This window comes from Carassius carassius, chromosome 14, assembly GCF_963082965.1.
Source record: "Carassius carassius chromosome 14, fCarCar2.1, whole genome shotgun sequence".
NCBI lineage: Eukaryota > Metazoa > Chordata > Actinopteri > Cypriniformes > Cyprinidae > Carassius > Carassius carassius.
Window position 1 is genome coordinate 15673709 of NC_081768.1, and position 487301 is coordinate 16161009.

Here is a 487301-nt window from a genome sequence, read left to right on the forward strand (position 1 = left end):
GAACACTGACAGACTCTATATTAATATTGAGCAAAAACACCTAAAATAACACTTCATTTTAACATTTCTCCTAAAGCAGGGGTGGCAAACTCTGATCCTGGAGAGCCGCAGCCCTGCAGAGTTCAGCTCCAACCCTAATTAAAACTCACCTGCCTGTAGCATTTTAGTAACCCTTCAGACCTTGATTAGCTTGTTCAGGTGTGTTTGATTAGGGTTGAAGCAAGAATCTGCAGGGCTGCGGCTCTCTAGGGCCGGCTTTCACCACCCCTGTCCTAGAGTATGAAGCAAAGCATGCTGGGAACTAAAGTAGCTTGAGAAAATTGTACTCATAGAAATCAATTGTTACTCTGGACCACAAAATCAGTCATAAGGGTAAATTTTTCGAAATTTAGATTTACAATAATCTAATAAATAAAATATCTTTAAAATAACTTTCCAGGTCTGTTAATTTAAGTGGGTGGGGCCTATGCCCCTAAACTACAGTAGTAGGCCAATCTTTAAGAGTTTAATGAAGCAAACTGAAATAATAGAAAACATCCCAGATGCCAGACAGTAAACTACTGTCAGAATATGGTTAATTAATTAGCGGATGGATAAAGGCATGTTATTGTGTTATGCTTTTATGTGGAGCTATAGTGAGTTTTGGTTTACGTGGTGTTGCTGCATATGAGAATAAGAATACTTACTGGCGAACAGCTGGTGACAATCTCACTGAATCTCATTACAAGGTTCTTCTCACTTCAGACGTGCTGCAGAGCAATATACCTCAGGAAAAAGCTAAGATCTCACATGCAGCTTTCCTAAACGTGTTTTAAAATATTCCATTCCAGGAGACTTTACTGGGGGTTTGGAAGATACGCTGTGCCTTAACATTTTGTCAGTGTGTTGGAACACATACCATGTTCTTTTAAAATTTTATCTTCTTCTCACAGAAAAGACCATCACTGGCAAGAAGGTGTGAGCCAAAAATTCTCGGAAATTTATCAAATTACCACTGTCAGTGACATGTTTGAAGTTCTGCTTTTATGTAAATCAGTGGAGTGTCCTTGACTACAGTGAGATTTTAACAGGCTATTTTTAGCAGCTGTCACCACAAAGCAGAGGAGAGGGTTTACCTTCATGTGCTAACTGCTCAGAAGTGCTCTCCATATGAACAATTTGCAAGCAACATATAGTGCTGCAAAGCCATATTGCGGGCAACTGTAAAAACAAATCATATTTCATGTCTGCCATTTGTGGGTTGTATTATCATGTGGAAAAAAAAGGCAAGACTAATACAGCAATAATGGATTATGTGAAATATGTTTTATCTGCTTTTATTAGCATACCAAGGCCCAGGGATTTATAAAGGTTGTTGCATTAAACCCTTGCATCTTCAAAGGCGATTTAATACAGCTCTGACAATAAAGTGCAACATGCGCATTTTTAAAACAAATCTCTATCCTGGGTTTGAAACCTACTAAATAATTCATTTATTTGATTAACTCAAAAGGAAAAGGCTGAGTAGATCATTATTAGACAAGATAAATGCATGAAAAGATTTCTATAAACAAATTTTGAGGTGGGAATGCTAAAAATGTTTAATAATTAAACACATAGGCCTGTAGCAAAATTATTTCAGTGACTAAGCATTCACGTTGGAAATTAGAATACATTACATATTTGGAAAGAAAAGCATTTATCTAGTATTTAGAATGACATAAATGAGTAGCAGACATGTTTTGACTGCAGGTTTCAGTTTGCACATACTGTAATTAGGCCTATGAGGTTTAGTGTATCTTAGGTTTATTCCTGATTTGCAGTATACATTTTGAACTCTTCAGTAAAAAAAAAAAAAAATCTTTGAAATGTTATACCAGACTTTCAGGAATGTGCTTTGCTCAAGCTCAGGCACTTTCTTCATTAATTATAACGTAGTTATTTACACAGTGACAAGAAAATTAACAGGATGTCTAAGATGATGGAAAAAAGATCCATAGTTGCTCAGTGAAGCACCGAGAGGAGTCTACTTGAATTTCTTTTTATAGTTTTCATATTATTATAACCAATTCTGTCATTTTATAAACAGAATGGGATTTTTTAAATGAGACAAACGAACTATCAAAACATCACAGAACTCCACATAAAATCAACTCCTAATATTTACTGACACTTGTACTGTTGTTGTGCCACCAAAATCACTTTGTGGGGGATGATTAATTATTTTTATTTTTTTACACAATATTACACACGACTAATGAAAAGTTAAACTGATTATCAATTAAGGCCACAAAAAACAAAAATGACTACCAAAGAAAACAAACAAACAAAACAAGGTTTAATTGCCCTTTTTAATTGATTTTGTGAATTGTAGTGAAAGTAAACTTTCATAATATGATTTCTGTCTTTAAAGATTGTTTAAAGATATTAATATTTCAACCAACATATTAAGATTTGATGAAGACATGTAAAAAATGTCTTGACAGAATTGTAGAAATTAATTTTTTTGCCTTCACTAGTTGATTAGGAATGGTCCTGTTTTATGAGAAATGCTGCTTACAGGATGCTGCAGTCTGGAACATTCCAGTTTACACTCTGAGCTCAACAGTTATAAATCGCTGACATTTGTGCTTGTAGCAAACAGTATAAATCCTGGAAAGACAGATTTGAATTCGATACTGTCAGAGCAGCAAAGAACCTATTTTAGCTGTCAGCCTATCCTCACATTAGGCCTGGCTTCCTGCCAGACAAAGGCTCTGATGAATTCTGATGAACTGATTCATCATTGCAATTCTGATTTTAAACTGTTTTGAGATAAGACTACAGCTCATCAAATAACACTGACTGTTAACACTGTCTCCATCCATGAGGAAGTGCGCTGCTTGATCTAGTGCACTGTTGTTTTATCTCATTGAAAGCTTCCACACACACTCTCTCTTTTGGTGTACACTCTAAAACGTTCAATTTTCAGATCAATATTTTGAGAGCTGATTAAATTTATCCCGTTATTTTCCCTCTTTAACCAAAACAAAATTGTATGGCAAAACAAAATAAATATATTGACTGTGTATTTTTGCAAGGCAGTCGTAGTGGGTTCAGGGTGACCCATCATGTACTGTAACTATCAATGAAGCAGTTCACTCAAGAGTATGACAGCAAAAAGGAATTAGTCCATGTCTCTTTGGGCATTTAAATGGACTATACACTTATGGAACATATATATATATATGTGTGTGTGTGTGTGTGTACAGTCGTGGCCAAAAGTTTTGAGAATTAAATAAATATTGGAAATTGGAAAAGTTGCTGCTTAAGTTTTTATAATAGCAATTTGCATATACTCCAGAATGTTATGAAAAATGATCAGATGAATTGCATAGTCCTTCTTTGCCATGAAAATTAACTTAATCCCAAAAAAACCTTTCCACTGTATTTCATTGTTGTCAAGGACCTGCTGAGATCATTTCAGCAATCGTCTTGTTAACTCAGGTGAGAATGTTGATGAGCACAAGGCTGGAGATCATTATGTCAGGCTGATTGGGTTAGAATGGCAGACTTGACATGTTAAAAGGAGGGTGATGCTTGAAATCATTGTTCTTCCATTGTTAACCATGGTGACCTGCAAAGAAACGTGTGCAGCCATCATTGGGTTGCATAAAAATGGCTTCACGGGCAAGGATATTGTGGCTACTAAGATTGCACCTAAATCAACAATTTATAGGATCATCAAGAACTTCAAGGAAAGAGGTTCAATTCTTGTAAAGAAGGCTTCAGGGCGTCCAAGAAAGTCCAGCAAGCGCCAGGATCGTCTCCTAAAGAGGATTCAGCTGCGGGATCGGAGTGCCACCAGTGCAGAGCTTGCTCAGGAATGGCAGCAGGCAGGTGTGAGCGCATCTGCACGCACAGTGAGGCCAAGACTTTTGGAAGATGGCCTGGTGTAAAAAAGGGCAGCAAAGAAGCCACTTCTCTCCAAAAAAAACCATCAGGGACAGATTGATCTTCTGCAGAAAGTATAGTGAATGGACTGCTGAGGACTGGGGCAAAGTCATATTCTCCGATGAAGCCCCTTTCCGATTGTTTGGGGCATCTGGAAAAAGGCTTGTATGGAGAAGAAAAGGTGAGCGCTACCATCAGTCCTGTGTCATGCCAACAGTAAATCATCCTGACACCATTCATGTGTGGGGGTTGCTTCTCATTCAAGGGAGTGGGCTCACTCACAATTCTGCCCAAAAACACAGCCATGAATAAAGAATGGTACCAAAACACCCTCCAACAGCAACTTCTTCCAACAATCCAACAACAGTTTGGTGAAGAACAATGCATTTTCCAGCACGATGGAGCACCATGACATAAGGCAAAAGTGATAACTAAGTGGCTTGGGGACCAGAATGTTGAAATTTTGGGTCCATGGCCTGGAAACTCCCCAGATCTTAATCCTATTGAGAACTTGTGGTCAATCCTCAAGAGGCGGGTGGACAAACAAAAACCCACTAATTCTGACAAACTCCAAGAAGTGATTATGAAAGAATGGGTTGCTATCAGTCAGGATTTGGCCCAGAAGTTGATTGAGAGCATGCCCAGTCGAATTGCAGAGGTCCTGAAAAAGAAGGGTCAACACTGCAAATACTGACTCTTTGCATAAGTGTCATGTAATTGTCGATAAAAGCCTTTGAAACGTATGAAGTGCTTGTAATTATATTTCAGTACATCACAGAAACAACTGAAACAAAGATCTAAAAGCAGTTTAGCAGCAAACTTTTTGAAAACTAATATTTATGTAATTCTCAAAACTTTTGGACACGACTGTACAGTATATATGTGACCCTGGAGCACAAAACTTAAGTCACTTGGGTGTATCTGTAGCAATAGCCAAAAATACATTGTAAGAGTCAAAATTATAGAATTTTATTTTATGCCAAAAATCATTAGGATTTAGGAAAAATCAAAGCGCATTTATTCAGCTTTCAGATGATGTATAAATCTCAATTTTGAAAAATTACACTTAAGACTGGTATATATAAATTTGTATGTACTGTATGTATACAGAATTATACTATACTCAAGGCACAACTGAGAATATACAGCATATATTTCTCAGTATATACAGTATATAATTCTCAGATTTAAATGCTCATTTTTATTTATTTAAATTATGGCTATCCACATACCTTTGTAATATATAAATGGGGATGATCATATGTCTTAATGGTCTAATGTCTTAATTGTCCCTCCATCTAGTTTCTGTGTCAAAGGCATAATGATTTCTTAAAACTCCCTTTTTGTGTTTAGTTTCATAATTGTCTAGATTAGGTAGGGAGCTTTGCATTGTGATGTTCCCTTACATTTTTTTTTTCTCGAGACATTATCCACACAAAAGAGAAGTGAAATAATATTGATAGGGCTGATATTATAAACTTAAAAACTGATGAACGGTGGCCGCAGTGTAAACAGTGTAAATGCACTTAAACAGTGTAAATGCACTACAATATAACTAGACACTCAGACAGATTTCCCTTCTCGCGGTAATAATACAGACATGATGAAAATCCCTGAACATTGCAGTTGACAGAGCACCTCTCAAAGCTCCACTGCAGCCTTTTCCATGTGTTAGCTCCAACTTGCCAGATGCCAGATGCCAGGCATCAGACACGCTTATTCACTGTCACAGAGACGGCCCTCAGATGCGGTGTAAGACAGGGGCTTTGTATTTTGTCCTCATCTCTGCTGCTGGGGACAGATTTGTGCAGGAAAGAGCCCCTGTGACATCTGGCCCTTATGTCAGCGGTGGCCCTAGCTGCCTAATGAAGGGACATGCTTGTGCTTGGCACTGCACTGCACACCATTTATTAACGTCAGAGAAAGTCACACCAGGGTCTGCTGCACACTTTAATGATGGTACACTCAAGCTCACAGTGTTTGCAGGCATTTGTGTGAGAAAGCTAGTCCTGTCAGACAGGCTTACACTTAACGCTCTCTTGCCGTGGCGTTCCTGTAAAATATGTTTCAATAACTAATAGAAGATGCATTATAGGAAATGATGCAATGCTTCAAATATCCAGCATCAGAATTCTAGGTTTAATCACACAAGTATTCAGTATTTTCACAGAATAAAAAAGTCTAGTATTGTATTTTAGTCCAGTAGTCTCTTTCCCTGTTTTTCTATAATAAATTATTGTCTGCTATAGCATTCTTACGTATCTCTGCATGACAACATCAGTATTCTGAAGTGCACTCCACTTGTAAGTATTGAAAACACTCTGTATAAATATAACAATATATGACAGCCGTCACATGAAGAACACATACAGGACAAACCAGCATACGTTTTACAATATTAAACTTTGGATGAGGAATATATATTAAACTACTGTCATTGTCTTTAACTTCTGGATCAGACTTGTATCCAAAGATGAAGTACTAAAAATAATAAAGCAGGGCCTTGTCTATTGTACCAGCGCACCTGCCAGTGATTTTCATGTAAAACCTGTAGACCCTGATGGGGTTCAGGTGTGTTTGATCAGAGCTGAAACAGAACACTGCATGATGGGAACTGTTACTCAAGTCTGAAGATCGCAGCACACGTCTAGAACTGAAATAAACACTACATAAGACTTCATGCAGAGGTGTGATTCAAAGCTTTATTATGTACTGTGAAGTATAAAACCGTGTTGCTGGTCATGATTTTATCACTGGTACTTCTATGTATTACAATACATGAGAGAATTCACTTTTTTATGGGACGTGTCATTTTACTGGAGCATTACGATGAAGAGTACTTTAATTTGATTGTGGCTGAGTTCACATTTCTCACTACTGAGTCTCAGAACCTGGTAAGAAAAATAAAAAAAATAAAAGCATTTCCTTTATTCCCTGTACCACATAGATAATAACAGAGAGAACTGCTAGATTCGCTGACAACTGCTGAGTGAAATTGGCAGTAAACTGGATTCATACTGGGGTCAGATATAAAAGACTTATGACTAGAAAAAAATGTGCTTAAATGTTCTTTACTGTTTTAGTCGAGATGAGTGCAAACTCCAATTTGACAAACCATTTTGTACAAACTATTGATTGCTTTGAGGTATATGCGTTTAGTCTTTCAAGCTTTTCACATTCTCCAGAAAGATGCTGTTTCATTTGTACAGTCATAAGGAAATTGAATTTTAAAATTCGGTCTGAGCTGTGTTGATAACCTCAAGGGCACTTAGACGGTGTTAAAATGCCACTTAAAAAAAACCATGATTGGATGTTTAGAAATTCCCACTGCAAGGAGAAAAAGCTCAAAACACATTCAGCTGAGGATAACTCAAAGCATTAATGAGAATATGTGTAGATTTAAGCACTGGATTTTGATTACATACAACGTTTCAATGAAGATAAACCTTTGTGTGAAATTCACTTACTGTATGTATTGTCTACATGGTAAATAATTTTTGACGCCTCAGGCTTTGACAGCACAGGTTCAAACAGCAAACTGAGTCATAAGCTCACAGGTGACACTGTGGCAGAAAGCACAAAAACAAGCTGCTTCTATAAACCCAAAAATACAAGAAAACTGTTTGTGTTGCATGAAGATATAAGTATTTAGCTATACGTGGTTGTATATCAAGATTTAATGCACCAAGTTAAACCTTCTCATTTAGCTTTCATTGAGGTGACAGCGTAGATGACGTACTTAGACAAAATATACTTCATCTTCAACAACCATTTAATCCAATTATGTCCTTTTTTTGTCCTGTGGGATAAAAAAGATTAAGTGAAAAGAGGATATATGACCAAAAAAATGCAAGACCTTACAGCATAGCACTGTGCATGAGAAAGGATTTAAACCTAAAAACAATGTAAGGATCAGCATAGCCTCAAATTATACCACAATTTGTGGCATGCCTTATGTTGCTATATTGATCTTAACACCATAATGCCATATTGAATTTATGGATCTTTAAAGTATTCTAACTGGACGTGGTACAACTTGAAGGTATCTTCTTGGACCTTCTACGTGGTCTGAGTGAGCCAATCCAGAGTGAAGTCCATTTCATAAGACAGTGTTCAGATTTCATTAAGCTGAAAAGACAATAAAAACATGCATCTTAACATGCACTCCAAAGACAAATTCTCAAAAATGTATATTTTCGACTAAGAAAAATAGGATTATATTACAGGACTCTATATTCTACATCAATACATACCAGCCGGTAAGCACCAGTTATTCATTTTTTATTTCTGATGTGATCAACCTGTGTTTTTTATTTCATTATACTGCAGTATCTAAAAGCTCTCTCATGCAGTCCTTTCCCATCTGTCACAAACCAAGTGTGACTTTACAGTGACTTACACAAGATTGATACGCAGTGGTCATCTGTGCCCTGCAGTGATGTTCAGTCAAGATCAGCTCTATTCAGATCCATGGAAATGAACAGTTCAACACTGGTGGGGAAAGAAAAAAAAAACTGAGAATTTTTTGTGTGTGTGTGGATTCTTCACGCCATTAATTCTGGTGCAATTTTATGCTTTTCCACCAACATCTGCCAATACAAGAACATTATCATACACAAGTAAGACAGCTCATAAACTGTAGGCTGAAACGCATCTCAAACAACGTTGGCAGTGACCTCAAGACGCAGTTACATTGACAAGCATCTGTCAGTTGGATGCTGTTGTCTGCAGCCCTCCAATTATCTTTGGTTTCCAGAACAAATCCCTCAGTCGACTTGCCAAGTGTGTAGTGTTACCATAATGGCAGAGAATAAGAGAGCGCAAGTGCACTCCTGCAAGCAGATGGTGTCATTGTATCACTGTCAAACCTCTGAATTTTTCAGTCTGACTGCATTAATTGACTCTTCAATCATAACATAATCTTCACCGCTTTTGGTGCATAGCAAAAAAAAAAGCTAGCATGAGTATAAATCAAATTTGTTAGAGTGAATCATACTGTATATGCAATTATAAATACAAACTATTACTACAATTAGTACTATGCATTATGAGCAGTGGAGCATTTTATCAAGGTTTGTCAAGGTTTGGTTGGTTATCATGTAAGGAGGGTATTATGAGGAAAATTAAAAATTCTTTCTCCATTGAAAGCCAATTTAAAATTAGTTTTATATTCTGACATAAAGTTGGAAGCAACATACAGTAGACAGTTTATCCCATGTACTTCGCAGAGCACATGAATGGCAATGCCAATGGAAAGATTTCTCCATGACCTCCTTGTTTAGGAGTCATTTTCCACAAAGATTTCACTCAAAGTTTAAAATGAATCACTTATTGTCTTGTTTTCAAATGTCCTTGAATCACAGCAGAACAATTAACTTCCTAAAACAGCTGTAATTTGCGAAGAATTAAACAGATGAAGAGATGGGTGAGTGGTAAACTGATTACATGAAAACAGGTGAAAACAGCAAGGCTCGCTGCACTCTGCATTCACAAACAGACGCTAGGCACTCTGGGAATGTGTGCCCTGGCTCACACAGTTATAAGCTCAGCATGAGAATGGCTTATTGCAATGTGTCTGCCAAAACAGCACCAATAATTGTGGAATCCATTATAACCCCATAATACTAATCAGTCGAACACCAAAAATAAACAGATGATATGCAAACATGGCTGCATTTTCCAGGTGATGTGTTCAGGTGGGACCACAGGAGTGTGATTTTCACTAGAAGAGACAGGATAAGTCACAAATGCATGTCTTCTTAAAGTGTATGGAGTGCTTATTAAATGAAGAGAAAAGTTCTTTATAATGAGAAGAGTGGGACTACTGCTAATTGAGATTCATTAAAAACTAAAGTATAATTATATTGTGTCTCGCATGCTGAATTGAATATTTGATTATCGCACGATCAAAAGTGCCGTGGTTTTGAAGCACAGCTGCGATATGGCTGTGGGTTGTGCTGATATTCAGACCAAAAGAATGAATGCAAGTGTAATATTTTTCAACAGTTCAATATATAAGATGTTAATATTGAGTAACTCACATTTGCACACAATATTGTCAGTTACTTTGTGACTGATAATATAACTAAAATAGTTACAATTGAAACAGTTTCATTTCTGTGGTTTTGAACAAATCAGTTAAGTGAATGACTTGATGCACTCATGAATGAATCAGTGATTTTAAACAAATCATTTGAAGGAATTATTCACCCTTACTGGTGTATCTATGAAAACTGTTGAAAACATTGTTGCACAATCTGTAATATTACTGCACAGAACAGCAATCTGTCCATCTGAAACACACAACATGGACAAAAGCAGAGTGCTACTAAGGGTAAAAGTCCTAGAAATTTAAGCCTGTTTATTGACTCTTATGGAATACTGCTCAGCCAATCAAATTTGAGGAAAAGAACTAAAGGTTCGTTCATACCAAGGACAATAACTTTAGGGATAACTATAGCATTTAATTATCTATGAGACCTAGTCTAGAATGATAACAACATGGAGGAATTATGTAATTTGTAATCTTTTTTTTTTAATCTTCAGCTGATGAACAATAAAACCATTGACAGCCAATCAGAATCCACGCAATATTAAAAAGATGGAGCATTTAAAGGGGCAGACACTATGGCACGCATACAGAACAACAGAAGTTACTGTGGATACTATAGTTATCTATATAGTTATTGTTCTTAGTGTGAACACCAAGAACCATAACTGTAATGATAAGAATATTAGCATCCACATCAATGCACAATAATAATTTTAAGTGCGCTGCTGTTATGTTGTCTGCCTCTTTAAATGCTTGAGCTCTTTAAGGTCAGGTGGATTCTGATTGGCTGTCAACGTTTTTCATTATTCATCAGATGCAAAAAGAATAGTTGTGAAAGATATTTCACCAATATTGTTCCTCTGTGTCATTATTGTTATAGCTGTGATCACAAAATTACAACAATTATTAAAACTTTATTCTTATAGTCATCACAATAGTTATTATCCAGTAATATACGGTATGTATAATAATATATTTTCACTACGCTTTCTGTACACTTGTAAGAGCCAGGTATACACGGTACTCTATATGTAACAAGAAATTGCAACTATCCTCTCAAGGAAGTGTGGCTTCTGTAATTGGATGTTGAAGTGCTGCGGTTACGCTTTCAATGTTTTCAAACACACTACTCACCTGGCATACAGCGTCTGTGCACAGACTGTTTATAAGCACAGACTCTTCCTCAGCCAAATGAGACGGAGCCCCCTCACTTCTCACTGATTGGTTTTTATCAGTATGCTCCACATATCGACAGCAGAAGGCCTGCAACGGTAGGGAAGAGATGTTACTCAGGTTAAACAAACGGAATATTTAAGGAGAGGCTGGGAAGGGATATCCTACTCTTGGCAGCATAAAAGGCAAAGATAGAGCTGGATATGTGGGAGGACTTAGTGTCAGAGAATGATATAGTGCTGATGATATAGTCATACCCTCCTCAGTGATAATATGTGTGTCTAAAATCTTGCCTGAAGATAGATGAAATAACATGAATATGACCACAGTCGGACATGCTGTTATTAGTTGAAGAATTAATAGCCTGACACGTCTCTTTGCCTCAAACCACATCATGCATTTGTTTTGGCTGTTTTGTTTGTTAAAGATTTTTATGCACCGCTTATGATTCATGATCTACTGAAGAAAAATCTGTATCTTCTTTCACTCTCCTTCACGCTGACTGTCCGATGGCTTAACGTGGTAATGATTACATCTCACATTACATTCTCAGGCTTAAATAAAAGCTAAAAGCATTTAAAAGAATTTAGTGGATTTATTTTCAAACCTCTATGTCGTCTGCACTGATTATTGATTATGGAAAAGTAATGGAGGCTGGATTAACTGGGCTCTTTCCATTATCCATGTTCATATCCTGAAAGATCCTCTGAAGAGGCTATAGGGTGGAGGCTCACACACTCTTTTAAATCCGAATTATAAAAGTCTGTTAATTCCCATACAATGGCTTTAACTGAGGCACTACATTGTTGTATATCAATATCACAGGAGTATAAAATAAAATAAGACCACAGTTTAAAAGATGAAAAGACCAACCGACTCATCAACCCACATTTTGAAAGTCTGAATGCGGCTAAGAAATTGGAGCTTGTAGATTTCTCTTTTTGTACAGTTAAGAGCTTTATGTCCTTAACATTTGTTTGTCAGCTCTCCTGCTGTTAAACCCAAAGGAAATGAATTACAGGACCAGCATATAATGTGTTCAAGCACCATGCTGTCTAACAAAATCATTTTAACATTCATTCTTGTTTAGAGCTGGTTAAATTTAATATCTAATTTAAAATTTAGATAGTTAATGCTTATATTCCTTTTATTTAGTTCTGATGTGCTGATATTACTCTGTAGATATTAATAAAATGCAACTAATCTTAATATATATAAAAGCAAAATTGTCAGTAGCTGAGGAATGTATTTTATCTTCCAAAAATTTTTTTTTGTTATTGTGCCTTTGTTTTGTTGTGAAAGTATCCTACATTTTTTATATCATAAAAATTTCAATTTGGGCCAATTTTATATATATGTATTTATGTCTCTTGCTCTCTATGTGATGACCAACTCTGTCATAGAAAACAACAGTGATTTTCAACCGTGATGGAAACTCCATAAGTATTTGACAGCAAATTGAATGTCTTGTGTGTGAATTACAGATACCCAACAGAAAGCATCATGCATTAAGCTGTTACTGTCATAAATGTATTCTTCCTCACCGCAGAAAAAATTAACAAAAAGAAAATTCATTGTGAATCACACAAGACCAGATTTAACAGCCTAAAAAGTCCAGTTGCTTGTTACTAATGAGTCTCATTAATTCACAGCACATGTGAGATCAGTCATAAAATTATATTTTTTTCATATTAACCACCTTCACGTTTGCATTCAAAATATCAGACCTCATGCACTCTCTTTCACCATGGAAGACTGTATAAAGACAAATGAGATATACATTCAAGCTTCAGAATCCTCTGCTGACATGTTCATGCCGAAGGCACTACTGTGAAATACCAAAATCCCCACCTGTGTGCCACTGATTAGAAGACAATGCCCATTTTAATTAGCAAGCCTAAAGCCATTCATCATCACACAAATCACAATACCATAAAAATGATTTAAATCATGAATAATACCTTTTTCATTACATTTAATTGCATACTATTTTACACAAATGTAATATAACAGTTGAAGATTTATTTCATGCAGACCATTAACGATCAAAAATCACAGCAGTGTTAATGCGACTAAAACATCTCCGCCATTGTTTCCGTTCCTATTACCGTTCCATTCTCAAATAAGCCATCCGATAAGCATCAGTGATTTAATCATCCATTGTTGGCTTACAAATGGTTTTCTGTGTGAAGAAATGCATCTGTTTGAGCATGCCCCTGTCTTGTCCTTAATTAGACTATAAAACATGGCTGACCTCTACAAAAGACTTCCATCCATCAAGAGAACCAAAATAAAGTGACGATGATCAAAATTAATAGAATGACTAATATATGTTTTTTGGAAGACCCGAGCATTAAAAATGCTTAAATCGATATTGAAAGGTTTGCGTTAATTGATTTAACAAATGTTTTCCTTGTTTCTGATGCGCATAATTGCCTTAACAAAGGAAAAGATATACCTAACAGAGAATATTGTGTTTTTGTCTCTTGTTGCTGTTCACATGCGGCGATCTCCTGCAGCATTTTTAATACAAAAAAAAATGTTAATTACCCAAATGTTCAAAGCTTTGTTCCTGAAGGCCACATTTCACTCGAGGCCATACAATAACTCCTTAATATTTTAGTGGTGCAATTAATCTGTGCGTAATGTCATAAGTCTATATCATACTGAAGGGGTTTCTGTCTTCAAGCTATGCTTGTTAAATGGTTTATTAATTGTACTGTCACAAGAAAACATTAGAAAATGCTCCTCAATTGTTTGCTTTATTGTGCTGCCTCGCTATAAGACACCTCTGTGGTACATATAGATATATACTGGGTTTTTCTGATTTAGCATGACATATTTATGCTGAATGAGAGTGTTCCCAATCTACATGGGTGAAAATTAATGGATGATGTATGGAAGACATAATAAACCCTGGTAAATATACACCTAAACTACACTGGAATGCATTTGTTATCATATTCAGAGACACTTTTGCAACTTACCCAGTCTGACTCAATCCACTGCATCTCAGCTCACAGAGAGACTGGTACCTGTTGGAGGGATAAATCAAATTTAGGATATAGATTTCGAGATGAGAATACACAAAATGAAGTAAGAAGAGACAATGAGTGAGACTACAAGTCAAAACAAACCTACACTCGCATGCACAAATAACAGATGGATTGAAAACAGTTTGACAAAGCATATGTTACTATCAAAAAAGTAAACCAATTTGTGGGGCTGGACAAAAGCTGTCAGAGCAGAATGTGATTTGAGAGCAACCATCTTTTCAGCGTGTCTGGTTAAAAAGCTTAGTTTAGCTGGTCAGGTATTAAAGATCAGTTTAAGCTTCTTTTAAAAGATGGATTGTTGATTGTTTTTTTTTTCTTATGTGTTAGTAAGTCTTTTTCGATGACACTAGTTAACTTTATTAGCGGATTTAGAGGGCCGAGGCATTTATTTGGGGTTAGTGAGGGCAGGTTTACTTTTTGAAGTATAAATAACTTAATTTATGACTGGCATTCGCAACATTAGAGTTATTATTAGGGTTACCTGATTAACGTTTAGTCATCCTTTCGAAGTCTTAATACGCGTCAGCATTCAGTTCTAATAGTCACAAAAAAGAGTTCAGGTCTCTATGGGGCCTTCAATAGTGCTGATATTTAAAAGCATTGGTATTACAACACAGATTCAGCCTTCTGATGTTCATTAACATAAATAGCAAAAGAGGAAAATGTACTGTAGGTAGCACAGATAAAGCATTTTAACTGGATCCCATTCACTTCTGCGAGTGATGAAACTTTGGCTACAGTGGTTAACACCAAAGGCTGAAGGCACTTAGAACATCTTATTGGAATATGGGGACGTTCTTACCTCCTGAATCTCCATATCATTCTCAGAGTCACGTTAGCGCAGACAAGTCAGTCCGACTTATTGTTTAATAAGCTGAAGCTTAAAGAGTGTGTTAAAAAAGATTCAATTTATTGGTCTAAACAGTTGATTTCCATTAACATGTTAAACATTTAAATGACTAATCATGAGTCAATGAACAATTTAGAGCTAATGTTAAAAATTATTTAACAAAGTTTAATTCTATTAGTGAAGCTTATCTATTATTACACAAAATGACTTGACAACGTCTTTACGGTTCCTTTTTGTGGCTTTTCTTTGTTAAATAGATATCTATAAAAAAAAAAACATTATCCATTTCCTCAGGTCATACAGGCATTTAGTACTAAAGACAAGTACGTACCTATGTATCTATTTTTACAAAAAGGATCTCATCTTTATTAACAGATTATAGCAACACAACTTTAACAATTATGATCACCTATTTAGAGAAGCTTGCACAAGGCGCTTTACATCCTTTTTATTACATTTTTATGTACAAATACAAGCTACACACAAAGCAAAGCACTTGGATGTGGCTACATACATAGCCAATTGCTTTCAAACCCAATACTGATATCAAAATTAAATGTACAAACTCAGTATTTACCATCATCAAATCAAGAAGTATTATGAAAGATGCTGTGTACAAAATGAGTCTCTCCTCATACATTTTTGCCTTAATGCAAAGGTTCCCGAAGTCAGGGAAGCATAATGTGTGGCTAATTCCATGCTTTACATTTGGGGGACAAACAATGGAAAACTAAAGAAAGGAGCATTCAATGACAAAAGTACACTGCCAAATCCTGGCCAGAATTAATGCTCATAAGGTATCATACAAAGAAGTCAACAGTTACAGATAAGAAAAGGGTACCATTTTACCGCCCCCCCCCCTACACACACCTCCCCCCAAGGTTAGTGTGAATTTAAAAACATGACTGACCTATCACTTAAAAATCCCATTTTTTATTATTTAGTAAATAAGGTTGACGTTGTATGGAGGTCACATGATCTGGAGCACCTTTAATATCTACCATAGGGGTGATCTCTATAGCCCCCTCGAGTAAGTCTTGATGCTGGAGCTTTGAGGTTGGGCCGCGATGATATCCAGTCCTCTTCTGCTAAAAGTGGAACGATTAAAAAGGGGAAAAAATGCAGAACTGCTTAAAACAGTTGCAACAGACTTCATTTATCTCAAAGAAAAATGGAATTTAACAATAGTGAATGTAGATGTTACAAAGGAGAGGAGCCTCTTTAAATGGGTGAAATACAATGCTATGATGATTTTTAATGCTTTTTTGTTCTAAACATTACAAAATTATACACTGAGCACCAGCTGATCATCTTACACATGCATTTCAATAAATCCATTTAGAGCTCCATTCCCGCATCCCATCTAGGGCATGTTCGGCTCAGTACATTATCGTAGATTTGAGAAATATACAATGTCACATTGCCCTAATTATCAGTTACCAAAGGCAGAGCAGATGAGGCATGAACTCATGGCTGAGCTCACAGTATGACCCTGCTGTCATTTAAATACAGTATGTGTTGGGAGCCGATGCTCCATTAGGTTCTCTGAGTGTGATCGTTGGGCCATTGAGGAAACAATCAGCGCGCCTTCAGGGCAAAGAACCTTAACCTTCATTGTTGCTAACTACCATTTCACAGAGAAAGGAGGAAAAACCATTATACATCGTGACAAAATCCCTTTTATTCTGGTATTCTGTGTAATGATCACTACCGCACAAACAGTACACACTCACATTATTTTTAAGAGTTTTTTCCCTAAGTTCCTCCTCAATGTGAAAATCTCTGCTCATTGCAATCTTATAGAAGTCTGTTTCCACCTCTGAGTAAAAATACAACAGGTATGTGAGATAAAAATAAGAAAAGAAAAAAAACGTGGTATACAGTCACAATTACTAGAAATAAATTCACAATTGTGACATCAAATTGTCAAATAGTAAAAAAATAAAGATTGATTTGCAATCGCAAGATATAGTCAAATACTGTATTAAGTCATAAAATTGTGAGATACAGTGACATAATATGTTACAACAAATTAAGTCACAATTGTGTTGTCACATTGCGACAAAATTTCACTATTGTGAGAAATAAAGTCGAAATTGTGAGACAGTCACAATTACGAAAAATAGTCAATTGTATGAAGTCACACTGCAAAATAGTCACAACTGTAAGATATAAACTCACATTGCAAGAAATAAAGTCAAAACTGTCATACAGTTACATTGCAAGATTGTTGCAGATTGTTGTTGTTTCACACAATTGTGAGGCATAAAGTCAAATTTTGAAAAATAAAGTCACACTGTTAGAAATTGTGTCACAATGTGAGATAAATACTGTACATTACAATAAAAACATTGCAAAGAAAGTTGCAATTACGAAACATTTATTATTTATTTTCTTGCTGCTTTGAAACAGTTGCATAAAGCACTATATAAATAAATGTGAATTGACTTTATCATGTTGATCAATTATGAACCTAATAATGACATTATTCAGCTCTATTTACAATGCTCCATTAGGTTCTCTACAAGTTTAAAATTGTTTCAATTCAGTTTAATAAAAGGGTCAGTGTGGCAAAGTTTTGTTGCAAAAAGTGTCATTATCCAGCTCACTTCAGTTTGAATTTTGTTCTTATCTGAAAGTGTAGTGAAGTAACAAGTGTAGTTAAATTAATAATCATCTTTTAACCAAAGAGCTGTGAGAAACAAAGCTGCAACTGTGAAATTTAAAGGTGCAATAGGAGATCTTGGAAAATGCTAACATTAGCCTGATAGCACTGAAAGCGAACATCCCACCCTCCCTGCAATCGCCATCCAAAGCCACGCCCCCTGAATGCATTTATGTTCACAGACCAGAATACCAGACACAACATACAACAATAGGCTACTTCAGCCAATAGGTTCCCAATTCAAGTCCATGTTCCGAAGTGAAGTAAACCCCTGCTCAGGGAGTAGGGAGCAATGAACATGTTGTAGGGATCATATCGATTGGAACACAGTTCATTCACGTAGCTCGGGAATTAATGCTCATGTGTCCCAGCGAGAAAACTTTTAAAGTACTACAATACCAGGAAGGAAGTCCGGGTTGTTGATGTTTGTCTGCCATTCTCGCTCTGTCTGCACAAGCGTGCGTGAATGCGCTAATGATGTATTCTGTCTGCGCGAGCAGGGTGTGCAGAGGTATGCAGATACATACAGTACATTGACAGGCAGGTAGGAAAGCTATTTAAAACGCTCGGACTGTGCGGATTGGACGTACATTTCTTGGTCCTACGCCTTCCACAGAATATTTAAATACAGATAAATAAATGTAAACTTAATGATTGCTATCGGGATGTGAATAGACTTTTAACCAGTATAACAAAAACAATGTTATAACAAAAAATGTTTCTGAAAACAATCACCTATTGCACCTTTAAAGACACTGTATGCAACAGGAAGTTAGAAAATCGCTATTATGAGATACAGAGTCTCAATTACTGTTTTGTTTTTACTCTGAGGTGGAGTGGGTAAAACCTTTCCTGACACTATAATTTCGGTTATAAGCCAAGAAGTGGCAAAACGTCAAATCATTCATGTCAACACTTTGACACTCCACTGCACAATTTGCAGCAATGCAAAATGAATGAGCAGGCACGTATACAATGGGAAACTGGCATCAGAGGAAAACAACAATCCACACCAAGAACAGAGGGAATACTGCATCAAATGTAATCCACAGAGGACACATATTCAAAAGCCAGTGTAATGGCTGAAAGGCCATTCTAACTCTGTTGGTGGGCCTCAGCAATGCCTCCAGCTCTCTACTGGCTCAAGTCCACGATTTCAAGTGCATCTTAAAACCCAGCCCTGAAGCAGACTAGTAAGGTAAGATGGCAGCTGCTGTGCCCTGGGCCTCTGTGATTTAACAACTGGCAAATGCCGCTAGGTGTTTTTCCTTACCTTTAGCTCTGAAACATTTAACAGCAATATGGAAAATGAATGAGGCAAAAAGGTTTCTCACTGGTGTGGGCAATGTGCCATGACTGAGTTTCAGCCCGCCTGCTATGCAAACTACTGCTATGCAAGAGGATGTTTCTCTTTGTGGTGCACCATTCAAAACAGACAACCTAAAATCCTAATAGTTTCCTAGTAAGCTAAAAGAAAAGTTATGAAAAGTTATGTTGTTTAAGAAGAACTGTAGATCAGATGCTTACCATAATTGTTGTAAGCTTCATCATTATTACCGTGTCCATATTCATAATATTCTGAGACACTGTAGGAGGGAAAATAATTATTATGAGACATTTTGACAGATCCTTAGAGTCAAAGTTAAGCATTAATTAGCTCATGTTGTGACAAAATGTCTTTTAAAAAATAAATGTGCACCTTTTCGACTGGTTGCTGTAGTTGTCATCATAGCCCTCATAACTCTGGTCATCATATTCCCCATCGTACCCATCATCATATCCCTGAAATCACAGACACACAAAAGAATAATCACAGAGGGCGATGCTAGAGGACTGAATCTGTCTCAAAGCAGCAGTTTAATTGTTTAGGGTTGAAAAATCAATGTTTAATTACACCGCAATAGGATTTCTCTAGTAAATATACTCCCAGAGTGGAGGACTGGCACAGCTGAATCATGTCCAACAGAAAATATTGATCAATGAGCAACAATTGTCTCATTTGCCATGTTTGAAGACAAGTGGTCGATCAAGTATTACAGACAATAGAAACAATAAACAGATTAAAACGTCATGATTAGATGTTCAGGAGATCCTACATGACTTATGTCATCCATACACCTTTTCTTACTCTTTTTTTTTAAGCTTTCATTGATATTGAAAGAAATTATTCTTTTAACAATGCACATACTGAATATGAAGCAAATATTTTACTATGCAGTTGTGATATTTAATGTCTGGATTTATATATTGGCCTAATGGAAATCCAGCAGCACATGTGAATCTTTTGGGAAAAAAGTATCTGAATGTGACACTCTGTTTTGCATAAACAAAATGGAGCACATTTGTATGACTATTAAAATTTGTTTGTGTCTGTAAGATACACCCCAACAATCAGATTTTTTGGTCTGTAAAAAAAAGACAAACATCATAAGATGAAAATTAATCTTCGTCCTAAATACACAATTTTGGATTGATTAAAACAACTCACTATTAGATAAACTCCAAATAATTCACAAAAGCAAACTTATAACATCAAGTATGGTGTTTCTATTTGTTGTTCAGACAGACTAACTGAAAGCACTTTCCTTTTTTATTAGGCCTAATCTGTCAGAAAAACCTGGGTAAGCTATTTTGACCCAGTCTATTCCCTTTACATTAAAATTCTGCACAACAGTCAGGTTTTATGAGTATGATGAAGGATTAGACTAAATTAAAGTTACGGATTATGGGGATTAAGTTGTTCAGGAGATCTAACACACAAGTTTCCTTCTATTAGTCTTTCCTCATGCTAACAGGGTCAGGGTTCTGTCCTCTCCCACTAATTGACTGGTTTGTTAACATGTCCTCTTGATAGAGTTATATGCATATCTTAAGCAGCAGCGTATAGAAGAAGCAGCATGTTTTACTATTAATGGCATGTTTCAGAACATGTCAATCACTCTAATACCAACTGCACTCTAAGGAAATACGTTTTGGTCGAACAGTGAGAGGTAGTGACTGACCTACCCATTTAATAGGGTAATTTCATCAAGAACGGAAGGAGTAGCTTTCATTTTAACATTTGCGAATATGAAGATGTGTCCTTTTTGTCTGCTATGACATTTAAGGAACGAACAAAATAGTTGAGCTAAAAATGTATCAATAAAACATTTGTTATATAAAAAAACAATCGCCTGCACTTTTAGAACCAATAGCTAGAACATGCCACAGATGTAATAAAAATGTATAGGGAAAAAGCTATTCTCAACAGATCATCTAATATAAATTATACAACAAGTACGACTAAATTTTACACAATAAATAAGCTTACAATAAAACGTGATAAATTCTAGTAAAGGTGGTCATTAGTAGTTTTAATGAAAATATTTCAATATATAATAATGCTAATAATGCTATAATAAATAACTCTTTTCATTAGTCTTTTTAGTTTATTTGGCTTACTGTTCGACTTTCTCCGTAGCATTTTAAAGTGGCTGTTTCTCTAAATAATTCAATTAGATCACATATTTGACCATCAGGCACAGTACAAATCACTGAATGCACTGTACAGTCTTGTTTTCCTGTAAGAAATTAAATGTGGCTCTACTCTAACTAACGTCTATTCCTATACGTCACAGAGTTAGAAGCAAGACATTCTACAATAGGAACACATGAAAACACATTCAAACATCTATATGAAACTATTTAGTACAGAGGTCTTGGGCAACTATGCAAACACTATGTGGCCAGGATATTACTTAGTATAATAACAAACTGTTATATTTAAGAGGTCCTTGTGTCTGAGCTTTTTGACTTTAACATGCACTTACAAGCCACTGCGCATAATTCGAGCAAGCTCTAGTTAATGGTGCTTGATCATTGCATTTCAACACTCATTTGAAAGAGCAATTAACTCTGGTCCTATTGAGCAAGCTAACAGGAAATAAATCAAGTGGTAGAGAGCACTGCAAGAGTAATTAATACAGCAGAAAGCCAAAGGACTTCAGTACTCAGCTTCATTATCAATTGACATCCACCAACACCTCCTGACAGTGACTGATCTCTGTGTGGGACAGCAACTGAATATGATTCCTCACTGGAGAGCAGCAAAGGGAAATTAATTGTTGAAAATGCTTTTTGTCTGTGATTCCCTGCTTACTGAAGCGTCTTTGTCTACTACTTATTTCTAAACCAATTTTTCAGGGCTAATATTTTCAGTTTGAAGTATGAGCAAACATGGACCTAAGGCCAGACAGGATGGAGCAGTCGGAAATATACTGACATCCAACAGGCCATATATCTATTTAGTTGTCCGTTGTGATTGTTGCAAATGTTGAAAGGACACATAATTATTTTAAACATAATCAAAATGGGATTTCATTGCACATCAGTTTTATATTTAAGGGAAAGTGCATTTTATATCATGGCAAATAGTGACTAATAGGTTTAATTAAATTAATGTTATGTTCAGTAAACCACAGTTTATTGAAAAAAGGATAATAAAGACAGAAAGACCAGTGTTCTGACTCAAAGCTAGAGTTTTGATTTGTTTAGTTTTTTTTGTTTTTTGGTATTGTCATTGGCATCTCTGTTTGTATTTGCATCATTAATTCACTATTTAAAACCAATTGACTGATGTTTAGTTAATACATAACAATATCTATGTAGCACTGTATATTAAATATATCATAATCATGAGTGTAAGTGGAATTTAGTCATCCTGGTATCGGAAATTCTTTGTAAAAAAACTATTATGTTGATATACAGGCAGTGTTGTGCCTGAACGCGTTCATATTTTGGGCGAACGTAAACTGAACGTGCTGTATTAATGCCTGATGAACGTTACTGTGAGCTCGTTCATTCTGGTGTCTGTGAACGGCACGCTCTCTCAGGTTAACTTCGTTCAATAGGGTGCCAGATTTCTATAGAGCCTTCCAGGCGAAAATCCGGCTAAAACACACCGTAAACGGGTCTTAATATGTAGCGGAAAAACACCCAATCTGGCAACACCAGCCACCAGTGTCTTTTTTTTATTTATTTTTTTAATTAAATACCAGCCACCAGTGTCGCACCGCCGTCCGCCGTATGTGTGACGCGTCATCAAAAAAAAAAAAAAACAGCAAACGACAGCAGCATGTAGCAAGAAGGCGTATATGATCATTTAAAATAATTTTATGATGTTTATGGCAAGGTCGGTGAGAATGGGAGACAAAGCATTAAAGCAACAATGGGGAAATGCTGTCCCCTCAATGCTAATGTAAACCCTGGTTGGATAAGGATTCAAAATTGGATATGAAGATGAAATCTGACGCATAGCTTCATTGTTAAAACTGATAAAAAAATTGCTGTCTGTGATTCTATATGGGCTGTGGCAATAATTTTGAAAAATAATAGCTCGCAGCAACGTATGGAAAAAAAGAACTATGAACTAGTTCATTTTTGGAACTGTGAACTTTAGTTCAAAATTTTGTAGTTTGAACTATGAACTGAACTAGTTCATTTTAAAATTTGTGAATTGAACTTTGAACTAGTTCATGTAGAAAGTGAACTTTCCCAACACTGTATACAGGTGCATCTAAATAAATTAGAATATCGTGGAAAAATTTTACTCAAATTGTGAAACTCGCAGTGGTGGACGAAGTACACAAATCAAGTACTCCATATTATATATCCAAATATTACTCCAGTAAGAGTAAAAGTACTCCTTTTTCAATTTTACTCAAGTGAAAGTACAAAAGTACTTGATTTTTTATGTACTTAAGTAAAAAAGTACTGAAATTTTATATAGGTTACTTAATTAAATTTTATATTCGCACATATTTTTAATAATCCTACTGCTCAAAATACCTGGGATTTTTTCCAATATAACCACCATATGGAGTCAAGATATATTTTTGTTGTTGATATGGACTACGCTGATGAGAGTGATGTTAACTGTGAAAGCTTACACTGTGATGTACCTGAGAGAAAACAGAGATGACCATCTGATTTTCACCAGGAAGAACAAAGTATTTTAAAGTTTGTTGTTTTACAAAACATCACAGTTAGGACTATATATGACATGATAATAAGGCCTGAAGTTAGGAAGAACATTTTAAAGGAAAACATAATTATATTTTCATAATGATGAAAATATAATTACTTTTTATATAATTACCACTTTTTATATCACGGAAATTCATCCCCCACACTTTTTCGGTCAAGTGTGTTCGCACAGAGGTTTTCAAGAGCTGGTGTGAATAAATATAGATTTAAGCTCAAAGAGACGGGATAGTCTGCACATGATTTGATATTTTATTCGGACCCAGAATACAGCGAGATGAACATCACAGAGTGCTAAACTCTCCTGCAGTGTTTGTTTCATTCATACTCGAAGCCAGAGGGCGCTCTCGCGCTGAAAGTCATATCAGGAAATTCCTAATATGGGCAAAAGCGTCCAGCTATGGCTGTATGAAAACAGTTTTTACACAGAAAAAAAAAGGCCAGAAACTTTTGGAAACACGAAGACATTAAACATACGATTGCAACAATATATGGTTTTTCAAGTCATCTTCAGCAGGTGATAAATAAAGTATGAACAATGCAGTGCTAATTGACAAACCATTTTGTAGTATATAAACAAAAAAAAATTATTATTTGTTATTGTCCTGCAGTTATAGATTTCTAAGCCAATTAAAAGTTAGAAATTTAAGAAAAATTTAAGTTGCCTATTGTATCCACTACCAGTCAACCGTTTTTGAACAGTAAGCTTGTTAATATTTTTTAAAGAAGTCTCTTCTCTTCACCAAGTCTGCATTTATTTGATCCAAAGTACAGCAAAACAGAAAAATTGTGAAATATTTTTACTAACCTATTTATATTAACTGATTTTTATTTGGATATATTTCAAAATGTAATTTGCTGAAATTTCAAAGTTGAATTTTAAGCATCAATACTCCAGTCAGACAATCCTTCAGAAATAATAAAAAAATAAGGTTTCTTTGATGAATAGAAAGTTCAGAAGAACAGCATTTATTTTGAAATAGAAATCTGGAATAATCTGAAATAGAAAATTATGTCTTTATCATCACTTTTGATCAATTTAAAGTGAAGTGACGTGACATACAGCCAAGTATGGTGACCCATACTCAGAATTCGTGCACTGTATTTAACCCATCCAAAGTGCACACACACAGCAGTGAACACACACACACCGAGAACACACACCCGGAGCAGTGGGCATCATTTATGCATCGGCGCCCGGGGAGCAGTTGGGGGTTCGGTGTCTTGCTCAAGAGAACCTTAGTCATGGTGTTGCCGGCCTGAGACTAGAACCCACAAAAGAGTCCTTGCTAAGTAGAAGTGTTCATTTCTATAATTTATTTTCCAAAAAACAAAAATTATATTGACTGTAAGCTTTTGAATGATAAAGTGTACAATGTTGCAAAAGCTTTTTATTTCACATAAATGCTAGTTTTTGGATCCTTATATTCATCAAAGAATACTGAAAAAAAATACTCATGTTTTAAATATTGATAATCAGCAAATCAGCATATTAGAATGATTTCTGAAGGATGTGACACTAATGATGCTGAGAATACAGCTTTGATCACAGGAATAAATTACATTTAAAAAATACATTCAAATAGGGAAAAAAGTTATTTTAAATATAAAAATATTTCACAATATTACTGTTTTTGCTGTACTTTGGATCAAATAAATGCAGGCTTGGTGAGCAGAAGATACTTCTTTAAAAACATAAAAAATATTACTGTTCAAAAACTGTTGATTGGTAAGCTATATAGATTAAAGAAATGTTATATAGCCTACATATATAGCCTATATATATATATATATAATTTCTGTCCCCCTCACTTCTGAATTGGATTTTTCCAATCACATCCTTTCTTTTCTCCCCAGATGTAACGTTAATCTATATATATATATATATATAGGTGGTTGAATAAAAATATTTGGACATTATTTATAAAAATTACCTCAACTTAGCACCAGCAAGCTTGTTAGCTAAACAGTTAGCATCAGCTAACAATATTTACTTATTTTCAGTACGGTTATGAATAAACATTCATGTCTGTCTACTCGTCTAGTTAATCCAAACGTTACTGTTGATAAACAATATAAAAACAGACGTCACATAGGACATGGATGGTAGCATTTTAATAAAACTGTTAACATTACGGCAGCGGGGAATTTGAACGTGCATGAGTTATTGTATTTAATCTGTGTAATTTTAATGTTTGTTTTTTTTTTTAACCTAAAATTGATGTGTCTGCATCGTCTGCACTCGAGCATTTCAGTGGACTTAAATAGATCACTCTTTACAACGGATTTAGTTCCCAAACAACTGACAATTTTGACCTAAATATGATTTTCAGTTACAATAGTTAATCCAAAATTTTGACATTAGTAACTTACTTTTAGCAACATCAGACGCACGCGCGCTCACAAGATCTCCCGGTTCTTACTTCTGTAGACTCGCACTAAATGGTTCATTTGAATCAGTGAGTGGTCGACTCCAGAACAGCTGCAATCCATAGACAGTATGCTGCAATCGGATCATTCTAATTCGTAAACGAATCGTTTGGTGCGATTTAACGATCCGATTTAAGTTTACTTTGAAAAGACTCGAAGTTCGTTCATGATGAATCAGACACCGCTTCTGCGTGTCGGAGCACGTGATATATTATAGGGAGTAACGATATGTTTTATGGAATGTAGTGAAGTAAAAAGTACAATTTTATGCTTTGGAATGTAGTGAAGTAAAAGTAAAAGTTAAAAAATAAATTAATTGCACACAGACTGAAGTAGTTTAAGTCTTTGGTTCTTTTAATTGTGATGATTTCCGCTCACACAAAAACCCACCAAATCACTATCTCAACAAATTAGAATACGGTGACATGCCATCAGCTAATCAACTCAAAACACCTGCAAATGTTTCCTGAGCCTTCAAAATGGTCTCTCAGTTTGGTTCACTAGGCTACACAATCATGGGGAAGACTGCTGATCTGAAAGTTGTCCAGATGACAATCATTGACACCCTTCACAAGGAGGGTAAGCCACAAACATTCATTCCAGAAGAAGCTGGCTGTTCACAGAGTGCTGTATCCAAGCATGTTAACAGAAAGTTGAGCGGAAGGAAAAAGTGTGCAAGAAAAAGATAAAGCACAACCAACCGAGAGAACCGCAGCCTTATGAGGACTGTCAAGCAAAATCAATTCAAGAATATGAGTGAACTTCACAAGGAATGGACTGATGCTGGGGTCTAGGCACACAGACGTGTCAAGGAATTTGGCTACAGTTGTCGTATTCCTCTTGTTAAGCCACTCCTGAACCACAGACAATGTCAGAGGTGTCTTACCTGGGCTAAGGAGAAGAAGAACTGGACTGTTGCCCAATGTTCCAAAGTCCTCTCTTCAGATGAGAGCAAGTTTTTTATTTCATTGGAAACCAAGGTCCTAGAGTCTGAACGAAGGGTGGAGAAGCTCATAGCCCAAGTTGCTTGAAGTTAAGTTTCCACAGTCTGTGATGATTTGGAGGGCAATGTCATCTGCTGATATTGGTCCCTTGTGTTTTTTGAAAAAAGTCACTTTACCTGCTTACCAAGAAATTTTAGAGCACTTCATGCTTCCTTCTGCTGACCAGCTTTTTGAATATGCTGATTTCATTTTCCAGCAGGATTTGGCACCTGCCCACACTGCCAAAAGTACCAAAAGTTGGTTAAATGACCATGGTGTTGGCGTGCTTGACTGGCCAGCAAACTCACCAGAGCTGAACCCCATGGAGAATCTATGGGGTATTGTCAAGGGGAAAATGAGAAACAAGAGACCAAAAAAGGCAGATGAGCTAAAGGCCACTGTCAAAGAAACCTGGGCTTCCATAACACCTCAGCAGTGCCACAAACTGATCACCTCCATGCCACGCCGAATTAAAGCAGTAATTAAAGTAAAAGGAGCCCCTACCAAGTATTGAGTACATGTACAGTTAATGAACATACTTTCCAGAAGGCCAACAATTCACTAAAAATGGTCTTATTGTCTTATTGGTCTTATGAAGTATTCTAATTTGTTAGGATTTTTTGTTAAGGGGTTTTGTCAAATATGAGCCAAAATCATCACAGTTAAAAGAACCAAAGACTACTTCAGTCTATTTGCATTGAAATTATATAATAAACAAGTTTCACAATTTGAGTTGAATTACTGAAATAAATTAACTTTTCCATGACATTCTAATTTATTGAGATGCACCTGTATGTTAAATTTAACTGCATTGATTTTTTTTGTGATTTGATGAGTATCTGATTAAATAAATTAATTTTCTAAAACATCTGCTATCTGAGTTTTTCCATAGTACATTTCCATGCAAATATGTCAATTACCATGTGTTGCTCCATATGTAGAGAAATCATCACACACTCTTCAGGACAGATTTACACAGTCTTTGCTTTAGGCAAACAATATATCAAATAAATTAACCAAGCAATTTATTGTCTATGGCCAGGAGTCAGGTTTTAATTTGTTATATGACTTTCCCCAACAGAATTAAAAGATTCTCAGAGAATTCTGAATTCCCAACATGATTAAAAGATCTTACCACTTACAAACTGGAAATAGAAATAATTGATATGTCTATTCATGCATGATAACAGCTCAATGGAAATCATTGAGGCACCTTCCACAAACCTAAGAACAACCACATTAATATTTATAGAGCTATAATAACAGTTTAGAAAGCACTGGCTTTGCCTGAAAGCACAGTCGTTTGCCAGTATTAAGAAAGTGGCAGCAGAAATGTGATAAACTAGGACTGTTTATTGCCAAATATCTCACTGTAGAAATATAAGATCACATATTACTTGTTACATAAACTTTTACAATCACCCAAATAAAAGAACTAATTCACTAAGCTGATGACAGACAAGTAGGCTATTACTTCTAACCTTCAGAAACAGCAATTCCTATAACGGAGCAATCTACTGTGCATTTACAAATCATGTTGCAATGAATTTTAATAGCCGTTATTTCATGCACGACAAGGAGTTGTGATAGCCGTAACCAGTGTTCCCTGATTCAGTAATCACAGACCAGTAAATATACCGTAGATCATAGAAAGCATAAGGGCTGATATTTGCGTGTACTGAACACAATTTAACCGGTAATAACATGCAGCTCATCCCTCCTTGACATTTTCACAGCAAAAGCACAAGTGCTACTTTTCCCAGTTTTTTGCCTGCCTTCTCATGTGCAGAGCTGAAATAATATTCTGAGCCTCTAGGCGCTCCACATGCATCTCTTCAGCAGGAAATTATTAAACTTCTTTCTGAGATGTATGTCGTACATCTGTTTTATTCAACGAGGGAGTTCTGCATGAAAAATTCCATTTCAATAATTAGTTCACCTCAGAAATGTCAAGTCAGCGATGTAAGCGAGCCCATTGTTAAAAAACAATTACAGCCGTGGTGAGAACCTTGCTTTGAAATACTGCGAGTGAAGCCTTTTTCGCAACATTCTATTCTGCACCTTGAATTGGCTTTTGCCATGTGAAGTGGTGTGTGATTGTGTGTGTAAGAGGTTTACTGCAATACTATCCGAGACACTCAAGGGCTTCTTTCACAGCAATTGACCCTTTTCATTTATTTATCCACAGTGAGCTGGTTGTGACCTTGGAAGGCATTCTGTATGCTTTTTAATTGGGTTTTCAAACAGTTAGCACATTAAAACAGTATATTATGCAGGAAAAAAGAAAACGGTGAGGCGGTTAAAGGGTTAGTTTACCCCAAAATTAAAAATCTGTCATCAGTTTTTTTCCCTCATGTCATTCAAAGCCTGCAAAACTTTAGTTCATCTTCATAATACAAATAAAAATCTTTTGAATTTACATATAAACGTTGCACTGTATATATGTCATCATTTGTTTTTTGTAAATAAATTTACTGGCACTTTACTTTGTGTAGAGTGCTGGAACTGAGAACAGTTCAAACTTTTACCTTAAAATGTTACTTCCCTTTCACACCAAGAAACCTAATTGGGAACGTAACATTTGGGGGCTCGTCCGGGATCCAAATAATAATTGTTCTCAAACACATTTCCCCTGTTTGCCATTGATCAAGACAAACAGATAGCCCCGCCCCAAACTAACACCATTGGCTGAGACTCTGTTTCTATGCTGGGCTGGTCAGGATAATCAAACAAAACAATGTTTGAATAACACCACAGAGCCTCAGTGTTTACACTTTTTAGCATACTCAGGCTAAAATTTGCGTACAAGCACTCCGCATATTAATGCTGGGATAAGAAAAGTACTTTAACATCAAACAACATAGAAACAATAGCCAATGGATAAGAAAAGCTAGAAAATTACAAATCATCAAGGAGCTTTGAACATATTATTTTGCAATGTTACAGCCATCTAGTTTTCTACTTAGCCACATTCAGAGATCTGTTTATTTTGTGGGAGGAAGAGGGGCGTCAGCTCATAGAGGAGTGTCTGACTGGTTTGTAGAAGAGTGAAGAGCCCTCTGAGAAAGCACTTGTGATCTCTGAGTAAAGCTGTTGTGCTGAGAGGGAGAGGAGGAGGCAGTCTGGCACGGCTCGGCTGATATACATAAAAGCTGTGATTAACTGGATTCAAATCCTTACCAACAAAAAGAGCAGAACGCTGCCACACAACAGTGGATATTCATGTGTCTTTCATTTTATACATCTTAAACCTGGATGACAGTTTAAATCTGTATAAAAGCAGACAGCAAATTAATATAAAAAAACAGACTATTTCTACTAAACACATATAGCCTATACACATATCTCTGTGGCTTAGTAGAAATCTAGACTGCTGTAACATTTCAAAATAATATGTTCAAAGCTGCTTGTTGATTACAAACTATACAGTATCTGTCATTTTTTAATGAAAAGTGGAAGGACATATTATTTTTAAGGGTTTGGATAAAATATCCATGGCAAAAAAAAAAAAAATCAAATTATATCTTGTTAATAATAATACATATTATATTTACATATTTAATATCTACATGTATCAAAAACTACCCATAAACCATTTCCACCCAATATTATAAATGGATTTTTTTTTATAACTGCACTTAATATTCAAAACAGGTTTTGTGTAGCTATAAGTATACATTATGGCACTTCAGTAAAAGTTTGAATTTGACTATAGTATTTCATTATTTATAAACTTCCACATGATTGTTTGATATTACTGTAATATAACTCTTCTGCTGTTATGTTAATCACACAAATGTAATATGATTAAAAAAAATGTTGAATCTTAGAAATTATTCTTACCAAAGAAATGTGAATAAGTAATACAAGATCAAATTTTTCTGATTCAGATCACTCTCTCTACTGTATGTGTAATATATAAAATATAGAAACAAGATACAACTGTACATACACTTTTATATGCACTTATATATATTTCCACAAATATACATGCACATTCTGGAATTCTCAAAGTCTAGGTAAAAATCCAGATGTTGAGAATTGGCAAGGTTAGATTTTGAAAGGTATACAATATGTTCCTAGTGAACTTCTCATTTCTTAGTCCTCTTTCCTCCACCTGCCTACCCCAGACCCAATTACTCAGAAATATGTCCACGTTTTCCATGTCCCCCGTAATACAGAGGCTCTCCAGCAGAACTCAATTCACGTTGGTAATGAGTCTGTACTCAAACATTTCCCCATGCAGACAGACCAATCTGCCACAGCGCTGCACATATAGGGCTTTTGCATTAGGCAAAAGCTCTGAGGGAATCGAATCCATGAGATATTGCTTTTTTCATTAGGTTGGAGTTTGACGTTCACTTGGTTGAAAATTTGCAAAAATAACCTTGTGCACACCTGGGTACAAAAAGTTTGCAATGTGTAGGTGCTGTCCTACAAATCAGCAAAAGCTTCCATTATTGTTTACTAATAATTATCATCACGACCATCATCAATAATTATAATACTGGTAATGGTAGTCAGATACTGATAGTGATAATCAAGCTCATCGTCTCACAGACAACAGCTAATCAAGTGAGCAGATGCTTTTCTTTTTGCACCACATGGCTTGTATTTACAGTATGTCAGCATGTAGACTAACATTTTATGGCATTTAATCTGTCAGAATGTATTCTGTCTTCACTGATTCACTCAACCTTTGGTAAATATAAAGGCCATTCCTTGTACATTTCCCTCAGTGAATTTGATTTAAGGATTCATAAACCTTTTTTTCTGTCATAAAACTTTTTTTTCTTTCCGTCTTTCGACTTTTTTTGGACACAAACTCAACTCAAAATGTTTCTATCTCAGTAGTTCTTTAAACAAAACTAAAACATTTGCAGTTTACACTCTGTAAAATCCATTGTCATTAAAAACACTTAATCTTGACTTACGTAGTCATCATATGATTTGTGCGTGGCCTGCAGTAGCGGGGCTCTGTATCCAGGGGTCCCTGCAGTTCCTCTGGACCGGGGTGCAGACACTCCCCTGGCTAGTGTGGGGGTTTGGACAGAGGTGCGTGTTCCCACAGTTCCTCTGGGTGCTGCTGCTCCTCGTCCAGGTGGAGGGGGTGCAGCTGCCCCCCCTCGACCTCTAAAGACATAAAGACAAAATATATGCTTTAATATATAATAGAAATATATACTTTTTTTCTTATTTTATTTAGTTTTTATGAAAATATACATATTATATTATATTATATTATATTATATTATATTATATTATATTATATTATATTATATTATATTATATTATATTATATTATATTATATTATATTATATTATATTATATTATATTATATTATATATTTTTTAAGTTTTTTATCACAGTATAATTGTTGCTTTTCTGTTTTTAATTGCTTATTTTAGTATATTTTTATGCATTTAATATTAAAATAAAATACCAAAAATATTGATAAACCAACTTTCCAATAATGACAATAATTAAACTTAATTTAAACTGTTTGTGTATGTATACATTAAGCTTAATGTATAAGAATTTTGATTCATATGAATAATGTAAGTCATTTACATTGTACAGAATTGATTTTCTTAGGCGCTTCAAATAAAGTGTCAATTTGATAGTATATCAGCACCAAACCTTTCCAGAATTGTTTGATATTGCTGTGATATAACTCTTCTGCAGAACCACACACTTCTGTATAGACACATACCAAAGGCGTGATGCAGTGGCAGCTCTATGCAAAATTAGTGCAGCACAACGCCAGTGTTTACAGATTAGCATTTTGTGTGAAGTCATCTGCTGCAGTGCTATAATAGTGGGTTGCTGTTAGCTGGTGTTTTCATCACCGACAGCGTATTAAAGCCATGTGAACCATAATGCCAGTGATTCATAAGGTGGGACAGCAGTGTTTTCAAAGATATTGCAATATTCACTGCCTCAGCTATTTTCTTTCATTGCACTGCTCTGGTTCCACACTGTAAGAGTGGCAGTGAAGCATGGCATCAAGAATCAGTCTGTAGAACACGTTGTTTCATTCAGTGCCATGAGAGACTGCTTTATTTTGCTCCCTTGTGCTGCTATTGTGGAATCAAGGGGTGAAGTTGTCCAATTCTGGAGTAATTTTCAACCTGATTACTGTTGCAGCATGGCAGATGGAGCTGGCAGCACTGGTCAGTGGCAGATGTTTCAGTCTGTCCACTTCTACATTTTGTCCATCTAAATCCAAAGATCCTACAGAGACTAATGGCCTCATCAGTGTTGTTGTTTTTGCCATGCTGATTTGTGGTAATGACTTCTCAGGGCACATCAAGGGGAAGAGGCGCTTTATAGGTTTATCCGCCAGGAACAGTAAACAGCAAGATCATATTTTTAATCTATTATTACAACCTGAGGTAATGCAAGCTGTCGTTGTTTTTGGAGAATCCGAGAGGGATCTTCAGAAGCTCAAGCGAGCCAGAACAAGTGCAGTGTGAAATGTATGAAATAAACATTAAAGGTGTAAATAATGGATGACGGTATATATAAGTTATGCTTTTGATGAGAACAATTAAAGCTTCACCTGCTAACCTGATTAATAACACTGAGCCTCAGGGCACTTTCACGATCCAACAGTGCACAGATGTTTGGCAGTGAAAATTGGGCCACAATTAGAGTGAACTTGGATGACTTCGTTTTCATTTTTTATTTTTACATTTTTGTCCTTTCTTACCTAGTATCAGCTTCATTAGCTTAAAATGTCTACCCTATTAAGGTATAGCTTGTTACCTGAGCCTGGGCTTTTCTGATAGACAGACCTTTTATCCTACTGATTAGACTAAAAATAATTTTCTCAAAGGGAGATTATACAAGAAATATTCAAAAACCTCTTGCTTTGTGTTCCACGGAAGAAAAAAAGTCATATGGATTTGGAATGACATGAAGGTGAATAAATGATGGCATACTTGGCTGAGCTATTCCTTTAAGGTTGCTGTGATTGTTCAGAGGGTGGTGTGGTGAAGCTACTGTACCGGGTGGAGGCTGTGGAGGTCAGACGTAAGCTTCGTCCTCGTGCGGTTCTTCCTCGGCTTGGGTCATCTGAGCCATTTAAGTAGGAGAGCTCACGAAGTTGCTCCTGCCTGATCTCATCATTGTAATCCTGTGGACAGAAAAAAAACGGCAAACCTGACATAAACATACATTTCTATACAAATGTGAATGTGTTGTATTTGCATCTCATCTGACATGCTTTTACAAAAAGAACTGCTCCAGTTGGATGTACATCTTCATCTGATCCAGCGTCAAAGCAGCTGAGTTTTAAATACATTGCCAGACCAACAGAATGTTGGCAGGGAGTCTTAAATATACTGCCAGAAAGTTTTGCTGACTTCAAAAAAAAAATAAAAAAATAAAAGATAAAAAGAAATGTGTTTTAGGTTTTTTTTTAGATGTGGAGGACAAGAAACATTTTTGCATACATACTGACAAAAAGGCACCATATGTCACGGACTCGTAACTTCATGGAACGTGATCCACACGTATCTTTCATTTAGAGTAAAAGAAATGATAGAGGCAGGAGAAAAATAGAGTGCTGGCTTATTAACTTTGTTTGACATCATCTATTAGTGCATTGTTGTGAAGAACAATTCCACTTTCTGCATTTATAAAATCCCTCTTTCATTTGATCGAACATGACAGGGCCCTGGATCACAAAGACTATTACAGAGCGGATAGTACTTATTTTATTATCATGTCACTGCCACAGGCAGATAAACAGAGCCTTATTTCCACCAGCCATTATTTCCCTTCCTGTTTGGCACAATAGTTGGGTACAGGCAAATATCAGACATGGCAGCTAGAAGTGAGTGGCCTTTCCACAGAGATATGCTCATTGCTCACCAAACATTAATGACTGCATTGCTGAGATTTTGAGAATTTTTTTGGAATACAGTCTCTTAATCTTGTCAATGTTGCTTCAGTTTTATCAAAGAATGCTGTAATGAGCATGTAAAATACTATTACAATTTAAAATAAAACTTAATATATTTTGAAATGTAATTTATTCCTGTGATCGCAAAGCTGAATTTTTAGCAGGCATTATTGCAGTCTTAAGTATCACATGATCCTTCAGAAATTTGGAGCTTATTATTATTAATATTAAAAACAGGTCTGCTACTTAATATTTTTCCAGTATTCCATAATGAATAGAAAGTTCAAAACAATAGCATTTATCTGAAAGAGAAATCTTCAATAACATTATAAATCTCTTTGCTGTTACCTTTTGATCAACTAAATTCATCCTCGATGAATAAAAGTATAAACTTTCTTCAAAAAAGATCCCAAACATAGTGCATTTATTAAAACACTACATGAATATCCATCCACTAAAGTGCTAATTGGTGAAACTTTTCCAAATAAGACAAATGAGTGGTTATTATTTCACATACTTCGTAATGGCAGAGACATTTACCAAAGAAATCTAAAACCTAGAAGTAGGAATTTTGATCATTTCTATAACATGTTGAAAGGTGGGAGGTGTGTTAGGTTCTTGGGTCAGCACTGTTGCCTGGACAGCCCATGTTGTGGTTTAAACTATCTGACTGATACATTGGCTTGAGAAATGAGGGTAACACATGGACAGACAGAAATGTATTTTATACTGATCAGATTTAATGAGCATTCTGATGGACTCATTATTTAGATGGTCTTGAGGTAAAGCTAATTATGTTCTGAATCAGATTTAATAACAGTATTTAATAACAAATAATGCATTGATTCAGGATATAAACAGGGATACTTAGAAACACCAGGCCAAATTGTGTCCAGCAAGCCAGTCGGGCTAAAAAAGAAAAAAAGAAAAATAAAAAATTCTTGCTTTTGCTTTAGAATCCCCATATGAGTCTGTACATCCACTCTGTATTAATGGTATATATTAGACCTCCTCCGGCAAAATCTAGCCAGTTTCCTTCTTAATGAGACTACAGTCAATACATGTACTGCACATTACTGCTGCTGAGGAGAGCCCACTCACTCCTACTTAAGATGCTGCGCTTTGCATGAATCACTCCTTTCCTTTGGCAGTGTGTGAGATTGTGTAATCGTATTCACATAATGGGCTTTCTGTAGGCTTTATCAACAAAGGTTTAGGCCTATCAGTAGTCCAGGTTGCAAAGGCGTTTTGTTTGTTTTTAGTTTTTTTGAAAGACATATTCATTGTATGTTAACCAACCTAATCTGAAATTACAAGATTCATTCAATGGAACTTTACAATTCATAGTGCAATTTAATCCAGAGCTAGAGATAATCTGCATGCAGCTTTATTTTATTAACAATGACAGATACATAAATCATTGTCTCTATGCTCTCTTGTTTTAAAAAGACAATACTTTTATTCAGGAAGTATGCATTAAACTAAATAAATATGATACTAAAGACATTTTATAATGTTACAAAATATTTCTATTTCAGATAAATGCTTTTAAACGTCACATCAAAGAATCCTGTAAAACAGTATCATAGCTTCCACAAAAATATTAAGCAAGACAACTGTTTCAAACCAATACGTTTTTTTTTTCTTGAGCAGCAAAACAGCATTCTGAACTGATTTCTGAGGGATCATGTGACAATGAAGACTGGAGTAATGATGCTGAAAATTCAGCTTTGCCACCCTAGTAAAAAAGTAATATATTTAAATATAAGTATAGTTAAAATATATTCACATATTTACTGACAGATAACTCGAGACTTACTAATAGAAAAATTATAATTAAACTTTATTTGGCTAACTACTTGTGCACAATCTAAAATGTGTTTTAATGTCACTTTTGATGAGGATTGTATGATCTTTGAACAATATTGGTCTTTAAATGCTAAATATTTAAGGTGCACCTTAAGTGTACTTACAATAGTTCCACTTTAGCACAATAAAATATACTAAGTGTATCTTTAATTGTACTTCAGACCTACTTTAGCATAATTCAAGTGCATTAAGTACAAAATTAATTGTTCCAATTTAGCAGACTTTGAGTTTAGTGTACTAAAAGTATAAATGCAGGTTATTTTATTAAGTAAATAAATATTAAAGTGTATTTGTAGTATACTACATTTAAGTATATTTATTTTCTTGCAATTCAGAAATAAATTATATCTTAAAATATATTCAAACAGAAAACAGTTGTTCTGAATTGTAAAAAATATTTTATAAAATTACATTTTAACTGTACTTTTAATTCAATAAATACAGCCATGGTAACTATGAAAGATTTCTTTAAAAACATTACAAATATCTTACTAATGGTAGTGTATGGGTTTGTTGGGAATTATTTGGAGGCTGAGTCTCTCTCCCTTTGCTAACAGCTTCCACTCTTCTGGGAAAGTTTTGCAGTAGCCATTTTCTCTTATCCGGACACAAGAGCATCAGTAAGCACAGGTAATGTTGATGATTCAGAGGGTCTGGCTCTTAGTCTGTGTTCCAATTCATCTCAAAGGTGTTCAATAGGAGTGGAGCTTGGTGCAGGTCAGTCAAGTTCTTCCAAACTTGAATCAGTAAAACATTTCTTAATAGACATTTCCTTGTACACTGTGGCATAGTGATGTGTGATGCTGGAACAGAAAATGGCCTCCCAAAACTATTGCAAGAAAGAAGCACACAATACACTAGAATGTAATGTGTGCAGTAGCATTAAGGTTTGTTTTTACTGGAATTAAGGGGCCAAGCAAAATCCTTTCATTAGAAAGGGGCCATAATGTCATGTCTCTACTAAACAAATGCTATGACATATTCACATGGCTGCCTAGATACTATTAACATTTCAAAGTGCACCATCTTGAGATGCCAGCACACTCCATTAATCCTGACGGGAATCAAGCTTTCTGACAAAGATAAATGAGTAGACCACTATAAACAAATTCAAAGATGGAAAGACGTCAAGACATTAGCTGCAAATCCTAATGAGCTGCCTTGCCGCCTACTGCCTGCACAGGAAGCTGCTTTTAAGGCAGAATCCTAACTGAAATGCATACACACATTGCTGTCTTAGAATTTGGATAAAAAAGAAGGCATCATAATTATGTCAAGAGCATGTCTATGACATTTTAAAACACTTAAAGATATAGATTAGACACAGAGCTATTGAGATTGAAAACTCATCTGCTTGGTATTCTGCAGTGGACATAAAGATAAAAAAGCAGTACATATGGAGGATATGACAAGTGATGCAAAGATGTGGCCCAAGAGGTTAAGAGCCTGCCTAAAGCCCAGGGCAGGAGAGGCTTCCTCTCCGAGGCCAACAACTCATACTGCTAAATTAATATTTACAGTCTGGACTATATACAGAGAGATTCATTTGACAAATTATATTTATGCATTTAGCAGACACTTTTATCCAAAGCAACTTAAAGTTCATTCAGGCTATACATTTTTTTTATCAGTATGTGTGTTCCCTGGGAATTGAACCCACAACCTTTTACACTGCTAACACAATGCTCTACCACTGAGCCACAGGAACATTAACTACCTTTGAGAGCTCCATGCAGGAGCCTTTTTTCTAACGTTACAAGTAAGATAGTGTGTGTGCATTACTGTTCAAAGGTTTATGGATGATCAAATATTTTAAAAATGTTTTTGAAAGTCTTACCAACAGTAATATGATGAAATATTATTGCAATTTGAAATATTTGATTTATGTTTTAATATGTTTTGGATCATTTATTGCTGAAGATTTTCAACATCCATTACTCATCAATGTTGCATGAGCCTTCAGAAATCATTCTGATATGCTGATTTGGTGCTCAAAATTAAATACATGAATGAATGAATCTCACTATTTCTACTACTTTTAAATGTTGTTCTGCGTATTTATTTATTTAATTATTTATTTGTATAGATTGAACACATTCATTTGAAATCTCTTTAAAAGTTATATTATTTTAAGTCTTCTGAACTGCACTATATATACATACTGTATAGTCAAAAAAGCAGAAGAACTTTTCATGTTAAGCCATTTGCTTTTTTTGTTTTAATCCTTGGGTGTAATTAACGTGGATTTGCAAAATATATTATCAGAAACGAGCAGGTCTCTCCATTTCTAGCCAATTCCAGTATATTAAACATCCAATTTTGTAAGGCAGATCTCCAATGTATATATTTAATCACATGCATAACTCTAATCTCTTTTTTTCCCCTACGCAATAAACATGAACAAATTTATGTATGCAGGAGAGCACTAGAGTTCAGTATTGGTTGGTGCACTCATCTCATCTTGGCTTCCAGCTCACCATCCCTCTGAAGGAATCCAACTGTATGAACTTACTGGAACAAGGAATTTCTTAATCTCCTCCAGGGCATGGCTCATGCGGGAATAGGCTTCTCCAGGTGGTGCAAAAACTTCAATTAAAACATGAAGATCGTTGCTCAAATGGGCATATTTCGCCTCTCCACTTTTCCTCAGCTCTTCCTCCTAGAGATGGAAATATATATAGTCAGGACTTCTGTGTGAAGAATTAATCATATCATTAATTAATTAAATAAATAGTACCCCCCCCCCCCCATCCACATTATGCAGATTTTGAACTGAGAGTGAACTGGAAAGGCATTAAAGAGATAGTTCACCCCAAAATAAATTCTGTCATCATTTACTCACCCTCATGTGGGACATTTTTTTTTTCCAAATTATCTTTTTGTCCCACATAGAAAGGAAAGTCATACTGGTGTGACATGAAGGTGACAGAATAATCATTTTTAGGTGAACTATCCCTTTAAGAAAGAAGCTCTTTTTGAGGTGATGATGTTCTTTGAATGTATTTTGACAAAATGTCACAAAAAATACTTTTTTAGCTCACATTTAATAATAATTCTCATAACGGCATAGGAAAATTGTGAACAATGGTACCATACAACACCCTTACACTGTAACACAGATAATGGGTACATAGATACTGCGAATCATCATACTTAAATCTGCCCGAGGGCTTTTTATCATAAATAAATTGACACTGTCACCTTTCTGGTTTAATTCTGCCATCAAAAGAGCAGAAAAGGCTGATATTTCACAGAAGTATTCAGATTCTCAATTCTCTCTGATTGCTGAAGGTGTTCTGGGGCTCTTCAAGAACCTTAAAACTTCACAAAGCTTGTAATTACAGTAGCCGGCATTTCTGTCTAATGTTGATTGCAATTCGGCTGTGGCTTCTTCTTAAAGTCAGGAGGGCTTTGATGTAGGGCCCATTCACAGATGTCTGATCACTGATGTGGGCCCTTGTAGCCCCTTCAGCTTTAATAAACACTTATCGATGCCATCTCTCTAACAAGTCAAAGTGACCCAAGCACTTTTTCCATCATGCTTTGCATGGACGAAAGGTCAGGAGACACTTAAGCTTTCACAACATTTTTGAGAGGCGTAATCATATTTTGTGGGCTTTGTATACAGGCGCTGACGAATTGTGAAGATGTGATAATTTTGCGCACAGAAACAAATATATTCATGTAGGATGGACGCTGTGGGTGTTTCCGGATTGACTTAAAAACGGACAGACAAAAGGGGAAGCAGGAGACGGTGAAAAGTCTGCTGCCTCATTTACAGTCCTCTGGAAAACCGTTTGTCAGATGACATTTGTTCTGTTTCAAGCCTGAAAGCTTTAACTTGTCTTTCATGTCAATCCATGAAGAAACTGTTCTGTTGTTTCAAAAGGTAGGTCTGTCTCCCAGGATGCATTTCAAAAGGCACTCAAGTAAGCATGTCTAAGTACAGCAGACTCCTCTTCAAATGTGACAAAATGAAGGGTTCCTCAAATTTATTCCCGGTAAAGTACAAATAGTGAATCTGACACTTATAAGCCTGACAGTTATCCAGCACCCCTATGGAGTTAAAGAGCTCAGATTTGAAACATTCGAATAAAAGCTTATAAAGCTAAATAAAATCTATTCCTGAAACTCATGGATTGAGATTGAGCTGCATTTCTTTTCCTTCCATAAAAAATTAAGGATACGAGTTAAATATTTCTTCTGTGTTTCCCCAGATTGAGATTTGCACTACATAAATTGTTGTTTTGCTTTGTAGTGAATGTGATGCCATTTTTTGATTCACTCAATTTGCTGCCCTTAGACACAAGCTGTTCATTTACTTGCCTAGGGTATCATTCAAAATGCAATATTCTTTGCTTTGCTGATCCTTGGATGTAGAGAGTCTGTTATATGAAGACCTCAGCAGGATTTTCAGATACTGCACAGACAAGTCTATAAAAGACACACGGCAGATTCTTAATTTCATATGTATAACAAACCTGTACCAGCTCAAGGTGACTCTTTATAATGGAATATGTTTGCATTAATGATCGCCTTTGGGATTTAAAATAATCCAACAGGCTCTTGTTTGAGTTCTGCCATAAATTTAAATAGATTTCAGACCATGGTTCATCCACATTGTTTAAAACAGTGTGATCAATTCTGGTGAACTGTGTGTTTGTAAAACTTAAAAAGGAACCTTCTGCTTGTAGAAACTCCCCACATGGCAATTTGGAATCAGACAATGCATAATTCTGTCTGATTTGTACAACTTTTTAGCATGTACTGTAACAATGTAAGACAATAAATAAGAAATCGTTCTTGTTTGGTTCTGTGAAATGATTACAACAAAGACTGATTTTAATCAAAACAATATGCATTATATGTTTAAATTAAAGTCTGAGGGGGAATACATTAAGAAAGGATTATAGCCCTTAAAGCATATTTTATTTGCATGCTATCTGCATTGCTTGAACACGCAATTTACTTAAGAAATTATGTAAATCAGGTAATGGTAAAATTGGGGTTGAGTGCATGATGTGATCTAGTGCAGTTTGCACAATGCTGATATATAAATAGAGGCAAGGCCACATACAGTACACAATATACAAGGAGATGTGAAAATAAATCTAGTAAAAATAATTTCAATTGCATACAACCAGGTCATATTGCAACAAATTGTTCCGACATCAGCTTTTGTGTAAATAATTCATGCTACTCAGGTAAATGCATTGCTTATTGCACAAACAACGTTTCTGTTGACTTTGTGGAAATCTTATGATAACAAAGTTTAATTTTCATCATGGTGTTGTTGAAAAAGGAATTGTTTCATGTTATTGGTTAAACAACAATCAAGACGCACATCAACTGAATGCTATTAATATGCCAAGTCTCCATGCTTCACTTGTGCCTAACAACACCCTTTAACAAAATCGCTTTGGTAAAAACACAGCTTCGCATTGCTTATTGCTTCATTCCATTTCATACACTACATGAAAAAAACTAATATTTGCTTGATATGAATGTTTTTCATTCAGTGGAGTTGCATTCAATAATATTACATTAAAATGAACATTTTACTGAGCTGGGGACATTGGGATGGCATATAATGAGATGACAAGAGCAGCAAACCGAGAAATATATATTTGGAACGATTCTCTGGCTTGGTAAATGACCAGCACGTCTCTTAGGGAAGCTGTTTGGCTGAATCACAAAATGCCATTTCTAAACATTACACTCACCACAACTCAATCCAAAGCACTTGTTTAAATCAGATCCACTGAGAAAGATCCATACTGCGAATAGTTTTAACAGCTCCTTTACAACCTAGAGATGTTGTTGAATCTCAAACACTGACAATTTTTAAAGAACACATAGGTCTGTGAGGCTGCCAGGCTTTACTTTCAGCCAAATTACAGTATGTGAGTCAGTGCTATGTATCTGTGATATTTACAGGATTTAAGGGATAAAGCACTCTGCTCTGGAATAAATGTGTGCATAACATGTACAAGCTTATGGAATCCCATTTCCTCCCCAAAAAATAATGGTTTAGCAAATAATATAGAAATGGAAAATTATGAGATAAGTCATAATTTAAGATAAAAAAGTTGAAATTATGACATACTAAATCATAATTATGAGATAAAAAGTTATAATAATTAAAATGTTTAAATTGGCATAAAAGGTCATAATTGACTAAAAAATTATATCATTAAATTTTTTTTGACGCCAATAAAAAAAAAAAAAGTTAAAGACAAAAAGTTAAAATAATAAGATAAAAGTTCTCAATTGTGAAAAAAAAAGTCAACATTTTATGTCATAATTATTACTTTTGAACTTATAATTATCGTTTAGTATGTCATAATGACCTTTAACTTATGTATTACTTTCTGACTTTATATGTCATATCAAAACACATTTTTTATTTTGTGGCAGAAACAGACTTCCATACAATTACTATACTATTATACTTTCTCATTGACAAAAATCAATATATGGTTTAATACAGGTCTAATCAAATGCAGGTAGTTTGTTTTTGTCATGAGCAGTCAGTTTAAATATTAATATCCGAAAATATGCTGGAACAGTACACAAGAGGACAAAGAAAGAAGTTGTTGCCAGTCATCCTACCTTGCCTTTATCCCTCATTGAACCCTTGCCGAGGATGGACATCTTTGCTCCTGTTTCCTCTTGTAATCTTTTCATGGAATTGCCCCTGGGCCCCAGCAGTTTCCCAACAAAATTAAACTGTAATAGAGGAGAGAAAAGGCAATATGGTTGGTCTCTCACACTGCCTGCTTCCTAGACAGTTGCCTCAGTTACCTCACAGTCAATAAAACACATTCAAAAGTAAGTTGGTTTTTCTCATCATGCACAAAAACTACAGTGAGAGAATGAAAAATTCTTTTTGGGTTCAAAATTAAATCTGTGGCAGTCGTCGATCATTTTTAGGTTCAGGTCTTTCAGAAGCGATCAAAAAAGATGTGAGAGCCTATACCTGTTTCTGCAGGCTACTGCAGCCACTCATGTGTCTAATCGATGTTTGGGGTCAGTGGTTGGGCTCTGCTGCTTTCAGAGATATTATAACATGTACCAAATGCCAAAAGGGATCTTCAAAATGAATTCCATGCTTGAATGAGGCATAACATAATGAGTTAATTTCCAATGGGGATTCAAGTAATACTACCCAGATGATGAGCTATCCAACAACTCCCTTGGGGCAGCAAATAACATTTCTGTCACACGGCAGATCTCCGGTCACTGAGAACACTTGACCTTATTTAATGCACCTTCAGGAAAGTACAACAACACATGTGTGTGTTGGTGCACACATCTTTCTTAGGTCATCGTCAGTATATTCTGATTCAAATAACTAAGGCTGTGAAAAAAATCCCTCTCTGTCGAAATCTTCAGGCATGTTTACGATGAAACGCATACATTGTGTGCATACATACTCTCTTGAATGCATCTTAAAAACTGACATAGAAGAGAAGAAGTGGTTAAATAAAATTATTTTTTGTTTTCTTTGAACACAAAAAGTATTCTCATAGCATTATACAGTTAATGTTGAACTACTTATATTTTAATGATGTCCTAACTATTTGTCTGGGCCTTAAACATGTCAGTTGTGTTGCTGTCTATGGCTACGTTCACACTGCAGGCTGAAACGACCTAATTCCGATTTTTTTTGCCCCTATGCGACCTGTATCTGATCTTTTCATGACAGTCTGAACGACACAGAGCCGATCTTTTCAAATGTGACCCAGGCCACTTGGGTATGTGGTCCTGAATCCGATACGTATCCGATCTTTTGAAATGAGACCTCCGTCTGAACAGCCAGACCACATGTATCCGACCCGTACGTCATTGATACGCTACAAACGTCATACGTCTGCGTTGAAGTAGGCGGGAACGAGAAGATAAACTGATGAATTCTGTATTAGTGAAGCCACTCACATCAGTATCCCACCACTCCTGGCTGTGACTCCGCACCCACACGTTTCTCTGTACCGACGTTGCTAACACTGCTCCACAAAACACCATGGCCAAAAACCTTGCTCTCCTCCTTCTTTTTAATTTTTCTTCTTAAAACGAGAAGATTGTAATTGTGCTGGCTCCGTTGGGAAAATAACTTTAATATTGCTAAAAGAGCTCCGCTGTTGACTACACTGTTGTTGACATCCATGTTTAACGTTAGCTACTTCCGCAAACAACGAGTGACGTTGTTGAGCGTTGAGTACTCTTCTGCGCATGCGGGTCACTTCTGGGTCATTTCACGTTCACACAGGAGATCACAAAAGGTCGCAATTAATTGGAAATGTGAACGGCCTTGCAAAAAAATCGAAAAATTTTTCAAAAAATCGGAATTGAGCATTAAGCCTTGCAGTGTGAACGTAGCCTATGTTGGACCAGAAAGCTCTAGAATTTCATCAAAAATATTTTAATTTGTGTTCTGAAGATGAACGAAGGTCATATTAGTTTGTAATGACATGAGGGTGAGTAATAAATGACAATTAAATTTTTTGGGTGCGCTATCCCTTTAAGATTAAGAGGCCCAAATAAATAAATAAATATTGATTGTGTATAACTAGTCCACTAATGTGACGATTTAACTATAACACAAATAAAGCATTCTGTATGGAACCCATTTGTAAAATCTGACATTGCATAATTTTAGCGATAAGCGATATGGCTGTTTACTACAGTATTTGTATATTTCCAGCCCCAATGAGCCAGACATTACTCAGGGAAGTAATTCGTCCTTCAAATGTTTGCAAAGGTTAGCTGATATGTGGCGGCCAGAATGAAACAGTTGGCAATAACACATGTTGACATACCCTGCCTAGCACATGGCTGGAAACTCCTCAACACATGCTCTTCCCAGTCAGGCTGTAGATGCAGCTGTAGGGAACTTTAGCTGATGAAATGCAGAAGAACCGTCACCGAATTTGGCCAGAGTCACAAAGCAAATGCAAACAGTTTCAGGTGAAAGGGTGAGGTGTGGGTAGGGCAGTATATTTAGCAACACTGCAGCACTGCGCCAAGGCGGCATGACCAACTCTCTCGGAGCGGCTGAGCTGGAGGTGTGCCGTTTGCATCCCCTCTGATGCGGTGTGTATGACAGGAATACTCTGCAGCTGGCTGGGTGCCTCTGAGCAGATGGTTGCCTCAGCTACAGTGTGAAGATGCTCACTGGGCGGCTGCAGTGGAGTGGCCTGTTTTCATTAAGCTAATGAATGTCTGGAGCCACTCTCCTGCTCCATGGTGGGCAATTTAGGCTTTATTAGGGGGCACAGTTCAGTGCAAGATGAGGTTTGAAGTGATGCAAGCTGTCCCTCGCAGTCCCCGTCAGAGGCAGGCCACAGAATGATGGGCATTATGCAGCACTGACAGGCTGAGGATGATAAACCTGACAACCGGAGGCATAAGTGTCAAACCGCATCGGCTTATTATGAGCAAATGGGACTTCTAAGAAAGAGTGCATAGTGTGCTGTTGTGATGTAGACTAAATCACTAGCTCTTCACTAACACTTCTGGAATCTGGATCAGTGTGTACGTCAGAAAACACTTCCAAAATCCAGGAAAAGCATTCGCTGTTGTGTTTATTGATAACTAAAAAATCTTGGATGGCTATTCAGTGTGCTGTCATGCAGAATCGCTTATTTTGGTGTGTGTGTGGCTGGCTGAACAAATGACTTTTCACACATGAGTCCCTTTGACAGAGACCTTCACCTGCGCTCAGAGCTCTCTCGTGTGCATTACATTGATTTCTCTGTCAAAATCTTTACAGAAGTCATTCAAGCCAATCAGACCACTAAGCTCTTGATCAGTTTCATATTCGAACACTCACCAGACACATTTTACTATCATCACATACTGACAGTCATCCTATTGGAGACATTTTTGTTGATTCGTCCAATATGCTATAACTAAACAATTTGGAGACAAAAAGCATCTTTATCCATTGAAGGCCATGCAAAAATGTATTGATTTATTCAGAATCTGAAGATGCTGCACAGCAAAACTGCATAAATTAAAGCATTGATGAAAAATATCTTAGTCGTTTGACATACCCTGATGTGGACTCTAAAGCAGAAACTGTAGCTGCCGTGAGCACCCTGCTATCAGCTGTGCCACTGACCGAGTTTGCTGTTGAGTGCTTGTCCCGCCCTGAGAACGGTTGGCCGGCAACAGCTAAAACTCTGCCTGATGACGTGATTCCTTACTTTCCGGTAAGAGATGAATTGTATATTCATGACTCATATGTTTTGAGATGAGCACATAGGTTGATTGTACCATTTAGTTTACGTTCAAGGTTGGTCACTCTAGCTCAAGAGTGCCATCAAGGAATTGTGAGGACCAAGCAAAGGTCTTCACAATAAGACAGCTAGAACCACATATGCACTGCTAACTCCGGTTCAGTATCCAGCGGGCATTAGGCAGAAACTAAGCATGGATGTGGTGAGTCCTTTTGAGATAGGTCCTGCTAGCTGCAGATACAGTATGTTATTACATTACTTGACTATTACTCGAAATGACCAGAAGTGGCATTCAGATTGAATGTGACAGCAGCGACTGTTTTGAGTTTTCTGACATCAGTCTTCAGCCAAAAAGGGAATCCACTGGAGAAAGTTACTGACAATGGACGGACGGACATGGGACATGTCTCATTTGGCACAACTGCATACAGATCTCAGCTCGATGGAACAACCAAGTTCTGCCTCAACAACAGAAAATGTTGATAGACCAACAGAAGGACAGCATGTCAGAAGGAAACCTATGTGGCTAAATGACTATGTACTGTAAACCTTGATAGTAAGATTGAAACCAAGATATGTTTTAGGTTAAGTCAAACTGTTAAAATGTTTACATAAATGTTAATGTTGTACATGCTTCGTTAAAGGGGTCACATGATGCGATTTCAATTATTCCTTTCTCTTTGGATAGTTACAAGCTCTTGATGCATGAAGAAGATCTGTAAAGTTTGCAAAGAATACCTCTTTGGGTTTAAGACTTTATTATGAAAGTTAAGTCTCATATACGCCCTCCTAAAATGGCTTGTTTAAACATGCCCCACATGTCTACATCACGATGTGGGAAGATTTGCATAACACCACCCAAATTTTTAAGCAAAGGAAGAAGGAGTAATTTTTATTCTCACTGTTGCCACCGGCACCATGTTGTGGAGTTGCTGTGCGTTTCATTGTGAAGGTGAAACTACTTTGTTTGGCCTTCCAAAAGAGGACACAATTACAAATCAGTAGTTAAGTTGTGTTTACAGCACTGTTCCAGAACAGTTAAACCCAGACATTCAGATCTGTGCAAGTGCATTTTACAGAGGACCAGGACTGTTTCCTGGAAGAGTAACCTACAATGTTTCTATAAAGTGGCGAGTTTTAATAGAGTAGAGCATGTTGTTTGTCGTTTCTCTGATCACAAATGCAGACATCGTTTTATATTTACGTGGCATGATATTCAACGCAACACTTAAAAATACAGCATACGTCATTATAATCAGTAATTATGTCCCTACTGGATGCATCAAATACCTCGTTTGTAATGGGTTTTATTGGTTTTGTCTCGTCCAATGGCATAACATGGCATAACAGTATGTGAGGGGCATAACAGTTCCACTATATACTTGAGGCATTCAGCCAAACACAACGTACTGGATAGCTGGCCAATCAGAGCACACCTCGATTTTCAGACCGATGAGCTTTGTAAAAATCTATGTATTTCATAAAGAGGAGAAACAATAATGTACAGTATGTGGAAAATAATGTTTTTGATTTTTTTACCTTAAACCACATAAACACATCATTACACCAAATTTATGCTCAAGAACAAAATAATGTTCTTTTTAGCAACATCAAATGACCCCTTTATTACAAGATATTGTTCAGTAAATGGGTAAAATATAAAAGAGAAAAACCTAATAAAGATTTAGCAAATTCTTGAACTACTAGGTCTTTTGTTGATGTTTGTATTACTGTACAATTGCCATGAAAGTACAGGTGTTATTGGTAAGTTGGGGGAGATGTTGTGGTCAATGATAAAGCTTGTTGGTGTAGAAGTACCTCTAGGGGGAGTTGTTGTAAGGAATTGTCATGCACGTAAGCATGTAAGCGAAAGATAAATGTTTTTTTGGGGGGAGGGGGTGCTTCAGTAAACTGATGAACATATTAAGATAAGTGTGTTATTTTCTGATATATGCCGATGACACAGAAAACTTCTCTCTTCTGCTGTCCCAGTCTCAACACACTTTATGCAAATTGCTCCTCTACACTTATCTAAGTCTTTGAATATTTTGTTTTCATTCTGCAAGATGAAAGGTGCATATTCTTATCTGCCATGAAAGAACAATATACTAATTTATTTTTGGTGCATCTTTTCACAGCATCAAAAAATTGGAAAAGTATATCTTGAGGGACAGACACACAATTTCAATCTGCTGCCTATTTACAATGACTGAATATGATATACACATTAAACTAAAGAGATATTAAGCACAAGACACATGCTAACTTGTGTTATTTATGGATATGGGCTTCAGACTGTGCCAATTAAACCTGGAATTATATACTCTCCAGAAATAGCTACAACAGCTACATTCTGCATCTTATGCTGTATAAATGACTATGATGTCTAGGGCCAATAAACTTCTAAATATCCTCAAGGCTGTTTCAGCAAAAATGGCACAAAACACCTCAAGCTTCACAACAGAATGTGCTGCCAGCCAAAGTTGGCAAAGGAAACACTTAACATAACCATTAGTGCAGTTAGGCTGTTTGCCTCTGTTTGAGTTGGAGGTGGAAACATAGCACCCTTGCCATAAGCTGTGAAACCAGATAAGATCCGCAGATGGGGTTAGATTTCTACTTCCATTGTAGCCAGCTGTGCAGCTAGCGAGGCCTAGCACTGGCTGATAGCAGGATTATTGCTGGGGACTAGGATGAGATGTAATAATGGCCAGGAGAAATGACTTGGCCGCAGTCAATGGACATGGGCATTAGCAGAGAATGGCTGAAACAGTGGCAGCGCACTATGGTGTTAAATAGAGGTGGGAGTCAAAGGACCAGTGCTAGCTGTTAGTGGAGGCTAATGAGCTGAGAAAGAGGGAGAGCTTTGATACTGGCCAGTATTCACCTTATTTTATTAGCTTTAACATCAAAATAAGTCAGGATGATGACTAATAAAACGTATATTTGAATATTTATAATAAATACCGGTACACTTATTATACTGTTCAAATGTATGGAGTTGTTACAATTTTGTGATGTGATTTTAAATACTTTTTTACGTTTCTATTCATTTATTTATACATTTTAAAGAACTCTTATGCTTACCATGGTTGCATTTATTTAAATGATTAAATATTATTACACTTTAAAATAACTGTTTTCTGTTTTATATATTTTAAAATGTGATTTATGTTGATAACACTTGTGCTTCTTAATATTTTTGTAGAAAATGTAATAAATTTTTTCAGGATTGTTTTGTGGAGAAAAAAAACAGCATTACTTTGAAATATAATTTTTTTGTAACACTGTAAAAGTCCTTACTGTTACATTTGATAAAATGAATGGGTACTTGCTTAAAAAAATATTTTTTGACTTTATATATGCCTGACTTTTTTTTTTTACAGTATTATAAATATGAGCAATATGGAAAGAGTTTAAAGTAAAATTGTAATGTTTAAGCCTTGAAACCTTTATCATATCATTATCACATTAACATTAACAGACCTTTCTTAACATTAATAGATCTAATAATAATGATACTAAAATAATGATTAATATAACTTATATAAGCAATAGAATAATAATATTGTTGTTGATGTTATAATAATATTTAAGCATATTTATTTAAAAAATGCGTGAAAATAAGATGCACATAACAATCACGCATGATATCAGACTAAAAACGCATGTTCCAACATTCTGAACATTGTGTTCAGTGCAGCTCTAGAAAAGGTAACAGCCTGAGGAAAAGTTGATGATGGATCCCCTGCATTACAGAACCCATATTGAGCTCTGACACTCTGGGGCTGACAGCACAGATGCAGGGTAAACAAACAGCGCATTAAGACCATCTCAGAGTCAGGAGGCTGACAGGTTAAAAGACTGCTACCCATACAGATGAGAGGCATCCACTCTCTTCCCCAGACTACATTTCCCATGTCACTTTGGTGTCTGCTCTTAAAACGAAATGCTGTCCTGGAAAGGTCAAAAAGCTAGAAAGGCACACATTTACAAGTTTTCCAAGTGCAAATATATTTGTTTGCTAAAGATTATGGCAGCAGCATCACAATGAATGCCTTTCTGCTGGCTGCTTAGTGAGTGTGTTCTCCCATGGGGCGCTGGTCATTTGAAACATACTGGGATAAGCCTTATAAACCGATTAGGAAAGAAGCCATATTCCCATAGGCTCAGTGTTTCTTTCCATGACTTTCCGTCTCTCCAAATCTTGAACCAACAACAGTACACCACAAGAAAACATCATTATCGGAGCTCATGTTTGCAATCATATAAATAACCTTCCTCAAAACAAATAAAAGGCGCCTCAGCAGGCTTTTAGTTCATTAAGAAGATACAACTTCCTCACTATTGTTGATTTTTTTTTTCTACTGTGTGCTGTTCGATTCTGAATCTGTTCAGCAGCTTATCTATGTTAAACACCTTTGACAAGGTTGGTCGGCCTTTGGGACTAGGGAATTCTTTGACAAGACAACAATTGGATTATCTTTCTGTGCAGAGCTTGCCTACACCTCCATGTAAAGGTCATATAACTGGAGACAAATAAGCCACAATCTATGGGGACAACAACACCGGCATTACTATTCAACGGATTAGTTGTGTTTTCAAAACTATAAAGGCAAACCTTGTGGTAGATCTGTTTATGTCTTTTCTTGTTGCTGGTTTTTAATGAAAGGTTTAGGTAAAGCTGGGTGTTAACTACTGCAATAAAACAGCATTGTGAATTCTCGACGCTACACTACAATGGTTTTATGAATATCTTCAAGATCTTTTGGGTCAATACAACTACAGTTCTTGCTGTCAAATGCTTAAAAAATACATCCCCATGCTTTCATTTCTTGCATGCCTGACTTTCTTTACAACACTTTAACTGGGAAGCAATTTAGCAATGATAATAATGTCAAATTCTAATGTTAAAGCCTTGAATCCTTTAAAAAAACACTAAGTCAGATCGAATTTAGCATACACATAATAATAACAATATTAATAATTAGTTATTTAATAATTATTATAATTATATAAGCTAAATTTTGTTTCAATCTATCAATATTACGAGTTATGATAATAAATAATTATACATTCTTCATTATATGCTAAATATGCAATATGCTTGTATATACTATTTATACACAGTATATACATACAGTGTGTGTGTGTGTGTGTGTGTGTGTGTGTGTGTGTGTGTGTGTGTGTGTATAAAAAGTTTTTCCCATTCATTACATAGAATACCTATGTATTATATTAATACTTCTCATTATGACATTTATATGAATGTATTTCTGAAGGGAACTACTGACTTCAGAAAAGTTTTGATGTCATTTTTCCTTTATAACCTTCATATAATGTATTTAAAATCAAGTAAACACTAAATTATGCCGTTCCATAAGGGCCACCTGCTGTCAGAGAGAGTGAATTTATTTTCTCATTCAGCCTGTCTGTCATTTTTTACAAACACTCGCACCTTTGATAACTGTGCATGTTGTTTTGTCTGACTGTACATCCCACATGAAAAAATACTATAGTCATTTATGTGGTAATTCTATGGTTGCTGTGGTAATATAACAACCATACTTATATAAACAAATTACTTTACCCAATACTGTACTAAGTTTTCTACAAATATAGGGTATAATATAATAAATACACCACAGTTTACTGTAGTAAAAACTAAAGTATATATCACAGTATTTATTACAGTTTATCAGTTCACTATAGTTAATGCTACAGTATGCTGTAGCATTCATTATCAAAGTTTTGTAAATATTATAATATATTCAGTATAATACACTTTACTATAGTATGGTTCAAAAACACTATAGTATTTACTATAAATTACTATAGTATTTTTTCATGTGGGATGTACCAGCAGCGCGCAGCACTTGGCACCACTAAATTACATTTTATTTTTCCCATATTGCCATTAATATACATCTCCTGACTGCACTGTTATTTGTAAAATAGGGGCTTTATGGAGTGTATACATGGCTATAAGTATAACAGTTTATATTTCATTAATTTAGGGAAATAAACAAGTGTCTTAGCCCTCAAGGCCCTCAATGGGCCAACCAATTGCTGCTTGAAAAGCAAAATGTTATTGATAGTGTAAAAAAAATATCACCTTTGAAGCATATGCTGATTGATGGACTAGCATTACTCAACATTACTTACTACCTTCCAGCAACACTACATTCAGTGAAGGTAAAATAGTAAAAAATAATAATAGTTCATATAAATGGAACCAGAATCTGAAAATGTCTAACTATACACAACCCTACATATGAAGATCCTTATACTGTAATAAATGTTACATTTTGACATTGCCAAACTTAAAAATAAGTTGACAGTAAGTAATACAGTATTGAGCATTGAGTAGTTGAGTATTGTGCATTTTTCCTTACCACAATTTTTTTTTAATAGTTGTTTAATGATTTTAATTGAACCGGAACCTGAACATTTCTAATGATTCCCAACCCTATTTAGTTGTTTTAGTAGCAATTGCTACATTTTTGCAAAAATCATTTCATGGCCAGGAAAAAAAGAAAACATAGCTGGCAAATTTTCTCAAGTCACCAGCCACTGGCAGATGTGGCAAAAAGTTATTTTTAGGCCCAGCTTGCAAGTGTAGAAATTAGGACAAAAGTATTGTAATTATTTCCCTACTGTAGTATAAGGTAAAATAATATACCTGTGAAATACTCATTTTCAAATATTTAACAGTGCAATTGTTTTACAATATATGGTTATTACTGTCAATGGAATAATAATATAAAATTATTAATATTCTAATTTGTTTGACTTCCAAATTCATCAGTGTGAATATAAGTTAGACTGAGCCACTATATCACAACTAAAAAGTATATTTTAAAATTCATTTTTTTCTTTGTTTAGTTTTTTTCTCTCAACCGGTGTTGGGTGGGGGGGGGGGGGGGGTTACGATAGATAGATAGATAGATAGATATTATATCATGATTTGACATGGGATTGAAATAGTGCAGCATAGCAGTCAGAAAATTGGCTGAAAAAAAAAGGCGATGCAGCTACCGCCTCGATCCAGGTGCTGATCATGCAAGTTTTTTTGCAGCACGAACATGTGCTACTGAACATGTGTTTGTCAATTTAATGTTCAACCCAATGGAATCAGGTGAATGATAGCATATACTCCGCACCATTTTGATTCATCAGCGTACACTGCACCAAAACAAGCTTAGCGTCTACTATGCCTCTAATGAGTCTCTGCACAAACAGATGTACCCATAGGACATTTGCTAAGTCTTAATTAGAATCCTCTGACAAATCAGACACCAGGGCGGTCTGGCTACTTTGTAAACCCGTGCAAACACAATGAATTACACTACAGTGTAAACCAAGACATCCCAAATGTTTACGCACGTTACCCCTTTTGCTGATCAGATAACACTAGCCCCTTATGGGAAAAAATTGCAGCCATGCTCAGATGTGCAGAAACGCCCTTTGATAGAATGCCCAAATCCATCTCTTAAAACTAAATACAGTGGTTTCCATGGCGACCGTGTCTTTGACTATACTAGATGGTGATGCAGTACCCCATTCATCTCTTGGCCTTCTTTTTGGTCTATATGGGTGTGACACTCTCTTGATTTCTCTCAGTTCTCAGGTATCTGAGGTCTGTGTCAGCAGGGCTATATTTCATTGCAAACCACTGACTGAGCTTCTCTGCAAGTTATGGTAAATCAAACACTTTATTTGCATACAGATAAAAGACACTGATGAAAAAGTGAAAACAGTGTGCAGTTTTTTCTGATGTCGCAATGAAATACATACAGATCTGTGCATAGAACAGTAACAGAGGTAATACGAGTCAGGAGAAAAAATATCCGGTGATTCAACATTTGGTGGACACCGTCCAAAACACATCAACTAAGTACATTTGTTGAGTTTTTTAATGCAGTAGCAGAAACTGGATTCCCAACAAGATATAGGGGGGACCTGGAGCAATTTAACAAATTAAATGTTCTCAATGATGTGAGATGACACTTACTCACAATATGTTCAGTAAAGTTCTCACTCTAACTGAGAAAAAACATGTTTTACATGCATTGTAAAACTGAACAATGAAATGCGTTAATTTCACTTAAACATTACCGAAAGCTAACTGTACTTAAAAGAAAAAGTTACATAAACTAAAGAAGTTTTTATGTTAAGCTGAATTTAAACTAAATGTGTTGCAGCAAATTTCTAATTCCCAGAATGCTTTGATATATATATATATATATATATATATATATATATATATATATATATTATATATTAGGGATGCACGATAAATATCGCCCAATATTTAATGCACATTTTGTCAGTAATGCCGGTTCTATTTTTTTTTTATATTTATCGTGCATCCCTAATATATATACATATATATATACATATATATATATATATATATATATATATATATATATATATATATATATATATATATATATATATATATATATATATATATATACACAAAAACTCTCCATAAGCCTAATGGTTTTTATACAAACTGTATTTTCTATCTCTCTAAATCAATCCTACACCTAAATCTACCCCTTACAGAAAACTTTGTGCAATTTTTAGATTTTCAAAAAAAAAAAACATTTTGTATGCTGTTTAAGCCTTTTGAATTATGGGGGACACCAAAAGTGTCCTCATAAATCACATTCAAATTGTAATGTCATACCCATGTCATTATATCAAACTGTGTCCTCCTCATAAACCAGATAAATGTGCACACACTCTCATATTAGTTTACATTTTTTGTGGACATGTGGTCGTCATAATGTAGGGAATAACAGGTACACACACACTTCTTGTATTAAATTCAATTGCTATTGAAGATTATCAGAAGTCTGGTGATGGCACTGTTTTGTTATTGTCTTATATTTAGCCAACATTCTTTATCCAAGAAGAGACATTAGTGGTCTGTGAATTATAAAACGAAAATGTTACAATTGTCCCTGTTTTACCATACTTTTCCCCAGTGTTTTCTGTAACCTTGCCAACTCAGCACAGAGGCGTCATTGAACTTAATATTCAATGAATAAGATAATTTAAACAATACCAGCTGTCAGTGCCACTGTAAATGCATTGAATTTTTCATTTCACATTTCATTTTAAATAAAGAAAGTGCTCTGCATTAATTTGGAGAAAACAATCAACGTACCATGAATGTATATTGAACTCATGCATTATAACACAGCAGTGATGTGCAATTAATATCTTGTCAGGAAGAACAAAGATATTGTAAGCAATGGGGTAATGCGTTAAAAGTCTCAGTTTGAAACAATGCAGACCAATATAGATTTAGAACAAGTAATTCATGTCAAGGTCAATATAAACATTAGAACAAATAGTCAAAAGATACATAACAAACTGCCTTTCAAGGTCCACAAAGGCCTATTCTTTATTATGCAAATACATAAACTAAACTAAAGTTAGCCTAATTTAATGAGAGGATCAAAGAAACCAAGACCGACTCCAGCTCAGTTATTCTGAGCTGCAGCCCAGATGCTCTTCCTTGGAGACAGTCTCATCAAGCATGATTAGACAAAACTCGGAGACAGCGCTGTCGTCACACACGGATTAATAAACCACACATAGATAAATCCTGAGGATTTGTAACAGAGAACATAACACAAAGTCTAGACTCTATAAGCTATTATCTGTTATAGTCCACAAGTTCATTGATCAACTGATGTTGAGGTGTAGTGCTTTCTAACCGTCAGAGAGAGATGGCTCGTAAATGCAGCAAAAGATTTAAGCTCTATATCAAGTGCCATGGCAAGTAAAAGAATATAGCATGAATACCTGTATACCTTTTCTTAGCAGGACTTTCACTAATGCACTGACACAATTTTTGTCTAAATAAGTATTTTAAATTATTAATGATTGACTTTAAGTGAGTTATAAAAAGAAATGACTGCAATGACTGCAAAGGTAATCTAAAATTTTAATCATGAGAATTGAGTATAAAAAGTCAAATACAGACCTTTCAAACAATACCGATGATCATAACCAATATGGTAGCAATATGTTGTGCATCATAAGGTTTTTTTATCCTCTCTCACCCAGACTCTTCCTCCCAAAACCTGCTTCAGTCTGCAGTTACTGAAAGAAAAGTCAGGATTCCCATAGCTCTCCATAAGGCTCTAAAAATCATTCATCATGTCTCAAATCAATAATAACTGCTAAAATAACTTGCACACATTGACTCTATTTTGTGCAGTCGTGTTTTGCAACGAAACTACTTCTTTCACCTGAAAAATATAACTCTTCACAAAAACATATCTTTTTTATGGTTATATTTGGGGGGAAAATAAACCCTTTTACCCTATTACCAAAAACGATATGTAAATAAAATCTCGGAAACGTACATAATCTACACATAACATTAATCAATCCAATTACATTGGACAGATATTTCTCACGTTCCAGGAATATCAAAAGAGAACTTTGCCATAAAATTTACGTAACTACAAAGCAGCCAAGATCCTGAGGAAAGGGGATTTGGGAAAACAAAAATCCATTGTTACAACTCGAACAAGACATGTAAAATCTAAACCTAAGACGTGTTCTTTGTACTCTCTTTTTCGACAGCACAAATCTACTAAACCCATCAAACAGTCTGCACATTTTAGTACTCCAGGGATTCATTTCCTAAGGCAGAAACAGTAAAAAAACGAGGGAGCATATGAGAAGCTCAGAAGCTTTATGGATCCGTCTGTGTAATGCTCATGGGCTTTTTTCCACTCATTTTCAAAGCATCATTTTAAAGCAGCACAATGCTAAATAAAATAAAATGCTAAATAAAATGCACCAAACGTGATAAAAACAGAGTATTCTGAAATAAATAACCAGTTACCTGAAACTCTGTTTTTAGCTTACATCATAACATTCGTCGAATATACATCACTGAAACGTTATGTGGGATATTGTTTAACAATATATTGATGAATCAAACCAGTCAGTTCTGGCTCTCTAAACACTGAATTTCGATAATCAAACTTTCAGCAGCAATTAAACATAAGCACTCAGCGCCAAATACGCTACATGTCTAGTTTTTATGGCACATTTAAAGACTTCAGCTGTTAGCTGTGAATAAAAGCGATCAACATAACAGATACAAGAGCTACAAAGTCGAAGCCCCACAGGAAGATCAATCAACCAACAGACAATAACATGACACAAAACTGACCATGTTGCTAAATAAAATGGTTTTATGTCTCTCTCTTTTGGTGCTCGGATACTAAAAGTTCCTAACAGATGCGCGAGAGGCCAGCTGGTAAAAACAAGAATAATTTCCTGATTACGAAATGAGGCAGAATAATGTTTGAACAGGTAGAAACAGATGTGCATGCCTGTTACTCTTAAAGAGCCAGGAGTCTTTTCAGCTAGGACAGAAATATAGGATGTAAATAACAGCAGAACTGCAGTGCAGCACAAATCAGAGTCTGACACCATCTAGTTTGCTCCTGCCAGATACAGAACATATTAAGTCATTACCACGAGCACAGCAATCCCATAAAACTGATGAATTGCGTTTTGATCTTCTCTGATCTCCACATGACTAACATTTATTTGACCGGGACGTCATTGCTCTTTAAGTATGTTGCATGCAGCAATGAGGTCTTACCTTAGGATACTGCTGCACCGGGATCAGCACGCGCTCCGACAGCTTGATGTTTTTGTTGCTGATGATATCCAAGTATTTCTTCACCTCGCCATCTTTTCTCAACTCGTCTCCTTCAAACTTTTCAATCTCTGAATGAAAGAAGATAAAATTGCTCGGGTCAAATAATGTCATGATTTCCAGCCCAGAATACGAGTCAAAACTATTTTCAGCTTCCTGTGTCACGTTTATTAACAACAATTAAATAAATACTCTGTGTAGAACGTAACTTGTCGGCATAAGCCTGCTAAGCCCTTATTCGCATGACAAACACAAATTGAAAAGCTGCTGCGCAAAACTGTAATATTTTGTGCTTGAGGAATTTTATGGTGCTTTTGAGAATTGAGCCGGAGACTTAGCAGCCACACAACATTAAAGAGGCTTGAAATGAAGCTGTCACCTGGGTTCCTCCAGGGATCCCCTTCTGTCGCTGCTAAATTAATGCTCAGCAGAATTGAGAATTATGAACCTGTGCAATTCGTGTAAAACACGGAGTGGGGAAAGATGGTAAGGGAAGTCAGCAGGTGAAGGGAGACCATTATTTTTCACCTCAACTCTGGTGAGTCTCTCAGCTGCTTAGACCTGCAGAAAACCACATTGTCTCACTTTCACTTCTACACGGAATGTAGTGAGGAGGAGCAGCTTGGACTTTATCCCAATGTTAATAACATTTTGCAATAAACAGATAGAAAGCAATTATTTGCTTGTTATAAAATACTTTGCTGGAATTAAGAATAACAACAGAGGATAAAATCACTGAGAGAAAAAAATCATAAAAATGAGAGTTATTTTTGCAGTTATTTTGAACCAGCTGGTCTCAAGTTGATATTTGAGAATATATGAAGGATATATGAAGTCAGTCGCCCTCGGGTGTCCTATCAAAGAAACCACAGGAGTAGTTCAGCACATTTATGATGAACACGTCTCACCAATTTCTGAAAACCAGAAGGCAGGCCAACTTGGTACCTTTCAAAAAAAGTAACAGTATCATCGATATACAATTGTAAAAACAATATACAGAAAATATGCTCAGTTTACATCTTGATTTTATGTTTATTTTTAGCATTTTTCTTTTTTTTTTTTTTATATTAATTTAAATACTTAAGGTCCCCTTGGAAGCTTGCTGATGCCCCCTAGTGGGCCCTGACCCCCAGAACCACTGCTTTAAACCTAACAAACTTTTTTTTTTCTTGTAAAGCTTTTTAGCACTAACAGCCCTATGGTTGTGTGTTCAGATGCCAGCTGAGGCGATGCATGAACTGGAGAGTTACAGAGGTCTTGCTTCTTTGTGTGCTCTTCAGCACTACACTTACTCTCAGGTGGCTGCAAGATACTTATAGGAAAGCATCTGCAAAATGACAAAAGCATGAAAAGTTGAAATTTCTATAAAAAAAAATTAAACAATGACATGCTCAATCACCTGATCATGATGATCGATTTTTTATTTTATTTTGACCTTTTTTGCACTGGGGATGCTGTTCTTCCTGTCGCCTTACCCCTTCCTCTGAAAGGTATGAAAGAAATCAAACCAGGCTGTAAATGAGAGGGAGACCTAACAATACATTTTACGAAGAGTGGCCACAAACAGCCTGATTTAATTTTTATTTTTGCATGAAAATATAACTTGGAATTAGGAATTAGGAAAGTATAATCACTTTGTCCTTTTGCTTATGAACGTATGTAAGTTCATTTGAAATATAAAAGTACTTCTGCAGACTCAGTAGCTGTAAATTCTCATTGTAATCCACTGGGAACAGACTTGTGCTCCATGCATTTCTAATATTTTATTTGCACAGAAAAGATCTGATCAGACAAAATTCTAAGCTGCCATTATTCCTTTGACTTTTTGCAACATACAAACTGTCTGTGAACAAAAACCAATTTAACATATATAAAAAAAAATAAAGATAAAAAAACAAGAGCCCTGTTAAACCTCTGTGTCTTCGAATTTCATTGATTTTGGATGCAACACAATGAAAGCCATCTCTTGAGTATGCCATGCATGCCTGACAACGCTAAATAACAAAAGTCTCAGGGTGCTATTTAGGAGCTGCTGATCTGATCTGATCTTATTGAATGAGTAAAAGACCAAAATGTCCATAAATGGATACATATAACAATTTCAAGGGTGAGTGGCTCTGTGGAATGAGTATCGCAGCATAATAGGGAAGATCCAGGCTTAAATTCTGGCTTAGCTTCTTTTTCCGAAATCTAGTGCTATGCCTTTGCATAAAACACTTCAGCCCAGCTTGTTTAAGGAGTGCCCTATATACGGTTACCAATGCATAAACTACTGATTGGTCATTCAAAGGTATATATATATATATATATATCTGACCTCTTGAACTCAGAAAACCACTCACATTAGGATAATATGGCTTTGAAAAAGAAAGGTAAATCACCATTTTGTTCCGGTTATATATTGTAAATAAAAAAGTTGTAAATTACATTTTCAACCCAAAATCATTTGGAGGTTATCTGTTAACCGTTGTTTTTTTTTTTGTGGTTTTTTTCTCATCCTAAATTTGTGTTCACTATTTCTTTGTAATCTGTAACATAATCAGTGCAAAAATTAGTTTGAACTCTCCTGAAACACTCATACACACATATATAAGGTTACAAAGGTCAAGGTTTAAAACTGATTAAATATAGATACAGGTGATGACTCAGTCACAGAATATGGAGGAGGCAACTGGCACAAGTGAGAGATGAAAATTAGTTTGAGCTAATTGTGCATTGCTCAAAGCAGCCTTGTGTTTCTGTCTCAGCAATATTACAAACCAGTGCCCTTCCTATTCAGAAAAGTCAACTCTGTAGGACTAGTAGCTTTGTAATCCACCAGGACACAAATTAACAGAGAGCTGAGGCAATCTCAGCTGCCAGAGCCCTATGTGATTGTACTTTCCTATTTTATAACATAAATCCCACTTTGAAGGATAAGCTTGATCTATAATAAAACCCAATTTGGACACTTTCAATTCAAAGACCACAGGCAAAGGATTGAATACAAACTTTTTTTGGCAGCACTTATGTTACATCAGCTTGTGAATTGTTGCCCTGCGATACCTGAGGGAAATGTTTTTCAATCTGCTTTACAACTTTTTTGTCTACTACTCATACTACTTCAGCAAGCAATGACCACCTTTATCAATTTTAGATGAAGGTTTATATTCCGGTTCAATTTTTATTTCAATTCTTGATTGGATTTCTAGAAATCACTCAGACATTCTGTTTAATTTTGTTAAGAAATCAAGTTTGCATGGCACTTAAAGGGGTTATTCAATACAGGAAAGATATGTATATTTAATAAAACTTGGCTGTCTATGTAGTAGAAAGGCATTTTTTTATACAGTCATGGCCAAAAGTTTTGGCAGTGACATGAATTTTATGTTTTGCAAAGTCTGCTGCTTCAGTATTTGTAGATTATTTTTCCACATATTTCTATGGTAAAAAGGCTTTTTAAAAAAAAAGCTTTTATTGGCAAAAAATATGAGTCAATATTTACAGTGTTGACCCTTGTTCTTCATAACCTCTGCAATTCACTCTGGCACGCTGGATATTAGCTTCTGATGGCGATCCATTCTTGCCTTATTAGATCTCAATGTTGATCACAATTTGTTGCTTCTGCTTGTGAACCACAGGTTCTCTATGGGATAGAGATCCGGGAATATGCCTGACCACGGACCCAAAATTTCAATGTAATGATCTTCGAGACACTTTTTATCACTCTTGCTTTGTGACATGGTGCTCCATAATGCTGGAAAATGCATGGATCATCACCAAATTACTTATGGATCGTTCAATCGATTTTCCAGATGTCCTAAACAGTCGGAAGCGAGCTTCATCAGAGAAAATATCTTTTCACCAGTCTTCTGCTGTCCAATCCCTGTATGTCCTTCAGAATTTCAGTCTGTCCTTGACATTTTTCTTGAAGAGAATTGGCTTCTTTGCTGTCCCTCTTGACACCAGGCCATTGTCCAAAAGTCTTGGCCTCACTGTGCGTGCAGATGCTCTCTCACCAACCTGCTGTCATTCCTGAGCAAGCTCTGCACTGAAGACTTCTTCACTGCAGTCGAACCTCTCTCCTTGAAGTTCTTGATGATCCGGTAAATGGTTCTTTCAGGTGCAATATTCTTTGTAGCATTTTCCCTGCATGTGAGGCCATTTTAATGCAAATTGATGATGGCTGCACTAGTTTCTTTAGAGGAAACCTTTGCTAAAATGAACGCAATGATTGGAAGCACTTTTCCCCTCCTTTTATAGCAATCAGTCTATTCTTACAGTCTATTTAGTATGATAGTGATTTCACCTGACTAGTACTCATTCACACTTTCACGTGTGCTGCTGATATGATTAGTCAAGTAATCAGGGCCATCACAAGAGGGGTGCGAAGCCCTGTGCGAAGTTGACGTGCGAGGCCCTCTACAATTTAGTTTGTGTGTGTGTGGTGGGATGGGGTGTGCTATAGTAATGAACACAACATTAACATACATCTGATCAATTGTGATGCCATGCTCACTGACATGCTTGCTCACAAATTACGGTTACGCACACACTCAAAAGTATCTACTGCATAATAATAATAATAATAAAGCAATTAAATAATTAAATAAGAATTATGAACTATGACGTGAAAATTGTCCCGAAGCCCAGTCCAAGGGGTGTAAAAAAGCCTTGGTGAAATGCAGGGCTCCAGACCAGCCTAAAAGGTAAACTTTTAAAACTTTTTTTGTCATCGTAACAACAAACAACTTTAGTCATTCTTATACACAGAGTCTTATGCTGTCTATCAGCTATGACTATTTTAGTCGTTCAAAGGACAAAATGGGTGGAAAAACAGTAATAAATATTAGACATAGGCCTAAACGACATAAAATGCAGGCCAGGAGCGAGGCCCTCTAGAGGCATGAGGCCCTGTGCAGTCGCACAATTGGCACAGCCCTTGCGAACGGTACTGCAAGTAATGTTAGCTGGTGATTTTGTGGCAGGATCAAAAAACTGTTAAAAATTGTTTTTTTTGTGAAAAGTTACTTTTTTGGCCAATGAAGCTTTTAGCAATTATTTCAAATGCATCTGATCACTCAACACAATAATCTAGAAACAATGTGAAGCAACGAAATTTGCAAAACATGGGTTACAGTGTTCCCTTTTGCCAAAGTTTGCATCATCTGACAAATAAACTGGGAGATCTGGGTGCAGCTACACATAGAGTATTGTTCATTTACATATAAATGGTCAATATGATCCAATTCTGATTAATAATATCAACATTACTGTAAATGCGGTAAATGAGAAATTGAGTGCAAAACATACACACACACACACACACACACACACTATTCACTAACCACATCATATTCAAAGAGTGATATTGCTATTTTTGAATGAAACAAATGCACCCTTGTCTGTAATATTTTAAAATTTAAATTTGTTTAAAAGTGTCACTTTACAACACCATGATTTTACAATAGGCTTCATAATATTTGTTTCAGATGAGTTTGAGAAACTCATTTCAGTTTCTGAATATTAATATATTTCCATCTTCTGCCTATCTCAAAAAATATTACTCAAGCCATTACTATTAGAAACCTCTTCTCTTTTCATTTCCTTCCCAATCATACATCACCTTTCATCGTGCATCACCTCAATTTACATTACTTAATTAACCTTAGTGCCCCTGTGGGAATGTAGATATTTTTTATAGTTTAGTCAGAGGTGATATTTGCACATTGTGCATCTTAAGACACTGAACCATTAATACGGTTATCTTCTACATTAAAATTGTATGACCTTCAAAAAATGCTTTAAAGTCAAATACACTGACATTACCACTGACATAAAGCATTCATTATGGATATGCCTCAATAATTCTTATCCCTGCAACAAATGTGTTGTAATGGTTGAACAACAATTCAGGGTGAATGAAAAGATTTTTCCTTGATATTTCTTAGCGGGGAAGAAAAGACTCTCAACGCTAATGTTTAACCTCCACAGTAAAGAACATCTTGTCTTGCTTCCTAATTACAATGAAAGTGAGCCTGGCGTGTGCTGCATCACTCCTCTCTGAGCTTCTAATAAGTGGGAAAGAAGACTCTCAGGTCTAACGTAGTTGGTCGACAGATGTCAGCACAGTTGGAACTTGCACCTTTCAGAGGGTGCCATTACAAAATTAGAGTGACGCTAAACATATCAGGACAGTAAATATATTACAAAGGTTTTTTTTTATTTAATTATAATTTAATTATGTTTTAAAAATATCAGAGATAGTAAACAGACCTGTTTACATAAGATAAAAAATTTCACCCAGCAGATAGCAGATCTATTTCCTTATATATATAGATAGACAGATATATATATATAATATCTTAATATATATATATAATATGTCTTATCTATGATTTTGCAATATTATAATAAAAAAATGAATGGCTACATATATATATATATATATATATATGTTTTGAAGTAACTCCAATATGCTCACCAAGGCATTTATTTGATAAAAAAGAACTTCCATTTTAATATATTTTAAAATGCAATTTATTTCTGTGGTGGCATTACTTCAGCTTAATATACTTACTTGGTGCTCAAGACACATATATTTCTATTATAAATGTTGAAAACTGTTGTGTAACTGCTGTGCAATAGATTTCGAAAACCATGATTAATTTTATACATTATACATGTATACATTATAACATTATACATTTCATTGTTCACCTTCAAAAATAAAAATCCTCAAACTTGTACATTAAACATACATGTGTGCACATATTACAGGCTGCCCTCAACAGACATTCAGCTATTGGCAGCTGACTAACAGTAACACAGACACAAAAATGCCTTAAATCATTCTGACATGCTTTTTAGAAAATCTCTTTTCTCCATTACATTTTAAATAGCTCTCCCAATCATAAGAAGATTCCTTAATTGAACTTTTGCCGGGGGGCTCGTATTACGCATGAATAAGGAACTGAGACTGTGGCTTTCATGCATTAAAAGGACGATATGATTTCTGCTCCAGCTTTGCTCCGTCTCCTTTCACACTATGCTACAGATGAGCATAGAGAAGAGCAAAGGGACAGAGAGATACCTAGCTTTTAGATCCCACACATTTCCTTCACCAGTCTGACACAAATTTCAAAATGAAATCACACACTTAATTCAGGATCCATTTAGTTTTTTTAGCCAAAATGCACATTAACATCTGCCACGTGTATAATGTTGATGCAAATTATTCTAGGAGCACAAGGACAAGCCCATTCGATTTTGCTGTCAGCCACCCCCAGTTCTCCCCGAAGAGTGGTAGTACATCAAGTCGCCAAACATGCTTGCAAGGGAGTGCTACTCAGTGCCTCTCACAGCGTATGGGCATCTCATTTTTAGAAGGTGTTGCTGTAATAGCAAGAAGAAAAAGAACCTGCCATCCAGCCAGAGAAACAAAGACACTTGGGATTTCTTTGTTCCAGCTGAAGTTCCAGGAACAATCTATGCAGTGCAGTTCACTGTGTATCTCATAGCAAACAGAAATGGCCTGTGCCAGTTATGCTGCTGAGGAAACCAAACAACGTGCATGGTGAGGATAAAAAATAAACATATCCTGGTGGAATATATAAATGCTCATTTAATTAGCTTTGTAGATAATAATGAAAAAAGAAATTAATAAAATAGCAAAGAAATTTGGAAAAAGACATTTTCAGACACTCATTTCTTTCTTTCAACCAATCGTGAATCAGGATTGTGGGATATTATCTTCATCTGCACCATGCTTCAAAAACCAACTTGGATAAAGGCACAGTTATGCGAATGCTACTGTAGATTCAGATGTTCCTTGATGCCTTTCTACTTAAATATACTGCCTACAAAGGTTTCATTTTTCACAGCTATTAACTCAAGGAAGGCAACATGATAAAGATTCATGAAGCCGGGGGAAAATATACAGTTGGCTGGTGGCTTGGAATCATTTGTTCCATCAGTAAACCTACAGTATACTGTATATAGAAGGAAAAAACGAATAGTCACACATCTAGTAGCTCACAGCTAAACAAGGTCTTCCTGTGGCCCCCAAAACATTAAAGAGACCTGGCACGTCCTATATCATTAGAACAGAGTATCAAGCCATCTATCAATTTCAGTTGTGGAATGACATCAACATATTTATCAAAATATTAAGGTAGCTGGCATTAACCTATTAGCCTGCACATGATTACTCTGTGATAGAGAGCTGTGGCTTGATAAGTTTTGAAATGGGAAGCTGTTAGGAACAGCTGATCCTATCAACATACCCATTTTAAATAGCTCACACTCTACATACTAATGTCCGGAGGATTGCGGTAGTTGGTCTATCAAAGTCTGTGACTATGCAATCTGCAGGTCAAATTTATACAGCAGGAGAACTAAATCAAGTTAAAAGGCTGCTTATGAATATGGAGACATATCATGAAACATTCATCCCATCTTGAGACAGGTTCTGTAGCCTAATGGTTTCATTTTGTCAGGACAAGGTTACTGCTAGATCACACATTTGATCAACTGCACTCATTAGCACTAATTTAAGACATCTGGAAGCATATGACCTGTGTAGAATCTGAAAGATGTGTGCAGTAAATAGGGGTGCACGATATATTTTGGCCGATGATTAATACGCATCTCGTCAGTAAAGCCGGTTCTCTAATCAGCGGTAAATACCATCAGGTGCGTGATTTCACATAGAGCTTCTGTTACTACACAGAGCCGTTGTTAACTGACAAGCTGCGCAAATCCAAGCTGATAATGAATGTGGATTTGCGCATTTTGTCAGTTAACAACGGCTAGTATTAAACATTAAAGAAAATCCTTGTTAACTTGGACTGCAAACATTTTACATGCACTGTGTAATTTAAAGCAATAGGCTTTTGAGTCTCTCAGAAACTTAGAATGGTTTACAAATTGATAGTTAGCCAGGTCCCATTAGCCCTTGCTGGGAAATGTTGTAACTACACTACACAACTATCTGTTAATAAAAAAGCATTTTTCTCAATTGACGGACACTGAAAAATGAAAGTGTATTCTCCGAAAATGAGACAATTTACAAAACCCCAAATGTTTCATTTATAGTAGTCTTATTAGCAGATACTTTTTTGAGGGCTTTCAAAAGCATGCAGTGTGTATCCTTGTTGATCAAAAACCTCATTTTTAAATCTAGTACTACTGCTAGGTGTTGCGTCAGGCAAGCAACTGCCATTGAGATGAACAGGAATACTGACATAAAGCTTTCTCCAGATATCACATCCTTGGTTATTATAGTGAAGGGTGATTGATTACTGAAATATGACACTCATCCTGTTCTATATAATTAAGGATGTACTGGTAGAATTTTCCCATAAGGCACAGCAATCCTTGAGAGTTCATGTACTACTGTTGTTTAAACCAAACATAAATCACTACAGTTAAGTGTAATAGCTAAATTAAATATAACTACATTTTCTGATTAAAAAATGTTTTGTCTACTGCTTTTCATTCAAGACACCGTTTTCCCCAAACATCTGTCGAGAAATCAATGACCAGCTGTTTTAATCATATAAGAGCACTTTGATTTAAATGCTTTGTTTTCATCTCAGTTCATCATTTCAACAAAAGCCTCCCTCATCTTTAACACCAACTTGTAATATCCATTCCAAAACTTTTGTTGCTAAGCAGATTTTTTTGTTGCTTTACTTTTCGTCCCTATGAGGCAAAGAAGGCTCTTTTTAGAAAAATAGACTCTAAAGTGGATGCAGTTGCAGTCTGTCCTTTTCTAAAGTAAGTGGTTTGCATCAAGTCACCTCTATAAAAGCAATTCAGCAATGTGCTTTACAAGATCAAAATGACAGACTGGAATGTGAAGCATCCTCTTTGTTCCCCCATGAGGAACAGCTCATTCCAGGTAGGTGGTTCTCTGAAGTGGACTGTCTCACCTGAAATTCAAAGCATCTGGACGGAGAAAAAGAATAAACTTTAAAGAGTCTCTTTCAGCTAAACTTCCCCTATCTTTCCTGAGACAAACCTGTCAACAAATTTTGCTTACATCCAATATCAAAATGTAATATATGAAATATTTTCTTATATCATGAATGATCACACATGCTACCTATAAGGTGATGTATAATTTTCACATGCATTCTCTGGGTAGATGAAGATATACATGTATAACATATATAAATATGCACATATGTTAATTATATATATATATATATATATATATGTGTGTGTGTGTGTGTGTGTGTGTGTGTGTGTGTGTGTGTGTGTGTGTTGTGTGTGTGTGTGTGTGTGTGTGTGTGTGTGTGTGTGTGTGTGTGTGTGTGTGTGTGTGTGTGTGTCTGTTTGTAATTTTTTTTAAATACATCTTTGTTTTATATTTACTTTTATATTATATAAGACTACTTTAATATTATTTATTTTATATTATACTACTTTTATATTATTATTTATCTGATATCAAACATATATTAATATTATATTATACTACTTTTATATTGTTATTTATATGATATCAACATATATTAATGGGTTTTATTTTAACATATACTTAAACATGTTTGTATGTGCTAGACATAAATGTTAATATAAAAATTGTTCCAATTTCTAATAGGTTTCATAATTTTTTTTTACTTTTATATGACAATATATGTCGTATCCTGTATGGAATCCTAATATATTTATTTATATTAGATTTGTGTATAAGTTCAAATGTACTCTATGGCATGATATTTCATGAACTTAAAAAAATTATATATGAATTCTAATGATCTCTTGGAAAACAGCCAAACGTTGAGCAGATTATCAAAAATCATCTCATTTTGCATGGCTCTGAGAAAGAAAAGAAAAAAGAACAAAAGAAAAACAAGATAAATGATCCTCTGGCCATTGCTTTGCTGCACTAAAATATGTCATGATAAATATCACTTTTTTTCCACATTTAAAAAAAATCCTAAAATTAGCAATTCTAATAATTTGTGCAAGTTATTTTACAGTGCACTGGAACTGTGAAGCTTCAGAGAGGTCTAGACATTAGAGTTACACAGCAGGCACGGGCCATTAGCTGAAGTGCTTAGTTGTCAGTTGTTTCCAGGCCGCCTGGTGTTTAGGATAAGTTACGCTTGTATTGATCGCCGTTTTAAAATTAATCACTTCCCTCTTAAAGGGAGTGACAAAATTTGTACCAAAATATCTAAGCTGTGGGAGACTCCTTGCCTGAACTCTCCTTAAACCCAGAAACTTTGAGAGAAAGCATTTGATTTAAATTCCCTTAATATCCCAAAATGCACAGCAAATTTGACAGTGTACAGTTTTAAATATTTAACAAGAAAGCATATATCTAAGTGTTCCCTGAACATGGGTCAGAGTCATTTCCTATCCAGGTTTAAATCGGCTGTACTGTTCACTGGCCCGTCATGCAGTACCAAGAGGCCTTACTATCATGTGACATTCTGAAATAAATCAAGTATGTGCTTGGGTAAATAAACACTGGCAGGGTACCTCAGCATGAAATTTAATGATTTTTTTTTATATATATATTTGCCACTATTGATACAATCTTCATAATGTGCTACCAAGGTGAGAGATGATAAAGTTTAACATTTTTATTTCTTTCATTATTTATGAATAAATTACATATTTTATAATAATAATTATATAACGCTTAAATGTGAATATGAAACGCAAACTTTTTTCTACATGTCTTGGGAGAAGAACTAAAAATTAAGTCTTTTAAGACAGTAGGTGTTTACTTAGGTTAAAAATGACCCACAGGAGAGTAAGTAACCTGCCACTAATTGCCATTAATTACATTTCTTTTTTTCTTTTTTTTGCAGAGGTAAAATATTCAGACTTGAATAATGGTAACATAAGCTATATGCAGACTTGCATAACCATGGCCAATTTAGTTTATTTGAAAGATAGCATATAAATTACTTATTATACCTTTTGTGGAGAGCTGTGTTATCTTGATTTGGTTTAAAGATTATGACTAATTATTTTCGAGCACATAAAGAGGTTTTTACTAGACACATTTGTTACCTACAGAAAACCCTGGTAACACTTTCCCCGTTGAAAAAGCATAGCCTGTTTTAGGACCCAATTCTACAGAACCTGAATCATCAGCTCATATATTTGCCATGAGCTTGCGGAACATTTTTTGTTTGTTTGCTTCTATCATGTGAAAATGAATCTAACATTCATGAATAAATACAACACATGAGATGACATGAGCTGTATGCAACCAGATCACCATTATTGCAAGCAGCATTGATGGTGACTTATGTTTTAATGTAAATTTATGTTGCACATTATTTACAATTAAAAATATGTTTACTGTTTACAATTTCCTGATAATGTGGACCAGTTACAACTGTTGTCGTTTAATTATATGCTTGCTTATTCATCAGCACACACCCCACTGTGCTCCCCTGCACTTGAGATAATCTGAGCCAGTGTAAGTACTTTGTAATAGCCATAATTGCCTCTTAATTACTCTGCTTACTATCTGATGAGTTGTCAAGGACTGCTTTTATCTTATCCCAACTATAATAACTTCAGATCATATGTAATGCTACCATGTTAGGTTGTCCTCACGACCTCAAACAAATGAACACTGGGGTAAGCAATGAAATATTTAGGCTCTCTGTGCTGAACAATAAATCAATAGAGATATAGGCTAGGTGCATAGCCTATATATAGTCTACAGCTGGTAAGTTATTCTTTTTCATACAAGTTCATATGGCAAAACGTGGTTTTTAGTGATCAAAGTCTGATTAAAATTAGTCATAGCTAGCCAAATACGAAAAAAATAATAATAAAATTGCGTAGAAAAAAAGTAGGTAACCATAACAACAGAAAGCTGCTGGCCAGTTTTCCATTGCGATCAGATTTGGGCTGTGGGTATAAGGCAAGCCCAAGGGCTTGTAGAACCTATATCTCAAAAACGAGTGTTTTGTTTAAATAGTATTTCAGATGAGTGATGTCTAGCTGACCTTGTGGTAGCTACTAAATCAATGAGTTCGCGAGACGAACATAGATAGTCATTAAGCAATGAAATTACTTTTATTATCTAATTATTTTACATTTTATGTCTTTAGAAAAAGCAGATTTGAAATACCTGACGTCGCTTTAAGTTATGATATAATTATCATACTGGTTATTAAATGAAACAGAATGAGAGATAGCCTAAATGTATAATTTGAATTCATTAGATCAGTTGCATAAAGAATTATTATTATGAGTGGCTACATAGGTTTTCAGTATATGAATGCTTTTGCCGTAGCTACTGTATAATGCCCGATCCAGTAGCCTAACTCGAACCAATTCCTGTGATTATAGTAAACGACGTCGATGAAGCACGCGAACTTTTCCAGTAGAACTGATGAACAGCTGCCAAATATTTTATTGTCGCTTCTAATTCTTTTTTTAATTCTGTTCACTGGTAACATATTGAAAGCTCACTTGAGCGCTGTAAGAAAACGAAGTTGTGCACAGTCCCAATAACTGGAAAAGACAACCTTACATAGATACAAAAAATATTTATCAAGACCAAGCCAGCTTGTGAACAGTTCCCTCATTTTACTAAATAAATGATCACCTCAAATAATAATAGCCTAAATGATAACACCTGACACGCATGATTCATTCTTACATGCTTCAAGAACAAATATCCATTTATCTGAATTAAACATGAATAATGAATATTGGTTTCGCGATAACGGCACAAACACTGTAGCCTACAGCAGCGACGCCACACCAAACAGATACGAGCCTAAAAATGATATCATAAGAAATCATAGTTTACCTTCAGCAAGAAGGCGCATCGCGTGGACGAACGACGGGTCCAAGCTGTCCTTCTCGGCAATGAGCTCTGGCAGGTACTTGTCCTGATCCATCACTGGGTTCCTCTCCTGAACACTGCGAGTACAGGTGAGACGACCAAAGTGGTGAGTGATGGAATGGGTGTGTGGATGTTGCGTTTAAATAGACTGCGTAATATCGGGGAGGGATCGTGTGGTTTTCGCGCACAACGTGGAAGATATCAATGCAGTGTACCCATCTCCTCGAGTCTCTCATGTAAAACCTCCCACCTCAGACTCCGAATCTGTACTCTCACTCCGCCCATCTATATTTGGTTTGGTAATCATGCCAGAGAGCAAACTGAATGCTAATGTCAGATATTGTCTTTAGGACTGAACAGGGGACATTCTGAGATCCCACTGCTGATCTGTGACCCCTGTCCATGGTTCTGAACACCTAATCTTCTATGCAAATCTATGGTTTTGCACTCTCTGACAAGTAACCTTGGACTGCCTTTGCACATTTGCTGTGGAAAGAAATCAGACAACAAATGCATTGTTTTAACAGTATTATAAAGCATGTATAATTGGACACCGAATCCAACATGAAATAATGGTATGTATGAGTCCATCTTCATATGCTTTAAAAGGAATAGTTAACCCAAATAGGAGAAGTTTCAGATTTTTTTTTAACCCCCCTCAGATCATCGAAGATGTAGATGAGTTTGTTTCATTGGAACAGATTTGGAGTAATTTAGCATTACATCACTTGCTCAGTGGTGGATCATTTGCGTGCAGTGCATGGGTGCAGTCAGATGTACAAACAGTTTGATAAAAACATCTCCATAATCCACAAGTAACTCACACATCTCCAGTCAATTCAGTTAATGTCTTGTAAAGTTAAAAACTGTTTGTTTTGTAAAAAAAAAAAAAAAAAAAAAAACACGATCATGAAGGCATTTTTACTTTAAACCATTGCTACCTACAAGTCCACAATCCACAATACCACTTCCTCCACTGAAAAAGTCCATCCCTTGTTGTCCTCTCACATCAAAATCCACTGACATCTTTGTTTGGAAATATTTTCAATAGTTTTTGCTTGTTCTGCGCATATTTCTCTCCTGATTCAAACAATATGATTTTTTTGGTGATATTATGGATAGAGGTATTAATAGCTGGAAACAACAGTGAAAATATAGCAGTTAAATGATTTAGTTAATCGTAACGGTGCAATAACAGATATTCATGACAAACATAAGTTTTCCACTGCAGACCAACTCCGCTGTTGGTAGGGACATTTGGTAACGGCCATGAATACTAATCAGTGGATTTCCCATTTGCCTCAGTTTGCCAAGATGGATTAAGCTGTTGTGACAGACAGTCACAGATAGTGCAAACACTCGCAAACACACACACTAACACTTAGCCAAGCAGCTAAGCACATATGAGGGGGAAGGAAAGATAGCCACAGAGGAGAAGGGGAGAGAAGACAGTGAGAGTGAGAGAGAGAGAGAGAGAGAGAGAGGCAGTGAAAGGAGGAAAAGGGACAAGACCAGCTTGCCTAATTAATAACTGAATGGATTACAGTGCTGTTGGCAAACATCTGCACCCCAAGTGTCATATTTACTGTCTGCCTGTGAACTATGAACATAATTACAGAATACTGGTCCACACAGACAGAGAGTTGCATGGTAATGCTACAAATGAAAAACCATTTGGCACAAGTAATCAAAAAGTAAAACATCAAAAAGTCTCATGTGAATACTGTTTTATCCAGAATATTCCATAATATAAAAAGCGGATTATGAAAACAAGAGCATACAAAAATAGTAAGCATGCTACTGCATTTGATAAAATATATATACAGTATGCAAATATTTTATAAAGTGTAATATGTCACAAAACAAGCCATGCAAGCTATCTACAGTATCTAAAGCTGGTTTGCATTAAATGTTTAATAAAATTATTAAAATATTGATTCACATTTTATTTCTGACAAGTACTACTAACTTCAGTACATGTCTAACCATCACTTTAATTTAAAATGACAAAAATACTTGCAGATGCTTTGGGTACTAGAACATTTTAATTTATTTTCTGAGTGACTTCTGATTCAGGTTTAGCTGAGAGGTCCAACACTCAGGTTGGAATCAGTTTGGCAATAGGATAATCAAATGGATTTGGAGATTCTATATTGATTTCTGAGGGTGGTGAATGGGAAGGGATTAAGGAAAAAGAAAGAAGGGTTTGTGGAGGATCAACACCTTCTATACATCACTCACCACTCAACATAATGAAATCCTTCTGAAAGGCAAAAGCTATCAGTTGCTATGATATACAATCCTTTTGTCTCATCTCTACAAGATGAAAAACATTGCATTTTATCAAAAGTCTCTCACTTAGCCTAATTTGTGGCTTTTATGTTCTCATTTTTACAAAATATCTGCCTGTTTGATATATACATTTTTATTTTCATATTGGTGAGAGAAGAAATCAGTTGATGGACTATTTTTGGTGGTATTATGGTATTTGTATCATAGTTATCCAACATCTCACTGTCAGTCAGTTCCTTTGCCATATTTGTATTCATACCACTCACTTTAGAAATAAATAAATTGCAGCTATATTGAACTTCTGGGGCATCTGGTCTAGAAAAAACAACTAGAGCAGCCTAGCTCAGTAGTTACACTTAACAGCTTGGCATAATTTATTCCGTTGCATCATGTATTAAACTAGTAAGAATGGCTTTCTGCAGCACTCTAGTGGCCAAAAATAACACAACAGGATCAGGTAGATTAGGCCAGGGCTTCTCAGTTGGGTTTGCTTCAGGTCCCAGATTTTACATTAAATGATCAGGGTCTCACTACACATACAGTATGCAAATTTCTCAAATCTGAATAGAAGACTGATAATTTTGGTTTTTAATTGACACTTAAAATTCAATAGTTTCATGCTGTGGGCAGCCAATAATTTAAAGCACAAAACAAATTCTGGCCAGCACAGAATTTGATGTTTGTAATTTGTTTTTGTTTCTTGCTGTCACATTAACAGTAAATTGGACAGTGTTTAATTAGAAAAGTGATGCATTTTACAAATATTAACTTTCATAAACATTTGTTTTAAAAGAACATAAAAAACATCTGTCAAGAAAAAGTCTTTAATATAAAAAATATATAACTTTCAAATATGAATACTTTTTTCTTAAAAAAGAAAACATTCAGAAGATTATTAATTCGGGGTTGATGGCACATCAAGCACTGAAGGATAATTAGTCTTTTTAAAAAATGCAGGGAAAATCATGATGAATTGCAATGCTGTAACAGCACCATGTGTTAGGAATAATCAATCTTTATTACATCGTCAAAATAATAAGTAGAGCTAAAGTACATTGACTTTACACCACAGAGCAAGTTCCCTAACAACTATTAAAAACAAATAACGTTTAGTAGTATGCAACATTTTCAAAGTCCTGAGCTGCACTTTAATAAAGCCCTTTTTTTGCAGTGTATCAAAAACTTTGAGCAAATGTAATCAGCTCAGGGACGATGGCTTTGGTATTTTAGCAGAGTCTCCAATTGTGGAAATGCAATAGCCCACCGTGTGAATTATTAACCAGCACTATTGGGAGAAATCAGGAGAGGGGAGGAAATGGGGTAATGGGATATTAAGCTTTGCTCAATTTGAGGACTAAGGGTTCACATGGCATCTCAGGCCCTTGTGTCCCATCATCCTCCTGCTTCTTCACTTGAGATTTATGTATTTATTTATTTTTACAAGCTCTCTGTTTCACACAAAGCAATTCATTCTACCCTGACAGGTGGAGAGAGCTATTGAGATGATGCTATAAACAGCATAGGGTGATACCGACCGTCTTAGTTTGTAGTACATTCTGTTGTACAAAATTGTGTTGCCAATGAAAATCATATACTGAGGTCAGGAGATGTTAAATAACCTTAAAATGATAAAGTGTGTTCTCAAGCAGGCGCATGAGGTGTCTTCTTCTTCTTGCTTTACTGCGGATCGCAGACTTATAAGTGCATTACAGCCACTTATCCCTCAAATGGACCATTGACACTCTAGCTACAATCTCAATTAGGAGTGTCAATGGTGAGAGAAAGGGAGCGGTAATGCACTTACTGTATAAGTCTGCGATCTGCAATAAAGCAAGAAGAAGAAGAAGAGGCCTTAGGCACCTGCTGCTGAGAACGCGCACAACAGGACGCACTTAGGAGAGTTCTAAAAGTTCGGACATTAAGTAAATCAGAGGTAAAAAACAATATAAATACTGTTCAGTTTCTTGCACAGACCGATCGTTTTGTGTCTTTACACATCAATGTATCGTCACAAGCCGCAGAGACCAATAAGCTAAATATATTATTTAGTAAGAATTTAGTTACAAACAAGTTAAATACATTTTCAGTCACAATTTAGAAGATTGTTCTTACATCATCTATAAATAATCGAATAACACAGGATCAAATCGGCAACACAATATTAACATTTAATAACTACACATAACTAATAATAATTGACAAAGAATAACAAATTATGGACACCTTAACATTTTAACATACTTATATAATCAAAAAGTAACATGATTTGGGTAAGCAAATAGTCTATGTACTATTTATTAATTATGATTAATTTTAAATAAATCGATTTTTAAATTTAGTCTTCAGGTTTCTCTGGCCAGAAGCGATGGTTAAAACTCATAATTATACTAATAATGGGTTTATTACAAACACAGCTTTTGTCTTCATATATTTTCATTGACATGCAGTCTGGAATCATGTGGATTACTTGTGGATTATTGTGATGTTTTTATCAGCACTTCTGACTCTTATTCTGATGCCACCCATTCACTGCAGAGGAAGTGATGCTAAATTTTTCCAAATCTGTTCTGATGAAGATACAAACGACTACAAGTATTTTCAGCAAATTTTGAAAAAAAAAACAGTTCTTTTAATTTAACACATTTAAGCACTGTTTATCTACCAATACCAATTCTGTTTTCGGGCTTTTCAGGTCAGATCCTATATCAGTCAGAGGCACAGAGGCACTGGTCCCACTGGTTTACATATAATTACAGTAGAATGTATAAAGTTGGCCTATATTGAGCAGTAGAATGTGCGAGTGGTGGGCACACAGCTGTTCGTTACTGTTCATTAAAATATTATGATTCATAAAGGTCAGCATTAAGGCAAAATGTGTTAAGGCAATGTTAGGACAGTGTATCTAAATTAGGCTTATGATGGTGAAGACTAGAGCAGATAATGGCTGCAACTGCCCCTGGCCATAAGAGTCCACGCAGCCAGCAGGTTAAATAGTGAGTCTGCAGTACCCTGACAAGCCCAAACCCTTTGTCATCAACAGTAATTTCCACTGTGAGCTCCCTTGTAAAAGAAAGTTTAATAAGAGCCTCTGGGCAAAGAAAAAGTGCATATAAAAGACCTTACATTACTAATTGAAATAGCTTTTTTGACCCACAGGGCAGCCTAATATCAGCAATTATTACAGTTTGCCTATTCTACTGAGGGAGCTCTCCGTGATCAGTTAAGATTAACTCATTTTATTGCTCCTCAGGCTACTTGTAAACAGTGCTGGACATGTCTTGTCTTTTGAGGATATCTAGTGAGAAAAAGAAAAATAGTACTCAAACAACTGAGGGTTTGCTGTGTATAAAACAATTTGTGTCTTCAAAGAGACCTAATCGTCTGTCATGGAAAATTTATTTGTTCAAAAATACAGTAGAACTGTTATACTGTAAAATATTATCATTTAATTAACCAATAACTGTTTTCTATTATGATATATTTTTAAAATGTAATTTATTCCTGTAATGGTATTATTCCATCTATCCAGTCTTCAGTGTCACATGATCATTCAGAAATCATTCAGTGCTGATTTGCTGCTCAAGAAACATTATCAATGTTGAAAACAGTTGTGCTGCTTAACATTTTTGTGAAAACATGATATTTTCAGAATTTCAGGATTTAAAAGAAGAAAAGCATTTATTTTAAATAGTCACAGGTGTATAATGTTACAAACAGAATCAGAATGGTAGTTTATAAACATTGTAAATGTACAATGTAGATGTAAAAAAAATGATCTAGTTTCATTAGTATATTTTGGAAATGGAATGAAAAGCATTTAACAATAATAATATTAGATGTTGCAATAACAATATGTTATGAAAAACTGATAAGCAAATGTGTTTAGTTTAAATAACTGGTGAGATGAATACATAATAATAAATAATAATAGTAATAACTTGTAATAGAAATCATTATAAAAAGAATGAATTCCAGGCAAACTACATTAGATCCACTATCTTCCTCTTGAGGCTTGAGGTTTCAGCATCACACCAGTCATAAGTACCGTTTGTGACATACTGGAATACTGGCCAAGGAAAATGACGAATGAACTATAATGTTAAATTAAAGTGAAATTTACTGCACGGAGAGGTCGAAAAAATGATGAATGGTCATAATCAATGCAGTGACATTACAAGAATCACAGCAGCTTAAACCAATGGAGTCAATGTACCCCTTCAGTGGTACAGCCAGCCATTTTTCTCATTCACTTGTGCTGGGGAAATCTAATACATTTAATTGCCACAAATGCACAGCATACAGAATGTTAGCAAAAATATGTGGCATTGATTTTAAGAAACAAATGGTTCTTAGGTGCAAATGAATGTGTAAGTGGAGAGCAATGCATCACACAGTATATGCATCCCAATACATCATAGTGCAAGTCATTGGGAGTGTATGGCATTAGTTTTGCAGTGTGGCAGGAAAGGAAATGAGCTTGCTAGCATTCTCAGGGACAAACAACAGCTAGTATTTCCTTACTCATTAGTCACAAACCACATCTAAATACAGAATCCATAGCTTAAGTGTTTGATCTCCCAGTTGTCTTCTTAAATGCATGAACGATGCTCAGATCAATATGCAAGGCCCACTAGGAGAAATATGATGCGTTAATTCATCATTAACCGAATGAGATTGGGTTAATACATACCCTTTGGCTCTAAAACACATTTTCTTTCATTTTTTCATACACTAAGGAAATCTGTCAAACTCACTCTGAAAGACGTGAATTGCTAGATGATTCACTTCCAGACGTGAAACAATAATCAGAATAATCTTTTAGTTTTCCTCATGCCACTGCTTATAATGAACACATCTGTTTAACTCAGTCACCTACATTTGTTATCATACACACATGAACTTTGATTCTTGAACAACAGATCACTGAATTATGGTATATTTTGTGTTGGTTGAAAGAATAATGGCATATTTACTTAAATACTAAAATCAATTCACTGTATTCAATAAAAATGACTAAACATGAACGTAGATATTTTATCAAATCTAAATAATGCATAGAAGGTAAAATGGATAATCAGTAGATGCTCTGAAGAAGTCTGGACACTTGATGTCTACACATAGGCATAGATTTAGCGAGGCACGGTAGGATGATGTCCAACTACCTACATACATTGTGACATTATTATATACCTTTCCAGCTAATGCCGGTGTGATGTATCCCGATCAATATCACACTGTGCTCATTCATTTAGGTGAGAGGAGAACTGGTCCCCTGACTTTGGCTGTTTTTTCCAATGTTTTATTTTGCCCTACATTTCTGCCAGCGTCATCTTTGACTTGCTTAGTTGGAATCTAAAAGACACTTAATATTCAGTAATATCGTCAATTTGACGGCACTGACTCTATTGGATGTGAACAAAACGTGAACTTAATTGAGTGAAATAATGACTCTATTGTCTTCTGTAGAGCTGCTTTATAGCTTAAATGAATTAATTTATAATTATTGTATTTTGCAACATCGACTCTGAACTGAACGGAACTGAACTCAACATCGTTACTGAACTGAAATTAATCAACACTGAACTGACTCAAGCTGAATAATGACACTACTGTCTTCAGTAGAGCTGATTATCACTGAACTGAACTTGTTTCATAATGAATGAACTTTACACAGTTATTAAACTGAACTGAACCAACACTGAACTGACTGGAGCTGAATAATATTGTCTTGCTAAAGCTGATTTAAAGTTTGCATCATTGATTTTGTTACTTTCCTGTTTGATTCTCTGAAGCTGATTTGAAACATCTCTACTGTATAAAGCACATATAAAAAACTTGACTTCACTTGAATAACACATCAAAATTGAATATTTCCTGATGGACTATATCTAATGACAGAAAATATACACAGTAATAATAATGTTACTTTTCCCTACCAGACTTTGTTCAACTCCACTGCATTTTCTTAACACCAACAGTTTGAATATTACCAAGGTCCTGTAACTCATTATTTTAATCACTGGTTATTTCTAATATGCGTAAAATGTGGGTTTCCTGCCAACTTGCAACATGTAAACAACTTTGAAATGTTCCTTCCAACTTTTTAAACTTCTGCCCTGCTTGAGATTACAACAATGTGCAAAAGAAATTTGTGATTTAGCATTATATAGTAGGTCAATAATTTACATCAGTCGTTCATTAGAAGTCTCAGACCAGACTTGGCTTTTGTCCATAACATTATGCAACACAACAACACAATCAAAGACAGGCACATAAAGTTCTAGATTAAAAATCTGCTTGGTCATCCTAAGAAAAGATACTGCAAAGGACTTACAGCCAGTGAAGATTTTGCTAAATCCAGAAAACAGTGAGTACATATTTAATTTAATATTTAAGTGTTCGTAGTAATTAGAGGGAAAAAAGAGACTGGTCATGCATAAGAATTGAAACTGTTCCGGTCTATTGTTATGTAACGGTTTACTGGTTTAACTCTTAGTTGTAAATTTATATAATGGTTTAAAGACAATAACTGTTGAACTTTAAAGTAATGGCATGGAGATTATTAACACTGACGTTTGTTCTATTTAGTTTGGTCAAGTTAAAGTGTTAGATTTGACTGAATCGCGGTCGCATAAATCAATGAATTGAATGGACCCTATGTGTAAAGTTAAACTCCTTGAACTTAAACTAAGTAGGCTACGATATAACTAGTGCGTTTAGCTATAGGGCTATTGCAATACACAGGCGAACCACAGCAACTGCGTATACAGTTAAACTGAAAAAAGTGACTCTGATCGGTTTTTAATTATTTTTTCATTCAAGTTGAGAAAGAACCCGTCTGTCACAGGAAATATAATAGTGTGAGAGACCTAATTTAACTTGTTTTATCAACCCAGCGCTTTGCCTCTGCAAGACATTGTACGGTAAGCACGTGCCGTTTTTAGACCATTGATAGCTATACGCTGACTGTACAGACTGGAGCACAGTTACAAATGTCCTTATCGCTTACCAAAGTCCACAAATCTTTTCTCAATGTCATGTCCTTATTTTCTTTTTAATTTGTTGATCAATACAGCGCCACTTTCGGTTTCGTTTTACAGCTCGTCCAGCCAATTTTGGCATTTGGCAAATATATAGTGGTATATCAGGCAAATGTGTATATGTTGTTTAAGTACAAAAGTAAAACTTACTGGCTCGAGTCAAGAGATGTTCATTAGCGCACATAAACTCATGACTATTACACGCATAACAAAAATCACATCAATATCTTGCAAGTGACATACCAGCATTTTTGGCTAAAATGGCAAATAACACTGTGAAATATTGTCATTTCTAGCCTATTAGCTAGAAAGCATAACTTTAAAAGATAAAAAAGAATGATGGAGAATCAATGAATTTAATAATTTTCCACAATTATGTGAATGTTAAGTAATCATGTAATCATTAAAAAATAACTCTATTCTTATTTAAAAAGAAACTACAGTCTGTTGATGCTATAAATGTGAAGTGAAAATTGAATTTCCTTCAAACTGTAGAAGCTAAGGCATTCAGAATCTTTATGCATTTTTACTTCCTTTTTAATTACATTAATGGTTGCGACAGCTTTATTGTAGGAACTATCAGAACAACAGCATATTGGTCAAGACCCTGGTTACCATGGTACATTTTTGTAGCAGTCTTTATTTAGTCATGGCATGCTTCTGGTTAGCAAAACATATGAAAATTGATTCAGATGAACCAAATGGAATTGCTCCTTTCATCTCTCAAGCCCTCACTTTAATAGAGCTTGAGTAAACATGACAGGAGTCTGAAAACCTGCTTCCTGTAAACAAACCCAGACACCCATCTCATTGAGATGAGCTGTGAAAGTTGCATTTACCCACTCTTTCAGTGTTCATCTGAATAAATTACACAGCTCAGTACAGTCCAAGGGCAATATATTAAAATGTGCTAGCTCTCAGTAATATATCCTCCCTCCTGACAGCAAACGCACATTTGTTTCCTCAGGGCTAGAGGAAGACCGAGGATGAAGACTGTGATTGTGGTGCATGGTGGCGCGTGGGCCATCCCGGACTTGTTAGCCGAAGCATCCATGGCAGGAGTCAAAAATGCTGCGTGGGCAGGCGATGCTGTTCTTAAGAATGGTGGGAGTGCATTGGATGCTGTAGAAAAAGCTGTGAGGTCTTTGGAAGATGACCAAACTTTTGATGCAGGTATACATACACAGTGTATACTAATATTATTTATATTTAATATTTTAGTACATGTTTTGGCTCTTTGACCCTGACTTTTACTATTAAAGATTTAAAGCAGAGGAAGTGCAGATTCAGTAGTTCATCTAGGCTCTGAGTGGGACAGTATTACACCCATGGCACTTTGTTAATGACCATCTTGAGAGTAAGGTGAGAGGTTCTCAAATAATTATCAGATTACAAGGAGGAAAGCAGGGTAAAACAAGACACTTCATTAACACACCCGGCCTGTCGGTGCCAATCTCATTTGTGATGGTTAACTGCCACCATAAGTGAAATGGCTAATCCTCCTCATATCAGAGCTGCACATTCAGTGCCTCATCAGGATCATTTTATACACTGGGGTAGCCAGAGGCACAGAATGATCAATAGATGACTAATGCAATCCTGTTTGGAGTTCTAAGAGGTAGACATCAGAGTGGATAACAGTCTGGAGTACGTCAGGGGGTCATGAAAGAGATAAGAATGAGATCATGTTTTATTACTTCAGAACCTATATGTCTGTCTGTCTGTCCGTCCTTCTGTCCTTCTATACACACACTGAAATAAAATTATGCTTTGGAACAACTTTAAATTTTAAAACAACTTTAAACTTTAAATCAAATTTGTTACAGCCATTTAGTTTAATTAGTTTTTCTAAAATTATATCTAGGTATTGGTTCAACCCTGACATTGAAGGTCTGTATGTTTGTCTATCAGCTTTTACATGAAGTTTCATATGAAATGTGATATCTTTGTACACATGTGGACTTTCAGAATTGCAATCTTTCTTGTGTAGGTCATGGTGCAGTGCTGAATATTGATGGAGAGGTGGAGCTGGACAGTATCATCATGGATGGGGAAACACTTGCCACTGGAGCTGTGGCCTCTGTGAGAAACATCGCTAACCCTGTTAGTCTTGCTCGTGCTGTAATGGAAAAGGTATACTTTTCTTCTCAAATAACTTCAGAATTATGTTTTTGGGGAGTAGAGCTTTCTCCGGTGAACATGTATCCAATTTAATTCAAGCCATTTCTCGTTAAGCAAATATAGAACTGAAGGGGATTTTCTTTTCAATATAGGGGATGTAATACAGAAATTTTATTTCCAATATAATTTGGTATATTTTAGATATGACACTGCAAAACATAAATCCAAATTAAACATCCTTTCTTCAATCATAAAGGCTTATTTCTTTTAATTTTCCGATAAAGACCTGTGTGACTCAATAATTTCCCATTGTAAGAGTCGGTTTCTATAAAATATTATGTCCAGTGTAGATTTAAATCTAAAACTGGATAAGGAAAATGAGGAAAGACCTAGTTCTTGATGCCTGTGCTTATCAAGGAGGTCTATGTGGATCACTTTAAAGATTTATTGTAAAACCCAGAATTGGGTGGATATATCAATTTTTTTTATTCTTATAATAGATTAAATTACCAAAAAAGCCATGATATTGACTTCAAAGGTGAAATTATATGACACCTCAGATTCAGGAATTTCCCTTGGCTGCAAAAGGTTTAGCATGTATTTTTTTTTTCAGCTGTTTTGTAATGCCAGGCTCAAAGGGAAATAAATGCTGGCTGATTTTCAGATTGATTTCAATCAGTGCTCTTTGTAATGACATAGGCTGCATTTACACTTGGCATTAACATGCGATCAAGCAGGCCGAATCATCAGTCAATCAGGACACGGCGCATTTACACTTGGCAACATCAGCTGACTTCTCTGTCCGGATAACTGATCCGATCTGTATTTCCCACGAAATATATTCAAATAAGTCTGCGGTGCAAAGTCGACCTGAAGTAGTGGGTTTTTCTTGTAAAAAATATTTTCAGTCTCACTAGTGCTCTGTGAATGCAGAAACAATGGCTGGGTTACGTTTACATTACACTGAGATCCGATCATAATGCATCCTCGACTACCTCTGGACCAGGACATGAATATCAGATAACATTCCGATCAGAAGCACGTTTACACTTGTAAAATGAAAAGCCTTCATAAAAGAGATCTGTTTAAGATACCTTTGTCTGCTATTTTAAAGGGCAGTTCAAGATACCTTTTGTCACATTTAGTTGTAATAAGGCCCATTGACACCAAGACCTATAACTATAAAGATAACTTTATAATGATTATTAGCATCCACAACATCAGCCTATAACGTTGTTTATAAATATTTTAATCTGAAAGTTAAAAAGTGAGAAGTCATTCTTCTCATTATCATTATAGCTGTGGTTTGGACTTTGTTTTTCTCACAGAATAATGATTATTAAAACTTAATGTTATAATATATAATTCTGGGTTTGAATAAGCCTTAAGCAACGCACCTTCTTCTACAACAACGCCTGTATACAGTAACCTCTATGATATATGGCTGGAGGTAGAATTATTTTCTGTATACCATTACACCATTAACTAACAGCATCAGGCTTACAAAATATCCACACACGGAAAAATAACTATTAATATTTACATAGCCTTGTCATAAACTCTCAGCAGCTGTTATATTCAGTAGTAGATATATAAAATGTCAAAGACATTAACATTTTCCCTTTCACCAAAGTTCACCTTGCGAGGCGTTAAACATGAAGGAAACAAAACCCAAAGAATACAAGATAATTGATTAGTTGCAGCACCTGTCTTGACTGCCCCAAAAGACCTTGGCCTTACAGTGGATTGGCAGATCTCTTTAATAGCCAGTATTAAAAATTCATCAAGTCTTGATCAATGCGGCGATCAAGCTTCACTGACCTCATGCTCTTGCTTTGCGATCTAAAATGCACAGTATTTGACAAAGAAATATGACATTAATAACCACGTTAATATTTAAAAGTTTTCTAAGCCAGAGTTATGGTTTAATCCACTGAGATGTTGTACAGAAGAAATAAAATTGTAGACAGCAGAGTATTGTCTCAATAAATAATAGCAGTTCCACATGGATATGTGGACAGTAAATATGAAAATAAAGTGAAAGGATATACATAAGATGTGGTGTAGCGGTCTTTTTGTGTTTATGTGGAAGATATAACACATCCAAGGGAATCAGAATGCAACAGATAAACAGATAAAAAGATTTAGTCAGAACCAAGAACTAACCATGTAAGACATTTAACAATTTAAGTCTGCATTAAGGCACTGCAGTACATTTGCTATAAAGATTTTGCAGACCAACCCTGAGGGTAATTCGCCTTGGGTTCCCTCTGGAATATTAAATGGATTTTTACACTCAATTATATTGTAGTCAACTTAATTTTTTTGATTTATGAGTAAGGGCTGTGGTTGACATTACATGACAAGACTTTCAGGTTCTGTTCAGCAATAAAAATGACACACAGTCATACTTAAAACATGAAATTTTAAAGGGAAACCATAGTTTGAAACATGCTAGTATGTAATCTGCTTGCTAAGCCGTGACATATCAAATACTTGTTTCAAACACTGTTTCAAGTGAGAATACTCTCTCAACAGCAGTTTATGAGAAAAAACTTTTAGAAACTCAGGATGTACACTACAGGCTCACGACATCCAAGACACCAATATTTTAACAACAGATAAACAATAAATCACTTTATAATCTTTTTGACTGAGATTTCAACATGAAGGTTAAGATCATGATTTTTCTGTAGTGGTAGAGCACACCATTAGTGTATACTTGCACCATTTGTTGTTTGCTTTTGCGATCTTAGGGAGCGTTTGGAACCGGAAATGGTGACACGTGACATCATGTTGGATTGAGTAAACATTAAAGGCAGTGTAGGTAATAAATGTATAAACAACTTTCTTCCAAATTTGTTTAAACTTTCTATATATATCAATGCATAATTAAAATGTAAGTACTCTGATAAAAAGAGTATAAAAATCGAGTGACTCTAGACCGTTTAATCTGTATTAAACACAGCTCATTATTTCCATTTCGGGACGAAACATAGGATTGGCTTAGGCGACTGTCACTCTCTCGCAACCATGGCAACCACCCTTTTGCCACACATGACCTGCCCACTTGCGCGTGCATGTTTGATTTGAGGAATTTTAACAGGCACGGATCCTAGGAATACCAAAACAATGGCAGAGAAACAGCAAGCAAATTTCACAGTACCAGCCTATGCAGTTAGTGAAGGCAAACCAGGCAAAAAAAGGAAGACAGTAACAGTACAAGAAAAGGCAATGAACAAAAAGTCTTTGGATAAACAAAGAAATAAAACGCGAGTTAATATCGGCGTGGCTTTCCAGCAATGGCAAGAACTGAGGGAACTCAAGGGGCTGAAAAGTGACTCCTTGATGGCTTTATTTCTGCTGGACAGGTAAATCTTTCTTTTTGTATTTTGATCATACATATTTTTTTCATGAAGCATGTGTCATTAGCACACGTAGCTGCGTAATATAGCTAACATAACATTACTTAGCGAGCCGTAGTAGAGGCTTTGGAAGGAGCCCAGAAGGGAGGGGGTGGAGTGAATGGAAATAATGAGCTGTCTTTAAAACAGTCGTGAGAGGTATACAGTCACTCGATTTTTATACTTTCTTTTTCAGAGTACTTACATTTTAATTATGTATTGATATATAAATAAAGTTTAAACAAATTTGGAAAAAAAGTTTTTTATACATTTTTTTACCTACCCTGCCTTTAAGACTACTAATCATATCTCAACTCTTTTTTTGTGTTTTTTGCTCAGACAGATCATGTCATATTGACAGATAGAGGAGCGAGCATGTTTGCGGAGCGCATTGGTATTCCAGTAGCTGATGATCTGGTGACTGATCTGGAACGAAAAGACTGGGAACAAAGCAGTAGCTATCCAGTCGGAGTTGAAAAATTATTCAACACACAATGGTGGGTAGTTTTGTCACTTTTGTGCTTTGAGATGTTTTTAATAGTTCTTGTTTTCTTGGCATATTTCATTTCAGACGCTGATTGTGAGGACTGTATAGCTGAAGTAAATTGTCAACAGCATCTTTGGAAAGCTATGTTTTGTGTGCTTGCAGAGAAAGCATTTGGTGTTTTGCTTAAATAATTTCTCTTTCAACTATCATGAAAAAAAAATTAAAGGATAAAAATCTAGAGTTTTAAAAGTGGCTCTTCTTAGCATTGAGGCAATGGGCTAAGAATGGTAGCATATTGACGTGCTGGCCTGCACAGAACTCAGGTCATTCCCTGAGGCCTTAGGCAGTGCAGTTAGAGCTGTGTGGGCTCCAGCAAAGAGTGTTGAGTAGTAGTGGAGTCACGGCCATGGCAGGGTGTAACCTCAGCCCCGGAGGGAGTCTGTAAAAATAGTGCTGTGGAGGTGCTAAGTGACAGTTGGCTGAGCTACTGCCTTTCATCCTGCCCTGCTGTGGCTTCATTATTGATAGTCTCCCTCTGCTTGCCCTGTACTACCATCACTGGGCTTTTTAACACACAGGCCCTAGAACTCAATTACCCTCCACCTTTATTTAGGTGATTACATGGCCTACCTCTGCCCTCCTGGTCTGACCACGCTTTTATAATACAACAGTCACCGATGTGCCAGTACTTCCTATTCAAAGCATTTTGATCAAAACAGATTTAAGTATTGGATAAATGTGTCATATAATAAATATGGATACCACTATTCAGGATCAAAATACAGTTTGATGTATGTATGTATGAAAAAAAGTATGTATGAAAAAAAAATAGAATAAAGAGCAATGGTAGAGTTAGAAAAATGAAAATTCCATTCACTTTTTCCATTTCGATGAAAACTTGCCTGTCCTAGACTTAATGTGTGCTAACAAGGTTGTTTATCAATTATATATATCAAGCATAGCGTTAGTTCTGGCGTCAGCTGACTATAACTAATCCATGTCTACCTATAGGAATTTGATTCCTATCATTACTTCTTTATATAAGGTTCATTCAGTATTATTCAGCAGCTTATTCTCCCTCTCCATCCCCAGCTCCTCCTTTCATCTACAGTCAGCACTTGACATGCAATATTCCTAGTTGATATTACTATTCCTTTTATCCCGATTATGTTGTTACATGAAATTGTCATTAAGAACATTAATGATAATAGGGGTTATTGCTGCTCTCCCAGCTCTTATCAGTGCTAGACTGCGAGGTTTTGCCCAGAACAGAACCATACCGCCAGTCTACACTGTATGTTAACTGTCATTCATATTTGAAGATAGTGGTCCTGACACAAATGTTTTTATTGATGTTTTATTGTGTCCAATGATGGAATTCCTGGAATAAAAACCGCATTAACCATGATTCTGCAAAGAAATGTACACCACCAATAAGATAATTAAAACAAGTAAAATGCCCTAAAAGAATTCTTTAATACCTGCCCACTTCCATAACAGAGTCTGACTCCCTACACTTTTAAATAGTTTTTGTATTTAATTAATAATTTAATTAGTATGTATAAGCATGTTTTGTAATAAATGGAATAAATTGCTTCTATATACACAATCCACATTTAAATCAAGAGTTATCTTTATCCATCATTTTTATATTGTCATTTGCAATGCTTCATGGTATTTTAGTTTTTTTCTTCATCAAAGCTATAGTATGCAGTCCTGTACCTTTTACATCAAAGTTCATAATATTTTGATTCACCTCATAGCTAGTTCATGGTTTCCAACCTGAAAAAAAGAATCAGCCTACATGAATATTAAAGGTGCTGTATACAAGTTTTTGACTCTACTAAAAATACCATAATACGTTTGCAGATATTTCAGAAACATGCTAAGTTAACATACTTGTTTATCTGAAAAGCAATGCTACAGTCAGTAATTCTCCTTTGAAAATGTGCGTTCTGGTCCTGAATGTTGATCTCTGTTGGTTTGTGAAACATTTAAAACTTCATCTCACAATTACCATTTGTATTTTTTACTTTCAGGTAGAAACAAGCTTCTATATACATTTTCTTTAAATGCATACTGACATTTAGTTTTTGCGAATACTGTAGTATGTAGAAAATACATTTTCAACAAAAAGTTAAGACAACCACCTGTTCTTCTTAATAAGACCTCTAAACTTCTATTCAAATATCTGAACACTTCATTAGGCTGTTTATGGATGTGTGAAGATTTACTGCAAAACTCTGTGTTCACTTTGAAGTGTGAAATACAGTCCACCGTCAAGCTGCTTTTAAAAGCTGTTTTCACCTAAACCGATGAGCAAGATCCAGGCATCGCCGGTGATTTAAAAGAGCAATCAAGCGCCTGCCAAATATGATTGATGCCTCAAATCTGGAACCTGACAAGTGATTCTTTGCCAGCTGCTTCAGACAAATACTCTCCACGAGGTCCATGTTTGCTCTCCCATTTCTGGGAGAATGACATGGAGGCTGTTTTCTTTCATTTCACCTTGAACCATTGTCCTCCGTGCTGCTTCAGACTCATAACACACGCTTGTTTTCCACAGCACTGCTGCCTTAATCAGAGTTTCATGGGATATGAAGTCTGTGAAATACTAGGGTCTCTGTTCATCCCACATTCTGCTCTCCATTCTATTTCGTTTCAAGAGAACTGGCAGGGAAGACTGATGTGAGCATCATAAGAATTGTGATTTGTTTTTTTGAAGAACAGTCCATACTTTTTCATGTTTATCTACAGAAATATCACAACTGATACAACACTTTCCCTGCAATCTTTCTGAGTGTATTTTCCCAGACTAGCGGCTATGATTCAGAGTGGCGAAGGGCACTTATTCTCGCTCTCTTCCTTTGTTGAAAGGTAGATGATGATGATGAGTCAATTTCGGGTGTGCTGGCACTCTTAAAAGCATCTGTGAAGTTGTCATTAGCACCATCACCAGAACAGTGCAACATGCAATTTTTTTAGTCTGAGAGTCACATAGGAAACAAAAGTAATTGCACAGAAGCTATATTTGGAAGGGAGTTTGAGGCTTTAATCCAGTAGATTATGACTGCAGCGTATTAAGTTGAATTCTGGGACAAAAGTCTGTCTGATGAAGAGGAACTTAGCTTGAGGCACATCTCTGAGTGTGATGAATAATAATGCTGTCTCTTCAAAGCACCTTTTGAAAATACCATGTCTGAGACCATAAAATTACAGATATGAGGATATAATCTTTATTATTCAAGGTTATAGAATTTTTTTTTTCTTTTCATAATTACAGGGGCCATGATACAGTCGGAGCAGTGGCTCTGGACTCTTTGGGTAATGTGGCATGCGCTACATCCACCGGAGGAATCAGAAACAAAATGGTGGGAAGAGTCGGAGATTCTCCAATTATAGGTGAGTCGGATCAGAGATAGAGGACAGAGATAATCTCAGTGTCACACCAACATTAATTTAGAAACAGTGCCTCGGTTGAATGAGCCATTTTGGTTTGAAGGTGTCAGCTCTGATCAATACTCAATTGTCAGAGTGTTTTCTCCCGAGGTAACACACATTAACGTCCCACTCTGTCTGTGCTGCTGTCTTTTCCTGTGCGATAAGGATCTGGTGGATATGCAGACAATAGAAGTGGCGCGGTCTCCTGTACTGGTCACGGAGAGTCTATTCTCAAAGTCACCTTAGCCAGATTAATCCTCTTTCATATGGAGCAAGGTATGAGACTTTTACACTAATCCTAATGAGTGTGTTAGTGTGCATGCACCCTCATTTACATTTAAGGAGAACAAAATTGTCCATATTTGCTTAATTAATTTTTTTTTTTTATGGATTTAGGTCTTCTTTTTTTTCTTTTTTTGAAAGGCACATTTCAAAACTACCTTTCAAAAGTTTATAACATTTTTTTAAACAAAATGAGTACTTTCTTACAGCAAGGATGCATGACATTAAATAAAAGTGATGGTAAAAACATAGTGTTACAAAAAAATTATTTCTATTATTATTATTACTATTACTAAATATTAAGTAGCACAACTGTTTTTAACATTTGTAATAATAAGAAATGTTTCTTGAGCGGCAGATTAGCATATTAAAATTATTTCTAAAGGATCATGTGACACTGAAGACTAGAGCAATGACTGCTGAAAATTCAGTTTTGCCACCACATAAATGACATTTTACAATATTTTAGAATAGAAAATAGTTATTTTAAATCATAATCATATTTCACAAAAATATTTACATTCTTGTTAATTAAATAATTGCAACCTTGGTGAACAAAAAATTATAAATAAAAAAAATGTAAAAAACAAAAAAAAACAAAGTAATTCCAAATGTATTTGTTCTTTTAGTTAGATGATGCTTAAAATGGCTGATTTCTATATATTTTTAGATGAATTTTTATATTAATGTAAAAGAGAACATGTATATTTTAGGTCCTTATCTTCACTATTTCACTATTTAATCATATTTTAATTAGTCCTGAAGTGTGACAAATTAAAGTATAAATATCTCCATATTAAGACAGCTCATGAAAGCTGCATGCATTATACTTATATAAGAATGATACAAATTAAAATTAAAACACGTCATGCTGATGCTAATTATAAGGCTTACAATAAATACAATACTTATTTTTCAGATTGTCAGATTCACCAATATCACAGAATTTAAAATTACATAAAAAGACAATTAATCAATAATAGCTAAATAAGAAAATAAAATAAATAAAAATTTTCATCACCCATTTGTTTTTTCCCTTGCTATGTCTTCACTTTTGTTTGTGTTTTTACTCTTATGCAATTTGTGTTCATACTGTTTTGACTTGCAAGGTCTCGATCATCCCTTCCCCTTTACCCTCACCCACATGTTGCTATTATTATCAGATTTTTTATAACCAAGCAGAATGAGTGTCAGACCGAACAAAAATCGGATGCTGCTGTTGCCAGTCATTTTAATTGGTGTGTGTGTGTGTGTGTGTGTGTGTGTGTGTGTGTGAGAGAGAGAGAGAGAGAGAGAGAGAGAGAGAGAGGCAAGAAGGATCGGATGTGCTGCCACAGTAGGCTGATGATAACGAGGTGTGTTTTTGTCTGAGGAAAGAGTGTGAAGGGTCAGCAGCAGGCTGTTTGCTTTGTTATGCTGTGCTAGTGATGCTGCAAGCACAACCATTCTGTTTTTATATACCAGTTCTTATTTGATCAATTAGTGGGCTTGCCATTAGGGTCTCAACCATCAGTTCATTTGGGTCTTATATTTTTATTAACACTGCAAGTTATTGGTATAATTGGCACTACTTATAATAATAATAAATATGATGAGCATAAAAAGCTTTAATAGTTGGCTAGAGGCTCATGTGTCCCCAGTTAAAGCAAGAAAATGAATTCACTGCTCGGAAGAACAAGAAACAGGACACAAAGAGATGGATGAAAGAGAATTAAAAATAGACATTACATCTAAACACAGTATGTCCATATACAAAAAAAGCAAACTCACAATGCAAATCTAATGCTATTAAAAATTGGAAAAATGTAATATTGTTGCAGTGTTTGTCTGGTTGTTTTCTATGTTGGGCTAATAAGACTGCAATACCAAGACTGATGGAATGAGAAAACTATGAGAGCAACATATATTGTTCACTGTGTGACCTGGAAAGGGTCACTAAGGACACATGCACTGTCGGTGCAGCATTTCATCATACGGCACACAGAGATCAAATGCTTTTGAATTTTTTTTTTTTCTGTTCTGTTGGAAAATACTAGAAAAATACAAGCTCAATAGAAAAAGTTGTGAAGCTGAATGAACCTATGTACACTACTTTTTAAAAGTTTGGTGCTGGTTGTTTTGTTTTTGATGCTCACTAATCAAAAATAGATTAAAACAGTGATGTTGTGAAAATAGGCCTACCTGTTTTCTATGTTGAAATGATTTAAAAGATGATTTGTGAGAGCAAAGCTGAATTTTGAGCATCTTTACGAAACATTTCTTATTACCAGTGTTGTGCTGTTTAATATTTTTGTGGAAACATTTGTGATGACTAGAAATTTGAGAAGAAAAGCATTTATTTGAACTGGATTATTGGTAACAAATGAAAATAATTCTGTCACTTTTGAGCAATTTAATGCATCCTTGCTAAATAAACATATTAAGGGGTGACAATGTGTTGCCTTGTCATATGAATAGATGTTTACAGCCTTATTTAACCTTAAAGATTTTAGAATCCCTATCATTTTATTTATGCAGTTCACATTGCGCAACACTGAACGGAAATGCTTCTGAGGAAGCACAGTAAAAATACATGGCACCCAGATAAACTTACTGCTAACTTTGCTGACAGTATCACATACTTGAGTGAATCCTTTGTGAAATGCAGGGAAATCAGCCACAGCCTCCGCTGAAGCCTCACTTCAGTACATGGGAGAGAGAGTGAAGGGATGCGGAGGAGCTATTGTTGTGTCCTCTACAGGGGACTGGGCCGCCAGCTTCACCACACCACGCATGGCTTGGGCCTCCATTAAAGAGGACGTCCTGCACTGCGGGTTAAATCCCAAAGAAGATTTCACTCAGACGCTGAAATGATAACATTATACTTTAATTCTATTTTCATTCATTATTCAGAATTTCTTAAAATTTTCAGCTAATTTATTTTGCTAAATTCTATCAGTTTCCTATGTGATTAACTGTATCCTTTATACATATCTAAAAGTTATTGTGCATCAATGGTAATAAGCTGTTTCTCGTATAAAGAAAGAAAAAAAATACTCCTCTCTGCAGGTTCTGACAAGTTTAACCAACAGTTAATGAATGATGATTAATTGATTAAAAAAAAATGTTAAGTGAGAACATTGTCCATTTTAGTAACTTTAGTAGCTACAGTAGATTACTGTACATACAATATATAATAACATTTATGCAGGTTGTCCCAACTGTTTCCTCAGTGAACAAATAATAGAAACACAATATGGTGTTAAGTGACTAAATTAAGAATTCTCAAAGAGTTAATGAATAATGATAGTTATTATTAGTTAATGGCATCGTTGTCTGAAATGTATTCACAAATGAGATATGAATACATCATAAACTGTATACTGTAAGATAGGAAGACAGATGGAAAATATAACAGAAATATACTGTATAATGGCAAATCAGCATATTAATTTAACCAAATACTGTACCTTTTTTTTTGTTACATTTGTGGAGTTCAATATTATTAAAGATGAATCTTACCACTTCATATCTTCAGTCGCTTCATTTCGAGGTTTTTATGTGAAGGCGAATTGGTGGATCTGGAGGAAAAAATTATTATGTTTCTTAAAAAAAAAAGAAAAGAAAAAGATCACAATGTTCCTGCTGATTTGTGAAAAATATCCTTGATTTTTTGTTTGCTTCTTTTAGTTTGTGAATAGAGCAGTGATGATATTATAAAATGGAAATGAGGGAAGACTGTTAAAATATTCCAGCAGTGGGAATTTATGGATGAATAATTATGTCCTGAAAGTTTAATTCTTTATAAGGAAAAGAAAAGTTTTCACAACTGCTCCTAGTTAGTGTCTCCTTAGTTGCCCTCCTCTCATTTATTTATTTAATTTCGCTTCAAATTAAGGACAAGGTGTGTACTGTATATAAAGACAAATATGCTATACAGAGTATAAGTTCTCACACTTTTAACAATTAAACATTGTAAAAAGCTTTTAAGAATTGTGTGCCCTTATACTACTGTATTTCTTCTGTTATATGAAACAGTAAAACCCATTGTAGTTGAAACCAGTTGGAGTTGGAATCTGAGTTTTCTGCCTCTCCAAAAAGGCAAATATTGTCTCTCTTTTTATTGCAGAAGGAGCTGATTATTCCACAGTGATTCCTGAACCCCTGCTGAGCACAGCACCTCTACAGCAGTTTACATTTTGACATGTTTGATCAATCACTCAGACTACAAATAAAAAATAATAATAATTAAGTGACGATTATTAGCCTGGACGCATTCAGTGTATTTGATCAGTGCAGTGCTGTTAGATCAAAGCATGAGGAGCCACAGCACAACATCTCCCCAGCATCATAAAACAACAGTGTGATTCCTCAACTGAAAAAGATCAACATTATGAGAAGAGCAACCCCTCTGAGCTTTAAATTACCAATTCTGACTTCAGCAGAGCTCAAGTAGGTCAGTATTTGGGATTCCTTGTCAAAACTTTAGTCAACATTTTGCTGAGATGTTCCAAGCTGCTCTGTTAACTTGAGACTTGATTAAGCTTTATGTAAAAATAAGATTCCATATATATATATATATATAATTCATTATTTTTAATAAAATGTTGATTATGTACTATATAGGGCATAGAACACCACTTAAATATAATTGTGTCTATTCTAAAAACTAATACAAATTAGAAAAAAGACAGAGAGAAGTCACTTTCTAACTAATACAAATTAGCAAAAGAGAGAGAGAGAGAGAGAGAGAGAGAGAGTCAGTTTCTACATAACACTTGTAACGTTAACGTTACTGTTTTAACAGAATCCTCGGTGAACAAATCGAAACACAATTGGTGTTAAATGACTAACGTTAGATTGCACAAACAGAATTTACCACCTGTGGTTGGGGAAGATTAGATGCTATTTTTTCCGTGTAACATAATCAGCGTCCTACTGAGTGTTTGACCCCTCATTATGATTTACCTTTTCAAGTGTACAGTATACGTTACGTTAATTGTAAACATCTGGGACTGACAGTATCACACTTACCTTGTGTTTATGCTTTACTGGGATCGTGTTGCAGCCCATTTTGTTAATGTGTTCCTTTTTGAAAGTGTTATTACTGTGAGATTCTAATTTGTGTTTCATTACAAAGTTTTCAGGTCATGACAGGGGCAGTCAGGTGAGGTTGTTGTTGTTTTTTTATTCAGAACGAGGATGTTCCTTTGTAAGTGCTGCCCCTTAGTGGTAGTGCGTAGTATTGCAATGTATGCATTAAAGCAACACTTTTTCTGTTCAAAAATTTGCTTAATGTATATAATGAGCGAGTACATCATAAATTAATCTACCTTTACCATTCACCTTTTCTGTCTTACCCCAAATCACTACTGTACATTATTTTTGGACTATTGTAGCCTGCTCGGGTCGTCACCGCAGCGGAGTAACACATACCTGCATGAATCTCCATAGACATAAACTTGGAGAAGTAGCTCCGGTTAGAATGTTCTTCCGCGGGATGCGTACAGTTCTGCTTATTAACCGCTAGAGCGTCAAAATGTACATAGTGTTGCTTTAAATTAGTGGGAGTGTGGAGCAAGGCAAATTGTTGGCTTTGCGTTTTTATACAGTGGGTTCAAAATTCCACATAAACATCTGGGATCCAAAATCACCAACCACCATTTGTTTCTGTTTTTTTGGGAAAAATTTCACATACATTACAAAAGAAGTTGTGACATTCACTTGGTTAAAGCAAATGCATGTTTTTTGTTTTGTTTTTTAACCTTGCATTCATGGTACACTGACATATAATGCAGCAAATGTTTTTTTTAATGCACCTCATAGACGTCTGTTTTGGGAGTGTAAGAGACCCACGTGCATACTAGTCACAATTATTTTTAACTATCACTTAATCACACTGAGTATATAGCATTTGCACAGGTCGTGCACATCACAACAACAAACATAGTCAGACAACAGCTGTAATATTGTTTATTAAATATTGCATAATGAGGCAATCACAGCAGTAAATAGTGTTTTAAATGCATTGTAATTAACAGCACTGCAAATAAACAAAAACAAACAAAAAAATGCTAAATTCGCCTCTGCATACAGACCACAAAGTAATACTTATACATTAAACATCTCAGGTGTCATCTCACACTCTTGAATAACTCATGTGATTGCGGTAACGAACTCAGTAATTGTCTCCTGTGACACACTAAAACATAGTTTTAAAAGTCCTTAAAAAGTAACGTGCTTACCTCAAGGCAAAAAAATAAAATAAAATAAAATGAGGCACAGTTCAATGAAGCCATGAGACAGAAAGGCATTTCAATCCCAACACAGTGTCAGAATCACTCCTTCAAGCATATGAGACGGCCTGTGTTAAGCAAATATCTGTGCTTTCCTAATATTCTTCATTTAATATAAACTGTAATATTCATAGAGGTTGCTGTAACTTCGATCACTTTAATTAATTTTACTTTACATATTTACAACTCTGACAGAATAAGGAAAACTGAATTTCAACTGTGTTCACATCCAAGTTAAAAGTTTCTCAGAGTACTACATTCAGATATTCTACGCTATCTTAAAACGGTTTGAAAGGCCAAAACATCATATTTTATAGAGATCACATATATATGTTTCTGAATTCCTTGTTAATCTTCTATGTGATTACTTCTTGAGAGAGGTTTTAGCAACAACCACTGGTTTAAAAAATGAAAAATATATCATCTAGATACTTTAAATGACTCATTTCTGTCCAAATGATCTTTCGCAAATTCTTGTTTTGAATTGGTAAGGCTGGTAAGCGTAAGAGTCTCAGACGACCCTCATGCTCTCTAGCAGCACGTTCTCTGGCATTATATGGAATGGACCTTATAAAACTAAAGGGGAGATTTTAAAAGACACAATTTCATCTGAAGGAGAAATCCAAACCTGTATCTTCAAATTTGCAATTCTACTTCTTAAAAGGAAGCAAAAGCAAATCTACAATTTGGAGTAGATGTGAACTAGATTCAGTTAAGGAAGACCACAAGTTAATCAATGGAGACTACCTAACTAAATGAACACAACGGTTCACATGTAGCATCCTCTACTGTGAATGGCACTTTGAAAATGAGGTACAGCAATCTTATCTGGATCATCATTTCCCAACATGCAACCATATTACCAGTCATAACACTATGTAAATGTCACTGTCAAATGGTACCTGGGTTAAGATGTTATCAAGGCTTGTTTTCAGAGGAAAATACTGTGCCTCAGACTCATGATACACTCTTCAGAACAACCAATTCTAAAATGGATGACTGAAAAAGCAAAATATGCACTAATAAATAGCATGTTTTGAGGCAAAGCATCTGTTTAGTGGGGTTTAGTCGTAGCCCTTCACCTCACTATATTACATAACGCTTAAAGCTTGATTGTTTTTTTTTTACCAATTAAAAAGCTTGTTAGATCTGAAGTCGGTCACTCCATCGTAATCTTATGAACAAAAATGTGGTAACATCTTACAATAAGGTTTTATTTGTTAACAATAGTTGCTCATAGTAAGTTCATGTTAATGCATTCAAATAAATCATAATAATAATAATGTGTCACATTTATAAAGCGCTTTTCTCTACACTCAGAGCACCAAGTTACTCTTTTCGAGGGACATCCTAGGATTTATACACCCACACAAAGTCAGGAACTCAGTTTAATGTCTCATCAAAATAAATAAATGTTAACAAATCAGACCTTACTGTAAAGTGTTACCATCATTTAGTATGTCAGTATAATCTGAGAGTACAGTAAGTGCTGTGACATTATCCTCTTTAACATGACCAACACTGATTTACATCATTTTGATGTCTACAAATAGCTTTGCTTGGATTCGCAAATACTAATGTTGTTGTCTCATCCTTTGAGCCCCCATCAGAATAGAAATTTACATCATACTCTTTATGAAAGTATGATTTTAAAAAAAGCTCCATAAATATGCACTTTTTACACAATGGGAGTGTAAATTGTAATTTAAACACTTTTCAAAATGGCTAAACCTAACTTCTGATGGTTTCACAGCTTCTCTGACCTGTAACCCTTAATACGGACACCTTCAGGTGCTTTCAATCCACTGTCGTCTCTAACAGTCACACTCAAAGTCCATCAAACTTTTATAGCAAAAATAAATAGTAGAATTTCATGTTTTTCAGTAATGTCAGGTATGTGATGAAGTTGTACAATTCGCAGCTGTAAACTTAAACACCTTCTCCAAGACTCATATATAATTCATATTAATGGCTTTTAGCGGAGTCTGTACATTTTCAAAAAGCAAAAATAATGTATTCTTCTAAATCCTTCAACATATGCAGCCAATGTAGCACAGTTGAACTGCATGTTCTTTGCTGACGTGCCGCACACCTTACTGATCACATACCTGGACATTCATCTGGGAAAGACCAAATTTTGGAGGGGAGAAATAGTCTTCATTTGACGTCAACAGGTAGAGTGTCCCAAACGGATCAGGCTGCTTAAGCATAGTGTTAGAATCTCTTCATTCAAACCATTATTTCTTCAAAAGTATCATGTTACAAATTAACAGCTTTCACATAATTTCCTGGGAAAGTGCCGAACTGTTTTGTCCTCTTGGATGTACCTGCACAGAGAACCCAATGCATACAGTGCATACAGTACATAAGAGTCTGGGCACAAATAAAAGAAAAACATACAACTCAACAGAACTCTATAATCCTGGTTTAAAAATAGATTTAGTAGCACTGTAGTTTCATATCTATATATATATATATGTATATGTATGTATGTATGTACGTATGGATATAGTATGGGAAACATGACAAAGCAGAATCAATACACTGATCAATGACACATACCCACAAACCAGCCATCATCACATCTCTCCATGACACTGACCAGGTCTCCTTCCTGCAGCTCCAACTCATCATCATTCTGAGGCATGTAATTGTACAAAGCCTGAAATCTACAGCAGAACACAACATGTCATTACACATGGAAAGGTGGGGGGGCAGGAAACTACTGCACAAATCACACTATTGACCAAATGTAAAGCCTTGTTCAGGCTTTCAGTTTAGTTGAAATAGAAATAAAGCTACATTTAAAAACTTTAATTAAAAAAAAACACTGCACACAGTTTTGTCTGTCTGACACAGTGGGTTTTATAATGTCACAACGCACACTTGGCAGAACACCATGGTAAGCAGAGTTCACTGTGCCTGCAGTCAGACAGCTCATAAAATGCAGACATTTCCACAGTCACAATGAAATACAGTTATGTGTACTACATGAATGCTTAACAGATATCTACCTTAAACAAGGCTAAATAAATTGTTGTTATACCTAAGTTGCTACTTACACTTTTTTTCACTTCCTAATCTAAAAAACATTTCACGGTTTAAAAGTATGACTTAAAATTGACCCTTTTAGCATAATTCAAAACTCTGACTTTTTAAAATGTGTAAATAAGGTTTTAACAGTGCTCTTGTGGATTCCTGAGGGATGTCCTACATTTTTAAAGTGCAGGTCAGTGAAAACTACAGGTGTGTGGACACAGAAACACACAGAGGTAGATCATACTTACATCCCACAGCTCACGCGTCCAGGCTCAGGACTGCTGCTCTGGGACAGGGGTTGCTGGGAAATGATGAGAGAGTGTTTACTAGGAGGAGGCAGGAGTCGGTGGGCGGAGTCTATAGGGCGTGACAAAGTGCTGCAGTACCTCACTGAGGTCTCTGCAATATTCATGATCTCATTACACACTGCCTCCTATTGGTGGAAGAGGGTCGGCCCAAGAGGTGGCCACAAACCAGGAAGTGGGGTCAGTCATTCAGATGAAAAATTGTGTTTGAGGAAGGGGCAGTGTGGTTAGAGAAGATAGTAACAGGGAAGAATGAAGGGAATGTCCATTAATACCAGGAAAGCCGGAAAGGATGGTAGTGTCCAGAGGATAAGCATGGAAGAGTAAGACAAACAGAGTGAGTGCAAGTGGAAGGAGCGGAACATACGCCAAAATCATATAGGACAGGCTTACTTGCAGGGTACAGAGATTTATCATGCATTACATGGGTAAGTTTAAGGATTAGATATCACATAAAATTAAACATTGAGATGAGCCTTGTGATTTGACTGATGAGTATCATAAGGACCAATCTATACAGATGAAATAGCTCATATTCATCATTCAACACAGAAGACATCAAGAAATAAGTGTGTATTTAAGAGTAATTATGACTTCATGAAAATTAATTTACCGTGAATGAATTGGCATTCATGTTGTTGTCTTGAATGTCGAACATCATGACAGGACTTCTTGAAGATCGGCCGTAATATTCTACATCATTTCTAAATGGCTGTATAAAAAAAAAAAAAAAAAAAAGATGTTTGGAGGTTCGGAGCAGACACAAACAGCAGTAGGGTTGCCCCTCAATCAGTCCATTATTATTTGCAGAGGACTGCAGTGCAACCTTACAGTACATCAAACAGATAAAGGACTGGAAAACCACTGTGAGTTAGTATCTGTCACCACATTTCCTTTGAAACTTCAGTCAAACATTAAAGGTGCTCTAAGTGATGTCACACATTTTTTAGGCCAAAACATTTTTTGTCACATCCAGCAAACATCTCCTCACTATCCGCTAGCTGCTTGTCCCCTGAACACACTGTAAAAAAACGGGGTCTCTCTAGACACCACAGGCTCCACAAACAACAAGAAAAACTAACTGGGCTCACCCACACCACAAAACATAACAAACTGTTCCAGCCAATAACTGACAAGAAAGATTTGGGGGTGGGGTTTGGGGGGTTAGTGCACGGATGAGGAGGGGGGAGGGTCTAGCTAGCCTCCATTTTGTTTGACAACAATTTGAACGTCAACAAGAAGTTAAGATCGCTTAGAGCACCTTTAAAACAGCGTGACATCATGCTGGGATGCTCCCTCTAGTGGAAATAATCTTTAGGATAGCTTATATTTCTAGTGTTTGTAGCTTTTCTTTTTCTTTCCTTTAAAAATCATACTGACCACAAACTGTATAGCACTTTTTATAACCTAATACATATTTGTCATTTGAACGCAGATACAAAATACAAGAGTTCTTCAAACAATTACCCAGAATTAACCAACTACTATTAATATATATCAGGGTGGTCGATCAATATTTTTTTCTGATAAATTCAAATTTTTCTGATTAATCAAATCAAATCACAAATAATCACATATATCAACATTTGCTAATAATAAACAGCCTCAAAATACATATTAAATAGACAATAACAATACTTTTTCCAGTTAGATTTAGGGGTGCTTGTTTTCAGTGTGCACACTCTATAGATTTGTATCAGACATGCATGATATAAAAATATCAACATCCAAGCTTCATGGTAATCATGTTAGAGATACATGCAGCAGTTCCTTTTCATCTGTGTTTCTCTAAATAGCCTCAAATGTGTGATTGAAACTCACTAGCACAATAAGAAGGGTCAAATATAATTTCCTAATTTCAGCATGTTAGATCTGCAACTCGTGCCGATGTAAACAGTGACCTTCCTTGAGCTTAGGCACCATATGATGGTCACCTTTAACAAACACACCACACCATGCAGAAGATACCTCTGCCGGACTATTGTTCCTGCTGTAAGGAGCCTTGCGCAGGCTGCCAGCCCTGTCTATTTCAGCCCCATCCCTTTCCTGAAACTCCTGATCCAGCCTGTTGCCCCGAGTAAGCCAACCCTCAAGCCCAGCACCCCTACAGGGACTCAGGCTGCGGGACAGGCGGGGAGAGGGTGGAGAAAGAAGGAAGTCCTCGCCTTGAGGTGGAGTGAAGGTGAGGAACGGGGTGGCCGAGCAGGGGCGGGGCGGATAGGGCGGGGGTAAAGGAGATGTGGAAGGAGAAGCCATTGGGGAGATGCAGTAGGGGCTGCTGCTGACAGGAGGCACAGGACTGGCTGACATGGAAGGGGGCAGATATTCGCCCAAGCGGTATGAAGCGTTTGGCAGAGGGGGGAGGGGTGGGGTGGGTGCAGCAGGTGGGCTGCTGCTGACTCCACCCACAGTGAGCGAAATCCACTCGTTGGAGACTGCGTGGACTTCGGGCGAGATTGAGCGGCGGGGAGACCGCGGCAGAGGGAGAGGGGAGGTGGTAAGCCGATTACAACTAGGCTTTTGGAGGGCAAGGCCGGGTGTCAGAAGAAATGAGAGGAAACAATAAAGAGGAAGGAGGAAATGAAGAGGTGAAACAGTGAGAACCACTATACAAGACAATGAATAAACAAAAACAAATGGGAAAATAAAAACAGTGAGTTGAAACAAAATTATCCAAGGCCACGACTATTGTCAGGTTTTTTACCTGTGGAGAGGCATTAGTGCTCCGGTGAGGTGACTGGCTGATGGGGGGATCAGGGTAGTCCACTCCATTTTTCACTCGGGGTCTCTTGTGCACCTCTATGTAGGTGACGGGGAAGATGCCCTGCCGGTTAGTGCCAGAAATTTTGCCTTCATACCAGTTCTCATCTACTCTGCGAATCAGTGTAATACGCTCCCCCTACAGGCAGACAAAAGATTTTCTTGAAGACATGACACAAACAACACACACTCATTTATGTATTTTTCTTTTATATATATTTATTTATATATGTGACCCTGGACCACAAAACAAGTCGCACAAGTATATTTGTAGCAATAGCCAGAGTCAAAAATATTTATTTTTCTTTTATGCCAAAAATAATTTGGATATTAAGTAAAGATAATGTTCCATTAAGATATTTTGTAAATTTACAACCATAAATATAACAAAACTTAACTTTTGATTAGTAATATGCATTGCTTAGATGTCATTTGGACAACATTAGAGGTGATTTTGTCAATATTTAGATTTTTTTTTGCATCCTCAGATTACAGATTTTCAAGCCAAGCCACTTCAAAGCAAATTATTGTCCTATCCTAACAAACCATACATCAATGAAAAGCTTATTTATTAAGCTTCCAGATGATGTATATATCTCAATTTTGAAAAATTGACCCTTATGACTGAAATATATATTGTTCAAAAGTTTGGGGTTAGTAAGAAAGTAATACTTTTATTCAGTAAGGATGCATTAAATTGGTACGAATTATAGTAACGACATTTATGTTTTAAATAAAGTGAAAGTTTTTTTTAATAATCAAAATAAATAAAATAATCACTGTTTCCTCACAAAAATATTATAGCATAACTGTTTGATAATATTAAAAAACATTGATAATAATAAAAAATATTTTGTGAGCACTTCTTTCAAAAACATTTAAAATTCTGACCCCAAAAGTTTGAATGGTAGTGTATATGTATATAAACCATCATCAGTTACACACACACACACACACAAACACACACACACACATTTGAAATGGTCTGAGTGCAGTGTTCTTTGGTATTTCAGAAGAACACATTTTCTGACTAATTTGGTCATAAAGTCTACATGATAAAGTCTGCTTAGATATGAGTATGTCCAGATATGACTCAACATTCATATATAATCATCTTCTTTCTAAATTGCTTATAGTCACTGCTGTCTCTGTATAGCACATTTTGTTCAGCTGGCTGGTGATAAATCTGTCCTGAATGGTTGGATTAATTTGCACTGTTTTTGGGAAAAAATAAAAATTATATTCATTTATTTTATTTTTCCTCTTCAATAACATGTTTCTGAAAGCTTTCTGCTCAGCTTGTTTCATCACACTTTAAGTGTGTTTTATAATAACAGAATGCATGACATTGAAGGATTATTCAATGGGTAGTTTTCTAAACTAAGCATACACATATATAATAATCTCTCTAGTTCTTGTTGCTGTCATATCAGTAGTTGTACACTACGTGTGGTTAAGGTTGTCAACTCCTAGACTAAAGCTTTAAGCTGTATTTAAGCTGTATAAAATTGCTGAAACAATACCTTTCTGAAAGACATTTCAACAGCAGTGTCACCAGTGAAATTGAATCGAGCAATAGCCTCTCCATACTCCAGCACCTGGACCGGAGCACTCTTTTTGGGCTGAGCCTTTTCTGTAGGGGGCAAGATCTGGAGAAACAGCATTATAGATGAGAAGTTACTGCACACTCTGAAACTCTATGAATAAAAAACATAATACTAAAGGATAAAGAAAATATACCTCAACGTAGCTACGCGGAAAAATCCCAACTCTCCCATGATGCTCACCCTCAAACCAGTTCTGATCAACCTGCCGGTAGATGTATACAATGTCTCCTTTTTGAAATGGTAGTTCCCTGATAAAGGGGAAGTAAAATGTGGTTAGATGTGTGATGTAGTATTCTAAACTTAACATGCTGTTATTAACAAACAATTTTTATGATCTTATTAACATCCTTAGATCTGAATTGTGAAACACTTACTTTAAACTTTCTGCTCTGAAGTCGAATTGAGCCAGAGCAGGAGTCCTCTGCAAACAACAACAGACCATTAGCATTATTTAACAATACTGCATCCAGTACAGCACAAAAAAGGCAGGAAGCATCAAACAATATCCTTTTTAAAGCATAAAACAAGATATGTCACCTCTATGGTTTTTCTCTTCTCTTTCTCATTAATAACCAGCAGGTCACCGAAGCGGTCATTAGTTATGAACTGTTGATGAGTCACAACCAGCCCAGCATGTCTCCGAGCGGCTGTATCTGCCTCTTCCTGCTCTCGCTTTAAACGTCTCTGCTCTTCCAGAATTTTCTTTAAAAAGAAACAGGCATTTCATTCATAAAGAGAGGGGTTTATGCCTATTATAGATTTACCAAATTATAAGTCTCCATAAAACATGCTTTAAAATCCACGTCCATCATAATCAATATATATATATATATATATATATATATATATATATATATTTATATATATACACACACAGTATATACACACAGTCATAAACTACTTAAAACACTAAATGTAAAATTAACACAATTTATATAAAAGATTAATAAAAAATAAAATCATTTATTTGTTAAATATTTTCCAGGTGAAAATGTCACACTTACCACATCCTTAAAACAAGATACATTTATAAAATTGGGTAAAATAAGATGTTTTATTTTTATTTTTTATTTTATTTTATTTTTTTACAGTTTTATGGTACCTCAATTATTTTGTCATTTGGGGAGGCAATTCTACTTAATGTCAAGATATACTCTTTGAAAACAAGTCATATTATCAGTGTTCTTTCACAAACAAAATTATCTTGTTTTAAGGATGTTTACATGTTGTTCATGGGAAGAAAAAAAAACATACTGATTAAGAAAATGATTTGTTTGTGGTGGGAAGATAATGTCAAAACAAATGGCACCTCTTTATCTCCGTAGCGTTTTCGGACTGCCTCGTCTGAGTTTTCTCCATGATCTCCTTGGTTTAATGGATGTGAGGAATCAGATTCTGTTTGAAGAAACACAGGATTCACTTTCTGTTGCCACGATAAGTATAATTACTCAAAGAGTAAGTGCCATGATTCAAATCACAACACTTCATATTTCTGAAATGCCCATTTATACAGAGTTTAAAGTCAATGGGGATGATATACAGTAGACACTCTGGAGAGAACAAATACAACAAAAGAATGTAAATAAAATACAAATCTAAATGTATGAACATACAATGGCTTACACATCTTACAGTTTAAAATTACAATAGTCTATTATCTACCTATTTTGAGATCTGCAGGATAAGCATAAGCCATGGTCTGTCAAAATAAAAAGATGCATGCATCGGAAAAAAGTATGGTTGAAATACACAACATTCAGACATTGTTTTAAAAAATGTATAGTGTAATATGTATAATGCAGTTTTGAAAATCAAAACTTAAGACACAAACATGTAATTGTAAACAAGTAAAAAAATAAACTGGTCCTGACACTTAAACAAAGTGAAAACAGACTCATGCTAGGGTTACACTATTTTAAATCTATGAAGTTGTAATTTACAAGGCTTTGCAGTAAGATAAAATTTATATTCATAAGAAACACTGTTAAATGCCTTTTTAATGTACATACTGCATTTGTTCAGGAATAACATGGGAGGCCTGAGTATTTTCTCAAGCTGATAAGAAGCTAAATGACAATGGGTGAATCCGTGCCAAAATTCCCCTCAGTTTTCCACTCTAATAATTTTTCTATGGAAGGATAAAAACAGAATTTCTGGTATGCAGTAATACATGATAATGGATCGTAGTAAGGCACATAATAAGTATTCTGTAACTTCTAAAAATGATGGGGATATAGAGACCGATGCAGTTTCTATCCTTGTAATCTGACATCAGTCATTTTTCACAAGTAAATATTTGGTAACACTTTACAATAAGGTTCCATTAGTTAACATTAGTTAATGCATTAACTAACATGAACTAACAATGAACAATACAATAATAGTTCATGTTAATTCACAGCACATTAACTAATTTTAACAAACACAAATTTTCATTTTAATAATGCATTAGTAAATGTTGAAGTTAACATTACTGAAGATTAATAAATACTGTAGAAGTTCATTCTTAGATCATGTCAACTAAAGTAGTTAACTAATGTAACTAATGAACCTTATTGTAGTGTTATAATTTATGACTATATGTCAAAGTTTTATATTATACTACTGTTTATGATTTGATTACATAATTCTCAATGTTTCGTGGGATGCATAGATCATTCCCTCACAAAACATCTTAGGTACAGTCTTGTCAGTTTGTTTGTATTTTAAATACATTTTTGCTTAAAAAAAATAGATTAAACTTTATTGAAGAATGTTTTGAAATCCCTTTAGAAAATCAATTCTGGAAACAAAGCAGCTGAAAAAAGGGTTGTACTCTCTAGGGTTGTACTTTTGGAGGCTACACTATGATAGACTCTTTTTTTTAAGTCTGGTCTTGGTTTGATGCTAATTCTGGATAATATGTTAAAATGGTAATGAAAAAAGTGGAACTCTGAGAAAAAAAAAAGGTGACATGACACTTTTTTTCACTACACAACAGAAATGGATAATATGCCAATCTGGTTACAAACCACACAAAGTCGGCACACGGCAGAAATGGAAAAAGTAAAGTCATTCGGTGATAGCAGACAGGAGAAAGAAAGGCTGAAGGAAGATGAGTGATCACAGACATTGTCATGCCCGAACATGAGTGTGGACAATCTGACACTCATGACACTCTCAATATAGCCACCTTCAGAGTGATCTTTACTGGCTTCTGAGCCCTCCGCATCCATGAGGTCATCCGAGTTGCACCCCTCACAGGGAGAGCTGTCTCCATTACTGAGCCTCTCCAGCACCTCCAAAGAGGACAGGCGCTGGGGAATCAAAGGCTTCAGTTTGGCCGAGATGACATCTCCAGTCATGGGCTTCATGGCAGAGAATGCACAAGTCTTTTTGGCCTGTTGACTGTGTATGGACCTCCGTAAAGAGAAAGGTGCTGGTCCCATCAGAAGCAAGTTCCTAGGGGGAATGCACTTCTTCTCCTGCTGGGTGTTGGCCTGTTGACGCTCATGCCTAAGGATTGTGGTGAAACGTGTGTAGGAAGCTGGGCAGGTGCCTTTACACTTGCTTTGTTTGGTGTGGAAGGGGAAGTGATTGTAGTGGTGGTGACCTGTGGGTTCTGAGGTACCGCCAGATGGAGTCTCTTTGGCAGGATCATGAATGCAACTGTTTTTCTCCTCCAATTTGCCCTCATTTAGATCCAGTGGGAAGTCAGTTCTTGTGGTGTTTGGGCACTTGTCCGATACAGAAGCTTCCTCTTTGGGCGTCTGGGCCTCTGTATTCAAAGCTGGACAGTCCTCAGCCCCTGACAGGACTAGAGTCTCAGCTGACAGAGCAGACTGGAGAAAGCAGGCCGGTGCAGGGCTGTGGGGCGGACTTGGGTTACTGGGGAGTATGGGCATCGAGGTGGAACGAGTGGGCGCAGAGTTCGAACGCTGAATGATACTCTCAATCTCCATCACTCGAAATGAGACGGCATCCCGGGGGACAATCTCAGTCCTCTCCAGGGTAATGTCATCCCCTGGCTTCTCAAAAAAGGAAGCCAGGCAACGGACACTACCATGGGGGCTGGAGCCCAGGGAGCTCGGCCTCTGAATGTTGTGCATGTTCCGATAGAGGGTGGAGAACTCGGCTGTGCTCCTCACAGATCCCACAACAGGTCCATTTTTATGCAGGTTCCTGCTCTCAGGTGAACCTTTGCACTTGCAAGCTGAGTTTAACCTGTGATCGGTGTCTGTCGTATCTCCATTGCCTGAGCCACAAGCCTTGTGATGCAGATCCTCGCAGCTGTGCGCTTTAGGCCGCTGCTGTGTTGGCTCAGTCCGTCTTTCAAGGCTCTCATCAGTAGAGGGCGATAGCTTGGGTTTAAACTTGGAGGGAAGGATTTGAGGGATGCAGGCTTTGGCAGCAGACAAGGACTTTTTAGTCTTATATTGAGAAGCTAGTGCATTAGTGGCAAGAACTGAGTGAGTATTTACAGAAGAGCAGGATGAAATCATACAGCCATTCCCACCTTTATAATCCACTGGCAGGCATGCAGGGTAACAGACCAAACAGTGAATTAGATTACACTCATAACAAGCAAAGACACAATAGTACCACACAACTGGCAAATAATGAAAGAAATGTCACATCAATTTCTAAATAAATATTCAAAACAAAGAATATTTTGTCAGTACAGTATCAAGAGCATTCAAAGAGGTTCTATTCTGAATTTAATTATGTAAAGCTTGAATGTAATACAAACTTTACTTACACTAAAACAAACAGCGTGTAAAAGTAGGTTTTGTTCAGACTATTTTATAGTGCTGATTCATATTCATATCATAAATCTAGGGGATTGTTAAAGGCATTAATAAATCGTATAACAACAAGAAACTTCTTGCAAACTGCAAAACAAAAACAAAATATTCAATGAGAAAGGCTTCAGTGTATCAGAGTTTACATTACATAATTAAGTGCTAGTATGGTAAAATAAAGTAATTTTTTCTGTTATCTTAAAATTGCCAATTAATTTAATTACCCAAATCTGCCAACTGGAACATCTTTTGCAGCATGCATGTGACTCCCTTTGGAAATACATGCATGTGACCGGCTCATTAACTGTTTTAGAGACATATACACAAAGACAAGGTGTCTAAAATTTAGCATTTACTCTACTTCTACTCTAAAACCTCAGTCCAACCAAATGCATCATTAGTTTCCTCTTGTCAAGGTTTGTCCAAATGTGTCAATATGATTTTCCCTTTGACCTCTCACAGGCTCCCCAAACCGCACCAAGACAGGCACTTACTCCCAATGTGGTCGTAAACTCATGTAAGCGCTTCTTGAGTGCTCCACAAATCTTGGGATTTCTCACCAAAGAAACCTCAAGTATGCTGTGAAGTTACCAACTGCTCTCCACAGGAATTAAAGCCAGAATGTTAACAGATGTTTACAGTATATTGATAAAAATACAGCAGGAATTGATAGGAGGGGGAAAAAGGGAAACGTTGCAAGCCAGATTCAAACACCCCAGCTCACTGTGTACTGTAATTCATTTTTGTCTTGATTTCTTTATACTCAATTTTAAATTAAAAAAAAATATCTTTATGAAGTGTCAGACATGACTCAACGACAAAATATGTCTGCATTGTATGTTCTGTATTCAAAACGTTGTCTTGGAAATTCAAAGCAAACAGAAACGAGTTAATTAAAAGATCTTCACCTAGTGATCAACAAAGCTCCTGTCCAAACATGTGGTTCATGTTAACTATTAATGGATACAGTCATCATCTGCAACCCTTTTTGACTCGAGCGGTCCATTCTCTGGGTCAAATGTGCTGGCATTCCATTCATGACCTCACTCTGACAGCTGACCCCTCATACCTGACCACCCCTGAACATGCTGCATGTTTATCTCGTCTGCAGGGTGATTGTCTACCATCAAATCCATTTATTAATCTCTACTTCCATCCCCTTTCCTCCCTGTCCACACCATGGCCCACTTCTAAAGCAGTTGGACACCCAACTGAGCCGAACCTCATGAGCTCATTCTGTCTAATAGAGCCGGTGTGGAGAGAATGACTAAAGGTCAAACTAGACATCTGTTATGTTTCAACTGTGAAAAATGGCAAGCTTTAACAAAACACAGAAAGACAAATGAGCTGTGTTATTTGCGTGGTATCGAGAAGGAAGGAAGGAATGTGGAAAATGCTGATGAAAAGGGGCTCAACAGGCATCAAATGGATTGGCTTTACAATAGTGCAATGTAATTTCAATTATAAATCCTTAAAAGGATCTATACTCCACCCCAAACTGAAAATGTTGTCATTAATCACTTACCCCCATGTCGTTCCAAACCAATAAAAGGTCTGCTTGTCTTCAGAACACAATTTAAGATATTTTGGATGAAACCCGAGAGGCTTTGACTGTCCCATAGACTGCCAAGTAAGTTACACTGTAAAGTCCAGAAAAGTATGAAAGACATCGTCAGAATACACCATCTGCCATCAGTGGTTCAACCGTAACGTTATGAAGCACATCACTCAAACTGCCTACACTCTTTTGTCAGCTGCGCCACAAGGATGTGCTGGTTCTACGTGTATTTATGCTTTGATTTGAAAGAAAACAGCGCATCCTTGTGGTGTTGCTGACACAGAAAGGTAGGAAGTTTGAGTGATGTGGAGAGACACAGAGGAGACTGCTGACAAAGGAATTCTTGAATAAAGTTGAATAAAGTAAAGTTCTTCACTTACAAACAGTATTTTCGTCACTTCATAACATTATGGTTGAACCACTGATGGCAGATGGTGTATTCTGACAAATTCTTTCATACTTTTCTGGACTTTACAGTGTAACTTACTTGGCAGTCTATGGGACATTCACAAGCCTCCCGGTTTTCATCCAAATTATCTTAAATTGTGTTCTGAAGGATGGACAACACTTTTACAGTTTTGGAACGACATGGGGGTAAGTGATTAATGGCAACATTTTCATTTCGGGGTGAGGTATCCCTTTAAATTAAAATCATTTAAAACCTGAATAACATTTGAATCTCAATAAATGTAAGTTAAAAGCCTAGAAGCCTACCTTTAGAAGAAGTGCTGGGGTGGCGCTTGTTTAGCGCTCTCAGGCCCTGCAGTGGGATGTCGCCGCCCTCCAGGACACTCTTGTAAATGTGCCGATCACATTCCGGAGCTGCCTGCCCACTGGCAGACAAGCTGTCCTTCTCCACTTCACCGTTGCCTGCTTTACAGGCTGAGCTGGGCACAAATAGAGATACGAGACTGTGACTCACATAAATCATCATCTTCACACGACATGTCAGACATGAACAGAATGCTAGTGCCATGTTTATATGAAAAGAAAATGTGTATTATTAAAAGCAGATATAAAACAAGACAAATAGAAAAAATAGAAATGTGAAATAGAAAATCTATAGAAATACTATACAACAGAAAGTATATCATTAAAAAATAAATAGCATTTTGTCATGGATTATATTTGAACACTGCTTGCATTAAAAAAAAAAATTTAATGTCAAATAGTATATGTTTTATGTATGGTTTGTGTGTGTTTTAATTTGATAAATACATTATATACCAAATTTTAAAAAATGATTTCACAATTTAATTTTTTACAACTAAAACAAGAAACATTATTATTATTAGTAGTAGTAGTAGTAGTATTTGCTTCAAATGAATATTCACGTTATTATACAAATAATAAATAAATAGAATGAATTCCTGACTGAAAAATATATGATAATTTATTTTACTAATGTAATGTAAGCCAAACAATTCAAGTTTTTAGCCAGCTTGTGTTTGCTCTTTGATATAGATGAGACAGCACCAGCTGCTCTGGCCCTTATCACAACATTCCTCAGAGGCCTGTGTGGCATCCTTTAAAAAACATACTTGAAGCTTTCTATAAGTAGAAGTTAGTCAATTACGCCTACAGTATGTGCTTACAGGAAACTGTACAGAAGTTTTTAGGAATGCACAACTTTAATAAGGTGTCAGCTCTTCCCATATAATGAGCTGTAGTCAGGCTGTTTAATTTTTACATGTTGGTTTAAGAAAAACTGAAGTATATCATGCATACTTATCGAATAAGTCACTATTCTGTATGCAGTAAAGTCATAAAATGGCCTGTCTAGAGTTCAGTAAGGCCTTGTTATGTTTCACCAGGCTATTCTCTGCTGAAAAATAAAAAAAATGTATGATGGTCGTAGCTGGTTTAAATTGGTCTATTTAGTCTCACAGTCTGATCAGCTTACAAGTGATCAAAAATCTAAACCAGAACAGCCTGACAGTCTAAAAAAACCTTCAATTGTTTTTTTAAGCAGGGTTAGCACAGCAGACTCACATGGGCTACATGCTAAGTGAGTTGGGAGGGAATCTTAACCATGACAAGGATTTTAAATGCACAGACAATGGTCCTACACATCGGCAGCTCTGTTTCGAGAGAATCATATTAACAGTTACTACTCAACATGCCAATGAAATCCTAAGGGCCCTAGCATACTTTCCTACTTTTTCATAGGTAGAAACAATAAAATATTCAACAAAAATGATGTGTGAGAACAAGACACTGTCCTTGTGACTCCAGCTTTCTGAATTATTCCATCATACTGTACACATAATAAAGTCTCCATGAATGACATCACTCCAGGGATGCATCGGATGCTTTCCGCTGGAGAAGTGTGAGATCAACCCTCGTCATTCCAGACGCCACTGGCTCCAAACTCAGGAACCTGAGCAGATGCCTGACAACTGCTGGAGCGGAGATGGTCTTACCAGATTTTTCTGACCATTAGTAAAGCTGAGTAAAGTATTTTCATGCTGTCAGGCTCCTTTTCAAGGATCTGTTAGCCATAAAGCAGAACTATGTTTCTCTCAGGGTTACACTTACACAGGGTAACATCTGTCACACATTCCTCAAGTCATGAGAGCATATTTTCGTTTAGTGTTTTGGCTGAACACTAGTTGGCCTCCTGGTTTATAAATGAACCATGAGGCTTTTGATAAAACAATAAACTCCACATCCAAACATCAAAAAGACCCACACACCAAAGAGAAGACTGTTTGGCTAAAACCTTGCGCCAGAGATTCTTAAGAGAAATGTAAGCACCACAAGAGATTCATTCATTCGTATGTTTTACCGTTACAGTTTTGATGAAGGTAGCAAAGAAAAATGTTAAACTGTTTAAACTAATGAATATGTTTACTGTTCAAATCCTCAGTTATTTTTTAAAGAATGCTTTTAAAGAAAGCTTATATGACATTACTTCAGATGTTTTTCCTGCAAATATTCACATTAAGAATAAAATGTTCTACCAAGAGCACATAACTTCAAGCTTCAAAATCATTCAAAAAGAAAAAAAATGAATAAGGAAATACGAAATAAATAAGCTAAATAAATAAATGTAAAACAATAATAATAAAAAAATATATTATTCTATGTTTACATAATTTTTTATTTCCCTTCATGATCTAGCTTATACTATTCTGTTTTTTTTTTTTGTTTTTTTTTTGTAAACAATGCTTTGGATAACAGTGTATGCTAAATTAATACATGTAAATTAATGATTAAAGTTGTTTTTAAAAATTAAAACCTGTTCAAATGTAAAATAAAATAAAAACACCTTAAAAGAATAATTTAAATACATAATATAAATATTAAAGACACAATATTACTGTTGTGAAGGTTATTATGTAAATTCAGGGAAAGATGTCAATAAAAAATGACATGTCACTTTCACTAACAGCACATTAAGATTTGGGGGATTTCTCTTAACAGAATGGGTGGAGGTACAAGTTCCCTTATCTCTCTTAAAAAGACATCCAGTCTTTATTTTCAGACACTAGTTTCAGCACGAAACAAATCTTCACGCTATCCAATGCCTCTCCTCCAACGAACGCACACACACACACACACACACGCACGCACGCACGCACGCACGCACGCAAAAATACATCACACGAACACAAACAGCCTGTATTGCAAATGGTCGTTCAGGAAACAGAAGAAAGGAAATGAGGGAAATCTCCAGAGCCCCGTGACAGCTCTGCCTGAGAATAGATGGCTGGAGAGCGAGACAGACACACAAACACACCCACATACAACAAGGGCGTCAGAAAATGGTGGAGAGGAACATTTGTGAGGGAAAAAAGGAACATGGACTTACTATTGCTGTAGGTCGGAAGATGTTTCCAAGGGGCTGAAAGAGGGGGCACTCTGCAACAAACCAAACAAAGAAGTCATTGATAGCTCCAAAGGCTTGACTCTCTGGCAGCTGGAAAGGGAGAAGGCGCATTAGTCAGTCAGGCAAGTGAACGTCTGCTGTGTCAAAAGCTCTGAAACTCTTAGGTCCTCCAGATGAAGCAGAGCGTGGAGAAGTAAGCAAGTATTCTGGCCTGCATGCAAGTTAGGGGGGAAAACAAGCGACTGGGAGCGAGGGGTGGGATTAGCAGGGGCTGTGAGGGGCGCCCATTTTGGGAGGGGGCTGTCAGTGCTTCCACCAATCAGCTGCTGTCTCTCACCGAGGCTCTCTTTTGTCTTCTATTGAGTCACTCTCATTACTGGCCGGCCAGACAGGGAGACAATTAACCAGCTGGTGCGGGAAGCAGGCCAAATTACATGCGCAGACACACACGCAAATAGATTTACACACATATATTAAGAATATCACGAGTGTTGGATCGAACATGCTGTACAAAAATCACAGGCCGATATTAATAGTACACCAAAGGAAGTACACATAACGGGCATCCAGTGCTGGGTAGCAACTGATTACATGTAATCTAATTACGCAATCAGATTCCAAACATTAAGTACTTGTAATTAGATTATATTACATTTTAAAACGCTCATATTTAGATTACATATATTAACATTTTTTGTATGTAATTATTAAATATTGATATATTCTTTTAAACTAAAATATTCCCTGCGAGATTTCAGTTTTAAATATTATAATTTAACATCAGTTCTCCGATGTCGGTTAATGGCAACACTGACATGCAGGTAAACAAATGAAATATTTATATTTTTAGTGTTCAGGTAAGCTAGTATTTATTTTTCTTTGATAAATTCACAAAACCTCTGCACTTCGAAAAACTCTGACATAGAATGCACTTCACAGTGTTGATAATATAAAAAAAAATAATAATGTGGTACAAAATTATCCAATTCAAATCTATGTGATCAACAAGTTAGGTCAAAAGTAATCTAAAAGTAATTAAAATTAGTCTGATTATATTACCTAAAGTGTGCAATGTAATGGATTATATTACTGACTACAATTTCCATCATGTAATTTGAAATCAGTAACAGACAACAATTTTTAAGTAATCTACAAGGCACTGTATGCGTCAAGCCAATAAGGAGAGTGGCTGTTATTGCTGGGCAGCAACTCCCGACGTCAGATCAGAGAGAGCCATTCGCTGGGACGGCCTGTAGCCCCCCTTTCATTTTGAATGGTTTGCAGGCGTTTAATTTTAGGCTGCTGTTTCTGTTGCTTTTCCCTAAGTGCACGTCACAGATGGTAAAAATAGCGTGACACCACACCTCTGAAGGAAAAAGCACAAGTGGTGTTTGCAAATACGATTGCACAATCCCAGCCTGCCGCTGTCCCTTCAGAGGCATGCCACATGCGTGCCAGCACCCCACCACCCCCTCTTGTGACAGACAGAAGAAAAGTTAAACTCCTGACCGCAACATGTTCATCCCATTGGTTGCTGGGGTAAAGAGGATCACAAATAACCTTCACGAATGAATACAGGCTTTGTGAGAGAATATCGCTCTATTTATACAGTGTCATGTTCTAGAAGTTTTGTTTCCTGAGGAACACCCAGTGACATAACAAGCTGCTATTACGTGTGCAAAGCGACCTCCAGTGTTTTTGTCCATTTCTTTCTTGCTACCCATTTTCCTTCTCTAAAAAAAGCTAGTACAGCATCCCAAGAGGCTTTCGCACAAGACTTGGCACAGATGCGAAGAATAAGCAAACAGGAAGCATGCATGAAAGCCTTATCTGAAGTGGCACGCATCTTAATCTAAATACTTGTGACAGCCAGTACAATATCTTAGTGTGATGCAGCTGTTGAGATGAGATGATAAGAAAGTAAAATTATGCAATTAAGTATAATATAAACACTGTTACTGGCATTAGAAAGTACAGAAAGCCCTGTATACTGTATCTAAAAGCACGTTTTTTTTTAAATAGTATGGTAAAATATACATATAAACAGACTATATATAAAATACCATGTAAACAGACTATAAAGATGATTCTGTTTTAACTTAACTGCAAGGACGACTAAATGAAACAGACTGACAAACAAACACTGTAGTGATGTGTCGTTCGTGAACGAATCGTTCTTTTTGAACGAATCTTTTAGGTGAACGAATCATTCTCGTTCACGTAATCCGCTGACTCATATTTCTCGTTCAGTGAAGTTCCTCCCTCCACAGCAGCGCGGCGCTATAAGCAGCGCAGCTCAGTGAACCGGGTAACCATTTCATCCTGTCAAAGAATTACTCAACCTCGAGCCAATAGCCTTCGAGTATGAGATGTGACAGAGTATGTGATTTGTTGAATGTAGTGAACGAATACGCCCTTAATGAACGAGTTTCATATGAGTCTGAACTAGATCTAGAGATCTTATCGTTCGTGAACGAAATGACTGAACTGGTACCCATGTGTGTTGTTCGTGAATGAGTTGAATGAGCTGATACATGTCGTTCGTGAATGAAATGACTGAACTGATACACATGTCGTTCGTGAATGAGTTGAATGAGCTGATACATGTCGTTCGTGAATGAAATGACTGAACTTGCACACATGTCGTTCTTGCACGAGTTGAATGATACATCTCGTTCGTGAATGAAATGACTGAACTGATACACATGTCGTTCGTGAATGAAATGAACTGGTACATAGCTTATCTCGTTCGTGAACTAAATGAATGTAAACCGGGTTAGTCTGCCATTTAGCATGTCAATCTCGCAAAAATGCAAAGCGCAGTTAAGTACAGTACTGTGCACATACGCTTGTTTTGATATTTAGCAACTCCACGTTTAATCCCCAATTTGTGAATGTGAATATATAATATACAAACTGTCTGACCAAACAATTAAAATGCTAATTAGGCAAGAAAACCTGTGCTTTGTTCATCTGAACAACTTAATTAGACTTTATATATTGAATGCGATTATACACACATTTTAATAAAGCCAGATCAGTTTTTGTAATAAGTGAATACGTTCGTTGACTTAAGACATAACACATAACACATAATACACTCTTTTTTTGCCATCTGCTGGCTTATTTTGTGTAATACGAAGAAATGGTCACTGAACGAATCAGTGAACGATTCTGAACGAATCATTTTGGTGAACGAACTGAAAATGAACGAATCTCTAGAAAGAATCATAATTTCCACCACTAAAACACTGTTATAAGTGAGATTTAAGCTTAACATTCTTGACATGACCCACGGAGACGGTGGGTGAAAGTGATGTGCACAGTATGTCACTGAGGATATGGTTTCAAAGCCTTAGGTTATTTGAAATGCCAACCGAAATAGCATTTCTCTTATTAGGTATGTAACTTTAACGGAAATTACATCTCAGGAAGTAATAATGCTGAAATATTATTCCTTGAGAATTTCCCATCATCTTATCTGGTATGTCCAGTTGTCACATTGGGGTATGCAGGGTCTAATTTCAGTATGTAAGCCTTAATGTACAATGAATCTAGGCTTAAAAGGCATAGTTCACCCAAAAATGAAAATTCTGTCATTATTTACTCACTATTGTGTTGTTACAAACCTATGTGACTTTGTTTTAACTGCGGAACCTAAAAGACAGTATTCAGAAAAATGTTGGGGGTGGGGTGAGATAAAAATGTAAATAAAATAAAATAATCGTATTAAAATAAATTCATAGTCTACTGGTTGGAAAAGATAAGGGTGAGTAAATGATGAATTTTCATATTTGTTGGGATCTGCCACAATGGGGGGTTGGGGGGTGTCTATATACAATAGCTATTTTTAAATTAAACCATATATTTCTAGCTTATGTACCTTATAGGTCTAGCTGCTATTTCAAAAAAAGGTCATGATAAAGATCAAGAGATGTTTACCACAGTATTTCCTAGGATGTAAATTCCTTTCCCCTGATTGTTAAGGCTAGTCAGTGGAACAGTGTGTTAATAATGTTTGTTCATTTTCATGTGCTAGTTTCCAAGCAGGTGCAGGAGATGACTCAAGAAAATTTACAACTTTTCTGTTATATAAATAGCATACAATGTGAGTAAGGTACTGTGAAACTTAACCACATGAACAAATGGGGCTTATGTGTCCATTTATGAAAGCTGATTTATGAAAACTTGCATTCCCTGGTAAACTGCTATTATTAAGCACACCTTCTACAAAAGAATGTTGTTGTCTCTAATTGTGTCATTCCATATTGTGGTAAACCCAGGATCTGTAGGAGACGGGCTGACTGTCCTCATCACTGTCATAGAGATCGGCGTGAGGAAGCCAGGTCACATGCAGTCTCCAATAACCTTCAACCCACAAGACAGACACACATGAAGCTTCATACTTAAAGTTGCCCCCAGTTAGGGGACAACAAGCTCAACAAGTCTATTTGCTGGTACTTTCTGTGACCTCAGTCTAAGAGCTTTAGGACTTAAGCCTGTATGACGGAAACTGTTGTTAATATTTCTAATAAGTGCTTACAAAGCTTTAGAAATGTGCTTACTTCGATTTTTGCAACTGAATTTTTATGGGAATCCTACTAAGCCAATCAGAATTTCACACTGGCTTGTGAACCTAAGACTATTTCAGTATTTCAGCATTGCATCAACAGTGAGACTGGGCCACATCAGCAGACTCTGAGACACGTCTCAAGGGAAGTGACTCCTCACTTTCGTCTCTAAACAAGGAAATCTGGAGAGAGACAGGAACCTTTTCTAAACTTGTGCCATGACGCTGATGGTCAGATTCATGAGTCTATCCATCAGGAATGCAGCCTGTGACTCAAGCATTTGGTTTCACTGTCAGAAGAACCGATTCTAAAGAAATCGGATGCATGGACAGTAATATTGTGGAACATTAATACATTAATATAAAATAGCTGTTTTCTATTTTAATATATACATTTTAATTGTAATTTATACCTGTGAAAACAAAGCTGAATTTTCAACAGCCATAATGCTAGACTTCAGTGTCAAATAATCCATTTATTATTTTCTAAACCTTTTTTATTATTGTCTATGCTGCTTTTTTCAGTATAGAAAGTTCAAAAGAAATACATGTTTAACACTGTATAAGTCTTTACTGTCACCTTTGATCTATTTAATGTGTCCATGCTGAATAAAAGCTTTAATTTAGCTTAAATAATTATATATATATATATATATATATATATATATATATATCTTCTTTTTTTTGTAAAGAAATATCAATATTTCAAATTATTAATGTTTTAGTTCCTCTTCAGGAACTCGTCAAGCGCTCTTCAGGAATGCGTCAAGCGCTTTGGGGAAACGCCTTTGGCCAGATCAACTCTGAATATCGTGTGCAATCTGTCCAATGGAAGAGCGTGACGTCACAGGCGGGGTGACGTATCGATCAGGAAGCTATAAAGGCATGTGCCACGCAGCTGGCTTCAGCTTCGCGTCTTTCAGCAAGCGCTCTGTGTGTGCATGTCAAAAAGTCTGTCTTGTGAGTCTTATTTATTGTTGTCTGTCCCAATAAAGCAACATAATGCCTAAGAGCAAAGCTAAGACCAGACATATGAAGGGCAAATCCAGATCACGCTATAGATTGTGTGTTTCTCCCTGCCCACGCTACATCACAGGTGGGGATACACACGATTTATGTGTGGTTTGCCTTGGATTGAAGCACGCTGAGTCGGCTCTCGAGGGAGCCAACTGTCCGCATTGTGAACGATTGCCGATGCGGACGCTTCGATCCCGGAGGGCTCTCTTCGAGGAGGGAGCCTTCGCCAGCGTTTCCCCGTGGTGCTGGCCCCACTTCTGCCGAGGCAGAGCGGCTGCTGCACTCGTGGGGTTTGCAGGTGGATCTGGCGGCGGGTATGGAGACGGGCCAGTCCTTATCTCCTTCCACATCTGCCAGATCCGGCGCCCAAACCCTGGGTTCGGAAGCACGCTCGTCGGTTTCTTCCCCCCAGGGCGAGGGGTCGACACTCCACCTCTCTTCGTCTGATGAGGTGGATGTAGAGACTATTAGTAGGGATTCGCCACCCCTATCGCCCCAGTATGAGGAGCTTATGGAGGTGGTTACTTGTGCAGTTGATAAATTAAAAATCGAGTGGCCTGCAGAGAAAAAATCAAAACCGCAGAATAGTAAATTAGATGAGCGGTTTCTGCGGCCGAGGCAGCCACCTCCATCCCGGAGCCTTCCCTTTTTTTCCCGATCTCCACAAAGAAATAGCGAGATCGTGGAACCACCCTTATTCGACCCGTCTCTTCGCCCCCGACTCTCAATATTACGGCAATGTCGCGGGGCTCGATGAGCGAGGGTACAGAGCGATGCCCCAGGTTGAACAGACGCTTGCGAGCTATCTGTCACCCGGTTCGGCGTCGTCTCTGAAGGCTCCGGCCTTGCCCACAAAACCGTTAAAAATGACATCTACGTTAATGGGCAAGGGCTATGTGGCAGCAGGTAAGGCAGGGGCGTACCTTCACACTATGGCCATCCTCCAGGCATATCAAGCTGACCTGCTGAGAGATTTAGACGAGGGAGAGGGGATCAAGTCCGACGATATTGCAGAGCTTAGAAGGACCGCTGATCTTTCCCTCCACACCACCAAAGAGACCGCTCACGCGATTGGGCGGTCTATGGCAGCCTTGGTGGCCGCGGAGAGGCATCTATGGCTGACCCTGTCACAGATAAGAGAGCGTGACAGGGTCTGCCTCCTGGACGCCCTGCTTCACTGAGGGTTTCAGCGACGCTCTGAGTCGGGGACTTCCAAAGCGAAATCAGATCTTCGTACAATTATCGAAGCTAGGAAGTCCTCGACAAAGAGGTCCTGACGCCAGAGGCGCAGTGACCCTGAGGGTAGCCCTTACTGGAGTAGAGCGGTGTCCACCTCATTATACGGTGCCTGTCTCACCCTAGTGCCCTCTGGAGGCCGGTCTGCCAACCCTGCCAGTGTTTCAGGGCTCAGCGGTCTCCCGCGATTGTCACTCCCAGTTATGTCCGCCCGCGAGCGTAGCGGAGCTGGGAAGCTCGCCACCCCTTCGGGGGCCTCTTACACCAGAGGTCAGTCTCGAGAGACTGATTCCCTTAGTACATTATTTAGAAGCGTGGAAACTACTACCAAATGTATCTCAATGGGTCCTACACACAGTAGAAAGAGGCTATTGTATTCAGTTCGGCCGTCCACCGCCGAGGTTCAATGGGGTTACACCAACAGTCGTCGGCCCCCAGCAGGCTCTGGTGATGGAAAAAGAAGTGAATACCCTATTAAGGAAGGCGGCCATCGAGGTGGTCCCTCCTCTAGACAGGGAGTCCGGGTTTCACAGCCGGTATTTCATAGTTCCAAAGAAGGATGGGGGGTTGCGTCCGATCTTAGACTAGACTTAGACAAAATGCTCACTGTCAAACAGGTTGTAGCTCAAATCAGATCCGAGGACTGGTTTGTCACAATAGATCTCAAAGATGCATACTTCCACATATCCATCCTTCCACAACACAGGAAGTTTCTGAGGTTCGCTTTCGGGGGCAAAGCCTACCAATATCGAGTACTTCCCTTCGGCCTTGCACTCTCACTCCGCACATTCACGAAATGTGTAGATGCGGCTCTGGTACCCCTCCGTATGCAGGGCATCCGCATTCTGAATTATATCGACGATTGGTTGCTTTTAGCTCAATCAGAGCAGATGGCGGTTCGACATTGAGATGTCGTTCTCGCCCATATGGGGGAGCTGGGTTTGAGACTGAACGCCAAGAAGAGTGTACTTTCTCCAGTTCAGAGAACCACCTATCTAGGCGTAGTGTGGGATTCGACCACGGTGCAGGCACGTATGTCTCCTGCTCGGATCGAGTCAATCCTTTCCTCAGTCAACAGAGTCCGAGAAGGCCAGTCACTCACTGTCAAGCAGTTTCAGAGACAGTTAGGGCTCATGGCTGCTGCGTCCAACGTGATACCTTTTTGCCTCCTGCACATGAGGCCCCTGCAGTGGTGGCTCAAGACCAAGGGGTTTTCCCCGAGGGGAAATCCATTCCGAACTATCAAGGTCACGCGGCGATGCCTTCGTGCCTTAGACATATGGAAGAAACCTTGGTTCTTGAATCAGGGCCTAACTACTTAGACTTTGCCCCTGGTATGGCCAAAGCTTTCTTATACCCTCGAGCGGGTTATGTTCCCAAAGTTCCCTCTGTTACACCACAGCCTATAGTACTGCAGGCCTTCTGCCCTCCTCCCTTTCGGGAGCCAGACCAGGAGAAGCTAAATTGTATGTGTCCAGTGCGAGCACTGAGCTGCCCTGTGGAGAAAATCTGACCAATTGCTTGTTTGCTACGGTCCTCCTAAATAGGGTTCCCCTGCCTCTAAGCAGACCCTTAGTCGTTGGATAGTCGAGGCTATCAACGTCTCCTATAAGTCCTCTGGTCTTCCCCTTCCTTTGGGAGCCAAGGCTCACTCTACGCGGAGTATGGCTGCCTCTAAGGCCTTTCTAGCAGGTGTTTCCCTCTTGGACATCTGCAACGCTGCGGGATGGTCCACGCCCTCTACATTTGCCAGATTTTACAATCTCGATATGCAAGCCGCTCCTGGCTCTTCTGTCCTCTTGCCTTAGCTGTGCTCTTCGGATACACACTAGGCAGGGGATTGGTAGTCTGGCAGTGTTGGCACATCGTTCCCCAAAGCGCTCGTCGCAGCTCGAGTTCCTGAAGAGGAACGTCTCTAGGTTACGAATGTAACCCTAGTTCCTCGAAGGAACGAGACGCTGCGTTGCAGAGCCATACTCCCGGCACCCCTGCCGGCGCTTGCTTCCCTACTCGAAGCTGAAGCCAGCTGCGTGGCACGTGCCTTTATAGTTTCCTGGTCGCTACGTCACCCCGCCTGTGACGTCACGCTCTTCCATTGGACAGATTGCACACGATATTCAGAGTTGATCTTGCCAAAGGCGTTTCCCCAAAGCGCTCGACGCAGCGTCTCGTTCCTTCGAGGAACTAGTGTTACATTCGTAACCTAGAGACGTTATACAGTATCTCCAACCCTAAAAGCAATCATAGTGAGCTTCTAAAAAGAAAGGTGAAAGGTGAACAACCCAATCACCTTGGGGTGTATCATGATACGTGTCTCCAAGCAAATAAGTGTGAACGAATGTGCTATTTACTACCAGGTGTTGAGTTGATGACAACGCTGCGCAGGCTCTGTGCCACTGATAGCATAGCGACATTCTTCTTATTCTTCACTGAAGCCAGTGACAGCACGCCAGCGCTACTTTACAGTGCTTTACTTACTGCGTCAAGGTCACACAAAAAGTTTACACTTCAAAAATATAATCGCCATGACTGAGAGACTCCAGCAGGATGTTATGTACTTTCGCATTAGTTAAGGTGGATGGACCGAATCTGACAACCAATAAGCGGATGATGCAGTGGCCAACTTTTCAGTCAATGCTGCCAGGCAATGCTGCTGAAAACAGGCAACAGGGTTAAGCACAGGGGAAACAGTCTGGCAATTGTTGAGTCTGTCATCTTTACCAAACTAGATGTAACATCACAGCTTGCTGTCTGTTTCCAATCTGGGCACTCCATGAAACTGAAACCTACTCAAAGCCATCTGTGCCAACATCAGAATTACTGCCAGTTAAATAGCAGGATCTCAAAAAAGGCACAGGCAGCAGTAGTTTTTTTATCAAATCAACCCCAACTTCAAATCAGATAACAGTTTCATCACAGTGCAAAAGATAACATATGGAGATTATATGTTAAAACAGTCTGTAAAGATAAATATGAGATGAAAAAGATGGTTAAAAAAGATTCAGGATTTAGAATAAAATCAATAAGCATACTGGGAAACTGAGAGGTGGTGTTTGCCATGTTTGACTGAACCGTTAACCGTTTTTATCTCTGATGCATTCTGTGACGTGAGAATGCTTCTAATAGGCTATGTTCACACTGCAGGCAAATGTGGCCCAAATACGATTTTTGACTCTGTTTTTCTCATGACAGTGTGAACAGCATAAACCATATGTAATCTGATCTTTTCAATTTCCGATTTGTGCCACTTTCATATATTTTATAAAATATGATAAGGGTCAGATGCTTTGAAATGCAGCCGCAGTCTGAACAGTCAAATCAGAATTCATTTGACTTTTATATCACTCTAGATCAGTGATACTCTAATCTGGCAGCGAGATCCACTTTCCTGCAAGATGTTAAGCTCTAACCCTAATCAAACACACCTTAGCATGCAAATCAATGGCTTCAGGATCATTAGAAAATCGCAGGTAGGGCGAGTTTGATCAGGGATTGAGCTAAACTCTGCAGGAAAGTGGATCTCACAAGCCAGATTTGAGTTTCACTGCTCTAGATCAACCTTCATCATGATTCTGCGCTTATTGAAGAAAGATTCAAAGATTTTACATACTTAAAAAATCAAGACAGTAGTGAAAAGTAGTTAGTGAAAGTAGAGTGATGTGTCAGAGCGTCTAAGTATTACAGTGACTATATCCAAGCAAATCTCACCAATATCATAAAACTTTTCTCTTTTGTCACATACTTGTCTTTATTTTTCATATTTCCTCCGCATAATTTTGCTGGCTTCTTTCCTCCGTTTTTACTTCTGTATCTGCACAAGTAAAGTGATTCCCACAAAACTGGGCTACATTTTCCCTGTTGCTGTGGATTGTTTTTCAACTATGTTTTGGACTAGTTTTGAGAAACAGCTGGGAGGATTTTGTTTTGAAAACCTAGCAGCCCTGTTTGTATTGTTCTTTTGCGCATACAATTCAGTTTAGAACCATGCTCTGTTCACACTGGAAATCATATATTGGCCTCATTTACAACAAAAATGTGAACAGATATACAAAGAATCAGATCTGAGCAAAAATCAGAATTGAGCACTATGGCCTGCAGCGTGAATGTAGCCATAGACAGACAAAAATATTTAGGGTCCTGTACGAAAAAAAGGGATGACATGCAGTTTTTTTTTTTTTTTTATAAACATGGGTCACTTTAATACTGCCAACTTACCGCTTTGCCAAACTCCATCTCAGAAAAGAACCTGTACCAAGGCTCATTCTCTAAATCTACATCTTCTGGACTTATGTCTTGAGTCTACAGAAATATGGCAACAAGGAAAGGAGGACAAAGACAGAGAGAAAGAGAGAGAGAGAGAGAGAGAGAGAGAGAGAGAGGAAGATTCAGAATACAAAGACAATGATACTGAATGGCGGTTACATGAAGTTTCTCTTAATGTCATGATCTCAGACAGTAAGAAAGGTTCCAGGCTGACAGAATGGAAGAAAGAAAAACTGGATTTGTTTCCAGCTTGATGGCTTATTGCAAGAACATCTGGTTGATCTCAGCAGTCAAAGGAACAGGAAATAGGAAATAAAGATGTCATAAAGGCAAAGTCCTGATGATGGAAAGGGATCCATTAGAGCTAGGATGGAATCTTTCACATATTCACTCAAAATGCACAATTTTAGACTTCTACTATGAATATCAATATTTTTTCAATGATGTTTATAAAAATATTTACTATAATTTACTAATATAATGCAATAATAATGTTAATTTTAATTATCATTTAAAGGTTTGGGTTCAGTAATTTTTTTATTATTATTATTCACCTAATACACATTCAATTGATCAATGATGTCACACAAGATTTCCTTTAGAAGGAATGAGGATCATGTGACTCTGAAACCTGAAGTAATGTCAATGTAGGAATAAATTACTTTAAATTAGAATATAAATAGAAGAATATTATAGATATTTACTGTTTTTACTTTATGATCAAATGAATAAGCATAAGAACCTTCTTTAAAAAACAACATTTAAAATTTTTTACCAATCCCAAACTTTTGAATGGTAGAGTACATATCACTTAAAAACAATACAAATATTTCACGACACTAAATTTTCACAGTAAAGAGGTATTACTTCTGCAGAGCTAAATCAGATGAATAGACACAGGCAGCACATTATCTTCTGCCCTAGATAGGACCTGACCCAGAGCCATTTTAATTACTTCCCTAACAATGAGAAAAAAATGAAAGACCTAATGCAGCTCGCACTTTCTCTGCTTCAGTTGTTTCACTGACGAGGATCCAACATGCTTTGCTTTACTTCTACAATAAACCTATTACAGCGGTATGTCATCAGAAAGACATTATGTAATAGCAGCAGCACCCAGAATGAGTCACACTTACAAGATTGAATCATTGAATGTCATAGTAATAAACCTGCCATGAAAAAAAACAGACTATAGATATATACAGTACAAGACCCTGAAGGAGCCTCTATTCTTCACTGGGTCTGGAAACTACAAGTGTCACTTATTGATGAGCTTTTTATAGCTGAGTAAAGGCTCCTCCTACTTCCTATATTCTAACATATCTGTGTGCGTTAACACATAAGATATATATGCTACGTATCACAACTTTGAAAAGGCTCGCCAGGACAAATCACCTACCGAAGTCACTTAATAAGTCTACCAAGAGACACAGCTGTGAGTGTGCAGTCCTTGTAAGTGAAACAGGCAGAAACCAGCTCTTGCAGCGTCAAACAGCATGCACAGGTCTGCACCAGCAACACCAGCAACCAAACATGCATGTATAAAGAGCATCATACCGCTTTGTCCAGCTTCAGCACTGAAGATTTTCCTGGCTCGTACTCAAATATGCTCTTGGGCTCGGCGCGGTACTTCCTGGTGTCTACTTTCTTGTCAGGGGGCTCCCACTCATTCCTGCAGGGATGCATGGGGGGAGAGATGAGTGATACAGTGAGGGAGGTGAAGAGTCACCATGGCAACCAACAAGGGCAAGTTTTGGCTGCACGTTCCCATACATGCAGCTTATGTTTTAAAAACGCAGCATACATTTATGTAAAAGCACTTTATTCATCTAACCAATCTACACCAACATGTGTACAGCAACACATTTTCTCTAAATTCTATTATCATTACAATCATTTATGTGTAATGTAAATATAAAAATTATGCTATATTTAACATTATAGTGCACTGCCATTCAAAAGTTTGGGATCAGTAGATTTCTCTTAAAGAAATTAATACTTTTATTTTAATAAATTTAATGCATTAAAATCTTTTGTAATATTACCTCAACTTGAATATTACAAAAGATTTGTATTTAAAATAAATGCTGTTCTTTCTGACATTCTATACATCTAAGAATCTTGGGAAAAAGGTTTTTTTTTTAAGTAAAAATCCATATTTAAATAATTAACACATTTCAGAATTTCTTTATTTAAGCAAATCTTGATGATCCATGTTACCCACAAATAGTGTAGAATCTTAAAAATCTCATTAAATGCTTCTGTTTAAAAATTTTCAAAATGCTAAAACTTTTAATTTAAATTTTAATTTAAAAACTTAATTTAGATTTAGATTTTTTTTTATGTGTGTGTTTATATATAAAACCTAAAATAAACTACAAGATACATTATGATAATGACTTTTCTGCTAGAGAACACGGATTACTTAATAAATGGGTGTCTATTATGAATTTTAACAGCAAACAGCAACATCTCCTAAACCAACAGATGCTTGTTAAGGCAGCATGACAAATGCTGAAATACAGTGTTTCACGTATTGAGGTTTTCTGAAGAAATGTCATCATCTCTGTCTTGAGCAACACTGGCATGGTGCAAGAATTCATACTCAGTTTCAAGATATCAGTTGATGAATGTGCTAGAATCTGCTTCATTAATCATAATATTTGTTTCATGTCACGACTCACCTCTGAGGTTTTAGGGAAGATGTGCGTGTTGGTACAGGCAGCTGTCCTCTGGAGCTCCCCATGTCTACAGCACTCTTGGAGCGAGGGACTGTCCGCACTGAAACACAGCTTTCCTTTAAATAAGAATTCACAGTGTAGTTGATATTTTCTCTCTCGGATTAAAATGAAAACACTTACCATCCTCACTCCCATATGATGGCCTGTCATCTGAAAGAGTCCGAAAATACTTGTTAAATACAAATAAATGTTAATACAGCTGACATATTTTGAGAAATTGCAATGTTTTTATTTCACATTTCAAATGTATTATTAAGGTAGTTTGTAACCAGTTCTCTTATTGTGCTGTACTTAGTGTAGCCTGTGCTCTAAACCAGCATCTCCGGGAGGTATTCTAAACATCGAATATATTCTAGGTGAAAATTACAAGGATTAGTGTGACATACATAGCAGTCCATTATCAACTAAACAGCAGCTCCAAGACAAGGCCACTTTATTTCCTCAGACTAATCCAACCAGTAGATGGCACTATATCCACAGCAGTGAGTTTTCCTCATGCTGGAATATTCCATTAGCTGGTTGGTTACAATACAAATAAGACATTTTCACCGCAAACTAATGCAAGGAGGCATTCGGATGATGATTATTTTACAAATACTTGAGACCAGCATTGGAATGGCATTGCTAACAGTGCATTTGAAAGAATCCGATGGATACACAAAGTCCATTAGATGTGTTGTGACTGCTTTAATAATTTAGCAGAATGGTTCTCTAAAAGCACAGCCACGAAACACATCACAGAGGTATGAAAGCTCTTAAAATGGAGGTAATCAATCTATGAGTTTTAAATACAAGGTGATGTGGTTTTCTCGGTGTGTTGAAAATAGCTCTATTACCACAGGCTCACCTTGAGCGCTAGGATGCCTCTTTAGGACAATCAATTTCTTGACACTGTGTATGTATATATCAGCAAATATTGCACATTGGGATTTATGAAAGAATGGACACAGGATGGAGCCAACAATGTGGCACATATATACTGCAGCTATTCTCAGCAAACTTTGGGAAAGAAATGCTAGTTGAATATAATACCTAATGCTTTTATTCAGAAAGGATGCGTTAAATTGATAAAAATTGACACTGAAGACATTTATAAAGTTCAAATTCAAATTTCAAATGTTTAAGAGAAATCACAGAAATAATTTACATTTCAAAATGCATTTGACTAGAAAACAGTTAATGTAATAATATTTCACAATATTACTATTTTTACAGTGTCTTTTGATCAAACAAAGGCACCCTTTCAAAATCATTTACAAAATCTTAAAGACTCCAAACTTTTGAACAACAGTGTATATCCTTTCTATTTTGGTTTTGTATATAAAATTACCCAACTCATACATAGAGATAAATGTGATGCTAAATGACAGATTGGAAAGTGTGACATTGAGAAATGTTAATAAATATCAGATTATAACTATCACTAAGGTACCTCTGGTTTTCAGTGGCCTGTCATTGCTCTCTGGAAATATGTAGGTGGGACGATATGGATTTTCTTCGACAGGCTCTGAGTAAGGTGAGTGAAAGACAAAACACAACACGCCGACAAAGATGACTACACAAATAGATACATGACTGAAATGTGACCTTCAGATTTAGACACACAAAACGATGAAATAAAAGTGCTGATTGTATGTGATTCCCAAGGAGCATCTTTACCAGGGACTTTGTGAATCTGCTTGAACATGTTTCTGTACCAGTCCTTTGACAGCTCTGTGTTCTAGAAAACAAAATTGTACAGACGGTGATGTATTTATATACATTTTTGGATATAGTTATGAAGTCAAAGTCTGCACATGTAAATCTTGAGAACTAGAGGTGGCCGTTTTTACCCGTACTGGGACTCTGGGTGCTGAGATAGCTGAATGTTCAGACAGTCTTATTCTCTTTTCTTCCATGTCTGCTGGAGTCTCAGAGGAAGATTTATTCTGGCTGACGGCAGGGCTCTGATTAGGACCACTGCCCTGCTCCGCCACAGCTTCTGAAGCACAAACTCGTATCATAAACGTCCAGAACACAAGATAAAATACACACTTTCAGCTGACACTTATATAGGACAAAATCTTTAAAAGCATCACTGAATGATTTAATGTTTAAATGAATAAATAACTGCTACAGCTCTTACAGTCTTATATATTTAGTATTTGACAGATGTACTTTGTAATTTAATCCTGTTGGAATCAAATGAGTTTCTGTTATTCTCACAATGCTTCTCCTCATTAATTTTAACAGTTTAAACATTAATTTTTTAAATGTTTAATCTCCACTCCTGTAACCATAAAACAGTCACTACTACCTTAATAATAACTACAGAGATACCATTCAGTCATGCAGATGTCTTATGTTAATTTTACCTCAAACATAAGTTGAGATTAACTAATCACAAGGGACAGAACATTCTCAGCATTTAGCTTTTTAATGCACATGATATTTTTAGTTTTGATCCATCCTGAAGTATTGAGAGGTTGGTATTTACCTCTGCTGTACTGCAGCAAGACGATTGTCGGGTTGATGCTGCTGGTGGGGGGGTATGAAGAGGACACTTTGGCTGATGAGGTAACAGCACTCGGCAGATCAAGGCAGGACGTGAGCTGAGACTCACTCTCACTTACAGGTGAGTCCACCTGAGGAGAACACACAAAAACAGACACTCTAGTGGTTGTGAAATACAGGCGAGTTTGTATTTCCCAGAATTCCTTATGGGGGAAATTTGCATGAAATTTGCTTCACTACACTTCTCTTTCAAGCAAACAATTGTTGCAAAGATTCCTCTGCGATGCTGATAAAGACAATGACAAATTGCATAAGATAGCACTTAAAGTATGTGGTTACTTCTAATTATTTGTCTTCTGTCTTGAGGAGGACATCAACACCAGGAGTATTCAGCTCTCTAATAACATTTCTTTAAGATTTCTATATTGCTTAGTCAGTTTTATTTTTATAATATTATAGTAGGCTACTCATTTATATAAATTACAAAAAGTTACTCAAATTTAAATATTTTACATGGTCAGTTTTCATTTTAAAGATATAGATCACCAGTCCGTTGGTGGTAGCCATCGACTCCCATAGCATGGAAAAAACACTATACACTATACACTATGACACTACAAGTCAATGGCTACCAGCAACTGTTTGGTTACCAGCATTCTTCAAAAGAATTAATTTTATGTTTAACAGAAGCAACCCAGCCGGCACATGACCGACCTTCAATGTTGAAATATGGTTGAAATAAGGTCAGTTGTTGTTTTAACACTGAAACAACGTTGATAAAACGTTTAAAGCTGAACGGTTGAAAAACAGTCTGCCCATGACCAACTTTCAACGTTGAAATATGTTTGAAATAAGGTCAGTTGTTGTTTTAACGCTGAAACAACGTTGATACATTAGTGAATCAACGTTACGATATCAACGTTGATCCAATTTGCAAAATTCAAAATTCAACGTTGATTCAACCATGGTACCAATGTTGTTTCAACCTTCAATCAACGTTGAAATGCCGGCTGGGAAGAAATTCATACAGTTTTGGAACAATATGAGGGTGCATAAATGCTTACAATATCAGTTTTGGGTGAACTATCCCTTTAATTTAAGTTTTCGGCATTTTGTTATGTGCTTTTGTCATGTGTCTTTTTTGTTATGTGTTCTACTCAGCTTTCATTTATTTTTAAGTTTTAGTCGTTTTAGTACTTCAGCTTATTCAACTTAACTTTTTCAGTAAGATGCATTTCTATGTTTTTAATGTAATATTTTTATGTTATTTCAGTTTTTTCTAATTACAATTGTATTATTTTAACAGTAATAGTTTTAGGTAACAATACCAACACTTGCTAAACAAATCACTAGTTAAAAGTTAGTTAATAGTCAGAAATTGCATTACTTTTTCAACTACCTTCTCCACTAATTCCCTATAGTGCCTTTAGGGATATATAATTGATCACCATGGATCTATACCATTATAGATGATAATGCAAAAAGAAATGTTATCTTGTTTGTAAAATACAGAAAACATTCATTCACTGCTCTCATTTTAAATGATGATTTTAAGATTGAGGAGTTCCTCAGTCTCTACAGAGATCTTAGGTTCGAGCTGTTTAATTAGCACTGATATCAATCTCTAATTGGCATTTTTGCAAGAAAGCAAAGCACTGCTAAAAAGGAACGGGGTTCAGACATCGTGACTCACCTTTGTTGGTGTCTTATTGACTTGAGTTGAATTTAAATCAGCTCCGGTGTTGTTTACACTTCTCTCAGTCAGACTTGTTTCTGTGGCATCTCCATTGACCGCACCAAGCCATCCACCTGTAACAAATCCAAACACTTTGGATTCTCAAAGGATCAGCCAATCTCCAAGGCACTTTTAAAACCTAAAAAGGCATAACTGTGAAATAAAGCTGCCTCCACTTGGCAGCAAACCTGTTTGTTTCCAGAACTAACCACAATTTATGTTTAATGAATTCCTTAATCCTTCACCAGACAGAATCTGTCAGAACTGAACCCCACAGAAAGACTGAGTATCCACTGAGATGCTAATTCATGACTGGAAAAAAACGATTCCCTGAACTTTGTCAGAAGAACAAGGGGACCATTGAACCCACTGTAAGAAGTGTTTGTTCCAATGGCTTTTTATTGAGGCACAACAACAATTAAGGCATCTCTCCCAAGTGCTGGCAGTTAGCCAGGATAGTCCCAACATGGAGATGTTGAAAACGTCCACAATGAAGGTTTCCATTTCCACAGCTCAAAGTGGGTGTGAACAAAAGACGTCTTTGATTATCCCCTGCAAATATGAACATTCACTGAAAGTTATTTGAGCAATGAAGTTGACTGTCAGACAATGCTGTATATTTTCCACAAAAATACAAATTTGTCTCTATAATTTATTGTGCAATTTAGCAAATAACCACACTATGCCCATTCACTGTCAAAATAACATGTACCTTTTCATTAATAGGAAAAAAGGAAATTAAAGAAAGCACCATTCCTGTAAACAGAGATCTTTCCAGTTAATGGGGGTACAGAACAAAATAAAGCACTTTTTAATGCATGTTATCTGCAGCTACAATCATATCCTAAGTAACATTATGACAGCACACAACAATTAGTCTGGCACTGTCCATCTTTGTCCAATATATTCAGAGCACTCTCCTATTGACAAATCTTGCATTTCCAACTCACTTTTGGCAGCGTTCTTGGAAAGCTCTTGGCTTGTGCCGTCCTCATCATCAATGTGCACTAGTGTAGCCCTCAAAGTAACAGCACCCTTGCCCTTGCAAACACGGGTAGGGTCCAGCTCTGCAAAAACATAAGCAAAGAAACTTATTGTATCTTTTAAAAGCACTAAATAAAGTTTAATATTACACACTTGTTACCCTGGACCACAAAACCAGTCATAAGTAGCCAACAATATAAATGGGTCAAAATGATGGTTTTTTATTTTATGCCAAAAATCAAATCATGTTAAGTAAAGATCATGTTTCCATGAAGACATGTTGTAATTTTCCTACCGTAAATATATAAAAACTTAATTTTTGATTAGTTACATGCATTGCAAATAACTTTAAAGGCGATTTATTTTAATTTTTTGAATACTTGTAGTCAGCCAGACATTGTCCTTTCCTAACAAACCATACATCAATGGAATAAAACTTTTTTATTCAGCTTTCAGATGTATCTCAGTTTCCAAAAATTGACACTTATGAATGGTTTTGTGGTCCAGGGTCACATTTGATATTATGTTAGACCACAAAATCCTACAAATGCTGCTCTTACCAGTAGGCATGAGATCAGGGGAGCTCTTCATGGTCCTCAAAGGAGTTACTCGCACAGCAGATACAGTGCGCCGGCAGGGTGGACGTGCTGCAAAACATATACAACTATAGGTGTGAGATGTCGAGAACAGCAAAAGAAACTAAAGAGAGCTATTATAATTGCATTTATCATTTTTCAACCTCATCTGTGACATTTTGGGTCATGACCCACCCCTTGAGAAGCACTGCATTAGTTTTACGGAGTTATTTGTTAGTCTTTATTGAGAACAACAGCTCTGATAATGCTCATATAGAGACCCCAGGGCTTTTTAAGTTCTAGGAAGATTGTAATCACAGTGTTCTCCGAAGGCTGGCACAAATATCAAGAAAAGATGGATGAACGGAAGGAAATAGGGGGCCTGGCAGAGAGAATACTGATTCAACAATGACTCAAGCCAGAGAGAAAGACAGAGAGAGTCTGTTTGTGATTGCTTACTCATGAGCCTCCTGCATCAATACATTAGACAGCTATTATTCATTCCTTGTTACTGCCTTGTATGCATGTTATATGCAATCTTTTAAAACAGGCTTAAACAATATCATATAGTGTACTACTATGAGATATATATGCACAGATTCAAAACTTGAATTCAGTTAAAACAGGTGTTTAAATTGCCTTTAGCCGTTTTAATATTATGTTGTTTTCTTTATTTGTGTTGCAATTGTTTTGTTTTGCATGTTTCATTCATGCACATATAACTGTAAATAAAGGCCAGCCAGGCCTGTCAAGAAACTGATGGAGATACTTAAAGTGCTGCACGCTTACCAGGGGCTGCATCAAATTTCCCTGTGCCCTCTGCTGGAGAGCCCTGCAAATGAAAATGAGCGAAAGGAGAGATGCTGAGAAAGGGAACAATGTTGCTCAAGAAGTCATTAGAAAAGAGAACAAAGAATATTGAGTGCCTGGCCGACAAGATTTCAGCAAGTCAACAACAACACCTCCATGGTATGTTCCTTAGCATGTTTACGAATGCAAAAAAGCTAGTGCAAAAAAATGGGAGTGGGCGATATCACCAACATCTTATTTTACAATTTGAGAAATGTTATCATGATATATATTGTGCTTTGGCACAGCCCTAGCAAAAAGTATGACAATTAGGGTTGTGCCTATAGATGATAGTATCGTATATTGACGATAGTCAAAGATATCGACGATAGCAGATGTCTCTGTCGATAGTCAAGACAATATTAGGCTTATTCTCCTATTAATGTATTAAATAATAATAATAATAATTATTATTATTATTTTTATTTTTGTAGGCCGGCTATTATAACTCGGCTATCAAACTGCCCAGCTATTTCACTTCAGCACTGCATTTCACACACACACACACACGTGCGCAAAAGAGGTTTAGAGCCTATAGTCGGTGAATAAGTCTCCATCCACATACAGACGTTATGTTAGGAAGTATCTCATTCTTGTTTCTGTGGTGGTGCGTCGAGCTCGTCATGAGGCGTGCGGTCCAGAGCGCTGTATGACTGATGCATCAGTTCAATTCAACTTTACTACAAATATATGAACTTACCTGTTTTGAATACTTTATATTTAATGTGTTCGTTTATGTCTAATATTAGTGTTAAACTGTTGGACTTTAAATTAAATCTAGCTACTATTTTCACCGTTATTATACTATTGATTTTGCGGAACATTTAGACTGGTAACTTCCATGCGCAGATGCGGCAAATTTGTCACAGGACACGCGATATGACAGTTGCATCCGACTATATGAACTAGCTGTTTTAAATAGAGTATTTTTATATTTAACGTTAGTTTAACAGTATGTTTGAAAGTATATTTTTTCAATTATTGTTGTTTCCATAGGCTCTCTCTTGCGCACTTGCGTGGTTTAAAACACCAAATAGTTATGCTATGACAAGAACAAAGAGTCTCTCTCTTGCTCCACCCATGCACGATAATATCGTGTATCGTCGATCTCACGGGCTGACGATATGACATTTGAAAACTGACCATATCGCCCAACACTAGTGACAATTAAACAGTGATCACAAAGATAGCTTGACTTGCTTTGTCTATTTAGGTCTGATCTCAATGGCTCTGAATATAAATAATTAAAAACTGCCTGATTGGCTGGAATGTGAAATTTAGACAGGAATAATGTTACAAAAAATCCTACTAATATGGTAAGTGTGAGGGTTCTGATGCATGAGGAGACTAACTAACTGATGTGTTACACCTATAGCTGTGGTTCACACTGAAACAAGATACAAAGTGACCCGTTACAGAACATTGGCTGAGTAAGAAAATATGGGTCAATGAAAATGTATATGTTTCAGTAGCTGCCAATGGATATCCCTGTAACAAATGAGTAAGCCACTTTGGATGAAAGTGTCTGCCAAAACAGATAATGATTAGTATTTTAGATACTTATAACTATTCCCCAAACGAGAGCTTTCTTTATACATACAAAATATTGCTGAAGTCCTGGATAATTGCAGATATTCTTGTAACATTTCTAATGGATCCCAATGTAAACATTAACCATCTGTCTCTATGCAAGGTCTCACTGACGTATTATAGCCTACAGTTGCTGTCTATAGGAAATCAGAACCAGTTAATTAGCCAAATAATTAAACTTAGATAATTTAATAGAGCCTATAGCTTAATGCAATTATATGGTAGCCTATATAAAAAAATATAGCCCAAATAGAAAACTCTCTCAGATGTTTACAGAAAAGACTGTTAGCACTGGATTTACCCATCTGAAAATGGATATCGTCCTAAATTTGGAGTTGTTGAATAGTTGCGTAACAGCGATTTTGTAATTCAATAATACACAAATATGTTGTTTATTTTAAATGTTTATATAACATACTGAATTGGATAAGTGGGAATCATTTTCCATTGTAAATTTAAAAACAGGTCCAACAAAAACAGCTGCATGCATCAATCCATCAGTAAAGAGTCACACGGTTTGAGGATCCTTAATACTCTGAATTGCTCCACATGTTGCCTTTGTAGAAAATATGCTAATAATCCTGATTTAACTTGAACTTTTGAGGTGTTTTACTAAATCCAAAGCCATAATAGTCAATACTCATATTTGAAACTGATTTATTTCTACATATTAATCTTGTTAATATCATACAGACACGGCTTACCTGTAAGGGCCTTCACCTTCAGAGAACTTCAGTTGAGCTTAACTTGGTTTAAAGACCTAACAAACACCCAAACATTGAGGGTGCCCTTTTAAATGTCCTTTGTTGGGGTCTATCATACAAATCCAGACTATCATGTTCTATTCTCATCAAAGAACTGAACCTTAACAATGCTTTGCCTCTTTCAACTACCAAGACGGACCTGTCAGCACCTGCCACCTGGGAATGTAGCACCTACTTAGCATGTGATGAACAAATTACAGCATCCTGCTTTCCATCCACCTCTCCATCCCTGTCTGGCATGCCAAGCACCTCATGAGGCTACGAACTATATTAAGATAACTGTAAGATAATAGACCAAATATGTTATAAATCTGGATGTTTGTCATACTAATATGATAAAGTATGGACTGTTGACTGTTTGATTTGAGGGGTATCAGAATAGGACATGGGCCAAGTTGGACTAGACACAGTATGCACAGTAAACAGTGACCTGGGTGGTCATATCAAGGTCAAAGGCATGAACACTGACAGTTCAGGCCACTCTAGTGTATTAAAAACACTTATGATGATTACAGTCTCCATCCAGTCCGCTAAAAATAAAATAGATCCAGTATAGTTATCCAGATTTAAAAGGCATGCTAGAAATATCCTAGGAAATTAATCTTTAAAAAGTGTCCTAACCATGACACAACAAAACAATAAATAATAAAACAGTAACAATAAAAACTTCTTATTTTTCCAAGCCAGCCATGACCACAACAAATGGCCTCTCTTTAGTCCAAAATCATGCTCCCCATAACTGTACATTATATCAGATATCTTTAATCAGCTGTATTTTTTTGTAATTTCATGCAACAGATTTGTGTTCAAACATGCAAATCGTGTGAACAGACAGCTGGAAACTTGTTGCATTGTGCCTGGTAACTGCTGCACTCAGTCCAACTGGCCTTCTCAGCAAAGCTGTAAAACAGAGCAACTGCTGAAAGGCTCATGTCAGACATGGGTCTAAGTCTTTGTTTCAGAACCAAAACACTAGCTCAGATCTCACTCAAGGCCAAGCTGTAACTCTCAGGTCCACAGCTTTGGCTCTTGTAGCTACTGATGAGAAAAGGGTTCAATAAATCAATTTCTCCATGGAGTCTCTTACATTTATGAATGTTTTAGCTCTGTAAAAGTCCAATACAAGACATTAATGTTTTATTTATTAAGAGAAACTTAATAACTTTTTACAAAAATTAAACTATCTTTACAGAGACTGTAAAGATATCTATCAAAATATAAATAATTTGAAACAGTAAAAGATATTTAAAATGTTAGGGTAAAAATCTGTTAATTTGGTTAACAGCTTCCTTCTGTGTAAAAAAAAAACAAAAACAAAAAAACACCTGTAATAGATAATAGACACTTAACGGGACACTTCATAAAGTAATTTTATACTTTACACTGAATAGCCATAAATTTACTTTTTGTTATCAGTTATGCTCATTAGTGTTTCCATTTTATGTTCCATCTTATCATCTGGCAACCACAGATGAAATAATGATAAAATAAAATACCTCATCCTACTAACACGCATTTATGAGCCTGGATTTATTAAACCTAAAATTGGTTTTCTCCTGCAATAATCACGTAACATACTCTCCCCAATTTTCAGCCACAGTCTGTTTTTAATTTAGAATATAATTTATAACACACTGTAATGTGGTAACAATTTGAAGTTTGTTTTGCTTGTTTATGCTAATGTAAAATATATATATATATATATACACACACACACACACACACACACACACATATACACTGTATGTATGTGTGTGTGTAATATATATATATATATATATATATATATATATATATATATATATATATATATATATATATACTGTATATATATATATATATATGCATACACACATTATTTAACATTGCTTGCTAACATTTTTGACTAATAAAAACAATTAATTCAGACATTACATAAAGTACATGTTTGGTTTATTTCTTTCAGTGTAGACAACTTATGAAAAATAAAGGGTCCCTTTGGTGAGCATTCTTTGCTAAATTCCCTCCCTTCAACCAGTTTATTTCTGTGAGCATTATTGTCTTGTGAACTTCTAAAATTCCACACAAATCAATAATGCTGCTGAAAGCCTTTTAAGGTCTTGGCAAAACCCTGTGAAATTCAACCAGATATTCTGGATTTTGATGCCAGAACTATTGGCTAAATAAAAGACCTTTCAAATAAAATCTGTGGGAACTCTCCAACCATCACAATATCCAGAAAAATTAATAAGTCCCAGCATTAGATTCTGAAGCACAGCTAAAGGTCATCATGTACGTCCCGCACTGTTTTCCATTCCATTATGCCAGTCCTCTTAAAATAATAAAGGGGGTGACACAAGAAAAAGAGCTGTGATATTCCACCCAAGAATCTCTGGGGATTGCCTCATTTTATTTCCATGACAGCTTAAAGTGTCCAGCTTTAATACACAAAGGAGATCTACAAGGGGCCTGCTGTAGCTGGAGCGAGGGGGCCGGAGGGGAGGGGGCTCTTACATAACACAGTTTGACTTCTGCTTTGTTAACAAATGGCAGAGGGGGACAGAGAGAGAGTAAAGCTCACCAGGATCACAGCAAACAGCTCCAAACATGGCTCGAGAGTAGCACTGAAGAAGAACAACCGTGGGTGTTTAATTGAGAATAGCCCATCAGTCCTGTAAACATCTTCAGCAGACACACTGGACGGAGGCCTAGACTCTCATACTCACAACACTTTTAAACAACGGCATCATAAAAGGAAATGTACTCAACTGTGTTATTTGCCTCAGCCACCAGCCATCTACACGTGTCTTTTTTTCCGAGCATGACATTACTTTCAGAGAAACTGGAATAATAGGAAAGGTGATGAACAATTGAAAAGGGAACTAATAACTGCAACAAAACAAATACAGGTGTAGATAATATTAACGCTGATGCTTAATGCTAATTGTCAAAGATTTGTAAGCTTATTTTGTTTTATTTACTATTCTGAACTTCTATTTGCTTTCGGGCACACCAATAATGCATATCAAAGTTTTTCTATTTCAGAAATACTCAGATGTTTAAAGCTGACCCACCAAGCATAGTTGGTGAGTTCAAATAAGGCATTTTAAATAGACATATGAACAGAAAAAAAATTGTTTTGCAGTTTACTCCTATTTGTCCTTTTCCCAACATGTACAGGGATATGTATAATTACAGTATAGTTTCCTTGATTAACTGTTTGCCAGTTTTATTTACATTTATTCTGGTCCTATTATTAGTAACTTGCTTTTTCTTATTATAGTTAATTCCTATATTAATATGATTAGTTAGTTTGATTATTAAGTGTGTGTGTAATGAGTAATTTGATTTAATATTATTATTATGTGCGTGTGATGGCTTTCATGTGATGTGGTCAATAGTTTAGAACAACAAGCACTTTACTCTCATGACATCTAAATTAATTTAAAGAAAATAAATGCATAACATTAAAATAGTGTAAATACTTTAATAGTGTAAACTTTATAATTATTTTTAGTTTATCTTTAATCTTGGGCATATGTAATATTTCAAATTAAATATATATACAAGTACACAATATTTTATACAAGTTATATTAAGTGATATACACTGTTTAAAAGTTTGGGGTCAGTAATATATATATATATATATATATATATATATATATATATATATATATATATATATATATATATAAGAAATTAATAATTTTATTCAGCAAGGACATACTAAAATTAATCGAAAGTAACAGTAAATCCTTTTACAATTGTTAGAAAGATTTCTGCTGTTCTTTTGACATTTCTAATCATCATAAAAAATAAATAGCACAAAAGTTAATAATAAGACATTTTAAAATGTAATATTTCACAATATTAAACTGTTACTATAGTTTTTATCAAATAGATGCAGCTTTGGTCTGCATAAAATACTTTAAAAACATTAAAAGTTTACAAACCTCAAACTTTTGAATGGTAAGTTTTATATTTTTAGAACTGTTACAATAAAATTGGATTGTGTCATGGGATCTAGACCATTAATTTAAGGACAATTCATTTAAGTTATCACATTTTAAACAATTAACTTAAAAAAAATTTACTAATTTAAAACTCATAAAAAAAGTCATGCAAACTGCAGCCTTTGTTCAGGGATATTTCACCCAAAAATAAAAATTCTTTCTTCATTTACCCATCCTCAGGTTGTTTAAAACTGTATTAATTTCTTTCTTCTAGTGAACACACACACACACACACATAAAATATATTTTGAATAATGTTGTTAAACAGTTTCAGGTCCCCACTGACTTAGTTTTATATATATATATATATATATAGGGACCAGCAACTGTTTGGTTACCCATATTCTGCCAAATTATATCATATCCAAATTATTTTATGTTCAACAGAAGAAAGACACTCATACAGTTTTGGAACAACTAAAGGGTGAGTAAATGATTAAATTTTTGGGGAAACTATACCTTTAAGACGGCAAACTGAAACCAATAACATACTATACAAAGTAATAATTTACTACATATTCTATGACTATTACAAAAAAGCTAAAATGTTAGAGTAATAATAAAGCAACGTGATGCTACAATACTAATACTTTCCATTTTCCATGACTGTTTCAACCTGTTCCTTAGCAAAGACTACCAATTACTAAAATTAACAATTATTATATATTCCGCTCACAATCACCTGGATTTATTACTCATTAAACATTTCCATACCACTACGGAACACTTATACTGTAGCACACTGGCTAGTGGCTACTGAGAGCTATCTTCCCCAGTAAACCAGTCAGCGCTGTACCATCTGATACAGAATGAGGTTTAAAATAACAACTGATATTACATCATGGAATACAGAAGCCCATTATGTCTGGAAGATGTTCTAGTGCACAGCTTTGTATAGATGAGTCAAAGTCTCCGGGTCTGGCCCTCGCAGGCCCTGGCATTTGCTGACCAGGACAACATGCAGCCACAGAGGGAGGGGTACGCGGCACGCGGTGCATGCACAGCATCAACCGCAGCCCAAGCCAGAAAAAAGCCTTTGTGCGCAGCATGGATGTTCTAGAAGGACAGATGGGGCAATGATAATGAGTTTCACACTTGGGATACAAAGCAGTGCATAATGGGGTGGCTTTTGATATCGAATGACTGACAAAGCTCATAAGGCATGCAGGGATTTATTTTGTAGGTAATAAACATAAACAAAAAAGAAAGAAATAATAAACGATTATAAGAATGCTAACATTTTACAGTAAGGTTCCATTAATTCATGTTGATTAACACATGACTAACATTAACTAACAATGAGGAGTACGTTTGTTTCAGTATTTATTAATTTCCTATGTTAGTTGATGAAAATGCAACTGTTCAATGTTAATACATGTTAGATCAGGTCCATTAAATAATATTAACATTTACTAAGATTAATAAATGCTTTAGAAGCATTTTTCATTGTTAGTTCTAATGTAGTTCACTAATATTAACAAATGGAACCTCATTGTAAAAATGTTTTCTTTTGAAGAATATCAGTTGTGTCACCCTGACATTTGTGATTTTATACACCCCCCCAAAAAAATCTAAATAACAATTTTAATTCAGAATTTAAAAACACAATGTGTAAATGTATGTAAATGTGTAAGTTATTGTAAATATGTAATGTATACATTGTTTTGGAATAAATGTATTAATTGATTGCACACAAAAAAGCCAAACCATTGGCCTTAAATTTATACTAAAGTATAAAGTAAATTAAATTTATGTACTAAAGTACTCTATTAATATGAAGGAATTTTCTGTTTTGATTTTCACAGGTGTTTTAACTTTATTTTGAATCAAACTACATTGTGTTGTGTTTTATGGTTGAAGGAAATATCCGTAACCTTAATGAAAAAGGTATTTGTCATTTTCTGACTGGACATTATCTGGCTTTCTACTGATTTTTTCTAGCATTGGAAATCTCACCAGCCAGCAATTCATCAATATTATTCTAACCAGCAGAGACTGTAGGCGTCCCACTTGCAATGCAGACAGAGGCAACTGTTTCAGACCTCTCAGTTATTTGACTGGTGCCTGATAATTTTGTCAGGGGATGTAAACTATTCAACCACACCTAAAAACGGCTCTATGATAATCCAGACATTTCAAGTGCTTCCCTAATGATGGAGGACCCCAAATCTCAGTGTTGAGCAACACCAGCAGGCACAGCCTTTATAGAGCAAGCCAAGCCGTACACCTTCACACACAAACACACACACACACACACTTGGACTTCACACTCTCTTGAAAAGTGAATAGTTCACAGCGATCTAAAAAAAACACAATATTAACACATTATCTGAAGATCCATCACACAGAGTGGCCCAGCTATGTGTTACATGGCAAATAAATGAAATGCATAACGTTGAAGTCCTGACATATCATTGTCACGTTCTGTACTCAAACTATGAACTCTCATCGGGCAAACATCATCTAAACACTGACCTCAAGCCAGCTGGTCCACAATCTGTCAAAGCAGCAAGAGGTGAAAAGAAAAATCTGTCGGCACAACACAATCTGAAAGCAGAGACGGTCTGTTCAACTTTTTGTTTGCATTAGCGTGTTTCTTTGTGCACACAGACCTTGAAATTTGTAGCGCTAACAAAGCAAAGCGCTAACTCGCGCACACTTCAAGTGCCACTCAAAGCCACGCTGCAGTCAATTGGGTGGAAGGAAAGTATAAGGTTAGATGAAAGTTGCTAAGCAACATGGTATAACACTGAAACGGTTTGGATGGGAGTGGATGTGGTGTATGATCTTTCAAGGGCGCCTCAATCATTGTCTGAGGCTGCAGGTAACCAAAAATATGCAGACATTCAGACCAACAGCATGATAATGAGTGTGATATTACTTTACAAAAAAGGTGCAATTTTAAGTTAAGATTTACAGGCATTTTAGAAACAATAATGCCAGATACTTTGTGTATGTTGTGTTACCGTCTGTGTATGGGAACACACCAATGGTGTTTCATTCTTCAGGGTTTTTTCACTAATCAGCTGATTTAATGATTCAATGACTCACTCACATTTTTAATTCCTGAATAAATCAGAATCTTGTAACAAAACGACTGACTGAATAAAGCAAATTCCCATAACTTGGCCATATGGACTTTACCAAACTAATATGTACTGGTAAACAAAGAAATGTACCTACTTTTCAAATTTTTTTTTTTTTTTTGAAAAAGAATAGACTTGAACTGTTCTTTTCGAGATACATTTGGCAAAACATTGTTTCATTTATTTTGGCACTGCACTCATGTAAGGAAACCTGGAAAGATCTGAATAAAGTCATAAAAATATTTACCTCACTTTTTCCCTGTGTTTGGAAAATATTTTATGTGGTTTTACTAATGTCCTCTCAAATTAAAAAATATATGTATTACTATAATTATTAGCATACCTCCCTGGCTGTGTATTTTCTTTTATTTGTATTAATGTAGTTTTGAATGTACTTTGACGATCTTTCTTTTCTGTTGCACTTTAAACTTCAATTTACAAAAAGAAATAGGCCTATTTTAAAACCGTATTAAAACTTATTAAAAACTTTGGAAAGATTTGACTAAATTTATGTTTCCATTTTTTTCTTTTTAAATCCAACAAATTACAACAGAAAAACAAGGTTATTCAAAACTACAGTAATATAAATACAAGAAAATAGACTTAAAACTGCTGTAGGATGGAGTGTATTTCAGATCTCTTAAAACGCCACTCAACCAATCAAATTTGAGGGCTTGATGAATCATTAAATAATGCAGAATGCATGTTTTATTTTTAAGCAAATAAATGAACCACTTAATTTATTAGTGGACACTGGACATGAATAATGTTGTGACGTATTTATAATGGTAAATGGCTACCAGTTGTAAAAAAAATACCACAGCAATATTCTACACTGATTTGCAGAATTATTTAAAGTCACCTGTGAAACTGATAAAGACAACACAATACATGATCTCATATCTAGGCCAGAGTACAAATAACCTCATGTTAAAAAACAGAGGATACCATTAATATGGTAATCCACTCAATCCTATGGATGTGAGTGACTAAGGAGCCATGAATAGAAAGCCTGCGATTTTAATCTCACTGAGAGCACTTCCTCTGTCTTCATTCCATCTGCTGTCATACGCCTGCCCTCGCTCTCTTACCAATTCCTGTCTGTCTTTATCCAATTTGAGTGATATGCAAAACAAAGAACGTGCCTAAGAGCATACGATGACAAATCTAAAAGCTTCATTTTTGGTTAACAAGTGTTTCAATAACAGTGAAATGACAAGTGGCAGCAAATGGCACTAGGAGAAATGAATAATAGCATGTTATTAGCAGTCAAATCATGTCTTGGCATAATTGCAGTGCTACAAAAAGGCTTTTACTAACTTGAAAAACCTATGTAAAAACATTTATGGCTTTATCAGTGCTTACAGAGCTGTAAAAAATACCTCAAAATCCTGAGGTCTCGTGGCCTACACTATAGATCTATATATATATACAGTACAGACTAAAAGTTTGTTAACATTACTATTTTTAATGTTTTTGAAAGAAGTTTCTTCTGCTCATCAAGCCTGCATTTATTTGATCAAAAATACAGAAAAAACTGTAATATTGTGAAAAATTACAACTTAAAATAATAGTTTTCTATTTGAATATACTTTTAAAAAATAATTTATTCCTGTGATGCAAAGCTGAATTTTCAGCATCATTACTCAGCATCATTATTATCATTACAGCCTTCAGTGTCACATGTAACATCCAGTCTATCACATGATCATTTAGAAATCATTCTAATATTCTGATTTATTATGAGTGTTGGAAACAGTTCTGCTGTCTAATATATTTGATGAATAAAAGGTTAAAAAGAACTGCATTTATTCAAAATAAAAATAAAATTCTAATAATATATATTCTAATAATATATTTTCTTTACTATCACTTTTTATCAATTTAACACATCCTTGCTGAATAAAAGTATTGATTTTATTTTTTTAAAAAGAAAGAAAAATTACTGACCAAATTACTGACCAGTAGTGTATATTGTTATTACAAAATATTTATATTTTAAAAACATAGCTTCTTTTTTTTTTTTTTTTTTTTACTTTTTATTCATCAAAATATCCTAAAAAAGTATCACATGTTCTGAAAAAATATTAAGCAGCAGAACGGTTTCCAACTTTGATAATGAATCATCATATTAGAATAATTTCTAAAGGACCATGTGATAATGATCCTAAAAATTCAGCTTTGCATCACAGAAATAAATGATAATTTAAAGTAAAATAAATTTAAAAACAATTATTTTAAATTGTAATAATATATCACAATATTAATTTTTTTTCTGTAGTTTTGATCAAATAAATGCAGGCTTGATGAGCAGAAGAAACTTCTTTCAAAAACATTAAAAATAGTAATGTTTCCATACTTTTGGTCTGTACTGTATATATAACATGATCCTATAAGATCAGCAATATCAAATCAATGAGTTTGTCATTCACAAGACAACTCATTTAAACGGCATTTCACCAGCAATCTTTTGGGCACCTGTTCACCACACAAGACAGTAACATGATTCTACACAAAGCTTATCAAATATTAAGCAGGCAACACAAATTATTCATTATCTTTGTAAGGAGACGGCTTCCAAAGACGCTGGCAGGAACTTCTCACAAATGTTGCAGTCTCTCACCTATGTTGTTCACTTCCTCTTGGTGAAATACTATATATCTCCTGTGCCAGAAGACGATGATAACATCACGTATGTCTGGCACAGGTGTTGAGCTAAAACATCTGTAAACACAGATACACATTTTTCACAGGTGATGTGAGTTTTAAGGTGCAAACTATTCTTTATTTTTTTGCCAGTGTACAATCCTCTTGTCAGTGCGCTTCAATTGCATTACAACCACATTATGCTATTAAGGAACAGAACAGAACTACTTATAGTTATAATATTTTGCCCTGTATTAATGATTTTAGTGAAAAAATTTTAAAACAGGAAAACTATGTTATTAAGTTTAAAAGTTATGTTAAGCTTATACACCTGGTTTTCAATTCCTATAAATTTAACCAGGCTAACTAATTTTAAAAGAACAAGAACAACCTTCGGTTTTAAAATGTAAGAATTCTAAATTTAGGAATACTGCTTTGTCTTCAGTTTAAATGATTAGAATTGTTGTTGTTTTTCATAATTCTTCCAGGGGGTTTAGAATTTTGGTTAGTGTATTGCCTGTGTGGTGGACAGTTTATTATGAGAAGTAAAATACATCGGCAAAAATGGGACAAACAACACAATTTAAAAAATGGTGCATAAAGAAGAGGACTCAGCATCATTATGCGTTTACTGTTATTTATTATATGCAAACTGGAAGGTAAGTTACCAACAATATATTTCTGAAAAACTGCTCGGTTTCTAGATTGATTGTGCTGGTCACTTATGGTCTAGAGATGATAGATGAACTACCAGCCTGTGAGACTGAGGTTGATCTGACATACCATGATAAAGCTAGCTGGTAGACCACTGGATTTGGTAGACTATACAAGTTCAACAAACCTTAAAATGAAAAAAAAGGTTAAAGAAATACCTATGTCTACAGAGTTTAGAAACTGAATAGAATATTATTTTAGATATTTAAATGTTGGTGGCTTAGAGCATCAAAAAAGCTCATGTTGAGAGTGAAAAGCTTTTATCTGTGCACCATCAAAAATCTACCAAAAACCGTTCAACTGCATAGTTCATCTACTGTACATCTGCCGCATACACCGCACTGCTGTACAAATAAAATCTGACTAAACTGTCCCGTTTCATTTTTTCAAGCCAACAACAATGCGACTGATTGAACTCGTGAAGTGTCGTTTCGCTGTCCTTCTACCTCCACATTTTGAGTGAATCCTATTCTATTCCTTATTTGGATCTCTTTTCCTGCGGTACACAAATAATTTCTATCCCATCTCCTTCACCGATGACGAAGCACTGCAATTTATAGTTCCCTTTACATCCGTCAATAGAGCCATAAAATGAGCAGTATACATTAACACCACTCATGCTGAGTAAGTGAAACACTTAGCTGCCGATCTTCTGCACTGCACATTTGTATGCAATGGATGGCTGCTGCGGTTTATTATAATAAACCCTGGGACAAATTATAGTGCCCCAGACGAAGTAAACAAGCAAACTTTCTGTTTTAGTTTGAAATATCACTGAGATATTCAAACACTGGGAATATGACTGAGAATGAAGCAGGCGGTGCGTAATACCCACCTTTCTGAGGAAGCAGTCCAGGTTTCCGTATTGATAACGCTGCTGCACGCTGAACAGTGACGGTCACCGCACGCGCTCGCCCGTGCATGGAGCCTCTCACGCTCTCATCACAATATCAGCGAGTGGGAGGAGAGGGGCGTTCCGTAGAGCCACAGACGTTTAATCAAACTGTCATTTTAATAAAGGTGCATTTTCAGTGCATATTTAAATGATCAACAATGATAATAACAGAAAATACATTTAAATGACACATATTGCATACCGTTAATAGCTTACTAGTAGTTGTAAAGTAAAAAAAAAAAACAATAAAAATGATGCAAGTTGATATGTTGGCTATTTTCAGTTTTAGCGTTTTTGGGTAACGTTAATAATCAAGTTATTTAAATTTTCATGAGTTTAAAATATTTTAAGTCATCTTGCCCCTTCTTGAAAGTTTGCTGAGGCCCTCTAGTGGTCCCAGGACCCCTAGTTTAGAATCACTAGTCGACGGATGAGCTAAAAAATGAAAGTAAATATATACATATATAAATATATATAGATTTTTATTTTTTCAAAGTAAAAATTAAAAGACAAAATAATCGAAATAAATGTATTTGAATTATAATGCCACATATAAAAACATCTCAGAAAGTCATTTTTAACATTAACATGAAATGTATTAAGCAAGTAGCAAAAATATAGCCACTGGATTGCATATTAAATAATTTTGTGAATGAAAGTTTGAGCATATTATCTGTCAAAAGATCAAATACGTTTCAAGTACATTGGGTAGGCTACATACTCATTCTTATTAGGTAAATATATGCATTTGTCAAACACTTCCACAGTTCCACTATATATAGACTATATATAGTGAGGGCCTCTATAGAGGCCAGCATTTACAAAAAGTCTTGCAAAATTTTTAAAAAGGATGGCAATATGGAAGAAGAGACTACATCCATTTAATCTTGACTTTAATCAGTTTTGTCTTCACGATCTAACAAACATGTACACACCCACAAATACTGCACACACACAAACCACACATCTGCCATTTTCACACTGTGCATTCACACTTTTTATGCTGTTAAATACCCTCATTCTCTGCTTCTTTTTGGTTGATATATCATAGTCAGCAATAAAAAGTGAATACATCAATAAATACTTTTAAAATGCACAAAACTATTCAGCTTAAAATCTCATCATCTAATGACCAAACCCAGCCAACACAATCTATATTTCAAATAGAAAAAAAAATGGTTCCATGATTGCTATTTGCTACTGATGGGACTAAGAGAGCACAAACCAATTGACTATATTGCAAACAAGTGACCATAAGACCCCTCCAACATATTGCATATCTTCAGCTGAAGATTAATCATTTAATACCTATAAACTAAGGTGATTGTTTGCATTGCAAGTTGAGTCTAGATGAAAACCCTTGAGGAACACTGGGTACTGAAACCACAGGCAATATATGAAAAATAAAATAGCATTAAGACTTCTGAAACTAATGTTTGCATAATATCCTCTGTGCTACGTAGATGGCAGTTGGTAAATATAAATGGCAAACCAGTTTCCTTAAGAGGCACCTTCATACAAAACCTCTGTAAGGTCATTGACTGACAGGGCAGCAAAGCAACTGTCTTCAGTTTTGGACATAATCAGTAGCTTTTGTTCCACCTTGAAGAGACTACAGATCTCAAAGGCTCAACATGAAAAGTGCAGAGTCAACAGAATGAAAGCCAGCCATGTTGAAGCATGCCATCACCATGTGCGTCTCGGTATGGGTGGAGGTGGTGTGGGCCTTTGCGCAGACGTCTGATGAACAGGACGGGATGGAGTTGATACATATCGCTCGTTTGGTATCTCTGGATTCCTAAGAGACAGCAGGTTAAATTTAATTTACTTTTTATTGTTCAAAAGTCTGAGGTCTGTAAGGTTTTTAATGTTTATAATAAATAAACCTCACCAAAGCTGTATTTATTTAATTAGACATACAGTAAACAGTTATACTGAATATTATTACATTTAAAATGTAATTTGTTCCAATTGTGGCAAAGCTGAATTTTCAGCAGACACATCATCCTTTAGAAATAACTTTTTAATATCATAATTTTGAAAACAGTTGCTCGGTGATACATTTATTTTAGGAATGAACAGAAGGTTCAAAAGAACACAATTTAATTTAATTATTTTTTATTTTTTTTTTCTATATATTACTTATTTATTTTTTATTAGCTCATCCTCAGTCTTCATACAGTAGTTTATGCCAGTTGTATTTTTATCATGTTTCATGTTGTATGTTTTATTTCAACCTTTTTACAAAGAAATTGAACATTTAAGTTTGAAAATCTCCTCTTTGACTCGCACTGATAAAATATTTTGCATGTAGCATGTGGTTTAGAATGTAGCATCATCTTAACATTTGAAAACTGAATTGTAATCGGTTTGTCTTCTTTGCATATATGTATTCACTTATAGCCACCTTAAAAGGTACAGTACTTGGGTTGGATGTACACAGATTGCACGCCTTTCTAAAATTTCTCTAATTTTATCATAGCTCCTATAAGCTAGGCAAGATTTAGCAGTGGATGTGTGGCACCCACATCAGACTGCGGATGTTCATCACCCCCATATTTCTGACACCAATCCTCTGATGTTTGTGTTTGTGTATATTAGCTGATGAAGATGTAGCACATTCTAAACCCACATTCCGTCTTCACAAGATTTTAAGGTTGATGCTGCTACACATGATCAAGTCACTGATGGAAAGTTAAGCTTCACAAACTCCAGCATTGTGGTTTTAAAAGTTTAGCGATTGCTGCTGTGGTTTGTCACATGGGGAGGTGTACAGTTTCATAAACGAAGCACCTTCGCTTCACCTACAAACTTTTATCCAATCATCTGGTACATTCTCACAGTGAAACTTTTCGAAAAATAAAACTAACTCTCTATGTACATGTTTGCTCTGTACAGCTTCAAATCTAAAGACTTGCTCTATAAAAGAATTCTCAGTTAAATGCATTTTTACTTACAGTTTGAATTATACTTCAGAATAAAGCTATGACAGAAAACACACTCGTTTTTTTAGATTCCAACACAGTTGGGTTTTACCTGGTATTGTGTACTCCAATGTTTAACACGTACCTCTCTATTACCCGTGGTGGGACCCTGGGTGGAGGGAGCACTGGTGGAGTATCCACTACAGACCGGAAAGGCCGAGGAGGAAGTGGAATATCTGGAGGCTCCTTAAAACATTAAAGAAAAGACATATGATATTATGAATTTATAATACAACAACCTAAGCTAAACACTTTGTGCCAGTAATATTTCAATATAACAGTAGTAATAGTTAATAGTTTAAAAGTTTGCAGTCACTAAGGCTACATGTATTTGATCAAAAATACAATAATAATATACAAAAATAAAAATATACAAATATTTTGAATATATTTTAAAATATAATGAATTCCTGTGATGGCCAAGCTGAATTTTCAGCATCATTATCCCAGTCTTCAGTGTCTCTTGATCCTTCAGAAGTCATTTCTAATATGCAGATTGGCCGCTCAAGAAACATTTCTTAATGTTGAAAACAGTTTCTGTGAAAACTGTGATAAAAACTGACCTCACATTCTCCTTCCACCCCACTGCTGTTGCTGACAGTGCTCTGAATGCTCAATCTGTGACTGCTACTACCTGCACAGGTAAAACCTTTACCTTTACATTGTAGAAAAACTCCATACTTGTAAACACTGTTCTGTTCACAGTAATATCAGATGTTATTGTGTGAGATTAAAGAAGTTATTTATTACATACTAGAAGTGCTGGAGGTGCTTCCTGTCTGCCAGCTTCCTCTCTGCAGCGGTCTACTAACAGGAGGGGGTTGAGCAATCGAACGAGGTGCAGGTTCGTACACTGAGCAATTCACGTTCATTTGAGAACCCCACTGACTGTTTGTTTGCATGGGTGCTGTAATCATAAGCTCTAATGGAAAAACAGAAAGGTTTGTACATTTTAATAGCATACCATGTTCACCACTTATGAGTTTATTGTATAATGAAATGTGTGGTAAATTCCCTTACCATTTGTCCCTTTGCCTCTACAGCGTCGAGTGATGCTGTCTCTTAATCTTTGTAAATTGTCCTTAAAGAAAAGTGTTACAGAAACATCAGAGACACTCATTTTATTTGTTAAACCTATGAAGGGTTAACATTGTATTTGATTTGCAAGGCCTCTAAATTATCCATATGATCAAAGCTTTGCTCAGAAACCTCTTTTACACAATCTAGCACATGCATTCCGATTAAAAGTCCGATTAACACTGTCAAATCTAAATGTAAGAATACCTCTATATTGTTAGTTATATTCCAAGATGAACAAATAGTTTATTTAATTATCCATATAGAAAAATAATGTTAAAATGTGATAAATAATAAAACTAAGCATTTAAATATAATCTTAACAAGACATATTATTGGGAAATATAGAGTGACAAGTGATATTTATATGCATTTTATGTACAGTATGTAGTCTACTGTACTGTTATAAATATCTCATTGATTTACATTACAAGATATCAGAATTTAATCTAATGATATAAATAATATCTACATCAAGGTGCATATTTTCACTTAGTTTGGGCCTCAGTGTTTTTTCTCCCCCTTGTTGATTATAAGCTCCATATTCTCACTATATCAAACTATATGAGCCATAAAAGCCTGATCAAATATGATATTCCAAAAAAAAGGAAATATGCCAAGATGTGACCTGGAGTTTCTTACCTGCTGAAAGCGGAGAGAGCGCCATCTTTTATCTTGATCAAACTGCCAAGCCTTGAACTCCTGCACTGCCTCTTCCACAGTCAGCTCACCCACCTTCACCCTCTCCTGCAGAGAGATGAGCTGCCTTTGTCCCGGGGTCTTCATACCTGCAAAGGGGTCATGATGACTGCTCATGTCTCTGTCTCTCACCAGCCGTACAGGAGCTGCAAGCATGGAAATCGAGATTTACTTTCAATTGAATCATCCATATTCTGTTCATATACACATACGGTTCGCAATTAGGCTCAGGAAACTTTTATACCTAAAGAGGAATCCCTTTCTGGCCGTTGACTGAGTGAGTATACAGGTTCCTTGAGAGAGAAAACTGTAAAACAGATCAAATTGAACTGAAATAACTATAAGGGGACTTTTTTCAGAGAAAAGGTTTTCCTCAGAAATGAGAATTCTGTAATAATTTACTCACCCTCATGTCATTCGAAAAACTTTCTTTCTTCCATGAAACACAAAATAAGATATTTTGAAGAATGTTGAAAAGCGTGTTGAAATATCAAAATATCTTCTTTTGCGTTCCGTAGAAAAAAATAAAGTGTAGAATGATGAAAGAGGGAGTAAATGATGCAACAGTTTCTGATTTTAAAAGCTAAAATTAGAGCTATGTTTGCACTGTGGTTTAGCGGGGTTTGCGTAATGAACTTTTGGTTTGCACCTTTGGAAATGTAGGTTGTGTTCTCTTCAGGCTCTGGCAGGTTGGCAGGTCGTGGAATCGGTGCTGGTGGGCGGTTGATTATTTCGGGGGTGGATTGTGGCTCCACCGTGTCATAAATTTGATCAGGGCAGCATGGATTATAAAGGTCCTCTTCTTCTATGTCCCCATAGATATCCACATTAAGGTCATGGTAATCTTCATCATCCATTTCAGGTAATCCACCATTAGTTGAAGTATGTTCAAAGGACTTTAAACTCTTGTCAGGTTGTGCTAAAGGAAAACAATTCATGTCATTTGAATTGTTTTATAACCATTTCTACACCAATTAACATTGCACTTTATAAATGCCATATATTAGCAAGTTGCTCTGGTTTTTGCACTACGCAAACAAGCTACATCCTGTGACAGAGCTGTTCAAACATACATACTAGCAGATTATGCTAAATTGTCTTAATAATTGGACTATTTCCTGGTATGTTATGTTGCAAACATGAAAATAAGACTGTAAGCCTTTGCAAAAATGTTTTACACCAGGTGAAATTTGCAAGTAATGTGTTTTCAGACTTTTTAATAAGTAACAAGTTTTCACAGATATATATATAAATATATATATGTATAAAAAAGACAAGATGGAGGGTGTTATCACACGGGAAAAGTGGCAGAAGTCACATAGTCACACAAAGAACTGTTGTGTCGTGATCAACATTTGTCATTGACGTACCTTCAAAAAACTTTCTCAGCATTGTCTCCGAGTTACAGTCCTCCAGAGCACTTTCCAGATCATCATCTGTAGAAACATGAATTTTGACACAACTGACATTAGACCCATGAAACATGTTTTTTAATGCTTACATTTTATCATCACATATTATCACAAGTTAGCAGTAGTAACAAAATATGCCTTAAAAGAAGAAGAAGAAGAAGAAATGCTTTAATTTATGCAATAATGACTACTGTTCTTGTGGAAGAAATATCCTAGAGTTTTAAATGAAAATGCCAAACACTAACTCATGTCAGGATTCAGTTTCATCATAGACTCGTAAATGTCCTCATTATCGAAATTTGTGATGAAATTTTGGGAAGCCGTCAACATGTCCTCATAGATATCCTCGTTGCCAGATGTGTCCTGAGATTCCTCCATGTGTGTCTTCACTAGATCTACTGTCTCCTGTTTTGTTTTATGAAAAAAAGGAAGCTTGCATTTATTATCAGCATCATCACAGCTATACTTAAATGAAGACTTACAGAAATACTGCTGTATAAATGTGTGCTGATTATTAACAGAGCTATAATGAACATAATGAAACTGCAAATAGCACTTTTACAATGCTTTGATATTTAGTTTTACATGCATTAAGTTGTTTATGTGTTCCTTCCCACAGCATTTCAGGAATTGGTTGACTTTGTTACTACAACTTGTTGTCAGCTACAGAAGTAATCAAGAACATTTACGCAATTAACTCACAACAAATTCGTCCATGAACTGCCTTAAATCAGAGAAGCCACTCTTCTCGGCCAGTTTGTTAGGGTAATCGCCATCTTTGTTCATCACACTGTAGGCCTGCATGGCTCCAGGACACCGCATTAACAAAGACGTTAACTTTTTAAAGCCATACTTGGCTGAGAAGTGAAGCAGTGTGGGAAGTTCCACATCACGGTGATCTGAAAACAAAGAGATTGCTTTTCATTATTGTACAATAGAGTTTCCTGTCTTCGAAAAAAAATGTAACCATCCACACCAGTTCCTTAACTTGGTGTTATGTTATCTGTCACCATAAAAGATATTCATCATAAGCAAGACTTCTATAAACTATAACACAAGCAAGCTGTTATGAATGAAATCACTTACTCGCAGGTGTGTTATCTGCAATTTGACCTATTCCAAATACTTGTAATGCATTTAGAGGCATCCGTTCTTCCAGACAGTCAGCAAGCAAATTATCCAATGACTCGGGAACCTTTGATGTGATATCAAATGCCTGAAAATTGAATATCATAAAACAATAATTAAAAAAGCTCTATGTTAGTCTTTAAATTTAAGGGGAATCTTCTGTAAATACTTTAAAAAGGGGAAAACATTATGGTCTGCATGTTAACATTTAAATTAATGTTTATTTCTGCTCCTGTTGCCTCACTTTTTTTTTTTAAATGTCTAAAATTGACCTTTTTTTATTGTTACTGACTAAACAACAGATTGCATAAAGCATCTTGCATTACTGATCTCAGGGCTGTGTGTTGCTATTCAGGCATCTGTATGAGAACAGACCACCTGTGGGGCCAATAAACTGTCACCACTGATATCTGACATAAAATTACAGCATATTATAATATTTCAAAAGTTAAATCGTTTCATTTATTCATTTTATTATAATATTACAAATTAATGAACACATTTTTCACAAGACCATAATGTTTCACCGATATATAATTATATACAAAACATTTCTGTGAAGCTACTTTGAAATTATTAACATTTTGAAAAGTGCTATGCAAATAAGCATGGCAGGCCTTAACTCCATTATTCACGAGTCATTTCAGTTTATGTGATTCAGTTTTTCTGTTTCATCATTACCTGACACATGAACTGCACTGGATCCATTGCTTTCTTTAGATACCTGCAAATTTCCTCCATTTCTGTGTAATATGTTACAGTAGTTGAACAGACCACAGATTCATTTTGATAAAGAGTTAATGAGACTTTCCCAGCTGGCATATCTAAGAGAAAAATATATATTTTAAGCAAACAACCCTGACAAATCCAAACACAAATTTGCAAAAGACAAAGCTTCTCTTATAATAAGTGAGCACATTAACAGGAAACAATATGTAAATTCAGTAGAAAGTGAAAAGGGATGGAGGAACCGATATGAAAAGTTCCTCTTTCTGTGTTTTTGTCTTACCAGGTGACTGTACAGTAACAATGTACTCATTTACAAGAGTTCCAGGCATCCGCTGAGGTGTCGAGTATTGAGAGTGAAACTCCACCTCCAGTCTGCCCTCATCCACAATTTTCTTTACCGTGATTATATAAATATTCACACAATTCTTTATGGGAACAAACAAATGGTGAGAAAGTCACGAGACAGTATCAAATACAGTAAATGACATAGAGTAACACAAAACGATTGATGTTAATTCCACAAATGTCAGCAAAAGCTTTCGAATGAAATGCTGCAGCCATAGTTTGCTACGGTGTAAAATTCTTTGATTTAACAAAATTCAAAAGTAACAACAGTTTACAATGTAGAGGATAACACTATTTAAGCCATATGTACACTAAAATATCAAAATATCAAGTTGTATGAGTGTCTACTGTATAAAAATGTCTCTTCGTCCAATAAATTCAGGCATAATTGGATTTATTATATTCACAAATAATCAAATCGACTGATTCAAAACTACTCAGCAAAGTATTTAAGTGGTTAGTAAAAACACCCTACAGGCAGGAACAAAGGTAGTCTATGAAGACGACAACTTCATTAATCTGTGATATTGTTTTAATCAGTTTATCACCCATCGCTGCTACATCATCCTTCTTTCAACATATCACCGAATTAAGAATGTTATCTAAATGAAGGTTGTTAGACAAGGGCCCTGCACTGACTTCCTGTCTAATTTAAAAAAGCACAAAGAAGTGTGATCTCAAACCATGTGAGCTTCATGCTGACATTAACAACTATGCCCATATAAATTTGGAAAAGCTTTTTTATTTAGGCTCTGCATGCACTGCACTTACCCCACAGAGTATTCTGTCTGGCTGGACAGTGAGACTAGTTTGGTCATCTTGTGGCTCTGTGGTATTTGAAGAAGTTTGCTCAGTATTACAGACATCATTCCCATTCAACTGAATCTGTTCCGTCTCATCGGGCAAAGGCTCGGGAAAATCTGATAATGTGAACTCATTCATTTGTTCTTCTAGTTCAATTTCATATGGATTCTGGCAATGGTTTTCACTAACAGATCCTAGAATGAAAATGTATATATTAAACTTTACTTCAGGGTGACCTCTTCATGATTAGTAAGCTTAATTATGATCCACAATACAAAAATATTTGTGCAAATTTAATTTAATTTAATTTAATTTAATTTAATTTAATTTAATTTAATTTAATCAGATATATGCAGACCTCAAAAATATAATTATTTCAAACCAACTATAGTACTAGAATTAATTATGTATTATTTGGTCAAATTAATTATGATCCAACATGCATAATTATTTAAAGTACATAAAAATATTTTTTTAAATAGAAATGAAAAATAAAAATAAATAAGAATACAAAAAAAACAAATATACATCTTATCCAACATAAATTTAAGTTATATACTAACTTAAACTTATATTCATTTGCACTCTTTTGCAGTGTTTGTCAGACTGCAGGGGAGTCATATTAATGTTTTACATCTTTTTAGCCCGTCTTTGTATTATTTATTATTATTGTTGTTGGCATTAAAGGTGAAAAATAGTTCTTATGCTGAATGCACATACCGTTATAATGAATACATACCATTATCAATACACTCAAGGACAGTAGACACATATACTGATGGTTCGTCTTCTGAATTGAGCTTTCTCCAATACTCCCAGTATTCAAAACAGTCCGCTGACACTTGCCCTTCTGTTATACCACACAAAAAGGCAACAATTTTGAATGGAGGCTGAAGAAGATCCCGGAAAGTGTCCTGCACCTCAGGGTCTAGCTGCATGTCCAGCAATGCAGCAGACAGCAAAAGCATGATGCATTTGCTGGAGCCAAACAGCTCATGGTTTTTCATCCACATCTCTTCATTCACATCATACAGAATGACGGAGCCCTCTGTAAAGTTACATGATGCTGCCAAGATTTGCTGTAGATAGTCGGCCCATTCCCTGGCTTCACTGGTATAAACAATTAACACCTCACACATTGTGGAGTATCCAGGTTGTTCTGCAACACAAATGGATAATAAATGGAACAGAAGAATTTAAAATAATTTCTTGGTTCATCAACTACCAAAATAAAAAGTTACACTGTAAAATATTACTTTGAATTTATTTTCACTCAGAATTTTCCTCAAAATGCAAACATTTCCCACATACACAAAGTAGAACACATTGAATTATATGTGAAATTTAAAGTAGAAAGACACTCCAATAAACTTTGGTCGAAAAATTATTTTTAACGTTTACTTAAACGTTAAGAAAACTCAAATACATTGTTTTTTCTGCAAAACAAAAAAAAAGTACAGCCTACAGAGTTTGTTTATTCGCTGATTAATGATTGATGAATAGTGAAGATCTGAAGGCCAGCCATGTTGCAAGGGGTTCCTTATAGAGCTTGCAATGTTTTGTCATAAGATGATTGAGCAATAAATTGGTTTTGTCAACCATTAAAAATTAGTCATCTTCTGTCTCCTAAACTCTGACATAGTGTCTGTTTACAAATAAAATTAGAAAACACATGATATGAATGAAGAAATTACCAATGGAATTTGATGAATCAGGCTGGCTAACTATGAAACATCTTCTATGATCCACATTAATAGTACAGTAGTGATCAAATACGGTTAAAGATACATTTCAGTGCAAAGCCTGTTTACTATGTCACTCAAACGATTAACAACAAATTTCACATTTTATGCTATCTACACATTTGTGTGACTCTCCTGTTTGCGATGTAACCTGTCAGAGGAGAATTCACTTTTCATGAAACTACTACAGTTCCTACTTCAAGTAGATATAAACAGAAACTCAAACTCTAAAAAAGGAAATGCAATTATGCAACTTTATATCATATGCAGAGTTATCTTTTATTATTGTTTTCCACAGAGTCGATGAAAGTCAAAGCAAATGCACAGGAAGATTTTTTTTTTTGACTTCCTTTTCGCTTTCAGCAAAATTGTTATTTTGCACCATGTCATCTCTATCATTTTCAACAACAAAAAATAAGATATTTTTATGTCAGTAATCTATTTAAATTCTAAAATGAATTCAAAACTACAATTCTTAACCAAAGATCAAACAAAGAAGGTTTTGTTTGTTCAAGCGTAACATTTTAACAGCAGTAAATGAGATCTTTATTTAAAAATGACTCACCTTGTTACTTGTTATACGAGTCCCAGGTTGCAATAAACAGTGTTTTTTTTTCAGGTGGTGTATAGTGGCTGCAGCTTCCCACAGTGGCTTTCTGTTTGCCTTCTTCTCAGTCTATAGCTTCTGATGAAAATCCACCGCGTATATGACTGTGGTATAAGACCAAATTGCGTTCAGCTCATGACTTACATCTACTAAAAGAAATAGTCCATTTCCTGATGGTGGGTGTTAGCGTCACTTCCTAAAATACACAGCAACTGCTTAACCTCACACAGACAGAGCTGCTGTAGGCTGCTGTGACCCTGTAAAACAGACAGAAAATTCCCCACACAAGTTAAAAAAAGAAGTTAAATTGAACTATAATGCTTATAATAATTACACAAAACAGATTTTCATAATTAGGTATATTAACATTATTTCAGTTTTTTTTTTTTTTACTGGAAACACCAGCTTTATATATATATATATATATATATATATATATATATATATATATAAACAGTGCAGTTTAAACCCCGTTTTAGATTATTATTTTACTAGATGAATCTGAGCCCTAGAAATGAACTCTGTTCAGTGGGACTACACTGCTTTTCAAACTGGCCTTTATTTAACTCTGTATGAGTAAATACAGAAACAATGCAAAACCATTAAAGTTCCTATTTAAAAGCTGTTTTTAATGCCATTAATCTACCCACAATTAACTAAAAGGAGGAACTAAAACATTGCAGCCTTCTCAACGTTTCAGGTACATCTGAGTCAGGTTCAAGCGAAATGTTGAAGTGAAACATACATTAATTGCGAAAAAAAAGTGGAGATAAATTAGGACACACAGTATTTACAGTTTAAATATGCAAGCTAATATAGGTAACATTTCTATAATGATTTCTATGACTACAAACAGCATTTCTATGAGTTTTGGTAAATGACCAGAAACGCTTGCAAATGTCACTCACCCTATGAGATTTTATTCTCTGCTCTGTTGTACCCTCAAGAGAAGAATCGTGAACTTCTTCTTTAGTTTGTGATGTAAAACAAGAACCATACTGTGGGTGTAAGAAAAAAAGTGTCACTTTGTAGAGACCACATGGGAAGGATGTTCTGAAATTGGACAGTGGACATTTGAATTAACATATCCGAACATCATGAACTGATCGATTTATAATGTTGGGAAACATAAATGTCATTTTCACTTCATACTAATAAACACCAACAAGGTACTAATCCAGTATTAATCCAACAAAACCCAATTGCAATTTGGTATTTGTTGGCTAACAAGCCATATATCCAAAAAGTGTCAACCACATAGGCAAAAGGCAGAAATGTTGACATTTTAATATTTTTTATCAATTTTTCTTAGGGCCAAGTTGTAAGATACTATGTAGGCTAATATTTATCATCTTGTAATCTAACCTTTTCGGTTACTAAGACATTTTTTGAAAACACTGTTATATGTTTATATGAAAAATGTCAAAAGGTGTAGCACCCACCCATAGTTTTGACCGTTTCTAGAGCTTCAGGCCTTGAAAAAGGAGGTCATACCCCATAATTCAAACCATAATTTACCTGCCAACTGATGAGAGAGTGAGATAAACCCCCTACACACCAGTATGGACAGACTAAAAGACCAAAACACGACACACAGCCTACATACAGACAAAACATAGTTTTTCATGTGCTGTTCAAATTTCACATTTTGGGCTATTTTGCTTCCAAAATCTCTTTCAGACCAGAAAGAAAATGCTTATTATATTTTACTTATTGTATCTATTTGTTCCTATAAAGTTCAAGGCCATTTTCTCAAAATGTGTTCTTACTCATGAAATCAGAAATCTTGACTTCAGTAGCATTTACAGACAACTTTGCAGTTTGGTCCTTTCTATATTCTGAAGGTTTTAACAGAGGGGTTTATTGTATTATTCGCCTGGTTTATATAACAGTTATCTGCTAATCAGGAAATGTATGGAAATAAGAGTTGCGATTACGAGTTTTTTTTTAAAGTGTAAAAGTACTGTAAAAATGTTATTTGCATTTTGAAAACTAGCCCATGTTGTTACTGAGTGTGTCTACACACACTCATGATCTTGCACAGCTGCACATATGGGTCAAATACAGGAAATATATCTGTAAGAAGACAAGTTCAAAGACCACAAATGTTGGTTTTGGGACAGGCCCAATGTATTGAAAAATAAAATACATTGACCTGTCATATCCGCTAACTCAATGTGCAAGAAGCCTGCTTATGTCTGTGAGATACAGAGCTTGCCCTGTAGATGGCGCCAGAATATCTGGAAGGGAGAAAGGCACATTGACTGAGACTGATAAATGGCAATGCCATAAGCATCCATATCAGAAGCTAATTATTAAAATATGAGAGCTAGCAACATAACAACCTATTAATTGTGATATTATTATTTTTTTAAATAAAATATTTATTATAAATATGTACATTTATTCATTTATTAATAGTTATCAAAGACTGACTGTGCGTCGTTGACTGACCTCTGCTGGTGTACACTTGAAGAAAACATGGCTGCCCACCAGAGCTCAGAGTGGAGGAGCGTGTGCGAGAAATTTCGCCTGGCCCAGGAGCTCTCCGAAATAGAGTCGAGAAAAGACCCTGAGAACAACCCTTTCCGATCGAAATACAAAGCTAGAGATCTGTTGAAGGAAATCCATTGTTCACTGAAAAAAATTGAAATCGAGGAGGAGGGCGAGGCTGACAATGAAGCAGACTGTGAGTCCAGGCAGATGTTGGATGGAGAACTGGGGAGTGAATGTGGGAAATCGTGTTCCGGAGACTCTCCCGCCGGTCTGCGAGCGGCCAGGCTCGCGGTGGTGCAGTACTGTCTCGGTGTGAACCACATAGAGACCGAGGAGCTGTCCGCTGGAGAGCAGCATCTGATGAACTGCCTGAAACTCATCGACAAGTGCACAACAACACGGGAGAACGTGTCGTTATTCATACAGGCCCGGGTAAACATACACTACATACACGAGCCCTTCCTCATAAAAGCTTCATGTTGTTTAATAATTGTGCAGAGTTGTTTTTGGTGATTGACTTCTGCGCTTTGGTGTGATTGCGGTACGTATAATTTTTTTTGTTTTGTTTTTTTGTTTTACAGAATCAGCTCGGCATTTTGTGGGCGGGGAGAGATGAGATCGAAAAGGCACAAGGATTTCTGGAAATCGCCGAATCTATGTATTTGCTCTACATGAGAGAGGTGTGTGTGGCACGTTTTCTGTCAAAACCTAGTGAACTAAGTTACCTAACGTTACCTAAACAACAGTATTTTGGACATCATATTATGAGGTCTGTATGACGTCGCTGTGACGTCTCCTCAGTACTTTAGCATAGCCTGATAGCTTGCTAAAAACAAGGGTAGTGTCCCAAATGACGCACTGCACACTATGCACTTAATTATGTACTCTATGCACTTAATTATGTACTCTACCGTCCAGTTTAGGAATTTTATAAGATAGTTTTTTTGCGTTATGTGTGCGAATGGGACCGGTTTCATAAGCTGTTTCTTACTGGTACAGGCGACAGGCCCTTCGACAGCTAGACACCAGTGATGTATTTCACACAGTGAATTTCTTGGGCTTAAAGGGATAGTCATAATTCTGTCATTAATTACTCATCTAAGACCTTCGTTCATCCTCAGAACACAAATCAAGATATTTTTGATGTAATCTGAGAGCTGTCTGACCCTCCCATAGACAGCAATGGAACTGAAATGATCCCAGATCTGGTCCACAGTCCATGTGACATCAGTGGCTCAACTTCAGTTTTGCAAAGCTGCGAGAATACTTCTTGTGCTTAAAGAAAACAAAAAATAACAGTTTATTCAGAAGGGTCATCGGATGCGACATGCACTTTTACAAGTTGTTTGAACTGAAATGTGTGTTGGCAGTGTGTGTACACAACCACCCTAAAATGATAAAAGATCCACCCAGTGTTTTTTTCTTTTCTTTTTTTTTTATCTCAGTAAATCATTTCCCCTTTCTCAAATCGAGCCTATCTCAAATCGAGCCTATCTCAGATGACATCACACAGACAGGCCCCTCCCACGATTGTTTGATTGACAGTGGCGTTTCAGCACAGACTGGAATCTTTCCTTAAACACACCCTGAGTGAGCTGTCATCAGCCCACCATTGGAGCAGAAGTAGACAAGAATGACTCTTCGATCTTGTTGGATCGAATAATAAACATAGCAGTCGTCATTTACTCCCGAAACCTGGACCACTGAAGACGCAGTGGATCACATTTGTTTCTGAAGGGAATGCGCCCCCAATTTCCATAAATACATTTATGTTCGCACAAATCATTTGTGATCCAGATTCACCTCCAGAAGTATGTGTAAGGTTTTTTACTGAATATTTTACAAATTGCCTTTCCTAATAATGTGCTAATTAGCAAGTTTCACAATGAATGCGGCTTGAGCTTACCTTCTCTCAGAGAGTGGCTCAGAAGAGAGGGGCGGGGTCAGCAGAGCTCATTAACATTTAATGCGGAATGCAAGAAAACGGTGTTCTGTCGACTGAGCTGTTTATGACAGAGTAAAAACCGCTGTTTAACACGACCATTGAGAAATTTTAACCAAACTATGTTACAAACTTTTCATTAAGACCCTAAAGAATCATATCAACTAATGGGAAATGGGCATCCGGTGACCCCTTTCAACAATTCTTCTCCCCGAGTTAAAGGTGCAATAAGTTATTTTCTTCTGAAACATTTTTTTTATGATGGTTGGAAGTCTCTTCACATTCGTGTCATCAGCGCGTTCACGTACACTATCCAGACAGAGAGAGTGGCAGACAAACATCAACAACCTGATCTTCCTTCCTGGTTTTGTAGTACTTTTACTAACTGTATTTTAAAGTTTTCTCACCGGTGAATGACACGTGATGTATTTTAGTGATGTTGTCTCTGGTTTACGTTCATGAGAAAGCACGCACATGTCGAATGTAAACAATGCTTATTACATTCTGGGGAAAGCACACGCTTACATTGTGGTACTCTCTAAAATGGCACAAGACGTTAACTCTGAGAGAAGAATAATGGAATAAATTATGGCTGCGTCCGAAAGCCTGGGCAGCTGACTTGCTCCCTAGCTGCCTTATGAGGCAATTACTTTGCAGGCAGCATTTTTGCGGGCACTTAATAAAACTGATTTCGGACAAAATTCTAAAGTAGCTGGTTTAATGATCTACAACAAAATAGAACGTTTTGATGAGTTTTGGGTTTTGAGGTCTTACGGGTTTGGAACAACATGAGGGTGAATAATTAATGACAGAATTTTCATTTTTGGGTTGAATTAACCCTTTAACTGTAGCAGCTCCAAAAATTCACAAAAATATCTAAAACTACATACAGTTGCACGTACATGATGATGATGTTTTGAGCTGACATTTGTTTATTTTTTTGTGCATGTCAGGATGGTCAACCACCACTGGATCTTGAAGACTTTTTCGTGTTAGAGGGAGAAGAATTATCCCAACAAGAGAAGATAAGAAGGTAATATCCATCCCTATGTTCCTCTATATAAAACATTATTGTGCTTCTACAAATGTTTTAACCCCACTTTGTCCCCACATGTGTCAACAGGTTTGAAATGGCATATACGCACACACTGTATTATCTGGCTCAAGTCTACAAGAATCTGCAGCAGTATGAGAAAGCGGGACAGTACTGTCACAGTACACTACAGAGACAGCTGGAGTATAAGCAGTTTGTGCCCCTCGAGTGGGCCATTAATGCAGCCACACTGTCACAGTACTACATCACCAAGGTATGAAGTGTACATAGTGTGTGTTCCACAGCGTCTTTTCTTTTTTGTAAATAGAGGTTGGCAAACCTACTGGAAGATGCACACTGCCGCCTACTGCACAACACCAGCATGACAGCTGATGTAAAATAAGGATCGAGCTTAGGACAGCCGATACAATAGGTTTAAAAAAAATGCTTGTTCCTTGAGATTGGCTCGGGACATCCCTAATCATAAGCTCCATGATTCTGGAGTCAAGGTCATAGTAATTAACTTTGTCTCTGTTGTCATTGTATCACAGACACGGTACATGGAGGCTCGTCACTGTTTGGCTGCGGCTAGTGTAATTGCTACTCTTGCAGGAGAAATCCCCTCAGAAGCAGCTGCCAAAGAAAGTGGGTTTCTGTGAGGTGTTCATTCTTGTATGTTTCTGGATATTGTGTATTTCCCTGCACTTAAGTTGCTTTACTGAATGTCATATGGTGGTTGCTAAATGAAAACAAAACTCCCTATATTTAGGCCTTTCACAAGTGGCCTTCGTTTCACTTAAAGTGAAACGTTCACTGTAATACTGTATTTCATTATAAAATAGTACTGAAACCATGTATTTTAACAGTATATGTCTGTTATTGTTACACTCATGCTTGTGGGTTGTTTTGCATTTCATCAGATCCTGAGGTTGTACAAACCAGCAAACTGTGGCTTGTACAACTTTGGCCAATGAAACAGAACCTATAGAGATGTATTGACCGTAGATTAGTTTTGTGCAACAGAGACTTCCATGATGCATTTGAAACATGAGACTAATGGTATTTACAAATGCAGAGTCAACGTATTATATAAACTACCAATAAAATGTTGGGTCAGTTTAAATTTTTTAAAGCAAATAATACTTTTTATTTTTTAGCAAAGATGAAATAAATTGATTAACAGTGAAGACATTTATAATGTTACAAAATATTACTATTACAAATAAAAGCTGTTCTTTTGAAAATTGTCAATAGAAGAATCCTGAAAAAAAATGGTTTCCATAAAAAAAAATTAAGCAACGTGATGAAACATGTTTCTTGAGTAGGAAATCATCATATTAGAATGATTTCTAAAGGACCATGTGACTAAAAACTGAAGTAATGGCTGCTGAAAATTCAGCTTTGACATGACATAGTAATAAATTACACTTTTTAAAAAATTAAAATAGGAAACATTAAAAATCCTTATGTCCCCAAATAAAGTATTTTCCTGCTTTCCTTTTGTTTTATAGCATTAAAATTGATTACATATAAGTTTAAAATTATATGATATATGACTATAAATTGTGAATGTCCTTAAAGGTGATGCTGAATGTGAAAAACGTGAAGAGCTCCTGCAGAAGCGATCTGAAATTGCCAGATGCTGGATTAAATATTGCCTTAATCTGATGCAAGATGCTAAAAAACTTCTTGAGGTAGCCATGCTTCTTTCTTTTACATTTTAAAGAGATTTGACTTATTACTTTGACTTGTCTAAGCATTTTCCATTGCTACATAGGATAATATCGGAGAACTAGACTTAGATCGGCAGGAAGAACTGAAGAGGGCACATCGCAATGTAGAGGAAGAAAAAGAGAAGGGAAGAAAAAGTGCCATCCTTTTTGGTTCAAGTGATACCTTTGACTCCATTTGCAGCCTGGAAGAGAAAGTAAGCAGCATGCTTCCACTAGATTTTGAAGAAGCCCGTAGCATCTTTCTGGTGGGTCAAAGCTACGTAGCCCAGGCCAAAGAGTATTTCGCAATGGATGGTCATGTGACAGATCACATTGAGATCTTGCAGGACCATAGTGCTCTCTTCAAGGTCCTGGCCTTCTTTGAACAGGATCTGGAACGCCGCTGCAAGATGCACAAACGTCGCGTCGACATGCTAGAGCCAATCTGTAAGGATCTGAATGCTCAATATTATTTGCTAATCTGCCGACAGCTGCAGTTTGAACTTGCAGAAACCTATTATGAGATGATGGACTTGAAGTTGGCTGTAGCTGACAGGCAGGATCAGCCAGATGTGCACACCATAAAGAAGTTTAACAACTTGTGTTCCTCCTCTATGAAGTATTATCAGATGTTCCTCGACTCCATCCGCTCACCAGAGGGCAAGTTTCCTGAAAAGCTCGAGGATGACCTGCTAAGGCCGGCGCTGGTGGCCAGATTCCGTGTTGCCAGATTACAGTCCAAGCTTATTTCCAGTAACCTGGACACCCAACTGGAGAATCTCTCCAACTCGCTGGAGTCTTACAACTTTGTAGTACAATACTGTGAGGAGAACCCAGAAGCCAAGAAGGCTGTTGAAACCGAGCTAGAGTTGAGCATTGAGATGGTCTCCCTGCTTCCTCTCAAGATAAACAGAATTAGATCCAAAATTGCCTCCTGCAACTAATGGGCTTTTGAAAACAGTTTATTTTGGCTCCTCACATTAATATGAACACACACTACTGCTTGTTCCTTGCCAGACCTAGATATATTGAATGAGCTTTCCTAGGACCACCGTGTAAGAAACTCCTTCAACCATAGAACCATTTATCACAAACTCTTGTGAACCGATGTAACTGCATGATTTACAGTCACTCATTTATTTTCTGTGTGCAATGTACAATTGTATTTAATGCAGTAAAATGTTTGTTTCAAATTTGATGACTGGTATGTTTAGTAGGCCCAAGATTTAACATATAACTGTACTAATATTAAAGCATTTTATGCCAATAAACATAAAAAGTATAAATGCCATTCTTTGTTTTGTCTTATTCAGTCAAGACAAAATATTAAAGGAATAGCTCACCCAAAAATCTAAATTTGCTGAAAATATACTCACTCTCAGTCCATCCGAGATGTAGATGAGTTTGTTTCTTCATCCAAACAGATTTTGATAAATTTAGCATTTCATCATTTCATCTCCAGTAAACAGCTGATAAAAACATCACAGTAATCCACAATTAATCTTACTCTAGATCATAAATTAACGTTTTGTGCAGTGAAAAGCTGTTTATAAGAAACAAATTCATCATTAAGGTGTTATAGCTTTAAGTCCATCTGCAGTCGTCCTCTTAAGTCAAAATCAACAGTGCTTAATCTGTGCATATTTCTCTCCTGATTCAGAAAAGACTACTTTTTAATCGGATAAAGCAATATTATGGTTAGAGTAATATTTTAGCCGGAAGTAACAGTCCTGATGCATTTGTTAATTACAAACATGCATCTTTTAACTTCACAAGATGTTCTTTGATGGACTGGAGTTGTGTGGATTGCTTGTGGATTATAGTGATGTTTTTTATCAGCTGCTTGGACTCTTATTCTGATGGCACCCATTCACTGCAGACAGAGAAAGTTAATTCACTGCTTAATTTCTCCAAATTCTCTAAATTCTCAAAATCTGTTCTGATGAAAAAACAAACTGAGGGTAAATTTTCAGCACAGTTTTTGGTAAACTATTCCTTTAATTGTAAGTTTCCATTTGCACAAACACACACATGTGCAGCCATTATACTGGAAGATTATCCAGCTGAGTGCAGAGGAAAGATCCAGAGAGTACATTGTCTGTCATGTTAATGTAGTATCAAGAACATTTCAGCAGCATTCTAGACGTACATTCTTTCTTCGCAAAGGATGTGGTTCATATTGTACAAGATGGATCACAGATTAGAACAGCATTCATAATATGAGCTGATTTCACAGAGTGAACTGTGCAACTAACGGCTGTTTTCAACAGACAGTTGAACTATATGTAATGAACAGTTGACACACACAGTATACACCAAACTTATTGCATTTCCTTCTCTAAATATTTCAGTAATACCTTTCTAGTGCTTCTCTTTATTGTCATGCTATAGGCCTATCCATTGTACATTCTTGTGATAAACAACTAATACCAAAATAAATAGTTTACTAAGTGTGGTTGTATGCCATATTTTGCTCGAATATAAAATTAGATATCAACTAGAGTCTGGAATAAGAGTCTTGCTGCAGTTTAAATTTGTTTATTGAACTCATTTTTACTCTCGGGTTCAGAAATTATAATCCAGTAAAACTCAGTGGTTTTGTAATAATTGTTTCAGTCTCAGTGTGATTAGTTTTAGGTTAGAGTAAAATCAGGAAACCTCTTACTTGCCTGCTATAGAAATAAATGAAGAAACACACAGAATACTGACATAGTTTTATCAGAGTATAACTGTAAAGAAGAGAAAATGCAGAGAGTGCAGGTTTTTTCCCAGAGGAAATAGCATTACGTGTTTTAGTCAAGTCGCTGCAAAGAGCAAATATGACTAGCTCAGAGGAAGCTCTACCAAACCGAAATTATACACTCCTGTTCTTGATACAGCATCTGATCATTATACTTGAAATATGAGTAAATGTCCTGTGTCTGTGTGGTTGAGACAATCATCTTCAGCCTAAGAGACAAACTTAAGATGCCGAACCTAGTCAAGAGTTAAGTATATAGTTTGACAAACACCAAACTCTGTGTACATTCCATCTCAGTCCCATTTAAAACATTTTGAGACATCTTCGTGTACAACTCTGTCTTTGAGTTTTAGGACTCCTTTTTTTTTTTTTTTACTTATCTGAATCGGTTGTCAGGTCATTTCCATACGCCTACATTATATTTAATGTTGTACATTAAACACAAACATTTTTTCTTAAAGTAAAAATTGTCCAAAAAGTGATTAGTCTGGTTGCTACAGTATGGCCGAATTAGCAAAGTTAACAGAAACATAAACTCCCCAGCAAACAGTACTTGTAATACTGAATAATAATAATCGGAAAGACAGAATTTCCCACACTTTACTTTTGCTTATGCATGTAATGGAAAACTCCTCTCTGTCTTGCCATGCTATATGCAAATAAAAGGAGAAACCTTGTCATTTCCTGTGTGTGCAAACCCACTTCCTGCAAGTTATGACAGCTTTTTATCAACTGTGTCGACACTTTCATATAGCCTACTGTGCGCAACACTGCTCCACTATATTTTACTGTTTTACATTTTAAAAAAATGTATTCATATGTTCATGTTTATAGCAACATACTAAATATCCATCGTACGTCAAAAGACAAACATAATTTTTGTTATGTATACTGTATAGCATTTCTTGGCAGTCATTCATCAACATGGATAGTAATACACAAGTAATACACATTGAGTAGTAAACATCACAATTAAATTCATTCATATAAAAACATACCTCTACATGCAGACACTTTTTGTTTTTTGTTAAAAATGCCACTGTTGTGTGTTATTTGTATGTTGAATTTCACATCCATGTTATTTCATATAATCTAGTGGGAGTGACATTAACCCATTCCCAGAGAAGAGTTATGTCTTCATTTTAGAAATAAACTGATACTGTACATTTATGGGTGATTCTGCAGAAATTTGACCTCATTAATCATAGGCTGAGTGTTAAAATTGCTCAACATCTCAGGCAAGTTACAACATCAAAATGTAACTAGATAAAAAAAAGGTTTGTTAAGACAAACTTTAGGTTAACTTGAGAAATCCTAGCCTGAAAGTTTACAAATCAGTTGTAAAAGCCTGAAGTTTGAAAATTTAGATTAAATAGATGTTGATAACATGTTTCTAGCATGGTTAGCATGTTACTAGCATGTTGCTACCATGAATAGCATGTTTCTTGATTAGTATTTTACTAGCATGATTAGCAAGTATGCAGTCACTTTTTGTGTTTGTTAAAAATGCCATTGTTGTGTGTTATTTGTATGTAGAATTTCACATCCACATTATTTCATATAATCTAGTGGGAGTGACATCAACCCATTCCCACAGAAGTGTAATGTCTCCGTTCTAAAAATAACCTGACATTGTAAATTTATGAGTGATTCTGCAGAATTTGACCTCATTGATAATAAACTGAGTGTTAATATTGCTCAACATCTCATCACAAGTTACAACAACAAAATTAAAGTAATGTGAAAAGATAGTGTACCTGATATGGGGCAATGGCTTTCAGGATGTTACAGCAGAATTTATTTACAGTATTTGTTGCTCAAGTCTGCACCTGACACAGTAATGATTTATAATGGAGTACAGATTAACCAATAAACATGGGCCTTATAAATTAGAGATGTCCAAACTCGGTCCTGGAGGGCCGGTGTCCTGAAGAGATTAGCTCCTACCATAAATTAACACACCTGAACCAGCTAATCAAGCTCTTACTATAGGCACACTAGAAACTTCCAGTCAGGTGTGTTGAGGCAAGTTGGAGCTAAACTCTTCAGGACAACGGCCCTTCAGGACCGAGTTTGGGCACCCCTGTTATAAATGATGAACCGATATCACTTATAAATAGCTAAAATTTTCTAATTAATTTTATTGTATAGTAGAACACTAGCCTTTATTGTCACGCACTCTAAAACGTCTAGCTTTCAGTTTTCCAGTACCACTTTTATTATTTTTGTTTAGTTTTAATCTGACTTGTTTTGCCGTTCATGTTGTGTATTTTTAAAACGACGTTTGGAGTCGGTTTGTGTATTAGTAGGCTAATACTCGGTGTTTATAGGATTCATTGTTGAGAAACCTTGCCAAACCGAGCTGCTGTAGGCTGCTTTCAGGAAACAGTGACGCACGCAGAGGCAGGGTCTTCAAAATATTGAACCTGAAAAGTTCTTGTCTGACATTCATCTGAAGTCATTTCTTTCGAATCTTCTGCTTGACAGAGACAACAGAATGAAATTTTACCACAGAATAACTTTGGCACTGGCAATGATATGCCTTTTTGGGGACAGTGGACTGGGTAAGTTTATTATTTTCGCATTTTAAGATCAATTGTTAAACATGGATGCTATACTTAATGGTCTGTTACGGAAAGTGTTTCTAAATGCGTGTCTTCAAGTAACGTTAAAGACCAAAATTAATTTTTTTATCAATATATTTTAATAAAACAAAATACATTTAAGTAGCCTAACTTCCAACAACAGTAGTTGACTGTCAAATCATCCATTATTATATTGGAATTTTTTTTTAATCCAGTACTGTTCTAGCCTAACACAATTAAGCTTGACATTTTACATGACGTTATTTTTGCGCTTTTAACTTGTCGATTTAAAAGAAAGAGAGAGAGAAAAAAAGATTAGACTAATTTACTCAAATTAATTCACTATATTAATAGTGCCATTAATTAGTAACTTAATCATGTTTTTTTATAATAAATGGTAATCATTATGAATTTAGGCTACCTGTTCTTCGATGCCGGTTCCTTAACGGTTTTATCAACTAATCCTTTAATAGCCTCCTTTTAACGAGGAAATATGTATTAATTGTATCTTATTGGATATAAGCCTGTTGATGATTTTAAAAAATTATTTCAACAGAAGAGATATGTGGTTTTGATTCACTACAAAGAACCGGCTCATTAGAATTATTTGTTCGGATTTCGGACAACACTGCAACGTGAAGCACGGGTTTGATTCACTAAAAAGAACCGACTCCTTAGAGTCGTTAGTTTGGGAATCAGACTACACGGATCTCTTCGCGCAGTAAATTCAGTAGCGGTGTTGCGGCACAGCTGGATAGTAGTGCAGGAAATGGTTTTAAATGTCATGAAATGAGAAAATGTTCATTCAAATTTATATAATACATACTATTTACTCATATATAATACAAACAAACAATACATAAATAACACATAAAATAATATTTAAAAAAAAGAAAACATGAAATCTATTTAATAAATACAATTTGTGCTTTCAAATAGGCCTAATAATAATAAAATACATTATAAAAACAAAGAAGATGGCCTATTTAAGTAATCTGACCAATTAATTTATTAAAAAGCATTCCCATGGAGTTTGCGGATGGTGGTAAGTTCTGACAAGCCTCTCTGTCATTCTGAACACAGGACTCCCAGCCAAAGGCAGGGTGAAATGCAAGCCGGATGATAAGTACTCAAACTGTGTCCAAGAAATGAGCCCCTTGGTGCCCCTATCAGGGCAACACTCTCGACTTCCACCTTCTGCTGCAAAACACATGTAAGTTGCCTGTTTATTCATATCCTGTTTTATTGAGAATTAGTACTGTATTATGGTATGTTGTGTTCATTTTAAAACCAGAATCTGTTCAGTTATATCATTGACTTGTTTATTTTTATGTCACTACTAAGAATGAATAGTATAATTTGATTAGATTTAGATTCAGTTTTAATAACACAACAAAAAAATCATATCACCACTATATAAAAATTAAATATATATGTGTGTGTGTGTGTGTGTGTGTGTGTGTGTGTGTGTGTGTGTGTGTGTGTGTGTGTGTGTGTGTGTTTGTGTGTGTAAAACAACAAATAAACATGATTAAGGATGGGACCTCAGGAGTTTTATCATCCATCGATATTGTTGTAATAATTTCAATATTTACAAGAGGAAGCTGGAATTTTTTACATAACTGTAAAGGAATTTCAAAAAAACCCATCACATTTACATTTACATTTAGTAATTTTGCAGACTTAAAAATGTGGAATACATCAAGCGAGTCTTTTTAAAGAGGCAAACAGACACAGGAAGTGCTCGCAATACAAAGTTTTAGGCATTGCTCAAATAAGTACAAGCTAGAAAGGGAAGAAATAGATAAAGATAAAGACAAAGTTGTTTTTTTGCGTAAAAATAGATATGTTTTCACCATCAGAGATGCTATCAGTGTTAAAGTAACAACCAGCAAGTAATCAAAGGAGTCTGTAAAACATAAAGTGTTGTGAGAGACTTTTTCTACCTACAGGAAGAACTGACTGCTTCCTGAAGTATCATATAGAAGATTGAGGTTAAAAAAATAATATTTTTCAACAAAATATGCTGAAGTTGTTGAACATCAGGGGCATTTCCCAAGTCACCCTTATGTTGTGATATATTGATTGTGAGACCTTACCACATGATTCAAATCTCTGTTATCGTTTTCCTGGTGATGCAGATCATTTCTGCTCAAAGTAGTTTAGACTATGTCTTTTCTTGGAAATATAAATATTCGTAAGGCTTTAGAGATGTTTTCTGCAAGGTTTATAATGTAAATTATACATTTTTAGTGCTCATTGTTACAACTAATTGTTGTGTATTATATAACTAGAGAAGGCACAAGAAATAGCACTCATATATTTTATAATTTCTGCCAATCAAACAATATGTGGTCTTATTGGTATCAATGTAACATCAACGTTTATTTTTTTTTTTTATTACTTCAAATTTATGTTCAGATTGTACCTTTTTCTACTCCGCATTTCTCATGCTGAATCACTTCCTTCCACACATCAATCACATTGACGTCACCGCTGTATCTACTCAAAATGTTAATGATCTTCATGATTATTGATTGGTTGATTTTGAACACAAAAGAAGATACTTTGTAGAATGTTGGTAAACCGTTTCTGGTCCTCAGTGACTTCCACAGTAATTTTTTTCCCATACTGTGGAAATCAATGGCTACCAGCAACTGTTTGGCATCTTCAAAATAACTTCTATTGTTCAACAGATAAAAGAAAGTCATACAGGTTGGGAACAACTTCAGGGTGAATAAATGACAGAAATTTCTTTTGTGTGTGTGTGTGTGTGTGTGTGTGTGTGTGTGTGTGTGTGTGTGTGAACTGTCCCTTTAATATTTACTCACTGTTGTGGTTAACTGTTACATTTCCCAATATCTTCCGTATATTAAAGTAGCTACTCTAAAATATTGTGCTTGTCACAAGGAATATGCATTTTTTATTTAGATATTCCATTTTGTTTTTTTTATGCCTAGAGCGGTGAGGTCAGTGAGATGGTTAAGAAATAGGCTCCCTATGTTCTTAACAAAAATACAGGAAGAGCTGAGAGGATGTTGGAGCGCTCTTGAATGACTTTGTGCTTTTGTTTCCAACAGATTCCCAGTTAGCAAAGAGGAAGCCACTACTGAGATGGAGGAGCAGTCAGGGGAGGGTTCAGGTAACTCAGACGCCTTCCCTCCTTTTATCAGCATGGATCAGAAGTTGACGAGAGACACAAGAAGTCTCGAGCAAGAAGTCAACAAGAATGAAGAAGAAGGGTCGACTGAGTCCAGTGGAGACATTGATTACTCTGAATATGTAACACCTCAGAAAATAGATTTGCTTTCTAAAGAGGATTTGAAAGAGGAAAACATTATTGCATAAAAAGGGCTACATTAGATTTCATGTGCTTTTTTTTGTTTGTTTGTTTGTTTTATTTGTACAATGTGAACCTTACAGGATGCTGCTTTTTTGGTCACGGATATAATTGATTTATTCTTAAACTGTGACATGCTCTGTAAAAGTCTATTGTATTCCAGTTTGCATTTGTAAGGATCTATTTTTGTTTGCTCTTGAACTTTTAAACCTTTATATTATTATTTTATTTACTCTTAATGTCCGCAGCTATGATCTGTATTAAAACAATAATTTAAATTCTAAATTCAGCAGGGGCATGTTAAATAAAGTGTTTGGATAGCAAGAAGTATATTTTGTACAAATATTTTTTTGCCATTTTTTTATTTGTAATATATTCTGGACTTTCAAAAAAACAACAACTGTTGAACTATAAAGCATTTGTCTCTTGTTTTAAGCACTTTACACCAGAAAAAGGAGGAATGAACTGTATTGAATTAATGTTCTAAATGTGAGATGAGGTCAGATGTTCAGGCTTCCTGTTTAACCAGAAGTGTATTATCACACTTTGGCTGACTTGTGCGTTTCCGGACGCACATCTCATGACCCGTTTCTCAGCGTCTAGAGTACAGACATAAAGTCTAGAATCAATCTATATGTAAAGCAACATTATAAAATTGTTTTCAAAAGGTGCAAATGTGCGAATTCAAAATGATGCCATGTGGTTAAGAGGACGAACTGCTTTCAGAAACCATTAACACCCAGTTTCCGTTACACCAACACAATAAAATATTTTCCTCACTTTAGATTCAATGCTTGTAATTTTCCAGAAGCAAAATGAGATTTTCATCTGGATTCAAAGCTTGATTTCATAGCGCCATTTCATATAGCTAGCAAACGGCAGATGTGACTTTATCAGAAGTGGCAGCCACTCTCTCAAGATCAAAACTGTTCAGTATCTCCAGTTTCTTGTACTCCAGCCAAATAGATCTGCAGCTCCATTAGTGGCTGGCCTTTTGTTTAACTCTGACCATCACTTAATTTGAATAGATCGCCTGATATTAAAAGAAGTTTGTGTTGTGCAGTGTTTCATCTGTTGTGTAACAAATTATTTCACAGCTTCAAGGGAAGTTCAAGGAACGTTTTTTTGTTGTTGTTGGGTTTTTTTTTTTTTTTTGCTAATATAATTCTGGAGAAGCTTGGATAAGTATTTAAGTTTAATTAGGCCTAAATGTGCCTTAATTAATTTTTTAACACATTTTTATTTGTATACCAAAAAAAGAAAGAAAATAAAACCATGCTTTTAAATATTACATTGCAACATAAAAACATGCAGGTTTCTCGGAGCAGGTTTAAAGTTTTTTTACATGACCAATAGTGGGGCAAGTTGTCACAATATATCGGGTAAATTTACCACAGTGCCACTCAACAGTCTACTAAAGGCTTTTCAGTAAAATGTAAACAGTAAACATTTATAAAGAACACAAAACATTGAATGAAATTCATTTGAATTGAATCAATTGTAATTGAGGCACAAATACAAATGTGGCATACAAAATTGTCATAAAACTGTTCCGACCATCAGAAATTGTACTTAATAAATGTAATAATTCAGTTATTGAAATATTCAAACCAGACGAGTACAATAGTTGCCTGAAAGTATTAATAAATTAAATGTATGCATTTACCAGACGCTTTTATCCAAAGCGACTTACAGTGCATTCAGGCTATCAATTTTTACCTATCATGTGTTCCCGGGGAATCGAACCCTCAACCTTGATAGCACAATGCTCTACCACTTGAGCTACAGGAACGCTAATAATAATAATATACATTTTTTTCTTCTTTTCTTTTAAAAAGATAGATTCTAGCATTTTTATGTTAGAACATGAAGAATATGTAAACTAAATATATTTAAGGAATTATGTGAAACGTAATAATAATAATAATAATAATAATAATAATTGTTTACACAAAATGTGCTTTTACGATGTTAAAAAAAAAACTTTTATTTTGAAGTTGAGTGGTGTGAGTGACGTTTCAGCGCTCACGCGCCGTGTTCCTGTCGGTCCCACATCGTTCAGCTCAGAGGGAGAGGATCGAGAGGTGCAGGGATCGGGCGGAGACTGTGCTGAGGAGAACTGTGTTCAAGCCAAAGCTACACAGCTGAAATGGTGAGCGTTAATTCAGACCGCAATTAATGGTAGACATTCTTGCACTTAATACACCGCTTGCCTTATTCCCTGTGGGATAAAAGCCACCGGTCCTGTCAAACATGTCTGCATTGTATCAACCCAGTCTGAAGTAACGTCAGGCCGTGGAGGTCGTGAAGGACTGGGTGGGTGCGTAGGCAGATCATTACCAATCAGCGATCAAACACAGTAAACCCACTCTAGTGGCCTTACAAATGGGCTCTAATAGACCATTTGTACATTCTGAGTTTGTTTACAAAACTTACATCCACGCATGTCCTCCAGGACTTTTCAAAACAGCTGTAAAGCTGAAGGTTGATTCCTAACTAGATATCGAGTTCGTGTTGTTTTACTCTAAAATGAAGCTATTTGTAAGTTAACTATTTTACACAGTATGGTAAATGTTTCTACAGCGCTTCCTCTCTCCGTTGGGATATCGAGCAATGCAATGCACATGATACTTAAACGTTTTCGCACTGCGTCAGCATTCACTTGTATTGACAGGGTTGTTTATGTTGTGATTATATTTGACAGATGGAATAGTTAAGATAATACCAACATGTTAATTGATGTGTAAACCAGATTGACTTGGAATGCCGCATTAGGTGTGAAGTCTTCACCCAGTTGTGATGTAGGAGCACAAATTAGTCACCCCCTAATAGTTATGTCAAGGTGTTCAGAATTTTGAACTTTTTTAACTAGACTTTTAACTAATTTTTAACTAGACTAGTTTTTATACTACTGCTGCACAAGTGACGTACAAATGGCTGTTACTACAAATTGGGATATGTCAAAAGTTTAAGACCATGATTTGGGAAAAATTACATTTTCAATATTCTCAGACTGAATCTAAACTAGGTATGTGAAGTGGGACAAAGACGAAAAGAAACATTAGATGACATTAAAAGAAGTGATGTAATTTAAGGATCACAGTACAGCTACCAAAACTCCTTCAAACAAAGTTTTTCATCATTTAAAATATAGTAAAATGTAGTATGCTCACTTTTTCTTTTACATATTTTAATAAGCACAGATCAGAATGAATGTTTCTTTTTTATTAAATAAATATGTCTGTTACACTGAATGACAATTGAACATTATTTATCACATATTTTGACATTTTATTTTCACAAAAGTTATCTAAAATGTTAAAGTAGACACTCTGCTTGTATTTGTTATGCGTTATAGGTTTGTAAAATCACTTTTGTAAATTAAATTCAGTGTGGACACCAAAATGGGATGTCTCATATTTGATCCAAATACAAAAGTATGTGTAATGAAGTTGACATGAAATGAAAATTCACCTTGTCTTTTTTTAAGTGCATGTTATAGATCTTTTTGCAAATTATACATACATATGTTTTTACTGTCACAACTCGATCTTCTGGGTAAATTTCAGACTTATCCAATCAGTTTTGTTTGACAACATGGAGGAAAAGATTTGTTGCTACATCCATTTTTATCACAACATTAATAATATATATAAAAAAATATATATTCTTTCAGAGTTTCCTTGGAGGTCTGTTCGGTCCGGTGTGTGAAATTGATGTCATTCTGAACGATGCTGAAAGCAGAAAAACAGCCGAGCTGAAGACTGAAGAAGGGAAATTGGAGAAGCATTATTTGTTTTATGATGGAGAATCAGTTTCAGGAAAGGTGAGCGAGTAGACATCTCCTGTGTGAGTCATCTCTTAATTTCAAAGACAGCTGACACACTTTATCTTATGTCACCCCAAGGTAAATATCAATGTGAAACAGACAGGCAAAAGGCTTGAACATCAGGGAATTCGCATTGAGTTTGTAGGACAGATCGGTGAGTTAACGCAACACATTCACTCTCTTTCTTCAGTGCATTCATGCAGTAAAGCAGCTTCAGTATCGCTGTTCTCCTGTGCCGAGAGCTTAGGAGAGCATGTGGTTGTCACATGGAAAGGGAGCTTGACTGCTCTACACATTTCTGAGGGAGGCATCTGTTATGGTGCCCCAGTTGAATTCATTATTAAGGTCTTATGTTTCCTGCACTGCAAAAATTGATTTTTCTAAGTTGTAAACAAAACAAAGGTTATTGGAAAACTCTTGTTTCTGTTTTTCTACAAAATGTCACATTTAATTCAATTTGTTGCTTGCAATTACTTGAAACTGGAAATTAAAGTTATCATTTGTGATTCTGATTGTCTCAGCAGTCTCAAGATTGCTGCATGCAATGTTCTTTTCTTTCTGTCTAGCCACTTCATAAGTGTGTGTGTGTGTGCTCTTGTTTTTGCGACATACCAGGACACAACTCTGTATAATGACATGGGTATGACACAGGTATTACAAGGAGAGGGTGACTTATGAGGACATAACCCATGTCCTCATTTTTAAAAACACTTATAAATCATACAGAATGAGTTTTTTTTTTTTGAGAAAGTAAAAATGCACAGTTTCCTGTGAGGGTTAGGGTTAGGTGTAGGGTTGGTGAAGGGCTATATAATATACAGTTTCTACAGTATAAAAACCTTTACGCCTATGGGATGAACCCAATTTTCACAAAAACAAACGTGTGTGTGTGTTTCCCTTTCTGCAGAGCTCTTCAGTGATAAAAGCAATACTCATGAGTTTGTAAACCTTTTGAAGGAGCTCGCTCTGCCCGGAGAGCTGACACAGAACGGCAGCTATGACTTTGAGTTCATGCAGGTTGAAAAGCCATATGAGTCTTACGTTAGAGCGAATGTGCGATTGAGGTTAGTGAAGACTTTGCAAATGTTTTTCTTTTTTTTTTTGTTATCATCCTGGCTGAGCATTAATGAGAAAAATGACAGTATCTGTCTTTTGACTGCTGCTTTATCACACAGTTGGCATTTAAAATTTGTCCTGGCTTTAATGTAAACTGTTTATCTTTTTTCATAAGTCAGACAAGGACATTTTGTGTCGTGCTTTTCACGTCTCTGCAGGTATTTCCTTAAAGTTACAATTGTGAGGAGGCTGTCTGATTTGGTAAAGGAGTATGACCTCATTGTGCATCAGCTGGCCTCCTACCCAGACGTCAACAACTCTATCAAGATGGAAGTGGGCATTGAAGACTGCCTACATATAGAGTTTGAATACAATAAGTCCAAGTAAGTGCACTTAGAACTTTACTGTTGATTTAATCTTAGTTACATGAAGTGAGCTGCTGAGAAATTCTGAGTATGTGTGGATTGATTGGTTTGAATTTATTAGACTAATTGTTTTTGAGCTAACAGCGGTCTCCATGCCTATCAGGTATCACCTCAAAGATGTAATTGTGGGTAAAATCTACTTCTTACTTATACGGATTAAAATCCAGCACATGGAGCTTCAGTTGATCAAGAAAGAAATGACAGGAATTGGTACGATCTCATTTTCAGTTAAGTTTTATACACGTATTTGTGCATATGATTTAAGAAAGACTGTTAACAGTTCTTATTAAAGAATATTTATTGTAGTCCACTTTCTTTTGCTTTTTATTTATTTTAAACAAATTTCTTCATATACACCACTGTTCAAAAGTTTGGGGTTGGTAAAATGTTTCTGAATTATTAAAAAAGAATTGCTCACCAAGGCTGCATTAAATACAGTAACACGATGCTATAAAAGCAGTGAAGTATTACATTTTATAAAAATAGTATTTCAGTTTTAATATATTTCAAAATGTAATTCATTCCTTTGAATTTTCAGAGGCCAGCGTGACAATATCCATCAGAAAAAATTCTAAAATGACATCATCCAGGTGGATGCTGCACACTGGTGGTGGATGAGGAGATCCCCCTGACAATGTAACCGGCAACAATTATTTTAAATATAAATCTTTAATAACATAATAAAACATATAATATTAAAATTTAATAAAAAAAAAAAATGATAAAAAAATTGACCCCAAACTTTTGAACAATATTATGTTTGTAATTTATTTGTACAAACTTAGTTTTTCATAAAACATGTGACCTTGTATCCTCAAGCACTTCAAATTCATTCGTTTCTCATTTAGTCCTGAATAATGTGAGATTTATGAAGTGCACCATGTGACATGCCTATCTAGGGCCGAGCACAACTACTGAGACAGAGACTGTGGCCAAATATGAGATTATGGATGGAGCACCAGTGAAAGGTGAGCAGCCGCTCCACACCATTTTCTGTTTCATTTTTTAAATGATATAAATGTAGATGAGATGTGTACAGAAGACACAGAGTACCAATGCCAGAACAGAAATAATGGGCCTCATTCATGAATCATGAACGGAACAAATTTTTCTGTGTAAACCATTTGTTAAACCTTTCATGAATGAATCATCCCATTCAGTTCAATGCAGGGTCAGTGAAGTAGAATAAACTAAATTGCCAATTTCATTACTGACTTTCTCTCCCTATTGGGCTAAAAATTTATTTCTAGGTGAATCCATTCCTATTCGCCTTTTCCTGGCTGGTTATGACCTTACACCCACAATGAGAGATGTAAACAAGAAATTCTCTGTGAGGTACTTTTTGAACTTGGTGCTTGTGGATGAAGAAGATAGGAGATACTTCAAACAGCAGGTACAGTATTATAAAATTATTTTGGATGTGTAATAATCATATAAAAATTGTACTCTTTCAGTGTCTGTTTGTCCAGCAAGGTGAACAGAATGATTCGTATTTTTTGTAGGAAATAGTTTTGTGGAGGAAGGCACCCGAGAAACTGCGGAAACGTAACTTCCATCAGCGATACGAGTCACCTGAGCCTCGGCCGAGTCTGGCTGCTGAGCAGCCGGAAATGTGAACGGGGTTTGGAGAGCAAGCAGCCAGGGACACATGTACCTCTCAGTGAGCAGTCGCAGGAGAGGAGAACATCTTCCATCTTCTGCTGTACACATTGTCACCCCTCACAGCTCATGGTGATGAACTGTGCCTGATTTGGCTCTGTCCTCCCTGCAGTCTACAGCAAGCAATCTGTTAATATACAAGGACACTTTTTAGAAAGCACTGGAAACAATAATTTAAGTAATACAGCACATCTTCAAGGTTGCACGCCTCCCTAGTTGAATTTTTTTTTTAAAGTGCACTCACTGGTATCCTGTATGTACCACATCATAGAGCAGAAACACATAGACCTAAACACGTTTTAAAGAGCTTCCTAAGGCATGCTAGCTGGTGAATCGGAGTTCATAGTACCAGTTAATAAAGACAATGGGCTCAGTTTAAAAAAGGTCAAGAAATGTAATGGCACCCAACCACACTGTATATGCAATCCACTTAAACGTTGGAAAACATTTCTGTTTAACTTATTTAGCCATCTTCTCTTTTTGTTGTTGTTGTTTGTTTGTTCTTTAAATACTCTGTTAAATTAATTCTGTCTTTAAAAAATAAAAAAGAATATGTCTGCTCTATATATAAAATATTTAAACAGGTTTTGGACTAGAAGCTTTATAAAACTAGGGCAGTTGGTGTAATTAAATTGGGCGCATGTATTCAACTTGTCAGCCCAGTTTTGAATAACACACTGGCTTAGTAGTAAAAGAGGGCCACTTAGTTTTATGAAATTCTGAGATGATTCGTTGCTATTGATTGCTAAATATCATCTCTGCTGCAATTACATTTCATACTGTCTAAACTGTTAGACACCACAGAGAAATGCTGGAATTTTGTTGTATCCTTTGCAATGTCATCCTTCATAATGTTTCCTATCAAAAAGGGATGGTAACAATTTTTCATCGTTGCAAATGTGCTCTTACATATTTTAAGTGGTTTGTGGATTAAATGTTTATTTGGACCTTTTCATTTTGAAGCCGTTTTTGATTTCACTCTAAAACGAATGTATTCTCTAATTTTTTTTTGATTTAAAAACTCACTCTACATTACTCATCTGTGAAATCTGTGTACAAAGCCATTGAATGCCCCAATGGAAAATACGTAAGAGTGTTTGGAGAACTAAGTCATTTGTACATCTTGAAAATTTGTACATATCCAGATATAGTTTTACCTGCTGATGTCAAATAAAAATGCAAGTTTATACTTATAGCTACACTGTTTTTTTCTTTGTTTTTAAATATCAGTGTGATTATTGAGAGGTGATAATAATCCATCTTTCAAACACCTATCTATCGTGATTTATACATGAGGTGTCGGGACGGATTTTGCAGGAAATTCTGTACATACGTCATTGGCATGTGCGTCACGTCATATTCATAACAAACTGATGGTGAATATATATTTTAGTGAATATATTTTTCTGCTTACAGTCTGCTGTTAAACATTTCAACTAGATAATGGTATTGGATCAAATCTTTCAAACCTTAGTGATATTTGATTTGTGAGTAAATTAGTCCGTTCTTTTCAATTAGTAAGTCAAACCATTTCACATGGGTCTGCATCCAAAGTGTTTTTTTTTTTGTTTTTTAATGCATCAGAAGTGACTGAAGGCCATATAAATTTATTGATCGAGGTGAGTTGGAAACCTGTCTGTCCTTGAAATAAAATCTTAAAAGATAACAAGTTTCCAGTTTTTGTGTCACTGTTGTAATTTATTTATTGTTTTTTTTTCATGGTCCTCACTATTGTGGCACTAACCAATTAGAACATCAAAATAGGAGGGAAAAAAACTTGAAAGCAAATTTTATTTTCAATTGAAAACTTTTTTAAATTGAAAGCAACTAAAACAGCTGCTAAATGTTGCTATATTACATCATAATGGCGAAATATAGATCAGTGGGAAAGTCTTTGAATCTAGATAAGGTTTGTTTAATAAATTTATTTTGTTTTTTTAGATTTAGATTTTTGCCCTAAAAATCTTTATTTTATCTATTTATTAATTTTCTTCTAGGCCGGCATCACTTTTGGCCAATACTATATGGCAGTTCTTTGACATTCCAACTAACTGTCAAACCATGCTGTAAAAACAAGCCACTTTTATGATGATTGTGGGCTTTCCTGGAGTTGTTGGAGCCATTGATAGAACTCATGTTCTCATCAGTGCTCCAAATGTAAATGAGGAGACATACCAACAGAAAACAATTTCAAAGCATCAGCAAACATTTGTGATAAAGCTTTTTTTTTTACATAAATGAATATATATTAAAATATTTCAGTGTCTTAGTTAAATTATTTTATTGTAGTTACATTAAATGACTGGTGTTGCGCTGCTGTGACTTCACATGAGCAGGCTCACTATTGGCTGATTCAGAGGTCGAGGTCAGCCATTTTGTGTTGACATCATTGTAGTCCTTTGTTCACAACACTTAAGGGTCACTCACCTCAGTCTTAGACTTTACTGAAAGTTGCTTTTATCTTCTTTATTAAAGTCTAATACTCTTTGAAAAGTCCTATTTTTACTAAGAATTTGTTGACACTTAAGTCAAAGCTTAAGACTATTCTTAGAGCATATCTGAGAAGTTTTACATACTGGCCCAGGGACCATATTCACAAAACATCTTAAGACTAAAAGTAGCTCATAGCTCACCGATTTAGGAGAAAATCTTACAAAAAAAGGGCATGTCAATCCTAAATTTAGGAGTCCTAAATTTATGCTCTTAGAGTATTTCACTTAGCGTTTTAACTCTAAAACTAGCTCCTAAATCTGTGAAAGGTTAGGAGTAGTTAAGAGGACTCTTAAGTCACTAAAACCAAACCACAAACTATCCTAAAATGGCTGTTGCCGGCAATCTGCCTCTGAATGTATACATTTTAGAAACATTTAATGATAATGACCTTTTAAAAGGGTTTACCCTTTGGTTTTTGAGGTTATCCCAACTCTAAATCTTCCTTTGATTATGTCCTTGTTTTCATTAACCAGTTGGGCAAGAAGTATCAGTTGTGCTTGTGTCCAGTTTTGTGTCCAGTTTGCATGTCTTACTATCAGCCATGATTATTCTACTCTGTTAATTAAAAGGTTGTTTATATGCATATTCAGTAATTGTTTACAAGAAGCAAACATGTAAGCTGAACATAAACTTGTTTAATTAGTGACACTTAGCCTGCATTTTAAACTCTTTATTTGAATGCGGCAACGTTTTATTTTTAAACCTTTGTGTCAACGTCGTGCTCTAAAATATTTGTATCACTAAATCTCTGACAGTGACCCCCCACCACCACCACTCCCCTATTAACCAATCACTGTGTGCATAGTTAATAAGCTCGCTGACATCATCCAGAGCAACGCGGTCAACCCCGCCCTTTCTCTTAGCTTAGAAAGTTTGTCTCAGCCGCTTTATGAACAGGTTTTAAGAGAAAACTATTAGCTAAAAACTTTAAGGAGAACTCTTAGTGGTAAGCTAAAATGTTTTTTGTGAATACGAAAATACCATAGACTGTATAAAAACCCTAAAAAAAACAGGCATTACTTCGGGCACCAAAAGTCTCGGGTCCTTCTGCACGTTGTCACTGAGATGAGCTTGACCTCCTTGTCATCATAGGTGCTGGTACTGTTGCTGTAACTAAACAGTTTATTAACATGGAGTTTATAATATAAATTGCACTCGGTTAACGGAAGCTAAAAATGTCGGTACATCGCTGTGTTTACTTATTGTCGCGCTCTCACATCCGATACCGGGTCTGTGCTAGCACAGCTTCTGTAGCGAACAACACTACACTGCATCCAACAAGAAGGACATTTGAAAATCTATCAAGTAGACATTCATCTTCATACAGTTCATCGAGACCCCTGGACACATCACTGTTTGTACCGCTCACCGTCAGAAGTGATGAAGTCTCGAGCGGCGCAGTCGGCGAAGAGTTGACGGAACCGCTGGATAAAAGTACAGACCGTGTTTATTAGTGTTATGTTATTAGTATATGATCGATTATAGATGATTCACTTAAAGATCTGATCATATTATTTGCATGTGAATGTATCTAAATATACCTCATTCATCATATATGAAACCAAACTAGATGTGACCAGACAGATAATATTATAATACTCGATTCTGTTAACTATTAATCAAACACGTTTGATCGTTGTTTGTTTATCCATTTTAACAGGTGAACTACTGAAGGTACTGAATAAATTCTACAAAAGAAAAGAGATGCAAAAACTGGCTGCTGACCAGGGGCTTGATGGTAAGAATCATGGACTGATTATTACTAAATGATCTTCCATAATTAACATTGTATTTGCCAACTACACCCATCATATTATGTTATTACAACAACACACAGATCTAAAAACTATGCACATAGATAAGAAGTATGTAAGGAATGCTACTGTATTTTGTTTTTTACAATACATTTTTGTGATTGTTGTATATTTGTTCTTCAACAGCTCGTCTCTTTCATCAAGCGTTTGTCAGTTTTAGGAAATATGTGCTGGAAATGAACTCACTAAATGCTGACTTGCATATTATTCTTAGTGACATCTGTTGTGGAGCTGGTGAGTATTTATGTCAGATAGAATAAATTGTCAATACCCATTAGAAACCCCTAAATCTATCATTTAATCCTTTATTTCATTCCAGGTCACATAGATGACATTTTCCCTTACTTTATGAGACATGCCAAACAGATTTTTCCTATGTTGGACTGTATTGATGATTTACGCAAGATCAGTGACCTACGGGTCCCAGCAAACTGGTACTGAGAGTGTCATCCACAGATTTCTCATCTGCACTTTCTAAAGTTTTCTTCCACAATACTGTGAATTACTCATTACACTTTTACATATATTTTTTTTACAAATACAATCTTAACATGATAAATGTGTGTTACAGGTATCCAGAGGCCAGGGCTATTCAAAGAAAGATTGTTTTTCATGCAGGACCCACCAACAGTGGTAAGACCTATCATGCCATCCAGAGATTCCTAACAGCCAAGTCTGGAGTTTACTGTGGACCGCTGAAGCTGCTGGCCCATGAAATCTATGAGAAGAGTAATGACTCAGTGAGTTTCATTCCTCAAACTAGGTCGTTTTTTTTTATGTAATTACACATTAGTTGTGAACGTTAGAGCTGCTATGTATGGTTTCCTATTAGGGAGTGCCATGTGATCTGGTCACAGGAGAAGAGAGAATATTTGTTGATCCAGAAGGAAGAACGTCTGGCCACATTGCCTCTACCATAGAGATGTGCAGTGTCACAACTCCATGTGAGTATAGAGAACAAGATCGTTTTAACCAGTATTCAATACCTGAGTTTATTTTGAATACTGATATTAATCTTAAGCAATGTAATGAAAATGCATAATTAAAAAGAACAGATATATTAATTTTATTTTGGTGGACTTTTATTGATGGACTTTACTTTAATTGTATATTGACTGTAAAGCTACCTTTTGAGCTTATGGAAGTATACCATATAACTTAAACACATGATTAATGTTTTGTTTAGATGAAGTGGCTGTCATTGATGAGATTCAAATGATCAAAGATCCTACCAGAGGATGGGCTTGGACGAGAGCTCTTCTTGGTGGGTTGGCTTTGGGAAGACACCAGAAACAGTGTTTATTTACACATACAGTAGGGTTCAAATATTCTGGAGAAGATTAATCATTTGGGGATTTTAATGTAATTATTTCTTATTTTTTTCAACAAGGAAAAAAAACAGCTTTAGAAACTTAAAAAAAAACAGAAAAATATTTCTAAGTCACTAAGCAAATTTGTGTAATTGACTAAGCAAAAGTTTAGTGCCTTTCGCCTAAATCTTTATATCAATATTAATTAATGAAAGCATTTTCATTAGTGGGCTTATATTTTTGACCCACCTGTAGCTTATGAATCACTTATTTTCTTGTTTGGACTGTGCTCACGGATCTTAATAATTCATTTCTAGTTATTAATAACATGTAGATTCCTTTCTAATTACTAATTTATTAATTTCCTCTTTCTGAGTAGGGTTGTGTGCTGAGGAGATCCATGTGTGTGGAGAAGCTGCAGCAGTTGACTTTGTCACTGAACTCATGTACACCACTGGTGAAGAGGTCGAGGTGAGTCTCAGCAGTTCTTAATAAAAATGGTTGACTGGTCATTAATATTTTTTTTGCCTTTGCTTTTTTTTTTATTATGTTGATGCGTACTATATGTATATTGTTTTGATTATCAAATATTTTGTTTTTTGCTTGATGATGTGAGATGGTGAGGCCATTAGTGTGCTTTGACATAAATGCGTTTTTATCTTTAAGGTACATAATTATAAGAGACTGACCCCTTTTTCAGTCTCAAACCATGCAGTGGAATCGTTAGATAACCTGAAGCCCGGCGACTGTATCGTGTGCTTCAACAAAAATGACATCTACTCAATCAGCCGACAGATAGAAGTCCGTGGCCTGGAGTGTGCCGTCATTTATGGCAGCCTGCCCCCTGGTGAGAGTCCTTGAGTCAGTTTGTTCAGATGTGTCAAAAGAGAAATCATCCACATGGTATATTTATGATCTGGTTCTAGTTTATTGAATTACTGTATTAATATCACATTGTCGACCCTGTCATTACATCACAATATTTTGCTTTTAAATTTTATCTTACATTTTGACTGATCAACAGGCACCAAGTTGGCTCAAGCAAAAAAGTTTAATGATCCAGATGACCCTTGCAAAATCCTCGTTGCCACAGATGCAATTGGAATGGGGCTGAATCTGTAAGTAACTTTTTTTGACCCTGAGAATTAAATCAGTGGTTCTCAAACTTTTTGATCCATAGGCCTTACATACTGGTGGAGATATAGTATTTTATACTGTTAATATAACAAAAGTAAAAAAAGAAGAAGAAAGAAACTATAGTATTAATATATTAAATTAGCCACGGTTCATTTTGTGATTCCAGAAGTTTCAAGGTTTTCAAGGCAGTTTCATTGTTTTTTTTTTTAGCATTTTAATTTAGATTTTAATGTTATAACAGACAAGTGACTATAATTATTGTAATATGTTAATAATAATTTCTTAATTTTAAATACTAAGTTGCCCCCCTTAGGTCCCCCTGTGGCACCCAGCCCCCTGTTCGAGAAACAATGAATTGAATCTATACTTTTGACTGCTTTGCCAATAATAAAATATTTTACATTTCTTTTGCATTACATTTAGCCTTTTGTGTCACTGCACTAATAATAACAGCATATTTTGCACAACAGTGATTTGAGTTATTCAAGAATACACTTTGCTTCCTTTAGGAGTATTAGGAGAATCATCTTTAACTCTCTGGTGAAACCCAGTGTGAATGAGAAAGGGGAGAGGGAGCTGGACACCATTTCGACCTCACAGGCACTGCAGATCGCTGGCCGAGCAGGACGATTCAGCTCTGTGTTTAAAGAGGGTGAGGTCACTACTATGCAAAGGGACGACTTGCCTGTTTTAAAGGAGATCTTGGGAAAGCCTGTTGACCCTATTGAGGTAGGAATAATAAAAGTAGATACGTTGTTTGGAAAAGGTTTTATTGTTTGTTGATTTCTCATCTACTCCTGGTCTCAGACAGCAGGATTACACCCCACAGCAGAGCAGATAGAGATGTTTGCCTACCATCTTCCCCAAGCGACTCTATCAAACCTCATTGTAGGTCTAAATATTCAACATCATCACAGAATTATTTCACTGACTAGTAATCATCTTCATTTGAAATGCTCCCTGTCCTTTCTATTTCTCTGCACAGGATATATTTGTGAGTCTTGCACAAGTGGATGGACTTTACTTTGTCTGCAACATTGATGACTTTAAATTCTTGGCGGATATGATCCAGCACATCCCTCTGAATCTGCGTTCCCGCTACGTGTTCTGCACGGCTCCTATTAACAAGAAACAGGCCTTTGTTTGCACATCCTTTCTCAAGGTGAGCGTTACTACTTGTGAGCTCAAAACCTGAATATTTCACAGCAAAAAATGGATTACAGAGGATTAATTTTGTCATTTGATTTGGTTTAGTTAAGAAATTACTTCTAATGCAGTGGAAATAACGTGTGAAAATTGTGCAGATGTCATCACTGAAGGATTTCCAGAAAACTTTTTAGGCCCAGAAACAACATGGAAAAGAATAAAGTTCTATTATGGAAATCAAAAAAACAACTGGACAATTCGTTAATATTCATTGGACAAATAGTGCAGGAACCCTGTTTGTTCCAGAGTGGAAACAGCAATTTTAGTACAAAAAGCAATTTACAATAAGGTTCTATATGTTAACATAATATATACAAATATGGTTCATGGTTATTTCATATTACTGCTTTAAATTAAGTATAAATTTGTGTTAAGTGTAATTTAAATGAACATATATAGTAAAAATGATGACAATAATAGTAATATATTAGCAGTGTTATTTTAGTTTTTTGTATACTATATTTATCCATTTATTTTAAATGTAGTTTTTATTTTTATATTTTCAGTTTCATTTTAATTTTAGTTTAGTTTTGCTAATTTTGTTGGGATTTTTTTTATTTTTTTGCACTGTATGTTCACTTAAGTCATAACCGACTGTGTTTACAAGAATATTATTATTATTATATTATTTTGTGTTCATTCAGAAGCAAGGATATGCGAAAGAGGAATCAATTCTGTGTACGGGCATTGTCTCAATCGCGTCTCTCTCTGTGCACGCAGAAACCAGCGCGCTAGCTCTGAATGCGCACAAATGTTTTAAAATGCACGAATATTTAAATCAGCAAGACTTGGAAACAAGTGCAACGGATCAACTATGATCCGTTTCACCCCTACAAGCTCGTGAACACCGCGAATCAATTAGCAATTTTATATCACTATTCAAAATAGCCGGCCGGGCAGGGCGGTGATACATTTTGGTAGCCCGATTGGAAAACACAGTAGCCCCGGGACGTAGGGCTAGCAATTTCACGAGCCCTGGTATAGTAGTAATTGTATAATAGTATATTTTAAATTTAACGTTGATCTAGTTAAGTAATGCTATAAACATCTGTCCTCTAGTTTGCCAGACAGTTCAGCAGAGATGAGCCTCTGACATTCAACTGGGTGTGTCGACATGTGAATTGGCCCCTGGCCCCTCCCAAAAACATCAAGGACCTTGTTCATCTGGAGGCTGTCCATGATGTGCTAGATCTTTACCTTTGGCTCAGGTATTTTTTTTTAACCCTAAAATTGAACCCAAACCATCTGTAACCGTTTATTTAAATTGTAGCATTCAACCAGAGAGCAATAATTAACAAAGAAACCCATTTCCCATGATTAACCTCTTGGACTGCTTCCCTCTCGCAGCTATCGCTTCATGGATATGTTCCCAGATGCTAATCTTGTCCGTGATATTCAGAAGGAACTGGACGGAATCATCCAGGTTGGCGTGCGTAACATCACACGGCTGATCCGTGCCACCGAGGATCAGTCCGCCTCTCCAGAAACAGCTACCTCTGTAAGACTTCCTGTTTTAGACACATCGTCACTGAGGAGGGGACGAGGGTCAAAGAATCAAAGAAAAGAGCCTAGTGTGACGGACTCTTCACTGAGCTCAAGGTTGGTGCAGGACGGACTACTGACAAAAGAACTGTTACAGCAGCTTCAGAAAGAATGGGTCCGAGAGCAGAGCCGAAATGGAGACGACTCCATTTCAGCAAATAAAGGGAAAAGAAAGAAAAAGTGAACACTAAACTCTGCAACATGGACTTCAATATAATTTTAAAGGATCAAGAGAACAATGTGGCTGTACTGCTGATGTTTTGAACTTGTCTCTCCATTTCTGGACCTCTATCTTGCTGTAAAACATCAGTTTTCTTAGAAAATTAAAACTGAGGGTCAGAAAGAGCCCTGTAACACCCCCTTTTAGATGTGACAATAAAAGTATAATGATGTTTTTAATGGATCCCCAATGCTTAACCATTGAAAAATGCAGTTTGTTCCACAAGATTAAAACCAGAATTAAAAAAAAAACTGAAAAAGAGATCATTTCGGTCATCTTCATGTTCCCATGACCTAAAAGAAGAGTACTGCCGAGTTGTCATGTTTATGTATGAACCAGCTGCAAAAACAGCATTTTCAAGCACCTAGTATCATTTCTGTACTACAATCATTAATATTATCACAGAAGTAATGGGATAAAAGTTTAGAGTTCGAATATAAACGATCAAAATGGAGCAAATTGTATTTAGTTTCACTTTAAATTGGCACTTCAAATAACGTTTGTTGTTTACGATGTTGATTACATTGTTTCAACAATAGGTGACGACAAGTAACTTAAATTATTTGACATTGAATCATTAATTTAAGAGATTCATTCAGAAATGCTGATCCATTCAGTAATGGAACAAGTGATGTATTTATGAGTGAGTCATTGGAATCATTCATTAATTTTTTTTTCACAATAATTCATTCAAATTAAGTAATTTTGAATAGAATGAAGCAATTAATATGTTGTCACAGCCTCTAGTGAATTACAAAAAAAAATTGTGATTCTCAACTTATCCAGAATCATGCAGCACTGTCTATATATATATATATATATATATATATATATATATATATATTGCAGTTTGATTTTATATTTATATTATTATTATTGTCATTAAAAGTAATGGACCACCTGTTTTTGTACCCTATTTGTAAAAATTACCTGGACTGTTTTATCTACAAATTGATCATTGTACAACATTTTAAATAACTAAAGTGGAAATGCTAATAGCATGCTGGGTCATTTTTTCAGGGAATGATCATGCAGCAAGCTACATTTTCACAAAAGAGCTCCCACCAGTGTACCGACCAGACTCTGGCCTGCTTAGGTTTAGTGAGGAACCAGACTCTACCTACTGCATGCAACAGCTGCGTTTTGGGGAAGTCGTGACCTAATGGTTAGAAAGTTTGACTCCTAACCCTAAGGTTGTGGGTTTGAGTTTTGGGCTGGCAAAACCATGACTGAGGTACCCTTGAGCAAGCAGCATAAATGGCTGCCCACTGCGGGTGTGTGTGCACTTTGGATGGGTTAAATGCAGAACATGAATTCTGAGTCTGAACTCCGTTTCGTTCTACTTAGAATTTTGCACCCATACAAGTCAGGGAATGAGCACCCCCTGCTAGCTGGACTAAACGTAGCTCCAGCAGCAGGCCAGTTCTTCACAATATCTTTCATGATTACACTGCGGTTCTTGGCAACAGGTATGCAAGCTAAAAGCAATATTACACCTTTTCTTTTGCTTATACTACGCATTTTAAGTTTAAGGTAGATGTACTTTAATTTTGAATAATGTGCTTGAGCTAGCTTGAAATTCTAATTCTATATTGTGGCAAGTCTACTAACAAACACACTTTTAATTGTTTTAAATATAGTAACAATTTAATGCAACACATAAGTATAATCAGCCTGTTTTATAGATATATAACTTACCTCAGCGGTAAGGTTTTTTTTAGAAAATGCCTACAAAAAGTGCTTGATTGACACTGGAAAAAAATGATTTGAAACCATACAGTATAGATAATTGTGTTATGTGCTTTCAATTATTTACAGGGTAAAGCTTCAGGTGCCTTTCAGTGTCAGTAACTGGCATGTTGTCCACCTCATGCAGGAAATGCGGCAGTACATGATGTGGGGGCAAGTTCCGCATTCTGTGCTTAAGGTTTTTGTAGTATGAGGAGATGGCATCATTCTTTTTTCTGAGAATCTAGCTTTTGTGCACATCAAGTTTTTTGACTCCTCACTGAAGGAATCTTCCAGCATCTTCCTGCTGCGCTTCACACAAGGCCTTGGTGTAAGTGTCCAAAGGTGCTTGGCAAAGGCTCCTCTGTGAGTGCTGTGGGCTCTTCTCCACAGATACTGGATTCTGGTAGTGAACTGCTGGGCCATTGCACCGCTGAGTGCCTTTCGTCAGGGGATGAATCCCCATATTCATGCTCAGATGGCCATCTACGATGACAATGTGGGACTACAGAGCTTTATGCAGCACACATCAAGCATCTCGCAATGCCTTCCACTGTAATCCACAGTGGATATCATCCTGGGATGCTCCTGGCTCAACCAACCAGAAGTCAGATGGGATCCCTGTGAAATTGCTTGCTGGAGCGAGGCCTGTTGTAAACTGCTTGTAAAGGTGGCCTGCACATTTTACTTTCACTTTCAAATAGCAGCAATTCATTGTAAAGCAATTGTTCATTTGTCAGTCAGCTCGACTCAATCTCCTCACTGGATAAATTAAATCTGATCTGTGATGCAACTGTCATTCGGCACGCTGCATTGAGTAGCCGCATTCAGGTTTTTATTGTAGTATCTGTCCTTTTACTCAACTAAATGGTTTTTATTATTTTAAAAAATCTAAACGACAGTGGGGGACGGTTCTGCTGTGGCGTAACTGGTGACACAGCTTAACGATGGTATCAACATTAGCACCTTCGATCACTCCCTTTGCCCCATTCGCCACAGGGCCCCCTCTAGCCCCCTCCCCTTTCAGAATCTAGAGTTTCAATAAAAAATTAAGAAATTAAGTTTTAAGTTTCTCCAAATAACTTCAAATTCACTCTGCTGGTAGAGGAACCTTAGAATAAGATAGGAGTGCAAGTCCTAGCTCTCTAGACCTTTCTGGAGCTGAGATCTTTAGATCCCACTTGCAACCTATTCCATTGTAAAAACAGTGGACAGTGGATTTTTGCCACCAAACTTGGTGCTATCACTTTCAGGGGGCCTGCTGAGTGCTGATAAATAGGTTTTTATCAAAATAGTTCAACATGAAAGGACTAAAACCATTGTGTCTAAAAAACACATATCTGAGCCTCAGATAGGTGTTTTGTGGACACAAGGTTTTTTTTATGCAAATGAAACATGACATGCAAATGAGATAAATGAGTACAATAGACTACTAAAACAGTAGAGGACATATGATTAATCATCTATGCAGACAGTGCTCTATGCCAACAAGCTGCTATCCAGTTCCCATACAATAGGTTGGAAGTGGGATGCATCCCATTTCCAAACTAAATAATGGGCCTCAGACAAGTGTTTTGTGGACACAGTGTTTTTTAATGCAAATTACAGATTATTATGACATGCTAATTGGACTTCAGAATGTAAAAAGAAACAACCTTTCGATAAGACCGGCACCTGTAAAAAGGATCATCGTTCAGGTGAGTCATTAAACTGGCCTCCTGACATTCTGTTGTCATTAATTCCCCACCTTAATCATGAGTTTGACTTCATTGTTTAAGCGGGTAGGGCATCCCAATGGCCGTATTGAACTTGTCAGAATGTGCTACCCCTCTAGTAGAGCAGCTCTATTAATGTGCTGGCTACGAATGCAGCCTCTGTATTCAGTAAGCAGAATCTGGTTCCTCACTAAAGCTAAACAGGCCAGAGCCTGGTCGGTACACTGGTGGGAGACCTTTGTGAAAATGTAGCTTGCTGCTGCAGCTATTTTTATTCCGGCCAACAGGGGTGATAAATTACTGGCTTGAATGGGTGCAAAAGTCTTAGTATAATGACGATGCAAAAGTCTTACCATAAGGAACTGGACTTCAGAATGTAAAAAGAAGCAACATTTTGATAAAGCCTTAGACCGGCACCTGTAAAAAGGACCATTGTTCAGGTGAGGCATTAGACTGGCCTGACATTCTGTTGTCATTATTTCCCCACCTTAATCATAAATTTGACCTCATTGTTTAGGCTGTCAATGCATGCTGATGGCCATATTAAGCTTGTCAGAATGCGCTACCCCTCTATTAGAGCAGCTTCATTAAGGTCCCTGCTTAGAATGCAGCAGTTGCATGCAGTATGCAGAGTCTGGTCCCTCACTAAAGCTAAGCAGACCAGAGCCTGGTCAGTGCACTGATGGGAGACTTAAATATAATAGGTTAAGTTTTCTTGTATTTGCACTGTATTTACTTCACTTAATATTTAAGGTACTGAAATTTTTTTTTCTTGTTTAAGTTAATTATACCTCTAGAAATCACTATGCCAAATAAACTACATTACAGCAATTACATTTAAAAAGTTAATTTTGAAAATAATAATGTTTTCCTTTCTTTCACATCCTTGCAGGTGTAGATGGTGATTACTGACATTTGTTGAATCCAGGTGAGTACAAGATAATGGTGTGGACAGAAAGCTATTTCCCACGCATCCGGCTCTGATCTGTACGGTTAGAGCCCCACATGACCATCTGCAGCCATTCCGCAAAGCCAGAGGAGTATTATTAATGATTTTAAGTTTTCCTCAGTCTGAGTACACAGTGTATCCCTGTTCTGTTGTTCAACATTTGAATGTTGTTGTTTTTTTATATATATATCACTAACAGAGATTTCTAAGAATGCTCAGAGCAAGACTCTAAAATTGTAGCTGTTTTCTACAATCTATAATATATGATTATTAATGATATTATTATTAAAGCTACTAAAAGATTTTACAGAAAGCACCTCTCAGTTTCCTCAGCTGTCTTAATTTATTGGCATCAGCACGGCATGATTATTTTGGGGGAAGAAAATGCTGAAAAATGCTAAAATACATTCATATTCATTACGTTAGACCTGAGAGCCAGTTTTATAACAGTATTAGGACATTTCTTGCAATCACACATGGAAATTTGAAAGTTCATTAAGAAGAAAGGGAAAACTGCCTAAGCTGGATGTCTGGAATCAAAATGTAGCATTTATGCTATTCTATGGCACTGTGTGCGTGCATAGTTTTAAGAAAATTAAAATAAAAAGATTTTTTTTTTAAATTAACATTTGTGTTTTTAAAACATTTTACATGGCTTAATTTATTACAAAATTCTACAACAGATCTGTGGGTTTCACACTTCCTGAGCAACCCAGTTCATATTACACACTTCTGCTTTCAAACTATTATATACAATTCCTTTCAAAAGTTTGGGGTAATTTTTTTTTCTTTCAAGGAAAAGAATACTTTCATACAGCAAGGATTCAATTATTTGATCATAAATGACAGTAAAGACATTTATAATGTTACAAAGATTCCAATAAATGCTGTTCTATTGAAATTTCTATTCATCAAAGAATCCTGAAAAACATTATGGTTTCCTCAAAAAACAATATTCCGCAGCACAACTGTTTTCAACATTGATAATAATAAGAAATATTATTAGAACAGTTTCTGATGGATCATGTGACAATGAAGACTGGAGTAGTGACTGCTGAAACATCACATGAGCTTTGAAATATATGACATTTTAAATATATCAAAATGATCAAACATCAAGTTGTAATATTTCACAATATTTCTGTTTTACTGATCAGATAATTGCAGCCTTGTGAGCATAAGAGATTTCTTTCAAAAACATTTTAAAAAATCTTAATGATCCCAAACCGATGAATGGTATTGTATATATTATATAAAAACCTTTGCTATATGGAAAAAAAGAATTAAGACCCAAAAAGCCATGGTTTAAAGCAATCTATAACCGCTAAAGGGGTGTTGACGTGGAGCTGAGTGCCTAAAACCCCTTAGCTGTTATAAATTCACTGTAAATCACAGCTTCACAGGGCTTATCCCTTTAACAAAATGGTTATTCCATATACATAGCAAGGTTTCACAAAATAAAACAAAGCAAATCAAATGTAATGATATTAATAAAAACACTGTTATTCTGCTAAACAATGTAGTTCCTCAGAAACAGATGGGATTGCAACAAAGTGGTGGCCGAGCAACACACAGAAGCAGAAAACAAAGAGGTGCATGTTTGTAGAGTAATTTACAACAGCTTTGAATACAGCTCAACCAATCAGAATCAAGGACTGGAACGATCCGTTTTATAATAAACCAAATTCTACATGTTTCCTTTTGCATGTGGATGATGAAATACCAGAGTTTTATTTTAAAAATGACATTTTCCTCTATCCAGCGCTTGACCTGAAATGTCATGCCGGTCCTAAATAATCAGTTTAAAGGTTCCAGATGCCAAGGCATATTCAGTGCAATCCATAAGTCTATGGTATGCTAATACAAGTCTCATTTTTGCTTAAAAACTTTTTTTTACAGCATTTTTCTTTCTCATACCAAACAAAAGATATGAAAAGGTTTCTTTATTTAATACATCTGTACCACTGCATCCTTAGTATTGTTAACATGAATAAAGTGAATCAAATGAAATTGTGGTTGAATAAAGGTAACTTTCACTGTTCCTCTGCTTTTAAAATTCCATGTTCAAGAGCGGTCAATATTTTAATAACTGAGAAGGATGACCAACTGATACTAGTTTCAGAAAAGCAGAATGTTCAGATTTTGTCCTCTTTTTTTTCTTTTCATTTTAAGAAAGCTAAACATATCTGTATAAAACACTCATCCAACAGTTAAACATGCCTCCTCCCATTGTCCTCATGTCTAGAGTCCGAAGCCCCCACTGATGTGAGCATCTAAACATTTCATAACTACTGATTGTCAATGTAGAGGCCAGAAGCATTTGAAAAACAGAACGGTACAAAATTCCCAGTCCATTCAGTCAACCATCGGCAGAAGTCATATTCATCCCAATACTCAAACGTACATGGTACATACTGTATTGACAATCTATGAATAAGACCTCAGTTAGTGTTGTTACAGACAAGCAGTCCAAAAATAAAACGAACGATTAGTAAAAGTGAAGTACTTCCAGAAAAAAATGTTTCTGTAAAAGAATATGGCATTGCAGAGTCTAAAATGTTTGGTAAAATGCAAAAATTGCCATCTGCTTGAACTCCTTAGAGTTGCATGAAAATGATTGACTTAAACGGTTACTGCAGGATGAGCAACCAAGAGATAATTCTCCCATAATCCTCTAACGCTCGCATGACTCATTCAACCTCTATTGTGGAGGAAAAACTAATGCTGTTTGCTTTCCTTCCGTTACATTTACACAGCATAAAGAACAATTACACCTAAAAATGATAAAACTTGTAGAAGGTCATTCAAATGCAGTGTGACCTCAAACACACCAAAAAAAAAAAAAAAAAAAACACATCACACACTCTGTTCAAGGTAGTTTTGTTCTCCCATTATCCCCAGACCAATCAGAAGCTTCTTCCAAATAATCCAGCGATCAGTGTAAATTCTAATGCATCTGTATGTGTTAAAAGTGTGGTTGATACAGAGCTACCCGTCCGCTAAGGCAGCCCGATGCGAACTGACAGTGAGTGGGTGAGAACTTGGAGGTGAGCACCACATCGCTGTGAGAGTAGATGGAGCGAATCTCCCGCAGCAGAGCCGTCCGCACAGGCATGCAGTCTGCCAGCTCGCCACAGTGCTCATCGAACGCCAGCAAGCGCACGCCATAACCGTACGGCGAGCAGATGAGCCGGCCGTCGGGACTGAAGCACAGCTCCTTAATGTAGCCCCGTCCAACATTAGCCTCCTCGATGTAGTGCGTGAGACGCAGAGAGGAGCGAGGAGACACCGGAGGTCGAGGCGGAGCTCCCTCTTGAAACTCATACACACACGTCCACTGAGAAAGACAGATATGAGACTGTTAATTCATTTTTACATGCTCCACAATTCTTAGGTTTAGGTTACAGCACTGACCTCCTGGTCGTCCATGTTGCTGGAGCATCGTAACAACGTGGCCCAGCATTTGGGATGCAGTTGCAAGGAGGTGATGCAATTCCCACGGTCCCTCTCGCCCGGGATCTCCGGGGTTAAAACCTCAAGACTGTTTCTGGGTGACAGACCTGGATAAAGACAAAAGATGAACAATGGAGTGAAAACTCTGTAGTAAAAGCAATATTTGGTACTAATGTACATAACATATTAAACTCTTACCCTCACATATTAAAGTCTTACCCTCTCTGTGTGGATGGGTTTTGCTGTCAATGGTGTGACGGGAACCTCCTGACCTAGAACCTGCTGATGAACCTTCTGAAAGAAAAGAGACTTGATCTTAAATGATGACGATGGGCACAGGATTCCCAACACAATTAACCAGTAGTTCACTGTGTCATATGGTGTTTGATAGGGTTGTGCAGCATTCAAAATTGAATTAAAGCGTAGTCCACCCCAAAATTAAAATTGTCATTACTCACTTGCCCCCATGTCGTTCCAAACCTGTAAAAGCTTTGTTCGTCTTCAGAACACAATTTAAGATATTTTGGATGAAAACCGGGATGCTTGTGACTGTCCCATTGACTGCAAAAGTAAAATACACTGTCAAGGTCCAGAAAAGTATGAAAAGCATCATCAGAATAGTCCTTCTGCCATAAGTGGTTCAACCGTAGCATTATGAAGCAACAAGAATACTTTTTGAACACAAAGAAAGCAAAAATAATGACTTTATTAAACAATTTGTCTCCTCTTATGGGCATCTTATGCTCTTCTGTGTCAGCCGCACCACAAGGATGCAAATTTTTGTGGCATGGCAGACATAGAAGTGCATAAGCTGCCTGCGTTCAGCTCATATTCTCTAAAATGGTGCTACGGTGATGTGTAGAGACACAGAGGAGAGGAATTGTTGAATAAAGTTATTTTTGTTTTCTTCACATACAAAAAGTATTCTTGTTGCTTCATAAAATTCAGATTGAACCAGTGATGGCAGATGGACTATTGTGACGATGCTTTTCATACTTTTCTGGACCTTGACAACTTACTTGGCAGTCAATGGGACAGTCACAAGCCTCCAGGTTTTCATCCAAAATATCTTAAATTGTGTTCCGAAGATGAACAAAGCTTTTACAGGTTTGGAACGGTTTTGTTTGTGTGCGGCAGTCGTCCGTGAGGGGCTGTCACGCTGTTTTGTGTTTATTTTATTATTAAAGTTTTGATTTAAATGTCCGCCAGTTCCCGTCTCCTCCTCCCCGTTATTATGAAGTTTATATATTGTTACAGTATCCCTTTAAGATTTCCAGTTCTATTCCAGTTCCTGAGGACAAGCATAATGTTGTAGATCTATTTAAAAGAAATGCTGTTCTTTTGAACTGTATTCATCACAAAATCCTGGATGAAAAAACGTATCACTGTTTCCACAAAAATATTAAGCAGCACAGCTGATTTTAGCATTGACTATAATAAATGTTCGAGGAGCATATCAGCATATTAGAATGATTTATGAGGGTTCATGTGACACTAAAAATATTTGTAATTCTGCTTTGCCTCACATAATTAAATTAATTTCAAAATACATTTATTTTAAATTGTAATTTTCACAATACAGCTGTTTTATTACTGCATTTTGGATCAAATAAATGCCGCCTTGGTGAGCATATGAGACTTTCCTATTTTTTTTTTTTTTAAACATTTGTAAACCCAAAACATGATTGCTTGTGTATGCTTTGTTAATATTACTTAAAGTCTGAAGTCAATTTATACACGTTTCATTAGATTTAATAATTTTAGTTTTATTTTATGGACCAGTGGAAAAACATTTCATTACACAGTAGTTAATTACCCATCAATAGCAAAATTCACCATTTGAATGCTAATCAATTTTCATGCCACCTCCATAATTTCAGAGCTTAGTATTCATCTTTTCAGATTCACATGTATCTTCTTTGTTTATGCTTTCTGTAAGTACCTGTGCTGAGTGGAGCTCTGCGGGACCGTAGGATGCGGTAGCTGCCGACCTCAAGGCTCTGGGTGAGATCAAGGTCATGTAAGATGAGCAGGTAACCAGAGGAGGTGGAGATTAACATCTTACTGCAGTCTGGAGTCAGACGCATTCGCATAAGATAGCGTGTGTGGAAAAACTTCTTGTGTGGACAGCCATCCTCTGTGAACCTAAACAAACAGCAAGTGCAATGACACACAGTCGCACACAACCACTTGTATATGCACTTACTCTTAAAAGAGTAGTTCACAAAAAAACGATTAATCACGTTTAATCACATCCAAAGTTAAAGATTTTGTGAACATAATATATATGTGTGTGTGTACTGTGAATATTATTATGTATATAAAAATACATTTTGAATATACATTTTGAAAATATTTACACATACATACATATATATATATATAATTCATATAATGTATATTATTTATTAATATATTTAATATACAAACATAACATTTTTCTGAAATATACATGCATGCGTGTGTATTTATATATAAATAATAAATATACACACTACACACATATATTATGTAAACAAAACCTTTTATTTTGGATGCGATTAATTGTTTGACAGCACTAATTTTTTTTTACAAAAATTAAAAACGCAGCATGTGTCTTATAAATATACTTACCCTAAGATCATTCAGTATGTAGATTAGTTTGTTTCTAAATCAGGACCAATTAGGAAAATTTTACATGACTCCACTCCATCGACATTTTGTGAAGTGAAAAGCTGCATGTATGTAAAACAAATCTATCATTCATACGTGTTTAACTTCAAACTGTTCTGCCTATAATACGAGTCTTCCATCCATTATATTGCTTTCTCCAGTGAATAAAAGGTCTAGTCTGAATCAGGAGAGAAATAAACTGTACACAGATCAAACTGTTTACATGTGAAAACTCTACAAAACAGTTCTAAACAAATATGTCTGTGGATTCTGATGTGAGAGAACAACAGGGGACGGATTTAGTGGAGGAAGCATTATTTTGAATAATGGACTTGCATTTTGTGTTTTTAGTTTAGACTTTCATTCTGACGGCACCCATTCATTGCACAGCATCCACTGGTGAGGAAATGTTTCTCTAAATTTCTCTAAATCTGTTCTGATGAAGAAACAAATTTCGTTATGGATTGGCCTGTGGGTTTTAACAAATGTAAAAAAAAACTGTGAACTATTCCTTCATTTAAGCCAGCTAGGAAACACAAAACCTACCTGTTGGTATCCCATGTGATGACATTTCCGTCAAATCCTGACGTCACCAGCAGGCGAGTGTGAGTATCATACTCTATGTTCTTGACCCAGCTGGCGTGGCCATGCAATGAGCACACCTTCGAGTTCAGTTTACGCAAATCCCACAATGCAATAGTGGTGTCATCAGAGCAGGTCGCAAACAGCCGGTTGTCGAGAAACCTGAATAGTACACAGCCAAACAAACTTATACTTAGACAACACTGTGGTCATCCTCATGGACTTAATGATTGTGCCAGGCATTATGTCTGTGTGTAAGAGATGGAAAAACAAAAGGATCACAGAAGCAACTAAGACATGCTAATTTTGCAGTGTGCAAATCCTAGTGTTTAATATGTAAATGGTTATGAATTAGTTCTTATTACTATGAATTAGTTCTTACATTAAAACTGATATAGAAGAGCTTTCACTCATGTAACTGAGGTTCCTGCACACTGTGATCAATTATATATTGTGTGCACATGTACCTTATGTTGTTTACACAGTCCTCATGAGCCTCCACCAGTGTTTTGATATGTCTGGAAGAAACCGGGTCAAACAAAAGCACTTCTGTCTGCTCACAAGCAACCGTCAAAACTGACCTAGAAAAAAAAATTATACAGGTGTTTGTCAATTAGGACAGAAATGTTCTCTATGGTAGATGTATCCTATTGTAAAAAAAAAAATAAATAAATAAAAGAATAAATAAAAGTGTTTTGCTTAAATCAAGGATAAATGTGTATTATATAGAATAGATCGATAACATTAAACATTTGATTGCATCGCCTAGGTTTATTTCATTATTGCTTTGGCTAATTATTATTATTTTTTTACATTCTGTAAACTGCAAGTGCAATTTTTAGAACTGTTTACATCACAACTCTAATGTGCGTTTGCAAAATGTAGTCACCCAAAACATTTAATTCATCCTTCAAAAGCCTATGTGTCAGCAAATCCGCCAATGTCATTAAAATTAAGTTTTTTATTTTTGTGAGCGCTGTACTGGTCAAAATGTGTCCATTTCTTTTTTACCAAACGGTGAACTGTTGACATGGACAGCTTACTACACCATACATTTTGTCTAGATGAAAGCTTCTATGCATCACACTAAGCATTTAAGTTTACTGGGTAAATTCAATACCATATTACACACACAAGCACACGTCACAAGCATCCCATGTCAAAGACATTTATGGAATATATATGCGCATGTCTGGGAGACTTTGATAATTGAATGGATCATTTTGCATGTGATGGCCAACAGCAAGTTTAGACAATGATAAGAGTATGAAAACTTTACTGATCAAGTCATCAGTTTAATATTTGCAGGCTATGTGCATTTAATTATTGTGCAATAACTATGGAATTGTACTTTTTTTGCACACATGCAATTAAAAAAAGTTACAGGAAATGTACATTTATTTGTGTGACAAAAAATTCTGAAAATATTTCTTTGAGGAAAAAAATACAACAAACAAATTGGAGAAATGAGCAAAAGAGATTTATAGAAAAAAATGTGTCAAGTTAAACATTTTTACATTTGCCACTTTCTCTATTCTGGGCATGTTTATGGCATTTATATTATACATATATATATAATAAATACATCTAAAAACAAATTTAAATACTAATTGATATGATAGTGTTTAAAAAAAACTTTAATTAATGGCATTTCTGATCTTAAAACTGTAACTAATGCGCTCCTGTTTGAAGATCAGAAATATTATTCATTTGTGTGTGTTTTCCCCATGACTTTAGAGTTGTTGTCATTACTAATCTAACCAGTATTTTTTTTATTTTCTTCCCTGAAACGAACTGATTACTTTCCTGATTTTTATGCTTCTAAAACTACTTGACTGCTAGCTAACTTAAGTTATCTGCAAGTTAAAGCAAAGTTTTCCATTAAAAGTTTGCATTTGTTCCATCACATATACATGTTTTAATAAAAAACACATTTGGAAATAATCGTTTAAAGTTTTTGTTCTAACGCTTAGTAGTCAAAAGTTCACATAACTGAAGATCTTCAGTCTCGAGACACTCAAACACGGATTGATCGACGGGGCAACACTGAACGTAACGTTACCCGTCTGGCGAGTACTCCAAGTTGAAGACAGCTCCGTGGGTTTGTGTACTGAGGTTCACCGAATCCGTAGCCGGGCTCATGGACGAATAAAGCCGTGTCATGTTACGGAAATTATCTCGCGCGGGGTCTACAAACGGCCCCCTGCGGACTGTCCTCTTGCAAATCCACGCGAACAGAGAGTCAGCCGCGCTCGAGCCCCTGCCCCCCGAGCCTGTCCCGCCGTCCGCGGCCGCCTCGAGCTCCCAGCTGACCTGTGTCCCGGCGCCCCCGCGGCCCGCCTGCGGAGAGGTTGGTCTGCTGGAGCACCTGTCTTCATCGCTCTCCTCCGCCAGAAGCAGGTCTGCGCGCGGCTCCTTGCTGTCGCCCGGCTGTCCCGAGCTCATTGTTGCACGAATATTGCTGGCGGCTCCGTTTTGAGGCTCACCCAAACTCAAACTCCTGCGGATTGCGGACAGGCACTGGACCTGCGAGCCAGGCCGTCTTGCAATATGTGCAGAAACCGCTTAAACATCTATTAATTCATACACAAGTCTGCTGCGGATGTGTGCGGATACAACAGACGACGTACTTCCGGTTCCTTCTCTGCATAAATTAAAACCCAACTGAGATAGTGACACGGCTTTGATTGCTTTTGTTTTAAGACTTTTTAGACTGTATTAAAAAAATAAAGTCTTTCCAACTTAAAAATTATATATATATATATATATATATATATATATATATATATATATATATATATATATATATATATATATATATATATATATATGTTTTTTATGTGTTGACTTTTAACACATTTAACGTTTACATTTATGTACCATAAATACACCAATACGTGCCAAGTCAGATTACCATACACGCTTCCTATCAGAAGTGCTTGTGACTATCAATTTTCTGTATTCACTGCTGAAAATCCATACATGGTGGATTCACACCACATTCACATCTCTTGCAACTTGTGATGGGAGGAACGAAGCTTCGCGAAATCGAATCTCTGAATCAACCAAGTGATTTGATTCACTGATTTGAAGCGTTCAAAACCCCCATATGCTGAAAGTATTTACTTGTCCAGAGCGGTGTTACTGTAAGAAAACTCAGTTTAAAAATGCACGAGACAGTTACGAACCAAGAGCATTTTTTAATCCTCGACTGTAAATTTAATCTTAGTCGCAAAATTGCTCATATTTGCTAAATGCGATTGTACGCCTTTAAGATATTATAGACAGTAACATGATTTTCGGTAGAGCTCAGATTGTTTCATGCATAAATTGTAAAATAAATAAATATTACCGCTGTCTTTGCCTAAGTTCTGATTGTTCCTTTAAGTTCTGAGGTCTGTCCATGACTAGACCTGGCTCTATACATTTTGACCAAAGACTACACATACAAATTATTTTAGAGGGACTTTGTTATAAACCAAGATCACCATTAGTTCATGGGTTCACCAGATCAACACCATCTAGCAGCGAAACACCTGAATTTGGAAATGTTTCGAATTACATATGTTCTGCAATCATGTCAAAACCACTGATTGGAAACAAAAGATCATTGTTTCAAAGCTTCAAGAAGCAGTGTTTCTAAAGCTATACTATACTATATATAAACTATACTGACAACACAATCACAGTGTTCTTGAGAAAATGATTTATTAAAAGGCTTCCAAATACTGAAAAAAGAAACAAAAAGCAGGTTAGTTTCCAGAATGATAATCTTATTCAAATCTAAATAAGATCCACACTTACTCTACATATTCAATCACTGCATCAGTAAGATAAGTTCTATTCACTTAACTGAAAATAAGTTTTATGATGTATAGTTATGCAAGAGTTTTTTACTTCTTATTGCAAAAATTCAGACTCAGCATAAGAATTTGAAGCTGGATTCAGATCTGAAGCCCTGAGATGTTGCATCTCATCCTCTGCTGGATGTTGCGGTCACACTTTTGCTGCATATTCTTCAATGTGGTATGACAAAACCCATTGCACTGCAGTGCTATCTTTTCAACTTAAAGGGACAGTTCACGCAAAAATGAAAATTCTGTTCTCATTTACTCCAAACCTTTATGACTGACAAAAAAAACGATATTTAGAAGAACCAAACTGTTTTGGTGACCACTGACTTCTATTATAAGGAACATTTCACAAAATATTTTCATGTTCCACAGAAGAAATAAAGTGATACAGGTTCGGTGTAAATGAGAACAGAATTTTCATTTTTGGTTTAACTATCCCTTTAATGACCATTATGCTCTACAACATATCTCGAACTCTCTGTGTTTGACTCTCTATCATGCTGTCGTAGACGGAGCGATACACACGGAGGACCTCAAGCACCGCTGGCCGCATGTGAGGCTCCTTCCGCTTACATTCTGTGTAGATCTGAAACAAGTGAAAATGGATGACATCGCTTCCCAGGACATTCCCCAATAAGAAACGTGTCACATCTGGAACCTTCCAGATGTCCGTCATTTCATCGTAACCAGGCATGGCTTCATCTGAGAACTGCACATCCTCGCTGTAAGGCCACAACTGCTCAGGAGCAACGAAGTCCCCGGTGAGCTCATGGTGTCCGCACTTCACCCCTCCCCGTCCCCTCTCCACCTCAGGCAGCGCATCCAGGTCATTGGCCAACAGGCGCATGTCGGATGTGAGCAGGAACTGGCTGAGAGTTTTGTGCAGGTCGTTGGAGTCACACATGACACGGATGCCCACTGGACTGCTGTGCAGGTACGCCAGGAAGGCAACGTAGTCTATGGCCAGCTGTAGTCGAGTATGCCAGGAGTTTCGCCAGCGATATTGGTCTTGAGTGAGGGTGGCATCGAGAGTCAATGCTGATCCCAGAGGGTGATACTCTGTAACAAACGTACCATCCTCTTCACACTCCCCTACAAGCGTCACGACGTGGGCGCTCTGCAAGGCACGTAGCATTGACAGTCCATGGAGGAAATCATCTGTATACTGCTCCGATGACAATACGGAGAGCGCCACCTTCTGCCCTCGCCACTCAGACAGATAAACCTAGAAAACACAATCATACATCAGTTTAAGTCTTAGAAGATGTATTACAGTTCTCTTATAATTTACTTGATTACAAGTAATAATGTCATAAATAATGTTGACTTTCTTGAACAGGCCAATCATTTCGCTTCAGAAGACTTTGATGAATCATCAGGAGCTGCAGGTATTAGTTTTGCGTTTCCTGGATTGCTTTTTTCTCAAAGTTACAGTACCCATTGTCTTGCATTTTGTGAATCACCAAGGACCATGGGTTAAGCTAAAAATCATATTTAGTGATCTGCTGAAGAAAGAAAGTCACCTATTACAGTTGTGGCCAAAATTATTAGAACACTAGTATTCTGAGAGGCTAAAAATCTTTTGTTGCAGTGTGTCAGTAGGAAATATCAGTTTACATTTCTAAACATTAATTTTGCCATTCCAGAGAGTTTTTGTTTGCACAAGGAGTCTGACAACAGCCAGTGCTCCACACAGAGATCTGATCTCACCATTATCAGTCTGTCTGGAATAACATGAAGAAACAGAACAAGCTGAGACATACTCAGTCCAGAAGATCTGTGGTGACGTCTCCAAGATGCTTCAAGAAACTATATGAAAAGTGATATTTCCTACTGACACACTGCACCAAAATATAAAGAAATTTAGATAGAACCATTTTTAACTAGTGAAGTACTAGTGTTTTAATAATTTTGGACACCACTGTACATTTTGGATGATATTGTTTTCCATTTGTTTAAATTATTAATAGAAAAATTAGTTATCAAAATAATCATTAGTTCAGGAAAACTCACCTTCTTCACAGCCCCTTGTCCAATGAGCTTCACACGGCGGACATCAGCACGGATTTCAGGGCACTGAAGCCAAGGGGTACAAGTGGTCATGGTGCCCACTTTAAAGTGGCGAAGCGGGCACTGTGTGTGTGCTGAGAGAGGGTTAGTGTCCTGAAACAGGGCATCTAGGTAGAAATACAGCAGTAGATTGGCACAGAGGAGAGCTGCCAGACAAAGCAAGACTGCAGGCAGTCCACACCTCATCCCAAAGGTGCCACCCATAATGACATCCTAACCTGTTTATCAAAACACAAGAAGAGATTTCAGACAAATATCACGTGGAATGAGAGAACAGCACTCAGATTATCAGATATAAGAGGTTTGGACTATAAACGGTTTGAGTGCAGCATATAACTCAAAACAGATGACATCTATTAAGACTTTTTAAAAAGCTTCCTATTTGAGAAATTTCGGATTCGGGGAGTATTTAAATGCCTTATTCGAGTGTCAGATGTTATAATGCAATTTGTAATGCAAAAACACAGAATGATAATACAAAAGAGACTGTTATTTTGCCCAGAGGTTAATTGTGTCTAATATGATTTTATGAGTTTATGCCTTGAACACACCAGTTTGCATTAGTATGAGTATACTGGTTCACCAGACGCAGACACAAATGTATTCCAGTTCATAAGTCGTCAAAGCAGTTAATTTCAGATCAGTGCAAGCGTTGAATAATCTGTCGGTTCAGATTCCACCATAGACAGTAAAATAAATTTCCACGCCGTAAAAGGATTCCACGCCGTCAGATTCCTCGATGTTGTTGTTCCGGATTGTCTTGCTCTATGAAGTTACAGCAACGCACTGTGCCTCGAAGACACATCGCCATCTAGCGCCATAACTGGGTAACAACATCGCAGTCCTGTGCACGAGGGGAGAAGGGTCTGTCTGCAGACGTACACGCTTGCACGAGGGCGACAACTCGACAGCACTTCTGATATATGGAGAAAAAATTATCCCAAAACTATTTTTTTTCGACAATATCTGTTGCACAGATGGGCGCTCAATATAAACTAAATAGGCCTTTAGTACAAAATTCTTCCCGTTTTGCTTAGATTTAGGACTGTGACCTTTGCAGTTTCAAGTCTCCCCTCAGCGTTTATAAATTAATGAATAATGGAAATAATGTTGAAACAGTATTTTCTATTTCGTTTGACATCTTGGATTACATAGAAATATTATACACAAAAAAGTACAAAAGAATATTTGTAAAAAATAACACATCGTTGTCAGTGTTACTGTAAAAAAAAAGGTCAAACATTGCATTGTACATTACATTAAATGTCCAAATACTTAATACAGTGGCCCCAAATTGTATTTGGATACTTAAGACACAATCAATCATGTATACATGTCTTTGCATTGTATAGCAAAATATAGAAATATAGACAATTTATTTTAAACAAATATAGCAAAAATCTAATTTTATGAAATGTGTAGGTTTCAGAATTTGAGCCAAGATAGGCTACATTAATCAAAATGGAGACAAGATGACCTGGACACTTTCTTATTGTCAAACTGTGAGCAGGGACATGTTAACACGATGAACTACACCATGAATATTCTGTTTGGACACTTGCATGAACCTGAACTGAAGTTGACCTTAACACCAGTTAAAATTATAATTAATTGTGAAAAAAAGCTCTAGAATTATTTATTTGCAGATGCTACTTGGTTTAATATTTTGTATCTATTCCGATATTTTTAAGTGTGACATTTTCAGCTGCCCGAATATTGACTACCTTAGTCAATGTAGTGCAAATTAATAGGAAAAAAGCAGGAAGCAAGATGGTCAAAATGGGGGGGGGGGGGTGCTTTTACACTTTAGGTGCTTTTGTTATTAGTTCACACACAGTGAGTTATATTTTATTCATAAGAGAACACAAGTCGGTCTCCAAGGTTTCCATGGACAGCGTTTATTAAATATTAAAGCATGTGGTGTCGAATTGACACCCTCGAGCCACAAGCCCTTCTTTATCTGAAGATCAGGCAAGACCTTTAATGTCAGGGCATGCACTTTACCTGGTGCACGCTCTAGTTTCAGGCAACCTAAATTTGTATAATGTGGATTTTTTGCCGGCAGAATGGAGCGACGCACATCCCGCACTGAGGAGGAGCGAGCGGAGAGGAGAGTGCGGTTCCGCGTGGCGTCGGCGCACAGCGGCCGCGTGCTGAAGGAGGTGTTCAGAGACGCGCTCGAAGACTCCGCGGACACCGACACCACTGCGAGCTCAGAGCCGGAGCGAGCAAACTCGCCCGTTATCACGGAGGCCAACGGCCACCTGAGCGGCCTGCTGCTGGGACCAGAACCGGACGACAGCGGCAGCGAACCGGACGAGCTGCTCATGTACGCCAGTGCAACAAAGGAGAAGCTCTTCACCGGAAAACGCGTGAACATCTTCAGCAAGAACGGAACGATTCGGGGCGTGAGGGATAAAGTGAGCGCGGGACAGGTGCTGTTTAACAACCTGTCCAAAATGTATGGGGTAAGGTTTATTTGGAGCAATATAGTTACTTAATGCATTTATACAGCTGTGAAGATTTTTCTGTAGGCATGAAAAAAGAAAAGGAGAAACTGGATGGGTTAGTTTTTAATAGCTGGAAAAGGAATAACAATCACCCTTATTAAGACATTCAGGATTAATGCCCGACTAATTGCTGTAAGAAAGAGGCTATTTTTACATAATAGCATGTCCAGGTTATATTTCACCTATTATTGGCCTAAAAGTCACACACACACACACACACACACACACACACACACACACACACACACACACACACACACACACACACACACACACACACACACACACACTCAAATAAACATTATCCTTAAAAAATAAATATCTTGGTGCATTGTTGCTATGACAGTTAAGCACGATAATATACAGTAGGCATTTTATACAGAGTAGCCTATAATTTATTTTTCCTTTTGATTTCCAGGTGTTTTCATCAGATGCATCCAACAAAGTCTCATAATTCAGAGGAAAATTAATACTCCACTTCATATATACAGTATCACGCATTATCAGATATAATAATAAAGAATTTTTACAGTACAATGTGAAAGTGTTACCAAGTGTTACAGCAAGTAAAAAGTTTGGACACACCTACTCATTCTTTATTATTAATTATTATTACAACAACAAAAAGTAAACTAAATTAAAACGTGTGTGGTGTAATTTAGATTTGTGTAGAAATGTCTAGATAAAAGAGTTTTTAATCAATTTGGTTTTAAATTCAGTTAGATGTTCAAACTTCACTGCTAGAATGTTTTTTTTTGTATAGAAATAATGCTTCCAATGTAATGTTACTGTAGTTAACCTGTATATTACTCGCTCTTGAAGAAACCACAAAATAATTTATCTTGCTAGTTCTATAACATCAGTTCTGTTGTTACAGTATGACTCTAAAAGTTACTTGCCAGATCGTATTTGTCAATATTATTTGGTTAAAGGTTCACACTATTTCACCATTATCTGTAATGTGTGTCTTTCAAAGGATTCGCTTATTATGAACCAGCCTAAAAGACCATGAGATTTTGTCTGTAAACAGCCCTGGATGTCCTGCAGCAGAGGATGCTGGGTCACAATTTAGGACGTCAAACTTGGTGGATGTGGAACAGGCTTGAGCGTGTGAAAGTGATGAACGGTGGCCAATGTTTTATTCATTTATTTTTTAAAGTGCTTTTCAATATTTGTGTATATTGTAGTGCTGTAAATATATTTTATATTCACAAAAGCAACTGAAGGGATCTGTAAAGTCAACTGGTTGCTTAGAATGTTCTCTTTGCATATGTTTGAGGTGCCTTTTCTTTATTTGGACCTTTCATTGTTTGTGATTAATTTGTGATTTATTTGTATTTTTTTGAAAATAACATGTAGGAATCAAGTTTTATACATATCTCTTACATTTTAATGCAATAAAATAAAATAAAAAGTCAATAATTTTTGGAATATAACATTTTGCATGCATAATCAGATTATGCATGCATTTCAAAATAATAAATGATTTTGCTAACCCAGCTCTTCAGGTTTTTCCAGCATTTTGTTTTTTTATTCATCTGACAAAAATGTACAGTAACTTTGATTTGCTGCAACTTTGACAAGCAATGTGATATTTATGTATGAACTGAGTTTTCATTTGATCTTAGAGTGATATAGTAGTTGAGATTTCAGAAGACAGTAAGGAGAGCGAAGACACCGTACAGAAGAGCACAGGGGTAGGCCACCAGCAGCTGCTGCCCACTCATGTCAAGAGTGGAACTGAAGATCTTAGAAGCTGATAGACTGCACCAGCCAATCACAAACAAGGCCAACAGTGTTCCCAAGAGCCCCCTGGATTAAAATAAAAGCCACTTGTTATTCACATGCAACACAGCTGAAATTATACACCCTTAAAGATAAGGTTAAAAAAATGATTTTTTTAAGTTTTGGCTCCCCAAAGAAGTTTTCAGTAAATAGTTCTTTAAACAACCATATTTTTATAAGTGTGAAGAACATTTGAATAAATAGCATAGTCCATACCACAACTATAATGATAATGACACAGAAAAACTATTTGGTTCCAATCATTTTCAGAACACTGAAAAACAATAATAAAAACAGCCAATCAGAATCCATCCTGTATTAAAAAAATTTAGCATCTAAAGGAATCGTTCACCAAAATATGTAAATCTGGGGTTGGGCTAACGGGTTAAAATTTACACACAAACTCAGGCCATTCAAGGTGTGTGTTTCTTCATATGAACAGATTTGGAGAAATGTATCATTAATCAATTATTCACCAGTGGATCCTTTGCAGTGAATGGGTGCCATCAGAATGAGAGTCCAAACGGCTGATAAAAGCATCACAATAATCCATAAGTAATTCACATGGCTCGTTATTACGGATTATGAACTCATGTTTTGGCCAGAAGTGACAGTTCAAAGTTGAAACGGATGAAACGTTTCTTATAAAATGTACAGCTTTCAATTCACAAGATGATGACTGATGTCATGTGGACTTCTTGTAGATTATTGTGATGCTTTTATCAGCTTTGTGAACTCTCATTCTGACGGTACCTCAGTGCGTCTGTGAAGATGCTGATATATTTATGGTTATAGTTATTATTCTTGGTGTGAATGGGTCTGAATGGCCCACAGATGCCAGTAAAGAACCTTTATGTTTAAAAATTTATGGAAAATGTAAATAGACTTGGACATTTGTTGTGGTCTAAAACTGTTTTTTTATTTGTTGTGGCTGTAAAACACTCAAATGTCAAATGTTTCTATACTGTTATGGATACTCACTGAAGGGAATAAAGAACAGCAAAGGCAGAGAGTCCCACCATTGGCAGGAGACAGTATCCCAGAACACTCGCCACACATCCACTGGATATGCTGTAACTGCTCATCAGGTTCAACAGCATGTACATCCCCATACATCCCAGAGCACTGATGCCATACACATACCCAAAGTGTGCTTTCCCTGCCTGCCGAGAGAATACACACACAAATCCACAGGTACATGCTCTGGACCTTACATGTGCTTTCACTTCCCCTGTGCATTACAAATCATCGTGTACCTCTAGTTAATGCTTTCAAAAAAGTTCAGGATGTAGTTTGTACCATCAATAGTGTGGCTCCCAGAGCTATGCAGAAAAGAACAGGCCCAGTGAGATCTGTCTCATTCATAATACTGCCGTCAGCGGGTTTCAATGGATTTAACACAGTCAGAGTCTTCTGCCAGATATGGTCAAAGTTAATGCCCAACTCTGAGGAAAAATATACACACTTCATTCAACATACATTTTCTTTTAAGTTTGATTAATGCATACAATGGCTAATTTTGAAAGCTAAGTATGCAAGTTTTCAGTGTTAAAAGAGTTCACCCAAAACATGTTGTTTCAAACTTATTTTTTCCATACTATGGAAATGAAAGGCTACCGGCAACTGCTTGGTTGCTGAAATTCTTGAGGGTGTGTAAATGATCACAGAATGTTCATTTTGGGACGAACTATCCCATTAAGGTGCAATCACATTACAGAAATATTTTTGTATGAAAATTTTCAATTTTTCTATTATAATTATTGTGATGTATGCAGCACAGCTTACACAGAAGTCACATTCTAACCAAGTAGCTTTCTGCTGGTCAAATAAATAATTTTGATTACCTTCTAAGAGCGGTGGTTCTGCCTCATATGAGTCTATATATTCTGTTTGCTCCGGTGGCGCTACAGGCTGATACACCTGTCCAGTATAAGATGCTGTAGTGGTATATTCATCTGCTAAATGTGCGGAATTATCACTGATGATCAGACAGTAAATGATGAATCAACAATTAAATTGCACACAGAAACACATTAGCTGATATACATTAATAAATGAAATATTACACCCACACTTCATGGTAGTCTGGATTGACGTAGGCAGGATCATAGCCATATACATCTTCCTTCTGACCATCCATATAATATCCAGACTGATAGAATTCTTGTTCAAAGTTTTGAAAATCTCCCATTCTGCTTAAAATAATGAAGAATGTCTACACAAATTCATTTGCAGTATAAACCAATTCTGAACTTCACCTCTTACCTTTACGTGTCCTTTAAAGTCAGGGTTTGATTTGAAGATCTTGGTTTGTTTGCACTGAGTCTTTGCTTGGTCACTGAGCAGCTGTTTTGCTGTATGTGTTTATGAGAAGCTATTAATAGTCTTCTATATTTACTTGTGGGACATGAGCAGCACTATCAGTGTGCTGGGAGGTCATGTTGTAAAGCCATCCGGATGATCTTTAGATCTACTGGCTGAAGATATGCTCATCACTCAATGTTCAGTACAACTTCTGTTCAATTCAATTATATATTCTGTTTCTGTCCATTATAATTATTTTCCTAACATGGTTACAGAAATATAGGCAGGACAAAAAATGACATTTTTGTTATTTGAGATATAAGCCTTATAATAAAGAAACAAACATCAGTCAAGATTATGTCTAATGCTTTATAATGGCAAAACATGCAGCATCTTTTCAGCATAAAAATGTCTAAAAACAACATTGACACATTTGTTTTGTAGGTAAAATAACTAATACAGTACATTTGCTTAATGAAACAGTAAAGTATTTCTTAGATTTTCAAAAATATATAATTTCTTAGGAAAATTAGCTTACATTATAACAATTTTACCATCTTCCCACTAAAATGTTATTTTAGTTACATTTAGTTATGCTGTAATTCAATGTCTATGAAATAATTCAGCAATGTGACTAGGTCAGAAGACATGAATAAAAAAGGGTTAAAGTTATGGCCATTTTGTTTTATATTAAATACTGTTTGAATTGTTTGTTTGGAATGTATTGTGGGTGGATTTATGCCATGACATTTCAAGTCTTCTTCTTTTTTTTCTTTCTTAAGTTGCAGTTTAGACACACATGAACATTTCCTGGTATTTCATAGCTGAAATGCAATATTTAACTTATACTTTGACTTTATTTAGCTCTCTTATCTGTGATTCGGTCAGATGATCTACAGGTCTGGCAGAGCACTGGAGTTTCCACTGGAGCTCATGCTGGAAACTGGTTCTTGTGTTAAAAACGTCGCATGGGATTCCTCCTCTTCACTCCTGTGGAAAAGACAGACAGATTAATGCAAATTATGAGTCTATGTGCGATAATGCAGAACAAAAAGTCTTCTCAAAGTATTCACCACCATTGTTTTTTCTCTTTCTGACCAGAAAACCATACACATCTGTAGGCATTTCTCACCTTAGATTGCTGCTACACCGGTTCCCTTCAGAATCTGTCAGAGCTGGAGCATGAATTGGTTTCCTTCAGAATTGTAGAAAACAAAAGTGCCATGAATGAAAATTTACGTGTTACTCCTTTGAATCAGTGTCCTGAAATTTATTAGTCTGTTTTTGTTACACATAAACTGAGAGGTGCAACTAAGCTTGAGATTTTAAATGTTTTTTGTTTGTTTTTTTCATTATCACTATATTTGTCTCACCAACTCTGCTTTTTCTTTCAAGGTAGATGATACCTTGATGATACCATATCTAAGAGATATGACAAATTTATGATTTATCTTAATATGTAGGATTATAATGAATACTTACTTCAATGTCAAGCTATTCATTTTAGCAAAGAGCAGTCTGAGAACTCTCTCTCTTTGCTCCCAGGTCATCTCTGATATGTTCACTTTGGCTTTCTTCTGACTGCTGATGAAATAACACAGCATTGTCACAGACAGTTTTGTTGATGGAAAAAGCATCATTCAGGTAATAACAGACTAAGTTATCATTTCATTAGAAGATAATAAAAAAATAGTCGAAAAAACTAAACAAAATAAGCATAAGACCCTCACCCTTTTTCAGCCTCATCCATCCGCCTGCTATGATTCACTTCTGCTTCCTGTCTGGATAACATAATGCAGCTTATAATATAGTTTATCTAAAAATAGTTTGATGTTTTTGCAGTAAAATGGAGCCTGGATCTCTTGCTTGTTAACTTTCTAGAATTAACTAGGGGTGTACTATATTGAGAAAAAAACTATATGGCACAGAAGCTGCATCTGAAGTGGCATTTAGATGTATTTATACAGACTCTTTAATGCAGTTTATAGGTGCATTTACACTGCATTTTCAATTATATAAATTTGCTATGCAATTTCTTTTTTATATTTTATTTTGAAATTAAAGGGGACATCATATGCAAAATTTACTTTTACATGGTGTTTGAACATAAATGTTTGTTGGCAGTGTGTACATAACCACCCTATAATATAGGGCTGTGAATTTTTTTATGCGATTTTCATGTGCATCTAATCAGTAAAGGTGCTCTTGTGATTAATTGTATAACTCCAGCACATGGTTCAGATTAGGGTTGCCAGGTTTTCACTACAAAACCTGCCCAATAGCTTCTCAAAACACAATGTGGCGGGGTGAGCAGAGCTCATTAGCATTTAAAGGGAATGCACTAAAACAGCTTGCTGTGAACAGAGATGTTTTTGACAAGATAAAACATGTGTTGTTTTACAGTACCATTGAGAAATTTTAACCAAAATCTAATATTGACTTTTCATTAAGACACTAAAGAATTATACCAATGATATACCAATGATATTAAACAATCATATAAATATAAATCTAAACCCAACTGGTTGGTGCTAGCGAGTCACTGTCTGAACAAGTTGAGTAATTGAGTCATTCATTCAAAAGATTTGTTCAAATTGTGGATTAATTCAGAAAAGAAACACTGATGGGTTTTGTTGGAGACACAACACAGTTCTGCTGTAGTTCATTTGGAATTTTCATTAAAAAGAATAAAGCAAATATTGTGTCTAATATGTAACTCAAAATGCTAACAATTCTTTATGAACTGCTTTTGATCAATACAGCATTCACAATCGTGCTGATAATGAAGAAAAACAGCACTCTTGCTCATGTTATACTGCTTAACTATATAATTTGATATTAATTTAAGACAAAAGTCATGGGTGGGAACTGCCCTGTGTATCTTGCATTTTGGGTGCATTCCAACTTTTTTCATCAAATAGGCTGCAGTGAAGGTCTGTTTTTGTTTGTTTTTGCAAAAAGAGTGAGTGAGTGAATGAATGAATGCTGAATGGCACCTGTGCATTAGCATCTCCTGTTTCACTTGGTTCAAAGCCTCATGGAAGTGGACCTCCATATCTGAGCGTTGCTCCACTACGCTGCGGGCTATTCTCTTCACTCTGCTCAGTTCCCTGTCCCGTACACTCAGAAGCTTCTGCAGTTTGTCCAGCTCTACACCGCCAGCCTGAGACCTGACTGCAGCACGCTGCTTGATATCAGCCTTCTCCGACTCAAACTCAGCCACCATGCTGGCCAGGGCCTGCTCCAGTGTGAACACCTTTGCCCTCAGCTCAGAAACAGTGGTCCGCTGGGCTGCAAGCTTAGATATGGTGTCATTTGAGGTGTCCTGACTCATCTCCTGCAGGATGAATGAAATTTTTAGGAAAGGATAAAATTGTAGGTTCCAGTGAAAGCGGTCATAATCAATGTCTGCGCCTTCATATAGGCAAGCTTTATAGTAGACAAGGGTCTAATTGAGATCATTTTAAATTTCACTTAAATTGTGCATGTGTGTTTGTGTGGGTACACAAGAAAGTTGATCTAATAATTATAATTTGTAATGATTAATTGATAGAGTATACATAATTTACAATTAATACAATGTAATAATGTAAAGTAATTGTAATAATGTTAAAGTCTTTTCTGTAACCTCTAATGAATCGTATGCATCCTTGCTAAATAAAAGTAAAAAACAGAGAGAGAGAAAAAAAAACTATGGTGTGTGTCACCTTATGCAAACTAAGGATGTTGTTCTCTTCTACCAGTGCTGTATTTCTCTTCCGCAGATCCTCCACCTTTTCGATATTGTAACCCAATGCCTTATTTAGACGCACATTCTCCTTGAACACTGAGCGAGATGCATCATCCAGCTGTCTGAGAGGGCCAAGAAGGAGAATGTCATCTCATTTAACTCATGTAAAATGTATCTCACAAACAGTTACAAAAGCATCAGGTAGAAATGTGTAGTAGTTCTGGGATACTGGGGGAGATGGAGAAGATACTTACATGATGGATTCATTGTGAGCCCTTTCTGCAAGCACACCAATCTTTTGCTCAGCTTCCTTCTCTAGAAGAACCTAATGAATTTAGAATGAGAGAGACATTGAGAGAGAATGAGGAAAAGTTTGTTGAAATGTTGTTTGTATATGTACCTTATTATTGAAGAACTTTTGCTCCATTCTTGCAAGTGTTTTCTTGTATCCTAGATCTGCATTGTCCAAAGTTTCTTTCAGCTGTACAAAACAATCATGATGTTATAACAGACAAAGCACTTTATACTAGTACCTCTGCATTTGTGTATGTGATACAAATAGGATGATTTATACATTTTTGAGTTCTTGCTCCATTTGAGGCTTTTTCTTAAGGAAGTCATTGATGATCTTAAGCTCCTCTTGAATCATGTCGAACTCACTAGATCTGTTCTTAAACTTCTCCTCCAGCTCATTGATCTTAAGAGTGTACTGAATGGCCTGTGATGACAATCAATGAGAAACGCTGAGCAGTCAGCATTGAGACAGTGAGTACAAGAGTAACCAGATCAGTTCCCTTTTAAAAATAACACTGGACCAGAGAAACTATGTTTATCATAAAATGTATCTTTTGAGTATTATCTATTACATATTGTCCTTTATTAATTAAATAAATGCCATTGTTCAAATGAATATTCACAAAGGGGAAACTTTTAGTTCTACAAAAATGGCATTATCATTACCTTTGACTTGCATACAGTTACTGTATAGATGGAAAAAAAAGAATGACTTTATATATTTATTAATTTACACGGATTACTTTGAATTTTATATATTTTTCAGGATTTTATTAAATGTTTTTAATCTATTTTCTGTCATCTTTGTTTAAACACATTAAACTGACAAAATAAACTTCAAAACCACAAACACGAGAACAAAGAATGAATTTAACCGTTTTCCCATAATGAGGAAAGGCACTTGTTACCAGATTCTCTTTTTCCTGAGAAGCCCTTGTTTTCTCGAGCTGTATTTGTTGTTCCAGTGCCACTATCTGAGAAAACAACATTTTATAGGGTTACTTTACCACCTAAAATGATATTTACTCCCATGTCGTTCCAAAACCATAAGACTTTTGTATGTCATCTTCGAAACACAAATGAAATTTAATGCGGTCCCTCTATTAGAAGTCTATTATAAGAAAACGTTGACACATCACAAAATTTATCAGGAAACCATAAATGAATACATATGAATCATGCAGTTTAATCCATGCCCTCGAAAGAGACAATCACTTTATATGATGATGAAGAGTTTTTATATAGGCTATTATTCACATAAACATTGATCAATGCACATACATACGTCATTATATGTTAAAAGAAAGCTCAACTGTATTTGTGCAAGCATACCTCATTGGTTATTTAGGTAGTTTGAAGTGTTTACTTTTAAAATATAACATATATATGTTATTTGATCAATGTTTATATAAAATTAAACCTATTTAATAAAGTTATGCGTGCCTCCAGATTTGTATTAGGCTTAACTACTTGATTCACATGGGTTACTTTTATGGTGTCTTTATAAACTTTGGGAAGCATCAAAATTTTGGTGTAATGGACTTTCAGTAGAAGGACAGACAGACGTCTTAATTTGTGTTTTAAAGATGAACAAAACTTTTAAGGGTTTGTAACGATGAAGGACAGTAGATGATGACAGTTTGCAAAACAATATGAAAGACTAAACCATTAGACATGTAGCTTTAACAATCAAATCCATTAAAACACCTTCTCTTCGTTTTGCAGGCGTTTGTTCCTCAGAACAGCGACGATCTCGATGCTGTTGTTCTCAGTGTGGTGCTGTAGATCAGTGAGCTGCTGGTTGATTTGGCTCAGTCTTCGCGCTGCTTCACGGTCCTCCACGCGTGAACTCTCGGTCAGATCACACCTGGCCTCCCACAGAGCCGCGTTTGCTTTTGCCCTCTCTATATCAGACTTCTTATCTCGTTTCGACTCTAGCTTGCCATCGTTCTTACCTTTTCTAGATTAAAAAATACTTATGAGAAAGGCGAATATCAAAACCATATAGTAAATATATATGCGGTCAGATATGGGCTACTTTTCAAACTCTTAAGACTAACGTGTTATTGTGTATTTTTTTCAAACGCAAGGGCATATCGAAATAAACCAATAGTAGATTAATATTTTTTTACTCGCCCCTTTGCTTTCTTTCCTTTTTTAATCGGCATCTCTTGTGAATTGATCAGTAACGTTCATTGATATGCTGCTGTAAGATTAGTTTGTGTATACCTGTTGTCATGGAGACTGTTACACGTCACATACAATACTTTGCTGGAAACTTTTTATTTTAAATTAAATATTTTATTTTTTTATTTTCCATAAAATCCTTGATCTCTGTTGTAAAGGTTTTAGAATAGTAATTATTTTGAATGCTGTATCAAACATTTGAGAACAAATAAAAGATGGATGAAAAATTATCTTTACTGATATCCATCAATATAATGCAGCCCTCCGTGTACTACAGTAATGTACTTTATATTGTAATAACGTACATTTTAGAGTAAAAAAGCTATTATCTTTTTATACCGAACATTAAACGAGTTGAGATCATATTCAGGGCTCATCTTATTATTTTGTACATAGTATACTTTATTAGTATGATGTTTAGTGAGTTTGGTCTGTTAATATCACTGTATTAGTACATTAAACCAGATTAAGCGTTTTTCACGTTAAGGGTTTTAGAATGTCCCTTGCCTAATTCTCTTTTTGGATATGCACGATTTCAGAAATGAAAAACAAGTCATTTTTGTTGTTAATCAGCATTCACCTACTTGCAATAGCACACAAACACAAAAGCTCTTACAAATCGCCTCTTATTTATTAACCTCATAAAAATATTCCTAAAATTTAGCAAAGACAGACATAATAAAAAGTAATTTTGTAACTATAATAGTCATATTAAAGCAATCCAACACTGCAAATCCATAAATAATACACAATCATATAAAATCTCACATCTAAAATCCGAATGCACACATATATCTAACAACACTTGCACAAGACACAACCATTATAAAATATCACCCCATACAAAACACCCACAAAACTTTTCACATTCAGAGAATAGTAAGGCTTTTGGAAATGTTGAGTTGATTCTGGATCACTGCCAGGGCGCTCTCCTTCCCAACACACGATTAGTGACTTTCTGCAGGAGAAAGAAGACATGCATTAGAAACGTTAATCAAACTCGTCTATTGTATACCTGAAATTTCTGAAATAATACTGATTTAAAAGCTGGCAGTATCACTGTATTTGGGCTATTATGTGTATCTCCTACTCCAGAACCTTTTAATAATACCTTGTTAAAGAGATGAGCATTGAGGCGGTAAGAGCGGTACTCTGCCTGTCTCCTTTCCTCTTCCTTTCTTCTCTGGACCTCAGGAAGTTGAGCATATTTCCTGAGGGAATAAACACTTATTTGGCAATTAAAGTGCAAAATTATCAGAATCAATTATATACAAATAAAATATTAACATACTGCAGTTTAGATCGTTACACCTCTGACTGAGCCTATTTTGAATCACAGATATTACACATGAAATAGAAACTTGAAAATAAAAGTTGGATGAGATCTGTATTATTTTAGTAGCACCGACTATAACATTTGTACTATTTACTGTTTATTTATTTTTGCATTTACTTTTAGAATTTGTATTACTATTGTGAATTCAATTTTATTTTTATATTTTGTGCTTTCATTTTAATTTTAAAGTGTTAGTAATTCTGTTGTGTTTTTATCATTTCTATTTATTTTGTTTTAAATGGGTCTATATAGTTTTAAGTTTTAGTTACTTTAACAGTTCTTAAATACACCTTGTACTGACTTTAACTAAAAGAAAATGAGAAACGTTGCCTTGGAAACTTGCTGAAAGGTTTTTATGAAGAAAAATGGTTCTCTTTTTATGGTTTTCTTTTTAATGTTAATAAACCTGACAGAGAGAAACTAAAAAAAAATAAATAAATAAAAAACACGCACACACACTATTACCTCCCGAGTCTGTCTGTCCTGTCTATTCTCTGACTGTGTGATTTCCTCCCTACCCAACTTAAAGCATGTAGAAGGGCACAAAATGCTTTTTAAGTGTTAAATGACCCATATATGCACAATTTGATATGTGCATTGTCACTGTCATGAACCATCTAGACTGTTTGAAAAAGATACAGTGGATACCTACTCTTTGGATCTTTGGACCATCTCTCTTCTTGGAACGACTCGTTTATGGGGTACTGGAGCTGCTGACAGAGGCATGTTTTACTTTACATCTTAATGCAAGCTGTACCAAACTTGTAAAATATATAATGAACTGAATACTCCCATAACAACACACTAGTAATCTTTCATGTTATAAGGTCACCTGGTCTGTATGGACGTGATGGTGCGGGGCAGTTGAAGAGCTCTTCTCTCTCTCTGTTGAAGACTGCTTGTAACCTCCTCTCCTCAACCAGCAACCCCAGACGCTTCATCCGCTCACGTGAACGAGATACAAACTCTGGCCGATGGAGCTCCAGAGCTTCCTGTAGGAAAACCATTAATGCAAATGCTCAATGTTAGACTAAAGGTCTTTGCACACGGAGTCCAAAATTCTCAAATTTTCACAAATTAAACAATAAATATGACTTCATGTTGTGTCAATCACGTTTACACACTGCCTCCAAAATTTTCAACCGTCATAAAAAAATTAGGACCAGGTCCCATTTTCTGCATTTTCGCATCTGTAGCAAGCATTTTGATTGGATATGATGACGAACACGAATGAAAAAACAACCAGCATACGAAAATGTCAGACTTGTGTGCAAGGACCTTAAAATTAACAATCAACTTCCATGTACTCTCTAAAATCACACAGCAGGATTCAAAATGAACATTTAAAAAAATTTGATACAAGCTTCAATGATACTGTTCTAGTTAGCATTCTTGGTTATCATTATAATTATCATCCTTGGTGTGAACAAGCTTTAAAATGGATAAATGAAACAATTGCTTGTCACACACCTGTAGTGAAAGTCGAAGAAGAGCCGAGTGTTTGTCACTGATATCGGTCTCTGTAGCTGTTATGGACTCTGTTGGCCTCTCTTGTTCTTGCGGGTTCTGTCTCTCTCTTAGTGGTTCTCTGGTTGTTTCTCTCCAGGGTCTGGTTTTGGTGTAAGGCTCAAACCAGACTCTTGGGCAAGGTGCTGATTCGGTCTGTGGCTGGTTTTCCTTGTGACCATCGCACTTAAGCTCATCAGCTGCGACGAACCATGACACACCTTAAAGAGAATGTATAAATAAAACATTAACAGAAAAGGAGAAACAAATGAGTGGCAGAAAAATGCTGTCTGTGAGTATGTAATATGCACCGTTTGGGTAGTGTGTCCGGATTCTCTTGTTGCTGGGGTCTTTCTTCAGAGCAGTCAGGGTTTGGGTGGGTTTAGATGTGAAAGCAGTGGGGGTGGGAAAGCCACTCTGAATGCTTCTGCACAATGTGTTTGATGAATGGACATCTTTGAAAGCACCTGGTGAGGGAAAGATGGTGCCCACGTCCCGAGTGTGTCTGCAGGTACCATTTGTAACGATTTCCAAATCACCTGCAAAAAGAATACACAACCCCACAACATATTTTGTTGCAGTTACGGTCTAATTTACATGTTGCTTAGTTTAAAAAATGTGGACCACTGTTGTGTAACTGACCTGCCTGCACACCTCTACTGACTAGTTTGACCTTCGACTTTTTGGAATTTAGGTTTTGGGAAACACGTCTTTGCGAATGACGGGGTAAAGTGCTTGAAGATGATAAAGAATCAGCAGAGACCTGGAACAATAACAGAAGATTAGACAGTTATATAATAAGGATAGAATGACAGTCTCTCAGTCAAAAATGCGGAGTATAAGGTACTACTGGATCTTTACACCTGATCTTTGTGATATACTATACATGTGATTATTTTGCTAGCATCTTTCTTTTTAATTAGTTGATAATCTTTCAAAACTAAGAAGCTGAACAACCTGTATTAAAGAACTCAATCAAGCGAAGACTTACGGTGGAGTCATCAGTGCTCACATCATTGGTAGCAACAGAGACAGCAACATGTTTAGTACGGGGTTTCCTTCGGCCAGTTTTCTGCATGTGGATGGCGTTGTAAAGTCTGAGCAAGCTGTCACTGCTTTTCTGTCCCTTACTGGTGACCCGGTGAGGTCCAAAAGCTCGCAGCAGTCGCTCCGTGTCAATAGTGGACAGGCTACTGCTCGTCTCCACACTTGCAGACTCGTCTCTCTCAGCAGGAAAGCGGTGCACTCTGTCCTGACTCTCCTCATGCTCAGGCCAAGCTTGTTGTGGAGCCACGTCTAACTGAACTGTTTCTCTTTGCTCTTCCCCGTCTGTGGTCCCATCCTCTTGATCACTCCTCCTATAATACTCTCCTTTCCTGCTGTGTGACTGTTGTATATTTAGGTCTGTTGGAGTGGTACTGTGAATGAGACGAGACAGACGGTCCAGTCGATCAAGCAGTGACGTTTCTCCCTCTTTAGCTGGTTTTGTCTCCTCCATGCTCCATTTTTCACTGAAGCGACGCCACAGCTGGTCCAAAGAACTGCTAATCTCTATGCTAACATCATGAGGTGTTCTGTCCTGCTTTTTCTTGTATCCCTTGTAAGACGTTCTGATTGGCTGAGAAGGTAAATGGTGTGGTTCTAGTGGAAATTTGGGCTCCTGAATAATGCTAGTGTGAAGATGCACATCATCTGTACTATAGTCTGCCTCCATGTGTAAGGGAACAAAATGTTCTTCCTCCTCTCTATACTCCTCATCTATGCCAACAGTGTCCATGCTCTTCTTAAAAACATAAACTTCAGGAACGGTATTGTCATTTTGGCCAGCAAGAGTGGTTTCTGATTCTGGAAGACCATTTCCTGACACACTGGGAACTGATAATGGGAGAGACAAACAAGATTATATGCTGATGTTTTTTATGTAACTTTAACAGACCACAACAAAGTTTCTATTACAAAAATGGCATCTTGTCATACATGTGGATGGGTAAATGATGACCATTTAATTTTTGAAGTATTCTTTAAATTAAGTAAATATTGTACTAACACTAATAGAAACACTAATGTGCATCTTACCTCTCTTCATATTGGTTCTCTTACTGTAGATACCTTCCTTGTGTTTTGATGCAATTATGTTGTCTTCTAGCTCTCTAGAGCCTAAAATGTCTGTATTAAAGTGTGGAGGGACAGCATCATCAGAACCTGCAGAGGGAGCGAGAAAGAACAGAAGAAAGCAGGATCAAACAGAGAGCAAACAGCACTGAAGTAGAGGGGCCCAGAAGGGTTTGGCATGTGGATCAGACGAGGCTTGTGTTGCTGGATTGGCTTTCTCATGGACAAAGAACATGAATAATGCAGGACTGAGTGAGAGCATGAACCATCTGCAAGACTTGGGGGAGGGGCCAGTAGAGGTGCTAGTAAAAAACAATTTATGTTAAATCACTAATTATGTATGGAAATTTTGACCTTTTTTATAATCAGAATTCTGTGATACAAAACAGGTGAAGATGAATTAAATGATTGTCCAGCAAAGATGTGTCCTCTATATAGTGTATCCGTAATATCCTCTGTACAACTGAGACTTCCATGAAATAATGTTGTAAAAAAAATTAGGGATGCTCCAATCCACCTTTTTCACCTCCGATCCCGATTACGATACCTAGAGTTCAGTACTGGCTGATACTGATCCCGATCTGATACCAGTGAAGTTTTTTAATTTTTTTATTGAAATAAATGTAGAATTTATATATCTCTTTGTGTGGAACTGCTAAACATTCTTTCACAATCTACTGAATACAGACTACTCCATAATAAAAAAAATAAACAATAAATATGAAAACAATATATGCATATTCATGATCTATGACAAAAAAAATACCATAAACTAGGTTAGTGGACAATTCGGCAGGAAAAGTTATTCAAGAAAAATCAGTACACACAATTTTACAAATCCAAATATTTAGAGAAAAAACATTATTCTGTGTGGAACAAATAATATTTTTGCACTAAATATAGTAAAATGTTACACACTGTATATTTTGAATTATAAAACCCATTAATGAAAGTATTTATATATATATACTATAAAATTAAAATTCATTTCTTTTAAATGTATAGCATATTTTTTTAATAAGGCAACAACATATGATTGATTCGATAGGACAAAACAAATACAGTGTGGCATGAAGCGCTTACAATATGTGCATCTGGTTTGCAGAATGATGCGCTTGAAGCAACAGAGTCTCAGCACGCAACGCTTTGCATTAAAAAGTGCAAAGCACAAAGGGAACAAAAAAATTATGCATAGTGTATTATATCTGTGCAACAGTTATTGAGCCTTTCATTTAACAGTTTGAAATGTGCACGTTTTTTGATTTCACAGACACCCGATAAAGTCGGGGGAAAAAGGGGAAAGTCGAGACATTTGCCAAGTATGGTAACCCATACTCGGAATTGGTGCTCTGCATTTAACCCATCCAAGTGTACACACACAGTAGTGAGAAGTGAACACACCATGAACACACACCCGGTGCACTAGGCAGTTATATATCCAGCACCCGGGGAGCAACTGGGGGTTCAGTGCCTAGCTCAAGGGCACTTCAGCCATGGGTAGAGGAAGAGAGCACTGTTCATTCACTGCCCCCCACCTACAACTCCTGCCAGCACCGAGACTCAAACCAGCGACCTTCTGGTAACTAGTCCAAGTCTCTAACAATTAGGTCACAGCTGCCCCTGATAACAAGTAACAAAACAACATTAAATTCTGGCATGAAGATAAAGTCCTTTTTGCAAATCCATAGACATATATTTACAAATCAAGTATGATAATGAGAATACAGAATAATCTTAGAGCTTTACCGAGCTGACTGTCGTAACTGAAAGCGACCAGGGTTTAAAGGCTGAATGAAAGACTGACAGCAACAGCAGAGAAAAGTAGTACCACTGATGGCAGATGGACTATTCTGATTTCTGACCATGTCTTTCATACTTGTGAGATTCTGCTTGTGCACGTGAACATCTTGTGTTAAATGACATTGTGTGATGAAAATATGATGTGCTAAGATTTGAACCTTGCTCTTGTTTCATGGTATTTGATTACCCAATGAAGTCAGTTATGCTTATTCAGCTATTATGTTCCAGACATTCCATTGCCCCACTTCCTCTAAGATGCTGTATAAAAGTGCCATCCAATGTACAATAAAGTTGAGCTTAGAATGAACTGCACCACTTGTGTGTTTCATTCTTTGGTCCCGGGTACCTGCTCTCCTCTGCTCAGATAACCCAACCTGAACCAAAATTATATTTGCGATCTCGAAGGCAAGAATATACGATTTATTCTTACAGTGGAATTAAGCTTTCCATTTTTGTTACACTACGGCTGGCAACAGTAGTCACATGTTACAAGATTTGTTTGTTGACTATTAGCGTGGAGTAATTGGATGTGCAGTACTGGACATACTGTTTTTTGATCACGGCTGCGTTTTTTACTTTCGCGGAAATTTATTTAGTTTGGGGATCGAAATTTAATCAAAATCTATATTGTGGAAATTTATTAACAATTGTTATTACATGATATATTGTGGCCCAAAAGAAAAAGGTGTTTAGCGGGCGACCCAAACTTAGTTTGGGGAGAGCCCAAAACTAGGTAACACCTAGACAAAAGAAGGTGATTTAGTGACGATCAGGGCGAAAGCTTTGTGTAAGTCAATACATAGGAATATCACCCAAGGTCACAATATGATACAAAAATCACAGTTGAGTTTGGGCAAAAGAGTATAGGAGAATTTTGAACTGCAAGCTTGCTTACTTATCACTGCCTAGACATTACCATTGGTACTGCTATCTTAAGTGGAAGATGGGGGGTTCAATCTCAAGACCGTTACCAGGAGAAACACCAGTTGATTTTATGTTCAGAAATAATCAAGGGTTTTATACGGAACCTTTTGTAAGTGATATGGCAGGATGGTCAGAGCGCATGAAACCACAAATTGAAACTCCGTATCCTAGAGAGGGTTCATTCACAGATGAGGGCATTGAATTGGCTAAAAGTCTAATTTTTGAAGGGTTGGGAGATCCCAATTGGGATTATAAGTATATGACTAAGAGTTATAATTTCTGGAAGCATCTGAAAAAGGTCTGGGATCAAGGACCAGAAAAGAAAAAGGTACTCGCCTTTGTGGCTAAGCAAAACAGCTTTTCACAAGACAAGCCACCGCCCTACTGCATTCCTCACCTACCCTCAGCGCCAGCGCCACCGCATAATGGTCCTGTCATTGAAAAATCAGGTACTTTCAGAGAGAAACAGAAAAACTCCCAAAAATCAGGGTGCAATGGTGTGGATGAGATCGGGAAATGCGATAGGGGTGAAACCAGTAAAAATGGCAGACATGGAGGCATTCTGTAAAAGTTTGCCTTCTCCGCAGAATTTCTGGACCTTGACAGTGTAATTTACTCGGCAGTCAATGGGACAGTGGCAAGCCTCCCGGTTTTCATCTAAAATATCTTAAATTGTGTTCCAAAGACAAACAAAGCTTTTATGGATTTGGAAAGACATTTGGGTAAGTGATTAATGACAAAACCCTTACTTAAGCTATCGTATGGCTTCAGAAGTAACACCGAATAATTTGCACAATCTCGAATATGGATTTGCCCTCTCTGACCGATCCCCGATCCAAAAATTAAATGGCAGTTTTGGAGCCGATACCCAATATGAATATCAGATCGGCGCATCCCTAAAAAAAAATGTAGCGCAGGAACTTAGTTCAATCTATTTGATGATACTTGGATGGAGGCAGATCCGAATATAAATTTGCAGTCAAAAATAAGAAAGGGGCAGGGTTTAGGAAAACTAAATAATTGGAGAAGCCTGGTAAACTTTGCAAATAAAATAAAATTAGGTGAAATACTAAAATTACTAAACTAAAAAAACAAATAATTGAAGCAAAACGTAATGTTGTAAAAAAAAAAAACTGTTCACTATAAGATCAATAGCATGCATTTAGAAAATGAAAAAGATGAATTTTCATTTCATGACAACTTTAAATAGCCTTATTACACAGCTCCCAGGAGGACTTTTATTTCATTAAGTGGGGCATTTTGTTGTCAAATATTTGCATGCAGACAATCACTACGCAAAATCTGTGCATGCTCGTGACTCTTTAGCTCTGACTGTTTTCGGAGAGAAGCGGTACAGCTGCTTCTTTCTTTTATAAATCTGATAACAGTGAAGACGCTTCTGAGATATGAAGGATGCAATACTACTCAATAGGTACACAAGATTAACATGAGATTAGCAGAAACTATGCATGTTATGTCCCCTTTAATAAAAACTAAACAGTGCTAGCAATTAGCCCGAACAATCAACTTAGATCTGTGCTAGTTTCATGCCTTTAAATGTTTTTCTCAAATATCCAATAATATCCAATCAGTTATTAATTTAGTAAGTAGGTGTAGAACCAAAACAGGATTCACATTCTAAATAAACTGATAATGTAAGGTAGGATGCTATGGAGTCAATTTAACAACTTATATATACGCAAAAAATGTACGTTTTGCAAACGAAAATTAAAGTATTGAGGAAAATAAATTAGCTTTTTGCAAACAAAAATTAAGAATTGCAAAACATAAAAGAAACAGCGCGAAAGCAATGATTATGCAATAGATATTTTCCATGGTCATATCTATTATTTGCAACGCTGATTTTATTTTGTGTGTCAATCTAGTTTGAGCTTGCGATACCATTATTCCTTTGCGCTTCATTGTTCTGCACGTCTCTCTTTTGTGGCACTGTTTTGACGTGGGGGCGGAGTCAAGGGACGGGGCCGTGTACAACATGCCTCCCTGGAAGTGACGTCATCGGCCCGAGACGCAGTTCACTGCTCCAGGTCTTGTCATGATGAGCAGAGGCTTTCGAGTGGATCGTTTCTTTTTATTCAATAGCATTAAAACATTCATGTTTTCGTTTTATTAACAAATGTATGTGTATTAGCAGCGTTTGCTCAAGTTAAAGAAGTTGTTACCATGAACATCTGCTGTTTATTTCTCTCGATGTGCACACTTTTATAGCATTAAAATGTGTATTGTTTCATTTGGTTAATTGTAAGTGTTTGTTTAAAATCTCTTAACTTGTAGGAGGACTCGAGCGCACAGAAGCGTTCTTCGTTCACATTAGTTCAGAGGAAAACGCAGCCCCGAAGAGTTTTGTAAATAATAGCCTATAAAAGCCCGACATGCCAATAAAGCTTTGATTATGCTATGTGACAGGATTTTTTACTGGAAGTGCACTTTAGAGGATGAATTTAACAATAACTATATAAATATCCTAATCCTATAATAATAAATAGTAGAATTATAAATGAATGATTCGCTAGTTTCATTTGTAAATGAAAACACTAATTTATTACAGAACGTTAATTAGGTAAGCAATACACGAATTGAAAGGGGAAATAAGCATAACAATAAATATAAAAATATAGCCCTAATTAATATTATTATCAATTATATATGGTTAGCCTATATGAAAGAATAAATAAATTTATAGTCAGGTGCGACTTATTTATCAAAATTAATTTGACATGAACCAAGAGAAAACATTACCGTCTACAGCCGCCAGAGGGCGCTCTATGCTGCTCAGTGCTCTTGTAGTCTACACTGAAAACATAGAGCGCCCTCTCGCGGCTGGAGACGGTAATGTTTTCTCTTGGTTCTTGGTTTTAAATAAATGTGACATAGTCCAGTGCGACTTATGTTTTTTTTCCTCGTCATGTTGTATTTTTGGACTGATGCGACTTACACTTAGGTGCGACTTATAGTCCGAAAAATAAGGAAATGATAAAAATAATAATAGCCTTATATGAACATATATTACATAAAAAGACACGATCAACGGACTGTGGGATGGACAAAAAATATTTGATCAATCTCTGATAATCTCAGGTTGCTCTGGTCACCCTGGTTTGTTTATTTATTAAACTCGTGGCCATGACATTATCACGTTCCCAAGAATTAATATCTCGTTGCCACGACAAAACTAAACCAAAAAGACTCGAGTTAAAAAAAAAAGTATCTTACAATGACAGTCATTTATTAATTTATGTCAGTAGTTATGTAAATGAAAAACGAATTCGCATTGATATGAAACTTGAGTCATAGACCTATTTAATGATGTAAGTTATAGTTTATGAAGTGAATTGCATTATTTTACATTAAAAATAGCAGTAACTCTGAACTAATGTAAGCAAAGAATGCTTCTGTGCACGGGGGTCCTCCCACAAATTAAGAGATTTTAAACAAACACTTGCAGTTAACCAAATGAAACAATACACATTTTAATGCTATAAAAGTGTGCACATCGAGAAAAATAAACAGCAGATGTTCATGGTAACAACTTCTTTAACTTGAGCCAACGCTGCTAATACACGTATACATTTGTTAATAAAGTTAATAAAACGAAAACATGAATGTTTTAATGATGACATCACTTCCAGGGAGGCATGTTGTACACACCCCCGTCCCTTGACTCCGCCCCCACATCAAAACAGGGCCACAAAAGGAGACGTGCAGAAAAATGAAGCGCAAAGGAAAAATGGTATCGCAAGCTCAAACTAGATTGACACGCAAAATAAAAGCAGCGTTGCAAATAAATTAATAGATATGACCATGGAAAATATGTATTGCATAATCATTGCTTTCGCGCGGTTTCATTTATGTTTTGCAATTCTTAATTTTTGTTTGCAAAAAGCAAATTTATTTTCCTCAATACTTTAATTTTCGTTTGCAAAACTTAAATGTTTTGTGTATATATAAGTCTTTAAATTGACTCCATAGGATGCTGTAGAGTAATAACTGAGTAAAGTTCTCTGTGACATACCTGGGTGAGAGCTTTCTACAGTTGTGTCAGAGTGACAAGGAGAAAGCTCTTGATCAGCTTGCGGGATGTAGAACAACTCTGAGCTTCCATAAGGTTTGTATGGCAACAGGGCAGGGACACCTACAGGAAGTGTACATAAAGAAAAAAAAAAATCAACTGATTAATTTACCAACATCAAATGCCACTGAAAAGCATATCAATTGTACATCATATACCTGCTTGAACAGAGAGAGTTCTGGATGTCCCAGCCAGCCTCTGAGAGGGAGCAAAGGTTTGTGGGTATCTGGCCTGTAAGTGTGCACTGACACTTCCTACATTCTGGCCTTGAACTGGCTCTCTGTGTTCATATGACCCGGCATGATTTGAATTCGAGATTCGGTGTATAGACTGCAGACGCTCACCAGTCATGCTTGACAACGCTGGAGGTAGGACATCTTTACTGGTGTTTTGACTGGATAGTCTGCTTAAGTTGTTTGGATTGGAATGGTGTTTGGGTTTGGGCGATAAGGTGACGTGTATGTGAGAGAGATGGGACTTCTTGTCAAAAGCTGAATCTGATGACGAACTAGATAATATCTGGTTACTCCCAGTGGCATTAAAGTCCATGTGAGGTATTCTATGGATACTCTGGGGATTGTTTGTAACAATGTTCTCTTTGTCGTCATCAGTCATTTCTTCTCCTTTGTTCTCTTCTCTATGTTGTTCTTCTCTCGCTGTCTCCTTTTCTCTGCCAGATACATTAAGTATAACAGCTGGCTGAAGTCTCATTTGGCTCGTGCTCTCTAAAGTCTCATGGTCAGGACCAACGCTGTCCAATTCCTCAGTAGCAGTGATATGGCCATGTGATGGTGACTGTGGAGACGGAGTGCAGCAAGTGGTTGATATAGTAATAGAAGTTAAAGGCTGGGAACTGAGCCCCTCTCTAAGAGCAATCTGGCGAACTCTGGCCTCTAAATCCTGTTGGGTAGGAGTGTAAAATGGACCTGTTTCCAAAGGTTTTGAATTGACTTTCTGCAGCTGATCTGAGTTACGATTCTCCATGTTACGCAGTCCAACACAGCCCTTCGTCAGCTGAGATTCAGGACCAGCACTCGACTGAGCACTGCCCTCAGAATCTGAGCTCCACTGAGAAATAAAGCATGAGAAAGAGAACAAGATGTGTTACTATTACTGATAAGAACTAGGATTGGGGAGGACTGTGGGAAGTAGACAGATGAGAGATTCAGTAGAAACACTGCAAGCAAGAGAGCACAGAATAAAAATGCAAACAACAGCTTTACCTTCAACACACTCTATCTGGACTTTCCATAATGCAGTCTGCCGCACCAAAAACAAAACTCATATTATTTCAGACTCACCATTGAGTGTGAAATTTAGGATATTAAAATTCTTCCTTAAAATAATCATAATAGTTTTATTTTATGGCCAATTACTGATAATTGGCCCATATTAAAAATCTTACTTTGTCTAAATGTATAAAAAAAAAAAAATGCATTTGTTTTAAATGCTACAAGTGAATTTAGATGTCACAACATTATGACGTCCAGTATAAAAAATTTGATATTATGAACCCTATAAATTGTACGGTATCATATTTAGCCTTCAAAATTAACAACATGATCAATGCTTTGCTAAGAACCTGCTGCATCTATAGTTGTTCTTGTTGATTCTTATAATGTAGACCTAAGAATAACTTTTATATTGTTAATAATATTTTAAGACGAACACTTAACGTACTGAAGCAAATTTTTGATTCATCAAAATGGATTTAAATCATGTTAAAATGTATCAAAATTGACACATCAAGCTTTTTCAGTGATTGACTAAAATATTAAACTACTGAGCATTGATCATAAAACTAAGCATTTAAATATAATCCAAGACATACCATAAAAGATAGCATGACAACTAAAATGTATATGCATTTAATGTACGATTTACAGGACCTCAGACATGTTAACCTTCTGAGAAAGACAGCACACACTAACGGCTTGACATTAGTTCAATTGTTACGCAGTTGAATTAACTATGGGGGGTTAGACAAAATACTATTGTAGTGCTGGCATGGTTCACAGTACTAGCCATAACCTCTGATTTTATTTTTTAGCTTTAACCAAACAAGTTGTTACATAGGTGACTGTAGGGGGCTAAACAGAATCACTTTTTCAAGAATGAGGAGGTCTATAAGTGTTTCATTAGTGTATAAATTAAACTTTTCCCAAAACCTGTCGGGAGTAGGGCCACAACACCACCTCCATTCAAAATGTGTAACAGGCACTCTTCTTGTTCGGGCATCAGTAGGCAAATGCCGGGAATATTCTCCACAACAGAGCGAATAGCATCCCGTGTCTTCATATCTGTGATCGCTTTCCGATTTCCCTAACCAAAGCTACAATCTTAAACTCGGCGCTTATGCTTAGTTTAGCGTCTACGTCACGGCTCTCAGCCCGCCCTCTGTTCGTTGATTGGCCGGCTGTTTTGGAGCCGGAGGAAAACTGGGAGATTATTTGCTATCTCAGACTGAATACAGAAGCGGACTGAAATTGAGTGGAAGTACAAAGTCTGACGTAGTCAGGCTATTGGCTTGGTATTGTTGGCAGAATTTGGCCATCGGTGAAAACTAATTGAGGAACCATTTTCTAAAGGCTCAATAAACAGAACATAACAAAAAATTCTTGCTATTATTTCAGGTTAGCCTTCACAGGGTTAAATTATAAGTGTTCTTAAAAATTAACTGATCTGAGCATGCACAATTAAATATCCAATATTGACCAACACCAAATAAAATTTTAAAACCAATACAGTGCCAGTTTATTGCTGTCAGAAAAATGCTGATATTCACACAAATGAAATTGGCAGACCTTTCTGTGCTGGTGTTTGTATGTTACCTTGGTGTATTTGGTGTTCAGTAGAAGCTCTCTTTTGATGTCTTCAATTCTCTCTCTGTCCTCAGCGTTTAGTTCTAAGCTTTCACATCGGCGGCCAGAAACCTTCATCAGGATCCATTCTAAAGCGACAGACCAAATTCAGTTATCCACAAAGTAAAAACCACTGACTTCAGAAAAGCACCACTGGTACTGAAAAAAACTGTATATGACTAAATGTCCTTTTAGACAAATTGCTCACTGTGTTTACCTCTTGCACGGCTGTCTTCTGGATCACTGGTGCTTGGCCGGCTTGTAACCACTGAAACGGGTGACTCACTCTGGAGGAGCTTGGCAACTCTGGCAGCCAATGAACTCTCGCTGCTACTGTCACTCATACTTTCAACCTCAGCTGAGACATGAGACGAATCATTCTCAGAAGAGCCAAACACAGCATCTTCAGTCTGGTCCTGGTTTTCTGCTATCGAAGGAACATTTATCTGCATGGCAGATGTGACTGTAGGTGGCTTTGCCTTATCTTGGTCTGCAGCACTGCAGCCTTCCGGTTCAGCCCGTCTTGGGGTCACACAGAGGTCACGTGACTTCAAACTTTCCTCTCTGCTCAAAGAGAGAGCGGTAGGCTCTATAGTTGTGCAGTCAATCTGTTGAGGCCTTTGGGAGGATGACAAGCTTCCTCTCAAAGCTGAATCTGATGAAGAGCGAGTCAGCAGCAAAGAAAGATTCCCACCAGCTGACAGAGATGTGTCATCATGATAACCTTGAATGTTCCGTCCCAGTGAAACAAGGGATGTGTCACTCTCTGAGAGGCGGTGTGAGCCAGGAGAGGAAATCAGAGAGGAACGACCAGAAACCAGGCTTTCTGCCCGGCCCAGCAGACGTCTGATTTCACGCAGTGTGCCAGAGCCTACAAAAGAGTCTTCATCCTCCTTTACCACCTCTCTGGGACCTGGAGGAGTCATGGATTCTGAGCTGAATTGGCTAGAAAGGCCAAAGTTTCCTTCACTTTTTGGAGCATCAGACTGTTGTAGGTTTGATGAAGGATGAACAGTTGAATTAAGTCTTGGTGGCGTTTCCACCTGGCTGAACGTTTTCTTCACAGTTCTGTCACTGGCTGTTTGGCCTCGCTCATGCACTGACAACCGGTGTGTGACAGAAGCACTGGAGTCAGCTGAGAGCTGACTAGAACTGGAGAATGTCTCCTTCTGAAGACTGTCAACTATATACACAGAAAACAAAACAAATCATTATAATATGACCAGAAACATTATACAAATGAAACCAACTATATTTTAACTCAATAACTTTAGCAGTGCATCCTAAAACTAGCAACATTCTCTATTCTTTTCTTATAATCAGTTTTTTCTTGCTAGCTACGTGTACTACGTCAGGCTAATAGAGACTTGTCACAGCACTTACATATCATTGCTCTTTTGATGGTTTTTGATTTTTGATTTCTATTGTCCTCATTTGTAAATCGCTTTGGATAAAAGCATCCGCTAAATAACTAAATGTAAAAGTAAATGCACAAAGATGTCAGAAGTCTTTAGCTCACCTTCAGATGGCTGTGTGCTTTTAGTTGGTGTTCCTATGGAGCCTTTGATGGTACATAAGTCAGTAGGAGAGAATTCAGGCTCTCTGATTGGTCCTCGATGAGTAAATGGATTTAAGATAGTTGAAGGTGACTGGTCAATACCCAAATTTAAAAGGTACAGCTGTAAAACAAAAAGACATATAACAGAATAAAAAATGATCAGGGTATAAAAAAGAACTACAAAAATCACCCTGAATCAGTGTTTTTCAAACAAGTAATCACAAATTTTATAGCCAATATAATTTTCTAGTTATGGAAATCTCAAAATATTTTATTGGGTAGAAATTGCCATTTGTGAGCAACATTTTAAATGTTAATTTATTAATTTACCTTGGACTTCTGGAATTATCTATAATTGACTTAAAAATATTTTATATAATTATTTTAATATAGTTATTATATTCTTTTTATGAATGCATGCATAGACACTCTTCTATGTATGTCTAGTTTCTAAAAAAAAAAAAAAGTTTGAAAATGTGCATCTTTGTCGTTACAGCAGAAGTAACAAAAATATATCTGAGGGGAAACTGAGTATTGTCTTTGACAGTGGGGGCCTTGGAGTCAAAAAGGTTGACAACTCAATTGCCTTAAATGTTTCCTTCTGCTTGAGCATAATTGAAAACTGTATTTCATAACAGATGTGAGTTTGAGCATTTTAAATTCACGTTGATTTTAAAGTCACAATGTAACAGATCTTTTTCCATACTGTAATGTAAATCTGTGAAAAACAGATTTTTAAAAAAAGGGAAAATATTTTATCCAACAGCTGTTGATTGTGTCGTTATCACCGGATGTTAGAATTGTGACATTTTGATTAAAAATTACTTATTATTTATAGATAGTAGGGCTGCACAATAAATCGCATGCGATTGTCATGCGCATGTTGTCAGTAAAGCTGGTTCTGTGATTAGTAGTAAATCTCGATCACTGCTTTCAGATGGAGCTACACAATATCACGTTCATAAACACAGATGAATTGCCTATGATTATAAAATTAATATTGTGTAGCTTGTCAGTAAACTACGGCTCCGTGTATCAAAAAGCCGCTCCATCTGAAAGCACATGTTGGAGATTTACTACTAATCACAGAACCGGCTTTACTGACGAGATACACATGGCAATCGCATCCGATTTATCGTGCAGACCTAATAGAAAGGGAATTTCATTTCATGCCGAATTTTAGTGCATCTTACTAGTTCTTCTACAGCACTGTGAACTTACAGGGATCCTGTCTTCAATGTTGAGTTCTCTAGTGTGAGGAGGGGACGCAGGTCTGGAGGTCCAGTAGGGTGCATAATTATCTACTTCAAGACTCATTACTGAAGAGGTGGCTCCCACTGATGCCCGCATACTCTGTTCACCATGTCGACTTCCTTGAGAGCTTGAAAGAGTGCTGCTCATGTTGAGGTTTGATGACACATCACTGAAGCGCCCCAGACTGAGGAGAGGAGACATATGGACTGAGCTTTTATCCATGTTAGGAGCTGAGCTATTCTTTCCTTCACCCCTTCCACCTGAAACGAAGGATGGCTGATAGTCCAATGATCTGGTAGTTGGAATGATGTTATTAAATTGTGCTACTGGAATTTGCTGATTGTGTGGACCAGCATCTCTCTGAACAGAGGTCACCACAGAGCTTAGGGAGGAGTGAGAGTGTGAGCGATTGACAGGTGACTCAGATGCTTGTCCTCTGCATGCACCCGTCCCAACTACACCCACCTGACGGGGTGAGCCACTTCCAGAATGAGAAGAGGAAAGTGGCTGAAACATTTGGGAGCTGGGATTAGCACCAACTGTCAGACATGTGTCTTGAGAAAACATGTGGTTAAGTGCTTCAGAAACAACATCCTGTGCATTTTTCTTGGGTGACACACCATCAAGTGGCAAATGATCATAAAACGACCTGCTAGAACTTTGATTGACTTTCCAGGCATCTACTTTTTGTAAATAGCTCAGACTGGGAAGAGAATGTACTCTCCCAAGGGCCAAACGAGGGACTTGATCTTTCATCTCTGCACCAGAGTAAAAGTACTGAATGTTGGAGTGAGGTGTATCAGAGGCTTGTGGATTTAAAACAGGAAGAGGAACGTTTAAAATGGGTTGGGCGTGTGACATTGTTTGCACAGTCTCTGAAGGTCCACTAGGATCTGTAGCTGTTGTTTGAGAGTGAATGGGAGAGGAACGTTGATCGCTTAGGTCCAATGATGGAATTAAGCCAGTTTTGGAGTGACTGTTTTGGGAGGATGTAGCCACAGAAGCAATAGCCTCTTGTTTGGAGTGTATGAGTGAGAATTTGGTCAGTGCTGGTGGGGGTCTCATGATAGATAGTGCAGGTGTGGATTGAGACACAGGCTGAGAGTTCAAGAATGAACCATCTGCTGCTGTTAGATGACCGGAGCTCCAGAGCACTCTCTGCAGATCTGGTAGATGCATCAAAGCTTCACCAGCTGGTGTGATACACATTCCACTATGAGAGCTTTTGTTCCCACTATGGTGCCTACTTGCTGGGGCCGAGATGGAGCCTCTTTGTCCTACAGACAGAAACTGATCATGGAGATGATCAGTTGTTTGGTGTGAATGCATCCGTGAATCACGAAAAGTTATATTTGAAACATCTGCAGCCTTCTGAAATAAAGATGATAATGAGCCTTTTTGAAGATTCATGGAAGGCTCTAACTGGCTTTTGTCTATGTTTTGATGAAGTGAGGCAGGTTCAGAGGTGGAGGAAATGGCACTGCTGTCACTAACAGCCACAATAACATTGTCTTCCCTGGACTTTAACAAGAGCCGAGCAGACATTCCTTCAATAAGCTGCTGAGCAGTGGTCTGCTCCTCTCCTTCCATATGTCTGATGATTTTGTCCTCAGCAGCAATATAAGAAATGCTCCCTTGATCCTCAAACTCTTTGCAATGGTCTCCAGGTGACAGGCTGTGCTGGGAGAGTGAACAGCAGGTTTTTTCACCAGACAGGGCTGTTGGTAACTCCAACGGATGCTGGGAAAGTGCAGCCTGGTCAAGAATAGTATTTTGGTGGTGGGAAGCATCAGTTACAGCTACATTTGAAGTCCTGAGGCATCTCTCAGTCATAACTGAGAAGTCAGGAAATCCCCTGTGTGCACAAAAACAATAGAGAAAATATTATCTAAAAATACAAAAATGTGAAGAAAAATTGTAAGATGACTAAACAAACAGTACCGAAGAGGGACAAATTCTGCATCTGTATGCTGAAAAAATGTGGAGTCAGAAATAAGGTGAGATTTGTCCAGGCAGGGATTCAGGGTAAGTGCAGGTGACAACTGGCTATCCTGAAACTCTGAAAAAGAAAGTCAATTAAATAATTATAAATTATATATAATAAATGTCATTATGGAAAAGTAATATATATATATATTTATACAGTACAGACCAAAAGTTTGGACACACCTTCTCATTCAAAGAGTTTTCTTTATGTTCATGACTATGTAATTCTAGATTCACACTGAAGGCATCAAAACTATGAATTAACACATGTGGAATTATATATGGAATAATATACATAACAAAAAAGTTTGAAACAACTGAAAATATGTCATGTTCTAGGTTCTTCAAAGTAGCCACCTTTTGCTTTGATTACTGCTTTGCACACTCTTGGCATTCTCTTGATGAGCTTCAAGAGGTAGTCCCCTGAAATGGTCTTCCAACAGTCTTGAAGGAGTTCCCCGAGAGATGCTTAGCACTTGTTGGCCCTTTTGCCTTCTGTCTGCGGTCCAGCTCACCCCTAAACCATCTCGATTGGGTTCAGGTCCGGTGACTGTGGAGGCCAGGTCATCTGGCGCAGCACCCAATCACTCTCCTTCTTGCTCAAATAGCCCTTGATGCCTTCAGTGTGACTCTACAATTTTCATAGTCATGTAAATAAAGAAAACTCTTTGAATGAGAAGGTGTGTCCAAACTTTTGGTCTGTACTGTATATATATATATATATATATATATATATATATATATATATATATATATAGGAGCTAAAATGATTTTTGGGATGAAGCAATGTACAGTGGATTTCAAACATCTTAGAATTTTTTTTTCCAAAATCCAAACACTGTGTTTATTTAGTTTTAAATAAATTGGAATCCCAGATTTTCAATGTGACCTTAGATCTTTGAAACCCACTGTATAAAAACACCTTCACTCTGTACCCAATTGTAAAGTCTCAGATCTGTCTATGAGTGGCTGCACACTTGAATCCTGAGTGTTACTAAATGGTCTTTCATCATTGTCAGGATCTGTGTTCAGTCTGCTAGCCTCTGAATCATGCATATTTTGTCCATGCTGCTGGTAGGGAATCTCTGCAGGGGGCTGAAAAGGTAAAAAGAGGAAAGGTAAACTTGAATGTCTGTAAGAATGCTCCGATTTATAATGTTTGCAAAAGAAATTTAAGATAGTTCAAAGAAGTACTTTCATGGTCCTCCATATACTGTAGCCACAGCCTAAAAAACTAAAATGTTTACTTAAATGTTTCCTTGGATGGCCTGAGGATAAATTTTCATTTTGGGTGAACTATTCCTTTCAACTGTATACTAAGCTGAATTTAAGTTAGTCAAATATCTGACTTATGTCTTCATTTTATTTCTGTATTTTCATTTATAACTAACTTTACTTTAACAGTTATTAAAATTTTATCTTTGTTATACAATTTGATTTCTTATTCTCTCATATACCTTAATCACAAAGAATCAATAGGAATACATGTACACAGGGGCATAGATGACTCGGGGACGTGTCCCCCCACTTTTAATATCGCGGAAATTCGTCCCCCGCACTTTTTTGGTCAAGTGTGTTCGTATAAATATAGATTTAAACTCAAAGAGACAGGATAGTCTGTGCATGACCTGATAATTTATTTGGAAGGTGAGATGAACATCATGGAGCACTAAACACTCTCATGCAGTTTGTATTTCATTCATACTTGAAGCCAGAGCGTGCTCTCGCACAGAAAGACGAACCAGGAAATTCCTAATATGGCCAAGAGTGTCCAGCTATCTCTGTATGAAAGCAGCTGTTTTCAAAGAAAAACAGAAACCTTTGGAAACACGAAGACATTAAACATACGATTGCGACAATATATGGTTTCTCAAGTCATCTCTAGCAGGTGATAAATAAAGTATATGAACAATGCAGTGCTACCTGACATAGCATTTTACAGTATAGAAACTATTCTGCCTTATTATGTGATAGAAATGTGTTTGTTGTATATAAACAAATCATTATTTGTTATTGTCCAGCAGTTATAGAGTTCTAAGCCAATTAAAAACTAGAAATTAGAGAAAAATTTAAGTTGCCTATAGTATCCACTACCAGTCAAAGGTGTTTGAACAGTAAGTTTGTTAATGTTTTTTAAAGTAGTCTCTTCTGTTCACCAAGCCTGCATTTATTTGATCTAAAGTAAGCAAAAACAGTAACTTTTTACTGTACAGAAATATTTTTACTAGGCTATTTAAAATAACTATTTTCTATTTTAATATATTTCAAAATATAATTTATTGAGATTTCAAAGCTGAATTTTTAGCATCATTACTCCAGTCACACTGTCCTTGAGAAATTATTCTGATATTCTGATTTGCTGAAAAAAATTTTTTTTGATGATAATGTTGAAAACAGGGTATAATTCTTTCAGGTTTCTTTGATGAATAGAAAGTTCAGAAGAACAGCATTTATCTGAAATATAAATCTTTTGTAATATTATGTCTTTATCATCACTTTTGATCAATACAAACAATCCTTGCTAAATAAAACTATTAATTTCTATAATTTATTTTCCAAAAAATTAAAAATGTACTGACTTTTAAGTTTTTTAATGGTATAGTGTATAATGTTACAAAAGATTTTTGTTTCACATAAATGATCTTTGGATTCTTCTATTCATCAAAGAATACTGAAAAAACAAAATCATCAGTTTTAAATATTGATAATCAGGAAATATTAGAATGACTTCTGAAGATCATGTGACACTGAAGACTGGAGTAATGATGCTGAAAATACAGCTGCGCATCACAGAAATAAATGACACTTTAACAGAGATTGACATAGAAACCAGTTATTTTAAATAGTAAAAATAATTCACAATATTACTGGTTTTGTTGTACTTTGGATCAAATAAATACAGGATTGGTGAGCAGAAGAGACTTCTTTAAAATAACATACAAAAATCTTAATGTTCAAAAACTGTTGACTGGTAGGCTATATAGATTACAGAAATGTTATATTGTAACTCTGTCCTCTCACTTCTGAAAAGATGGCTACGCCCCTGCATGTAGGACACATGTAAGCATCAAGTATGCAAGTGTTTGTACGTGTATTTCGGCCATCAATTACACATGACCAAATATATATATATATATATATATATATATATATATATATATATATATATATATATATATACCCGCCAACCAGCCTGCCTCATCTAGCAATTGATTAGCCGATGAATACAAAGCTTTTTTTTTTTTTTTTTTTTTTTAAGTTCATCCAAGTATGCTCTCGTGCCTTCAGTTCACTGTAGATTATATAAAAAAAATAATCAATCATTCACTGCCATCAAGTCATTGCAAAGCCATTAGCGCTAACTTTGAGCACTGCTCACTTGTTGCCATGCAGTGATAGTAGCTACAAGGTTATCCCGATTAGCTAACGTTAGTCATGTAAGGAATTATATCGAGGGCTCGTTAATTCCAGAAATCAAAAACACACAATTAAGCCATATTTATACTTTTTAAGAGATCACGATTTCCAACGTTAAGTTACTTACATTGTTTACGTCTGCTGAGCACCCCTCTGAATCCATAGTCGTTACTGACGCTGACGTTAACGCGCATGCGCACTTGTTTAAAATAACCGGAGTTTGAATTAACAGTGAGAGTAAAGAAATACAAACCAACACATTAGAATCGAATGTGTAACTGGAATGTAAAACAGTACCAAATAAAAAAATGTATTAAGTTATCATAAGCCAACGGAACTTTTTCTAAGCATTCTGTTAAACAGAAAAACGTCATAGCCACAGCGGTTTAGCTGACGACATAGCCAGTTCAGACTGAGTAGCGCCAAAGAGGACAAAGGCTTCTCTGGTAGCGCTTTGCTTTCAGAACAAAAATGACGCTGTTGCTATGGCAATAAGAAAAGCCCGCAGCGTCGCGCGGGATTTGAGAGTATATAAAGTACTAAACTTTATTCATACCGTAGAATAATTTACAGTTAACCCCAAGGACTAGGTATGATAAAGGAAGACCAGCAGTCAGAAATGCAATTAACTGAAGAAAGATGTACTGAAGAAATAGTTTGCAGTTTCATCAGTAAAAGTCAGCTTCAGTACTCTCAAGAAGTTTGTAGGCCGCTCTGGTACATGCTCAAGACCAATAATTACACCCTTAACAGAGGTCACTAATTACGTTAAAACATAGGTAGGAGGGATTCTGGCTGGCTGAAACAGATAAACAGTAAAATCAACACAGATGGACGTCTAGTTCACAACATATCTTCTAGTGATTATTTAGGTAACAAGCGATCAGAGGTCAGACGTAGCAGGTCATCCAGGTGACAACAGATCTCCATAATGCTTACTCCTGTGGTGCCATCTCCACATATCCCTGATACCAACACACATATGCAGAAAACACTTCTACTTCAAGGTTGGCTGGCTCTGCCCTGAATCTTATCAGGTGTTTAGTTATATACACAAACAATGAATACAGTTTTTCAGAGAAGAGAGGAGAAATTCACTAAAACTATTTAAAGTTATTCATTGAAATACAGAAATGCATATGTTCTGATTACACGTTGGTCAAGTAGATGAGAGGTCCTAATGACCTCTATAACCTGGACAGCCAAACTTGGGCAGTCACAGTGATCCTAAATAAAGAGAGAATAAAAACTCAGCATGTATAAAGCTTAGTTACACATTCCAACTTCTCACTAAGGGAGAGAAAGATACACATACATTTTCAGTGTCTACTCACTGGTGTATGGTAAATAATAATTTTAATCAATCAACTAATAATCTATGAGGTTAAATACTGATTAAATAATTTGATCAATGATCATGCAAAATAATAATGAATATATTTTATGAAGGCTGTGATGAATCAAGGATTCCACACCTTCAATACATTACTGTAGAGCATTTTCCCTCTTGTTGTTTCTCAACACAACCAAGATCTAAAGTAATCTAGTGGTTCAAGCTGCACTGGATTTATGTCATTTGATGTTTGAAACAAACATTATGGATGAGTGGTTTAAAGCTAAAAGTCCCAAATTACCCTGAACTCTTTACCAATGATGTTTAAATTATAAACTTACCGATAATAAGTTAACTTTCAGTGGCTCAACTATTATATTATTCCAGTTTTTACATTTTCTTAAGGCTTACATACATTATCAGAAACTATACCTATCTTGCCTATTCTTTTTTAATTTAAGTAAGCCTTATAAAAATAACATGCAAAAATAAACCCAGAACGGGAAAAAATGTTTACATTAAAGTATATAGCCTGTGTTAGATTTGACAGACAAACGAATATTTTTCACAATATGGTATAAACGCACTCGTCTTTTTTTTGTTCAATGTAAAGATATTTTTCTGCACCACGTGGTGCACTTTGAGCGTTCTACGTATATATGCGCATGCGTGTGAGCGCGCACTGTTTGCAAAGGACTAGAATCTCGAGAAAACACTACGTTTGGATGGAATGTTAAACCATCCGGAAGTTACTTAAATATTTTATAATTTAGAATTAGTTTCATATATATATATATATATATATATATATATATATATATATATAAATATATTCGCTAAAATGTCAAGAAAGAACACCATAGGACCAGGTAAGATTTGCTTAAGGTTTTTTTTTTTATGACGTATAACGTTACCAAAACTTCGCCTGCTCGCCAAACACATGTGGCTCTAATAATTAATTACATGATGTGTCGTTTAACAATACGTGCTTGCTAATGTTGGAGAATTTGTGCAAGAATTTGCCATTTTCTTTATATATTAATTCTGCCTTATGAATTGTATATATATATATATATATATATATATATATATATATTTTTTTTTTTTTTATTTATTACAAACTAAATAAAGTAGTATACGAAAGATCAGTCATGCTTTGATGACATATGCAGAATTATACCACAAAATTCATTATTTGTGTGTCTCTGTCTATGTGAGGCGTGTTCAAACTTTACAATATGTTTTTCCACTGACTCTTAGAATACTTCCGGCTGCATGAAAATGAGCGCCTCATGCGGACTCACGTAAGTCATTACGTTCGCGTAAATTCATTTAGAAGATATGAATCAGCATTATTTTTGTTGTAGGTTTTAGTCTGTAACTACCATTTTCTGTGCTCCTTTTTTTTAGGAGACAGTGGTCGATTTGATTAATGATAGACCTGCAAACCACAGCTTTTTAGATGCCTTAAGTTTTGGTTATAGGTTTGGTAAGACATAATTTATCTCACTTGTGCACGCCCCAGTAGTCATCCACGCTCACTTAATTAAAACCTGTTGTAGACACTGAACTATATCGATCAGTGGTTGGAGAGCAGGTTTGGAATTATTTCCTAATTGGAATAATTAAAATCTACTCCTAATATTGTGCATGTTCTAGTGCTCTCAAACTTTACATGAAATTGAACTCCGATTCTGCAACACAGACTGAAATATTCAAGTCTATCAGGCTGCATGATTTATGGATTTATTTTCTTTGGATATTAGAGTTCCTATTGTATTAATGAAGTTCTTATTCTTAATTTTAAAGGAATAGTCAACTCAAAACTAAAAATTTGCTGAAAATTTGTTTCTTCAGAACAGATTCAGTTAATGCTTGCTCACAATTGGATTCTCTGCAGTGAATGGGTGCCATCAGAATGTGATTTTATCAGCTGTTTGAATTCTCAAGGAATGCCCACGATTTTAGTCTGTCAATGAATGTCTTGTGAAGTGAAAAGTTGTTTGTAATAAATTCATCAACTTCAAACTGTTGCTTCCGGCTGAAAAAGTAGTATTTTTAGTATTTTTATCCATAGTATTTTTTCTCCATTGAAAAAGTTCTCTCTTCTGAATTTGGAGAGAAATATGCAGAGATCAAGCACTATTTACAAGCAAAAAACATTTTGATGTGAGCGTTTACGTGGATATTATGTCTACAGGAATTATTGAATTTTTTATTAAGGAACCTTGAAGTATAATATAATCATTAAAAATGATGTGTACTACCATTAAAAAGGAACTCAACAGGATAGAGAAATACTTGTGGGCCAAAAAAGAAAAGTAGAAGAATACTTGCAAATGAGAGAGGTTTGAGATTGTTAGAGGTTCTGTAGGTATCTCAGCTTTGTTGTCTTGACCAATAATGTCAGATTTTTGCCATATAGAACTCCTTGACTTGAGCTTTTTAAAAGATATTCTACAACGGGGGATGGACTTATTCACTGGAGGAAGCCTTATGGATTATAGACTCGATTGATTTGTTTCTTTCAAACATGCAGCTTTTGTGTTCACAAGTTATTAACTTATGGACTGGAGTCAGGTGGATTACAGTGACGTTTTTATCAGCTGTTTGGACTCTCATTATGGTGGCACCCATTCACTGCAGAGAGCAACTATTGCTGAGCAAGTGATGTAATGCAAATTTTCTCCAAATCCGTTATGATGAAGCAAACTCGTCTGCATCTTAGATGGACTGAGGGTGAGTAACATTTTCAGCAAATTTTTGGGTGAACTACTCCTTCAATGTAAAAGATAATAAACGGATCACTATATAATATTTACTTTTAAGGTTTTGTGATATTTAAGCAAATTGTTTTTGTATTAAAGTTCCAGGATTGGATAGGTTTGCAGCTCTTACAGGGTATGAAGATTTATCTGACGAGGATTATTATTATGATGATGATGACAATGACGATAGATATGCCCTCCGTACAAACAACAGATACTGTGGCTTTTCTCGCAACTTCCTTGAAAGAAGTCTGCCAAAACCATCCAGATGCATAACAGCTGAGGTTTGTGTCAAACACCTGTGATTCAATCATTATCTTGTTTTATAAGATTAATAAAAATGATTTAACTTTTTTATTTTAGGAAGCAGAAAGAAATGCAAAAGAGCTAGTGGATGAAGAAGAAAAACTTAAGAAAAAAGCAGAGAAGAAAAAACAGAAAAAGATGGTGAGGGCATAAGTGAAAAAAAGTCTTATCTGAAAAAAAGTGTGAATATTTTAAGCTGTATTTTTCTGAATTACAATAGAGACAGAAGGAGAGACGTCGGCTGGAAAAATTAGAAAAGGAGAATGCAGATAAAGAAAAAAATAAACTGGTGAGGAAAAGTTTTTGTTTGTAAAATGAAGTAGTTTGACACTGATAACACATCAAACCTCCATCGTTTTGTACTTGTCTCACTGAAAAGACAGACTTTATTTGATCTTGGTGGAGTCTAAGTGTATTTTTGTTTCTTTCTTTGATTAAAGGTTCAAGTTGACCCTGGACCAGAAAAGATTGAGCATGCTGGTAAAAATGAAAATAAAATGAAAAACAAAAATTGTTCATCTCTGCCTCCTGGGCCTCAATGTGCCTCAGCTCCTGTGCAGAGCAGTGATAGCAGTAGTGAAGACAACGGAGACGATGGTGAGGAAGACTCAACTGCGGAACCAGAGGTGAGCTGTTTTATAGATAAAGAGCTGTTCACTGAGTGGAAGATGCTGATTTTCATGGCAGTGCTTTATTCTGTGTCTTAGGAGCTTGACATGAATAGCTGCTTTGTGTCAAACGCAGCTGCTATTGCCAAACGCAAACTGGAACAAAAACCCAAACCTGACAAGAAACATGATCAAGCAAACTCAACAAAAAAACCATGTGGCTCTGAGCAGAAAGACACCACTCCGTCACGAAAACAGGTTGGTAGAGACTCATTTATTTTCTCATTTGAGACACTGCATGTCCAAAAATCAGGTGTTATACTGCCTAGTGATTCTGTGATGTGTAATGTTTCATTATCTATAGCTAATTTAGATGAGCTTCGGAGACAAACAGGTGAATATATGATAACTACAGTGCTTGCATCCTAGTGGGATTAAAATAGTTTTTAACTTGTAATGGAACAACTCATAAATCTGTAATCCATTATGTCAGACAGATGTCTAATAGCAGGGCTGCACAATTAATTGCATGTGATTTTCATATTCATCTCACGGGTAAAGCTCTCACAAAGTAAAGTTTCTATGATTAGTAGTAAATCTCCAACACCTGCTTTTAAGATGGAGTAGCATTTACTACACAGAGCCGTAGCTCTCTAACAAGCTACACAAAAAATTGCAGACTATATAATAGTATAATTATGGAAACATTCGCAATAATGACAGCTGTTTGCGTAGCTTCTCAGTGAACTACGACGCGGTGTAGTTAATACTGCTCCATCTGAAAGCATGTGAAAATGCCACAGAGATAAAGGCCATGTTGATTAGCATTATAGATATATTTTATTATGAAAATTCTAATTAGAACTTTGATAAAACATATTGCCATAGTCGTGTGTTTACTGGTCACGTTGAATCAATGAAAGCATTTAAATCTTCTGTTTATAGACCCTTTGTGAGCTAGAGCCAAAAAAAATTGAATTTACAGCGCACACTTATAAGAAAAGGTTAAGTAAAGTATTGACATTTGTTGTTATGGTTTGTGTTATATTTTACGGCACAAAAACACTGATATAACTTAGTTTTGGAAAAATACTTCATAACAAATCTTTACTTTTTTTGCTTTCTATTAATGCTATACAATGAATCGCATTCGTCTAGTCTCACCGTGGCTTAAATTATTGGCAGTTTAGCATTTAGGAAGTAATTTACACCAAAACAAAGGATAACCTCTACCCTTTCATGTTCGAAAATGTTATTTTACATTGTCTTACTTTGCATAATAAATTCAGACAAGCTCAGTACTGAGTAATTTTTCGTCAGTTTATTTTCATGAAATGGAATGGGTACAAAGGATTGTGGGTGATTGAAGGTTGCGAAGGATACATCCCATACATTCTTCAAATTCAGGTAAATGAAGGAAGCGAAACGAAGGCTGTTTTCCAAGGATCCTTGCTTTTGAGATGGCCTTCAGCGACTTTTGATGACGTGGCAGCCCCGATATGAAGCCTTCTGTTTGGGAAACACCCTTCATGTGCACTTTTGTTCTTGTGGACTCACAATGGCTGCCACGTGCAAGTCCATGAGATTGTAGGGTGTCCCATGTGTCATTTTAGTGTTTAGAAGGGTGTTCACAAGCATCCCCTTTGTGGCTGCTATAGACCCTCGATCCGCACTTCTGGCAGACTCCTACCCAACAGTCAAAGCAGCATTACTTCATGAAAGTGTGGACTCGGGAAGACCGCGAGGGCTTAGGCTGTGATTTGTGACCGGTCCTCTATAGGGATTTCCTGGGTTTCTTCTCTGGTCTTCGAGTTTTACTACTAAAATCTTTTTCTACTAAAAAAAGATTTACTACTAATCACTGAACCATGCTTCACTGAAAGATATGCATGATAATCACAACTTCGGTCTAATTGCAATTACGATTTTGTTTCAATTTATTTATTTTTTTCAAAAAGTCTCTGGAAGTTCCAGATGCCGAAATCTGAATTTATTGGTCCAGACAACAAAGTATGCCACAGTTAAAAACAGGCCAGAAGATTACTGAAGTAGTTGTGATGGGAGTATTGAGGAGATTCCAAAGAGAAAATGAAGGGAAGCACCAGCAATGTGATAATTGCTTAAGAACTGTATAAAAGTGAGAGTTTTCAAAGTTATTGTTTAACACCATGTGTGTACAGCAAGCAGACAGGTTGCAATAATACAGATTTTCACAAACTGATAATGAAATTAAACTTGAACAGCATTCATTTGTTTTCTGAATAATTTACATCTTCTGACCTATGTTAAAACAGTTGTCAACAATGCAGACAATTACCATAAACATGGAACTTTGCCTTGTTGTGGGTTAGCCTGTTTATTGACATCATATATCAGCATTGTCACATCTTGTGCTGGACGGCCAAATAGAGGCATGACTCTAACCATGGCATTCACACAATGAATTTGGGTTAAAAACTTTATATTCATCAAACAATGAAGAGTTGTTAAATAAGAAGTGCATTTTTCCACAAATTTATAGTAATATGAAATGTTTTTTTTAGAAATTGGCATTCATTTCTGAAGGAACATCTGACACTGAAGGAGTAATGATGCTGGAAACTCACAGGAATAAATAACATTTTAAAATCAAAGAGAAAGGGGTTTATTTTAAACTGTAATAATATTATAAGAAATATTGTTTAACTGTGTTTTTAACTAAATAAATGTAGCCTTCACTCTTAAAAATAAAGTTGCTTCACGATGCCATAGAAAAACCTTTTTATCTAAATGAAGAACCTTTGTTTCACAAAAAGTTCTTTGTGGTGAAAGAAGAATCTTCAGGTTATAAAAAGGCAAGAAAGAAATGCTTCTTTAAAGAACCTTAGACTGAATGGTTGTTTGGGGAACCAAAAATGTTACTTCTATGGCATGGCTGTGAAGAACCTTTTAATCACCTTTATTTTTAAGTGTTGGTGAGCAGAAGATACACTTTTTTTAAATCCTTTATACTGCAGTATAACATTCTTGCAGAAGTAGCTTTATGTAACCATAATCCTCTTGAACTATTTTGTGAAAGCAACCAGTTTTTGACATACGCTTTATTTCCATAACATTTAAATTGTCATTCCTGTAGATCGATATCAAGGAGGAGAAGTCGGAGGAGATTGTCAATACAAATGATTTGATTACGAGAAGCATGGAGTTGGCAGGTGCGACAGGATTTTTTATTTATTTTTTTCTAAAAATGGCTTAGTCATGAAACCTCTTCCTAATTCCGTCTTCTCTTCTATAGTTATAGGTAACCAGTATGCCATCTCCGGTAACCTGGAAATGGCAGTGAAATATTTTACAGATGCTATAAAACACAATCCTAAAGAGTATAAGTAGGTGTTGACAGTTTTAATTACAGCATAACTTCTAGTTAGATCGAAGGTTGCACATTAATGTGTTTTTGTTTGTCTGTGGTGCAGGTTATTTGGGAATCGTTCTTACTGCTATGAAAAGATGCTGCAGTATGAGAAAGCTTTAAATGATGCTGATATTGCTCTTTCTATGAACCCCAAATGGATTAAAGGTCTTTACAGAAAAGGAAAAGCGCTTGTTGGACTGAAGGTATTGCTTTAGTGTTTAGACAGTGTCATCCATCATTTAGAGTACAGGCTCATCCACAAATGCCCATCTGCTATTTAATTCTCTCACAATCTTGTTGTTTCCCCTTCTGTCAGAGATACTATGAAGCCAGAGTTACATATAATGAAGTGTTAAAACTGGACCGCACATGTAAGGATGCAGCTGAGGAAATGATGAGGGTGCAGCTCATGCAGCTTATGGTGAGTGGTTGAGAATAGCTAATGGATCACACTTTGTTTTAGTGCTGATGCTGCTTGAATATTGGCAGCATATTGGTTTTATGTTTTCGGTTATAAAAAAAAGCAGCAGAATGGTAATGTCGAGAGATGCTTGTTTCATAAACAGGAAATGGGATTCACTAAAGAGCAGAGTTCAAATGCCCTTATTCTTCATGGAACTGTAGAAAAAGCCCTAGAAAGTCTCTCTGGTCTGTCAGGTATGATAATACTTGATAAAATGTGCATATATGTATATGATAAACCATGTATATATCATTAACGTTTCTATTAAGGGGCAGTATTTGCCCCCTGGGAGAGAGTTCTTGTTTTTTTTTTTTTAATTTATTTATTTTGGAATCCAATTGTATACATTTCTTTAAATGTGTGTTTTTTTTTCCATATTTTGTCAATTTATGTATTAAACGGATAGTTCACTCCAAAATAACAATTCTATCATTAATTACTCGCCTTCATGTCATTCCAAACCTGTAAGACCTTTGTTCATCTTCAGAACACAAAACACAAAGATATTTTTGATGAAATCTGAGAGCTTTCGGATCCTGCATAGACCGTAACAGAATGAAGTCGTTATCTTTTGTTTTTGCGCACAAAAAAAGTACTCTTATAGCTTCATAAAATTTAAGGTATAGAACCACTGATATCACATGAACTATATGAACGATATTCTTACTACCTTTCTGGACCTTGAATGTGGTATTTGCGTTGCTGTCTATGGAAGGGCCAGAAAGCTATCGGATTTCATTAAATATCTTGATTTGTGTTCCGAGATGAATGAAGGCCTTATTGGTTTCACTCAACAGATGTGTATGTGATTAGTTACGATGCTCAACACTGCCAAAAAAAAAACAATGTGTACAAAGAAATTTGATTCATCATGAGCGGATAAAAATGTGATGCTACAATCAACACTTTTGTTGTCATTTTCACCATCACTTTTAATCATGACCGTAGTAAAATGTTTTAATTTAAATGTGCAGGGGCATGTTTTGTCCGCGTATCTTATTCGTTCCTTCCTAGTTTTTTTTTTTTTTTTTTGTAAACATCAGAGAGATGCTGATTTCATAAATATGAATAGTGAGGGGGACAAATACAAGTAATACATTGAGATTGCATTTAATTGACTCTCGTTCTATGCAGGTTTAAGCCCTGTCCTAGTGCCCGGAGAATGCAAGTTTATGTCCGTTAAGCAAAACCCACAACCTCCAGCTATTTTCCCCCTCAGACCTCTTCCTCCGCATCAGCCTCGACCCAGTATGCCAACTGCTTCTCCAGTTCATCGTCATCCTCCGTAAGACACGCACATACAGGCATTTGTGCTAAAGCCTTTCACCTCAAAATCGCCTGAATCTGGCTGTCTTTCATCCTTAAACAGAGACCTATTCCCTATCTGGGTCGGAAATCTGGTGCCTTCTATAACAGAGCCAAAGCTTTATGACTTATTCAGATCGTAAGTGACCTTATTTGTTTTGCAAACATTTTTTAACCAGTAAAATGCTTTATTCAGCATTGATGGGATGGAGCACATTTTAATAAATTTAAATTTTGTTGCATAAATTTATCTTTATGAAACAGTGTTGGGCATGTCCATAGTGTAAGAGTGTTACAGATGAGGCGCTGTGCATTTGTTAACTACGCCAAGAAGGAGGACTGTGAGAAAGCCATCAAAGAATTCCATGTGAGTATGTATGTCCTGTTTTGTTCAGTGAACTGTAAGATATGCAGATGACCATAGAGCTGCTTATAATATGTCCAACCCTTCTCAGGTGATATCAGTGGTTGGGGTTTATCCCTTGTTTCCACTGAAATGAAGATCTTGTATCAATTTTATCCTTTCAGAGAGGGGGGGGGGGATAAGTCTTTATCTTTGTTTTTGTGATTTGCAGGGTTATGCCATTGATGGGACAACTCTAGTGGTGCGTTATCCAGATAGGATTCACACACGTCTTGGAGTGTCCAGAGATGCATCTACGGAGTCCTCAGGGAAGAATGGGTGAGTGAACATGTCTGCATTTAGTTTTTTTGCACATGAATCGTCTGTGTTTAGGTTTTTGAATTTAAATGTATGATCAGAATGAACAACTTGAAACAACACTTTTTTTTTTTTTTAACACACTTTACCGATTTTTACTGCGTGAAATCTAACAGTATATCACTTGCTTGCCTCTGCAGTGAATGGGTGCCGTCAGAATGAGAGTCCAAATGGCACAAGTAATCCACATGATTCCAGTGGAACAGGAAATGCTATATATACTGCTCATGTACTCACATTCACAAAGAGGATAGTTAATTTATAGTAACTTAAATACTTTACATCACTGTGGATTATTGATGTTTTTATCAGCTGTGTGGTCTCTCATTCTGATGGCACCCATTCACTCCATTGGTGAGCAATATTCTTTTGGTGATGATGATGCTTAATTTCTTTCAAATCTGTGCCAACAAACTACTGTACCTCTAGGGTGGCCAGAAAATGAGTTTTTTTTTTTTAATACCTATTCCTCAAATTGAAGATATGAAATAGATATTACAGTAATTTTATAATATTGTGTAACTCAATAGTTATGGTTTAATGGTAATAATTTTTTTTTTTTTCCCTCAGCAAACAGCCTGATGAATGTTATTTTTGGAGGACAAATGGCTGTATTAAGAATGGCTGCACTTATAAGCATATACCAGAAAACAAAGGCATTGACCGAAATGAAGCCAAATCACACCCCTGATTCCCAGCACACAGACAGGGATTTAACCATCTCAATCACTGTAATTAGTTGAATACAGTAAAAATTCACATGCATAAAACGTCAGCGTGGGGCTTTGGTGTTTGTTTGGTCATTTCTTCTGAATATTTTATCATTTCTGTTTAAAAAAAAGTCTTAATGTCAGTCTGTACACAAAGTTGAAAAGTTTATATTTTGGACAATGATGCGTTTTAATCAATGTATTTTTATTTATTTTTTGGTTCCACAGAATAATACATTCCTTCTTACCAAGTCAGTTATTGGTTTTAATGTTTTTCAAGACCGTGACGATACGTTTTATGTTAAGGCTGTCAAAAGTTTTTTGAATGTTCAATGCAGAAATTCAAGTTTTTTTTTACAGCAATTGGGGAAAAAAATAAACCATAAGTATTGTTACATTGAGACGTTTTATTTGGACTTCTTATCTGCAGGTTTTTACCTGCTTCTGTAAAAGCTGAAATGTCACAAGTGAAAATAATTACATGTGTCAATAGTATACTCCTGATGTACTGTGCCACTTCTGCTGTAGAGATGATCTGCCGTAGGTAAGGGAAAAAAGTCCATGTAGTTACAATTGATATCTGTTAAGCAATGCAAAATGACTCTCTAATACAATAAAAGGTGCCCTAAAAAAATGGGGAAACTCTTTGAATTTTTTATTATTTTTTTGTATTTTGTAACTGGGTCAAATAATTTATATCATTTAGTCATTTATAATATGTAACTCAATATTCTGGCTTGTGTTTCACCGCATTACTTAATTAAATAGTAACGAGTATACTGGCTGTGCTATAAATGGATATTGATGCACAACATTTCTGTTCATGGGTCTCCTGCTGAGTTCATCATGACTAAGATAAAACTAAAGTTAAAGTCATTCACATTGTTAAACCCAGATTAATAGTATTTTACAATAGATGTATAGGTTACTTTTTTTCAAAGCCTTATGTCATTTGTTATTAGAATTGGATGAATTTTATGGCATTCAAAAGCTAAAAGACCTCAAATGTGTGTCTCAGATAAGAGAGACACCAAAAACATGCAGTGTTGGGGATTCTGCTCTACAGGATCAAAGTAAAGATTTAGTTTATTTAAGTTTATTTAAAAACAGCAAAACTGAACAAGACAGAGAAACAAAACCAAGCATGCCTATAAAAACATGGATAAACAACACCTCACCATGAACACAGAAAACATTAGGGCTTAAATACACCGGGGTAATGAGACTAACAAGACACCGATGTAAACAAGTAATAAGGGTAAAGACGGGCTGTGTCTGAAATTGCCCCCTATTCACTTAAACGGGGCACTGTTTGAAAGGATAGCCATCTGTACTGATGTCTGAAACCATAGTGGATGTTATTGAATGCACGCATTCAATTTTAAATTGCACCACAGTAAGTATACACTCAATGGCTAGAAAATACCAAATCATGGTCATGCCAAATGATATTGCATGTCTTGCTAGAAGACTGTGCCTGCAGCTGAATCATCTATTCTCCAAAGCACAGGTCAAATGTGGGTACATTGTAATATCATACAGATAGAAATTTCTTTTTAGCGTTTTAACACTAAAACTAAAATGAAAGTGAAGTGAAAAAGTTTAAAACTAGCTCCTAAATCTGTGAAGCATTAGGAGTAGTGAAGAGGACTCCTAAGTCACTAAAACCAAGCCACAAACTATCCTAAAATGGCTGTTGCTGGATCAGAATATAATTTTTTTTAATATATATATTTGACAATAATTAGCTTTTAAATTATCACCTTTAGTTTTCGAGGTTATCCCAACTACAAATTTTCCTTTTGTTGGTTTTCTTTTTTTGTTTGCATGTCTTACAATCATCCATTAAAAGGCCGTTTCTATGCATATTCACTAAGTCTGAGAAGCACACGTGTAAGAGGCTGACAATTAGTTGAACATATACTTTTTTTAACTAGTGATGCGTAGCCTGCATTTTAAAATCTTTATTTGAATGTGGCAATATTGCGCTCTTCAATATTTCTATGAATAAATCTCTGATAGAAACTATCAGCCAATCATTGTGGGCATAGTTAGTAAAATGATTAGATTAGATTAGATTCAACTTTATTGTCATTGCACATGTAAGGTACAAGGCAACGAAATGCAGTTAGCATCTAACCAGAAGTGGGATAAGCAGTAAGTACAGAATATACAGTGTCTACAATATGTTACAAATGTACAATACATATACAAATGTATTGTGGACTTAGTATTGTGGACATAATTTACAGATTTTAATCTGTAATTTTAATTTACTCATTGCTATCATCCATTGCAATGAGGTCAACCCCACCCTTTCTCTTAGCTTAATACTTCTATCTATTTCTTGGTAAAGGTTTGTCTCAGCAGCTTTGTGAATAGGTTTTAAGAGAAAACACTTAGCTAAAAAGTTTTACTGCTATTTAGGAGAACTCTTAGTTGTAAGATAAAATGTTTTGTGAATATGGGCCTTGGGGCTTTATGTATAATGCTGCTCGGATTAAAAGTTTTTAATTTTACTCTTATTCCTATACTCAAGAATAAGAGTGATTCATTGAGTGAACTCGTGTTCACATCCATGCTCCAACTGTAAACAAGGAGACATACCAATAGAAAATGAAGCATCAGTAACACTTAGTGAAAATTTTGCAAAGCATTTACATTTTTTACAAATATTTCAGTGTCTTAATGAAATGTTCTTTACTGTAGTTACATTAAATGACTGGTGTTGTGCTCCTGTGACTTCACATGAGCAGGCTCACTATCTCAGCCTTAGACTTCACTGAAAGTTGCTTTTAGCTTCTTTATAAAAGTCTCCTACTCTTAGAAAAGTCCTACTTTTAACCTTGAATTATTTGACACTTAAGTTGAAGCTTAAGAATATTCTTCAGAGCATTTCTGAGATGCTTTATTCATACGGGCCAAGATTGCTAACATTAGCCACGTTTAAATTCATTCAAAATCTTTTTGCATTTTTTCACAGCATTTGCATCTGTGCTACGTCCAAACTGATTCCAAACTCTATTTTTGGTATAACCATTTTCTATTCTTCGCTGTTTTATTTCATTTTAAATCCATTTTTAAAGTTTTTAAATTCCTTGTTTTTATTGTTGTAAGATTTTTTATGATTATTTTAATTCATTTTGTTTTAGCCTTTAGGCTGCGGAAGCATGGTAGTGGGTTCGGTCTTGTTACGCACTTCATTCCTCAATATGATTTTACTTGTTTATTTGATTTTGATAAATGATCAACAAAAAGTATGTGTTAAAATTAAGATAAAAATTATACAAAAAAATCGTTCAAAAAAGGGATTTTCTACAAACAAAAAAGTATGAAGTGGTCAAAAATTGTGTCTGACCCACTCCATTTCTTCCGGCTCACTGCTGTGCTGTCCAATTCATTACCATACCCTTCATGACTTATACAATTTTCTTCCATAACTAACAAATTAAATAAAGAAAAAATACACAAATAATATTTAATCATAAATATAAAACAAAAATACATTTTCTTAAATGGCTACAACACCTTTTATGTAAAGCACTTTTTTACAATCAAAACGTCATTCACCATGTACAATATAGTAGAATGGCTCGTAACAGAGAAGTTAGAATGAGAGTCAAACAGGCAAAGGTCAGGTAAATGGAGAACAGCAAATCAGAAATACCAAGACACAGATACAATCAGACTCCAATACACTCTAAACACAATTCACCAATCTCTATGATACGAAACTCTACAAGAAACAAACGAGACAAATACATTAAAACAAAGGTAATGAGGTAACAAACAAATGCGAAATGACAAGAACGAATTTGGCAAATGGTACAAAGATGGCCAAGTTTGAGAGTTTGGGCCGGTCCTTGTAACTGGGTCAGGTGAGAAAGTGGACCTATAGCTGCCTCCAATGAATAAGAACATGCCCATCTGTAACACACATGCACTCGCACAGATACAATATATACACAAGAGGGCAGTATTATGGAAGAATATTTATGACATGAATGAACACCTGAATGAACAGTTTATATGTCATCTTCCCTGTAGGCAATGAGGGATCTTTATCAAATCAGAAAGAAGACCAGGACAAAAAGAGATTTACAATAATGAGAAAATACTCCACAAACAATATTTTGAGGAAGTTGATTGGGAGACATTAAAGCTTTTCAAAGTTTGTTTACTGAGAGTTCTACTTTGTTTCACTCTGTGTGTTAAACGGTTTAAACATCTTATTGTTTATAAAAACATTTTGGCTTTAACATTTTCTCTCTATCTTTTTCCAGATTTAGTTTGGGCAAACATTATGCTTGTTACACTCACCGGGCACAGTGCATTTATTTTACATTACCTCAACAAGATTCTGGAGTATACTAATGGTAAGCTGGTATCTAATATCAGCAAACTAAGTCACCCTGTATATTCTCAAAAAAGTAATTGGCATGCTATAACATTTATGTAATATGTGTGTGTGTGTATATATATATATATATATATATATATGTATATGTGTGTGTATTTATTTTCAGCCTTCACTTACTTTTAGATTATTTATGGTTTTGAATGTATTGTATGGGTTACCAGGCATACTAACATGTGTATTTAAATGTGTCATTGATCACAGAATATTTTGGATGGATTTTCGTCACAGTTCTTCTCCATGTCTTGACTGCAACTGTTTCTGTGCGATTTTCCATAAGAGTTCCTGGTAACAAAATACATTGAAAGTCAGAAAATGAGTAATATATATATATATATATATATATATATATATTTGGTTAATTGCTTTAACTAATTATCTTTCAGTATACTGAAGGAGCTGTATGCGCTAAGGGACGTTGTGGCAAAGTTCATATCACAGGTAACTTTATTTTAGAGGCTGAGTAAGTCTCTAAAATGTTTAATTCCTACATTTTATTGCATCGCTGCAATGCTGTATAATGACTTATAACCCATATTTGGTTAGAATATACTAGCGAAAAAATCCTCAATGGAAAACGAATTGTATATTGCTCCAAACCTTATCCTATAAATCCTAAAATAACCGCATGTGTTTAAAATTACAGCAAGGCGATATTGATGAATCAGATAATTTGTCAGAGATTTGTCTTTCTGAGATCCAAAGATGTCAGCAAGAGGCAACGCCATTCCTGGAAGAGAGAGAAATGCTTTAAAATGTTTCACATGTAGTTTCACAGCCATAAAAAAAATGTCTGGAAACATGCACAATGTCTCTATATTAAAGATGTATCAGTCTGCTCTACCTCCTGATTTGCTTCTCCGGCTAAAAAAGAAACACGAAATCAATTGGCAGCATCATGACACTGCTGAGCTGTTGATTGGCTGAGGATCTGTGTGTGTGGAGAGAGTGTGTATGTGTGTCCTGTATAAAGCACACTGCTCTGCAGCATTTCTGAACTGGTGCAGTGCCGGTTCATCTCCACTAATGGTGTGCAGAACAAGGGGGACTTAAAGAGAAAAACTTCTCCAACCAACAAAACATCAACATCATTTGAAAACCAAACAAAAATAATAAAAAAAATCCTGCATCATGAGCTTTGACCCATTCATTACCTCCATCTCCCGGCGATGGGAAGATTCCCCCTCCCGCAGAACAACCTACCGGCTCTCCCGGGGGCCCCTGTCGTCCTCCAGGTGGCCGACACGTTTGGAGCCGCTGCAGCGCTGGGAGCAGAGTGACCTGAGTCAGGCGAGCATCGTGAACGCTGAGCTTCTGGAGCTGCGGACCCAAGAGCGAGAGCAGATGGTGGGTCTGAACAACCGCTTTGCATCCTACATTGAGAAGGTGCGATACCTTGAGCAACAAAATCGGGTGCTGCTCCTGCAGCTAGAGGGCCTGCAGCGCAGGCAGAGTCAGCCGTCCCGTGTGCAGAAGCTCTACCTTCAGGAGGTACGGGGCCTCAGGGAGCAGTTGCACCAAGAGGCCCAGAATAAAGCACGCATGGAGGTGCAGAGGGAGAAATTGCGGGAGGCGTATGCACAGCTGCACGAGCGCTGGGAGGAAGAAGCGCGGCGGCGTAGCCAGGCAGAGGCAGAGGTGCAGAGGTTGCGGGAGGAGGCAGGTCAGATCGCTCTGTGCAGCTGTGATGCCGAGGCCAGTGTGGTCTCCCTGGCGCAGGAGTTGGCCTTCTTAAAGCAAGTGTTTGCAGAGGAGCAGGAGGGGTTGAGGGTCCAGCTACAGGTTGCCAGCCTCAGCGTGGAGCTGGACACAAGTAGACCGGACCTGTCGGCCGCTCTAAGAGAGATCCGAGCACAGTATGAGAGCCTGGCTGGACGCAACATGCAGACCGCTGAAGCCTGGTTCCGGGGGAAGGTGGCGAGTGTAGTGGAGCTGACAGATAAACAGGAGGAGGCTGTGCGCTTGGTACGTGAGGAGACAGCTGAGTATCGACGACTGCTGCAGTCCCGTTCCACTGAGGTTGAGGCACTGAGGAATGTCATAAATTCTCTGAATGCACAACTAGGGGAGCTAGAGGAGACACAGAACACAGAGGTCAACAAGTACCAGGTATAGTTCACCAGCAGCAATCAATCCAAGTGTAATTGCAATACAACCACACAAATGTCTCTGTGGAGACACTTAGAAAGTGAGGCCATTTATGCTATTGAATGCGGAAACATTCTGTATAAATGAGAAGATTAATGAAATGGAAAATAACCGGAACAATGTCAATTGGCATAATACACTCATTTAAAATGTCCAAAAATCTTACCTTTTTGGGTACAACAGTCTGTCACTGGGGCAGTAGTCTTAAGGAAATGCAAAGATTTTGTTTGCTTATTTGTTGAGGACAGACTTGACACAAAGACTGTACATTTGCTTTTACCATGACAAGTCAGTGTGCTGAGTCTGACCTTTACTGTTCTAGAGTCTCAGCATTGATGGAAAAATATTTCTGCAGTGCTTTCGGCATTGTAAGGTTTAAGTTATACCAAATTTGCAGAAATGTTACTGATGCTGACTCATTCCATCAGTGCGGAGTCATGACTGACTCTAGAGGGAAAGGTAGTGCTGACTTAAAATCTTTAAGATTGATGAAATTCTGCTCTACTACTCTGTATCTCTGGCACAAAAACTGTGTAGGAACGCTGAAGCATATCAGCATTAATTTATGCTTTAAATTTTTTTTGAACCACTTTTAGGAGAGGATAAGTGACCTAGAGAGGGACATTGCGGATGCGAAAGAGGAAATGTCACGCTATTTGCGGGAGTATCAAGATCTGCTTAACGTGAAAATGGCTTTGGATGTTGAGATTGCAGCTTACAGGTTAATATACTTGACAGAATGACATTTTCAGTTTCTTTAATCAATTTAATTGAAAACCATTCTTGTGCATTCAAAACGAATGAAGAATTATTTTGATGTTAGATCAAAAATGATTATTGATTTGATGTGGTTTGTTTAGAACTTAAATTTATTTTTTTCTTTACAGGAAACTCCTGGAGGGAGAAGAAATTCGATTTACGTATTCCACATTACCAGCCCTAGCCTAAATCCCTAAAGCACAAAACCCTAGTAACTCACATTCATCATATTCATATTTTGAATAGCTACAGTTGAGTCAGACCCACATTTACATCCTGAATTACTAACAAATACATCACCTTCCCAAACACTGAGATGCACATAAATCAACCCCCCCCCCCCCCCAAAAAAAACCTTACTAACCACCATTTCAGACCCTTGTTGCCAAATCCATATCCATAACCTTTACATTTACTTCTGATCCTAGTTCTTCAGCTAATTTCACCCTAATTACACCATCTTACCATGAAACTAAACCGCAGCATATCATCGCTTTAAAGTCAGACGAGCCCTTGTGTCACACAAGAGGTACACATAATGAGATCCCCCTTCTTCTTTACACTTGAAAATGGACAATTGACCGCCTTGGAGACACCGCTAAGGGCAGCACTCACTCAGCCAGGGCTCAGTGTCATGTTGGCAGATTCTAATGGAGGACCTTGGATGGTTTAACTTAAAGAATACTATATTGTTCTGCAAATAATAGTTTTCACTAAATTGTCATTTTTGTTTCATTCCCAGCACCCATTGAAAATCTGATTAGCCAGTGATCCCTTACATGCAAACTTTTAACCAATTGTTTGTTGAAGTGAATCATTGTTCAGTCTCAACTCACTTCGGGTGCTAGAAATGGACTAAAGACAATTTGTTAATTCGACAATGGACCAAGAATCAGTCAACAGGACACTGTCTACCGTCCCTGGCTCTTTAGATTACATGTAGTTAGTGTAACAGTTAAGTTTTAGCTATGTTAGTTAAGTTAGAATGTGTTCATTTTAGTAAATGTTGTAGTAATATTTAATTTGCTATATGTCTGTGTTCGCCTTCTCATATATGTTTGTTTGGTTGAGAATATTCGATTTTTTTGCTTTAGCATTTACGGTGTTTAACCTGATAAAAGCATGACTGAAAATCAAGAGTAGAAATAAAAGCTCTAGAACTGGAGTTTAAGTCTCATGGTTAAAATACAAATATCATGCTTTCATCTGCTTCTATTGTGTCACCTAAGTTACAATGTATGTCAATTATCAGTAATTTGGAAATGAACAAGAAACCGAGTCTGTTTTATCATGACAGTCTCTGAACTGAATGGTGCTGTATGTTTGCAACTAAATTACATGCTGAATAAAGCAACAGTACCTCTTCTGGAGCATGTCTCTGTTGTGTGTTTGTGTTTAAGGCATGCAGTGAGGACCAGATATCCAAAACTTGCAAATTAAAACCCCTTTGGAACATTTTCACATTAAGATGGAAAAAAATTGATTAGCAGGTTTATGATAAATGATTCAAACCTGATTCTATTAGTTAAAAATGTGTCAAATTTCTGAACAATTTGAGTTGGTTCTTTTTAGTGGACAAACCCCTCATGAATCAGTCAGACACATTAATGATTCAGTCTGAGTTACTTACTGATCTTACCTTCTGTCATGTCAAAGTCAGAAATAAATAAATAAAATAATAAATAAATAATAATATAACTACAAATTGTTGTCAATGTGAAGCCCATTTCAGCCATACACACATATAAACATTATTCTCTTTTTTAAAAAAAAAATTGTAAATGTGTAAATTGTGACATACAAGTCATAATTATGACAGTTTTTATTTATTTATATATTTCTATGTCTTAGTTGTCGGTTTGTTGTAAATTTGACTCTTTATGTCATAAACACATGATAGGTAAAAATTGATAGCCTGAATGCAGTGTAAGTCGCTTTGGATAAAAGCGTCTGCTAAATGCATAAATTTATTTATTTAATTTTAAATTTATAATTAACTGTTTTAATATGATGTAAGTGGTCGACTTTTAATGTCATAGTTTTTGCTTTTTATGTCATAATAATGATCATCATTTTGACTTTTTATGCCATAAATATTACTTTTATGTTATAATTATAATTTACCAAAACATTTTTTTTTCTTTTGTGGCAGAAATGTGCTTCCACAGAGACAACAATCATGTATACTGGGTGTTCATATGGTTGGCTTTTTATGTAAATGTTCTGCATTTTTGTCAGCGATGTTTAATCAAAAAAGGAATACGATAACAGTTAACGTTAACTTACCAGATTGTTGTTTGTTTTGTAGTATTTTAACCAACAGTAAGTTTATGGCTGCTTACCTTATTACCTAGGTTAGGCCTTCTAGCCCGCTTTTTAGATCATTTCCCCCAAATATTTCTTCCGACACAGGACAGAACGGTTAATGGATCCGTTAAGGAGCCGAAATAGTTCAAATAAATCATAATAAACAACAGAAGAGTTTATTTCCTAACGATTCCTAACGGTTCGCAGTTCTACTTCCTTCCAGCACGCGGCAGTAGATAGCGCGTTGCGTTCAGCTCAGTCTTGACTGTGGATCGAGTAAAAGAAACATCTTCCCTGGTTAAAGTTCAAGAACATGGCGGCCTAGGTGAAGATGCTCAATGTTATGTAGCCATGCTGGAATCTGTTACTATATAATACCTTACTATATTCCTTAATTCATTTGGTGTTTGACTGTGTGGTCTGCATAGACGCTTAAGGTTAATCATAATTAGATTGAATCTTTAAGATGTTGCGGGCTTTATCGAGGTGTCACACTCCTGTAGTCCGTCTGCTCTCTCCTCGTACTGCTGTTTTGATCGAAACTGTCAGGGGAAGGAAATCTCGCACAGACCCCAAAGCGAAGTCAAAATTGGGACGGGTCAAGACCCCCCCTCCCGTAGATCCAGGAGAAATGGTTGTACTGAAGGAGCGTTACACTGAATACAGTCTGATCTTGAGAGCCCTGCGGTAAGACTGCATGACATTAAACCGTCTCCTGACAGATCATTAACTTATGTCTAGTCACCAGTGAATAGATCTGGTTTTCTGATTACCAAGCTCGCAGTATTTATCATCACGGTTGACACCTAAACTGGTTGAGACTGATATATTTGAACATTTATGCATGTAGACTTGAGTTCAAGGAGCAGATGTTGAGGAAGAAATATGAAGAAGAGGTTGGTTCCGTGGCAGAGGAAAGAGCCAAAAGGGAAGCAGAAGAGCACCGGTCACTGATGGCCTTGAATGATGCTGAAAACCTAAGAATGTATCAAATAAGGTGAGTCTTTAGAGCAGGGCTATTCAAATCTTGCCCTGGAGGGCCAATGCGGTGCAGAGTTTGGCTCCAACCCTAGTCAAACACAAGTGAGCATGCTAATCAATGGTTTTGGGATCATTAGAAAATCACAGGCAGGTAACTTTGATCAGGGTTGGAGCCAAACTCTGCACTGCATTGGCCCCAAAACCCTGCTTTAGAGTGAGATACATGAGGGGCATCTTGTGAGAGAGTTCAAGCTGCATCAACATTCATAAAACAGTAGACAAAAAGTCCTTGGATGCCCTACAATATCTGGTGAGAATGCATTTGTATATCTCATGAGGTTGCAAAAGATTTGTGTATGGCAGTTAAAGGGATAGTTCACCTATACATGAAAGACTGCAGTTAGTTTACTCCTTCCTTTAGGGGCTCTGATGACGTTCCCTAATTGGCTTTTTTTGTTTTAGGTGGTGTAACTTGTAGTGATGTGATTTTTAGTTGTGAGGGATGCAGTCAGATATACTTGCGTTGCTGTTTGAAATGAATGTGTATGAATCTGGTCTTCAAGAGAGCAACGCATGCAGAAGGAGGCTGAGGCTGCTGAGCTGAAGAAGAGAGAAGCAGCCATCTTACACCAGCAAGAGCTGGAGAACTACATTAAAGAGAAAGAAAGACAAATTCTTCTTCTACAGGTGAGAGCTTTTACAGAAACGTTGCTTAAATTTAAACAATGTATGAGTAGTGCTGTCTTGTTTTGTGTTGCAGTATTTTTATTTGATTAATTTACAAACTGAAGAAGGATGACATGTTTTTATCCATGTTATAATTTTATCAGATAGGGTTTTTTTTTTTTTTTTTAATCTAACCCATCTCTCACCCTGCATTCATCTGTATTTCAGGAAGAGGCAAAGGACTTCATCACACCGGACAATCTAGATCAGCGGATTGAAGAGGCTCTTGACAACCCGAAAAACTACAACTTTGCCATTGATAAAGAAGGACGTGTTGTCAAACGGACTGCATTTCAGCGATAGGGATTTCAAAAACCAAAATACCTACAATGTACATAAAATATATTCTGTCAGTGTCATCGTTTAAACTGTCTGGACATAAAAAGAAAAGTTTTCTCAAAATGGATCCATATGAGTGCTTTTTGAGAGAGTCATTGGAAGTAGTGAGTGATATCTGTGTGTGTGTGTGTGTGTGTGTGTACACTATATGAGGAACTCAAAATGTCTCAAAGGACTGCCTTCTTAAGACTCTCTTAGGACTGTCTTCTTAAGATGGTTCTTCGCTAGTCAGAATAGTTAATACAATAAATGCAGCAACTGATGTCATGACATCTAAAAATGCCAAAACAATGTCTAGTTTGTACTGATTTCATTCTAGTTAGCTTAAATGTAGAATAATGGAAGTGCCAAAACAATTTAGCCATAACACTTAAACATTATATATGCTAGCAAGAGAGTGTTTATGAGGTTAAATATTCACAATCCTTGCGTCACGTCACAATAGCAACAGTTACTATATATTCAGATCAAATAATGCACTTTTTTTATAGGTTGTAAAAATGAATAGTGAATTACAAATAATTGAACAATAGATCTATGAATAATATTTTAGCTTTAACATTCTTGCCTCATCTTAAATTACCTGGGGAATAGATGCTCAATTCAGATCGGCATATCATACTACTCTAAAAATATAATGATATAGCATACTACTCTTTATATAACGATATGGTAAAAAAGTAGTATGTTAGAATCCGGTTCCAAATTCAGCAAGAGTTTAGCGCCAAATTAATCAAAGATATTTAATAATTAAATTATATTTATTACAATATCACTTAATCATATCTATATAATATTTCTGATTAGTAAGGTTTTACTGTGTCACACTAGACACAAAATTACGAATCGCGTGGCTTCTCAGATGGAGTCTCCCACAGGGTTGCCAGGTGTGCATATCAAAACCTACAGTCCTAATGACCCTATCAAAATATATAAATACAGCATATGCCACTCTCATACCTAAAATATGTATTTTACAGTCACTAGCATTTGTAATACACAATTTCAACTTTAAAATCACTAGTAGTAATCATAAATCTGTTTTTTACATAATAAAGAATGATAAATAATAATAATAAATTGCATCAAAGAAATGACATTATGTCTAGGGTAACGAAAAAAACTCATGCCAGAGTTGGTAGAATGTAAAATATTTCTAAATGCTAATTTCAGTCGATAATCTCTCTATGCAAACCTCCGCGGGAAGAATCAACCTACAGTAACTCAATTCAACCGCGAACCTGGCAACCCTGAGCTCCCGTTCTCCTCAGACATGTCCATACATGCGCAGACCAGACGAGGTGGATCACTACTACTTCCGGTACATTCACCGACCCCACAGAAGAGCCGAAGAAGGTACGGACGCGCCTCGTCGAGCGTATGTGAAGAACGTTTTAGCAACATATTTATATTTAAAGAAGATTGTATATACATTTTCATAGAAACTTTTGCTAATATATAACGCTTTTAACACAGTGATGTCCTGCGTCCATCGGGTTTGAATGGTTTCTGCGATACATCTGATCTGATGCAACATGGCAACATCACATGTTAATAGATGTCTCATAAGGACAATCACGAGATGTCTCCGGGACAGCAGTCGGCAACCAAACCTGATGACAGTAAGGCCTCTAGGACACTTGTCTAACTCCTCTTCAGGTAAAGCGGATCATGAAGCAAGATCTGTAGCGTTAGTTTCTCGCCGAAGTTCAGGAGGCGACGGTCGCAGCGTAGCCGCCGCGTTTGGACTGGGACTCGGAGCAGCAGTGTTGTATTCATTAAGAGACGAGGACAATAAAGATGCCCTACAGAGGACAGTCGCGGTCAGGAATTTGCTCATTGACAGTTTACTACCGACGGTCCAGTGTGCCTCTCCGTTTAAACCGGACAGCCCGCGGTACAAGTATAATTTCATCGCGGATGTGGTTGAGAAGTCCACACCTGCTGTAGTCTACATCGAGATCGTTGGGCGGTGGGTCTGTCAAAAATACAGAAACCGTGTTCTAGTCCTGCTGAAAACAACTCAAGCTAGCTTAAAACGAGTCTCTGAGCTGGTTTAAATGAGTCTCACATTCTGGCCAAGCTGCTTACTAACCCTTCTTATAAACTGGCCACCATGACTAGACTTGGAGGCCAGCAAACCAGTTTAGGCTTGTTTAAGTTGTTTTCCTCGACAGGGACTTTTTTTATTCTTTGTGTACTGTTTGTATCTGTCTTATAGGTGTTTAGTTTCTGTTCTGCAGGGTATTGTGACAAATACTATGTGCTGTGTTTTTCAGACACCCTTTTTCTGGGCGTGAGGTGCCCATCTCGAATGGCTCTGGCTTCATCATAAGTAGTGATGGCCTGATCGTGACCAATGCCCATGTGGTTGCCAACAAGCGTGGCGTTCGTGTTAAACTGACCAATGGAGAGACTTACAATGCCACGGTCCAGGATGTTGACCAGGCTGCAGACATCGCTACCATCAAAATCAATGCCAAGGTACCAGTGCTGCTTTGAAAGAAAGAAATATTCAGCAGGGATGCATTACATTTTAACAATAGTGACAATAAAGACACAATGCAACAAAATATTTCTGTCTCAAATGAATGTTGTTCTTTTGAACTTTCTATTCATCATATATAATCGTGTGTCATGGTTTACACAAAAATAATAAGCAGCAAAAACTGTTTTCAACATGCATAATAAAAATATTGTTTTACTGAGCAACAAATCAGTATATTCAATTATTTCTGAAGGATCATGTGAGACTGAAGACTGGAGTAGAATGGCTGCTGAAAATTCAGCTTTGCCTTCACAGGAATAAATAACATTTTAACATTTTATTAAAATGGAGAACAATTATTTTAAATTCTAATATTTCACAATATTTTAATTTGTACTGTATTGCGCACATAAGAGGCCTCAAACTTTTTAGTTAAGTTAACTTTTTAAAAAAACATCTCTTCCATCTTTAGCTGACCCTCTAACTATAGCACTCTCTATTCCAATTCTATTCTTTTAAAAAAAAACATAAAAATTGCCCCTTTTAGATATAACTCCTAGCTTGCTCTAATATTTTTCTATTCGGCCTGTTTTCTTTTTATTTATTATATAATAAAAAACCACATGCTATATACAAAGCTACATGCACTAAGTTGAGCTAACTTGTCATAGCACTTGTGTATCATTGCTCTTTTGTTGATTTTGATTGCTTCCGTTGTCCTCCTTGGATAAAAGTGTCTGCTAAATGTAAATGGTAATGTGTGTGTACATAAAACATTTGTACGAGTACATATTATCGGTCTCATTCTGTTCTCTTCCCTCTTCATCTCATCCCAGCATCCCCTCCCAACGTTACGTCTCGGCCAGTCGTCTGAAGTGCGTCAGGGTGAGTTTGTGGTTGCCATGGGGAGCCCTTTCTCTCTCAAAAACACAATCACGTCTGGAATCGTCAGTTCTGCCCAGAGAGGAAGTAAAGAACTGGGCCTGTCCAACTCCAACATTGACTACATCCAGACTGATGCTACCATAGATGTAAGAGCACAGGAAATGACATTGGAGAATTTGGGTGTAACTGCTTGTTCATTTCCTTTATTAAGTAATTCATACATTGCATCACATTTCTATTTTACAGTTTGGAAATTCAGGAGGTCCCCTTATAAACCTGGTGAGCCGCTGACTGACATTTACACAACATACCGCTAGAACATACCTTAGAAACAAGGAAGTTGAGGTTTCATTTATAGGTCATTTGACTAATAACAGAAGAACATATTTGTCTACCTGATCAGTCTATCTCAGAAGCTACTGATTGGTCACGTGATGTAATGCATGTGATATGAACTAACATGTGATGTTTGTAACTTTCAGGATGGTGAGGTCATCGGCATTAATACCATGAAAGTGACTGCAGGGATTTCCTTCGCCATTCCTTCAGACAGAGTCCGCATCTTCCTTGAGCGTGCGGCAGACAAACAGAGTAAGAATGACCCTTGACCTTCTCATTCTTATTCGTGACATCATTTATATTGAGGTCCCTGATTGATGTGTATCGTCTGTTTTCAGAGTCCTGGTTTGGAGAATCAGGATCAAAACGGCGTTACATTGGAGTGATGATGCTGACTTTGACCCCTAGGTGCTTATCTGTGTTTTGATACCAGACCCTAAATGTGTGTGAGATGGTCACTGTGTATTTTTGTTTGACTTTAAATGGTGTTTTTGCCCTCTCAGTATAATCGAAGAGCTGAAGATGCGTGACATATCCTTCCCTGATGTTTCTCATGGAGTTCTCATCCACCGTGTTATTATAGGATCTCCAGCCAGTAGGTAAAGCAGCACTGCTCTCCCCCCACACTGCTACGGTCTGTTGATAGAGGCCTCCTATTGTTGATGTCATTTCCTGTCTTCTGTTTCACAGAGCTGGAATGAAACCAGGGGATGTTATTGTTGAGATAAACGGGTCAAAGGTGAACTCGTCAGAGGAGATCTATAACGCTGTGAGGACAAGCGACAGCTTAAATGTGGTGGTCCGGCGGGGGGCCGACCTTCTCATGCTGCACATGACCCCTGAACACACCGAGTGAAGTCCCATGAAGCTTACGCAGATAAATAAGCGAAAGATGATTTGAATAATTATTATAGTTGGAGATGTTTTAAGAAGGTAATAGGGCAGAACAGTATAGTAGCAAAGCTGGATGCTTGTGTAGTCCAAATGTTATAATTGTGCAGTTTGTGCACTTTTTTTGGAAGTGTGTGGATGTTTCTGAGCATTAGTCTGGATAAATATCAGTGTGTCCTCTCAAACTACACTGTATCAGTATTGTTTTTGAAGGAACACTTCTAAATATTTGTGTGAAACAGTTTATCATGAGATGAATGAACAGTTGGCTGCCATAATAAAAGTGGGTGCTCTTATTCCAGCATTGCAGATTTTTTTGTATTCAATGTATAATGTTTAATACATTTTACAAACCTCTGTGACTTCACAATAAAACATTGCAATATCAATGTTTTTGGATCATTATATATTCACAGTGCTTTCAGAAAATGTGGCCAAGTACACTTCAATCAGTTTCAAAATTAATATCATTGTTAAGCCTTCCACAAACGAGACTACATGATTTTTCAGAAGTCGTGTGGTTGCTGTTCTTTGCATGTTAAACAACTGTCTGTCGTAATACGTGTCATTTCCAGTCGGAAAACATTTCACACTGCAGCCTGCAGGACTTTTAAGTCTAAAGAAATAATTCACCCAAATATGAAAACGTTGCCATCATTTACTCGCCCTTAAGTTGTTCCAAACCTCTAAGAGTTTCTTTCTTCTGTTGAATACAAAAGAAGATATTTTGAAGAATGTTGGTAGCCTTTGGCTTCCATAATATTGTTTTCCATACTATGGAAGTCAATGGCTACCAGCAACAATCACACGTTATACTCATTTAGCCTTGATTTTGTAATGTAACGAATGTAGCCTTTGTAATGTAACAAGTCATGACTGATCATTTCTTATTACCATTTATTTGTTTAATGACTCATGAAACTTGAAATACTTGTAATGATTTGAATTACAACTTTAAATAACACTATTTTTCATCTTTAACAGAGTTGCATGTGACATGAAATATTTTACTGCAGCTGAACACATGAATTGCATAATCAGTTCAGTAGGACAGCATGTAAAAAAAAAATATTGTCACTGAAGATTTAACAAGTCATACATGAAAGAGCGTTTGAGAGTAAAATAGGAGTTGATTCAGAGCTTTGAAGCGTAACGTACATTCACACTTTGCAACAGCTTTTAAACACGAATGCTCATCTGGAGTACAAAACATTCAAGTATTTTTAACTCACAGAGACAGCAGCACACGAGCTGTGTAATGCATCGACAAGGCTTTTTAAACCTTTAAGAAAATAAGCACCTGATTTCAATGTTAACCCATATGGCATTCTGTACTACTGCACGGCCTGAGCAAATGTTCATTTACATCTAATCTTCACACTACTCAAGCCAGACTCAGTAGCCCAGAGTGTTTTTTGGAGTTCTGTTTTTTATAACAAATTATAGGTAATGTCAATACAGCTATACTCTTGGAATTTATAAAAACCTTGGATTTATGTAATTTCAATGTGAGGAATTAATTAGGTTATGGCTGGTTTGAATGAATAAATATTTTACTCAATATGCTAATCAGATCGATCTGGTGATAGGATTATGAGATCTGGTTGTTAAGTTGTCCAGGGTATTTCTCAAACTTCTTCTCAGCCTCCTCACTGAAAGCATCACCTGAAATAAAGACAAGGAAAAATAAATCTTTCAGTATTTGACATTCAATTAAAGCACTTTCCAATAAGGCAATATTCAGAATAGCATATTACCCTGATATACTCTTACTATTTTTGCTGAATATAATATGTGAACTGTGCATAAAATGGTATATTGGACATTAATTGAAGGACTCGAGTTGTGTAGATCACTTGTGGATTATTGTAATGTTTTTATCAGCTGTTTTGACTCTCATTCTGACGACACCCATTCACTGCAGATAATCCACTTGTGAGCAAGCAAACTCATCTACATTGTTTCATTTTTGGGTAAACTATTTCTTTAAGGCTTTGTATTCATGTCTCACCAATATGGCAGTTATGTACCCAGATCCTGTGGCCATCATATTTGCAGTTACATTTCATGGCATTGTTTGTGAAGTCACTCTCAGCAACCTCATAGTTAGGATTTATCACAACCTGGGAAGAAGTGAAAACAAGTCTAAATACTATTAAATCAACAGAATACGTGTTTTTGATGACTGGGGACAGTGATCTGCACCCATTCTCTGACCTGAAGGATATAATTTCCTGGTTTGACATCAGTAATATCGATCCACTGGCAATCAATGTCATGGCGATACAAATCCCAGCATCCCACTGTGATGCCCTGCTCACCAAAGTTAGCACACTCATATCTCTTGGATACACCTATAAAAAATACATATATTTACACAAGTGAAAATGTGTCAACCTAAACAGAGCTGACTGTAAATGTGTATTTGGATGAGTGTGATTTACCCTCGTCACAATCGGTGTCCTCCAGGCAGAAGCTGGCTTTGTGTCCTTCTGCCACTTTAGTGCCATTGGCAGACATCAGGTCATAATGTGTGAAGATGTCCATACTATGATAATGCCTTTGGAGTCACAGACACGCACAACAAAACCCATCAAAATTAAATGGACAAAAAAGACTAAGGGTCTTCAAACTATGGTCAGTAGACCCCAGAAAGCCACAAAACAGAGAGAAAGACTGGTCAGAAATAACACCTTAAAAGTACAAAATCTTTTTTTTTTTCTTTTCTCTCATTTAGAGTCATGATGGTGCATGAAAATTATCAACACATATGTGTTTTGGAAAGACCAATTTATATTGGTTACATTGTGTTGAGGTAAAATTTACTCTCCACTGGTTTCCATACAATCACCAAAACATGTTGACAACGGGTCAACAACTAAAATATAAAATTCATGAAAACTAGGGAATTATAAGACTGGAAGTTTACTCAAATCACGGTTTCTTCATGTCTTTGAAATTCACAGTCAAGTATTTGAAACGATTATTTACTAGCACTGAAAATAAGTGTGAGAAACCCATTTTACCCTCACAGAAGTTTGAGAATTCAACATTAAAATGGATATATCCATCAACTACAAATATCAATAAATACTATCTACATTACTAAAAAAGTAACGTTACATACTATTTATACTTAGATGTAGCACCTCGGTGTACAAAATAGGGAAATGTCAATGAATTTTTTTTATTTTGAGTCAAATTGAGCTGTAAAACAAAGATAGGAAAATGTTTTCTTAATGCAATAGGAGTTCATAATTTCTCATATTTTATATTTTTAGTGTCTGACAAGCTAAAATATGGGTTTTCTGTTTTTATACGAGTCTTTAGTTTTTTTTTCTTCTTCTTCTTAGTTTTGCATGAAAACCAGTTCATTTGATGAATAGCACAAAAAGTTAACCCAGATTGTCAACACAATAGGATTAATGACTATATTACTCTACTGAATGCAGCCATTTTTAACAGCATGGTTACCCGTGACATGCGTGCCAGACCCATGAGTGACGGCCTGCTTTGGGTCTGAAGTCAGCCCGTCCGATGTTGTGTATCTGTGAGGAGAAGCGGAGCAGGCGGCGGTGACCGTAAGGCCAGCTAGCTCCAGCAGCGCTCTTGGACAGACAGTCCTCCTCTGCTGCACAGTACAGCATGTGTAACGGCCGGTCCTCTATATACGTCGTCTGCTGCACTAGCGGTGCGTTTAACACTAGATCAGATGCAGCTGGGGAAACAAAAGAGTACAAAAGATTTTAAGGTCAAGCTAAAATATGCGAAAACCTTGAAACAGCATGCTGGAAATGTAAAATGAAAGTTCAAAGAAAAATACAGCCTTGGTCCAAGAATTTGATTTCGATTTTTGTTTCTATTTTGACATTGTATGTTGGTCACTGAACTGGATGTCTGAGGTTTTAAAGTCTGAACAAACAGTTTTGCTCAATGTCCAACAGTTGAGAAAATGATATGTTGTCTCATTGGTATACATAAACCAGACAGGTGTAAGTCATTTGAAGTCAAGTCTTGGCCATTGTGAGGTTCACTAATTACAGACCAGAGCTCAGAGAACGATAAACAGCAGACTGACCACAGCTCTAGATCTACCATCAGCAGCAGACTGACCGTCTGAGAGGTGAGAATTCCAGCCATCTATAAACATATTATGAATAACTCTTGCAAAACAGTCAGTTTTGACTCCTATACTGTTTGACTGAACTGCTTTTATACAGCGGTTCTATAAACAAGTTAATACTGAGTGACCTACATTTTAAACACAATATTGCTAATTATCTGCATCCCAATTCACAAACTTGCACTACTGTATGCCATTTTAGTATAAATAGCGTGAGTAGTGTGTTCACACTTAAAATTCCAAAAGAAAAAAGATTGCAAGTGTGCAAATGCTTGGATGACACACTTGATTAACAGAAAAAATAAAACTAAAAATTAAGTGTGGATGTGTTATACGATAGAGGGTAGAGTATATATTGTATAAGTGCATAGTGTTTGGGGCATCATTTGGGACACATCTTTTGTTATTGTCTATTTTTTTCCAGAGCTAACAAAAATTAATTTATACAATTTAAATTAATATGCATATCCGGGCATTGTTCGCCTACTGTTTTATTAATACTATGAATTTGGGCACAACTACTCTTTTCACAAATACTACGTAGTACCTTTTCACATCTACTATATAGTAGGTTCGTAGACAAATTCAGATGCATAGAATCACTTAGCTCATTCCTGAATTAATCAGTATCCACTGAATGAATGATTCAGTGATTCACTTATTAAGACTTATGATATGATCACTTATTTATTAGTGTTCCTGTAGCTCAATTGGTAGAGCATTGCGCTATCAAGCACAAGGTTGGGGGTTTGATTCCCCGGGAACACATGATAGATAAAAATTGATAGCCTGAATGCACTGTAAGTCGCTTTGGATAAAAGCGTCTGCTAAATGCATAAATTTAATTTAATTTAATTTAATTTATGATACATAACCTACAAAGACTGACAGTCTATTTGAAAGGCACAAACACTGGCAGAGTGCTGTAATCAGTGAGAAGTCCTAGTGCTGTTGGACAGCTTAATATCAAACACTCAAATTCGAGGTATTCTTTGCATCTGTGTGTGCATATGTGTAAGGTTACTCACTTTCTGAGCAGATAACTCCTGCTGAGAACCGCGCTGCTGCTTTCTGGCAGTTGACCGTTCTGTGGTGTTGGCACTGGCTGAGAGACATCTCATCTCCTGTACATTTCACTCCGCTCATAACCATCTCTGTCACATTACTGCTGTCCCAATACCATGTTTCCTTAGCAAACACGTAACACAAACAAACACAGACAGATGATGATTTACAGTTCACTATAAAGACTGTAAAGCATTAAGCATCTGACACTCAAAGACCAGGTCATTCCGCCCCTCCCCCACCCCCCACAGAAAAAGAAAGAAAAAGAAAAATTATTTCCAAAAGATTAATTTTTTCATTAATTTATTTTATTTTTGTATTACAGTAATGAGGATTTGGGCTGATATTTGCAGAAAAAAAAGATTAAAAAAAGAAAGACCAGGCCACACTTGACCCCAAAATAAAATAGATAAGAAAATATAGGAAAAGATAGAAAAATACTTTTTTTTTATTTATAAATTTTTGCACCATGGTAATAATAATTAGGGGAGATACATAACTGTTGTTAAACCTAAACTGTCATAAGAATAATGTCACAATGCTAATAAAAAAATAAGAAAAAGATTATTAATTTAAAAATCTTTGTGCTACAATAACATTTCTATAATTTCTTTCTTTTAGGGTAAAACTTGACAAGACATGGGGACCACCTTAAAAAAAGAAATAATCAATGGCTGTTCGTTAGTCTATATAGCTACCACAAAAGTGCTCCCCTTATATAAAAAAAGTAATTTATAAACATTCGTTGCCTTAAAAACAGCATTCCTGGTGAAAGAATAGAGCTGCATCTCCACGCATGTGTGTATGTCATATACTCACTGTAATAGCATGCATGCTGAACCCCAGCCCTAGCTGCCTGCATGCCACCATGGCCTCTTTGGTGGTCCAGCCCTCACTGCATACACTGCCCCACCGCTGCCCCACCCGCACCTCCACTCGCCCTTCATACTGCGAGCGCCCACCTGACAAACGCACCTGCAATCAAAACCTACGCCACGTCAAACACCCTGCTCACCCATCTGTCTCCTGCCATTCACTGCTTACCCACATACACAGACAGACGACCCTGCTGAAAAGATCAGTGGTCACATTTATACATTTTATTGAATTTGTAACATAAAACCACCCTACCATTGTTGTAGGCAACAAATATGCTAATCAATATGTGTGAAACTAAAAAAACGTAGGTACATAGGTTCATATTTTATGTTCACATGAATAACTTGTCATATACTGTTTGTTCACATTTTGGATCATACTATGCATGTCTTTATAAACGAGGCTCCAGTATAGAACAGCATGGCTGGTTAGTACTAGTGTGGTGCTGGTCTAGCTACTGTAGTTTAACCAAGCTGTTCAATAGCCAAACTTGAGCTGACTGATCTTTTCAGCAGGTTTACTTCTGTCCATCCATGTACTGCATGCACTGACTCATGTGGTGCGTTTTCAAAGTTCAAGGCTTTGAACATGTATGTGGGAGTGTGTAAGCCAGCAGCATCTGATTTTTTTGATGTTAGCAGAAAGTTCAAGGCATTGTTAGCATGCAAGTGTGTGTTGCTGTTACTGTTAGCATCCTACTTGTAGGCCATGGTTGGCGTACCCGAGGCCCAGCTGCCTGCAAACAACCATGGCCTCCTCAGTTCCCCAGCCTTCTCCACAGATCAGGCCCCAGCGAAGCGTCCCATTAGTCTCAGTATATAACACCTCCACACGGCCCTCGTAGCGAGATCGGCCCCCTGAGATGCGCACCTGAGCAGGGCACAACCAGGAACGAGGGATAAGAGTGAGTTCAATGGGAAATATACAGGAGACCGGGGGCTAATTGTCACACTTCTTACTCTAAAGAATGTTTCTTGAGGTGCTTTTTTTCTGAACTTATTTCAAAAGTCAGTTTTGGCTACAAAAAAGCTTCTAATATTTAATTTCCAAAGAAAGAAAAGATACATAGTGGGGTTGTTATATTATATTGGGTAAATCTGGGCAATAAACAATTATGAAACAGCAATAATGTAATAATAAAACTAACCAGTAAAATAACAATACAACTACCATACAATTTTTTGGGCAACAAAAATGAAAATTAATATGTATAAAATTAGAACTATTAAAATCAATTCGACAACTTGCCCTGACCTGACATTTCTGAAAAATATAATTGTACTGAGAACACAGTTTGACTTTTTTTTTTTAAGCTAAAATCTACCTTCATTATATAGTTGACTCTTTGATTGTACTGTTCAAAAATGTAGGGTAAGAAGGATTTTTAAATATTAAAATATCATAAAATATTATGAAATATTATCACAATTTTATATTCAAATAGATATTAAAATGTATTCCTGTAATGGCAAAGATGAATTTTCAGCAGCCATTACCCCAGTTTGCAGTGTCATGTGATCTTGCAGAAATCATTAAATATGCTGATTTGGTGCTCACAAACATTTATTATTATTAATGTTGAAAACAGTTTGCTACTTCATATTTTTGTGAAGGCCATGTTCATATTTTTCTGAATTCTTTCATAAGAGCGTGTGACAACTAGCCCCGGTGTATTCTACATGCATATAAGAGGTTTCTAGCAGTAGATGCATAATGGTTAAGGTACGTTGCATCTGTTGAGAATCAATCATAATAAGTCACAACAGATATTGTATTAACTCCGGTAATTGTCTCTTGATACAGACAATGATACCCAATATTTCCATTCATCCATTTTGAGGCAAAATGAATACTGAGCACACCACCATGAATAAATGTAGTTCATTTGATCATTTCTATGTTCTTCTTAAATTAAGAAACAAGCAATAGATGCAAATGAATGTAATACAGAGTCACTGGAAACACTGAATGACATACAAAAGACATACGTGTTAAGTAAACAAAATCAACATATAAGAAGAAATGTTATGAGTGTGAGTATGTGTCTGTTGCTCTGACCGTTTTCTCAAAGCCCATATATGGAACATTGCAGCGAACTGAAGCATCTTCAGAGTGTTTGCAGTCCTCAGCTGTGATGTTTTTATAGCGGCAGTTCCACAGGGAGCGCTCATGACCTGTGCACTGCACCTCACTCATATGGATAGGCCCCAGCCCTGAGACAAAACACAATGCAAAAATTCATACTGGCAAAAATACATAAACTAACAGTTTTATTCATTCAAAGACATTGGCCCTATTATTATTGTTAATGAGACTTTCTACACTACTTGCAATCTCACCTTGTCCCATGCGGGCACCTGTGAGGGCTTCTTTGGCAGTGCCGAAGCCCAGTTCTCTGCACACAACGCTGGCAGAGAGCAGGTTCCAGTGATCATCACAAATTGTCCCCCATTCACTGCCCTTCAACACCTCGACACGGCCCTCACCATATTTCGCTCCACCCTTTAGCCGTATAGTAGACTGATGAGAAACAAATAGAGAAAGAAACAGTTACCATAAGTATATAAACTTAACTACACTTATGTAGCACTAATGAAATAAACAGTTTACCTGCATCTTGAGTTTCTTCCTCATGGCAGTGCTCTGTGCGTACAGTGGACCAGGCACACAGCTGACCACAGCAGGCATTCCTCCAGGACACGACTCTGTGGCATTACCATTGTTAAACTCCAGAGGACATGCAGCTAAGTGCACTTCTGTGCCCAAGCATGCCACTGAGTGAACCAGGAAATTATTCTTCTGCCGTTCAGCATACAGCCTTAGAGAGAAGTGAAAGAGTTGTATATAAATAATGCACATTATTTTTAGATTAGGGTCCATACTCAAGTTAATCCTTTATTCAGAAAAAGATGCAGCTTTTCCTGTGGCTCAGTGGTAGAGCATTGCGCAAAAGGATGTGGGTTCGATTTCCAGGTACCACATGTTAGGTAAAAAAAAATGTTAGCCTGAATGCACTGTAAGTCACTTTGGATAAAAGTGTCTGATAATGAAGTTAATTAAATTATTACAATATTCTTGTATACACATACTGTATGTTATCATCATTCTAGAAATCATGAATAGCAACTTCAAAAGAAAATAATATATTTGAAGTAGAAATCTTTGTAACATTATGCATGTCACTTCTAAACAATTTAATGTTTCCTTGCTCAATAACCCCCCCCCTTCAAAAAAAAAAAAAAAAACCCTCACCCCAAACCTTTGAATGGTGGCATATTTTCACATTTAATAATTTGAAAAAGCTTCTTTGTCATCTTTGTAACCGATTTCTATAATTTATAAGTTTATAATGCAGCATTTCCGCCTGACAAAATTTTAGGGAACAAAAGAGAAGGTTGGAAAGATCTGAACCAAAAAGGTAATGTATGTTTCCCCAGTTTTACCAAGGTTACCTTTTAGCCGCAGCTGATTTGCCCGGTTTAGACTTAGTGCTAGTTTTAGTGATAGCCTTAGCTTTGGGCTCCTGCCTGTAATGCAAACATCCATTAAGCATTCAGAAACACTCAAATGTCCACTGCAACATCCAACATGCACATGCACACATATACATACCAGCTGCTTGGGAAAGAGGACAATAAGATCCAAGTCTTTTTCAAATTAATTAAGACTTAACACAGTCAAGATGCTGTGAGGCACAAGCTAACTAAATTAATAGTTATTTGATATATAATAATAATTACCAGTAACAGTCAGTAACAGAAACTTTGGAATGAGATCTACAAAATACCACATCAATTAAAAAGTAAAAATGTTAGTGGTGATTTCACTTTCCCATGCCTGTTATAACAATTGAAACTAGCACATTAGAAGTACACATATCTGAGGTGAACATGCAGCAAGCACAAGGAGGGATGTGTGCTAGTATGAGGGTATCTGTTTCAAGATATCTCCCTCAGAATGCTTTGACTCTTGCACAAGCACAGCCTCATCTCAAAACTATGTGAGTAAAACTAACAGATGGTAATAAGTTCTTCATGGGGAAATGTTTCGTCCATCACACTTTCAGACCGACACTCACACTTTGCCGAGAGAGCATATAAAAATAAAAAAATGCATAACTGACTAAATCTTGGAAACTGCAGTTAGTATAGTACAGTTAGACTAACACTAATAGTGTTGTGTACTAAAGCCACACTATGTGCTTGAGTCCTCTAGGGAAAGAACACTACTGGTTTCTTTCCCTCAGATAGTACCTGGGCGTTGTTACTTTAACTTTAGATTTTGGCACAGCAGATCTCTTTCTGAGATGCCTGTTGAAAACAGGGAAATGAGGTCAAGCACACATACACTCATGTACACCATTTACTGTATCACTCTGATTTCTTTCTGTCCACATCAGGACAGTTTAGACTGTTAGAGATGGGAAAGGTTGTGTGGCATCCCCATATTCCCCTTGGTAAGGTTAATCCAAAAATGAAAATTCTATAATTTAATACTCTCCCTCCTTTCATCCGAAACCTGTAAGACCTTTGTTCATCTTAAAGGGGTGGTTGATTGTGATTTCATTTTTTTAACATTAGTTAGAGTAATGTTGCTGTTTGCGCATAAACAATATCTGCAAAGTTACGACACTGAAACTTCAATGCAAACTGAGATATTTCAGAATTTTAAAACTATGGCAGTTTAATGCCAACAAAAATGGCTCGTAGGATTATTACTTTGACATTTTAAATCAATATGTTTTAATAACCTTTAGTGATTTTCAAAGATGTACACATATTTTGAAGTACTGAGTAACTATAATTTTAACTACAGAATGTTATTTAATATTACATTAAAGTTTAAGAGAGTTTATATATTACTTAATATAATATATATATATAATTATATTAGTTAAAAAGCCATCATTTTGGCCTAACATTAACATTACACTAACATTTCGTTATTTGATTTTCATTGTATTTTGTGGGTTACCAACTATGATAAAGTCGAAGCTTTTTAGAAAGAAACCTTCTGGGCAATAATAAAACAGGCTTCGTTAACTATGCTGGAATCCTAAATTCCATTAAAATATCCTAAAAACTATAAAAACAACTGAAGTGGGGTTATGGAAACAGCAACAGTCACAGTGTGCCACTGTTTCAAGAATGCGGGGAAGGTAATGGTGCGTATGTGTCTTATTAGGGAGACGGGTTGAGAAATGAAACCGTTCTATAGTCTATAAAACCACACATGGGAAATAAATGCAGACGGACGTTCAATAGAGACTTCCTCTTAGCTTTTTCTTAAGGTTCACTGGTTAAGTGTATGTGTGTAAAGCCATTTGTACTGCACAGGGCTTATTCATGTAAGTGGAACATTCTTGTAACATTCCATTGGATTTTTGGATGAGACCCCTACAGTGTACTTTCTACCAGTTGGTAGATGAATGCATGAATGTCCTACGTCTATGCAATAGTTTCCTTGTCCAGATGTTTGTCTGTGGTTTAAACCGTGTGTATGTTGCTGCATTTCACAGATGACTGAGAAAGTAAACATAATTTCCTCTCACAGTGGCTAAACTACCACAGTAAAGTGAGATGCCACACACAAAGTCTAAATAAAGTCATATTCAAATGTGTAAAAAGAGTTTCCATGACCAAACACAAACCAATCAAATTTCCGCAGATGGATAAAATCGATTCCTTTCCTACATCCAGGCCTCAACATGTCATGAACACTCACTTGTAGAAGTTCTTGTTCACCTTCTTCTCGTGGGGGAATCCCATCATGCCGCAAACCACACGTGAATTTTTGGGTGTCCATCCGTTATCGCAGATCTTAGCCCATCCATCCTTATTCTTAACTTCCACCACCCCCTCAGTGACAGGCATCCGCTTGGTCGCTATGGTTAACACAGGACGCAAACGCACCTCCTCCACTCTATTCTCATCTACCTGCACCTGAGAGACACATGATGCAAATATAAAAACCATATGGACAACCAAACATGAACAGAGTGTGAACGAGCTCGTAAGATGGGAGTGGATTTAACCCCTTTAGGCAGTACAGGACAAAAGAAGAAAGAAGAAAAAAAAAAGATGCAGAGCTCAGTCATTGAGTGTTTCCTGCTTGTAAGATCAGAGTTGTTATCGTTAACTATTAAAAAAAGCTGAAATAAAACATACAAATACAAATACTAGATAAAAACTTGATGTAAACTAAAAAATGTGTAATGTTGCCTTGTCAAACTAACTTAGATTAACTGGACTAAAACTAAACGACCCTTAAGAGTAATATTTTAAAAACAACAACAAAAATCCATAACAAATAATACAACTACTAAGAATGAATATTAATAAAAGACTACAGTAATATAAAATTAGTGTAAAATAACACTTGTGTTATTGTAAAGTTATTGCATTTAACTCCATTTCCCACACTCAGAAATGCTAAAAGCAAGTTTTTTTATTATAAAGATAACATGTTGTTTTTAAAACATTTACTAGGTGTTAAATTAGCAACATTCCCTTTTGTACTATCTGAGTTAGGGCCATGAATATATTCACAATGTTAGGTACATTAACATTTATTTTCACTAAACAATACTTACTGTACAAAATAATAGAAACGTATTTTAAATTAAATGTAAATATATTTACACTTAATAATAATATTATTGCAAAGTAGTAGTAGTAAAAGTAAACTAGCAAAGAAGCTAGACAACACTGGCCAAACAAAAGAAAATTTATATAATTTTTTCATATTTTCTGTCACTGGCATTTAAAATTAGATTTTTTTTTTTATGTAGGATCCTTTACCTCTATAACATTGGAGTCCACGTATCCCGGCAGTCTCTCATCTTTACAGATCACTCCAGCGTCCTCATCATGAGTGCAGTCACTGTTACCCCAGCCACGAGATTTACACACTGACACGCTCCTCTCACTGCCACTACACTGCACATTGTCAAGCCAAATCTTACCTGGAACAAACACAAACTCTCTGAACACATACAGAAACTGCTTTATATCTGCTCTGATTGAGTGTGCGGATACATGCAGGAATGTTACCTGTGCCCTTGCCATACTTGGCGCTGTGAGTCCAGCCCGTGGCAGACACAAAGCCCAGCTGGCGACAGAGGACATGGGCATTGGCCAGTGAGAAATCATCATCACAGATGGTTCCCCATTCGCCTTTATAAAACACTTCAATTCGGCCCTCATTGTGTTTCCTGGGGAAGCCAGACAGACGGAACTTCAGAGTCTCCGGGCGTTCTGCTGTCTGAGGGGTCGGTGTGGGGCTCGAGCGCACTGGCAGTGTGGTTTGGGCAAAGCATGATGAAATCCAAGCATGAAGTAGGAAGACAACAATGTGTCGCCACCATTGACACAGCTCCATGTGCGGCTCTGTGGCAGAGAACAGAAACAAAGAGGAGAAGGTTTGAAAAATACTGAAAAACATGTGGTTACTGTTGTGTGAATGTCAGTATGTTTTGATTTGAACCATCATGGGTTCACACAGAACATGTTAAGCACACTCCTACCACCAGTTCTTATTACCGTAATGCAAATGTTTAATTCTTCATTACTGTACTGTAAAAGAATGACTGTACACTAAACAAATGTGTAGGACTTATTTTTTACTATAATAATACAAACTGCAGTTATATTTTTTTACAGCTTCAAAAAACGTTTTTTACAGTTGAGTTTACAATAAATAATTATTCTCCAAAAAATCCTCTAAGCATAAAAATGTTCAGAAGCATTATGGTAATTATCATGTCACAAATAAAAGCAAAATGTGTCTTGGACAAGTTTTCTAGAATTTCCAACAATTGGATATCGTTAAATGACAGATTGATTGGAAATGACAAACAACTTAAACTATTCTGTTCACAAGAGACAATTACCGTAATTTTACTTCCGAGTCAAATTTCACACCAAATGTGTATATTGTTTAAGGACTATTAAGTTTTTAGGACCACAAGATTTTCCATGGTCATGTGACATCATTTTTAAGCAAGGTGACTAACCCTCATCACCACTTCTCATTGCCGTAATGAAAAAAAAGAAAAAGAAAATTATCATTACTGTAATGCAATTTGTTTTTAAAAACTGCACTAAAAGAAATTTACTTTGTTGCTATTAAATTTCACAATTGCTAAATTAAAGCAGCATTTTCTCGTTAAAAGTACTCCAGTAATACTTATTTACAACATGTTTTGCAGTGTACAGTGACAGGAATCTAATAATTATAAAGACCATTTTGAATAATGGATATTACAAAAACAATTATAATAATACAGCAAAAAAACAAAAATACAAAAAACAAACAAACAATTTCATTCAGAAGCATTACGGTAATGATTATGTTATACAAATAATCCAAAACATCTGAATGGCCGTAGAAATAAGCTTTATTAGTTTTCTTTATATAAAAAATTACCTTTTCTTTTGATTTCAGAGAAAAATGTGTCTTGGGATTTTCTTGAGATTCATCCACAGATCAAATGTCTGTGCATGTATCCAACACACCCTGGGGAACTCACTGTTACAGAATGAGTGAGTAGGAAAAACTAACAATAACTGCATTTGTCCCAGACATCTCATTCATCACATGAACATAATCTAAACTCAATACTTTCATGTGCATGAACATATTTTCATAGTTTGAACAGCATGAGCTGTAGCCATCCTGCAATAGTACCAACTGGCATATTGACTTTAGAGGAAGCAGTAAAACATTTTACTGAGCCACCTACTGACTTTATGCTTGATTGACATGAGGTTCATCTCAATGTTTGTAGACAGAAGCGTTTAAACCCTTTGCATATAGTATGACATTGCACAGATAATTGTGTTGATGATATAACAGCCCAGCACTGGTGCGGATTTCACTAATATAACAACAGCTTAACAGACAAGTCACTCTGGTGCCTGTGGGTCACAGAGGAATGTAATCTTCACTGGCTATGACTGAGTGAGTCCAGACCCATTACCCAAACACATGGACTTACTGTCAGTTTATGGACTGGACTGGACCTTGAATTGCCTTCATTTGAATATCAAGTCATAATACAATCTTTTTAATCCAGGTAAAAATGTCGGCAACCATAAAAACCACACAATTTTGGCCTTTACATGCATATCAGGTTGATTCCTGAATATTCCCTTTAAATATGGCCACATTTGGTCCAGAAGACTTTAGGAAAATAAATTCTCTGAGAACACAGTTTTCTTGTTTGTTACTTACTTTTTCTAAATGTCCCACACTGGGAATACATGTTTCCCAAAATAATTCTTTCATTTCTGTCATTAACATTTATATCACAACTTTATGTATTGTATTGTGGAAATGAGGTGATGGAATTTAAATTTTGGGATAAAATGGCTCCTTCGTCATTCTAGGAAATCCATAGCTAGACTTTTAAGATTTTATTTTAGAATCTTAAATACACTTTTCTTTTTCTAGAATCTCAAATAACCATAATTTGACAAAACAACTTGATTGGAAATGAAAAATATAACAAATGTACACAAGATATTTACCTTAATTTTACTTTTTTTTTTCTTCACCAACAATATTTCCTTTGTCTCCTTTCTAATAAAGTACTCTAACGAATGCATAAGATATCTGTTACATCTGCATAATTGTATAACGCAAGTATTTTAATCAATTTCAAGAATGTTACATGTGTAAAACTTAAATATGTAAAATTTGTCAAACTGAATAGATCAATATTTTTTCCTGGATGGATCCAATTATACAAGGTAGTAAAGAGATTGGCGCGCAATTGAAAACAGATTTCCCGTAGCTCAGGGGCACATGGTTCCACGGTAAATATAACTAAACAAACTAACGACATAAAATAGGCTACATGATAAAATCCATAACTCACATAACGTAATCTGTAAACTATATCATGCTTTAAAGTATATAAACAGGCAAAAGTAACGCTGAGGTAACGGCGAGACACAGCCAGGTCTGGACCCACAAGCTAAATTCATTATTAAACATCAGGTTAATAAACGTGAGTGCAAAATGCAAACAGATGTTTATTTACTTATTTAAAGTGTCTTCAAATTATAGTTCAAGCAGCTAAACTTCTTCGTCCATTGTTAAGAAATTCAAGCGGAGGAGGAGAAATAGAAACTTCCGACAAAACTCTTGAGTCTTTTAATAATGATGTCAGTGTTCTTTAAAACATAAAACTGTTGCAAATGCTTTGACATCATTTATCAGCTTCACTGCAAACCTGAGAGGAATAAAAGGACGTGACAGAGGAAGTGTAGACTACTTGGCGTCCAGCAGCTTTATCTCAGATCAAATCTGTGCAAGTAAATAACGTTACCGTTACTCTAGTCAACAATATTTGTGACACTTTTGTGTAAAAGATAAAACTATTCAATACACTCAGAGGAATAAAAATCAGAACTTCCCCCCCTTACCTCAAGTTAAGCGGTCTTTCCACAGTCTTGGCGCAGTTTCATGCAGTTTATATTTCTGCACAGAACCAGAAAAGCATCCAGAAAAGACTTGAGAACCAGCTGCAGAAGCTAGACCTTGTAGGAAGCAAAGAAAAGCGTCTAATGAGCAGCAGAGATAACGGGCTGTAATAGCAGGGAATTGCCAGCTGGACAGTCGTGTGGGTGGGAGAGAGAGAGAGAGAGAGAGCGATGGGAAAGCCGGGGCACGGGGGAGAGGTGGAGCTGACTCGTGGACGACTTCACACGAATGAAAAGGGGCAGGATTTATTTTAGGAAAAACACATAGCCCTTTCACAGTTCAGGAAAAGATTTTCCTACTTGCATAACGGAACGTTCTTCTGCTCAGGCACGTTCTACGTGTGTAAAAATACATGCTGGGGGATTCTGATCTTCGTGAAATTTGCTGGAATATTAAAATAATAATAATAAAATAAAGTGCTACTGTTAAAATATCCGATTTTAATGAATCAAGTCATTGTTTCTGCATGTCAAAAGCACGAAGAAGTCTTTTTATATTGTGATTTACATCTTTTATTACAAAAAAATAACCTTTTATTTTGTCTACAAAGAGGTTTTTGTTGAAAACAATACTTGTTTTCCGTGTTTTAAATACAAAACGCAAGGCACTTCTTACTTTCTGGTGTAGGAACAAACTCTCTTATTTACACAGACTCGAGCAATAAGCAAGTAATATACACAGACTAAAGAGAAGGCAACAAAACACATTTTGGTTCAGTGTTGGTTTATGCTACAGGGACACCAAAGTTATTCCAAGAAGAAGAAGAAGAAGAAAACAGTTCTCAGGAGATTTATCCATAATGTAAAAGTTTTTGTTCCCCTCCCTGAAAATAAGTCAAAGTTTTGCCTGGTCCCTTATTTTTTTCTCTCACAGTTATGCAAAAATTGTCAAAACAATACTTTTTCTCTAATATGAGCTACATAACATTCATGAAATTCTGATTCTGAACTCACTGCGACATCTACAACAAAAATTATATTTAGTAATTTTGCATTTATGTTGCATCAGATACATATACAAGATAGCAAAACGCTTGACTGGTCAGCTTGCTTTTTGAGTAAATTATGATTGTGCCCCAAAAATAGTGCAGTGTACAATAATGATTATGGTTGCAACCATAAACAATACAAGATTCAAGTCACTGTTCTTCTGCTTGATGCAATATCAGTTAATATACATATATACATAAATATATACAGTATAAGATGACAGCTGACACATTTTAAATGATGTTTAATCACGTGGTTGTGATTTAAGCTATGTAAAGTATCAGATCTTAATTACTTATTCTCATATCAAGTGCTTGTTTTTAAACCGAAAGTTAAAGGCTCTAAACATTTCTGATGTTTGCAGTAATTCTCCACTATTAGACATGTGGTTAATTCTGATTAACCTGACTGTATAGCATATTATTTAGAGATGTTAATATAGTAATAGTTTTGGTATTAATAAGATGTAAGAGCTAGGTCTGCATAGTTGATGGCATGGTCTGATATTTGAAGGCAATTTTGGTCTGTTTGCATAAATATTTATTTCTTCTGGTAAAAGCTGTGAACTTAAATGGAGTAGCAGATCAGGACGGGTTTGGTAACTCCAAAAGTGCACCAACCACACCAAAATAACCCTGAAAAACACAAATAAAATGACTTCAAGTGATTTGTTTACATATTGTTTAGCTTTGGAGGAATTACAAGGACTCACACACACACCTCGTGTCGGAGGAACAGGGCTTTGAGTTGGTCCTTTGCTCCAGTAGTCCAAAGCATAAGCGAGCAGCTCCATGTATAATGTGTTCTCTCGCAGAAAGTTCCCAAGAAATACCACTCTTTCAATGTTCTAAATGGGAGAAACTCATAATGAGCACTGATTCTGAAAATGTCATTCTTGTAAGAGGAGTTTCCAAGGAGCTGATTGGCGCCTGGTCTCTCATAGCCCTGTACAATGCTGCTTGATCCAGATTTCACAAGGCAGCACCGTAAAGAGGCTGACAGACGAGGGCAAGGACAACATACTGGTGACTGAAAGTGTGGATGTGCACGTGTACCTCGTTAAGTGCACACATGCGTGTGATTGAGCCAATGTTGTTGGTGATAGTGACACGTGCGGCTCTAGCCAGATCCTCCTTGGAGACAGAGTCTCTCTTCTCCTTGCACATCATGCTCCAAAAGCTACAAAAGAAAATACCCACACATTATATTAACTAAACTGATTCATGTCTATCATCACTGTCATCTATTACGTCTATTACAGACACATTTTAATATGATAACAGTGTCATATAAGAAATAACAATTAAATGTTTACATATACTTTGGGGTTAGAAGTATAAAAAAATAAATAAACATTTCATCATCAAGGATGCATTAAATTAATCAAAAGTGTCTGAGAAAACATTCATGATGATACAAAAGTTTTCTATTCTGGTCATCAAAGAATCCTGAGTTCATTTGGATTGATTTAAGAACATTGAAAACATTCAAAAAGACCCCACATTTTCAAACACTAGAGAATATGCCTGTACCTGGAGGCAACAGCCCTGGCAAGGCAAATCGTTCATAGTCACCACCATAGATGTCCCTGACTAGTTTATCAACACATGTACTTTCCCCTTCTGTGGCCATTGCCAATGCCTCCTCAAAGGTGGAGCATCCAGTCAACAGGCAACAAAGCCCAAGGAATGTACCACCACCAAGACTAAAGGGGAGACAGAAAATATTATTATAGCTTCACAGTAAAATGGCCATTTATTTTGTTAAACTGTTGCAATATTATTAAGTTATAACCAACCTGGTTCCAGTAACACGCTTGTAGTTGTCTTTGGAGTACACAGCCAGTATGCCAGTGTTATTCTCCAGGTTGTATGCCTTCTGCTCGCAACAATCAGGGTCTCTTGGATGCTCAAAATAATAACATTCAGGTGGACCACTTGAGACCACCGAGTCAATGTACAGAACCCCCTTTATCAGGCAGTCATCAAGCTTCAACAGCTGCAGATTGGTCATCTAAGAGAGAAAAAGCAGCACAGAGAACAAATTAGTTAAAATAAAAAAGTTTACCAAAAATCCCCTTCAGACCATTCAAGATGTAGATGAGTTTCTTAAACAGGTACAGAATATACAGGTACAAGAGAAATGTACAATTTCATCACTTGCTCACAATTGGATCCTGGGGGCTTTAAGAATAAGAGTCCAAACAACTGATAAAAACAACACAATTCTGGATTATGGTATAGTATTTTATTTTGGTTGTGTAAAACATCTTAATGATACATTTCCACTTAGCAATATGTTAATTCATGGGCTAAATTTGTGTCGATTACTTGAGGATGCTTATATCAGCTGTCTGGGATCTCATTCCATGGCACCCATTCACTGCAGTGGATCCATTGGTGAGCAAGTGATGTAATGCTAAATTTTTCCAAATCTGTTCCGATGAAGAAACAAACTCATCTACATCTTGGACACACCTTACGGAAGTCATCTTCATATTTAAATGCACCACCTCCAGTGGCCTGAGGGTGGTCTGCAGGAAGGCTGGCAGCTCGTGTGTGTGAAAGCGGATGAAGTGCAGGTTGCTCTTGCGGCCCCAAAGTGTGAGGTCAGAGAGCTCCAGGTGAACATCTCGTATACCTGTTTTGCCGTAGGCAGAGTGTGAGGTGAGTTACCGGCGAATGCTTTTCAGACTATCCACCTCCCCCTGTTCTTCTTCTGCTGTAATGTCTTTGGGCTCAAAGTAGACCAGCTTCACCAATGTGTCACCAATGTCCATGCCAAACCATGGGGAAAAAAGCTGGGGACCAATAATAGTGAAGTGACTTCAATATCTTGTGCATTTTCTAAGTGCATTTCACTTTTTTAGGAAAAAGTTAACCGTTAACTATATATGAGCTGTTTTATTTTCTGTAATTTTCATTGAGGCTGGCACATTTTCAGCCCTGTGAGTAAAATGGGACATTTCTAAATAGTACAATTTGGGATAATTTCTAAATAGCTTAAAATCCATTTTTGTGACTGCAATTTTCTAACATTAAACATTAAATAAAATGTATAATGGATTAAAAAATAAAAGGTAACAGAGTTATGAATTCAAATACACAACAGTGTTTTAAGTAACGTAATTTCGAACAAACAAAAAAAACAAAAAAACATTTCTCATTAATCAAAAATAAATGTTTGTTCCTTGCACAATAACTTGAGTAGCATGACTGAATGGTTGCGTTTGAAGAATAAGTCAACACGACAAAATAGAAAAAAAACGTGTCACACACTTAAATATTACATTTTTGTTATAAAAATGATAACTCTGTACCATTGTACAGTGTTAGGGCGCCTTTTGATATATAAGATTACTGGAGAAAATCTTAAACGCTTGTTAAATTCATCAGCTGTGAATTAGACTATAGTATTCATGCTATACCATAAGTAAATGTATGACTTGTTTTACGTTTAATGCTAAATATTATCTATCGTCTAAACATTTAAGTGTATAGTGTATATTGTTTTGCATATTCATCAGCAATATGATGCCGAGCGCGAAAAATGGCTATAAAACGTATGGCAATTGGTTTAACTATATATAAATATATAATTTTATCACTGAGATTTTACTGTGGCATCAGCTCCGTTAATCCTGTTAAAGTTACCTAGCGCCATAACAAGATGGTTCACCTACGCGGCCTGTTCTTTTTCAGCGAATCGAGCCTGAGCATCACCGGCGTCGATTTTGACATCCGCTGCTCTCGGAGTGGAGAGCAGCGCTGCGCTGTCTGCACCCGGTGTAGCAATTTTGCTACATGACGTTTCCGTCTTTGATCGAGGTAACCTGAGCGCTGTCGGTTCTTCCTCTTGCTCCTCCACACATTCCTCGCCGTCACAGTGGAAGCCGTTCAGTTCCATTATGTCTTTTACAAAAAAACTCTACATCGATTGTTAAGCAGAAAAATCACTAGTAATATATATAAATGCATTGTCTGTATTTCATATTGCAATTCACGTCTCTGACTCTCCGTTGAAAATGTTTACGTCGCTGTGTTTACAACACAATCACAGTTACTCGAATTTCCAATGAATGCTCTTCTCCTGTGAACTGAAATCGCAACGAGCCAATCAGGTTCTCAGTTCGATTCATACGTTCCATTATTGGCGATCACGTTGTCTTCTTCAACAGTAGATGGCGCGCTTCACATAACAACACTACAAGCATCATTTGTTCACAATCTTTACCGCCTTTTGACTGACCAGAGACTCAAGGTAGGACATTTTATTTCAGAAACATTTTTGGAAATCATTATTGACTGTGCATGATCAAGTTGAACAGTACACAAAAGCAAAACAGTTTAGCACAAATATTCCCCCTGGAATACAGTAACTTCTCTCAAACCTATAATAATCAGATAAAATATAAGACCAGGAGTAATATTAACACATACAGTGCATTTACAATCAGGTTAAATAATTTCACATCAAAAAGTTTGGATAAAGTGCAGTTTCTGATTACAAATGTCAAATTAATTACATTTCAAGTGTAGGCCTACACGTAATTCATTCTGAGTCATTTCTAATGTTGGTCATGTAGCAGTTTACCCTAGATAACTTGATGCTAATAATAATAATTTTTTCTGCAGTTCAAACGATAGAGCAACCCCAAAGAACACGAGTTTGAATCTCAAAGAATGTGTGAACTTAAAAATATACCTAGAATACAGTGTACAATCTTTTTCAACTACATATCAATGCATTACTGTTGTGCACTGGACTTGGAGACTTGTGCAGACAAAACACTTACATATCAGCAATATAAACAATATAATCGTGGTACACTTGGTTTGCATTTAGTTTAATCTATTTTAACAGTTATTCTACTACAGGTATAGCAGGCATTAGGAGAATACATTTTAATTTTTTCAAAAGTGGACAGTGTTCTGTGTGTGTGCACACATTGAAACTCTTATAGGGGTCCAATGCACAGAAAATATGGGACAGTGATGGAGAAAGAGTTCCTTAAGGAGAGGGTTAGAGCAATTGTCCAGTCCATGTAATATGTTCCAAATGAGTTCTTCACAAATGTCCGATAGGTTATGCAACAGCTCTTTATAATAATGGTCTGTCACACACAGGATGTATTCTTGCGGCCTTACAATAATTCATCAAATTGTTGTACAATGTAATACCTGTCAAACTGGGTCCTCCAATTGAAGTTTCTCAAACATATTTCGGAAGGAGCATGCCCGGATAATGAACACAGCAAGTTCATCAATAGTGTTTACACAGATTACCAATCAGCTCAAGAGAAAAACGCCTATAAGTAATCAAGTAAGTCCTTCCCTCGTTATCTCTCGACTTCCAGAATCCCTCCGCCACCCCAATCTCGCACCTTCAGCCAAGTTTCTACCCCAGCTCAGGTAGAAGCACTCAGGGGAGCACTTTGGGCTGGGCCGGCCTCCGAGGTCAGACCCCTCTCCCCGGACTGGAGGGTGCCACGGGCTCAGGAGTCTCCCTGGACAGCACGCCAAATACGCAAAACCTTTATTTAACTATAAGTAAATGTGAACTTGTGAAATTATTTTAAATCTCGATGGAAACCAATTTATCAGTGAAACTGATTTCACAGATGCAATGGCAGTGAAATTCATTATCGGCCCTGGAGTACAAGGCATATCTATGTAAGGCACATAGCAAACCATGATTACATATAGGCATATATGTACACACATGAAATAATACACGAGGATAAAATCACTAAAGAGTTTGGTGAAAAAGATCATGTTGGACAACTCAAATCTCAGTTCCTCATAGCAAGCTATCCAATGGTTATAGAAGACTTGGTATATAGCACAAACATTACAGGTGACTACTTTTATTGTACGTTTTGTCTTTTTCTTTAGCACCAGTTACAATCCACTGTTATTTCTGAAAAAGAGCAGCCTGGACATTTTACTCAAGTCCCTTTGTGTTTCATTAAAAAAAAAAAAAAATCATAGGGGTTCCATGCAACACACGAGTGAGTACATGATAACAGATTTTCATTTGTGGGTGAACTTCCAGGCCAAGAACGCTGCGGAAAGACCAATCCCTGCAGCAGCAATAAGGTGGAAGTTGTTTATTCTGAATAACTCGGGACGCCCCTCTCCTCTCTGCTCTGGCCTAGCAGCACTGGATTCTTCCTCTCGAATGTTGATGGTGGTTGACTTCTTACTGTCATGCCCAGATGGCTCAGAAAGATGAACTGCACTTTCTGTGCTAACATAGTTCAGGGTATGCTGGTCCTCAGAAATGACTGTGTTACGTTGCAGGATGCTTGGTGGCTGACCATTCATATTTTCAGCAGATGGCTCTTCAGCATACTGGATTACATTTAGCAGTGTATGACTCCCATTGAAAGATTCATAGTTGTCCTCCTCAGGCTGGTTAAGGGTCAAGGGAGCAGCACTGTATGGTGGGACTTGAAAGGACTGAGTAGCAGAATCAAGGGAGGCAAGTGGAGCGGAGTTCTGGTCTGCAAGGCTAGTAGACTCTCCAAGTTCTGTGGAAGAGTCTGCTGCGCGGCTGAACTGCAAATCATCTGTAACCACTGAGCAAGGCTCCTCTTGAAAGACAGGAAGAATCTCTGCTCTGTTCTGCTGGGGTTCTGGATGCTGAAGGACTTTAGGCTTGCTGAAAAATTCCTGGTCGATGGAAGAGAGAGAGTGCGTAACCTCAGCAGGTGCAGAAGATGTTGCCTGAGCTGTTGTGGTAGATTTTGTTGGAGCATTATTTAAAACCGGCAACCCAACAGTGTTGTTCCTCTGAACCCTCTGCAGAGAAAACAGAAGACCAAGCCACAGAAAACAACAGATTAACCATTGGGATAACTTGAAATACAGTTGACAGCTGACCATTTTAATAATGAACTTTCTATGTCACAGGTTTGCCTAAGAACAACAGTAAAGTGCTTTGGGTTGAGTTTTACCTCATTTGCAGTTGGGTCAGAGATCTCTTCCGGCTCCTGAAATTTCCTTTGCATTCTCAATGGTAGATTAATGTCTTGGACAGGGAGTCTCTTAGAAATGTCAAAATCTATGTCTGCAGTTGGTACCTGGGTCTTTTTTGACTTCGGAGAAGTCTGGGAGGTGGTGTAAAGCTTTGTTATTCGGCTTTGAGAATTGGAAGTGTCTGAGGAGGATGCTTGAGCACTTGAGGTGGAGAGGAGAGCTTCAGCAGAGGAGATGGTGGTTTGGTCTGTTAAAGCCAAGCCATCTGAATCATCTAAAGCTGGTGTTTTGTTCTCAGCTTCCCCAGTAAGGGTTGGAACAGGTAAAGACACTTTAGAAATGGAGACTTCAGGAAGGGAAGGTGCTTGGGAAGGAGCTACAACTGGAGGTGCTACTTCAGCTTGGGAAACTGGTTCAGGAGAAGGTGCTGGAACTGCAGTAGGAGGTTTAACAGGAGCAGGAGCTGCAATGTTGGAAGGGGCAGATAAACTTACTGGGGCTCCCCCTGTGGGTGGAATCAGCAGAGGAGGAGAGTTTGCTGGGACTGCATGAACTGTCACTGTGGTTGTGGTTGTTGTGGAACTAGATGAAGTAGAAGAAGCAGCTGGAGCAGGTGGTGGTCTGGGTGTAGGAGCAGCAGGAGCAGCATTATCTATAGATAAAGAAAAAAGGCATTCATAAAATAACGTCCCTCCATTTTATAATTTGTTCTGTAGCTCTTACTTGTTATGTTCCTGATCTTGTCATAAGTAATGCTCATCTCATTAGCCAGTTCCCTATGTTCACAGTTCTGGAGTGCAGTGATGAACTCATCAGGCCATTTCTCGCGTCTTCGTAGATTGTCCAAAAGTGTTTGCATAGCAGTGAAGTTTCCAGAAGTTTCTCTCTTGGCATTGACCTCTTCCTGCAAAAACACAAATTGAAGTAGTAAACAAAAAATAATTTACCTAAGCCTTTTACTTTTGCATATCTAGATATAATTGTGATGATATTTTTGGTTAAATGTAGTACTGCTTACCCTATCAGTGAGTGTGAGGCATGGCAGGTGAGGTAAGATATCTCTCACTTTGACCGTTGATGAAAAACGAGCCAAATTCGGCCGTATTGCCTCGTTATAAAATTGCTCACATGTAAATGACATTTTTGCACTTATAAAGAGAGAATGACAGAAAAACTGTGTTATTTAATGGTTTATTTTTAGTAAATCACATTAAATCAGGGTGTCCAACTTGGTTTGGAGGGCCACTGACTGCTGCAAAGTGTAGCTTCAACTTGCCTGAACAGATCTGCATGGTAGTTTCTGGTACGCCCAGTAAGACCTTGATTAGCTTGTTTAGGTGTGTTTAATTAGGGTTGAAGCTAAACTCTGCAGCATAGTTGCCCTCCAGGAGCATGAATGAACAACCCTGCACTAAATAAAAACACATAATTGAAAATGGCTACCTGCTTTAAATTCTAAAATTTAACAGCCTTTTCTTTGTGTCCCTGAATCTGGACTCCAAATCAGACCTGGGAAAAGAATAAGAGAAAACTGTTGCAAATGTAATCTTCAAAGTTTAACGTGGCGGTTATCATTAAAACAGAGTCCAGTCTACTGACAATGCTAGAAATATGATTGCATCATCTCATATAATCCCTCCTGCTTCAGCATTTCTGGATGTGGGAAGCCTTGAAAGTGAAAACTGGTGTATGCATGAGAATTTTGGGGAAATACTTAAGTTTCCATTTTGCCTTCATTAGAAAACACTTTTAAACAACAGATGAAACAGACAACTGTATCAACTTGTGCGACATATACAGTACCGAGTACAAAACTGATGTGAACTGGACATTACCCTGCTGGCTGAAAAATTAATGATCTCCAAAGTTCAAAGCAAAAAAAAATACTGCTGTTCTGCAACCGTTGCTCCTCTTTCCCACAAAATGTTTAGTTACACATATATCTGCTGTTCCCAGAAGGAGGGAAATCATGTACAAATCTGAAAAATGATGAAAGCCAATGGAGAAGCCCTGCTTTTCAGTGGATTCCTGTTATTTGACCCGTTCAGTTTGGCTATTCACTTGAAATATTCAAATTCAATAAACTACATACAACATTTTTTTAAACATAAACTACCATGACACATCTACTAATTATTATTATTTATTACTGCTATTGTCCATAGGGGAAGTCGTGGCCTAATGGTTAGAGATTATGTCTTCTAACCCTAAAATACCACGACTGAGATGCCCTTGAGCAAGGCACCAAACCCCCAACTGCTCTGGGTGTGTGTTCACGGTTTGTGTGTGTTCACTGCTGTGTGTGTGTGCACTTTGGATGGGTTAAATGCTTAGCAAAAATTCTGAGTATGGGTCACCATACTTGGCTGTATGTCACGTCACTTCACTAAGTAGAAAAGTAAGAAAAATTATACAGTATAATATTACTTTTAATGTTTAATACCACTTTATATAAACTGTATAATAGAAAAACAATATGAATCAGAAAGTTCTGAATTAGTTCTTCATACAAAATTCTATGGGAAGACATGTATATGCTAACTACATGTCCAACTCATCCATTTAAATAAACAATTACAATTATTTATTTTGTTTGTTTGTATGGATGTTTATACTGCACAATTCATAAAATTACATTTTAAGCATTTATACACAACTATTTAGGCCTACCTTTTCTATTATGAGATTTATACATTCATTTGTTTTTTCAAACTAAATTTTCATGCCCCCTAAAGCCAGCTCAACCATACGAGCTCAACAATTCAGCCCAGAGACTTACCTTGACAAAGCAGTAACTCACACAAACATCACCTGCATCTGTGCCACAGAACTAAAGCATTAACAAATCACAGCACATCTAGTCTTCAATCTCATAGCGAAAAGGAGGACCAAAAAAAATCATCAGAGACTGTTTTTAGTCTGAATCTTAGTCTGTTTTCACTTAAACAGCTCAGAAATTCTAATCTGTTGTCAGATTCAATGACAGTACTGCTCTTCTAAACTAAGGAACTGTAGGTTAATCCATAGTTCACGTCCCTTAGAGGTCAAACACGAAATAGTTTAACTGGAGCAGAGTTATTATCTGTCATCTTGAACGATAAGAGACGTGAGGGTTCATTTACTGTCATAAGCCACACTAAACTAGACGGTCGCAGTGATTTTGCCCAGTAAGACATGTTCCTTGATCAACATCTAATGTTGATAAAGACTTAACACAATCCCTACCCCAAAACCTAACGCTACCGATAATTTATTCCTAAAATCAGTGTGAAATGATAGCTGATTATCAAGAGTGTAGAAGCACCTAACCCCGATCATAAGCCTAAACTAGAGAGGTAGGCAGGAGCTGTCCTCTCTCAGAGCTAATGTGCAGTCAGCCAAGTCCGCGACTATTCACAGTTTCTAATAAATTATTATAAGGTTTAAAGCACGAGGTTGAGGTCACAATGACAGACTGCTTAATTGGCTTCTGTTCAAGGAAACTGGCAAACCTGCTCTCGAGTGGAATGTCCTCTAAACGACCGCACCATTTCCCCGTAAAATCTTGAGGAAACTCTGTTAAGTACTTCGAGGTGACCAGGAAGCACCTACCTGTCATGATAGCATATACTTAAAGTATGTTATACATCTGCCTGGCGTAAATGAAGAATAACGACAAAGAGCAAACTTTGAATCACATGCAAAAGTGATTACGAAGAGTTTACAGCGAACTTTTATAATTGATATTAGAGCATGATTTTTCAAGTCGATTTAGCACTCGCAGGAGTCACAAACATAGCCTAGAAAAGGCTACGTCAAATGTCACAAACGTCTTAAATAAATAAAATGGCAATTTTATGTAACACGTATTGTCATGAGATAGTCCGTCTGTTTGTAAGTGAAATCGTCACCCTTTACTGGTGCGCGACCTTTATACAGGACAGACATTAATACACGAAACGCAAGTACAGTATAATTTACGCACAAAACAACTAACACTAGAAATATGAAGTGTATTTGAACTTACCCTTTAGAGGAAAGTCAGTCTGTGAGGTCCTTCGCAGATTGAGCCAAGTTTCTCTATGCACTTCTTCCGTTGAGGGTTTAAAGCTCAATCCTCCCTCCCCTTTCATCACACGCTCTTTGTCTTTTTCATTGGACCTCGGAACTGTGTATCAACTTATTACAATATAACGCCACTAAATTGTCATAGTTCCGTGTTGCAAAAATGATTTTGGAATCAAGTTTAAAAACCATAACCATTATTATTTGTATAAGTTTGTTGGCAGGTGTAGTGGGCGTAGGGGACAAACTGATGTCGAAAATAAACTAAAATTATCCTAGATCAGGTAGACTTTGAAATGCATGGTTGCCTATTTAATTATACAGCTGTTAAAGCTATGGCAGCTGTAAAAACAGATAAAGAAGCGACTGATAAACTCTGAGGGAGGGCTATGATACTGAAAGTGCCATAGGCTACCTCGATTAAATATTAAATGTGTACAAATCTTGTGTCCAATTCAACAGTAACTATGGAATTTATTTTTTTGTTAAATTTCTGTAAAGTTGGAGTTACAAGTAGTGTACACTGCGCAGATGCGCGTTCTCAGACATGCGCATTTGTAGCCTACTTGCACATCTGCTGCAATGACAAAAAGTAACGTCTAATCCCAAAAATAAATTATTTAGTGATTTGCGTTACTAAAAGGAGAAAGAGGGTGCAACGGAGTAATAACAGAGTAATAATAGAATATTTGATTATTTATGTTGAGGAAACTGTTGATCCTTGGCAATATGCAAGTGCCCTCATTTATGTAACAATGGCCAGTTCACCAAGTCACCCCAGTCTATATTTCTCTAAATGGCCAGTAGATGGCCCTGTTTATTCAGATTTTTTAAGTCGTCTCTATCCCATCCACTTCAATTCCCACAGTGACTGCATATTTCACTCTCTTCACGGCTAATGGCTATTATAGTATAGAAAATACATAATATGAGCATCTCCTAAGGCTACAGCCAATCTCTTGTGTTTGTGTGTGTATATGGGCCGCTGAAAGCAGAATACTGTACATGATAAATCACTGGACTTATGTTTATCTCAAACATAGTAAATACAATACTGTACTATTTTAACCATTATTTTTCATACTCTATGAGCCTAAAGTGAATAGCTACCTAATATTGAGTTTATAAATAGTTGTACATTTTATAGTTAATACTTTTGGCAAAGACAGAATGTACTAGATTAGTGGCATCATATGCTTATGTCATAGAAACTTGCTATGCAAACAAAAAAATCTGCCAAGTAGTGCTGTCATATTATTAATCGTGATTAATCACGTCCAAAATAAAAAAAAATTGTTTACATAATGTATGTGTGTGTACTGTGTATATTTATTATGCATGTATAAATACATACATACAGTATTTATTTTGAAAATATTTACATGTATTTATTAATATTATAGAGAAATATTTTATATATAAACACAACTTATTTTTCTTAAATATACACGTGTGTATTTATATATAGATAATAGATATACACGGTACACACACACATATATCCTGTAAACAAAAACTTTTATTTTGGATGCGGTTAATCAACAATAATCGTTTGACAACACTATTGCCAAGCTGCTATAAGTAATATATAACTGTGCAAAATATGTTTAGCTTAGTAAATCGACCCTAACTGACAAGCTCCTAAGTAAAACTGCATAAAAAAAAGTGCATAAGCATTTGCTTTTGAATTCCAATCTCATTTGTGGATATTATGCATTGCTGGCCTATATATTGCATGCATGTCACCGTATGAATTCACCCTTGAATGTTAAATGTCAGAGGGTATTTTGTAGTAACCAAGCTGGCTTTTAGTTGAAAGAACAGGAACCTTTTAAAAGCATGTCTTGAAAAAAGCACCTAAAGCTAATCATTCATTTGGCTCTAATAGCATCCACTGTGAGCTCTTGACCAACAATAAAGCGTGCTCTCGTGGTTTATGTGAGCCATGGTCCTTCCTTTTATATCTAATCTTTTGATACCACATAAAAACATATATTTAATATATAGTATATAGTTTGTATATATAGTATGAAAAAATGCAAGCATATTTCTATGAAACAAATCACATTCGAAATGTTTCGAACTATTATCACCTACATTCTAAGTGGCATTTGAAATCAATCAAAAGGGGAGTACAAAATACACATTTTGAAGCATATTTTTATTGTTAACATATACTTAAAACATTTCTTAGTCAGAACATACATTAATTAAATACACAACAGACTAAACAGAAGCAGACTAGTGAAAATAAGATGATTTATTTCTTAAAAAAGAAAAGTAACCTTTTTGGCCTTGTGCAACTACGTAGGGCAATCAGAAAAAGGTTTTCATATTCAATAAATACATTTAGTCAATACATGACTGCACAGTTTATTACAAGCTTGGACCAGCTTAGATTCAACTATCATTCTCCAAAACAAAACTAGCATCTTAAACTGGATTTTCAACATTTTCAGAGTTCAACGTTGCTTTGATTCAGTCGTTCCCATGGTAAAGGGTCACTATCCTCTGTGACTGTAGTGTTTCGCCGTTCGCTCCAGAAGTGCTCGAGATCTGGAAGAGTTTGACAGGATGCATCTGAATGCCGCTCTTTTCTGGTCACACATCCTCGCTCATCCAACACTCTCATAACCACTGTGCGCATCTCATTTCCGTTCCCCTCAAGTTTTATTCTGTGTTTATCACGTCGGCAAGCCAACAGTGAACACAGATTGCTAAGACTTTCTCTGAGGGGCACATGCATGGTCAGAAGAATGACAGGATAGAACATGCTACTCAAGTAAACGCACACCTGAGCGAAAATCAGCAAACCGACTGATGGTTTGCAGCTTTCGCCGGATCTATGGTGCATCCACACCCAAGAAAGCCACTCGGGAAGCAACATCAGTGTGTTCAGGGCGATGACGCATAAATACATCAAAGAATGCTCATATTGACGTGCAAGAGAAGACTCCTCATGGGAACTCGGTTTGATGAGGAAGATGGTCCTGATGTGGCACACAGCAGAGAGGATGACTGGAAGAACGTAGATGCCCAATGGTAGCATCTTACTGAAAACTCTCATTGCATCTTGGGAGTGAAAAGATGATTCGGATACACACAGACTGATATTTCCATCTTCTTTTAACCTGGAAAAAACTATATCAGGAACTGGAAACAAGAGCGCAACTGTCCATATGATTATTAAGGTGATCACAACGTTCTTTTGACGAAAATTGGACTGCTCCTGAGGATGACTAGAAAAGTTATGGCGTGCTTGACTCGTAGCTAACAGTGTAAATGCTTTTACCGCCAGACAGCTGTGCTGAATCCACTCAGTAGTTCTGCAAGCCAGTAGTCCAAGTGTCCAAGTGCGCTTGTAGTATGTGATTGCGCGCACAGGAGCGCACACAGAGAGTATCATTAAGTCAGTTGCGCTCAAGTTGGCCAGCATCACATTAGCCTCGGATGCGCTCTGGCTGATGAAAACGTAGATTAGTACCACAAGCACCAAAACATTCCCACCGATCCCAAGCCCACTGATTGTGCTGAGAATAGCTGGTATGATTATTTTAGTATCTTCCCCTTCTAACTGTTGAACGCCACCATCAAAGCTCACAAATGTGCTGTTCACTGCCATGTTGAACTCCATGAGATGCAATCCAGTGGGAACTACTCTGATGTGGATGCACTTTGCTGTGCTGAATTCCCTTAGTTACGCACGCCTGATTGCAGAAATTTTAAAAGATGCCATTCAGTGTCGTCAAGCATCAACGTCATCGTAGCTGAAGGGAAACAAACACAGATTTGTCTGCTGTGCATTTGAAGCATATAATGGCATCTCCCTTTTTCTCCATGGCACTGCTTGAATGAAGTAAACAAGCAACAACTACAGTTAGAAAAAGCTTCTTCTTGTACTTCTTCTGGATTGTGCTTTGCTGATGTCCGAATTGTTACATAAATAAATATGTGACATAATCTTCCAGATAATTATCAAAGCATATATAGGTCTCATTGCGAACTTCTCCACTCACGATAGATCACCAAAAAATGATAATCTACTAAAATGTACTCACCCTCAGCCCATCCAAGATACAGAGGTGGTGCATTTTTTTGGTGCATTTAGGACGACTTGGTGTGTCCAAGTTCACATTGTTGCACTAACATTTTTATATGATCTGTTTAAAGGAATAAAAAAAAAACAAAGCTGAAATGATTGCCTCAGGCCATCCAAGATGTCGATGAGTTTGTTAATTCATCAGAATGGATTTGGAGAAATTAAGCATTCTATCACTTACTCACCAAAGGATCCTCTGCAGTGAATGGGTGCCGTCAGAATGAGAGTCCAAACAACTGAGAAAAGTATCACAATAATCCATAAGTAATCCACATGAGTCCAGTCCATCAGTAAAATCTTGGAAAGTGATTACAAATCTACCATTAAGGCATTTTAACTTTAAACTTAGACTGTGCCAAAATATGTGTTCATAATCTGGTGAAATATGCCATGTCCCTGTTGTCCTCTAAATCCACCAACATGTTTGTTTAGAACTGTTTTGGACAGTTTTCGCTTGTAAAAGTCCTTGGTATGTGCATATTTGTCTCCAGATTCAAATGTGCTGACTTTTTTTTCTGGAAAACGTAATATATAAAGATTTTATTTATTCTTTTTTTTTTTTTGCCGGAAGCAAGAGTTTTATGTTAAAAACTTCTTGATTATGTTTCTAACAAACATTCAGCTTGTTACATCACAAGATGTTTACTGATTAATTGTCATGTGGATTGCTTGTGGATTATTGTAATGTTTTTTCTCAGTTATTTGATCTCTCATTCTGATGGCACCCATTCACTGCAGAGGATCCATTGGTGAGCAGCTGCTAATTTTACTTGATTTTTTTTCTCAAATCTGATGAAGAAACAAACTAATCTACATCTTGGATGGCCTGAGGATGAGTAATTGTCCAGCAAATTTTCATTTTTGGATTAACTATTCATTAACAGACTTGTTAATAAATTGATTAATTACTAAGAAATATTAATACATATTTATACTGTTAAGTTAGGGAAAACTTAAAACTGAATTTATTTTATAGATGAAAACAAAAAAGTGCCTTGTTATGTTTATTTTATTAGTATGTTTATTCTGTCTGTCTTCAAGCATCTCGTGGTTCAGAGAACCTGAAGTCATTCTCTCAGAGCTGCTTTTTTTCTGGGCCAGTGTGTATATGTGCTTTCTTCTTGTTGTGACATGGTGCCCTTGGCTTGGCTCTCGCAATTTCCAACAAAGAAAGAGCAAAAAAATGTATGCTTAATGTACGCAGGTCAACCAAAGCGGTTATTTTTATTTCTCTTGGAGAATTTCCCGGATGGTGAAAGTAATGTTTTTACTTCAGGGATCAACTTTTATAGGAGATGTGGCATTCACACACACAATCTTGTTTTCTCTCTCTGCTGTCAGCCAGTGCTTTTAGACGCATGTATTGCATGCCCCTGGGTCATAAGAAATATCTTAATAACACTCTTTGACATAAACAATGTGAAAAATCGATGGAGTGAAATCTCAGCAGGAAATCGGTGAGAATTATCTTTTTCATTTGGAAAACATCAAAATATGATCTCTGACTGAGACAAACATACAGATAAACAAACCCATCATCTATCCAATTCAGTCAAACTGCTATGCAGGGTGACAGGGATGTTGGAATCTATCCCTGCATGGAGATGGCCAGCCCATTGCAGGGCTTAAATATACTTTCCAATGCAAAATATAATTTGAAGTGTGTATAATTCCTATGCATGGAGCATTGTAATATAGACCGATTTTAATCCCACTTTTCTGACTTGTCTTACGTTAAAGATGATCTGTTATTATAATTTCAAATGACACAAACATATTCATTAATTTGCGAATGTGCAGTACATAACACATAACAAAATCTAAATTTTCCATGGTCTGAATGAAAAAAAGTAATACATGTTTATCCGAAAGAGGGCAGCAAAGTACATAAAGATAAATACCATAACTAGGCTACTTAAAAAAGTAAATATGTATAACTATAATACAACGTAATTATAAGACAGACTATGTTGTGAAGTTTATTTTGGATAGTTAGATGAAGGGGTCATTGTCTTCTGACAGAGAGAACCATCTTTTAACATTAATATGATGGCTTTGAGGCACGTTGTTTCACACTGGAACAATAATATTCAATCCAGAAGTAACGTTAACTGTAAACTCACGTATGGCGTTTTTTCCATATCCTAGCCTTATTGTCTAGCAAGAGAACACTTAAAGTAACTTAAAAGACACTTTTTAAATTATATATATAAATATAAAATATTATATTATATTATATAAAAAGGTGTCAAACTCAGCTCCAAAGCTGGATCAAGTAACGTATGTTTAATGAGAGTTTAAGCCAAATTCTGAAGGACTTTGGTCATGCATGAGCGGAGTTTAAAACCCCTGCTTTAAAACTTTACACACGCGCAGAGTAAGTTACCTAAGTAGGACACAGTGGAAAGTGGAACGCCATACGCGCGGAAATAGCATCGTTGTTATCTTGATTCACGCGCATATCTTTTGTGCACAGCATTCGCGCGCAAATCTCCTCGGTAATTTGTGTGGTGTATAATAAAAAGCGCTTATCCCGCGTTCTGGCCGCAGGGCGGGATATTTCCCACAAATAAACTGCTCAGCACATAACCCGGTGTCCCGGACGTTATTGAAAAAAAAACCCGAAACTGACTGAAATTAAAAAGGAGAAAAGTTAAATGAAATGAAGAGTTCAATTGGGAAGAGATGAAGAATGAATAGAAGTCATTGTAGATAACGCATACACTATTTGCTCATCTATTTAACATTCATTGAATTGAATAATCCGACCTTATTATCGTAAATACCCTGCATATTTACCATGAATATGCTAATGCTTGTTTGCTGCAAGCAGTCTATGGCGTTATATATATATATATATGTATATATATATATATATATATATTTATATATATATATATATTTATTTATTATTTTTTCCATCAATATGCATATAGATTCACAACATCGGCTGCAGCTCCATAGAGAGAAACTGATTTAAAAGGAGCGGAGTAGGTCTATCCTTTGTCTTCAGCCATCTTCTGATTGCCTCTGTTCTAGCCATTTCTAGCTGTTCGCCCGAGGCCAGGCAAGTTACATTTCAATCAGCAGATTCTTTGGAAAGTCATTACCCCAAACTAGACGCTGAAAGGCATGACGTCATTAGCTCAACTCAGCGCTCATTAAGTGGTTGTCACTTTGCATACGGACGCGCTTGGGCCCTCGGCCAAACACCCGTTTTATCTTTCTCTTTTAAGGAAAAATAATAGACAATTTATCATTAATCTAAAGCTAGAAATATTAACAAGTTAAATGTCATTTCCTGCGCTCCATTGTGTTAATCCTCTCCTGTTGCTTTCTGCCTGCAAGTGTTTCCTGAAACTCTGAATGTTCTCTGGTTGTTGCTTTACACGCCCCTTTGTAAAAACATATATTAAAAAATATATTTTACCCTTCCATACTAGCCTAATAATATAATATATAATATAATATAATATAATATAATATAATATAATATAATATAATATAATATAATATAATATAATATAATATAATATGATGGTACCACTACATAACAGCCCAGTTTTGTTTAATGAATGTTCATTTTTGATTATAATTGCAAAAAGACTGTCTTAATAACAGTAAAATTTTCCCGGTGGTCATGAGATTATGCTCAGTTTAAAATCGAAGGCCGTGGGTAGCTAGGTTAATGACTTTTAGCTTTCATACAGCTAGCAGATGCATCACTACTGATCTGTTTGAGCACAAATCAATCAGAAGTCAAGGGCAAAGACCAAAACAACGGCAGACCTACAATTCACTCAGATTAACAGAGCAGAGTTTAAAACAGTGATGCCAGACGAGCATGTTCATAAATGATCTAAAATCCTTTTGATTAATGCACAGAGATATTCGCCTTTAGCTTTGATACAATGTGGGGGGTTGCGGTCGCGGAGAGGATGGCCTCCCACTAAACAAATAAACAAATGACACACCTAAACCTGCAGACGCTCTTCGATTAGCTCCCGAGTTTAATCCAGGGTCACACAGAAGTGAAGCATGTCTGTGGGTCAATATGTACATGGGAAGAATACTTCTGATGTAAAGTAAAAGTAAAAAAGTTAAAGTTTTGCTGTATTGCTGATAATATATCTTTATTTATCCTTTAACCAAATATTTTCCCTTGGCTCAAGGGCAAGGAATCTTTAACAGTTTCATAATCAATATTTTCTGCTGAGGTTCATCTCCCTTGACCTTGCTGTGACTGTGACAATAGATCTTGTAACAGAGATGAGGAGGAAGGTTGGTGTGTGCTTTTTATTTCCAATTATCTCTTGTTATACTCAGTCATCTTACACATAAATGCACACAGATGGCCAGGAGGATCACAATTTATGATGTTTGTGGAGATATGCCACCCATGATCATGACCACAGACCCGGTGACCTTTGACCTGTCACCTCTAACCTGCTCAAATGTGTCTGCTCATTGTGGCGTCCAATCACAATAGACCTCAAGATCAAACCCAAGTGTCTATTTGCCTTGTCTAAGCTGTTAGATAAACACTGAAGATCACTGACAGATTGGACCATTATGATTCAAAAACAGACCCTCATTCAAACTCCACAGCACATTTAGCTCAAAAACCCCAAGCAAATTTAGTCTTTTGAAATTCGTGATTGAAATTAAGTGAGCTATTCTAAGGAGACATCTGTTATAGAAAGATACAGAGCTACTTGGAAAAGTGTGCATAAATATGCCTCACGCATATTTTTTTAGTTTTTTTCTTTTTATTCTCAATATTGAAGGCCATTATTTGCATTAAAGCAATTTTCTTTCTGCTGTTAAATGTGTGATTTTGAGACTTTGAACACTGTAGTGGATCACTGGTGGCCAATCATGGGGTCAACTTTGTAAATGGAAATTGTAACTATATACATTTGTAACATTTTAGTTTAAATCTCAGATTAATATAGGGCTGGTCCCAATACCAATTTTTGAGCTTCGAAGCTTCGGTAGTAATCGACACTGAATATTGGAAGCTTCGGAGGGAGCCTGCTGAACATATTCTTCTCTCTAATAAAGGCAGGAATCTCTGTGTGTGTATCTGTCTGTCTGTTTGCGAACTTGATGTGCTGTTGTGGTAGGTATATCTGGCACACTAGCACCCTGCATTTCAGCCCGGGCAACAGGCCTTGACTTTTTTATGCCCGTCGGGCCCATTGTAGGCTTCTCCAATTTTTTGTATTTAAGACATTAGTCAATTAGTGATGAAAAATTGCTGAATTATGTACAGGTGCATCTCAATAAATTTGAATGTCATGGAAAAGTTCATTTCAGTAATTCAACTCAAATTGTGAAACTGTATTAAATAAATTTAGTGCACACAGAATGAAGTAGTTTAAGTCTTTGATTCTTTTAATTAACAACTCACAATTAACAAAAACCCACCAATTCACTATCTCAACAAATTAGAATACTTTATAAAACCAATAAAAAACAGGTTTTTTAGTGAAGTGTTGGGCTTCTGGAAAGTATGTTCATTAACTGTACATGTACTCAATTGGTAGGGGCTCCTTTCGCTTTAATTACTGCCTCAATTCAGCGTGGCATGGATGTGATCAGTTTGTGGCACTGCTGAGGTGTTATGGAAGCCCAGGTTTCTTTGACAGTGGCCTCCACCTCATCTGCATTTTTAGGTCTCTTGTTTCTCGTTTTCCTTTTTACAGTACCCTATTTATTATATTTATAATTCTCTATGGAGTTCAGGTCTGGTGAGTTTGCTGGCCAGTCACACCATGCTCATTTAACCAACTTTTGGGACTTTTGGCAGTGTGGGCAGTTGCCAAATCGTGCTGGAAAATGAAATCAGCATCTTCAAAAAGCTGGTCAGCAGAAGGAAGCATGAAGTGCTCCAAAATGTCTTGGTAAACGAGTGCAGTGAGTTTGGTTTTCAAAAAACACAATGGACCAACACCAGCAGAAGACATTGCACCCCAAATCATCACAGACTGTGGAAACTTAACACTGGACTTCAAGCAACTTGGGCTATGAGCTTCTCCACCCTTCCTCCAGACTCTAGGACCTTGGTTTCCAAATGAAATACAAGACTTGCTCTCAACTGAAAAGAGGACTTTGGACCACAGGGCAACAGTCCAGTCCAGAAATTTACAGCTAAATTACCTAAATTTCAACACAGCTAATTCCAACAAAACTAGTCCAACAAACATGCTATCAAATTCTATTTCTAAGTGGATTGCATAAAATAAAATTAAGTTGTGACAAAATGTATTGAATTGGGCTGCTACACTAAATTAATTAAAGGGTTAGTTCACCCAAAAATCTAAATTATGTCACTAATAACTCACCCTCATGTCGTTCCAAACCCGTAAGACCTCCGTTCATCTCCGGAACAGAGTTTAACCCTCTTGGCGCCACGGTCGAGTTTACTCAACAAGATGTGGCACTGAATAAAATGGCCGATTTTGTCAAATAGGGTGTCAAATTTCATGCAACCTCCCCTGCACCACATGGCAGACATGTAATACTTCATCTCTGACTCAAAAAACGTCATGCTTCTATACAAAATCTTCGAGCTAGAGCGCATTGAATCAGTGCGAACAAAAGCGGAGCTAGTGTGAGAGTGAGCCATTTTATCAGAGCAATATTGTCAACGTCAGCGACTATTGGCATTAGATTATAAATGCCAATAAATTATATTATATTATTATTATTATTATCTAATGGCAACAATAAAGCTTCAATAAACCCACAATGAAGTGTTGGGACTTCTATTCGCGGACCCTGATTCTGAAGGGGAATATCTGCATTCGGAAGACGATACTGAAAGTGAAAGTATAGCCCTACACAAAGCACAAACGGTGAATCCTTTGCCCAATGTCAGTGGTGTGAACAATGTTTCCCTGGGTCGGAGTGTTCATCACGAAGTTTGCAGGCGTGTTAGTGTTGCGGGGAACGAGGCGGGAGATTTTTACCATGCTACAGCTTTGTCTTCTGACCGTGTGCCTCTCCACAATCGCGGCGACAGTATTGTAGTGGAGACTTTGTCTAATGCAACTGGGTATGTTAGACGAGGTCGAAGTATTCATAGGGCAGTTAGGGGGCAACGTGGAGGCAGGGTGGGGAGTCACAAGGACACTGACAGTAGTCCGAGCTGTGCACACTCGGCGCGCGCACGAGGCAGATCTGGCCGCGCTGCTTGTAGCAGGAGCAGAGGCAATGTGACACGGGGCATAGCTTTTGAACTAAACAGGTCTTGTCTACTTGTGTTTGTGTGTCATATGAATAATATATATGTGCCCCATACATGGAATCAATGTGCCTGCTGCATGTAGTAAATTGAAAATCCCAACCGCTACATGCATTCGGTTTGTTACTACCATTTATTAGTAATGATTTACACAGTTTGTTTACTACTTACTATTTACTTGAGCATTCAGTATTGTGCAATATAGCACACAGAAGGTGAGGGACATTTTGGGGGAAAAGAAGTGCTGCATTTTATCATTTAAACACGTGACTTTTCATGAAAATTCTATAATTCAAGATGACCACCACCATATGACGTCATAATATGCAAATTAGATGGGAAAATGTAATCCCTACATAAACATTTGGTCATCCTTAATATTTTTATAATTGACAGAAAGTCTCTGTCTTTTATCACTTTTAAGATATAGCCTTTTGAAATTAAGATGTCAAAATCTAACGTTTTAGGAAAAAACCTCTGGCACCTAAAGGGTTAAGATATTTTAGATTTAGTCCGAGAGATCTCAGTCCCTCCATTGAAACTGTGTGCATGGTATACTGTCCATGTCCAGAAAGGTAATAAAAACATCATCAAAGTAGTCCATGTGACATCAGAGGGTCAATTTTTTGAAGCTTCGAAAATACATTTTGGTCCAAAAATTGCAAAAACTACGACTTTATTCAGCATGGACAGTATATCATGCACACAGTTTCAAAGGAGGGACTGAGAGCTCTCTGACTAAATCTAAAATATCTTAAACTGTGTTCCGAAGATGAACGGAGGTCTTACAGGTTTGGAACGACATGAGGGTGAGTTATTAATGACATAATTTTGATTTTTGGGTGAACTAACCCTTTAAGAAGCCATATGTGAGTGACAAGCGAAAACTACTGAAAAGGATTTTGGTTATAGAAAATTACAGTTTTATATACCGGTGTATATATATATATATATATATATATATATATATATATGGTAGATTTATTTTTATATATCGTAGATATATTTTTAAGTTTAAGATCTGGGTAACGTGATCGCTTGCCTTGAGCTCATATGTGTTTCCTTTTTATCGGATGATTGACATGAGAGGTTGTGAAGTGCCGCTTGTTCCCACAAAACGCTTCCGCGCACAGTTTAGCAGATAATTAAATTCTAAATCGAGTTAAACCGCTCAAAGAAAATCTTGATGCCTCTAGTTTGTAAGTCGACACCTCGGGTAAAGCCCTAGCACACAGAAAAACGCAGCGTGCGGCCAGCTGCGTCAAACAATGTGCGCTTATTGAACACCGAGCTCGACGCCAGTCTGGTGCAGGACAAGGCCGCGAGACGCGTCTGCAGTCTCACGAGCTGTTTTGACAGGGTAAGATCCGTCTGACCGAGCGGAAACCCCACATATTATCAATCCACTTGTTTGAGAATATCAAAATTGGGTTTGTTCACATAAGACCACCAGTCCATACATATATAGTAGACTCAGGAAAACAATGGGACACATAGCTTACCTTTCCTTCAGCTAGGTTTTTGCAGGCCTAACGCTACTTCTGAGGGTGGCTTTACGGTCTTCCACAAAATATTAAGGAGCACGTGAGGCATGAAAAATAATGATGCTGAAAATTCGTATTTGCCAAACTACATTAAACTTTACTATATAAAATGTTCTATTTTGTTTGTTAGAAATGCTCACATAGCTAATGGAAATAATCTGTGTGTGCGTGCAAGTTTATTTAAACGTCTGATTGAGTGACAGGATGTGTGTTAGTCTCAGCTGTTCAAGGCAGCTTGCTTAAAAGTAGATTGGGTCAGGTTGTATATGAGTTTAGATGAATGAGGAATTTCATTACGTAGAAGCCTCTCTGTGGTTCTGATCCCTGATTAAGGATCTAATTACACAGTTTAGACTGTAAGTTGTCTATTTGCACTTTGGTGCTGGAATTGAACCCTTTCCAGATTAGTATGTGTGAGTGTCCATGTGTAAGTGTGTGTGCGCGCGGTGTGTTTCTCTTGGCCCAGATAGTGAGTTTATGAATGTCAGCTGCACCTCTGTGTCTCCACTGTCATTTAGCAAGCGCGCACAAGTGTTTAGTGAGTATGTTTGATCAAACTGAGGACAATACATGTGAGGGATTCTTGTGGGCAGAGAATTGTCTCCAGAAGCTTATAAGATGTGATTGACATCTTACCTCTAAGAATAGAATAGTTAGACGACGTTAATTAGGTCTAAAGTAAGACATCGTCATTAGGGAGGCAGCTCTTTTTCTTCCTTTAATTGTCATTAATGTGAATAAAAGCAGAGATTGTGAGATTACTGTGAAAATTATATTGTAACATTGGTGTTATCAATTGTTTTCTTATTTGCTTGTTTGTCATTTATTGTCTTGAACCATTTACATTAACATTTATGGATCAAAGACCCATAGCACCAAAGCATAAAAAAAGTAAGTTTTAAATTTAGTTTTTCACCCCACATTAGGCTGTGTTCTGTTTTAAAAATATTTTTTCTGAGCAAACAATAATGACTGTCATATATTTTCATCATGATTTACAGAAAACTAAAATGCCATTCAGTGTAACAATAGATTAAAGGGATAGTTAATTCAAAAATGAAAATTCTGTCCTTAATCCCCCTCATGTCATTCCAAATACAAGATACCTTCGTGTATCTTTGGAACAAAAGTTAAGATATTTTTGATGAAATCTGGGATCTCTCTGACCCTGCATAAACAGCAAGGAGAATTACATTTCCCCAGGCCCAGAAACGTGTTAAGTATATCGATAAAATAGTCCATGTAACATAAAGGGTTCAACTTCAGTTTTGCGAAGCTACGAGAATACTCGATTACGTTGATTATGTTCAGGGGAAAGCACATATGGGTTGTGGGTTTTTCTAAAATGGCAGTAGATGGTAACTTAAGGAGAAGAATTGTTGGATAAATTGTTATTTTTGTTTTCTTTGGACAAAAAGCATTCTCAGCTAAGTCACTGAAGTGACACATGGACTGTTTTACTGATGTCCTACATTTCTGGACCTGGGAACATTACATTTGTGTTGCTGTCTATGGGGGGTGGGTCAGAGAGCTCACAGATTTAATCAAAAATATCTTAATTTGTGTTCCTAAGATGAATAGAGGTCTTACACGTTTGGAACGATATGAGCCGAGTTATTACAGAATTTTCATTCTGGGGTGAACTATCACATTAAAGTATGTTGTTTATAGCTGTTGCACTGAATGACGATGGAAAATGATTTCACCCGTATGTTCATGACATTTTCACAAAAGTTATTTGAAATATTAAAGTAGAAACTTTACTTGCATTTCTATGTATATAAAATAAGTTCTGTAGGTTTAATTTGATGCAGACACCAAAATGGTATGTCTTGTCTTTTGACCCTTAGGCATTTGGCAGCCTTTTATCCAAAGCTTCTTTACATTCACTGTACACATTTTAAAATTTTAACAATTCTTGCATTTGGGAACCAAACCCCTGACCTTCCAATAGTGTAATGCTCTACTATTTGAGCTACAGAAAATAAGGCATGAGATAGAGTTGTCATAGCTGTGGTTGATATGGCAGACCTCTCTCCACACATCAGAGGCAGGTGCTATTTTAGTGCATTGCTTCAAACTCTTTACAGAGTCATTGTGTCAGAGGCCTTGAATACTTCAGGTTATAGTTCATGACTGGCTATTGAATAACTCTTTTTGCTTTTGAATAAACCTTTTGCTGTAATGTCCAGTAAGTGCACATATAGAGCTAACTGGCAAAGGATATTTTCACAAACTCTGCCTACTAGTGCTCAGACAATGTAACCTTAGAACAAATAGCATGCTACTTCTGTTTACATATTGTGTGAATATCATCTATCACTGTACTTACTGTAAACATTATTCTGTTTGGGGCTTTTTTTAGGGTAAACTGTACCTATCGCTATTAACACTGTAAACAGCATCTACTTTTTTATACTCAGATGTTTTATTCTTTTTCACTTTTTTTTTCTTTAATAATTTCAAATAAAATGTGGAAATTGTTTTGCATTCTTAGAAAAGTCTAAAAATAGGACCCAGTGTGTTGATATGAAGGATTTTTTTTTCTATATTGATTTTTCACAGGTATTTTACCCAGATTTTGAATTATGCATTGCAACATGTTTTGTGTCAGGGTTAAAACAAAAAACAAAATGCAGAATTGTGCAAATTTCCTGGCAGACCATTACCAGTACTTTTTCTGTTTTTCTATACATTTGTTTTTCTTTTAGTGTGTGGTGTCCTTATTGTAAATAGTAAAATATGGCAGCATAAGAAAATTAACTTTGTGGATAGAAGTATTATCAATAACATATATTGCCATTATCTATTTGGGGTCTGATTTCAAAAATGGCTGGTCATAAATATACAGTTTACCATTATATCTCATATTAGGCATTAAATGTAAAAAGTTGTCACATATTATTGAGTCTTGGTGAAAGCCTCACAAAATACATTTTTAAATGGGCAATCTCTTGGGTATCCTTGATGCTGAAATTCAGGACCCCAACAAGAAGTAAGACATTTTCAAGCTTGTAAGCTAGGGAGAAAAAGTAGAGTTAGAAACTATGTTTTAAAACTGCTGAATGCAATGTCCTGCAGGGTGACAATCTGTGGTATGATACACTACAATCCATCTAAAACTACCTTAAAGTTTTTTTTAATCAGAATTGATTAAATGAAACGTCTAAAAAAGTATTGCCTATATACAGTGCTTTAAGTGGGCCGGTATAGCTCTTGAGCGTACCGCCACCTCTCCGTGCGCCCAGAACGTGCTTTTAGTGTACCAGTACGCTCATTTGGACATCTGTTTTAATAGAGGTTTTAATCCTTTGCCTGCGCTGCCGCTTTTCAGAGCGCCCTTCACAATGCACGCTTCCTCATTCGTCCCACCGAGAGCAGAGACTACATTACCCATACACCCTTGAGTTTTACAAGTGAAAAGCGCATGCGCCATTGTCAGTGTCAACAACTCAACGTGGCCGGAGAGGGTGTGTGAAACGCGCACACTCGGCTTGGTAAACATACAAATACAGCGAACAACACTTAATATGCTCTCCTGGCTTCAGACTCTGAGTACTAAAAGAACACGGTCAGAATCAGATGACTCGCTGGCTGACACCCCGGCTGACACCCCACCAAGCCAGAATGATATCGCTGCAGGTCAGACGCAAGCAAATGAAGTAATGCAGTAACTCTTTCTAAGGGTATTTTTTCAAAATCCTTTTGCACATTGTATTTATGTTCAGTAACACTTTCTAGCTCAAGAAAATCCACAAACTAATAAAAGGATTTGTTATTTTTTATAAGGTCGTCTGTTGACTGCTGTATATAAAACCCCTTCAATAGGACCTATAGTTGTTACCTCAGGGGATGGAGGGGGTCATCAAAAAAAAAAAAAAAAAAAAAATATATATATATACAGTACAGACCAAAAGTTTGGACACACCTTCTCATTCAAAGAGTTTTCTTTATTTTCATGACTATGACAATTGTAGAGTCACACTGAAGGCATCAAGGGCTATTTGACCAAGAAGGAGAGTGATGGGGTGCTGCGCCAGATGACCTGGCCTCCACAGTCACCGGACCTGAACCCAATCGAGATGGTTTAGGGGTCAGCTGGACCGCAGACAGAAGGCAAAAGGGCCAACAAGTGCTAAGCATCTCTCGGGGAACTCCTTCAAGACTGTTGGAAGACCATTTCAGGTGAATACCTCTTGAAGCTCATCAAGAGAATGCCAAGAGTGTGCAAAGCAGTAATCAAAGCAAAAGGTGGCTACTTTGAAGAACCTAGAATATGACATATTTTCAGTTGCTTCACACTTTTTTGTTATGTATATAATTCCATATATAATTCCACATGTGTTAATTCATAGTTTTGATGCCTTCAGTGTGAATCTACAATTTTCATAGTCATGAAAATAAAGAAAACTCTTTGAATGAGAAGGTGTGTCCAAACTTTTGGTCTGTACTGTATATGTGTGTATATATATATATATATATATATATATATATATATATATATATATATATATATATATATATATGTATATATATATATATATATATTTATATATTAGGCTATAATAGAGTACCGGCACCTCTTTTGGGCCACTTAAAGCACTGCCTATATACCTATGTAAAGATTAATCCAAAATCTCAGTTGTGCCAAACTTATAAAAAAAGAGAAAAGTGTCAGCTACCTATAGTTATAGCTAGCAAAGCATTAATGCTCTCATTTTGGCTCAAGCAATCGCCTCCTATTTACTATTCCATGGGTAGTGGATTATTTTCCATCTTTTCAGCTAGACATATTTGAGAGATAGAAAAAAAGTATGACATTTGACAAGATGAAAGCCCATGGATTGTTGTGATAAATGTAAGTGGGTTTATATTACAGATGTATTTATAAATTATGCACACTGTTCATGAATTCAAAGCAAAATGATACATACATTGGAATGCTTTATCTTCTTAACATAATTTAACATCATGTACAGTTTTCAACATGACAAACACTTTTTCCTTAAAGACGTTTAAATGACTTATTTGCACCTCATTTATGAATTTTGTCCCGCACTGGGAACTATTAAATATTCATTAATTTTTAATGGTTTTCAGTGTGGGACAAAAATGACAAGTCTGTGAAGTTTCTGAGTACAACACGAGGGTTGAACCCTGCCCTGTACCAGTCTCTTCGCCATTTAACTTCCGCGCATCACCGTATCTGCAACATTATGTCATCATAAGGCAGTATTCGGGTTCTCACACGGGGTAACTGGACCACGGTGCTTAAGTTTTAAGTTTAGCCTTTATCATAAGCGGTCCGACAACGAACGACTTTAAGACTTTTTTCTTAAATGCACACGAAAGAGCGCGTATTTTAGAGCAACGCGAATGCAGTATGCTGTACCACTTCGAGTCACTTCCTTGTCCTGCGGAGAGGAGAAAGCAGTGACGTCGGTGGACCGGACCGGCTATAACGTTACCGCCGCAGAGAGAAACGACCCACGCCGGCGCGCGAACACCGACGTCTCGCGCGTGCCGAAATGTTTTGCCGTGGACCACGACGATAGGCTGGCGGTTACTAGGCGACGCTCGACCGGGAGACAGCCGTTAACAGCTGCCGCACTATCGGTGCACCGGTGACCATGTCCTTGGTGAAGAATGACGAGGAGCAGCGATGGGTGCCGACGCACGTGCAGGTAACTGTGCTACGGGCCCGAGGGCTGCGTGCGAAGGGTAAACACGGCACCAGCGACGTTTACACCATCATCCAGCTGGGCAAAGAGAAATACTCCACCTGTGTGATGGAGAAGACCACGGATCCGGAATGGGGCGAGGAGTGCTCTTTCGAGCTGCAGCCGGGGGTCCTGGAGGGGGGAGGGCGAGACGCGATCCCACCCGGTGCTGGCGACCTGACCCTCACCGTGATGCACCGAGCTCTCATAGGACTGGATGTGTTTCTGGGCCAGGCTGTCATACCTCTGGATGAAGCATTTCAGGAACGGAAATACATGAGAAATGAGTAAGTTTGTGTTTGCTGTTTTGTATTAGTCGTTGTTGTTATTATTAGTGTCAGTCTGAAGAAGCAGTTGTGCTGCTTTTAACTCTGGATACTGGAATGAGAATTAATATTGTGCCATCAGCCTAGTTGGATATGTCTTATTTGTTGCTGCAATCTGTTCCTCTGCAGTCACACCCTCTTAAATTGTCCTGGATGTTGAAGGGGAAAGTAGGGGGATTTTTCTTGTGTTTCCCATATCTGTTTGTTGGTCCTCTCAGTGATGCACAATGCACATCTTTCTCATCAAACACCCCTGAGCTCATTATTAGAGGCTCCAAGAGCTGAAATGGGTGTGTCCCATCTGGGAGACATCCAAAATGTGTGCTGGGGGGACTCCTGTATCTGTGATGATGGTCTGCGCTCTTCATATCTTGTCTGATTTCGTTACCGGAAGTTGCCGACAAAGTGTGGAATGTGCCAATGTTTTTTGCAGATTTTCTCTGTAACCTTTCTGATTATCTAAGACACAAGAACGAAAATTAAGGCTTGGATCATGTGCTTTCTCTTTAAATGTAATTTTCTTTGTGCTTCACCAACACATTTGCAGTTCACAGATATTTTACAGTGACATTTGGCTAATTTGTATGAATTCATACCATCTTATTCATAGGTTTTAATTGTGCAGTCTGCCATAGTGACGGTGATGTTTAGGTGTGGATTTCATACTAACGTTTTTTTTTTATAAAAAATTGCATGTCTTCACATACAGTATTGCTATCTTGTAAAATAGCTACGCTTTCTTGTGAAATGAGGTTGACTTCATAGTTTCACCAATTAAGATCCATTACAAAATTAAAGCATATACAAATAGGGAGTCCAAAAAACTCTTCTTTAGGTTATACTATAATCCTAGTAACTCAAAGATGGTTAAGACAGATGTTTAATAATAAAATAAAAGCACAGCACTGTTTAATTGCCTTACCACTCCACCAACAATAGTTGGGCAGTTGGCCTGATTTGACAGCAGTGTCACTGCATTGTGATGTGTGACTCTGTGTAGCATTACAATCCATTTGAAAAGCATTTTTTTACACCTAAAAAAAGTAATTACCTAAAATGCAGGGCCATTTAAATACATTATTAAAGGAAAAAATGGCTTTAAAAATGGCCTAAATAAATAGTAACCAGAGAACCTATAGACGTACACAATTTTGTTTTTGAATAAAAATTTTATGACCATGCTATTTATCGTCTACCTATCTGCAGGTTTGCTGTCATACCTGTTGGCCATTCATACTAGGATATTGTTCTCTAGAATTAGCCAATAGTTTTTGAGTGACACCAGAAGCAGCTGTGGTGCTAGATATCAGAAGCTCAGAACAGCTCAAGATGGACCTTTGATCAGACTGGTGGAGTTCATTTCTCGTTCATCCAGAAAAAAAGGAAACTTTTTTTTTTTATCTGTGTAATTGTAGCATGCAAAGGAAAGTGTTTCAAGATGTATTTTAGTAGACTGTTTATGTGTCTGATTCTGAGGAAATACATTTTCCTGAGTAGTTGTGGGTATAATGAGAGGTGAGAGGTTCTATATCTAGACTCAAACACTACAGTTGTGAGAGGTTTGTTCTCTGTATATGTCCCACTTCCTGTAACAGGCAAGCAAATAAGATTTTTGTGTGTGTGTGTTATATAGAGGCTCTTTAGTGCTGCTCTCTAGCTTTTCTGGTATCATCTCTGTAGAGATTAAACCGGACTTGATGTTGAACTTCTGTGAAGAAGTTCCTGTTTTATATGACAAGTGAGACTGACAAGTCAAGTGTAGGTAATGTAACACAATTACAATTATTTTGCAACCGTACACTGCAGTGAAAGGCCTACATAATCTAGCCAATTAGAGGTATACACTACTCACAGGCAGTAAATGGTAGCCAAAATAAGACTGTAATTCTATATTACAGTCTATATTAAATTAATTCTAATTTAATAAATAAATTAAACTGTTTCCTCTTTGTGTATACCAGTAATCCATTGCACCATTTGTTCTTAAAGGAAGAGTTCGCCCAAAAATACAAATGTGCTGAATAGTTTGAAGATATTGTAGACAAATTTGTTTCATCGTCAGAATAGATTTGGAGAAATGTATTATTTATTACAAACCCGCTTTTTCTTCACAAGCTGCTAATTGATGGACTGGACACTTGTGGATTACTTGTGATTTGTTATGTTTTTATCAGCTGTTTGGTCTCTCATTTTGACGGGCTGGTCCCCTCTTGTCCTTCACTGTCGTAACTCCTCTTTCATCCTTCCGGAGCTCCTCCATGGGACTCGAGACTGGTAAAGAAAATAAAGATTTGAAGATTATTATTTCATTCTTTTTATTAATTACAATCTCCATTTGACACAAACCCAAAGTTATACATGGAAAAATACTTTAGCCTAGCACAAAACTGATTGCTTCTCTGGGTCCCATCAGTCTCAGGTAGTCCCTCATATACAAAGTATTCTGAAGATTGACCCTGAAGGTTTGATATTTGCTGAATGTGTTGCTCACTTCTTGGTACCTGGTGATTTCCAGATTGCGTTTTGGTATATCCCCTTGTTTGTGTAGGTGGGGTGAATCGGGTAGACAGATGAATCATGTAGTTAGTGTGTGGGTTGGCAAATTACCATTGTAAGACATAACAAATAGGTCACTCTTGACTCTGCACTTCATGATTATAGCATTTAGTCAGATGGGAAACTCAGATTTTCTATACCTGGCACGAAATGTGTGTTTCGATCTATTTACGGCATTGTTCAAAAGAACCACACTGTGAAAGTGCCCGTTCTGCTAGATGCTGAGCAATACAGCCCACATCTAACCTGCTGCTCACCTCACATAGAGATGAAATGATTGTAATGTCGAATCTGGGTTATTTAGATTGATGCTGGAACTAGTTGGTGTTTTGGGCTCATTGGTTCAGTGTGGTGATTGTAAAAGATGCTACAAAGAAGACAACAGTGAACGTGAAAATGACTCATTTGACTTGCTGACTAATTGCTTTTGAATCTTAAGCTCTTCAAAGACACAGAAAGTTGCTTTTGCATGGTACGTTTTTCCAAATAAATTAAGACACAATATTCAGTTACTGATTTCAAGTTTACCAAGTTCATGTTGCTTTTCTGTTTCTTAGTGGACTAGGCATTGTTTGAGCGCACCATTGTACATAATACATACTGCTACAATACATGTGATTTACCTCCTATAACTCAACATTTGCAGAGAAGGCATTTTGCCTCAAAGATGGAAGATGTTACTCAAGATACTTAGACCTTAGAGGTTGTTTAGAAACATCATGTAGCATTAATGTAAAACACTTAACCCTGTAAAATATGACAAAATAAGTCATAAAACTAAAGTTTTTTGAAATTTCATTTTATTGAACATTTAAAAAATAGTTTTAAGATAATTGTTTTTTCAGTATCATATTTGATACATCAGACGTTTTATCAGACTATACACCATGATTTAATGAGAATACGGGGTTTGAGGGAAAAAATGCCTCTGTTTTATTTAGTAGCTGAAACTTGGCAAAAATAAGCAATGCTGTGCAGTCGCTGATATTTACATCCAAAAAGTAAGATGAAATTCTGATCAATTTAATGTAACTCAAGGAGGTCTTTATAACAACATAACAGTCTACTTACATATGCATAAAAATATAAGTTGTCATTATGTATCTCCCAAATGTATTTCTTAATACAGTAATATTTGATGCTTATATTCATCATGTTGTATTGTTTGAGACCAAGCATAATGAAATATTTGATACCCACATTTTACCATGATTAATATATATATAAAATATGGAAATTGACAATCATATTGCTTCAGTCCAGTAAAAGCTTATCTTGAAACATAAGTTTTCCATGTTTACTTTAAGTCAGTTAAAGATTTAACAGCAAAAAGTCACATGTACCACAACCTGAAGGTGAACGGTTTCAAAATTACATTAAAAAGCCTTTTACATGCTAAATTGTGTAAAGTATTAGATGATGATAGAATGTATGTAGTAAATTGTCTACAACAGTGGCGATCATTTAGGCCTTCTTGCACCTTGAGAGTGTCCGATTGGCATATTTTGAGTGTGGGCATAATAGTATTCATCACTTGTGAATAAATTGGTCAATTGAACTATACATGAATTTAAGAAAATTACAGAGAAATATTTAGCTTTTAAAGACTAAAGTTAAATGACATCAACAGTGATTAGACAAGAGATTCAAAAGATGAGAAGTGTAGGTACTTAATTATGCTTGCACATCTAGAATTGACAAGGGTGTTCATTTTTGGATGAAGTGACTTTGCGCTGTGTTCAGGGCTGTAGATGAACCACCTGGAAGGAGAATGTTTGATTTCCTGTGAGAGATTGTGATGATGCTGCTGGTGATCTTTGATACTTTGCCATGAAGCTCACAAGGCTGATATATTTTTCTGTTTGTGTATGCGTGAAAATCTTTGTTTTCCCAGATTCACTGATTGCTTTTTAATCTGATTTGGAACATAAACTATCTCCATTTCAACCCATAGTCCAAGCAAAACTGAAGTAATACCTGTTAAACAATCCTATAGTTTTGTCTGAACTTGAACAGGAGAAACAATTTTAATGGTAAAAACTAATTTATCCACCTTTACTAATTGCAATATTAAACAACATATCCCAGTGTCTCATCAATGTGATGCTACCATAGCAACAAAACTGGAATAATGCCAAATGTGTTTATTAGTAAATGTGAATAATTAATAGACATTCCTGTGTGGGTGGATCTGCATATCTGTTCATCTGTTAATTGGTTAATTGTTTTCTTTTAATGTGTTGTCAAAGGCCCGTTTAAACAGCCAAGTTTCTAACGATAAGAAAATAGCATTATTAGTGTGTGTGTATGTGTGTGTGTCTTGCTGTCGTGTGAAGTGTCTAGATAAGCAATAATGCTGATGGAAGAAAGCTGACCTTCTTGTCCCAGCTCTGCCTTTGTCAGCATGTGTGAGTTTGTCTGTGTAGCTATTTGTGTTTGTTTACATGAAGCTGAGTATCAGGGAATCCTCTATTTAATTTAGCAGTAACTCCATTTGCATTGAGATCTAAGTTCAAACATAATGTTTGTGTATTTGTGTAGGAAAATGAGAACTGTATGTGTGAGTGTGAATGTAGAGGAGAGGGCACCTGGCAAACCCAACAGCATCAGATCAATAAATCTATCCTTCAGCCTTCACTGACTGCTAGAAATATAAAGGTTCACTCACAATTCCACCGATCCAAAGGGCAGAGACAAAAAATGCACATATATCTTTGTAATAACTGAAAAATGGCTGGTATTAAAATTCTGTGCATTTTGTCTCAAATAAAACAACTTAAGAAATCTAAATAATGTTAAATTGATAATTTCCCCTCGTTTCAAACATGAATATATATTTTGAAGATTCGTGAAGATATATTTTTAGTGTGTAGGCCTGTGTTATTTTTTCTATATAGTCTAGTCAGTGTTGTTTGTTAGGTTTGAGCATTTTGAGATTTTTAAGAGATTTCATTTTATATTTGATTATCTTATAAAAAATTTAATTTACTCGCCTGACTGATATACTATTTTACACACACACACACACACACACACACACACACACACACACACACACACACACACACACACACACACACACACACACACACACACACACACACACACACACATATATATATATATATATATATATATGATTCCAATCAGCTTATCTTTGTAAAATGGCACAGCTTCTTAAATCTTAGCTTCTTAATCAGTCAGTCAAGCATTATATTATGGTTTTAAGCACTATTTAATGATAGAACTTTAGTGATTAGAACTAAAACTAGGGTTTCTGTAAAAAAAAAAAATTGTATTGGATCATATTTATTATAAAAAGATAATACTACTGCTAATTCTACTACCATACTAACAACATACAATGCACTATGGACAGGGGCAGATTAAGGTGGTCAGGGGCCCCTAGGCTGCTCTTTGTGTGAGCCCCCCCCCCGAAAAAAATGATTTAGTTCCACACATGTCCATATGCAACTACGGTAAACTGGCATAACACACACATTGAGACAGCCAACACTACAGTATTTTCTTTACATTCCTTCAAGTGGTGGACCACAACAGTAAGACAATTACCACCACACCACGTTAGTAAAATGAAAAATTGAACATTACAAACAAGGCCCAGTGCTTAGAATCAACCATTTAATTATGTTCTCTCTCTCTCTCATCACTTGCTGTTGTCTCTCTCATCTACATTTTTTCTTTCTTGATTTTCTGGCAGAGAAGTCCTTAATGAGGCCAGAAAAATCCAATTTGACTGCGTCTAAAATAGCAAGGAGACATTTAATTAATTATTAATAGACTGGTGTTTTATGTGTCGCTGCAAAGATGAAGTTGACTATGCGGTCTCGCCATGAACGCCAGAGAGAAATGCACATTTCATATGGATTACATATTCAGAGAGTAGCCTATTTATTTTGGTTTTTAATATTTTCGTTTAAAAGTAGACATTTCAAGCTTTCTATAATAGCCTATATTTCTCAAATCTGTGAGGCACAAGCTGAGTTTCGGCACCTTCCAGTTCACGTGCAATGCAATTGATCGTGTCAGTGCCTTATTACATTGTCTGCTATATATTTGCTTCTTATTTATTAAATACAGGCAATTGCTTGATTAAACACTGATCAAAATTAAGATACAATTTATACAAACCGAAAATATTTAAAAAAAGAGACTACATAACAAAACTTAATGAAGTGGTCAATGTTTTACCCATGTCTCCAGACATATTGCACATCTCATGATGTATCATATCTTTCTCATGCTGCATGCTCACTTTCATAATCAACATTGATTAAATTAAAAAACATAATGATGTCACATATTTTCCAACCCAGCCCTCAGCCCTGTTGCAACCGTCGTTGGTTAGGTATCTTAAATGCACACGTACAGTCTCGGAGTCATCGCTGCAACCAGGAGATGAAGAGAGCTGAGATCCACATCACCTAGCACATCTTCGTCTCTGCCACCCCAGGGTGGCAACTGATGAGAAACAAGTTCCCACACTACATTTTTTTTCCTTTATGATAGTTTGTTTCACTCCGTTATGTCAAAATATGGAAGAAAAAATGTAGGTCTCACTTTAATATATTAGGTGGCCGTAACTAATTATGTTCTTTTTAAATTAATAATTTGATACATTGTACTTATTGTGAACATACATGTTTTTATATTAAACTTAATACCTGGATGTAATTACATATGTAGATTATGGATTGATGAGCTGCTAGGTTCATGAATATTAATCACATTGTCTGTCTTCAGTTGAACTGATTTGCTGAAATCAAAACAGGGACGGTAATAGACAGCGCCAGCCAATGAAATTGCCAATTGCTCATTAGCCCCACCCACTACCGGAGAAACCGGCATATCTTTTCAGTTGAGATGAACTGAACAGTACAGATCACTTGATGGAGAGAGAACTCTGAAGCGCTCAGTTAGTGTTTAGCGAGTGAAAATGTGCTAATCTTATAATAGACTTGAACACACATACTGGCCAGTAAAATCTAAGAATTTATTAGCCAATGGCTAACAATAGACATAATTTAGTCGCCCAGAGTAAAATGTAGTTGCATATGCGAGTGATTTACTCGCAATGTAGAGGGTTGCAATGTTTTTTGAGGATTCTTTCCAGGATTTGTACTTTAAGTTTAGCTTTGGTTTCAATTGGAAATATATTAAAAACATTAACATTACAGAATAAAGAATTACTAATTTCTGAATACAGAAAAGGTAAAGTTTTTTTTATTTATTAAATTAAATAAGAAATTACATCTAGCTTAGCAGCTTAAATGTATATGCTTTTCTTGATGGCTGATACTTTGATGTAGGGATGCACCGGTTGACCGGCCATAAATCGGCAATCGGATGGTTTTTGGTATTTTTTCCGGACAATTTTTCTGGAAGTGCGCCCGCGTGCACAGACTACATTGTAATCATTCACTATCATGTCAGTTGTGTGGAAGTATTTCGAAATCTGTGCGCAGGACACGGGCAGCCGTTCAGCACTGGAAGTGCAGAGCTACATGTCTGAGGCACAGATAGCAGGAAGCGAACAGCCGACCTCACAAAATAAGAGTCCCTTTCCTGCTCACTGAAGCTGTGAGAGCGTACCTGTCCGTGCCCTGCACAAGCGGAGACAATGCAGGGACAAAAACTGAAATCATCAAATAAAATTTTGTAAAGTAGAACTTGCATACATGTTTGAAAAGCCAGAAGTAAACGTCAGTTCTGTATAGGATGATTTTTCTTTTTTTTTTACGTTAAAATTACATCAACGTAATTTGATTTAAAAATCACCTGCTGTAGCACACTGAAAAAAAGTGAAAAAATTAGGGTAAAGTCTATATTGTTTTATAACTTGAGCCAATAGTTAGATATTTTTCATTGGCTCAAGTAAAAAAAATATAGATGTGAATCATTACCCAATTTTTTCTTTTTTTATTGGACGAATGAAATACATTCCATCTTTGTTTTATTCGCACCAACATTATTTGATTTTAACATTTTGGAATAATTTATTTATATCAAAGACCTTTTTTTTTAAAATTTAAAACCAAATTTAAAAACTAAAACTAATACTGAATGCTGATTAAGAAACATCTTATTGAATGTGTGTTGATTTTGTTGTTTGGATTGTAGAACTATGCAGTTATTGCCTTTAATTTCACATGGTCACAGTTAATCTTTTAATTTAAGGCCAGTTCAATGTAGTTTCAACCCAATTAAAAAACAAAAGCTAAATGCTGATGTCTGTACCATCTATGTTTGTATTAAATGTAGGCTACTTACTGTGCAGTTTCTGCCGTTAATTTCAGATGGTTACGGTTATTGTTTTCAATAGCCAAAAGACAGTTTGGCCAATTAAATACCAAATAAACATCTTGTTTATCCACACTTTCCTTCTTCCTTGTTTGTTGCTTAAAAAAAATCGGAAATCGGAATCGGCCAGTTTGTTTGTAAAAAACAGAGTTTAGCTCCAACTTGGCAAGTTTCAAGTATACCTAACAAGACCTCAATTAGCGTGTTCAGGTGTGTTTGATTAGGGTTGGAGCTAAACTCTGCAGGACACCAGCCCTCCAAGGCCAAGTTTGGTGACCCCTGCTATAAAGAGTTAGATGATGTAGTTCCGCTTGCATTCATCGGTGTATCCCTTAACACGTTTTCTGAAATCATTATTGCTCATAGGTGGTACCAGCTGCATTCTAAAACTGGCAAAAAGGAGAAAGAACGAGGGGAGCTTCAGTTGACTGTACAGTTCACTCGGCACAACCTGACGGCCAGCATGTACGACCTTTCCATGAAAGACAAACCTCGTTCTGCTTTCGATAAGCTCAGAGAACGCATGAGAGCTAAGAAGCGCTCTATCGAAGAAGATTCCTCTTCTGCCATTGTCCCTGGTGGATACGGAGCACTGGCACACATGCAGGGGCGCCTGCCGAGTGATGGGGGTGGAGAGGAAGACTATGAGGATGATGAAGGAGGGGAGGCCCGCAGGAGTAAGATGAGAAGTTTTTTCCTGCGTGGGAGGTTAAGGAAGTCTTCAGACACGCGTTCAAGCACGTCACTGGGCTCAGAGAGCAGCGAGTCTTCATCGCGGGGCGGCAGCCTCAGCCCGACAGCAGGTATCAGTGTGGTGGTCTCAGATCTGTCCAACTCTCCGAGTAACAGCAGCAACCTGACTACAGACAACAGTCCAGGTATGCACAGCAAAATCTGGGTGTTATTCTTTTTAAATAGTATTTTTTAAATCTTTAAATATATATTTTTTTAAATATATATTCCAGGTTCAGTACAAGTTCAACTCAATTGATATAAAAATGAATGTCCAACTGCTTTTCTTTTAAACGATCTATAAATAAATAATGATTAAAAAAAAAAAAATCTGTGTTAGAGTGCGGTTTTTGCAGTGGAGATGAATGGGGTCAATCTATAAACATTAGAATTCTTTGTTTCAGTAGTTGAGGAACAAAACAAAACTTGTTAACGTGATTTTAGTGTGGAAAAAACTGCTCATTAACCTGTTCAGTTTTTCCACTTTGCTGTCATGACTATGTAATGTAAATCCTAAAACAGTGAAATAACTGTAAAAAATTTAATTTTAAACAGTTTTAAAGCTTAACTAATACACATATTAAAGTGCCCATAATATGCTTATTCAAGTTGATAAAAATTTTTTGGAGTCTGTTAGAACATATTTACATGATTTAAAGTTCAAGAAACAAATTTAGACTGATCCCTCATTTAAAAAAAAAGTTACAGTGAAGATTCAGTATTATGTCTCAAGTGCTGCTGACTGAGCTTAAATGGGTGGTTTATTGCGGTTTCACTTTTTTAACGTTATTTAGTGTGTAATGCTGCTGTTTGAGCATAAACAAATATCTGCAAAATTGCAAGGCTGAAAGTTGCAATTGGAGATATTTAAAAATTATTATAGTTTCATTCCGACAAAAATGGCTCATAGGGACTACAAGGAGTTACTTTTGTGACATCACAAACCCTGATAAACTCCACACCCAGGAACTTGCAACAAAGGGGCGAGGACATGTTGTGGTGTTTTAGAGAAGATGAAGAGTTGTTACCATGTCGACAAATCTAGGGGTGCACGAAAATCTCATATATGAATCGCGAATGTCTTCTAACGATTCTAATGGATTCACAAGTTTCAAAATCTAATCAAAATTCTTAATCCTGTTCCCTGCTCTGCACACGCTCTGCTCTCTCTCTGTCTCTCTTACCTGATCATCAGCTCCAATAAACTGTGTTCCAATTATACACTTTGTGTATAGATAAATTTTTTTTTACATAGCTATGAGAAGTTTTAAACATTTAAGTTCATGCGGTTGCTGTGTTGTATTAAAACTTTAATCAGGATAAAACCATTTATTAAAAGCTAAGAGAAGCAGTAGCATTTACAAATAACAGCGTATCTAAAAGTATGAGACAACAACAAACAATAAACACACCATTAAGAGCCATGTGCTTGCACATGTTCTTGTGTGATCCTCTTCACTTATATCCTCTGCGTCTCAATCTGGCTCAAATTGATAAACCGTAATGATGATGCCATTGCTTACAACATAACTGGATCACATGCCGCTGAGGCGAGGGGTGTGACGTTTAGAGATGCACTGGCGATTTAGCGAATCACAACACACTGGGCCAGCTAACCAATCACGTATTTTTGAAGGAGAGGCTTCATGAAAACAGGAAATCATCTCAGTGTTTATTGTAGAAAGCAGCGTAGAATAATAGTGCTTTTTCTTTTTTTTTATAACTCGACCTTTTGGTGAAACTACATACTTCTCTTTGGTGACGTATTGGCTCTCCAGTTATTTAGTCTACTTAAACTACACCCCTTTTTTACAAGTTCAAATTCAGATCCATCAAATCAACAACTGATGAGAAACAAGTCCCCACACTACATTTTTGTTTTCCCTTATGATAGTTTGTTTCACTCAGTTATATGTCAAAATATGAAAAAAAAAATGTAGGTCTCACTTTAATATATTAGGTGGCCGTAACTAGTTATGTATTTTTTTAATTAATAAATTGATACATTGCACTTATTTTGAACATACATGTTTTTACATTAAACTTAATACCTGGATGTAATTACATATGTAATTAATTTCTGATATTACATTTATGATTACACTGTTGACCCACCCTTAATCCTACCATTACCACCAAGCCTGTCCCTTACCTGTATCCTGCCTCAATAGCAGCAAAAGTGTTTTGCAAGAAAATATGACTCATGATTTAATAAAGTACATTGTAGTTAAGGCCATCTAATATAAAGTGGGACTAAAGCCTGTTGTTTCTTTCAGAACACACAGTGGCTCCCTCACCACAGGTGTCTCCTGTCAGACATGTGATGTATGACATCAACTTACCAGTGCCTCATTCTGTGATGTCAGAGAACGACACCCCTATTTTGCTTCCTTCAGTCTGGGTGAATGGGAATCCGGTGGAAACGTCTCCTCTTACTCACCACCCACCATCACTCGTACTTCAGCAAGCTCAACCAGAGTCAACCAAACCAGTAACTCAGTCAGGTCAACCACAGGCAACCACGCTGCCAGCCAAGCCTCAGACAACCCAGCTACCCAAGTCCCAGTCAAAGCCAAGGCCCGAGCCCCTGCTCCCAGCCCTGGGGGTGCTTCAGAAGGGCTCTCTCTCCCTCTCCCTGCAGAACCTCTCTCACCGTGGGGAAGACAAGCAGGGCGGCAGCCCTGTGGATGGCCGTCGCTGGTCCTTCGATAAACCCGGAGAGGAAGAAAAAGCAGCCATTGTAGCAGCATTAGAGCAAGCTGGAAGACTTACAGATGAGGTTGAGCTGGAAACAGTGATACCTGCTGGAGAGACAGAGACTCAGAGCAAGAAAAGGAGGGGCCTGTTCTCACATGGGAAAGGTGATTCGGCTGGCAAAGGACCAATCGTGAGCAAAGAGGAAGCAGAACGTGCTCAACCACTTATAGAAGTCAAACATAAAGGATGGTTCAGCTCCAAGGACTCACACAGTAAACCCAGGTAAGCTCATTTTTGCTGATTTTATGATAGAAATGCTAAATAGAAGCGTGTGTGTGTGTGTATTTGTGGTTCATTGAGAGTAAAAAAAAATGACATAGACAGCCATAGATCTAGTTTCAACATCTGCATTGCAGAGGGAGGCGTTGCCTGGAAACCTGAACTCTTGAGTTGTTTCCTTTTAACTTTCTCTCTGTCTCTTCACACTTGTTCTCCCTCAATACCAAGATTTGATTTTTCCATTTTCATCGGCAAGTGCTATTTTTCACTGCAGACAGATGGATTTGAATGTGTGGGAGTGTTTGTGTTCGCTATGAATGGGAGGAGTCACTCAGTTTAATTCTGTCACTGACCTAAACCAGTATAACTGCATTCTTGTTTCTGTTGTAGGTGTGTATGCTGTCCATTGTTTGGTAAATATTTTATTTTTTCATGGGTGTTGGTAGATCACACTCTGTTCTATTTTTTTCAGAGCTTTGGTTTGGGTTTTTGTAATGTAGGGAAACGCCTCTTCATGCTGCGTCAATCGATACGTGCACACACATGAGCATAAACAGATACATAACCCTCTAGGATTTTGCAACTTCATCAATTCCATGTTAATTGGGAGAGCTTGCAGTTATGTCACATATTAAATGTTTCATCAAAAAGGTAAACATGAAGGGGAAAATTAAATCTGTGAATTCCAGGTGTATCAAATTAATCTCATGTTGAAGTTTCCTGCTGATGTCTTGGAGCAAATTCCACAGTGAGCATCATTGTTGTACTCACTCTGCAGGGCACTTGAAGTGATATTTCTCAGAAGAAAGCAGCATTACTGCTCATATCTGCATATATGGTACATGTGCTAAGACTGACGTTTTATTTATTTTAAATCCTTTTAGTCCAAAAACAAGCGAATACAACTTTTGCTTCCAGTATTGACCTTTTGTTTCTTGTTTCTTTGTTTCTAGTTTTGAAATTAGTAAAACCTCAGACTTTAAAATTATTTTTCTAAGATCGTTCTTGCAAGGCTCTTTTTGGCAGTATTTAGTTGCTTACATTTTGTTTCTAATGCACCATATTGGCGTCTGTCAAAGATATGAGTTATCAATTTGCTTCTTGATAACTTTAAGATTAAAATTAAATGCTTAGACTATGATTTATGGTAGGATTTCACAGCAAAACAAAAACATTCTGGAAATAGCAATTATTTGTGTCAATTATTACAATCCTGATGGAAGTGAGATAAATGTGTATAAACAAATAGACCAAAGAGAATATCATCTATACTGATCAAGTTATTATTCACCCATAAAATGTCCCATAACAGGCTAAATCTTTGACTAATGACCTATTAAATGGATACATATTAAGCCTTGACCTAACATAAAAACAGTTTTATTTTGACAATCACCATTTACAATGCCGTTTAGCTCACAACTATTGTTAATCTTTTCCCAAGCAACTGCCTTCAAGCATGTTTTTATTATCCTTGCGACATCCAGTTCAAATGAATTCATAAAAATGTCAATGAAGTTCAGCTACTGGAACTTGTCAAATAACTCAACCAATCACATGCTCTTGTTTACTTGCTTGAAGCAAAAAGTGATTTTGTTTGTGAACTTAACTATATGGGAATAGATGTGACTCTGTAGAAGTCTATCTTGTTTGCTCGGGCTTTCTTTTTCTTCCTCTCACCTCTACCTCCGATACAGTTGGGTGATTGTTATGACCTTTCAAACTCAGCATTTCAATGTTTCTCAGAGTAAAGCAGGTCTAGCCAGACACTATGTTCAAAATATTATCTTACATCATACTTTCTGCCTACCACATGACGAGGCACTACTGCAGTGGTATTTCTTTGAACAGCAAAAGATAAGGTAGACAAAATTTATTAAACTGAAGTATATTGAGAAGTTATCATATGACCTATGTTTGCCATTGCACTCTGGGGAATCTTCCTGATCCTAGTGTGCTCTGATTTTATACTGCATATTGCACCATAAATGTCATCAATATATCACATATACATAAATAAAAAAGCATATTTTCCATAGTATGTATGCTGCTGAATATGATAGTATAGTATTTTGACCACAACATGTCCTCTAATTAGAGGTTTCTTAATTGTCTTTTCTCTTCATTCTTTCTTTTTTTTCTCTTTTTTTTGGTGTTGGAAATTAGTCTCTCTTGTCTGAAGAATTTCACATTTTGGACGGTGAAGGTCACTGGTCCGCTTATGGCCATCAATGTTTCTCGCCATTATTATGGGTTTAATGGAGGCCATGGTCACTAATGGTGTGTACTTTATATACTTTCCTTTCACAGCCCGCTGGTGTCTCCTCAGTCAGACTCAAGTGTCAGTACAATCTGTCCCATTGTACCCTTGACCTTTAATGACCCTTCACAGAGTATGGCTGACAAAAACGCTAATCACTTCACTTCTCCCACACCCCTTTTTGACGCCAATCCGTTCCTCCCACACACACAGCAGAATCCATTCATTCAGGAGCTTCATTCTGCTGCTTCTTTAACTCCTGATGTGCCCTCTCTCTTTAGCTCAACACAAACGCAGTCTGATGGTAATGCCACCCCAGATTTGCTAAGGACTGGAAACCAAAACGGACTTTCCCAAATGGATATCTCATTTGATCCTTTAATTTCTTACTTCAAGGGGTCGACAGAAAAGGATGACTTTAAACATTTTGCTAAGGACAGATTGAAGTCAGAGGATGTGAATGAAACAATGAATTTGGTTACACTCCCTGCTCTCTTCATAGAAACAAATAATCAAGAGCCCTCTGGTGCATTGGGTGGTTTAATGTTGTCTGATACAAACTACCCAACTGTTTTAGGACAAACTGCTTCAGCAAGTACTGCAGAGACATTTAAGGAAACTTCTTCTTACACGCCTCAAGTTTCAGGAAGTGATGTTAATTATATTATCTCTAGTTCTAACAAGCCTGACCTCACTGCTAATGGGGCGCATGTCTTCCTAGAATTTGATCTCAATTCATCTGAAATTTCCTTGCCTGAAAATTCCAGTTTAGAGTTTTCTGAATTGAATACACTTGCATGCCCTTATCCTGCACTGTCAGCTACCTCCAAGAATGAAGACGGTGCCGATGACACAACTCTTGAAGACCACCCAAAAACCAAAACAAATGTCCCACAGCCATCAGTATCAAAAACAGACACTGTTGAACTTCCTCCTAGTATCTCCTTTGAATTCTCAGAGGGGGTGTCTGTGAGTCCTGAAATATCACAGAGGCCTGAAATGCTAGAGTTTGCTAAAGATATTGAATCTGGGACAGTCCATGAAGCTCCTATGCTATTCTTTGGAGACAACAGCTCAGGTGACACACTGGAACAGTCAACAGTGATATCTGATTCCTTAGTTGGAGACCTAGACCACCAGTCTATTGAGCACCGTCTTTATCCACAGTCTGACATCATTCAGAGTAATATAACACAATTTGATGAAGAATTTTGGGGATCAAATGCCTCACTCATTCAAAATGTGGCAGTAAGTGGAAAGTCCCTAGCTGAAGCCACTACGCCTTTAGTATTCCATGTTCAATTGGGACAGAGTTCCCTAGTATCAACTGCTCTGCCAGTGAAGAATGGAGAGAAAATGAATGCAGTTATGGACACCATGCTACAGAATGAATCAGGAAATGGTATCTTAGAGGGTGTCCGTAGTAAAAATATCTGTTCTGAAATTGAAGACTTTGTTCCAGAGAACCTAATTGATAGCCCTAATTTTTCAATGTCTAATGACATGCAGGAAGACAAACAAGAGAAAGTCAATGAATTGCCAACTAGTCCATTTAAGAAAGATTACCTGGTAAGTCAACTCAGCACCATCACTGAAGAGGATGAAATAATGCCCTCTAATGGACCAACACTTCCTGTAGGACATCTCCATCCCACCAATGTAATTAGAACAGGGACAGAGGAGGATGCTTCAGATCTCAACTCGGTGCTCTCACCTGATCGCATTCTTCTCCACAGCATGCACAAGAGTGTAGATTCAGACTATTATCTCACTAGTGTATCTCAACAGGACTTCCCAGTTTCCCCTAGCTTAGAGCTTACAAAGGGAGTGAAACCAAGACAGGTTCTTTCTGAAGACACTTCAAAATTCAAATCCTTGCCAAACCATATCCCTAATGTTGTGCAACGAGATGACATTTCTGCAAAAGGCATACCAGAAATGGGTTGTAAGCAAGATGAGGTCATAGCAGAAAACATTAAACCTTTTCCAGAAGCCTTAACAAAACAAGAATCTCCTCTGGATGTTCTACCAAATAATTGCTTATTGGATCTCCTGCCAGAAACGCATACCTTTTCCCCCAAATTAGCCCCCTCACCCAATACATCACCTGAGAACATAATAAAGTCAGAGTTTGATGAAGCAGTGCTACAGTGCAACCCCTCAGGGGACATTGTTGAGAAATCCGACTTTCCCAAAGACATGTCACCAATTGTTGTTACCTCAGAAATGATAGCAGAACTTGAGGCTCAGCTTGCATCATTAGATACAGACACGTGTTTGGTAGATGAGAGTAAAACCTGCCCAAAAGATGGATCCTTTAATATTGAACCTTTTGGGATTGTATCAGAGAACAACTTGCATTTAGTCCAGTTGACTGATTCTAATGCGTTTGTATCCAATTGTTCATCAGAACAAACCTCCAGTATCACTCAGGACCTTGTCATAACTGATTCTGACCTGAAAAACATCTTTGTACCCCAGCCAACTACAATGCACCTTCTTAGTACTAGCAAAGGTCTGGATGAAAACCCTGGATCTGCAGACACTCACAATGACCCAAAACCAAATTCTAAACAAACCGATAGTCTAGACATAAATATTGATTTTTGGACAACTCCAGCTGTCCCACAATCTGTGACACCAGACATATTTCCTGTAAATTGGCCCACTTTATCCCAGCCATCAGCCCCTTCACCCTTCGACCAGCCAACGCTGGCTTCAAGGGATGATCTTAGCCTTAACTTTACATCTTCTTTATTCGACCTTTCACCAGTAGCTTCCTCAACACCACATGTAGCAGTAGACAATAATCCATTGCCCCAGGTATTCCCCTTCCCCACAATTCCCCGTACCTCAGAGGTGCCACGTCCAGCTCCTCTTCCTACTATGCAGGCTGTGAATTCTACAGCATTCAATCCTTTTCTCCAGGCTAAAACACAGACATCTGATCATCAGAGCAGGTGAGGTCTTCAGCTTTGTTGTAGTTGTCAAGGGAGAAGGTCTTTATCTTGCACTGGTATTTTTCTTTAATTCCTGGGTTCACAGTCACTTTCATTCTGCTTTGCAATGGTCTTAAGTGATGTTTAAAGGTAAAATCTGTAATTATTGAAGCAGAAAATTTATACTCCTAGAAATTTGTGATGACCCAACATGGCCAGTGCTAATAACTAATTATTCATATTTAGCTTAAATATATTGCATGGATACCATTAAAAAGTACAATTTATTGGCTGATACACACAAGACCACCATTATATGGTCCATCCATGATTGAAATTATTTTGGTGTTGGTCTACATAAGGGCTACAGCAACTCAAAGTGAGGTTCTGCATGCATCTACCATTGATATCTTGCCAGTGTCAATAACTACAGATTTCTTATTTTTGCAACTATGTGGTGTTAGGTATGTTTCTTGTGAAAATGGTGTTATGGGGTTGGGAAAGGTGTCTTTTGGGAAGTCTTATATGCAGCAATCAATGTGGTTCACTTTCTCGGGTTGCAGGGTGATTCTTCCCCTTCATCCTTACTTCGCTCTTGTGTTAATTTGTTTGTGGTAGCAGCATGTCTCCTGATTTCTCCATGGACAGTCACACATAGGCTCACACTCTCTTGTGGATCCTACAGTAGAGATGGGGGAGCCTCACTTCAATTAGCAGGTGTTAACCTAGTGAGCTGTGAGTGTGTGTTGTTGAGTCCACAAGAAGCTTGCCTAAGTAAATTTAAGTTTCTATGATTTCGGGTGCTTGGCTTCTTGCATCTTGGTCTTCCTTAAAGGGTTAGTTCACCCAGATAGAAAAATTATGTAATTAATAACTTACCCTCATGTTGTTTAAAACCCGTAAGACCTCCGTTTATCTTTGGAACACAGTTTAAGATATTTTAGATTTAGTCCGAGAGCTCTCAGTCCCTCCATTAAAGCTGTGTGTACGGTATACTGTCCATGTCCAGAAAGGTAAGAAAAACATCATCAAAGTAGTCCATGTGACATCAAAGGGTCAGTTAGAATTTTTTGAAGCATCGAAAATACATTTTGGTCCAAAAATAGCAAAAACGACGACTTTATTCAGCATTGTCTTCTCTTCCGTGTCTGTTGTGTGAGAGAGTTCAAAACAAACCAGTCTGGATATCCGGTTCGCGAACGAATCATTCAGTTCACGAAATCGAACTGAATCGTTTTAAACGGTTCGCATCTCTAATACGCATTAATCCACAAATGACTTAAAGCTGATAACTTTTTTAATGTGGCTGACACTCCCTCTGAGTTCAAACAAACCAAAATCACGGAGTAATGCATGCACTCAAACAGTACACTGACTGAACTGCTGTGAAGAGAGAACTGAAGATGAACACTGAGCCGAGCCAGATAACGAACAAAAGACTGACTCGTTCACGAGTCAAGAACCAGTTGCATCGGTTTTCGGATCACCAGTAGTTCTTTCAGACAGTTCGATTCAATAAACCGGTTGAAGAAAACGGTTCACCGGTTCTTTTGCGCTCGGCTTAATGGCGTCATTTGCAATGATTGCCCTTGATTCAAGCCTTCGGTTTACCCGCGCTCATAACACTAGCATAGAATCAGTTCAGAATCAATCACCAAAAGAATCAGTTCGGTTCATGTGCTCTGTGTGTCAGTCTGCTTCACGCTGAATCACACATGCGCAGTATCATCAGCATCTCGATTCTTCTTATCTGGCTCGGCTCGGTGTTCATCTTCAGTTCTCTCTTCACAGCAGTTCAGTCAGTGTACTGTTTGAGTGCGATTTCGTGAACTGAATGATTCGTTCGTGAACCGGATATCCAGACTGGTTTGTTTTGAACTCTATCACACAACAGACACGGAAGAGAAGACAATGCTGAATAAAGTCGTCGTTTTTGCTATTTTTGGACCAAAATGTATTTTCGATGCTTCAAAAAATTCTAACTGACCCTTTGATGTCGCATGGACTACTTTGATGATGTTTTTCTTACCTTTCTGGACATGGACAGTATACCGTACACAAAGCTTTAATGGAGGGACTGGGAGCTCTCAGACTAAATCTAAAATATCTTAAACTGTGTTCTGAAGATAAACGGAGGTCTTACGGGTTTGAAACAACATGAGGGTAAGTTATTAATTACATAAATTTGCTATCTGGGTGAACTAACCCTTTAATGCATCTGGTCTAACGGGTCATAAAATGGTAACCGAAGATAGCAATTATTGCGTTCTTGAGATCTCCTTTCTCTCAAAACAAAGGACTTTTCATGAAAATGTCTTAATTGGTTTGCTGTTGTGAATGAATTCATTGGCTCATTATATGAAGCTGTCACCATTGTTTATAGCACTCTTTCCCATCTAATCTTGTGGTGTAATTATGTCTTTTAGTCCACACCCAGTGAAGCCATTGACACCTCCTGATGAGAAAAGGTCAGAGGGTCGCTCTGTCCTAGAGAAGCTTAAATCCACCATCCACTCAGGACGAACAGGCCAGGATGCTGACAAGAAGGTACTGCATGAGTATAATGCAGTCTGCTTCGTAGATAATAATGTGCTATTTGAGTAAACAGATCGCATTTAATTTACACTGATGAAGCTAAAATCATTTAGTCAGCTTTCACTTGACATGCACTTGATCTCTTATTGGCTTCTAAATACAGTGCAAAAAACTACTTTTTCTGACTCTGATCATTATTTGAGTAAAAGCTATTTTCTTGCATTTATCTCAAAAGTATTAGATATAATTTTGCCACATTTAGACTACAGTTCAAAAGTTTGGGGTTGGCATTAACACAAAAAAAAAAAAAATATATATATATATATATATATATATATATATGTGTGTGTGTGTGTGTGTGTGTGTGTGTATATATATATATATATATATATGAAAAAATTCTCGCCAAAGCAGCCAAATGAGTAATAATGTGAAGTATTATTACAATTTATAATAACTGTTTTCTGTTGTATTACAGTTTCAAATGTAATTGAATACTGCGATGCAAAGCTGAGTTTTCAGCATCACCATCAACATCTTCAGTGTCACAAGATCCTTCAGAAATCATTCTAATATGATGATTTGGTGCATTTCTTATTTTTGTTGAAAACATTTGTGCTGATTGTTATGTTTGTAGAGACCATATTATGCACAGACATGATATTTTTTTTTATAGTTTAAGTATAAATCAAATTAAATCAGCATCTACTGAATCAGTTACTACTAACACTGCTTATATTAATTATTTCATGAACATAATCACAAATCAAACATAATCCAGATGTTGTTGTTTTTTATTAACCCCAGAATATTTTTGTGAAGTAAGACTTTTTCTGTTTTTCTCGTTTGAGCAGCTAGTGGAGGGAGGAGGCACGTACTATCACCTGAACCAGAGTGAGCTGGTGAATTTGCTGATCCAGCGGGATTCTGAGCTCAGGCAGGAGCGGGAGGAGTACGAGAGGCGAGGGGCGCTGCTGGAGAAGCGCGAGACAGAGCTAAAGAAGATGAAGGTTACGATCAAAGATCTAGAGGATTACATTGACACGCTTCTTGTACGCATCATGGAGCAGACCCCCACGCTGCTGCAGGTCGGCTCTAAGATGAAATGATAAAACAAACGCCTCCACTATCCCTTCACAAATCTTGGGTGGACATCACAACCCTGCACTGCTACAGCAACTATATAAATGTAGAGAGCTATCTGGCGCTAGGTGATGGGCATGGAGGAGAGGGTGTACATTTTGTGTTCTTAAATGTGTCCAAAAATACCTGGGTCTCTGCTGGGGTCCATATGCACTGCAGGTTTGCATTTGATGGTTAAAGGTCGGCACTCTGCTGCTATACTTCAAAGCTGGTACGATCCATTTTGACAGGTGTCAGCTGATGTTCACTCACTAGACATGTCACTAAGACACGTGCCAGACCAGCTATGTACCAAACCCACCGGTCAATTGAAAGGAAGGCATGACTGTGACATGCCAGTCTTCTAGTGTTGGTGTGAATGGTTTTTAATGCACAAAGAAAAACATTGATTTATCCTTCGTTTCTTCTATCACGTTTATCTGACATGTAATGCTCAACTGCTTGAACCAAGAACAAAAGAACGGGTTTGAGATCACTTGAAAGTGTGCAAGAGGGAGCATGAGAGGTAGAAAGCAGGAAAGAGAGCAAAATCAGCCAGTTTCGAACCTACTTCTGCCTTCTTACACGTCTTCCGCACTTTACTTAAGAGCTTAAGGGTAGAGGATCACACCAACTGACCTTCTCGCTTCGGTTCGCAGATCAGTGTCCTTCCTCTCCCTTCCTTTGCTTGAGCCAATGCACATACATCGCTGCCAGTGCTTTCAGGTGTAATGAATGGGATATATACTGTATTCATTGGATATATGCCACTCTGACAATATGCCAAATGCTGCCTTATCATACAGTATTTTCTCCATTCTGTCCTCGCTGAACTCATCACTTTTGATTAGATTGCACATTATATTACAAAACTAATGGCAGAGGAGTGTTTCAAGTTAAACTTTCCCAAGACTGTTAGGTATCAAGATGAACAAATGGTTCTGAAGAAAGAACGAAAGCCATGAAAACAGCAAATGCCAGAAATGATTTGCTCTAAATTAACGTGAAATTATTCTCAATACCGCAACGGCTCTGTTAATGTTACTGTAATGTAATTCTGGTGTTTCTATGATGTCGCCACTATCAGTGTTGCCACTGTCTGTGTACAATGTAGCACTATATGTAGATGTGTGATAGAGGCATAGACCGCAGCACTTTTAAACCTCATCCCGAGGCATTTACAACCGTTCTTTCTCAACAGCTTAGGAAGTGCACGTAGTCAAACGCATTCGTTCACTGCACAAACTAATTGTTCTCTAAACATGGGATATTCATGGTGTTTCAGTGCTAGTACCTAAAGCTAAGATCTATCAATAACTTATTTTTGAGTAGAAGCACTTAAGGTGGATTAATGAATGTTCATTTATTAAGGTTTCATGTAAAAGTTTACAATTTTTCAAAAATTTTACATTTTAATCATGCAAATATCTATTTATGTTTTTATTGTTTAGTTTTTTTGCTTTGTGGCCAGGTCTGAAGGTTCTGTACAATCCGTTCATTTATTTTTTCATTTCCTTTAAATGCTGTAGGGTGTACATTGTGATTATTGAGGTCAGTAGTAACAGAAAGCAATAGATGTGAAGGTCAGGCTTTTGCAGAAATTAAGAGATTCATACTTTTTAGGTCTAAACAGATGGAATGTAATATGAAATATGTGCTTGGGTTGCCACTGTGTTGAACTGCAGTTTATATAAATATTCAAAAACACACACAGCCTGCAGCCTAGTAAGAAGGTGTGTTCAAGTGCCCTTGGCTGAATTTTATCATGAGATGTCATGAGATGTGTGCGTAGAAGAAGATTTGTATGCTTTTAATGGTGAAGATGATAATCAAAGCTACATTTTATGTAGTACAAACTCTGGAACTTGCAAATAAAAACTTGTTTACTATGACATTTCATTTTATTTTTTAGAAGTCTGGAATGTCGTCTTTTTTTTTTTTTCAAGGTCATTTGAAACCTACATATTTTTAAGGAATTGCAAAGAGTTGTAGCAATGCATCGGTAAGAGGCTTGATGCCCAAATCCTCATTCTCAAGACAGGCCTTACAGGCTCAACTCTTCCTCCTTTGGTGTAAATTTCAGTGGATTCCTGTCACAATCAAAATAAGAATGGCTTAAATTAGCCTCATGTATCAAGTAACATTTAAGCACCAAACATTTGTTTTAGGTGCAAAATATTTGAAGTGCTTCCCTGAGATGCTGTTTGATTGGGTGTTCAGGATGTAGTAACATGAGTGTCCACTGGAGGTTGTGATGTATTCTTTTTATCAAATGCCTCATCTGAGAGATGTTCAGTTGAGTTTTGGTGTGCTCTTAAGCATCTCTGCTAAGAAAAAGGTCTCTGTTGATGAATAAACTTTTCACATTAGGATGCATCTCTGACTGTCCTTATTTGATGTGAAGACAAAGCTCTCACACGTCTCAAAATGAAACCACTATTTCAACACTAGTATATTGAGCATTAAATATAGTTGTTTTAGTTCTAAATGATCTTGCTTCAAACTATGACATTTTGCCTCTGTAATAAATAGATGTCATATTTAACTTCGAGTCACACTTTTAGTCAAATGTGTTAAAAAGATTTACATTTGCTCACACTGAATAAAGTCTTTCTTATATTTTTAGACCACACTAATAGGAGTACATAATGTACAACAAAATTAATATTGTACAGCATGTAGACAAGCTATTTGAAGAATGGGAATCTTGGGAAAATACAGGGTATGAATCAAATTACACCATGTGCAGTAACAACAAGATAATGATATTGACTAAACTGAACCACGTGATAATTAAGGAGGCTGAAATTACCTGATTTTATTAATAAAAGAAAAACAATGATTCACTGACGTTAATGGCAATTTTTAAGCTACTCTTTAAAGTTAATTCATTACACATATCATTTGTCCTGTTAGAAAACGACATTACCCAAAATGCATCGATACGGATGTTTTGACACCTCTGAGGGAACTCTGCGTAAACTTTGAGGTCTCAGTAAAACAGCCTTGCTGACTGCACTGTGCATCTGGGAACACCTGCCATGCCTGCATTGACCGTTTAGACTCGGAGAGTCTAGGTTCGATCAGGTAAACAACAGCCGGACCCAGTGCATACATACCAATGTGACACTTGTGCTTTTACATCTGGTTGATTTCTCTAGGCTTACCGCAGACGGGTTTAGAGACAGAATATTTCATCTGAATTGTTTGAGAGGAATCGCTTTTTTGCTGCTCAAAAGAGATCCAGTTGAATTTTCTCACTAAAACCAAATCCAAACCAAACAGTTCACTGCAGTGTTTGCTTCTTCCGCCCTCACTCCTTGTTTAAGTCGCATTAACAGTGACCTCTGTTGGTGAAAAACTGCTTTGTAAAATGTGATGAGTATTAATGTTGCATTTTATTTAGTTTATTGCTAGAAATGCAATAGTATAGCCTAAAACAGTGTGTCAGCATTTTAAATGAATCCTCAGATGATAATAAATAAACAAATAAATTATTCAATCGAATTATCTTAAGGCTACTAACAAAAACGTCATGGGGCCGGTATCGTGAAAATGCGTATCAGTAGCACTTTTTTGTATTTTAAGTGCTATTTATACGCAGAAACTGACTTAGGCGTGCATGCGATACGCACGTGTTTGACGTGTATTAGGCTACGCACTTGGTTGGCGTGTATGCATATAATATAATATGCATTTTGGCGTAGCCCATGCACCTACCCCATACCACTACCACGTATCTTACATCTTGAAGGTAATTTTTGCATATTGTTACGCCAAATAGTAATAGAAAATCGTGCCATCAACGCACACGTTCATGAGATCAGGTTAGGCCTATATTTTATCATTCAAAACATGTTGATAAAAAGTTTCCTGTGGATTGTAACCAGTTTACGTTACCTCCTTACGTTACTTTCAATCTAATCTGCTTTTGTGGATTTGTTGAAACATATATTTAGGCCTACTTGTAGTCTATTTGAAAAATAGGCCTACTTAGACACCTTTTGAGAACATCTTTGATATTTTTTCAGGGGTTCAGTTACATACCCCTATAACTAGCACGCCCTCCATTAATAATTTCCGAGCTTCAGAATCAAGATAAAACGTGTTAAAACTCTTTTGTGCCAAAGCTAGTTCATTAATACCACAGTTCTCCATAAAAACATATGGGAACATTCACTGGGACAAAAAAGCAATTTAACCCATTTTGTATGCATTAGTGACTCAATAACTTTAACCTTAAAGGAAGATGTAATTTATTTATTCATTCATTTAATTATTTTTTAATACAGATGATTCACATCTGCTGTTATTACTCCACCGGTACCGTCCTTAATGCGTGTAAAGGACCGTCTGTTAGACGTGATGAACAGAGAATATGTTGCGTGCTGCTTAATAATCTGGCATTCCTCCCTGCACACACACATTTGAACATTTTAATTGCGTTGGAAGAACTTTTTAGGTCTACAGATCAGCCAGCAGACAGTTGGTGCGTTAATGAGGTGGACACACCTGGCGCGCGAAAACAACTGGTTTGGCCCTGGAGTCAGAGTCTGCATCAGCATCTGACTCTCACGTCTGGGGAAAGTTTCTGCTACCTCAGAAATCATTTGGCGAATCGTTTAAGAAAATTGTGAACATATGATTATTTTTCTGTACGGACCTGACCTTGAAGACAAGAAGTAACTTAGTAGCCTATTTTTGGAGTTCTTTGCATACTGTATGGAAATCATCATTTGTGCATACACAAATAAATTAATAAAGCAACAAGTATATCATTAACCAACAAACATGCCTGATACAAACTAAGTTAATTTAGTTAGGTACAAATCAACTAAGACAAATATCTTTTTTTTCATTGTCATTTTTAAATGTGATTATGATGCCAGATGACTTAACCTCACAATACCATTTTAAACAAGATCTCCACTGTATAGAGTAAAAAAGAAGACATTAAATGCAAAATAAAATTTTTCACTTCACCTCTTGTCCCACTTAATCTGTATTTTTATTGCATTTTTCAACTAAAACAATGAAACTTCTCAACAAAAAAGATACGCTAGACTAGATGTTTAACTTATAAACTTAAAACGTATTTATTTATTACAATATTATGAATTGCTGTGAGGGTGTTGTTATATATATATATAAACTTTTAAATTAATGTATGAAACTCTTGGATCAGTTCAAAAATGGAACTCTGCCTCTAAGTGTGACTAATGTGCAGGTAAGTTTGGGGCCCATTAAAAGGTAATTTGGAAACCCCCATTGTGTCATGTTTGCTACACATTTTTGCAGTTATGCCATACAGGGGAACTATTTTTGGTTTACCAAAGCACCTTTCAGGGAACAGTTTATAAAAATTCCATTGATGTTAAAGGTTCTCCATGGAACCACAGATTTCAATAAAGAACCTTTATTTAAAAAGTGTATTAAAGTTAATGTGCGAGAAGAGGAACAAACATCAGCCAATCAAATTTCAAAATCACACGTGTTGCGTAAAGAACTCCTGTTTTCTTGGTAACTTCCGTTACACAACAAAATCAAGGTGAGGATGTAATACTTGTAAACATTTCCCTCTTTTGCATGTTTCTGTTTTTCGCAATAGCTTTGGGAGGTGCAGAAGATTAAACAGGCGAGTGTGAACAGCGTTGAAAGCCCTTTACAGGTTGCTTTGATGAAAGAACCTGCTCAAATCACTCAACGTCTTTGTGCACGGTATGTCACGCACAAACAAGCTGTACTTCTGTATAGTGGTGTAATGAGAGGAGAATTACGGCTAACCTCAGCATGGTAATTCTCCCATCAGCTCGCTCTCACCTCTTCTTCTCTCTCGCTTCCTCCTCTTCATCCTGTCTGCTGTCTGTGGATTCATTATGTCCTCAGGCCATCATCCATCCAGACACAGGAGAGAAGATCCCCATGCCCTTTCGCATGTCAGGTAAGGGTGTGAGTGTGTGTCTGTGTCATGGGTGGTAGGCAGTCTTCTGCTTGTTACCAGCTCTGGAGACTGGAGTAAGGTGGTAGGGGGTCTCTCTGGACCGATCTGTTGGCAAAGGTCACACTCAGCATGGGCTCTGATTAAACCCTCTCCCTCCTGCTGTCTGGAAGTGTTGTTGGGCCACTCAGAAATAGGAGTATTTTAGTCTTCTGCTAACACCACTATTTAAAGAGAGAGCAGATAGAGAGACCTGCCTGACAATTATGATGGGTGCCTCTGAACCATGCTATCTTTTATGAGTAATGAAGATTTTATAAATGTGTTAAAGGTCAGTAATAATGTCATGAGAGTCCCTAATCCTGATCGTTAATATAAACATGACATGGAATGTACGTCTGTGGCCTTATCCAGCCTATTCAATTGTCAAAATTACAGTCTTAGTGCGATTTCATTATTGCATCAAGGGTTCATTTTCTCCTGAAATCATCTCAGCACATGTTTTTCCTTTTCCTTTCAGGTTTTGTGCCCTTTGGTACTCCAGTGGTAGGTCAATGTGAAAAGATACTGAACTTTTCCTTCTTGTCTATAGCCCACCAAATGTAAACCTTAAATCACTTCTTGTAAATGACACCTTCATTATAGGTTGTGGGCCTCTTTTTACCCAATCAGACATTTGCTTCCACCATCTTCTGGCAGGTATGATCTTTTCAGATGAAAAGTCAATCTAAGTTCTGTTTACTGTGAACTCACTGTCTCACTGTCTTTTCTCACAGTGGCTGAACCAGAGCCACAATGCCTGTTTCAACTACTGCAACCGTAATGCATCTAAGGTGCGATATATAAGTAATATAATTTTGACCAGTTTATGAAGGCATATCATGGCATATTTTACATATATTCACATATATTCTACAATTATAATTAAAAATCAATGAAAAAAAGGCTTTTGGGTTATTGCAGAAAATAAGCTATGTGAACAACAAAACATGTATGATTTTTACACATTTTGTTTATCATGATTATCTTTACAGATTAACCATTTTATGATTACAATTATCAGAATTAAAAAATTAAAAGAACTACTCCACAGTCATATGATATCAGCATCAGCATCAAGTGTATTCGTTTTAATGCATTCCACAATGCCACATTCATTCAACTAATTGTATTAATTTATGCTATTTTAAGTTTTCAGCCCACGCCAATGTCAACGGTTTTCCATGGTTACGTTGGTGCAGTCAGCAGTGCAGTTACTATCGCAGTGAGTTCACATGCATGCACAAAACTGTATTATGTAATTTGATGTGTAGAAAGAATTCTCTTTTAATCCTTAAATTTTGAATTGCCATTTCATGCTAACAGAAAAAAAATATTATTCATGATTTTCTAGTATTACATGACTTAAATTTTAATAAGCGAACTGATGGAGGCTGATAGCATCAAATAGGCACACAGGGCCCTTTGCTGTATTTCACATTGCTGAATTGCATATCCTTCTAGTCACGCCCCCCGTGTCCTCTAGAGCCAATTAGCTGCCCTGCTGGGTGGCAGTTTGATGCCCAGGGGCATGACAAGCAGAACCATGGTGATGACAACTACAAATGGCCCCATGCCTGTGAGAAATATGGGAGGTGGGGGTGGGGTGGGGGGACTAATTAAAACTACAATCCCTCTGAAGACCCCTGCTGGGAAGGAAAGGGATGTGAATGGGTTTGATTCTCAGATGTTTGTTAACTGGAGCTCAAAGAGATGACCACAGACTCACAAGGCAAGATGAGAAACAACTTAGCATAGCCTGTCATGACCTGTCATGAAGCCCACTGGGAGTTATGTGCTTTTAAGGTCACTATGAAAACAAATGTGTATTGTCTCCATAAAAGTTTTGACTTCATGGGTTATAATTGTTATATCAATCTAATATTTCATTGTTTCATTAGGTATGCGACGGGTTTTCATTTGAGGTGAATTTAAAGACAGATCTCACAAACGTGAAACTGTCATGCTCTATGATTATGTGAGATGTCACTCTCTAAATAAAGGACAGGTAGGTGTAATATAAAGCCATAGCTGTGGCACAGTGGGTAATGTGAGTGCTCTACACGTGTAAATCTGCTGCACTCAAGGGCACACAGTTCAAGTTTCCTCCCTCTTTTCACCTATTTTCCTGTCTGGGCTACATTGTCTTATAAATGAAAGAATTTAAAAAAATGATGAGAAGAAATAATTTAATTTTAAAAATGAAGTATTATAATAAAACATATACATACACCCACTACGGTTCAGAAGTTTTTATTCTCACCAATGCTGCATTTATTTGATGAAAAATGCAGTAAAACAGTAATAGCATGAAATATTACAATTTAAAATAACAAATTTTTATATATTTCAAAATGTCATTTATATAGCTGAATTTTTGGTTGTAATAACTCCAGCCTTTATTATGAATTATGTGAAAATGAAACAATGAAGCAGTGTGTGTGTGTGTGTGTTTAGCTTTAATCTGTCATTCAGAAATTATTCTAATATGCTGATTTTCTACTCAAGAAACCTTTTTTGTTATCCGTGTTGAAAACAGTTGTGCTGCTTAACAATTGTGTGGAAAAAAGTTTGAAAGAACAGAATTTATTTGAAATAGAAATATTTTTTAGCATTATAAACTTTTGTAATATTGGTAATTTCATGTGTGCTTTCTGAATAAAGATATTAATATATTTAAAAGAAAAATATTATTGACCTCAAACTTTTGAACTGTGTGTGTGTGCGTATATATATATATATATATATGTGTGTGTGTGTGTGTGTGTACACATTTATAATTATATGTTTATTTATTTTTTACTTTTTACATTTATTACTTTATTTTTAAATAAATTAAATGTAAATTTAATGTGTGCACAGGTGGGGCTGAATCTTCTTATTAAAAGAGCTGAGCATTTCAGTCCAGCAACAAGATTCCTGGTCCAGAGGTTCATCTCATTTCCTGCTGATGGTATGTGCATGTGTGTGAGAGCATGTTTATGTATGTGTTGATTTTCTGGCATGCACCGCTTATAATGTGCCCTGTTGTGGTTATGAAAAAAATCAAGCCTCCTGTCATGCAGTCTTGCTAAACTGCTGATTATTAAAGCATAAAACGATTGAGTAATGCACTATATTAATTAATGCCTACAGTTTTCAGTCAGCTCTTTTGCTGTCTGAAAGCTCACGTCTTTGCATTTGTAATGACACTCAATTTCTAAATGAGCATTTGTTCAGACTTTCATTAAACCCCAAGCGTTTGTTTGTTGTGTATTAGCGCGTTGTGTTTTGACTGATCCTGTTGTCAGAGGGGGCTGCTGCTGAAATGTTATCTCAGTGTTCCATTAGCGTTCTGAGTCTCAAACAGGTCCAGAGGGGCTGAGGGAGACTGTCCCACAATGCCTTGGGGATGCTTGGTTGTAATTAAATTGTTTTTGTCCCCCACCCCACCCCTTTAATTAAATCAGCCGTTCCCCTTCACCTCTCTGGGCAGGGGTGACGGGACCTTGTTAGCTCTCGGCTGCCGCTCTCTAATTGGTTAATTAGGCCTAAAGTGCTCTCTGTGTTAGCACTGAGTTCCCTGTCTCCAGGCCGCCATGTCATTGTTGTTGTTGTTTTTTTTTTGTGTGTTTAGTTATAAAAGGCAATTAAATGCAGCTAATGGAACACAGTGAAAACAAAGTGTTTGAAATTTGCCTTTTGCATTATTTTAAGTAAAATGCAAATTAATCTTTTTTTGTTGTTGTTGTTGTTAACCTCAAATTGAAATCTCGAATTTAGCAGGGATTTTCATAATGGTTTTGGCCTCTGTGGGTGACCTAAAGCAGGACCTCCTTCATATCAAATTTAGTATGCATTTGTTTATGTTTCTTTGTTCTCCATTTTTGATTTCGCGCGCACGCGCTTGTGTGTGTGTGTGTTTAATTGGCCTGGGTCTGAACCCCTCAGAGGTGAATAGCTATTTACTCAGCCAATTAACTCAGCCCCACAACACTGCAGCACTGAACACTGATAACACACAACACAAGGCCTGTAAATTAAAAATGCTTCAGGCTCTATTTCTCTCTCTCTCACACACACCCACACCAATCTCACCACATGCCTCAGATGATAATGCCAGGAAGTAAATCATTATTCTAATAATTTTTCCGCTTGTAATTCACGTGTGCACTTTGACTTGACCATATAAACTATTTATTTTATATCCAGTTAACCCCTCTTAGCACCGACATTCCAGATCAAGAATGTTTTCCAGTTCTGATTGCTTTTATTTTAATATCCACAGGTGGTGACTCTCTGACAGGTTATTACTATTGTATTCTGTTCATTTTGTTCTGTGGTATTTTTATTGGGAGATTATATGTATGTGAGATTGCAGTAAGATGTGTCACCCACCATCTGCAAACGGTCTATAAAATGTGTAATGTGATATAGAAGTTATACAAATTTTGAATGATAAAAACTGTTTGCATGTCAAGATTTTTATGCTCAAAAAATGTATTATATGTATTTATATATTTATAAGTGTGTGTGTGTGTGTGTGTGTGTGTGTGTGTGTGTGTGTGTGTGTGTGTGTGTGTGTGTGTGTGTGTGTGTGTGAATGATCATAATCTGCCTGCAAATGCATATAATGTTACAAGTCCTATTATTACTATACAGATACTTTTGTAAAATATTGAACATTGAATATTAAACTCGCCTGGATGGTTTTATAAATGTAAGTAATGTGCAGTAAAATAAGACTTATATGCATATTTTTATTTGAAATGGAATTTTCTACGTCTTCCTCAGTTATTCAGCTTACATGACACATCATACTACTAACTTTTTGGTAGGTTTTCTTCTAATTTCAGTTGATAATCTGGTTGCACATTAATGGCTTCTTACATTTCTTGTGTTTTCTTGTATGAAAACATGTCAGAGATAGTGATAGTAGTCCAAACAGAGTCTCAGTAAGACCAGTAAGATTTATTTTTTCTTTGAAAGAAATTCATACTTTTATTCCGTAATGAAGCATTATTTTTAATTAAACATTTGACGTTTCTGAAGGATCATGTGACACTGAAAACTGGAGTAGCGGCTGTAAAAAAATTCAGTTATGCAATCTTTTAACTCCTTTTGTATCAAATTCCAAAATGCTAAATGCACATTTCTGTTGAAGAGTGGGATCGACTCTTCACCAGAATTCGATGGGTTTTATGACTCCTAGACTATGTCGCAACCTCCTCGAATTCTTCCTGCTCTTGATTCGCAGGTGTGTGCAGCTATGTGTGTGTGTGTCTGTGTGAGAGCGGCAGTAAATGGTGAGTTGTCCTCTGCTATGCTGCCTGTCAGCTCACCCTCACTGGCTCTCAATGGAGCAAGAACAGGGCTGCAGGAGGGTCACTGCTTTGAGGGTGGGGCTGAGGGCCAGGGCTATCCTTGATTAATTAGAGTGCTGAGAGGAGTCTGTGTGATATATGTGTGGTGCTTAAACCTTTCACCTGTCTCTCTAGGTGAGTCCGAAAATGAAGACAGCTGCTTTTGCTGAACAGTCAGTGGTGCCGTTTTTTGCATTTAAAGTAGGAAAATGGTTTCAGATTGTCTTGCAAGATGCAACAGTGTCACATGAAATGATCTAGAGGAAATATAAATGAGCTTTAGACATAACCAAGCAAATTTGGTTATTTGCTGATTTAAATTTTACAAATCTTCTTTCAGATGTTATTGTTATAGGGATTGCTGCAGGAATTGCCAATATGTTAGTGATTTGTACTGTCAGGATTTTTTAAATGCATTTTTTTTGTAATATGAAAAGAAAATTTTATTTAACAGTGCATTTAAAAAAAAAATTAATTCATAAATGATGCGTTTTAATGTATGATTCATGAATAATTGTTAATGTAATATTATGTTACATTATAATACTTGTTGCATCTTTAATGATTTAAAATGCATGCCAAACAACCAATTTCAGATTGGTTACAGTAACAAGGAATCTACAAATATTATGTGATTACAATTGATTACAATGATTTCTGAAATTATGTATAATTCATTACATAACGAGTGCCTTTGTAATGCATTATCAGTGTTTGGAATAACGCCGTTTAAAAGAATGGCGTTAGGTAACGACGTTATTTTTTCAGTAACGGGGTAATCTAACTAATTCCTTTTCCCGTCGTTACAACGCCGTTAACGTTACTGAACGTTAAATGCGGTGCGTTACTATGCATTGATTTAATAAGCTATGTAATCCGAACGCACCCCTGGCTCACACAACGAGTGAGCAGGTGGGTTAATAACGAGATAAGCGATTATGATTGGCTAAGGCAGAGTCATGTGTTTCATGGTAGCCAATCAGAGCCAGTGTTTTTACACACACGCGCCAGCGGCGCCGAACACACACAGTCACACACACGCAACAGCTACACAGAGATTCGCAGCAGCAGGAGAAATGGCGAGTCAGGAGCAATCCGATGAAAAGTTGGCATTTTCAAGGTGGAGATATAAGCACTACTTCAAATTCATTGTAGTCAAAGGCAAGAACGTGCATGTAATGTGTGACACACGCATCTACAAAGCTAGTGGCCAAAAACACTTTTCTTACAAAGAGTGCAGGATAAAACTCTTGCTGTCTGTTGACGTGCAATAAATCTCGAAAGTTATGTACGAACACCTGTCTGTTCTACTTATTTCAACTGACTTGTGAAAACTGCTAAAAAAAAAAAAAAAATTCTTTTTTTTTTTTACACTAACGCAAATAGTTACTTTCCCTGGTAACGAGTTACTTTTATTATACAGTAATTCAGTTACTAACTCAGTAACTTTTTGGAACAAGTAGTGAGTAACTATAACTAATTACTTTTTTAAAGTAACGTTCCCAACACTGTGCATTATACATAAATGCTTTGTGTTACTGAAAAATAAAATAATTTTTTTAAAAATTTAGACTACCTTTGCCATCTAACACCCCCTTAAGATTAATAAAAAAAAAAACTATTAATTTAACACTTTTAAATTTAATCTTTAACAAACATAATGTATGATAGATGTAAATGGATTTTATAAGTTTCTTAATTTTTAATAAAATTTTTATTTCTGCTTTTTAATTGATTATTGGTCATAAATATTTTGTATCCATAATATCATAGGATAAGGATACGTTTAGTTGAAAAACTGTTAATAACTGTTGTTTACTACATGTCACTTGAGTTCAGCTTTGACCTCTTCACGGGAGAGTGACAGATGTGTGTGTTGATTTATTTAGAGCAGTTGATGGACACAATAAAAGGTCTTTAACATACTTTGATCCTTTCCCCTGTTCTGTTCCTCTCCCAAACATACACGTATACACACAGAGAGAGAGAGAGAGAGAGAGAGAGTTTCTGGTGGCCAATTAAAGCTCATCATGCGTATGTGTTGATGAAGTCATCATTAGGCAGTCACTGCCTTCATTAAAGCAGGACTACTCTGGAGGACTCCTGCGGAGCACGCTATCCCACAACCCCCCACACGCACTGCGGCCAGGGAGGGAGGGAGGGGGAGGTGTCAGGGAGCAATCATGCACAGCAGTTCATAAGTGTCAGCGAGTGCCTTTGATAACAAAAATGGTGGGAATGCTCACGGCCTTGCCAGTAACGTTTGCATTTTTGTGGGTGTTTGAACGTTAGGCTCCCTCTGCTGCAGAAGCGCCCTCGTCTCGGGCTGCCTGTTCACAGCATGGTGTGTCTCTGCATGTTCGGCCTAGCGCTGCCTGTTGCCATCAGCCTGTTCCCCCAAAACAGTCAGGTGAGCACTCGCACACGCCTCCCTCCATTCGCTACGTCCCCTTCTCTTTGTCTGCCGTGAAGACGGTTATGCTTTAAAATGGTGTTTATTAAGCTGTTCATCCATATGGTTACTGAACTGCAGACATATGTGCTGCCAACTACTTCTATTCCTCTCCCACCCCTCCCCTCCTCCTCTCCTCTCACTCTCTCGCTCCCTCTTTACACTTTTCCGAGGGTTCCAGACGAACGCTCCCAAAAAACTCCACTCCTGTCCCCCCCACCTTTTCACACCCCACAGGATGTCTGTTTCAGATTCAGCCTCACACACTCACACACTCATCGCCATCTGTTTCTGAGCAAAATATTGCAAGTTTTGGCCCTGGTTTGGATATTTACCAGTGCTCGCAGCTTCATTTTAGCTTTTTATGATGCCTGAAGTGTCAGTTTTGACTGTGAAAAATGCTCGAGGCTGGAAAGACGTGGCACACTTTTAATTCTCATTTGATGAAACATTTTAAACATCTTAATGACTTGATGATTGCTGTGAATGGTTATCTCGCTGTAGCCAAAAGATCTGAATCTAAATGTCAGTATAAAAATAAAAACACTCCATAATCAAAACAGAGGAATCATATATGAGAAAATTTGATGTTAGAATCTTTTCCTGGCATTTCTGCTAACACTAAAGCTAAATTAAATGAACAGAATAGTTAGAGGTTAATGAAGCTATAAATGCTGTCCAGGTATATGGTTGTCTGTGTGTATTTGTCATACCGAACCTGTTTCCTGTCTCTCTGATCCACGTGTCAGACCTCGAGCCAGAGATCGCTGCTGCAACAGAGTGCAAGATCCTGACTTACAACAAGGGTCTTTAACCAGTCAGAATGCTTGACACCCAGCAACTAATGTCGCTGTCCCTCACGGTAAAAACTGAAAAATGCAAAGCATCATTACAAATTATGATTGCATCTCACTGGATTGCTCCTGCTGTGTGTGAATGTGAATCCTCTCTCAGCCACACACAGAGACAGACTCACACCAGCGCTAATCATCTTCTTTCCATGCAATTGAACATGGAAGTTGCAAATAGAGGATTTTGGGATATTTACAGCAGTGAAAACAAGTATTCTTTAGAATTTCCCTGTGATGTACTTTAAATGTACATAATTACCAACCTTCCCATTTAAGCAGTTCTGTATTATCTGACTATAAATAAATGTTTACAAAGTAATTGTTTTAACACAATGTTTAAACAATCATTTTAAACAATTGAAAATTATTTATTTAATTTTTTTTTTACACATAACTAAATCACCTTTATGTTATTTTCGTAAAAGGGCTTTACAAACCCCAAATCATTCTCAAACTGAGTAGTAATGAAAAATAATGCATTCCCAGTAACATTTGTAATTGGGTTTGTTTCTTTGTGTTATTTTCTAATAATGCCTTTGCAAAACCCAAATTACACTCAATTTAAATAGTAACAATTAACAGTAACAATTTTAAATGTTTTTTTATTATTGTTTTTTATTATTATTGTTTTTACACAGAATTCAACTGTCTTTGTGTTACTTTCTTCTTATAAACCCCAAATCATGCTATATATATATAATATTGCAGAACATACACTGTTGTTACAGGAACATTATTTTATAACTGTTTTGTATAGGTCAGTATTAACTCAAGTTGATCAGGCTCACTCAATTGTATCTACAATGATTTTTTCCCCATTTTTTGACATTGGTTTTCTTTTTTATGTGCACACTCAAATATACGATAAAATCAAATGCTTTTGTCTTTTGCTTTGTTCAGGAAAATACACAGAAAAGCCTTAAAACATCATTAGCATGGTTAATGAAGAGAAACAATATATACATTTGTGCAATTCCTGCTTTCTTCTTTTTCCATCCGTTTGATCTGTTGTTTACAGATGATTGTATCTCTGCTTTTATTTGGATGTGTTTGAGTTCCTTTGGCAGGACTGTAAAATGATTCCTGTAAACTTCTATTTTATCGTTAAATCCATCGCTAGAATGAGGGAGTGGACCTGTGTGTTTTTCTACCTGGTTGTCACGGGAACAGATCACAGTGGGCAGTAGTGAGGAGAGACATGACATGAAGCCGCATGTAGAATCATTAACCGTGCAGGACTGCCATACACAGTTGCACAACATGCACATGACCGCATTAATGAGGGTAACATTACTGCTTATACCTTCCCTTTTTGTCAGCTTTTTCTTTTATTTCGATACACTTGTAATGACACAGTCATATATTCAGTAATTTGTTATAAGATAAATGTTTCCACTGCAACTGATTCAGTTTGTAACAAAAAATGCCTGATGACTTAATATAATAATTCTTTGAGCCAGAACTCATTGAGGTTCCTTTCAAAACAAGCAGCCAAGTATGTTCCACAAGAGTGCCACTGTACATCAACAAGCTTCTGTTTACCTACCATAGGTTCTCCATTACACCACTACATGCTGTAAGCAGCTCACACTGAAAAAGAAGTTGCTGTAAGATGTGGTTGTTTATCATAACAAATGTTGTAGCAGCAAGTTTTATTGATTAAACTTAAATCTACAGTAAAACATTATATTTATTTGACTGAAATAATGTTTACGTACCAAATGACTGAAATCTGTTTACAATAAACTGACAAACATATTAAAAACCGAGGCGATATTTAGCCACATGATGAATCAGTGGAGTTCATCACAAGTAACTTTCCCATAAGCTGAGGTAAATACTAAAGATACACACCATTACGGTAACCCATGCACAACACTAAAATAACACAGTAAATATTAATTTAAAAACATAAGATGTAAAACAAAAGCCTAATGTACATAACTGATAAGAAAACACTAATAAACAGTTCATTGTTCAACAAACATTTCATTTCAATGAAAAGCCTTCAGATGTAAACAGAGAATTCTGGGAATGCCAATTTATGTTTTTCCCCCCACTAAATTATAAGATGACTTGTTCTTTTTTACTTTTGCTCTCTTTGATGTATTTCACTTTCAAATTAAATCTCTCATTAGATCATATATAGCAAAGTTGCTTACCATTAACCATTTAACAGGTATTTATTGTTGCATTTACAGTTAAAATTACAATCCTTTTTGCTAAGACTGTCCAGCTACAGTTTGTAAAGCCTTACAAAATTACATGTGCATTCACACAGTTCTTATGTGTTTTACGTGCATTAACAAACACCCATCTATTTCTCAATCACTTTCCTTTCTCAAAGAGGAAAGAGTGTTTTTAGGGAATGCATGGAATGTGTGATTTAAAGCTGCAAGAGGATGTGATGTGTGCACCTGTGCACAGGATTGGATATCTGATGGCCTCAAAATAAACTCACCAAAACAATCTTTTCTCCCTCGTCTCAATACACTCTTGTCGTACTTGACAGTGATACTCGGGTGTCATCAGTCTGTGCGTTTCACTCTCACAACCCTTGCTCACACTGCAGGCTCAGGGTCAAATGTTGAGGTTAAAGGTCACCTGCGGGTTTGTTTAACACAATCTTCCTTGGTTTCTTTTGACAGGAAGTTAGCAAGGTGAGATGAGAGGAAAATTTCCAGCAGGCGTTTTCCCTTTGTCTGAGTGTGTGTGTGTGTGTGTGTGTGTGAAAACATTTTTAAAAGGTAAACTGTTTTTCATATGATAAAAAAGCCCTTTACAATCAGCTTTTGTGATATATTTCTTGGGGACAATAAGGTGTGAGCTGCTAAGGTTTGTCTCTGAAACATCTTTATTAATTATGGACATTTTTTATCATGTTTTGCTTGAAAATGAGATGAATGAACACTATAAATAAACTAATATGTAAATTGGCAAACATTCGCTTTAGTTTATGGGTGTTACAGAGAAACCTGCATACATCAGGCTGTATTTACCAGTAGGCCACCTGAATGACATCACACAAAACACTCACTCACACACACACACACACACACACACACACACACACACACACACACACACACACACACACACACACTCATCCCATTACACTCAAACACTCTAACACCAATTCCTACACTCCTTTAGATACAGAGACCATTATTTACACAGACACATACACCCTTGCCTCTATGCTGTGGGTACAGGATGGCTCATGTTAAAACTGGCTGGTAAACTGATTCCTCACATCACTTAACTTATTTCAATCTAGTTGCTATAATTACCTAAATCTGCCACCAGTTTAATCAGCATGTCTTAAATCATTTGGACCTTCATAATCTTTTGACAAATGAAGGCAACATCATATTGAAATGAATAAAATGCCAATATTAGTAACCGCCATACAAAGAAACAAGAAAATAATTAGAATATTGACTTGTGAAAATTAACTTCATTGTTAGTTTTAAATACAATTTCTTAAAAAAAAGAAGAAGAAAAAGAAGAAGAAAAAGAAGAAGAGAAAGACAGTCATATATAATATGATTTCTTACAGGTGATGCATGTCTGAAACATTGGATAATTCCAGTGTTAAACAGCTATAGTGTTCAGTCCTGGGTGTAGACCTATTTAATTCATCCTTAACTCACAATGTGGTCAGGTTCTCTGCAGTTAGGTTTAGAATCTGAGATATCATGACTAATAACATTAAATAAATAGTGCTTTTCTTGGTCTTGTGTTCATTTAGGCAGTGTTTGGGTTGTCTTAGGCGTCAGACATGACATCTATGTCCTCAGATCCGGTCTGTTTGGTGGCAATCCTCCAGCGGTTCATGTGGTGGTTTCCCTTCTTCTTCTGTGTGCACTCTGGGCCCTCTTCTTCCAGCTTCTGTCTCTTATACTTGGTCCTGCGGTTCTGGAACCACACTTTCACCTGAAGGGAGCACATGATTAGGATAAGTGCCATAAAGGTGTTGGTAAGTAGGCTATACGGTTGACAGTTTAGCCTGTCACTAGTGAAAAACCGAGACAGATCGTGATTGAAGCCTAGCAACACCGTTTAACACCGTTTGTGTTCTAATCGAATGGTTTTAATGCCACGAGACACCAACAAGAATTTCGAATGATTCTGGGTTTTTTTTTCTCCATTTTTAATTTGTTTCAGAACTTTGTTGCATATGAAATTCAACCCCCCCCCCCAAAGAAAAAAAAACGAATCCATATATTTTAAATGGATTTAAAAACATTTACTTAAAGATCTCGCAAATATGAAGTAGCCGTTTAATGTATTTGGATTTCTAATTAAAAGTTTTCTAGCCTAACTGGACATTTCACACATTTCAAGAAGGCAATATGCTTACCACCATAAATAGTCGCATTAAAGGAAACATACGGATAGTAAAAAACATCCCAGCAGAAGGTGAAGAAAAAACGATGATTTACCTTTATTTTTTATTTTATTTATTCTCCTGCGCGCCACGCTGAACAAATTCACGAGGTGCTCGAATCACGAGATCGTGAATCATTTTCCATAAAACACTGGACTACGCTTAGAAATTAAAATAAATTAATTACTCACATGTGGAAATATATGCTTGCCATATTTTACCAAATAGTTGGTATAAAGCGATGTTAATAATCATATTATTTAACATTAGTTTTATTTATTTATTTTTATAGCATAGCTTACAAGATTTTGTAAATTTTACAAATTAGTATGTTGCGACATATCAAGTCTTGTTATTTTACTCTTTATTTAGCCAGATGGCATAATTTGGAGGTACACTGAGGTAAACTCACTTTTGCCAGGGTTTGAATGAAATGTAGGCCTAAACACAAATGAGATGTAGCTATTCTCTTTTATATGACAATTAAAACGTTTTCAAACTGAGCTTTACATCATTTGATCTGGGTGAATGGGTTATTCTTACTTATCCGAGCAAAGTAAGTAGCTAGGCTAGAACTCATTCTTGGCCTATAATATCACAGAGCGACACATGGCCAACAAGCGTCGGATTTATTCTGCTATTGGCCCGTTTCTGGATTTACCAAGCAGCCCAAGTGTTGTTTACATTATCGTGTAGGCCAACAGCAACAGCTTGTCAGTAAAACATTAATCATTCAAAATAAAGAAATGTCTCATTATTATAGTCGTCAGTTTCCACTCACTGCACAATTTCATACCAAACATTTCAACATAACTTAAAAACATTAATCATCATTATTATTATATAGGCCTGTTTACTTATTTATTTTAACTATCATTTCCTGGTTCCTCAGGAATATTTTTTTCTAATTGAAGCCTGTTTTGTCTGTTATATTTGTGATACAGTTCAACTGAACACTTTCTCTTTTGCAAGCGAAACCGTCAGCTAAAGACTATTTTAGCTATGCCTACATTTGTGCCTTTAAAAAGATTAGCTATGAATAGATTTTCGATGTGCATGAGAACAACATAATTTATATTGTGTTACAGCACTAGTTTACTAATGTTTACCTGAGTCTCAGACAGGCTGAGGCTGTTAGCGAGCTGTTTCCGTTCGGCTCCGACTACATAATGGTTCTTCTCGAAGGCTCGCTCCAGGCGCAGCAGCTGAGAGGGCGAGAACGCGGTGCGGATCCGCTTGGGCTTCCTTGCGAAAGGTCCGTGCAGTAACAGCGTGTCCTGTGAGACCTCGCTTCCTGAAATAATAATAACGACAATAGGCACTTTAAATTGCATATAGACGATACGGGACAGCTTCATTAAACCCATAAATTAAACTGTAGGCTAGGGATCATTTAAAAGCTCTCTTCGTTTAGCCTATAAATTTAAACAAATGTCAACGCCAACTATCGACTTTAAAATGTCAAAAAAGTACCCTGCTTTTATGACTATAGGCTACTTTAATTTATACATCTGTTGTAATAGTATAGGCTATGTTATGCTTTATAATTGTAGATTATTTTAGAATAAACTATAGCTATTAACGCACTCCAGTTTGTTTTGGGCGCTTTTTAAGTTAGCCTATTCAAACGACCAAACTTCAAACTTGATTTTTGGAAGTAATTCTGTAAGAAAAGTCTGAAGGATTGACTTTATGACTAAATAATATTTTAGGTAGCTGTGTATTTATAACTCGCTAAGAAATTATGAAAACAATCACAATATTTCTATATGACCCTTCCATGGTAATTTTTGAATGTATTTGTCTAGAAAATCCAAATAATAAGAATTAATTGAAATCAATAGCCATGCAAAATATTTGAATCTTTTTTTCTTTTTTCTTTCTTTCTTTCTTTCTTTCTTTCTTTCTTTCTTTCTTTCTTTCTTTCTTTCTTTCTTTCTTTCTTTCATTAATAGCCATGTAATTTGCCTTTAACACTCATTATGCATAAGTAAGATGACTAATTAACTTTTAACCTGATGATTGACTAAAACAAAAAAGTCATAGGGTCAGTCGATTTTAAATGTTCTTAATTAAAACGGTTGCAGCAAAAAAAAAAAAAAAAAAAAAAAAAATCCGGCATTACAACTAGGCTACGCCTATACGTTTAATTATTAGAAATGACCTATCGTAGCCTACTAAACTCATAAAATTAGACTCTTCTTTAAACGTCATTATCACTGTTAGGTAATGTATTAGCACTTCTAGCTAATTAACAATATTTGACCTTTATATAAAACATTTTCAGTTCATACGTTTGTTTAATAGTCTTTAGACAACAGCTTCAACACCAGAAGAGAACAAATCATCCAATGAGCTATGAAAATAAAATAGTGATAATGAGGAGGTGTAACGAGTTCATCAGAGTAGATTCGTTATCTGTCATTAGCTCGACAGTGATTAGTGTGCAATAATATATTAGTAATAACAGAGTAATTAAGAAGTAACTGTCAACTAGCCTAATAAAATATGAAACAATTAAATGTCATCTTGGACACTCGGGAAAAAAGGTAGCCTAATCTTACGTTAGATTATTTACCATAGCCTATAAAAATAATTTACAAACGGGATTTAAGGCTGAATAAATTTTAACTGCATTTTGCCGTAGGCAAAAACTGGTGGAAATTCTGAATTCAAGATCAAGCAATTACTGTTATCGGAACTGTTCTCAAATCCTGCTGTTATATTACAATCCTGCTTTTGTGCGTGGACAGCCTGGTCTAAATCTCTGTGTCCCGCTTAAGTATCGCCCCAGGGCGCGGACAAAGCAGTAAGCATATCAGTTGTGATTTTTCATTTGCAGTTTATCCGGCGTTACTTTCCAATACAAACTCAAACTATCAGTGTTATCCCGCTCCACAGTAGTAAGCAGTCTAACCTGTAGCCGCAAGCGTGCATTTATGATGATATGTCAGATGAGTTCAGTGAAACACGCATGCCTTTTAATGCACAGCAGCAAACGCAGACTACTTTTATTGAGCGCTATTGGAAAAGCATCCTACATATGTATATGCTATTTTATTATTTTTATTTAGGTGAAAAAGTTGTTTAATCCGCGGTGGATGCAAATATCGTGTTAGATGCTTACCTTGAAACCGATGGCCAAAAAACCTGTTCCTTAAGACCCACGGATAGAAATTCAGTGGTTCACGGTGCTGCGTGCCAAAGAAATGCGGGTGCTGGAGGTGTGTGCTGCCGAGCTGGTGTGGGTGCATGCTGAGAGGGGCATGGTTCACAGTCTCGGAAAACACCAGCTCGGGGTTTGGATAGAGCGCGCGGCCTGTGGGGCTTTGATACCCGTTAAGAAAACTGTCAGCAGGCGCCGTGTAGCTTAGGGCGGTAGGGCGAATAGGGTCTTCTTGTGTTAAGGGGCTTTCCTTAGCCACCAAAGACTCAATGGTAAAGCAACGCTTTCCCGTTGCCGAGAACATTGTCCGTGACGGTAGCGGTACAGTCCAGCAGATGATGTTCGCCTTCACGTCCTTTCAAAACTCCCTTTTAGTGACCTCTGTCAGCAGCACTATTTTAGAAAGACGTTGTAGTGTTGTCAGACAGAAACTTAATATGAAACACCTTCATATTCCCTACTTTGGCCAACTGCTCTGTAATCCATCGATCCACGAGTGTCCACAAATCATGAACGGAAAAGTGAGAATATAAGCTCGAGACCCATGAAGTTGGATTCGAGGGACGCCACACAGTGTCGTCTGAGGCTTGCACTCATTGGATGAAAGCCCTTGGCGCACAGAGCTCCGGCGGTGGGCGGGTCCCTCGTTCATTTGGGTCACATAATGAACTCTATTAGTTTGATCATTCACTTCAATGGGGCTGCCTCCAACAGGTCAGTTCCTACGCTGTAGATAATCGAAAACTATTTTCCTTGTCACACGTCAAACACTGCGCAAGCCTTCAGGGTTTAGGCTACTACAATCTGCAGTCTATTCCAGCCTTGTTAAGACTAGCTAGCCTATAGAAATAACTTGTTTTTAACTTTCTTCATTAACTTTTCATTCAAATATCACGTTTCTTCAGCTAGCCTTACTAACCTAAAAATACCAGAATATCAGACTTTGATGTTTTTTTTTTGTTGCTTCGATTACAAAAATATTAGAAGAATAGCCTATTTCCAAGAAAACAAAAATGAGTTTTAGAGTAACACAACCCACATCCGTTCTATATTAATTTTGAAATAGCATTAAGAGTTAATTACAATATTAAAAATAAAGGTTCCAAGAGGGGGTTTTCACAGCGATGCCAAAGACGAACCCGTTTTGGTTCCCTAAATAACCTTTTAGTGAACAGTTCTTAAAAGAAAAAAAATGTTCTTAGTGCTTAGTAAAGAACCTTTTGCAGAATAAAAAGGTTCCAAAGGTTCTTTGTGGAAACACTGACGCCAAAGAAGTTAATTTTTTTAAAGAGAGTATAGTAGAGCAAACATTTGGTTGATTCTCTGACAATTATGCCTACAATGAGTTCTGGTAAATATTTCCATTTTCACCCACCGATAATAGGCTACATATTTGATCAGCAGAACATAGCCTAATGAAACAAATACGGAGTACAACTAAATTCGTCAAAGTGATGGCTGTTTTGTCTATCCAAACCGTAGGCTACTACAGTCATCTTTTAGTCTTTAACCATGCCTGTCGATTATAACGAAGAGTCGCTGACCCGTGTACGCAGTAACGTATTAACTTGTTTCACTGCGTGATTTCCAGAACTGCACCTCGATAAGATCTCGTGGCGGGCCAGACTGCACCTGTTTCCGATCATTCAGCCGGTCAGCGGACTGGCCTGCAAGACGGCATTATGAGGTCTAGCCTACACGACTGAGCGGCTAAATTACTGAAACTATTCCGTCTCAGTGTTTGATAAGAGTTTTATGTGTAGGCATTGCGAAGAAGGCTTCAAGCTACATAGCTCAAGAACTCCTGCCTCGCTATTAATTTACAGACCGATGTATATTTATCCTGAGGGGCTGTTCAGCGACCGTTTCACGTTGTGTTTTAAAGCTAATGATTAGGCTAAATGTTTGACAGGCTCGTTAACTCCAGTGCGCATTAGAAAATCATTACAGTTGGCAGAACAACATGTTGAGCGCCTATTTAGAAAGCAAAAACCCGTGAATACGCACAGTCATGCTTTAATTTAAGACGGACCTCTACACACTACCAGATGATTAGCCTAATATTGTTTATTAAAATTCAAACCATTGTTGTTGCGTCAAGATGATAGGCTACATTTAAGATTGAGCTTTTCTGTTTTCATTTATGTTGACCCAAATCGTGCTGATACCATTATTATACGATTAATATTTAAATAATATAGCATTTTTATATAAGTAAGGATAGCTTCCAAACTGTTCTTGTAAATATTGTTGTGTGTGTGTGTGTGTGTGTGCGCGCGCGCTATTGCTTTTACGTCAAAACAAAAGGTATAGCCAATGATAAATATTGCACAGTCTTCATCGATGTATTGGCTAACTACCTAAATATTGTCAAATTATTACAAATCAACTAGTATTATCAAATGTAGGACCTACTCTTTTTGTTTTAAAGGCAGACATACCATTTATTTTAATCTTTAAATTACTTGCACTAAATTAAGAGTCCAGTACTTTCATTGTTAGGCATTTGGTATCTTTAATGGACAAGTGACAACGGATCTCTGCTGCAGCAGTTGTAACCTTTTTCCTTTTTCTTTTTGTCAGATGTAGCTAGACATACAGTGTACACAATTAGTGTAATGTCTTAAATATATACTCAGCATCTGAAATTAAGGTGGTAGCATTCGTATCCACATTTATAACAATTACTGAAGTGTTCGTTATCATTATTTTTATTATTATCGTACTTGAGTCGTAGAATGCCTGCTGAGTTTTTACTAAAACCTTCTCGGCATTTTAGCTCAGCCTCTTTGAGCTATGTTCATGGAATAACATGAGCATCAAATCATAATTTGCACACATATTTCATTTTTTATTTCAGATTTATATAATTTCTAATGAACAAAAGGAATATGGTACATATTCGTTCATACAGCCATTCGGAAAAAATTGCATCGATCATACCTATGCCATACATGGACCTAAATGTGCAATGAAATGACAGGGAAAGAGAGCGAGAGAGAGAGACTTCTCAATGTTTCCGTCTGCCACTCTTCTCTCTTGTTCCATAATTAAGTGCTCAAGGAATCTGTAATGAATGCTAATGGGGCAACCAGCCATCTGCACAAACACAGAATTAAAAACTACCATGCTGAGAGAAGAGAGAGAGAGAGAGAGCGAGAGAGACGGGAGGACGGGAGACAGATTAAACCTTTCACCAAAACGAATCGTTTTAAAGGAGACAGACACTACGTTGATAAAAATATTTTGTGGTGAAGTAAATAATACAGAAAAACAAATGTAATTTTTCAATTAAATAATTTAGTTCAGGTAAGAATTAAAAAAAGTAAAGTACAAAATTTAAGCTTGTAGAATTCAAAGTTTGAACTTATATATATTTTACTTGGAATAGTTTGTTATTTTTTTTACAAAGATTGTTTAAGTAATTATCAAAGTAATGATCCCACTGTTCCCATCATGCGCTTGGGCATGAATAATTTATACGTTTTGTTGTTGTTGTTTTTTTGTGCTGTTTTCGAAAAGTATTTAAACAGTTTTATGGTTGTTTTAATTAGGTTTAGTAACTTGCTGTTTTGAGACATCTAGAGTTAAATTTGTTCTCAAAATGACCCATTCTAAGTATTGAGGTCTCTGTGTTAATTTGATTAATAACTATTGAGTTAACTGTAAAGAGCTGTCTATATTTTTCTAAGCGAAACACATTCTTAAATGGCGTTGTTATTCAGTGCTATGTTTTTAAAGTGAAATTTACAAACCGTGGATTTTGGAAGAGCTGTTGAAGAGCTTGTTTATCATCCAAAACTACATTCATGGGCTGACTAAACTTAAAATATGTATTTTTACATTACAAAATATACAATTTAATTTAATATAATATATGGTTACAATAATATAATATGGCTCGCAATTCTCCATTCCAGGTCATCCCAAAGGTGTTCGATGGGGTTGAGCTCAGGGCTCTGTGTGGGTCAGTCACGTTCTTCCACACCAAATTCATCCATCCATGTCTTTATAGACCTTGCTTTGTGCAATAGGGCACAGTCATGCATGCTGGAAAAAGTGGAAAAGTGGCGTCCCCAAATACCTTCCTATGAAGTTGGAAGCACATCTTATCTTAGTATGCTGAAGCATTAAGATTTCCACTTCACTTGAAGTAATGGCCCAAAAACCTGAAAAGCAACGACACTTTACAGCTGGCACAGTGCAGTCAGGGAGGTAATGTTCTCCTGGCATCTGCCAAACCCAGACTCGCCCATCACACTGACAAACAGAGAAGCCTATCTCCACAGAACAGGTTTCCACTGCTCCAGAGTCCAGTGGTTGCATGCTTTACCCCACTGCATCTGATACGAGCCATTGTAACCTACATGGTGATGTAAAGCTTGCATGCTCAGCCATGGACACCCATTCCATGAAGCTCCTGTTGCACAGTTTTTGTGCTGATATTAATGCCATTGGAAGTCAAGAGCTCCTCAGCTATGGAAACGAAAAAGCATTGGCATCTTTTACACACCAGCAGCCTCGGTGCTCATTGACCTCACTCTGTGACTTTATGTGGTCTTGAAGTTGCTGTTGTTTTTAAACGCTTCCATTTTCCAACTTCACAGTTTATTATTAAAGGGATGAAATTTTACAAACTGACTTATTGTAAAGGTACATGAATATATTTCATTTTTGTATTGTATTTAAGTATATAATTTAAAATTAGCGGTATATTATTAAAATATGTAGCTATGCTCTGTCAAAAAAATAAATAAAATAAAAAATAAACAGATTCATTGTGAGTGTCCCCACTGATATATTTATATATTATAGATCAGTGGTTGTCCCCCATATTTGTATAGCAAGGGACTCTGTTTAGAATATAGTTTTGACTGACCCAAAATAATTGTACTGTCTATTTTTATCTGTATTTTTTTTTGACAAATTAACATTACTTTCTAAATGAGGTTAATAACTCAGTTTCCCTGATAATTCATAAAAAATAACAAGGATTGGAGTTTCTGTTTCACGTCTGTCCTACTGTCCGCTGCTGCCCTCTAGTGGTAAAAAAACGGTATTTATATTAAACCGTTTTTAGAGGTAGTCACAAAAAGGATAAAGTATGGACATGGTTTCGAATTAGTGCATTAAGACAAAAAAGTTTTATCTTTTGCTATTATATTCAGAAGAGCAAAAATTGTGTGGGAATATTATAATAATGTATTATATTGTTAATTTGAACACCTATACACTTGTCAGGTGGGCTACATCAAATTGAAACCATCAGTAGTTTTAATATTGCATGGTGAAGTATACTATTTAATATGAAAGTATAAGTATATAGCATATTTGCATATCTCTGCCTTTAACTGCTGCAGAAGATGCTGAAAAGAAGAAGAGGAAGAAGAAGAAAAAGAAGCAGAAGAAAGCAGAATTGGATAGAATTAAGTCAACACTGAAAATGTACAAGATCAGAGAATTGACTCTGATCTAACATTAATTCTCTTATAAAAGTTTTGTAATGAGGTGCCATTATTTGCTGAATTTTAATAGGCTACATACAGTAGATTTGAAGTTTGATTTTATTTTGTAAACTCTACATTTGACAGTTAAAAACATTTAAACCAACAATAATAAATAAATATATAAATATGTTATAAATTAAACAGATACATATAAATATCAACCAGATTTTTCTGCATTTGCTTTTTGACGGAGCGCCAAAATGTAGTCAAGGAAGCTTTTAGGAGATATTTTGAGTGTAAGCTTTTGGTCTGTCAGCATTCTGTTGTCTTTATTCTCCAGACCCACCTCGCTCTGTGGGAAAAAAGGAAATTGATAAGATACGACTGATGCTATCAAATGAGTGAAACAGTCAACTCTGCTGATAACTTGATGATTCATTTTAGTTACTATGACTATTAAAGCTGTGAACTGATGTAATTCATTGTTACTTTTTTCTATAAAAGGTGAACATACCATTAGTCTCGTGATGATATTTTCAGTTTTGCTTAGTTTGAGATGGCCAAGGCCATTTTTAATGCAATCGATGACTGAGGTTTCCACCTAAAAAGAATGACACAATACTGTGGATTTAGAACTCATTTAGCTGTCTTTACACAGTTGAAGTAAGGCTGCTGTATACCTGCTCAAAATTCCCTGTAAAAGTACAATTCTGCTAAGACCCAACTCAGCTCCTAGTTTCAAAGTATACAATTGTAATTGCTGTGTAAATGTATTTATGCCATGTCTAAAAAGCATTGAATAGTCTATGTAAAGACATCTAAATGCTACTTCAGAAGCAATTCTGTGCAACCGTTGCTATGTACATTTTTGCATTAGTAATGAGGTAAGCAAAACAAAGCAAGAAAACTAGTAATTAATAACTGACTGCATGTCATACTAACTGATTGCGGGTCAGATAAACTAAAAAAATAAACATGGCTTACCGAACAACTGAACTTGCGACATTTGCATTCATCCTGGATGATAAAAAGAGTCATCTGTTATTAATTTTTATTAAAGCAGACTTGTTTCAAAATTATTATCTACCAGTGGCAAAACCATTTTAAGTCTACAGTCTCAGAAAAAAAAGACACATGACTGTCACTAGTACCTTTTCATAAGGTACAAATATATTTATATTGTAGGTACAAATTTGTACTTTTAAAGTACTAAAATTTAAAATTTAGAGGTAAATAAGGTACAAAGATTTACCCTTTTGTACACTACTGCTGCAGTGCCAGTCTTTACCCTTTTTCATGAGAATGTAGAAATTGAAAGTGCTAAGTCAAAATTTCTAGTTTGGTGGCAAAAGGATTTGATCTTATACCGATGGAACAGTCATGCAAATGGAAAGGAAGTCAGAGCAATGCACAAATATGATGTTATCTCATGTTATTCTGATAAGCATTAGGCTGTGGTTCAACTGCATGTATGAGAGCCAGTGTATTAACCAGTATCTACATTCAAATGCACATTCTGGAGCCCAGCTCTCACTGCAAGAGCTATGAAACAAGTACAAAGTCAAAAACAGTTTGTGAGTACTTACCTTCGCCTCATCGCATTTTTCTGTGCAGCTCTGTAAATTAAAGAAAGAATGTCAGATGTTTGAATATTTAGAAATGTGTACTGTTTAAACATCCTCAAATGAGTCAAATTTGTAACATGAGTTGTAGTAGGCTACTTACCAAAAGTGTCTTATTGTCCTCCAGTTTTACTGTGTTCACCATATTTTGGAAGTCTATCTCGAACTCTGAAATTTGAGCAGAAAGACCAACTGCAAGCAGAAATATGAAGCATGCATAGGTGTTCATTGCTCTGGTTTTTAATTAGTTGTGAAGTTATAAAGTTGCAGTGATGTTGCAAATTGATCTGATTGATGAGTATTCAGGGCATCAGCTTTTAAACTCCTGAATTCATCAAGAAAAATTCCATATATGAGGGAAATCCCATGCTGGTGATATGCCTACAAACACATTTTACCCATGGGCAAGAGCCACAGTTACCGTATACTTGCCATTCATTAACACGTTATCTCCTGAATATCTCATTTTCATGTGGAATATTTGGCAGAATCATTATGAGAATGTCCTTCCAAATCTGTTTTGTACACTAAAATATGACTTTGCTGGTTGAAAGATTATCTCTCAAAAGGGACTTTTGAACTTCTCTTTTTTGACTACTCAGTCAAAAACAAAACTTTTCTCTTTTTTTTTTTACTCTATAATTCCCAATACAAGTATACAAAATTGTTGTGCTAAATCTGTGATACATGATACAGATAAGTCTCATTACTAGCTATATTAGTAATTTTTCTCATTGCTAATATAGCACTAATATCCAGTGAGATTAAAATTACAAAACTTTCAGAATATCATGGAAGATAATTGATGCTTAATTTCCGGATGACTTATCTCTGCTCTGTTTGTTTGTTTATTTTTTTAGTGACATGTGGCCAAGTATAGTGACCCATACTCAGAATTTGTGCTTTGTTCACACACACCGTGAACACACACCCGGAGCAGTGGGCAGCCATATTGCTATTTTGCCCAGGGAGCAGTTGAGGGTTCAGTGCATTGTTCAAGGGTCTCACCTCAGTCGTGGTATTGAGGGACCTGAGACTCAAACCCCCAACCTTCGGATTACAAGTCCGACTCTCTGTTCCCGTCATGGCCTAATGATTAACAGAATTTATCTGTTTTTCTTTACTGTTAACTTAATATCACATAATAAACTGTTTTTGGCTGTTCTAAAGGTGCATATGTGTGTGCCAGGGAGAGGTGGCAGGCTGCTGGGACATGTGAAGTTAAGTGCTCTTCAGATCCTGTTGAAGTGGTAAGACAAAGATTTCTGTTCAAACCAGCCGAGAGCGGAAAATACCAAAATAGATTCCTAACAGCCTTTTTTCTGGATTACCGTGAGAAGTGAGTGCAATATTTGCTGCATTCGGGAAGTCTTAATGTGGAAGGAGACTGCAAATTTGGAGATGCCCTCATACAGAAAGCGACACAGAAGAAGGACACATGGGGCTATGCTCCAGTAAGTCTACGGTTGCAGTGGCTCCCTATGCCAGGGTTCAAAGCAATGAATCAGGAGCCGACATCGCCAAGCAAACCTCCATTTGAGACGATTGAACCTCTGCGGCCCAGGCTGCCAAGAATAGCACTGACCCTGCCAAAGGCTACCTGGAGCTAGGAGGGAAGGGTGAAGGGGACCTGTAGATGTCCAGGGAGGCTGAGGAAGAGGAGGACACTGATGAAGATGAAGAAGTGGAGCTGCTGAATGTCTCTGACAGTGAAGGGAGCCTGAAGAGTCAGTATTTGGACTGAGTATTTTTAATTTGCACAATGATTAGACCAAAACAATGCAGCCCTATATTCTGTCTGGTTTGAAAAGAAAGATAAAGTCACTGAAGAAAAAGTACAGAGAAGATACATTTATGAACTCTGATTCATCATAATATTTATGGTCCGTTTGTGGATCCACAAGATGTCAGATATATTTCTGATATAATCTTAAAACTCTGAGTATTGTTTATATTTACAGTATGTTTCTTGTACAAAATTTTTGTGTTTCTGTCAAGTCTTAAATATAATTATATATAAATTCAAATAATTAATAGTAAATGAATTTGAATAATTGTTTGAATAAAACAACCTAAATGAATTTCTCCTAAAATCTTGTATAAGAGTTATTTCCTAGGTTTAGTGACAGATAAGAATGATGGGAAAAGAAAGGTTCCACCTGAGTCAGCTCAACTGTCACAAAATTGGGTTTCTTAGGCTACCCATAATTAATCAAGGGCTTGTAAGAGATATGGCCAGGTTATAATTACTCATATGAGCATGGTTTGATAAGATGCTTAGATTACTTCTGGAAATAGATAAAAACGGTGTTTGAATAGTCACAGAAAGCATGAATCATATGTTGGTTACAGATAACAGGGTTTCCTTTTCTCTGACAGGAGAACATTATTATTATTTTTTTTTTTAAGTCAGGGGAACCCAATGATGGCATTTATGTACCTTAACCTGCAAATTCTCTTTGGGATTTCTGTCTTTTGAGACAGGTATGCCCTTTACTATGACATTTCTATGCAGTGGGGCAAACTAAAGAATATAAACATGTTAACGGTGCCAGCCTTTGCCTAAAATTTAAAATTTACTTTTTTAATAAAGACAAAAATATACTGAAACATTATGACACATACATACATTTAGCTGTTTGTGATTCTTATAACCATGAATTTGACTACCTTACAAGAACATGTGTTTAATATTATAGGGGATACTGTTGTATTTATTTGTTTAAAAGTAACTTTAAAAGCAGGAAAAAGAGTTTGGAATCTTTAAAAAAGGAGGATTTTAACATAGTGGAAGTAAAGATATTTTTGTCTTTATTATTATTATGTGGATAAAAATATGCTAGATGCTGCTGAATGGGGCCTCCAGGCATTTTGGTGGCACAAGAAGTGTGACACTGTGTAGGCTAACTTGTTATTGATCATAGAGTAGGGTCTGGTGTGAGCTCCAGATGTTTTAAAGCGCGCAGGTTAGCGCATGCTGCTTTAACTGCGCGCGACTTTGTCTCCTGTGACCTTCGTGTTTAGCTAATCTGTTCTCAAGAAGCTGCAGATTTTCACTCGATCTGAACGAGCTGGGAAAATTCACAAACATAATGCGCTACTGCCACCTGCGTGACAAACCAAGCAGTTACTCCTATCTTTTCACTATTTCTCTTGGGCAAATTTAAGTAGCCTACTGATATAAACGATTCAGCTAAATCAATTTAAATGTAACTGTTTTTCATTGTTGACTCTGGGTATCTCCTGCTGGGCACAATTCTGCCCACGAAATCCTCTTTGGTTTGAAATTGCACTTGAGTCGGTCTTAATGGTCGTTGTTGTAGTTGAAAGCTTGGGAAAACAGGAACGGCTCAATTTCCTGAGTAAAAAGCCTCATTGAAATGTTGCACTGGGCGTCGCATTAGCATAAAGTGCTCGTTTTAAGTAGGGCCTCGCCTTGTGCTCCTTTCAGTCCACCTTTCAGTCAACGCGTTAGAAGTCATTGTGTTCACATACTAAACCTTCAACAAAGACACAATAGCGTGCGTGTACTTCAAACGCTGGTGATTAATGTTAATGACCATTAGATAGAGTGTACGCACATTTCGTTTAAAATTCTGCGTTTCCATGCTAAAATACTCTAATCTTATGCTACTTTTCTAGCTGTTTCTTGGCAAAAGAATGTGTTTTCTCTACATGGAAGGTGAGAACCGCATAATTAGATATTGCTTTGTCATATTTGAAACAATCAACCCTAAAGCTGGAAGCAAATATTACGTTACCTAAGTAGCCTAGCTATTTCTACCTGATCTAACCTTTAAAGCTTTTTGTGTAATCTATTCGTTTTCTCACTCAAATAGACTCTAAAGTACAATCTATGTTCATTTTCAGTTATTAAAATGACCTCTTATAGAACACATCATGGAGAGTCAATTTGACGTCTGCATTTACATCTGCAAGACCTAATTGTTAGAGTGTTTGCTCATCTGCAATATGTCTACGTCTCCTATCAGATTTCAAATAGAAGTAAAGGCCTATTATATGTCTTTAAGATATTTATGGTTTAGAATGTATGTGAAACTGACATCTTACAGACCTCTGTCAGATGTTGGGACACAGCAGATCAAGTGATTTTTAACAAACATCTTGCAGACATGTGCTATCTGGGACAGGCTTACGTATACACATGCATTATTGTCTGCATCAAGGATTTCACCTGTTTGTTTGTGCTTATTAAACAATTTCATCCCTTGATCCGAGGGTTTAAATCTGTGTTCAGAAGGTGAAGGGAGCTGCTGTAAGCTAAGGGGTGTTAGATAAGAGGATGATGCATCCCTGAATCAGTGAGACACTGTGCTAATACTAGCAGTGGGGGGGGGGGGGGGGCTTGTGGGGGTGAGAGATGACTAATTGGAACGGTGAGCTCTCCTCCCTTTTTCCTGCTGCTTCTGTCCTGTGGCTTTTCCCAGGGTCCCCCTCCCTGTTGGACATCTTGGCCTGCTGCGAGATTACACCTGATCACATCACAGAAAGTCTGTCTGTACATAAACAAACATGCATAAATCCACACATGCCTGGAAATCAGTCAAATAAAAGAGGAAGAGAGATGGAATGGCAGCAGAAGATGGATGCATGTGCCATTTCTTGCTCTGTCAGTCTCTTTCTCTCTTTATTTCTCTTTATCTATGTACTGCATGTCATAGAGAGCTTCCAGAAGTATACCTGTTTGGAGAGGATTTAGGATTAAGGAAGAGAGGTCTCCATGACAGTGCTCTCATAATAGGCTTTATTCTTCTCTAAAGCCAGTAATCATGTGAAATGGAACCCATGGGACAATAATGAGTGCTGCAGCACTTCCCTTAGACTCTCACAAATAAATATTAAAGAATGAATTTTTTTTACTGTATTAGGCTGTTGTATTATTCAAATGCATGCATCATTTTTTTAAATAATAATAATAGGCCTTTTGCATACATGCAGCATAAAGATAAAATTCACAGCATTCTGTTTCTTCCTATTTCAGATTGAATTTCCATTCACCTAAACAGTCTGAAAGGTCATATTTCAATCATTTGATTTCCCATGATCACAAGTTTTATTTTAACGATGAAACATTATTCATTGAACAGATTCCTTTAGCCTTTCTGTATTCTTACCTTTACGGCTTAACTGGATTAAGAGAGTGGAACAGAAACATTGTGACGAGTTTGTTAACTAGTAATCAGTGTGTTCTTAAAGCAGGATTACTAATCCATCCTTATCAAGACTATTAGGCCAGCCACTGCATAAAGCTGCCATGCTAATGGGCTTTAGCATGTCTTAGTCTGCTGTGGAGTAGAGACAACAAGAAGACACAACCATGTCTAAAAGGCTCTGTCTACAATGGCGAGACACACTACCTGGCTCCAACAGCTGCACTTGGAACTCAGATAAGCTCTTTTTTGTCTTCTCATCCAACTTTGTCGCATCAGCAAAGTTTACACAATTCAAAATGAGTCTAACTGTGTACATCATTTGACCCTTTGAGTTTCTCTTTTTTTACATTTTTTTTTTATTGTAAAGCTTTTGTAGAGATCATTTTATTAATGCGCATTTCCTCTGATATTATTGGAAAGGTCATTGTCTTATTAAGTAGTATAATTGTCAGTAGAGTTCATTTGTTCTAAAATCAACAATATTTTATTTTGGCTACTCAAGGTATAAAGTTGTAGTTTCAATTATATTAGCCACTATATGTATGAATTTGGAAATTATCTTTATATTTGCTATAATGCTTTCATTTATTTTTTGACAAATAATATATTGGATTATTACTGCTGATTGATGTATTTTGCATATGTTGGTATGCCAACATGTGATATAATCCACTCAGTTTACCTGAATTTAATTTAAACTAAATAAATTATGCATGTAGCCTTCTACAATTCGTTACTCTGTTTGATTACTAGATTGCCATTTGTCACAATATACTTGATATTATATTACACATGCATATATTTTAATGTAACCAATAATATTTAGTAAATGTATTTAAATAGTTTTTAAATAGTTAGGACACCCTTAATTTTAAATCACATTTTCAGAGAGAAAATTTCAATTTCAGAGATACAACAAAGTACAAATTCAATTTTAAAAATATATTTCCTTTATTTCATCAATAAACAAACGTTTTAACGAAAACAAAGATACCCTTATAAGAGCAATGGTGTGTAAGAGAAACACCTTAAATATAAATCTATTATTTAAATATTTGCACAAATAGAGAAGACTGTGTCATCTAGAGTAAATCAAATATGTACAAAAACACACTCTATAAAAGTAAAAGCTAGTGTGATTTTTTTTTTCAGTCTTGAAGTGAATCGTCGATGTCAATGTCTACATCAGACTCTTCTGTGAAATCTATCTCCTCATCCTCTCTGCCCTGGGATCCGGGACTTTTTAGAGGCACAGCGAGTCCCAGTTTGGCTAGTTTGGCTTGCTGTTGCTCAAGACTCTGTTTTCTCCACTTGATGCGTCTGTTCTGGAACCAAACTTTAACCTGGAGTTACAAGAAAAATAGTTTAGCATCTGATCTATGGGAACTAAATGTTTGGGTTACATAAAAAAAAAAAAAAAAAAAAAATATATATATATATATATATATATATGTATGTATATATATATATATTTTTTGTGTGTATATATATAATTAAATATAAATATATATAATTATTAATATATATATATATATATATATATATATATATATATATATATTAATAATTATATTTCATAATTTACCTGTGCTTCTGTGAGTTGGAGGGCAGATGCCAGGAGGAAGCGCTCTGATCCGACCATATACTGCTGCCGTGCGAACTCCTTCTCCAGTCTGGAAAGCTGCTCGTTCGTAAAACTTGTGCGCATCCGCTTTGATTTTCCAGCTTTGTGTTTATAGTGAGCGTGGACTGCTGCTTTGGCCAGTACAGCATCTGTGCGTGAGAAAAGTTGCATTGGTTAGAGTATTAAAACATCGCTCCTTTATCTCAGTTAATAGCCTAGCTTTAAAAATGAATTTGTCTAACATACCTTGTGCGTACATAGCTCCACGACATGTTGTCTGGTAGTTGTAAGGCGGGTACCAGAAGACAGGATACCCAGTCTGCGCATGCATGATACTTTGGTTGTACGCAAAATGTGGCATTTGCGAATACACCTGTGCCGAAAATGGGACGGCGGAGCTCGAGACTGGCGCTTGGTTGGATATGTTCCGATACACACTTGTCATGTATCTCTCTGTATGGTCAGGCCTCGCAAGCAGAGCTTCGATTGTGAAGGATTTCCCTGTGCTTGGTTTTGATGAAGTGGCATAGTCCGGATGGAAATGGCTCACTGATTGTCCATAGGTTTCATAAGCTCTTCCAGGCACCTGCATGGCTACTGTTTGGTTGGGTGAAAAGTCCAAAAATCTGACTAAACCTTATAGGCAGTAGAGATGTTCTCGATCTTGTGAAGACTGGACTGGAATGAAGCTTGGAGAGCGATCGGCTATTTTATACCTGCTCAGGGGCGCGAGGTGTGAACGACCCCCAGCGCGCCTTTGTCTTTTTAAGTGGCAGATGAGTCAAACGAGCGGCTCTACAAGGGATCCAATTAACTGATGGAGTTGTAACAAGCTGAGATTGTCAAATATCCTAATGGCCCTCTGCACTGCATGCCCCCGGAGGTATAACCCAGACACACAGAGAGGGGGTCAAGAGCCGAGAGCCAGGAGGTCCAGATTTACTACAAATTCCTGTATGGCTGTGCGCCGCAGAAACGTCCTGTGAGAATGCATTGATGTTACCCAAATCATCTTATTTGTCCTGTGAGAGTGCATTGATGTTACCCAAATCATCTTATTTCATCTATTCAAAGGGTACCGCCGAATGCGACTCAGTGGAACAAATTCCCTTACATTCAGAGGTCAAAGAAAAAGGGAAAAAACACTGCTAATCACATTACGCCTCAACTCGAACATCTCTATGAAAGCCTGTTGCCAGTCTTTAAGACTCCAGACTGTCATCTAAATCTTTGAATCGTGGTTAGTGAACTAATTCGTAATTTAGGCCACACACTCTATCAAACTTCAGAACAGTCCCGATAAGTGCTATTTTCAACCACTTTGAAGTTGTTTACTGATTAAGAAAACGTGACGAGTTGAAACTCATTAAATCAGCCAGAAATGATTGTGATGAGTTAATTAGATTGAAACTAAGATGTTGTTATGGCATAATGATGAAAAGATGTTTTACGGGGCAGACAACAGTAGCCTCACACCTTTGTGGATAATGTCAGAATTCACTTCCAGTTTCAGTCTCGAGGTGTCAAATGAAAGCAGGTATGATAGTGAGATCTCTTCAACTGTGGTTCATGTAAACACATTGATCAGTTCTCCTCCCTCAATCAGGCGCTGGCGTGTATTGCACCTTGTGCCAATTGTATTTTTTGTCAGTTTTGGTGTTGTCAAAAAAATTGGAGAAGACATTTGACGCACCTGGGCTTCAGTTTTCTCACTCTGGGTGCGAAGCCCGCTGATTTTACTTCGTGTCGGGATAGTAACTCAGATGAGCAGCTATTGTAAAGTTTCGCTTCAGAAGTCAACTGACTGGAGCGTGATATACGTGACCCCTAAGCTTCTCTTAATTATTTATAATTGAATAAATTAAGCCACTTTCTCCTTTCGAAAAATTAGGACGGAGTTGCACACAGTTACTTGTAGACAATAGGCCTACTGAAATTGTGAAATAAAGTGTGCCTGTCTCACAGAGTAGAAACTTTAATAATTGCAATAACAAAAGCATTGCACTCACATGCAAAGAAGTGGGTGGTGTGTTACTGTATAACAATGACTAAAGCTTACATGATCACCAAAACATTGCAGGTATATATATATGTTATATAACTTGCGACAAAACGATTAAAAAACATTGTGATATTTGTTGTGTGCATGGAGCATATTCATGTCTGAACAAAGCTCGATTTTGAGGACCATGATGGGAGGTTAACCACTTAGCTTATGTAAAGAGGGAGTCCCCATTACTGTCTCTCAATTAGGACATAAAACGCCATAGATGAAAAGCAGCGGCTTCACTAAAGGAAGTGATTTGCTTTCTAACACTGCTTTAGAACAAAGACGCGCTCTTTCAAGGGAGGATTATAGTCAGCTCTGCAAACTTTGCGCGCACACTGCTAAAAGACAAGTCCAGCGCAGATGACTTGCTAAAACACAGTTAAACAGTTCTTCCTTTGACTGGCGCGTTTTCTAATTACAGCAGCGCACCTGACACCAACGCGTCTAATGAACAGCGCAAATAGCGCGCCTCTGCGCCCGGAGCAGCTCCGCGTCTGACCACCTAGACCAAGTTTTCCTTGTTTGTTAACACGTTTCTCTGAACGGGCTTGGAAGAAAGCAATCACGCCGCGCGAGGCGGTGTTTACATATTACCGTTTAGTCCTCACTTCTGAATCATCAGCAAGCACATCTGGACAGCAGTGTTTGCGCGCTTGCCCATTAGCCTATGCGAAATTATGAGGGTTTTTCTTTTTATCACCAAAAGAAAGAAATTGAGATACTTTTTTGACCTCTGTTTATTGCTTTAACAGACGCCTTGTCTGTGTACTTTCATAAAAAAAAAAGTGAGACCAGGCAAAAACATGAACCTGATGGATTTGTTCTCAAGACATTTTTTTTGGCAGGTCATTTTCTTCTTATGGAAAAATAACATCTAATCGTTTCTCGTATAACAACTTTACAGTTGTGGGAAGCTAGCAATTTTGCATTATTCTCTTGTACTCCAGAGCATAATTGACCTTTCACTGTGAAGAGGTTCACCATAGCAGCAGCTGAAGTGCCCCAACATCATTACACATCTTCCTCCATTCTTCTCTGTAAGAGATTCATTTATTATTGTATTTCTCAAAGGCACCCCTCCAGTGCACCACCATGCAACTCATGTTATAACTCATGTATACAGAAAGCATAGGTTCAGACATCAACCAAAATCAAGGATGAGTGCTGGTTTGTGTATTGGACCCAGACAGAGAATACACTAATGTTTTTTTTGTGTTGGTGGTCCTTTTCATAGTCATAGTGAAGTACAGGCTGCCCCTCCTTCAACAACATCCTTTTTTCTGTAAAACTGAAACTCAACACACCACCCAAAGCTGTCACATCAGACCTTCAAGTAAAATTATTTTCGGACAAAAAACACTGATGTTTTATTATTTGGATTGATCTTAAATGTGGCCAATTCTGGCTAAGTGTAGTGATTATTTTGAGTACATATAGGTTAAAGTGAAAAATCTTAGACTGTAAAAATATTACACTTTTAGTTTCTCACTTTTCTTTTGACTTACCAGGTTGTGCATCTACTTTCCTAGACTGCATTATGGGTTCAACAAGATACAATTTCAGTTCACTGTTAAAGACGGTTCTGTTTTACTATGTTTTACTAAAAGTGCTATTGGTTTCATTTATAGGATATAATGCTTAGTGTTTTACTTAGCAAGTGTCATTAAGATGTTTACCTCGGAGGTGAAAACTGACCAATTATCTCCCCTTATTATCTCACCTCAATCGATAGGCATCAAGATAACTTCTGTACATGCAGGAGTTGCAAAATACTGCAGAATGGACCATCCAGTTTCTATTCACTCCAGTAGGACCATCAGGGTCATCAAGGAGAAACAAGGCAAATTGGTCTATCTATCACACCTTTACTGTTTCGAGCAGTTTAACTGGACGACCAGGTATGCTATATCCTACGTCTAGCTTCAATACACATTTCAGCCGGGTCACGATGTACACTGAAATAAATATTAAAACACGCTTCATCCAAAATTGAGTAATTTTTAAAGTCAGATGATTTAAAAGAAATATGATTTATCTCTGAATCATATATTAGGTTACACCAGCAAACAGTCAAAACTTGATTGCAGGTTGTCACTTTTGTCTATCTTAACTGTGATTAATTTGTGTTTGCCTGTATACATGGAAAGTGGAACTATACCTACTTTTTTGATGCTGTAATTTTAAATTGTGCTCCACATTTCTCCATTTATTAGATACTTTTCAAGAGATTTCTAACTTTTTGCTTTAACAAGCAACTTCAACCAAGCACCAAAGTCATGATTGTTGAGAGTTGCATCATAGTATTGACGGTTTAATGTCGTCTCTCTACAACCTCTTGTGGATGATATAATGTTAACAAGATGTAGTAAGAGTGAGACATGAGATCTGAGATAAACAGGTTTTATATTTCTCCAATCATAGTTGTAGTGTAAAAATAGCAGAAAGGTTAGTTTGACACAGGGGAGTGAGTAAAGGTCTAGTCCCTGGAGAGAGTGATATTTTGTGTGTGTATTCAGGCTGTCTGACACAGTTTGACCCCAACTTGACTTGATGGTCCAGCATTTTCAAAAGGACCAATTGCCATTTCAGATGCTTGATTTCTCTCTGTAGGGCTGCAGGGTTTAAAAACACTGGGCCATTGTCACGATCATTCAGGCCATGCAACTAATGTCCTATTATCCTTCCAGCTCTTTGTCTCTTTCTTGTCTGCTCATCAGAAGAAACAATAGAACATGGATGGAACTGAAGACTAATAAGGTGACTTGATTGCTTTTTTGGAAAAGTGATTGCTTAGAAACCAAAATCAGATCTTCGAGTAAAACACTTGAACACTTTCCTGGAAAAATTGAATCATGTGAAGAAAAAAAATAATTCTCCTTATTTCTCTCCTTTTTTTTTACACTATTTTCATTGTGCATCTTAATGATTATTCATATTTAGTATATTGAATATCAAATAAGTCAGTTGAGCAGGATTTATTTGTGCGTCTTTAACAGACTTGAATATTATAATAATATGTAATGTTATTATATGTAATACATATTATAATAAAATGTTATTTATATTTCAGTGATTATTTCATGCAAAGCCGAATTTTCCACATCACCACTTAGTCTCACATGATCTTTCAGAAATCATTTTAATATGATGGTTTACAACTCAAGAAACATTTCTTATTATTATCAGTATTCAAAACATGCTGCTTAATATTTTGTCAGAACTGATACATAATTTTTAGGATTCTTTGATGAAATGAAAGTTTAAAGGAAAAACTTTTATTTAACATTCAAACATTATCTGTAACATTATAATGCCCTTGCTGCCACTTCTGATCAGTATTTTTGGCATTGAAATGACATTGCAAATTGTTCTATTAAAAATGTAGTGATCTGTTAAATTGATTTTGTATGTACATAGAAACAGTCTCATCATCTATTCACAGTTAATTAAGCTTGGTAGCATCATATAATCAATATAAATGTTTCACATTTTATTACCAAAACAAAATGTACTCTAGATAAAGACATTAAACTTTTCATACTAAATGTGTAATATACAAATCTTTTATTTTCATTCATTCTGATCTAATATATTTCTACCTAAATAATTTATTGTTATATTAGTCTGATCTGGTAATGTCTGTTGGTTTATGGCCACAGAGGCTGTGACATATGACAGTCTTCTTGTATTGAAGACTGTCATATGTCACAGCCTCTGTCACACTCGGTGACATGCCTTTTTACACAGTGCTGTAAGACGGTGTGAAATTTTCACTCGAGGTGTACATTGTGTCGACAGAATGTGATGTTTGGTGTAATCTCAATAAATCAATAATGGAATGTGTGATCTATCGATAGCCTGTCCCACACAGGTGGTCCTGGGGAACAGGGGAGAGTTTACAGTGGTATTTTAGACTGAGTAGTGGAATTATATGGGCCATTTTAGGGGGGTATTTGGGAAAGTTATGCAAGGTGACACTCTTTAATGGAGGTGAGAATTGGTGGGTTGGACTTTGACACTTGATCTTGTTTACACTTCCTGCCACAGAGAGTGAGAGGGAGACAGAGAATAGAGAGTAAATAGTGTCAGAATACCTGACTACTGTGAACAGCCCTGGACTATGAAAAGTCATGGATGCATTTTTTTTTCAAACGGCCTGCTAGAGATTCAGAAAAATCTACTTTAAAGAGACAAACTTGGCTCTTTTTGCACACAATGCAAACTAGAGCAAAGCTACATGTCAACGGACAGTTTTGGGGCAGTTTATTGCTCTGTTTTTATAAAGCTCCTTAAATACTATAGTTCTAAGGGAGTAAAAACCTAGCTAAACAGATGTTATAACAGGGGTCTATTTCAACCTTTGACTATTGACTTAAATAAAACTCAGTTAATTATATCAAGGACATATTTAGGTTACAAAAAAAAAAAAACCTTTCACAGTAACCTACATGGTCAGTGTAACGCTTTGCAGTGCTTTGTTCAATTTGCACCATCACCGTGTGGAGGGTCAGCGTATATTCTGGCAAACCGTTTACCAATCACGTTTCTCAATCGGCAAAGCAATCTGTGGTACACGCCTCTACCAACACACGATGGGTAACTCGCGAAGCACAATGTTCCTCCGTGTTTTCTCAGCACTCGATCATAGAAAATACGAGGTTTGAGAAGTAGAAGGCGGGGCAACATTTAAAATATTTCAAAGTTAAAGTTCATGCAAACAGATTTTAATAGACAAGTTTCAGTCAAATATTTATGGTTTATGCCTATAACAAAACCCAGTGTTAAAGCAGAGCGCAAACAATTATATCTGGAACATTATATACTGTAGACTATCCAATATACGCTCACTTCCGCGTATTCATCGCGGGGATAAAGAACACGTTTTTTTAACTATCACAGGCATAGTTACAGTATGTCCAATAACAATACAACACGATATAATAAAACTCAGAGATGGTTTAAATGTCCTTTGAAATCACGCTAACCACTTGTTTTGGTATGTGGGGCATTTTAAGTAGATCATTAATTATTAAATACTCGATCTATCTATCTATCTATCTATCTATCTATCTATCTATCTATCTATCTATCTATCTATCTATCTATCTATCTATCTATCTATCTATCTATCTATCTATCTATCTATTTATCTATTTATCTATATACAACACACATCCATAAATACATACAATACAAAAAAAAAAAAAAAATAGAAAGAATTGAAAAAGAATACAGAAAGCTAGTGTTGGATGAAAACTAGCAGTTAGAATAAATAAAAAAAATTGATAAAATATAATTAGAATAGACAGTGCTACAGTTCGAGGGTCAAAGATGAAAGAGATGCAAATAAAACAAATTAATTTATTCCTTGTATGTCTAAACCTAGCATCCTCTTATCTACTGTGCCATTCTTCAGTTATCAAATTATTGATGTAGTATCAAGGTAGAAGTAACTACACTTAGTAGGCCTACTGTAAATCCATGGCTTTATCAGATCTCGTCTGAATTGGCAACAAGTGAGCAGAATTCTGCTGCCTATTTCCTTAGGTCGGAAAGGCAGCAAGTGAAATTTTTTATTTAGCAGCTATGTATTGATAGGAAAATAACTAATTACTTTAAGATAAATGCAGATTTTTGTGCTTTAATGATTGGTATTCTTCCAAATTCTGCCAGCAGAATTTTTTTATTCTTAATTCTCACATAAAATAAATGAATAGCCTAAAGAAGACTGTCGTTTTCTGCATAAAATCAGTGTTTCATCCCAATCATTTTTTTATTTAATTTTGAAATCTGAAAAATTAAATTAATTTACTTCAAACCTGCACTCACCAGAAATGATTCTATCATTGTCAGAAATTTTCTTTCCTATTAGGGGAAAATAATTTTTATTAACCATTTAAACAGAATGTCGTATTAGGCCTAAATATAAAACCCGATTCCAAAAAATTTGGGACATTGTGAATAAAAACAGAATGCAATGATGTGGAAGTTTCAAATTTCTAAATTTTATTCAGAATACAACATAGATGACGTATCAAATGTTTAAACTGAGAAAAGGTATCATTTTAAGGGAAAAATAAGTTGATTTTAAATTTCATGGCATCAACACATCTCAAAAAAGTTGGGACAAGGCCATGTTTACCACTGTGTGGCATCCCCTCTTCTTTTTATAACAGTCTGCAAACGTCTGGGGACTGAGGAGACAAGTTGCTCAAGTTTAGGAATAGGAATGTTGTCCCATTCTTGTCTAATGCAGGATTTTAGTTGCTCAATTTATGATGCGACAAAAAAGATCTGGACTGCAGGCTGGCCATTTCAGTACCCGGATCCTTCTTCTACACAGCCATGATGTTGTAAATGATGCAGTATGTGGTCTGGCATTGTCATGTTGGAAAATGCAAGGTCTTCCCTGAAAGAGACGAAGTCTGGATGGGAGCATATGTTGTTCTAGAACTTGGATATACCTTTCAGCATTGATGGTGCCTTTCCAGATGTGTAAGCTGCCCATGCCACATGTACTCATGCGACCCCATTCCATCAGAGATACAGGCTTCTGAACTGAGCACTGATAACAACTTTGGTTGTCCTTGTCCTCTTTAGTCTGGATGACATGGCGTCCCAGTTTTCCAAAAAGAACTTTCAATTTTGATTCGTCTGACCACAGAACAGTTTTCCACTTTGCCACAGTCCATTTTAAATGAGCCTTGGCCCAGAGAAAACGCATGCGGTTCTGGATCATGTTTAGATATGGCTTCTTTTTTGACCTATAGAGTTTTAGCCAGCAACGGTGAATGGCACGGTGGATTGTGTTCACAACAATGTTTTCTGGAAGTATTCCATGTTGTGATTTTCATTACAGTAGGATTCCTGTATGTGATGCAGTGCCGTCTAAGGGCCCGAGGGTCACGGGCATCCAGTATGGTTTTCCGACCTTGACCCTTACGCACAGAGATTGTTCCAGATTCTCTGAATCTTTGGATGATATTATGCACTGTAGATGATGATAACTTCAAACTCTTTGCAATTTTTCTCTGAGAAACTCCTTAGTGATATTGCTCCACTATTTTTCACCGCAGCATTGGGGGAATTGGTGATCCTCTGCCCATCTTGACCTCTGAGAGACACTGAGAGACTCTTTTTATACCCAATCTTGTTGCCAATTGACCTAATAAGTTGCAAATTTGTCCTCCAGCTGTTCCTTATATGTACATTTAACTTTTCCGGCCTCTTATTGCTACCTGTCCCAACTTTTTTGGAATGTGTAGCTCTCATGAAACCAAAATGAGCCAATATTGGGCATGACATTTCAAAATGTCTCACTTTCAACATTTGATACATTATCTATATTCTTCTGTGAATAAAATATAAGTTTATCAGATTTGTAAATTATTTCATTCCTTTTTTACTCACAATTTGTACAGCGTCCCAACTTTTTGGGAATTTTGTGTTTGTATTTATGTCATCCTTAATGTTAAATTCTTAAATGATAATGTTAAATTGGAATACATGTAATAATTAAATCAGTATTAATTAAGCCTTCAGAGATAGAAGCTGTGTCTGAAGTTAATTTTAGATGTATTAGGCCTGTTGTTTAATGCTGATCAGGTGTCTGTACATGCCTTTACATAGCAATTACAACTGTATAATGAAATGAGATTAATGTTTAAATACAACATTTTTAACACAGAAATATGTAATGACAAAATGAAATGATAGGCCTACTTTATGATACTTATGAAAGTAATACCGCCACTAGGTGTCGGTAAGTCACTGTGTTAATAAAGAAGCCTTTTATTCAATCTATTCGTCCAAGATTCAGATTCTTTCAGGAATAAATTCAAGTGTCTGTGTTTAATAATTTGTCACTGAATTTTCCATAATAATGGGTCTTTCAAAGACTGATTCATATCAGGATTCAGGAATGATACATCACTCTATAGTCTATACAAATATATAACTTACATAAATAAATTACAATATCGTATTTAAGATTTGGTTTTAGGACAGCTTTGATTAAAGGATTTGATCTATACATACATTTGATTGATATATATATATCGTTTTGACTGCTTTTATTGATCTCATTAGCAGTGTTGGGGAGTAACTAGTTACATGTAATGGCGTTACGTAATTTAATTACAAAATTAATGTAACTGTAATTAGTTACAGTTACTACGAAAAAATGAGTAATTAAATTACAGTTACTTATGAAATTTTTAACGATTACAAAGGGGATTACATTTGAATATTTACACACATCCACATACAGATTTAACTGATTTCTTTCCCAAATTGCACTGACTATTCTGAGACATACCGCCCTAATAATTTCCGGGATGCGGAAACACAGTTTGGTTCATAGAATTCAGTCATAAAAACGGAATGCCTAACGCGGACGGAATATGCCACATTTTGGATGACTAAATCAAAAGTAGGTCAGTACACTTAAATCAAAACATGACATCGACTAGTGTCTGTGAATATTAAGAACCAAAAATGCAATATATGACTCCTGCACGTTCTGCGTGTCTGTGGAAATCAGGCGCGGACTGGACACCGGGAGAACCGGGACAACTCCCGGTGGCCTGGCAGCCGATTTTGCCCCACTATTTAATATCATTATTGTATACTAAAGCGATCATTTGCGAATCCGCCATTTGATAATTAAATCTCTAATAAGTCATGAATTGTTAGTCATGACTCGCGCGCTCTCCGCGCCTCCGCCAAACGGTTTGGATCAGACTCAGAGTAATCAATGCGAGAGAGAGAGAGAGAAAAGAGTGGACTGTGGAAGCGCAAAGCTGGAGCAGAGAAGCAGAACTACTGTTCAGGGTTTTAGGTCAGTTTCATCTGTAAAGATGCTTTTTTGTCTTTGTTTTTTTAATCAATCAGCAGCACGTTGCTCATCAGTCATCACTCAAAATACTATATAAAGGACATCATTATTATCTGTTGTAATGTTACAGTAGGAATTTAGCTGAAAAAAAATCAGATTTTTTTATAGGTTTATGGAGAGCTACGACAGACAACACCACAACCCTTACGAAAATTAACATTTTAATATTTAACTATAAATCCAGAGAAATGGTTACTATTGTTTAACTGTGGTAACCAAAAATTAAAAATTATTTTACAAATGTATTTATTTAAAAATAAATACAAATCCATTTGCAAAAAAACAAAAACAAAACAAGGTTAGTTTACTTTTATATAGGCTAATAAAAGCATGGTAATTTTTTTGTAAGGGAAAAACATGACATAACAGGGCAAAATAAAGAGAATGAAGAGAAAAATAGAAGTGAAGGTGCAGTTCAGGAGAGAACTTTAAATTATTTTGCATGTCCCCAAAATTAAAGATTTTGAAACCTTTTTTTATGTCAGGTCCATACAAAAAAATAGTTTTGTCCATGAATTTGTTTGTATGAGTTTGAATTTTCCAGTCTGAATTTTTTTCCCAGTCCGCCCCTCCTGTAAATGAATGGCAAAGACATGGTTTCATTTACTACACATAGGCCTACTGAAGCTCGCAGTGTTTTCAACCTCTGCTGCCTCAATATAGGAGTACACGAGCACATAAACATAATTTCTAGAACTGCTCTGTGTCACTTCATGTGCATTTTACTTATTTTGAGAAAACTATCATCATATACAGAGACAGCAGTTTCAAAAAAACACCAATGTTTCAGGAGTTTATTGCACAGAATACGTCACATGCTTATTAGATAAATGTATTTAAGTTGATGTATATGCTTTTATTTATTATTCTTTAATTTTCACAAATTTAGAAAAGTAATCAAAAAGTACTCAAAGGTAATTAGTTACATTACTTTAATAAAGTAATTGAAAAAGTTACACTACTATTACATTTTAAACAGGGTAACTTGTAATCTGTAACCTATTACATTTCCAAAGTAACCTTCCCAACACTGCTCATTAGTAAAAAAATAATCTGCTAATATAATTTTTTTAATTAATGATCTACTTTAAATGCCACACATACCAAAACAAGTGGTTAGCGTGATTTCAAAAGATTTTTATTATATCGTGTTGTATTGTTATTGGACATACTGTAACTATGCCTGTGATCGTTAAAAAAAAAACAAACGTGTTCTTTATCCCCGCGATGAATACGCGGAAGTGAGTGCATATTGGATAGTCCAGCGGTTCCCAAACTTTTTTCCCTGCGCACCCCCTTCTATGTCCCAACCGGGTTGGCGCACCCCCAATCCCCACTTAAAAAAAAAACGCAACAAAGCTGTCTTTTATCGCCATATAAAGAGTCATGTTTAATCATGCGCAAATAACCAGAACACGCGTGACAATAAAAACATCAACAAAGTTTCAATATAATGCAACAAAGCTACGCACAAACTTCCACTTTTAAGAGGACGAAGACTGGGTTGGACAGACACAGGCTCAGTAACAGAAAGCACGGTTATTTTCAGCCGCGTAAAAGAAACATTGCCACGAATTCAAATGCGTCCCACCATGCTGAACACAATTTTTTTTTTTTTTAATTTTTAATTTAAACATTTACTTAAAAAACATTAGGCTATAGCTTATATTTCTTATGTTAAATTACAACCCGAATTCCGGAAAAGTTGGGACGTTTTTTAAATTTTAATAAAATGAAAACTAAAAGACTTTCAAATCACATGAGCCAATATTTTATTCACAATAGAACATAGATAACATAGCAAATGTTTAAACTGAGAAAGTTTACAATTTTATGCACAAAATGAGCTCATTTCAATTTTGATTTCTGCTACAGGTCTCAAAATAGTTGGGACGGGGCATGTTTACCATGGTGTAGCATCTCCTTTTCTTTTCAAAACAGTTTGAAGACGTCTGGGCATTGAGGCTATGAGTTGCTGGAGTTTTGCTGTTGGAATTTGGTCCCATTCTTGCCTTATATAGATTTCCAGCTGCTGAAGAGTTCATGGTCGTCTTTGACGTATTTTTCATTTAATGATCCGCCAAATGTTCTCTATAGGTGAAAGATCTGGACTGCAGGCAGGCCAGGTTAGCACCCGGACTCTTCTACGACGAAGCCATGCTGTTGTTATAGCTGCAGTATGTGGTTTTGCATTGTCCTGCTGAAATAAACAAGGCCTTCCCTGAAATAGACGTTGTTTGGAGGGAAGCATATGTTGCTCTAAAACCTTTATATACCTTTCAGCATTCACAGAGCCTTCCAAAACATGCAAGCTGCCCATACCGTATGCACTTATGCACCCCCATACCATCAGAGATGCTGGCTTTTGAACTGAAAGCTGATAACATGCTGGAAGGTCTCCCTCCTCTTTAGCCCGGAGGACACGGCGTCCGTGATTTCCAACAAGAATGTCAAATTTGGACTCGTCTGACCATAAAACACTATTCCACTTTGAAATAGTCCATTTTAAATGAGCCTTGGCCCACAGGACACGACGGCGCTTCTGGACCATGTTCACATATGGCTTCCTTTTTGTATGATAGAGCTTTAGTTGGCATCTGCTGATGGCACGGCGGATTGTGTTTACCGACAGTGGTTTCTGAAAGTATTCCTGGGCCCATTTAGTAATGTCATTGACACAATCATGCCGATGAGTGATGCAGTGTCGTCTGAGAGCCCGAAGACCACGGGCATCCAATAAAGGTCTCCGGCCTTGTCCCTTACGCACAGAGATTTCTCCAGTTTCTCTGAATCTTTTGATGATGTTATGCACTGTAGATGATGAGATTTGCAAAGCCTTTGCAATTTGACGTTGAGGAACATTGTTTTTAAAGTTTTCCACAATTTTTTTACGCAGTCTTTCACAGATTGGAGAGCCTCTGCCCATCTTTACTTCTGAGAGACTCTGCTTCTCTAAGACAAACCTTTTATAACTTATCATGTTACAGACCTGATATCAATTAACTTAATTAATCACTAGATGTTCTCCCAGCTGAATCTTTTCAAAACTGCTTGCTTTTTTAGCCATTTGTTGCCCCCGTGCCAACTTTTTTGAGACCTGTAGCAGGCATTAAATTTTAAATGAGCTAATTAAGTGGACAAAAGTGTAAAATTTCTCAGTTTAAACATTTGCTACGTTATCTATGTTCTATTGTGAATAAAATATTGGCTCATGTGATTTGAAATTCCTTTAGTTTTCATTTTATTAAATTTTTAAAAACGTCCCAACTTTTCCGGAATTCGGGTTGTATTTTGTGTTTCATATATTATTACTCACATAACATTACGCATTTAACGAACACACACAAGCGCCCACTTTGGCAGAATTCAATTCAAATAGCCATCAACAGCCATTAGTTCGGTAAAATTGAGCATCAGAATGGACAAATTTGTTTTTAAGGGAGAAAAAAAAGAAATGTGAAAAAGGCCAGCGAATAAACACGTAGAAAAAATAATAGTCGCAGTATCAGTAGTGAAAGAGAGTGCTGGATTTTTGGTTTGCCCCGCAACTTAGAAGAAGTTCAGGCAAATGGGAACACCATATATTACGTAGCAATCATCCTTAATTGAAGAAATGTGGCAAAACATCTCTGGAGAGAACCTCATATTATTAAATTCGAATGTGCTTTCCATATTTGGATCAACATAGGCTACATTTGTGAACGCACATTTTCTGCAATGTCGCGTCAAGTCATGCTCCCGTGCGCGTCTTACAGACTGCATCTTAAGCCTATGCTTTCCGCGTCCGCGGGGAGTCCGCTAGGTAGGCGTGACGTAAACATCGTCATGGGAGAGTGTGTGCAGAGGCTCTGAGAGGACGAACGCGTACCTCCCATTTTTATGACCGCGCGGACAGGTGCGCGTGGCCACTAGGCTTCAAAAGCACAATTGCACATGTCGAGGCAGTGTGAAGAAGCCCATTGCTACTCGAACCTGTGCAATCCAAGCTTGCACTTGGACTTGGACCGTAGTGCGGCCCAGTGGAAAAAAAGGTTGAGAACCACTATAACACAACGGTAATGGAAATTAGAACGACAGTACATTGAATTGAATTGCAATGAAGTTACAAACGATCCACATCATTAAAGAGAATAAGCTCCGAAATAGATAAAATAAATAAAAACGAGGATCAATCTGAAACTTTTCAAGTGCGACAATAAAATTAGCCTATACACACGATCCACAACATAATTAAGTTGCAAAGAGCATAGGCTCAAACATCAAATAAAATAAAAGAGTATGCATCTGGAACTTTTCAAGTGCAGCGCAAAAGTCGCTCAGCCTGCAGCGAGAGAGAGATTTCCTCAAGATTTTTTCTTCGATCATTTTCTTTCTCTATTCTCGTCTCTGTTGCCTCCAAATCCTCACTCTCTCTTGGCCCCTCTCCTCCTGGCTAACAACTTTATCATAGATGTCGGACTTGACAGTTTCTCTGATTTCAGCCAGTTAAGCATATTTATAATATATATTATGGAATGAATGAAACGAGTTGGCACGCACATAGCCTAGCCTACAGTAGTACATAAAAGAAGAACAGTGCATCTGCTGTCTTCTACGTTTCCATCGAAAACTTATGAATTATAGTTTTTTATTTAAAATTAAAGCGATTTTTATTGTAAGGAAAAAACCCACTTAAAAAAAACAGACCGCCATTACATTTTTCCTCTCGCGCACCCCCTGGTGGCAGCTCACGTACCCCATTGTCGGTGAACACAATCCACTGTGCCATTCACCGTTGCTGGCTAAAACTCTATAGATCAAAAAAGAAGCCATATCTAAACATGATCCAGAAGCGCAGGAGTTTTCTCTGAGCCAAGGCTCATTTAAAATGGACTGTGGCAAAGTGGAAAACTGTTCTGTGGTCAGACGAATCAAAATTTGAAGTTCTTTTTGGAAAACTGGGACGCCATGTCATCCAGACTAAAGAGGACAAGGACAACCAAAGTTGTTATCAGTGTTCCGTTCAGAAGCCTGTATCTCTGATGGAATGGGGTCGCATGAGTACATGTGGCATGGGCAGCTTACACATCTGGAAAGGCACCATCAATGCTGAAAGGTATATCCAAGTTCTAGAACAACATATGCTCCCAACTAGACCGTCGTCTCTTTCATGGAAGACCTTGCATTTTCCAACATGACAATGCCAGAGCACATACTGCATCAATTACATCATGGCTATGTACAACAAGGATCCGGGTACTGAAATGGCGAGCCTGCACTTTCAACCTTAGAAAACATTTGGGGCATCAAAAAGAGGAAGATGTGACAAAGAAGACCTAAGACAGTTGAGCAACTAGAAGCCTGTATTAGACAAGAATGGGACAACATTCATATTCCTAAACTTGAGCAACTTGTCTCCTCAGTCCCCAGACGTTTGCAGACCGTTATAAAAAGGAGATCATCTATATTGTATTCTGAATAAAACATTGAAATTTTAAACTTCCACACCAATGCAGTCTGTTTTTATTCACAATTTGTGCAGTGTCCCGACTTTTTTGGTATCAAGTTTGTATTATAGCTTAGTGTAGGCAATTTTTTTTAAATAATTAAAATGTTTTCAAATTTCCATCAGTTCATCTTTAAGACAACTAATGTTCATCAAGCAGCCATCCTAGAAATCATTGCTCAAGCTTGTCTTGTAAAACCTCTGGCTGTCGGTACACATCTCATAGTCTGGTTGCTAGCAAATACACATCCACACACAGCAGCTTTCCTGGACAGATTAAATCAGTTTTATGTAGCCTGTACTTGCAGCCAACCTGTTCTTGATGCAATGGAACAAAGCCACTATGTGAATGCTGTTTTTCACTAGTGTCCTTCATAAGAGGACGAGATCAAAGGGCTGTAACCATGGAGATCACCCACACAATGACACACACGCGGTCTGGGGAAGGTGGAGAAGGTTTGTGTGTTACAACTTATTATATAACTGTTGTCTGTGTTCCTCAGTAGTCATTGTGTTGGTCTTCAGACACAGACTTTTACTGCCCTCTAGTGGCAGTGAAGAGTGGGCTAACATATGCCATTTTCTTCAGAAGTCGTCCTACTAGGAAATATGTAGCTGTGGTAAAACACTTTATTAACACATATTAATTTATGTAGCTTAGCAATATGCAACATGAAAAATGTCACAGAAATTGGCAAATTGCATCGTGTGAACAGGGGGTACATTTTAATCTGTTTGATAATCACAATTAAATCAAAGTCAAATAAATAAAATTAAAATCTTTACTGTCATTTTTGCTGTTGGAAAATTTCATACTGACCCTAAACATTTGAAAATATGGTAAAATATTGCACAATGGAAAGCAGACATTGCAATAAATCAATCTTTCACAACAAAAAAAAAAAAAGAAAAAAGAAAAGAAAAAAAATGCTGAGACAAACCAAATTTATGAATGAATGAATAATGTTTTCCATTCATGGTTAAAATACATGATAATAAAGGTTTCTATTCTGTAATCTGTAATATAAATCTGTAATCTCCAGATGCTGCTAGATTTGTAACTTGCGTGTGCTTCTGGTGTCATTCACTTTAGTCAGTTATCTAAGCTGTATTTACTGTAAGCTGTTATGCTGCTTGATATTGTAAACAAATTATTGGACTATTTACCACACTTTGTTTTTCTTCAATAGCATTACTTTGTATATATGTAACAAAGCCAGATAATTTTAACATCCCTCCAAAAAAATAATACTGATGTGTGGCAGCATGATACTGTAATTAATATACTATAATATTTAATGTACCCTGACATGCCAAGGCACTTGCTTGTGACATGAATAATGTGAAGAGTAGCTAAAGAGTGGTTGCGAGACTGAGGAATCAGTAAGTAAAAAAAGAATCGTTCTAGAGCGCCCCCTGCCTCCCACCCAACTTTCGCTCTATTCTAACTTCACGAGGTCCTCTGGGGGTCTCTAATGCTAAACCCCACAGTACTAGTATTTAGACAGTACTTTACTAGTACTAGTAAAGTATTGTGCGTGTTAAACCCGATGTAGCGTTGGGCTCATGAAGATATGCTCCACATTTAAAGCTATTCACAGTTACGTCACACTGACATCCATCAATTCAAACATTCTAAATATTTTAATATCTAAATACATTGTTGTGGAATTTTCTCTCAAGCGCTCAGAGTCTCTAACTGCAACACGGGTAAAAGCGCATAGGCTTTAGTTCCGTGACTGACCCAAAGCGGAGTAAAACATATGCCAAATTATGAGAGTCTGAGAACGTTGTTAATCACTGTCAACAACAGCTTAACTCAATACACCGTATCAGTAGATTTAAAGTCGTAATTTTGCTCACCCATGATACATTCCCTGAAATTACTGTCAAATCACAGACTAGGAAAACTATGGCTATCAGAACGCCCTATAGGGCACTTCCCATGGATATTGCCTTGCCCCTTATAAGGGGCAAGGCAATATCCATGGGAAGTGCATTTTTTAATTCGATTTTTGTTTTATAAAGAGCAAAGTCAGAAGTATTGCCTGCAAAAAAAGAGGTCAATTTCTTATAAATGCGGAACATGACATTACCCAAGTTTAACCACCCTAGACTGTGCTTTCTAGTGGTTAAAGTCACAATTTTTGTGTTCAATAGAACAGAGAAACTCATACAGGTTTGGAACAACATGAGGGTGAGTAAATGATTACATTATTTTCATTTTGGATGAACTATACCTTTAATATTTTATTAAATTAAATGTTTTAATCCATAATATTTGGTCAATAAAGAGTAATTTGACCAATAAATTACTGTGTCCCATGTCTGGCCATTTTTAGGTAAATTTAACCATCTCTGAAAAAGTAATGTTTAAATATTTATATTTACTGCTTATTATTAATAATAATTAAGTAGATTAACTGTTTTCTGCTAATAATAGAGTAATTATTACTCAATTTTTATAAGTAATTAGCTGTGTAATGTATTGAGAAATATTAGGTAGATTTTACCTAATTTCGTTTAGTATATCATAGCTGTTAAAGTCAGGTACTCCTTACTCAAAAATATAGGATGAAATCTACCCAAACAAAATGAGTGCAAATTGTTACCTCACTTTTATTGAGTAGATTCTATAGGTTTGTTTTTACAGTGTACAAACTCCAGCATTAGGCCTACATTTAGGATTATATCAATTTATAACCGGTAGATGACGCTGATCCCACATCATTTTTACTGGCTGGTTCGTTAACACAATAATCTTATTATCCCATAAAAATGTATTATCCTGTGACCAGTGATAGAAATGAATGAGCAAATGCACATAGCTCACTGGATCTTTGAAACATGTCCCAGATGTGTGTGTATAATATATAATATGTATTATATATATATAATAAGAGATAATCACTAAAAAATTCACATTTAACATTTGTCTTTATTTGAGCAATATAAGGTAATTAATGTTTAAGTACCAAAGGCTCATATGGACAATTAGGTAAATCAGTTGCCATGCATATTTCAAAATATTACAGTAAATCAATAGTGAATAAGTTTGGTGAAACAGCTAAAAAAAACGCACAGTAGTTGTAAAATAGACAGCCGTTCAAAATACAGCCATTTAAACTGGTGTATAAATATTGGACTTAGAATGAATATGATCCTGTGGCTCCATCTTGTGGACAACATTAGCATTACAGCCACTCTTCTCTCATTTTACGCACTGAGAAAAATGGCTGACAGAAAGTCTGAAAGTGAACAAGTGAAAAAGTGAAGCCAAACCGTTTCGATCGCACCCGGGTGGCTGGACCCAGTCTAGGTAGAAACCTCATCCTCTCCATGTAATCTAATAGGAAGTGAGACCAACAAAATAATCAGATTACTCTCCACACTTCACCTACACTTGTTGTGCATATTATTGAATCCCTGCAAAATTATTACCCCTCCAGTTGAAGCCGCTACTTCTCAACACTGCTTCTCAACTCCTAATAACCCTAAACCTTCAAAGACTAGGGGGTAATAATCTGGCCGGGGTCAGAAACACAGAACTCGTCCATCCGTGCTCTTCAACACTTGAGTTTGAAAAGAGCATGGCTTCAACAACATTGTCGACTGCTTGCACATATAGCATGACAAATAATGAACTGCACTTGAAGCTTTCTGTAAATTAAAAATGAAACACCCAAAACTGTACATGGCATCATAACAAGCTATACATGAATTTCTGGAGGGGACATGGGATGGTGATCGATCTGTGTACTATAACATGTAAAAGGGGAACATGAAAGGAATATTCTAAAAGCAACTCAATGTAAACACCTTAATCATAATATTGTCTCATTCAGAATAAGGTAAAGAATTAGATTGCTGCTGGTGGATAAGAGCAGATGATCAGGATGACAACAGCTTGTTGTGTGTGAGCATGTTCAAACACTATAGAGTAAGTTCATTATCCATCTTCCTGTTATCCCCCAAGCATACCCCACAACATCACATTTAGATGAATTCTAGTCAGTATTCAGCCTGCTGTCGCTTATCTAAAACAAACAAACAGTTGTGCCTTCTAGCAGTTATATGTTTGTTTGACACAGCTGACTGATTTCTGAGTGCTGCTGGGACAGAAACAGGCTGAAAGAACTGAACTGATTTTGGCAGAATTTGTTCAACATGTTCAGAGGTTTTCTCTTGTCATGACTGAGTTATTGTGATTTTTCTTCTGAGATGAGTGCCATAGTTGAGATGTCGGAGATACAGTGCTTATTCAAAGTTATTCAAAGGGTCAGCTTATTCTTATTCAAAGTGACTTAAAGTTCACTTCAGAAACTGAAGCACCATGGTGTTAAGGTAGATACTTATGAAAGACTGTATTGTTGTTAGGCTCTGAACTAGATAACTGAAAGTTCACGGTTTGTTCAAGTTAAAGGATGTTTACTGAAACTATCTCACCATGAAACTGCCACACCTTTGCTCTTCCTGGGTGGTTTAAAAACCACTTTTGCCTAAAAACAAAAACAAATCTCTTGACATTTATTTGATTTAAAATAGTTTTTCTGTTCTCATCAACACTCATCAAGGCCCCTGAGGAGTGTTTATCATATTTGCAGACAACTTTGCACACTAATAATTTTAACTGTAAAATGTATTAATATTAGAACTTATTACTTTTTTTATAAGCTCTTATTTTTAGATTTTTAGTTTTCACTTTAATTTTAGTTGACATTTTAGTAAATATTTTATGTGCTTTTCTCATTTTGATTAGCTTGTTTAAAATATTTCTATTTAGTTTTAAATTATTTCTGTTTTAGTTTCACTTTAGTTTAGTTTTTGTACCTTAAACATTTATGCATTTAGCATTAAACTTAAACAAATTTTATTTCTGTTAATTGCCAATGCAAAATGTAAAGTAGATTTAATTTGATTTGATTTAAGCTTTCAATTAATGAAAATACTTTTTAAAACGTTTTAGCTAACACTGAGGTTCAAGAGAGGAGCCTCACTGCATTCACTGCAAGTGTATGTAAACAGCTATTCACTTTTAGTTATGTTCATTTTTATGCATTACCATTAAACGTGTACTTGTTAAATATTATTATACAATAAACCATGTATTATACATACAACGAACAACATTCTACACTTTAATATTTTACATTCTAGTACCATTGTTCAATTCATGAATTCACAATTCATTTAAATAGGGTAAATTATGTCCAGTACTGTTCAGAGCAGTTAAAAGTCCAGCATCAAATGACAAGCATAATGAAAAATTGATCAGCATGGGATATGGATTATTAATGACGGCCTAGCTCAGCATAACACAGAGAGGGTTTTGCAAATCGGTGCATTAAACATTCCTGTGCAAACACAGAGCTGTATTAACACTGCTGATGGTCCACTTCACACACAATTATAGGCTGCTTTTGACTGGGCTGTGCCGAGCATTTGCAAATGTCCCATTTTACTGCACAATGTCTACTACTCATTGCATTTTAAATGAGGACAATCAGTGTTTATAGACCATCAATATGCGTCACAGGACCCCCGCAGAAGAGTGGCTGAAGGCAGCATGGCAGGCTGACTGGGGGTTTGATAAGGAAGTATTTAAGTCTTTAAAGAATGCTGTTAATCAAACAGCTGTTGGTCCCCATTGACTTCCACAGTATTTCTTTCCCAAAAGATCTTCTTTTGTGTTCATAAGAAAAGAAAGAAACGTATACAGGTGTGGAACGATATGGTGAACCTTTCCTTTAATTTTGATAATAAGGAATGATCAACTTTTCTGCATTTCAAAATGACAAAATGTTCAAGATTGATTTTATAAGCCTGAAAAACCATGTGAATAATTTTGATAAATTTGAATCTGACCATGTTTGCTTCTGTTGTAAACTGTTAAGATATATTATCATCCGATCCTTTTAATATTGCAATAAACATTTCATGTTGCACATTGATCAGCCCCGTCACCTTTGAACCCTCCTCACGTTCTTCTGTGTGTTAATCTCCAGCTGTCACTGTCTTTGATCAGTTGTATAGGCCTGTCTATTTCACCTCTCTCTCTTCCTCTTTCTAGCCTTGTCGTCTCCTTTCCGTCTCAGGTCTGTTGGAACCCGTTGGCCTCTACGCCTCCCTCTCAACAAACCCCCTAGTCCCCTTTTTTCAACGCTCTCCTCCCCCTTCTCTCTTTTGTCCCTGCTTTTTTTTGTATTCCCTCCAGAACGCCGGCCTAAGGCTGAGTTATTTTCTCCTTGCAGGCCCATCTGTTCCCAGGAGACTCAGTGGGCAGATGTTCTTGCTCGTCTCATTCTCCCCCTCTCTCTGTCTCAGTGCCTCTCTTTCATGCTGTCCTGAAAGCTGTGGTCAGCTGTGGTCACTTCATTGTGTCATTATGTACAAACGGATGGACAAGACTGAGAAATGTATCTGTGTTTCAAATAATGCCCCTGTGAAAAAGACATGCACTTAATTGTATTGAATGTACATTTGTACTTCAACTCTTAAAAGTATATAAAAAACAACTTGCAGATAACATAATATCAATAAAGAAAAATGCCACTCATAGAGAGTACACTTTCATTATTATGTTTTAGGTAGACTTGATTAGGTAAAATGTCACTTAGTAATGTCAAATTAAAAGTTTTACTTTAAAGTAGATTTTAAATCGTTATGTTTTAATAATTGTTTGTCATGCTTTAAAGAGGAAACAATTGAGTAAAGCACATTTAAAGCAACTGATTATTATTTTAACATGTTAGCATTTTATTCAGTATTACATTTATCTTAAATGCACTAAATTGCAATTTCCCAATTAAAAATAAATATACTTAAATACATGACATTCATGTTTGCCATTAATGCCTGTCAGTACATTAAGCACTGCACTTTATTTCAGAGAAAATACCAAATTATATAAATGGTGTATTAAAGTCAGTCAAATTATATGTACTGCATAAATGTAATGCATTTCTTTTTTATTTATTTTTATTTTTATTCTAATACACTAAACACACACACAATAGAAAAAAACAACAACAACAACTAAACAAAATGTCACAAACTGCCTCTTCAACAGCTGTTTGACTTTAAAAATCTTTACCAAAGATCACTTATTTCTTACATCTTGAGTGAGTGAGGTGTGTGTGAGAGGCAGGTGAGGGGTTTATTGCATTCAGTTCTTCCCCAGTGCATGTGTTAATGCACGACCCTTTGCACCGTGGGGCTTTGGGGTTTTCCTGATGGCTCAAGGTGGTAATGAGGCAGGTTTAACTGAAGAGGACATTAATGACAGAGCAATACTCTCTCCACATGAGAGCTATGCAAATGCTTATATTCACACTCAGTCATTCACTAAGGCAGAAGCCTCAAATGAGAAGCATTTAAGCCAGACCAGACCACCTGTCACATCACATGGATGTGAACATTCACTTACATACAGACAAAAGCTGCCATTTAAGGGGTTTCAAAGGGATTGTGTACATCATTCTATATATACCATTTCTAGATGTGACTCTGATTTGAGGGCTGTGGATCAGGGATAGAGCACTGTCTTCCTTTGTGAATGAGTCCCCACTTTACTCTTTAGCCAGGAAGTTCATTAAAGCAACAGACATTTTTAATGGGTCAGCGCACTTGCTCAATGCATTCATAAGCTATTGTGTCAGGACCACCAGTTTAGCACTTCATTCAGAGTTTAGTGTAGGCCCTTAAATATTATGAAAAATATATAATCAGGATTTATTTATCTGCATTTTTATGTATTACTTAGAACACATTGAACTGAGCAGTGCACATTTGTTCTTTTTTGTACTAACATTATATCAAGTTGTGTATGAATTATTTCACAGACCCATAGACCATTTGAATGAAAAATCTAAATTTACAGATTATATCAGTGCTGGTACAATTGTGTCTTAGGTGAGGCTGATGTCTCCCGCCCTGAGAAAGCCCACATGTCCTTTTGTGAATCCACACAGCAGGTGTTTAAATGTTAGCAAACGTCAGTTCGTAGTAAAACTGTCTGGGCAAGTTCTCTGAGATCCTTCAACAAAAGCCTGTTCATCTAGTTTGACATGAGACTTTTCTTGCTGTTGTTTAGTATGAATTTATTGTGACTTTTGAAATTTTAATAATTGTTACCCTGGCTGGCTCAGACCTGTGCCTTATGAATCTAATTTGCTTTTTTAAGCAATTTTTTTTTGTGATCAGACCAGCATGTGAAGAGCGTTGTTTAGTCATTAAACAAAAGATGATCTCATTGTAAGATTTTATGAAATGCTTTCTAAGTCATCTTTGGGTTTTTCATGTTATAGGAAGTTGTGTAGTTTGTTTACATTTAAAACTTACCTATCAACTCAAAATCTGTTGTTATACTTTAAAATGTAATTTATTCCTGTAGTGCAAAATTTTCAGCAGTCATTACTCCAAGTCTTAATCTTTCTGAAATCGTTCTATATGCTGATTTGGTGCTTACTATTACAGTTACTATTACTGCTTAAACACAAAAATCTTTACTTGCCACACAATTTCTGAATCCTGACACTCAAACAGCAGAACCACACACTGAATCTGTAAAACCATACACTAATTCTCAGCCTTTGACTCAGTTTTCAATTTCATAAAACACGTTTTGCAAAACACAACACACAATTTTCTAACACACAAAAATCTAACAAGAATGAATATTATGGCAAAGGTGTTTGCAAATGTTTGCTTTTGAGATGTGTTTGTGATATTTTGAATGCAGTGCTTCACTTTGCAAGAGATGTGAGGCATTTTATGCATGCAAATCTTGGATTTGTGAACAATGTTTTGAAAAAAAGAGGCAAAGTTTTGAAAAAATTTCTGTAAGCAGTTGAAAAACTGTATCAGTGATTAAAACAGTGTTTAATATTTTTGTGGATTTTTTTTCAGGATTCTTTGATAAATAAAAAAATTCAAAACAACAGCATTTATTTTAAATATAAGTCTTTTGTAGGATTATTAATGTAATGTAGATCAGTTAGCATCAATATCATAAAAAAAAAAAGACAGTGACCCCGAACTGTTTAGTTTATATTACAGATTTGTGAAACAAATGCACATTCAGAAAAAACAAGCACACAACATAAATAGTATAATCTGTGTATCTAAAATAAAAAAAAATACTTTAGAATTATATAATTATTTTGGTTAAAAACCTTTTTATAACACGCCTTTTAGTATGACAAAGATTCTGGCCGTACATGTCTCTACTTATATATATATATATATATATATATATATATGTAGAAGTATATAAAAAGAACAAGAAGAAAAAAAAACCTACAATAAAATGACTAAATGACATGCATGTAAATCAAAGAGCTTTCCCATCCTATTCCCACAGTTCCATTGTGCTAAAATTGGAGGGATTTTGCAGAGGCATGAGGAGGGTGACTGGGAGGTTATCAAGACTAACAGAAACAGTCAGGTTGTTTTGTCTTTCTGATAAGGCTGTCACGGTTCATCCTTACCAAACGTTCAAAGAAAGATCTCCAAAATAAATACCACGGTATAATAATACCATAATACCACCATTTGCATTAAATTCAAATTGGAATCTTGTCTAAAGTGTGAACATGATTGTAAAGAGCCCTAGTGTGAAAGGAAGGGCTTGTCTTGGAAAGTGTCTGTATATCCCAGCAATCTCCTCAAGCAATCATAAAGCTATACTGTCTGGAGGGCAATGGCGTAGTTTGTGATGCATGTGTGAAGTGAGATATTGAATATTTTTTGGGTGTGCACTGAATGGTAAGTGACTGTATGTTTTATCTCTTACAGCCTATGTGTTGGCCAACTTCATCATATATCCTCACCACAAAGATCTATAGATCAGAAAAAGGAATTTATGTATGCTATATTTTCGCAGCCTCAGTTTAATTCATGTGAAACACTCTTACAAAGGGCTCTTAGTATTAAGCTAGGTGTCACCTTCCCCACACAAACATATAGAATTGGCAACAAAAACAGTTTTGTTAACACTTTTAGTTAATGTAATTACCTTAACATTCAACATCCATAGCAACTTACTTGTTTTGAGAAACATAATCTTATTTTGGTAAAGTAACAGGCCACAATATTCATATATTCAGTAATAGATTTGTGTGTTCACACGGTCAGCCTTTTTAGTTTTGCCAAATCTGTGTCACTGTCGAACTGTACTTTTTGTCAAGAAATGGAAACTAGGTTAATGGGGCTATTTAAATGTAGCCAGGTCAACAAAAAGCTGATAATTTTAGTCATTACCATCTGTATTATCTCTTATCTTTAGGCTAATTTAAACACTCACAGTCTCTGTTTGGCATCTATGGCTAGGTTAATATGAACCCTTTTTGTTTCTCTCCTTTTTTTTCGGGTTAAAATTTACAGTTAAAAGGGAAACTGTATATCCAGTTTGAATTAAATTTTCATATTTTTAAAAATCTTTTTGACGTCATTAGCTTTCTTTCTAAAATATTATGAGGTAATGGAAACTGCATGTATGATAAGCTTGAAGCATACTTTAAGAATAGTTTAAAGGGGGGCTACAATGGTGTTTCGTGTATTCAGAGTTGTTCACAGTGTTAAAGAGATGGACGAATGACAGAGAATTTCTGTCCTGAAAATCTTTCGGGTTGGTACAAGTTTCGCCTGGGTTTTTTTTTTTTGACCATGGATCTAATGACGGAGACGATGGTGGAACTCCTTACATGAGCATTTCTCTCGGAAAAGCGCGCCCGCAAACACGTTGACCAGAGGAGAGCGAGACCGTGCACATCAACGCGCTTCATCTGGAAATCATCCCCAGAGATGCATAGGATTTGTTTAAGAATGTCTCCAATAAGTGTGTTTTTGGATGTGAGGGAAAGTTTACCATTTTCAGCTTCCCCAAGAACCCAGCATTACATTGGATGCAGTTTGTTTTTCCAAGGCAGCAACGGAGTGTAGCAAGTGCCCTTGTGTGTTCTTGTCATTTCAGTGACGACATGCCTCCAGGAGCTCGGCTTTTTCCGGAGAGAATCGGAAAGCTGTATTTTTCTTTTATAAATATGATAAAACTAAAGACTTTTTGGAGATATGAAGGATGCAGTACTACTCTGTAGGTACTCAAGATTAACATGACATTAGGTGAAACTGTATGTTATGTACCCTTTAAAATTATTTATATGGATGATAACGTCAAATAATTGCTGAAAATACTGAAAATTCAATTTCAGCTACCTATAAGTTAAATAAACTGCAGAGAACTACCGTACAAATATATACCAAAACCAGACGTTTTACAAACGTTTGCTTTGTATTAAACAAATCATATATTTACTTCTTTGTCCATGAGATTTGAGTTGTACGTTCCGCGCCAGGACGTTGGAATTTGATTGGTTTTCTAGCAACTGAAGGCGTTTCCAAGCTGCAGCTTGAACAGTTCCGCGGGAAAATCTTTCTTCTATACATTTATATCCCGCCCAATATATGTAAACATAAAATCCATTGGGTGAGTTTATAGAAACGCTTTTGTTACTTTAGTGTTCATTGGACATCAGATTTGTCTGTCATTCTTTGGCCTGCCCACCTTCTCTCTGAGAAGGTGCGTAAAAAAGAGGAAGCGCATGTGATTGGTTGAATGCATGTAACGGCGCTGCTCATTGGCTACTCCGATTGCCGCTTGTGGACTGCATGTTTTGAACATAAATAAGAGCTACATTAAGCACTTTTTTCCTCAGCAGCAGAGTTTGGATAGGTCAGAGAGAGTGCAGTCTAATCGGCAGCTCTCTGACAACAAAACTCAAAGAAGATGGATTTTTAAACCCCCCTTTTGTTAGTGTATTGTGTAATCAGGCGTAGTTATTATGCAGAATTCTGCAAGTTGTTTTATCAAACCTAAATAAGATCAAATTAAGCCCTTATCCGGGTTGCTGTGTGCTTGCTAACTAGGCTAAACCCTTTGTCGTCTTAATCGCGCCTGAATTCTTTCTTATTTTCAACAATCGTCAGACGATCCGTGTCTCTTCAGAGATGGATTTTGATATAGCTCCAGGCGACATCAGCCCTGTAAATGATCCGTTCAACACCGGGCCTGATGCAGTCCTCAGACCTCCGCTGCTCTCGTTACCGGAGATCGGGGCGAGGGACTCCCCCTGCTTGAACCTGGCCTCCCCCGGACCCATGGCAGTGCTGTCTCCTGTGACCAACTTGGCTCTAAACCTGACTAATCTCGCTTTTCTTGGAGGGTGAGTAAAGCTGGGCTGTTTTTTTTTTTTGGTAACGTTAGCACAAATAAAAGTACTACCACAGAGCTACTTCCTGGAATAGTTCTGAGACTGATTACATTATTGACTTTTACTTCTCTCAATATCAAAGCCTAGTGTATTTGAGCAACAGTTAAACCGTTTATATAATGCTATTATATAGTGCAATACATTCCAGTTTTTAAATTCTTTGCTTTGACGTTTTGTTGTAGTCAATGTGAGACACCAAAGCGGAAGAAAACCTTGCCCCTCCTGAAGATCCCTTCCTTCGCATCTGATGCTTCTTCAGATGCAGGTTAGCTTGGAAAACATGCATTCGTTTTCCTGTAAAAACTTTAACTCCAGTGAGTTTGTGTATGGAAGGCCTTTTATGCTTTTATCTGTCTATGCTGCTGCTACCACTTATTTTTGATAGTGAGCAGTTAAATTAAAAAAAAACTTCATGTTCAATTACTAAGGTCTTGTTAATCAATGTTTCTAGTCCTATTGGCCAATGTCACCTCATTAGTTAATGTATCAGGGTGGTGATTTTCATGAATTAGTTCAATGTGATTTGTGAAATGTTTTTGTTATTTAGAAAGCATCCACCCTAACCTAACCTTCAGTCAGGTGTATGCTGTTTGCATACAAATTGTTCACTATTTGCTAAAGTGTGATATGGTTTTCCCAAGAGTGTGTTGGATTGGCAACTTTATAAATCATTAACTTAACCATTAAATTTTTTTGTTATTTATGTAACATCATTAGATGTCATTAAAAAATAGCAGTAACTAGTAAAACAAAAAGTGTAAAAGTGTAAAAATTTGCAATCATTGTAAAGCACACTAGGGTGTAATTGCTCACCTGTAATGAAATTAAGTGCTACTAACAATGAATTTGTATTTTTTTGAGTTGGTTGAGAGGATGTTAAAGCATGCCATACAGTGTGTGACTGGTAGTTAAGCTCTGCTGTATTATTAAAAGCTTGTCTCCTACCCACAGGTCTTGGACTAGAGTTTCCCAGCCCTTTGGATGCTCTGGATGCTGAGCAGAAGTGAGTACGATTCTTCTGCCTGTTGGTCATAATATCTGACATGTGAGATGGAGCTTGGCTTGAGGATTATACATCTAATCTAGTCCCTGCCGTTAGATGAAGCGTACATACGCTCAGCGTGTCTGTTTATCATGGATTAGTTTAGCATATGCTGGCATCCATCACAGATCACACACAGCGTCACTGGGTATCTGATCCAAGCTGCACATCCTGTTATTAAAGCAATGATTCAGCTGAGAATGAAATGTCATGTACTCATACAAGTTGTTCACAAGGACTATTCGCTTTTGTGAGACCCTATAAGATTATAGACAAAATGAGATTCAGAAATATTTATTTGGGTAAACTATCATTTTAAATTTTGCAAAAGCTCAGATATTATACTATTATTCACCCAGCATGCATTAAATCTGTGTACACCCTGGCTTTCTGGAAATCTACAGTCTGTGAGACGGTTCTCCTTTCCAAGCCATTTGGTGTCTGTGGGAATCCATTTATCTGCAGCCAGGCCTACAGCTGTTTGGGTTCCTCACACATCAGTGTGTGTGTTGTGTGGCTCATTTCTGAAGGGGGCTGGGTGAATAGTGGCACGCTTTTCATGCCCTGTGAGAGCAGACGTCCTAAGAGAGCGATAATACATGTGTGTGAGGTAGCCAGGGTTACCACAGAACCCCCTTCTTAACTCTAATTCCTCCTTTTTCCTGTGCTATGAAAGAGCCACACTCCTTACCACCTCCTCCCCCTCCAAACCACCATTCATTCTCTCCCCCTGCTCTTCCAACAAAAGAGGCTTGTAGAGGGGGTTAGCGTTGTGTGGGCATATGGTAAACTAGAAGGACCCCCCCCCCCTCCGGCTCAGTTCTGGGCTGTTTTGCATACAGGTGGGCATCGGTGTATTTGTTAAATATAGAGTTGTCTGAAAGACAAATATTGCTAGTTGTTGTCTGGGCATGTGTTTGGTTGGAGTGGAAGGAGGAGACTTTGAATATACTAGGAACTGTTCAATAGCATTTTCTTTTTCTTCACAGTTTCGAGAAGGCCATGCAGGATGCCCCACGGGCAGTTAATGAGTAAGTGCTCATGTACTACAAAGCAGAGGAGGCATTTGTCTGTGAAATCTGTTGTACTGACTTGGGTTTAATCAAATGTTCTTTTGGTTCATACAGAAAAATGCCCATTCGCAGGATGCACTCTTTGCCAGTAAGTTTATTCTTTATACACACTCTCATGCAAAACTATGGGATTTTAAAGAAGTCCCATGTGTTTGCCAAGACTTCATTGGCTGGAAAAATTAATAGTAATGTATTAAGATAACATTTTAAAGTAATTTATTTTCATCAGCCTTTACTCTAGTCTGATCACCGGTCACATGACCAGAAATCAATATATTTGTGGAAACAGTGGTACTTTTTACAAGTGTCTTTACTGTCACTTTTGATTTGATCAATCGTGTCCTTGCTAAACAAGTGTTACTCTAACTGATCATAAACTTTTGAGCTGTGGTGCAAGTATAAATGTTAGATTTGTTTTTTCTTTGTAGCTGCAATTTTTGGGTCACAGTCCCAATTTGAGAAATAAAGAACCAGATCCCTCACGCTATGGAGTGTGGACTGGTGCAAATGGCAGCGACAACAAAGAAAACCTGACTGAGGTGTGTGTTTTGTGTCTCTAGTTTATGTGGTATTATAGGCAGTATATTGATGAATTTACGCATAAAGTTGACTAGGAATTGCTTTTTGAGATACAGAGTGATATGATTTGTAATTGAAATGAATTCATGGTGTGGGTGTTGAAATGACTTTGTATTTTCTCTTACGACTTCATTGATTCAATCTGGGTTTTTTCCAGGAGAATTTTGAGTTCAAGAAGCCTTCCATGCCTGCATCACGCTGTCGTACGCGGTCAGCTGGAGGTACCAAGGATGCTTTTGCCTGCCGACCCAACTCCGCTCCTGCTTTAATGGTACAACATGCATCCTTGGCAGAACCTGTAGAAAATTGTTGATGTTGTTTGATGCAACTTTTAAAAAAAAGAAAACTTGGAATTTCACCTTTTCTCCAGCTTTCCCCACTGTCCTCCCATCAGCCCGACTCTTCAGACGAGAGCAGTCCCTTCACATTGCGCCGCCCCTCTCTCTCCTGTCTCCACAATGATGATGACGATGATGGCTTCTTAGAGGGGCTGGATGATGTGGAGGTGACTTCTCAATTTGCTTTTGTTTTATTCGTACGTTTCTTTGATTTGTAAATAACCATAATGCATTTGTTTGTGTAGAATGACTCTGAGGTTCCTCTTGGAATGGACAGTCTTCTCACAGCTCCTCTGGTGGCTAAAAGTACTGACAGTAATTATTCGGTATGCTGTTACACTCTTTATCTATTTTTGATTTCTCTTTTTTATTGTTATTGACATGATAGTAAACAACCAAACCCACTTTATTGCCCTTAGCCTGTTGTCCGCTGCCGTCCACGTGGGTTGTTCCGATCTCCCTCCATGCCAAACCCTGTAGGGCGTATCCCACTAAAGAGACCCGAGAGGCCACAAGATGAAAACACACCTGTCAGAGTTAAGAGGAGGCGGAGCCTGGCAGGGACACAATTTGCACCAGCAGATCAGGAGGATGTTATGCCTCATCAGGTCAGAACTCACTGGAAAAACAACCGCAACCATAATTTGAGTTTATAATTTGAGTCTAACTTTAATACCACCTTCTTACAGGTTCAAAGGTCAAAGTCATTTAGTCACGCACAGATTGAAAGAATGTTGGATACAGATCCCAGTAATGTGACTGGAGATTTCACCAAGGTGATTATTGCATTTAGAAGTAATAACATCTATACACACACACACACACACACACACATATATGACACTCACACATAAAATCTATCATGACATTAAACCGAACACCATTTAAAAGTGTGCATTTGTCATTTTAAAGACTCCCGCGCTACCCACAGTTGAAGGAAAACACCAAGAGTTGAAATACATCACTCCAGATATTGTAAGTTTTCTCATATTAAGATTAAGCATGGACATTTCAAAATGCAAGAGCATGCAAAACGAGCAATTGCATCTATACTAAGTATGTGCATTGGCACCTTTCCTGCATCCCTTTTTCAATCATCTGTTGCTGTATTTTCAGATGGTTAAAGCAATGTACGGCCAGTATAGCAATCTGGTGGAGAGGCTTTTTGTCATCGACTGCCGTTATCCGTACGAGTATGATGGTGGCCATATTAAGGTTAGGATTTAATTAACCTTGATGCAGCTGCATGCTGTCGTATTTGTGTGGGGCAAATTTTGCTGACACCTGTTTGTTCTCCTTTCAGGGTGCCCTTAACCTCCATCAAGAGGATCAAATTGAAGACTACTTTTTAAAGAGTCCTATTCTTCCAGAATGTCCCGAGAAGCGTGTCCTGTTGGTTTTCCACTGTGAATTTTCATCTGAACGTGGCCCAAGGATGTGTCGCTATGTTCGACAAAGAGATCGATTTTTAAATGAGTACCCCAACCTCCATTATCCTGAACTCTATATCCTGAAGGGAGGCTATAAAGACTTTTTCCCACTTCACAAGGTATGTGTGCTTTCACAGTTAGAACGTCCTACATCTTTGCGTTTTTCTCCTTTTCTTTCCAAGTTTTTAATGCATGCATTTTTCTCTGTAGTCGGTCTGCGAACCTCAGGCTTACAGGCCGATGCATCATGAAGACTTTAAAGAAGACCTGAGGAAGTTCCGCCTTAAAAGCCGCACCTGGGCTGGAGAACGCAGCAAGAGAGACATGTACAGCCGTCTAAAAAATCTTTGAGCCTCACTTTTTCACATTCCCTCAGCATTGTACTGCCTTTACTCTTGCATATGCTGCCCAGAGACTTGAAGACGTGTGTTTGGTGGGAACAGTTATTGCTTTTCAGGGTTTGGTATTTCTTTAAATACCACAATGGCAAACGAGGTTGAGAGGCTATTGTGTATCTCTGCCTGTTTGGTTTGATCTTATAACTTTTAAACTGCTAATATTCACCACCCTGATCTCCCTTGAGAAACACACAGCTACACGTCACTGTCATTCATTACACATACACGTCTTAACTTGCCTGTATTTTTACCCCCACGTGGCCACTGGCCTGTCCTAACTTTTAACTCAGATTAATTAATGACTATTTTAACCCCCTCCCCCCTTAGCACTTTCCCCCCTGCCTTTTTAATTGTTGTGGTGATTACATGATTTATGCATTAATTTTGCTCATGCTCTCACATCTGGTCAGTTCCCCGATGGTAAAGCCGTGATTACAGCCAGAGGAGTAAAAACGTTTGTTGTATAAACTGGTTTATGCATTTTGAATGTCACAATTATGCAAATTCTCATGTCCCAAAATAATGATTTTAATTTTTACCCATATGTTTTCAGTAAGTTCTGTTGGCAATGACCATATTGGTTTGAGTTTTTGGAAATTGTGAGCTTTTTTTTATTTTTTTTTTTATTTTTTATTTTTTTTTTTTTTAGAGGGAGCTATATATATAATTTTTTTTTTTTTTTTTTTTTGTTTTCTCTCACTTGGCCTACAGCTTTAACTCAGAATTTTTCTGCTGCTGGTCAGCAAGTGATGACCATGCCAACGTTCACCAAAATGTTCTGAAATGAGATTTAGTTCTGTTTGTGAACCAGTGACAGTTGAGAGTTGCAATTCTCACTCCCATGCAAGTGTGTTTTGTACATTTTATCTTCCTGAGTGTGTTTTATTGGCCATATGTGACTGAGAGGCTGGTTTATGTATTAATGAATAAACTTGGAGTTTGGGGTAATAACTCTTTGCTCAATCATGTCTTGATCTGTGTGCTGTTAATGACTGGCGTAGGGTGGTTGAGTCATTTTGTTTTTCAAATGTACCGGTCTAGCAGAGAGACCTTGAATGTGGTTAGTCAAGCACCAGCACGTGTCCCTGCACACATTTGCATTCCAGAGCTCTTCCACAGAGGAGGAGCCAGCAGTTTCCCAGCCGTTCCCTAACATCCTGGCACCGTGTCAGACCAGTTCCTGCACTCACGTTTCTGTTTGGTTAAGGAGTAAAAGTGTTTTTGGACACTATTATCAGTATGAGCAAACAAGAAATGAAAGTTTAAGTGTTTAAAATGTGTGTTAAATGTTTAACAAGTGTGTTTACCACAGCTTCTAGCCTACATATGGATGCACAAGAAGTTTTAAGCTGTTGGTCCAATTCCAAACATTTAGATATTCTGCCTGTAGCTTGATCCCGCCAGACTAAATCAAATGTATAGCACAGTAATCTGAAATGCAGACAATGCTCTATCTGTTAAAATGAATGGTAAATCTTTATAACGGATCTGAATTTCGACTTTCTACAGTTGTTTGACCGTATTGATTAACATTTCAAAACAAGACACTACAGTCAAACTGTCTTTTCATGTGCTGGTCAATAAGCCAGATGATCCAGAACTACCATTACAGTTTCTATATTCTATAGAAATATAATATTAATATCAGTTTATTTATATATTATTCTAAAATGGTTTAGATTTATGGAGTGATAAAAAGAGATGAAAAAAACTCCTGAAAAATAAAGAAAGAATTTGGAATTTGGAACCTGGCTTAATTTAATGCTTGGATTTATTTTCTGGAAATGCATGCAAATTTGTGCATATTTAAGAAGCTACTGCCTCATTCATGCATTTAATAATCACATTTCAGAAAACCTGTACTGTAAGAAATTATGTGTCTCAAGGTACTGTGATGAATCAAATGGGGAAAGTTATAGTGATACCTATTAGTTAACATGTTTGCCTATAGGCACCTGCGGTGATTTGCCTTAAGTTGCAGTAAGCAGGGGTGTAGCCATCTTTTCAGAAGTGAGGGGGACAGAAATTACACACACACAGACATATATATATATATATATATATATATATATATATATATATATATATATATATATATATATATATAAACATTACGATGTAACATTTCTGCAATCTATATAGCCTTCTAGTCAACAGTTTTTCAACAGTAAGATTTTTAATGTTTTGAAAGAAGTCTCTTCTGCTCACCAAGCCTGCATTTATTTGATCCAAAGTACAGCAAAAGCACTAATATTTTGAAATATTTATACTATTTAAAATAACTGTTTTCTATTTGAATATATTTTATGTTTATGTTATATAAATGTAATGTATTCCTGTGATCAAAGGTGTATTTTCAGCATCATTCCTCCAGTCTTCAGTGTCATATTAATCAGAAATCATTCTTAATATGCCGATTTGCTGATTATCAATATTTAAAACAGATGAGTACATTTTTTTCAGCATTCTTTGATGAATAGAAGGAACCACAGATCAGCATTTATGTGAAATAAAAAGCTTTGGCAACACATCATACACTAAAGCTTAGTCATTGTGTATATATCTATATATATATATATATATATATATATATATATATATATATATATATATATATATATATATATATATACAGTACAGACCAAAAGTTTGGAAACATTACTATTTTTAATGTCTTTGAAAGAAGTTTCTTCTGCTCATCAAGCCTGCATTTATTTGATCGAAAATACAGAAAAAAACAGTAATATTGTGAAATATTATTACAACTTAAAATAATAGTTTTTTTTTCTATTTGAATATACTTAAAAAAAAAAAATTTATTCCTGTGATGCAAAGCTGAATTTTCAGCATCATTACTCCAGCCTTCAGTGTCACATGTAACATCCAGTCTATCACATGATCATTTAGAAATCATTCTAATATTCTGATTTATTATGAGTGTTGGAAACAGTTCTGCTGTCTAATATATTTGATGAATAAAAGGTTAAAAAGAACTGCATTTATTCAAAATAAAATAAAAATTTGAATAATATATATTCTAATAATATATTTTCTTTACTATCACTTTTTATCAATTTAACACATCCTTGCTGAATAAAAGTAGTGATTTTATTTAAAAAAAAAGAAAGAAAGAAAAAAATTACTGACCCCAAATTACTGACCAGTAGTGTATATTGTTATTACAAAATATTTATATTTTAAAAACATAGCTTTTTTTTTATTTATTTGTTTATTTTTTTTAATACTTTTTATTCATCAAAATATCCTAAAAAAGTATCACATGTTCTGAAAAAATATTAAGCAGCAGAACTGTTTCCAGCTTTGATAATGAATCATCATATTAGAATGATTTCTAAAGGATCATGTGATAATGATCCTAAAAATTCAGCTTTGCATCACAGAAATAAATGATAATTTAAAGTATAATAAATTTAAAAACAATTATTTTAAATTGTAATAATATATCAATATTACATTTTTTTTCTGTATTTTTGATCAAATAAATACAGGCTTGATGAGCAGAAGAAACTTCTTTCAAAAACATTAAAAATAGTAATGTTTCCAAACATTTGGTCTGTACTGTATATATATATATATATATATATATATATATATATATATATATATATATATAAATTATAGAAATTAATACTTTTATTTAGCAAGGATTCTTTAAATTGATCAAAAGTGATGGTAAAGACATTTCTGTTTCATATAAATGCTGCTCTTCTGAACTGTCTATTCATCAAAGAAACCTGAAAAAATCTACTCTGCTGTTTTCAACATTATCATAATAAGAGGTTTTTTTTTTTACTTTTTTAGCAGCAAATCAGAATATCAGAATTATTTCTGTAAGATTGTGTGACTGGAGTAATGATGCAAAAGAAAATACACGTCCCCAGCATCCCCCGCGTAATCTACGCCTAAGGTTCTATACAGTTTTGTTAATACCATTTACATTTTACATCTACAGCCTGCACATTGTGTAATGCATATATTAATTGAACTGCCTTAAAGTAATTAATTCAGTATGTTTTGTGTGCCAGAATCAATTTCTAATATTTTCCTTTTAGGTCTGAAGGCTGAGTGTTTTTTTTTTTTGGATGTTTGTATATGTATGACTTTGGATGTCTAGTATAGGCCTATATGTTTTTAGTTCGTAAGAGCCAGTTAAAGTCGAATCTGAGTAAGAGGGTCTTACATATACTGAGTTTCCATTGTCAATGTGTTTCTGCTTTGCTAACCCTATTCTGAATCTAAAAATTACCAGAACCGTCTGTAAAGCGGGAGTATTGCCATCATTGTAACCACATCCTATCACTTGTGCAAGAGCAAGATCTTCTGAATGTGACCTTGGCTTTTGTTTCTGCCCACTGTCTTCCTGTATCTTCAGTACAACCTTTTTTTTCATTCATTGTCAAGCTATCAGATTGTCTCAGTGCTCTATTTTCTTGCATAGGGATATTGATTCTTCTTTTGTTCATGTCACAGTCTGTTATGTGCTGGATATCAAACTGATTGTATGTGATGTGTTTATGTAAGCTGAATGTAGCAGAAAGTGATGTAGCAGGAGATATGTGTCCTCCTCCCTCATGGGTTAAGTGAGCATGCCCAGCAGCTGTTAAGCAAAACAGCCGTCCTTTTTGTGTGTCAGAGCGCATGTGTTTGAATACGTCACACTTAGTTTTCTGTCAATGGCACTTTGTATGCGTATAAAAATACTCCTTTGTTCAACATGTACACACTGGAGAATCTTGTTAGAATCGCAACAAGTTATAGATTTGTCAAGTTTTTTTTTCTTTCTGTCACTAGAGTACATATTAAAACTTGCATACTTCACAGGTACATAGATCAGAGTGAAGAATGTACTATATCCTAATTAGTTCATATAAGTTAGTATATTATGAAATTCATTTAAGATAAGTTTTGAAAAACTTTGGTGGTGGCTTAAGAACAGTATAGCACATTTAATAATTAACTTCTTAAATTTTCAAAACATAAAAGTTTGTACCACATTTGTATGCAACATGAGGTAAGATCCCTCCATAAAAAAATAAAATAAATAATAATAAAGAATAAATAAAGAAATGAGAGAAAGAAAGAAAGAAAGAACGAATAGATAAATGAAAAATAAAATACAATTAAATAATACAATTAAATACAAATACATAATAGGTGGGAACACATATTATGTAAAAAATAAATTGTAGACAATTTAGAAATTAGATTGAATGTTGATTTCAATGAATATTTATTGCTAAAGAGCGTATTAAAATCTTTCGACTCGACGTTTTAAACTGTATTTATGTCTCAAATGACAGAAATATAAATTAAACAGAAAAGAAAACTAGAAATAAATTGGTTAATAAAATATTAAACCTTTCGCTGGCGTTAAGTAGATGTAATACTATGTTGTGTGCTAAGAATTTTTCCACCATTTCAGCAGAACATCTATCAGCCCATAGATATGTACAGTATAACTATGTATCAGTCATCCAAGAGCGCCATCTAGAGCTAAAAAAAGAACTGCGCAAAATTGATCAGCTGATTCATGTCATGTGACCAAATACGGAAGTAATCATGCAGAGTTTGTCTAGATTGGCATCATGACTTAGTGACACACATTTATTACAAACTTATTTTCTTGTGGGTTTTTTCTTCAGGTGTTTATGATATGCCAGGTCAGCTATGGTGATTTGTTTCTTAATCCACACAGTGTGTCCAGTGAGCGCGTTGTCCGCAGCCGAAAGTCGGATACTGTATGCGCGCGTGTTCGGACCGGAGACCGGAGCCGATGACTTCACACCGGAGCAGAGACGACTGATGCAGAAAGAGAAACTCCACGTGGTAGCGAGGTGAGATGCCAAATTCTTACTCACAATCAAATCAACAACTTTAAATTATTACAATAAGTAAATTCATGCAAATTTTTGTTTAATCATTTTGTTTAATAATCATAATCTTGTTTTGATGACTGAGATCACCAATGTGATGACCAAAATTTAATTCTATCATCATTTACTCACCCCTTTCTTCTGAAAATATGAACGATATCCATGAGAGTGAGTAAATGTCATGATGATAGAAATTTTATTTTTGGGTAACTGTCCTCCTAATACCAATATCTGTATTAGCAACAACTGCAGTAACAGTGCTATTTTGTCAGAAACAATGTTTACTGGTACTTTGTATGTGTACCCAAGGGAAACAATGCTCTCTTTTTTTTCTGCCCCTTTTCTCTCTGTCAGGCAGGTGAGGAGTGCTGTGGCTCTGAGTAGGGAGGCCTCAGGCGGTTTGTGTGTGGAGGCAGTGCTGGGCGAGGAGGCTGCAGCTCTGGGTGAAGCTGACAGCGGTGTGTTTTCCCTGGGCAATGCAGAGCTCTTTCCAGACCGGAGTGTTGTTCTGTGGCTGGGGGTTCAATCTCTAGCATTCACTCTGGTCTGCAGATCACACGAGAACCTCCTGCTTGCAGAGGGAGCGCTTCGAAACATTGCACGTCACTGCTTGGAGGAGCTACGTCTGCTGGGACCTGGTGCTGAGGTGATGTTTTTCTGGGACTAATGAATGTTTTATTAGGGGTGATCAATTACTATTGCTTTTAGGGCTCTAGACAAGGAAAAAAAACATTAATGAAAGTGTTAGAAAAACTAATGACGACAAATCCAGCATGTTTTGTGCTACAGCTATGACTAATAGCTTATAGTATATTGTGTGGCTTGTTGAGGAGCCACTGCTGCTCACTGAAAAGCATTACTTTCTGAAACACTTACTTGTAGAACTTATACAAATACCACAATAATGTGAAATCCAATATTTTTTTTAGTCCGTTGCTTTGTCTGTGTGTGCATGCATGTGGATGCTTGTATATGTGTGGCATGTATGTTTGCATGTTAATCTGTTAATCTGTTCACTGTGCTTGTGTGTTTGCATATGGGTGTAAAATACAACACCAAAATTGAACTGTATCCAAAAAATGGAACATGTACAGTTCAAAAGTTTGGGATCGGTAAGATTTGTAAGAGAAAAATGTTTTATCTTATGCTAATTAAGGCATTTGAACAAAAATAAAAACAGTGATATTGTGAAATTTTACAATTTAAAATAAAAAAACTTTTTTTTTTAATAATACTTTATTAATTTTTTTTATATAGATATACCATATGTTAGTTATACATTTTCAGCAGCCATTACTCCAGTCTTCAGTGTCACCTGAGCCTTCAGAAATTATTCTAATATAGTGATTTGGTGCTGAGGAAATATTTCTTATTACTGTCAATGTTGAGTTGTGCTGCTCAGATTTTTTTTTTGAAACCATGATACATTGGGATTATTTGTTGAATAGAAAGTTTAAAAGAACAGCATTTATTTGAAATGGTAATAATGAAAAATCTAACTGACTTCAAACAATACACGGTAGTGTAAAATGTTATTATAACTGTGTGTTTGAGTGACTGTTGTGTGAATGTATTTATGTTGTTTGGTGTTTTCATTGTATCATTGTGTAGATTCATGCAGCCTAGAGTCTGAAAACTATTGTATTGATTTTATTGTTACAGCTGAAATTGAACTTCTGTTGAACTCCAGCAATCTTATAAAGTACTCTGAGTGCAAGTTCTTCTTATGTCTGCTGGCCTAGTTTCTTCCCATCAAAAAGACTAGCAGTGGGCACAATTGAAATGATGATAAGAATATACATCACACTCCGTGTGAGAAACATGATAAGCTTTTAATTATATTGTGATCAATATGTTCACAGAAAAGCAATCCAATGAGCTCGGGTATTTTCTGCAGAAATTTACTGAACAATTATATTCTTTCCAATTACTGTATGAATAGGGCTGGAGTTGTTGTCATACAGTGAACAAGGACACACATTTAAAGTAAATGGGCAAATTGCTAAGCTATGGATTATTTGACGCTACCCATTTTCTCTCTGGCTGACATAGCTGTTATTTTCAGGTGTTGCTGAAAAGTGATCGCCTGGATGCATTGTTGCACAGACTGCTTCCCCATGGTCAGCTCTTCTTCCTCAACCACCGTTTTGCCTTCGCCCTGGATAAAGAGATAGCGAGCTACGTGAGCAAATGAAACCGTGTGTGTATTGGTATAAACATGAGGATTTGCCACATATTTAGAGAGTAATATATAAACTACCTGATAAATGGAGGATGTTCTAATTTAATAGGTTTGGAGGAACCTCTTCTTCTCTGAAGGTGTAATAGGATTCAAAAAGTAAAAGATTGCATTCACAAAGTGTATTGTGAACAGTTTCTTCCCTTTGATGGAACCAGAATGCACATGTTCTAAAACTTTAATTGCAGTTTGACATCGGATGAAAAAAGTCCCAACTTACACTAAAAAAAAGTAGCACAGCTTTTGATATATCAGTGAGAGATTCTTTATAGCTTATTCAAGTAAAGCTCTTTACACATTTGATCTTTCTCAGGAGTAACTGATTAACTGCCCATAAATGATCAATTGATAACGTTGTTCATTGAGATTCTTGTTAATTAAAATCTGAATTTCTATTATTATTGCCGTCTGGCTGGGTCAAAATTATCATTAATTAAATTAAACTAAATAACCATTGCAGTATCCATCCATCCATCCATCCATCCATCTATCTCTATATATCTGGCTCTCCTCTAGAGGGCAGTGTTGTATTTGATTAAATGCTATATGTTTTGCTTTAGCCAAGTGCATGACTATTTGAATAATCCTCTAACACTTTCATCTAAAATAATTCAGTAGTTCACAGCAGTGTGTCTGCCAAGAGATCTGAGATGGCTGATTGACAAGGCCGTATGATGCCTTGATATCTAGGCCAACGGAGCAATCACACAATTCCTGAAAACCCTTTTTTAGCCTCTCTTTCCCCTGACTTAATAATGATGAGTTACCTCTGTCATCATGCTGTGCTGAGAATGAAGGGAGGGTGAGGATGTCCACTTATAGTAAGTGTGAGGCCAGTCATAACTCACAAGTGCTGCGGTTCAATATGTTGACTGATGAATGTGAGGCTTTTCTGACTTCCTTGTGTCAGCTGCCTTATAGAGTAGTGATGGTTGGCATTTCTCTCACATCAAGCATTACAAGAGCCCTGTTATGTCCAAAATGCTCTGTAGCTGTGAAGTGTTGTTTACACACTCACATTGAAAGGACTTATAACACATAACATGTCTTCACAATAGCATTTGAATCACATGTGGTTAGTGATATCTCAAAAATCTCACTGCATTTCTGTGGATGTAATAAAAATTAACATTTTCAGGTGACAGCTTTCAAGGGGTCTATATTTTTATTTTTTAACCACTTTAGGTCCTCTTAAAATGACTTAAGATTCTTTTTGCTGTTGCAAAATGTGCAGCACAAAATGTTAAAGTTTGGGACATTATAAAAATGAACTTAACCCCTTTTTCTATATGTTGAGATGCTTTTGAAGCATTTGCAGAGCAGTGGGTGCTACACAGCCATTATCTAGGTTAACTAGGTATAAACTAGTTTTTTTTTTTATATGTTAGAAATGACAATTAAATGTTGAATTATGAATGTGGGTAGTTATATGTTAATGAGTTTAGATTTTTGGTACATCAGGAATCTAAGGATTTTGGAATAAACCACTTTTGGCCACAATTAGTAGATTGTCTTTCTGAATTGGGAATGTATTTTGTTTTTAAGTTATTGTATTTATTTATAGTGTATTTTCATTCAAGAAGATATTGTGAACACAAATTAGGCATATAGTGTTGGCACTGGCAGGTCACGTGAGTCAACCTTGCATCAGCTGACTCTCAGCTAATCACATCTATCTATAGGAATACGGCACCTATCACGGCATTCCTATATAAGCTCTATTCAGTATTGTTCAGCAGTTTGTTTTGCTTACTTGGGAGCAAATTAGACGGTGAATTCTGTTTCTGTAGGAAGTGTTCAATCAGGAATTTTGCGACAAGGGCTTGTTTCCCAGAGTTTATTATTGCTGCTCTCCCTGCTCATTCATGACAGGCTGCATAATGGGCAGGGAGCTTTTATTTTTTTGCCCACAACAGAACCATACCACCAAATCAAACTGTATGCTAAGTGTGTATAATTTTGACAATAGTGGTCATGACAGAAATGAAGTTTTCAATAATATAGCCACAAATTAATATGACTATAGTAGTAGTAATATTCTAAGAACAGTAGGCGTTAATAAATAAGTGAATAATCCTAATATACAGTTTTACTCACATTTTTTTAAACAATGTTAAAATAAAACGCATCATCCTGATATATATCATAGTGCTCAACGTGTCACCAAGTCTAGGGAACTGTAACGTGTAAATGTAACATTACTTTGGGACAAAAAAAAATCCAGAGAGGGAAGTTAGACTCATGATTTCATAAGTCGTCCACAATCCATTTAGAATCAGATTCTTTTATTTGAGAGACATTTGAGTCACTCAGGAGATTAAGATATTTATAATACAGATTTTCTTTGACTTTTTTTCCCCCCTCTTACAAACACATTAGTGTTATCTTTTCAAAACAGTAAATTCAAGTAGGAGACAGTTTGTCCTTAATGGTAACTCCCCTGTTGTTCCAACTGCTTCAAACAACACAACAATATTTATAGTGTTATTAATTCCAACATATTCATCATTCATCACAAGAGGTTCAAAAAGCCTTGGTTTTAAAGGTACGCTTGCACAACACAAACGCAATTATTACAGAAATCATAGAGCGTTTCTTGGCACATTTGGATCCACTTCAGCTGTGATATCTGTTGTTCAGCTGTCTGATGATTCTGTCCTAAATTGGGGAATATTTTTTTTCTCCCAGGTCTTGATGAAAGCCTCAATTAATCACATTTAAACTGTGCTTCAGTTTATGCTGAGTCTCAGCTCTAACTGTAGTAGTGTTATTATTACTGTCACTCTCTTTTACCCCTTCATAAAAAAAATAATTTAACAGGTGTACATTTCCTTCTAGTAGAACTTTTTAAGATTTGAACCTTCATTATGTTAAACCTTGCATTATGGATACAATCCTAAACATAACTAAATTAAGTATAGACATAAAACTTGGAGGAATACTTTACCTAAAAATAAAAACCTGCTGAAAATGTTCTCATCCTCAGGCCATCGACGATGCAAATGTTTGTGTCTTCATCTGAGCAGATTTGGAGAAATTTAGTATTATATCACTTGCACACCAATAGATCCTCTGCAGTGAATGGGTGCCGTCAGAATTAGAGTCCAAACAGCTGATAGAAACATCAGTAATCCAAACGACTTCAGTCAATTATTGTCTTGTTAAGCTGTGTAAGAGCTGTGTGTTTGTAAGAAACAAATTCATCATTAAGATGTTTTCAACTTCAAACTGTTGTTTCTGGCTAAAATACAGCTCCTCAATCCATAATTTTGCTTTCTCCTTTTTAAAAGTAAAAATTTTACAGATGTGAGAGGACAACAGGGGATGGACGTTTTCAATGGAGGACACATGATTATGGTTTATGGACTATGGTTTATGCATTGTATTTTAGTCATAAGGAACATTTTGAAGTTAAAAATGTGTTTATAACAAATATGCAGCTTTTCATTTGAGAAGATGTTAATTCTCTCATTCTGACGCCACCCATTCACTGCAGAGGATCCATTGGTAAGCAAGTAATGCAAAACTTCTCCGGATCTTCTCAGATGAAGAGACAAATTAATCTACATCTACATCCTGAGTTTAAGAAAATTTTCAACAAATGTTCATTGTGGGTTTCATATTTGAATGTGCATTAATAATTCAGTGTTTGCTCGTCTCATATAGTTATATAACAACCAAACATATTAGAGTTCTATTTGAACTCTATCTGAACTATCTGACAGCACTTATACCTGGGCTGTATTTACACCTAAAGTTATTCCGATTGCAATTCTGTAGACACAACCTGTGCCCAAGACAGTTTTCACATTAAATCTATGAGAAACCCCCAGTTTTGTCAGAAGCTTTAGAGTTCTTAAGGAGCACAGTGTTTCCAGGTTTCCTATTGTTTTTTTTTCTTTTCTTGTATAAGTAAATGACTGATACATATTTTCTCTGCCATTTTCTACATCACAACTCCTACACACTTCCTCTGAAAGGTAGGATTTTTTTCCTTCATGTTTTTGTTTTTGAATAACGAAAAGCAATATTCAGCATTCAAGAACAAACAAAGTAATGCAGTCAGTGTGTGTTTGAGGTTCAGACTGTCAGTCTTGGTTCACAGCTGAACTTCAAACAAAATTAATTTAAATTATGTCTCATTTAGACACAAACTCCTGAAGACAGTGGGCGTCTTTGAATGTTTCCACTGACCATTTTTTATCAATGAAAGCCAATGAGGGCTTTAGGGAGACATTAGTAGAACATTTGTAGAGAAGTTAAAAAGGGGATTGAAAAAAAAAAGAATGAAATAAGTCTCAGCAGATCTTCCCACCTCCACTCCTGGTTTACTCTAGGAGAGGGATTCTGTTTTTTTTTTTTCACTGAACAGCAGGGTTTTCCTTTTAGAAGGAGGAAGAAACGGAATCATTTATTCAATACTTTGAAAAAAGATCTCTACTCAGAAACACAATTTTATGTAAACAACCAAGAAGGGTCAGAGCCTTGGCATAGCACCTTTGGTGCTCATTTGGGAAACGTAAATTTGAGTATGGCTCCTCGCCATCATTTCCTGTACTTTAAACACTATTTCAAAATTATTGTTAATAAAATATGACAAAAATAAAATGTATACACCAGAAAAACAACAAATCAACAACCGGAGAGGGAGCTGTTATGTTAAAGGGGTCATATGAAACGATTTCAAGTGTAACACGCTCTTGGTGCATAAAGAAGATCTGTAAAGTTGCAAAGACTAACATCTCAAATACAAAGAGATGGCTCATTCTAACACGCCCCCAAATGTCTACGTCATGATGTGGGAAGCTTTGCATAATGCTGCCCAAATGTTTACGCAAAGACCGCCATGTTGTAGAGAAGCTGTGTGTTTCGATGTGAAAGGGAAACTACTTTGTTTGGCCTTCCAAAAGAAGACATAACTGGAAATCAGTGGTTAAGTTGTATTTACAACACTGTCCCAGAACAGTTTAACCCAAATATTAGAGTGTGTGCAGCGCATTTTACAGAGGACGAGTACTGTTTCCTGAACCAGTAGCCTACTCACTCAACGACTCACAGCCTGTAAGAACGTTTACATATTTAAAGAATTTCCCACTGATGATTCAAACGGGAGTTTTGAGCAGTTTAGAGTAGCGCTTGTTGTTTGTCGTTTGTCTGAACACAAATGCAGACATGGTTGATTGTTTAAGCAGCGTGATGTGCAATGCAATGCATAAAAACACAGTATAAGTCATTATAATCAGTAATTATGTCCCCATTGGATGCAACAATTGCCTAGTTTGTAATGGGTTTTACAGGTTTTGTCTCGTCGTGCCAGGAGACGGCATCACAGTATGGTAAGGGGCGTAGCATTTTCGTCACACACTTGAGGCATTCAGCCATTCACAATGCACTGGGTAGCTGGCCAATCAGAGCACACCTCAATTTTCAGAACGATGAGCTTTGTAAAAATCATATCATATGACCCCTTTTAATGTTTTAGTGGAACAGTGAGAGGTGGTTTATTAAACCCCTCTGTGCATTGAAATGTCTCAGCTGTAAATTGGTGTGATTATTCTGTTTGTCACAGTTGTGAAGGAGTAATTGAAGAGCCCATTTCCCATTTCATATCTATCAATGTGACTCTCAAGTAGGCAAGCACGTTTTGAATTGTGGCCTTTGAGAGTAACGTTAGGGTATTATTGATGTTTTTAATGCACTCTTCTTCTTTTTCTCTCCCTGCATCAACCTCATTTGAATTCTTGGTGTAAGCGGAGGATTAAAAACACTATTATTGTTTGATGCATCCTGATTGACTCACTATTTTCTCACATAGCTGATTATAAAACACATGACCTTTATTTTTCTGTAGATAATACCTAATTGCTATTTCATAGACTATATCCTTATAGAAAATCTAGTTACATAAAACAAGAAAACTAGATTAGTGCTTAAAATAAATTGACAGTTGATTATATCGATATAATGCTAAGTGATGTAACCCAGAATTAATGAATGTGAAGACCTGTTTGTTTGCATCCATACAGGCTCAAATGAGCACAGCTTCATCTGACTGTGCAGATAGACAGACTCAAATCAGGGAAGAGTTTTTCTTTCCTTTTTTTCATCACTGAGAATAAAGAAATCAAAGTTTCTCAACATCGATATGAAAACAGAAATAAAAGCAAAGACATAAAACAATCTTGCTTGTCGCAGGCTCTGATTTGACTGACAATGTCACTTGTCGTTTCAGAGTTATTTGGGGAAAACTTGTGCAAAAATTATCCACAGAACAATGCAAGTAGAAGTGATTGAGTGAGTCTGAAATATCTGCTTTGTTGCACTTTTGGCTTTCTGAGCAAGCCTGCAGGGGTTTTATGAGACTCTTGACCAGTCAAAAAGTGAAGTATTTTCCCAAACCCTCTTGATATATGCCATAAACCTTGGCTGAGAAATGCCCCTCCATAATTCTCTCTCTAAACATTTCAATCATCATCTTGCCATTCCCTGAGATGTGTTTCTGCAGTTAGGACTAAATGTCATTATCCTTTTCTGTCATTAAAAGGCTGTTATGACATTAACATAAACTGTTTAAATGATACCTATTATGAGAGTGTAAAGAAGTGTTTTGTTTCTTTTGGCTTGTGTGATTGTGGGAATTTGGTTTTTATATTTGTTTGAAAACAGATATTTGTTTTTGTCAAATGAACATAGTTAAATTTTCCTTAGTATTCTGTGTTTGGTGTTTAATTACTTCTGTCAGACAATACAGATACTGATTAGGAAGCACTGGAAGAAATGCCTCTTGGTCTACAAATCTTACAAATCTTTACAAATCTTACAGATTCCATGAACTGATGTATTTCCAAGAAGAAAATCTAGGCTGGGACATAATGATATCCATGAAGTATTTAATTGATAAAATATAATTTACCCAGCGCCGGCCCTAGCAATTTGGGGGCCCTAAGCAGATTTTCAAAAGGGGCCCCCATACCTACAGTTTCACCTAACCACCTGCATCCCATCCCAATGTTAACATCCACGGACACCTAATTGTAAAGTTTTACCAATTTATTTTACTTAATAACTTTGTAACAATGGGTCCACGTAAGACAAATAAAATTTAAATGACAATATTAATTATTTTTTTTTATCTTGTGTGTCAGTGAAAATGCCATGTCATGTCAACAACCCATTCAAGTAAACTTTTATAACTAAAGTTGAAAATGTTTAATTAAAGAGTTTAACGATTGCTTAAGAGAAATGTATAAAAATGTAATGAGATTAATGCTTTAAGCAAAAACACCTAGGTATGAAAATTACATTAAAGAACAGAATAATAATAATAATAATAATACATTTTCTGGGCTGGCATGACAAAAATAATCAAATAAGTGTAAACACGTTGAAACTGATTTAAGCAAAATCAAAGTGAAGGCAAAAATCTGAGTTTTTACACTACTTTAAGAAATCTTCACTGATGAAAAGCATGCCTGGAAAAAATAGTCTACAGGTGTATTTGAAATCTTGCAATAAATGCCATCTCAGTTCTGCTTTCTTGGTATGAATTATATTATGCAGAAACAGATAATAATCAAGCACTGTAAAATATTTTGCCACAAATAATTTAACTGACTGCCTTCTCTTTTGTATGATTCCATGAGTCTCTTCAGACCTATAGGATTGTACTCGCAGGCTATGAGTTTTTAAATGTTTAAATTTGTTTCACAAATTGATCATAAAAAAAAAAAAAAAAAAAAAAACGGTTATTATTTGTCTTAAGTGCAACCATAATAAAAATAGGCTACTCTCTCAATACTCAAATCAAAGCGCAAACAGAAACCAAAATTTTCTTCAAGCATGATACAGAGCTAAGAGATGGTTATAACTACACATCCTATTATGTGTGCATATTATTTTCAGCCTAGATATTGTATGCAGCCGCTCTAAAAACTGCTGGAATTGAAATTGCGTTTGAATGCGCTAATGATTTAATCCAAAGACAGACCACTTTCTAAAAGCAATCTATTTATTACTTGTCCTCCCTTAAAGTCAAATAACTTTAATTTCATGTTGTATTGCTGCATTAATAGAAAGACATTTATTAGAATCCAAACGAAGATCCAAGTGCCCAGCCAAAGATAACACTAATCACTGTAATGGTGAGTAAAATAATAAAAAATAAACATTTTAGGAAAATCAACATCTATTATGAAGTCAGCTTATGTGATGTTCTCTCAAATATTTTAGTTGTATTGAAAATTCATCATCCAAAATGACTTTGGGAGATGAGGGAATACAACTAGTGAAAGATAACTGCAGACATGGAGGAAATGGGTGAAAAGTTTATTAAGAATCTTTTTCTTTTCTTCTTCTTCTGTTGGTATGTTAACATAGTGCACTGCTGCATCTCACTGGTTTATTTATGTTATTGGTTCCTTTGTGGCTACTTGAATATTTTAAGTAAGTGTCACTCAAAAAAAGTAAGTAAATTGTTTTATTTGCCTTGAAACAACAACAAAGTAAAAGTAACTGAATATATCTAAGTGGAACAGACCTTTAATCCAACAAACTAGATGCTCTTAAGTACAGTTTACTAAAGGCGTTTAATTGAATTGTTGCAGCCACATGAAAGTTCACATAACACAGTGCAATTAAGTAAATTAAACTAATTTGTAAAAATCTGTTGTTTACTCACTTTTCTTAAGTAGATTCAGTGATTACTTTTTACAGTGTACATGATTTGTCAGACACTTACAGTGCGTGTCCACGAATGTTTTTAATTAATTCCTATATAAGTACAGCTTCAGAGAACACTCCAGCTCAGCTCTGCTGTTGCCATCTCCACCATCATCTCGCCTTACTCCTGTGATTGCTGTCTTAACTCCTGACACGGGGCCCCTGGTTGCCACGGGGGCCCTATGCAGCTGCTTTATATGGCTTATTAGGTAGGGTTGGCACTGAATTTACTTATAGTTAGTAAGTAGTTATAGATGTTATTATCATTAAACCATTATTACTTGTAATTTTTGATTAATATTATTGATGGCTTTTTATTGTTTAGAAGGATAGTTCACTCAAAGATGAAAATTCTGTCTTTATTTTCTCACCCTCAAGTTGTTCCAAACCTAAATGTGTTTTTCTTCTGTTGTATGTGAAAGAGTATATATTGAAGAATATGGTTAACTATTTTGGTCCCCATTGACAGTATGAAAAAAAAAATAAAAACACTATAGAAGTCAGTGTGGACCAGAAACAGTTAAATGACCTACATTCATATGTTATTTTGTGTTCAGAAGATAAATTCATAGAACTTTAAGGTTTATCAGTCAATTTTAATAATATCTAAATACTTTATTTTTAATTATTTTATTCATAATACGACACAGGTAATATTTGTTTCTCATATCTGAATAACTCGCTTTATTTGTTAGATCAGCTACTCTCACTGGGGAGTTAACCTAAGGTACAAAAGCTCAAAGGTACATCTTTGTACCTTTTTTAGCTGGTACATATTAGTACCTTTTGAAAGGATACTGGTCCAGTTATGGCTTTGTACCCTTTTTTCGAAGACTGTTGAAATAAATCAACTGAAATTAAATTAAATTTAAGCTTATTTCAGCTAGTTGCCAGGGGAACATCTCTGGATTTTGTATAGTTTAAGTTGAAGTACTAAAATAACTAAAATTTAATAAACTAGCCTACAGCATATATATCTATTTCAATATATATATATTGACGAGCGTCCGAAACCGTAACCGAAACCGTCCTGGAACTGGCCCATTCCCATCCTATGGCAGGTCACCTCGGGGCAGCCAATACCACTCAACGCATCCGCGACCGCTTCCACTGGCTGGGCCTGGAGGCCGAAGTGAAGGGCTTCTGCCAAGCCTGCCCGACCTGCCCAGCCACGTCGCCTCGGACCCCTCCCCCCAGCCCGCTCATCCCGCTGCGGGCGGGAGTGCATCGAGGTGCCCTTCGAGCGGATTGGAATGGACATAGTGGGGCCATTGCCAAAGTCTGCCCGCGGACATTAGCACATCCTGGTAATCGTCGACTACGCCACCCGCTACCCAGAAGCAGTCCCCCTGAGGAAGGCCACGGCGAAGTCCATCGCCCAGGAGCTGTTTCTGCTGGCCAGCCGAGTTGGCCTCCCCACCGAGATCCTGACTGACCAGGGAACTCCATTCATGTCCCGGCTCATGGCGGATCTCTGCAGGCTGCTGCGGGTGAAACAGTTGAGGACCACTGTCTACCACCCGCAGACGGACGGACTCATTGAGAGATTCAACCAGACCCTCAAACAAATGCTCAGACGTGTGGCGGCGGAGGACAAGCGGCATTGGGACCTCATGATTCCCTATGTCCTCTTCGGGATCCATGAAGTCCCTCAGGCCTCAACTGGTTTCACCCCCTTTGAGCTCCTGTTCAGGCATCAACCACAGGGGCTCCTTGACGTGGCCAGGGATGCGTGGGAGCAGCAGCCTGCCCCTCATCGCACCGCTATCGAGCACGTCCGACAGATGAGGGAGTGGATCGACCGAGCGATGCCATTAGTCCGGGAACACCTCTCCAAGGCTCAGCAGGCCCAACAGCGCCACTACAACCGGAGGGCACAGCCACGCGAGTTCCAAGCCGGCAACTGTGTCATGGTCCTGGTCCTGGTCCTGGTCCCGGTCCCCAGCTCTGCCTGCAAGTTCCTGGCCTCCTGGAAAGGGCCCTACACGATAGTGGAAAGGATGGGACCGGTCACCTACCGGCTGAGGCAGCCAGGACGACGGCAGACGGAGCAGCTCTACCATATTAACCTCCTGAAGAAGTGGGTAGGAACCCGGGACCAAGTGGCGGCCTTAAGCCTCACCGAACCCGTCGTGGTGGACGTTAACCCCCATCTCTCCGCGGCCCAGAAGACAGACCTACAGCACCTGGTCAGTCAGTTCCAGGATGTGTTCTCTCCCCGGCCCGGGCAGACCAACATGCTCCCACATGACATCCGGACACCCCCAGGGGCCATCGTCATGCAACGGCCCTACCGTGTCCCGGAACCTCGTCGGCGGGCTATCGAGGAGGACGTCCAACAAATGCTGAAGTTGGGGGTAATTGAGCCATCCCGGAGTCCCTGGTCCAGCCCCATCGTGATGGTCCCAAAGCCGGATGGCACCCTCCGCTTTTGCAATGACTTCCGCCATCTGAACGAAGTCTCCGAATTCGACGGGTACCCCATGCCTCGGGTCGACGAGCTTCAGGACCACCTGGGAAGGGCCCGGTATATCAGCACCCTGGACCTCACTAAGGGTTACTGGCAGGTGCCACTCTCGGAAGCTCCCCGCAAATGCCACATGGCCCTCTCTGAGGCCAAGTACCTGGGCTTCCCAGTCGGCCGAGGCCTCATCCGGCCGCAGGAGAAGAAGGTAGAGGCCGTACACTCCGCCCCGAGGCCCCGGACGAAAACCCAGGTACGTGCCTTCTTGGGGTTGGCGGGTTACTACCGATGTTTTATCCCCAACTTCTCCTCTTTAGTCGCCCCTCTGACAGGCCTGACCAGGAAGGGGCAGCCGGAGAAAGTATGCTGGTTTCCCGTTAGCGGAAGAGGCCTTCGCCCAGGTCGAAGCGGCACTCAGGGAAGAGGAAGTACGCTGCCATGGAGAGGGAAGCTCTGGCCATGAAGTGGGAGGTCCTGCAGCTCCGATACTACCTCCTAGGCCGCAAGTTCACCCTGGTAACCGACCACGCGCCCCTACAGTGGATGGCCTGCACCAAGGACACCAACGCCAGGGTGACTCGCTGGTTCCTAGCGCTCCAGGACTTCCACTTTGAAGTTCGCCATCGAGCCGGGGCCGCCAACGCGAACGCCGATGGCCTCTCCCGAATCTGGACAGCTTATGCAGGTCTGTCAGGGGTCATTCCCCACCCTCCCCTAACTTCACCCCTACTCTCTGCATATGTTCACAGGACCAGAACGACGCTTAAGGGGGGGGAATGTGACGAGCATCCTCGGAGGAATCAGCGTCGCCTGGCAATCAACGCAGAACACCTGCACATCCTCACCGCCGACTGATCGGTCACAGCTGCTCCCCATCAGCCTGCGCACTTTTAAGCAGCACACGCTGCACTCACAAAACGGTCTCGAGGCCAAATGAAACGCTAGAAAGCAGCGAGTGACCGACAGCCCACTCACCTTGGAGCACGTCTGGACACCCACTTTTGCTTTGGATTTGCACCGAAGAGCACAGGAACGCACGGGAAGCACCAGCCATCACAAAGCGGCTCACCTCACTTCACCAGGCCCTTTTGAATAAATCCACCCTCCGGGGCTTTACATTCACAAAACCTTGTCAAGTGATTCTTCACCCCGTGACAATATATAAATATATATATATATATATATATATATATATATATATATATATATATATATATATATATATATATATTCAGATGAGTGCAGAACAGTGCTGGTTGAGAGGGCATTTAAATGTATGTGAGTGTGTGTTAGGAATGAATGGCTCCTTATCTGTATAAGTGTAGTATCTCTGTAAACCGTAAAATATTGTGTTGATTGCTGTCACTTCTTAAGTAGCTGTTTCTTCTGACAGCAACAGACTCATCCTGAACTCTTTTCTGTGTTGGATAAAGGAGGACAATCATTTGGGTTTTGCTTAAACTAAACTTCAGTGGTGTTTCTGATTTAAGCTGGGATCTTTTTGTACAGTTGCTGGAGCAGCGTTCCTCTGGGCTTTGCGTGATGTTTATTACTCTACAGAGCTTATCCTTGCAACTCAGGATGACATCGGTAGGGGACACAGACATACTGCTTATTCATCCCTTTGTACATCAACACTCCTTTGTCATTTTTCCTATCCATCAAGTGCAACAGAGAAAAACAGAGATGTTGCATGGTAGACTGAAACAGAACACTCTTTTAGATGAAGATGGAGGGGCCTGGTCTTCCTCCCAGATCGTTTGCTGCTCGACAAGGTACATAGACATGCACATACACAGTGTAGGATAAAAAAGACAGTGTGCCCATGTACGAGAGAGAGAGAGAGAGAGAGAGTGTGAGAGAGAATGAGAGCATGTGTGATGTTTATCTCTGAATAAATAAATCATTTTGTGATTCACAGATGGCTCACTGCAGCAGTGGATGAGGATGGTCTGTCTGGATGTGTCGGTGTGTGTGCTTGTCCAACCAATGTCACGTTATTCCTGATGGATTTGGTTCGTGTTAGGTGACATGGAGCCATCTGGGGGATCCTACAGTGAGTGTATGTATGTCTGAAAGGTGAAACTGAGAAAAGGAGGAAACAAAAGAGAAACAAATGGCTATATCAACGCTGAGATAAAGTGGCTCCAAAAAGTAACTCCCCGATTAAAAATCCATATGCATTGTATAACAAAATAACAAACCAAGTGACAATAAAAGCATATTAATAGAAATTAAGAAAAAAAATGTCCTTTAGCATACTTTTCAAAAAAGTACTTATTATAAAAAAAAAATAGAGTGTGAACTGAATATAATATTTTACACTTAACTGAATGTTAATTTCAATAAAAAAAAAAAATATATATATGTATATATATATTGGACATTTTTGTTCACTATGGACCTACGTATAACTTTTTTTTTATTAACGCACAAGGGTTAAATGGATTTAGTTTAATTTTTAACCTTCTGAGGTATAATTATATGCAATTTCATAATTCTCTTTTCTTTGAAATATATTTGAAGTAAATGCTGAATGTATTGACAAGCATATATTATTAAGTATTATTAACAAATGTAATTTCTACTAAATGTCATATATTTACATGCATATGCAATTACCCATTTAAGTTGCACTTTGCAAAATATTTGAACTTTAATAGTAATATTGAAAACAATTATAACGTGCTTTAGTATTTTTGTCAACACGTCAAAATAAGTGTATTTCTTTAAGAACAACAAAAGATTGTTAAAATGTAATGATTTAAAATATGTTAAGATATAAAGCCATGACTTTTACGTACATTTAAGTAAATTTGTTTGGCCTTTTTTTCCATTACTATTATATTATCTGCAAATTCAGTTTTTAAAAATATGCTTTTAAGATCTGAAGTATTCTAAAAATGTTCACATTCAATACAATTAATCTCACTTCTTTTTCACAAGGGATCGGAATGGCATTCAGGTATCTAAGTGTGACTTAAAGTGTCCCAATATTTTTGAGGCCACTGTAAATGTTTTCTTAATGTCTGTGAGCATTTCAAAGAGAAGATAACTGTGGCTTTGGCAATGATAGGCTCTTTACATTGGCTAGACCGATTATTCAGCTGATATTTGGACATTCTGAGATTCTAAAAATCACTTGGCTGTTGAATAGAGGTCATTCTACCTGGTGCTAGTTCTAAAATTTACTAGCAATATTATCAATTAATACTTTTTATCAGCCATTTTAAAGGGGTCATATGAGGTTGCTAAAGAGGACATTATTTTGTGTATTTGGTGTAATGCAATGTGTTTATGTGGTATAAGGTAAAAAAAACCCCATTATTTTCCACATAATGTACGTACATTATTGTTTTTCCTCTATGCCCCACCTTTCTGAACTCGTAGATTTTTACAAAGCTCATCGTTCTGAAAAGAGAGGTGTACGCTGTTTGGCTACCAAACCCAGTTGTGATTGGCTGAATGCCTCAAGCATGTGACGGAAATGTTACGCCCCTCACCATACTGTGATGCCGTCTCCAGTGGCGAAGCGCAAACTGCGCAGCCCAACCCACCGCAAGAGTGAAAGTCGAAGCACTCTCTGCATCATCAAAACTGCACATACAAGTGCCGTGCCATATACTGTTGTTTATTTTGCATGCAACTATTTACTGCTATCTATATGTAATGTTTTTTTTGTACAATTTATTTTGTGTTAAAACTGTCCGTTTACAAATGAGAATACAACGAGTCATGCCTTTTTGTTCCTCTTTTTTTTTTTTTTTTTTACATTTAAACTAATCATAAAAAGCATTTAGGGGAAGAATGCAATAAACCATTTCACCTTCAAAAACATACAAAACGTCCCTTTCTCTTAGCATTTGTCTGATATGTTCAACTGACGTTGCAAGCTGGCTTTCAATGCTGAAAATCGCAAGTTCGGAAAGCCTGTCCTGACTCATTGTGCTTCTCAGGCAGGTTTTTATTAGTTTAAGTTTAGAAAAAGACCTCTTGCAACTTGCCACTGTCACAGGGATGGTTAAAAAAGGTTTAGAAATATTCGAAAATAGGAATAGTTCACTTTATTATTTAAAAAAACATTATGCCTTTGTTTTTCGGTTACGCGTTGTGTAAAAATAAAAACAAGCCTGCATTTGTGATCGGAAAAAGACAACAAGCTCTACTCCACACTGCTCAAAACTCACGTTTGAAGTGGCAAATTCTTTAAATATGTAAACGTACTTACAAGCTGTGAGTCAGATACGGCAGATTGTCCTTGCAAAGTAGGAATTGCCTCACTTTATAGAAACAGCCTTTTTGCACAGTAGCATTGTTGGCTACTGGTTTAGGAAACAGTCCTTGTCCTCTGTAAAATGCGTTGCACACATCTGAATATTTGGGTTGAACTTTTCTGGAACAGTGTTGTAAATACAAGTTAACCACTGATTTCCAGTTATGTCTTCTTTTGGAAGGCCAAACTAAGTTTTGCTTTCACAACCAAACACACAGCTTCTCCACAACATGGCAGCAGCGGCAACAGTGAGAATAAAAGTTACACCTTCTTTCTTTGCGTGGACATTTGGGTGGTTTTATGCAAATCTTCCCACATGACGTAGACATGCAGGGGATTGTTATAATGAGCCGTTTTAGGTAGTAGTGGTTGAGACTTTAGTCTTCGCAACTTTACAGATCTTCTTTATGCACCAAGAGCTTGTAACACTCCAAAGAAAAAGGAAAATTTTTAATCATATGACCCCTTTAAAAGAAATGACCACTAGTTTTTAGAGTGTATATGTGTGGAAGGTGTACACTTCATTCCTGTGGAAAGTGAAATGGGTGTTTTTAAGATGTGAATAAGCAATGAAGGTGTGAATTATCATTGTGGAGAATAAGTGGTTGTATCTTCTTCTTTTGAGTGGAGGAGGTGTGGTTGAATTTCCAATCTAACACTCAGTCTTGCTCTGGAACTCCTTCCTGCAAAATTGAGGTTCAATCAAACAGACGAGAATCAGGGTACAAGAAAATAAGTCAGAATTTCTGTCAAATATATATTTAAAGGTAGTTTTTCATAGGGAAAAGTGATATTGAAAAAATATTCAAGGCACACTTGCAATTTACAAATGTCAAAATACTATTGTAAATAGCTATTTCATCATAGAAACATTTAAAAAGAGCAAATAACAGCTGCGAACCTATGCGTTTTTGCAATGGTAGTAACCTTTTAATATTTCTGAATTTGAAGTCTGCCTTGGATTAACTAATAAAGCTATTCATGGTCATATATTTGAAAACATAAAATGTACCGCATTTAAATTCAAGTACTCTAGCACTCTTCTATGCCACATTGTAACATGAATATTTTAAATGCTAAACCAACAAAATATGTGCTAAGAACATTTTGCTAACATTGTTATTTCTGATTATTTAAAAATGTTTTGTTGGTTATATGACCACAATTGTGAATGAGACTTGAGGTAATCTGACAATGTTGCACTCCACCAATGCCATCTCATTGTATCGCAGGTTACATCCCCTTCACATGGGGCGTCAGCGGTAACGCTTGACTGAGAGCATTTCTGACGCTTGGTACTGATGTGAACGTCATAGTGGTAACAGCCAATCACATTAGTTTTCTAGTGTTGCATGAACTCAATTGGCTAGCATGTGTGCTAGGGAATTTGCATAAGGCAACATGATTGGCTGCCTCCTGTGTTGGCATTTGAAAAGTTTAAAGGTTTTCAACTTCTGCCATGAGCAGTGGACCCAATGCGACGCGACTGACCTGCAATTAATTTCGACAGCGTCTGATGTGACTCCATTAAAAGTAAATGGGAGATGCTGATGCCCCGTGTGAATGTGCCATAGCCTTTACGCCATATGCGTCAGTTTTTATTTATACTTCTGTGTCGTTGTCCGCATCGACATGCAGTACACATGCAAACCACTAGTCTGCAGTGTCCATGGGCATGTTGCCGGTGTAACCTGCAGTACCACAACAAAAGCCGAAGAAGCCAAAATATCAAATCATTAAATCATTATTTAACCTACAAAAGGAGATAACAATGAAACAGGAGATGATGGCATTCTTTCCTTATTCACACGGACTTGTACCAAGTCAGATCAACATTGTTTGTCACGGACAACTACTGTATAATGCTATGTAGTATAATAAATGATAAGACACTTGTTCTTTGATTTGTTTTATTTTGTATAAGAAGGTGTAACATTAAAATATATTAAAGTGCACACATAAACACACACAAAACTCAAGTACATACGGAGGGAGAGATTCTAGCAGACCAATCACAGCTCTTGCGGTCCGCGTTAAGTTGACACGCTGTTTGATTTTTGGAGAGGTGCACGTCAGGCTACAGTGTAAGGGACAGTGTTGTGCCAGTTCATACTTAAAAAGAACTAGCTCAAAGTTCAGTTCACACAGATGATAATGAACTAGTTCATGTTCATAGTTCATTTTTTTTAAAAAATGAACTAAGTTCACATATCTAAAAATGAACTAGTTCACGTTCATTTGTTAAATTCTTTTTAAGATAGGCCACTATCTTACTCAATAGAACCTCTTTACCATCCATTACCAGCTGCAAATCACTGCCACTCCAAAACTAATCAAAATTATTGTACCAATAAACAAGAGACAATTATTATACCCAGGAGAAAAATAATGTTGAGATAGAGAATATATTTACCCCTTAAATAATGTGTAATCATGATATGTAGAAATTGGAAAATACAAGGTGCAGTCAAGGTATACTGTATGTTCAGTGAAACTTTTATTTAGTCAGCATGAACCAAATTACCCAGGACTTTCTAAACAACTTCAACGGTCAAAATCATGTCTGACCCGCTCCATGTCTCATATTGCGCATCCTATCTTACTCGGTCGTGCTGTTCACTTTTCATAAATCAACATAAATGGAAAAAAAATAACATTATAATATTTTAACAAATATGAAACGCGCTTTTTTTAATGGCTACAACAGTATAGTATGCCTACATAGCCTACTGTCTATTTGTACAAATTTCTGCACATTAATTTAATTCTGAATTCTGCAAGTTGAAAGTTGAAAGGCATTTGTTCAAATCAAGTTCACGGATAATTGTGCGTGCATTTATTAGCCTAATAATTATGATACTAAAATCCTAACAAATAGGCTATGCTATGTACAAAATATCAGATGAGCCCATAATATGAACGGTTAAGCATTTTCCTCCCATAGAAAACAATTGTAAGAACGATTAATGTGGCTTAATGCAGATTAGAATGTCCCCTTATTATGTCAAAATAACGAGATATCGATACTAGGCTACTGTGTCCACCGTGGTCTCCTTTTTGATCAGCGGAAACGATTTTTGCTTGTTTGGAATCTGACTGTCCAGCGTATTTGAAAAAGTTAAGCAAACTTTCCTGTCTTTTTGACATTTTCCCCCTGCGTGAAACGATCGAGGCTAACAGCAATCTCAACTAGTACAACAAGCGCGCAAGTCATGTGTCACAAACATTGAACACTACACAAACAGTAATTTTTTTTTTTTTCATTTAGGCAATTAATTTTAGTGACACAGGAGGTGCCGGATCCAATGTCGGAGGTGACGGAACATGTTCCGGCTCAAATTAAGCCCTGGTAAAACCTGACTATTGAAATGAGCGTGAACGTGAACTGCGCGTTCTGTTCATTCCTGCCAGAGTGAGCGCCGCTCTCGTTCACGTTCATTGTATGAAAAGTGATTCGTTCAGTTCAGCGTTCGGCGAAAATATGAACGCGTTCAGTGAACGCGTTCATGCACAACACTGGTAAGGGAGTGCGTCTATGTGTAGGCTATGGTGTAGGTCTGATGCAGAAGTATAAACCAGCCTTTAGTCTCTGCTCTGACGGAGCGCATTCATGTGTTTTGGAGGAGGTGTGGCTTTGCAGTGCGATTATTACTTTCAAACCTAGCTTTTCCGAAATCGTCAACCCTACCTTTAACAATGTATAAATAACGTTGTTTGAGAGCAATATTGAAGACCAAATATCTTTGAATGATTATACTTAAATAACTGGATAAATGTTTTGTTCCCTGTTAGCTGATATTGTGTTCCTATTGAAAGTTCCATAAATTGTTTTTATTTCAAATACCCGGATGATACACTTAATTAACTGAAGAAATGAAGTGTGAAATGTTGTGTTCTTCATTCACTCAGCTGTCACAACTTTCCCGATCTATCTGACTCTGAAGCTGAATGACAAAATAACCATATCAATTCTTACACTACACTAGTACAAGTGCATAATGTATAGTATGTCATTTGGGACACAATCATAGATGCCACTTTAACAGCTGTTCCTAATTTACACAACATATCTGCTGCATTGAAAATAGCCCGGTTTTTTTATGTAATACAGCATAATCTCAATAGAAAGCTAGAGCATCATGAACAGGATTGTGCGCCCACTAGTGTTGCGGATGTATTGTATCACTTAAATCATGTACTGAAGTTGTGGGTATTTGTGCATATAACATTTTGTCAGATACATACTATATTTTGGACATTCTATCCACCTAAATTTTAACATAATAGGGGGCACAGCCATTTGTAACTTGTTGAAGCCGTGTGAGGCTTCCAGTGTCATTTGCTTCCAGTTATTTTAGCTGTACGTTACATTGTTGCTTGATAATGCAAACTGTTATCGTATTATTTTAATGTATTATTATAATCATAAACATGCTGATTTATAGAGCAAATAGTTTTACTGTTTATTGCACTTTGTTGTTCTTACAGTAGTGGACATACAGTGGCTAATGTATCAGAAGTCTTGCACATTCACAGAAAAGGTGTATACTCTCCCATCAAAACTTCTTGGCAGTTTAAAAAGTGTATTGTGGTTTCTTTTTACTTTAGTAGAGAAACGGCTCAAACACACTCACACAAATGAGCGCCAATACAGTAATGGAGTTTAATGGTGTGTGTCTGTAGGATATCGGCCCTTCAGATTCCATTAAGCTGGAACGTGTTGATATCAGATAGCAGGGGCTGATGCGATATGTGGGCGTGGCATTGCTAGGATTCATTAAAGTACACTCATGTTGTTAAACTTGTAATATAATTAATGTTAAAGGTTGTAAATTGATTTATGGCTGTGTAATGGCTGTTCTAAGGATGCATTTCGCGAACGCTTCTGTACAGTGCAGGGATGCATTAAAACAGCTGTTGTCTGGAGAGCCCTTCATTAGCCTCAAGCAAATTTTAATTTCAAACATGACCACACTCTACCGTACGGCATATAACGCTCATGCCTTCACAACTGAAACTTGGTTAATGTGTGTTTGGAGAGTAATTAAAAGAGGCGAGAGTGAGATGACTATTTAGTTGAAGATCGTAAGCACCACTTCAGGTTTCATACTGAGCATGACATTACGTTACTGTCTTTGAAATTACAGAGGTTTTTCATTGAAATTCAGGCCAGCTTAACTTCAGCACTCTCCATATAGCAAACAGACATGCATGGTTGTTGGGTTTTACAGCTGGGAGTGTTGTTAATGAGACCAGTCTGGAGTATTTTGTGCAGAGTATCATCTTCTGAGATGTCCGTAAAGCCATGATTGTGATGATGATGTCACTATATCTAGAACTTGTTTATGAAGAATGAACACGGCCATCAATTATTCTGGAGTGAATGGGCTGTAGGCACGCCAGATGGCGGACTATTCAAATATATCGTTCAGTCTAAAAGCAGGTGTTAATATTCATGCCTCTGCATATTTCACCCAGACATGTTAGTTTAATCATGAGCCATTATTGCAGTTAAGGAGTCTACTAAACTACGCTCCTTTCCTTGCCGCCTTTCCACGGCACACACTCACAATCACATTGGGCTCCGTAATTATGGCAAGATTACTCTCATTAACGTCCAACAGCGCTTAGGCCGATCCCAGTTACGGTATTCAGCCTCATGTGACACTCCTTGCATCTTCCAACTAGTGCACATTTCATCCATATTTAATAATCGCTAACACAGTGTGACCAAAATGCTTTTTTTGTCCAAAACACTTGCTTTGTGAATTAAAGTAAGAAAGATGGAATGATGGATCGGCTCTGTTCTGCAGTATCAGGAGACTTTGTGACTCACCGCTGAAAAGCGCACTGGTCACTACTGAATAATCGATCATCTGTAGCAGTCTGCTGCACACATTACCTGTACATTTCTTGTTTGGCACAGCAGTGTTTTTATTTTTGATCTGGCTAGACTCTCAGGTACAACCAGGACATATCCCCTGGTCCTCAGTGCTGCTCAATGTCATCAGGCTTGGGAGCCTCAATTGCTGGCTATTGGTAAAAAAGTGGACTGTAAAATAGAGCTACATCCAAATTTCTGTACTTTCATAGGACACTATGTACTTAATTCCTCCAGCCCTCCATTATGGATTCAGTGAGAACACAGAACACAGTTTAGACAAAAAGACTATTTTTCTGTTTTGAATTTATTAATTTATTTAATTAAAAATGGTCTATGCTGATATTGCCTAGAACGTTTCCACAATTTTGAGGAGCTCTACACTACCATCCAAAATTAGGTCACTAAGATGTTTTTTTAAGAAGATTAAGAACATTTTTTTGTATTACTACACTGAGTGAGGATGCATTTAACTGGTGAAAAGTGAGAGGAAATAGATTTAGAATGTTAAAAAATTTGATCAAGTTTTCCACACAAATATTAAGCAACACAACTGTTTTCAAGAAATGTTGCTTGAGCACCAATTCAGCATAGTAGAATTTTTGAATGGACACTGAAGACTAGAGTAATGATGCAGAAAATACAGCATTGCCATCACAGGAATTTTAGTTGTGATAACATTTAAAATTATTGCTGCTTATACAATACAGATTGTGTCAAAGCAGCTTTATGGTATTAAACAGGAAAATAGTGTGTGGATAATGCATGAAGACAATAGTAAACACTCAATCTTCCAATTAAAGTCAGTTTATCACTGATACAGTGATGTCATCATCTAGCTCAGTTGAGTTCAATTAGTATCCGTGCAATCAAGTCGATAATATTGCCAGAAAATGAAATGTCCCCAACTAAGCAAGCCAAAGGCAACAGTGGCAAGGAACCAAAACTCCCATCAGTGACAGAAATAGAGAAAAAAAATCTTTGAGGGCTCTTTGAATCTAAAGGCTTAACTTTGCCTATGGTATCATCATGCTCATTTGACATACCATTTTTTTGCATATTGTTTCAGGAAAGTATGCACAGTCTGACACAGGGCAGGAGTCTGTGTTGTCATTTACTTGCATTGCTCTGAGCTTTCTTGTCAAGGGAAGCATACTTCTACTAAAAGCACAAGAGAACTCAAGAAGATAAAAGATAATAGTGAAGTCAGTTATATCCAGGTGGGTATAGACCTGTAAAACATAGATCAGAAAGTCATTCGCACTACATAATAGTGTATTTAAGTCTGAGATCATGGCTCAGAGTTGCCTCACAAGGATATTCATTATGTGTAGAGAGCAACTGTTGTAGTCCTGCTTTGGCACTGAAACAAAGTAGGACATCTTTCAGAGTTTGAAAATGATCTTATTTAATGTGAGGTACTAAAGACCGTCAGAATGGGTGCAAGAGAGTGTAAGTGGAAGTATGTTGGTGAAAGACCACTGTTGGGTTCCCAAATCTGCTGAAGAACAGATTCATCTCATTTACTCTCATTAACAAATTTGCTTGTACCACCAGGTTATATATCTTTAGTCAGTAATGATCCTCATTTTTCATCGTTCTGCTGGTGAATCGCTCCAGCTGATCCCAGTACTGTTTAATTCTACTGTTAGCTCTCCAGCTCCACCTGCAGTATCTGTTGAATCCTCCTTCTCCAGACCTGAAAGCCTTCTTCCTCCTGTTCAGCAGGACTTTTAGGCCCACAGCTTGCTGTTGGGTAAACAGCACACAGTCTCAGTGGGGACTGCATTTTCCAGACAAAAGCTGACAAGTTGAAGTCTGTACTGTAGCTAAGTCTTATATGTGGGGTTGAAGTGTCTTGGGTTTGAAAAGCATCTTGTACATTACATAGGTTATATAATAGTCAGTAAATAAGTCTTTCCCCCCCCCTCTGGTCTGACAGTCTACAAAGTCTATAAAACAGAGAGTGTAAACCACAGTACAATATAATTAAAATCCCCCTGAGCTGAATGAGTTTGGGTGATCTGTGGAGAGTTTGCCAGCCACACTATCTCATGTCTACATTGTAGCTTGCTGTGGATTGGATATAGAAACTCCTGAGAGACTAACATGATCACAGTCAAACAGTGAGATGATTTATATTTGGGTTGCAGCCCAGTGCATTAATTATAAAAGGTTCTGTGTTACACAGTTGTTCACAAAAACTGGGAGAACATGCTCCATTTCGTAAAACTTGTGCTGTGCACTGTATCTGTTTTGTGTTCAGACTATAATGTTTCTATTCCCCATCGCAGCTAGTCAGTTGTGAGAGTTTTTCTAATTTTAAGATTCAAAGAAATGCATGCACACACACACACACACACACGCACGCACGCACGCACGCATGCACACAAAAGTCAAGACTACATTTATTTAATAAAAAATACAGCAAAAACAGTAATGTTTTGAATTATTTTTATTTTTATTATTTCATTTGACTATTTTATAACAGTTAAGTGAAAATTTGATGATATAATTATAATAACATTTTAAAATGTGATTTATTCCTTTGATGCAAAGCAGAATTTCAAGCAGTCATTATTCTAATCTTAGGGTTAGGGTCTCATATGATCCTTCAGAAATCGTTATAATATGCTGATTTGCTGGTCAAAAAAGACTTTATTTCTTTATTTACTTTTACTTTTACTTATTTATTGTCAATATTACAAATTAGAAGAATTAGAAAGTTAGAAAGACAATTCAAATAACAGCATTTGTATCACTATAAATGTCTTTACTGTCACTGTTGATCGATTGTAATTCTTTGTAAAAATAAAAGATGGTTTATTTACTTTAATTACATTTTACTGATCCCAAGCTTTTGAATGATAGTGTGTTGAATGTTCAGACCAGTTTCAAGAGTTGTCAGAAAACCTAAAAAAAAAAACTCAGAAGGACATGATGATACAGAACGCATCTTTGTGACATTTGAGATGTAGTATTATTTTGTTGCTCAACTGATTAGAATTGCAATTGAATTTCAAGGTCTGATGATGATGTAGTTTATGAGAATACTCAAGACAAAATGCTTTCGGAGAAATAGCCTATGAGAATATTGTAGAAAAGGAACAGGAAGTTTCAGGGAACTTAATAAATATAATAGAAGATATGGAATATGCGGAGGAGGATTCAGGGCTGGAAGAGAGTCAGAGAGAAAGGATTGTCAGACTAGAATGTTTTGTGCATGTTTCTATATCAGCCATTCATAGCTGTGAAAGGCTGTCCATGTCCTTAAGACATACACAATTATCATGCAACTGAGGCATAGAGCTTCGAAACTAACAGCCCAAGAGACCAACTTGCAGCAGTTACATAGACAGTCTGTATGAATTCTCTATCCAGAAAACTTTCATGCAGTTTCAACATGTTTGAAGAAGTTGAACAATGATCAGAGGCCTACCATGTGAATCACAGCTCTTGGAAGTCTGACAGACATCCGTAATGCCTCAGCCATCATCTGCGTTCAGCTCCAGCAAAGCATCTCATGGATATTCAAGCTCCCTCAGCCACCAGAGCCATCTACGCTTTTATCCAAGTCATTATTTCAGATAATTCAAATTGTCCACCGACACTCTAGACACAATTGGGTCACAGTGAAACTTCACCACCATACAACCAGAGACCGAGCTGCTTGGACACATCAATATCATAATGGCAAGATGAGGTAGGCCGATCTCTTGAGAACTGGAACCTTTTGCAGGATCGATAAAGCAGTCTGACCTGAGCTATATGTTTACATAAGGATTTATATTCTTGGCTCAACCTCTCATAAATCCTGAATATGAGCCTGCATGCCCCTGAAAGCACAATGAGCAGCACTACTATTTTTACTCCCCGTGATACCCTTACTCAGCTTGTGTGCCGACATCAAAGCAGACCTGTTCAGCAGGCATGTAGGCACTGTTTTACTCTGTTAACATTCTCATTCGACATGAACGCCCCACGTCGTGGTATATAAGATCACATTTTACTACAGCTCACCTTCACCCCTTCAGTCTATTAATGCTTTTTGCAGTAAGGGCAGAAAAAGAGAACAAAAGACCTTTTGGTCCAACCTCCCCAACCATCTGCCCATCAGGAGTTGGATGTGAGAGAGAGACAGGAGGGGCAGTGCCAGTAGCAGACAATCTGAAGTTTCCTGATATTCTGGCAAACTGGGTAATTGAGGTGATGTAACATCTGTCTAAAACCAGTCATTGTTTTCGCATTTTCATCGTGCTGTTGGAACAGAAATAACACACTTCTCCTTTAACTAGCATTGTTCTAATGATAGAATAGTGTTTTTTTCCCCCATGCACATTGCTTGTCAATGACTAGAATCAAAGTGCATCATAAGACGTATCAGATCCTAGGGTATTAATTACTTTGATGTAAAGCTAAATTTGCAGCATCATTACTCCAGTATTGTTTATCACACGTTCTTATTATTATCCATGTTTAAAATAGTTGTGCTTTTGCTGTTTAATATTTCTGTGGAAAATGATACATTTAGTTTTCTGGATTCTTAGATAGAAAGTTCAAAAGAACAACATTTATTTAAAATACATTTTTTTAATCAGTTTGTTACCTCTCTTAATAAAAGTATTATTTTGGAGGAAAAAAAAATACCAAGTGACCACAAACTAAAAAAAATACCAAGTGACCACAAACTTTTTCATGCTAGATAGAGTGGCCACCCTCAGATAATGACTCCTTTGCTCTTTTATTGATAGTGCAGTTATTTAGGAAGACAGCAGACTATTGGAGAAGAGAGATGGGAAGAGGATCCGGAAATTACCTTGAGCTAGAACTGGACTCGGTTTACGTGAAGTGCTATTGCCCAACATGCTATTGATCAGCTCACACGTTACTGCCATGACAGGATTGGCAACTATCATTGAGCAATCAGTGAGAAAAATATGAGCAAATAGTTTATTCTGCCATCATTTACTCACAAAAGATGTCCAAGCAGCTCCTTCCCATACTTGCATGACACACAAGCTACAAACAACACCAAAAGCATGATAAAAGTAACCCATCCTATAGTCTTCTGAATCCATACAGTAATTAGTGTGAGGTACAGAAATGTCTCTTTTGAAAATTATTCCATCCACACTTCCACTCATTCAAATTTCAAAGACATTGTGTCTGACTCTCACATGAGGTTGAGTAAATGATGAGAGTAAACAATTTTTGGGTAAACCATCCCTTTAATCCTGTCTATTAATGCCTATAACCCATATCAAGCTTTGTAAACTACTTTTGTCGAATTTGCTGCATAGTCACACTATGGGTTAAGCTGCGTGTTCACTGTATAGGATAGTCTTTGTTATCCCACTCGTGTGTATGTGTGTGGCAGTTTGCCATGTTGGCCGGGGATCTGTAACAGCCTTAGGGAGGTGTGTCGTGGCCATCGGTGGAGTGGAAGGCTTGAAAAACGAAATCTGGCAATGAGACGTGCTGCTACTGTATGCAGTTGAGAGGAGGAGGATGACAGAAGGCTAAAGAACAGAAGGGCATTTGCACCAGGATGCAAGGACAAGACGGTGACAGAAGTGTGAGGTGAAACAGGTTCATTGTGCCTCATTAAGGACACGTTTGATACTTGTAGTCCATCAAATGTGAATGCAGCCCTGTGTCTCTTGCATTTGTGCATGTGTATAGCTAGAGCTGTTGACTGGCTGCACATCTGTTGTAACAGGATGAAATCCAAACTGCACTGGAGGGTTGGACTGCATCAAGAGTCTCACATATAGAAACATCCTCATCATCATCAAACATCAGAGCGGCTGAGAGGCATGACAGACTTGCGCTTCCGCTCTAGTCTCTGATATGAGAGTGAATCACTTCTGACAGCTTCGCCTTCTGCTTCCTAGCACCTAGCAACACGCACAGTACTGCCTGTATCTTCGTCTATACATCTCCATTCCAGTATTGACTCAAAACTTTATATTAGCTGCTCACACCCCACAGCTTGTATATTATTAAAAGTCTTCAAAAAGAAAATGAATGGAACGGCTTGAATTAGATTGCTATCGTTCCATGTCCTAATACATTCCTTGGTGCAGTTTCGATGACAGGATGCATTAATTTTTCGGAAATAAAATTAATGAAACAATGAGAGTTAAATTGTTATTATTCGATATCATTAGGCACCCCCCGAGTCAGGTTTAGATGGCAGGATGCGTTCTAGTAATGAAGAGACAGGAGATAACAAATGTGTAAGAGCCCACCTGAAAGATAATCACAATCACATTTCCAAAACTGTTTTCTACTGCAGCTGACATGCAACCAGAGGACTGACACCTAAAGGGCCTCCACCACAACTGCATAAATATTGCATTGACACAGAAACCCTTCAATTGTCACTCAGTGTGGTAGGAAATAGACACCAGGACCTGCATGTAATTAATGTGCTCTCAATGCATTATTCATGTGCAACATTGTTCTCTTGACGTATTTGTCTTGCCGGTGCTCATGACCAATGCCAGAGAATTAAAGATTAATGTGAGTTCCTCGTTTCCTCTCACTCATGGACGATTAACTACAATGTAGTCATAATTGTGGTATTTTTATTTCCCTCTCGCTTTGCTTGGGCACCATATCGGCGGGAACAATTTAACCAACTCGAGTGAAAGTTGCAGAAACACAGAATCCTGTCAGAGGCTTCATGAGATTAGACTGTTGGTATGAAGTTTAATACAGTAGAACATCTTATTCTGGCAAAGAGCAGCTTGCTTAAAAAGTGTCAAATGAACGTGGAAAGGGAGCAGTCACAGGTTGTTTTGTTGTACTTGTTGTTTAAGTCAACTCACCTTTATTAATATATAGCAATACAGATTGTTTCAAAGCAGTTTCACAGTGCTGAAAAGGGAAGTAACAGAATCAGTAATGCAAATATTAAATCCAAACCCATTTCAGTTCAATAACCGTTAATTGTTGCAGAATTTGTAAATTATGTACTAATTCAATTCAGCGATAAAGCAATTCAACTATAAAGATCTACAGAGGTTGTAGTTTTCATCCAAGTGTTAATGCTATCAAATTTATATTAATTAATATTAAAGGGGCCATGAACTAAGAAATCAAAATTCCCTTGATCTTTTGACATATAAAATGTAATTTTACTATAAACACATCCTGTAAGTTTAAAAACTTTCTCATTAATATAAAACCAGCTTATATTCAAGGCAGTCTTCCAAAACGACAGGTTGTGGAAAGTGCCACTTTATGGAGTAAGAGTGTGACTATACAGCACCTCCACAGAATAGATCAACACCTGCTTCTACATCGCTGCCTGTTTAGCTCCATCCTCCGATTCATGCACATAGTGTAAATAACGAGAGATGCAAACAGGTCTATGCAGAAACAAAATGATCAATATGGTTTGAAGACAACAAGACACTGTGCAGTGCCAGGTTGTGGAAAAACTGTCTTTGCATTGCCTTCCTTCTGATCCCAGCATTAGGAAAGTGTGGATTAAAGGGTTATTTCAACCAAAAATGAATATTAGCCTGTGTTTTACCCACCCCCGAGGCATCGGTGTATATGACTTTCTTCTTTCAGACAAATCCAATCGGAGTTAAATAAAAAAATTGTCCTAGCACTATCTCTATCATTGCGGTCGACGGGTGTTTCTGTTCAACATTCCAAAAGACATTAAATAAAGTACGCGCATCCATACTAAAAAGTGATTCTCACACTCCAACAGTAGTGTCACAACACAAGTGTGAGTAACTGTTTTTATTATGCAGTCACAATTGCTTTGTCTGTTGTTACGATTTGTTTGAAATACTGAGTATTTATGCGTTTTGACCTAAATCACAGCAGCCTATATCAATGAAGGTTGTCAAACACACACAACTATTAGACAATCATAGCAGTGGGTGAATACTTTATAGTTTACAATCCGTCATGCCTATTCAAGTAGAGCGTTCTGATGAGGGGGAATTAAAAACAGGACAGAAAATGGCACATTACTTCGAAATGATGATGTTTTTGAAGTCAAAATCTTTATTCTTTATTTTTTCAGACTGTTCTAAGTGCTGGCTGAAGATGTATGTTCTGTTTTGTGTTGCAATGAATTCAGTAAAAGTTTCCAGGTTACAACAGGCTCCTCCTCTCATTGAAGTATCTTACAGGTTTTAGGTTGGGTCTTTCTGATATATTTGATACTAAAATAAAATACCAGTGTAGAAAACAATTGCACATAGGTAAAACACTGAAGAAACTGACATGAATTTATAGACTCTGAGATGGATTACATTCTCAGTGTTCAGTTGCTATCATCTGTTTAACACATTTATATCTGACATTGTAATGGTTTCATTTTATTCTGTGTAATTCCTGGTTCTATACTTGTTGTGAAATATTTAATCGCTTTACCCAAGCTAACAGATTAAAATGTTAAATTAATGCAAATTCTGTCATTTAATAATTACAAAAGTTGTGTATCACCCACTAATTCATTTCAGTCAGAAAGAGAATTTCATTCAGCTCATGCTATTTTTGTTTGCAATATGCAGATGACCAGATGTGAATGGGCTGTGTGTCCTCTGAGACTAGGTTTAGGACATCATCTGTTTGTATGCTTCAAGATCCATTTAGTATTGACTCTAATAACTATTATTCTCTTATCTTGTTGTAGCAAAGAAAACATGTCAAAAATCTGAGAGCATGAAGGCACTGCAGACAGGAACGTAAAAAACATTCTGTTACTCCATTAGAAGCTCTTTACCATTGCTCCAAGGGGATATGGAGGATCATCAGAAGGCATTCATTTCCATGTTAAATTTTGCACACACTTAACAAGCAAGCCACTGAGTTCATCAAATTAATTTCCAACATTCAAAACTCATATTGGTACCATCTATTTTGATTTTAACCCACCACAAAGATTTTCCCACAGAGGGGTGTTAATGGATTTGGTGGAGTGTCTAGCTTAAATAGAACTGTGGTAGTATCATTGACTCTCATCGAGTTTCTTAGAACAAACTAGCCGATGTTACACACAAGTTAAAAGCTCGTTAAAGTGAAAGAAATGTGTGATTGATTCTGAGCTGCACACTGATGAATTCTGGATTTGCCGTCCACAAATCACAAATTGATAAACACACTGGTTCTTGTGTGTTACGTGGCTTAAAATCCTGACACAAGCACCCCTCACTCTGAGGTTGTACTGCTTTAGAAGACTTGGATTAAACCATTGGATTTTTACATTATGTATTTCTTTTATGTTACCTTTTATGTTCTTTTTGAAGCTTTAAATCATATGAACTCATTGACTTTTCCTGTATGGAGAAAACCAGCTGAAACATTCTTCAAATGACGTGTAAATGATGACAGAATTTGCATTTTGGGTTAACTAAACTTGGAACTAAGAACTAATAAAAGTCATGGTGAGAATGTAGTGCAGACTTTTACATTAACAACTGTCACTCACGTTTTTGAAGATAGACTGAATGTGCATGATACAAACCAAAATTTTTATAATTCATGACTGAAAACATTTTGTAACATGATATTGATGTACCATTTACATGGTAATGCAATGTATGATTTTAAAATGGGTTTTAAAGGATGAATTTTGAGATTTTAAGTTTTCAGTCGATATATAATATCTGATGATTTCTAAAATGTGATAGAGAAAAAGGCAACGAGGAAGTCTTTTTTTAAACAAAGGTCAAAAACCCTATTATAATTGTAGATTTTTGAGGGTGCACTCTTGTCATAAATGAATCTATTACTATTACTTTTCCTACATCATTTTTAACAAAAAAACATAGGTAAAATATACATTTGGGAGTCTTAGACCTTTCCAAAGATATATTTATAGTTTGTCAAGATTAGATTAGATTTGATTATAATATAGTGAAGTAAACCTAGGCATCCCATATTCAGGACGGGGTGACAGTTAAGGAGTTTTAAAATAGGATTTTTTTTTCTTTCTTTTTTTTTTTTGGTAACAGGGGTTTACTTTTACTTAGACATACTCAATCAAACATTTTATTTGAAGGCACAGTATGTAGCTTGATGAGACCTGCATGTTGGATTAGACTGTGTGCTTTATATAGCTGCAGTATGGAATAACTTTTATTACAGACACTTGTGTATTTAAAGTGAGTATATAAAGATAGGGAGAGAGAGAGAGAGAGAGAGAGAGGAAGCAGCGAGAGAACAGACAGATATATCTGCAAGCACAAGAAAGCCTGGAGAAAAAATTCCCAGCATGTTTCTTTCTCTTTCTATGTATGTGTGTGGTACCTGGATCAGACTGTGATGGTAATCATAAATCCCACAGCATCTCTAATTATCATTACTTACACCTCAGTATCTGTTATGTATGCTGAATCATTTTACTGTAACACAATATGTGTTAAGAAAACACCTGGGTGCATGTGGCTCAGTTTTGAGGTAATGCATAACAAATTTACTTTTTTTTATGAATATGTGGATTAATTAACATAGGCTTATTAGATAAACATGCCTTTACCTATATTTTTCATTAAACTCCAAAAAACTTAAAATTCACAGCAGTTTCCAGTGGACACCAGTGGCAGTAAAACACCAACAGCTTTTATTCCTTCTCACACAAATTATTATTACAGGGAAAGATTGTTAATTAAAAGGCCCTTTTCTGTGTTACAATACTATTTTTCCTGTGCGCAATACCATGATCTCAAACACTTTTGTCTTAGTACATGATTGTAAAGCAAAATTTGAATCCCATTAAACACAAGTTTGCATTTTTATCTCATTTATATTTGCTTTTGTTAACTGTAATTTTAGCACCACTCACTGGACATTTAATTTCCAAACTGCCACAATTTACTTACAACAACCAATGTAACGGAACATTGACATATGTGGACACTTTCCGTTTGAAAGTGTTGTGAAATATGCAAGAAGCAACATAAAAGCTTTTCTTTGCCGTGAATTTAAAGTGTGCCTGTTTTGTGTCTCCTGTAACAGTCAGCCCATTTTGATTTCTGCTGATTGTGCATGACAGTAATGATGTTGTGCATGTTGTTTCAAATTTGCATGACTATCTTTCTTCTGTAAACGCAAATAAGGTATTTTGGAAAATGTTCAGTCTGTTTTCATCCATACAATGAAAGTCAGTGGGGTCCAAAACTTTCAAGCCCCAAAAGGGACATAAAGGAAGTGTGAAATTGACTTGAGTATTATATAGGTGCTTGTCATATAATTAGAATGTCATCAAAAAGTTGATTTATTTCACTAATTCCATTCAAAAAGTGAAACTTGTATATTATATTCGTTCATTACACACAGACTGATATATTTCAAATGTTTATCTCTTTTAATTTTGATGATTATAACTGGCAACTAAGGAAAATCCCAAATTCAGTATCTTAGAATATTAGAATATTACTAAAGACCAATACAAAGAAAGGATTTTTAGAAATCTTGGCCAACTGAAAAGTATGAACATGAAAAGTATGAGCATGTACATCACTCAATACTCAGTTGGGGCTACTTTTGCCTGAATTACTGCAGCAATGCAGCGTGGCATGGAGTCAATCAGTCTGTGGCACTGCTCAGGTGTTATGAGAGCACAGGTTGCTCTGATAGTGGCCTTCAGCTCTTCTGCATTGTTGGGTCTGGCATTTCACATCTTCCTCTTCCCAATACCCATAGATTTTCTATGGGGTTAAGGTCAGGTGAGTTTGCTGGCCAATTAAAAACAGGGATACCATGGTCCTTAAACCAGGTACTGGTAGCTTTGGCACTGTGTGCAGGTGCCAAGTCCTGTTGGAAAATGAAATCTGCATCTCCATAAAGTTGGTCAGCAGCAGGAAGCATGAAGTGCTCTAGAACGTCCTGGTATATGGCTGCGTTGACCTTGGATCTCAGAAAACACAGTGGACCAACACCAGCAGATGACATGGCACCCCAAACCATCACTGACTGTGAAAACTTTACACTGGACCTCAAGCAACGTGGATTGTGTGCCTCTCCTCTCTTCCTCCTGACTCTGGGACCCTGATTTACAAAGGAAATGCAAAATTTACTTTCATCTGGGGACATAACTTTGGACCACTCAGCAGCAGTCCAGTCCTTTTTGTCTTTAGCCCAGGCGAGACTCTTCTGACACTGTCTGTTGTTCAAGAGTGGCTTGACACAAGGAATGCGATAGCTGAAAACCCATGTCTTGCATATGTCTGTGCGTAGTGGTTCTTGAAGCACTGACTCCAGTTGCAGTCCACTCTTTGTGAATCTCCCCCACGTTTTTGAATGGGTTTTGTCTCACAATCCTCTCCAGGGTGCGGTTATTAACACAACTTTCTACTTCCTGTAACTTAATTAGTTCCTTTGAAATGTCAATGAAATGTATACCAAATGAATGTTTTGAATCTATGGAAATATATTCAATAAGTGAATACCAAGTCAGCATTACATCTCAATATAACATCTAGCTGCATAAATAAATTATGCATCTGAACATTGTGTGATTGTCAAGTGGCGGAAAATGTGGACACTGTATGTTCTCCTCTATACTGATACACACACTCATCCAGTGCCTTTCTGCCCTAAGTGCAAAAGAGAAGCTAATCCAATCACCTTGACTGAACTTTTTCATCTTCTGGCACTAAAGCGTGTTTCCTCCTCCCTTCTATTGAACGTGCCTCAGCTATTAATGCAACATGCACACACACACACACACGTTGGCCGTTTCCACGCTAGGTCCACCTGCTCTGTGAGCAAGACCCTGACTACTCTTGGTTAAAAACATCTGCCTGAGAAGGTCTAAATGAAGACAGGATGATTTAGAGCAGGAGAGAGAGAAAGATGTAGTCCATTAACCCTGCAGAGTGTGTGTTCAGACAGATTAAGAGAGAAAGCGGAGGGAAAAGAGATGGAGAGAGAGAAAAAGGATGGTGTTGCTGTTGGTAGAGGGATTAGACTGGACTGACACTGTCTCTTGTCCCTGCAGTAAACACATCACGCTCACCCAATAAATAACACTTACGTACACATCAGCCCTCTCCCATGGACACCCACAATCCTTCTATACACACCGCCTGCATTTATTGAATACAAAATGTTGTCATGTTACTGCCATTGAGAGTGAACAAATACACACACACACACACACACACACACACACACACACACACACACACACACACACACACACACACACACACACACACACACACACACACACACACACACACACACATGGGATACCAGCCTTTTAAATTCACTGACATCTGCTTCCTTTGGAATCCAAGCACTCAAAAAAGCACTCTAGAGGAAACTTAACCATCTGGGAGTGGATGGTGTTTTGGGTCAAGAGTATGTCTGGGTCAAGACTGGTGTACATCCTGGTCACAGTTCTGAAAATACACTTTTAAGACGTTCTTGACTAAAGGTGGGTATCAGATGTAATAACAGTATTATATAATGTTATATTAGTCATGGGATCCTTTATATAAACGGATGTACTGTGAGTTTTTACTGTTTTTACAAAACAGGACAGAAAATAGTCTAATACTTAAAAAATGTGACGTTTTTTGATATGAAGTTTACATTATAATTGGACCTCAGAGAACAGTACAAAATAAAAAACAAAGGCAGTTCATGACCCCTTAAACATACTTTATCTAATTTGACACTATAACAGTTTCATCCTGTTCTGTGCAATTTTCTTTGCAAATTTCTTTCCTCAAAATCGTGAAAATCGTCATTTTTTTATTCATTTCTACCATTTATTGTATACATCCAAGATTACATTTAAATATTGTAGCTAAAATAATTGTCAAAGTATATTCATCTGCCTCTTTGTATTGTTTTTGTTTTTTTAATTAATACTTTATTCAGCAACGACCCAATATTAATTGATTAAAAGTACAAATAAAGTATATTTTATCACACACACACACACACACACACACACACACGCACACACACACACACACACACACTTTTCAAACATATGCAGTTCTTTTTTTTTTTTTTATATATATATATATATTTTAAATACAAAGAATCCTGAAAAATAAAAGCATAACAGATCCAAAGAAATTCTAAGAAGCACAACTGTTTTCAACCTTATAATAATAAGAAGAAGAAACTGTTCTTGAGCAGCAAATCAGCCTATTTAAACTGGCCATACTGAGCCAGTTCAGCTTCTCTATGCTGTGTATTCCAGTGGAGAAGCTGGACTTTATTTTTTATTATTATTATTTATTTATTTCCTACAGTGTTTCCCAACTGGACAAAAAGATACATTTTCAAAGGGACCACAGAGCCCAAGTTGCAGTTGGAATGAGACATCATTGATCATCATGTGAACGAGTCCAAAGCTCATCAAAACTGGGTTTGTTGTGAGACACATAGAAATACAAACCCACTGATGCCAGGGCGACACTTTCTAATTAAACCTGCTGTGTGTCGTGCAGTGGAGATGAAAGAGCTCTTTTTTCTTTTTCTGTGGGATTCTTGTTCACAGTCCTCACATGCTTTGCAGCAAGGCTGGGCTGGAGTTGAGCACACTGTATGGAGCCTATGGTTGTGAATGTCGCTCTGAGAGAGTAGCTCACATCCGCATTATACTACAAACAAACAACACAGCAAGCAGTAGAGAACAGAGGGTCTCATTACGCAGCTTTATGTTGGACGTTAGATTGTGCTGTGTAAATATATGCATTTGGTACGTGCTAAAACTGCCTTCATCTCTCTCCTGATACTACCTCTGTAACTACTACCATCGCAGGAGATGAAAAAGGTGAAAATTAGAGAGGTTGAGGTGAAGGAGAGAGAGAGATAGAGGAAGAAAGAAAGCATTTGAAAGAAAATAAATGGATTTGGACCCAACCACAAGATTGAACTTGTGCCTTGCTCTACACTGAAAAGAGGAAAGTGGACACAGAGTGATAAGAGTGGAGAAGTTATTCAAAGTCTGGGTGTTCAGGCTCGCGGTCCATCTCTATTCAGAGGGTGGTGACGATTGAATGGTGGTTTACTTTCATTTTTGTCTTTTATTCATGCTGACCCTTGCCCCCCCCATGTGTCCTGTTCTCTTTTTCCTTTGTGCATGTGTGTTAGAAGCACGCTGTGAGGCATTTTTATCCATCAAATGACATTGTGAGTTTTCCACGCTGAGAGAAACAGACTGCGCGAGTTTAAATAGCTGTAAATGCTTTTGTGTTTGACTGAGATATTAATTATATCTGTGTTTGTAGCAGGAAAAAGGAACAGCAGAATCAAGCCATGTAATGAAGCAGACAGTCCATACATTTAGCACTAAATTTAATTTACACATTTGCTTGGTTGTGGATGATGCAGTGGATTATTTTTCAAAAACATAAAATGTGACCCTGGAACACAAAACCAGTCTTAAGTCGCTGGGGTATATTTGTAGCAATAGCCAAAAATACATTGTAAGGGTCAAAATTATACGTAGATTTTTCTTTTATGCCAAAAATCATTAGGACATTAAGTAAAGAGCATGTTCCATAAATATATTTAGAAAAATTCCTACTGTAAATAAATCAAACCTTAAATTTTAATGAGTAATATGCATTGCTAAAAACTTCATTTGGACAACTCTAAAGGCATTTTTTTAATCAATATTTTTATTTTTTTTGCACCCTCAGATTTCAGATTTTCAAATAGTTGTATCTCGACCAAATATTGTTCTATCCTAACAAACCATACATCAATGGAGAGCTTATTTATTCAGCTTTGATATGGTGTCTAAATCTCAATTAAACAAATTTGACACTTATGTGGTCCAGGGTCATAAATAATCTACTGGTCCCAAACTTTTGAATGTTGTACCATATATATTGTGTAACTTTAAATAAAAAACATAAAAGCAAACCCCCCCCCCCCCCCCCCCCCCCCACCAAGACGGCTCATTCTAACATGTCTACGTCACGATGTGGGAAGATTTGCATAACGCCGCCCTAATGTTTACACAAAGAAATAAGGCTTTTTTAAAATTCTCGCTGTTGCTGCCAGTGCCATGTTGTGGAGAAGCTTTGTGTTTTGTTGTAAAAGCAAAACTACTTTGTTTGGCCTTCCAAAAGAGGCAACAAAAAGAAGTGGATAAGTTGTATTTACAACACTGTTCCGGAACAGTTGGATGAGTTTTTTCCTCTGAGAGTAGCCTACAACATAATGTTTTTTATTAAGAAATTTTGGGAGGAGCACACACAGATTATCAATGCGGCGATTTCACTATCAATAACTGCATCAGTAATGACATCATCTATCCAACCACCATGGAGAGAACCACTATAAATAATGGGGATGGGGGTGGGGGAACTCAGCATTTGGGCCGATGCTAAACTCGGAATCCTCTCCCTGGGCAGCATGCCAAATATGCATACTATTCTTCTCACTTTATTATCTGCATGGCGAACTCGTGAAACCGGTGTCTGTTTCTATAAAATATTTTTTTATTTTATATTTGCAATGACAGTCTGGCCCTTGTGACTCACAGTCTGTAAGTATGTTTACATATGTAAAGGATTTGCCACTGATGATTCAAACGCAACGTTTGAGCAGTGTAGAGTAGAGCTTGTTATCTGTCATTTCTCCAATTACAAATGAAGACATGGTTTTATGTTTACGCAGCACGATATGCAGCGCAATGCATGTGGGGCATAGAGGAGAAACAATAATGTACAGTATGTGGAAAATAATGTTTTTTTAACCTTAAACCGCATAAACATTTCATTACACCAAATACACTAAATAATGTTCTTTTATAGCAATTATGATTAATTATGATTTCATGTGACATTGATTTCTTTTACATACTCATAGTCAGCACCTGGCTAAATGTAATATGTGTTAGTCAGTATGATTTTATACTACCACACACTAAAGTGGTGTAAATGTTTAAAGAATTCACCCAAGAAGGTTTTTCTCACAGTATTTTTTTTTCTCTCAAATCCTCACTCACTGTAAATCGTTTGACATACATTTTCCCCCAGTGTTGGCTCATGTTTGAGAAGTACGTAGTCATTCTCCGCAGAGAACAGAGAACGATTGTCTTTGTGTGTGTGTGTGTGTATGTGAAATACATCATCCAAGCAGAATAAAGGTGTTAGATGATTTGAATATTGTCAGAACTAAAGGAAGGTGTGAATTTAGATATAGCCCTTTTTCTGGAGGTATCACCATCAATGGGTGTATGTGACAATGACTAAATTTGTGTTTGTTTGCGTGTGTGTCTGTGGGAGTGAATTAATTTACATCCAACACCACATTACATTAGTTTTCAACAAATGTTTTTCAAAGTGAAGACAATGACAGATATCTATAGAGAAATTATATATTCATCAATAGTGTCAGACATCAAAGACCTGTGTGTCAAAGAGAAAAGGAGAACGGAATAGAGATGGAGAGAGAGGAACAGCAAAAGAGCCCCTCTGACTGTCCTGTTAAATCCTGACTTTCCTGTAGTTTGGAAGGACAACTTTTTTCTTAATTCCTCAAATTATCCTCAATTATGATACATAAACATTCACAATGTGAGTGTGCTGGTGCAGTTACGCTGCAGTAACTCTCACACACTGCGGTCTCAGGATATGTGAAATGGGGAGTTTGAGAGACTTAAATAGTGTGTCTTACCAATAAAATATCAGTCTAGGGCCCATGCACAAATCATGATTATTGCATCACAAAGAATAATAAAACTGTTGGAGAAGAGTGAATATGAAATGATATAAAATATGCTGTAATTCCCCAAAGTTCTAAAACATTTCAGGCAGACATTTTCAAAGGTTCATTTCCATGTAACAGATAATCAAGTGTCTGCAGCACTGGATCGTCTCAGATGACACAAACACAGACTGCTGACTGACTGCTTGATGTATATTAATCATAGAAAATCTCAAGCTCCGTTTTGAATGGCTGATTTAATACAACATCCACTAAATGTAAATAATTACAGTAGATAATCACACAAGTAAGTTGGCTTCTCAGCTTTTAAAGGAGTGGAAAAAGTTTTCTGTATCTTGTGTTGTTAATAGTGCTCAAACGATTAAATAGTTTGTAGTAAAAACTAGCCAAATAGAGTTTTACTTACAGAAATGATAAATAATGTTCAATGGATTATATAACCAAAATTACCTACAATGTATTAATTTATTGGGTAGCCAATTATGATATTATTATATTCTATTCTATTCTATTCTATTCTATTAATATTGAGTCATTATTTCATAGCACAAAATACATTGTGGTTGCCTGGCACAATGGCTTATTAAAGTCATAAATGAAAATGGACAATTCAAATTTTTTTATGGAATGTTACAGTGATACAGATGATATATATTCATCATTGCACATTATTTTATTTTATTTAAATTATTTAATTTTAAAGAATACACCTTGTAAGCAGGGCAATAAGGTTTTCCAACAGATAGACAAGTTTTAAATAAATTCAATAAATTCCCAGTGCATAAAAATAAGTCCCACCATGCTTTTTTTTTCCTCATTGATAAGCTATTTCACTCAGATATTCTCCTGAGAACAACAAAAAAAAATTGTTTAGACGTCATTGCATTATTTTATATATATATATATATATATATATATATATATATATATATATATATATATATATATATATATAAGGAATAATTGACTCCGGACCGTTGAATTATTAGGAAAATAATGCACAAGCGGAGTTTCTGTTACACCTCGGGTGTGCATTATTTTTCTAATAATTCAACGGTCCGGAGTCAGTTATTCTGCTTTTACTACGGTTACCATACCTCAAGACATCAATCAGGTGATATATTTAAAGGGATTCGTCCGGTTTTTGTACTTAAGCTTATTTTAAAGCTGGTAACAGAGGCTTGAGCTGTTGATAGCATTCTAATACAGTTATTAATGAAGCTATTAGAAAGAGAGCAAGAGCCACAGAGACACAGAGAGAGAAAGAAAGAAAGAGATAGAGAGAGTGTGCTTGTGTGAATTAGGCTAATGTACCCGTGTGTCTCTAAACACTTTTCTGCAGCAGTGTCTCTAAACAGCGCTGTTATTACCTCGCTAGTGAGAAATGTCATGTGTAGCCTTTTAGTTGCTACACTATATAGGCTAACTGATAAAATTGCCAGGGAAGCGCTGACAACACCTTTTTGTGCGGTCAAGAGAGCTGCCTGGAACTACGTTCGCCGTGTGCTTTCCAGAAAATAATTGCACACTTTAGAACGTTCGGCAGCCAATCAGATTTAAGCATTGAACTATGGAAGTAAAATAATGACTTATGTCTTTGAAACAAAAAAGCATGCTGAATAGCACTAACTGAAAAATAATGCATTGCATTAACAGTACTTGCATTTTAATGCCTTGTATTTCCAGGGCTTGCATTATTAGGTCCTGAAATTTTATATAGTTGTTCATTTAAGCTGTGAATATTTCAATTGAAAATATTTCACACACCTTTTCATAATTAAAAAATCAATAATTCATATTCACGTTCCAGAATTCACTTCCAAAATATTAAATCGGTTAAAAAAATACGATGTATAATATTCGACAGGCAAATTTCGGTCCATTTTATTTCACTTTCCAAATTCGCTTCCACAAATTCAGTGGTTAAAATTCGGCAGATAATTCGCCTTTTCACATCCGGGAGCTGCAGGAATAGCAGTAGAGCACAGAGGCATGATCTCCAACTGCTGTCAGTCGCTCACCAGCAGGTGGTGCAAGCGGCTGTTATATAAGGCCAAAGCAACAGGTGGATTAAGTAATACAGTTACAAAAACTGATCTGCAGAAATTAAGCAAGCGCTAGGTAGAAGTTTTGATTATCGGGGCATGTGGAAAAGCTGATTGTGCGTATGTTTATTTCAACCTCTTTGCTGTTACCAAGTAAGCAGCATTCAAAGGAGATTATAATGGTGTTTTACCCAACGCTGAATTACAGAACTAACATTACATCTAAGGAAGACACATATTGCTTTCGGTTGTTTAGTTTCCGTAACTTTGTGTCATGGCTTTTGCGTGCTGAGCTGTAATACTGGGGATCCCCTCACGTCACACTCCAGGATTCCCCAATGACGAGTAATGCTTCTCAGTCAAATAATACTGTGATATAAGACCTCAGATCTCAGAATGCATTTTATTGATGATTATGCAAACTATATACAGGCAAGCAAATGGGGTCAAAAAGAATCCAATGCGCTGCATTTTCTTTATAATTGATTTCCATTACCGCTGATCTATAAAGTCGACAGTCACACAAAGATATCAATACCACGATTAGTTTTAACAATATGCAACCAATTTATATTAACATAAAAAAATGAGTTAAAAACAATCTAGGTATATTCTGAAAATTTAAACTGAAGAAATTATTGACGTGCTGCCGCACCCAAGGGACCGTCTGACAATTCCACTGACTGGGTTAAAAGGTCCAATGTGTTTTAATTAAAATTTTAAATAACACAGTCAAATTCTTAATCTTGTATTTCTCATAGTGATTTTCTACAGGTGAGATTTTGCCAATACCTCCCTTCATATATTTACAGTATACAATTATTTACATATTAAAGATCCCTGGAAAGGGTTTTCATGTTCCAACAGTTGTAGTAGGCTACATTGCTAGATACAAGACTGACTTACTAGGGATGGGCGTTTTCCACAAATATCACATTCGAATATTTGAGCTCACAAAAAAAGAATATTTGAATATTTGTTCATTTAAATTAAGTTTAATGAGTCAGACGTTATTTTTCAGCAACATTTGTTTTCGTCATTTTGAACAAGCTTACACACAATAAGCTTGAACATTACACATTGTGTTTTGTAGCTGAAAACCTTTAACAATGCGTGCAAACAAATAAAAGTACAGGGTAAAGCAGCCTGCAGCAATTATATTGTACACTTAACTTTTAAACTGTCAGCAAATCTTTTTTGCTTTTTTTTTTATTGTTTTACATGTTCTTGTTAAGAAACACGGGCATGTAAACATGATCGGGGGAAAGTCGGCTCCTTAGTCTGTTAACAATAAGGCCGGCCGTGGAGAAAACGCGCTCTGACGGCACAGACGTTGTTGGGACTCACAATAACGGTGTGCTAAGCGAATATGTTTTGTGAAGCGCTTCGTGTTTTCGTTTCACCACTGAATGGGATCCTCATCTGGTGGAATACATGGCTCCAGCAAGAACTGTTCCCACTCGTCTCGGCGGGACTCTCTGTAATCATCACTGAAGAACTGGCTCAGTCTTTTCCAACGAGTGGACATTGCATCTTCTTCATCGTGACGACTGCATCCGCACCACTCGCATCAAGGAAAATGTTATGATAATGTTCAAAAAAAGTGTTTTTTTCTTACTTCTCTCATGTTTTCATCGAGAAACCTGAGATGTTTGTGCCAAGGGTCTAGGGCAGACGCGAGAAGAGGAGTTTTCACTGCATTCTCCGAGTTAGCGGTGTTTATTCGTTGCTTGAGAGATGCCGCGACAATGTTCTTGAATTCCGTCACTTTCTTGATTCTCCACGGCATATTTGAAGTAGAAGACCGCAGTTCTTAGGGGGCGTTCACATATCGCGTCTTTTGCATGCTCAATTTCGTTATTTCCAATGTAGGCACGCGGTATGCACGCTCATAATGGAAGCGACGCGGTCGCGATGCGCACGCGGTGCGACGCGGCCGTTTTTTCCAGGCGCATCCGCACTGCATCGAGTCAAAAACATCTCAACTTTCAGAATGCCACAAGTGCACCGCAGGTCATGTGACAAGAACTAAACATTCAGCTTCATCCTTTCCCTGAACGTTGAAAGCTCAGCCAAGATGAAGGACCAGCTGATCATAGCTGTATATGGATTGCCATTTTGAAATAAACTTAGTATCAGAGCTACTGAAACCGATTTTTTTTTTGTGCTGCAAATCCATTTATCCTTTGCTGAAATTTCCGCGTCTTCATGGAGAGAGCGCGTCATTGTTGCTTAGCCTCAGGAGAGCTTCTGCCCAAGCGCTTTGGAAAAAAGGAGAAAGCGGCGCGCATAGCCTTTTCCACGCGTTATTAGGCGCGATATGTGAATGGCCCCTTATTCATTCATTAATTATTTTTTAAATAAATTAAATAAATTATTTTATATATATAACATGCACTTTTTCTTGTTCCGTAACTTGCGTTCATATCCTCATCTGTCTGTATATAGTTTGCATCATCAGTCAGATGTGAGTTTTGTCTTTTAATCGCTGTCACTGTTTTCTTTTCTTTAACAGATTTCTGAGGGAAACCGCGTGAAACCTTGAGCGTTCGTTCATATTTTACATCTGCTTAACTGTCTATATAGTTTGCATAATCATCAATAAAATGTATTCTGAGATCTGAGGTCTTATATCACAGTATTATTTGACTGAGAAGCATTACTCATCATTGGGGAATCCTGGAGTGTGACGTTAGGGGATCCCCAGTATTACAGCTCAGCACGCAAAAGCCATGACACAAAGTTACGGAAACTAAACAACCGAAAGCAATATGTGTCTTCCTTAGATGTAATGTTAGTTCTGTAATTCAGCGTTGGGTAAAACACCATTATAATCTCCTTTGAATGCTGCTTACTTGGTAACAGCAAAGAGGTTGAAATAAACATACGCACAATCAGCTTTTCCACATGCCCCGATAATCAAAACTTCTACCTAGTGCTTGCTTAATTTCTGCAGATCAGTTTTTGTAACTGTATTACTTAATCCACCTGTTGCTTTGGCCTTATATAACAGCCGCTTGCACCACCTGCTGGTGAGCGACTGACAGCAGTTGGAGATCATGCCTCTGTGCTCTACTGCTATTCCTGCAGCTCCCGGATGTGAAAGGGCGAATTATCTGCCGAATTTTAACCACTGAATTTGTGGAAGCGAATTTGGAAAGTGAAATAAAATGGACCGAAATTTGTCTGTCGAATATTATATCGTATTTTTTAACCGATTTAATATTTTGGAAGTGAATTCTGGAACGTGAATATGAATTATTGATTTTTTAATTATGAAAAAGTGTGTGAAATATTTTTAATTGAAATATTCACAGCTTAAACGAACAACTATATTAAATTTCAGGACCTAAAGATGCAAGCCCTGGAAATACAAGGCATTAAAATGCAAGTACTGTTAATTCAATGCATTATTTTTTCAGATAGTGCTATTCAGCATGCTTTTTTGTTTCAAAGACATAAGTCATTATTTTACTTCCATATTGAACAGCCATTGAATGATTGAATCTGCAATTCTTTTCTGGGAAATGCACGGCGAACGTACAGTACAGACCAAAAGTTTGGACACACCTTCTCATTCAAAGAGTTTTCTTTATTTTCATGACTATGAAAATTGTAGATTTAACACTGAAGGCATCAAAACTATGAATTAACACATGTGGAATTTTATTTGGAATTATATACATAACAAAAAAGTGTGAAACAACTGAAAATATGTCATATTCTAGGTTCTTCAAAGTAGCCACCCTTTGCTTTGATTACTGCTTTGCACACTCTTGGCATTCTCTTGATGAGCTTCAAGAGGTAGTCACCTGAAATGGTCTTCCAACAGTCTTGAAGGAGTTCCCCGAGAGATGCTTAGCACTTGTTGGCCCTTTTGCCTTCTGTCTGCGGTCCAGCTCACCCCTAAACCATCTCGATTGGGTTCAGGTCCGGTGACTGTGGGGGCCAGGTCACCTGGCGCAGCACCCCATCACTCTCCTTCTTGGTCAAATAGCCCTTGATGCCTTCAGTGTGACTCTACAATTGTCATAGTCATGAAAATAAAGAAAACTCTTTGAATGAGAAGGTGTGTCCAAACTTTTGGTCTGTACTGTAGTTCCAGACAGCTTTCTTGACCGCATTACAGTTCCATATCACTTCGTATAGTTAACTGTAATAATGGTCACTCAGTTTGCACAAAATGGTGTTGTCAGTGCTGCCTTGACGATTTTATCAGTTAGCATATATAGTGTAGCAACTTAAAGGCTACACATGACATTTCTCACTAGCGAGGTAATAACTGCGCTGTTTAGAGACACACAGATGTAGCCTAATTCACACAAGGCTCTCTCTCTGTCTGTCTTGGTCTCTGTGTCTCTTGCTCTCTTTCTAATAACTTAATTAATAACTGAATTAGAATGCTATCAATGGCTCAAGCCTCCATTACCAGCTTTAAAATGATGTTTTGGAACTAGCAAAAGAGGCATTGGATGAGATGCAGAGGAAATAATCCTACTCACGATTTAAGTACAAAAACCAGACAAATCCCTTTAAATATATTGTCGGATCGATGTCTTGAGGTGTGGTAACCGTAGTATAATGGGAATAATTGACTCCGGGCCGTTGAATTATTAGAAAAATAATGCACACCCGAGGTGTAACATTTCTCTAATAATTCAACGGCCCGTCGTTAATTATTCCTTACATATATATCTGGACTTAGCATTAGCTATTAGCTTAGCTTTTAATTAAGTTATTCAAGAAAGTTTTTTTAAAAATTTACCAATAGAGTTTTAGGTTTAATTTTTTTTCTTTTTTACCAAACTTTGTACAAGATGATTCTCAGCTATGTTATGAATTATTTGACATACTATATACTAAAATTTCCATAGCTTGGTATTTGCATTGTATAACATTTGTATCAATATATTATATCTGATTTGTATATTGATGTGTTCTTGAGGCAACATGAAATGAAAAAAAAAGACTAATAATGGGAGAAATAAAAACTGTCATGTGGTCTCTGAGAAATTTCTACAACGTTCAGAAGTCCAGGAGGTCTCAGGAGGATATACATCTCAGCAGAGAATACATTTTTTCACAATTTCCATTTCATGTCGCCATTTGAGATCCACTGATTTAGATTTTTTTTATAGTGACCATTTAATCCTGCTTTTGTCACACACAATAAAACTTCTGGCTAATAATGATTGAAAAAGAGGGTTACGCGAGTCACTGAGAGATTTTAGCGCAATGGGCCAAAGGTTGAAACGTTGTGCTAAATCTCCGCCACGAAATATTACAAATCAGACACAATGATGACAACATGATACTTCATTACAGTTTCCATGATCCTTTACTGCGCCCTGAGTGACTGGGTTGTGTTTGTTGAACGAACAGTAGACTCTCTAAAAACAATGTAGTTGTGTTATCGCACTTCAACCCCCCACCCCCCCGTCTCGTCCGAGTTTGTGCTTTTCATGTTGTGTTTAGGAATAATATTTAAATTGAGCACATGTCATCCTCCAGGGAAACATAAGCTCTGACAAATGTCAAAGCACAAAGGGGGAACTAGAGGGCTCTAGAGGAGGAAAAAAAACAAGAAAGAGTAAAGTATATTGTTGTATGTTAAGTTTAGGTTCATTGAATCCATGCATGTGTTTGTTTAGTGCTGCTGTTGTAAATCACAGCTCCTTCACTGCAAACAGACCAAGTGCACTTGCACAGTGTTTAAATCAGGTCCTGTGCACAGGATCACAAAGAAGTGTTCAGACCATGAGAGAAACGAGAGTGAGGCTAATTAATTGTGAACATTATGTAATTGGTCTCTGAATGGACATTATACACAGAATCACATTAGCTCTAAGTACAACAGAACTGATCCACGCATGCATAAAATATGAACCCCTGCCAGACTGCATAGAGCACTTCCATCTACTGCTTTATCTCTCTGTTTGCTCTTATCTGATCTGTTGTTACTGGCTCAAGATTCACTTCGCTATTTATGAGATGCTTCGAAAGCATTTCTAAAATAACACAGCTCCTTAGATTCAAATGTGAAATTACATTTCATGAAGAGCATATTTTCCACAAATTGGCAAATCCTGTAAGGGCCTTGGCTGGGTGGTTTATAGCAGAATCAACAAAAAAACGTTGGAATAATAATGGAATAAGCATTTGGACAAGTACTTAAGGTATATTCACTATTTTCTAGTCAGGGAATATGATTCAAGTTTTAGGCCCCTTCCACACAGAGATGCGTTTCGCTGTATACGTATAAATTTTGTATAGGCATTTCATCCACACCGATCCGGCGTTTTGATTTTATGTTTTGAAACCGGGTTCCAGGGTGGATAAATTTGAAAACACCACCCTTGCATTTTCACAGCGGACAGTGGATCCATACATTTTCTGACGCCATCAGCTCATGTCTCACCCCTAGTCAGACATTGCTACATCACATAACAGCAACAAAAACATGAACAAACACTGAACGATTGTCTTTTTATTAACTAACATAAACATAGATTAATAAATGTATTGTTCCATGTTTGTTTGTATACTGCACGCAAGGTTTATGTGCATAGTCCAAGCCATCTTCTCCATTTTAAGTGTATCTCTGTTGCAGAATTATAGCGCCACATGCTGGTCTGGCATGTATACTACATCGGTTTGTGTCAGTTATGTGGTTTCATACAGACATAGATATTTCTTGAGACGAGGAAAAAAAAAGATTGGATAGGGAAAGCTCTGGCTTTGTGTGGACATAGCCTTACTTGATAAAGTAGATGAAAAGTGTTAATTGTATAGTTAATAGCCTCATGAATGCTGTTTTAAAAAAGGAAAGTATATGAGAGACAGAGAGAAAGAAACAGACTTCTTGCCTTTTAGCTAAACTTATTTTTGACCTCTTGCCTTTACATGAACAAAGCTCTGGTAATCAATTTCTTTTTTTTAGGTCATATGAAAATTATTCCATCTTTTGAAAGCATTTCTGTGTCTATTAATAAAGCACAGGACAAGAAAAACATTTGCTCAGTTGTTTTTCTTGCCCTGCCCAAGCCCTTAGGTACAAATGTGCATCACAGCCACGATCATTTGCCAATCTTTGTTTCCTAATTGTATGATTTTTTTGCTTGACTTTTATATGTAAATTCGATTTTCTTCCCTTTATTACTGTATCAGAGATTTTAAATGAAAGACATAGAAAGAAACAAACATTGCCTGCAAAGTGTTGTGGTAAAACAAAATGCACAATGAAACATTGGCTGTGTGGTATTATAGAAAGAGTAGTCATTCAGTACTTTTGTTCTGGATTTTGAATTTTCTCTGGTCTCAATAATGGCAGATCTGGGAGGGACCTGATGTATAAACTTCCCATACTAGTCTTAGTAGTGTAGGGCCAGTTAAAAAGCTACTGTAAGGATTTACTAAAGACACACGGTGAAACATTAGTGGTAAAAGGGCATAGATAGTTATTTTTGTGGCTAAACTTATTGTTAACCTTATTAATAAAAAGTAAGACTGATTGTTGCTTATCAGACTAGTTGTTAAGAAGACACATATAAAGGCTGTGTTTATTAGACTGGTTTCTTCAGGTATTGTAGGTCTTCTGGTTTGAGCCCCTTAAGAAGTGAGCCATTTCCATTTTGTGGCACTTGCAAGGTTACTGCAGCAAACTCATCCTAATAATAAGAGTACTTTCAGTCGCTTTTGATAATAGTGTCTGATGAATGACTATTTAATGTTTAGGAGATGTGTGTGGTCTAGAAAGTGATTTTAGTATTTAAACAAATTTCTGGCATGCTTCCTTTGGTAAAATAATGAGAGATCTGTGATATTCGGGTTTCCAACATTGGTGCCAGTCCTTCAGTCTCCACAGCGCACACAGCTCTGAGCCTCAGGGAGGCTGGCAGAATGATGGTCCAAACCAGAATGGAAAAAAGCAAAGGCCTTTGGTTTACTGGGGTTTGATGGAACCCTAGCTGTTAGGGAAATGGACCACGTCCCAGATGGCTGTTGGTTTGATCCCTTGTGAGAATGTTAAGCTTGTCAGATGTGCTAGCACCTTCCTCTGCCGACTGTGTCTGTGTCCTTGAACGAGGCACTTAAATTCCATTTTGCTCTGAGAGTAATGTTGCATGGCTGACCCTCTGCTCTGATCCACTCTTGAAATGTACCTGTGCAAGAATAAGAATTCCCTGTACTCTATTATACTTTTAAACCAAACGCATCTCAGTTCAGCAACTCTGGAAATCATTTCATTCACAGAAGCTGAAAAAGATACATTTAATTTGGGTAATTTCATCCTTTCTTTAAAATTTTAAGACAAGCATAGGTGCTCACAAGTAAATAAATCAGATTTGCTCTCCCATATGACTTTTTTGGAAAAATTATATGCCAGTGTGCCATTTATGGAATTTTATGCATGTTGTGCAATGTGTCAATCTTACTAATTTCCTTTTCCCTTTTGGCATTTTGTCTGTGTGGGAGAGGTAGGTTTATATTAAACTCTAATTAATCTTATTTCATCGTAGCTATAAAAAACACTCCTGCAATTTATGTTTATGACATTATTTTTTCCTCTATTATTTATTATTTTCATGTTTTCAATTTTTTATATATATATTATTGATTTTCTTTCCTGGCAGCGAATTTGAAGCACACGCTGATTACATTGCACAAGACATTTATTTTACAGAAATGAAAAGGGCAATCTCACAGAATAAAGGACTGCTTTGTTTCGTTTATCAGTAATGTTGTTGTTTGACATATTGTTTAATCTTTGTAATTTCATTGCTTGTATGCTTCACCACTTCCCTTTTGGTATTGTGTTTGGTTACACTAAATATGTTGTAAACGTTGCTGCTTAAGGAAATGTATTTTTGCAAACTGAAAATTCAATTTAAATGCCAAAATATATTACAAAATATGTTTTAATACAAATATATTGTATATGTATGCATATAGGCCTAGTCACAGGTTAAAAGCAAGACTACTTGGTGAACAAATTATACTGTAAACATTCTGTCTTAAATTTAAATTTTTGCCTTTTTGGTGCTGATATTCTGTCCTTTTGAAATAGATGTTCGTCATGTGAAAAAGTGCATGTTTGATGTACTCCAGCAAGTCTGCAGCAGGTTAGTGCTGGAGCTTTATAATTTGAACGAATCAGTAAACACTGGACCATGACAAAAATGAGAGGGAAGTGATTCCTGCAGCAGAAGTTCTAGAATGGAGCTTGAAGCCATTGACCTGGTAAAATCTATTTCTACAGCATCTTTACACTGATGAACTGCAGCAGTTCTGTCATGCCAATCAGCGCTCGTCTTATTTTCTGCCCGCGGTGAAACAACAAAAATTTGTGCGTGATCCACTGTTTCCAGCTTATTATATTTGGAGCTTAGATGTGGCTTCCGTGTGGGCTCTAGGTGGGCTAGTTTAATAATAATATTGGTTCATAACTGCATGAGGGGTGCCATAGGGTCAGCACCCCTCCCAGTCCCAGACCCCACCATATCGTCATGCACAGTAGTAAATACACAAGCAATTGACTGATTTTTCGTCTCTGACCTTTGTGTGTCTGTATGCGTCTGCTATTTTTGTGCTCATGTTCGTCCTAGGCTGTCTAATGGAAAAGGTTTGTTAGAGTTTTGTGGCAGGGTTCTTGAAGGAGTCCAGCCTTGTAACTGTGGGAAACGAGAGAGACCACTCAGCCAACCAAGCGTTCATCACCATGGCAGGTACTCAACTCTCCATCCAATCAGAGATAATTAACCGCCATGTTCTATCTCAAGTGCACACAGGAACATTACATGGAGTGAGGGATGGAGAAAGGAGAGAGAGAAGGGAGAAAGGCAAGTCAGACACACAGACAGCATCTTTTGAGACCATGGTCTAAAATCTCCCTTAACTGTTAGGAGCCACACAAAATCTAACACACGAATGCTACTAACATTCAGCATACTCGCACATAAGTCAATAAACCCATTTTCTACTTCAAAACTGCCAGCTAAAAAGCTGCAATATCTTTACAGGAACATGAAAGGCATGACAAAACAAGACTAGAAATCTGTTCACTGATTGTTTGAGGGTCACGCCAGTGAGATGCCAGGCTCAATTGTTGCTTTGGGTTCATTATTTACCTTTGAGACATGCTAGTCTAGTTTTCTTTTTGTGTTTCACTTATGTAAAAAGAGCTAAATAAATACATGTAAAGTAAACAATTAAATAAACAATTTATTAAATAGTTGTGCTGTTTATTTATTAATTTATAAATAAAAATGTGACCCCCCCCCCAGGATTTTTGATGAATAAAAAGTATTTATTTGAAGTAGAAAGCTTTTGTGACTATATAATGTCTTTATATTTTTTGATCAATTTAACGAATCCTTGCTATATATAAGTATTATTTTCTTTTTTTTAAACACACGTTATAAATATGTCTGTCAACATGATGTGTAAATAAATGTTGCATCGTGCAGGTCTCATGCAAGATCATAATGTTTCTTGGAAAAAAGTTTGAAAACCCCAACACTTTTTGCCTGTATTTATTGTTCACCTTATCAAAGGTACAAATGCTTTTCTGTTTCTGTTCCAGTATATTTAAAATGCATAATAATCAAACTGGCAGATGTCAGTTTTGAAAAGGACTGATGCTTCTGGACGTGTGTAAACACAAAGCAGAGTTTCAACGAGAAGATGAGTATGACAGGAAGAATAAAAAAGGTTGATAGAACAATCGAGACAGAGAAAAAAGAGGGACAAAGATGAAGTGGGAATGAAAGAGTCGTATGGGAAGATGAAAGTGGGCAAAAATCCACCCCTCTAGCTCTCGCGGTGCCCTCAGCAACCTGCCAAGCTTCTTGCCACACTAATATTAATAATGCAGTCCCAGTTCAATAGCTCCAAACTCAGGCATACGTGCATCAGTCTCACCCCCTACCAGGAGAAGGAGATCTGCAGAGGAGCTGAGGTGAACAGATTAAAGAGGGACAAGGAGGTGAGATAACGGGACAGAAATGAGGGGCCTTAATTGGAAACGATTTTGCCCTGGTCACAGAGTTCAGGCGCTGCTTTAAAGAGTTTTCCCAAGGGCATGGAAATCACAGTTTAAACTTGTACCACATTTTAGATCAGTGATTGTACTGATCACATTATAAGATTGTTTGCCAGAAGCAAACATCTGCATTTCAACATGTTTGAGCAGTGTGTGTGTTTCTCGAGGAACATTCTGTGTCTAAGTGGCCACTGATGTAAAGCCAAGTGATCATCCTTAGCTCTTGGGCCTACTTAACCTACCATCAGCAGAAACTCTTTGAGAAGAAACACACACACACACACACACACACACACACACACACACACACACACACACACACACACACACACACACACAAGGAGTTTTTTTTTATTATTACTTTTCTTTAGTAAGGATGCATTACATTTATAATGTTACAAAACATATAAATCCGTTTTAAGAAAGCTGGAGTAATGGCTGTTGAAATTTCAGCTTAGCGTACCATCACAGGAATAAAATACATTTTAAAATATATTAAAACAGAATTTTTTATAATAGAAATCATTTGAAATTTTAATAAAATCTGAATATTACTTGTATTTGTAATGTAATATACGAATAATTACAGAAAATAATAATAAATACAATTTTAATCACTTTATGTACAAATGTGAGTGGGCTATCTGTTTTTTTTTTTTGATAATTGCATCAAAAGCAGTTCATAATGCCATGTTGGATGTTAAAATATGTTCTCAAAATTCTGATACACGAAGATGATATGCTGGGTATTTGCATGCAGGTAAAGTAGTAATGAAGTCAGTTACATCAATGTGTAGCTATCCATGAAAATGCCCCAGTTTTGAGAGAGAGAGAGAGAGAGAGAGAGAGAACATACAAACACATGGAGTAACTTTACTAAGTCACAGAGGGTGTATTGAAAGATAGTGAGAAAAGAAGTGATGAAGAAATACAGAGCAGATGTGATGAGTTCAGCTTCAGTAAAGGCCTCTTTTTGACCTCAATGAGCAGGAAGAAATAGTAATATCATGAAAGCTAGCCACAATATAAAATCTCCTCTGCTTGGATCAACTCTGAGCAGGCACACACAAACAAACTCTCTCTCTCTCTCTCTCTCTCTCTCTCTCTCTCTCTCTCTCTCTCTCTCTCTCTCTCTCTCTCTGTCTCTCTCTCTCTCTCTCTCTCTCTCTCTCTCACACACACACACACACACACACACACACAGAGGTTCTGGTTCACCAGCTCTATGATTTCCAGGGCAGCGTAGAAACTCATGATACCCCTGATATTCAAACACATTCTATGGCAACCTATGACTCGCATTCCATAAATCAAACAGCAGGAGCAAAGACCGAATTTAATATAATGTTTTTTTGGGGTTGGTGTGTGTGTGTGTGTGTGTGTGTGTGTGTGTGGTCCCCTCAGTTTTGATCTTTTGGGATTTGATCTTTCCTTGGATGTTTGTGCAGTAAACCTTTTGAGCCATATTATATACTGTTTCAGCAGGGCCATTCTTTCTCCCGGCTAAGCGTGATAAAACTAGATAGGAGTCAAAATGCATGTCAGTCTGTCCGATTCTGAACATGCATTAGCGGAAAATCATGCTCCTGTCAGACCACAGCCACTGATGCTTTATGAAGACTGGAAAGCACGTCTGAACACATCCGTCTCAGACATTTGTTATAGCCATGTCCAAATTAAAAGTTAAGAAACCGTATAACCACTCCCTTTGTGAAAGATTATCCCACAAATGTATGCAATATTTATGTTCATCTATGGATATTTATCTAGGTATTGCCTACTTCACTTACTGCAGCTTTTTCCTGAATAAATACATTGCCTGTTATGAAAATGTTTTTATCCCTGCTAATGTTGATACATGTATTTATAGTTTGTGCCTTTCTGTGATTCCAGTGAGCCAGATGAATGGTTCACATCCACCTCAGTAAGCCATAGGTATTTCAATCATTGACACCAAACCAGAAATATGTCTTTTTAACTGATATTGTACAGGATATTATTAAACATATTCATTCTGTTAAATGTCCATTACTATAGTGATTCACTTTTAAACTGAAAGTAATCAGTGCTGTGGGTGGAAAGCAGACTCTCTAAGTAGCTTCCTTTCAGACTGAAGAAGTATGTAATTTTTAATAACAGCATTAAAAACGCACTCAGTCATTTTTTGTTTATGTTGTACTGGTTGATATGGCTGTCATCTTGAACTTAGTGATGCTTAGTATTGCAGATGCAGCATCAAGCAAAAGGAAGATCTCATGTGATTATAGATGATTTTAAATATTCTTTTTAAAGTACTATGTGATTCACTTTATGTGGAAAACTTTTTAATGAGGAAAGAAAAAAGGTGGACATGTTTGATTGGCCAAGACATTTTATGTGGGGAAAAAAACAGTATGAGTGAAGATGCAAATTTTTTTACAGAAATCTAGCTTGCACATTCAGTATGCCAAACTTCGGGGTTGGTAATATTTTATAATGCATTTAAAAGAGATCTTTTATGTTCACATTGTGAATTATTTTTTGCAATTTAATTTTCTAAAAAAGCAATTTTCTATTGTAATGTATTTTACATTTTTAATAGTATTTTCCTCTGATGTAAAGCTGAATTATCAGCATTACTCCAGTCTTCAGCGTCACATGATCCTTCAGAAATCATTCTGATATGTTGATTTGATGGTCAGGAAACATTTCTTATAATTGCTAATACTGAAGACAGTTGTGCTGCTTAATAAATCATCCAGTGCCCATATAATCGCCCAGTTAATGTTTTGACTGCCGAAAGACAGCAGCTGGAATACATTGTCCAACCCAGTCAAGCAATGCCACATAACAGCAGAAAATCCATTCATTGACCAATTGTCCTAAGTAGTGAGAAAAATGTAAATTAGAAAATTACAAAAATTACATGTATTATTTATTTACTCATTTATTCTATTTTTTTATTATAATATATAAAATGTATATGGCCTATAATGCTATTATAAAAAAGGGTCTAATATAAACTTGAATACAAATACTTTTAACCTTTAACAAAAAGGTTCCCTGTATAGTTTAGTTTAGAAAAATTAATAAGAAAATAAACATACTTAAAAACAAACTTGTTTACTATTCCTTAATAATTCTCACTACAGGCTGAACTCACAAGTTGGCAGCCCTGTTTGAAGTAAGTTTAAGTTTTAGGATTCATAAACAACATTTACAAAATTCACTGTAGCCTACAAGTTAATGTTAGATCTTTTCTCCAAACCACCGATCTTAGATCTAATGTTATATATTTTCTCCAAACCACTGGTTAATGAGATGATAGTCTTATTTCAATAGACTAACATTTGAAGTTACTGTTTAACTAATGAGGGGTAATGCGAACTAATCAGTAATCATTTAATTTATTCATGCTTTTTTTTTTGTCAGGTTGGAGTTACACACTGTTTTTTTTGTCATGGTCTATGGACCCCCTGAATTGGCTTTGGCCTCCCCCTGGCCAGAACTCTTGCTCTGCCACTGCTTTCCAAGTATAGTCTATACCTCTGCTTATAAATAATTGTGCTATACAGTGGTGTGTATATAGTATGTATGAGAGAGTGAAAGAGTGCTTAAGTAGGAGATTTGTCTGGCAGTTAAAAAAGATAGGATGTCAGAAGTGAAATGTTGCAAATAAACAATTGGTTTCACTGTCACACACCCTCTATAAATATCTTCATTGACAGGATAATCCATCACCTCAAAAGCTCTACTGAGAAAAAAATTCTTATTCTTTCTCTCTCTCTGCCTGCCTGTCCATCTCTAATAGAATGAGTTAGAAAAGTAAAAGTGCTTCTCCCCTCGCTGGAAAAGATTTTCTTTGTAACACTCAGTCTCATATTGAAGAGTTTAACCAGTGTCATGAACAGACGGAGGCAGCTGCACACATCTCTCAGACTTCTGGAGAAAAGCTCATTTCTTCACATGCCGAAAAGAGCCCAGAAGCAGAGCCAATCCACATCTGACAACATGCCACTCAGTTAAGTCTCATCTTGTTTCATCTTGTCTCATTTCATAAAGAGGACAGTGACAGACAATATTACTCTCACTCTCATTTTAATTTTCCCTTTAATCCTTTAGTTCATCTCCGACATGCTTTTCTACCTTCTTTTTTTCGCATTCCTCATCCCTTGTTTGTCTCTCGAGCTCCTGTCGGTTCTTCCTGCTTTCTCTGTAATCAAATAGTAAAAGCAGATGTGTGTCGTTATTGTGTCTCTGATGGGTCGAGGACTGACTGAAGGGAAATTACTGTTATAACCAGGGTTATTAGCCCCCCACTTCTTCCTCTCAATCTGCTCAGACACACACATTTACTTAGCTATCTAAATAGGACAGTCCATAGACCTCTGTTGTTTCACAAAGGTTATTTTTTTTTACTTTTGATGAAAATACCTTTTAAAGGAATAGGTCAATCAAAAGTGAAATTTTGAAAATGAAAATGTCATCAGAATGAGAATTCAAACATCTGATAATAACATCAGAATAATAATCCACACTCACATTGTGAATGGCCTGAGAGCAAGACTATATTTTTGGGTGAACTCTAATCTCTCTAAATGCAGTAGTCAATAATTTGCCATGTCTTTGTCACTAATTTTAGATAAATGTATCATTAGTAATAAGTAAATCATTAAAAAAAAATGTTTATTCATGCAATGCAAGTTATAGGGGTCTAATATTGTTTGGACTTCAATTCTTCAAAATAAAACTTGTGTGTCAACAAAAGAAAAAAAATGCACACAGGTCTGGAACAGCATATAATATATACAGTATACATTAAATGGATAGTTTACTCAAAATTTTTAATTCTTTCATTAATTACTCACCCTCATGACGTCCATTCACGAGAGTACCACGAAGCATATGTGTGCATTCATCTGGTTGCAAAAAGGCGCAGCACTTCTGGGTTCTCTTGTGGCATTCTCGTGAACGCACTTCGACTGTCATGGAAGTCGTTGAATAAAGTTATTTTTGTGTTCTTTTCACAAAAAAGTATTTTCATAGCTACATAAAATTCTGGTTGAATCACTGATGTCACATGAACAATGTCCTTACTACCTTTCTGGGCCTTGAATGTTTTAGTTGCATTGCTGTCTATGTAGGGTCAGTAAGCTCTCGGATTTCATTCAAAATATCTTCATTTGTGTTCCAAAGATGAACGAAGGTCTTACAGGGTTTTTTATTTTTGAGTGAACTATCCCTTTAAAACACATCTGTTTGAATTACTTGAATTAGATGGCTTATTTGACAAATTGTATTCTTTCCGTCATTAACAATGTGCAAGGTTTGGCTGGTTAATATAATCCTAGCTATTTATTATGTAAAGACAGAAAATAGTAAGGGGTTTGAATGCCTGAACTTTTCCTTTAACTTTTGTTCATCCATATTAAACACGTTGGGTAATTTGTTGGGTATTTTGACACTTTCTTAAAAAGTTGTTCTTGGAATGCAATTTAATCAGAATATTATTCAAACACTACCTAATGTTCCTCTTTGCAGAGTTTCGGATGTCTCTCACTTTATCTCTTTAGGTTAGAAAGTAAATTAAAATTTTCATTTCATACCCACAAATTGCATTGAATGTATTCGTATGAATGAATCTAAGTGAAATATGTCCAAAAATGCATCTGCCAGTCACTCTTCATTCTCAGATGATATGTCTGATGCTCCAAATAGTCCCATCCTCTATCAGGGAGCTCAGAAAAGAGAGTGAACAACACTCTGCACCGCCGTGAGGAAAGGCACAACTTCAAACACAAGGACAGAGCACATCCATCTGTTTTCTCGCTCACACTTCGCTCTCATAGCCTTGCTCATTCGCTCCTTCCTCCCCTATTCACTTAGTCACTCTCTCACACTCCCTCTCTTCCATTTAGCCTCCCCCACCCGTGTTCCTTTCAAGTTGAAATTAGTGTAAATATGAAAAATATTTGCTTTCTACAGAGATATTTTTGTCTGTACTATATGATACACAGTGATAGTGTAAGATTTGCTTTTACATGTTAAACGCTCCATAAGGTCTTTTCATCTTGAGCAAACTGCATAAGCTGATAACAGTGCTTGTTTGCTCATTTAAATGTAAAGAAATACTCAGTTCAAGTAACCAGCTTTTGAAATGGGCCGAAAGCCCAGTATTTGTTTGTTGGGTTTAGTAAGTTAATCTCTTTGCTGAAAGGAAACATAGACTGTTATGTAGTGTGCATTCAAAACATAGGTTTTGCAAACGATAACTGAGGGCATGAAGACTGTTAATGAAAATATCAGTAGTGAAATTACCCCACATATAGAGATACACAGTATGATGTTTCATGTTTATAAAGCGGTGTTGGGTCTAACAACATTCTCTCTATAGCTCAGCTTGGGGCTAATCGTTCCATACTGCAACACAGAAAGAAAGCGTTTGTAATTTTTTGAAATCTGTTTTATATGAATGTCTACAGATTCAGATGTTTTCCCTGAACATTTATCATTCTCTGCTGAAGCAAAGCTGGAGCCTGTAAATATCATCTATTGGTGAAGTACAATTCCTCCAGCTATCCATTTAGCTCAAAATGGGTTGACTGTTCAATCAAACCCTCTGTATAATCTTATCTTACCACTTTAAGCCTGAAAGCTCCCAGGCAAACATTTCATTCTCTTATTTAGAGGACTGCAAATAAACACTAGTTGGGTCGTTCCTACAGTTCAGTGGTCCCCATGACACAATACTGCAAATACATACTGTAAAAAAATTCATGCCACAACGTTTCCATGCATAAATGTACCCAGTTAACTCAGAGAAAAAAAGAGATAAGAATGATAAAAAAAGACAGGTCCTCGATGATGTTTCCTCAAATTGGCTTTAAAAATATATTACATATGTATCCTAAATTAGCAGTTTCGAATATTCATATATACATGTATTATTTCATTTGACTTAAAATACAATTTATTGTGATACACTTGTCCTGTCCACCCTATGTCAGTTTATACCAGATATAGAAATGTTTGCTGTTTATATAGTTAGTTCGTTTTTTAACAGATTTTGTTCAAATTAAATCTATTAAAATTCTTCCTAAATGTTCACCTTATGCTGGCTTGTTGTTCTTTCCCTGTTAAGGTCCACTCTGTTACACAGTACATTGTAATAATGCCACGATGTAACAGTATTGGTGTGAAATATTTGGATAGGATTATTGTGACCATTATGTTTTTCTGAAAGACAGACATTTCCCCTCTGATAAGTAAAATAAATACATAAATAAATAAATATTTGAATTTCTTTAAACTAACCAGTCAAATGAAATCGCAGCTCCTCTTTAATACATGCACTCTGTCCCCTGCAGTACAGATATGCTAAATGGACACCATTTGCAATTTACTGCTAATGGCTTAGACACTTACTGTGCCTTCACACTGTATATGCCATTTGGGAATTTCTATCTAATATTGTATTCATTTTCAAAACCCAGATAACTGCTGAGGCAGTGCTCTTGGTGAGTGTTTATGGAAATAGCCATTACCAAATTTGCAAATGCCTTAAAGGGATAGTTCACCCAGATAGCAAAATTATGTCATTAATGACTCACCCTCTTGTCGTTCCAAACCAGTAAGACCTCCGTTCATCTTCGGAACACAGTTTAAGATATTTTAGATTTAGTCCGAGAGCTCTCAGTCCCTCCATTGAAGCTGTGTGTACAGTATACTGTCCATGTCCAGAAAGGTAAGAAAAACATCATCAAAGTAGTCCATGTGACATCAGAGGGTAAGTTAGAATTTTCTGAAGCATCAAAAATACATTTTGGTCCAAAAATAGCAAGAACTACGACTTTATTCAGCATTGTCTTCTCTTCCGTGTCTGTTGTGAGAGAGAGTTCAAAACAAAGCAGTTTGTGATATTCGGTTCGCGAACTAATCATTCGATGTAACCGGATCTTTTTGAACCAGTTGACCAAATCGAACTGAATCGTTTTAAACGGTTTGCGTCTCCAATACGCATTAATTCACAAATGACTTAAGCTGTTAACTTTTTTAAGGTGGCTGACACTTCCTCTGAGTTAAAACAAACCAATATCCCGGAGTAATTCATTTACTCAAACAGTACACTGACTGAACTGCTGTGAACAGAGAACTGAAGATGAACACCGAGCCGAGCCAGATAATGACTCGTACACGAGTCAAGAACCGGTTGCATCGGTTCTCGGATCGGATCACCAGTACTTCTTTCGGAAAAAGTGTTCATTTTTTAAATAGCATCTGTATACATCACACCAGCTTTGACAGAATGTCACATGACTGATTGTGACAAATTATATGACATTTAAGAGCTTTTGGCCTGTTTACACACAGATCTTTTGCAATATTTCGTATTTTATGGAACATAGAAAAAAGTAAGACATTGGAATGACACGGCTTTGAATGGCATTCTTGATAATGAAAGTTGTTAGTATGATAAAAAAAAGTAACTTACAGAGTGCAGTAACTTTTGCTCATCAATATTAATTGTTCTTCCAGAGGGTAATCTGTAGCATTCCGTGTTTTTTTTTTTTTTTTTTGACAGTTTTCTTAAAAAATAGTTCTTGGGATGCAATTAATTCAGTATATTATTCAAACACTACATAATGCTGCTCTTCGGAGAGATTGAATGTCTCTCACGTTATCTTCAAGGTCTGGAAAGTAAATTCAGTTTTTCATTTTCACCCACAAACTTTAAGCTCTTTCATAAAAGGATTGAGGGAATGAGAAACAGTCTTAGTAAGATGGTGGTTTCCAAGGAAACATGCATATAGTGTTTTTACTTTTATTTTTGCATGTACGCAACATATGTTGTCCCTTCAAAGAACATATGTCAAAAAATTATAGTTCACATACATATAATTAAAAAAGTAGAATGAAAGGCAACACTAAATATGTAATATATCAAGCAATATCTTCCATGTGCAGGTCTTTATGTAATATACAAGATCACACTAGAGTTTTCATTCATGCTAAAGGAAGAAGCACTTTGGTCCTGTAATGTTTTAATTCCTTCATCTAGTTCTAGTAGCAGATAAAAGGTTAAATGTATGTCTTTAGGGTTTTTCCTCCAGGACTGACGTAGAGGATGGTGCTCTTGGTCTTGTTCCGATCTGTTTTCCTGGCATGAGGTACTCGCTCTGTTCCCTGCTGCACAGTGTGACAGATGATTGATTAGCTCATCTTTTTCTTGCCGGTCAGAACGGCGTTGGCGAATAACTGCAGCCTTGAACGTGACACACATGGCAGCAAAGACTCAGACACATACATGCTCGCAAATTCACACAAGCAGCTAACGTAACTAACACACATAATATCAAGCCAAACATAGACGTCCCGGAAAAATAAAATACCCTGTCATACAGGTTTGATAAAGAAGTCTAAAGAATAAAAGCTACAATATTAAATGTGGGAAAGTACCATTATGGGAAAAATACACAAGGATACACAACTCAGGACAAAACACAGGATAAAGAACTTTTCTAACTTTAGTAAATATTTGTCAGTGTTGGTTTATTTTAATATGTCTATAGACATAATATTAAATTCTTGATTCTGAAAAGCAATTGAATAAAGTTCCTGTTACAACATGAGGTGAGGTGACCTGGGGCCTTATTTATAAAATGTTGAACAGAAACCATCCTAAAATTTATCTTATGATCATATCTCAAATATGTATACGTGCGATTCATAAAATGAAAGTACGCACATACTGTACAGTATGCGTCTCTTTCAGATGTGAAATCTATGAACTGCAAACTATCTTGAAATTGCGCGCAAATGAATGATTTCAGCTCTGTGCCTTGTAAACTACTCCTAATTAATGTCATTAACATATAAAAGATCACCAGTCATCATCCATATTCTTTAACTTGGAACAGTGAGCTGCAAGAACTGCTTACATTTTCAAAAACCTGCAGTACTCAAACAAGAAAATGTGTGTATGTCTCCTCAGACCCTGACATGACGCTAAGCATTTTTCCACAAAGGCAGTTTTTACAAATATGAGTGTTGGTGTGAATTTAAGCATATGCACACTCTGAGATCAAATCTGTGCATACGTACACTTTATATATAGGTTAGAGTAGAAGAGTAGAAGACATAAGAAGCACTGAGACATATAGCTTAAAATATAAAAGACCATTTGGATGTTCAAGGCTGGATGGTAATATGTTTTTATTGGGTGTTAACAAATGCTCAAGGTTTTGCTGGTTAGCATGGCCTCATTATGCCGAAACGACACCATCTGGTTTCAAAATGCAGTTTTCTCCAATTAAAATTTACACAGAATTATGTGTGAGATTAAAAATATATGGGGAAATTCTAAAATAATTATTTGTATTTGTTACTGATGTAATTGTTTCTCATGTAAGCTTCATATATGAAATATTACTATATTTGGGATCATCAATAAATTAGTCAGGTCTGGTGTACCGATGTGTCAAAGTCAGAAAACAGGTCTACCTCAGCCTCTGGCAGCCGTTCTCCCTTCATTACTGTGTAATTATGCTTTTGTTATCATGTTATTACCATTCACAAACGGCTTCTGGGATAATAGCAGGGGTTTTATCTAGAGCTCTAAGTGTTTGTCACAAGTTTATCCCCTGGGACAGGATTTATGAGGGACTTGAAAGATGGAAGGTATAAAGATGAGAAGTGGATAAGCGATGGATGCACAAAGGTGGGATGAGAGAGGAGTGTGTGATTAAGGGTTTCTGCCTAAATTAAAAGCCTAGATGTATTTGACCTTTTTGAAACGTTTCAAGGCGATTCTGATGTTCCACTTTTGCAGATGAGATTGAGAGGATATAAAAGTGAGTGTTCTAATTGTAAGCAATTTAGTCAAACGGGAGGAAATTAGCATCTCATTCGAAAGAGGGACTCAGAGAGATCAGCCACACTGATACTGTTTCATAAGGAGAGCAGTGTGTACTATAAAACACTTCATATTTTTTAAAGATTTGAAGGTCTATCTGTCTGTCTGTCTGTCTACCACCTACCTACTTACCTTTCTTTAGTTAATTAATAATTTTATTCAGAAGGAATGCATTAAATGGATAAAGAGTGCCAGTGCACACATGTATAATGTTATCAAATATTTCTATTTTAAAATGTGCTGTCAAATGATTAATCGCATGCAAAATAAATGTTTTTGTTTACATAATATGTGTGTGTACTATGCATTTGTTATGTATATATAAATACAAACACATGCATGTATATATTTAAGAAAAAATATGTTATGATTATATACTAAATATATTTATATATAATAAAAAAATAAGAATATGAATGTATAAATAAATGTAAATGTTTTCAAAATATATACTGTATGTGTGTGTATTTATACATAATAAATATATACAGTACATATACACATAATGTAAACATTTTTTTATTTTGGATGCTATTAATCGCAATTACTCATTTGACAGCACTAATTGTAAATAAATGCTTTTTCATCACAGAAATCAGACAAATATCACAGGTTCTACAAACATTTGTGATAATATGTTTCTTGAGCAGCTTATCATTTAAGCATTTAACATGATTTCTGAAGGATCATGTGACGCTGAAGACTGGAGTAATGATGCTGAAAATTCAGCTTTGCATCACAGGAATAAATTACATTTTAAAATATCTTAAAATACAAGACAGTTATTTTGAATTATAATGATATTTCACAATTACAGTTGTTTTTGATCCTATGTATCAGCTGTGGTAAGCATAAGAGACTTAATTATTTTTTTATTTTTTTATTTATTTTTTGAATGGTAGGAAATTTAAAAGCCACGTCAGAAATTATGATTTTCTGGGGGAAATGATTTACATTTCTCTGTCTTCACATAATGTTATGAAGAGAGTCAGAGGCATTCGGATCCAATTGCAGTATTTATTTAGAGAATGGTCAGACAGGCAGAAATCAGGAATGGCTAGGGTGGCCATTCGTGCCATTTTCGCAGGACACGTCCAGGCCAGGATTTCTATATTGCCTAAAATATCCAGGTTTTGGCTTTGGTTTCCTGTTTACATACTTAATGATGGTAATGATCATTTGATCAATAACCTGCAGACTTTGTACATAAATCGACCAATCGTGGTGCATGAGAAGGTGGGATCTACAGAGAACGGTCAAAGCAATGCAAATACGTGTACATTTTAGTGTCGGACTGGAAAGCTGCATTGAGCTGACTGACGGTGTATGACATCAAAGAAATGTGAGAGCGATTCAAAAGCACAAGAAGCCATTGGTCTGTGCAGTGCAAGCAAAGCCAAAAGGTGGATATTTTAGGCAATATAGAAATCCTGGCCAGGACGTGTCCTGCGAAAATGGCATGAATGGCCACCCTAGGAATGGCGTCAGGTGTGTCAGGGATAACCAGAATCGAAACCAAAAACAAGCGGAGATCGGGGCAGGCAGCAGAGAAATCAGAATCAAATACACAGTCCAAAGGTCAAACACGGGAATAACAAACACAGCGGAAAACACTCGGAAATGTCAGACAGGCTAAACAAGACTTCGCAGTGAGTGAGAATGATTGTGGTGCTTATATGTGTGTGTAAATGAGGTGCAGGTGTGACAAGGTGATTGTGATGCAGTGACTCATGGGAGATGTAGTTCGGGTGTGGTGCAACAGTATGAGAGGTGCTAGTGTCCAAGTGATGATATGGTGACATCTGGTAGTTGATGGGTGGAATGGTCCTGAGTGGAGTGAGCACAAAAATTCTCCTTTCTGCCCATGGCTTTTGGGCAGATTCTACACTCTTTCCTTTTGTGGAAATGAGAGCAGCCACTGAAAAAGTTATGGACTTCTGCATGAAAAATATTTATTCAGGTGTGTTCGACCTCTCAGTCAAGCTTTAATCTAGAAAATAGAATAGAATCTATAATAAAAAGGTCAAGCTTGTTAACATGCTTGTCAACAATTTGTAGGTACAGTAGTTTGAGGACTTCAGCTTTTGTGTTCGGGTCCTGATAAGGGCCCTCTGAAATCTCAGGACAGAAAGAGTCCATCTGTAAACTAGGGCAGGCTGAGGAGTTACTCTGATTTAATTAAGATCAGGCTGCTCTGAGGATACCGCCAACAAAGAACCTGCCAGCTCAACTGCTATTCCCCTGTTTGATTAGCCTGCCACTAGTTACCTGGTGAGCAGCCTCCAGGTATGCGTAATTGAGTGACAGCTCATGACTTGTGGAAAACCCCAGTTTATAGGAGGAATGTGTCATGGGATTAATTTGTTAGCGAAGCCTGGAAGACTTTGGAAAAGACAGGGTACAGGTCACAGTTTCAATTCACTTGTTCGTGCAACACTAAAAGGACACCGGATAATGCCAAATGTTGTAAAGTATGTTTACTTCAGTCAGAGATGCTTATCGTTTGTTGTTTCATGTAACAGTGTCCTTCTCAAAAACAGTGTTTTGCATTTTAAATGTGCAAATGTTCCGGTGAGTTTTTTTGTGGGAGTATAAAACAGAAAACTACATCAATTCCTTCCTTTAGATTTTTTCCACTTGCGGAGGTGTCTGCACATTATCTGTCTTTTAGCAAGTTTACAGTGTACATAATTGTCCCACGGAATACAAAAATATCTGTCATTTTAATCCATTTTTCTCATCTGTTTGTCCTGGGAAAGTTAAGTGAGCAGCTAATCTGTGCCAGAGGAACGTGGTGTGTGTTTTGAAAGGTTTGTTTAAAGGTGCTCACTGGCGTGTTATTTACATAAGCTAACAAGGTTATTGGGAGCTTTGGCTGGCGGAATGTCACTGTGGTTTTAAAGTATATGAGAATTTAATAAGCGTCTCTGTCAAAGCGCGTTAGAGAGAAGGAAT

General features: G+C 36.6%; 26 protein-coding genes, 2 long non-coding RNA genes and 3 pseudogenes across 59 annotated transcripts; 15 read left to right on the plus strand and 16 right to left on the minus strand.

Moving 5' to 3' along the window:
- Positions 1-6438: 6438 nt before the first annotated feature.
- LOC132157140 (KH domain-containing, RNA-binding, signal transduction-associated protein 2) lies at positions 6439-73027 on the minus strand. 4 transcript variants are annotated; one of them, XR_009437524.1, is made up of 13 exons: positions 72650-73027; positions 58813-58940; positions 43534-43650; positions 39434-39580; positions 34154-34281; positions 32077-32275; positions 19408-19490; positions 19236-19294; positions 16032-16128; positions 14125-14172; positions 11099-11227; positions 8312-8403; positions 6439-8040 (listed from the first exon to the last, which is right to left on the minus strand). XR_009437524.1 is itself a non-coding variant. In XM_059566336.1 (9 exons), the coding sequence occupies exons 1-9, from the start codon at positions 72738-72740 to the stop codon at positions 16034-16036; spliced, it is 1047 nt and encodes a 348-aa protein (XP_059422319.1). In that variant the 5' UTR covers positions 72741-73026; the 3' UTR covers positions 15188-16033. The 4 variants fall into 4 exon arrangements, 2 of the variants coding, with proteins under 2 accessions (XP_059422319.1, XP_059422318.1); XR_009437523.1 differs by having other exon boundaries at positions 16032-16131; positions 72650-73026; XM_059566336.1 differs by lacking the exons at positions 6439-8040; positions 8312-8403; positions 11099-11227; positions 14125-14172 and having other exon boundaries at positions 15188-16128; positions 72650-73026.
- Positions 73028-82987: 9960 nt separating this feature from the next.
- si:dkey-103j14.5 (isoaspartyl peptidase/L-asparaginase) lies at positions 82988-95020 on the plus strand. The gene is made up of 6 exons (XM_059566337.1): positions 82988-83190; positions 84008-84150; positions 87882-88039; positions 91313-91431; positions 91636-91746; positions 94400-95020. The coding sequence occupies exons 1-6, from the start codon at positions 83004-83006 to the stop codon at positions 94603-94605; spliced, it is 924 nt and encodes a 307-aa protein (XP_059422320.1). The 5' UTR covers positions 82988-83003; the 3' UTR covers positions 94606-95020.
- Positions 95021-97690: 2670 nt separating this feature from the next.
- On the minus strand, positions 97691-150107 carry LOC132157143 (sorbin and SH3 domain-containing protein 1). Of its 9 annotated transcripts, none has more exons than XM_059566339.1 (27): positions 150002-150107; positions 136313-136355; positions 135509-135595; positions 134915-135031; positions 133923-134038; positions 132213-132360; positions 131569-131717; positions 131396-131456; positions 131169-131243; positions 129857-129886; positions 129680-129776; positions 128553-128667; positions 126948-127031; positions 115892-115941; positions 112792-112964; positions 108911-110245; positions 107048-107133; positions 106276-106440; positions 106113-106159; positions 105872-105986; positions 105655-105780; positions 104076-104270; positions 103340-103888; positions 101985-102083; positions 101315-101499; positions 100590-100696; positions 97691-100354 (listed from the first exon to the last, which is right to left on the minus strand). In XM_059566339.1, the coding sequence occupies exons 3-27, from the start codon at positions 135537-135539 to the stop codon at positions 100287-100289; spliced, it is 4323 nt and encodes a 1440-aa protein (XP_059422322.1). In that variant the 5' UTR covers positions 135540-135595; positions 136313-136355; positions 150002-150107; the 3' UTR covers positions 97691-100286. The 9 variants fall into 9 exon arrangements, with proteins under 9 accessions (XP_059422322.1, XP_059422323.1, XP_059422321.1 ...); XM_059566340.1 differs by lacking the exon at positions 150002-150107 and adding an exon at positions 138667-138816 and having other exon boundaries at positions 131569-131714; XM_059566338.1 differs by lacking the exon at positions 150002-150107 and adding an exon at positions 138667-138816.
- An 830-nt stretch (positions 150108-150937) lies between these two features.
- Positions 150938-161729, minus strand: pik3ap1 (phosphoinositide-3-kinase adaptor protein 1). 2 transcript variants are annotated; one of them, XM_059566348.1, is made up of 17 exons: positions 161547-161729; positions 159979-160398; positions 159207-159433; positions 158371-158515; positions 158043-158185; positions 157320-157449; positions 156936-157132; positions 156479-156638; positions 156192-156257; positions 155471-155740; positions 155066-155128; positions 154765-154967; positions 154066-154126; positions 153800-153967; positions 153609-153679; positions 153131-153231; positions 150938-151859 (listed from the first exon to the last, which is right to left on the minus strand). In XM_059566348.1, exons 2-17 carry the CDS (start codon positions 160376-160378, stop codon positions 151748-151750), a joined length of 2517 nt encoding a protein of 838 aa, XP_059422331.1. In that variant the 5' UTR covers positions 160379-160398; positions 161547-161729; the 3' UTR covers positions 150938-151747. The 2 variants fall into 2 exon arrangements, with proteins under 2 accessions (XP_059422331.1, XP_059422330.1); XM_059566347.1 differs by having other exon boundaries at positions 153609-153694.
- Positions 161730-162496: 767 nt separating this feature from the next.
- On the minus strand, positions 162497-164178 carry LOC132157147 (uncharacterized). The gene is made up of 3 exons (XR_009437525.1): positions 164043-164178; positions 163744-163828; positions 162497-162586 (listed from the first exon to the last, which is right to left on the minus strand). It is a non-coding gene; the product is annotated as an uncharacterized LOC132157147 (long non-coding RNA).
- kifbp (kinesin family binding protein) lies at positions 164041-170062 on the plus strand. The gene is made up of 7 exons (XM_059566349.1): positions 164041-164516; positions 164666-164764; positions 166980-167059; positions 167150-167333; positions 167611-167704; positions 168641-168753; positions 168837-170062. The coding sequence occupies exons 1-7, from the start codon at positions 164070-164072 to the stop codon at positions 169713-169715; spliced, it is 1896 nt and encodes a 631-aa protein (XP_059422332.1). The 5' UTR covers positions 164041-164069; the 3' UTR covers positions 169716-170062.
- Positions 170063-173916: 3854 nt separating this feature from the next.
- Positions 173917-177851, plus strand: LOC132157148 (serglycin-like). The gene is made up of 3 exons (XM_059566350.1): positions 173917-174075; positions 175180-175309; positions 177177-177851. The coding sequence occupies exons 1-3, from the start codon at positions 174009-174011 to the stop codon at positions 177442-177444; spliced, it is 465 nt and encodes a 154-aa protein (XP_059422333.1). The 5' UTR covers positions 173917-174008; the 3' UTR covers positions 177445-177851.
- Positions 177852-179427: 1576 nt separating this feature from the next.
- On the plus strand, positions 179428-185600 carry LOC132157150 (vacuolar protein sorting-associated protein 26A-like). Its single transcript, XM_059566352.1, has 9 exons — positions 179428-179588; positions 181113-181262; positions 181344-181419; positions 182173-182329; positions 182540-182704; positions 182850-182956; positions 183646-183714; positions 183997-184139; positions 184249-185600. The coding sequence occupies exons 1-9, from the start codon at positions 179586-179588 to the stop codon at positions 184360-184362; spliced, it is 984 nt and encodes a 327-aa protein (XP_059422335.1). The 5' UTR covers positions 179428-179585; the 3' UTR covers positions 184363-185600.
- A 2306-nt stretch (positions 185601-187906) lies between these two features.
- On the plus strand, positions 187907-194301 carry supv3l1 (SUV3-like helicase). Its single transcript, XM_059566351.1, has 15 exons — positions 187907-188332; positions 188559-188636; positions 188839-188946; positions 189032-189146; positions 189284-189452; positions 189545-189656; positions 189899-189976; positions 190402-190493; positions 190689-190869; positions 191047-191140; positions 191669-191888; positions 191967-192047; positions 192145-192321; positions 193425-193573; positions 193713-194301. The coding sequence occupies exons 1-15, from the start codon at positions 188074-188076 to the stop codon at positions 194089-194091; spliced, it is 2292 nt and encodes a 763-aa protein (XP_059422334.1). The 5' UTR covers positions 187907-188073; the 3' UTR covers positions 194092-194301.
- Positions 194302-200447: 6146 nt separating this feature from the next.
- LOC132157151 (DDB1- and CUL4-associated factor 10-like) lies at positions 200448-207854 on the minus strand. Of its 4 annotated transcripts, none has more exons than XM_059566356.1 (7): positions 207269-207854; positions 205674-205787; positions 205171-205368; positions 203915-204117; positions 202192-202263; positions 201934-202079; positions 200448-201856 (listed from the first exon to the last, which is right to left on the minus strand). In XM_059566356.1, exons 1-7 carry the CDS (start codon positions 207649-207651, stop codon positions 201485-201487), a joined length of 1488 nt encoding a protein of 495 aa, XP_059422339.1. In that variant the 5' UTR covers positions 207652-207854; the 3' UTR covers positions 200448-201484. The 4 variants fall into 4 exon arrangements, with proteins under 4 accessions (XP_059422339.1, XP_059422337.1, XP_059422336.1 ...); XM_059566354.1 differs by having other exon boundaries at positions 202171-202263; XM_059566353.1 differs by having other exon boundaries at positions 202171-202266.
- Positions 207855-208897: 1043 nt separating this feature from the next.
- On the minus strand, positions 208898-211810 carry pomk (protein O-mannose kinase). The gene is made up of 3 exons (XM_059565528.1): positions 211682-211810; positions 211074-211348; positions 208898-210285 (listed from the first exon to the last, which is right to left on the minus strand). Exons 2-3 carry the CDS (start codon positions 211332-211334, stop codon positions 209518-209520), a joined length of 1029 nt encoding a protein of 342 aa, XP_059421511.1. The 5' UTR covers positions 211335-211348; positions 211682-211810; the 3' UTR covers positions 208898-209517.
- Positions 211811-212993: 1183 nt separating this feature from the next.
- Positions 212994-215052, plus strand: grxcr1b (glutaredoxin and cysteine rich domain containing 1 b). Of its 2 annotated transcripts, none has more exons than XM_059565530.1 (2): positions 212994-213598; positions 214617-215052. In XM_059565530.1, the coding sequence occupies exons 1-2, from the start codon at positions 213197-213199 to the stop codon at positions 214650-214652; spliced, it is 438 nt and encodes a 145-aa protein (XP_059421513.1). In that variant the 5' UTR covers positions 212994-213196; the 3' UTR covers positions 214653-215052. The 2 variants fall into 2 exon arrangements, with proteins under 2 accessions (XP_059421513.1, XP_059421512.1); XM_059565529.1 differs by lacking the exon at positions 214617-215052 and adding an exon at positions 214059-214353.
- A 91-nt stretch (positions 215053-215143) lies between these two features.
- Positions 215144-217822, minus strand: zgc:123321 (Protein YIPF5-like). Its single transcript, XM_059566357.1, has 6 exons — positions 217691-217822; positions 217498-217617; positions 217270-217403; positions 216725-216870; positions 216407-216588; positions 215144-215452 (listed from the first exon to the last, which is right to left on the minus strand). The coding sequence occupies exons 2-6, from the start codon at positions 217614-217616 to the stop codon at positions 215290-215292; spliced, it is 744 nt and encodes a 247-aa protein (XP_059422340.1). The 5' UTR covers position 217617; positions 217691-217822; the 3' UTR covers positions 215144-215289.
- A 693-nt stretch (positions 217823-218515) lies between these two features.
- On the minus strand, positions 218516-223848 carry LOC132157584 (basal body-orientation factor 1-like). Its single transcript, XM_059566946.1, has 12 exons — positions 223814-223848; positions 223461-223713; positions 222662-222727; positions 222034-222177; positions 221860-221940; positions 221714-221784; positions 221437-221581; positions 220726-221066; positions 219460-219510; positions 219212-219313; positions 218862-218924; positions 218516-218719 (listed from the first exon to the last, which is right to left on the minus strand). The coding sequence occupies exons 1-12, from the start codon at positions 223846-223848 to the stop codon at positions 218623-218625; spliced, it is 1449 nt and encodes a 482-aa protein (XP_059422929.1). The 3' UTR covers positions 218516-218622.
- Positions 223849-224548: 700 nt separating this feature from the next.
- alms1 (ALMS1 centrosome and basal body associated protein) lies at positions 224549-247229 on the minus strand. Of its 3 annotated transcripts, none has more exons than XM_059566358.1 (18): positions 246912-247229; positions 244303-244462; positions 243323-243440; positions 241349-243236; positions 240089-240248; positions 238787-239752; positions 238540-238658; positions 235867-236776; positions 235652-235771; positions 228859-228984; positions 227774-228657; positions 227425-227545; positions 227094-227321; positions 226747-227003; positions 226109-226268; positions 225929-225989; positions 225052-225151; positions 224549-224898 (listed from the first exon to the last, which is right to left on the minus strand). In XM_059566358.1, the coding sequence occupies exons 1-18, from the start codon at positions 246945-246947 to the stop codon at positions 224854-224856; spliced, it is 6459 nt and encodes a 2152-aa protein (XP_059422341.1). In that variant the 5' UTR covers positions 246948-247229; the 3' UTR covers positions 224549-224853. The 3 variants fall into 3 exon arrangements, with proteins under 3 accessions (XP_059422341.1, XP_059422342.1, XP_059422343.1); XM_059566359.1 differs by having other exon boundaries at positions 225929-225986; positions 246912-247227; XM_059566360.1 differs by lacking the exon at positions 246912-247229 and adding an exon at positions 246549-246584.
- A 1644-nt stretch (positions 247230-248873) lies between these two features.
- On the plus strand, positions 248874-258463 carry si:dkey-33c12.4 (uncharacterized protein LOC560112 homolog). 2 transcript variants are annotated; one of them, XM_059566361.1, is made up of 18 exons: positions 248874-248986; positions 249378-249421; positions 249528-249606; positions 250985-251169; positions 251249-251332; positions 251412-251480; positions 251632-251817; positions 251899-252057; positions 254915-254990; positions 255074-255164; positions 255252-255393; positions 255507-255611; positions 255757-255847; positions 256788-256938; positions 257023-257097; positions 257223-257325; positions 257534-257640; positions 258250-258463. In XM_059566361.1, the coding sequence occupies exons 1-18, from the start codon at positions 248959-248961 to the stop codon at positions 258368-258370; spliced, it is 1896 nt and encodes a 631-aa protein (XP_059422344.1). In that variant the 5' UTR covers positions 248874-248958; the 3' UTR covers positions 258371-258463. The 2 variants fall into 2 exon arrangements, with proteins under 2 accessions (XP_059422344.1, XP_059422345.1); XM_059566362.1 differs by having other exon boundaries at positions 251009-251169.
- A 5317-nt stretch (positions 258464-263780) lies between these two features.
- On the plus strand, positions 263781-267083 carry neff2 (neuronal intermediate filament family member 2). Its single transcript, XM_059566363.1, has 3 exons — positions 263781-264915; positions 265551-265675; positions 265842-267083. Exons 1-3 carry the CDS (start codon positions 263938-263940, stop codon positions 265900-265902), a joined length of 1164 nt encoding a protein of 387 aa, XP_059422346.1. The 5' UTR covers positions 263781-263937; the 3' UTR covers positions 265903-267083.
- A 1176-nt stretch (positions 267084-268259) lies between these two features.
- On the plus strand, positions 268260-270068 carry mrps26 (mitochondrial ribosomal protein S26). The gene is made up of 4 exons (XM_059565531.1): positions 268260-268707; positions 268871-269017; positions 269565-269688; positions 269896-270068. Exons 1-4 carry the CDS (start codon positions 268487-268489, stop codon positions 270028-270030), a joined length of 627 nt encoding a protein of 208 aa, XP_059421514.1. The 5' UTR covers positions 268260-268486; the 3' UTR covers positions 270031-270068.
- A 1292-nt stretch (positions 270069-271360) lies between these two features.
- LOC132157167 (serine protease HTRA2, mitochondrial-like) lies at positions 271361-275058 on the plus strand. Its single transcript, XM_059566382.1, has 9 exons — positions 271361-271444; positions 271543-272038; positions 272346-272550; positions 273391-273585; positions 273686-273718; positions 273922-274030; positions 274117-274186; positions 274282-274377; positions 274469-275058. Exons 2-9 carry the CDS (start codon positions 271602-271604, stop codon positions 274632-274634), a joined length of 1311 nt encoding a protein of 436 aa, XP_059422365.1. The 5' UTR covers positions 271361-271444; positions 271543-271601; the 3' UTR covers positions 274635-275058.
- Positions 275059-275552: 494 nt separating this feature from the next.
- loxl3b (lysyl oxidase-like 3b) lies at positions 275553-291379 on the minus strand. 4 transcript variants are annotated; one of them, XM_059566381.1, is made up of 17 exons: positions 291167-291379; positions 287789-288124; positions 287537-287700; positions 286461-286678; positions 284990-285046; positions 284189-284263; positions 283347-283554; positions 283076-283256; positions 282795-282949; positions 281436-281606; positions 280677-280832; positions 279821-279980; positions 278144-278387; positions 277114-277229; positions 276887-277023; positions 276681-276792; positions 275553-276334 (listed from the first exon to the last, which is right to left on the minus strand). In XM_059566381.1, exons 2-17 carry the CDS (start codon positions 288114-288116, stop codon positions 276261-276263), a joined length of 2556 nt encoding a protein of 851 aa, XP_059422364.1. In that variant the 5' UTR covers positions 288117-288124; positions 291167-291379; the 3' UTR covers positions 275553-276260. The 4 variants fall into 4 exon arrangements, with proteins under 4 accessions (XP_059422364.1, XP_059422362.1, XP_059422361.1 ...); XM_059566379.1 differs by lacking the exon at positions 281436-281606; XM_059566378.1 differs by lacking the exon at positions 280677-280832 and having other exon boundaries at positions 291167-291378.
- Positions 291380-292797: 1418 nt separating this feature from the next.
- LOC132157585 (pantothenate kinase 3-like) lies at positions 292798-294211 on the minus strand (annotated as a pseudogene).
- A 458-nt stretch (positions 294212-294669) lies between these two features.
- Positions 294670-296280, minus strand: LOC132157586 (pantothenate kinase 1-like; annotated as a pseudogene).
- Positions 296281-296463: 183 nt separating this feature from the next.
- On the minus strand, positions 296464-303189 carry LOC132157158 (mitochondrial antiviral-signaling protein-like). The gene is made up of 6 exons (XM_059566364.1): positions 302685-303189; positions 300637-300702; positions 300212-300341; positions 299917-300097; positions 299172-299845; positions 296464-299016 (listed from the first exon to the last, which is right to left on the minus strand). Exons 3-6 carry the CDS (start codon positions 300332-300334, stop codon positions 298246-298248), a joined length of 1749 nt encoding a protein of 582 aa, XP_059422347.1. The 5' UTR covers positions 300335-300341; positions 300637-300702; positions 302685-303189; the 3' UTR covers positions 296464-298245.
- Positions 303190-305692: 2503 nt separating this feature from the next.
- LOC132157588 (G-protein coupled receptor 151 protein-like) lies at positions 305693-306914 on the minus strand. The gene has a single exon (XM_059566947.1). It carries the CDS (start codon positions 306869-306871, stop codon positions 305693-305695), a length of 1179 nt encoding a protein of 392 aa, XP_059422930.1. The 5' UTR covers positions 306872-306914.
- Positions 306915-315653: 8739 nt separating this feature from the next.
- rab11fip5a (RAB11 family interacting protein 5a (class I)) lies at positions 315654-345992 on the plus strand. 6 transcript variants are annotated; one of them, XM_059566368.1, is made up of 6 exons: positions 315654-315945; positions 331419-331930; positions 334061-334763; positions 337071-339980; positions 342386-342506; positions 343346-345992. In XM_059566368.1, exons 2-6 carry the CDS (start codon positions 331516-331518, stop codon positions 343601-343603), a joined length of 4407 nt encoding a protein of 1468 aa, XP_059422351.1. In that variant the 5' UTR covers positions 315654-315945; positions 331419-331515; the 3' UTR covers positions 343604-345992. The 6 variants fall into 6 exon arrangements, with proteins under 6 accessions (XP_059422351.1, XP_059422348.1, XP_059422350.1 ...); XM_059566365.1 differs by lacking the exon at positions 315654-315945 and adding an exon at positions 321524-322136; XM_059566367.1 differs by lacking the exon at positions 315654-315945 and adding an exon at positions 321524-322136 and having other exon boundaries at positions 337302-339980.
- A 2737-nt stretch (positions 345993-348729) lies between these two features.
- On the plus strand, positions 348730-358201 carry LOC132157589 (sideroflexin-5-like; annotated as a pseudogene).
- A 3476-nt stretch (positions 358202-361677) lies between these two features.
- Positions 361678-366367, minus strand: emx1 (empty spiracles homeobox 1). The gene is made up of 3 exons (XM_059565532.1): positions 365756-366367; positions 363738-363922; positions 361678-362174 (listed from the first exon to the last, which is right to left on the minus strand). The coding sequence occupies exons 1-3, from the start codon at positions 366096-366098 to the stop codon at positions 362007-362009; spliced, it is 696 nt and encodes a 231-aa protein (XP_059421515.1). The 5' UTR covers positions 366099-366367; the 3' UTR covers positions 361678-362006.
- A 12597-nt stretch (positions 366368-378964) lies between these two features.
- Positions 378965-380391, minus strand: LOC132156577 (homeobox protein not2-like). The gene is made up of 3 exons (XM_059565533.1): positions 379908-380391; positions 379623-379810; positions 378965-379380 (listed from the first exon to the last, which is right to left on the minus strand). The coding sequence occupies exons 1-3, from the start codon at positions 380251-380253 to the stop codon at positions 379186-379188; spliced, it is 729 nt and encodes a 242-aa protein (XP_059421516.1). The 5' UTR covers positions 380254-380391; the 3' UTR covers positions 378965-379185.
- Positions 380392-407787: 27396 nt separating this feature from the next.
- On the plus strand, positions 407788-414195 carry LOC132157161 (M-phase inducer phosphatase 1-like). 2 transcript variants are annotated; one of them, XM_059566371.1, is made up of 15 exons: positions 407788-408313; positions 408544-408626; positions 409313-409364; positions 410393-410434; positions 410531-410564; positions 410905-411015; positions 411213-411326; positions 411426-411560; positions 411639-411719; positions 411813-412001; positions 412083-412169; positions 412306-412368; positions 412510-412608; positions 412697-412942; positions 413034-414195. In XM_059566371.1, the coding sequence occupies exons 1-15, from the start codon at positions 408099-408101 to the stop codon at positions 413172-413174; spliced, it is 1692 nt and encodes a 563-aa protein (XP_059422354.1). In that variant the 5' UTR covers positions 407788-408098; the 3' UTR covers positions 413175-414195. The 2 variants fall into 2 exon arrangements, with proteins under 2 accessions (XP_059422354.1, XP_059422355.1); XM_059566372.1 differs by having other exon boundaries at positions 411450-411560.
- Positions 414196-418781: 4586 nt separating this feature from the next.
- Positions 418782-422496, plus strand: LOC132157162 (AP-5 complex subunit sigma-1-like). Of its 3 annotated transcripts, none has more exons than XM_059566375.1 (4): positions 418782-419076; positions 419470-419761; positions 421181-421313; positions 421998-422496. In XM_059566375.1, the coding sequence occupies exons 1-3, from the start codon at positions 418910-418912 to the stop codon at positions 421307-421309; spliced, it is 588 nt and encodes a 195-aa protein (XP_059422358.1). In that variant the 5' UTR covers positions 418782-418909; the 3' UTR covers positions 421310-421313; positions 421998-422496. The 3 variants fall into 3 exon arrangements, with proteins under 3 accessions (XP_059422358.1, XP_059422357.1, XP_059422356.1); XM_059566374.1 differs by lacking the exon at positions 421998-422496 and adding an exon at positions 421407-421474; XM_059566373.1 differs by lacking the exon at positions 421998-422496 and having other exon boundaries at positions 421181-421474.
- An 11275-nt stretch (positions 422497-433771) lies between these two features.
- On the plus strand, positions 433772-438704 carry LOC132156578 (uncharacterized). 2 transcript variants are annotated; one of them, XR_009437469.1, is made up of 3 exons: positions 433772-434311; positions 434458-434596; positions 435927-438704. It is a non-coding gene; the product is annotated as an uncharacterized LOC132156578 (long non-coding RNA). The 2 variants fall into 2 exon arrangements; XR_009437468.1 differs by having other exon boundaries at positions 433772-434596.
- The last annotated feature ends 48597 nt before the right edge of the window (positions 438705-487301 follow it).

Coding starts and splice junctions, on each gene's coding strand:
- LOC132157140 (XM_059566335.1), bottom strand. CDS start 72,740: ATGGATCAGGACAAGTACCTGCCAGAGCTCATTGCCGAGAAGGACAGC. Junction 39,581..43,533: donor CAATGAGGGATAAAGGCAAG/GTAGGATGACTG, acceptor TTCCATCTCTAG/GAGGAAGAGCTGAGGAAAAG. Junction 32,276..34,153: donor ACCTCCACAGCCTCCACCCG/GTACAGTAGCTT, acceptor TTATGTCTTTAG/AGGTCGAGGGGGGGCAGCTG.
- si:dkey-103j14.5 (XM_059566337.1), top strand. CDS start 83,004: ATGAAGACTGTGATTGTGGTGCATGGTGGCGCGTGGGCCATCCCGGAC. Junction 83,191..84,007: donor TGACCAAACTTTTGATGCAG/GTATACATACAC, acceptor TTTCTTGTGTAG/GTCATGGTGCAGTGCTGAAT. Junction 91,432..91,635: donor CGGAGATTCTCCAATTATAG/GTGAGTCGGATC, acceptor CTGTGCGATAAG/GATCTGGTGGATATGCAGAC.
- LOC132157143 (XM_059566339.1), bottom strand. CDS start 135,539: ATGAAGAGCTCCCCTGATCTCATGCCTACTG. Junction 129,887..131,168: donor CAGGCCACTGAAAACCAGAG/GTACCTTAGTGA, acceptor GGACTCTTTCAG/ATGACAGGCCATCATATGGG. Junction 110,246..112,791: donor CCCCAGCACTTCTTCTAAAG/GTAGGCTTCTAG, acceptor CATGCCTGCCAG/TGGATTATAAAGGTGGGAAT.
- pik3ap1 (XM_059566347.1), bottom strand. CDS start 160,378: ATGTGTGAGGTGTTAATTGTTTATACCAGTGAAGCCAGGGAATGGGCC. Junction 159,434..159,978: donor CCTTGAGTGTATTGATAATG/GTATGTATTCAT, acceptor TTTTCATTCTAG/GATCTGTTAGTGAAAACCAT. Junction 154,968..155,065: donor AGAAAGGGATTCCTCTTTAG/GTATAAAAGTTT, acceptor CCATGCTTGCAG/CTCCTGTACGGCTGGTGAGA.
- kifbp (XM_059566349.1), top strand. CDS start 164,070: ATGGCTGCCCACCAGAGCTCAGAGTGGAGGAGCGTGTGCGAGAAATTT. Junction 167,705..168,640: donor AGAAGCAGCTGCCAAAGAAA/GTGGGTTTCTGT, acceptor ATGTCCTTAAAG/GTGATGCTGAATGTGAAAAA. Junction 168,754..168,836: donor ATGCTAAAAAACTTCTTGAG/GTAGCCATGCTT, acceptor ATTGCTACATAG/GATAATATCGGAGAACTAGA.
- LOC132157148 (XM_059566350.1), top strand. CDS start 174,009: ATGAAATTTTACCACAGAATAACTTTGGCACTGGCAATGATATGCCTT. Junction 174,076..175,179: donor TTTTGGGGACAGTGGACTGG/GTAAGTTTATTA, acceptor TTCTGAACACAG/GACTCCCAGCCAAAGGCAGG. Junction 175,310..177,176: donor CCTTCTGCTGCAAAACACAT/GTAAGTTGCCTG, acceptor TGTTTCCAACAG/ATTCCCAGTTAGCAAAGAGG.
- LOC132157150 (XM_059566352.1), top strand. Junction 181,420..182,172: donor TGAGTTTGTAGGACAGATCG/GTGAGTTAACGC, acceptor CCCTTTCTGCAG/AGCTCTTCAGTGATAAAAGC. Junction 182,705..182,849: donor TTTGAATACAATAAGTCCAA/GTAAGTGCACTT, acceptor CATGCCTATCAG/GTATCACCTCAAAGATGTAA.
- supv3l1 (XM_059566351.1), top strand. CDS start 188,074: ATGTCGGTACATCGCTGTGTTTACTTATTGTCGCGCTCTCACATCCGA. Junction 191,141..191,668: donor ATTGGAATGGGGCTGAATCT/GTAAGTAACTTT, acceptor TGCTTCCTTTAG/GAGTATTAGGAGAATCATCT. Junction 193,574..193,712: donor GATCTTTACCTTTGGCTCAG/GTATTTTTTTTT, acceptor TCCCTCTCGCAG/CTATCGCTTCATGGATATGT.
- LOC132157151 (XM_059566353.1), bottom strand. CDS start 207,651: ATGAGCTCGGGACAGCCGGGCGACAGCAAGGAGCCGCGCGCAGACCTG. Junction 205,788..207,268: donor TTGGAGTACTCGCCAGACGG/GTAACGTTACGT, acceptor TTTTTTTTCTAG/GTCAGTTTTGACGGTTGCTT. Junction 204,118..205,170: donor ATCACATGGGATACCAACAG/GTAGGTTTTGTG, acceptor CTGTTTGTTTAG/GTTCACAGAGGATGGCTGTC.
- pomk (XM_059565528.1), bottom strand. CDS start 211,334: ATGGGTGGCACCTTTGGGATGAGGTGTGGACTGCCTGCAGTCTTGCTT. Junction 210,286..211,073: donor GACAAGGGGCTGTGAAGAAG/GTGAGTTTTCCT, acceptor TGTGTTTTCTAG/GTTTATCTGTCTGAGTGGCG.
- grxcr1b (XM_059565530.1), top strand. CDS start 213,197: ATGGAGCGACGCACATCCCGCACTGAGGAGGAGCGAGCGGAGAGGAGA. Junction 213,599..214,616: donor ACCTGTCCAAAATGTATGGG/GTAAGGTTTATT, acceptor TGTCTTTCAAAG/GATTCGCTTATTATGAACCA.
- zgc:123321 (XM_059566357.1), bottom strand. CDS start 217,616: ATGGGAGATTTTCAAAACTTTGAACAAGAATTCTATCAGTCTGGATAT. Junction 216,871..217,269: donor AGAACCACCGCTCTTAGAAG/GTAATCAAAATT, acceptor ATTTTTCCTCAG/AGTTGGGCATTAACTTTGAC. Junction 216,589..216,724: donor TGGGAGCCACACTATTGATG/GTACAAACTACA, acceptor TTCTCTCGGCAG/GCAGGGAAAGCACACTTTGG.
- LOC132157584 (XM_059566946.1), bottom strand. CDS start 223,848: ATGCCCTTGCGTTTGAAAAAAATACACAATAACAC. Junction 223,714..223,813: donor AAAAAAATACACAATAACAC/GTTAGTCTTAAG, acceptor TTTTTAATCTAG/AAAAGGTAAGAACGATGGCA. Junction 218,720..218,861: donor CGGTGTAGCAGCAATCTAAG/GTGAGAAATGCC, acceptor TCTTTTCCACAG/GAGTGAAGAGGAGGAATCCC.
- alms1 (XM_059566358.1), bottom strand. CDS start 246,947: ATGGATTCAGAGGGGTGCTCAGCAGACGTAAACAAT. Junction 228,985..235,651: donor TGTAGAAAGCTCTCACCCAG/GTATGTCACAGA, acceptor CTCCCTCTGCAG/GTTCTGATGATGCTGTCCCT. Junction 226,269..226,746: donor TTCTTCGACTTTCACTACAG/GTGTGTGACAAG, acceptor GTTTTCCTACAG/GAAGCTCTGGAGCTCCATCG.
- si:dkey-33c12.4 (XM_059566361.1), top strand. CDS start 248,959: ATGTCAAGAAAGAACACCATAGGACCAG. Junction 251,170..251,248: donor CCAGATGCATAACAGCTGAG/GTTTGTGTCAAA, acceptor TTTTTATTTTAG/GAAGCAGAAAGAAATGCAAA. Junction 257,641..258,249: donor GAGTCCTCAGGGAAGAATGG/GTGAGTGAACAT, acceptor TTTTTCCCTCAG/CAAACAGCCTGATGAATGTT.
- neff2 (XM_059566363.1), top strand. CDS start 263,938: ATGAGCTTTGACCCATTCATTACCTCCATCTCCCGGCGATGGGAAGAT. Junction 264,916..265,550: donor CAGAGGTCAACAAGTACCAG/GTATAGTTCACC, acceptor AACCACTTTTAG/GAGAGGATAAGTGACCTAGA. Junction 265,676..265,841: donor GTTGAGATTGCAGCTTACAG/GTTAATATACTT, acceptor TTTTCTTTACAG/GAAACTCCTGGAGGGAGAAG.
- mrps26 (XM_059565531.1), top strand. CDS start 268,487: ATGTTGCGGGCTTTATCGAGGTGTCACACTCCTGTAGTCCGTCTGCTC. Junction 268,708..268,870: donor CTGATCTTGAGAGCCCTGCG/GTAAGACTGCAT, acceptor TTATGCATGTAG/ACTTGAGTTCAAGGAGCAGA. Junction 269,689..269,895: donor GACAAATTCTTCTTCTACAG/GTGAGAGCTTTT, acceptor TCTGTATTTCAG/GAAGAGGCAAAGGACTTCAT.
- LOC132157167 (XM_059566382.1), top strand. CDS start 271,602: ATGGCAACATCACATGTTAATAGATGTCTCATAAGGACAATCACGAGA. Junction 272,039..272,345: donor TACATCGAGATCGTTGGGCG/GTGGGTCTGTCA, acceptor TGTGTTTTTCAG/ACACCCTTTTTCTGGGCGTG. Junction 272,551..273,390: donor CCATCAAAATCAATGCCAAG/GTACCAGTGCTG, acceptor ATCTCATCCCAG/CATCCCCTCCCAACGTTACG.
- loxl3b (XM_059566381.1), bottom strand. CDS start 288,116: ATGGAGCTGTGTCAATGGTGGCGACACATTGTTGTCTTCCTACTTCAT. Junction 285,047..286,460: donor GTGAACAAGAACTTCTACAA/GTGAGTGTTCAT, acceptor TGTTTTCAACAG/GCATCTCAGAAAGAGATCTG. Junction 278,388..279,820: donor AGGAGTTATCTGCTCAGAAA/GTGAGTAACCTT, acceptor TTGTTTCCCCAG/CTGCATCTGATCTAGTGTTA.
- LOC132157158 (XM_059566364.1), bottom strand. CDS start 300,334: ATGTCATTTACATGTGAGCAATTTTATAACGAGGCAATACGGCCGAAT. Junction 300,098..300,211: donor GCCTCACACTCACTGATAGG/GTAAGCAGTACT, acceptor GTGTTTTTGCAG/GAAGAGGTCAATGCCAAGAG. Junction 299,017..299,171: donor CTGACCCAACTGCAAATGAG/GTAAAACTCAAC, acceptor TTTTCTCTGCAG/AGGGTTCAGAGGAACAACAC.
- LOC132157588 (XM_059566947.1), bottom strand. CDS start 306,871: ATGGAGTTCAACATGGCAGTGAACAGCACATTTGTGAGCTTTGATGGT.
- rab11fip5a (XM_059566365.1), top strand. CDS start 321,760: ATGTCCTTGGTGAAGAATGACGAGGAGCAGCGATGGGTGCCGACGCAC. Junction 331,931..334,060: donor GACTACAGACAACAGTCCAG/GTATGCACAGCA, acceptor TGTTTCTTTCAG/AACACACAGTGGCTCCCTCA. Junction 334,764..337,070: donor GACTCACACAGTAAACCCAG/GTAAGCTCATTT, acceptor TTCCTTTCACAG/CCCGCTGGTGTCTCCTCAGT.
- emx1 (XM_059565532.1), bottom strand. CDS start 366,098: ATGTTCTCGGCAACGGGAAAGCGTTGCTTTACCATTGAGTCTTTGGTG. Junction 363,923..365,755: donor TTTTGGCCATCGGTTTCAAG/GTAAGCATCTAA, acceptor TTATTATTTCAG/GAAGCGAGGTCTCACAGGAC. Junction 362,175..363,737: donor TCAGCCTGTCTGAGACTCAG/GTAAACATTAGT, acceptor TGCTCCCTTCAG/GTGAAAGTGTGGTTCCAGAA.
- LOC132156577 (XM_059565533.1), bottom strand. CDS start 380,253: ATGCAGGTGCCTGGAAGAGCTTATGAAACCTATGGACAATCAGTGAGC. Junction 379,811..379,907: donor TGGAGCTATGTACGCACAAG/GTATGTTAGACA, acceptor TCTCACGCACAG/ATGCTGTACTGGCCAAAGCA. Junction 379,381..379,622: donor TCCAACTCACAGAAGCACAG/GTAAATTATGAA, acceptor TTGTAACTCCAG/GTTAAAGTTTGGTTCCAGAA.
- LOC132157161 (XM_059566371.1), top strand. CDS start 408,099: ATGGATTTTGATATAGCTCCAGGCGACATCAGCCCTGTAAATGATCCG. Junction 410,435..410,530: donor GCCCCACGGGCAGTTAATGA/GTAAGTGCTCAT, acceptor TGGTTCATACAG/AAAAATGCCCATTCGCAGGA. Junction 411,327..411,425: donor ACTCCGCTCCTGCTTTAATG/GTACAACATGCA, acceptor CCTTTTCTCCAG/CTTTCCCCACTGTCCTCCCA.
- LOC132157162 (XM_059566375.1), top strand. CDS start 418,910: ATGGTGATTTGTTTCTTAATCCACACAGTGTGTCCAGTGAGCGCGTTG. Junction 419,077..419,469: donor AAACTCCACGTGGTAGCGAG/GTGAGATGCCAA, acceptor TCTCTCTGTCAG/GCAGGTGAGGAGTGCTGTGG. Junction 419,762..421,180: donor TGCTGGGACCTGGTGCTGAG/GTGATGTTTTTC, acceptor TGTTATTTTCAG/GTGTTGCTGAAAAGTGATCG.